The sequence below is a fragment of the Anguilla anguilla genome, chromosome 9 (assembly GCF_013347855.1).
Source record: "Anguilla anguilla isolate fAngAng1 chromosome 9, fAngAng1.pri, whole genome shotgun sequence".
NCBI lineage: Eukaryota > Metazoa > Chordata > Actinopteri > Anguilliformes > Anguillidae > Anguilla > Anguilla anguilla.
The window spans coordinates 14870222-15446937 of record NC_049209.1 but is presented as its reverse complement, the minus strand read 5'-3'; the positions used below and the strand labels follow the sequence as shown (position 1 = coordinate 15446937).

The 576716-nt window shown below is 41.2% G+C and overlaps 7 protein-coding genes, 3 long non-coding RNA genes and 1 other non-coding gene across 36 annotated transcripts; 8 read left to right on the top strand and 3 right to left on the bottom strand.

The window, feature by feature from the left end:
- The first annotated feature begins 7851 nt into the window (after window positions 1-7851).
- On the top strand, window positions 7852-13518 carry LOC118235236. Its single transcript, XR_004766816.1, has 4 exons — window positions 7852-7981; window positions 12608-12732; window positions 12864-12967; window positions 13381-13518. It is a non-coding gene; the product is annotated as an uncharacterized LOC118235236 (long non-coding RNA).
- Window positions 13519-68364: 54846 nt separating this feature from the next.
- LOC118235852 (kinectin-like) lies at window positions 68365-74258 on the top strand. The gene is made up of 11 exons (XM_035433710.1): window positions 68365-68423; window positions 69951-70162; window positions 70443-70520; window positions 70753-70827; window positions 71108-71182; window positions 71323-71397; window positions 71588-71656; window positions 71781-71908; window positions 72361-72501; window positions 73787-73893; window positions 74175-74258. The coding sequence occupies exons 1-11, from the start codon at window positions 68365-68367 to the stop codon at window positions 74188-74190; spliced, it is 1035 nt and encodes a 344-aa protein (XP_035289601.1). The 3' UTR covers window positions 74191-74258.
- A 206141-nt stretch (window positions 74259-280399) lies between these two features.
- Window positions 280400-290178, top strand: LOC118235851 (matrix-remodeling-associated protein 5-like). The gene is made up of 7 exons (XM_035433709.1): window positions 280400-280590; window positions 281122-281251; window positions 281764-282154; window positions 282543-283972; window positions 285116-285917; window positions 286266-287178; window positions 288217-290178. The coding sequence occupies exons 1-7, from the start codon at window positions 280400-280402 to the stop codon at window positions 290123-290125; spliced, it is 5766 nt and encodes a 1921-aa protein (XP_035289600.1). The 3' UTR covers window positions 290126-290178.
- Window positions 290179-299397: 9219 nt separating this feature from the next.
- On the top strand, window positions 299398-476195 carry LOC118235548 (ecto-NOX disulfide-thiol exchanger 2-like). 11 transcript variants are annotated; one of them, XM_035432992.1, is made up of 18 exons: window positions 299428-299549; window positions 315088-315213; window positions 351602-351701; window positions 380793-380824; window positions 397011-397154; window positions 425466-425597; window positions 437710-437865; window positions 444930-445136; window positions 445403-445636; window positions 448417-448629; window positions 455263-455369; window positions 459280-459394; window positions 462194-462384; window positions 463831-463971; window positions 467899-467955; window positions 468740-468845; window positions 470287-470372; window positions 472264-476195. In XM_035432992.1, exons 6-18 carry the CDS (start codon window positions 425480-425482, stop codon window positions 472393-472395), a joined length of 1863 nt encoding a protein of 620 aa, XP_035288883.1. In that variant the 5' UTR covers window positions 299428-299549; window positions 315088-315213; window positions 351602-351701; window positions 380793-380824; window positions 397011-397154; window positions 425466-425479; the 3' UTR covers window positions 472396-476195. The 11 variants fall into 11 exon arrangements, with proteins under 11 accessions (XP_035288876.1, XP_035288880.1, XP_035288883.1 ...); XM_035432988.1 differs by lacking the exon at window positions 380793-380824; XM_035432990.1 differs by lacking the exons at window positions 315088-315213; window positions 380793-380824 and adding an exon at window positions 321438-321538 and having other exon boundaries at window positions 299429-299549.
- Window positions 476196-480788: 4593 nt separating this feature from the next.
- Window positions 480789-483319, bottom strand: tnfsf10l4 (tumor necrosis factor (ligand) superfamily, member 10 like 4). The gene is made up of 5 exons (XM_035432198.1): window positions 482940-483319; window positions 482372-482521; window positions 482231-482276; window positions 481976-482068; window positions 480789-481841 (listed from the first exon to the last, which is right to left on the bottom strand). The coding sequence occupies exons 1-5, from the start codon at window positions 483120-483122 to the stop codon at window positions 481414-481416; spliced, it is 900 nt and encodes a 299-aa protein (XP_035288089.1). The 5' UTR covers window positions 483123-483319; the 3' UTR covers window positions 480789-481413.
- On the top strand, window positions 483269-487618 carry LOC118235141. Its single transcript, XR_004766793.1, has 3 exons — window positions 483269-483324; window positions 484856-484962; window positions 487108-487618. It is a non-coding gene; the product is annotated as an uncharacterized LOC118235141 (long non-coding RNA).
- An 8185-nt stretch (window positions 487619-495803) lies between these two features.
- mars2 (methionyl-tRNA synthetase 2, mitochondrial) lies at window positions 495804-499069 on the bottom strand. 2 transcript variants are annotated; one of them, XM_035433604.1, is made up of 3 exons: window positions 498257-499069; window positions 497829-498163; window positions 495804-497571 (listed from the first exon to the last, which is right to left on the bottom strand). In XM_035433604.1, exons 1-3 carry the CDS (start codon window positions 498588-498590, stop codon window positions 496372-496374), a joined length of 1869 nt encoding a protein of 622 aa, XP_035289495.1. In that variant the 5' UTR covers window positions 498591-499069; the 3' UTR covers window positions 495804-496371. The 2 variants fall into 2 exon arrangements, with proteins under 2 accessions (XP_035289495.1, XP_035289496.1); XM_035433605.1 differs by having other exon boundaries at window positions 498298-499068.
- A 45-nt stretch (window positions 499070-499114) lies between these two features.
- Window positions 499115-514385, top strand: aifm1 (apoptosis inducing factor mitochondrion associated 1). 9 transcript variants are annotated; one of them, XM_035433596.1, is made up of 26 exons: window positions 499115-499417; window positions 501021-501145; window positions 502805-502925; window positions 503462-503479; window positions 506600-506785; window positions 507773-507811; window positions 507922-507993; window positions 508086-508157; window positions 508251-508322; window positions 508442-508513; window positions 508614-508685; window positions 508791-508853; window positions 508956-509027; window positions 509445-509707; window positions 509902-510032; window positions 510252-510342; window positions 510645-510729; window positions 510842-510918; window positions 511088-511196; window positions 511324-511431; window positions 511613-511701; window positions 512218-512358; window positions 512628-512770; window positions 512896-513020; window positions 513406-513596; window positions 513853-514385. In XM_035433596.1, the coding sequence occupies exons 1-26, from the start codon at window positions 499330-499332 to the stop codon at window positions 513922-513924; spliced, it is 2697 nt and encodes an 898-aa protein (XP_035289487.1). In that variant the 5' UTR covers window positions 499115-499329; the 3' UTR covers window positions 513925-514385. The 9 variants fall into 9 exon arrangements, with proteins under 9 accessions (XP_035289487.1, XP_035289485.1, XP_035289488.1 ...); XM_035433594.1 differs by having other exon boundaries at window positions 503459-503479; XM_035433597.1 differs by lacking the exon at window positions 507773-507811 and having other exon boundaries at window positions 499116-499417; window positions 503459-503479.
- Window positions 514386-514667: 282 nt separating this feature from the next.
- Window positions 514668-514739, top strand: trnae-uuc. Its single transcript has one exon. It is a non-coding gene; the product is annotated as a tRNA-Glu (tRNA).
- Window positions 514740-515270: 531 nt separating this feature from the next.
- elf1 (E74-like ETS transcription factor 1) lies at window positions 515271-568994 on the top strand. 6 transcript variants are annotated; one of them, XM_035433517.1, is made up of 10 exons: window positions 515271-515712; window positions 528957-529180; window positions 553109-553518; window positions 561454-561625; window positions 563119-563223; window positions 565509-565667; window positions 566296-566379; window positions 567001-567193; window positions 567297-567662; window positions 568097-568994. In XM_035433517.1, the coding sequence occupies exons 3-10, from the start codon at window positions 553447-553449 to the stop codon at window positions 568929-568931; spliced, it is 1986 nt and encodes a 661-aa protein (XP_035289408.1). In that variant the 5' UTR covers window positions 515271-515712; window positions 528957-529180; window positions 553109-553446; the 3' UTR covers window positions 568932-568994. The 6 variants fall into 6 exon arrangements, with proteins under 6 accessions (XP_035289408.1, XP_035289410.1, XP_035289414.1 ...); XM_035433522.1 differs by lacking the exons at window positions 515271-515712; window positions 528957-529180 and adding exons at window positions 538681-538745; window positions 539002-539073; XM_035433519.1 differs by lacking the exon at window positions 528957-529180.
- Window positions 553512-561547, bottom strand: LOC118235761. Of its 2 annotated transcripts, none has more exons than XR_004766915.1 (3): window positions 561427-561547; window positions 560347-560931; window positions 553512-554125 (listed from the first exon to the last, which is right to left on the bottom strand). It is a non-coding gene; the product is annotated as an uncharacterized LOC118235761 (long non-coding RNA). The 2 variants fall into 2 exon arrangements; XR_004766916.1 differs by having other exon boundaries at window positions 560824-560931.
- Window positions 568995-576716: the final 7722 nt, after the last annotated feature.

The window sequence follows — 576716 nt, the reverse complement described above, 5'->3', positions numbered from 1 at the left end:
ACGAGACAGAGAAACGATAAGCATGCACAGCTACACAGACCATCACCTGTCTGCAGAAGCAGACAGCAGGGCAAACGTGGAGGTGGACCCTGGAATGTCCCTGAATGTGTGCTTTCCCTGTGCACCCACTCATTCTTAGGCCAGGCGGCTCTAGACCATTTCCCCAGGCTTTGTCACATGCTGTTATATGCACGGAAAGGAGGCAGGCAGTGGTCCAGCCTGCCCATTGTAACAGATGCCTAGCATGCAACACCTTGATGGGTTGGGATAAAAATGAAATGTTACTGTTGTGCTGGCTCACATACTCCACACCACCCACAATAACAACAGCAGCCCCCAAGTTCTGGTGTGGAATCTAGACCATACCAGTGCTGACTGTCACTGTCAACCCCGTGGAGTGATGCACAACTGGATCAAGGGACATCCAGGGATGGGAAGGTTTAATTTAGTGAGAATTAGAGCATTTAATTGTATGCTAGTCAGTCAGACACCCACAAGGCCCGTTACACTGAACATGAAGTGTCTTCCTCTGACTCATGTCTGTGCAAGCCTGACTTACGAACTGTCAAGCTGACGTCACATGTTTGTCTGCACTCTTCCAAATCAACAAATCAACAAGAGGTTGCAATATGTCTTGAATGAATGAATCATTGCATTTATATAGCACTTTTCCGAGCACTCAAAGTGCTAAAAGTCTTGCAGTGTAATCATGGTTGGGAAATCCAAACTGCAAAGAAAAGAGTAAGAATTACTACTACCTTTGCTATTACTCTTTAAAAGACAATGATATCTCTATGGGTTTGCAAAAGGACAGGGGACACAGGCTTTCAGCATAAACTCAAGATCTGAATATTATTATAAATAAAAAGTGAAAAGAGTGAAACTTCTTTAAAAAAGAATGTCTGCTACGTATGTTAATTAATCATTTATTCAGGGTTTGAACATTGTAAATGGGCTAATTAATGCTTCTTGGTGTTCAATAAATAAATGTAATCATCTATATTCACAAACTGACAATGCTAATTTTAATTGCTGCTTCATGATACAGTATGTCTCCAGTGGATGATAACTAGCAGCTAGTTTGTATGATCATGAGTTATCCTCTCCTCACTAAATTCATACAGTGCACGGCAGTTATGCAATTGTAGTTTTTTTTGGCTCTGTAGGTTACTCCAAATGGGGTAACTATGCATAAAAAAGTGCTGTAATTCCAACACGGATCACCCAATATGTTTATAAATCCCCCTCAAATAAAAGCTGACCGTCTGCACTTTAACTTTATATTCATTGTTTAATTTCCAATGCAGTATACTGGAGTACAAAGTCAAAACAACAAAAAATGTGTCACTGTCCAAATATTTAAGCACTGTAAGTTAGGAGGTAAGTATCAATGCAAGTATCAACTGGAGGTAAAAATCTACGCAAAGGACACCAGGTTCTTGTTCCTCTTGACCCATATATGCAACTTTGCAGACTGTCTACAGCATAGCACTGTCCTTGAATAGCTTTCCAGAACCTTTTCTAGAAGGAAACAGAGACCATGAAAAAGTCTTTTGGAGAACAGGAGACAGCTTGTGATGCCTTTTCACCTGCTTGGCTTGCTGCTATTTATACTACAAGTCTTATGTTCTGTATTCTGTATATTTATGTATTCACCCACAATCCAATGTTTAACCTTTAAATTAACAAATTTAAATCACCTCCAACACCACCTCAAATCCTTTTGTATCTTCAGTGTTAGTGGCAGTGTTTCTCCCACCTACACCCCAAAGTCCCCCCCCCCCCAGCCATTTTCTGATTTTAAACATCACTTACTTAGCATTGGGAAAAAAATAACTGGTGAAACTGTTACCATGGAAGCATAAAATATGACTGCAGCACCGCACATTCAGAAACAAGCCCTTCAATGTGCCAATTTGATGCAAAATTGACTAGCCTGATTGAGGCATGAGAACAAATCCAGTGCACAATGACCCTGCACAGTTTTAATTATGTCATAGATGGACAGTTTTCACAATGACCGCCTTCCCTAGCCAGTTGAAGGGCTCTATCTTACAATTGGCGCAAAACGGTGGTAACCCAAACGCAAGTGTCTTTACTTTTTTTAAGAGAGATTCAGCTGCCATTTTCTCATCCAGCGCCCATGCAGCTGAAAGCATGTGCTAAGACCAAAACAAACTTGATCTTAAGTCATGTCACAGTTGTTTCAATGTAAGTTTAAGGGCACAATTATAAGAATGTGTGCCTATATAAACATGCATGAAAATATCACAATTACAATGTGAGCAATTATTATTGTGTATATAAAAAAAAAGACAGAATAATAAAAAATACGTTGCCATAATAGTTAGTCATAATATTAGTCCTCAGAAGGTCTGAGCATTCTTCGTGGTGTGTTGTGTGTTGCATAACAATGCCAAAAGTCGTGGACATCTCATGGACATGAATGAGGACCCAATGGGAATATAGAAGGCCTGGTGTGCATAATACATGTGCCAATGTCAATGAACCCAGATGCACCAGCAGCAGCACAGGCTTAGAGGGATCAGCTGTTTCTATTGCCTGGTAAGCAACCTAAAAAGTTTATTGGATTGAAAAAGTACAAAAACTTTTCCCGCAAACTGGATTTATTCAGATATTTTGAATCACCTTAATGAGTGACGTGCATTAAATGCGCAGAGAAAGTGCAGTCAGGAAACTCACTGCAGCCAACTATTGGTTGGCCTCAGAAACCACATTCTCATACTCAACCTATCACATGCACACATCACGAATGGAGCACCTCTTTTAAACTCAAAGTCAGAAAGTCTAAATATTTTGAATCATGAAACTCACTTATACATAATTTTGAAGCGGGAATTACTATCTTTTTTATCAGTACAGGGCTTGAAGATACCTAGGCGACCAAAAACCAACCAAAACCTCTCCAAATAAGATGTAAATGCTTTTTGTCCAGTATAGAACATATACTGTACATTATTAAGGTAATACATTAAAAATAAAGCAAAAACATTGTGACATACTGTGGTACACATACTCAAATATGTAATCAATCACTCTTGTATGTCTGTACTCTGCAGTATCTTTTGGTGTATGGGGATGGGAAATTTTACAAGTATTACTACTAGCAAAGGCTAACAGTTGTCTCTTACAACCAATGCAAATATAACAATATAAAAAATAGAAAACAATATAAATAATTCACCATATTGGCATGTATCCTGGCTATACTCAATGCTTCCTCCTCCTCTTCTGACCCACTCCCTAAATCCATGGTGTGAATTCACTTTAGCCATGCTGATGAGTTGGCAAAATTAGTAAAATCTTCCAAAAAATGAAGGAAAAATTATTATGCATCAATGAGTTCTTGTATATTTTTGCATAATGCACTGTGCTGAAGCAACTGCTCACACAGTTGCGCGGGGCTCTCACTCATTGTAATAAAATTCAAATGAAACATGCCATACACCATTGGAAAGCTTGTCCTGTCCTACATTGGATAGAGTTATCAATCAAACTGAAAAGAACGGAAAGGTGTTAAACTGGTCTTCGTAAATACCTACCCCTATTTTCTATTTGCAGGTTTATTTCTCAAATAGATTTTTCAAGACAATAAATGACCATTGAAACTTGAGAGGGACATGTTTACGTGTAAAACAAATGGAAAGATTGTACATTTATCCCATACTAAGTTGCAGATAGTAGAATGATGTGTCACAATTCCACAAACATTCTGCTTGTTTATTTTGCAATTCAGTGAGCAGCATTTTTCACCGCTGTATTGGCATACCTTCAGGCTATGGTTCTCTTGTTGGTATGGAATACACATTTTTGGCACTGAAATATTTTTCTGAACTCCCAGAAAGATGCTATTGTCCAGTGTGTCATGCTCAGAGGGTGTAGTTGCAGATGAGACTGCAGGGATGGGATGCTCGTTAAATGAATGACCTTTACGACAATGGCACTTACAAACTGTGCTATATTTGGCATAGTTGCTGTGCTTCATCAACTAACAATGCTAAAACAGAGTTTTGTTGCTGGAGCACTGAATGTCTGAGTTGTGCAATCTCAGGGTGGTAGCATCCTTGCCACCAGGGGGCTTGTGTGAAGGGGTTACATTGGAATCTCATGCAAGCTTCCCTGCCTATAGAGAAACTCACTTGCTTCCATGATGTCCATGATGCCATGCCCTCTTGCACATCAGTGGCATCCAGGAGCATTAATAAATGTAATTTGCTTCTCTGTTGGGTCATTTGAATTTTGCAATGACGATAATTCCCTGAGGACATGCCTTTATCCCAAGACTCATGAATCTCTCAAAATCGTGGTTAATCAGTTTAAGTCATATCATAAAACACTGCCGTTAATCTCTGTTCAGTAATTCCCTTATTTCTGCATTTATGGGTTTTTTCCCCCTATGCAGTGGAGACACGCAACACTCAACTATGTTGAATCATTTCACAACATTTTGGCTGTTTTGTTACCAACAGAACTATCTGCTGAAAATACACATGAAGCACAGAGCATGCAGCACAGTAGTTGTAATATTCCAGAAACATGTCTCAGAAATAAACATTATTAGCAGAACTACCACTTTATGCCGTACTTCATTCTAAAGGCGAAGATGGTAGTTCAGGAGGTGAAAGTGAAAGTGCACTTTCTGGGGATGGGGATGTTTATTTCCATGAAGAACAACATTCAATTGAGGGTGAAGTGAAACTGAAGTTTTTACATCTCAAAACAATTAAAAAAAACATTCCTTAGATTCATTTTTAAAACATTCAAAAGAAAAAATTCACCTAAATTTGTTCTTCACATTTTTTTATTTTAAAACTAAAAGACTAATTAAAACTAAACCTTTTCAGAAATCAGAAACGAAAACAAATTTTCACCACATTACACAATTCATTGTGAGAACTTAATAGACTGACCATCTTTCTCCTCAGGTTAACATGCCAGTGGCACCACGACGAGGGGACTGTTCAATCAAAAGTATACATTTCTTTTCAAAGACTTTCTACATCCGCAATTATATTAGCAGTCCCCCAAGGTGCAAACACAGGTGGCTTTAAAGAGTATTGGAGATGATACTGTTTGGTTTATCGCTTGTTACGACGAAGACACAGCTATTATTAATTAAGCATCTAAATTCCACCCATTTAAAACATGCACCCTATTTTGCACTCAAACAATCTGCTGTTAAACTAACAAAAGTGGACTTGGACATACCCTGAATGCCTTTAGACCATATAAATATAATATCCTATAATATTGATATCTTTAAAATAGAGCCCGGAGTCAAGTAAAATAAGACATCTTTTGTATTGTACAGCATTTCATCTCAAAACACTGTTTCTGCTATGAGTCTGCTGAAAAAGGAGTAGCGATTAAGAAAGGAAAGGTGAAATTCCATTTTGCCAGATGGAGATTTCTGAGGAATTATACAACTGAGCCATCGACCAAAAGGAAATCAAGCTTTAAATGTAATTCAGTCATATTATATGGACTTCAGCTGTCAGCATTCCAAATTGCAGTTACTATAAATTGTTTGACCTGGTCATCACAAACCTTATTCAGTGGAATAAATGTGCAAATTATGCCTGAAGAAATTCCCATGTGACCGTCAGTCACATGGGAGTGCAATTCTCAGAGTGATTAGAACACCTCTGCCTCCGGGAGGTTCCTACCATCGTGCCACGTTGCATCACTCACCATTGCCCCGACACCACAGACTTAGAGTGGCCCATTAAATAGAGCTAATGTTTCATTTACACTGAAATTTCAACTGAAATAATTGGCTTTCAAGTACAAAGTGCCTTGCTTGAAATATGTCTTTTTTCTGTTGTCATTCTATGCTGCAGCTGACATTTTGCATGCTAAAGTGTCAGTATGTCTTTGCTCTTCATATAAGTACTTCAATAACAGGGTATTACACAAAGGCTTCATTTAAATGTAAATTGAACTACTGCCAGTGCCTGCATATCCCTGTAAAAAAAAGTGCAGCATTGCTCCAAGGCAGTGGAAAAAGGAGGTTTTTGCCAAAGGCTGCAGATTAGGAAGGGGGAAGCCTTACATCAAAATCCTGCCCTATCCTTTATACCACATGCAGAAAGAGAATTGAACTGCAACACAATTTTCAAGCTCCCCTGAAAACAAAAAGCAATTAAATGCATGTACCGATAACACAGAATCTTGTTTCGCAATGGGTTGGCCTCAATGTCTTTATTCCATTGATGCATTTGATTTATGCATATGCAGGTAATAAGGGCACACTTCTGAATAGGTCTGGGCTTGCTTTGGGCAGAGACGAGTTAGTTAAAATAAGGTAAACTAATGAAACTGATGGCTTATTTGCAATATCCTTTCTGATAGACGATAATGGTAGAATTGTGGTTGATTGCCACTCTTATGCAATGTGCTACAAAACACTGAACAGACAGGCACGCATTATTGTCAAAATAAAATGATTAATAGGCAAGACATCTGTTCAGTAATATTTTGTAGAACATCAAATCAGAGGGAGACAAACTGCTTAAACTATCTTTTCTGCTGGCAAGAGGACATAAAAAGTATTTATCTTGCAATACTTAGGTTTTCCTGCAAAGACAAGCACTTACAAAGAGGAAACTGATCAATTTGAATTTTCTCATGGAAGCCCAGTATGAGCGTAAGAAATATTAAGTGCTCAGGCAGCAGAGTGTACTTCAGGGGTGTAATGTTATTTTCATTATATACTGTGATATTTACACAAATAGCCAATCAAGGTAGCATAACCTACTTTCACTGAACAGAATTTTTGTTCATATAAGGGTAGAAAGATTACCTCACAAGCATAAAATAATTGCGACTTCACTATATGTACATCATTTAGTGATAGCTAAATACAGCTCCGCACACACACACAACATTTGATTTCATACTACCTTGGACTAAATGGCAAAAATGTGTTGATACACTACACTTTTTCACCATGCTGCAAAAGAACCTCACTGGACTCACTGAAGTAATTTCACAGTCATAGTCTGCACCAAATTCTGAATAACGTAATTTATTAGTTCTATCTATCAACCATTGTCTCTCCAAGGTTATTGTCACTAAGTATTTATAGCACTAAAGCTCTTGTACCCAGATGGGCTCCCTTGTCCTTGTAGAGTTGGGTTGTAACTGAATCCTGTTACAACCTTATCTCCTAGTCCTGAATTTTGTATAATCTACCAGGGTGCTACATACCATAAGCAATTCATTTTATTACTGCTTTTTTGGTTTCAGTTCATTTGTCTGCTACATTGCTGGCTAAAAGGTTGTTATTAATAACTGACAAAGACAAGATTATTTTAAATGCTAGCTAGCTACAAGCACATAATTGGCTATGGCAATACTGTTATCAATGTTAGTAAGCAGAGTTATGAATTCTGAATGCATATTCAGATGTCTATCACTCGATCTGTGACCATTTGGTAATATTAGCTGATGTAGCTACTGTATGTCGTGCTACGGAGGAAGCTAAACGTAAAAAATGGTAAAGCTATAAATAGTGTTTCTGAAGCCATCAAACAACAATCTGCAGGAATTGTTTTATCTCTGACAGAGATTCTGAGCTCATGCTTGCAGTGAGAACTGATGGTGATGTCATCAGTCTAATTTTTAACAAAAGTTTACTCAAAAACTATAAAAGGCGTGATTAGTGGTTAAATCATAGTTAGTACAAGTCAAGCTCAAGTCTTTACAATTTTTTTGTGTGTATCTGAAAAATATGGGAGGAGATGTGCGCTTTTTATGTATTACTATATTCAGCATATTGTCCTCGGTAAAGCTTTATTAATTCTTTTTTAGATATCTTACTGCTCAACCCTTCAACATGAGTAGCCCTCCATGCATCACAATGGGGGCCACTCAAAGCATGGGCAATGGATGATGAGGACAGTTTGGTAGGCAGCTGCTGAATGAAGAGCCGGTTGCTTTATTGGAAGACCTCGCACAGGTGACATGCTTTAAGCACTGCTGGTAATTACTCATTTGACTGGTGTCTAGGGATTCAGAAAAGAAGGCCGAACAAAAACATGCAAATCACATAACAACTGAACAAGGTACAAGAAACTGTAGACAAAAGGTGTGCTGGGAATTTCACACATTACAAACTCAATATATACTAGAAGAATCAAAGCATTAAAAAAAGTATAACAATTAAGATCCATGACATCATTACAGAAAATCAGCATGGGCGTATTCAAAAACCATAAATGTACTGTACATCCAGTGGTGGCCACTGTCCATCATATCCAACAACATCCAACAGTGGTCCCCAGTTCATAACCTCAATTGAAATGGAAAGTGACTTGCATTTCAGTTCTCTCTGGCAGCTTGAACATCACAGTGCATCCACCAGGGAAAGTGAAATGGAGTTTCTAGTGTGGAATGGGTAATCTATATTTGAACCTGACACTGTGAATTAATCTGGAAGTGAACATGCTACTGCACCAAGGGCATATTTCCTCTCACTGATGTTTTTCAGCAGTTCTGTCATTAATCTTAAAAAATAAATAAAGAAATACATTTACCTGCACATTGGCCTCTCTGGAGGTGATGAGTACTGATTCTCAGTGGAATTGGTTTCGTACAATAGTTAGATTTTACAGATTAACTGTTTATATTACAAAGTTTTGTTTGGAAAGCTTTGCCGGATAGCTTGTACTTCACCCCGTGTCATTGTCAATGCTGTCACCATCCCCCAGTAGGATTACAGTAATTTTTATAATATGCAGTAGCTCATACAAAAGGCAGCTTAAAATAGATAGATCAAAAGACAGCAACAAAACAAATTTACTGTGGCTCATTGCCTTTTGGTTATTGTAACATTAATTGTCACTGAAATTGAAATGCTGGTGTAAATAATAGCAACAACTGATGAAATCAATTAAGATAACTAGCAAGCAGGCTGTAAAACCCCAAAATGTCCTAAATGTTGAGGCCTTTAATCACACACGCACTTTATTTAAGTATTGTGTATTTCAAAGTTGATGTCAATTAGTTGCTTTTTTCTGTCATTTACTGCATGTCTGGTTCAAGTCTCAATGGCTCTCAAGTGCAATAAAACTGTACTTGAAGTAAATTAGAATTAAACTGCTAAACTGACATTTAAATGATTAGTGTGCTTCAAAAACACTGAACCAAAATACATGATTACATTTCTAAATAATTATGCACTGTAAATATCTTCTTTATGAACAGATGCTGTACAACACAAAAGTGACAGGAATTACAATACTGTTTCTTTTCCTCTTCTTAATAGAAAACCCATTAGAGCGTCAAACACACACATTCATATATGGATGGCAGTGTAGCATAATGGTTAGGAAATTCGGCTTGCAACTCTGGTGAGGTTGTAGATTAAACTCCCAGGTGAGGTGCTGCCATTTTATTCTTTAAGCAAGGTACTTAACTTATATTGCCTCGGTAAAATATCAAGCTTGTGTAAATACACAACTGCGTAAATTGTTCTGGGAAATTCTATCAGCTGAATGCCTGTAATGCAAAGTGCAACATCATAAGAGTTATAACCTGAATGTATGTATCCACCATATACCTTCAGAATGCATATGCAGCACAACATCTATGTAGCACAATGATACGGGTCATTTACTGTGTAACATTGAGACAGTTACACAGTAAAACGTTCAATGTTAAATAAAATCTTACATAGCACATATGGTTCCGACTGGATGTATATGTACTCTGATAGAGTTGAATCAACACTGGACATTTTACTGTTGTAGTACCTGCTAGCTGAACAGCAAATAGACTCAATGGCACTTAGGATGAAGCATGATTAATAATACACCGTCATTTTAATATAAGAAAGCTTAGAATTTGTCTCTTTTTTCTGCATACACGTACACAGCTGCTCACAGTGTTTCCAGAGTGCCAAATTAGCATGTAGTTAATTAATGACAAATAAACAGTGCTAAATAATTATGCTAAAATGGTTTCTCTCAGCACAGACCCACTCAACACATTGGCACTGTTTTTTCAAGTCCTGGGGTCATTTACATGCTGACTGACTGCAATAGCAGCAATGATAGAAAAAAAACTCTTAACTGGTTGGGCATTGAATTAAATATTTAAGATTTTTATATAAACAAACAAACAATAAATAAATAAAAGAACAGGCTGACTAGGCTGTACCTTGGGCTCATACCTCACCATACTAACACTGACACAATGAAGTCCTAATTCTTCAATTTGTGCGTGATTACTTGAATTTCACAGTGATTTATGCTCAGAGCAATATCAGGAGTTCCAGTCACAATCATGTACTATTTATGGAAGGAGAACACTGAAATAAATGGCTGCTGGATCCAAGCAGGGGCATTGTCTCCTCCCATCACCACTAATCCCATGTGTCACAGAAGATGAGTGAAAACACTGACTGTTTAATATTTACATTTTCTTTTAAAGAGGGTCTGCACTTTGTATAGCATCATACATGGTATCACATCACATTTATAAAAACCATGATCTCCATGGGTATTTTTTTTCCCACATATAAGTAGTATATTTCTACCCAAGTACACCTGATTGTGATCTGATCTGATTCTCCAGATGGGCTTGCTGCAATGGCTTCAATGGGTGTATGGATGCATGATTGATAAACAGTTTGAAACTGTCCATATGTTACGCACTGCACATCATAAAATCATATAGCTAATTCAATCAGCCATTTATACATTCACTAGTGAATGGCATCCACATGACCAGCAGTAACTGATAAATTTCTCATTGCAAATGTGTAATTGTTAAAAGCAGGGGGATGTCCAATGTGAAATGACATACTATATAATTTATGTCTGATTTTCCAAAGACAGTACACTGTACAAATATGTTAATCTAACTAATAAAACTTGAGGTAACATGTTCCATTCTTTTTTTTTCTTTTTTGGGTGAACTTATGGGTATTTTGATTACAACAAACTCAGAAATATAACTTGACAGAATGACTTAAAAGTGAGTACTGCTTATTATAAGGTTAGGTTGAACCAACTTCACTGTAGGAAAATTGGCTCATTTATAAATATTTAAATAAGCTTGATTAAATTGAGCATAGCTTAAGGGGACACCAGATAATAAAGTTGTATGAACTGCATCAAATTAAAATGTTTAGGTTTGAGCAACTCTTCTTTCTTCTGTTAGTAAAAGTCAAATGTATGCAGAGAAATTCATCAGACCAGAACCAGCTTGATGCAAGCAGTGGAGAACGCCCAAAGGCCAGGTTTCAGGTAGACAGGTTTCTCAGCAATGTCACAGTTGAGGAGTGCACACAACTCTTCGGCCAAATATTCAATATCGCAAAAGCAGCATCAGTTTGTGATTACTGAAGCTGAAATTGATGATACAGGATTCTTGTTTTACATCAGATACATTAATTACATAAACATTGAGCTAGCTAAGCAGTTTGGTGTAAATCATAGACTGTAGAAAAATATGGACAAAGGGATTTTGACATCACCCTTTGACTCTCCATGGGCTTGGTGGAAAGGGTCTTGAAGCCCGGGAAGTGTAGTTCGTGGCCACGCAATGTTGTGCAAATTGGAGCCAGAGACTGTGCAGTTGGGATATGAAGTCCAGTTGTCCACTAAGCGTGTGAGATACAGTGACCCGGTCATGATGCAAACTGTCCCAGATTTGTCCACATAATATTACCGGCTTGTCCAAATAGCAAAATAACTTAACAATTTGGCATATGGGAAGACACTAAATGAAGAAAAAACACCTATTGTGACTACTTTTTCTTGTGGAAAAAAATAATTGACTTCATATTTTCACTGTATTGTTGCCATTGACTTACATTAAAATGGGTGGCTGAAACCTATACTGGAGCCAGCCGCAGTGGCGCTAGTGAGCAACGTCTCTCAACAAGACAAGGAAGTGAGCTTCAAAAACGCAGGCCAGTTTTGGCCGCTTGGTGTAAATATGTGCAGTATTTATTCAATTTAGCAAGTGTCCATAATGTATGATGCTATGCTGACTCCCATCTCAGCTGAATGCTACAACGATATAGCTGCAGTTTTGAAGCAAATGGGAGTAGATGGCTAGCTAGCTATCCATGACAGAAAACATACTATAAGACTATTTTGACCAAAGATAAAATATCATTTTAATACTAGGTTATGTGAATGGCAGTGAACCTAACATAATACCGGGTTGCTCTTAGATATTAATGTGGGATTCCAAGCTAGCTAGAAAGCGAATTGTCAAATTAGCTAACAATGTAGAAATTGAGACTTACAATTTTTACAAGCTAGCCACAAGATCTAAAAAATACTTCTTGGTGGTTCTATGTTCATGTTGTCAAGAGACAGGTTGACCTTGATCGCCAAGCCGCTGTTATTTTTGAGGAATGGCATCTCTGCAAAGGGGTTAAAGGATTGTGGACATAAATCTTGATACACGACTTAACTGCTACACCTGAGGTGCATTCCAATTGCTTATTGTTCCTTCTCTTGCCTTCCTTCCTAGTATGGAAGAGCAAATGGGTAAAACAAATATGTGAAATTGACATCTATAATCACGGGTTGAAAACAGTTTTATTTTTAACTCTCTCCCCCATTAGGTTGTGCATGGTACTGTAGCATTTTTGATGAAGCTGGGCCGCTGCAGATCCTCCAGTCGCCACTGTCCCAGTGTTCTTTGCTGCAGTATCGTGCCCTCCTGCTCTGCTCGCTTTGTGAACATCAGGTAAAGCATGGTTCGTTCCCAAGCAGAACAACTCCTCTTTTAATCAAGCAGTCACAGCAACGCATATATTTTTGTTTTCTTCTTTTAAGAAAAACACAAGTCTCTTCTCCCACTCTCCTTTTTTTTTACAGTCTCTCCTCCTGCGACTCCAGAATGACATGAAAGCAAGGACAACCCTGCCTCCTTACTCCAGAATGGCAGTTTACGTAAGACCCATTACAACTCTAGCTGTCAGGTAACTCGCTAGCTATTAGCTAGCCCGGCCTTCTGTTTGTTTTAGTGATTGAATTCTAGCTCTAAATATGACAAAATGGGTAAGGTAGCTGCAAGTTAGAAGAAGACACGGGTGAATAAGATGTCTTATTTATCTGCCTCACACCAAGGATTGCTGCAGTATCATTATGTTAGCAACCTGTGCTATTCTGAATCACTGACTTGAACTAGCCATCTGTCTTGTAATTAAAATTTAATGACTGTCACCCAAATATGATTCTACTTCAGTGCCAAGGGTATGTATCTTTTATTGTTTGATCGAGAGTACCACGTGTTAACTAACATTAATGCCACAGGTAGAGAAGTAGCTAACTAGTGTCAACTGTACTTGTGAAGCTAGCATGCAATTTTAGTTTTTTTTTTTTTTTGCATAAGGAAATGTTTGACCCTTTCAACCAGCACTAGACACAGAGCACCCAGAAAACTGCAACCACCGACTTCTGACATGTTCAAGTGACTTCAGAGAAAACAATCCTGTATTACATGTGGACTTGGCAACTCTTTGGGATAGTCCAAACAAGAACTGTTGATTGTCGAGTGCATCGATGTAGGAAACGTCGGTGATTGACACATGGTGAAACTGCACTTGAATTAATAAAAGTGGTGTTGAAAGCTGTATCAAATTTACATACATGGTAGTGAAAACAGCAGTTAACTGATAAAAGTGGTGGCGATTGGAATTGCAGTGCATTAATTAAACTGCTAGTGAATAAATGAGTGTCAAGGCAATCAGATAAAATGATTTGTAAATAATTTATTTCATTTAATATCTGAGGGATTATTTATTTTGATAGCATTAACCCCTACATATTTAATTGTATTTTATTTGATACATGTTTAATTTGATTACATTTTAATTGATTCACTATTTAATTTAATAGCAGTGTGTGAGTTTTTAACGTTAAATATGTTGAAAGTAGGGCTGGGCAATATACTCAGTTATTTTTCAGCGCATTAATGATCATTGCCATGTGGTGTATTGTCTTTCTTTCTATCTCCTTCTCTTTATTTATACCAGATGAGGTAGTCAACATCCAAACTACAATGTGAAATGCTTTCAGAAAATATCACCACTGATCTCTATTGTATGTTTATTTAGTTTTAATATTGATCAGTTTGCAAAGGGAAAAAACAAAACACACAGCACTAATATTCTTAAATATAACATACATAATACTGAAATTCCAGTTAGGAAACATGTTTACTAAAACATCAAGCATAATTGAATAAAAAAAGATGGAAAGAACTCTGTGGCCTGGGCAGCCCCCTCCTACCCACTACTCCACAAAACATTTTCATAGGGGGCAGCGCAATGGTGCCGTGCTTAGCACTGTCACCTCACAAGGCGGTTCTTGGCTCAAATTATTTCTGTGTGAAGTTTACATGTTCTTCCTGTGTCCTTGTGGGTTTCCTCCGGGTATTCCAGTTTCCTCCCACAGTCCAAAGACATGCAGGTTAGGCTAACTGAAGACTCTAAATTGGCTTTAGATACTGTATGTCTGCAATATCTAAGAGATAGGTCCAGCTTTGATTAACCTTTAAAGAGAACTGCTACTTGATAAGTCCATGCTTATTTTATGGTGCGATGGAATTTAATATCCACCCTGTAATCTGCCATTCTCACCCATGTTCCCAATCTTGCTGTCATTTGAAATAATTCATTTCTAAAACAGGCAAGCAACTTTGGCATGTTGAGGGATTCTTATTGATTATTTATTTTATGTTTTCTGTATGCAAGTTGCATTCAAAATGTATAAACAACCAACAAACAATGAGCAGCATCTTGCACTGAAAATTTAAGTATGAAAGTAATGAATCCAACTACAGTTACATGGTTTTAGTATAGGATTCGACAGAGACCGCACTCCTCTCGGTCAATGAGTCGCTTCACGCCGCACAAGCAGCCTCCCATTCATCTGTCCTGATCCTCCTAGACCTTTCTGCTGCCTTTGACACCGTCAACCATCCCATCCTCCTGTCCTCCCTGGCAGCTATGGGGATCTGTGGCACAGCACTTGACTGGATTGAGTCCTACCTCTCCGGTCGCTCCTTCCAAGTCGCCTGGGCTGGTGCAGTATCAGCACCTCGCCCCCTTGCCACAGGAGTTCCCCAGGGCTCTGTCCTTGGTCCCCTCCTATTCTCCCTGTACACCCAATCTCTTGGTCCTGTAATCTCTGCCCATGGGTTGTCCTATCATTGTTATGCCGATGACACCCAACTCTTTCTCTCCTTCCCGCCCTCTGACACTCGGGTCTCTGCTCGCATCTCTGCTTGCCTGAGGGACATCCAGAGCTGGATGGATAACCACCATCTTAAGCTGAACCCAGGCAAGACGGAGATGATCTTCATCCCTGCTCCATCCTCTAACCTTCTCGACTTTTCTATTTCCCTGGGGGACACTGTGGTGTCATCATCACCCACCGCAAAAAACCTTGGAGTGGTGATGGACAACAGACTGTCCCTCTCCCAGAACATCACGGCGGTGAGTCGAACGTGCAGGTTCTTCCTGTACAACATCCGGAGAATCCGCCCCTTCCTCACCACCTACGCAACCCAGCTCCTGGTTCAAGCGATGGTCCTGTCCCGCTTGGACTACTGCAACTCGCTACTGGCTGGTCTGCCAGCATCCGCCATCAGACCCCTGCAGCTCATCCAGAATGCTGCAGCGCGTCTGGTCTACAACCTCCCCAGACATTCCCATGTCACCCCCCTGCTCACTGACCTCCACTGGCTGCCTGTTATGGCTCGCATCAAATTTAAGTCCTTAGTGCTTGCATACCAGGCAGCTAAGGGGTCAGCACCAGGGTACATTCAGAGGATCATCAGACCCTACACACCAGCCAGACCTCTCCGTTCGGCCACCTCTGGACGCTTGGCACCTCCCCCTCTTCGCGTCTGCACTTCCCGCTCCCGTCTGCTGTCTGTCCTGGCCCCTCGCTGGTGGAATGACCTCCCCGTGACGGTCAGAACAGCAGAGAATCTCACCACTTTCAAACGCAGACTGAAGACTCATCTCTTCAGGCTGCACCTCTCCCCACCCCTCTCTAGCCTATAGTTCAGCTCACTGTATCTAGCTAGGATAATTTGATTATGTTAGTGTATCTGGCAGGATTGTTTTTGTATGATTAGGTGTGATTCCAGTGCTAGTTTGTACTTGGTAGGATTCTTGCTTGCTGAACAAGCTTACTATACAGGGTTGGAGTCCTGATCGATGTGGTCACTTCTGGCACTACGATCCTTACTTCACTCTAGTGTTTCTTTTGCGCCTCTACATCATGAAACCTATGCACTTGTTGTACGTCGCTCTGGATAAGAGCGTCTGCTAAATGCCTATAATGTAATGTAATGTAATGTAATGGATTTGAATTTGACATGAAAAATGTTGCAGAATCTTGAGACTGAGCCTTCAAGCAGTGGTACATACTGCATAGATTTACTTAAAATAATGATTTGATGTAACTTTGCTGAGTATGATGTTGAACATTCTTGCCAAGATGCTAAACTTTAAATTTAAGCTCACCTGGGATGGGTGCCAGGACCAACTGTGGCGGACAGCCCTGTCGTGCGATGCATAATTGATGCTAGCGTCACCTATAAAATACACGGTATATGCTGAACCTATACAAATATTTTAAGGGGAAAGCACATTGCAGTTAGATTATAGACTCATTCTTGCCATGTTGAGGCACGGAAATCAGGTTAAAAAGTCGATTTGTGTCACCTATTTCATTGACCCTAAACTTTTATTGTGCCGTTGCATATTTATTTGTCCTGTCACTTCTGACTTTCAGAGATGGAGTTCCATTTTAGCCTTGAGAGTCCGCCCCTTTCAGGGTGAAACTGCTACTGTTTCAGGCAGTTTTATCAGGAAATTGCCCAGCAATTGAAACGGCTGAAATTCATTTGCCATAATAAATCAATGTGCAAGTCATTATCTTATGTCCCAGAGAAAGAGACAGTCCCAGTCTAATAAACGGAGACAGTGAATGGATGCTTGGGGGTAAACTCTGCCACATACATCAGCCTTCATGGCCCATTAAAGGAAGTTCATCTGCTGCGTTGCTACATCAGTGCTCTTATGGCAGGAAATGGCAACTGAAAGGCTCCCACAACCTTGAAGTCCTATTTATTCAATGTACATTTAAAGGAGTTACTGTATATTTCATGGCATACAATAGTAATATCCTTTGCTGATTTAATAATGGGTGTAAAACTAATCAACAACATGGACAACAATGATTTGATTGTACATTATATACGTAAATACATTATGCTTATATTTTTTTCAATATACAAACAAAAATACCATTTTTTTTTCAATATACAAACATACATGAAATAATTTCAGGCATTATCAAACCTATAAAGGAATAGGTTTGAAAAACCAACTGGGACCTTCCAACTCACTACTAGAACTCAGGTTCATCTGCTTTCCTTCCCAATTCACTTGGAAACTGAAAGGAGATGGAATTTATTTTCTGCCTTGGAGCTGTCAATGTCCTTGGCTTTCAAATCAATGTGCACTGTATAGTGTACCACTGCTTTTTTCTTCTCTCACAAATATGAAAAATGCCAACTGACCTTTTGACTTTGTTTATCAGGAATCGTGTTTCTTCAAATCTAACAGGAGTATTTAGACAGGTTACACACGTGGCACTAAATGTGAACACTTACACTGCAGCAAAAACATTTTTTTGTTGTTTTACATGAACATACTTTATGTAACAAAACTATTTTCAGTGAAACATTTAGGAAACCGAAATAAGGCAAAAGGTACATTCCTTAACCCCTTTGCGCAGATGCCAAATCTGGCCAATCCTCACCCATTTAGGTAGTGTTCTATTCAAGGCTTTATGACTCCAGATGTGAGCATCACAGACACTTGGAAAATGGCTTAAATGAAGCAAGACACTCATGCCATTTACAATACTTAGATTATATTTATAATTTAGATGGAAATAAAGTGCCACAAATGTACTTGGCGAAAATGCAAAAATAAGTTGTTCTCCTTCAGTTTGTTGTTTAAAATTAGATACTGAGAGATCTCACTGACACATGCAATAACCCAATATATATATATATATATATATATATATATATATATATATATGTATATATATATATATATATATATATATATATATATATATATATATATGTATAATAACCAAATACACACAATGTGCTGTATTTGAGACAACAGCCATATGCATTAAAACGCTTCTCTTTGTTTTTTTAAAAGCTAAAGTACTGAGCTAAAATACACTTTGTGAGGTAGCAAACCTTTTATGCTTTCTCACCTCACTTCCTCTCGCCACCCTGCTTTTGACCTCATCTCTGCATTTCTGATCCAGATAACTAAATAATCAATAAAATAACGTTAATGTTACTAGTTGGTTAGCTAGCCAGCTAGGATAAATTAAGGTTTCCAACTTGTTAGCTAATGTTAACTTGCTAGCTAGTGGTGTTAGCTGTCTATCGAGTGCGAGTAGATCACCCACATAGTATGGCACACTAGCGAGCAAATTAGCTAGGTTCTACAGCTTGCAGCACGTTAACATAACAGGAGAAATATGGTGCTTAACAGTTGTCAAAATTTACTGTAATGACCCCAGGAAACAGTCTCACAGACACACACGCAACAAAATACAGCGGCATGCCAGCAAAGACTAGTGCCAGCATCCCAACAAAGCAAAAGTATTCTGAGTGCACTGGGAGAGAGAGGCTTTCAGTTCCTACTGCCTGTGTATATTCAACAAAGGCAACGTTGCACACAATGTCAGCTTTTGAAATGAATAGAAATCCAGAACCTGCTTCACAAGTTGACAAACTGAGCCAATTTGAAACGGAACAGTATCCAGCCTTGATATTCTTTTCCGACATTTATTGACAGCTACATAACTGTCTTTGCTTTGTGAATACTTTACTGTCTCTAGATCTGCGCAGCATGAGCAAACTATAGTGATTTGCTTTCCTGATTTTATTTATTTTTATTTATTTTTGTATCAATTCAGGAGAATGCAATTTTCATAAAACTGATGTAAGAAAAGGAGTTTGTGGCATGCTGTACATTGCAATCCCCTCCCCGCCCCACCCCAGACATCAATGAGAGAGGGAGAGCAATTACAAACACTGCATAAAACAAGGAAAGGTGGACATGGAGGGATTGGAGTATATAACTGTCACATAGGAGTAGTGGTGGCTTATACCCATTGTGGAAAAAACTGTTTAGTAGGTCAAAGCATTAGCTTGAGGGGTTGTTTGAAAATTTCTCTCCTGAATCTTTGAACTCCATTAGTTTCAATTATGGGGACTTTTCTTTTAGCTAATTGGTAAAGAACCAAGGGCCATATTTATTAAGCTGAGAAGAGCAATGTAAGATGGGGATTCAATGTGGTTGTAGTCAGTGTGAAATTAATGACCAATTTACTAAGACAATTATGGAAAGCTGGTAATTATGCAGTCACTTTAAAGAAACACCCTACCATTGCAGTTAGTAGCCCATAAATCACAGAGCATAAATGGACAGGACTCTTTCTGAGGGTAATTATAAATCCAAAAAATGAGAGCATAATTTTGATATTTATCATGCATAAATTAACACTGCTCTGCAGTACATAGGAGCAGCTGATGAAATTAGAGTGGGATGTGAATACACTGATAAACAAAATGATCATGGTCCACCTGGAGAAACAGCATTGTCATATCACATAATAAGCATATTTCCAAACTGGTAACATGAAACAAACATACATGTAAACATACATGTGTGTGTGTATGTGTTTGTGTGGGCATGTATTACTATCCTTATGAGAACCAAATGTCCCCACAAGGATAGAAAGATGAGAAAAAGTACGCAAGGTGGGGAACTTTTGCTGGTCCCCACAAGTTCAAGAGGCTGTTTTAGGGTTAGGACTTAGGGTTAGGGTTACAATTAGGTTAAGGTTAGGGTTAAAGTTAGGCATGTAGTTGTTTGGGTTAGGGTTAGGGTTAGAGGTTACGGAATGAATGTAAGTCAATGGAAAGTCCTCACAAGTATAGCAATACAAACGCGTGTGTGTGTGTGTGTGTGTTTAAATCCACAATTCATTTAAAATGAAGCTCCAATAAATTTAATATTTAAAATAAAATAAAAAATAATTAAAATAAGGAGTATATTATATACAAACAGGTGACAAATTGAAGGAAAAATATGAATAAATGAGAGAAGAAACATAACTAATACAGATGCTTCCATAAAAGTAGCATATTTTCCCTTGCCAGTTGTTATTTAGTGAGATACAAGGGTAAATGGTAAATGGACTGCATTTATATATAGCGCTTTTATCCAAAGCGCTTTACAATTGATGCCTCTCATTCACCAGAGCAGTTAGGGGTTAGGGGTAAGGTGTCTTGCTCAAGGACACTTCGACACGCCCAGGGCGGGGTTTGAACCGGCAACCCTCCGACTGCCAGACAATCGGTCTTACCTCCTGAGCTATGTCGCCTCCATATGCCGTGTGCATGCACGGCATATTTTTTAATATTTAAAATTTATATTTACAATAATATTTTCTCTATATTTATTTATAGGCAAGATCTGTACCATGACTAAAGTCTGTGGCAGAACAGTGTAGAATAAGAATAGAGCTTAAATTGGAGACCTTAAGCTTCTTCCACTAGTCAGCTCATAAAACCATTTATTTGTAAATCCCTGCTTTTCAAAACATGTGCTATTATCCAGCAAATTGTAGTCTTGAATGTGATATTTATTATTGTAAATTTGACAGGATTCTTGGGTTTCAGTGGATTCAACTAACCCTTAACTTTCAAAATGATTTTTTTTTTTTTTTTTTCAGAACCAATGACAGCCAAGACGATTTTAGAAAATACTATGCCTATGAAAACTATTTGTAAGGAGAAAAAATCTAACACATCCATCTGGCAGTCAAAGTAAAGGAGAAGTGGAACACAGTAAGTAAACACAGTGTTTCAATCTGTAATATCCCCTCAACAGTTTTAGAGCATTTATCAAAATTGCACATGAAAGTACACAACAGCATGTGTTTTAAGAGAAAAGATTCTTGATCCCTGAGGTGGTTCTTATTAATACATTTTACAAATGGATTATTTTATGATAGAACTTTACTGACCGCAAGAAGAAAATAAATTTAGCTTTCAAAACTAAAAATATTCTCTATTTGACATACAGTGAGTTGCATTCAGATGTAATCTTTATTTCTGTTCTCCAGTATGACACACATAAATAAGCATATGTTGCTTTGTGGTTGTGTGTGGTTGTAACCCTATGCAAATACATTGACTAATTAGCACTGAAATATACACCATTAAAACACATTAATAAACATTAAAATGTAACTTGTGTAATGGGACGGGCAGATGAGTCCGACATAACTTGAGCTAGATAAAAAATAAATAAATAAATAAAACGTAATTGACTCTCAAAGATTGGGTCCTTGATTGCTTTCTGACATTGATAGAAACTGTCTCAGTAATGTCTTTGGAACTTGGAAATTAGCAAAATTCCTCCTTTGGGTTTAGTTTATTTTAGTATGTGATTAACCTAGAAAACATACCAAATCTATTTTATTGAGATTCTAAATATAGTTAATACTAATAGAGATGGCATCAGCAAGTTTGGGAGGGAGCACATTCCTGTAAAGTTCTCCTACTTCATACATTTCATATGCAATCCACCTTTGTACAGATCTGTGAAGCATTCACATTCCCTATATATATATATATATATATATATATATATAGCAAGATAATTTATGGTATTGTATTACTCTATTTAACATATTGTGTATGATACTGATGGGAAAATGCTAAATAGTTCCAGCTAACACATTCTTTTTTTTTTCACCGTTCATCTACAATTCCATTTACATCCACCCATTAAAATGTACAACATCCTATGCATATATTATTCTATTCCTTTTCTAAAGTGAATTGAAGAGATGTTTAAACAGTGATGAACACTCCGTGATGAGTGAGGTCACTCAGGTAATGGACTCATTAAAGGTGGCTCATGCAAATAATACCAAGTAAATTGCCGTCAAGCCAACAAAACGTAAGTAAATATGTACGTAATAATTCTAAAAACTTGCAGTTTGAAATGTATAAAATGCTGGCCCTCTCATTTCTGTTCCTCCATCAATATTCATCTATGTTAAAAGCACCCCGTTTAAAGGACGCCTGCCTTTAATTTGTTTTTTAATATATTGTAATATTTGATTCTCTTGTAAAAGAGATTTTCGATCTCAATGGGACTTCCTGGTAAAATAAAGGTAAAATAAATAAATATGTATTTATAATTTTATTAAATTTTTTTATTTTTTATTGTGGAGTGTTGTATAACCATATATTTTAATGGCAAAATGAGACAATACAGTTTTAATTCACTTGCGGAGAGATGTTACAAGTTCAATTTGACCTGACACACAAACAAAATGAGCCAGATTAGTGGCACATTTAATGTTTGATTTATTTGAGGATTTGGATGCAGATGCATGTGGAAAACTCAATTATCTTTCCCACAATTTCATTTTATATATATATATTTTTTTCTGAAATTAGAAATTTCCAATTGTGCCTCTCAAATCACCAGTGTGCGTGTACCCACACACAGGAAATGTAGCAGAAGTGCATGCACACATTGTGCTCATGGTTTTATATGAAAATTGTCTGATATACTGTATATACAACATCTGAATCTGTGTAAATCTTTCATTGTGGCTTTATTATACTTATTGTTTAATCCTATGATGTACAAAAAATATAAACGATCTTTCGCTCTGAAAAAAAAAAATTTGAAATGTAATTTTTTTGGGTGATAACACCATTTATTTTCCATCCGGCGTCATTCTTACATTTATTACGGCCATTGGTTTTTCCTGCACCTTTTCTTCAGTTAATACGGCCATTTAGTGTCCTTCATTTCCTTGATTGAATTATACACGTGCAAATCTCTTTTTACAATTTGCAACTGTTGGCTTTTTATTTAAACCCCTAGCAAACCGATAAGCTTTGCTTCAGTGTCAACTTGTGTCACGGTTTCTGTGCAGGGTAGATCATTTTTCTGTGCCTGCACCGGCTCAGTGGTTAGCATTCCGATTAGCCACTCGGCTAATCGTTATTTTTGGTTCCTGTGGGAGGATTGTTCCTGCTTGAACATTCCGTGCATTCCTGCAGGGTTACCTCTGATCTGTTTCACCTGTGGGTTGCTCACATCTTCCGCTGATTACCAGCCACACCTGTGGCTGGGTATTTAAAGCGTCAGTAGGCAGTGGAACGGTGTTTGAGTGTAACGTGTTTTGCTCTAGCCAGTTCCCTGTCGTATTTCTGAGCAAGGTGTAAGGAATTTAAGAACAAAGGAATTTAAAAAGAATTCTGATTTCAGTTTGTTTGTTTTTTTCTTTTGGGAAAAAGGTATTAGGACGGTATATGTCCAGATTCTGAGGCTGGCGGTTTTAAGGGGTTATTGTGTCACCGTTGGGGCACAAACCTTTCTGCCCCTTACTAACTAGTTTCCCCCCTGGTTTTAGTTGGCCTCAGAACGTCTTTTGTTTGTTTTTGAAAAGACATTTTCTTTTTCTCTGCTTCGGGTCTAAGTCGTTTTTTCTTTTCCCTGTTTCTTTATTTTCTTTATATACTCCTTCTTCCTCAGTTACCCGTTTAGGGGTTTATTCATTTTTTGGGATACGTCCCTTAGGAGTATAGCACCCCCCTTCTCATTTCGTCTCTCACGAGACTCAGTGGTTACTGGAGTGCCCCTTTGGTAACTTATAGATCCCCTGTTTGGTCGCGTCTGGTCTTCACACTTCCCCTCCCTCACAACTTGTGTTACACGAAAGCCGGTAACTTGGTCAGTTTGGTAAGAGGGTTAGTTGTTTTGTTCAGTACTAGATCAGTCCCTCTTCTGCGTCCTTTTATTTACGCGAAGAGTGGAACTGAATTTTGAGGTTATTAGATTGGGGGCTACCAAGTTAGCACTAATATCTTTACTAATTTCTATAACTCTCGTGTGGTTCCTTTGACAGTCCTCTGTGCGAGGCCTGCTCTCAAAGTTCTCACGTTCTATTCAGACTGTTTTGTTTTAGTATACTCAATACTCCTTAAGCCTTAGTTTCTTCACCCTGTACTCGAGTCATTAAAGCTTTTTCTTTGGGATAGTCTCCCATAGGAGTATTGTTTTTCTTTTCATTTCATTTACTTTTCCCCTATCCTTTTGTCTCTAACGAGACTTGGTGGTTATTCCGCCCAGGTGGATAGCTTAAAGTATCTTGCTCAGTCACGTTTGGTCTCCCTAATTCCCCACTCCCTCACAAAAAAAGATCAAGATGTATATGTTGTACTGAGGTGTAGCCACATTGCAAATTTATGAATGTAATTTGGTTGACATATGATTATTTAAATTTGACAGCCTTTATGAAATCATTCATTAAACTTTTTTAAATTAAAAAAAAAAAAAAAAAAAAAAAAACTTTGTTAACCGTACTTCAAGGAGACTATATATTAATATAAATTTTTACCTGTATTTTGACGAGGGGGGAGGTGGCCCAGGCTAATATTATTACAATTATTTCTGACATGTCAAAAACCATGGTCGGTACACATAGTTGCCATTCAGTGCTTTTAAAAATAATAATCCTCACCGGTACAGCCCGTGTTGTCTGTGACAAAATTGTGATCACCTTTGTGAGTGCTTATTCAGGGGCTTTCAGGGTAGAACCTTCCTATATTTTACCAGAGTGCCCAATTTATTAAGACAGAAGTTCAGATGGTGGACAAGTAGATGCACTTTTGTTCTGGGAACAGACAGAACTTCAGACCTACTATGATCACCATGTGTATTGATCTGATTGCATCACTGTTAGAACTTTTCTGCTCTTGGTGAATTATGCAGAATTTTGCATTCTTCCAATGTCAGCTGATGCATTTGTTTTTATCGGCATGTTTATTACTGAAAAACCTTCAGTTGCATAATTCTTTCATCTTGGGATTGGTACTCAAGCCCATTAGCTTGTCCTAGCTTTGAAAATGAAAGTATCTCAGAGTGCATTTTTTCTTGATTTGATTTGTATGTTTTTTTTTTTTTTTTTTTTTTTTTTTTCCCTCCTCTCACAGAATAGCTTGTATTATGAACTAAAATGATGTTGTATGTGCTGACAGACATGATATTACCAGATATTGTTATTTTGTAAATTGTATTTCATGCTTAGGCTTGAAAAGTTTAAGGAACTGAAGAGCTAAGAGCAGGGACACATCATTTGTATATGTTTGCAGTATAGTATGTGCACTCAATATTGGTACAATCAATATTATACGCATTGGTACAAACAAGGGTGGGACTAATGATTTGGGGGCCCGTTTCAAAGTACTACCATGGGGGCCCCCGGCCACTGCCACACCCAGGAATCCCCAACATAAAAACAATAAAGTACTGGTATAGTACTGTAAACTGGTACTATATCTGCTACCAGTTACAGACTTGGTTTCCCCAGCAAGCTCCTCAAGAGAGACACAGGGGTAATGATACAAAGTGGAAGCACTGAAGAACCAAAACCTTGAAACATCCGACTCGAAACGAAACGATTCAGAAAAAAGAATCAAACTGCCCACCACTAATAATAATCCGTTGGATTACATTCATTCATTACAATCATTTAAAAAAACTTATGCTATCGATTAGCAGCCGTCAGGGGCCTCCTAGTGGTTGGGGACCCGTTTCAATTGAAACATGGGTAGGCACGCCCATGGGTACAAAACTGTTATGCACCCAGAAAACATTCACCTATTATTTTACTTTGATTTTGAAAGGGTAGTATGTTCATCTAATAGCATGGTGTTAAGAGGATCCTTCTCCTTACAGAAACAATATAATTTGACAAGACACTGCTATGCATTTTCTGACACTGCAAGTTTTTTTTTTTTTTTTTTTTTTAATTGAATTGGTGCATGAGGGTTGAGTGATTGAGCCTCTGTTTGAGGACTAAGGATATGGTTTGTTTTAGAGTATTCCCTACTAGTGACAATGTTACTGAGAGTACTGCACAATTGTCTGATTTACACCATGTTGCTGTTACATAGTGAATGCACAACACACTTACAGTGCATCTATATATGACCTGCCTATGTGTGACATGAGACAAAGATTCATAAATTTTGTACATTATGGAGAAAGATCTTCCGTTTTCAGCTACTGTAGCAGCATAAGGTGGATATGCCAGGAAACAAAATGCAAACAGTGTGTGCAAATTGGTCCTCTTGTTCATTTCACTGCCATTCACTGAACACCCTTCATACTGGCTGATGATAACATAATTGTCATTGCATTTCAATGTGACAGTCTTACAGATTGAGGGATTAATTATTCAAATTGTACAATACAAAGATACATATTTTTTCACAAGCAAAACACTACAGTTTATTGAATAGAAATGAAGCAGCCCTTGAAATATTTATACATATGTACTGTAGACATGATGCAGTATGCCAACATTGTTATGTCTGCTAAATGTCTTGCCAACAGTTTTTGACCAGTACACATTGTATTGAATGTTATTTTTATCAGTAGAGATGCTTTCTCCCCTCCCCTTCACATCCTATTGTATTAGAATCTGATTTTTATTTCCTGAAATGGCAGATGATCTGATGTTTGTCAGAACATATAAATGAGGCATTTCTGCAAATATTAACGGAAGTCTGCTCCATTACAGCCTGCCTGGAAGTCCCTGATGAGGAGGAAAAACCTGCACAATGCAGAACCAGAGCAGGAATCTTTAAGGTCAGTGTGAAATTTCACTCACAAGAACATTACTTAAAAATCCAGTGCAATTTTATAACTTAACTAAGAGGCTGACACAAGGACGAAGGACCATATGCACCATGCAAAACACAATCTTTCTTTTAATCTGCAGGGGTACTCATTCATTTAGCAAAATCTCAATCAGCTATATCTATTTGCATAGCAAAATCTAATTTAAATAAATTGCTGAGGGGCATTATTACTGAGTGATCTGTCGATCAAAGTTCACCTATTATCATAACCTTTAAGTCTAAATTGAATTTCTTGATCAAAATCAATGTGACACCTCTAATATAAAATAGTCATGTCATATGATTTTTATTATCATAGATGTACAAAGAATACTACAGCTACTGAGAGCTTTTTTCAGCGAACTGTGCCTCAAACCCACCTCCACCCTAAGATAAATATTATTGTAACATTTATTAATATTTTTTTATATTCATAATATATATATATAATATTTAAAGTTTTTGGCCTCCTTGTTCCCCAGTTATGTATTTTAGCAGAAACTCATAAACACCAGTAAATAGAATGAGAGCTGTGGAGTAGGGCAAAGTGAACTTAGTGCACATTCTCCATGACCTCAGCCTGAGACTTCAGTTTTCATTGGTTGAGAATCAAAGCTAGCTCAGACAACAGTCAGTTTGTTATCTTTTCCAGTATCTCATTTACTTTTCATCTCCTCTGGGACCTACAATGCAGCAATCACACCAGCACATGGTATTCTTATTACGCAAGATAATATACAAATTAGTCCCACCCCCCCTCCCCCCAACCTTGTTGACCTTGCTAGCTCCCCAGGTATGCTTGAATTCATTGATTGAATTATTTCTGCAATTAGTGAACCTTCTGAGGATTAAATTACTTTCCAAAAGGGTGCCATTTTAATTTCACAAACAGGGTGAGTGATTTGCATTTTGTCACATCCACGAATAAAACAAAGCCAATATTTAAGCTTGAGGAAATTTCCATCCACATACTTCAGTACCTCTACTGCCTGGTTCGATTTCATCTAACAATGCCTCTTATTGATTAAAGGACACCAAGTTTTCCTTCTTGGCAGGACTTCTTTTTAAGTCTTCAGAAGTCTTTGGAGGATTATGGCATTTTGAGGTGATCATTGATTTATTGAATACCCAGAAATAAACTGAAATTACCGGTCTAAATGTGCCATACACGCAAGTAATATTGATTTATCTGTTTTTGTGTGTAGCACACACCAGATCGATGAATGTCACCGTTTATCTGGAGAAACACAAACAAATTAGATCCTAATATCTATATCATGAAGATGTTCAAGTTTCTTTAATGTTTTAATTTTGTCTTTCAGGAGTTAGATTTTACTTGAGTGGTGAGTTTGAATTAGAACAGTAGCCTAGCATATGTATAAAATGGCCAGTAATTTATCCAAACAGTTAAATGAAAGGTCTTTATGCATCCACAGGACGAATGCAGCTGTGTAAGAAAATATGGCAAGCCAAGCCAGCTGCCTCACATTGTTTGTTATTTCTTTATACAATGGGATTGCCAAAACAATCGACATCTACACTGGGATACAACTTCTCTAACTTTATTGTAGCTCGTATAGAAGAGCTCTATTAATTAGCCCTTGAGAATGTTGCAGCTTGGAAAGGCTTGGGACATTTATTCTGGGCAAACAATGTATGCTGTGCCAAAAGGCATTCATTTATGGCAGTAGCAAGTCAGGATATTAACATCCAAGTCCCTTGTAATGCTGGGAGTGTTTTCGGTGTTATTGAATGGCCAATAAATATGCTATCTTTGAAAAATATTTCATAGACGTTGTCATATGAAGCATACCAGCCAGTTGATTAGAAAAGTTCCACTGTGAAAATCCACTGTGACAGTGTCCAGACTGGTATTTCAACATGAATCCAGATGTGTGTGTGTGTGCGTGTGTGTATATATGTGTATATATATATATGTTTGTGTGTGTGTGTGTGCGCGTGTGTGTGTACTTAAAACAGACTGCCTTTCAAATCAAATCACCATAAGGCATTTTAAATTGTTTACCTGTATACAGAATTTCATTCAAAGTTTCTACCACAATAAATGCTAATATTAGCTGAAGTACTGCACCCAGCAAATGGCAGAGGAGGGCAGAACTTTTGTAAAATACTAAAACTTTGAATTTGAACTTTAGATTATTCTTCTCACTGGAATCAGACTCCACAGTGCCTGACACCTACAAAAATGATAGGGCACGCCTATAGTAGCAGTCTGTATTGATACAGCGCTGCTTTCCCAATGACGCCTATTTTCAGTTTATACAGCTACAAAAGCATGATGGGAGGTAAAAGTCACATTGACTGTAATGACTGTGGATCTGTAATTTGTTGCCTCACAGTTGACTGCCGTAGTTATGTTCAGCTCTTAATGTTCACCAAAGGACACTAAATTGTTAGATTTAAATCAGTTATATAACGGTAAATTTAATTTTTGATTATTTTTTTTTAGGATGTCTGAACAGAAATGCTTTTGTAAAACCAGATGAATATTATGCATGAATCTTATGACAATTAGAAGTGGAAAACGAAACATGTAATCAAAATAGAATAATGTGCACCACTCTCAAAGCTGATAATCTCTGGTGTTTCTGGTAAATAGCCCATACTGATTACAGTATCTGGAAGAATAGATCAATGGAATGTAAAAAGTGCCCTCCCTGACCCATTAATGAGTGGTTAATTAGCCTTCATTTGACAGAGTTCATTACTTTAACTTTATGCAGGCAATTAATATGTTGTGAGGATTGGTGGGAATTTATGTGAATTGCTTAGGAAATGGATCTAATGATTTAGTTCAGAAGAAGCAAATGGATTCAGGGTATAATCCTGTCATGACTCCTTATAAAAATCCTCTGTGAATAAGAAAAAAATGTGATTGCATAACTAATGTGGTGTTCTTTTCTTTTTTTGTTATTTATTTATATACTCTGTGTGAAACTCTACTTACTACTAACCAACATTGTCACATTCTTAATTACAAGCAAAACTAAATAGAATCCTAATAAATGCTCAGATTTTTTAATGTTCTTAAAGAAGACTCCAATAGGGGATTGAGCACCATAACCCATTTTGATATTCACTCAGCTTTTTAGCACCAAGAGCAGCTCCCTAGTGTTAAGGGCAAAAGAGATTTGCAGAACCCTGAAAACCTGATTTAGATTTCCTGCTCAGGGAAACCAAAGACTTGCCTAATCTAGAATTCAATTAAACTCTTCCAATCCTTCTGAGATTGTTGCAAGGAGAATAAAGCATACATAGAGGGCTAGGCTAGTCAAACATGCAGCAATTAAGCATTAGCTCACTTCTGTATTTTTGAATCAGTGAAATTTGTGTGTTCAACTTTAGTTTCTTGACACTTCACACAATGGGTGGCTTCAAAATGACCCCTTAGATTCAGTAATGCAGAAATAGTCACTTTAAAGACAAATGCAATTCACTCATTACTGTTTTCAGGCTCATGAGCCTGGAAATGGTGAGGTCTAGGGTGAAGGCAAGAACTGTTTTCAAGAGTAAGTGAGCTTCTGTTTTCCTCTCTGTAATGCTATCATCCATACTGTTTTAACAGCATGAAGAAAATATAACAATCTCTCAATAAATGTGAATAAATAAACTATTTTATTTATCTCAACCAATGGGGGAATGAATTGATGTATTGCAGTATTGGTGGTAGTTTTGCAATGATTCATGGTTTGCCTAGACAATTAAGACATGTATGGTTATGAGCAATGCTTAAACACCCAGCATCAGCCATAGCCCTGCGGAACAGTAAAATACAAAGAGGAATTTAAGTTGGATATCTTGTCTTGTGGAAAGGGGGCTAATAAAACTGCCATAGGCATACTTTTTGTTGTATAAAACATAGCTCAAAGATTCTGACAGACTTCTGTCAGCAAATTATCTAACTTCTGCAGAGACGGCTGACAAGTTTAGACAGCCAGAAAAATAAAATGTATTGTCATTTGGCATATACTTGACAGGAATTTAAGCAAGTATCAACCCAGAAAGCAATTATTTAACTGGGAAAAGTTCACCTTCTTTCTTCCTTCCTTGGCAATAATTTATCCTCTTCGCAGGCCAAGGCGATTTATGGAGGCAGGAAAGGTTTGCAACCTGATACGCACAATTTTCTGCACAATGAGCAGTTGAATCAGTGCCAGTTTAATTTTCATTTGTTTCATTCTACTAAAATCAGATTATTTATCTACCGTCCATGTTTAGAAAAGGAACAGTATCCATATGGAATATTTGTATGTTTGTGCACTATTTGAAGATTGTTAAACTTAATTTATAAAAAATTATTCAAGAAATATTTCTCAATTTAGCAGCAATAGTGAAAACCTTTGTCAGGTGTGCTTTTGGATACAATAGAACCTACACTACACATGCAGCCAGCTTCTGACTCTCAAGCTTTAACTTACTCTGTTTGATTAAACCTAGGAAAGCTGAAAAATTAATGCTGCTCAATTACATGATTACTTTAGAAGCTAGACCTCATTCTGCATTCTGCTCAGACATATCCACAGCTCACAGTCTCTGCTTTATATAAGAATGCGCCTTATATAACAATGTGTCTTGCAAGCTTTTCTAATAGCATATATTGGGAGATCTTTAGGATGAGAAAGCAAAGATAGCAAAGATAACATCATGTCTCATTGCCCAAAATGACCTGCCTTGAATCAGAGAGGATGCACACATCTCACATATAATTGAACATTTGTCGACAATCATCAACATTGTGGTTGTGGGTGTTAATTTGGCTGTGGTGTGATTACTGTGGAATAGATTATATTAATTTGGCAAATCCCTTTTTTTGTGCTGTATTTGCATTTCTTTTTAGCTCTGCAGCTTTCTGCTAATTTGTCTCATATTCAGGACTGTCACATTGGAGTTCAGATTTATGCATGCTCTGAAATATTATTGTTTATGGAAAATTGAGTGTACTTGTACTTCCATTCATGTCACACAGTACATAAATTGATACTTTTTCCATTCTTTTTGAGACAGGACATGTCCACATTCTCAGCAAAATGTGGAAAAAGTGGTCACACTGTGACTTACAGACGCCGTCTCCTTCGGCTGTGTCCTGAAATCCATTGCAAAGTGAAACATATCACAGTAGAATATCTTGTAAGGAAACAAATGTTGCACAGCACTGTGGGTATACCAAAAAGAAAGAAAAAACAAAAGCAGGTTGGCTGGAGATTTAAAAATTTCAATAGTTAAGGCAACACAGAACCTGGACCAGCAGCAGGGTTCAGTAAGTACTGGGGAAGCGGTGGGTTCTCTTGATGTATGGGAAGAACCTGCAAGCCCAGTTCTTGCTGTGGGCTAATTTGTTGTCTAGCACCACTCCATGGCACTGACACAGCGGTGCTACCCTGAGTAAGGAAGAGGTCACACAGAGAGCTAGTCATGGTGGTGATTTTTTTTTCCAGCAAGTGAATGATATGATGCATAGACCTGTAAATCAGTTAGATGGAAGGCTTTCTGTACAATAGCAAAGATATGACAAGCCATTAAACTCCCCACTGATTAAAAACTAACAATGCCATGCAACAATCACCTCACAAACAAAATCCAAATTAAGACAGAAGTTAATAAAATATAAATGACAGGTAAAACTGTCAAATCTCGAAACTAAATGCACAACGGGCTACAAATATGAAACACACTCTGCTGTAGTAGACTGCCTGCAGCTCACGCACAGCTGATGGAAATTCCCTGGTCTCAAATCGATTTGAAGATGTGTTAACTTGATAAATGATCTAGTTTGGACTCTTGTGACCGCAGTTCTTGCATTGCCTGTCCTGGGCTTGTATTCATAAAGTGTCTAAGCAGGAGTGCTGATCTAGGATCAGGTTTCCCGTTTCCTAACCTTGTCAACCTAAAAAGCCAAACTGATCTTTTATCAACGCTCACACACTGAGAAGCTCTACTTATAGGCTTAGTTTAGCTGGGCTGCAGCAAAACAAAGGCATAGAGCTGTACTTTGTAGTAGTATTGTACCTTCTTTTTTTAATTTACCTTAAAGCAACAATCACTTTCTCCCACAATGCAAAACTGAGGGACCATCTTTTAGACTGAGAGAAGGCCTTTGCTTTTCAGGCTCAGGGGTATGCTCCTGGTGGCAGCATTTCCATCAGGATGCTGGGATGACTCATCAAATCTGTACAGTCCCCTTGGGGTTACACCATTACCTTACGTGGGACAGTCTCTGTGCTATTTTTTTTTTTACGAGCCATTTCCACTGCAGAAATCTGCATGGCTCCACCTTTAGCAGTGATGTTGTCATTTGTCTTTGTCAGTATATTATAAGGAAGCTGTACTCTGTGCTTTTTTAAAGGGAGTATTTGGCTCTTTCAGCGCCAGCTCTGCAACAATCTCTCGTGTCTGCAGTTGCACATGGAAATCCTTTGTAAAAATAAAGAGTTGTTTTTGCTTTATTGTACAAATGTAAGGAAATAATCAATGTGTTAGTCTGAGTAGCCTTTGTAAAGCCTTGTGTATGCACAAAAATTGTATATGTATATCAGCATTTTTAGCTATTTTGGGTGTTGGGGTATGACATAACATTTATAAAGGCTGTCCCTAATTACACATGTAGGTTTTCAGAAGAGTGTAAGGGAGGGCGCGGTTACGTCAAAAGGCTGATTCAGCGTTCGATACGTTTCCTCCTCTCAGTTAAATAAATCCTTGCTCTAAGTCCACTTTATCTTCGAGGCTCCGCGCGGGTTCATGTGCCCCACCAGACTGTGTGCTCAGAGGCAGGACGTATCACCTCCACTCTGATACAGCGGCACACGGAGGATGCATGGCTGGCTCAGTGGTGAGAGCCTTAGCAACCCGAACAGCTGAGATATGGGACTGATAGGGGAAACTCCTGTATCAAAACTATGCTGAATTTTTTTTTTTTTTTTTTTTTTTGTACAAAATCATAATTTCATTTAATTTTGTTCACATACAAGCAGTGGAATCCTAACATTTCAGTATTGTTTGATTATTTCTATGAACAATCAGGTACCCTATAATTAACATTACATATTGTTAAAATGTAATTTAGAGCACAGAGACACACATTACTTACACAATGTATACAGTATTGTGAATTGTATTATTTTGGCCTGGGTAATACAATTATACACATGTGATACATATTTTGAATAGCCTGCATAATAAAACATTGGCCTCCCCAGCATAATAAAAATGACCTATTCTGCTTGGCTTGTGTTAATTCTAAGCATCTTAAATCTTTCTTTTAAAGATTTCCTTTGAAAGTCATTTTTAAACATTTAATATTAGTATGTCATTGTTTGTGAAAATGAATAGCTTCAGTCTGGCCACACACACACACACACACACACACACACACGCACACACACAATTGTTACAGAGATTATCTTGAGAACCAGCCAGTGTTAGTGCAGGCTATGGCATGAACAGTGTTTTCAGTTGTTGGCACAGGGCTACAGAATCACCCCAGTGTCTTGTTGACAAACTTATCTGTAATAAATTGGCTGTCTACAACACAATGCATTGTGTTTACATATACATTTTAAAGTACATCTTTTCTCCAGATTAAGACACTATATTTGACATGTTTTTTTACTAGGTGCAGTGTAAAATGATTCAGCTACCTCCCCTGTTTTAGTCAATGGTGTAAGAATCAACCCCAACATTATATGACATGTTCAGCCTGTGTTTATTACATGAATACAGACAGGACCTTGATGAATTGTGATGAAAATGGGTTGGGTCGGAAATGACCGTTTTTCAGAGTCTCACAGGGCCTGTTTTTACGGTCTCCTGACCAAGCACATTCCTAATTAGAGAAGCATCACTTCTGCACACTAAGGGATTTCTTTGGCAGTGGGTGTGTAAAATGAGAAGCTTTGGGATGAACACATTTCCTTTTAGGGTTTTAAAGGAAAGCTATTCTGGGACAGCACAATGATATGAAGACTGCTGTAGAAGAAATGAAAACTGAAAATGATCTTTGATAATGATAAACATGGCCATGCTTACGTCTGGCAATGTTGTTCATCCTGTAAATATTTTAAGTTATTTAGTAGTCTGAGTAAAGTTGTGGATTCAAAATTCTGCGTATCACTACATACTATGTTTGGTAGGTGAATCTGTTATGATTACATTTTGGTCAATCTGCAGAGTGCCTATCCAGCTAAAAATCTTCAGTCAATGTTTTTTCCCTACAAATTTTACACTTACAATAGGTTAGGCGACATTATCCCTTCATAAAATAAACAGCTAAACAGATGTGCATGCAGACAAAATGTGAAATCCCAAGGAAGGCTTGATTTTATTGTTTACACATTTGCACCATGAGGAGATTATTGAGGTCAATAATTCCACACTGATGGTGCTGTGTCAATGTATCAAGGAAGGTAAATGTCAAGTCGTGCGAACTACGAGTCCCAGCATGTGAAAATGATGCTTTTCCTCAGTTGGGGAGCTGCACAAGTGCATCCTGCAGCGTGATGCCTGTTGCAACATGACGCGTGGCCTTGAAAGAGACATGCAATTGAAATCAAGGTTCTGGAAAAATAAAATGGACCATATGTGAAAGGGTACAGTGATCAGACAGTGACAAGGCTAAAGAACGGTGTGTGTGCATACATATCCACATAACTGTTACACATCACGATTACAATTATAGCACACTTGTTTAACTATGTATCAATGTTAACAGTGTAATTTCATGATTCAGTGGCCTACGTAATACAAAAGTGTGAGTCATGTTTCTAGTATTAATATTCAATCCATGTCAGGCAAGTTCCAGAAGTTTCTGCAAGCAATTCTGGGGAACTGGTGGTTTATATTTGTCACTTTAGAATCAAGTGTGAAGATGCATGACCACAACAGCAGCAACAATTTCCATGCTGATGCTGCAAGATGGGAAACGTGTTGAGATTTAGCTGACAAACATACTGTATAACCCTGGAGCTTCCTGTCTGACTTCAAATCGAAGTCAGTATAACCGGAATGCAGCAGCCTCCCAAATATGTGAATTGCAAACCTACTTTAAAAACAGGAAGATCCGCGTTGCCATTTGTCATCAGTCAAGGAAACCCAAGCATGTCTAATACATACTGTGTAAATTAATTTAGCTTCAGAGTCAGGTGGAAATTTGGGAAACTCAACATTTTGAATATTTTTCAACATGAAGCACATGGACTAGATCGCAAGGATCAAATCAACCTTGACTGGTCAGAAAGCCCTCAGCCCACCTGAGCACTAGGTTAGGTGGACATGGGCCTGTGTATGGGGAGTAATTTCTTATCCATTGCAAGTTGGGAGGGTGTCGCAGTCCCTGGGAATAATGGTGAATGTGTGGCCCATGCTAATATGTGTCACAATGAGGGTCTAAGGCAGGAGGACCCAAATGCATAGAAAAAATGCAGGAGACTCAGGCTGGTGCAAAAACAAAGACTTAACTGGTAAAAAAGTGGCTACAAAACAAACAGGAATGGGTCATGAGAAACAAGAGGAAACTGGAAAAATAAACTAGAGCACATACAGGAAAAACACGGGGGAATTGGGAACTAGAGTGTTAGAATAATATACTACAAGACTGGAAAACTGGTAGAGAAAACACAGACTGAGCAGTGACTGACGGGGAACAAGGAACACAGCAAGACAGGTGGTAACAATAACCTAATTAACAGACACATGCAAAACAAGATAAAACAATGACACAATAATGAGGACTTTTTAAAGGGAACACGAGACAGGAAACAGTAGGGACATGAAGCGGGTGACCTCTGGTGGGGAGAAGGGGCATTTGCTCTTTTCTAGGTTTTTCGGCACCAAAACACGAATGCCTGAGAAGAAGTGACTCATGATTTCTCTTCCGGGTCAGGAAACGGGGACAACTGTACCCAGAACTGGCACTGGAAGGGCGATAGACCAGTGGATGGCTTTACAAGTACGTTGTGTGCATACCTACCCCATGGTAGTAGCTGGCTCCAAAAAGGATGTGTTGTTAGAGGCATGGCATCTCAGGAAGGTCCTGATTGATGCATTTTGTGTGTCCGTCAGACTGGACTGGGGGTGGAAACCGGAAGATAGGCTTGCCATGGCAGCTTTTAGAGAGCAGAAGTCTTTCTAGAAACGAGGCAAACTGGGGACCCTTTTCGGGAAACGATTTCCATAGGTAGCCCGTGCAGGTGAAACACTTGCTGGACAATGAGTTGAACAGTCTCACAGACAGTGGGCAGTTTGCTCAGGGGGACAAAATGGGCAGCCGTTGAAAACCTGTCTACAATAACTAAAATGATGTTGAAACTATTAGTCAAGGGAAGACCTGTGACAAAGTCCATGGAGAGGTGTGACCAGGGGTGGTGAGAGATGGACAGGGGATGCAGCAGACCCAGTGGGGTGAGTCACGAGGTATTATTCTGTATACAGGTGGTACAAGCAGTAACAAATGAGCACATATCCTGTTCAATGTACTGCTACCACAACCTCCTGTTCATGAACTCCAGTGTGTGCTGGAGAAAATGGAGCTTGGAATGATTAAGAGAATGGATTTTGGACTGAGTTGATGGGACCCTAGATGGCTCTAGTTTTTTGTGCTAGGCTCTGTGGTATATGAAAGAAGGGCATAACTGTTATGTATGGGCCTTTTGGAAGTTCCTGCAACTGCTCTTTGTGGTTTGAATCATTTGCCTGGGCATCTTCTCCATGGTATATTATGTGGGTTGCAAGGTTTTTCTCCAAGTAATTGCAGCGACCTCTATGCAGTGTGTTGTGGTTACCAGGGGAGGCAGAAACAAGCTATAAAGTTTCAGCTTATTCAAAAGGGCTTGTAAGCATGAAACATTCTTTGTTTTTGATCATTTTATTTTATTTTATTTTATTTTTTCAACATATGTTGGCATTTGTCAACATAAGAGATAGCAGTGTGTATGTACACTTTAGTTACAAAGTACACACAGGCATTAGGGCCTAGGGGTGAACCGAATAGTTGGAAAATCTGACTATTCGGTATGGACATTTATTTTATTTTTTTCTGGATACGACTGCTGTCTGACTAATATGGACCGATATACGTAGTCGGAAAAACACATTGCATATTCTAGCTGAACGTGTGCAGTGCTGAAAGGAACATGCTCTTAAAGCTGTTGTGTGATAGGCTAGATGCAACACAGAGCACTCCGCATTCTCCTTTTTTCCTTCTCCGTTTTTGAGAACAACCACAGCTATAGAGGCTTGACTTGGCTCAGGCTGATTGGTGCTGTCTAATGTTAAGTGGGATCCAACATCAGAGCATTTGGTTCAATATCTCTATTTGAGATCAGGCTTGATATGGTGTTAGATACTATCTAGTCCGTAGGTAAAGCGAGCCCTAGATACACGTTAGTGGTAGGAAAACGGCTGGTTGAATGGCCTGTTCTCATCATCTTATCTGTAACTGTGACTGGGGGGTAGACTGCTTTATGTACTGCAGGGGGGAGGTAGACATTTGCTGGTGGTGGCTACATTCTCCATCATCTTTGTCCTACAGATGATCCAGTGCCTGTCCTTCAAATGCTTGAACTGAATCTGTGATATTCTTGCATCATTCCAGACGTTATTTCTCTTTTGAGATCTTGCACAAAAATAAATTTCCACCTTGCAATAATGCAACAAATGCGCTTGACTTGATGCATTTCAGGTTGTCTGGAAATGATTGGACTATGTCCATTTTGCTTGCTTTTTTAAGCAAAGGCGTCACACAAGTGTAGCATGCTGTTGTGTATTCCCGACACAATTTCCGTTGAGGAAAACCAAGGTTGTTTAGTATTTCTTTTTATTTGTATTTTATCTCCAGTGGAAACTTGGACAAGACTAAGCCATGTGGAGTTGAAAAAACTAGAAGGCAAAACTAATCTTTATGGTGCAAAACACCTCCCCTTTCCCAGCAGTGTTCAAGACCTTGGCTTCTGTACTATTTTCTCTCAATGTGAATTTAATGAACTGAGAGAAAGAAGAAGGTAGAGGGAGGAGGAGGGGGGGGGGATAAAACAGCACCAAACCTTGGCAGCCACATTCACTGTAAGTGATGTACTGAGCTGAACTAAAATCAAGGCTTTATCATTGTCCATAACATGGCTCTGTGCATCTGAAGTTAGAATACTGCTGAGGACAAATTATATTGATTGAAAGGAATACCAAGGTTGAGTGGAGCTTGCTGTCATTGATTTCAAATTCTTGTTGTACTTTCATTTTAAACTAAATGTTCTGCAGCCTGTCTAGGGAAATGCAACAGACCTCCTTCAGTGGTTGTTTATAAATGCTCAGGTTTTTTTGACAAAGCAACTGTTTATTTGTGGAATTAAAAAGGGGGCGAATGAACTGCACTAGAGTAGCTCTGTCATGTAATTGACATATTCTCCCTTATGAAACCAGAACCCAATACATGTACATATGTATTTGTTACCCAGTTGTTGTTGTTTTCTCCATTTGTACATGTAGACATCCTTAGCCTCTGTTATTAGTTGGACTGACTTAGTTGGACTGAAAGTAGGACAGAGCTTGACTTGGAATATTTTGGCTACTGTGCTGTGCAAGTTTTGCCATAGGGAGTCAATGCCCCGGTCTTCTTAAAAGGCCAGCTGAATGTGTTTCTCAAAATCGATTCCTGATCAGGGGCACTGCCAGGAATTTTGAGCCCCATGAAAAAAGATCTCAAAATGGCCACCCTATTCCTGCAAAATTACTGCAATTACTTTAACTGTCACAACTTTAAACTGTAGTGTTGAGACCCACACCAACACAGACACAGAATGGCAGACCTAAGTATAAAATCAAGATTTATTTTTCACAATGCCCAAATGAAATTGTAATATTATAAAATAGACACTGGCTACAATTTCAGTAATTGATAGGGGAAGAAGCTAGGCAATTTAACTCCAATCAGGGCCTTCCAGTCTCTGTGGAAGGCCACCTCTTTTCAAGCTCAGTAAATCCAACCCAGAATCACACAGTCTAACAAATCAGCTCCTCTGTAATGCTGAATGCTGAAGTAGGTTGTAGATAAATACAGCAAGATTCAAAATAATAGTGAGACACTCACTACAGACCACAGATGGATTAATTCTGCTTTCCTTTGGTGAAATGGAATGAGCTCATTGAACCCAAGTTCAGTCAGCCCTCCCAGTCTTCCAACAACAGCTTATCAGAAATGGAGAAAATGCACCAGCAATTAATTATGCATCACTGCATTCTAGGCAGCAATACCACAGAGCTTTTAAATGACATGTTATTCACCTTAATCTATCTTCACTCCCTGCACCAGATTCCTGCTGGGAAATGCATGTGTCACCCTATGTGAAAGCAAATTGGTCCCAAGAGCACATTTTATATGAGCTGATCAGGTTTTAACCAGAGAAAGACCGTGCAGCAGGGGTCTCTGAAAAAAATTATGAACCAAAAAAAGCAGTATCTTTGGTATTTTTACAATGAGCTCAACATTAACTTTACATTATTCTACGGGAGTCACATAGAAACGATAACATAGAATTGCTCATTGCAGCTATTGATATCGTTTAGATGTAGTGTTTTATTATGCATATCGTAGTTCAATTTCAAATGTTTTACCACAGCCGTCACACGGTATCTAACCATTCCACATATAAGAGACTAATCCATTACAATTAAGCTGTACAGCCTAATGAAGCTTTGCAGTGAGCTGGAGATGACCCTTCCCAGAATGTGAACATGTGAAAAATAATTACTGCATTCCTTGTCACCTGCAAGGGTGACATATATTTTTTGCAGAAGGAAACATCTGTGCATCATAGCGCTCCTGTATATGAAAATGTCCATAGGGAAACATATGAGAATAAGAATATGCCATGAAGTATGAGCTTTTCTCAATGCTGCACTTCAGATTAGGAATCAGTTTTGGTTCTAATACCTGTTAGAGTAGTACCCACATTATGATTGCTAAAAATATTAATCCCCTCCACCTGTCTGCCCATACACTACAACACGGATGATATGCTAAAGCTGGGGTGTCCAAAATTATTCTATTGGGGCCAGATGGAGAAAAATAATGTAGGTCATGGGCCAAAAGTTCTCTCACATTTATGTACAGCTGAACAAACTAAGCATTCTTTTGGCATGGCACCTCATCTGTGGAAATCAGGACTTTTCCAAACCTCTGTAGAACTCTGATTGCGGGAGCAGCTGGTGGTGACTGCGTAGGGTACTGTGAAATTGAATTTCGCTGAGTTCCAACTACATGTCCTCCTGTACTCCACCCACGACAATGGAGAAGGGGCTTGAGAAGAGGTTAATGTCCTTCTCAATGGCAGCAAAATCTTGAGCCATTGCACATCAGAGTGGTAGATCACATCCCCATATTCCGAATCGATTTCAGATATAATACCCAAGATTGATTGTGCAGTCTTGATCAAATTATCTTGATAGTTTTCATGATTGTGCCTGCTGCATTATCCAGCTTGGTCACTTTGGAGCACAGCGATTCCTGATGCATAATCCAATGCAATTTCACAGCCTCACCCTCACTGTAGATGTTTGCAAGTTTGTTGAGTTTTTAAAATGTACATTTTTGGCACTTTAAAGTCCACAAACTTTGTTCCTATCGCGGTCTGTTGTATCAGGGTGAGCTGCAGTGGGCCTCTAGAAACCTCTCAGCAAAACTATCTCGATTAATTTAAGTAAGTGCTGAACGTAAAGTGAAAATATAGCTACATTTTGTTTTTGGGTGAATTGCCCCTTTGATGTCACCTGCAAGTTCAAAAAAATAAAATGTAAATCAAAACAACACACACACCTGTATAGTAATTACTGACGTGATTTATATTGTTTAATCTACAGGATCAATCCCTTACAGCACTGTTCCCCAGTCCGATGCTTTCCTTTCTCAGTTTCACATGGTGGATGATGTATGCTTTTGGTCTTTATTTACATTAGTGCATAATTATCCTCAACTCCAGGGGATGTAATCATCTACTGTACATTCTTTCATGTGATTCTAGTCCTCTCTTTTAATTTCAGTCCTGAAAAATGCATTAGGCCTTCATTAGTTACAAGCGCAACAGTCCCCTGTCCCTACCAAACATCTGAAATTGTTGCCAAATATGCTTAGCCCACAGGATGCGTCCTACATAGTCCCACTAATTAACCCTTTAAAGCCATATGGGGAGGGGTATAGGGGGAGGCAGAGGAGGTCGGGGACGAGTATTGTAATGTGTTGTGTTCCTTTGTGCATCCCAAAACAGTTTTCCCAAAGTAGAAGCTCTTCAAAGATTTTGGCAATTCTGCTTCCTGCTGGATTCGAGGTTCTCAGTACACAAAAAACCTCTTCCATTCTCCATATTATTTGTGTTCCATCTTTCTAAAGCTACCAGGCAGATGTATTTGTGCTAAGCACAGTGATTTTAGTGACATTAAAAACTCACAGAAAGGAATAGGAAGGTGGAAAGTCAGTGAAAAATAATATTGCTATATAAATAAATAAATAAATACATTTTCATAAATAAATCATTTGAGATGTTTACATTGTAATAAGTTATACCAAGCTGTGGGGAGGCTTGTCACACATGGTCTTGTAAAATGCATACATCAGAGAAATCCACGTAAATAAATAGTAAAATCAGTTCAACGTTAGCCATTGTAACATTGTTTTTTGTGATCATACTTTTTATTTCCTTTCTTTATGTCAGATTCTGACAGATACAGAGTTTTTAATAACTGTGTTTCTGATATGAATCCCAATGAAGGCATGCAGGAAAATGTAAATTAGGTTATACAGTAAGGGTGCTGACCAATTATTGCCTCGAGTGCACTATTTAGTAGAATTTAAAAAGTGGCGAGATGAAGGGAGAAGCTAATGGATTTAAGTGTGCACAATCTTTATTGTTTTCATGCAGAAGGAACATAAAGTTCAATTTTATTGATCTTGGAAGCTGTAAGTCATCGCTGATTTTTATTCTAAGTAGCTCAACTGTATCTGCATAATGATCTTTCATTAGCTACACACTGATGCATGGCTTCCAATCTGATTGCTACATAATAATCACAATTCACACATGACAATTCACTTCTATGATAAAACCTTCCTGATTACTGAAGGATGTTATTATTAAAGCCTTCCAAACTGAACATTTTTAGGTGCTTGTAATGTTCTTTGATGAAAGGAGATGTTATATTGGAACCGCCAGAATCTACTGCTGCAAAGCTGTTGCAATCATTAAACTGTGTTTGACTTCTGTTTGCCTTGACAGTATCAGATGATTGTGTCTATATTCTCATTGTGGTGTTACATTTTACTTCTGGACTGGTGTTTTCTTTTTGTGTGTGATTGCGTTGTAATTTCAAACCACATTTAGCAGATGCTCGAATCCAAAGTGACTTACACAACTTTTACATAGTATTTACATTGCATCCATTTATACAGATGGATATATACTGAAGCAATGCAGGTTAAGTAGCTTGCTCAAGGGTGCCCCACCCGGGAATCGAACCTGTGATAGAACACTGCCCTCCCAAAATCAGATCAGATCAGAATATCAAAATCAAGAACTTGTTGGTGCTACAAACTGGTTTTATGAGGCATTGCGTTTCATTATCAGCAGTTGTCCCCATCCACCAAAGGACATGTGAGAAACAACATTTGTCTTCCCCTTTTCATTGACATGCATTTCATCCATATACAGGGTTGATATGCAGGTAGAGGGACAAAGGGATGAATACACAGTATATAAAGGTATGAAAACATTTAGAAGGCAATATGTAAACAAAAGGATGCTCCAGCTATCAAAGAGAGCTGTACATGGTACAAGTAAGGCATAACATATGGAGCTCTTTTCTGGTTGCAAGGGCTGGTCTGCCACGATTAATAGGCCTATGAATTCACTGTGCACATTAATGAGTTCTCAGAAGCCTAGCACTGAGAGCTCATATGTTGTATCGTTGACGATTTACACAACCAGGGGCATGAAACCATAATTTCAGACCCAAACTTTACCCTGACGCCTGTAAATGCAGGATGAACATAAGTGAGCAATGCAGGTGGAATTATGTCCCCTTCATCAAATAATCTGATCTCATATAAAGGGATTATGACATGGTAGAGTATCTTCAAGCAGCTCAGACATTATGTAAAATTCATAAAACTATTTTATGATTCCAGAGAAGAAAATGTGTGTTCTATCCATACACCTCATTATGTATTAATTTGCACTGAATTTTTGCGATTAATCTGCTCTTAGTTTCTCCCTTTGCTGTCAGCATGCTAGTGAAATATCCCCTCTGGTTAGAACCACCCATAATTGTTGAGGCCATTTGCTGATGCAAGAAACTAGCTGACATATGTATTAACAAATCACAGGCGAACAGGCATCATCAGTGTCCACCGCAATAATATCATTGACAAAGTATTTGTTTTCACTATTGTACTTATGGTGTATTTCTAGGCCCATTGTATATGATCCAAGGTAATATATACTTTGATGTGTAAAATCACCCTTAAAACAGTATAGTGAATATGTATAAATTTAGCATATATTTTTGGGAAGATTTAAAGACTCAGGGAACCAACTGTTATGTTGTTTTAAACTAAAAGACTGCTTCAAATTCCCACTGGTCAGTTCTACAGTCGTTGTCATATTCTTCTTTTGAGTTCACTGACTGCTTTCGTAAAACTGGAAAGGAGACTGAAAATGATACCATAAAATCGTAGATAACGTATTCATCATAAAATTGTGTGGGACACCCCAGGGGCTCTGGAACAGTAACTGTGGCTCCCTGAAATAATGCAGGCAAGTTCCAGAGCCCAAATGTACTTGCAAGCGTATTTACAATATTGCTTTATACACCTCAGCACATTCAGAGGTATGTTTTGTTTCATGTATTTTATTTAAGCTGGCAGTGGTTGAGGTTGGGCAGTACATGAATTATGAAGTACTGTGGCCAAATAAAAATAAGGGAGGATATGCAGTTATTTACTGTGGCTATATCTATACAAAACATCAAACTACTCTTCTCTGTCTGTAGAGACACACTGGAAATTTAATCGCCCTACTTAATACAGAAAATATGTGACCAACCCGCTGCAACTTTTCACAATGTAGTATGGCTGAAAACTCTATATCAAAGAGAGACCAGTTTTTCTAGTAAATGTGCGGGATTTGCATTGCCCAATTCCACACAAGCAGAATACCTTCCTGTGAAGAAGACGTAGCCTCATTAACCTGTATATTCTTTTAATTCAGGAGTGTAGTTCTTGACACAATTCCCCAGAAGTGCATCTGCAATGTTTGTAGGGTAGTGATATTTACCTCAGGTTCACTAGTGATGACGTTGCCTCAAAAAGGCGCAACACAGACATGTCTAAGATGTGAAAAGAGTGCTTTTCACACCAGCTGTACTGTAGTGTATGCATCTTTGCTGAACAAATTGTGCTTGGCCCAAGAGCTTGGACTGTATTATACAGTTGGTGAAATGTTGGACCATAGTCCAGAGTGGGGCATTTCTAATAACAACAGATACATTGATATGCGACAGGGTACTTCCACTCCAATTTGCATTTTGCCCATAGCTAGCATTCATCATTGTCTTTTTTTGCAATGAAGCTAAATGTGATTTAAAAATACCAGACTCAGTCATTAGGAATGAAATAAAGTTGTGATGCCACAAAATGAATGAGATAAATCATAAAATAATACAATACATACATACACTGCCTGGCCAAAAAAAAAATTGCCGTTTACAATACATTTTGAAATCTGATTTAAAAATGTATATTTATGAAAAAGTCCAGTCAGTTTATACATCTGTTATGATACACTGAATATGTACTCAGTACGTTAGTTGTAGTTATGTTCTGAGTAAGGACCCACACGCAGACCAGGGAAATCCAAAAAAAACGTTGTCTTTAATCAGTCCGAGGTTCGAAGCCAGGTAATCAGAGAGAGGACGGTGCCGAATCGAGTTTCCAAAAGAATAGTGAAAAGACAGGCAAAAAATCAAAAACCAGGAGATCAGAATGGCGAAGGTACAAAGGGACAGGCAAAAGAGAAGTCAAGGCAAAGCGAAGGTCGAACCAGAAGCAAACAAAACCAAAAGGGGCAGGCAAACTCGAAGTCGGGCAAAGGGGTGTCGCAGGAATCTCGATAGACAAAGGCTTACAAATAATCGGCACAATGAATATGATCAACGTTCTGACTCTGAGCTGGTGGAAAAGACTGACATTTATACACTGGGGACGGTAACAATCAAGGAGGGGCTAAGTGAGTGAGGGAGGAGTAACAAACAACATCCAGATGAAGAACATTAGGAAAACAATTCAATGACAGGGGACTGACAAAACGCGGACTGGAATCACATAGACAACAATGATAATAGACGGCCTGGGTGAAGCAGGTAAAACACGTGCAGAGAGAGACAGGTGCAGGCAATTGCAGAACTCAGCGTTAGAGCAGGCTAGAAAGAAAAAGGGGTGGAGCTACAGCGCAGCATGGAAAAGGGGAGACTGGTTAATGTATTAGTATAGTGATCTAAACTATCAAAAACCCAAAACTAGTGTGTGTTAGTCCATTAGTAATATTCACATGTTAGTATATTAGTGAGGTTAGTACTTTACAATCTATAAGTTAGTAGGGATTAGTAGAAATTAGTAAAACTAGAAATAAGCAGGAAGTAAAGCGAGACTGGAAAGAAGGGGGGAAACCACGAAAACCCGGAACCACCCGAATAGTGAAATCACACAAGTACAGGGGAGTGAAGCAGCTCAGGGAACACAGACACAGAGACAGTACTGGGGAGACAAGTGACCGGGAATACAGACTACAACAGTAGTTTTGAGTGCAATTATATTTTCAATTATTTTAGTGTGTATTTTTTATTTCAATTGCAGTGCCTTAATTCAGAGAGTTAATCATTATTAGTTTTACTTTACTTTTGGTATAGAAAGTGACAGAATAGCAGTCATAAATTGTAAAATTTTTAAAATCCTCACCATTAATTAGGCCTTTTTATATAACAGCTAAATGGCAAAATTTCAATATTTAGGTTTTTTTTTTCCTTTTTTTTTTTTTTTACTTACATAAATGTACATTGAACTTTATTATGTTCACTTGGATAATCCTCTGAAAAATTTCTATGGTGAATTCATGCAGGTCAGTCATTTTGCCAGTCATTTTGCCAGTCATGAGTATTAAAGCTATTAAATACATATTTAATTTATATAATCTAATAATAATACATATAGCTGCAAGCCAATATTCACCAAGGGTGAATTGCAGACCATTGAGTGCAATTTGAAATGTCTTAAAAAATATAAACTAAGTTTTGCAACAATTTAGTTGCCTGCATTCCTATCTGTTAGCAGGGAGTTTTTCCTTACCTTTATGATATAATCCTTATGGATGGTATATGTTCATATTTACAAAAATCATCTTACAGTTTGTGCTGTAAGTTGTGCATTTACAGCATTTGATGCATGCTGTCCATGGAAATAAATTGTTTCCTGGTTAACCAGCTTATAGTTAACTGCTGGGAAATAAGAATGATAATAATAAGATTTTGTCCATGTATTTAAAGGTCAAGAAACAGACTGGTCTCAGCATCCAAGACAAGCCAGTAATAATGTGATTAGCATGTGTGTTTAAAATAATATAATTATCTAAAATATATAAGACAGACATTGAAGCTCTCTAAGATTATCTGTACACTACCATTTTGCCCATTCTGCCCACTATAGTAAGTATCTCATCATGAGCCATACGGTAAGACTTGTGTGGTATTAGTCCTGTGGTAGAAATTCATGCTGAACTTGACAGCTGGCCTATTTAGAATATTTGAAATAAACATCAAGAAGACCCAAATACTTCCAATTACAGCAAGAACAATGTTGATAAGTGATATTTTCACAATTTCTGGCTACGTAACATAAATTCTGTAAAAAGCAGAGACAGCTCAAATTCTGCATATCCCATGCAAGGGAAAATACATTTGATTCTGTAGATTCTAACAAAACTGTCATTTGAAATCCAATAAGTATTGCTGAGAGTAAAAAAGAAAGAAAACAACTAAACTAAAGTGTCTCTTCAATCAAACATGCAAGCCTGGCACAAGAAAGAGAGCAAGAGTGTTTCAGCTGACAGACAGATAGACGGGTAAATAAAGAAGGATATTGCCACCAATCTCCACAAAACTTTACAAATGCTTGGAGCAGGGCAACAATGTTAGGGGCAGTAACCCAGACTGCTGGGGTTAGGGATGGAGATGAACAAACATCAAAATATCAGCTGAGACAATTGCATCTTATATCATGGTCTCACTGCTGCTGAGATCTGTGAATAAATTGTTGACTGGAAAACTTTATGTTGGTTCCTTGAATTTGTCACCCATCTGTGTGTATATATATATATATATATATATATGAGCTCCATAATGTTGTTTGGGACATTGTTTTCTTGATTTGGCGCTGTACTCCACAATTCAAATGTGGTTACACCGCACATTCTCGCAGAGAGAGAGATGGATTGGAGGGGGTGCATTATGTAAAAAAGACAAAACAAAAACATTATATATCAGCTGAGTTTTGCATTTCTTTGAGCTTTGTTCCTGTTTATTTCATTTTTCATTTTCACAATAGAAATTTTTTAAAATTTTGTTTAGACCATGGTCATCAAATGTACGATGATACAGTTTGAGTTGAAGAAATCCAATCAATTCGTTAATTTATAGTCTACTGATAACAGGCTAACAACTTCTTTTCGTTTAGCCCCACAGGGGGAGTGTCTGCACTTTTGCCTGGCCAGCAATCCCTGCAAACTAGTATGCTATATGAAAACTATGCAACCTGTTAGTCACTAAACGATTACATACATTTCGATTCCTTGACATACACACACAATACAGTAGCTGGAAAACACTTCCGGTAAAGAAATTCACTTGCATATAGCCAAAACAGACTTTTGCCAATATCTCCCAAAATATTTATTGAACTCTCCCACTGTTTTATGGAGACAAAGAGATGGTCAGTTTGCATGTTTAACCTGTAATGCATCGTTCAACTTTGATGCACCTACCTAAAAAGTCAGTGTTACATTTTTACCCCGCTTTAGGTTTTGCCCTGCTCTCCCCTATTGTTGTACAACAGTATTTACACTGTTTTTGAGAGAGCAGAAATAATTCAAAAAAAAATTAACAAAAATAAATTCCTGTTTAGCTCTTTGAAACTGTAATCTCCCAACATGGATTTCTTTTGCTAAAGCACGAAACATAAAAACAAGGCATTTCTGTCTGGGAAAATGAGGCAATTGGAAAAAGTAAATGGGTCATATCATCTTCATGTTGTCTTTCTGTGGGAAATGGCTTAATTGAATTGAAAATCACCTTATGGGAAAGATTTATTGATATTGTCACCTAAAACAAACAAACAGGCAGACGGACATACAGTTATGTATATGCACCCCAGAATTTGTGCATTAATTTAAAAAAAACAAAGTGTGCAGTGTAGTGGTTCCAATATATGCTTTGACTAACAAATAAATAATTTGTGCTGCAGAAATGAACACATCATTAGGGCAGATCAATCAACTAATGCTTCAGTCAGCAAAAAAAAATTGTAGATAAAGATTGATCTGCCTTTTTAATGTAAAATTAATATTTAATAATATTAATATTAATAATTCAATTCAATATGCAATTCAGTCACTGCTTTCCGGGAAAAAGAAAGTAGCACAGAGGTGTCAAAATTTGGGTCATTATATCTGTTAGCATCGTGCTGGTTCCTGTCAAAAATGGATGGATGACAAACCCTAAGGGGGAATTTACATGAGCATTTTAGTTATCAGTTGCACAGGGAAACATGACCTCAAAAAAACAAGCGCACTGTCTGCATTGTAAACGGCCTTTTTGCATCAGGATACTGTGACTAATTTACTGCTAGTAGTCAGCTAAACTAAAATTGTGATGGGAAAACTTCCAATGACCCATGTAACTGCTAGACCGGTGATGCATAACATTAAGCAAATGGCTCTTGGTTTCAAGTCACTGAGTGCGTTAGAAAAGCAAAATTGCAACCTTGATTGCATCAAATGGTTGACTAATTGACATGGACGAGGAGCAGAGCCATGCAGAGACCTTTTGAGGTGCAGGTGTGCAAAGTGAGAAAAGGGCACATCGACCAAGAAAAGCTGCTTTGCAATACCCAGTTATTACAAACTATATTTTTTACCTAAATTAATGAATGGAAATTAAAGGTGCAATGGGCAGAATAATGTGCACCAGCCTTTTCCTAATCTTTTTGGTCCAGGGTTGATGGTGCTCGGTCCACTGGAGTCTTTTCTTCTTGTTAACAGCACACAGCAAGGGCTTTTGCGCAGATGCACATCCTTTTAGACCAGCAGAGCGTAGATGACCCTTCACGGTAGTCAAGGGAGCTGGTTTCTCTCTCATTGCATTGAGTTCTTCTTGTAGTTGTGTTGCAGATTCACGATGGTTTCTCTTGCTAGACAACACAAGATATTTGTCTTCTGCCTCTTGATTGTCCTGGTCTTTTCTTGTTAACATTACTGCCCATCAGCTGGACCCTTCTGAGTGTGTACTGAACACTGCACTCGAAAATTTTAAGCTTCTTTGCAATTTTTCACTGTGAATAACCTTGCCGCAATGTTTACCTTGCCTCACACATCTAAGCCTAACTCCTTCTTCTTTGCCATATTTATTGCAACTTTAGTCCTATTTAATTTTCACTACAGGTTATAGATATTAGACTACCTGGGGTTTAAAAAAAAAAAACTTAAGATCAATAAGATTTCACTCAATTTAATTTATTTAGTTTATCTTAGTTGACTTAGTTATTGCACTTGTGCCTACTCAAATATTGCTTGTTTTATTTGCATAGACTGATTTGTTCCTGTTTTTGTTGTGTTAATCAGATTAACCTACAGGGTCCAAGTTAAACTATGCGGTCGTTCCCTGCACTTGGAACTGTACTTCCCTCTAGGTTTTTCAACACACCTGTTCCTGGTTTTGGTTATACACTTTGTTGTACGTCGCTCTGGATAAGAGCGTCTGCCAAATGCCTGTAACAATGTAATGTTAACTACCCCTCCACTTCCCTCCCACCCCACCACCTCCTACTTTGCAAAGTGATTAGATAGACTTCCAATACTTAATTTAGTTGTATTTAAAGCCAAAGGAGGCTATTTTGAGGAAAATTGTGTCTAGGATTATTTTAATGTAAAACTAAACTTTTTTGTGTTATTGTAGGTAGAAATGGGAAAAAATGTTCATACTTTGGTTTGTCATTCAATAAATGTGCATATATTAACAGGTCTTCTCTACCTAAAGTGTTTTTTTTTTTTAACTACAGGTGGCCTAATACATGTACTGTATTTCACTCGTAGGCTGTTCCTGGCAGCTGGCAACTACCTGTTGATTTTTTTTTTTTTTTTTGAAACTTCAAGCACTTGTTACTGTTGCATGTTATTTCAATCATTTCCCACTGCTGCACATGTGATCTATTAATTAATTTAATAAACTAAAATTGCAATTTCACTTCTGTGTACTTTTTGTTACTCCTTATTTCTGTACTTTATTCAAATAGGGTTGCAGATGAAGATCGTACAGAAAGTGCTATTGTCAGCAGAGAAGTTGTATTGCAGCTTGGATTGACAACAACTCAGGGATTCTGGAGAGTGATCAGAAGATGACATCTTAGTGAGACAATGAGAATCGATGAAACCCAACAGATCCTTTGGTTGCGGTGAGATCATGAGAATCTCATAACTGCATTTTGCTATCACATGAATGTACATATCCAAGGTATGAGGACTCCCAAAATATGTATATTTATTTATAAATATACATTCTCATTATGGACATAATTAGAGAAAAATATTGGAATACAGGAAATACATCAAGAATGCTGATGAACACCCTTATGGTGGAAAAGGTTTTGCTTCAATATTGGGCAACATTTGAAAAACGTTTCCCTCTTTTTGATCTCTCGAGACCGAAGATCCAACCCCCAACCCCACCGCCTCCCCCCACATACCCTTCATTGACACATACTAAATCCCCCTTCCCCACCCTCCCTGTCCATCATTTATTGATACATTGTCAGTCTCCCCCACCTCCATCACTATATAGCGAAAGAGGACGAGATAAGAATAAGAAATAAAATACCAATTCTTATGTATAATTAATAATAACAAAAACAAGATTCTCAACAAGACAGGGGAACAAAAACGTCAAATAAAACTTCAACTTTCAAATGAACTGATCCATGAGACAAACAGGAACCACAATAATAAACAGACAGGATAACAATAACAAACAGACAAACACAGATCTGGTACTATCTTTTTATACTTGTTATACGCGGTAAGGTTTGGTTGGGTGCATTCCAAAGCTTTTGGGGACCCTCTTGTATTTGATATGTGAGATTGTGGAGGAAGTGGAATTAGCTCACTGGCAGATGTAGGGAAACACTGAGTATTATCTAGATTTCATTAAATGATATTAGATTTTTTTAGAGGTGATTAAAATGGGTTGTTGAAGCTTAGGCGGCGTTTCAATTGTTGATAAGTCTCCAGGCAGACAACTAGAAGGATGGATAGTTTTAGTATGATGCCTTTTCCATGCTTTTCAACAACTACAGCCAATTTTTCTCTGACAAACACCCAGCCTTACTCATCAGTTATCTGTAGTAGTTTCCCCTTAGAATTCACTAGAACAGATATTTTCACAGCTGTTCTTTTAAAACATTTATTTGGGGAGGCTTGCCCTTATCCACAGCCACGACTCTCACAGACCTGACCCGGAAGGGGCAGCCGGAGAACGTCAGTTCGGGACTTTGAGAGGAAGCAGCCTTCCAGACTTTCAAGAGTAGCCTGCGCTTCAGCCCTGATCTCCACGCTCCGGACTTCGCGTTTGTGGTCCACACCGGGCTTGCGGCCGTCCTGTTCCAGGATTTCGGGGCTGAGGAAGACCCCATCATCTACCTCAGCCGCAAGCTCCGCCCCAGTGTGTCCCGGTATGCTGCTGTGGAGCGGGAGGCCCTGGTTTTTAAGTGGGCCCTCTCCTCCCTGCAGTACTACCTGCTGGGGCAGAATTTGCTCCTGGGGATGGATGGCGCCCGTCTACAGTGGATGGCCAAAAAAGGATACCAGCGACTGGTCAACTCCCTCTCATTGAAGGTGATGCATCACCCAGGGATGCAGCACGGTAACATGGATGGCCTGCCCTTCCACCATGCCCTTTGGACAGCTGGGGCTCCCCCGGACAAGGTGAAGGGGGCGGAGTGTGGTACGAGCCTTGGGAGCCCCTCCCTGGCATCAGCCGCCACTCTACTCCACTTCAACTTTGACTCACCGTCCCAGCCTGCAGCAGAAAGGACAGCATCGCGGGGTCTATCATTCAGTAATTATATCAGGCAGCTGGTACTAGTGACCACACCAGTTTCCTCTTTACACAAGTAGCTGCCAGCCCTATGTAGGTCTTGCGGCCTCACTCAAGGGGTGTGCTGGTTTTCCCTCACTCTGTGTCTAACAGTCTCTGGTTCTCGTTTTTTGCAGACTCGGACATGCCCCTCCTCGTGGCCTGAATCCTGGTCCCCAAGGCTCACTGCCCATCCCTGCCTGCACTTTCCCAGCAGTTTTGCTTTCCCCAATATTTTCGTTAACTGAATATCTTCTTGTGTTCCACTTTTCCCCTGTCTTCTTTTACTATGAATTCTGCCCTGGAAATTCTTAAGGAGAATGTCCAGTCATCTCTCCGTGCACTGAAGCTGAAGCGTGCTTGGGTTATGCAGCGAGACCATAATTCAAAACACAACAGCAAGTCCACGTCTGAAAGCCTGAAACGTAAAAAAAGAAAATTTTTGGAGGGGCCTGGTGAAACACTCACCTTGAACCCAATAGAGAAGCTGTTACCTGAAAAAAGCAGTTAATGCCAGAAAACTGACCAATTTGTCTGAGTTAAAGCAGTTCTGCAAAGAAGATTGGGCAAAAATTCCCCCGTCGTGGTATGAAAGTCTGATATCAAATTACAGGAAGCGTTTCAAGTGTTTACTCAGATTCCCTTTGTCTAATATTACACTTTGTCTGAAGGTCTGCAACAATTTAGTGTGACAAATGTGCAATAATATAAGAAATCAGGAAGGGGGCAAATACTCTTTCATGGCATTGTAATAATGAATTGACAGTATTCCAGGGTACAGAGTATAGCATCCATGGTGGTCTTCTTGAAGAGGCTGTCATGATCAATAAAGGTCATGACATAGTATTGCAGAGACACTACCATATATACTACTATATTCTGTATAACATGCATGGTATAATGGTTATGGAAGTTTGTAACTCAAATGTTGGGGCACGGCTGTTGTATTTTTGAGCAAGACACTTAACATGAATTGTTTCAGTAGATATCCTGCTGTATAAATGGATTGCAAGGAAAATTTTACTCTGTGCAATTCACTCTGGATAAGAACATCTGCCAAATTCTTAAATGTAATATACTGCAATGTGGCTGAGCACAAGTCCAATACAGTTGTGTATAAACTAATCAGGAAAGATAAATGTCATAGAAGGGGAAGGGGGACTTGAAAGATTATCACAGGAACTGTATCACTGGGACATATTTCATTGTAAAAAGCCAACAGTAGCACAAATTCAGTTTTTAAAAAAAATTATTTATTTTTTTGGTCGGTTAATGGTCTACATCACATAAATTGATGCATTCTTCCTTTTGTCCTGGCTTGAACGTGAGGCTTTTTTTTTTTCTTTTATTACAAGTTTCTACTCTGCCATTAAATTGTCACGCTAAAAGAACACTTTACTCTTCAAATTGATTTGCATTTTGCATTATATTTCATGATTGAACCTAGCCTTGATGTGATGTCATTTTAAAGGTGATAACTAGTCATGCTGCAATTCTGTTGCGGATGGTCGTCAACGTGTTCTATGTTAAGTAATTTACATTAATTGAGTTAATACCAAGGATGTTTTGGGAATCAGTGTGATTATAATCACTGACCCTGGTGCAACTCAACACTGGTGTGATTAGACTGTGATTGGTTGGGGGAAAAAGGGAAAGTAGCTATCAAACAATGCTACGCCCTGTAATTACTGGCAAATCTCTCAAATGTAATCTCAGTGCACGGCTGTCAGCAGCCACAGTTAGTACAGCTGAATAAATGAGGCAGGTCCAACCCATTTATGGAAGGCAAGACTTACATACACCTTGCTTTGGTTCTGAACTTAAAGAAGGCACACATTCTAATTGATATTAAAATATACTTCCAATAGTTACATAAATTCCATTATCTATATGTGCAATGATGTTTTGCTAGACATCATCAACAAATAATGAAGGTGTTTTTTTTTTGCCTACTTGCTTTAATCTTATTTCACGCGAGTGGGCGGTCTGATTCATAAGTAATGCAGAGTACAGGCATACACGAGTGCTTCTCATTTGTACCGTTTCTTATGCAAAACAGCACTTAATTACCTCACATTGGCAAATCTCCCACCAAGACCTCATACATTGGGCTGTCCACAGTGTACTGTGGGAATAAAACCTGGTGTGAAGTGAATTTAAAACTCTGATTTTACTTGCGTGACAGCTACAGTGTACAGGTTATTCAACAATTTATTTTTAAAATTGTAGGTTCCACTATCTTCCCTAGCTCATTATTTAGTTGCTTGTTGCTAAATGAAAAAACGAAACAGCCAACTCTTTTTTAATCAGTAAAGTGTAGTGCAATAAGTGGTAGGGTAGGCACTGGTTATTTTCAAATCCAAATTAACTGGATTGTCCTGCTTTGTATGAACAAGAGATATGCATGCATCTCAATAAAAATCATCATTTAATTATGTGAATTAACTGAGAGGTTACTTTGGGCAGCACTAGTTTAATGACTGCTTTATTGTCAGCTGATCTTAATGTCAAAATTATGGGTATTATTGTCTGGGGGGAAAATCAGTGCTAGACATGCAAAGTGGTGATTTGTATTAGTCTACAGTTAATACTGTACTTTAGGCCTACCTTTCTGCATTGCCTGATCTGCCTGTATAGCCCTTTGGCCCTAAACTCTCCCCCTAGAACCGAGCCATTTCAAAAGAGAACCACTCATCTGAAATGAAAACATGCACCACAGGTGATAAACTGTGACGGGGCACTAACATACAATGAATGGCAGAAGCTTTAAAAATGCATAAAATCAAAGGAAAGTGTGGTCCATCGCCAATAATGAAATAAAGCTCCTCGTGTTGACCTGCTCCTCGTGCTGTAGTTAGCGGTGGACAAGTGAAATAGCTCTGAGCTTCGCCTGTCGCCTTATGCACAGGCATTCCTTATGACAGGAACCTTTCCTTTAAACTTATGATTAAACCCTCTTGAAAAATATTCTCACTATTTCACTATAAATATACCTCCCCACTTTGTCACCAGTTTGGAATTTCCCATTGTGCCTCTGATTGCACCCACAGTCTCACTATGTATATTAAATGTGTGCATTTATCCTGTGTATCTATGGTAGGTTTTAAACCTTGATCCATAGACCCATAGCAGGGGCCCAAAACTGTCATTTCAAAGGGAAAACCACCTTAACATTATAGACTATATGATATCCTTTAGGAAAGAATGCATATAGGATACATATGCAGAAGTCAAGGATAACCCCCCCCACCCTCCCTCCTGTTTTCAAGATTATATTTATTGCTGGGAACAATAAATACAATCTGGATCTGTTCATTTTAATACCTTTCAGGACTTGGAGTTTTTTTTTGGTCAGTCTTGTGTGTGGACATTGCATTCTGCCAAACTGTCTGATCGGAAAAGCTGTTGAAATTCCCCAGTGTTTGCACTGTAGGACACTATGCCATGTGTCTGCATGGAATGACTACCAGTACCTCCTTCACACCCCATTACACTGAGAGCTGAGCATTAGGGATTGCACTGTATTCAAATTTATGGCTTGCATATCCAAGTTATTTGCCATTAGGTAATTCATTGTACTTCAATCTGGTGCATATTTTAAAGCATGCCTTTATGCAAGCTAAATATCCATAGATACTGCAAAAATGCAAGCTAAATATCCATATATTTGATGTTTTGTTTTCTTATGTAACAAACGTTTTTAAAGAAATATATGCAGGAATTCATCAACATTAATTGCAATTGGCAATGTGAAGTCGTTTAATTGGGCGCTGGGTCTGATACTTTTAGATGGTGTTGGAGCCTGTCATATTAAACTCATTAAACGGCACTGTGCCTGCTGTGGCAATGTCACGCATGTCACATCATCTACAGAACTTGGGTTTAGCTCAGAAAAGTGAAATACTACACAAAAGAGGAAAACAGGACATGGGGTGCATTTTGCATCGCCAGTATTTGCATAATGACAATGCCAAAGTGCTTTAGCCTGGAATTTTTTTATTTTTTTTTGCAATTTAATGCTAGCTGTAATGGTGGCATTTAACATCCTTGTCAGCGTGCTGAGAACGACAGGAGTGAGAGCAGGACCAGTATTCTTCTTCTAGTATTGCTATTTCACAACATTACCACGATCAACAGGGAAAGGATATAATGCCAATATATACTCTCACAGACATCTGCGACTGGATCACAGACAAAAACTAAAAATAATTAATAATAATTTTTATTTTATTTCATGCAGTTTTGGAACAACTCAATATAGTTCCAGTTTAGTTTCAGTCTGTATTTATTTCAGTTAGCAAAATGTTTTTTTTTTCTTTCACACCACATTTTCAATTTAGTTTCAGTTAATGATAATAACCTTGTTACAGATCCAACGGAACCCTTTGCATTAGTTTTTCATTTACTGCCCGTGTTTGGATCATTCTTCAGAATGCTTACTCTTATACAACTGTGTATTTACATTTGAGTCTGAAAGGTTAATCAGAAGGGGTTAGCCACAGCTCTTGATCAGAAAGTGAACTGAACCGCATTAAATGAGGTCAAAAGTGCTAGATTACTGGACCTTGATTCTTGACCAAGCCATAGTCTGTGTGGCCTCCTGATGAATGTAATAGTTTTTTTTCCTGACTGAAGGCCTTGATCATCAACTCCCAACCAGGATGTTCCCCCTCATTAGCTGTAATGAACTGAACTGTTATGCAGGCACCAGCTTTGATCTCTGAAAGCAATGACATGTGGATGCCAGATCAGATGGTGGTTCATCACTGGGGTCCTAATCAATGTCTTCAGTGGAATAAATCTCCACCCGAAACACATAGCCAGTGCTGCCGTGAAAAGCACAAGGGTGTTCAAAACTGAAAGTTGAAGAGGGTAATTGTTTTGGGTTCATTTGCATATTAGTCACAGATTGTCCCCTCTCAGGAACAAAGAATAATTTATATAATTTCAGGTAAATAACATACAGTATGAGAATATAAAATCAAGACTGAATCAGATGCTGTGTTGCTTTAATATTATTGATTCTTTTGATGCAATGTTTTTAAAATATAAAAGAATTTGAAAAAATAAATAAAGCTAACTAGCTTTTGAGCTAGCTCTCTAGATAACTGTCCCTTTTGATGCCTGCATTATGTATGAATATTTGTGTAAGTATGAATTTATTAAAACTGTTAATCTGAACTACAATCTGAATAAAATGTGCAGACACTGTTGTCCACTGAAATCCATTATAACATTCACTTCTCATCCTTCATCTTTGGAGGTGCCCAGGCTGGGGCAGGAGAAAGGGCAAGAGAGCTTCAATTCAAATAATCTATCTCCAGCTTTATATTCCTAAATGTATTATGAATGAAATGTAGCTTACTCTATAACGTATTTCCCAGTAACTAGTTAGTAATAATAACCAGCAGGGTTGTAAACAGCTGATATTAATTGCTTACATGTGACATTTTGTGAATTTTTTAATTTTTTAATTTTTTGTCTGTAGAGGAGTTCTTGCACAGTACTGGAGCTCTTACAGAGGACAGTAGTTAATTGAAACAAAAATGAAAAGGTGACTTACTAGTAAAAATGCAGTTTATTAAATTAATTTTGGTAGGCCTACATCAACATGTATAATACATTCTCATGGTTATTAACCACTACATCACTATTCAGCTCTGGGCATGCTGCAGAACAAGCAGATGGCTAGAGAATGCAGCATCAGATCACACAGATGATCAGTGACTCCAATATATCAGATTGTCGGAGGAAATCTTCCGCTACATCTGATGCACGCTGAGGTTTGAACCGGATCCGGACATCCTGTTCCGCTTGTATACGTCCGTTATTATGAAAGTGGCCACTGCTGTACCAGCTGGCAATGACATCAGAGGGCAGAACTCCAACTAGTATGTTTTTTGCAAGTACAAACTCAGCATGCTCTGTGAGATCTCTGCTAGGCAGTAATCCTTTCTAATGCCAAAAAAGTGTCAAATGTTTAAAATATTAATTTATTTTTACTTTTCAACCGGACTGACATAGGCATTAATGAATGAACATTTTGGGGAGAGATGCAGGGTACCTATACAACATGAACTATTAGCAGCCTAATGAACATAACAGAAGAAGCTGGCATGCAATTGTACCAGAAGCTATAATATATGGGAATAGAATGTATTTGTTATCAGATTGGACATGGAGAAAGCAATGGGTCGAGTTTCCCACCCCTTGCTTGTGAATATAATGTAGGTCATTACTGTATCGCAGTCTACCCGCTTCAGAGCAGTGATTCCCGAACTTACAAACAAAATGACATATGAGGGTTTTCACAAGAATATGATATGCATAAAGGCAGCAGTAGAAAGTGCGTTTGGAAGTTTTGGTACCACAGTGAAAAATAACAATTGCCTTAACACTAGAAAGGCCAGAGGTGACGCCATTGAAGACTAAAATGCTGATTACTCCATCATTGCAAACGCAATATTTTCCTCCTTCCATGACTTTTCCTAAATAGCTGGGCTTTAAAAAACTGACTCATTAAAAAAATACAGGCATTTTGCACCATTTTCTTCACAAATCCCTCCTGCCAGACAATAGGTAACAGGTGCTAATACCCCAATGTGAATGAGTTGCTCTCTCCTCTGGCAACCTATTCAGCAACTGAATGACTGACGATTTGAAAACAATTGCTGGGTCAAGCGCTATCAAAATTAATTTCACACATATAATCACACAAAATTAATTCACTGCAATCATTTGATGAAGATGATTTACGTTGATTATTGACTTCAGTGTGGGGATCAATAATTGGGGGCATTGTAGTCATAGAAATTATGGGTTTATAACCGCCAACATACTTTCATGTTTTCACTGAAAGAGCGACTTTGGATAAGCGATGGATAGATTACAGGATGGCAAAATCAATTAAGCAAATGGGATGAGAGGAAGCACTGGAATTACAGATGAATGACTTCGTCATGGACCTCTGCATGCGAGCTGCATGAAAATTATATGAAGTCGAAGACAGAAGCAGCAGCCGCCAGAGCAGCCACGGTCATAGCATCACCTCGCACACCTATCACTTCTGGGAAGAAAGTGCAGTGCCAGGTTGGCAATAGCAGTCCGAATATGGCCAAAGACAACTGCGTGTTTGCAATTGATTGTGTGCTCACATAAACATCCAAAGCTGTGTGCTCCCTGTGGAACTGATGAGTAAGAAGAGAGAGACAGTACATATTTTGCTATGTCAAAATAGTGGTAGCAAAGGGAAGGGAGAAGCCAGCATAATTTGTTATGAGTTATTTTATTGTGTTTTGTATTTCTTTAAATACTTTCTTGCCTGTTTTGCACATTTTAGCACTTCTCTCAATGTATCTGTAATTCGCCTTGGTGCATTTTCACTTACCTATATAACAAAACCGATATAAATTAAAAAGAAAAATGTTGAAATTTATGCAGTCGTGACCTTTATTTCAAGAACATGGTTTTGCAACATAATGTTTCATAATCTTTATTAAATTACGTTGCTGTGGGTGCTGAAATCAATTCTGTAATGCTGGACAAGACTTGGTGGTTTAAGGTAGTAGAAATAACGCAGCCTTACTAGTGTTAAAGGAATCGACAACATCATCGTATTGGCATGCAGTGTACGTCAAAAACATGAATGTGCATAACACAAAACAGAATGAAACTCCATAGATTGGCACATGAATATTTCAACACTAAGAAACGAGAATGAAACGGCAGGGTCCACTACTGGACGCATATTTGCCTCCCTCAATGACCAGAGAGTAAATTAATAAACAAAAACATTGTGTCTTAGGCCTAAATTAAATCACAGTCACTTAAACTCACAGAAAACAAATTCAGCACTGATTAGTTGAAAATATGATTCAGTACCTTTCTCTGTTCCTTACTTCTTCCACATTATTCAGTGGAGTTTTTGACACTTTGTCATATTAGGACCTAAAATAAAGTTTTGTGAACCCAGTTGCCTAGATATTGTGTCAAAAACTACAATGGAAATGTCAAAATATCAAGCCTAATTGAATTTCTTCAATGCTGTAATTGCCTAGAAAATTGGATAATTAGAACTGCTTTTCCATTTATTTCTGTTTAAAGCTGGTTTCTAAAACGGAACCAAAAAATGTTACATGAACCATATGCACTCTTCCAGCCAGTAGTGGTGCCAGAGTTCCAATCATGGATGTAGCCCAGAAATTGCAGGTGGGGAGATTGCGACTGCGGACCGGGAGAGCAGAACCTTTCATTTTTGGGGGTACCAATAAAAAACTGTGTAACTAGGACACCCAGAACACAGTGTGCTGCTGCCAGTGTTTCTAGTTCAGAATGAATGCCTGTCAAGAGGCAGAAAAGACATCAGTATTGATGCTATCTAGTGCACATCTTAGAACTATGGAGTGTCTTAGGACTATGGAGAAGTTTCCATTACCTAATTGTAATTTGGGAGTTGGATTTTTTTTTTGTGTTGTAATTATACCTGCCAGTAGAGGGTGGCTAATAGTACGGTATACAGTATGGACCTAAAGACTTATAGTTACCATTATGTTACATTGTAGTCTATTGAATGTATTATTTTTAAAAAGCCTGACAATGTGTGACAATTCCATCAAAATGATAAGCCAAAGTCCCTTTGATGACAATGTCAACAGCAAAACATTATAATCAATAGTTTGTTTGTTACAGCAATAATTATGAGATAAAATATGATCATTCAAACTAATGTGCCATAAAAAGCCATTCTACTGCAGGCAGATTGTGGTGACCTACTTCAATTCAGACAAATGAAGTAAACTGTAAACTGCACTGTACACTTTGTGTGAGTGTGCATTTGCCAATTTACGATGTCACAAAAATCAATTGCTGAGCAAGAAGAATTGGCAATGCTACAACATTTCAATAAAATGGAGTTATATCTACACCTACTTATTTCTGTAAAATGTAGTTATTATCATACACAGTTCTTTTATTGTGCTGTTCTCAGCATAAATGCACACTTCTTATTATTTGTTAATTATACTTTCCCTTTTTACTGATCCACTCATCCATTTTGTTTTTCACTTTTGCAAACGCCTCAATGGATTTTTTTTGTCCTTCTGGAATAACTGGTATGATTAGTGGTTGATCAGTGTCCCCCGTTTCCTTGACTAATGCACTTGTGTACTGGTGTATGAGTTATCGCTGTGCCCCTGGACAAATTTTTGCAGGCCGGCCACTCCTGAAAAGATTCATAACTGTTCCGAGTGTTCTTCATTTGGAGATAATGGCTCTTACTGTGGTTCAGTTGAGTCCCAGAGCCTTAGGAATGGCTTTGGAAACATTTCCATACCAATATATATCAATAACTTGTTCAACAACACATTTCAATAACAATACTGTGGTTGTGGAACCGTGGTAAGGTTCAATCTTGAGGGAGATTTAGATTCAACAAGAATCAACCTGTTTGTGTTCAACCACCTGAATCTAATTATCAATTAAATTTGGTTAATTGGTTGACTGAGTAAATAAGTGGGAAATTATTTTTTTTTCACATGAGTCATATGGGTATTTGACATGGCTAATTATTTTATTAAGTAAATTAAATAATATTTTTAAAATGTGTTTTGTGTTTTCTGAGTTCCCCTTTGACTAAAATTACATTTTGTCTAAAAAACAAACCATTCGGCATAAAAAATACAATATTTGAGGAAATCAGGGAGGGGGCAAATACTTTTTTTCCACGGCACTGTAAATTGAAGACCTACCAGATAGACTGAGCTCAAAAATCTTGCTGTACGTACCCACAAACACAGATTCATTCATATTGGATGTTTGCATCCAGAAATGTAATAACTCATTATTGTTTTTTTTACACTAATTTATTTTAATTGCTAATTGCTATTTTAAAGATGTATGGACCCATTTTGGTATATAAGCATAACAAATGATTCAACTTTGCTTGAATGAGAGTCTCTGGAATCTCCTGTGGAACCTCAGCTTGAATCCCACATGGAGCAAGCCCCTGTACATCATGTCTGGAAAGCAGATCTATGTGAATTACAAGCCAGAGTCTCCTGTTTAGCCCAGTAGGCAGTGAACTGTTCAGGCAAATAATTAAAGCAGAGAGAGAGCAGTGTTCTATAATACACCATTGCAATGACAATTTTCTTGTATCAGCTCTGAACAAAATTATGCAAACCAGGGGATTTTTTTTCAACTGGCATGTAAATGTGCTACATTTTCCTTACCACAAAATTGAAGAGGCATATGCATGCACATGTGTTGAAAGTTACAAAATGTGTATTGACTGCATAACAGTTGTAACAGCTAATCCTAATTTTTCTGATTGATATATTTGCTCCAGTTGTAATGCAGTTCTGCAGTCTAAGATATTAAACATGAGGTTTAAACTCCAGCTAAGCATGCTACAATTTACCCAGTATGTTTTGTTAGAAATTTCCATAAATTTTCCTCTGATTTTGTCTGCAATTTTGGCAATTTTTAATTGGCTGTTATGTACATTCTTCTATATTCTACAGGACTGTTCTAGAGATGATCTAACCATTCCTCATAATGCACTGTCATGCATTGGAACCCACAATAATAACAGCATAAATCTCAGTGTCTCAATATAAGCAGTATACAATGTAAGTTAGGTGCATTAAAATGAACTGAATGAGAAAATGCAATACATTAATAATGAACAATTTAAAGCCTAGGTTAAAAATGTTTTAACAAAGTTCAAATTTATTATTAACCATGGTGTTATCCTACTGTGCTGCTTAAGGGGACTACCCCTTCATACCTTCAGACTATCAGACCTTGCACACCAGATACCTCCGTTATGCAACCTCTCAACATCTGGCACTCCCCCTTCTGAGCCTGCTTTTCACAGTCACATCTGTTGTGTGCTCGGGCCACTTGGTGGTAGATTCCTATGTTGGCCAGAACAGAAGAGACATTGCCCATCATCTTCTGACAAAGACTGGAAACTCACCTTAACCAGACTGCCTGCTGTTTTTCCATCTAACTTCCATGCTAAAATCACGTTACACAAAAACAGTACACTGCACACATGCACTAATAGTACTTTAATTAAATGTTAAAAAAAATATAGGGGTGTTCATTCATGGGGCAGAGTAATCTTAATGGCAGACTCCTCACTCATATAAGCCTGAGCCACAAGGAGGCATGGGAACTTTTGGTTTAGAGAGTTTACAGTCACCATGGTTGAAATCATCTTTTTTTTTGGCTTAAATTTGAATAGAGAGATTTATTTGAGTGTAATATATTACAACTGCTGCATGTAAAACAATACCATGTCATGGGGTTGAACCTGAAAGCTGCCCCTTAAATCCATTTTACGATTTATGTCTCTCAGAATAATGGAGTCTCTTTGTTCCACAAGAAAATCCTATTATTCTTTAAAAAGGATTTTGGTCAGTAATTGTACGATTTCAGAGGAGGAATAAACCGGATAAGCCACAGGTTTTTAAGTTTGAGTTACACTGCTGATCCCTGAAAGTATAGGCTTCATTTGCAGAAATGTAAGGGTTTCATCAACCATCATTTCTTGCCTTCATGTGTTAAACAGAAGGAGAATGAGCAATTTATCATACTAATACCCTATTTATATTAAACCTGTCAATGGAGTCATCTTGCGACTTCAGTTCATTCAAATGAGCCTTTCTTTTTTGGACAAAAAGTCCATCTTTATTTAAATAAAACCCACTGTAATATAGTGCAACAATATGTTGCTGTCAATCACATAACTTGAATATGCTGCAATAATGTAAATACAAGGCCTTTCTGTAAAATAAACGTTTCACTGCATAATTTTTTATGTATCAATTGAAACATCTGAGAATCATTTTTATTGTTCCCCATATATTGTGAAGTATTGCAATACCTTTATATTGTCTTTCAATATATTCAACATACAACACTTTTAACATATTCCATTTACCCCCAATCCATGTTAATACTCACCAGGGACATGCAGAGTGAATAGGGGGAGACATTTGGAGTTTATGAGAGTAAAAAGAACTGCAGGATTTTACCCTGTCACTTGTCTTTTGTTTTTCATTCATAACGCCCACCAGTGTGCCCGGAAGAGAACTTCCTTTTTATTGTAGAGGCAGTGATAAGGATGGCCTTGGATTGTGACCTTTTCCTAAAACAAAAGAAGCAATAAAAAGAGACCGTTGGGAATTAAAAGGCAACATGAATGTCTCAAGTCAAAAGGCTATTTTTCATCACCCATACTAGATTCAAACAGTCATGCTTAGTCATGGGTAGTGGTGCAATGCCACAGCCTGTTGGGTAGGAGAGGCAAGTATTAAGATTTAAATACGTGTAGAAAATATAGCTGAAATACTGTCTGAAAAGTCAAACTTCCATTTGGGGCATAAAAAATCTTCAAATTATATTAAAAAAAATATATTCTTGATTTTTAAATTGTCTCAATTAAATTGTGATAATTATTCATGATTATTTTCTGTGCTACTAATGAAAACAAAGTTGGGTTTCCTTTGACTATGTATTTCTTTATAAACTTTGCAGCTGTGCAATTCACTAATTCTTCCTCACCTGTGCTGAGCATGTTTGTGAATTTATTTAGCATTTCAGTTCAACTGTTACTTATTCATGTTTCTTTCTCAGTTACACACAAGTGTATCAAACACGGGGATGGGATGGGACTGGACTGAGTTTAAAAGCAAGCAAGGGATTATTCCTGCAGTGTCATAAAATATATTGTGAAGGGACAATGAAAGGGGAATGGTAGTCAGACAATGAGCAGGAGACTACCCAGCCAAAACTAGTTCTATTAATGCATCCATTAATGTGTCAAAAAAAGCATGAGTGCATGTTTTATCGTACACTGGGTACCATTGTTTTTTATTCATTTTCCCCTCCCTTGGATATGCACTGCCCTTGAACACTCACTGATTTCCACAAACTGTGAATCTTCAAGAAAATATGTTTTAAAGAGAAATTCTGGATTTATTTATTTATTTATTTTTACTTTGCTAATATTAGTAAATACAACAGTATATCAATGCATGGTAACAGCAGTTGGTAACCCAGTTGGCACAACTACACCAGTGTGTCCAGTGGCACATTTGCTGTGGCTAAGGTTGAGCCAGGTGATTAGGCAAGGAAACAAATTTCTGAAAGAAATTATGGAGCGCACATGTGGCCATGATGACTTTGTCCACATTTTTTCCCCATAAGTCACATCCCACATCTGTACACATCCCACTTGGAGGCTAAAGTGCGAAAGATATTCATAGCTGTTCTTCCTGTCCTTGATAGCTGTAGTTGTAGTTGTAGCTCCATTCGGTATGGTCATTCATAGCTGTCATCACTTGCTATGCTATTTCAGTCACACTTGGTATAGCATGTATCAGGCAACTTCCAGATTCATAGGTATCAATGGCAACAACTGTGAAACAATATTTGGAGTCAAGCAGAGAGTTCAGTACCACAGAGAAACGTTTGTATAATGTAGATTGGGAGTTTAATGGTGCCTCAATGAAAACTTTTTTTTGAGTATTTGGTGTATTTTCAACACTTTATTGCCTTACAAAAGAAAAATATCCAGTTGTTATTTTAACTGAGCAACATATTCTTGAGTACTCACACTACGCAAATACAATGAGGTAAGTTCCATAAAATAATTTGTGTTGTAACAGAGTGAAATATCCCTTTAAAGCCTTTAGAGAAGACGCAACCAAGAGTTTCATTACCTGCAGGTGACATCCTATTCATTTTATTTAAATTGTATGAAATTGGTCTGATTTCATACAACAGCTAACGTTACACAATTATGTTTCTTGACTTTTTATGAAATTAACATTTCCCTGCTGATTAACTGTGCAAAAACATATTAGCAAAAAGAAAACCAATTTTGAGTAGCTTTACCTTAGCTAGTGAGCCAGTTTTTGTTTCAGACACTTTATTGCATCCACAATTGTAGGTTTTCCTACAAGCTATTAATACTGTACCATATTTCAGTAACATCAGTAGCATACTGGCAGTCAGCAGTAGAAGTCTGAAACCCTAAACGTATGTACCATTACATACCACCATTAAGTAAGAAGGTTTTTTGTTTGGTCTGTGATATTAAGAAGTGATGCATGTAACAGAGTAACACAATTTAACTTCCACCTAGCTACTTAATTGTCACAAGTGGGTCTGAAAACTGACTGAGTCTGAAGTGTGGTTAACCCTTAAACAGGCAGGAGTGGAAAATGAGTTGTAAAAAATAATTTAATGTTACTACTTATCTCATTTGCACCCAAGTAAAACATTTCCACACATATTATTTTAATATGTTGTATATTTCAGATTTTATGAGTTGTATCTCCCAGGATACATTGCCCTATTAAGGTGTAAAAAGAGCCAAAATGGTAAACCTTTTAATGTTTTATTTGATGAAGAGAAGTGATACATTTTTGTTTTCCCTGGTCATTTACATCACACATACAAGTTTTTAAAATGATTTGATCATTTCTCTCAATTCCAGTCCAGTTCTAACAAGTGACTAGCAACCACATAAAAAGTAACGTAAAAACAAAAGTACATTACGATTCATTTTTCAACACTAACATTTTTCAACTGATTCAAAAAGGACAAGGCACATACAAATGAACAACCACCATGCCTCTCACTTCCTCTCTCTCATTCCTCCTCCTCCTTCCTTCCTCTCTCATTGTTTGTGGAATTTTTGGAAGCAGTTGCGTGGGCTTTTCCCGGTGATGATGCACAGACGAACACCACATTTCTGACAGGAGATGGTTGTCTGTCCATCTGGGCAGAACCTGCACCTTCCCTTGTCAATAAAAACTGGGAAGTGATCCACTTGATCATAGCGGACATCATTCACGGGTCTTGGGGTTGTTGGTCTTTGGATGCATCTGGTGGGCACATCCTCCTCCCTTCCCTTGGAGGGCCTTCCCTTCTTCTTTCCACCGTGGATAAGTGCATCTGCGACCTCCAGCCTGAATGTCTTGAGCTTTTTGTGCTTTTGAACACCAAGGCTTTTGGCATCTCGTGCGATACAGCAGCCATCCATTGTTGATGGCTATATCAGCCATTTGCCAAAAGAGGCACATGTACCACCGGTGGGATTTTGCAGGGGTGCGGTATAAGGCCACCAACATGTCAGCAAGGTGAACTCCTCCCATGTGGACATTGTATTGTGACACAATGTTTGGACAAGGAACACCAACCTTTCTTCAATTTTCTTTGGAGAAACACCTGACTTCTTTAAGACGTTGACTGTTTCAGGGTTAATAAACACTGACACATTGTATTGGGGGGTTAGTGTGAATGGGGCCTTAAGTGGTTCATGACTTGAATGTTTTTCTGACTCCCCAGGAAAACATTCAAGCAGCCTAGAATGTTCATGAATTTTAGCCTTTGTGATGTCATAATAGGGCCTTAGATGTTTATCACAACAATTATGGTCTCCTAGGGAAAAGTGAGCATCACTTTCTAACAGGTTAGAATTGTAAGATTCTTAGCCTCTATGATGTCAGAATGGAACCAGGAGTTATTTAAAGGATCTGTCTACAAATGTGAGCAGTTAGGAGAAAGAGCAATTGACAGGAGAAGACCAAAATTACAGTATAGATCAGAGGGATTTCAATGATTAAATTATCAAAAAGAGAGACCATCAGAATTTGCAGTTATTTACTTGGTGAGTATACACCTACTTTTCCTCAACAGAATGCACCCATGTATTTAAATTTACATTAATTAAGCCATTAATTGCATTAATCTAGAGATATGACATTTCTGTTTATTCAGAAATATCTACAGTCAATACATAAAAGGCACATTAAAGGCTCATTCAGTAATTTTGGACGTTAATTTAAAAAATGACACAGATGGCAACTAAGTATCTCAGTGGATCATACTCCATGGCATCTGACATCTTGCACTGGGCATCTTGGTAACCTTGGAAACAACTTTGCTTAGCCTTCTGAGCCTTAGTTGCTTTTGCAGTTCACATAAGGCTACTTTGGCAACATCAAGAAAATCTGAGGTAGTTAGGCAAGATTTTTGGCAAAACATTAACTAATTATTCATTTCTATATCTGTGAGTGATGAGTTTCCATGGTGAGGAGCTGTGAAAGGACTACAAAAACTCAAATATCAAAAACAAAGAAGAAGGAAATTCAAGACAGAAAACAAGACACCATGTGAAAACACCACACATTAAAACTCCAATAAACCCTTTTGTTTATAAAGAATATAATGCTATATACCAAGGTGGCAGTAATTCCAAACCAACAGAATTACTGCGTTACTACTTTCACTGTGTGCAGTACTGTTTACATGTCTAAACAGTCTGCCACATTTCTAGGTCAGGTTTGTAGCTATTTAGCTGAAACACTAAGATCATGAGCAGGAAACAACACAAGGCCAGTATAATTCATAATATCTTTAGAATTTAAATATATTTTGAACTCAACTTGCTGGTATATAGAAATGTAACAGGTTGAGTTGATATCTCCTATAGGTGGATTGATAATGTTACTGGAGGAGGCAATGTTGGCACAATTTAATCATTGATGACTATTGCATGTTGAGAACTGTACCCAAGCAGGTTAGCTTGCAATTAACAGTTGTTAATTTAGGCCAACAGTGCATTAATTGGTGCGCTCACCATCTATGGTTCTCTGTCCCTACAGAAAGCTCATGGAGCTATTGATTGTGTACACACTGATCACAGTGTTCATGTGCCGAATGACCTGGCTTGTCTTGAGGAAGACATCTTTACTTGAGAGGATCACCAGGAGGATAAAAGCAAGAGGATTAGTGAAGAAAGCAAATAAAAAGAAGAGAGCAAGGAAAGATGGGTGCGATCACCCGAACAATCACCCTAAAAAGAACAGTAAAACAGGTGAGGACATCCCTCTGAAAACAAAAAAAACAGGAACTGAAAACACTGTGTTACGTCTCCTTGCAAAATGACTGGCGAATATTTAAAAATGCCTGTTCATCTGCACAGAGAAATGAAAACAGTCAAAATGGTGGAGGCGTTGGTCGATTGCAGAGATCTCAGTTAAATTAGAGAAGTCAGTAATGAATTGCTTTGATGAAGCATTAAGCTGACTGTACTTTACCCATTAGTCTGCATAATCTTCTAGCTAATGACTCCATTGTATGTTTATCTCGAACAGACTCCAAATTGGAGAAAGATTCCACAAAAGCTAAGGATAAGCCAATAATAAACACTGCAAAGAAGAAAGCGGATAAAGGTACAAACTCACACTGATAGTTCCCGAGGCAACATGGTGATCTCTCCTTTACTAGTACTGCCAATTTACATTCATTTTATCCATTACAATGGGCTCATTTAGGCTAGACATTAATGGTAACAAACTGCATCAATGAGTTTTAGCATTTGTATTTTGGCCATTAGTGTCTGCAGGATCCTCTGGTGAATGAATCCATCTGCTATGTGCATTATTGTACATTTGTTCCCAACAGGGACCAAAATGGACAAAGAAACCACAAATTCAAGAGATGAACTGGCAAAGAAAACTTCAAAGAAGATGACAGATGGTAGGAACTCACACTGGCTGTTTCTCTATCCGAGACAATGGGACACCTACCTCCACTGAGGCATCGTGGCAGTCTCACTTTTCTGCGTGTTTCCATCCTGAAAGACAAGTTTAACAGTCTCTCTTTCAGTTGGCTATTTATGTTTACTTAATTCGTTGCAATAGAGGGCTTAGTTACCAGAAATGTCAGTGACTTAATTTGAATGCAAAAAGTTTGAGAGTAATTGTATTTTGCCCATCAGTCATATCTGCACATCTGCATTTTTGTGCATTTCTCTCAGACACAAAACTGGACAAAGATGCTGCAAAAGTGAAGGGCAAATTGGCAAACGCTTTGAAGAAAAAGGCAGACAAAGGTAGGAACTCGATAGAGAAGTCAGTAATGTAATTAATTCTACACTTAAAACTTGAGGGCAACTGCATTTTAGGCCCTGCAGGATCTTCTGGTGAATGACACTATATGTTATATGCATTATTGTACATTTCTCTAAAACAGAGGCCAAAGTGGACAAAGATGCCACAATCGTGAAGGATGAACGGGCAAAGATAACTTTGAAGAAAACAGACAAAGGTAGGAGCTCGCACTGACGTTCCTGAGACAGTATGCTCCCTCTCTCGCTATTGGCAATTTATACTCACTTCATCCAATACAGTGGAGAGCCCATTTACAACTGTAATGTCATTTATGCCAGATATCACATAACTGGTGGGTGATAATATGTATTTTTACAATTATTCTCTTCTGCATGTATGTCACCCAGAGACTAAAGTGGACCAGGCCCCTGCATCAGAAAAAGACGCACTAAAGTCCAAGTCCAAGACTGGCAAAGGTACTGTAGGAAGAGACACTCCTTCACGTTCAATGATAGACCCTGCTCTTTAAACCAGCATGACAATCTCTCTGTTTTTGTTAAACAACATGGTAGCCTGTCCCCCTCATTTCTGCACATGCAGGCAACAAAATTGAGTTCCACCAGATATTGGTCGGGCTGAGCACTCTGGTCCTGTCAGAGGAGGAGATGGCCAAAGTAGTGACCATCCTGAGGGAGAAGAACCCCTCCGTTCTGGGTGCTGGGGATCTGGTGAGAGTATAGGGAGGGTTTATGAAGATCACTTATCAGAAGCAGAGGGAGAGTGCAGGAACAGCAGTCATGGGTAGTAGAGGGAGGATGCAGGAAGAGCACTAGCAGAGGGAGGATGCAGTAACACCATGTATCAGTTGCAGTGGGAGGGTGCGAAAACAGCACTATCAGATGCAGAGGAAGGATATAGGAACAGCATGTATCAACAGCAGAGGGAGGAGGATGTAGGAACAGTACTACCAGTAGCAGAGAGAGGGTGTGAGAACAGCGTATATCAGTAGCAGAGGGAGGGAGTGAGAACAGCATCTATCAGTAGCAGAGGGCGGGAGTGTGATGTCAGAGCCGAGCGTTAGGGTGGAAGCGAAGGAAAATTTAAGTAGACAGATGTGCAGTGTGTATGTGGTTGTGGCGTTAGCGTGGGAAGTCCTCTGAGCCAGGTGACTCATTCCCAGGAGCTGAAAGAGGAGAAAATGAAGGCAGCACGGTTGGAGGAGCTGCTGACTGACCACCAAGGGGCAGAGAAGAGGGAGGTGAAGCTCCAGCTGGTGAAGGCCCAGGCTTCCTGCAAGGAGACAGAAAGCCTTAAGATGAGGGTAGGGCTATAACAGTGGAGTAATTTCCTCTTATAATGCCAGGTATTTACTGAATTTATCTCTGTTGAGCACCTTACTCAAGGGTGCACCTAGTAATAGGACAGTGAGCTATCTTACTTGTGTAAAGACACATGATTGGTTCACAACAGTAAGCATAGGATAGCTCTGCCAGTTTTGGGCTCCATGAAGCCTCACCCTCCCACCACAGGCAACAGCACAGCCTCACAAGGGAAACTGGTTACTTTTGGGCATGATTGTAAGGAGCGAGTAGTGTGTTGTATGGCTTGATTAGTGATGTATGAGGTGTGCTGTGTGTTTAATGGAGTGATTAGTGTTGTAAGCGGTGAATAGTGTTCTATGCAGTCATTAGTGCTTTATGGTGTAGTGTTGTTTGGAGTGATTAGTGTTGTAATTGATGAGTAGTGTTAAGGCCAGTTCAGACCAAAGATGCGAGACAAGACGAGATGGTTTTTTAACATCTTAGAAGAGAATCTAGTTAGTGTGAACTGCCCAGTTTTAGAATGTCTGCTGTCGGTGACTGGCTTCGTCAAAACTAAACATGTCAAATCTTTAAATCTGAACAAAAGAATACATCATAGGAGACACTGGTCAGCTTAACCAATCAATAAGTAGCACAGTGGATACCATTTATTTTTTTTAAATGGCAGATTTTTGGACTGCTGAGAGAGGGTGCTTTGCTTCAGCTGTTTGAAGAGAAACGAGTGCTATATGAATGTAGCACAAAACATTATTCTAACAGGATATCAAAAACCAATGCCCTGTGATGCAACATAATATGTTAAATTAAATTTTATCCTTCCTGGACTAGTGATTTTTTTGGTACTGTCTAATTTTATAAGAAATTTATTTGTAACGTTAGCGCTACTGGCAATATAACATTGCGGTAGCTACCCAAACAAGCTAATGTTAGCTAGCTAAGTGGTTCAATAGATGGAAAAGACAATATTAAAAACAAAACTGGGTAAGAACACACAGAAAATATAGGTGAAAGGATTAATGGCACTCAAGAATAATAATACACAACAAGCATATGGAATTGTTGTTATGGAAATGTATGTTTTCTCATCCCTTTGGTGTGGATTGACTCGCTTTAAATTGTCTTCACTGCAGATGTTTACGTTTTTTAGACTCATTGTCAGTCACGTTGTGCATCTTTGGTCTTAATTGTGCCTTTGTGTTGTATGGAATGAGCAGTGTGTTGCATGAAGTGATTAGTGTTTGACATGCTTATTTCTGCCCTCATACCCTGCTCTTATCTGCACAGATCAAACAGATGCCTGATGAAACATACCAAAAAATATCTCAACTGAAGTTAGAAAACACAATCTTGAAGGAAGTTGTTGAAACCACATGGAAAAGGATAAGGCAAACGTAAGTGCTCCGCTTATCCCTCACTGGTCCCACCCACAAACCCTACCTCTAACATCCCCACTGGTCCCACCCACAAACCCTACTTCTAACATCCCACTGGCCCATCCCTCGCTGGCCCCACCTACAAACCCTGCCTCTAACCTTCAGACAGCTGAATGATGTTAGCCAATCACACAGCTGTTTCCCTTTAGAAATCTTCCATGTTCTGGGAGGCTCCTCAGAACTCCACCTGCCAAGCATGATACTGCATCCATCCATCCATCTCTTTCTCTTTACTCCAGATGCAGCTGTCGCTGATAATACCCAGCAGTCTCTTCCCGTGCTGACCTGGATAAACTGTGCTGACCTGATGTGGTTTTTCCTCTCTGTAGTATTAGTCAAAATATGAATTAGTTTTCAATGGTATCTGTCATCCAAGCCTTCAAATAAATGTACTGTTTATGGTATAACTGACATCTGTGGTTCTTAAAAATTCCTTATCGTCCAGTACCATTTTTATAGTGTTTCATTACCTAACACCATTAGCCTCAAACTGGCTTAAACTGAGCTCTGCTTCCCAGCCACAACTGCTCCTTCATACTAGTTTTCCTCTGACACCATGACTGAGCAGCAATTAAAGCTTTTCCCTAACTATGTCTCACAATTAATGAGTTATCTGTTCACCCACTGGCTTCGTATGGTTTGGATTTTCTCAGGGTAGCTTCTCACATGCAGGTGTTGAGTCCTGACTATGCCAGTCCTAACTGTGGCCACAGCCCCAGCTAGGCAGTGCATTGTTGCCCTTAGAGAGTGTCACCCAGAGAGTGAGGGCTTTAAGCTGGAAAGAATGGAGTCTGACTGTGCCAGCGGTACATGAAGTGTACTCCTCCAGACTAATGACTGTACAGCCACACTGGTGGACTGGAGAATGAGAAGAAGAGGCAACTTAAGTGAACTTTGAAAGCGACATGTATGTGTCAGTACTATCTAGAATTTATGGATGGTGTGTTGATGAAATGGGCTTATACATACAGATGTACATTCCAGATTTCAAATAAAAAAGCAGGGCAAAATTATTTTTTAAAAACCACACAACAATGGTGAATAGATGGCTTTAAGATGATCTAATCTTGGTGAGATATATGGTGCTTCGTCTAGCTATTCCCAGTGCACCTTTTCCTACTAAATACACAAGACCAAATATCTATATATTGGGTTAGATAACAGTGCAGGGGATTGCTAGGTTTAATGTTCGTGGAAACTCTCTGGCTTTGGCAGCGTTCAGTCCTTTCGGGGAGTCGTTCCTGGAAACTGCGGGTTCGCTGTTGCGAGAAGGTACATATGCTACATGCATTTGCGTCTTGCTATGTTGCAGAACTATAAAAATGTGTGAAGTTAGGAAATAAAATCCCATGGTGGATGCAGTTTCATTAGCTAGCTGGCCAGGGTATCAAGTTTACTCTGAGTTAGAACCCGATGATCGTGGCTATAAGCCGAGAGAGAGCATCTTCAGGCCTTCACTCTCTCGTTCCCTGGTGGGGTTAGGCCTACTTGTACTTTTAGAGACAATGTCTTGCTACACAACCTCCAGGTACCCTGGCAATCAGTGAAGAGAGTGAACAGTGTAAAAGGCGATGCATTTATTGGCACTTATGGGAAGTATGATAAGTGACATACTCCACCCAGTCACCATTTGATCAGTCTCTGCTATGATCCTATGCTTTGATGACACCACTTAAGCGAGTCTATTGCTCAAAATGCACATACACATACCCTACATGACTTATGACAAGTGATCAATAATAGTTTTCATAGGTGTAGAATTCAATACTGTGTACTGAGGACAGGGAGCACAATTGTGTGTATGTGTGTGTGAGAGAAAGAAACATAATAAGAGAGAGAGAAAGAGAATAGGAATGTCCTGATCTGATCAATGGATTGGGTATCAGCTAGGACACAAGATATATGGTATCCTCTGCTACCACACTTAACATGCCTATAACTTCTCGCCCATAGCTTTGCCGCTGTACTTTATGACTTATCTATACTCAGTTTATGCCAATTTTCTGAACGCAGCGCATGTGAACAAGCACTATCCATTTTCCACCATGAAACAAGCACTATCAATTCACCACCACGAATGAGGCAGCTGTTTATGAAACAAGTTGTTATCTGCTACGATGTCTTGTGTCTGGAACCTTTACAAAATGGAATCCAAAAGCAGCCCTATACGCCCACTTGCACCATTGCCAATGACAGTGTTTCAAGGGGCGGCATTAGCACAGCTTCTTAATGCCACAAATTTGATAAAGCATCTGAAGAAACTGCACTCACCCAGAACAAGAGCGTATAGATAAGCAGAAAACACTGCAGGACAGGCCTACTTTTAAAAGATGGGAAATGTTTCCTTAAGAAAGCAACAAAGCCAAAAGAAATAACAGAGAGGAGAACTGAATTGATCATGTTTCTTTTTATTCTTAGATTGCCAGGCTTGTGCTCTAATTCCAACTGATGCTTCCGTTTGCATTTGTGTCGAGACACTGTATACCATGTCGTGGCCATGTCCACTGCATAGTGACGCAACACCACCCAAAACAACCATGCGACCCCACGTGGACATCCTCTTTTTACTTCTCACCATTCGCTAAATACATCAAGTAAGTGTTTTGGATTTTGGTCACTCAGCCTTGCAATTCCGAAGTAAGAGCTACAGTGTTCCTGTCCTCTAAAGGCTGTGGCAGTTACAGTTTTTGATCGACTGCATCCTACTTCACCTTGGCTAGTTCGCTCTCACACTGGCCTTGGTAAGTATGTAGTCTTTTCAATTTATTGGATAAAACAGCTGTCTGGATCTTGGCATAACACGCAGGTTTTGCTGTAGCCTCGAAGGCAACCCCACTCTACTGAGTCAGAATGTTCTGCTAGCACAAATAATCCCAGCACTGTTGACTAGCTTCTTATTTGTCTATTGAGTTGTGGGAAGTGTGTCTTTTCTGTTTTGCTTACAACTTACGACTTGAATTAAGCAATATTTATTGAGATTTAATGTGAATGCAACTTTGGAAACTCTCTTATCACTCCCTGTTAGCACAAGCCAGCCAAAATGATAACAGGTAGTGGCCACTACAAACCCCCCCATATGAGAAGCAGATCCCACAGGTGGATGCTGGGGTGGTGGTGGGAACGCAGAACTCCTCTGAAAGGCATAAATACAAGAATGAGCCAAGCGTGGATAGCAGCAGCAGCAGGCATAGAACAACTATGAGGCACTGTTGTGGACCTAAGTCATTCAAAAAAACAAGAGAGGAAACAAACCATTTTTGCACGAGAGAGATCCAGTTAGCCAGTACGAGCAATCGAAATCCTGCGAGAGAGATTGAAACCCCGCAAGAGAGGTCCAATGAACAGTGCGCATGGTCCAGTGGACAGCGAGGGCAATTGAAAGTGGCTTGCGAGAGAGGTCCAATGGATAGCACGCATGGTCCAGTGGATAGTGCGGGTGAAAAAAACGTAGCAGTCAGTTAGGTAGTTTCTCATCAGTTAGCTCGATAAATACTTTGTTAGAGTATGATCATGTTGACATTTTAATATATGGTGATTTTGTTGCTTATTTCCAATTATCAAACCCCATCGACACAAAACTTTATAATGTGGTATTTATCATAGTGGTTCCCATGTTGAAAAAGTGTGTTTAATTTAATTAAAATATACTTCTAAATGCAAGAACATCCTGTCTTTTCACTGCTCTGGAGGTGAAATGCATACGTGCATCATCCTCCTGCACCTGTGAAATGTTGTCAAATTGGTCTACTAATGGTATGGGAGTGTGGTAACGTTACTGACATTGTAAACAACCAGGAAGTGGTAGACGCTGTTGCTTGGCTACACATGAAGTATGACAATGCAGAAAGCAGTTGAGTTGCCTTATCGATAAGTGGAAATAAGCGGCAACATTACTATATATTGTAATTGTCAGCATGATCATCATCATTTTTATATTACCTCAATAGTAATTCACCTGGTAAATCAACAAACACAAACTTGTTAGCCAGCCAGCTAGCAGTACGATGTGGCCTTGCCTAACCAGCTAACTCAAGATACTAAGTATTTAGCTAACTGATGTGAAGCTACCTAATTGGCTGCTATGTTCCATTCGCCCCCGCTATCCACTGGACCACACGTGCTATCCATTGGACCTCTCTCGCAAGCCACTTTCAGTTGTGCTCGCTATCCATTGAACCCTACGTGCTGTTCATTTGACCTCTCTCATAGGGTTTCAATCTCTCTCAAAGGGTTTCAATTGCTATCACTGGCTAACTGGATCTCTCTCACACAAAAATGGTTTGTTTCCTCTCACGTTTTTTCAAATGACTTTTGTCCACAATGATGCCTCATTCACCACAGCAGCAGCAGCATGGCAGAATGAGCAAAAGGCATAACATGCAGGGTTGATGATTTAAATAGCAGCAGATTGTAGTTGTAGCGTAAAGTATTATCTATGGCTGGAGATTCTTTACTGTTCAATGTGGCTCAAATTGGCTAAAGCCACATTATCTTTTCAATATTCCCAATACTTTTTGGAATCAGCTTAAACTTTTTTTTGGACCTTTGCAGTCAAATAAAATATGGAACTTTGCCATTGAGTCTAATTTAACAGGGCAGGTCTTTAGGGATCGATTTTCCATATTGTGAGCTGGACATATAAAGGCACTGTGGTATTATTGGCAGTAAAACAGTCATTTGGGTTCATTTCTGCTCTTTTTTGTTCCTTTTCTAAAAATAACAGTACTATATTGCCAATGTGCCTAGGAATCATGCTGAGTTCTTTCTGATCACAGGGATATTTCCCTGTGGGCTCAGACTCCAGTGTTTTTATTGACCACAGAAGTAGTGTATACTGTCTCTTGCCTAGTGACCGTATTTGGACAGTGACACAATTTGTTGTTTTTTTCTCTGTACTCCAGCAAATTGGATTTGAAATGAAACAATGTGAGGTTAAAGTGCAGACTGTCACCTTTAATTTAGGGGTATTTATATTCATATCCAGTGATCCGTGGAGGAGTTACAGCATTTTTTATACATAGTCCACCCATTCTTGGGGACCAAAAGTAATTTCACAAATGAACATAATCTCAAATAGAGTCATCATATTTAGTACTTGGTTGCAAATCATTGGTTGCATTTGATGGCTGCCTGAAGTCTGTGATCCATAAACATTGACAGACCGGGTATCTTTCCTGGTGATGCACCGTTAGGCCTGTAATGCAGTCATCTTCAGTCCCTGTTTGTTTTGAGGGATTTTAACTTCTGTCTTGTCTTCAGCAAGTGAAATGCATGCTCAATTGAACTCAGCACAGGTGATTGACTTGGCCAGCCAAAAACATTCTGCTTTTTGACTCTGAAAAACAATTTGTTTGGGGGCATTGTCCAGCAGCAAGGTGAAGCACCATCCAGTACATTTTTAGGAATTTGGTAGGATCTGAGCAGATATGGTGTTTCTGAACACTTCAGAATTCATCCTACTGCCATCAGCAGTCACATCATCAATAAAGACTAGTGAACCAGTTCCAGTGGCAGCCATACATGTCCAACACTACCTCCATCTTTCGAATATACACTTTTCTCTTTCCATCACTTTGGTACAGGTTAATACTCATATCATCTGTACATAAAACTTTGTTCCTCGACTATATTTTCTTTAAAATCTTTTTAGGAAACTGGCCATTCTGTTCTTGAGGCTTACCAGTGGTTTGCAACACTCCAAGGTTATGCTGCTGATGTCTTTGCACATCTAGGCCTACATCCTGGAGAGTGTTCTTGATCTGTTTGACAGTTGAAAATTAGTTTTCTTCACAATTGAATGTATTCTTCAGTCATCCACAACAGTGGTCTTCCTTAATCTACCAGGTTGTTTGCTATTGCTGAGCTCAAGAATGTGTTCTTACTTCTTAACAATGTACTGTGTACTGAACAGCTGATTTTATACCCAGTATTTTGGCTACGCTCAATTTATTCAGATTTTTCCACCACGTGTTGTTCAGCTTTACTGGCCGTGACACTTCCTTTGTCCTCATGTTGAGAAACAACAGCAACAGACTCCAAATGCAAATTCCACACATAGAATGAACTATAGACCTTTTGTCAGCTTTCTTGTGCATGAACTAATGATGCAGAAACACAGCTGGCGAAAAAAACAAAACAAACAAAAAAAAAAAAAAAACAGCTGAGCAACCAATTGTTCAATTACTTTTGGTCCCCTAAAATGGGACTGCAGTTCCTATATTGATTTGAGCAATATGCTGTCGATGTAAATACCCACAAATTAAAGCTGACAATCTGCATTTTAAACTCAGTGTTATTTTAAATGTGCTGGAGTACAGGGCCAAAACAACAAACATTGTGTTACTGACCAAACACAAACTGCATTGTACATTCCCTTGCTCAAAATTGTGCTAAGCCATATGCAAATGGTAGCATCAGTATTTTTCCAATTACTTTTTAGTGTGCTTCTTCAACTTTGGCTATCGCATTATAATCTCAGAAAAGAGGTTCTGCCTTTCTCTACGCTGTTTCGCTGTTGTGTACATCAAGGCTTCTGGGAAAATTGTCAACATCATTAATACATGCTGGCCCCACTACTGCCTGCAAGACATTGATCATGTTTAACAGCATATAATGATCTAGCAAGGAGAAAGGGGAAATACTTTCTTATGTGTGCAGTTAAATTCATTAGGGATTCAGGACCAGACCTTCCCTTTGTCTCCCTTGAAAATACCAGCCTTCTCTTAATAAGTATTGGACTAGTTCTGTGATTTGTATTAAAGTCCCCCCCCCCCCCCCCCCCCCCCCCCCCGAAAATAAGAAATAAATAAAAAAATAGTTGAAATATATATATATCAGTATGTAACTAATGGGAAGCAAGAAAGGAGGATCCTGCACCAGGAACTAGCAACTTTCTCCACCGACATGAAACATTCAGTTTCCCCTGCTCAACTCAGAACCTGACACTCATGACCTTAAACACACAGCAGGGTTCTCAATCTGTCTTTGACTGGTTTTTGTTATGTTTAATATAAGTCAATGATTTGGTAAGAGTTCATAGACCTTGTTTTCTAGGCCTAAATGTCCTGCTTATTGAAAGGAAACAACAAAAACGTAGACCAGGAACCTACAGGGCAGGGGGTTGAGATCCCTGACATACAGCAAACACCATGGCTGGAAGATGTCTCAGTACCCAGAGCACCCTAGATTGATTGATTGATTGATTGATTGATTGATTGATTTATTCATTCATTCATTCATTCATTCATTCATTCTAACAGGCACATCCTTGAATACTGTGCACATTCAAAATACCCTCTTCCCACACCATTGATTGATAATACAGAATGCTAGAAGTCCTGTTTCTGATTGGATTTTTATACATCTGTCACACATTATCCGCATCCACATTATCTTTAGTGGTTAGAATGTTGATACAACCAGAGGCAAAACTACAGTAGTATTTTCTTTTCACATATGCAATTCAGTAATATAATATTACATTTGAAGTGCGAAAATAATTTTAGTTGGTTAAAGCATCGTTAAGCATTTATTATGTTTCCTTCGCTTACCAATTATCAAGCTTTGTTTTCTCAGGAAATATTCTAGCTGTTGAGACACCAGACCCATGGATAATTTAATTATTCAAGGAGGGAGCTGTATCATAAAAATAAACATTTCTCAAAATGACAATTTTTAAAGTATTATTTATAATTATTATATTTTTTATATTATGTTTTTCGAATGAGCATCAGAAGTACTTAATTGAAGTTGATTAGTTAGAATTTTATTGAGTAACTATTTGTTCTGTGTTGTTTTTCTTCCTTTTTCAGTTGCATTAGTGTTGAATTGTTGTTGCAGAATGAAATGCTGCTCTGTATTGTGTTTGCAATAACATCAAGAAAATCAGCACTCAGCCACAAGAAAGTGAAATTAGTTATTGCATGTATTTGTACTCTAAATGTTTTATTATTAGTATCTTGTGAGAAAAGCAGGTATACTGTGAATTATGACATTGCAAGGCATATTACCAGCTGAATTACATTCAGTGAAATGCATTCCCTACAGTAATGGAAGTGGACTTTTCATTTGAAAGGGTATTTGTAAGTGTTATCTTAATGAATTCACAATAAAACAAGAAAATAAAAAGAATCATTTTCACTGGAGAAAAAGACTGATTTTGAATATCACAGGGGATGATATTTGTTCTAAACTTTTAAAGAGCTTTTTGAAGGCCAAAAACTGAATAAACGGGAACATGGTCATTTCCTTAATTTCCTGCATTCTGGTGAATTTTTATGCACCAATTTGTGCCTTTTCTGCATCAATTTATGGTGGAAATGTCTTTATTTATGTAAAGGAAAACACAAAATTCTGTTTTTATTGGGGGAGACAAATATACGTGTTCTAAACATTGAGGGGGATGTATCCCCTGCGTCCCCCCCAAAATCTACGCCTTTGGTTCTAAGAATAATCTTCTGTTTCAAGTACATTAGGAGTGAACATTCTCAGCTAAACTTTTTGGCTTATGCATAATGTGGCTGACTTGAATTGTAAACACCAAAACAATTATTTTGTTTAAATTGCTCTGAGGTGTGAAAACTGAAACTGTAGAATAGAAATTCCTATAAAACCAGTCTTGTTCAATTTCATCCCATTAGAAAATAGTCATCAGAAATTTATTGCCATCAGCGATGCGTCTTAGCAGAGTTTATTTTTCTTCAGGACAACCCAGAACACAGGAGCAATGCCCTTGGAAGTCTTAATACTTTAATAAGGAACCATGGAACCGGTTTATCTGGCCAAAGACTGGTTTCCTCACACCATGAATCAATGCAAGCGTGACCTTTAGAAAGCCTCACCTGGATTTTTACCATCAGTTCCAATTTAGACCTGTGTTAATGGGATTCGTTAGACCATCAAACAGCCCCCTCACTTCATGCGTAGAGAGAGTTTCATAAGGGATTGAATTTCTGAGTAACCACCACCTACACATGGATGAGATTCATCTTCATTCCACCTCGGGGGCTCACCTGCTGCTTTGGCAGCAGCCCCAGCACTAGTGCTTCCTGTCCCCTATTGCATATGACTGGTGACTCTAGAAACACAGGATGTCTCAAATACCACTGTAACAAAATAAAACATAAGATAAGAAGACAAAGTAATTAAAACTGCCTCCATGCAAATGTCTGCTTCTTTATTTTTTATGTTAACAGCTCAGATTTTGACATGACATTCCTCGTAAAAAATACATTTGGCATTGACATGCTTCACTCCACCTGAAGACGATTCAAATGCTGTTCACCTTGCCAGCCTGTGTTCTCAGCTAGCAACCAAGGTGCAATAGCTATTTACAATAAAACACACAGTATATAAAATCTAAATAGCTAGCAATAAGTGTCTCCATCACTACCTGCATGCTGCACACATACATACATAAAGTCCTTACATAAAGTCACATTAGACAAGCCAAATGAAGACTGTATAATTTAACACAAATCCAATACATAAAACTCAACAGTGTATTGTGCAGGGCAGCAGTCAAAAACACATTTGTTGGTGAATTAGAATTATAAGACTGTGGCTTAGATTGGGTATGCTGAAGATATACTGAGTAGCAAATTGATTGATCCGTATCTCCATTATTGATTCAGTAAAAACATTCATAATCTTACACAGCCATTGTGCCTGCTCACGTGCAAGGCTTTGACGGATGCACACCCACACACAGACATGCACACGAACCATGAAATAAGGTACACTTAATGGGTTACTCAAAGGACTTATTATGCACTCTGTTTTTCAGGTCTCCTGATGTGCATTGGCTGCCTCTGGTCGGGATGGCCTGTTATTGATCCATTTCATGCATGCTTTTCTCTGCAGTTGCGATTTTCATATTTCATAGTTAGTGTGTTTGTGAGGCTGTGTGTTCTGTTCTTTCTATATATCCTTTCTCTCTGTCCTGTCAGTAAGGGCAAATGTTTTGTGACCTAAGGGAAGACAATATTCAATGTCAGGGGTCAGATAGACCTCCCGAGTCTTGAATGTCCCTGATGGACAACCGAGTTCGGCTCTGTGTCTCTCGAAATGATCTATGATGTGAGGAGGAAAGGTGCAAGGCCAGCTTTAGCACACCTCTGGGGCATTTGTGAGGTACATGAGGAACTCCTGGGACCATGGTTTGTGAACAACATCATCATATCCCTGTTCCCCTGCTGAACAGCTTGAAGAAATCTGATCATTACTGTGGCTGCCAGCATCTCTCCATTCCTTAGCTATATAAAATTACAACACATTGTGTGCCATAGGCTTGATATATCATATTTTTCTCACTTACCATTAACAGAATGACAAGTGGGTGTGTCAACGCTAAAGTTATTGCAGTGCCATGAGAAAAAAGTGCCATGAGTATACAATTAACATTGCAGTGAATATTTGAACATTTGGAATAGTAATTGAAAAAAAAAAACATATTTACAATATGTGTGTTGCTAATACTGTGGAGATTTATAATCTGACTGGGGCACTACAGAAATAGCAATTAGGAGGGCATTGTAGGACAGGGATTTAGTGCATTCAATGTTAGTCAATGTTATTGGTAAAAAGGTGGTGCTATTTGTAAATCCAACCATGCAACTTTAGCAAATTTAACTAGAGGCACCAACATCTGCTATCAGCTCTCAAAAGCTGCAGTACATTATCCAGGCTCTCAGCCACATCCTACACTGTCAGAAAATCAGAGCGATAACAAGAAAATCTTCAGGTGGTAAGATTGCTGGCTGGGCAGTGCATTTCACATTTACTGTATAAGCCTCATACTCACCTTATATCTTTAGCATCTCAGTGAATATGCATGCGCCTTTAAGAAATGTTTGTTTTTCCCCTGTTGAGAGCCAAATAGGTTTGACCTTCTTCTTAACACTGATAGCTCCCAAAATAAAATCCAAAATGAATAAGGACAATCAAATCATTGCCTGTTTTATTTTCTGCTAAGAGTACAAATTGTACTTCTATCGTCCTGAATGTTGCTAACCTTAAAATAATGAAAATTCACCCCTCTTCTATCTGACCTTCAATGAGGTGCAATATTTCAAAGAATTAAGAGGACTTGGCTGTAAACATTTTTATGAGTAATACTAATAAACACTGAGTACAAGCAAATCAAATGTAAAAATATTAGCGAAGGCCTCTCCACCTTCGCTAATGTGTGGTGAGCGTTCTGTCGCAAATTGGCTGCCGTGCATCACCCAGGTGGGTACTACACATTGGTGGTGGGTGAGGTGAGTTCCCCTTCACTGTAAAGCACTTTGAGCATTTGGAAAAGTGCTATATAAATGTAATTAATAATAATAATAATAATAAAATATATGAAAGTTTTACAGCTTGAGCTATATTCATGGGTGATCTTTTGCTTTTTTTCTTTCAATGAAGGGCAATAAGCACACGAATAAAAAAGAAATAAAAAGGTACAGATTGAATTTTTATATAAACAGAAAAGGCTATAATTAAATACTCAACTTTTCTCAGCTATACACACACATGTTATATAAAGATTTACACTGATATGCAAAATTTTTGTATAGCTTGCCAAGTATTGAGCTAATGAGATAGCACTCTCATACAGTTGTGACTTATGTCTGACCACAAAAATATTCCTTGGTGCTGCTCAACTGTTCCACATTTATGCGGTTGATACACTTGTATTTTATGAGCTTGCAATCAAAGTTAGCTTATCAGTCAACACTACTAACGCTGTTGTGACCGACTAGAGCTATCATAGTCTATTCTATGTGCCATTTGTATTTATGATAAGTAAATGCAAGCCACAGATCTTTTTCCTACCTGCTTCCATTTTTGACTCATTTGAATATTATCCAAAAAGGCTCAGTGATCATTCAGGTGCTTTTTTGTATGAAGAGCATTGATGTTTCTCTTGATTAGCAGCGCCTTCAGCCTTGCTACTCTCCCGTGAATCCCATTTTTGCCCAGTCTCTTTCTTATAGTGGAGTCATGAACACTGACCTTAGCTACGGCCAGAGAAACATGCAGTCCTTTGGATGTTCTTCTGGGATCTTTTGTGACTTCCTGGATGAGAGGTCGCTACACCCTTGGAGAAATTTTGGCAGGCTGGTCATTCCTGAGAAGATTAACCACTGTTCCAGTGTTCTCCATTTGAAGATAATGGCTCTCACTCTGGTTCAGTGGAGCCCCAGAGCCTTAGCAATGATTTTTTTTAACCATTTCAAAACTGATACATTGGACACTTTGGCAGTGTAGTATAATGGGTAAGGCACTGGCCTTGTAACCTCAAGGTCATATGTTTGATTCTCAGCTAGGACACTGCTGTTGTACCCTAGAACAAGGTACTAAACCTACATTGCTTCAGTGTACATCCAGCTGTGTAAATGGATGCAATGTAAAAGGTTGTGTAAGTCGCTCTGGATAAGAGCACCTGCTAAATGCTTGTAATGTAATGTAATGTTCTTATCTCTTCCAGAATTCACTTTGATCGTGGCGAAGTGTGCTTGTAGAAACTTTGTGGTGACTAATTCGCTCTGATAGTAAGGTTCAATATGAGTGCGGTTCAGATTCAACAGGGCTGGCTACAATCAAGCTTGGCTGTGTTCAATCAGCTGAATTTAATTATAAATTCAAATTGGTTGGTTGAGCAACTAAGGGGGCAATTAATTTTTCACACACATAATTTTTGTATTTGATAACTTTTTCATAAATAAATTAAATAATAATTAAAAATAGGTTTTGGGTTTATTCAGTTTCCCTTTTTCTAATATTACATTTTGTCTAAAGATCTGAAAACATGCAGTGCAACAAATATGCAGTAATAGAGGAAACCAGGAAGGGGGCAAATACTTTGTCACAGCACTGTATTATTGTCTTGGTTTTCATGGTGCCAATGTTCATGGTGTGACCTGTGCTTCTGTAGACCTTGGTAAAAGATTGTGGTCTGGTTATGGCCCTGGGTATGAATGATATGAGGGATTATTGATGGCTCCTTGATGGCACATTTATGTGGATACCTTGGGCCCAATTCTTACTTATACCCATGAAATGATAGCTTTAAAATTGACAGCAGTGTCTGCCCTTCTGTCACATTATACACCTATCAGTCTTTTCTAGCAAGGAGCAACCATTATATTATGAACAGACCATTCCTACTAGTCCATAATGTGTGGACTTTAAATATATGTAGCACTTCGGATATTTTCAGTAGGATGCAGTGGGGGAAGAAAAAAACTGAAAGTGAATAGCAAATTAAGTTTTTTTAAATTAATTTTTTTACACTGTACCCAAATGATCACATTTTACAGCAATTAAATGGAAAGCTTTTATAATTTGCTCAACATTTTCCTCAAACAATGAAAATTCAGGGTACAGCGCATACATGGTCAGTTGTAAGTTATACATTTCTACCAGGCATTGATCTCATTATGTTCTATCTCTCATTTCTTCTGTACATAGCTGTTTAATTACTGACACGGGGAAGGCTTCTATACATGGTGTTCAATTTTACCATTTATAGACTGCAATACGATACAAATGGTGATAACCTTTAGTGTCATTCTTAACATAACCTTTGGTGGTTCAATGAATATGCAACCGTACAGCAATGTTTTTCTTATTTCACAACTTTTCACAAAATCAAGAAAGACAGGCACTTTCTTGTTAGAAGTTGAATGAGTTGAATTCATTCTTCATTTCTTTACGAATAGGTTTACATATAGGTGCATATAATTTGCTATCTGTTTGATTGATGTCCTGATTATTATCCATTCATATCTTTACCCGCTCATTCTTGGCAAGGTCGCAGGGGGTGTTGGAGCCTATCCTAGCGTACGTTGTGCGTGAGGCAGGGATATACCCTGGGCAGGAAGCCAATCTATCGCAGGACACACACACCATTCACTCACACACTCATACCTATGGGCAATTTAGACTCTATAATTAACCGACCTGCTTGTCTTTGGACTGTGGGAGGAAACTGGAGTACCCAGAGGAAACTCAGACGAACACCGGGAGAACACGCAAACTCCACACAGAAAAGCCAAGGCGGGATTCGAACTGGAAGATGGGGCATCAGATTTGTTACACAACATATTCTATTTCTGCTGTAGTTCACAGGTGAGCAGTCTGTATCAGCTTGTTGTTTAGCTGTCATAGCTTAGCTGGTTTATTTTGTGCTAGCCGACAACACTATTTATTTAGCTTATGCACACTATTTATTTAGCTTATGTACAGCTAAATGACCTGAACCTCTCTATTCTTCAAAACACACATAGTGGCTAACATAATGGCTATGTGAGACCGTCACAAATAATAGTCTGTGAGTCTCTCGGAATAACCACAGTGGGATTCTTCCACAAGGTAGTTGTGTCCTGGAGATATCAAATGCTGGGCTTGTTTCTTGATAAATTAATTCTTTAATAGTTAGATTGCTTTGCGAATTTCCTGCTATACAACCTGTTTAAATTTTTCAACACAAACTGCAGGGAAAAAAGCAAGAAAAAAACCAACTTGGTCATCTGTGATTAGAAAAATATTCCATGAGAAAGATGAATTCCTAACTCATGGTAGCTCATTAACATATTGATATTGACTGCAGGCTTCAAATAGTTAAACACAATGCAGCAGATTGATCTTTATCCAGGCAGATATCTCTTAAAGACAGTTCCATAAAAATAGAAGGCAGGTAATGAGGTTGTTGTACACAACAGTCATCAATAACAATAATATTATGTTTGTGGTGGTTGACCAAGCCATTGATTTATCAGTGTACTTAAATGTGTTTTAATTAAACTTGGTGGGGGGGGGCTAAGTGCCCATAACCAAAAGCACCATATGTTTTGTCCATTTTATCCTTTTTTCAGTAGTTTTGTAATGTAAAAAGTTCATTTATTACACACCCACACCCACACACACATATATATATATATATACAGTATATATATTGTAAGTTCTGGTGTTATGCAGCACAGTCTGTCACAGGGTGTCCTCCTCCAGGCATTGTTACCCACCTTTTCCACTCTTTAAAGAAGATGGTATCTGCTATTCTATTTTATAAAGGTAAGAACTATGCCTCCCCTCTGAGGACTGCATTTTGAAACAGTCCTTGGGAATTGTTAAAACAATAATTTTGTTCAGTGATAAATGCGACCATTTTAAACTACAAGAGCGCTTAATTCTAACTTGAATGTAGTATGTTTAAATAAGTCCTTTTCTAATGATTACTGTAATAGCTAACTATTTTACTGTAAAGTTACATGCTGTTTGCAGTGTAGATTCTGTTTTTCTATGTGTCAATGGGATTTACCCACACTGCTCTGTCCCTCTGTGTTCCACCTGGAAAAATGCACAAGATGTTAGAAACCCTTATGTGTCACAGGCTATACCCAGGTTTAATGTGAATATAATTTACTCTCTGTGGACCCTTTTTTATGAATCAGACAACATTGACAAGAAGTGGGAAAATGAGTCACTCATCCTCACATGCTTTCTCCAAGCTTAAGGAAGACATGACTGATTTACTTTGCCCCAGGGAAGTATCAGCTCTGACCTTCACCATTGTTTGAGAATTTTACACATTCACTTTGCACAACCCATTTGAATCAAATGCTCAACTTTGAGCTTTTCTGTTTTCATGGTTTGCTTGCTGCAGTCTTCTGTCAGACAGCTAGTGCCCATGTTCTTATCTTTGTTGCTGGTGTTGTTGCTGTTGTTTTGTTGTTTAATAGCAGTACAGAATGAGTTCTCCCTTTCTCTTTCATTTATCCATATGCTATTCTAACATTGGTTCTACATTTTCATGATGATTATTTTCTTCAAGCACAGTCAGAAGGAAATTGTTTCCCTGGAATCACTTACTTCTTAGCAATCATAAGCCTCAATTACTAACACCTGAGTCTACTGTCTGAGCTTAGAGACCGGGATAATGTATGTTTTTATCATTTTCTTTCTCATGAACTCGCAGCCTTGTCAGAAGCTTGGTTTTACACCATCTATTTCCTGAAAAGGTTACTGCGGAAAATGTGTTGCCAAAACTGCATAGAAATTTCTGAGTAGTATTACTCCAATGTGTCTCTCTCCTTTTGAACCTTTGCTATTAAAAAGAAGATTTGAAATCTTTTGGAACCATTGCACCCACAGAGTAAAATGTTGTGGATGAAAAACATTTCACGTGTCCACTTAAAACGTTTTTAATTGATGTGAATTTGTTTATCTACTATTTAAACTACTGTTTTCATCAAAACAAATTTTATTTATGTTGTTTTCTTTAATGTAGTCATTGTCATTTATATATATATTAGATTCAACAATTCAGATTTAAGTTATTATTGACATTCTTGATTTGAGAACAGCGTATTTAGGGCTTTAAGCCCGTAAGGCTAAACTCCTATTGTTTTCCTATGGTTTTATTATGTACAATTTCAGGCGACGAACAAGAGTTCAAACGTTGTTCGTGTGAGAAGTCAGATTTAACATCAGATCAGCAAGCTATCTGCTATAAAAACCCAGCTTGCTCGCTAGTATCTAACATTACAAATATTTAAATGCCATCATTATAATTAACACAGGAAACGATATTCAATATTCAAAACTGAGATTGCTTGCTAACTAGCTAGCTATGTAAATGATTATGTTTTTATTTAGCTGAGTGTGAGCTGCTGTTAGATAATTACAGCAAAGAAGCAGTTATTAATCAAATAGCTAGCAATCTAGCTTAGTTTGTCATAATTTGCTTAGTTAACTAGCAAACACATTCTTTTATCAGTATTATTTACATCCCATTTAAAAATTTATTTATTTATTATTTCACTTACAAAAACATCCTCTGCAGTGTCACTGGATTCTAAATCAGAACTGCAGAATATCGCCACACTTTCTTCAAATGTGAATAGTGATTTCATTTTGCTGATCACACTGACAGCCTAATATCACTGAAGAGTTAAATGGTAACATGTTGTTCTCACTGGCCAGTTGTTTTGCACAGACTAATGTTTTTATGGATACTTATATTTATATGATATAAGTCACTGAGCTGTTTTGATTGGTTTGAAAAGTGCTACAGCTATCAGCAATAGCATACGAGAGGAAGTGCTGTATTCAGTTCTAGTTTATTACGGGTTTGCCTCCACAGCGGAAACATAATACTACAGTGTGACGGACAAATGAATGGATGAACAAATCTATAGACTTTCTCAATCCGATTTCATCAGGTGGGGGACAAAAAACTAATTCCAATAGCGGCTCCACAAATTCAGCAGCGGCAATGTGCCATTGCTGCCTCTATATAGGGGAAACACGGGGACGATAACCGTAGGAATTTTAGATTGGATGTGGCCTATCACATTAATGGTGATAACGCATTGACCCTTCATCCAATTCTCACAAAACATGCACTGATTTACCACATGGTTATTGCTCTCTGTAAGCTCCATCGTGCCTGATTAATATGTCTCTAACCATTTAAACAATTTCCTATAGACATTAATTGTTTTTCAAACTTAAACAGGAAATTCTCTCATTTTTGAAGAATGTGTATCGTTGCATAACCACACGTTATATATTTTTTAATATTCTTAAATTTCTTATATGCTTGAGATCCTTTAGGCTTTTATGGGCTTACACCCCCCAATTGCCTCTTGCAGCTATATTTGGATATGAAATGCATGAAAAGGATATTACTGTGAAAATGTTGAAGATATACTGCACGTCCCCTTGGTACTACGTATTCCAGTTTGATAATTAATTTCCATAAATGGCACAATGAAATAGTTCACTCAGATGAGATCACTGCCCTAGAGTGTTACACAAGTACAGTATGTGTGTGTGTGTAGGTGTGTCTATATATCACAGCACCTCTTCAGATGTTCATTATAATTATATTGACATTCAGAATGTCATCTTTAACTACTTTTATTTAAAAGGCACTCCACCAAAAACCCTTACCTTATCCCTATCTTTGAAATTGTGGCTTAATTTCTGCTATAAAAGCTGTGAGATAAGGAAGGCTGTGAGTGACATAAACATTGGAGGTTTATTGATCCAGGTCTACTGCACATACCTCATTAAAGTTTTATCTTTTCACTAAAATAATCTTGGACACACATGAATATATTTATTTAGCCTTTTAAATATTTTTCTCGTGTTTATTTTTCGCACTTAGCTTTTTGGTTTTTCATTTTTGAATTATATGGATAAATTATCTGACGAATAGCATAAGAAGCAAGGAAGAACAATGATAAAGCTATGAAAATGCAGTTCCTGCAGTGTTGTTAAGCTAATGGCTTTCTTGGGTAAGTCATCGCTGTTCATGATTTACCTCTCAATTGTTTGTTTATTTATTTATTGTTTGTTTGTTTGGCTATAGTAGCCATAATATAAGCAGTGAAAGCCAACTTAACATAATATAATAGCCCTGTTTTTCAAAAATAGTTTAAATACGCAAAATACAAAAAAGAATCCAGACAGTGATTTATGATGCAGACTTTAATGGTGATTGTGCAGTTGTTGATGAAGAACTGCAAGAACATTTTTTAGTTAACGTGTACAGGTCACAGCTGCCAATTTAAATGACCCCATTAAAGGGAAAGAACCAAAATGACAACTCTGATCTGGATTCATCATGAGGTGCGTATTAAGTTCATAGTTTTGAGTAAAAGAAGCTAGCTTTTTATTTTGTCTACAGAAATCCCGAAGACTAAATTCTGAATGAAAGAAAGAAAGAAAGGCATCAGGGCAGTGTAATGTACCATAGGCTTCTAAACACAAGCTTGCTTCATTATGCATTACTGTAGCTTCCACCAATGATTGTTAAAGGTGCAATTGCTGTGAGGATATTGAATGGGTGCAGTGTTTGTCTTTGTGCATTACGTTTGGAGGCCATTATCTTTTAATATTATTGCCAGCTGAGGTGGGCCCAGAGGAGGGGAATCGATGCAGTCATTCATCCTTGAAGCTGCAATTGCTTAATGCTCTTGGACTACACACAATTTGTGTGGCTCTTTCCTCACCTGAGGATTTGCGCACCAAAACCAGTCTAGGAGAACATGATTAATGATAGAGTAAAGGCCATCTTTCCCAGGCCACATGAAATGGGTGAAATAAACACAGTACAAAAAGGGCTTACCTTCGGTGTTGAAGTGGTTGGCGGCACTCTTTTTTTCATGTTGTGGGTGTAAGAGGATGCTAACGCGTTTCCTTTTTGTAAACATCGCAGTTGAAGCATAATTATAATAGATGTTTACATGTCACAATCCCCTCTTTTATCCTTATTTATATAGTGCTGACATTAAATATTAAATTATTTCCATGGGTGTTTATAGTCGCATATCCAATTATCATATATAAGATAAGCCACCCTCTGCTTGGCTCAGAGAAGTATGCAGGAAGGCTTCATGCTAAGGGTCTTGTGCTTGGCAAGGGATCTGGGATTCAGTTCAGTAAGATATTCATATTTAGTGTTTTTCCCTGTTGACAGTGAGAACTGTGGTTGAAAAGAAACTTGAAGACTGAATCTCCCAGGTGGCCTAACAATTATTTATTGACATATTCAAAACCGTGTCCCCCCTGATCCTACAAGTCAACTTGAATGATTTCTCAGATGCAAGGTCTACATTCCTTCTAAGGTTTCAAAAGGGACTTAGGGCTATATTTTAACGACCTAAACGCACGGTCTAAAGCGCATAGCGCAAGTGCATTTAGTGCGTGTCCAAATCCACTTTTGCTAGTTTAACGGCGGATAATTTGAGCGCAAAGTAAGGCGCATGCTTCAAAGGGGTTGTACTTAGTCTCTTAATTAATCATAGGTGTGTTTTGGGCATAACATGAAATAAACCAATCAGAGTGTCATTCCCATTCTCCCATTCCCTTTAAAAGACAGGTGCGCTTGCACCTTGGTGGATTGGTATTATAATGGCGGATTTGTCATTACTGCGATTAGCTAATTCTGATAAATATTATGACTAACCATTATGGCGTGTATTTTTTAAAAATATTGTGCATTGTGCACCCGCCTATGTAGGCACATATTACTATCTTAATAATGCGCCCTTAAAATAACAGTAAAATACTGCGCCATTGACTTAAGACCAGGATTTTGTTGGTCAACCGCACAATCTTTTTCCGCTGCCTCAAGATAGCAATGCGTCTGACCACACCTCATTTTAAGACCAACACGCCCATGGGCGCTCAGATGGGCACACGTACATTTGCTATTTAAACAATGTGGGTGCTGGACGGGAAAATGACAACTGCGTTGGTCTGAAACTAGCAAAGACATTTACATTGCCCTTGGCGCCACTTTGCGCCAGGTGTAAGATAGAGCCCATTGTCACTTGCTGACACCTATCATTTGTAACATCACTTTGTATTTTGAGCTAATGAGTTCCCTGGAAAAGCTCAATGGCGTTGTTGCCTTGTCTCAATGCCGCAACATTCGTTGTAAATTTTGAGAAGTGCAGACAAGAACATGATATGGGTAGCAGTGTAGCATAATGGCTATAGGGAATGATCTTGCAACTTGCAAGGTTGTGGGTGAGATTCCCAGGTGGGACACTTGCCCCAGTAACTGTGAAGTACTTTACCCAAATTGCTTCGGCAAATATCCTGTTGTATAAATGGATTGTATGTGAAGAATGTATGATAAGAATGCAAGTTGAATAAGAGCGTTTGCTATGTGCCTGTAATGTTTCACAATGCTCTCGCACACAATTGGACCAAGTAGATTGTGAAGGCCTGTCAAGAACCCCTCTTCTGCAGAGAAATGAGGACAATCCTGTGATCTCTGATTTGGTTCCCATTTGTCTTTGTCTTTATAACAAATTCATGAATGTTAAAAATACTCTTCTCTGTGTAACTTGGGGTTTGGGATGAAGAGCTTTGATGCTAAACATCTAGCTTGCATTTTTAAAATGATAACGGACCTGAGCTGGGTGCTTTCTGGTTGCATTAATTATTTTCCTGTGTGCCGGTGTGGGAACTAGAGGGGCCAGCTGGAGTGGTAGCAACCCTGTCTGGAAAAGGGATGGGTGCTGGGGAGTGCTGGAGAACAGAAAAGTAATTTGCGCTGGTATTACTGATGATCCGATAGAGGAAACTAATATGTGAAGTTGTGTAGAACTGCGGAATTGCTATTTTGTGTTGACAGCTTTTGCAGCTGTATTTGATGTTGCCAAACTCTTTTTTATATGATTGGGTGTGCAATAATTTCACTGAGCCGCATATTGTAAAGTTTGTGTTGGGATGAGTTCCAGCATTGCTAAGATTTTTTTTTTTTTGGCAGGGTTGACTGTTAAGAAATCAGTATAGATTGGCTGGATTGCGCCTAGCAGGCATTCAAAAGTGGTGCGGTATGAGATGCTAGCTGTGGAGAGGTGGAGAACAAGGTTGAACAGGCTAAACAGCATCACTTAGAACAGCTGGTATTGTTCCTGTTTTCCTACAAAGTCTTTAAAATGTATGAAATATCACAAGGTTACGGATAATGTAGTCTAATCATTGTTTAGCTGAGGTCACTGCAGAGTTGAGAAAGCAAGGACGTGGTGTTGCCTAGTTCACTGTGATAACATAAAGGTATGATTAGTTTTCTTCGCTAGAGGGTTTCCTTCGATGTCTTGTTGTACTGTTCAAGTAGCAAGGGCTTTGGTTTGAAACCTGAAGCAGACCTGCAATAAAGCCAACAAAAGCCAACACACTCAGGACCCAGAAAGAGAGCATTTACTGCATTTACTGGACAGCTTTTGCATGGGTACTCTAGGCTTTATTTAGCAGACAATTAATTTGAATCAAATAGTACATGTAAGGTGCAGACCTATTGCATGGTCACATGGCTTTGTGTATGAAAATGTAAGATCATACTTCACACTAAGTATGTATATATCTGCAGTCTTTATGGGAAATATGTGACACCTCAATTCCATCCATCCATCCATTATATGTAAAAAAATAAATAAAAAATTGCCGCTCCATCCACCTGTTGCTGGAAGTGGTATTATTATACAGTATGTCTGTAAAGCATGGACATTCCTCTGCTCATGTCTTACAGTGTAAATACAAAATGAAAATAACTATAAAAACAATTACAGGTATTATGCCCAAAAATATCAAGTGAGCAAATGTAGATCACCTTAAGTCTCACAAACAAATGTTGAACAAGGGTTTTGTAAACGGATCTGGACATCCATGAACCTCTAATTATTTATTTCTAAGGATGAGTAGGTAATATAAGAGTTTGATTTGCAGCAAATTACAAAATTATGGGGCATTATTCAGAAGGAGAGTTCTGAATAAAGGCTCTTTTAAGAGTCCATTTTAGTGATAACTGTCATTAAACCTCCACCATTTGGATTATCTGTCATTTTGAAAGTGTTTTTCCCTGTAAGAGGGAACCCTTATATTCAATAATGGTAGCGTTTAAGCAGTGAGTGTCTGAAGGTCTCCATCCTTCTCTAGAGTATGTGTAATATTGTATGAGGCCTCATTAATGTTAGTTTCACCATGTTAAGGGGAACCAATTCAATTATTATTTACTATTACAAGAAGCCCTCGCAAGACATACAGGAACAGCATAGCTTTTTAAAAAAAAATATCTAAAGTCCTTTTTAATTCAAGTAACAAACAAGTAACAGTTGGAGTAACAAAGCATGCAAGCAATGCACAATGTGCCTTGCATATGCTAACTCTCAAGGTAAATTCATCCATCACACCATTTTCAGCGTGCCCCTGTTGACTGGAAATTTTCCAAAACAAATAGGGCCGCGCTTTAATCTATCAAAGGTGCGGTCACCCCTCAGTGAGAAGCCCCTTCCAAAGGGATAAATCTCATTGACAGAGAGGGTGGATGACTGTTATGAATCCAGCTGAATTTATGAAACATTGAGAACTTAATCAGTTATTAGTAAGTGACTATGGCTGCCTCAGTGTCTGCATTACTACATAAGAAATACCATGTGCATTTCACTGGCAAGATGTTTTATTACTTTACATGACAGTTTCTTGCAGATCTATTGGGTAGAACACTTATTTTACTGAATTCGTGAGACGTGCAGTTTAAGGTGGTGGACCACACAAAATGAGATTCCTTAATTGCTAACACTGCTCGCCTATACTATCATGTCTGCTAATACACATGATTAAATATCATTGAAGGGCTGTTTCTGTGTTCAAGCAAAGATTGTTTCATTTCCTATGGCAGAACTCACCACAGTATTATATTTTATAGATGAGCATGTGCCAAAAGAAATGAGCAAAACAAATCAACCAGTTGGCTTGAACCTGTTTTAATAAAGCTGCAGCTCTTTTGAGGAATCCCAGTCGACCTATGTTCAATCAGATGCCTGGAAAGATAGAGTGCTTTCAATTGCTAGGAGTCTGTGTGATCGTAGATATTGCTTTGTTGTTTCCTTTTCTCAGGTTCACATCTGACAGCTTGTCAAAATAATCATGTCCCAAGTCACGTCCCACTATAATATGTAAAAAGCATCAAATGATGCTGGGTGAGGGAAACCAGACAAATACAAGTGTTTTTATAACAAATCAGCTGTATACCCCAAGCTGGAAGAAAAGTGGAGCATTCTGTAAACTATGCTACAAAACTATTATTCGCACATACTGTACATGTAAATAATGGCAGAATCACTATTAATAGTATACACATTTTTAGTATACACAAGTTCCAGGCTTTATTTATTTATTTTTTGCTAACAACTGTTTATTGATTTTCCATAAACAAATATACAAAACAAGGACAGAATTACAATCAATATGCATCATGTGAAAAAAATGTTGCACAAATTGCATAGGACAATAATGCAATTGCAGCTCTCATTAAAATTGATGAATCATTACATATATATTATGCCATGAATTAATAGTTTTATTATTAATTTGAGGAAAGTAAAATTTAAAAAAGATGAATGTAATGATTGAACGTAATGACGTAACGATGATTTAATGTAATGTCTTTGTTTCCAGCTCACCAGCCACCATCAAAATGTGTAAATATTTCATAAATATAAATATGTGTTTAATAATATATCTCCTGAACTGAAGTGATGAGTTCAGCTTTCGACTAAACTCTGGGATTTAAAATTGGAAAAAAGGAGGGGGGAAAAAAAGAGTCCACGTATGTTCAAATATAGCAAACCAAAAAGTAAAACCAAACATAATTTCTAAACATTTTGGTGCTGGGCAATAATTTCATTTTCTTGATCAGGCTTCAAGCTATTTTCCACATTATTAAAATGGGCGTTGCGGTTGGCTGGAGTGCTAGACGCCGTTCAGACAGCTCCACCTACAAGCAGTTAAAAGGTTGCATTGAGCTGGCTGGTGCTGCAGTATTAGACTGCCAGAAATAGCAGTGATGGGCAAAAGAAAATCTTTTTTTTTTTTTCAAAAATCTTACACAACAATGACAATGTTGCTCCACCACTTGCACCACACTGTACAGAGATTTGTTTTCTCAATCTATTTTTAAGGATAATAGTAAAATTTGACTATTTTCCCACAAAACATGTAGATATGACATAATACTGGCAGTACATTGTTGTACATTGTACAGCGTGGGCTGCTAGGTGGCTCGTCTTCTTAATGCTTTTTCAGTGTCTGGTTGGGGCTCACAGCCTGCGTTCAATATCAGTGCCCCATAAGGTGTGCATTGGCCAAATCATTAAAACATTGAGTCATAGTGTCACACTGTCCGTGGGCCATTAAAAATAATGCCAATCTCTGTACATAATACATATTCACACTTCCACCCATGTCAGCTTGTACAATACACCGTGGACACTAGCTATCCTTGTATCTGTGGTGCACTGACCTTGTCTGTCTTGCCAGACTAACCAGAAGCACACCCCCTCACTGAACACTCCATCTGTGGCAATATGTTTTGGAAAGCTTCTGTTGAAATATTTCTTCCCAGACATGACATACTGCCTTGCTGCAGGTATTCAGTGCCTTACCAACTCAAATTTGGGATGATATGATATCTTAATTACTGGGGAATCATATTATTCTACAGAAGCTAATCTACCAACTGTGATTAAAAAATAAAAAAAACAACAAAACAAAACCTTGAGTTGACTTCAGTGCACTGCAGGCCCAGGTCTCCAGCTTGAATGTATGAATCAACATCAGGTACGTTTTTCTTTCAAAACAAACTGCCACACAGTAAACAACATTAGCAATTATAGGCATCTGAGTAATCATGCTACACATAATTTGACTTTAAAATTCAGATTAATGCGGCTAAGGTATGCTGTCAATTACTGCACTGTAAAACCTACATTTAATTTTACTAAGCATATTGAGTAAAAATTGAACCAATTGTTATTACAAGAAAAAAATAGTTAAGCTTCATTGCTACAGAACAGTGAACAGACTGCTTTAGTCAAATTATTCAAGGCAATTGGTTCCTCAAACCATCTGAATAAACTGAACTTTTTTTGTTATGCAGTGTACAGCTCATTAAACTGGGGAAACCAAAATTTTAAGTTCTCATAAACTCCAGATCTCTCAACAGCATGCTCTGAACGGTAATAAAAACACATCTCCATACCACCTACCCCAAAGCCTTTATTTAGAGTTTGCCTCCAGACGGATCCCTCTCCAGTATTAGTACTCTCACTGACGGGTTGACTCTGCATGAGGAGACAGCAGCGGCTTCCATATCTGTTTTTTATTTTTAGTTGTGTGTCTGTGTGCTCATTCCCAAGGTGGATTTGCCCATAGAAGTGTGGTCGCATCAGATATAGCAAGGCAACTCTAAAAAGAGAGGCACTATGCTGACTCTATTTTAAGAAAAAGAAATGATCTTGACTGTGACATTTCAAAAAGAAAAAAATAAATAGATAAATGGCACACCATAGTTCTAGTCAATGAATTTGTTAAGAGAATGAAGATACTGAGGCTCTTTGGCTTTAGGCCAGTGAATGGAATATTATTTTTTTTTAAAAAGCTGTTCCCCACACACATGCTCCACACAACTACCCCACGCAGGCGGATGAGGGATACATAATTATAATTATTATTATCCATCCATCCGTCCATTATCTATACCCACTTATCCTGAGCAGGGTCGCGGGGGGCTAGAGGCAGGAATACACCTGGACAGGCCGCTAATGTATCGTGGGGCACACACACCATTCATTCCCACACTCATACCTATGGGCAATTTAGAGTCTCCAATTAGCCTACCTCCTTGTCTTTGGACTGTGGGAGGAAACCGACGCGGTTTCCTTCTTCTTCTTCTTCTTCTTCTTCTTATTATTATTATTAATAGGGCTACTAATAGTAGTCCTCAGCAAGAAGGTTCTGGGTTTGAATACCGGCCTGGGCCTTTCTGTGTGGAGTTTGCAAGTTCTTCTTCTCGTGTCCGACTGGGTTTCCTCCAGGTACTCCAGTTTCTTCCAAAGACATGCAGAAAGGCTAATTGGAGACTCTATTTTGCCAATAGGTAAAGATGTGAGTGAATGGTGAGTGAATGTGTGGGCCCTGAACTGGCAACCTGTCCGGGGTGTATTTTTGCCTCTCGCCCAATGCACACTGGGATAGGCTCCAGCATGCCCCACGACCCTGACCAGGATAAGCGGGTATGCATAATGGATGGATGGAGGGATGGATTATTATTATTATTATTATTATTATTATAAAGAAAAAGAAAAAAAAAATAATAATAATAATAAAGAAAAGTACAAAAGTAAATGGACAAAACTGAACTGTTCTCCTTAAAGACTGCACACTCTAAATCTTGAATAATAAATAACCTACAAAACATATGAACGTATTTTCTTTTCACATTTACCCTTTTTTTTTTTTTTTTTTTACAGTACATCTAATATTCACTATCATGTCCCCAGTACATACCCACTATCTGTTTGGAGATATGTGAGTAATTGCCATGTCTGGGTTTAAACATATTCCCCAGAGAAATTCTGGCGGTGACACATGAAGCACTTTGGTAAAAACAGTCTATTGGAAATGAAAAACGGGAAAATGTAAAACCCATTACCTTATTTGTATGCAGCTCCTACCCTTAGTGAAATGATGCAAACCATGCTAAATGCATTAACCACCTGGTGACACTATAACAAAGCTATCCATTACAACTTTGCCAAGAAATTAATGAACTCCTGTTAGGGTTGGCACCATGCCTGACTGAGCAACAATCAAGATATCAATCAATGTATTATTGATTGATAGCAGTCAACTGTAAAGTTGAGCTCTGCTGTTTATGAAATAGTTTGTAGCAGTCTCAGGTTGGTTAAGTTTATCGTTGTGTTTCAACTGCAATGTCCTTCCTGAATATTTAGTGTATTGTCATAGACTAAAACGTCAAATGAGAATATCATTTTCAAAGTAAGTCTGTGTGTAAAGTGCACACAGAAAGGCAAGTATCCCTGAAAATAAATATAACATGAAAGTGAAAGTGTTTAATATTGCATTTAAAATAATCAGATGACATTTAAATAATTGCTGTGCTAGGAATTTAATCTAAAAAAAATATGATTTTAGGAAGATGGAAAAGAGGAAGAGAAAAGAGTCTTGGGAAGGAATAAGGTAGAGGATTTTTTTTTTTTTTTTAAGCGTTGATTATAAACTTATCTACAGAATATTGTGAGCCTCAAATTATTTCACCTGTAAAATGCCTCCAGTGCTTTATACTAACAAGCATCTGCAGTGTGGCATTGTTACAGAGTTGTTTATTGCTGATTAAAAGGGAGAAAAACATTGCATATAAGAGACTCTGTCAGGTCTTCACTCCTGATATCTTCTGTAGCCTTAGGCATCCAAAGGCTACACACCTAATAATGAGGAACATGGCTGTGTGTTGTCATGGAGTAGATGGCAACAAAGGGTAAGGGAATGTATGCATCTGCTGTAGCTGTGCTGTGTGATCTACTGAATGGTGGACCACTTCTGATAAGTAGAAGGCATGCTACACTTAACTGGGCTCCAGTTTGTATTTTCTTGGCAGACCGTCTGGTATCACTATCAAACATAGGGAGCTAATAGTTTCAATGCTGGCACAATACTTAGAACCATGTGATCAGAAAATTAATTCAGTCCCCCAAGAGGTTTAAAGAAGTTTTATGCATTTAGGGATAACAAATGTTTTATTTGAGGAATCTCAATCCTATTTCAGACTTTTCAATGGAATAGAATAATATTTCAAGCAAATGAAACAGCAGCATATTTGCATGCAGATTAATGCATTAGCTATTCAGAAAAAAGCTCAGTCAAAGCTACAGCACAAACAATAAAATTAAACATGTCATCTTTCAAGACAAGAGTTAATACAACTATTTTTTTAAATTTTTTAATTGAGTTGAAGATGATGCTAAAACAATGTTTTCTCTTGGGTCACAGATGCAACTTCAATCATTTTCAGCTATTATTTTTGTACACTTGCTTTTAAGTGTTGATTGCCATTTTAATGACATTGACTTAAAAGATACATTCATAATAAAATGATTATTTTCTAGGTTGTGAGGCAAATGTTAGATTTTATAAGGCATTTTCTGCAAAACTTGTGAGATTTAACAGCCACCAAACATTTTGGCTGGTATCAACCGGTAAAAGTTTCATGGGGCTTTGTTTGTTGCATTATGCTGATTTTTTATGTAAGAAAACAACAGAAAAATAAGTACACTGCAACTGCATTTTTATGCTAAATACTTTTCATTTCTTTCATGAAAGTTTTCAGCAAAAGTTTCAGCATAAATACAACAAAAATCTTGATTCGGATTGGCTGGAATGTAAGTGTAAAAAAATGTGTAAGTACTTGTTACTGTCACGGATGTGCCTCCTCTGTTCCCGCCTGTGCCTCCTCTGTTTCTCGCCTCCCCGTAGTTTTTGTCCTGTCTCGCGCCCCTTAGTTGGTCTGCCTGCGTCTGGTTATTGTTAATTGTTCTGGTAATGGGTTAGTTGTTATCACATTCCACACGTCTGCTCGTTGTCTTGTTTAATTCCGCACCCGCCTGCTCGTTGTCTGTGATTGGCTCCAAGTGTGTCTTGTTACCCTGTGTATTTCAGTCTTGCTTCTCTGTCACTCAGTATTGGATCCTACGGTTTCTGTTCCCTGTGTCTGCTACCCATGTTTCAGAGTTTCTGGTGGTTTCCGAGTTTTTTTAGTGTTCCAAGTTCCCTGCGTGTTTTGAGTTCCGTTACGTGTTTTCTGGATTTTTAGTTTTCTTTTGGAATTGCTCCTCGTGGCTTTTGTTTGTTCACTGTTTGTTTTTGAAATTAAAGTCTTTATTTGAATCTAACCTTTTGAGCTTTGTGTGTTTTCACTCTGCACTTTGGGTCCTAATTCAACCAAACCCTGACAGTTACTACTTTTATTTTATTTATTTAACCTTTATTTCACCAAGCAGGTCAATTAAGATCAGAACCTTATTTACAATGACGGCCTGGCAAGAGTCAAAAGAGCTCTTGGGAAGAACTTAAGAGCTGAAATACAAGGGATGGAGAGGCCAGGGCACCCACCACTAATTTGTTTAATTTTGTATAAGTGTACTTTTTAATTGGTCCATCACTCACCATCTCCCATTGCTCTCTTATGCTATTACTCTATAACTGCATTGTGTTATTTTCTACTGCAGTTAAAATATTTAGCCCCCATGGTTACAATCATATGGGACAGTGAGTTAGATCAGTCTATTATCCCCACAATCAACATATTCAACAAACACAATTTATGCTATTGTAAGTATAATGCAATAATGTATATTTAATGTAATAATGTATGGTATATACTTCACTGTAGTTAGTCTACTGCACCTATGGCCCTGTTCAGACCTGTACTTTGTATCCAGATATATCCAGATTGTGTCTAGATTCAGTCGAGACAGATGTCAGTTCACACCTGGCATCAGAATGCGTCTCCACATGCGTCTCGAGTGACCATTGTGATCAGATCTCACTTCCCCACTCAGTATGCAAATAAACATGTACATCATTTCCATTTGTAAAGACCAAATGCGTTGTTGTTTTTAACCGGCGAGAAGCAGGAATGCACTACCTGTGCCTAGTCTGCCAGAACTTAGAAGTTTGCAAAGACAAAATCTAAATTAGACATGTTATACATCATTAGAAAGCTTATACTCTCTCCTACTGAATAAATGAATTGTCAATCAAGCCAGACTATACTAAAAAGGGCGACAGCACCGTAAACAACACGTGTGGTATTACGCACATCTATTTTGGAAGGTACCCAGGCATCAGAAATGCCTGTATATGTATGAACGCTCAGTCTCAAAAGGGACATCACTATGTGTAAAACCAATGGTAAGGTTGTATATTTATTAAATATTTAGTCCCAGATATTGACTGTAGAATGACATGGTATCATTTAAAAAAAAACTTTGTCTCATTTATTTCGTATTCAGATTCAGTGTGGCTTCTTCTTGTTGCATCGCACCTTAATATGACGCCGTTGGCGTGTGCGAATGAGTAGTACTTCCGCTTGCGCAGAGGACGTCAGTTGACTAGGTGGTCCTTCAATGTGGCCCAGGACGCATTCGTGTACACACTGCTAAAAGAATGTGGCCATATGCGACCCAGACCACCTCCGAATGTGGTCTGAGTGATCGGATCTCAATGCCTCTTGAGTGCATTCACACCTGTGGTTGGAGCTGTCCACTTGTGATCGGATCATCCAAGACGCATTTTAATGCCAGGTCTGAACAGGGTCTAAGTCTATAGTTTGAGAATGCTTGCACAGGTAATATGGCCACTTGATTTAAAGTGCGACCAAAAGATCTTTGTTTTTGACTTGACATTGAGTTGTATTTTCCTTCCTGTCTCTTGAAAGAGATTCTCTACCCACCAATAAGAATGGTCATGTTCAGAAGCTTGTATGGTGCCTCTGAAATGACAAGCTCTGCACTCCCAATAAGTACATTTGGGTTTTTTAATTATGTGAATAGTGATTCCACCTCTCTTCCACTATCCCTATTTTATTAAACACCCATTGTCATGATAAATCATGTTTATGTTGACAGGTTTGTAGTGAAAACCTTTAGATTCACCTTCAGATAAAAGACATGGTTTTCCTCCAAATTTAATAATGGTGCACAGCATCAAGATAAGGATGAGGAAGGGTGGGATATGATTGAGAAATGGATGCATGGCATTTTGGTCTCAGATTAGTTTGAGGTGTCAAACAATTTCATGTTAACGAAAGTTGGGCTTTAATTATGTGACCATATCTGATATAGTAGTAGTAATGTGTGTGTGTGTGTGTCAGGCTTGGGGGAAAAAAAATTTGTTATGTGCACACATGGTGTACACTATAAATTTGCAAAAAAACATCAATCCATGCAAATTGATGTATATAACTTTAATCAATTTCTACTTTTTGTTTCTTCGTCACACAATGCATCTGTTGAGGGATTTATGCTAAAGATGGCCGGGCAATGGTTAGAGAACTGGACTTTAGAGCTGGGCAATAACTCTAAAATTGATACCATGATGTTGGCATTTGAAAATATTAGAATATGTAAAACACCTGACACAAAAATACATTGACAGAATTCACGAGTTGCACAGATCATGTATTTATTTGAATCTGGTTTTAGTTAAATACCATGTATACAGTAAATAGTAAAAACAAGCACTTAAGGACCAGAGGTGAGAAACAGCTAAATGTGTATTGATCTGTCATACAAATTTTTTTTTAAATTGCTACTTTTTTTAAGGAAAAGTCGGATGTCAGTAAAAATATAGCTTCCCCAAATGAGGCCCAAGTGCCACTTATGTTAGCTATGATGTTGCAAAGATAAACTGGCATTTTCATCAATTTCCCTCACATTGTAGGATGATTATTATGTGTGAAGAAAAAAAGTGGCCTGCTATTGTACATGCATTACATGTTCTTACCGCCTACTAGCCCTACTGGGCTTGAAGTTTTTGACATTGTAGGTTTCCCAGGTGAGGTGCTGCTATTGAACCCTTGAGCTAGGTACATAACCTGAAATGCTTCAGTCAGTTTCCAGCTGCATGTGATTTATGTATAGAATGTGTCAATGAGGATTGAAGTGGATTTAAATAAGTTGGCGAACAGGACTTAAATGTAGTGTGAAAGGGACATTGATAAGATGTAGTGTAAAAAGAACATAACCTATGTTTCCCCCAAAGCACTTTTGCATTCTCTAATACAATTAATAATTAAAAGATGTTCTGGAACAATTCCGCAGATTAGTATCTGGTAACAGAATGATGGTCACAGAATTTGATTGGTAGCATAGATGTTTAAATGTCATGTTGTTCATAATTATGGTGCCAAAAACAAGATACAAACATATATCATCAAGGTAATTACAGTATATCTACACCTTGATTATGTAAAAGTACATTTTCTATTTTCATTTTAATGGTATGCGCCTCAGTGATTGATTTGAACCAATAAATCAAACCAAGTAACATGAGATCCAAAGGTACTGGCCAACCCACTGCAAACAGACTAGTCTTGATATGCTTCCAGAAGAGTCCTATATTTGATGTTGCATTCATTGCAAATCATAGTAAAAACTCAACTAATCAAATGAAAATCACATGAGGCAAAAGTATAATGATTTTTTTTTCTTCTTCTTAGCCATACATAATTAATCAAGTAATGGGTTGTTCATCATTAACGTGTACTGTATATCATTGCATCCTAACCATAGCACTTATCTGTCCCAATTCTGAACAATAAACTTCTCAAACATTGATATTTATCACCAGTCCACATACTAACTTATACACACAGCTGGCAAGGGCAAAAGGTGACTTGCAATATGCCTTACGAAGCATAGGAACACTTTATCATGCTTAAAAGTGATCTTCATTTATAAATGTATTGACCATGATCCTATGCTCTCACCTTTTGTGGCCTGTAATGAAAAGATGTACAGCTGGAAAGGGAGTTTCCGCATACAAAACCAAGGGCCACTCAGCCAAAATGCCCTGTGTTACTGAACTACTCCAGTCTGCAAAGGCAGTAATCTGTCCTGATTCTCTGAGATCTGTCTGCTGCATGTGAGATCTTGCCTAGACACACATCCCAGTTCATAGTCTTCCCAATACTGGGACCATACTGGTAGAAAGAGTTAAGAACTACCACTGGCTTTCTCTCAGTACATGCTGAAAATCCCATTTTTCCTGACCAAAATTCTTTGGTCGAAGCACAAACAACAATTTAGTGAACTGCTGATTACTGACACACTTTATGATTGCTATTATGGTGTTCTGTGGATTCAATGTTTCAGTTTAACTCCATCATCAATACACAAATACATATGTTTACTGTTGCAGTATTTTGTACAATTGTACAACATACACTGTGTATCCGCAATTAACATGGTCTCAAATATTAACAAATGGAAATTAATGTTATCCATTCTTACAACTGTCACTCATGAACTTCACTCACAGAATCACTTCTCAGGAACACATGTAAAATGATCACCAGGTGGTGGTCCATTCCATTAGTGTGGCAAGGTAAGTACATAACCTGAGTCTGACCCTCATTTTTCTTGAGAGATTGAGTCTGCACTGCAGAAGCCGTGAGATTTCAAGTAACCTGTAAGTCATTGCAAGCTTTCTGGTGTGATTTATTGCAAAAGTCTTCACAATCTTGAACAAGATGAGTGTAAAATGGGGAAGACAGTGTGTCAGTGGAACGACATAGATCATAATATTTCTTGAGAATGATGAGATGTTCTGTTATTGTTTCTTTGGTTGGGGAGTGGGGCATTGTAAAACTGAGACTAAGGGCCATATTTACTAAGGATTTGCAGGCCTTTTATAGGACAAATCAGGACAAATTTATTCCATATTTACTAAGGTGCCACACTGGAGGTTTGTATTGGTAAAATGACAGAAATGCAGCCTCCCTAAAATTTGCATGCTTGGGTTAATGCATATGTATTTTATGGCTGTCTGATGTTAGACCGCAAAAATGTGGGAGGAAAGAAAGGATATTTATGCAGATGACCTGCTACAGCTGATTTATCAAGACAAGTAGCAGAGTATGATAGAGTATGTTTGAAAAAGGAGAGGGTCTTTTTAAATCGAGTACGGCTTTTTGGCATGTCAGAGGAGAATGTTATAACAGCATACACGCTCCAAAGACGTGCCATACTTCAGTTACTGGATGAGCTTGGAGATGGTCTGATGCCAACCACAAAACGAAGCCACGCTATCCCTGCAGCCACAAAACTGCTTTCCAAGCTGCACTTGATGGCTTCTGGCTCATTCCAGCGCACGGAATGAGCGTGCACATTACATTTCATTCCTTCACATTACATTTCTGAACAGTCGAGAGGGACATCTGGAAACAAAACAAGGATTTTATAACATCGCTAATTTCCCAAATGTGCTTGGTGCAATCGACTGCACACATGTTCGACTGATACCCCATCAGCAAATAAGCATGCGTACAGAAACAGAAAGCATGCATGTTCTATCAATGCCCAGGTTGTGTGACTACTGGAACATCATCACAAATGTGCTGATGCAAAATACCTGGGATCCACACGATTCCTCCATCATTAGGAACAGTTGCCTGTTCGAGAAGCTGAGAGACGGGCTACAGGGTATATAATTAAACAACTTGCAATATTAAAACTTAATTAACAAGTATAAAGACGTATTTATGGAACATAAATAAGTTTTAGAGAATGACAATGAAAAATCTTTTTTTACTCTTTTCTTCCACGCCTTCCTTGTCTCTCTCTTATGACTGGTTTCCCTGTCAGCAGTTGTCTCGTCTACCCTTTTTATTCCTACTGCTCTCTCTGGCTGTCTTCTGACAGAGGTCTCTGCAACCAGCCTTTGGAAAAAGCTGAGGCGATCCAGACGACCAAGTAAGGCCTCATTGGATGCTTGCAGAGATTGAATCAGAGACCCAACAGACATTTCCAGCCTAGAAATTGCACCTACTTATTGTCACATGAGCTCAAGAAGTGCCCGACAGTCTCACCGCATTCCAGCACACTGATAGCGAGTGACCGGTCTCAGTCACCAGCTTTGGCAACCACTCTAAGGTGTTTCTCTGACTTCATTGCTCATCCAGAAGCCAACAGTCAATGTCGTCCCAGTAGCTGTGGTTTTTAGCTGGTGACGGATCGGGATGCTCGGTCCATTCCAAACCACAATGTGATGATGGTAACGAGACATCTGCACTCTCGTGGTCGAGGTCAGTAACACTTTCATGGAGAACAGGTAGCATAATTATTTCTCCCAAGGTGCTTGGAGCTGCCTCTGAAATATCAGCAAGAACTAAAAAGAAAAAAATAGGCCATCCTTTGAAAGACAAATCAAAGAAATTAGTCAATAATATTCATGTAACGTTGACCATTACCTTGAGCGGAGTCTTGTTCGCTGCCAGTCCGCTCCTCAAGGGAATCAATCCCCCAAACCCCCACCACCTGTTCATCATTTAAGCTGGACTTGCTCTTGCTCTTCATGGGTATTTCATCCACTGAGCCAACACCTGTTTTCATGGCAGATTTCCTATTGTACGCCATATTTTCTTTGGTGCATCCCCACATGTCTTGCTTGTGTTTTTTACGCCAAATATTGATCTTTTCACCTCACGGCATTTACATTAGCATCAGTTTCCTCCCATATAGCTTTTCTTCTCGCTGGAACAACACTTTGTGCTTGCAGTTCGTAAATGTGTTTATTGGTTTTATAAACCAATATTTCCAGCTCTACAGAAGAGAACTTGCATTTCCTTTTACATTCCATTGTGTTTCTTTCCTGCAAGACACATCTGAAGTACCAGCAATGGAATTTAGATTAAGTCACTGTGGCTGTGCCCATTGACATAACCAGGCCTAGTAAATACCCCACTAAATTAAAAAAATGCGGCGATGCATGCATTTTGCAGCAATGAAGGTCATTTTTGCCATGCTTAGTAAATATTGCCCTAAGTATCACTACACCTTTACATGGGGAATTAAACAACTAATAAAAAGTGGATTGATCTCATATAGTCAAAGATATTGTATCTTTTATATTTCCGATTTTCCTAACTTGCTGAGGTCATGCATTAAGTTGGCTGCCAATAGCCATCACAAACATTTGTCAAAAAGTCATCAAAAAGATGTTACACATAATTCTACTGAAAAAAGTTTTACTCGTTCCTTCTAGGAAAACAATTTAAGGCTGGGGGAACAGGGACCATATAACCTTAGTGCAGACCAAGTGACATTTGGCTGTCACATCATGTTCCAAATACCATTTTAGCACTCTACACAATCTACGCTCACATGGACATGGGGAGTACTCCACACAGAAAGGCCCAGTGCAGAACCTTTTTTGCTGTGAGGTGACAGTGCTACTCACTGCACCTCCGTGCCGCCCTGATGATAATAATAATAATAATAATAATAATAATAATAATAATGTAATTCCATGCTGAAAAGAAATTCAACTGAAATATCTCATGGATTAAGATCATTTGGTTTAGTTAGCTACATACCTGAGAGAATTACAGGGTCTCCTTGATATTAAAGAGCAGAAAAATATTTTTTGAATCAAGTACAAGACAGGAATATCAGCATCCTACCATGAGTAATACGTGTTTAAAGAAATGAAAACAGTAATTTCGATTGATGCATTGAACAATGATAATGTGGGTTAGAACCTGGTTGATGAATTAAATCAATAAGTTCATGAATTTGCGTTCAATTAAACTACATTATTTTGTCTAATTATTACAATTTCCTTTGTCATACTTGATATAAAAAGGCTTTATTTTAGCTGTCTTGTCACTGGCTTGCTTGGAACTTTTTTAATCAAGAAGTCATGAAGCATTTTAAGCATTCTGTGTAAAATGTCTCGGTGCTGCAAGGCTTTCTTTGACTGAGGAGGGCTGTATTTCAAGGTTCTATCTGATGTGCACTCCCTTGGCTTAGTTTATGTAGGCGGAAAGCTATGTATACTGTCGTGGTTCCATTGAGATTACTGAGTGAGTAGGCATTCCTGTAGGACCAGCAAAAAAACTCATTGAGACAGCATATGTGCAAGGGAACCAAAACATTTTGCCAATGAAAGGATTCTAACTTACCATCAATTCCTCATGTTTAATTTTATTTAAAGGTTGTCCAATTCTGAGTTAGATGTGTCACATTGACAGTTTAAGCTGAGAAGGTTCTACAACGCAAGATCCCACAGTAATGCAAACCTTGTAATTCACTTTGTTAATACCCTTTATGAATCTAAAAGCCTCAATAAAATCACCTGTAAATCTCCATTTTCAAAGCTTGGAGCATCTTAAAAGTCTTTCATAGCTTTTATCTTTCATACCAGGAAACAATTTGGTTGCCCTTCTTTGAACCTTTTCCAGAGCCTCTGTATCATTCTTGCAGTATGGTCCAAAGAAATGCACACAATACTCCAAGTGTGGTCTAAAAATGTACTGTATAAGTAAATATAACCTCCTTGGATTTATACTTAATACTTGTGGCTATATATCCCAGCATTCTGTTGGCCTTTTTACTGCTACAGCACAGTGCTTTGAACCTGAATGGCTTTGATCAACCTTTACTCCAGAGTTAGATATTGAACACATTCCAATTGTGTTCCTCCCATAAAGTAATCCTGTCTAATGTCTTTATCTCCCACATTCCGAATTCTACATTTGACTATATTTAATTTAATTAGCCAGGTTTCCGCCCACTTCTGGATTTGGTTTAAATCTTTTTGGATTACTTTAGTAGATTTCAAACTATTAGCTGGGCCTCAGAGTTTTGTATCATCTGTAATTTTGATTAACGTACTTTCTATCTCCATTTCAAGGTCATTGATATAAATGAGGAAGAGCAGTGTTCCGAGCACCGATTCTTGTGGGACTCCACTTCCCACATTTCCCTGCTCAGATAATATCCCTCTGACTACTCTTTTTGTTCTACCCTGTAGCCAGTTCTGAATCCACTTTGAAATACCTCCTGTAACACCAATGATACTGATGATTCATTTGCAATTCTCTTTCTTACTTTATTTTTTACTTTGCCTTTTTTTCTCTCAGGAGCAAGTATAAGAAGACACTCTATCAAAAGTGTACAATTGATGAACAAATGAGAATGGTGCTGGAGTGTGGCTGTAGGTGTATTGCAGGATTGCATTAGTTTTTTTTCATTTCTTCTGTTTAGGGGGTGAAAAGCACATTAGCCTAGCTGCAGACAAAAAGAATTGAGGGAGGTAAGATGTCCCACTGTGAAAAGAAGGGGAAAAAAATAGATCTATTTGGTTAGGCTCGCCAGAATTTTGGCACCCACTAAGAAGTAACTGCAAGTAACTGATGCAAGGAAAGTTACAATAATGACACAACACGAAAATGCCTTCTCCTGTCAGCTAAATTGGGGAGAAGAAAAGAGAGGCTGTAGAGATTTATTAATCAAAAGTAGTCTCCAGTGTGCTTTTAATGATGACCCTGTTAAGGAGTCGTGTGCATGAGGTTTACAGAGCATGCCCCCAGTGAGATCCAGGCTGCACTTTGGCGAGGTTGTTATGGCAACTCCAATGTTGAGGTCAGGTTTCGAAACAAGGAGAGCTTCGAATTTTACTGCTTGGTGCTTCATGTACTTATTAACCAGAGTAAGTCTTTTTCTGAGCGTGGCAAAGATGGAAATGAATCTTGCAAATGCCTGCAGTGTTCATGTGTTTGCATTTATTTGTGATTATTTTTTATTTTCGTTTAAGTCATAAAACCCTATAATTATGACTATTTAATTTTCATTTACTTTCTTATATTTATTAGCTCACACTTTACTCAATGCTTGTGCAGTTATGCTGTGATGGAAATACACTGCAGGATAACTTTTTTGGTCAGGCTTTACATTAAAATTTCATTTTGCCAATGAAATATTACTGGGAGCATGAAATACCATGAAAGCAATTCATATTTTGATTATGGCAGTTTAATTTTAGAGTTCAGTCAAACTAGTGTGAAAACAAATTCAAAACATAAATAAAGGCACAGTCAAGTTATACAGTTGAAACATTGCTTACATACAAAGTCTTAATGACATCACAACTGTGGGGCCTTAATGGACAATTTTTTGCCCAAATGTTTTTGAACAGCATGCAGGAAACAAGAATCCATAATTCATACATATACATGTGTTCTGTTAATATGTTAAATGTTAATATGATGTTTTTTTCAAGTTTTCCGATTCCAATTTTGATGCATGCACAGTTCCTCACTGGGCCCTGTGGTACAACAGCAAAAGTATCCTATAGAGTATTTCTTTCATTGTAGTGGCTGCAGGTTTTACAGCTTATCAAAGTTTCTCACTCTAATGAAAGTGCAGTATATACAATATATTGATCTGTGTGGGCATACCTGCTTTTTTAATCTCTGTAATGTAGGACATATCATTCTTGGATGTCATGAAAAATGATAATGTACTTAACTCCTCTGTGTTGGACAGATTCAATGCAAATGTATATGGCAAAAATAAAACAATACATACATTAGAATTTGTCTTCTTTGTATACGATTGGCAGACAGTGTTATCGCACAGACATCTATGTTTATTACCTTATTTGCAAGATATACAGTATATCATTTCAATTCAGTTTTTTAACCCATGTTGCTTGACAGTCTATCTATTTTTGTTTTTGTGTTAGCAGGAAGTGAAATGCTTAAAAACTGCTTATTGCTCTTGAGGTTTTATTCACAACATTCACAACAACGTTTCCATTAACCGATACAAAATTTTGCTATATTGGTTTTCATTTTTGCTAAGTTACTGAATTAAATTTAATTTGCTGTAATGAGTTTCACTGCCACGTATCTGTGAATACCATCACCTTTGAGGTTAGGGTATGATATTTGTTAAAATGCACAAAAGGAAACAGAAATAAACCTGCTTACGGAAAGTCAAGATTTGTTAAGAATCACATCTTGATTGGCTTTCCAATTGATCCCAAAGTTGTAGGATATGGTTGAGGTCAGAGCTCTGTGCAGGCTCGTCAAGTTCTTCCACACTGATCTCAACAAAACCCTTTCTATATTGTCCTTGCTGTCCATATAGGGGGCATTGTAATGCTGAAACAGGAAAGGGCTTTCCACAAACTGTTGCCAAAAGTTGGAAGCACAGAATCGTCTAAAATGAAATTGCGTTAAGAATTGCCTTCACTGGAACAAAGGGACTTAGCCCAAATCACATAAAACAGCCCCAGAACAAGGGATGTCCTGATATTTTCTTCATACAGTGTACGTACATACATGTATGCCACTTGGTTTTCTTTCACTAGTTTTTGAATCAGAAAATAATTTGCTGCATAATTTAATATTTTCCCGAGATTATGCTCATGGCCTACCATCCAAAACATATCTATTACCAAAGACTTGGGGAGAGTCATACATATAATGAATGGCATATGTATTTTTATTGAAAATGAACATTATTATTAAGAAAGATGGTTATGACATTGCTTTGTATTGCGGACTGTCTTCCTCTTTTATACATCTTTCTTTTCTTTGGGTGCACTCATATTCATTATTACAGATGTTACCGATGTTGATCTCCGTGAATGTAACACAGTTTGCAGGGAGGACACACAGTAAAATAATCAGGTAATCAAGCAAAACAAAGAAAAAGATTAAATTGACTAGGGATTGAACCTCACTGATGCTCACTTCACAAAACATCATCAGTTTCACAGATCCAAAACAAAAAACGATTTCCACTCCTCTGTATCTGATGCAACACTGGAGATTGATTTGCAACAATTTATTTAGTCACTAATTAATTCAGTTCAAATGTCCCTTAATAGGTTTGGAAATAAATCGTATACTCTGTATAATGCAAATTACTTATGGTTTTGAATATGATATAAACATAGTGTCACAGTGAGGAAAGCACTGGGGTTTCAGCCAAAGACAGCATTTTCTGCTTGTAGGCTTGCAGACAAATTAGACATATAGTAAGGGCAATACAATTATTACCCTGGGAAAGGTAAAATCAATCCATACGACAAACTAAAACGATTCAAACACTGACATTCTGGAGTGATCACATTTGTTTTCACAGTCTGCAGACAAATGAGAGGCTAAAAATGCATAGACAATAAAACCCAAACAGAATGCAACAACAAAAACAACAAAACTACTACTACAACAACAACAACAACATACCAAATGTGATCACCACTGTGGTTTGCACATAATGGCAAATATCCCTGTGGTATATCTTTTTTATTTCTTCATTTTTGGTCAAATCAGCAACCACGGCAGTTGTCATCCTTTAATCAGTCTGGCCAGTCCTTACCTAAACCTTGGTCATCACTTTGGTTTCGAAGCCCAAATATGTTGAGATAGGCAGAACTGTCAAATCTCTTTTGTGCTGAAATTTCATTGTAAAAATGTCTACCCACATGGCCATAAGTCCTACATTGAATGCCACGAGGTCATACTCTAAGTCATAACATTCTGTTCTGATGCCACAGTTTTATATGTCAAAAGTGATTCAGGTAAATGGATTTAAAAGTTTCTGTTCATGAATATATCACAGCCATTTAACCCATATTTCACCTATGAGTAGTGTCACCAGTTTGTTTCCACCACATGACCTGCTGGAATTGAAACTCTTATTTTAGTGTTTATTCCCCAAGGGTCCCCATACGCACGCCAAAGGCACAGTCAAGTGATTAATCCTACAACTGAGTTTATAATTCAGATGTTTATAAAAATAAAAATTATAATAATTAGTTGACCTAAAAAGTGGACAATCCCATCCCATCCCAAGTGGCATTTTTAAACAAGCATGTAATTAATGGAGGGCGGGGGGGGGGGGGGGGGGGGCTGGTAAGCCAAGGAAGACCTCTACAGTTGATAACAGAACCCCCCCCCCCCCCCCCAAAACACCTGTCCAACAGATCCGAGACACGAGTGGATGTGTCAGTGACTACTGTCCGTAGAAGGTTCATGAACAGAATTACCAAGTTAACAGAAGAGACCATGGTAATATATAATCGCAGAGTTTTCATCTGAACAGTACATGACATTAACTTTTATTTAATGTATTTATTTATTTTGTTTTAATGCACCTCAGCTGCAAATCATATTCTTATTACCAATACAATTTATTCTTTATTCTACTTTTTTGTGCTAGTTAAATGCTAGGCTATATAACTGCTCTCATTTTTAATGAGGGCATTTCCCACTGCTTCAAATAAAAACTATCATGACCTCGTACGACATTTTAAAATACTGCAGCATGTCCATGGTAGTAAGTAATCAAACAAAATTTAACACTTGTAAACATTGCTGTCAATCATCATCTGTGCTTCATTAGCAGAAATTACTTTATCAACTTCGATGATTGAGGCGGTGCAAAAGGGATAATTGTTTGAGAAACGGCTTGACAAACAAGCTATCACCACCTCTAGCTGGCAGATGACTAAAGCAACATTTGGAAGAACAAACAGGTGGCCCTACCTAGTTTATTACTTATGACATATGAATATATTCGATTTTGGAATATTAGTATAAGTTGAAGACACTTTCCATGTGAAAAGCAATATTACTGGACATGCTTTCTCAGCCATGCATGGGATACAGTAGCTTGCAATTTGTATGTGCTGTCTCTGTACCATAGACAAATAGGCAGTTAAAAGTACCAGCCAAGTGGTGAGCACATTTATATGAAATTAAGTCATTTCTGGTATAGTACCATTTTGGAAAGAAATGTGTTTTAAAGCACATTGATGACATATGTCAAGTCAGAGTGCCATGGCATTGTTATTTTAATTTCTCTGGGTTTTTCATAAAACTTTAAGATACTGTAGTCATTTCTTAATTTTTAAAATATATTTTCTATTCTATCCCATTTTTCCCAACCCCAAACTCAACAGAAGTTATTTATTTCCCACCAGCAACTTGTGGCAGACACGTGACTCTTCTGATTGACGTGACATCTATTCCCGCTATTTCTCACACTGCAGACGCACCATCAGTTAAATACGGCCCATGTCGTCGGAGGATAACAAGGTCAGAATACGGATCCAACCAGGAGTGGCCACTAGACAGCAATGAGACCAAGGGAACTAGCCAGCTTACCCCCCATCATTCCCTGGCAAGGCTGAGCCGATTGTTGCCTCGCCTATGCAGACCACTGACCTTAGCCGACAATAGGGCAACCAGGACTCAAACACAGTCACAGAGCTCACATTTGCTTTGGAACAAGCATGAGCCATCCGGAGGTGATTATTTCCTATTTACAGCCACCCGGAGGCCACTATTTCCTAGTTATAGCATAGTGCGTTTAAGCTATTTAGCTACAGGTTTAATTGCAAATTGAAACTGGTGCATAATAAATATTTAGGAAATCTTTTATTGAAATTCTGATGGAAGAAAATTCTATCCATTTTTCTTATTTACTAAAAGGTTCTTTGGACGCAATTTCAGAAAAAAAGTGGCAGCCCAACTCTGCACCTCCCACAAAAAACATCTGATTAGTATATCATTATCCTTGTCTTCCACAGCAGTGGTACACAACAGGAATTGGTAGTACGCCTTGCATAAAATATACAGCTCTTAAAAGGAATGAAAATAGGTCATTTGATTGGCTATGAATGACTCCAGCTGGAACACACCCACTGATAATATATTCAGAATAATCCAGCCCATTTTCCACCTGCATTGCATGCTTTGAGCTGTGCACACCTTACCTCTGGTGATGAAAATATTAACTTTCAATAGCCCCGACCAGTGCACCCACGAGCCGCGCCCATGTGCCGAGCACCTTTAATTCCAGAAATTAGAGCCCTTACTGTCACTTAAAAATGTTTCTGTCTGGTGTATTCACAGGATAGAATTCATTGCAGGTCATCGTGTTTTTTTACTGGGGTAAAATGCTAGTGCTTTGATGGATGTCTATGTTTCACAGAGACAATACTCATGGTGAGGAATTGTCATTTCATTTTTTCGTTAGAATTGTCATTTCACCAGTAAGAATTGAAAGTAGAACTGAGAAGTTAGAGTACCTCTGTGAATGAAAGCTTTGCTTCTGCTAATTGTTTCTCTGAAGGCAAAATGGAAGTCCACATGGTATACTTCAGAGTCATAGCAACTGCCACCTAGGAAAAAAAAGAAATGGCAGGAAAGTGGTACTCTAGTGGGCTTAAGAGTGCACTAAGACTATCATGTAGAGGAATGAAACTTTACAGCAACTTCAATCCTCCACAATCTCCGAGATTACTAGAGGAAATTGTTCAAGCCTGAAAGGTTTTTCGAACAACCAAACGGAAGTACTGGCATTCTTTTTCTATCTACGGAGGGGGAAGAATATTTAGGGGATGTCTTGGGAATAATCGTCTGAATAATCTGTGCCTTCTTTGTTTGGCTATTGAATTAGGATTTTAGCGGGTTTTTGCTCATGTGGTAACAATATTGCAGACACTCTGATTAAGAAAGTTTTTCATGTGAATGTGCAGCATATAGCCATTCCTCTTTGTTAGAGGCTAAGTGCTTTATTGCAGGAACCACTCTGGCTGTTTTTTTTTTTTCCCCACATGCCCACCTGGGAAGCTCTCCTGGGCATAGCATACCTTTTTATTTTGCTAAATTCTCTGTGCATGAACAGGGTCAAACTAATCTGACACAGTTTGTTAAGTATTACTGTGGAGCTCTCCATTTGCTCCCATTGCATCTCCAGATCAAATTAACTGTGCACTCTGACAGTGAAAAAGAAAAGGCTCAAGTGTGTAAATGCTTGTTTTATTTATTTATTTGGATTTCTGTATTAATGTACTGTATTAAAAAAATGATCCCATGCTCAGGGGAGCAATTAAATAATTCCCTCACCTCTTGGCAAATCACTGACAGCCATATTCATAAAACCCATCAGAGAAGCAATGGTGACTAGGATCCGTTTTTCCTGGTCCGTAGCCTAACCTTGTCCAGGATGATGTAAAAGGCTAAACTGATCCCAGATCAGCACAACTACTCTAAAATGCTTCATGATTTATGGGCCTGAGTCTTAGAACCTAGTTTATTACAAAAAATATCTTTAAGATGTCATAAATGATGTTGTTATAAGAAACGGCTTGCCTTGTAATTCTAAATACAACTCTTACTTGCATTTGTTTTTAGACCTCTGAAACATTGATGGATGTACTTATAAAATGCAGCTGTTTTTAGTTCATGATGCATATGCTTTTCATGACATATAAATACTTGTGTTTTATTTTGTCTTACAGAGAAGAAGGCAAACATGGATTCTACTTCCATCAGAACACAAGGTGAAATCGCTTTGCTGTGTCACAAGGCAGAGCAGATATCTGACAATTAAATCCCATCAGACACAGAAAATTGAAACCTCTGGGACTTATTAGTTCAGAGGTTTGGTTGTTTACAGCCGAGGATTGATATTGCAGGCTCATTTTTTACTGACGGGTTTTTTTTTTATTTCTGTTTTTCCTCTTTATTCACAACCGTTAAGGTCACACTAGCACAGGATAAAGTGGAAAATATCAAAATTATATTCTGAGATGTAGCTAAAAGTGAGCCAAAAGTCCCCCCACATCTTTTTTTTTAGCATGTTTAGCAATGCAGCAAGTAGAAATACTATCTTCGAAAACAGATAGTATTTGCACATATGATTTCTTTATTTAAACATTTTCATAGAACATAATCTTTTGTTCTCGTATATAAACATCAGCAATTGTCTTTGCTCATCAAGGTTGATTATTTTGGCACACATGACAGTACATTCTTAACTATTGATTAAGCCTGCACATATCCACTATAGTAAATCAAAATAGCTGTGATAATTATTTGTGGTTGTCTCGTTTATGGACATTTAGATTCATGGCATGCCTCAACTAAGGCGTCATGGGGCCTTTTGCAACTTTCACCAAGTGCACTACATCATTGTCAAAGCATGCAAACAATAGAGCCTTGAACCTACAGAATGTCTGGAGCTTGTCCCAGAGCCAAAGAGTGCAGTGTCGCTGAAATATTGTCACCACGGTCCTATTACTTACCCAGGCTGGAACATGATGAGTAAGCGGTTTTGCTTTGTAACTTCAGCAGGGCAAAAGGCCAAACTCAATGACCCAGGACTAGCTTTCAGCCAGGTCATCACTGCTAAGGTTCCCACTGTATGTGAGAATGTGTTTTTCTCCCAAATCTATACACGGTGACAGATGTCATCACCCAAAAGATTAGCACCGATTGATTGATGTCAAATATACAATTATTTTCTAAACAGCCACAAAGCTTTGAAAGAGAATGCTGTGTTTTTTTAATGGCTCACCAGTATAAATGGAAAAACCTGAAAAGGAAACTGGAAAAAAACCATCAGTACATTTCTATTTGAAGTGGTTTGAAAAAGCGAGCTATTCAAATGGTAAAACAAGTATTACATGGGAATGAGAATCCCTGTCAGTATAAAATGTGTCCATTGCCTTTATAAATACCAACAGTATGTAAGGAATTTGTTAACAATATCAACTTTATAGAGCTAAAGACTGTGGACTATTTTGATGCTGCAACAGTCTGGTATAAATGCAACAGCCTCACGAGCACTTTGATATTTTGGAGAAGCGAAGAATGGTCCAAGAATATTTGTTTTTATCACTATTTTGTTATTGTTTTCATTCGGAGCACTGGATTTGTGGCTGGCTCAGACACAATGGTTTTTTAACAGACTTATAATTCTGAACAATCCACCACCAAACACCTTATCTTGACCTTGAACCTGGGTGCATTGACAAACCTTAAACCTGGGTGTAACAATGCACAGTGATCTAGCAGATTTCAACATGTCATAGCAAAATATAAAATGATATGCTAATGTCAACATTATCCATGCTGATAGATAGAAATCAGCATCGTTTGCACTGACAAATCCACTGAGATGTAGCCTAACATTAAAAATGAAATGATACCTCCCAGGTTTATCGTGATGCAATTGAGAACCTCGTGGCATCTTGGGCTGAAAACCATGGCAAATAATATGCACTGACTGGCCTACTCATTTTTAGTAAACCAAAGGCATAGACAAATCATCACCAATAATATATTAGGCTGTACAAAATACCACCACCGTGATATAAATAAAATGTGTCTAACTCTCAAAGGTCTTTTTCCTCGAATTCTACCTACCACGTGGTCACAAAAGGTTATCCTCGAATTCCAGCTTCCTGACAAGGTCTGACTCAGCTATCAATAAGCTAAAGGTGCTGCTGGCCCATTGTGGTGTGCAGGCCTACAAGTTGGCTATCTACTTGCAGAAGTGACAATGCTGGTAGTAGCATTAACACACAGAAGCAGCAAATTGAAAAATGTAAATAAAAACAGCAAATGCGGGGTTATGTTACTTTCTGCAGAACTGCTAAAATCGTAACATTACATTACAAAACCAGAACCACTTGGATGATACTGATCCAGTGTGTCCAGGAAGCCAGAAAGTTAATCTTGCAAAATCAAACTGTCAAGCAATCTAAGTTCAACTTGGGAAATTAAAAATGCCTGCTGCTGCACAACCAAGATTGTGCACCACCACACAGGGAAACATGATGCATTTGTTAAATGCCATGGAATGGAAAGAAGAAGAAAAAAAAACATTATTAATGGTTAACTAAATTTTCACTCAATGTTTTTGCTCAGGGACAGTAATGCCGACTTTGTTTTGGTTTTCCTTTTTGTTCCTGCAAAACTGCCTTTTGTTTCTGGTTTTCGTTTTCAAGCCCTGCCTATGGGAGAGCAGTGGCTTCACACACAGGCATGCTCACATGAGGCTGATCAGCAATCAACACAGGTGTTGGCCATTGCCTCCATTAGGTCAGTTATAAAGGATCAGCCTCCTGAGACCTTTTGCAGTACAGCCACTGTGTGGGCATGCTTGCCAACCTGGTTTCCACTAATGGTTATTTTTCATTACATATGTGTAATATTCATAATGATTGAGACATAGTTTAGTATAGGAATTCAGTAGAAGCCCAGAATAGGTCTGGTGCTGCTGTTTGATGGGGAAGAAATGCATCAGGTGTACCAGAAAGGGGAGAATGCTGAATATGACCCCCTTCCTTTCGATCCCGTCACTTTTCTTTTTAACATCCCTCAGCTTAGTGCTCATAATTCAGTGTAATGCATTTCATTTTATAACACATTATTAATTAATAATGTGTTATATAACATAACTCAGAGAGCCAGTATGTACAATAATTGATGGTTTGCAGTTTTCCAGTGAAGTCCAAGTCATTTTGTTGCGGCAGTTAACGCCAAATGACAATGCTGTCTTTGGAAGTGTTTTCAAGGTTAAAAAATATTCCCTACTATGAAAAGAAAAAAAATAATAAATATACATAAAAATGTAGTTAATTATAGCTTCCCAAAATGCAGTTAGTTTAGAATATGACCATAGCATGTTCTCCCAGAGAAGTGTCTCGAGTTATCTACGTGAACAGAAAGACATGATATTGTCCATTTTGCATCTACATTTTCCGAAGGTCAGTTTCCCATTTTCCCCAGAGACGCTTGGAAAATTCAGACTTTATCTCCAGTCTTTAAATTAAATACATTTTAGAGTGTTTAAGCTGTTCTAAGATTTCAAAATTGAATTGGTATTTGTAAAAAAAAAATAATTAAAAAATAGAATTAGGAATATCATATGTCATCTTTGAATCACCTAGTATGAAAAAACATTTTCCTTTCAAAAATGTTGTTGGACCAGTGTGAGTAACACCACTGTGAACAAAGTGTGAAAGCCAAAAGGAACTGCCCAAAATTTAAACACCCTTATTTAAATTTCCTCTCATATTTTCAAGAACAAGCATTTTTTTTTTTTTTGTAATTACTCTAGCTTTTTTTAACAAAAGACTATCCTTTAATGCAAAAAGTGAGATAATTAAGCTCTCCTTCATGTTCACAGTGCATTTCTGTCCATAATGTAATGAGGCGTAATGAGGGTCAAACAAAAAAAAAAAAAAAAGAAGAAGCAAAATGTCATCTGCATATAAAGAGATGTGTGATTCTCATCACCAATTTATATTCCATCTTATATCTGTGGGGAGACAAACAGCAGATGGTAAGGGTTCAATGGCCTGAGATTTTCTGTAATCTCTTGTCAAATTATCAGGACTAGAGTTGTTATTCATGTTCATTAAAGCTTTTTGTTTATTATATATTAAATTCACCACTGAACAAAATTGACAAAAAGAGGTTAGTGACTGTCTTTGTTACATTTGCAAAAAAAAGGGGGTTTAGCCTGTGGTTGAATATAAACTACAAAGCAATGTTTAATAATCTAACGTTCTCTGTAATCAGACAAGTAATTTGCATTCCTCGGTCCAAGTATGTATCTACTGTAATGTATCTAATCTAAGAATCATCATACTTCACATAACACTGACCACGAGCATGAGCAAGCTCCACATCCCGATATAAGCACATCATGTCTGAGATGCATTTTTTCTATCAGAGATGAAACCTGTATTTGTGCTTTTGGTTACCTGTCTGTTGTGACAGCGTCAGAGTGACAGCAGTCGTACTGCGTAGAGGTGCATTATGTTGACGGACCTCTCCCACCTTGCATCCTCGCCTTGAGTTCACGGGATTGCTCCATCCCCGTCCCTCACTCCTTGGTTGCGGACCGCTGCAGCCCTGTTCCTCCTCTGGTTCAGGCCCATGCCTTGAAGCAGCCTAAAGCTCCAGATGTATTACCCTGCCCCTTTAAACTGCACTACACTCAACCATACAATTTGGAATTCTACTATTCCAGTTAGTTTATTACTTCAGCTTCAACCTTCTCAAGCCATTTCATTTGCTCTGAGAGATCCCTTACTACATTTCTGTTACACCCATTCCACCACTATTTTACACCAGTGGAGAATGGGCTCCCTCTCTATAGCCAGATTTCTCCCATCGGGGAGTTTTTTCTCACCACTCTTTGATTGTTTTTCTCCCCATGCATTTTTTTATCTCATGCGCTTGCTATTTGGCAGTTCAGGCCTGGTTTTTGCTCTTTTTTTTGCTTTCTGTAAAGCATCTTTGTGACAGTTTTTTGTAAAACGTGCTATACAAATAAAATTGATTTGATGCGATTATCAGTGATGCGATGGCTAGTGGTAAATTGCCATATAATTTAAATTTATACTTTAAATTAAAAAAATACTGATAATGCCTTGCTTTTTGCATGTCACAATCATCACAGCAGCATTTTCCTATACAGAATAAATAGACAAAAGGTGGTCTCTCTCTTGTATTTCTTCCCTGTATGTCCCTTAGTTAATTATGACTGATAGCACCTATCTAGTGGTGGGCTGAAGTGAGATGACCGGGGAATATGATTAGGAACACCCCCGTGTCCTCTGCTTGGGCATAGACAGGAGGTGAGTGGTGTTAAGGGGGAGTGAGGAAAATGGAGGGAGACTCAAGCTGAGAGGGCGGCTGCGTTTGGGCCTGGAGTGTTCACTCTTACCGATCTGTTGTCTTTGTCCTCTTCTGTGAGTTTCCACCTCTTCTTATCTTTGAGTTACTCAACTTGTAGAAAACACAGTTTTTTTTAAAAAAAACAAGTGAACTAAACCAGTGCCAAAGACTGGCTGCAACAGAGCTTGCTGGGATTCGCCCTCAGCTGAATCACTAACCAAACCAGCATATGTGGTGACTGTACCATTTGTATTCTCCCGATCACATCTGCGTATTAGTCACTGAAGCGTAATCATAACCCCTAGACAAACAACTCATAACACAATCCTGGAACATTGTGCATGTTTTTTTGTTCATTTCACAAATAGGGATTTTCCCAGTGAATGCTTTTGTTACATTGTCTTATCAAAACTCATTGGTTGAGTACACAGACTGTTTTTTATGCTTTTCCCCATTTTTCTCCCCCCAATCATCCTTACACCATAACATTACAGTTCTCTATTCAGGAAAGCAGTCAATACTCACCACTTAACCCTTGTGTTGTCTTCAAATTATGTATGCACCCTGTGTCCACAGCATCAAATATGACCCACCCTCACCAAACTCCTATGTGATAAAGCCTCTTCCTTGAATTTTAAACCCTATATCAATATTTTCATGTAGAAACAACCTGTTACTAATCAATAAATTGGTAAATGACTGTTTGCCTACTACACAGTCCAGGGAGACTGCATGTCTTCAGTCTACCTCGCTCGTTTTTACTAAAAAACACACATCATGACTTCTTCAAAATAGATGTGTGGTGCTTAACTTAGATTGTCTTCTGATTTCATAACTGCAGGGTTAAAAGAATCATAATACAATCTTTAACTTTTTTTAATATTTGCAATTTTTTTAAATTCAGCAAATTTTATGATGAAATCTAGGGGGTTTTCACTGCCGTGAAAAAACCTTTTCAGGCCATGCAAAACTAATAATACAACCAATGATTTGTGCAAAAGAAATACCATGACCAAGGAAGGATGAGGTCTGTTATGAATCAACAGGCAGAATCAAATATTGGCATAGTTTTGGTCCAATTAGTGATTTTCAAGTGCAATCCGCAATCTGCAATTGACTGGCATATTCTCTTTAAAGTTAGCGTGACAAATTGGCGTTGAAACAATAAAAAATTACAAAAAATTATAATGTGCACATTACAAATAAAATTACATTTTATTTAAGCATATTCCAAGTGAGACAGATCCTGTTTTTGATGTGTGATTCATCCCCCCTTTATGACAGTTATCTGGGAAGATTCAGTGTTAGATTTACTAATCAAATCCTAAATCACGTACCTGAAGCAGAGTAAGCACAAATTTAAATAACAAGATTCATTTTATATTACACGTATTAAATTTTCCAGGGCCCTGGTAGCTATTCTTGGCTAACAGGCAGCCCTATAACTAACAGATTAGCTATGCCTTCTGATGGGAAACCCATCATTGCGGCGATGAATATGATCTCTCAACATGCGAAGTATGTGGAACCCTCCCACATATTTTCTATTTTTATTAATTCCATATTTTCATGGTCTTTGTTTTATTCACGCACGCACACACACGCACACACACACACACACACACACACACACACACACACATAATGATGCAGTACTTGTTTGATCTGGAGATGGCTAAAATTCTGGATGCCAGGCTACAAAAAGCTTCTTCCTTGAAATGGCCGGAGGCTACGTGTCTGAAACTACCTACAAGTAATATGAAGAGGCCTCTTAAAATTCAGCATGGAAGTGTGCAGTCATGTCTTCAGCTTCAGGAACTGAAAAAGGCAAGTAAAGGGGAAAATAATGCAGCACTAATAGGTTTTGTGGAAGAAAAGGCGTTGGATACCCAGCAACTGAAAACTCCACTGGGGCATACATTATGTATTCATTTAGTCAGCAAAATAAAAGAGTTTAGAGGACAACACTGTTCCTAGTCACACCTGCAGAGGGAAATTTAAGAAGAAAGTGAAAACTAAACCACTTTCACAATATTGATTAATTTTATTCAGGGCTTTACAATGAGGTTTTCCTGCTAAGTCTGCAATATGTCAGCTTCTTTAGAATTTCCTTCTTTGCTTTCTGGTTTCTTAGGTTTTCTTAGAATGTTTGGGGAAATCTACATTTTATTCCATGCTTTACAATGAAATGACAAACTGAGACAAAATGTTATAAACATACAAAGAAAGGTAAAACTGGCCACTGTATTCGCACGTACCTTAGCAGAGCTTCAGATAAGCATTAATAACCTTGATAGAGCTGTGGTAATGGTGCAAAGTGAGCACAGGCAATATTCATGCTATGAACATATCACAGAATAAACCACTAAAACATTTCATTGATCCTTATTTATGGAATTATCTAACTATTTAAATAATAGTTGTGGTGGTGGTTATTATTTTTTTATTTTTTGCTGGACCCTGAAGGCCAGCCAAGAACAGTGAATGTTTCTTTGTGAGGCACTGGCTGAGTCGCTGCATTCCCATTGTTGAAACGTGCGCAAGTGGTGGCGGCGTGCGACATCGATCTTAAATGAATAGCGACAGCAGGTGAGTACAATACTTTAGGAGGACAGAAAAACAGCACAACATTTTTGAAAAACCTAGGATGGTTCGAAGCAATATGTATGTCATCACTTATTTCTTGGCCGATATTAATGTTAAATTGACAGTTATTTTGTAATACGTTTTATATTTACATAGCTAGCTATGTTGGAACATTTCAAGAACCCTTTATCAGAGACCCCCTTTACACCTGGCATTAACATGCGTTTCATATCCAGATTGTATCTAGATATGATTTAGGTGGATTACATTTAAACCTGGCATTAATAAACCATATGAAAATCAGTGAATTGTCCTTGCAGATGGCAAAACTCTTTCAGCCCCTCAACAAGGCTGATACATTTTGATACTGGTAATGTCAGGCTCTGTAATCCATTTTCAAGTATGAATTACTCGGATGGAGCTTCCATGAACCTTGCGTGTCTGTTTCTCCCCGTAATGAAGCTATTATATATGTAAACTATTCACAAGGTCATAGAATGTGCATACGTGACCAGATACTTCTAATGCTGCAGGGAGGATTCAGATGATGAGAGTTATAGTGCACGCATACTGTATGAGGAAAAGTGCATTTTAAAATCAAAAGCACACCACACTTTTCTCCCAACATAACTGAGGCTCCGTATAAACTGAAGTCAACACACACTGAGGAATCCAGTATTTTTGTGGGGATGCGCTCATGTCACAGTTGCCTGGAAATCTAATTGCTACCTCTTTTATCGTTCCCACTTGAATATCTGATATAACCTGCAATCAGCTTTGACAAGTTCTTGTACTTATCTGGCATAATAGCAAAAAAGGTGCCTGACATGTCATTAAGCTCTGCTTTGATCTTGTGCAATAGTAATGATGCTGCAGACTCAAGCAAATCATTCTGAATGCCTGAACTCAGCTGTGTTCTTAGGCAATCTGCTCAAGCTGAGCTTGCCTCTGTACAGTAGATCAGTTATGACTCTTTCAACAAGAGCAACTTTTTGGAGCTTTGTAAAATGTATCGCTCCAAGAGTTGCTCTTGTTAAGAGCATAAGCATCAGTATCTTCATTCTCACTGTGTGCACACTGGCATAAGTCCTGTTTGGTGCAAAACATGTCCAAAACCAGATTCCAGATTACAGATTCCTCTGAATGAAGTAATAGTCCATAACCTCGTGAATCATCTGGTTTCAGACAGTGTCATGGCCAGAGTTTTGGCAAGCTATGTAGGCTTAATACAAGTGCAGTCTTTGTAGATCTACCTAGTAAAAAACCCTTCAGAAAACGGGTCATGAAAAGCCTGCACATTTTGCAGGGAACGACACCCCTTGATGTACTATATTCCAAGAGCACAAACTGTTCATTCCATTTAGATGACACCTTGATGTTTCATTCCACTCTAAAATTTGGCTCTGTTGGGGGTTCATCTAAGGCTGATAAATCTGCAGGTGTCCTAGAACTACTAACTATATTACGTTGCTCTCTATGGGAGAAAGGGAGAGGTGGCCATCTAGGGGTCTGCTGGTCATGGTGAGCTGCTGTGGGCTGAGCTTCCAAGTTAAATTGTCAGTTTTGGTCTTGGACTGAAGGGCTGATTGTGTTAGTCTAGCTAGAAAACAGAGTTACTGGTGGTAGGATTTGCACGGTAAGACTAGTGGCTTTTGGCGGTTATGGAGGGAAAGGATGTGTATGTTTGTGTATGTGTAACCAGCCAATCACATCACTGCCTTTTCTGATTAAAATTGTATGTCTGTTGACTAATCACTTGTCAAAAACAAGTGATTAGTCAACAAACATACAACAAAGCAGTTAATTAAAATTTTTAATTTATATTTTTGTTAATATAATTTTCAATTGCTCCAGGCTCTCACCTGACCTTGCCACTGTTTTAACATACATAATGCAATGATCTGATAAACTGAATTTCAAAATTACATTTGCTTATATAAGGTCAGTGTTAATTTACTTTGCAAATTGGGTTGGCCTATTGTTTGTTCACCTTGTACTATCTTTTAGAGACATTTAAATAAAAAACATATTTAGAAAACTGTCAAAAGTTGAGGGAAGTCAAGCCTGTTATGAGATTTAAAAATTAAAATTCCTTGTTCTGTAATTTGCATTATTTTGCTCTCTAGAATTGATTTAAAGTGGTCAGTGTTAGTCAAAGATCTTGGTCTTGGTTTGTAATATCGGGCTTGGGGGTCTGGCCTTAATCTCTGTCTGGGTTTTCAGGTATCTGGTCTTGACTCTAACTCTGCTTAACAGTTGCCTCCCTAATGCATGGGCCAGCCCTGGCAGAGTGTGTGACATGCAGGAAACCAGCCACCTGGCAGCTCACACATATATCATGTTGCACAAATCAAAATATTTAGTTTTTGATTTCTTAACAGGCACAGTGGTGCCTTCACTCATCACAGTAGGGTTTAATTTTATTTACATGTGTAAAATATGGGCTGTACTATATTTTCACAGTTAAAGCAAAGATTTGAGAAGAACCTGCTGGACTCCAAACAATCTGGCTTCAAACCTGCTTACTCCACTCTGAATTTGCTTCTTGCTGTCACTGAAACCCTCCTTGGTGCTACAGCTGCCTCCCTCTCCTCCGTCCTCATCCTTCTAGACCTGCATGCTACCTTTGACGCTGTTAAACACTGACTATTCCTTGCCACCCTGATGAATCTGGGAATCTCTGGGACTGCATTCAAGGTTAATTTCCTTCCTGTCAGATTGCATCTATCAGGCATCGTGGAGGGGGTCTCTGTCTTCTCCATGGGCCCTCTCTACTCTGGTTCCCCAGGAATGTCCTGGCCCCTCTGCTGTTCTCCCTCTGCACCAGGTCACTTAGCCTCCAACAACTGTTCCTATCATTGCTAAGCTGATGACACAACTATTATCTCTTTTTCCTGTCCTCAGATACTCCGGTTTAGGTACGCATCCCTGCTTGCCTAAGTGACATCTCCTGTTGGATGACTGCCCACCAGCTCAAGCTAAATCTTGACTAAACTGAGCTGCTTTTCCCCGGGAAAATCTTGCCCTCTGCAGGACCTTTCCATCTCCAGCCCTACACCCCAACCCATGCTCTACGCTCTCCACCAGGTGCCTAGCCCCCCCCCCCCCCCCCCCCCCCCCCCCGCAACAACCTAGTCATATGGCCCCCCCAGCCTCGACTCAGTCCTCCCAGTCCCTACTGGCTCAGTAGTGGAACTTCTTGCCCTCAGTGGTGGATCAACTAGCCACCTCAGTCAGGACAGCAGAGTCCCTCTCTAACTTCCAGCATAACCTGACGTCCCATCTCTTCAAGAAATACCTCTCACCTCCTTCTGTACCCATATTCCCATTTCTCTCTTCTGCATGTCCTATATTTCCCTACCCTAAAAAAACCCTGTCTACCTTCCCCTAAACCTTTCAGAATGACACTATAACATAAAGGATCAAGGACATGTCATGTGATGGAGAGTGTAGCTGGAGAGAATTTTTCACTGTTGAATATTATCATTGACATGATTAGTTTCAGTTGATGGTATGTACAGTATGAAGTATGAGGTTCATGAGTGACAATGAGATTCAGAAGAAATGTCTTCACTTACTAGCACAAAGGAAGTGCAGATGTTCATGTTTTCTGTGAGTTTTACTAATTGATTAGGCTGCATTAATCTGCACAGATGACACAAGGAGCAGTATGATCAACAAAATCAGGGTTGAATTAACTGGTCCTGGCAAGTCACTACAGTGAAACTTGAAGGCCCAGTTTGTTACCATCACTTCAACATCTGACCATCACAGATTTGGTCTACATGATTTGCACCCAGTATTTCTATTGAAAAAAGAAATGTGTTTTAGTGGCATCCTTGAAGAAAAATAGTGAGATCCCAAAGGGAATTCTTAAATGCAGCAACTTTCTACTTTACCTTGAAGTCTGACAGGAATGGGTGGTATAAGTAACCTGGCAAGCCAGTTGCAGCAGAAAAAAGACTTAACAGCACAAGCTGTTCTCAGTAAGTTCAGTCAATTCCATACCAGAGTAGTTTCCCCACCAGAGACCAATAGAGCTTTTCATTCTTGGCACAAAAGTCAAATGTTCTCCTTCAAATTGCAACCACCTACCTATGCAGACCAGGGTTTATCATTTAGTCACTGAAACAATGGTAGGGACCATTTAAACCCTAATCGTAATTTTAGAGTGGTATTGTGAGAGGTGAGCCAACTATCAACATAATGGCTTTCAATTTGAACGGGTTTCACAGCTTGCATATTTTTCTGTTTTAATAATTTATATTTTTATTATTTTTGGGTGTCTGTGAATGATGGCCAGAGCGATCAGAGTGCTCTGTAATAGGAGGAGATTGGGAACCTGTTAGACTGAGGGACAAATGATGTGTTGAAGTTCCTAACGCATTAATAAGTCAGTGAGGTCAATGTGAGGGTGTTATTATGAGGAATACATTTCAGCATGTACACCTCTTTTTTTATTTGTTCCACGTTGATTGATAAAGCACCACAGCAATTTCCCGATTTATTTTCTTGATTTGTTCATTTATTTTCTGAAATACTGGCATAAATCTTTAGTATTGGTCTATGTATTATATTTCGCTTTCCAGAAATTTCACTCTCTGCTGCAGTCAGTTTTTCTTCTCTCCTTGCAAAGCAGACTTTATATTCAAATCGCTTTTTCAGCAAGATGGGAGTTTTACGCCCATCAAAGTCATTAATCTTGCTAAAAATGGAATGCTTAATAAAATAAAAATATACTCCACAAAAAGGTTTGATTAAACAGAATTTAGAATTTATTTTAGAATTGATGTACATTTGAATGTATATTTTTCCCAATATGTTTAATGCATAGAATAGCCTTCAACCACCACCAAATATATTTTTAATCCAAGCTTTGGTGGATTTATTATTTCCCTGATACATTTTCCTCTTGTATAAATCAATATCCCTAAAATTTCTCACACACAATTGTTGCCGTAATAACAATATTTATTTCTGAGTTGCCAATTTCTGTTAAATGCAGCTCAGATAAGATCTCAACTCCCAGTTCTGTAAGCATGATTTCTGAGTGGGGCCTATACACTCGGTCATTCTGAAAGGGCTTGCTTGCATGTATAGGCATACTGCTGAATAGCAAAATTTGGAATCTGTAAATTATGGGTGATCGCTGTTCAGAAGCAGCCACCTAAACAACCACTGATGTGGACAGGGTGGCTATTAATTTTAATTAAATCAGCCTCTTGCTTTATTGTTATTGCAACTATGTGCGCCATTCAATCACATTATGAAGGGAAAGGCAATTATACATCGCAAAATGAATAAAATGGTCTGACCTTCATGGTGTATTTACAAAGATTTTGATCTCTGTATAAAGCCTCAGTCGCCTCATGTTGCATATGGACTAACAGCTGAAAAGGCTTTGTCAAACATTTATCACCAAACTATGCATACTTATTTAAATGACTCTAATAATGCATATGGCATCCTTGACATTATTTGAAGGCATCATATTCATCAGTAACAAGTTAGATTTGGTTCATATTAAGGCATGAAATTGCAAGCAATTAAAATGATTTGCAATATTCATTCTTATCAGTGTATACAGTATGTAAATGGAACAAATAAAGAAAACTGTTAAAATTCCAGAAATATGCGTGCTAACACAATGGGATGAATGACCAAATAATGTAAAATCATAATGCATTTTATTTCTGACTATCCACAGAAAATGAACTAAATTGACAATTTGTGGTGTCATAGCAGTCTTCTGTCCCAACAATGAATAGATATTTTATATTCCGCTTCATGTTTTTGTCATCTTTTTGTGTTATGGTCGGTAGAAATAATGTTTATATATATATAAGTCTGTACTTTGATTTGTTTTTCAATAAATGTACATATACTAACTGAATTCTTCTCTACTTAAAGTATAAAATAAATAAATTATAAATAAATAAATAAACCATATTCTTGACAAGATGGTGAGTGCATATGTGGTGTACATCAAGAGAACAGTACAGGCCTGAATGCTTGTCCCAACAGTGAGCGGCTCCGGAGGCTCTTTTATGTTGTGGGAGGCATTTTCCTGGTATGGTTTGGGTCCACCTGTCCCCTTAGAGGGACGGGTCACTGCAATTCAATACAAAGTTATTCTGATGGTCACCTTTATCCTATGATGAAACATTTCTATCCTGATGGGTGTGTCCTCTTTCAGGAGTTAAGGAGCTGGACTAATGGTTAAGACTATCTTTCCACAGTAGGTCTTGTGTTTTACAAGACCCAAAGCTGTGGTGAGAACTGCTTTTTATTCCATTCTTCAAATTGGATCTTGGATCTTTAGTTTTCCATTTTATGTTGTACAATATCCTCTCAATTTTATGGCCGATACTCAAAAAATGCGGTCTAAAATATTGAAATCGGCCTACCTATGGTTTATAAATAAAATGTTATGTAGCACTGAGGTGGCAGAATTCCCAAGTCTTGCTGATTGTGCCACAAAATTATAGTCTGTAACATCTAGTTAAAATGCAATGGCCCAAAGGAATAATTTCTAACTCTATTAAAATTGAATTATTTCATTAAACTTCATTAAAATCTCTTGTTGAGAGTTCCATAACTCCTGGTGCAATTCCAACTTCTTCCAAATCAAAAAACTGACTGTAGACGCATGTCTCATGTGTCAAGGACAATAATTAAAAAAGAAATAAATTCATAAATGAGAATACATATTGTAGACATAGCCATTAAGAAAAGCTTTACTGTTCTGCTTAGAAATTACAGTATTATCCTACATATTCACCCCTGTGCATCTGGCATCCAGTGACTGATGTTAATGTGTTCTTCCTCACTCGCCAAATGTTCATGTAATGTTAACATTGCAAGAATGTTAACATTGCATTGTAGCATTGACTGTGGTTAAGTTCACAGAGAATTCCAAACAAAGGTCCCTATGCAGGTTACAAAATGCAAATGATATTCCTGTAAACATAAAAATACCAAAAATCTGTCACCATAGAGGTGCTTGTCATTGCCAAGCCCGCTCCTCACTGCTAAGTTCTACCAGTGTGGCAGGCAGGCAAACTGGTGTAGCACAGTTTCTCTGGGTCCTGAGCAAGGCTCCCCCGCATGACACCACCACTATATGTATATATAAAATATACAGCTCCACGATGCACATGTAGTTCAATTCTTTGGTCATCAACTGTAGAGGTCTTCCTTGGCCTGCCAGGCCCTTTGTTTTTTTCATATGTCTCAGCCTCATAATGGCTCCTTGACGTTCACTGGCACAACTCTGGTCTTTATTCTGACAAACTCCAATAACAAAGGCACTTCAAAGGCATTCGAAAGCCTAGAGTCAAGACTAGAAAGTGAAAGCAGAAACACCTGTGAAGTTGCTTGTCCCAGAAATTATGACACCCTGAAATGGGGGGGTCTACATATTAAAAAATGCTGTTATTTTTGCATGGTGTAACCAAAATGCCTTAAAATAATACCCCTTAAAACCTGAGAATCCTCACTTTAACCCCACATGAATTGTTTGATTACACATCTGAAATTGTGGAGTACAGAGCTAAATCAAGAAAAACAAATAACCTTATGGCCTCACTGTATATATGGCCGTAAAAATTAAAATCTCCGTTGTCTACTGTTTTCTACCCCAAATTCACATATATGTCATAACTGTCACCAAACTATTTTTGAGAAAAAAAGACTCAACTGTCGATGTCTGATTTGACAAAAATAACATTTCTGCACAAACAAGTCATTGCGATCTCAGACTCAAAATTATTGAACATGTTTTCTAATGATAATGATTAAAATATTATAAGCACTTTATAATATTTAACACTGGCTTTATTGATTAAAGAAGATAACAGGATTTTGTCTGCCTCCGATTTCTCTCAGCATGTACCTTCACAGCTCTGATTAGTGGGTGGCAACACTAACAAGCCATGCGTCCCTGCACATTATAGTCCTGCCCGCAGTGCCCCATGAGTGTGCTCTCTCGCTGTTGTGTTTCTCTCTCCTCTCTCTTTGCCTTTCTCTGATTATCAGAGGGCTGAAATCTGCAGCCAAATAAATAATATTCGAGCTGCAGTTTTAATTATTTGTTTTCACTTTTTTTCCGCTTTGGCACTTGCGTATTCTGTTATGGTGCATGCCAAAGATGTCTCTATACAGGAAAAACAGTCATTGTTATTATCACTGATGCAAAAGGGTGAGCATTAAGCAGAGAATATTCACACTGTCCACTGATTAAAAGTGGAGATACACCTCCTGCGCTCTATAGCTGTGTGTCTACGGACATATAAAATTGGCACATTTCTGAGGACATTTTTGCGACAAAATTACAAGGGAGCAATATAAATAAATCAAAAACGAAGGTATGTTCATGTAGAATAAAACACAAGTTTCAATGCATTGTTAGACACATTAATGGACTGTATTTATTCATTAACAGTACTGAGAGTGTTTTAGCTGTTCCGGGTAGTCAGATGCTGCCTACTCATCAGCACCACTGCTTCTCTTTCATTGCTCCTTCACTGATGCCAAGTCTTTTATGACATCGCGAGAATTGTCTCTTGCCTACGACAGTTCGGTTCTGCTCACAGTTCGGAATGTGTGCGCTTCAACCTAGTGCTTTTTCCTGGCCATTAACTTTGAGTTTGTGTCTGTGTTGCACATACATTTTAATGACAAAAATAAGAAATGGCAAACACCCTTCAGCCCAGCTCGGTGCTTCTCACAGATCCTTACAATTTCTTCACAAGGGCTAACCCAAAAATGTTAGTGTCTGTATCTCTGAGGTTGTACAGTAATTTATTTATTTATTTATTTTTTGTACAGTACTTCAATTTTTTTTTTGTATTTGACTGAAATTGTTAAAGGAAAACTGTACACAGTTTATAGTTCTGGAGCACTTTTCTATCTCAGCCAGGTCATTTTCTGGTGCTGCTGAGTGATTTGTGAGAGACTTCCTGTTTAATGATAGTGGCCTGAAAAGGCTGTGAATGTATTCCATTATGGATCCCTGCTCTGCTCCCTTAGGCCTACACTATGAGTGGCATACCCACACAGGCTGCACAGGTGATTGAGTAAGCTTTCTTTCACAAGCAGTATAGTTTTCCTGATTGCTGCAGAAGTGTTTCTCCAGCCAAAGCTCTAAAACCAAAATCAATGCGTTGGATATATTTTTACACTTCAACATTAATGGCTTGAGGAGATTAGGGTCTGTTATTTTTCCTGAGAGTGCAATTACTCAAGTAATTCAAGGTGAGATCATGTTTCAAACTTTTTAAGACATAACAGAAACCTCAAGGTAAAAAAAGGTCTTGGCAGTCCGGTAATTGAAAACCAAATCTAACTTGTTACTGATAAATTCTAATCATTACAGTGTAAATTGAGCAGTTTAACATCAATTCATGTTTACCTGGATCTAATCAAATTTTGTCTAACATTGACTCATAATTGCAAATAATATTGTTAGATTGGTGAGATTAACAATCACCAAAATGAATGAAAAACACTGATTGCATAGTTTGAACACGTTAGCAGCATTCATTTTTAAATCACATAATGGGTGCTAAAATAAATCAGGCCAAGATAATGCATCCCTCTTGCAGCATGTTATGACGATATAAATAATTAAGTTATAATGACAGTCAGTTTGACAGCCCATCAGCGTTAAACAAAAATGGTTATGATAATTGAGGCGTTATGGATTAGACTTTTGTTGTAAACCAAGTTGAATGGACTTGGTGTCAATCATCACCACATCAGTACGCATATCGCAACATTATCCTGTGCTGGGGAAAAAAAAGGGATGTTGTATTTTAAGCTCACACAAGTAGAACTGTGCAGATATTAAGGAGATGTCAAATGAACCTTAATTAAATTAGAGGTAAAAGGAGCCCAGATAGATCTAACATTAATCAAAGTTGACATGTATCAAACCACTATCTGAACAAGCTATAATCTTATCATTCAGTGTGACCCTTACAGAGACCCAAGCATTACCAAACAAAAAAAAGCTATAAGCACAAGCTTAAACTTGTTTTTGAAAAATACTTTCCATTGTTGCTCAACAAAGAGGATCAGAGTTAAGGAATATACAGAATAGAATAAAATGATTGTCTCCCCACTCTTAAGCTGCTCGAGCTAAATAAACAGTTTTTACTGTGCCGGATGAAAGACTTGCTCTAAATTACCTCTGCAACCATGTGACTCACTTTGATCTTCTTTTTAATCAGATACAATCACTAGTTTGGGGATTCAAAATTTTATTTGTTTCATTTGATAATACTAGAATAGTTCACATTCACTGCTGAGAAAATAACACTGGGGAATTAACATTAGGTGACAGAAATGCAGTCAGGGAGTTCAAACAACACCACAATGGATATGGCCATGCCTAATGGCCCACAGATTTAGAAACCGCAAACAAGGCTGTTTATTTTTACTCTTCTAGTTATTCAGTTCTCATTATACTGTGTATATATATATATATATATATATATATATAGATATAGATATAGATATAGATAGATAGATAGACAGATAGATAGATGAGAGATATATTTGATGAGTTCAGGATAAAGTTTAATTTGTATAGATTTTCTGCAAAATTTCATAGCAAAGCACAGCTATTGGTATAGCTCAGACTACAGAAATAAAAATAAGACTAGAAATAAATCAGTTATAAAGGAATCAGTTCAAGTTTAATGTATGTCATAAGCTAACATTTAAGAAAATGCATGATGAATAGTAAGCAAATTATGACATTAATAAAGATTATTTTAATTGCATGAATTTGTATAATGGTACTGATGGCAATTTCGTATTCATTTTTTTAATGTAAATGCTATCATGTGTCTGTCTCCCCCTCAGAGTAATACTTTTGTTTTGTGTAAAATGAAATAAATTCAAAATGTGCTAAAGATAGTGACAGTTCCATTGTTCCAAAGTATGTAATCCTTAGAAATGCCACTCTGAATCTATGCAACCAATGCCCAATGATCATATTCTTCATATCAAGCACCTTATTTAAAACAGCGTGACCAGTTTCTCTGAAGTGTACTTCGCCTGTACATCTAATTATTATTTTTTATTTTCTGATTTCATAAAATTAATTGATTCAGAATATGCAAACTGAACAAAATATGCATTCCATTTGTGAGGCTGAAAGGGATATTGTGGGGATATTTGTTTTCCAAAAAGTACAAATAATATTTTCCTAGTCAGATTCATTAGGGAAGTCATATGGTTTCACGGCCTAAACTGACATAGATCTGGAATCAGGATTAATTTGTCCTTAATTTTGACTTTTTACATTTCTCAATGTAAACACTTTTTCATTATGTTTGGTAATCATTTTACTGTATTTCTGTGGGAAAAACAAGCAAATGCTTCCATTTAATTGTGAGTCAAAGGACAAAAGTTGATTGAATCCAGGCCATAGACAGCTTGTCTGGAAGATAATGGTCCACTGGGGTCTAATTAAAATTTAGCTAAGACTTTCTCTGGATTATTTTTAAGCCTGACAGGTTATGATGAACTTGAGAGAATGTTTTGTTGAATGATTTATTATCTCTGTTACTTAGATGATGAGACATCGCTGTATCCACTTCAATGGTCTTGATTCAGTTCACAACATTTGCATGATTAAAACATGGTGTGACCTGTGTTTGTATGTCAAAGCATTATCATGATGAATGCATGCTTCAGCTTCCATAGGCTTTTCTCACATGTATTTTAATGAGAGTGCTGCTTGGAGTTCATGGAATTGAATATTTCTGCAGAAGTGAGTAACGTGCTATGCTGTATGTCATTTCCTCTCGTGTTCATTCTTGTTTAAGAAACAAATCTGACACCGTGGAGTAGAAAATTAAATCTCAAGCCCCTTTCACACATGAAACGTGCAACATTGCTGGGCTTGTTCATCCGGGTTAGGTAGTGGTTTGCCCCATTTACACACAGGTCTCCTATACAGAAAAATTCCATGTCCAGTCTGTTCACACATGACAGTTCTGGATAGATTAGGCAAGGCCACATGTCTGCCCTCCAAGACAAATATTAATGTTACACTTGCAAAATTGTGTTAGCCAAGTTAAATAACAATCTACATCCGCCATTGATATGCATTGCTAGCCAGCTTGCTATATTGGGTTAAAAAGCAACTTAAAACTGGAAGAGCCTGACACAGATGTTTACCAGGGAGAAGTATTACATAGCACAAAGGCAATTTGTAAGGTAATGAAGACAAGTCTGTAATGGTGTTCTTACAATAGACAAAGGCATGTCAAACAAGGACAGCAACACTGTTTATTCCATTCCTAAAATAAATGTTCTAATTTCCCTCACAAAACAATACAATGCAGTTCCAATATCTTCTGTGCGCAATGTCTCATTTCTTAAATAAATTGTGCCAGAAACAAAAAGTCTTAAATGAGAATGCTGCTGCTTTTGTTCACATTAGAGCCAAGGTGAAATATTTCGGTAAATCTTACTAGATCCTGACCCGCCAAATTGGAGGAGTGTCTTGCTCAGAAAATAGAGCCTGTTCACACATGACATTGACACAGAAAATTGCTGGAACATTCATGGGTGAAGATGCACGTGTGAAAGGGGCTTTATACTGTGCGTGCTTGTTCAAGGAGAATACATTCAGCCATCTTTTGCAGTTAAAATGGAGGATCCTTGTGAGTGGATATCAGAAATATTTCAATATAGTGAGAAACTCATGTCTTTTGAAGTTTCATTTGCTTAATTAATTATGCAGATTGATGGCCTTTGGGAGTTCACTGGTTCCTCTATTGCAGCAGTCCAAAAGCCACAGTTCTTTCTATTGACCATCCTCAATAAATCAATGAAGCAAACATCTTGTTTTATATTCAACCATATTGTATTAAACTGGCTTGTATTTCCTGTTTTATTTATAATCTTCAGTATTTTTTCTTTCTCCGATCATGTATGGTGATGAAAAAATCTTCACTTACTGAAGTATTATATTTTACTCCTTCTTTAGCATAAACTGGTGATATTAAGTAAAAGCACTGAAACAGTGTAAAACAATGGGGTACAACCGATTATCTCTTCTGAAGCATTATTCCAATATATACAGGAATTATAACCAGATTACTCAAATTTCCCACTACCCCACAGTCCATCGTGTGCTGCAATATACTGTAAATATGTGGAATGTTTAGATTATACCTTATATTGTGTGTAATTGTATTGCTACCAAAGTACTGTGAACAAATGAGAAACATTTAAAATGTATCATTGAAACATACCTGATAAGTGGGGCTCCTGTGTGGTACCCACAACTGAGGGACTTCCTCATAGTGTGATGCTGTGGCCAATCCCACAGTGTGGAAAATATCTGACTGCGGCCCATAGTGGTTAAGGTTTAAGCTAGCTAAATTCACTACCTCTGCTTGGTGGTGATTCTGGTCAGTCGGACACTTACAGTAGCATTAGGACAGCTGTCTCTAGAACAGTAACTGAACATTTGCATATGTCCAGTGGTGGAGTTAAAAGCTGCCATGGTTGGCCGCAAACATTTGAGGGCACATATACCAGTGCGTTATTATTGTAAACTGAAACTATAAAACTAACCATGAAATACATATTAACAAATTGAAATCAAAATAAGAAATACGCCTATCCAAGAAAATAAAAAACTAAACTGACACTAGAATCTCTGCAGTTCAATCTAAAATAAAATCACATTAGATTAAATTTCAAAATAGTATACAAATAAAAACTAATAATATTGGTATATACCCTCCTATATGTGTTCATTGCATTGAAGTAACAGGTCCACAATGTCATTGGACACTTACAAGCTAAATTGCAAGCTTTCTACTGTCAGACAGCATAAAAACACTAAATGTCAAATTTGTTTTACATCAAGATATTTTTTTATTTTGTTTTTTTGTTTTGGGGGGTGGGAGGGGGGGGGGGGGTGAGTGGGTAGGGATGGCTGCCACCATTGAAACAATCCTGACAGAAGATGGGGACAATGGCTGAATACAGTATAAGTTGGCAGTCACCTTGCTGTTGTGTGCCCTGAGTTGTAATCACCCAAGGTTGCTCACATTGTCTTCAGACTCACAAAGATGTCGGAGCAGATGGCCTGACATCTCATTACTGAATGCCAGCACCCTCGACACCAGCCGCACAAATGCCATTGTTGCATTCTGCGCGTGGCGGTTCTGGGTCAGCGACGCTAACCTTGCAAAAGGGAGTATGACGTCCCTGCGCAGGGCCCACAGGCTGGACTACACAAGCAATTTCTACTTGTCGACAAATGCCGGGTTAGAATTGCACGTCTCGTCTGCAGCCCTTTCCCCATCCTTGTCATAACCGCAAGCATCGTCACTATTTGCATGCGGGAACGCGGAGCGACTGTGTCGCTCAACGGGAAGGGAGGGAAGCACCGCTGCGTAGGACGCGGTGTATCTCTGCGGACGCAGTGTGTTGTGGGAGTCTCACACTGCGACCCCTCGCTTACAGTGTTTTGATCATATTTCTATTGCAGCCGCAGGGGGCTAAGACTCATTCCCCCACTGGCAAAACGTTCAGTTCTGTGTTGGCTGGAGTCCCACAGCGTGACAGATGAGGATACGCTACGCAGGCTGTTAATTGCAATGCTGTCTTCACATGATGAGGAAAGGCAGTCCCAATGCCTTGTTTTTTTCTGTCTTTAAGTGAGGAGGATATAAAGCCCCAGTGCTTTTTTTTTTTTAGGATCGCTAATCACCATTTTGTGCTCATACGTATTTGACTTATCAACTTACAGCCCACAGATTGAGTTTGTGGCCTGCAAGTGCCACTGTATGTTAGCAAGAACTTTCATATTGATAGCATAGCACTGGCTTTCCACAACAAATTAACAATTCATCAAGTAAAACACGGGTTAACAAACTGTTTGACTTACCTTTTACATACATATTTATCAAAACAGAAACATTAAAGAATAACCACGATAATAGGCAGACTTACCTAATTCCATGGTTGGCTTTTCTAGGTTATCTTTCAGAATTGCAATAATTTTAGGTGTGCACGCGTGTGAATCTTTGTGTATTTGTGTATGTGTATTTGTAAATCTCAACAGCATTCTCTTCACTCATTATCACAGATTTCAATTTGGATTACTGTCTGTGCCTTTAGAATCCCTTTCCCATAATGAACACTGCTTTACTGAGAAGATTTGATTGCAAATGTGACTGAGCAGACAAACCTGTCTCAGAAGTGTGGTGATGTACATGTAACAGCTCTTCTTTCTGAACAAATGTAAAACTCCATCAGGCAACAATTCAACAATTCACCTTTGAAAGCAGTACCAAAGGACCTATTGGAAACAATCAGATTTTTTCTAAACTAAACCACACTGGCAAATGATATGTCACACATATACATTTATGTAAAGTACATACACTATATACATACATACACAGTATGTCAACATAATCTATTTGGTGTATATAAAAATTGTTGCAAAAAATGCTCAATCATAACAGGTTTCATGATCCCAAAGGTGTACTGGTATTTCAGTAATGCGATTAACTGGCCCATTGTCCACCAGTATATAGTTCTGGCTCAGAACCCATCTCACCCTGATAATATAGCTGTTTTGCTTAGTGATATAACTGCAGGCAAATGTCTACAAGCTGTAATTCATAATTCCCCAAATGTAGCTGCTTTGTTACTCCACATACTCCTTGTAAAACAGAGTTCCCTGTCCCCCAGAGTTTTTACTCAGATTTGAGTTGGGATCCTTGAAACTGGGTCTGTGATTTGAGTAAGAGCTCCCTCTGCTGAAGTTTACCAAAACATCCACCTTGCACCTGGACCAAATGTCACCACAGCGATGGGTCACACCAAATCGTCTCCTGGTCAAGACAGGTGGGGGGTATAGCAGCTTCAAATAATGCCTCCCAAATCTTTTATGGGCTTGTGCATGGAAGCCAAAATAAGTCAGAGCAGTAGAATATTTCCCTGTCTCATTTGCCCCACACATCACTGACTGACCTTCTGTAGCTTAGAATGTAACCATTCTTTATAATGGTGACTCGAGTCAACATGCTTAAGGTACTGATGGTGATTTTCCACTCCACATATAGGCGACACCACAAGGGTTTTGCAGGCATTTTTTTCTGTGTGTGGAATGTGGTTTCCATTTTTCTACTTAACGCAGTTTTTTTTTTCATCTTCTCATGTATAAATACAATACATAAAATTCTCAGTCTCTCCTGAGTTAATTATCTTTAAAAATATATTTTTTAGACCTGCACCTTACCTTTTTGTTTGCTTGAAGGGTTTCAGATGGGGAATAATGTGGTGTCCGCTATCTTATCTATAAATTAAACCCTGACAAATACACATTACAGTCTGCCATGCGCTTTGGCTCTCAGTTTTAAAAATGGCAGGCAAGTTAGTCAAGGTTGCATTCTTGAAGGGTGATTTAGAGTCATTCTGAGGATGAATATAATGTAACTGCAAATTACTGAGTGATAAGGTCTGTTGCATTTTGTGAGTGCTCAGCTAATACCTATGGAGGTATCCTTGCAGCTGAACTTCATGACTGATACATGTCAACAAAGCACAAAATGCAGTGATTACATTTTTGAATACTGAATATTGAAGTGGACACTGATAGTCCATATGGTAATTACCTAAATCAGATGTGCATGTCTGCAAATTGACAAAAAAACAACAAAACAATGGTAAACTTAAAAAAGTAATAATAATAATAATAATAATAATAATTAATAATACATTTGGGACATCTCTAAAGTGATTGATCCCCTGTATTATTAAAATACAAAATTGGGCATGACCATAAATCATACTGAACATAAATATTGATTTTTATCGCATATGATGTCACTGTCGCTGTTCTGCAGTACTCACTAGTAGGTCTATTAATTTTAATAGACATACACTTCATATTCTAGCCATTTATACTTTTTTTATGCAGAGCAATTTACACAGCTTTACCCCTTCATGTGGATTTAAAATCTGGCCAATCCTTCCCCATTTAGGGGGTGCGCTTTTTAAAGCTTTATAACTCCAGGTGTGAACAGAGAATTGGAAAATGGCTTAAATGCAGCAAGACATTTGTACCATTTAAAATACCAACATAGATTATTTTATATTGATAATTTAGGTAGAAATAAAGTGCCAGAAAATGAAATTATTTTGGCATATATGAAGTTGCGAAATACTGAGAGATCCCATATATGAAACAGGTACAATTATGCATGTTCTGGATCATAAACTCCTTGTTCAAGTGTGCAAAATCTAAGGGTGATACGCATAACTACTGATGATCTATGAAGCTAAAAGTAAGCAGTGTACCTTGGTGTCCCTTAGTGTCTCCAAATCTATCCAGTAGTATTTTTGATAGGTGTAGTGGCATACTGTACCTTTGGGCTATTGCATCTTGTTGCTATGATGGAATCTGAAATTTTGTTAGTGAAAGAATATTTTTATGAACCCCCAGATAGATGCTATTGTCCAGTGTGTCATGTGTGGGGGGTATAGTTGCAGATGAGACTGCAAGGAGGTGGTGCTTGTTAGATGGACAACCTACGCTACAATGGTGGCAATTAGAAACTCTGTATTTAATATAGTTGTCCTTCATCATCTTCTAATACAGCTGGAATACAGAACTTGCTGTCTGCTTATAGTTTGATTACAGGATCACTGAATTTAGCAGTGAGCTTAGCAATCTCAGGCATCCTGGCCACTGAGGGGTTTGCACAAAGAGGATAAATTTAGGGCTGGGCAGTATACTGCAATGATAATTATCAAATGCAATAACGGTCATCGCCAACATGTGGTGTATTACCTTTTTTTTTCTTCTCTTATACCTGATACGATAGCAAGCACCTACGCTTCAGAGGCCGCATGAAATGCACCTCTGTCATCTACTGGGTGACCATAAGACAGCGAGTCAGCAGCAAGGCCTTGCAGCTTCCATGTGATTGACAAAAACACATCATGCAACCACATGGAAGCTGTAAGACCTTGGTGCTGATTTGTTGATATCTTATAATCACTGAATAGATAACAGTGGTTATGTTTTTTTTCTCTGGTAGCATTACAGGCTCTTTAGTTTGATTGATTACTTCCGCTTCAGGTATAATTAAAAAGAAAAAGATTAAAAGACAGGTAATACAACATTTGGTGGTGAAGACTGTTATTGCATTTGATAATTATTGTTGTGGTATATCACCCAGCTGTACTTTGAAAAATAATTACTCCATTATTTTTGTTTTTTATTCCATTTATTGTTTTTATTTATTTAACATACAATCCATGTTTACAGCTGGATATTTACTGAATTAATTACCTGAAGTACCTTGCATTAAATAACAATGGAATGACCCATCTGGGAATCAAACCTACAGCCTTTGAGTCGAAAGCAAAGTTCCCTAACCATAATGATATACTCATGGTTATATACAAATTCATGTTCAATATGTAATGCAACCAAAAAGCTTTTTTTTAAGAGTCTCATCCAGTGCCATGCCTCAGCAGTATTATTGTGATAATTAACGTTCAGGGATGGCTGATAAGTGGATACAAGTCCTGAGGTGCGTTCAAATTTAGCGAACAAGGCGAACGTTTGCAAACTATTTCAAACTTTTTTCCATTAGCTTTGTGTTCGCTGCGAACGTTTGCAAACATAAGTGAACGATCTGAGAAGGTAGTCTGCGGCGAACAAAAATGGACGCTGGACTGAGGGAAATGTTCTCAGATGGGTATTTAAATTGAAGATGCCGTTAAGTGTGATCAGTTTTTTCAATAATGTTATTGCTAACGCTAGTCAATGTTATTATTGTTCGCTAGCTAGCTATTGTTTTTTTATCATCGATGATCACAGAAGCAGCTGTGAGTACAAACGCTCTCATCACCATGTCTGTTTATGTTTAACGCAAACAATTTGGAATGTTCGTAAAAGGCATTCAAATTGAACTGTTCAAAGAAAACGTGTTTGCCACGAACATTCGCCTCTGTTCGCTGAACTTGAACACACCTCTGTTTTAGAAGCTGATAAAGGAAATTCAAAAATGGCCAATTAAATATTTTGTATTTCTTTGAGTTTTGGTGGCATTATTATCAGGCACAGTGAGTAAGGAAATTATCCCAGCATCAAGAAAAGGGTGCCTATATGCATTCATTTTAAAGCATTTATATAAAGCTCTGTTTTACATTCATTAGTTGTGTCTGTGTCACCCCTGGTAGAAAGCATTCAATATAATGGCATTTTATAAGTCAAGAACGTGTGTGTGCGTGCGTGTGTGGTGTGTGTGCAAATCATCTTCACCTTGCAGGGATAGTTCAATTTATTTTCCTTTCTTCCTCTTAATGAAGGGCTTGGATGATTGATTTCTTTCTGGTTGTGTTTCTTCTGTTGTATTGGCTGTACTGAACAGCACTCACTGAATTGTCGGTGAAGACTGTTAAATGGGTTTCAGTTGTTTTAGGTGAAAATGCATGGTGATTGATGATGATACACTTATATGACCTTGGAAAAATGATGACCACATATTCAGATGGAATTACCTGAAGATGCAATCACATTTCTTAACTGCCTGCACATCTAGAACAATCGTTGGGTATTTCCACTCATAATCATTCACCCAGTTGCATATTCTGAAACATTAATGTTATGGTTGTAAAATTTAATTACAAATACATGAAACGGGAAACAAAAATTTAGTATCTTACATCTGAACCTTATTGCAATGAGATCCATATTTTGTAATTAAAATATTATGCAATCCAATACCACAGCTTCCAAAATTGTAATTAGTTATTAAGTCTGTGTTATCTAAAACTGACAGCGGTAGAAATTTGCACTAAAGCAGCACCTGACCTTCGAAGTCAACAACAGGAGGTAGGGGCTCTGTGTTAACCTCCATCCTCTTAAAGTTCTCAGCCCTTGTGTGATTCCGCCTGTTCACAACCCCCCCACTCCACAGCCCCCTTCCACCCCCACCCCCCCCACCCCCCCCATGCCACTTTCCACCAATCCACCCACCTCTACTCCCCCCTGTGTCAGTATTAGCAGTGGAACAGAGGCTCAGAATAAAAAGCTAAACCCCTTTTCAGCTCAGTCTCCCTGAGCAGCAGTGTCTGTTCCCTTAACACGCACATTATTAATTAGAGAAAACCTCTAGTGAGCACATTAGCCTGCCACCACAGACTGCACTCCAAAGCCGTAATGACTAGAACCCACAGAAGAACACTATTTTACGCTTTTTTATTTTAATTCACGCTTAATTGGATGGGAAATAGATGTGGAAATCCCATCAGTTCATGTCCACATTGACTCTGTTACTTTTTAAAAGGCAAATTAAAGTAATTTTTTTTATATAAAAAGTTCCATTGTGACCATGTTCAAGTTGCCACATTTTCCCATATTTTTTTCCTCCTTAATGGCACATATGGTATCGGTTTTCCCTACTCCTGGGTAGTCCAATTTCTTAAAACCAGAACAGCAGCATAGCTTATATGGCAAAATATACTGTAAAGTTTGTATGTTTTTAAAATACAAACTGCATATACAAGGTTATTCTCTGGTATGAACATTTTACATTATATTTTCAGGGATTCCAATTCCATTTAGCAGAAACTTTTGTGTGCAGGATTGTCTTTGTAAGCCTTGGAGAAGGACAATGATGCTTAAAACGAAGAAGGGATAAGTGAGGGGAATGAGGCACAGGTTTAAAAAATGAGAACTGCACTAAATGACACTAACTGGGACAGGGGGAGTTGTCCTCTGGTACTAATGCATGTGAGATTTGTCCACTTATCATCCCCTTCGCTTGAGATTTCTGTGATGAAATCAACCTTCATTGAGCCTTCTTTGAGAGAATGGCACATACAAGGCTATAAACATGAAATGAAATGTATAAATAGTTGCTGTTGTTCTGTTTTTATCAGATGTGGGTGACTTGGCAGCATTTTCACATGTTTTGTTAAAGGTGAAAAGTCATTAGACTTACTGTCAAGCTTAAATATACTGTTTTACTCAGGTTCAGCACAGGGGCATTTCTAGGATTCAAAGACATCAGGGGCTTAGCCACAAGGGGAGTTTTAGTTTGGCGTGCGCATACGTTTTTGGGGCCCATTTATTATATTATTACACAAACATTACTGTAGATTACAAAAAATAATAGTGACAGTGCTATACTAATCTGGCTAGTATAGGGATGTTGAATGAACGTAATATGTATGTGGCTATATTGCAAAGCAGAATGAAGACAGCTAGATGTAGTTACATAATTAATGTAACTGGTTATGTTACAATAGAGAAACAGACTAACACAGAGTAAATAGCTACGTGATTCAATATAACTGGCTATACAAACACACTTAGTTACCAGAATATGTATAAGATATACTGTAACTAAATTAATAAACAAAATACTAGCCATAAATAGCTAGCTAACTACCTAGCTGCTTATCCTATGCAGCTGTGAGTGATGATATGTAATGGCTTTTTTAAATCTTTCATACTAGAATGTAAACTGGCAAGGCACTGGGCAGGTAAGCTAAAAATAATACATAGCTAACAATGTTAGCTGGCTTAGCCAGCCAGTTACATTAGCTAGCTAGCTAACGTTAGCCGTACTAACGTTACTGAGCTGTCATCACGAATAATTATTTTGCTGACGTTACACTTCTAAATCTGATTTTAGCTCGCTAATAGCCTAATTTTAGTTAATCACAATTAGCTGCATGTATACCCAGTATCATCAACCCTGTGCTGCCCTGCACCAACCTGAAGCTAGCTGCTCTGCACTCTCCGGCTGAGCTGCTGACTGGCTCTCAACATCCGTTGTAACGTTAGTTACATTCTCAATCTCATCATTATTCTCCTGAATCTCCTCCTCAACAACCTGCCTCAATATTTTCTTTAAAAATCTGTGGATATCCATCATTTCAGACAGTTCACTGACACTAACTTTACTGAACAAGAAATATTCGGACTCGTCTACAGAACTCTACGTAGTGCGTAGTCTGTGTACGTTTGTCAGACAAGCGGAACTGTCAGCCTGTCACTCAGAACTCTGTGACTGAACTTTACTGTACCAGTGCTAGCCATCGAATCGTCTGATTTCAACCTACTGCGCCTACTAGTCGGTTAGGTTACTTACTGCTCGATTTGAAGGGGGTGATTTGTTTACGTTAGGGCTCCATTAAATGGAATAAATATTTATTTATTATTATTATTATTATTATTTTTATTTTTTTTTTGGTGTCAAAAGGTCCGGGGCTGGACAAAAAACATCCAGGGCTTCAGCCCCGGAAGCCTACCCCTAGCGACGCCACTGGTTCAGGGTATGAATTGAACAGATGTATCATGATTCATATGGCCCAACAATGATTGAAAAATGTGGTAGGTAAAATTGACCTTCACCTTCATGAGCAAAGGTTTTTTTTTTTTTTGTATTTAACCCTTAACTGCTAATTGAGTGCATGTGCACATAAATTGTAGCCAGTCCCAGATATAGACTGCTGTGATTGGGGGGGCATACTTAGATTTTTTCAAAGGCACAGTGTGTGCCATACCCATACCCCCCCTTTTTTTTTTTTTGTTAACAAAAGATCATTTAAAAATGCGAACTAACCCTTTAAGAAATGCTTGTGGATTACAGCTATCCTAATCTGAATTTTTCAGTATGATCAATGCTATATATATATTTAAAATAAAAAACAATTGCTGAGACAAACGGCCCAATTCAAATTATAACAGGCTGGTTACAGTTTGAAACCCAACACAAATCCCCTTGAAATGCACTTTAGTACTCACACATTTGACAGGCATCCGACAAGCTTTCATTTACAAAATGATTAGCAATCTCCTTCAATTTCCAAGTTCCTGAGCTGGCAACTTGTCTACCTTTCTCTCCTGACCCATTTTCTGTTTTCTCTACTGAGATCCATTCTTGTGTTTATAAGGTTTATAAGGCATTTGCATATGCTTGGTTGTAGCTAGGACTCCTCTTTGCTGTCATCCTAATCTAGCTAGATGACCTTACAATTTGACCAGCATAGCTAACAATTGTGACAAATAGACACTTGACATTGGACAATAGAATACACAGACATATTTCCCAGCAATCTTTGCATATTAGAAAATAACAGTAGTATGAAAGAAATTACCCCAAATTATTCAATTGAATAGTTTAAACAATATGTTTTCTGTAGGATGGGCATATAGGTTAAATCTGATCTAATCACAGAGAGTTATAAAAAAAAAGCTTACTAACGATGACCGAGATGAGTTCCTTTATTAAACAATATACAAAACAGATGGCACCAGGAAAATGAACATATAAACATTAAACGTGAACGTTTGTGGGCATTTTTGATGATGTAATGGGAAGAAGAAGGAAAAAATGCAGAATCTCCTAAATTTGGGACTTTATTGTGCGGACGTGTGAAGTTGTTTGTGAATTCTGTCTGTTGATATGAGGTCAGAAGGTACAGAAGTCTGTGGTCATTGTGGTTATTTCTGTTGGAAACCCTGAAAAGTGCCAAACTCTCTGTGCTGTATAGGTATGGGGCATGCTGCCCCGCCGAGGTGTAACTTGGCAGGATGGCATACCTGCCATCTCAATTCTTGTAGAAAGAGGACTGCCAAACAGCTTTCTGAATATTTGGGAAAATTCAATTTTCCTTATCATTGTGTTGACCTTAGGACATACAGAGATAACTGTATGATACAAATTTAGTTCGTATATCCCAAACTGGAAAAATAAGAGAAAGTGCCAGTGTAGGTGATCGGATATGTCACTTAATCACATCAGTGGGATTTTTCCAGCCATTGATAGATGGCCAATTGAATACACCCTGGTGTCAGCCCGTTAACCCTAAAGCGGCATGTCTGTGTGACCTACACGCTCCAGCCACTGACACTGATCGAGAGCTTTAATATGAAAGATTGTGGACTGCCCTACATTTTGACCGATTTGCATTCATTACTTCGTGCCAGCATTCAGTGTTGACATGGAGACTACCACTCGCACAGAGAGAGGCCTTCATTCTGCATGCACAAGCCATTTTCATGTTGCCTCCAGACAAAAGATGCAGCCTAATCACTTTCCTTGATACACCAACTTTGAGGGCTTGGGGGCAGGTAGAGGGCAAAATAAACTTTTGAGTAAAATAAGTAAGGCAGTTTGTATATTAAATGTGTTCTATTATGTATTCTTCACAATCTACTGCCACATATCAAATTGCTCATATTTTGTATTGCATAGTTTGTTTTCCTCTCCAAAGGGTGTCATTCTTTTTTTATGTAACGTATGACGGCAACAATCAGGCTTAAGAATACCTTGGATTTCCTCACAAAACGCTCCAATTTCTTGAACAGCATATTATTTTTTTCAGTTGAAAGCATTTTTTTCACACATTTGTTTGTTTGTAATCATTGCAAGACCAGGACAGTGTTTTTGGTGGTAAATTACATGACAACTGAGGTATCTCATTCATTATCAATGTAGTAGCACGACAAACGCGGAGAGCAGACGGGGCTCATCTTGGTTGTGCTGGGTCCTGTTGATAATTACAGTAAGAAAGTGAAGAAGCATCAGATGGCCCATAGCAGCACCACAACCGATACAACTTACAGGAACACTGACACCCATTCTGCCACTGGGTCTGTACCTCACACTATCACACTATCTAATGGCATGAGAGACTTCTCAAACAATATACAATTATCACATTCCTCAATTCTGAATTAATTTACACATTTTCTTTGTTTTTGTTGTTTCAGTTCTCTATGGTCAAGCCTTACTGTTATTGACCTCTAACAGTATATTTGGTCATCACAGAGGAATATACTGTATATACTATAAGAGCAAATAAATCAAGGAAGCAGGAAAAATATGTTTTGGGTAAATAGCTACGTAAATTCAAGTTTACCTGCAAACACAGACACTGTGTACAAGTTATATACACTATATGTACAGGGCACAGGCTCAGGGCCATCTGTATGTGGCTGCATTGACTGATTGTAAAAATGACCTGAGATTGTATATAATTATATGTTCCTTTCTTCTTCTAGATGTGCAATATATAAGATGTGTTTGCTTCTACTTAATAATGATTTGTTGATATTCAATTTGATCTGTGGTGTATATATAGTATCCCATTAAAACTCCACATAAGAACCATTTGTGTCTAAAATGGATGTATCTAAGGTTACACTTGTATTTTAATCATAGTATCTACATTCCTTTGCAGAAATATATTTTTTTAATTTGCCCTGACTACTCTTAATGACAGGCACAACATTTCATGGCCCATGACCTCCAAAAGATTGAAGCATGTACCTCTCTGTAGGCTCATTGATGAGGGAGCTAACAGCAACTGGAATGATCAGCGATAAGTTGTCAGGAATGTGAGCAGGGCTAGGACTACCCCTGGAGGTGCAGGCTTCCTAGTCCCTGATGCCACCTGCAGTGGTGATTCAGCATCCGGAGTATCCTAAAACACTGACTGGTATTTTTATGGTCCCATGCAGCTCCTCCCAGGATCACAAAAGCTTCTGCAAGTATGCACAAGAGCAGTAAGTGGGCTGAAGTGCCTTTTTTCTTGCAGTAGAAAGGGACCTTGTTTGCGTTTAGATTACTTGTCAACACACAAAGTGGGAAGAGGAGTCGGCTCCTAAAGCGGAGATCCACATTTAAATTGCCTATGCCCTTTCACAGGGCACAAAGAATCACAGATTCAAGATAGTTGTGTATAAAGGCACTTTCTCCCACGTCTCTCCCATTTTCACATAATCAGCTCCCCCGCTGGTCTGCTTTCATTTCTTTCAGTTATTCTTTCCGAGAAAGCTTGCCAGAGACAGAGACCGGTCACGAGAAAGGTTTTTAGGTTTTCACAAAAGTCCGACACATGCTTACATTTGCATGTAATTTGTTTGACAGATTATTTTATTCATGATCCATGCAATGGACGCTTGCATAACTTTGGAACAAGATACACCTTTTATATCTGTAAAAATAAATCCCACGAGAGATTACTCAAATTGAGTGTGTGACATGCAAAATACACTGATCTCATGTCTTATTTGCCCTCTCTAACAGGTAAGAGCTTTGCATATTCTATTCAGCTGGATAATGTGAGTTTCATTCATTCTGTGACATAGGGGTGGTACATTATTTCTAAAAATATATTTTAAAAGTGTTAAAAAGAATACATATTAGTCATACACAATTGAATTCATTCATTGCCATTTCAATACTCCAGGCTGTTATTTTATTGTTCTCTTTTGAATAGCATTACTTCCACTGGACATGAATTCATGATCCTATTGATGATTTCCATATTTCCACTGGTGACACATCAATAAAAATGGATCAGTCCATTAACAATAGAAATTATGAACTTTGTGCAGTATCTTGGGCTAATGTTGAGCTTTTTCAAAGAATTGCATGTGATGACAATGTACAGTGATTTACTTCAGCATTTTACAGACACTTATGCAGATCAATTTACATAGATTACATAATTTCTTTAACATACAATCATTTATATAGCTAGATGTTATACTGAAGCACTTCAGATGAACTGTTTTGCTTAAGGGTGTGACAGCAATGCCTCAGCTGGTAATTAAACCCACAACCTTATATCTGTTATAAGTCATATACTACACTGTCAGCAATAAAACATCTTGCATTATGCCCATTTACACTCACATTTTAGTCATTTAATTTTTTTTTAGTCATCCATATTTGTTGAATTTGTTTGTCTCAAATTCCTCTATGCCCCTGATGATGATTAAATGTGAGGCAAGGAATGGGGCCAACACACCTACCACCTTTGGTAAAAAAATAAATATGTTCTACTCTTGAATTATAATAACACTAGTTCAAACACTTATTATAGTGCTAATATTTTTATTGGCATAAAGGATGACAATTGATTAATAAAAAAACTGCTCTCAGCAATCCATTTAGAATTCCATGAGTAGCAATAATTCTCTCTTCTATATAGCAAATATCCAGCCTACTTTGATAAGAGAGTCAGTCATAGGTCACATGTGACAGCTCTTTCAAAGATGCCAGCAATTTAAAATAATTTGCATTATTACATAATTTGAAAAGTGAACAGAAAATAATTTAATTTGATTTATGTGCAACTGTGAATGACCATGGGTGAATGAAGCATGTGTTTAAAGTACACTTTAAACTAAAACTATACTTGTATCATTACTACTATGCATTTAAATCAAGGAAACACTTTTCTGTACTTTAAATCTATGATCAAATTCAAGGGCAGTTCATTATGGGCTCATCTAATTAGTACTTTAGTTTCTCTCAAGGTGTCCTTTTTCCTTCTCCGAAGAAACCATTTGGCCTGGTTCTGTGTTCTCCAAATCTTTCTAAAGTTCAGAAAGACTTTATTAATTCATTGTGTAAGCCAGTATACAAATGAGATAAAGCTGTTTGACTCCTTTGGTCCAGCAGTTGAATATTAATCAAGACGACACTTTGGGATTCTGGTGAGTAAGCGCACACTTAACATGGACTGGAATATCTTATTTTTTTTCACAATATGCAAATGAGCACTGTATATTCAGATAGAATGATACATGTCTCTTCCTGCAGGTTTGAGGTTTTTTTTTTTTTCCTTTTTCAAGTATTAGCTGGCAAACAAACCGCCATGCCTATCCCTGAAATGTTTGGTTGAATGTCCGTATGAAATGCCTGTATGACCTACAGCAGCTGCTGTTTTGTTTAATGGAAAGAAATTGAAACACTGTAACAGACGCAGGTGTTGACATCAACAAGGAATAACAAACTAATTAAAATGTCACTTTGTCAGGAATTTGATTGATTTGCATTGAGACTCAAGAAGCAACCAAGCAAAAATTGGATGAGCCTAGACATTAAATCAGCATATGTGAAAGGAGGCGGTGTCCTTGGACTGAACGTGCGACTGCTCCGTAAAACGTCCAGTGTTGGTTCAACTCTAACAGAGTGCATATGAGTCCAATAGAGACCATATGTGCTCTGTTAGAGTTGATTTAAGACAGAACATTTTACTGCGTGTGCTCAACTCCAGCTCTGTAATTATCTGCATAGAAACTACTACCTCCGTTGAGAATGAGCGAAGGGTCACTTCTTGAATTCTGTACAAATGTGTAATGTAAGTTCATCGCACCATCTGGTCGGAAATTTCTGCATTGTGAGGGATTTTCACAAAATATACGAACTTATGCTTCCTGCCAGACTTATTCTGTATGCTAAGTATTCGTACCAGCATTACAAGTGACTCATAATATTTGACAATAAAATAACAAGAGGAATAAATTGTTAGAAACACGCTTACATAAAATATGAAATTTAAAACAACGTTACCTGTCATTTATATGGGCCCATATGTCATTCAAGCCATTTGAATACTTATAACATCATAGTACAATCCTGACAAATACTGTTATGGCTCTCGCTTGCAAATGATTTTTAGCAAGATTATTAGCAATGCACAACAACTGAAAATATTAAAAACACTTAGACTGTCTCCCCCCAAGACAGATACCAGCGTACTATTATTCATTGAGGTGCTTACAGTAATAGCAGATTTGGAAATTATCTCCTGGTCTGAGTATTAGCCATCAAAACAACAGAGCAATAATTGGATGTTGTGTGAGACTGCTACCTAGAGATTGGAACAGTTATGTCTGTACTTAAATAGCAATATAAATGTACAAAATAGGATTGTCATTTTAATAAACTTTGAATTGCACTGCTTACAGCTATATTACATTTTTTCATCTTTCAGAATTATCAACTAAATAAAAGTATCCTCTTATGTATTATCCTTGAAACTGAATGTTCTGCTACACAATAATTGGGGTTGACTCAGTCTGTATTCACAGTATGTAAATGTACTATGTCGTTACCCAGTCATATTGTTTGTGGCACTCTGTTGTAGCTGTGCCATTGTCTGGGCAAAACATGAAGAATTATTACGGAAATATGAATATGGTAAATGAGTCAAAATGGGTTGTGGTTAACTGGCTTTACCTCTCTGCTTTACAAAACTAATTAAGAATTTTTTTTTCTTTAAAAAATCTGAATGTGATTACGTTCCCTTGGTGACAGTGGCAAACTGCCTCCTGTGTCACGTCTCACGTTTCCTGAAATCGTGGTTGTAATGGATCATTCCGGATGGCATGATTTTCAGTGCGCTTAGCAATAAAAACTGTCAGGTTATCAGCCTTTTATCCTTGTTTTCTTTTACTGCATGAAAGCGCTGCTCAATGAGAGTGCAGAACACTGAGGGATCACCACCCACTTCCTCTAATGTTATACCACTGCAGCAGTTTTCAGCAACATCAATTCTGATCACTGATCTGCTGTCTGACATTCTGCCTGTGTGTGTGTGTGTGTGTGTGTGTGTGTTCCTGGTTTGTATTGTGTGTGTACCTGCCTACCTCTTTCTCGTAGACAACACTGGACAAGAAAGGACATATCCAGATTTTAAATACCTGAAACAAAAACAGATTTCCTCCACTTCCTTCTGAAATGGCAGCACGCGCTACCCGATGTTTGATTCACAATCTCATTTGGTAAAAGAGGTGGAAAAAACGGCAGCCTTCGTGACGGGGCGGCTGGCACCCTCGGGAAGTTAAGTCTTTGGCCACCTGCCAGCTGCCACTGCAGCACACGTCTGTCGGCATGCTAACGAGTGACAGCACTCTCTGATTGTTTTCCATACGGAGAATCAGCAGGGAGACACTATGCCGCAGATTCCAAATGCAGCCCTGATGGTACTTGTGATATATGAACCGGCGCATAAAAAAAGAATGAAAGAAAGAAAAAGATGCACTTACTTTGGTCTGTTTTGTTTTTCCTCCAGCATTCGCAATGTATGATGGATGCTTGTTTGACTGACGCAGTGATCTCATCCCCAGATATACTTACTGCACCATTTAGCTGAATGACAAATAATGTTAAACTGTTATAAGATGCCAAGCTCAAACTGAGCTGAAACACATGTATGATTTATTTCTTTGAGTTTTTTAATCATTGCTTCTTGACCCCGCACTCATACTATAATATGAGGGATGTGGGTAGCAGGAGGTTGTAATGTTTCCTGTAACATCCTTTAATCACTGAATGATTGTTTTGATATTTCCTTCAGTGATGTTTGAATAAAACAGAATACAAAAATATTGAATAAGCAGGCACATTATCTAGGCTGTGTTAGTGCTTCTGTGACTCAAATAATTAAACTTACTCACTGACTTGACTGTAATTCCCATCATTTTGGAAAGAAACCTGAGAACACAAATTTTTAAACAAAATTGGGCTGGAAATAATATCTTGAGGTACTTCTGGTGCATTGGGGTTGTTGACAAATTAATTAAAGGATGAAGAGTGTGCCAGTGTGTGAGCACTGTTAGGCCTGAATATAATCAACATTTGTCCTTAACATTTACTTATAAGTAAAAGCAAGAGTAACATATTTTTGTGGCTTCATTTTGGCAATTGCTAAACTAGCCAAACTGTGGTTTTGAAAAATTCATTTGCATATAATTTAAAGTCAATGTTTAAGTGTCTATCCTTAATAGTTTTGGAGACATCTGTGGTGACACTTGGTCACAAAAGTTCATTTTCAAACTCCAAATACCCAGAGTTCCATTCGAAACAAAGCTACTGATAAGAGCACTTTATTCTAAGAAAATAATCCAGCAGTCGCGTATTTTGGAAAAAGATGACTGCCTAGAGACAACCAAGAATGGCACGTGACATGGTAATGTTGAGCTACACATCGAACCTAATTTTAAGGACGCTCTTTTGCATTCGGCATGCTCTGTGTGCATCATCACATTTGAATACTTGGCAGGATTGTTGCATTCAACACCACCAGAAAAAACATATAGAGGAGCAATTACACAATGCAAAGACATTAAATTGATATTTTTACAAAAATGGCATCATGAAAAGATACCAAATATGGCTTTTTTATGAAAAAAAGGATTGACACTTTAATGACAAATTCATTGACTCCATGTCGTGACCATTTTGAAGTTGTTTGTCCATGTCCGCAATTAATCATTAAAAATGAACAGCCTTTGCAAATGATTAATAAATAATGCTGATAGAATTGCATACTGCAAATTATTTCTTATCCCTCCTTGGCTGTATTTCTGGGGTGGCATTTTTTTCATAATGCAAGACTAACTAATACTGAACAACTCAGTTGATATTATAGGAGGTGTTTCCAAAATCACTGAACAGTAATAATATAGGGGATCTAATGTGTGCATAATGTATAAGCAATGTATGGCAATATGGAAACTCTCCAAATTTTTCAATTTCCCAATGCGCATTTTCTTAACCAGACTTATACTGTTTGAGCCTGAGACACAATTATATATAATTCATGGCCAATATATTCCCATTCCCCTGAGAGTTTGTTTGGGTTGAGTTAAAGTGTAATTTTATCTTCCTATAACTCAACCTCAGTGAGATGCAAGGTGACTCCTGAATGAGAGGCAAAATATGCCAGAATTGTGATTTTCAGATTTGATGTTCTTCAGACGTGTGTAGTACAGACATGGTATTCACATCCACCTGTCAACCCTTTATGTTGGCACATGCTGTCCTGTACCCATTTAAAGAATGACACGTGCTAGGGACAGCTAGTCATCCAAATTAACTTTTTCAAATTGTACTTTTCTGTAGGACATGTTTCATGATATTCTACCATTATAATTTTCCAACATGTGATACTGTTATACGTAAAAGTATTGGGAGAGAGAGACCATTTTTGCTGTTTTGGCTCTATACCAAAGCAAATGAAAAAATCGAATTAAATAAAATAATAAATATGTGACTAAAATACAGACTGTCAGCTTTATTTTGAACATATTTCCATTCATATCAGGTGTTCCATATAGGAATTACAGCCCTTTATATACATAGTCCTTCCATTTTAGGGGCACCCTATGGTTATGCTGGTCTTCTCTTTATGGTAGTCTGATGCATCTATGCCTGCATCCTGGAGGGTGTTCTTGTTCTGTTCAACAGTTCAAAAGGGGTTTTCCATCACAAACCATTTTTTGTTTTTGACCATCAACTGCAACGGTCTCCCATGGTCGACCACAGATTGTCCAATATGGATGTAAATACCCTCAAGGGCAGTTCACCCAATACTTTAATTGAGGTATGCTTCTACTTACCCAGAATACTATTTATCCATCCAGATAGTTTCACTGAGATTCTGGCTGACTGTATGCACTTCAGGACAGTTTGTGTCACTGCCAAGTCACTGTATCTCACACTTAGTGGACAACCGGACTTCATGCCCATATAAGGTTCTATTTATTTATTTTTTTGTGTAAATATAGCTGCTTGTGACTGTGCCTGGTGAGCTTAGGAACACAGTGCAACCACTGCCACAATACTGGACAAATCCTGGTTCAAATATGATGACAATACCACTAAAATTAGCATTCTGCATTGTTTTTTTATTCTGAGCTATGTCTAGGCAGGTTTCCAAAAAGGCCATTTGGAGACTCCAAAGAGACACTTGTTAACCAAATGATATTATGGTTCTGTAGTGGTGTACAATTCTATGTATTGTATACTATATATGCTCATGGATGAAGTATGCTTAAAAATAGATTATGCTGCTCTGCCGTTCACCCTACCCCTCCCTCTCTCTCTCTCTCTCCCTTTCCCCCTCTCCTTACTCATCTTGCCCTCACTCGCAACCTCTGGCAGCAGCAGGTCTGGAAGATTATAGAAAATAAATACATTGATTGAAGTTTTCATCAAATGCCCCACCCCCATAAACATGTCAAAACATTCTCAATTCTCAATATCCTCAAAATATTTTCTACTACTCATTATTGATAAGAGTACCGAATAATAATAAGAATATTTTGCGAATGTATTTAAATGGTAAATGGCTGCATTTATATAGCGCTTTTATCCAAAGCGCTTTACAATTGATGCCTCTCATTCGCCAGAGCAGTTAGGGGTTAGGTGTCTTGCTCAAGGACACTTTGACACGCCCAGGGCGGGGTTTGAACCGGCAACCCGCCGACTGCCAGACAATCGGTCTTACCTCCTGAGCTATGTCACCCCATAGATGGTATTTAGATGGTAACCAATATAAAATTGGATGAAGTCCTTCACTGAACATGCCCTCTGCTGTGGAGTCAAAGCTGTTTTCATTGTCCTCCTCAGAAATATTCACTCAGATGAGTGATTTCTTCCAAGGCCTCCAAATGCAGAGTCATCTGTTTAGACTTAGGTATTGCAAAATAAATTTTTGTTGTAAAACAACCTTAGTAGGCATAAAGTCTCAAGAACATTGAGACTCATGCGTAATGTTTTCACCATGTGCACTGAAAGTTATGGTTTGTTTATGCATGAGAAACAATGGGTGTCATTTTATGCAAGCCTAACAATCAATACTCTGTGAGAAACATAATTTCATTATCCAAAATGCTTCTCAGCCATCACCATAATAGATTGCCACTGGCTGGCAGTGTACTGGGCATAAGTTATACTGTCCAAGTTCAGTTGTTGTGTGTCCCATTGTTCCTGCAAACCATCTTTACTGGTTTAGAGAGAAAGTTCAGCAGCTGTACCTGCAGCTGAAGACAGAAATCAATGAGGCCATCTTGGCAACAGCAATGTTGTTTTCAAGATGCGGTGGTTACCACCCCAGTTGCCAATGGAAAAGAGGATACATCAGGTCATCCCACATTCAGCTGAAGAGATGGGCCTCATTTCAGACAGTGAGGCTGCTTCTAGCCATGCAGACCCATATGACTGCTTTGTTTGTTCTGATGCAATAGGCAGAAATGAGAGCCACAAAGACACGTTGACCACTCACAGGCAAGCTAAGTTGGAGTAGAGAAGCCCAAGAAGGACCTCTACTCTCTTGAGCTATATCCCTTCATCAAGGTCCTCCAGGGGAGCGTCTCCTTTTTTCCATCTTCACAGGATGCGGTTAGCAGCTGAACTGTTTGAAAAACTAGTTGTACTGAAAAGCAACTAAAAGCGCAACTAATGATGTTTTAATGCAGTCACAGACCTATTCACATTCCCTACCTGGTTTGCAGTCTTTTTAGTTTTTGCTTAATCCAAATTTTCAGGAATGTGGAGCAGATTTTATTGGTTTCACATCACAACAGGTTTTCTTGCTGTTCATTTGCGGGAAGAGATGTCTGCGGGGGGGGAAAAAGCAGTGTTTGTGGATTTTAGTGTTGTTTGCTCCTCTTGCAAGCATATTTTCTATATTTTGAAAATACAAAATACATGTATTTTAATTAAATACATTTTTTGGCGCTGGTATTTAGTAGTTTATTTTGATAAATTTGTTTTGTGGGTATTTTTATTTTGTAACAAGACACATTTTGGCATATTCTGCCCATCTCTGGCCCCCCTAAAGGTACGGGCAAAAGTACCAACATAATTTGGACTCATATACTTGGTTTATTAAAATAAATTGGACAAACACGCCCAAAAGTGTTGAAACATGTTGGAGATAAACTGTGTACCATATTTTTGCCATTGGCTGTTTTGGATTTTGAGAAATAAACAGTAGAGCAAGTAAATTGTAAGGCACTTAATTTTTTTTTTTTTTCTACATTTGTAAGTATATTATGTGCGTACCATGAATAATTCCTCACATATTTCTTAGGTTTTGATGCTTTCGTCTTGATGGTACACGTGTGCCCAACACTGCCATCATCTATGTCTTCGGTGTGTGTTGCCAAAAAGTTATAAGGCTTTATTTAAGAGTGTTGCAAATGGGGTTTTGCCTTTAAATTTAAATCGTGGGAGTAACCTGAATTGCTGCATTAACTACCTACATGTAAAACTTTTCAAAAACATTTATTTCATTCCATTGCATGTGTAACTATGACCAGCTCTACGCACTTCAAGCATCAATGCAGTTAATATAAAACACATTTTGAAAAGTGCATTTTGAAAACTTCTGCATCTGTTCGAAGTGTAACAATTCAGAACTCATCTGTGGAGACACAGTGAACCTTCTCACAAGAAGTGCAAACTGCATGCAATTATTTTAATCAATCGTCAGCACCCATTAAAGGATTAATAATGATTAACTGATAAGCTTAAAATCTACTGTATGGGTTATAAAAAATGACTCTACCAAAATGGGCCTACCAATTACTCAGTTGTGTATATCAGAGAGCTTTAAGACATGTCCCAGCAATCACTAGAACAGGAATTTGCTTGGAGCTTTAAAGCCATGACAGCAAACAACTAATTATACAAACGCTGACATCTGCACGGGAGAGAGGGGCCACTGACACTTTTATTACAGGTTGGCTGAACTGCCACCGGGATAGAGACAAAAGCTACTGCTTATTAATGCTGCTTATTAGACTAATGTTTAACTGTTTAATAAACAAATGAACAGCTGTAGTCTTTTTTTTTTTTTTTTGCTGTAGCCTGGCTGCACTTGTACCAGCTAACGCGGTCTTATGTCAAAAAGAACACATCGATCTCTTCAATCGTGCAATTTCTATTCTGTAGTGCATCTGGTAGGCTGTTCATCAAGCAAAATAGTAGCACGTTCACAACTTTGTAAAGTAGGCCTCTTAATGTGTAGCAAACAACAAAAGACCTCTAATAGGCAATATTCCTGAATACTGTAACATATAGCCGTAACATGAACAACACTGCCTGTATGCCATTACCTACCGTAATATCCAAGGATTTGTGTTGAGGAATATGAGCATGTCTGGGTGCTCTGGGATAAACTGGTACACAGTCTGCTGAAGGTGAGACCAGCACCTGTGAAGACTCTGCAGATGGCACCAATATTCCAGGACTGAACCAGTTGAGGGAAGCGTGACTCGTTAACTTCACCAGTCAAGGGGATTTGTGTCTAATAACAGACAAATCTAAAATTTTATCTAAAATTTAATCACCAGCATTCGGTTATTCATTGCAATGGTACATTTAAATTTAATTGTTTAATCAATCAAATGAATCGATCAACATTCTTATTAACAATTAACAGTTAATTCACTCTTAACACCCTTACTTCTCTCTGTTTGTGGATAAATAACGCAAACAGCTGTTTTAATGGTCATAGCAATAGCAGCATCAGCTACAAATCAGTGGAAATACTATAAAGATGAGAGAAAAAATAGGAATGGAATGGTGCAGTGCCTGATATGTTCTTGGTTTTTCAGTTGTATTCACCCATGCATGTTTCTTTGGACTTGTTTGCCAGGCGTGTCAGACAATCAAATCAATCAAATTTTATTTGTATAGCGTATTTTACAGCAGTTGTCGCAATACGCTTTACAGATAACCCTGGCCTAAACCCCCACAGGAGTAAGCCTAAGGCAACAGTGGCAAGGAAAAACTCCCTGTGGCAGATGGGAAGAAACCTTGGAAGGAACCAGGCTCAAGGGGGAAACCCATCCTCCTCTGGTCGGCTCAGGGTGCCGACTAGCGACCAACATGTCAGTCAGTTTTACAAGGTTTATGATGTGGCTCAGATGATGGGTGGGGCCGGGTGGCGGTGATGGGGAACAGCAGGTGGCGACAGATGTGACTTTAAGTCGTGGAAGCCTGCAGTGTCTGCAGGTTTTTGTAATTCGCTGTTAATTTAGCTCTAGTCCAATAGGAATCGCTCAGGCTTACTCTAAGAGTAAAATATACTCTAACTAAACACAGAACATTTTACTTTGAAATTGGTAGATAAAATCAATTTGCAGTAAGACCTGGTTACTTTTTAAAAATCTCACTTGCATTGCATGATTTTGAATGTCACTTTTATTTTTTATTTTTTGGAAAATGCAAGAGATGCATGAATGTTCTGAGGTAGGAAAACACCCCATCATACTGAAAAACCTGAATTGCTTTTGGATAGTAGGATTCTTGTTTAAATCTGAGCATAACTTCTGGTACCATATGGTACGCTTTTCCTTGTGCTTCCACCTGATTCTTGAGCAATATCTGGCAAGTCTATGAATGTCATTTGAGTGATGAGCATGAGCATGACATTGCTCTAAGGGGTTTAACTGCTGATTGTCATGTCCCAGTATTCCTGGTACTTGTTGGGTTGGGTTGGGTTGGGTGGCAGAATCCACATCAATATAGTTGATGGGCTGTCATGCCCTTGTGTAGGCATGTGCAAGGGGGAAGGGGGGTGATGGTTCCGGATGCCTGAACACCTGCCCTTTTTGCCCCAAGTGCCTGATGTGCCCCTTTGATTAAAAACTTCTATTTGTCACATGCTGTGAGATAGCCCTGGGAGGGAGATGTGGAAATTTCAAGTTTGCACCCTAATTAGCCACATGGAGAGACAGAGAGCACACCCACACCAACACAAAATCAAATAAACAAACACCTTACCCTTCCCACTCATGGGTTCTGAGCAAAAACACTAAACCAACACAACAAACTAGTACAACAAAGACAAAAGAAAGCGAAACAAAGCGAAACCATTTCAGGTACCCACTCTTTGCTGGCCAGCTTTTCAGCTGACCGCCTCCTCCGCTTTTCAGCAGCGTTTTCTTTCTCAGTGCGCATACAAAAACTCCTACATGAAGTCACTCTTTCAGCACGTGTTCCTGGCCATGAACCTGTACTGTTTTTTTCTAGATTGGCGAGCCATTTTCTTGTTTTGAGCACCTGACCCTCAAAAGGTCTCTCCATGGCCCTACCACTGTGGTGTGGATTCACTTGGTACAATCGTTCTAGTATTACATTGTTAAGAAATGAAATGTTGCCATTCCATTTAAAATTTATACCGCTAGTTTTGTGATAGGGAATGAATAAGGTAATTACGAAAATACCGTTATTTACTTTAGATAAACATTGGATCGTGTGGCCCCCTCTCGTGGTCGTGTGGCCGCCCCTAGCGGTTGTGGCCCTAAACAACCGCATAAAGCGTTTATGCCATGGGCCGGCCCTGACATCTATAGTTTCTTTGTCTTGTGTTAACTGTCATCGTTTTTTTTTTTTTTTTGTAACCTCAAACAATTTGTCCTAGTATCTGAGGTAGTAAAAATAAAGATTTTATCACAGCTGTCTATTGTCTGCAGAAACAGCTAATACCTGTTTCACTGGTGGCTGCACCAGAATCAAAAATTATCTATAAATACAGTGAAACTTAAACAGTTGTTATGGACAAATTATAATGGTTGCATGAAAAAAAACAGAAAAAAACATACATTTTCAAACCCACGATCAGTATTTTAGTAGCATGTAGTAGTAGTAGATCAGTATTTTATTTTTTATTTAATGTTTCATGCTTCCATCGCTGCCTTCATTAGAATGACCTAATCTGCTAGTTAGCTAAAATTCAATAACAGATCATAGGAATGCACTAATCTACCTCAAATACAAACAGTATGAATATCTAATGTTCAACAGGAGCACCTATGAGCTTGTAGTGGAGTTCAACCAAGTTTCAGGCTATAAAACTTGATTGCTGAAGACACAGGCCTCTAATAGAAACAGTGAACATCAGTATAGTGCAAGTGTAACAGAATTCTTAGATTGATGCTGATCACTTGTGGCAATCGTAAGTAATTGCTCTGATTGTACCTCCAAAATAAGATTGGCTGTACTATGCCCCTGGTGCTACACCCTCTCTCATGAACAGACAGGAGTGGAACTATCCAGCTTCTCTGGAAATGTAATAGACTTTATCTTCAATAAGTAGTTTCGCTGCACAACTTCATTTAAGTATTTCCATTTAAACTAAATGAAATATCTTCTGACTTCAGAACACAATAAATGTATGTGGTCGTACAACAAATTAAATCCTCCACCAAGCTGTGTTGTAAGTGGCAATTAAAGACATTAAAATAAATAAATTGCAACAAAACTCTTGAGGTCAAGGATAGTATTTTGTTCTCCATTGGCTGTGACCTTTAGTTCACTTTCTGTCTGCTAATAACAAAAATAATCTAGTAAATCTCATAAGAATCTTGAAAAGAAATCTTAAAAACAACTGTACAACTCACTCATTTCCCATCATGAGTATCTAGGAGTATCATCAATCTGCGGGTCTTATATCTTGAGCTTCAGATTAGTTTTGCAGACATGTTTAAGCTGGACTCTTACAATATTATATACGCAGGGGAATAAAAACAGGTGTACATTGAAACTTGAACTGTGCCTCTCCTGTGCACATGGTTTGTTAACCACAATATTATGCGCTTACTTGTCCTTATTTGCAGCAGCTAGCACTTGTGAAGCAACTACTTCCAGAGGAATTATTTGAAAGGCCTATTGTTTCCACATTACAAAATTATGTTGTCAGTAACTGACATTCTGGGGGAAAAAAACAAACAAAACAAATGCATGTTTCTGAATTGATGGATGTCTTGTTAGTTCACATTCTCAAGCTGTGCTTGGGAAACCTACCACTCAGAGACTGCCACACAGCAGCAGCTCAATCCAAGGGAGAAATAAATAAAACCATTGGTAATTACAATCTTTACCCATAATTCTTACGACTGAGAGCTGGTATAAGCCCCTTCCTTTTCACCACAACTTCATTGCATAGTTAATGGTGCACGATTTACACAGGCAAGCATGTGGAGCATTCAGAAATTTCTGATATGTCTAGTGTTTAAATATTATGAAACATCACCGGAGAAAGGTCCACTACACTGTTCATGCCACCCCTTAAAAACACTTGTGCTGCACACTCTCTGTATTTTAATTTACTCACCCTGGTAAACACAGGACGGATGTAAAAAACATTGATGCTTCGACCATGTCCTTTTGTGATAAGTCCGAAGCAGAAATGACTTTGTCTCACCTTGGCCAGAGGTGTGGATTCAGAGCCTCAATCACTACCCTGTCACTGTGCCAACAACAGCTGTTGGTACCAGAGAGATGGGAGCAATCCAGGCATTGAGTCAATGGAACCTGCCAGTACTTATGGAGGGAAGCGGTTCAAGAGGGCTGTCCAAATATGCTGGCTTGGTAATGGTTGGCTTCCTCTTGGTCAGTTTTATTTAAATCACTCTGGACTAATAACCTTGGACAACTGCTAATTTTGAATGATTTAGCAACAAATTGATGGAAAAGTAAGCTGCCATGGGCTAATTAATATTGTGCCCTCTAGGGCTGGATTTTGGCAGTGCTGCATCACCCTCACCTTGTCACCCTCGAGTCTGGCCTTATACCATTTGTCAAACCTGTTCTGTACGGGCAGTCTGGGATCTGTCTGGTGACAATCATGTTGTTACCAGAGATGCATAGAATGCAGCAAAGAATCTAGCTTGTTACCCACGCTACATTAATAAGGCAAGGTGCCTGCTGCAAGCTAGATACAGTGAGCTCCATAATATTTGTGACAAAGCCATATATATATATTTTGGATTTTGGCTCTGTACTCCACAATTCTAGATTTCTAATCAAACAATTCACATGTGATTAAAGTCCAGGTTCTCAGCTTTTGTTAAAGGGTATTTTTTTTTAATCCTGTTGTTTTTTTTCCTCTTCAGGAAAAGATGCATGCAATTGAACATGCAATGCATGTTCAATTGGATTCAGATCAGGTGACTGACTTGGCCAGTCAAGAATTTTCAATTTTTTGGCTTTGAAAAACTCATTTGTTGCTTTATCAGTATGTTTGGGATTGTTGTCTTGCTGTAGGATGTCATTGGATGCCATCCAATGAGTTTGGAGGCATTTTCTTGAACTTGTGTGGATGTTTCTGTAAACTTCAGAATTCATTTTGTTGCTGCCATCAGTAGTTATATCATTGGTCCACAAGACCTTTTTACAGCATACTGTAACCTGGCCATCCTGTTTTTGCAAAAGCCTAGAATCAACACTAGATACTAAAAGCTGTCTTATACCTGCACCAAGGAAGCAACTTTACACACATGACTAATCAGAAATATCTGTGAAGCCATTTGTCCGAAACACTATGGTAACTGATGATGTTTGTGGGTCACAGATTTTAAGCAGTCATTGCATGCAAAGGAGGATATGTGATATCCTTGCACTAGGCAAGATTACTTTCATTTACTGAACATTAATTAATATGTCCCGCACATTGTGGGGCCCTTAAAATGGGGGGTGGGTGGGGGTGGATATGTATAAAAAGTACAGTAATTTCTACATGGTGAAGCCAAAGTGTTTTTAAAAATCTCAAATTGTGTAGTACAGAGCCAAATCAAGAAAAAATATCATTGTTCCTGACATTATGGAGGCCACTGTATATACACATTGTCCTTTAGCTAAATAATGATTCTGCTGCCCACTAAAATGAGCACATTTCATATAAGTTTCACTATGGTTTAATGTGTATCTACTTTATTTCCTTTGATTTGTCCTCATCTGCAGGCTTCATTAAAATAAACCTGTACTGACTAAAAAAATGTAATGATTTCCATTGTGAAGGCTTCACTTCATTTTCACAATGATTTTGCAGCATTACTCATGCTGATAAATGTGTGTGATCTTCAAATGAATTCCAAGTGAATGTAATATGCATTATATATATATTTTTTTTTTTTTTTTTTGTCTATACAGTACATGTGCACTTCTCTCTGGGGCTGCAGTTCTATATTAGTACATGATCTTTTCAGGCTTTGGCACTGCATTATGAATTATAACAAAAGGTGAGCATGTCTGTTTCTCAGATTTCAAAACCCATTCTAATCTGCACATTTATTGTTCGGCGACATACGGAAATTCTAGTCGAGACGTTTGTTCCCTGTCTGAGGTATTCATGGGAGAAAATGTATTTTTGCTAAATCAGGTTTGCTCTTCATCAAATCATTATAAATGCAATATTTCAATGAGAAATTGGGGAAAAGGGAAAGTTAAGATAATATTTGGTGATATAAATGGACCTTTATTACGCTGAGTTAATGAAGCTGTTTATGATGCATATTTATATCGCAAAAATTACATTTACCTAAGCCCCATTGTCCTCTAGCCATAGATGAAATTGAATAGGTAGGCTATTTGAAAATTGCCAATTAAAGGCCAGCCAACATTGCCAACAGAAAACACATTGTTTGTTTTTATCGGTTGCAGAAATTTGGTCCTTGGTATTGCAGTTTGCATGCTCAGTACATTTGGATGAAGGTTCCACATCACATGACAAAAAAGTTATTACTATCCTCATGATATTATCAGGTTGGACAAAACCTTTAAAAATAAAGAGGAATGAATGTTTGACACTTCACACTGTACTGCTTTTACTGTAATTATTGAAATTAAGTGTTACTTATGTAAGGACTGGGCGCCATGTTGGTGCAATGATGTCACGTCACGATCACAGGATTACAGACTGATCACATGGACTGTTGCTGCCTGTAAAATGTGCCTTCTTGTCTCTCCTCTGCTCTTTGCTGCCCTTCTGCTCTTTGCTGCCCAACTGAAGAGACGTGCACAAGGCACTCTCTTAGGACACAGGCCTGCCATGTAAAGCAAGAGTAACTTCCAGCTCCAGGACAAAGAGAACCAAGATGAGGACCGGCTTTTCTACAGTGCAACCGATTCACAGCAGGTGCCTAAGTCAAGCGTTTCCTTAGACAAGCCTGCACCATTCGGAAACATCTCCACTCAAGCAGAAAGACTGACAAATATCCAGGCATCAACTAGCTTAGAAAACTTATGTTTGTTCGTTGTTTTTAAGGAATTGTTTCATTGATTGTATGTAATGTTTGTATTTAGATTATATCGCGTCTCTTTTAATTAGCTACAGTCACCTAGCTTGCATAACTAACATATATACTCTATTACTAACATTATCTGACAGTCCGGTGTCCTTTTATCTGTGCATAGGATCTCTCATGGACTAACAAACTCATTCGATATAGGGTAATGTATATTTAGAATTCAAAGGTACGCTGAAACTCCAGTAGCCTTTTATCCATGCCGTTCCCCTGAATTCCAGGCCAGCTTTTAGCAGCACATGCTAAAAATGTATTGTGTGCAGTTCTGGGGACCATACTACACGAAAGATATAAAGGCACTGGAAAAGGTTCAAAGAAGAGCAACCAAATTGATTCCTGGTATGGAAGATAACTGCTATGAAGACTTAAGATGCTTAATCATGTTTAGTAAAAGGGTGATTTGATTGAAGCTTTTAAATTCATTAAGGGGATCAACAAAGTGAACTGCAAGAGATTCTTCAGGTTGAGTTCTGCTAGTAGAACGAGGGTACATAAACGGAAATTATCAAAAGGTAAATTCCATACAGACATTAGTAAGAATTGTTCATGCATAGAGTGGTCAATTTGTGGAATAGTTTTCAAGGTCACGTAGTAGAGGCCAGGCTTGATAAGGTGTTAGATAATATCTAGTCTGTAGGTATTCAGAGCACTAGGTACAATTTAGTCAGGAAATTATGTTATGTTATGTTATGTTTCAGATTAAGGTATCTTTATTGTTTGAAGTGAATATGCATGCTATGCTCCTGGTTGGGAAACTTGCATGACGGAGCCTTTGTGTATATGAAATGTAACATGCCAGACAGTTACAACTGACTTAGAATTAGAGAATTCTGTTAAAATATTGTCAGAGCACCCAGATACATGGGAGGCTACAAAAATGAAGCAGGACCCCAGAGAGAGAGAGAGAGAGAGAGAGAGAGAAAACAGAATGAAGCCATTCCCAACTGCAGCCATTGGGGAAATTCTCTGCCGGGATATTTTTGATGCCAATTCCCGATACCCTGAAAGGCTTGCATAGGCTGGGTGTCTGAACTGGGACAGGTAAAGCAGGAGAATGGTCAAAGTCTGCCTCTCATGCACCTACCAAACCATTTTTTTGTGAATGAATTAATTTGTTTTTTTTCTGGGGTTTCAACAAACTTTTTAGGGAAATTTTTTAGAACTTCCCCTATTTCACATATTACACCCTTTACAGTATTATGTCAATGTATCAAAGAGAAGAACTATAAGTTGAAAGAATACCCCCTGCAAATATTAAACCACTGAAAAGAACCGTTCGGAGAACGTAGAATCATAGATTTGTAAAGCAGCATTTCAAAAGGAACACCTGGGGGATATATGCTCTGCTGAAGTGAAGGGGAATCTGTTTTACAAGGTCCGCAGACAGAGTACTATGGTAAAACTCCTTTGATTTGCATGCTTTATGCTGCTTATTATGCCTGAGCATGAAATGTTTCAGAAAGTAATGCTTAAAGGTAAGTGATGGAAATCTGTAGAACAACATGAATAACAGATACCAGTTTGCAACCTTGGGCTGTTTTTAAATCTGCATGTAGTGCCTAAATAGTGGCTAATACATCAGTGCAGGGGAGCGATTGTGTATGACATAAAACTGCAGGGTGTTACTTTGAAAGTGAGTGGACAAACAGCAATGCAGAGTCCTATTTTTATTTTTTATTTTTTTATAAAGAGCGGACAGTCCACATTTCTTGGGTATTCTTTCACTTTATTCAGACACAGGGGGAAGGAAGAGAAGGTTACAGATTGAGATGGAATCTCCAGAAGTACACTGTAATTCTGAGTCTGGACAATGCTAGACAGTGATTTACTTTTTGGTTTAAGTTTAAGACTTCAATTAATACAGTATGCATGATTCATATTATCAGCACTTGGTCATAGTCAAGAAATATGCACACATACAATGTACTGAACCTTTGGTTCTATTTTTCACTGAGCATCAAATGCTTGATTTGAAAGTAAAGTGAAAAAATCTGGATAAATTCAAATTGATGGGACCAGTAAAACTGCCTGTCCTACATGTAAAATCCTTTGAAATGCAACCCTCATTAACAGAAATTGTTCCACATTCCACCATACACCATACATGAGGGGATTACAGTCACCTCCAAAAGTACTGCCACCCTTGAAAAAGATGAGCCAAAAGAGTTCTACAAAATAAACCACACAGGTAATGTAATGTTATTCTCCAAAAAACCTACATTCATTCAGACTAATAAAAATGTATGTTTTATGACAAGTAACAATGTTTCAAAAAGATAGGCATCAAAATCATTTGCTTCCCCCTAACTTCAGTACTTAGTTCACCTTGCCCCCATAAAGAAAACACTACTGAGTCATCTTCCTTAGTGCTTTTTGAAATTGGTGAAAATGTTTGGTGGGCTTTGAACATTCCTCCCTACAGAATTTTTCTCTTGTGGACTGCCTTCTTAAATTAAAATCACAAGTTTTCAATCAGGTTTAAGCCCTGAGATTTCTCATATTTTGTAATACTAAATATCTTGTTACTCATGTGTGGCATTCGGTCTGGCGGTGAACCAGATTGGTCTCAGCTGCGCCAGCTTGTGGGTAAAGCACACGCACCTGGGTTGTGTTAATTAATCAGCCCAGGTGCTTAAAGGTGTGTCCCTCTCCACAGTCTGGGGCAGAGGCTGGCAGCTCACGGCGAAAGAGCGTGGTTCTTTATTGGAGTGTCGTTTTGTTTCATTTCATTTTAGTTTTGTTTCTTTAAACAAGATGGGGAAATTAAACCTCCACTGAAAAGTAGGAGGAGCAGGTCTGCTGAAAAGCAGGCTTGCTACAAGTGGCGCACTGGAAAGTGGTTGCTCTGTTTTACTCTTGTCTTTTTTATTTTAGCTTTTTTTTAGTTTATTGTTTTTGCCCAGAAGGGTGAAGATGTTTTTTTTATTTTTTTTTATTTTGTATTTTGTGTATATTGTGTCACTGACGTGGACTGTCGATCTGTCACACTGGCACTTTTGGCCCACACAGCACCACCATTCAAATGTAATAGGCAAACGGAAACTGAGTAAGCTCAAAACATATTTTTTAAATTATTTGATTTGCTTAATGGAAAAAAAAAAATCAAACACCAATTCCATGCTGTCTGCAGAAAACATCTGCATCATACAATCTTACCTTTCCCCTCCTGATCTGAATAATATACCATCTTAGCATGACTGGAGCATCATATCTAGTAAACTAAGCAGCAGAGTTGGCTGACGTCAGCCCGCAGATTTCACCACGCGCTGCTCTGAGCAAGACCAAGTAATCAATCAAGAGTAACCAAGAACAGTCATGAGGTGTGAATTATTAAATTATTTCAAAATGAAATTAAGTACTAAATTATTTTCCTATTTATTTATATAATTAGATGTTTATTAATTTAATTATAGCATGTTTAGTCCTCTCAAACTTAACAAACAGTGCTTGGCTGGCCTTCATCTTTCTCAGCAAAGCAGGAACGATCAAACAGCCTGACTCACTCCTTAAAAAGGACTGCCTTCTTGTGTTTCATCAAGGACAAGGAAACTCAGCCGGTTCAGCCAGAGAAAAATGGTGAGATTCATCAACCAGGATCCAAAACAGTTCTCCAACTCCACACTCTTGTCTATTACCCTCATATATCATCATTCCTCCAATGCTCTGGCAGCCTCTGTGCCTAATACTTCATTTGGGCTTTTACAACTTACTGAAAATTGCAAATTGTTTTCAATATTCACATGTCAAGGATTCCACAGGACTGACTGCTCAGTGCTCTAGGGGGGCAAATGAGGAATTAGGTAAATGGAGGGTCGCAAAAGAAAACCAAAAGGTAGTTTGAGTGCATTCCCTCGGGTGACTGTGTGATTTCGCACAAATGAATGGATAGATTCACCACAGGGTGAATGGAAGGCTCATGGAAAGAAGATGTGAGATTATATATAATGCATGTATCATTGTAGCTGGAGAGGTGCGGTAGCAGGAAATTAAGCAGTGAAGCCATTTGACATTATGATGTAGAAACTCAGCTAACTGCTTTCAGACATTTAATGAATTTCACTAACCTTTTCCCACAGTTTGCCTCATTTATCAAACGTGAGCCGAACAAATTTGGTTGTAAATTGTTCGTAAATGCATTTACAATGTGGGATTTTTCAAAGCTTTTGTATGTCAGTTTGTTTGTGGGGTCCGAACAAAATTCATGAGTGCTCTAAACTGTTCTTATTGTGTGCATAAATTGAAATTTGAAAAAAGCAGGGTTGTATAGCATGTTTTGTATGTTTGTGCTTTTTTATTATTCCATTCATTTGTGTTTTATTTTGATTAACCCTTTTCGCACTGAAGTTCTAAAATATTTTCAACAGCTGCACAGCGTGAGTTTTTTTCCTGCGTGTGCACCAGCTGTTCTAGAATCGTACTGTTACATTGCACTAGGCTTTGCATGGATGAAGTTGCCCTAGATATGAGTGCTGATAATCATTGTGTTAGTAATAACAATAATAATAATAATAATAATAATAACTTTATCCATTAATTGGGAAATTGCCACCACATCAGCAGACAGCTGCTATTTTTATTTTTTTAAAGCCTAACATTATCTTCAATGTTGCTTGCATTGGATATCCAACAATTCATAAATATAAATATAATAAATATACAATGAATACAACAACAGTAGATGGCTCTTGGTTTGTGTCAGGCACCAGGGGATTGTCTGACTTGTTAGCTAGTTGCACTGTCCATTACATTTGTATCAATGAAAAAAAATCTATGTCAGCTAATGGTTTGTGTGGTGAAAAGTTATTTATTTACAATGTGGTATGTTCAGTTTGAGTATGTGAAAAGTGCCCAGATGTAAACTAGATTAGCAAAAAAATTTTTTTTTTTTAAAGGGATAGTTCCAAATTTGTTATCTAGTCCAATTTACGACTCACCCATGATGTTGTAGATCGATAGTCCAGCCTTTGCATTACCATAGCGTCTGCTAGTGTACAAGAAGTCATAGTGGAAGTGAGGGGGGCAGCTTCATGCAGCCCCAAAACCACTTAAATATACTCCATAGTTCACCTTCAGCGAACAGAAGCACTTTAACTTCATTCATTGTTTTATTTATAATTCAATGCCCTGGGGTACAGAGGCAAAACAACTAGAATTATGTCACTGTCCCAATACTTTTGCATGTATACGTAAGACAAGAATATATGGCGCCACAGTGTGGTGATCAGCCTGAGGATGAAAGCTATACGTGTAATATATATTGTAGCGCTATGCTACAGAAACATGGCACAGATGAGGCAAACAGTGCTGGCAATATGCTTGTGGGCTTTTATTATGACAGTGGTTTCAAAATGAAGACAGGGGAAAAGTGGAACACAAGAAGAGATTCAGCTAACTAAAATGTTGGGGAAAGCAAAACTGCTGGGAAAGTACAAGCAGGGATGGACAGTGAGCCACCAAGATTCAGGCCAGAAGGAGGAGCATGTCCGAGTCTGCAAAAAACGGGAACCAGAGATTCTGTTAGACACAGAGGAATGAAAAACCAGCACATCCCTGGAGTGAGGCTGTGAAGCCTACCTAGGGCTGGTGGGTACATAGAGGAAACTAGTGTGGTAAGTCACTGGTATGCTGCCGTCTGCCTGATAGAATTACTGAATGATAGGCCCTGCGGTGCTGTCCAGGTTTGACTGTGGAGTGGAGGTGCTGAAACTCAGCCTTGTCCCACAGGCGCTGTCCATGGTGCTGCCAGCTGGGCCGGTGAGGATAGTGGCGGCTAATGGCAGGGAGGGGCAAGGCTCCTGAGGCCGGTACCACTATCTACCTATATATATATATAGCTGTTGTAAGGGTTACTTCAATTACTCCATTGGGTCTAGCCTGCCAAGACAAATGATATCTGAACATTTTGATTTTACTGAACTTGGATACCTGGAATGAGTAACATTAGTTAGGATTGTGTTTGGATTGTCTTTCCTTTTTCCATTTTCAGAGATTTGCTGGGATTGGAATGTCTTAATGAGGGCACAGTCTGTGATTCTGATGGCAGTGGGCCATGGGAACAGCACCTGGGACCTTAGTCACAAAGGTGATTCAAATAAATCAGGATTAGTTCCAGTTAAATGACTTCATTCAGGCTGACTCACATTAGCCCAGTTATCTGGTTTAAACCAGCCTCATATTAGCTGGTGTACTCTTTTTTTCCAAGGTGATTTAGATTCGTTGATAGCTGACTCAATACTGGCTTATTAAATTGCATTAAGAGTCTATGGATGTCACAGTTTAAATGTCGCAGTAGACAAGGGTTGCCAGATTTTACTTTTTCAGCCAGGAATTTTGGCTTAGTCAAGACTAATCCCTGAATCAAAAAGCAAAACAGGAACCAAGACATTCTGCACATATAAAGTTAAAATGGCTTTATTAAATTGGCAGGTGAAAATACAAAAAATGTAATACTCCAAAGAGTTTCGGCTACATGGACTTCATCAGGAAGTGAACCAGAGTGGCAGAACAATGGTGGTAAGAAGGCAATCAATAAGCCTTAATTAGCTAGGCCTTTGTTTAAATCTATTTTATCGTGAAATTGGTTTAAACCAGATATTTATCACTAAATATATTCAGCTAATTTTCCATCTTAGCTAGCTTGTCCGTGGTTTACTTTCCTGTTAGCCAAGCATGTAAGCAATCACTGTCTTATAGCTGTCTAGAATCTAACGAGCTAGCTAGAATTAACATAGGTAAATACATTGCATACTTATTCCCAAAACAAGTGGGAATCAGTTTAAGGAGGATTTTGCTGATATATTTTTGAGAACTCAGTTCCACTGTTGGAATAATTTCATTTAAGTTGAGCAAAAGAGTCATGCTGCTTTTGCAAACGTAGGTAGATTTGTATAGAGATGAGCTACCATGCCAATTTGTTTTAAAATGTATCTTGATTTAATAAAACAGAAGAACTTCTGGCAGAGAAGTAACATTGGTCTTTGTACAGTTAGTGTTGTGTCACTGAGTGTACTTACATTTTTCTCTGCTTTTGCTGCTTCTTGCAATATTTTAATACCTCAACTCAGGCTGGATGCTTTCTTGTTTTACTTTATTTTTTTACATTAACAGTCCATTTTAATTGCAAATGGGCATTAATGGAATTTTGAAAAACTGGCCAAATTATTAATATTGTTCTCTCTGTAAAATTACTGTAAAATAACTGATGCTTTCATATGCCCTGTATCTTCTAATATCCCACCTATTGAGAGACCAGGTGATGCTCTGACAGGCCTATACTGCAGCCATCTTCAGCTCCTGCTTGTTCCGGGGACTCTCTTCAGCATATGAAACAGTTTTGGGCTTTTAAAAACTCCTTTGCTGCTGTTACAGTATGTTTGGGATAATGATCTTGCTGTACGATGGAGCACCAAGTTTAAAGTTTGGAGGCATTTGCTTGAACCTGAGCAAATAAGATGCTTCTGTACACTTCAAAATTCATTCATTTGGACGGAGTGTAGCACAGTGGGTAAGGAACTGGGCTTGTAACCGAAAGGTCGCAGGTTCAATTCCCAGATAGGACACTGCCGTTGTACCCTTGAGCAAGGTACCAAAATTGCTTCAGTATATATCCAGCTGTATAAATGGATACAATGTAAAATGTTATGTAAAAGTTGTGTAAGTCGCTCTGGATAAGAGCGTCTGCTAAATGCCTGTAATGTAATGGGTGCTTTGGATCTTGGGCAGTTCCTGTTGGCATCACTCTGATACAAGTGAATCTTGGTCTCATCTGCCCACAAGAAAGTTTTCCAGAACTGTGCAAGCTCTTTTAGGTACTTAGCAAACTGTAACATAGCCATCCTGTTCTTTCAGCTGCCTAATGGTTTGTATCTTGCAGTGTAGCCTCTGTGCAGTCTTCTGCAGACAGTAGTCACTGCCACACCCATGCCTGCCTTCTGAAGAGTGTTTCTAATCTGGCAGACAGGTGTTTGGGGGTTTTTCAGTAAGCCTGTTTCAGTTTATTTTGGAAAGCCTATGTTTGGCCTGTATCTTTGACAGGTTTTTTTGTCTTATTTCTCAGCCTCATAACGGCTTACTTGACTTCCACTGGCTCAGGTCTGGTCCGCACATTGACAAATACCAATAACTCCAAAGGCAATCAAAAGCCTAGATTGTAGACTAGATACTAAACGTTCTCTTGTACCTGCACTGAGGAAGCAATTGAACATGACTAATCAGAAACACCTCTGAAGCTATTTGTCCCAAACATCCTGGTTCCCTGAAATGGGGGACTATGTGTACGAAGTGCTGCAAATTTGTACATGGTAAAACCAGAATGTAAAAAAATAATTCTGACTTTTGCAGTTCTGTCTGAAGATGGTGCAACATGCCCCTGTGAGAAATGGCTTTGATTAAGGTTAAAATAGATAGAACATTTGCTCCCACTGCAATACCATAACATATGGGAAATGAAGACCATTCTATTTCTCACACATCTTTATGCTGGTTTATTTTTTCTTATGATCAGTACTTTCTGAAAATTGGCATGGCTGGAATATGCTCTCCACCAAGTTACTAGCTGATTCTGTTTTAATACACAAAACAAAAATCTTAGATAGTGTACTGTTCTCTTAATTTTCTTCCAATATGTAAAAGTGTGTCAGTAATTCTATTCAAAATGGTTTGATTTGGCTCCTTTGAGATATCTGATCAATGTATCAAAGTTACTACCAAGGGAGAAGCTTACTTTGAGTACATGCTTCGTACAGTCATTTCACTGACTGGACTCACAAACCAGTTAATTTGCTTTCTGAACCTTAAATTGCAGAAGGTACTTATAGTCAGACAACAGCCAATAAAGCAGTTAGAGAGCTTGTTGTACTCCAGTGGAATTTTACACTATGATAAGTATCCCACTGCTGCCCCTTCAGGTACACCAAGTTATCAACTTCTTTAAATAGATTGCTATGTTGCCATCATCATGCCATTCATATAACTGAAAGAAGAAAAAAAGATTACTAGGCAGCTAGTCAGAAACCTTTTTTTAGATAAGAAATGAGTTTGTAAGCAAGACAAATTTTGTTTTCATTATAGCAAGATGATGGTAACAAGCTAATGAAATATTTTTCGCCAACATTTAATACGAGTTTGATGTTGAGCCAAAAATATTGGGCCTTGGGCCCTTTGGCATATTTCTACCACTGCTATACAATACAGATAAATAAGGCACTGTGTATTTGCTTGTGGCAGATTTATTTAAAAAAGAAAGCATATATTAAATTTAATTTCAGTTTTAATGTTAAATATTCCAATCATATTCATGTAATATTAAAAATTAAATGATAATATATCCATTATATAAAACAGGAATAGATATTATATTTAATGTTATTTCATAGTAAACACATGTTAAAATGCACTATATTATTTCAAAGGCTAATTACAAAGTAGGCCTCACAGCCTGAGGTTTTTTTTATAAATTATATGTGGGCTGAGCTCCAAATTATAATTGTCCTTAAGTTTAAACATTTAATGTCATTTGAAAACCCAAGAAAGTACAGGCAAAATATATGAGGTTTCTGCTCATGAAGACAGATAATTTCATATTTGCAGCATTGCCTTTTCCAGTTTCTATTTTTCAGCAATTTATTAGGTTACATGTAGAGAAAATACTGTACACTCAATACTGTTGTTCTTTGCTATAACCTTGGTCAAAATGAACATTGTAGAAATGAAAAACTGTTTCAAATCCTATTGTTTTGATTGATGTAAACTGATGCAGTCCTTTCATATTTTGTTATATTGGAGTGACTTGACCAGTTGAGGCCTGTTTTCACCCTCGCCTCCTTCAGCGGCATTATGTGAAATATCCTAGAGCCTGGGTATAATTACAGACATCCTCTTTGTAATGTTAAATACACTGTCACTATTCCCACACTCTGCAGCAGCGAGGGTAACATCAAAGACATACAGTTCATTAAAATGGACACAGGGGACTGTGAGCACAACAGGTCTAAGCAATTTCTTTCAGTTACACTTGCCAGTAAAACTACAATTTTGTCTTCAGTTAACAGTCAGTGTCAGTTCAGTAATTTAAGATGATGGCATCCATTTTGACAAATGTCACACATCATAAATGTGATAAATGAATACAAATGCATATTGAAAATTATACGTGTCAACGATGAATGACCAATAATGGCAATTCGATCTGATTATGAGTGCTTTATAAATCAAAACAGATTGAAATTAATGATCATTGGACGCACAGTCCTTTTGTGCTTGAGCTCCTAACCCCGCGTTCACACAGCGAGCAACTCGTTTGATGGGTTGCTGAAGTGTACTAGGCTGAGGGAGGGGCAGCAGCTTCATGTTGTATCCTCTTGGTGTCTCTTGCAGCTACATTATTGAACAGAAATAACGGCATCATCAAAGACGTATATTTGCCATATAGCCACATGTCATCCCCTTTAGTTTTTATAGTTATGTCAGGACACTAATAAATATTATTTGTTATAGCTAGCCATAAATCTCTCTATATCTCTCACTAGTTAGGCTCCTAGCTAGCGACCTCTCTCTCCCTCTCATTTATAAGCTAGCTAGCAATCTCTCTATATCTCTTTCTCACTATTTAGCTGCATAGCTTGCGATCTCTCTATCTCTCCCACTAGCTAGCTAGCAAGCAAGTTTAAATTGCTGTCCAATTGTCATTTTTAGACGTTTTTCCCTGTACTCTTTTTAAAAAATGTTGTATAACACCGGGTGTGATTGTACCATAATAAGTTTTTTCTTCATTTTTCCTCACTGAGCGGAACAATTATTCATGAAATGGTATCATATCGGTTTGAGAAATAGGAAGCCCGAAACTCTGATTGGCTTTTGATGGCTAATGCCTGCCATAAGATAAACCGTGGGCAATATTTTTTGGTCAACTTTGGTTGCTCAGTTGCCCAGTTGCTCGGGTTGCTGACCATCGCTCATCTACACAATGAATGAACGGACTTCCAGCAACTGGTCAACCAAGTTGCTTGCTGTGTGAATGCAGGGTAAGTCTTTCATTTTACACCACAATGTAGTAGCAAACATGGATAGTGATGATACTCCTATAATAAGGGCAAATTGTGAATTTCAAAGATAAATTCTGCACAATAAATTCTAAACAATATGGATCTTTACAACACAATAGTTCAAAATTATTTAAATTGTGTTAACTAATGTACATCCATTACCCTTTTGGAAGTGTTCCTTTAACAATGAAATTAGTACAGCCATATGATTACCCCTAAAAACCTAAAATGTAACCATTTCTAAACAATGAATCATACATGTACAGGGTTTGTGTCATGAAAAAATATGTTTATTTCTTGCTACAACCATCAAAAAATTGTTGTGTGTTATGGTAATATTTTATTTATTGGAGTGAGACTAGAACACAGAGTAAGCTTTCTTCAACTCCAGAAGCCATCTGTTAATGCATAAATATGAATATCTAAGAATGTACATACAAATCCAGCTATATAAGGCCTTTCATGAAGAGGAAAAAAGTGTTATTGATGCACAGGAAATGTTCAGTGTTAAATCAACTCTTACATAACATTGTCCCTATTGGACTGATGTATACTTTGTTTGAGTTGAATTAATACTGGACATTACACTGTGCAAATGTATGCTTGGCAATGATTTGAGTTTGTTGAAAATAGGGTTTTAGGGATGATATCTTTTAGAAACAAGCCCACATTAATACACTATATGACCAGAAGTATCTGGACACCCCTTGGTCTGGGGTTGTTTTTCATGTTTGGACTAGGCCCTTAGTTCCATTGAAGGCAAATCACTGGAGGCGTTTACTGTGTCGGAGGTGTTCATGGAGTTATAAACCAATCATTTCTATGACTACAAGGTCCACAATTACACGCTGAAGTAAATAATTAAAGTAAATAATTTTCATCAAACAAATTCATTTCAATATCAACTGATTAAAAAATATACCACAAGCTCCATAAAGTTTGGGGCAAAATCATATTTTTCTTTCTTTATTTTGGGCTGTACTCCTCAATTTTAGATTTTATCAAGCAATTCCCATGTAGTTAAAGGGCACATTCTCAACCTTTTTTTTTGAAACTCTTTGTCTTTGTCTCAAACATTATGGTGTTCACTGCATCTTATTTGTTATTTAAAGGAAACAATAACCAATGTTACTTGTCAACATCCATTAAACAATGTGTTTCATGAATTTGGCCTTAGTTAGGGTCTATGTTTGGGTACTCGGGGGCGGGGCCCCATAGCTACTCGTATCGGTGTGCCACATTCACGGTACCTCTGCTAATTCTGCATCTGGTGACAAACTTTTTTCCTCACACTGACACAACCTTAGCACCATTGCATGTGGAGACATCAGTAAGTTGAGCAGGCATGGCTGAAAATCCTACCAAAAGCACCCAAAAAATCACCTGCCTTAAAGTCACTGCAGCCGTGCTAGTTAGTGGGCGGTATGGCTAGCCAGGCCTATCCAATATCCAGTAGGCCTATTTACATTTTTATCCTTCAGATTGGGTTTCATATGTGAGTTATTGAGTGTGATAGGAAGACATTTTCTACATGCACTATTCAACATCGTATTCTTCAAAGTATCAAAATATCAGAAATACTTTTGGGGATATTAGTATAAAAAAGAGGTTTCACATCCTGTTCTTTCCCTCCTTAAAACCCAAAGGAATCACCAAACACAGGCCAACTTATAATAAAGGATTTAAAATAAAGGACTTTTAAACATGTATCTGAAGGTCAAGTTAAGGACAAGTTCATTTCTTTTTCTTCCACATGTAACACATTTCCAGCATTATTTCTCCCAGGACACTAACCTTAAAAAAACACATATGAGAATATAGGATTTGTCATTCTTGTATGTTCAAAAGAGTGTAAAGTTTAAGTTCTGTCTGCTAACTGAGCTCTTTGGTTGAGTAATTCTGTTGCCAGTAGCCATTTTCAGTTTCGTGCTGGTGAGACTTAAACCACTGAAATGCAGAATTGCGCAACAAAACGGCTACGAATCTCCACGCTTCAACTGCACCGTCACCAGGGAAACGCGAAATACAGGCGTAACCGCGACAATCGTTGCCGCTCTATCTGCGGTAATCCACTTCAGCTTCTGTTATTGTGCCTTGGTACAGCCAAGGGGCAGGAATGCAAGACAGGGTCCTGGACCACATAGAAACAACAGTATCCTATGCGGCATCTTAGGAGAGAGAAAGTTGTGCTGGCTGAGTGTGGAGGAGGGTTTCTTTTCTTTTTTTTCAGCGAGACAGAGTGTGAGAACGTGTAACTTCTTTCCCTCACATGCTCCTGTCAATGCAAGCTGTAGCTGTAGAAAAGAAAAAGGGGGATATTACTGTAACAGCTTTGCTCCCCTGTTGATTGCAGATTTGCCACAATCTCTGAGAGAGAAGACAGAGAAAAATCGATACTTTATCTGAGTTTGCATGCCTTAAATCCCTTTTGTCAGTCTGTCAAGATAATGGCATCTGCTGTTTTTCTGTTGGTGGTGTTGTGATTGATTGAATTATTCAATTAATGCGTGTACCTCTCATTTCAATCACAACATTAATCCCACTCACTTTTCTTATCAGGCTCCAAGTGGCACATTTTTTGTAAAAGCCAAGAAGGAAGTTAATGGCTTCTCCCTGAAAGTCCTTGCAGGTCACCTATCTGATTGTCATACAATCACCTGCTGTCTTTATCTTCTTGTGTGTGTGTGTGTGTGCGTGTGTGTATACATGAGTGTGCACGTGTGTGGGGGTGGGTGGAAACAGACACACATTGTTATTTGTGAATAAAGTGAATAAAGTGCTAATAAACATTCAAAACTGATCTTTTGATGTTGAATGTTCAACATGTACTAAAGTCAAAAACATGTTTTTCTTCCCTTTATTCTGAGTTCATGACAAAATGTAAAGAAGAAGAAAACAAGTCCCTGGGGACAGAATTATGAGCTATGAATGTCCACTATGAATGTCCAATGTTTTTAGGGGTAACAGATTTCCAAACAGAGGGAGAGAATATGAGGCCCAAGATTTCACCTAAATTATATGAAATTCTGTTTAAAACAATATTTACTTTGAAAATATATGATGTTTCAGAACACAATGCTTTCTTACTTCCATAAAATGGTCCCCAGAATGGCCTTCAAATCCCTTTATGAAATGTGTGTCTTTATGTGAGAATATCTTTTCTAGTTCACTGTGATATGATACTACATATGGGGATGAAAGGGGATTATTAAATTTTACTGGTTTACAAATGGAAAACAACTCTGTTAATGATTTGTTCAGTTTAGCTAAGGCGTTAGCTCATGTTTGTCAGGAAAAAAAGAATAATATAGCAGGGTTCTAGCCTGAATAGGTTTCAAGTATCAAAAGTTTGTTTTACAAAGTAGAAACATAAATATAGAATGTCAAGATTTCTCACCTTGTTATGAGCAATGAGTTGATTATGGTTGGTGCCTTCACATCAAAATCATTTTAAATTCTGACTGCACAGTTTACAAAGACTATGTACAGTTTATTTAGCTTTAGTATTAGTTGTTGACAATCTCTCAGTCTGAAAACACACTGATCAGCTGTGTGGTTGCTGGAGAAATATTGTACACAATGCAGACACAGTGGGAGGACACAGTGATTTACGAGTTTGTACCTACAGTAGACGAACAGCATGGATATGTTCTGGGCTGCAGGTGCAAGACAATTTAATCTTTTAACCTTTTGAGGCAATGCTTTTTGTGCTGTTGATAGGTCATACAAGAGGTCTGGTGTGATGCATCAAATACAGCCATAAAGAATAACAACCTTTGCAACAACAAACAGCTTCATAGAGTCAACAGCTTCTTGGGAATGTTACAAGGAGCATGTTCCATATGTGTTAGCAAACTTCAATGTGACAGGCAAATTCACCCATTGGAACTGAAGGTGTACCTGTGTAACTGTACCTGTGACCTTGTACCTGTCACTTTCGTTAGCTGGCTAAAAACTTGAAAGTGCAGCATTCTGCACTAATTAGTCCAATTTGCAATGTTTGATATATATGTTCCAAGTTGCACATCTTATAGGTGTTGGCAGTTTCATAGCGATTGGCAACACACTTTGAGTCATTGTTAATTTTGTTATAAACCACAATCACATACTGTATTACCAATTACAACCAAATGTAAAATATGGCCTAGTACGTGACCCAAGAACAACTGTTACCAATTGCATGTCATTTAGTTCACCAGGGCCTTGTTTTACATACCTCGCTTAACAATCCAGAATGATTTGATGCAAATCTTATCAAATGATCTCACTAATTAAATTCAGGATTACTCCGTTTCAAAAAACGCTTACCTTATAAGGACATTTGGAAGCGTTTAAAAAACATGTATTTATTTATTAGTGATTATTTAAATGTCACCATTGTGAAACCCTCTTGCAAATGACATATTTACCAGCATAGAGGAACCTTCCTTAATAGTGTTCATCCTTGCATCCAAGAGGTAGGAACACACCCTCGACAGTTAGCCAGTCCATCTCAGGGTTGAACACACTGATATGCCTTTTTAATCCAAGGTACACCTTCCTGTTCACTCAGTGTTCTGTGGCTTTTCTTATTAATTTCTTTGGCTTTAACAATATAAAAATACAATTTCATTTTATTTCTTAAATTGTTGTATCTGCCTTATTTTAATTTCCTCATTTCACTACTGTATTTATGTGATCTTGTATCCTGTTTGTTGGTTTTATTTTGCTTTTATTGTTGTCATCAAATGTGAAACACTTTGCATTGCATTTTATGTACAGTATGAAAAAATGAACAAATAAAGTTCATTTACACTTTCAGCGTCTCCAACAGCATTAAAAAAATGTACTGGCGCAAGGAAGCAGAGCCCAATACTTTTAGGTCTTGCTTCACTTCGAGTTGGCAATGTAATATACAGTACACTCCTATTAGTTGTTGGAGGTAAATAATTCCCTCATGACAAAATCAGTAGTGCTTGTAAAGATAATTGTGCCAAGTGCTTTAAGGATCTCTAAAAGCATGTTCCCTTCTAAATGCTCTTCTTACAATGATGGCTCTTTCATCAACAAAAACCTTGCATTCATGTCTGCTGTTGGTGTGTGTGTGTGTGTGTGTGATTTTAATTTTTAAAGGTGTTAAAATTTTGGTCACTGATTTTAGCCCACATCTGGACCATTGAGATTATTTTTTCAATGTCTCATTTTAGACATAATGTGAATGGTCCAAATGATCCAGGGCCCTGCTGCTAGGCTTCTGACAAGGTCCAACAGATGGGCCCATCTCACACCTATTTTAACCTCATTACACTGGGTCGCAATCAAATTTAGGACTGAATTAATTTTTTTTTTTTGTTATTACCTACAAGGCCCTGCATGGTCTGGCTCTAGCCTACACTCCTTCATCCTTATACCACTAGTAGGTCTCTCGTATCCTCTGACCAAGGGCTTTTGGAAATCCCCTGGACTAAACTAAAAACTAAAGGTGATCAGGCTTATGAAACAATTGCCTAAACTCAGTAACAGCCTCCATTTAGACTAAAGATCTGTGGATACCTTTAAAAAGTTCCTGAAGACCCATTTGTACAAACTGGCCTACATGTAATATTTGCCTGTGTTGTCTCTGCATGTGTTCATACAGTGGACGTTTTAGCCCTGACCTTACTTGACCTAATGAGTCTATTACCTATGATTATGTTACTGATTTTTTTTAAGCAAGCAACGGTTCAGCCTCTCTTAGATAAATTATTTTCTAACAAATTATCAACCGATTGTTAAGTTGCCATCTAAAATTCTTTTGGAGGTTATTGCCCTGCAGGTTCTTGAGATAGACAGTAATAACATTCTTGATAAATTCCAATTAGGCTTCTGCCAGTTGCATAATACTGAAACTGCTCTTCTTAGAGTAACTAATGTTTATGTGCATAGATGCCGGTAGTATCTCCATTTTAGTGTTACTTCATTTGAGTGCTGAATTCAATGCCTTTGATCATTCCATTTTACAAGACAGGCTTAGCCATTGGGTTGGTATCTCTTCCTTATCAAACATTTTACTATTTCTGTTGGTGGATATGTATCCTCCTCAGCACCTCTGACATGCGGGGTCCCTCAGGGATCGATTTTGGGCCCTATCTTGTTTTCACTTCATATGCTTGCCCTGGGACACAAAATTGAACAGTTTAGCTCTATCTCCTAACGTTGTTATGTGGATGACATGTGGCTGTATTTATCATATAAACCAAACCTACTAAATAATACACAGGAATGCCACACATAATATTTGAATATTGTTTATTGTCTTATAAATGTTCTGACACTTGGCATGGCATTCGAACATAAGTGCAAAAGGCCTATATAATTTATTATATAAAAAACAGTATATTACTTCTCTATTTGTTCTTCTCAAAGTGTGTCAGAATGATGCATTTAGTTGTCAAAATTTCCCCTGGATGCCCCTGCAAACATACGGTCCCCCCAGTGAATACCTGCCATTTCCAGCACTCATAGAAAGAACCTTTCTTAGATGACATGTTGAAGAAAGCACCTTGTTTCCGGTAGTGGCTGGTGAGCTGTAAATAGACAGAGTAGATCATTGGTCACAACCTGTATTCAGTAATTCTTCTAGTGTGCCAACAATCTGAATAATCCATTGGCAGGCAAACACAGAGCTTTATTCTTCACACCATGTTAGGTAGATTAAATGATAAAATCAGCACCCTTAAAAAAAGATACACCACTCCGTTAGCTATCACATTCACTTTCGGGGGAACCTGCAGTTCAGGCTGTCTAACAAAACCTTTGCTTCAGGATCATTTAAATTACAAAATCTGCACATGGCAGATCTTTGCCATGAATATTCTCTGACCATGAGTGTAGAGAATAGAGCACATTTACCTATAATTTTAAATAATGGAGATAAGATGTGTAAAATTTGACAATGCAAGTAATAGTCAAACTTATTAACTAATCAATGATTAGTCAACTAATGGCCTAATGTAAGAGAACTGGCTATATCTGGTGGCATCAAGGGTTTTGTGAATTTTTAATCAATCAAAATGATTGAAAACAGGTTGATCAGTCTAGGGGGCAGTTTATTGCCCTGTCAATTTTCAGCTGAGCAGCCACCACTGCATGTTTCCCTAAATATTTTGCATGAGGCTCCAAGGTATCGGGTAGGCTATTCAAGAGAATACTCAAATTTCAGACTAAAATTTCTTTTATTAACTCATCTATTATGTTGAAAAGGAAAAATATATAATTATTTGGTATGAATAAATTCTGCATTCTATGAATATTTCATGTTTTCACTGAGCCAAAACTCATTATAAAATGAGTGCTTTATCATTTCATGTGGAGTATTTGCATACGAATGATTTAGTCCCGCAGATTGTCATCACTGTTTCTGGGTTATTCTTATATCCAGTATGCTTACAGGCATGTTGCATTATTTTCCATCATTAATTAACAAAGAATATTTTCAAAGTATTGATTAACCAAATCAGTGACATGCCCAAGTGTGACAGACCCATTTGGGGCAAACAGAAAAGTGTGTCATTTTCACAATATGCTTGATTTTGTTTTTGTAAAATGTACTGACGTACACATTGCATTTTACATTGCATGGGTGTCCCAGCTTTAATTTGCAGATCAGTGCTTAAATTATCGTTTTATGGAAAGCTGATAGCTGTGAAAAAAGCTCATTTAAGCTGTTTGAGCGTCCAAGGGGCTGTGCTTATTTATCTCGAAAATCAGATATTGTGTAGGAATATCACATGTTTGTGTGAAATGTTATGCATAGTGTGTGCATTTCACAAAAGTGAACCTAAAACATTTTTCGGTTTACCTCGAATGGTCAATGTCATACTTGGTTCTGATACTGGAGAAAGTGTCATAGTTTATAATGTATATCTATAAATTCTTGACTTACAGTGAGCTCCATAACCACAATTTTAGATTTGTAAGCAAGCAATTCACGTATGCTTAAAGTACAGGTTCTCCGCTTTTATTAAAGGGTATTATACATTTTGTTTTCAATATAGAAATGACACTTTTTCTTTTTGGGAGATATTGATGTTATGTAAATGAAAGTATTCATGTTTAGTACCTTGTCACTTATCCTTTGCATGCAATGACAGCTTCAAGTCTGTGACTCATAGACATCACCAGGTGCTGAATATCTCTTCTGGTGATGCTCTGCCAGGTCGGTTCTGCAGCCATCTTCAGCTCCTGCTTGTTTCAGGGGCTAGTTTATTTCTCTAGTTGTTTTCTCTTCAGCATATGAAACGCGTGTTCAATGACTTGACCAGTCAAGAATTTTCCAGAGTTTTTAGGTTTTAAAAAGGAATTATGAAGTGCCATCCAATGAGTTTGGAGTATTTGCTTGAGCAGATATGAAGCTTCTGCACACTTCTGCACACACAATATATTTTACACACTGCTGCTGCTGTCGGAAGTGACATAATTAATGAAGACAAGTGAGCCAGTACCTGTGGCAGCCATACAAGCCCAAACCATAACATTTTACATTTGATAAGGTACCGCATGAGACTTGTTAGCAAAATGAAGACAATAGGAATTACAGGAGGTATTTAAGAGTGGATTTGGAACTGGTTACAGGGTAGAACACAAAGAGTAGTTGTAGGAGGGATATTATCTGAGTAGGGAACTGTGGAAAGTGGAGACCCACAAGGATCGGTGATGGGACAAGTACTCTTCTTCATATACATCAATGACCTTGATAGGGACATTGAAAGTACTTTAGACAAATTTGCAGATGATTTAAAAAAAACTGGATGACCCAGCTACTCTAATAGTTTGGAATCTACTGAAGTAATCCAAGAAGATTTAAACAAAATCCAAAAGTGGGTGGAAACCTGGCAAATGAAATTTGATATAGCCAAATGTAAAGTTCTACATGTGGGAAATAAAAACATTAGGGAGGATTACATTATGGGAGGAACAAAATTGTAATGTGCTCAATTTCAAAAAGGCTTAGCAAACTGTAACCTGGTCATCTTGTTTTGCATCTAACTAGTGGTCTGTGTCTTGCAGTGTAGCCTGTGTAGTCATGAAGTCTTCAGCAGAAAGTAGTCACTGACACATCTATGCTTGCCTCCTGAAGAGTGTTTCTGATCTGTCAAACAGGTGCTTGGGGTTTTTTCTTCATTATGTTGAGTATTCTACTGTCATTAACTGTAGAGGTCTTCCTTGGCCTGCCAGGGCCTTTGTCACCCTAATCACTGTGCTCACCCATGCTCTTTTTCTTCTTAATGTAGGGAATATATGTCTACTAATAATAGAATAGAACTGTTTTTCTGGAGTTTCTAGGTTCAACATGGGCTGATGTACTTAGTCACTGTAAGCAAGTGAAATTACTGTAAAGAGTGACTTTATGTTGGTTCAGATATGTTTCTATGGCAATAACAGCAATCTTTGGCATTCTGTGTTCCTTGGCATTGAAGAGTTCTAGGTGAGGAGATGTATGTGGGTGCTCCAAAGAATATCCTAGCACCTTGGTTGAGAGGACAGAAAGAGAGATGAAGAAGAGAGAAGGCTCAGATTTACATGTATTTCATGTATTAAACATGCAACAAGCCGATTGGTTCACTGTAATTAGATGTCACGCTAGGGCTGCACTGTTGACATCATTTGTGTTTTCTGTGGAATGTATGAAAATATATTTATGTTTGTCCCTACATGATTGATGTTTCAAACTGTTGATTTTTATAACCGTAAGGTTTGGCATATATCTCTGACAGTTTTTTTTTTCTTATTCCTCTGGTTTCTTAGTCTCTGGTTCCTTGACTTTCATTGATTTAACTCTGGTCCTCATGTTGACAAATAACAATAATAGACTCCAAAGGAAATCAAGAGCCTAGAATCAAGACACGATACTGAAAGCTCTCTTGTACCTGCACCAAGGAAGCTATTGAACACACCAGATTAATCAGAAACACCCATGAAGCCGTTTGCCCCAAAGATCATGGTGCCCTGAAGTGGAGGGACTATGTATAAATTGTGTTGCCATTTCTACATTGTGAAATAAAAATATATAAAAATACCCTTTAATGAAGATGTGCACTTTAACCACATATAAATTGTTTTTATTACAAATCTAAAATTGTGGACTACAGAGCCAAATGAAAATATATATGTATTTGTCCCAAACATCATGCAGCTCACTGTATATATTACCTATATGTGTAAAACTTTTGCTTAATCAATAGGATGTAAGTTTGGAAGAGTCAAACTTTGACTAAACAGTCTCATTTTTTTGTCACACTCCAAATTCCAGAATTTCATTAAGTTAATAGAACTTCATTTTAATCCTAATAAAGTCAATTAATAAATATCCAAGATTAATATTGGCCATTATTTAACTTAACTGACTAACAATGTCAAGTTATTTTAATAGCATGTGGCTTTACTCAATAGCCTGAATATACCTAGAAAGACCACTAGATACAATAAAATTGAATTTATTGAAAAACAGGCATTTGAACAGCAAATAAATAACATAAAATGGGGTTGATGACATGGATTATGAGGTGTTTAGCAGGGAAAAGAGGGGAAAAGAAAGGGAGGACAGAGGATAAAAGAATGCACTTGTACATGAACTCACCTGGTGGAGTGAAATAAGAAGAAGAGGAGGGCATGTACATGTACATGCAGGTGCACATGGCAGAGAAAGAATTACAGTTCTGAACGTATCACTGATGACATTCAGTATGTAGAGGGATTCCGTGAATGCAATTGTAGTCCTGTCCCAACAAGGGTCATGAAAAGTACTGAAGTAAACTTGTTGGCGATCAGATCATCTTGTGTGGTCCAGCCTCAGTTAATAGCTCAATGGCTTCATCAAAATTTGAATGGTGAAAGATACCAACATGTACTCTGCTATATAATATATGAGTACAACAAGGGGGACCTGGCTAAGGTGGGCATTTGAGGGATTGAATAAAAAAACACTGCTGTCTCTGTGAATTCAATGCCCATACATTCAATATGAACCTACTCCAGAGAAATGGTATAAATAGAATCAAACATTCTTATTTGGTTAAGCAAAAAAAAGAGTGATACCTCCCTTTTGCCATTCCGAGGGTCGCCCAAATAGCATTTGTCAGCTGAGTAACCAGCTGGTTACTTCTTTCTGTCCTATCCAGAAGCCATGTGCTTCTGTTGGTGCAGGGGGAAATTAAGTGCTCCTCTTGACAGCAGGTAATGCAAGGAAATTTGCAAGGAGATTCTTAAAGGCACAGGAATACTTTAGAAACCCAAGGGAATGACAGTTTTTAAATGACAGGTAGACAGCCACTGCCTCAGCTTTACTGTACATGGAAGCTGCAATAATCTGACTGAAGATATCTATATCAGTTTCAAGATATACAGTGAGCACCATAATGTTTGGGACAAAGACAATTTTTTTGTGATTTGGCTCTGTACTCCACTATTTTAGATTTGTAATAAAACAATTTACTTGTGGTAAAAGTACACATTTTTAGCTTTTATTTAAGGGCTTTTATTTTTATACATCTTGATTTCACCATGTCGAACTTACAGCACTTTTTATAAATAGTGCATAATACATCCATTACAGGGCATAATAATGTTTCGGACAAATGGCATCACAGGTATTTCTGATTAGTCAGGTGTGTTCAATTGCTTTCTTGCAGGTTGAAGAGCGCTTTCAGTGTCTAGTAGGGCTGTCAACAAAATATTCGAAGTTCGAAAACTATTTGAAAATCTTTTTTAAGTTCGAACCTAAATTTGAACATTCCAATATTAGTTTTGGATCCCGCATTTTGTATTTAACATGAATATACAGGCTTTAATTTCATGCGGCGAATCAGGTTCCTGCATGCAAAGTTCATTTCCTGTGCTAACGTTACTTCCTCTGTCAACAAAAAACGTTCTGCCCTGGATCCAGAGCAAGTGGATCGTCTGGTTTTCCTTGCCAATAACCTCCGGTGATGCTTTCAGCTCCATGGACACCTAACGTTACTGGTCAGCTAGCCTCGCGAGCCAGTCTCTTTTTTTCACTTCGTTCAACAGATCTGGTCAGCTAACAATTTAAGCTAAATAATGTACCCATGGCAGGCTATGTTTCCTTTCTGTTCTGAAGATTTTTATAAAATTGGATGATGAAAGAAGTACTTTCAAGTACTCCACAATTTCAGATTTGTAATCAAACAGACAGTTCAAGCGCAGATTCTCAGCTTTTAGTTAAGGGTATTTCTCTATACTTATTTTTATACACATATTGGCATTTGTCAACATGAGGACCACAGTTATGCCAATGAAAGTCAAGGAAGCCATTATGAGGCTTTGTTAATAATGATATTTCATACAGTTGATTGTGGTCAGCCTAATGTTTGGCCTATGTCTCTGATTATTTATTTTTTCTTATTTCTCGAAGTCATATTGGCTTCCTTGACTTTCATTGGCATAACTCTGGTCCTCAAGTTGACAAACGCCAATATCACACTGCAAATTCAATAAAGAGCCTAGAATCAAGATTAGATACTAAAAGCTCTCTTGTAACTGCACTAAGGAAGCAATCAATGGGTCTGTTTTTCATGGTTTGGGCTAGGCCCCTTAGCTCCAGTGAAGGAAAGTCTTAATGCTACAACATACAATCATATTTAGACTATTCCATGCCTCCCCTACAGTTTTGGGAAGGCCCTTGCCTGTTTCAGCATGACAATACCCCCAAGCACACAGCAAGGTCCATATAGGAATGGTTATGTCAAGAGTGGTGTGGAATAGCATCACTGGCCTGCATAGAGCCGTGACCTCATCCCCATCTAGCACCTTTGAGATCAGTTGGAAAGCCAACTGCAAGCCAGGCCTAATCGCCCAATCAGTGCCCGACCTCACTAATGCTCTTCTGGCTTAAAGAAAGAAAATCCTTGTAGCAATACTCCAACATCCAGTATAAAGCCTTCCCAGAAGAGTGGTGGCTATTATAGCAACAAAGGGTGGACCAAGTCCTTATTAATGGCCATACTTTTGGAGGAGATATTGATTGCCAGGTGTCCACATACTTTTGGGCATGTAGTGTATATATATATATATACCAACATTTAGCGTTTCTCATCACAACCTTGAGAAGTATGAACAAAACTATGACAAAGAATCAAAATTAGTTCATATCCACCCACTGAGCTACCTGTGGCTCACGCTTTAACTTGCTTCCTCCTCAGTATCTACAGGCATGGAACTCAGCTGAGCGAAATCTGAGCCTACGGTACTAAAGTCAGAATACTAACAGAAGGCACACACTGCAAAAATAGTTCAGTAAAAAATAGGCAATTACAATATCCATGCGTACTGTGTTGGCAATATGCTGGCAGCAGAAATGGAGGCTCTGAATATAAAGTGGCTTGTTGATGAGGCGAAAGCAGCATGTTGTTGTTTTTTTTTTTACCTGTTCTCTGTGTAGCTGTGCCATCCCTCGCTCGCTGTGGAGAGAGGAGCCGAGAGAGAGCGACTGCCCACTCTTCCACCTACACGTGTTCTGTTTGCGTGTGCCGTAGACAGACGCGCTCTTGGCTGCTTCAGTCTTGTGTTCCAGCCCAGAGCAGGACCCTGAGACTCCTGCAAATCTCTGCCTGCCGTGGGTAAAGCTGTCTGCCCACCAGCTTTCCCTCATGAAATTCCATCAAGCTGTTGACCAATGGTATCACTGCAGCAAAATCAAGGGCATGACACCATGATAGTGGCATAAACTCATATTTTGGGATTATTACAAGAATTTATTTATTTTATGCATATTAATTTTGCCCTCTTATATATGCAGTTCTGGTTAACTAGACAACAAGACAGTGTGTTGTTTTCCCTCCTTTTTATTGTGTGTGTGTGTGTGTGTGTACAGTATTTTGTGCACCATATCATAAACACATCTACAAGTACAACACACCCTAACACAATAAAACTAGCATCTATTAAATACTGCAATGGTAATTCAATAAATCTCTGCAAATTCAATCCAATAAAGGCTTATTTTTACTTACATGCAAGTCATACAATACATACCTGTAGTTATAAAAGTGCATCCCCTCAAGAAAAATGTTGGGAGACTACTCTTGCTTTTTTATTTCTCAAGAGGACAATTAAGTATATTTTCTTTTTGTTGTAGAGCAAGAAGATGAGTGCAAGGCACAAACAAAGCTGATTAGTGTAAATATTGGGATTTTGCCCTGGCACAAACACACAATGAAATCACTGAGGTTGGTCTGTTATTTTTAAGCTTGTTATTTTAGTGCTTGCGTTCAGTGGCGCTTGCACGGGAAAGATCAGTTTTTTTGTGATGACTGGTACGAAAAGAGTCAAATTTGTATTTAGTCGATGGATGCAGAAAAGGCCATGACAAGGATAAAGTCAACGTTATGCTCCTCAAACCACTGGGAGACTAGTCGTGCTTTGTGGATGGGGGCACTGTTGTCTTGAGGCCTCTACTGGAAAGAACAGCTTTAACATGGGGGTGAAGTTGATCTCTTGTTACACGTCACACTGTTATGGAACTACCAGAAAACTATTGGAACATTCCTGTTCACATTTCTCGTCCACTACATGTATGTTACTGAGTGAACCTTAAAAAAACTCTTTAATTATTAATTACTGAAAGGAAATGTATATGACTTTTGAATGTGTGGTACCAGAATGGTGTAAATCTGGGGACAGATTTCCCATATCAGTCACATACTGTAACATAAGGCCAAAGAACATAAGCCATGCCTGCGTCTGCCTTCCCACCTTGATTAAGACATTAGATGGATGATCAGTAACTGATTGTGGTAAGTGGGTGACCTTATTCCAGGCTTCATCTAGCCACATCTTCGGATAACTGCAAGGGCGGAAACAATCAATCATCTCATTAACTTGTTTTTGAAGCAGCTGGTATAGCCTCCCATACTGCTTATACCTCTCCCCTGGCTCCTGCAATTTCATTAGATAATCTTCGGACTCATTGATAGATAAGCACGGAGTGAGTTTTGTCATAGAAATATATGTACATGGGTAGTTTGTTTTGTTTTTGCAAATTTATTCTGTTGTTTTTAGGTTTTTATTTTGAATGTGTTGGTCATCACCTTTGGTGATTCACACAGTGATTCATTTTAGTCTCACCTAGCGACTCATCATCCTGCATAATAATTGTCCTGTAGTCAAAGAGGTTGATTCTAAGGCTAAGGTTGTCCTAACCTAAGGCTAATCAGAGTGCAGAACCCATCTGGTCTCCCTTGCCCCTTCAGGACCCCTGCACTTATGAAAACAATGGTGCAGTATTCTGAGCTATGAGATATGACCTGTAACCTCTGAGATGCCAGGCAAGCAATGTCTGGAAAATACCCACAGCTGTGCTCTGATTACATAAATGTAGTGGATGCATTGTTTTTGCGTTGTGCTATTTTTTCTGCCCCCTCTGTTACAGTAACTAGAGGGGCTGCATAGGAACCAGGTTCCCATCTGTGAGAATATTTGAATTTCACCTTCCGTTCCTCTGCCTCTCTATATGCAGCAGGTGTCATTGTTTTCACATCAACATGCAGATTGGTGCAGTGTACAGTATTCATCATCTGGCTATTCAGGAGAAAATTAACTTTGCTGGGTAATTCCGAACTTGGCAGCAAACACCTGGGTCTGGTTGCTTCGCCGTAATTCCCCTGGTGATTGCATGAGACGTAGAGAAATTTTGATTACATCATCGTTTGGCTTTGGTCCTTGTATTAGACAAATTTGTCCAGGTGATTAAGTGTCTGTCATTTTCAATTAGTAATGTCCTATGTTATGGTATTGAGCCATTCTTTTGATAAAGCACTCATTTGTGTAGCAACACTAGTAAACCCTGAACCTGTGCTGCTTTGTATTCTCAGTAGTTAAATCTTGGTAGTCACTAATTTGTCTGCATGTTATCTCCTAATGCAACAAATTATTTTTCAGTTGAAAGCAGAGGTCCAGGTTCAGAAAGCAAATGTCCTCCACAGTATTTTGTTCTATTCACCTGAATTTGCTAAAAAATAAAAAAGTATAATTCTTCAGCCTGGCAGTATATCTAATTAGTGAAATCAGCTGGCTGAGTTCATGGGTGGAAGAAACACATGGCAGGACTTTTACTTTCTGACCCTGGACTTTACAGCTCTGGTTGAAACACAAAAGATATAACATCCAGTCCAGTCAAGATACAGCAAAATTAGCATTTTACTGGTATATAAGTTCCCTCAGAGCAGTGGTAACCAACCCTGTTCCTGGAGATCTACCGTGCTGTATGTTTTCACTCCAACCCTAACAAAGTACACCTCATTCAACAGCTAGAGATCTCACTCAACTGCTAATTAGTACAATCAGATGTGCCAAATTACGGTTGGAATGAAAACCTACAGGATGGTAGATCTCCAGGAACAGGGTTGGATACCACTGCCTTAGAGGAAAACAAGCGCGAATCCGCAATAGCTGCGACCGCACACGCGCATGCATCCATGTGTGCATGCATCCACACACACACCCTCAGACAAACGTGACCTATTCTTTGGCTCATGACTACCCTTTCCACAAAATCTTGTGCAAATCTGTGAATCCATTCAGGAGTTATGCACCTTTTTGTGATAGGCCACGCCCATTGCCACACCCCCTCTTGGTCAATCGGCCTGAAAGTCGGCCTGCTCAGCTGTACCTTCCGGCCATGACCAATGTCCATGCCAAATTTCAGCCTCCTGGGGCGAAATGGCCGCTACGGGGTGGGACACTTTTGTGTACCGACCGACCGACCAACTAACCAACAGACAGAGCTATAGAGCTGCGGTCGCAGCTAAAAAATCTTGGAGAAATCTTGGTATTGGATAAATATACATAAAATTTATAATCCAGCATAGAACAGTCCATTATGATCTTGATTCATTCAAATGAACATTGAACCAGGGGTTCATTTTCAAATAATTTTGAATTTGGCCGCAATGTCTAAAACACATTTTAAAGACATGGGTAATTGCAAGGTAGCGTGTGTATAATTATTCAGACAATCAGTAATGCATATCCCCCAAAACACATGCTTCTAATGATCATTTTATTAACGTATTAAGCATAAACATGTTGATATGATAGATAGTTATTTTTCATAGCTAAGTCACATAAGAAAGTGAATGAAAAAAGAAGTTAAACTGTGAGAATATTGGCCTGAGACTGTAGAAAAAGGATTGACCAATGGGGGTCATATAAACAGCATTTCCCTTTGAATAATCAGGAACACCTTTGAAAGAATTGCGTGAATTCTTTGTAAAAAGGCTTTACATTTATACAGGTAGTAATAAGAGGAACAAATGCACTAATACAAGAACGTGAATATATTCACAAGTGAATGCAAAGGCATTTGTTCCCGGGTATGGATGACATGCCAAGTAGAATTTTCAGATTTCTTTCGACTTTTTAATGAAAAATTATGAATAATTCAGCCATGAGAATTTCTTGCAAATGAAAGTGGAAAAAAGAAACAAGATTTAAAAGAATTTAAAGAATTTAAAAGAAAATTTGACCTTTTGTAGAACAAAAAATGAACCTGGCCTAATTTATTACATTTCTGAGTTACTTTCATATGCATTACCATAAGACATCAATGCACATATTTTAATGGTGTTTCGGTGAATAGCAAATTCCCTCTATTGGCCTAGGAATTTTTGTTATTTGAAGCATATGACACCTCACCTATACCACGTGGATAAGTGTCAGACATCATTAACAGCATCGGGAAGGAACCACTTAAAGAACAGTATCTGTATGCTGTATTCTAATAACATCTGTATGAGGTTAATCAGTTCTGAAAAATCAGGGCCACAGGACAGCAAGGTTCAAAACTATTTTTGTTCACATTTTACTTGTAACATATAATAGCATATAACATGTTGTCATGATCACCACTATTGATATAATTTAAAATCTCTATATATATTTTGAGCCTATAGCCCTTCATGGAAACAATACAAAAACCTTGATAATACTGAAATGTAAGGGATATGTAAAGGATAAACTGAGAACAGATGGAGATTTTTTCTCACACCTTTAAAAGAAATTGGCAATAGATTATCTGTGACTAAACAAACATTTTCTAAGCATGTTGTTGTCAGTTCAACTAACATAACTATTTTTGTACAACCATCTGAAACCTTCCAGAGCACCACAATCTGGATTATATGCACATCAATTAAAGTAAACCCTGTTTTACTTTGCTGAAGTCAGATTGGTTGAATAATATAAATGCATTTGCCACAAGGAGCATATACTTTAACACTGAAAAGATCTATTGCCTAATTACTATAATGCTGTGTTAGCTGAGCAGGCAAAGAGGGAATTATTATTTAAAACAAACGAGACAAATTGGAAAAGGGAACTAATCAGACACAGATTGGTGATAAATTAAAATTCAGGATGTGGAATTACATCTCATAGTTACACTGAGTAGGTTATACCTCTGTGTGAAAATACGAGTTAAACTACTGAATAATTTTCTTCAATACTTTTCTATTATTCATTGAAAATTAGCTTGCTTTATAGTTATGAAATGTTATCTGTTTACTTTCAGTGACATGCATTCATAGTTGCCGGGGTCAGTGATTAATATTTATTTTTCCTAAACTTCTTAATATTTTAAAAATAAATTTGATTGTTCCTTTCTTTGCTCTACCTTTAAGGAGGACTTCACTCCATGGTTTTATGAATTCAAAGGCTGTTCCACACTTCTGAATATGCAATATCTTACCTTCATCAGTCTCAGGGTCAAAAAATGTTTTGTTCTCATAGTCTGAAATAATGCTGAAATTGAGGATCCCTTGTGTTTCTGTGTGGAAGAATCAGTTATGAAACAACATTTATTAAAATGCATCAGCATTTTCTGAGCAATAGTAAAACACCTGACCCTAAAATACAGTGCTGTGAAAAAGCATCAGCCCCATTCCTGATTAATGTGTATTGTTCACACAGGTTTCAGATCTTTAGGCAAAATGTAATGTTTGATAAAGGGAACCTGAGTAAACACAAAATGCATTTGTTAAATTATTATCTCATTTAAAAAATAAATATCATCCATTAAACTTAATAACTGTTTGCACCACCTTAAGCAGGAATAACTGCTACCGAACACTTTCTATAATTTTATATCAGTCTTTCACTTTGCTGTGGAGGAATTTTAGCCCACTCTTCCTTGCAGAACTGCTTTCATTTGGGTAAATTGGGAGATTTTCAAGCATGAACTGCTTGTTCCAGATCCTGCCACAGCATCTCAAATTGATTCAAGTCAGGACATTGACTAGACCACTCCAAAACTTGAATTTAGTTACTAAAGGTAGACGAAAAATGCAGAAGTCTGCCTGAACCCAAAACAATCCTTATCCTCATTAGCTCCCCCACATCGGCCTTGGAAGGCTGATATCTCTCCACGCTCCTGGATTGTTATGCAGACAGATGCTCGGCCCTACCCCCACCTCCCTGCTCCTATGGAACTTTGTCTTTGGATCAGGACTCTTCGAGGTTGTCTCCGCGGCAACGGCCGTGTCCTCGTCATCAGTATCAGACGGCAGAGACAATGTTGAGACTGTGGTGGAGATGAAGTCCATGGACTTACACACACACGCACACGAAGATACATAACACACACACCACCTCCTACTCAACGCCTTCTTGGCTCCCACCCCCCCTCCCTCCCCCGTTACAGTGCAGTCTGCTGAGGGTTGATGCGATGCGCCTGAGCGGCTGCGCGCTCCCCCCAGTGTCTGTGCTGCGACACTTCCCCTCCCCGACACCCTACCCCCTACCACATGTGCAAGTCTTCGAGTTTTGTTGTAATGTTTGTAATGTTTGTAATGTTTTTATGATGTTGCTATGTGCCGAGGTTTTTCTTCGTTTCAATGAAACGAGTGCCCTCTCGTTTCATTGAAAGGACTGTTTTTTTCCTCCTCCTTCCTCCTGTTCTCTCATTTCTCATCTAATAAGTTGGCGCCGCAGATGGCTGCCTCGGTGTGTTGACCAAAACAAATTCCTTGTATGTGCAAATGTACTTGGCAATAAAATACGATTCTGATTCTGATTCTGATTCTGATTTTCAGCCATTCAGATGTGGGCTGGTTTTTGTGTTTTGGAACGTTGTCTTCCTGCATAGCCCTATTATGCTTCAGGTCCAGCTCATGGGCAGATGACTGGACATCCTCCTTAAAAATTTTCTGATATGTCAGACATAATGGGACCCATTCCATCCATCTAATTTTGACTCTTCTGTCTATAGAACATTATTCCAAAAGGCTTGGGGATCATGCTGGTACTTTTTTTTGTAAATGTGAGACGAGCATTGATGTTTCTCTTGTTTAGCAGTCGTTTCCGCCTTACCACTTTCCCATGAATCCCATTTTTACCCAGTCCCTTTTTTGTTGTAGAGTCATCAATACTGACTGTAGCTGAGGCTTGAGGCCGGCAGTTCCTTGGATGTTCTTCTTGGATCTTTTGCAACTTCCTGGATGAGTTGTCGCTGTTCTCTCAGACAAATTTTGGCAGGCCAGCTACTCCTGGGAACATTCACCACTGTTTCAAGTGTTCTCCATTTGGAGATAATGGCTCTCACTGCAGTTCGGTGGAGTCCCAGAGCCAAAGAAATGGCTTTTTCACCCTTTCCAGACTGATATATTTCAACATTTTTTTTTCTCATCTCTTCTGGAATTTCTTTTGATCAATAGTGTGCTTGTAGAAACTTTGTAGTGACTACTTTACTCTGATGGTAAGGTTCACTATGAGTGAGCTTTAGATTAAGCAGAGCTGGCTGTAATCAAGCCTTGCTGGGTTCAATCAGCTGAATCTATCCATTAAGTCTGGTTAATTGGTTGAGTAACCAAGGGGGCAAAATCTTTTTCCCACGGGTGATATGATTGGTTGATACCTGTTTTCATGAAATAAATGAAACAGTTTAGTGTTTTGTGTTTATTCAGGTTCCCTTTGTCTAGTATTACATTTTGTCTAAAGATCTGAAACCATTTAGTGTGACAAATATGCAATAATAGAGGAAATCAGGAAGGGGGCAAATACTTTTTCATGGTACTCTAGTTTGTGTGTGCACAACAGCACACTAGTACTGCATTTCACATGGGATATACTTAACTATAAACTAGTTGAATAAAGAAAAAATAAAGAAAACATTTTAAATTTAAACCCTTTATGAGGACAGTTTTTAGTATTTCTAATTCTTGTAAAGTAGACTGCAGCATTTTGTGAGTCCTGCATTAGTATTAAATGAGCCTTCACTCACATCCTGACCCTGATCAGATTCTTCTGGCAACACTTCTCCTGACAAAGACTGGAGAACATTTATTTGTTTCATTATTTACTCCCACATTAATTAGACATTTATTAAGATGGACTATTTATTTATTTATTTATTTATTTATTTATTTATTTATTTATTTATGTATGTTTGATTGAGCTTGGACTAGAATTAAACTCTATTTATCCCAAATTCTTGTCCAGGAATATGTTCTTGCTTGGTGACATTCTGTTCACGAAAAGGTTCATTTTAAGTTTAGGGCATTCAGTTGTGTTGGATTTTAATTTTAAATGAATGAAATGAAATGAATTGTTCATCTATCCAGCAGGCTTTTAGACTTGACTGGAGTGTGTAATTACTGTATGTACCAGTTATCCGTCAGTTATGTGGGTGTGGTTGAAATCGATTCTTTATCCACTCAATGCACTGTATGACATTACAATAAAATCCAGTCTATTCAATATATATTCTGGTTTAACTTAAATGTTGACATATACATTTGTCCTGTGAAGGCTCGTACTCAAGTAAAATTTCAATGCATTTATATATTTTTAATTTTTGTAACTTCAAAGGCTTACTTCTAGACTGCAAGAGATGCAGACATACACATACATGCTCTTTAGTAGCCTCTTAACATACCAGTGCTACCTGTACAGCACTAAGGTCAAAATGCATTGTTCATACCTGAGTGCAAGCAGAAACCCTGTCACTTGATTCTGCGTGCTTTCATTTCTGACTGCTTTACAAGTATTCATTAGCTTTTGCTCTCCACAAAATCGATAAACACCATTTGCAATGCTGAAGGTTTGCAAGTTGTTTTTCTCACCTTTTGAGCACTGTTATTTTTTGTAGCTGCCTATTATTTCCTGCTATTAGAATGTCTCCCATATGTCTGAGGCCATTAATCCAGGAAAACACATTTTGTAGGTTGCCATAACATAAACGTCTATTTATAACCGGTTAATTTGACAATTTACATTAATTATTGGGTCAAAGCCCATTACTCTTTTCGCCTTCAGTTAACCGAGACAGCATTGGTAACTATTACGTTCAAGAGTTTAAAAAAAACATCTGACTCATCAATGTAATGTATCACATCTCTGATTATAACAAACAGCAATTTCAATTATCTCTTTGTGTACTGTACTGCACCAAATACCCACCAGTATTATTTAGTAAAGGGAGCTTTTCTGATCTAATGTGTTTTTTATGTTCTTGGTTGAGACATTCGCCTTCAATACAAATAGAAAATTATAACATGTATTTACTTATTGTCTTTAATGTTTAAAATTGGTAATGTTGCTTATCTCTGTCTTTTCAGTGTTCTGAATTTAAATAATTAGAACTGTTATTACTGTAACATTAAATTATTATCATGTAATAATGTGCTCATAAAATGATAAGACATTACAATTTCACAGTTAGCCTTGCATATTACTGCAGTGAATGAAAAAGTAAAAGCTGCAACCTAGCATAAAATAAAATATTCAATAATTTACAGACTGTCCCTTGACAGTTTTCGTAAAGTGATTTAAGTCATGGAGTAAGCGAAAGGAGGACAACTATGTTGACACAAAAATAACTGACAGGTCTCAGATTGATTGGTACAGATTGTATCACTCAGACATTCATTTTGCAAGTACCACCTGAGGCCTTTGAGGCTGTACAATTAGGAGACACTGCCACATACTGTGGTTTGCTGCAGTCTTATTAACTGTAGACATCAAATGAATAATAATGCAAACCTATAAAAACTACCATCTTCTGTTGATAATGTTGGAGATAACTCCTGGCTACAATATTTTCTTTTATAATTTTGTTTTTATTTTTAATGAGTAGGCTAATTATGAGTTTTATCATCAAAGGGTTCAAACAGTAAGGGGAGTAATCACTTTTCTGATGGAGGCTATATCTTTGTAGTTCTTTGAGGACCAAACTGGACAAAATGTCATTTGTGCATCATGACAGTACAGTAAAATCGATTACTAACTGAACTTGTAATCCAGGTTGCAGGTCTTGCAGGTTTTATTCTTAGACAGAACACTGCTGCTGTGCCCAAGCTGTGTACTTAACCTGAACTGGTTCAGTAAATATCCAGCTGTATAAATGGATGTTATGCAAACCACTAGTTAGCCACAAAAACAGGATGGCCAGTTTACAGTTTGCAAAGATGTACTTAACAGAGTTCCTGAAAAAGGTCTTGTGGACAGATGAGACCAAGATTCACTCATATCAGAGCAATGCAAAGAGCAAAGTATGGAGACCAAAAGGAACTACCCCCCCCAAAAAAAACACGCCCTTATCTGTGTAACATGGTGGTGTGTTATGCTATGGTTTGGGCATGTGTGGCTGCCACAGGTAGATCAGGTGAGTGACTTAGCCAGTCAAGAATCTTCTAGTGTTTGGTTTTGAGAAATTCCTTTATTGCTTTAGAAATGTGTTTATGATCATTGTCTTGCTGGCCAATGAGTTTGGAGGCATTTGCTTGAACTTCTGTGCAGATAAGATACTTCTGTGCACTTCAGAATTCATTCTGCTAATATCAGGAGTTACATCATCAATGAAGACAATTGAGCCAGTACCTGTAGTAGCCACACATGCCCAACCACAGCACCCCCACCACCATGTTTCACAGATGAGGTGGGGGGGGCTTTGGATCTTGGGCAGTTCCATTTCCACACTTTGCTCTTGCCATCACTCTGACGCAAGTGAATTGTGGTCTTATCATTTAGGTACTTCTTAGCGAACTGTTACCTGCCCATCCTGTTTTTACACCAAACTAGTGGTTTGCATCTTGTAGTGTAGCCTCTGTAGTTCTATTCATGAAATATTTTGCTGACAATTGTCATTGACATTCTCACCTCCCTCCTGAAGAGTCTTTCTTGTATTCTTTATTATGGTGAGAATTTTTCGGTCATCAACAGTAGAGCTGTTCCTTGCCAAACCAGGCCCTTTGCAATTACTGAGCTCACCAGTGCTCTCTTTCCATTACATTATTCATTACATTTATTTGGCAGACTGTGGAGTGGTGGTGTGGTTAGCGCACCATCTGCAGGTGGAGTGGTTTAGCTGGACTGCAGCTGTCGGCAATTGTAGTAGCAGTAATTGGTAATACTTTATCTGTTCTGCCAGCCATGAGATCAGGGCTCTGCAATGTGAGATGCATGCAGGAGCTACATATTGACTAACCCCTTCCTTTCTCCTGTTATGTATGTTTTGTTTGCGTATGCATTCATTTGAGCACCGTGTGCTTCTACAACTTGCGGATTGTGTGGATTGTGGCGAGATAAACAACGAATCCTGTTACGCAGACGCTTCTATCCGAAGTGATGTTCAACAACTGCATACTGAAGGTCACTGGAACAACTACAGAACGCAGGTCCGATTAGATACAATTCTCATTAAGTATCAGTTATGCATAGCCATGAACATCTGGTCTAGTTCACACACAAAACATAGGCTAAACCAGTAAAGTGATGGCAAGTCAAACTAGAAGTGAGGCATGACTACAAGAGATATGATAGAGGTACAACATCAAGATGATAGTATAAGTACAAAAAGAATGTACTAGATGAAGATACAAGTGTAACATGAAAGTGCTCCGGGACTGGGCATACCCTTGCGGAGTAGTGTTGCAGTTGATCAAAATACAATTTGAAGGTTTGGCCTATGTCTCTGACTGCTTTTTCTGATTTCTCAGCCTCATAATGGCTTCCATGACTTTGATTGGCACAACTCTGTTCCTCATGTGACAAATGCCAATAACAGACTCCAAAGGCAATGAAAAGGCTAGAACCTATACAAGATACTGACAGCTCTCTTATATCTGCACTAAGGAAGCAATTGAACACACCTGACTGAGCAGAAATACCTGTGAAGCCATTTGTCCCAAACATTATGGTGCTCTGAAATGTGGGCTATGTATAAAAAGAGCCGTGCTTTCTGCATTGTGTATCTGCACTTTAACCACATGGGAATTGTTTGATTAAAATGGGAATTGTTTGTAATTATTATTATTATTTTTTTTTAACAAACAAAAAAATCAGTGGCTCCGCCCTTTCCTAATCCCTTCCTAATTGGCCTTGCCTTGCATTATACACACCTGAAACCCATTCCCGATCATCAGTAAAACTTAAAAGGAGCCCACGCACAAGGTTTGGTAGTTAAGGAGCTTCTCTGTGTTAAAGAGCCTGAGGATTGTTACTGTTTGTGAATTCTTTCTTTCTTTCTTCCCCCCCATAAGATTTCTCATACCAGTTTGAGCATTTCTCATGCCTGCTTCTTGTTTGCCTGCTTGTATGCTGTCAGTAAACCACTTATCTGTATATCTTTACAAATGGAAAAGTCATTGTACTTCTGCTCTAACATGAGCTAGTATTTGTTTTTGTTGGTATTTTTTTATTTGCGCTCCATAAAAAAGTTTTTGTTTTTTTCTCAAAATGAAAGCTCAGATTTTTATTCAATTTATAAAAGCACTAGCTGACAAATCTTTTTGAGGGGTATCTATGGCACAGATATGGGGCATGGGACTTGACTAAGAAAGATGTTTTAAATTGCATCATAGCTCTTATTTACCTTTTTATGTATTTTTGATATTACATATTGTATTATTTTCCCTATGGAAATATTGTATTTGGCTGGTGACCTTTGCATTGTCTAGCAGCAAATTTGCTCTACTATTGCATTGAAGGGAAGCCTGGGTATGAGACAGCCACATGAAAGGAAAAAAAGTATTAATTATGATGATGTTCAGGGGGTCTCTGGTAATATTTGTGGAGAAAGAAACTCAGATTAACGGTATTTTAAAGCATTACACTCACTGTACCCAGGTGGGTAACTGTCTTTTCTTTCATCATTTCTCAAAAATATGCAAAGACAACTCATTCTTTTAACCGTCCGTGCCTCACATTTTCTCTGAGGAACGATCTCCTTAATTCTCCATCTCTTTGTCTGTCAGATTGTCAACCTATTTTACCTTTATAATTATTTTCCTGCCGCCCACATTAAGCTGTGCCCAAGCATTTCCATGGGAGCTGGGATCCGGGCAGACAAAATGGAGATAGAGTATCTGGGATCATCACAGGGTTACAGAGTCTTAACCTCAAAGCTGAATTTTGTCTGCCTTAACAAGTACTGGATCAATATTCACAATCTCCTGCACCAATCGCAGACCTTTGCCTTAAAACAATTACATGTCACCTAGCAGAACTGTTCTGTGCCCTCACTCCACCCTGACACCTGTACCATTAATCATTCCATGGACTCGGGTTCAAAAGATGAAGCCACAGATGAGAAGATTGATGGGATTTGTTTCGTACTATGGAAACATAGTCCAGCACTTTCCCATTTGCAGCACCCTTGTGGGATATAAATTAGTCTCATCGGATAATTTGTTTTTGAAAGATGTTTCCCAATAGGAAGGAACGTGATATTGCCTTCTGTTGTGGTGTCCTCAACACCACTCAGGTGGAAAATGAGGAATACCCACTATGAAGCAGCCATCCATTTTAAATTTGGAATATCTTCACTGTATAAATTCTAAACTCTATAGCCCAGGTTACACAAAGCAATTTACACACAACTTGCATCACTTGAAGGCAAATGCATGCTAGATTGCTTTGTGCACCCCCTGCAATTTTTTTTGTAACGTATTGCACAAAGTAGACACCAAACCTATTCTTCTCAGCTGACCCTGCTCAGTTGGTGCAATATCCAATCAAAGTGAAGATATTTAGATTTCCATCAAAATTTCACTAAGCAGTCAACTCTTGAGTGCTTTTCCTTTTCCTACTTACTAAAAAATTTTTGTATTGCTCTATTCAGTAGCTCCGGCTCATTCATTCGGGGGCTGATGGAGCCAGCCTGAAGCTGCAGTTAAATGTTTGCAGGCACAACAGAGCTATGAGCTGGAAAACCCAGTGCTCTGCCACACCTACACAAATACACCTTCAGATAAAGCCTTCATAAAAAGCCCAAACACCCCATAGGAAACAGAGAGTGTATAAAGGAGTGAAATAACCTTCGCTTCAGCAAGCTGTCTGCTGGAGAAGGCAAGAAGGGAAAATCACTTGAATTACCTGACTACCCACGCATCCCCCTGCACCAAGGACCCAGCCACCTTTGAGATCTATATTATTCCAAGGGCAATCATGTGGATATGCTTACAGACTGAGATTTTTTTAAAATCTGATTTCAAAATGGAAATGAATACCATTTCATTGCAAATAGGCTTGGAAAAATGTTTCATTTTTTACTCTAGATAAAGATAATGATCACTGCCTGGATGAAAACTACTCTGTATGCCTGCCGAACAGGATCACGTTTTTTTTTTATTGGCAATCAGTCATTGATTCTCCAATAGAAAAAAAAAAAAAAAAGATTTGTGAGGCTTGAGGAATAGAGTGATCTAGAGCAGCATTTTTCAAAGTGTGTACTGTGAGATCCCTCTAGGGGTGCCTCAAAATTTAAGTTCCGTTATATAAGAAAAAAAAAAAACATTTAATTTAGACTTTAGACTATCTTGTTTCTCCTTACTGTATGCTACTATAGTAAAGGCTTTTTATCTGCATTTTATTCAATGGACTTAAGTGGACTTGATCCTGAGTTTGGTTACACTGTTGTAAGTCGCTCTGGATAAGAGCGTCAGCTAAATGCCTATAATGTAATGTAATGTAATGATGGATCATTTTTAAGGTCAACTGATTTCACTTCATAATGGATTATTTGTAATCTCATACTGAAAATATTAGACCTCTGAACTCGGTCTACCTGTGTATTGAACCTCTGTCTGTGCAGAGTGATCTAAATGTAATATATTTGATCAAATTCTCTGAAACAACCAATTTTTATGTTATAGCTAGACTAGTGACATGTGGTGGTTTTGTAAATTTCCCCATGGAAAGTGAAGAAAAATGAGAAAAACACAGAAATGAAGATTTTCTGCACCCCACCTCTTCTGTTGGACTCGTTTTGACATAGCTCCTTGTATTTATGACAAGTAGCTTGATGCATTATTGTTTACATTTTTAAAAATAAGCAAGACAAAGTATAAGAGCAGGGATCCAACAAGGCTTCAACCCTGACCACCAATGGGAGAGGCTGTTGCACTAACCGCTGCACCAAATTAGCTGAATTGTTATGTAATCATTTATTTCAGGTGATAGGCCCACTGGCTAGTGAGAATGACCTAAATATGTCATTTCTAAAAAGTGATTTGTTGAATGAAACAGATTTAATATTTCGACATGTTCATCTATTCCTGTCTTCAATACAGATTTATAAGATTTACAACCAACTGATAGTGTGAGCAGTTTTTTATCACGTAAAAACAAGGTGCTGCAAACTGCACGTCATTTTGGGGTGCCGCAGAAATGGAAATTATTACAGGGGGTCCTAGGGCCTGAAAAGTGTGGGAACCACTGATCAAGAGAGTGGGATCAGGAGTGTGGGATTTGTAACATAATGGTTTCAACTTGTGGAATTACTTACAAAATGAGGCCAATAATATGAGGTTCATTGTATGGGTTAAGACAAATCCTGAACTGAAGAACTGAAAGCTACTGTGAAAAATCTGAATAAATTAATCAGAGACATAGTCAAATTATTAGGTGTGTCAAAATAAACTCTTTGGTACCAGTACATTGTTAGTGTCAAGAACAACTCAGTTCCACACAGAGACTTCAATCATGGTTGAGAAGCTTTAATACATGATATCATAGAGAGAAACACAGAATCTGAGGTTCTGTGTCGTTCTCTGAAAACTGGCAGTTTACTCAGCAAGTTTTATACCTCCTAGACAGACAGAGAAGCTTACAGCTTTTGCAAAGAGATAAGGAACAACAATAAACCTTTCTCTAAGGGAACTAATTGAGCATGAGAGGTTACATATTTGACAACATGCCCAAACTATATGTTGGGCTGCTCGTAAACTAAGATAAGGCACTAGACATAAAGATATACACTCGAAACAGGTCGTCTTTGTAATTTTCCACAAAAGAATAGACAGTATCTTAAATTTGTTCACAGTTAGGAAGCAAGAATGCACTAACAAGTGCCAAAAAGTGAAATGCCTGACCTGAATCCAACTGAAAATGTGTTTCATTAGCTGAAGTCAAGACTAAAGGCAAAAATCCCCCAAAATGAACAGGAACTGAAGATAGCTGTAGCACAGGCCTGGTAGAGAATCACCAGGGAGGACACCCAACATCTGGTGACAGGGGCATATACAATATTTAGAAATAAATGAGGGTTATGGGGGTGCCAAAGAAAAGAGCAAAAATTATGAATTATGAGTGCAGGTAGCAATAAAAAACTTGATCCAGGTCCTGGTGTGCTGCAGAATTCAGTGTCCATTTCCCCTGTATATTCCCCTGGTACTTTGCATGTAGGCTACTGATTTCAAACAAACATTTGCTATGCATTACTGATTTTCATGGTTTTGTGGTTTTAATGTTTAATGTTGGTAATTCTAATAAAGAATTTTAATGATTAACCAGATATGGCGCACTAGAGAAAGTGAATCGGTGAATAATGATGCAAGGATGGCTATGTTGAAATTATAGTGATGTCCACAATATCTCCACTGATAGACTCCTCGGATACCCCACAAATTGTAAAAGCCTGTCTAGTAAGACACAGAAGGCTAGATTTACAAAGGAAATAATCACAGCACAAAACATTTTCCCTATTGTGTCTCGGTCACAGGTACCAACACATTAACATTCTCAGTCCATAGATGAATTGAATATCACCACTCTAGATGGCATTGAAAGAGTATCTTGCTATAAATACTTGGGGATGTGGCTTGATGATAAGCTTAGTTTTAAATTGAATATACACAAATTAATTGAAAAAGTTAGGACAAAGTTAGGCTTCTATTTCATGAATAAATCTTGCTTTAGTTATAAAATCAAGAGGAAACTCATTTTAGGTTTTTTTTAACCCATTTTAGACCATGGAGACATACTTGACATGAACGCTTCCTCCTTGGTCTACTTCCTTCATACGTCAGCTGTCTACTAATTAGAAATACACATAGTTATCACCTCCGCTCTAGTGATGTGATGCTCTGCTTTTTAATTGGGTCTCATTCCTCATTTGACATTTCTAACTTGTTTGTGTACTGTCTTGTGTAACATTGTAACTTTGTGTTTTATGTCAGGTCTCCCTTACAAAAGAGATTTTGATCTCAGTGGGGTTTTCCTGGTTAAATAAAGGTTAAATAAATTTAAAAAAATAAAGAAAATAGGAATACAACACCAACAGGCAGAAAAAAAATTGGAATGACTTCACATACAAAATGTATTCATTAGGCACAATGAAACAAACAGTAAAGAATGTAACGAAAAGATGTTAGGCGATGTACAAAAATACACAGGTGATGGTCCAACTAAGGAAAGAATATTATTCTCGGCAGACCAACGGGAGGAAAATGTGCAGGTTGTGGGGGTGGATGAAATAGACACGGATGAACTTGTGATGGGAGAAGCCCACAGGGCCTCTGAAGGTAAAACTGTATTCACAATTCATTACATGCCCTGCTGAATGCATACACAGAACAATTGTATAAATTGTTTAAATTCACAACAGCATTTTTATGCTAACTGCTAGCTGATGACTTGAATAGAAGATTTGCATCATTTTAATGAAACAAATATAATGTCATATTATATCTGAAAATAAAAGAGAAGTAATTGGTTGAAACATGTGAAACATATTTTAAATCCCATCTCCTTTGCAGTCTGTAATGCATTTTCACACAAAGGGGAGAGTCACAACGAATGCATAATTTAATAAATTAGATAGAATGCTTAATTGACCTAATTTACATAATCTCCACCTTTTTTAGCACGTTCAATGCAGGTATACATATGCATGAACACATTTAACTATGTTTCAAAACGAAAATCACAGAGTGACGTAATCTCTGCAAAATACATTCACATGGCGATTTTGGCCCATTGCGACCATTCGGTATATACGATGTAGATATTGCGACCTTGTTGTAAATCTAGCTCTGAGCGTATCTGCTGGAAAATCAGTCAAGTAATGGTATTCTTTAGTCTTTAATGTGATAACTTGTCAGAACTGATGCAATGAACATTTCACCTCACTTCCAGTTTAGGCTAAGTTTGCCTATATTCCCTAAAAGATATCAGGTATCACATAATTATGTTTGTGGTAACAAATGGTTATGAAAGCACGGCACCTTTCATCACTTCACTTAACAATTTAAATTATGCTTATAGATGTGAAATCGGCCCCAGGTCTGTTTACATTCCAGCTCCCTTGCGGAATAACTGATGTGCCCAAGGTTGCAGTTTGTTTTCCTGACACATGTAAAGGGAAGCTCCTAATTAACACTCCATTAAAAAGTGTGACTGTAAGCTGAAAGAGAAAATGAAAATTATTTATTAAACTTTCGGTAATAATGAGGAGTTGGCAATTAGCAAATGGAGGAGAAGGATGATGTGCTCTAACAGTAATTGTCTTATATACTGTATATATGTGTGTGTGTGTGTGTGTTCTGCATGTAAAGGAGAATGTAAAACACCACATAATTCTTAATGTAGAACTGCATATCCCAAAATGCATGACTTGACTCCAGTGCGGAACTTATGACCCCATTTAAAAGGCTTTTCATTCAAAATGCATGATGACAACTAATATTTATTCATGCCAGGTTTTTTCCCCTTTTTCTTTTCAGTGTTATTTATTTTGATCAGGTGGAAGGGGGTGCCCACTTACAGAGCACTCCACATCCAAGCGGAAGGAGAAAAATAAATTAGCATGAAAAGCATGTGAATGTCCATTATCCTCTAATAGACGACATTCTCCCCAAAGAATATTTAAAAGCCTCACTCATTTGGAGAGAGATACTGTATGTGTAGGTCTTCTGGTTAGAGAAGTAGATAAAATAAAGTTTAAGGTTCAAACACACATAATTCTAAATCTTAAGCACTATAGCTTTATGATAACAGTTTGTACCACATTTCCTACAAATTCCACATTCCTACGGTAATCTCATATCCATCTCATCATCTGTTTAAACTCTGCTTATGATTATATTAATAAAATCTTTGTTTTAAATCTTGATAGGTTTGAGGTTTTCAGATGCAAGAAATCCATAATCCTGGGATAAACCATTCCTCATTATGGATGAAGACCGTTATTAATTTCAAAATTAGGAACAATATGGAATACTTGTACAAATCCCTTATATCAAAATTACTGTCTGTGGTTGCAAGAGCCATGGTAGAAATTGTGATATGATTAGCCAGCTAGCTATTTGCTACTTGCATGGCAAGCCTGAGCATCAAGTGCAGTCAATGACTGGGCGATATCTCTAAAAATTATTCTGGCACTGGAAATTATTGTGATTACATTGGCCTGCATCCTTTGATGGGACTACTAAGTGATCTTTTTAAATATAATTTAATACATAAAAAAATTTATTTTCTTAAATATGTTTTGAATCATGTACGCTCACTTGTGATGTCTATGTACTATGTGATGACTAGGGGTGACATAGCACAGGAGGTAAGAGCGGTTGTCTGGCAGTCGGAGGGTTGCCGGTTTGATCCCCCGCTCTGGGCGTGTCGAAGAGTGGGCAAGACACCTAACCCCTAATTGCTCCCAACGAGCTGATTGGTAACTTGCATGGCAGCCTTTCACCGTTGGTGTGTGTGTGAGCGTGTGTGTGTGTGAATGGGTGAATGAGAGGCATCAATTGTAAAGCGCTTTGGATGAAAGCGCAATATAAATGCAGTCCATTTAGCATTTATGCACAATGACTATGTAAAAAGGGCTGTATTTCGTAGATCCCCCGATATGGATGCAAATACCTTCAAATTAAAGCTGATGGCACATTAATCTCACATTCATTGTTTTATTTCAAATCTAATGTGCTGGAGTATTTGTGCCACTGTCCCAATACTCCTGCATTTAACTGTATATAAGTACATAGTATATTCATAAGACTATGAACAAAAAGTGCTGCAATATCTACATTGTGAAACCCAGATATATATTTTTTAAAAATCCTTAATAAAATCTGAAAATCTGCAGAAGATTTATGTTTAAAAATGAAAATTGCAGAGTACAGAGCCAAATAAATAAAAAAACATTAGGGAGCTCCATATATATATATATATGTACACTCACCGGCCACTTCATTAGGTCTACCTGTTCAACTGCAAATTGTACCCGTTAACGCAAATATCTAATCAGCCAATCACGTGGCAGCAACTCAATGCATTTAGGCATGTAGACACGGTCAAGACGATCTGCTGAAGTTCAAACCATGCATCAGAATGGGGAATAAAGGTGATTTAAGTGACTTTGAACGTGGCATGGTTGTTGGTGCCAGACGGACTGGTTTGAGTATTTCAGAAACTGCTGATCTACTGGGGTTTTCACGCACAACCATCTCTAGGGTTTACAGAGAATGGTCCAAAAAAGACAAAATATCCAGTAAGCGGCAGTTCTCTGGGACGAAAATGCCTTGTTGATGGCAGAGGTCAGAGGAGAATGGCCAGACTGGTTCGAGCTGATAGAAAGACAACAGTAACTCAAATAATCACTTGTTACAACCGAGGTATGCAGAAGAGCATCTCTGAACGCACACCACGTCAAACCTTGAAGCAGATGGGCTACAGCAGCAGAAGACCACACCGGGTGCCACTCCTGTCACCTAATGAAGTGGACGGTGAGTGTATATATATTGCTGCCGAGTAAATGACAGTTAGGATACTGAGGAGTATGCTCAAGCCAGCAGGCGTGCTTTATTTAGTACAGGAAGTTGGGCAGGGCCGCGGGAGTGCTGGGGTTTGGGAGAAGCTGGGTTTAGACGGGGACAGCTTCTCAACAAAACAGCAAGCTGGATTCTGGAGAGACAAGGAGGTTTTAAGGCAAGGATTCGTCTTTGCACGTGGCTTTGTTGTTGGTTCCTGTAGCAACCTCACACAGGGTTTAGTGTAAGTTGGAAGTCTAAGCAAGCTTACCAGAGAGTGAGCTCTGGCTGGTTTTAGGTTCTCATTCGAGCAGAGTTGATGAGTGGCTGCTGAGTCAGGTAATGAGGGATGGCTGGTCGCCCCTGACTGAATGATTGCCGGTGACACAGAACGGGCAGGGAGGTGGGCGAGGCGTACTTTCAGGTGCACAGTGCCACAATATATATTTTTTTCTCATTCTTAAAAATTCCTGCAAACCAATCAACAATAAAGGATATTCAATCCTGTTTTGTCTGGTTATTCTATTAAATATACAGTTAACTCATCTGTTGGCAAGAATCATTTGAAATTAATGGGCAATCTACAAAGGTTGTTTTGACAACTAAGAAAAGCTGTTTAATAATTATCTGGATTTGGAAATATTTGGACCAAAACAGACAAAATTTCAGTGACTATTTTTGGGCTAAATGACAGGCAAACCTGATACCAGATACCAAACCAGATTCAGCCCGTAAAAAAACAACATCTGTGGTCATCAGGGGCTTGGCGAGTAGCATCTTTGTGAGGCTGAAATCATCATAAACTCATGAGAATCATGCATGTTTGTCACCATGAATAGTTGTGTTTCAGTAAATTGAGGAGAAAGTCTTTAATAGGTGTATGATGGGCAATTCACACATGGGCAATTCTACTTTTTAGCATGTTTACTAACAAACAAAGGGTTATCCTGTCTCTAAAGCAGCTATATTGTCCTTCATTACACTGCCCAATGTTTATACGGTATTTCAATAAGAAAATGAGGTTGCCTAGCTTAAACTTCACTCCTTTCATTTTCTTACAATCTACTGATTCATAGTCATAGTTTTAAAATGTGCTCTGTCTGAAGTGTTTGTTGCCAACAAAAACCAAACTGTTCTCCTCAGTTACCCACTATTCACAGCTGCTCACATGCCCTTGGTTTGGGTAAGCCTCTTTAATGAGAGTGTAGTCCATCATTTATCCTTTAGGAAGGACACACACAGCCTAAACAAATCATCATTACATCACTGGTCTGGAAAATTGTCTTAAAGGCATTCTGGGACTTGTAGTAATGTCTCTGGGGCAGTGATGGGTTAGTAGGGCTCCTACATCAATCCCTCCCTTCACTAGCTCTCTGCTCCACACAGTACTGAGACAGTTACTAAACTGGAAGAAGATATTGACATTTATGTAACTACATTCAAATAAATGTAAGTCCATACTCATACTTTGCTCAGTGTTTGCTTGTGTAATTGTTGAGTGCTTATATGACTGTTATGGGCACAGAATATAAAAATCTGCCCATGTTTTCTAAGAGAGGACAGTGTTTTTTAAGCGTAACACCACCTTTAGTTCATTGACACCTTCCTTTCAAATCTGCTATACGTACTCTGGAAATTGAATGAAGCTCAGCTAATTCTGACTACCCATGAGGTTGATTCTCATTGTAATATATAATTTCATGGTCTGATAGCACTTTTATTTATCGGCTCTTCATACACTGTTTGTATCTTCAGCATTGGCCCCACTCACAACTTTGGCTTCCCTTATTAAAGTGGTATGTGCCCTGTCAGTGCATTCATGCATCACATTAGGTTCAACATTTAATTATGGAACAGATTCGATATTATACTGTTCTGCATCACTGAATTAAACAGCTGGCAAATCTGAATTTTAAACGAGGTATCAGTTCTTATGGAACTGCATGGAAACAGAGACGCAGAACAGTATAAACTACCTTTCTCTCTCCGCTCTCTTTTTCCATTTGCTTTTCAATACACAGAGTGTCTTTGCACATCAATCTTCAGAGGTCACTTCCAAGCTTGTGGGAAGCCCACTTTTGATTCATTGTCAGCCACCAAGAAGCCTCATCTTACTCCTGAAGGGCAATGTTAATAGTAGAAAGGAAGAGATGGGGCTTTGCCATATTTTTCATGTTAGAGTAAAGATGTCTTTATATTTTATTATTTACTGCAAGTGTATTTTTCAATTTGACCTACTGCAACCTAAATTTAGCAACCTTATTATGGGCTCTATTTTATAAATCTGTAAATATACAACCTATAAAAAACATGTACATTTGATATATTGTGCTGACCACTACATCACAAGCCAATTGCCTAAGAAATATTATGGGCAGTATATCTTGTAGTGGCCAGATATTCAGATAGAAATTTTCCGTGACATGTTTCTTATTTACATATATGTTTTGTGATTTTATGGTGCATTGTTCATATAACGGTTAGGAATAACAGGCAGACACAGCCTTGTTCTACAGCTGAAAGCACTAACAGAAGGATTCAGTTCAACCACTAATGTAGCTTTGTTGTATAAAGTATAGTAGCTATGTGGGGACTGTGTAAATGAAGTGACCTTTGAGGAAGGTCAATTTGATAGCCTTCAAAGGGAGCTTTTCTGCCCGATGTTATCAGATGCCTAGGAAGTAACCTAGAGGTTAAAGTGGCTTTTACCTCTGCCTCTCCAAAATGAGAGTTCCATTTTGTGAGTTCCATCACTTATCTTAAAAATCAATGCTGCAGCAATTTTAAGTCCTATCGCACCCTTGACTGACATTTGCAGTGGTTTATTCTACTTTTTAAATCCATTATTTTGCAACGTTTGATCATTCCTGGTGGCACACAAGAAATGGCTGACTAGACATCCCGGGGGACCTGACAAATCATGTCTTAGTAAAAACCTGAAACAAAATGGCCACTGCTTTCACAATGAGCTTTGTGTGGAGAAGAGGGTTTTGTGCAAAGGGCAGTAGGATATCGACAGTTATAACCTCACATTATGAAAATCAATAGTGATTGGTATAACATCTCATGAGGTGACAGATTAGGCATCAGTCTCTACACAAAGCTTCCTTGAAGCTTCAGAGCAACATAAATGTGAAATAGTACTTTATGTTCAAATCATACTCTCTTTGAATGTAATGGCTACTCTCCTCCACACATGTGCACACACACACACACACAGACAAATAATGAAATAGAAATAATATTTCACCTGGCATCCAGTGAAATGTTGCTATTTCAAGGACAATAGATGATTGCTATATGAGTAGAACTTGCCCGTGTCCTTGACCTCTACTCTCTCTCCCCCACTGAGAACCTATCACATGGAATTATTAGCCATTATGCAGCAGTAGTTCATTTGCAAGCTAGTCAGGTTGTTGATTAAATACTGCTCTGACTTCCTGCACTGGTCACTCATGCAAAGCAAATTCTTGGTATGCCTGTGCACTGAGATCCCTCATCAAGTAGGCCAGAGCATGTCCTACATTTTCCCAAGCGTGCTTTCTTCTACAGGTGACCTCTGTGTATATAGCAAACACCACCCTGCCCCCCACACTTAGGTCAGCTAATCTTGAGCTTGCCTTCCTGTGCCATTAACAAGGAAATGTTCTAGATTCGGTCTATTATTCTTGTTTACCATACCAGAGAGGCAGTGGTCCATAGAAGTCGCACCCCCTATACTGTGGACTGCACAGCAGTGTACCCTGGGTAAGGCAGGTGCTGGGAAAATGACCAAATATGGAGCTGAAGTGTTTTAACAGAAATCATTAGCTGGAACCCGCTAGGTGCCCCTGAGAGCTATCTTAAAAGGTTTTTGCCTGGCAATTGCCTTTCATCCGAAGCATGGCTGGTGCACTCGGCTCTTGAGTTGAGAGAGAGGTGTTTATTACACAACCCCTCCACTCTCCCTCCCACATCCAGGGCATTCATAACTTTGTGTTTGATGCACTGGACAGGCTCTAATGGGTTTATTTAGACATAAAGACGCATACATAATTCAGTGCTTGATCAAAAGGGTTTTTTTTAAGTGCACTAAGCAATTTAGAATTGATAATTAGCTACAACTAAATGCATCGGCTTCCCCTGCAGTTGCATGGAGGGAATCCCAGTTTAATTGAGGGAGGGGCTGCAGGTTAAAGTGACAGACAAACCAAGTCTGCCCAGGAGTTTCTGCTGGATTTCTCAGGAAAGGTAAAAGTGTTAGATGGGTTGTAGGGCCAGTATATTGTTTCCATGCAGACTAATGAACTTCCTAATTGTATTTCCTGCTGACTACAATATGCACATTTTCAGAACCAAAGCACTGCATCTGTTTGTTGAGTTCTTCACAGGACCCATTCTGCTCATAAATACAGCACTTCATCCAATGCAGACCATCTGGAGGAAATTAAGTTGACCATAATTTAGTGTTACTATTAGTTTCACTTTATTAATACAAACTTTGGCCATAGCACAGCCACATAATGTAAAATTAGGAGCATCCTGCCTGCTGGATCAGCATAGCCTCTATTTGGCAGAGTCAATGGCCATGCATCTTTGCAGCAAGTTGGCACGGAGGGACATCCCATAGTAATCCTGTCATTATCTCACTTTTCAGCCCTCATCTCACACACAGCTTAATTCATCCCTGAAGGGAAATTTAAATGGAGCGTCTTCTTCAGACTTCCACATCGATTTTTGTCGTTCAAGGGAGGAGAGAGAGAGACAGAAAATAGGCCTTGTCCAATAAGCAGAAGACATTACAACAATATGTACATTTTTGGTTGTAAATGGTCGCTATGGTGAGAATAAGAACCAGCCTTCAGTCAGAAGCTCTGAGGTAACGTGCACATTGGTTCACTTTGACTCAAGCGCCATCTGGTGGAGATTGACACCGCAAAGGTGTACTTAACTTTCCTGTAACAGTAACAGTAACTACAGATCAAGGAGCTAACTTCAAATGCCAAATATGTTATATTCTATACCCTTAGACAGTTTCTTTCTGTTGTTAGTGGTTAGTTGTTTTCATTATTTAGGCCTGGATTCAATCAACATTTGTTAAAAACCTTGATTAACATTTACATGCAAGTGTTACTTTTTTGTATGCACAAACATGTCCTGACAATTTTGATTACTGATATTGCGTGAAACTGATTGAGAATGAAAAACCACTTGCAATTATCTGTAATTTAAAATTAAGGACAAATGTTGATTGAATCCAAGCCATTGTCAGACAAATACTGTGTCTCAGAGCTAAAACAAGAATAACTGTAAATCAGTATTCATTACATATGATGTAATTGTTTCCCTTGTAGTAAAAGTCAATATTGTCAGAGAATTACTGTGTTGCACATGTTCTCACTTTGCCTGTTTAGATGACTGCAGTGTATTTATTGATCTCATTTCACACCCTTTGGTGATGACTTCAGCCAATCTCAGCTACATGCCCCTGTTTCACCATGACCAATATTGGGACAAGCCCCAACAATAAATAGCTTTCCAGGAAATAGCCTTTCCGAAAATCCACATGTCTTTTAACCCCATGACAAACTGTAAAATTACTATTTTTGAGGATATATTCACCTTGTCATCAGTTATTACTGATGATGGTTCCATTATAAATCCTGTAAATCATTTTTCTTGGGCAATAATGTAGCATAATTGTTGCAAATTGGGCTTGTAGCTCAACCTGGCTGTTTGCTGAATTGCTGTACTAAACTGAACGGATTGAATGTAAAATGACAAAAATGGTAGCAAAGCTGCTAAATACCTCAATGGATAATACTATTCCAATTGTTGTACATTCTCCTGTATGAGGAGCTGTTGATAATTGAAAATAATGGGAAGACACACTCAAGCTCGTTACGATGTACCCCTCTTCATGACATTTATACGATCATTGTATGATTATCATTGGATATTTCAGTACCATGTGAAATAGTGCTGATCAGGCAGCTCTGATGCTTGGCTACAGACATGTTCTATTTTGAGTTCTGGAGTCTAATTCTGTTATAAAACAGAATGATAAAATGCTGCAAATAGAAACAGAGGCGGCACGTCGCACATCAGCCAGCTGCTGAAGGCATCTGGGCTCTTTGGGAGGATGAGAGTGGCGTTTCATGATTGCCTGTGCAGATGACGGGGTTTCCCCAGTCATCTGCATAGGACTATGGTAGTGGACTGAGGCCAGTGAACAGAAAGCAACCACGTGCACTTTAGTAATTCTGCTACTTATGACAGTATCCAGTCTTCAGATCAATGTGAAGATGCAGCTGGGGGCTGGAAGTACAATCTCTTCCTTTTCCCCCCTCTATTTCACAGTGTTGCTCTAGTGGGCGTTTCCTGCTAAAAATTTGTCGTTTCAGATAAGCCTGCAGTGCTATTTGGCAAGAGCCCAGGATGGAGTAGGGAGAGGTATTTAGGTCAGGATCAAGGATCCCCAGCTGCACAGCTGTGAAATGCTATATTCATTCCTGCTGGCTCTCGGTATCTGTGGGCATGCAATGAAATGCAAGATGTTCCAATCCAGATGGTAAAGGTACATTGATAGATACATTATCTGACTTTTCAAAAAGAAATGTACAGACCAAGCTTTGTTTCAGTTAATGAACACAACACATTTCAAAGCTGCCTTCACAAAAAAGACAAAAAAGTCTCTGGAAAAATTTGAATTGTCTTACCTTGAATATTGAGAATAAATCACTTTTTCAGCTATTGGGCTTTTCTTCATACGTGTAGGTGCAAAAATGATGCCAACAAATGGTTTTGTGGGCATTGAACTCTTTCCAAAGATCCAAAAATATCACTTCTAGTATTGCTGAATCCCAATCCTTTTAGTATCTGTTGATGTTAATTATATAAGGGAAAGCATGTAAAAGTAAGGATCTTTTACTTTTTTGATGTAGTGTCACTTTAACTGTTGACTGAATACATCATTTGCCGTTCAAATAGGCTTTTGTCTGCACACATGTGCTCCATGCTTTTGCAATTATTCACACTTTATATGAAAGCACATTTTAGATGGCACAATGTTGATTATATATATATTTATATATATTAAAACTATTTCAGCTAACTGCATTATTCTAAATTTTAATTTAACTGTGCATGTTTATATTAGTTTATGGTTTTTGGTGAAATGACAGGTTTCTGTCTTTTACTGAATACTAAATCATATATATAACTGTGCAGCACAACTTGGAGATATATATCTGTAAATATATAGAATATATAAATACAATGAAGGGAGAAGTAATGCATTTATCACGCTTCTCTTCCTGTTAACATGAAAGTACTTTCTGTTTAATGAACTTGAATGGCCTTTGCTATTGACATGGATTCATTTTACTGCATTCATATCAATTTCTTTGTTCAACTGTGAGTGTTGTTCATTTGTTCGTTCACTATATTAGTCCACAAATTATTTAAACTAGGTTGAAACATAATGAATTGTAATTACACAGAATCACAAAAGACATGAATTATGAACAAAACAAAATGGTTCCTGTCTTTATCTCGAGCCAGATATGAACCAGCAATTCTTCATGTCCAAAAAGCAGATATGTGGCGTACATCTGCTATTCTAGAAAAAAAGCAGTGCACTGATAAGACGAAGATAATGTGTATTGCATTAGGATAAACCAGCTGTATTGACTCTCACCCTTGCCGAGCCGCAGGGTGCACAGGTTTTTATTGTTACTCAGCATTTAATTGATCAATTAAAGCAGTTGATTACTTGGATAATTCACCTCATCTGGTTTCTTGGGTCTGAATTGGCTGCTAATTTTAAGGTGAAAACAAATACAAGCCAACCTGCTGCTCTTCAAACACAAAAGAGAATGCCACTGGGTTAAACTCATCATTAATGCAAGAACCACTTCGTTTTATTTTTAAAACCTTTCCAAATGAGGATAATGAACAGACTTCTATTTATAAACCAATGTGCCACGTCTGGTAAGTTTTCATGTGATATTGGGAATGATATTGGGAGCAATTTTTAGAAAGGACACATAGGCCTAATAGTGTTTCACTGCCCATTGAGAAAACAATATTGTTAAGAAGGAAAAGCCCTTACTTAGGTACTAATCCATACCCCAGAACTCGCATGGCCAGTAAATGAAAAAGAAACAAAAATGTTGCTGTATTTTTCTACAGCCCTGTTAACCAGAACAACAGGAGCAGGGGAGAAGAAGAGCGTCCCTATAGCACTGCCGTATACCAGTCTCTGATGTGATGAAGTGCCTAGCTGGAGCATGAGGCAGAAAAGCCTCTCGGTCTCAGGGAGAGAATCGGCTCAGGAAGTCAGTGCTTGCTGATGAGATGAGCCCTAGGTTTTGGCCACAGATTCTGCACCACTGGCATAGATGGATGATCATGGCTGAGAATTGAGGACATTGTGACTGCAAGTGTTCCCTTTCTGGCTCTAATGCGTAGCGTGGAGAACCCAGGAGAGGTGCAGGTAATCCTCACCAAGGAGAAAGAAGCTGGATGAGGCTAAAAAAGAGGGGAAGATAAAAACCATCCAAGCATAGCAACAGAGGAAGTAGTCAGAAGTGGCCAATCCAGGGATATAGATCACAGCATGGCATGAACGCATGGTTGCCATGAGAGTGAGAGAGAGAGAGTATGAGAGAGAGAGAGAGAGAGTGAGAGAGCAAGTGAGAGAGAGAGAGATGTGGGAATTTATGTAGCAGGAGTTCTTCCACCCTTCAGAGGAGCTGCATTTCTCTAAGGAACAATAAGTGCTATCTAAACAGCTATAAATGTAAACCATTAGTGTTACTCACTTTTGTAATTGCTGTGATTAATGATGGGTGGTCGAGCTGCTTCCAGAACCATCTGGATTTTTTCTTTTCCTTGCATAATTAGCCAGTGAAATTTGTCCTTTATAAATAAATTATGTTTTCTGTGTTTCTGTCATCTTTAAATTGTCATCAATACTGCATGTGAATACAACTGTTTTTGTAGTGTATGATTTATTTTCGAATGCTACAGCTGTCAAAATATGCTCTTTTGTTTTTTTTACAATTCATGCTAACATTATAAAGCATGCTATGTTTAAACTGAATTACCTTGGCCCTGGCCATCCATTATGGACACATTTCTTTTTATAAATTTGGAACTCAACTTGGGGCTGAACATTTAATTAACTACTTTTCTCTTATTGGTTGCTGTGCTGTAGCTTAACTACTTTCAGTGTGGAGAATTGGTAGCTTAGATAACTACATTTTCAGAGTAGCTTCCCCAACACTGCTGAATATGTAAATATATGTACAGTCTAGTGCTGTCTTCACTGAATCAGGTAAAATATAAGCTTCTTGCAATTCAACCTCCTGTTAGAAGAAAGAATTGGTTGATAGTGACGCTTTACATGCAACTGACTGCACAGCATGAAGACAGTAAAACAACTATCTTGAAAGGCTCAAATGTTAAAACATAACATTTCCACCCCCAGAGAGTAGGTTTCATATAATTAGGCATATATTAGCCCAGCATCCAAAAGAATGCAAACTCCATGAGAGTGAGGGAGTCAGACTGCTAACTGACCCACCACTACACTCACCAGATGTATAATTAAGTGATGATAGCCAAGGTGCAGGAGACCGTGAGAAGAAAAACTTATATCTTCAGGATTAATCAGTCAGCACTTGGCAGGCCACTGGTTTGTATACAGACACACACACACACATCCAGACATACCCAGGAAGGAAGTGATGGGAGAAGGAATAGCGCTTCTGAAAGATGGAGATCTGGTGCTCCATGTGATAGCGATGAACAGATCGGGATCTTAAACCTGGAGATGAACAAGGCAAATGTTGCATGTTACTGTGTCCTGTTATTGTTTTGCTTGTGTGTGTGCGTATGTCTTTAAATTCAAGGTGCAGCTCACTGATGAGCTGAGTGAGGACACCTGTGTGAAGGTGTTTACTGGGCCTATATAAGTGCCCTGTTCACACTCTCTCACTCCCTGATACAAGACACAGCTTTGATGTTTGGTTTTCTGTTTTCCCTGTTGTTGTCCTTTTGTAAATAAATGTCCATATTCTTTTGCATCTAAACTGGTGTCGTGCCTTATGTTGCGACTTTTCGAGCTGCTTATAACACAAAGCACAGGATCTTGGATCATTTTGGGTTGTTTGATACACGCCATATTACCTTAAAAAAACAACATATACGTAATTCACTTTTCATGTTACAGAAAATGCTTTTTACATTTAATATGATGTCATGCTTATGTCAATCATTTTCATGCTTTTTAGGCTTTTTTATGGCTAGCTCATTCACAGACTGGAAAGATCACATACACAAGTTGGCTTGCAATGGAGGCCTGTACCAATTAATTACTGTTCCTTTTATGATGAATTTCAGTAGACAGAGCACACAGATAGAATACTGTGTAATAAATATGATGTAAGGCAGAACATCCAAAGTAAATGGTCTGTATTTTGTCCAATTCAGGACATTATCTGCACTGTCTGTCAGCTTCAGTAATACCACAGAAGAAAGTAAGTTCTTGGAGTCAGCCTTGACTGTACATTTCACTGTCACATTAAAGGTTAACCATATCTCTCCAGGTCTTATCAGCATCAATATAAATATCAGAACAACTGGGAATGTGAGGCACAATGGGAAAACATATTTTGGATTACAAAATGCTACCATCTCCATTGAAGGGGAATATAATTTTTGTGTGGGTCAGATTTATTCAATTTGGAAGCTGATTGCCCAGTCCAGTTTTACATGTGTTCATTTTTACATTTCCAAAGACCAGGAGAATTATCTAACATGAATACCACACATGCAGCAGTTAAGCCCTCTTGCATGGCCTGAAATTTGCATGGCACATCTCCAGCACCGATGCTTTGTGAAGGGCTTTTCTCTCTCATGCATGTCCGTGCACCTCGAAGACATCATGAAATTGTCCCCTCCTGACTGTCTTACAAACTAAAATAAGGTTTAAGAAATATTTGTAAAACTTTTCATTGTAATAGTGTGGATGATGGAAATCTTTGCACTATTCTTATATGGTGCTCTATTTGAAATACATAAATACACATATCAAACGCAAGCCACAGTTGACCAGCACAGATTGAAACAGGCATATAGAAATTTATGAAGCACATGTCATGTGTGTAGATATCCAGCTGCAGTCACTAAAAATGGAAATTCTGTCTGGGCAAAATTGATTTCTTTAGAAAGGCATTGCAGACATCTAATCTTTCATCAAATGTATTCATGTCCTTTACTTAAATCCCTAAAATATATGAATACATGAATACCAAATTAATTTAGAATTTACATAAGTAAAAAATACCATGCCGCCACAAAAAGCATTTTTATTTTTACTGCCATACATTTAAAGATTGCTAACTAACACATTTCTGCACATTCATTATAAATCCAGGTACAGACTACATTTCAGCCAACAGTGTGCATTGAATTGTATTTGTGGATTTGACCACTTGCGCACACTGCCCCGCCAACGTGCTCAATAATTACTTCCACACACACTGGCTCTATTGCCAATGTCACAATTCAACAAACTAATCACAAGTGAGAGATCTTCCATCTAGGGTTGAAAAATCCCACTCTCTCCACCATTATTCCTCCTTGGATATCTGTCCTTAACTCACATCTGAAATATAAAGATACTGCCCTTATCTTAAAAACAGGCCATTATTATAAGCTGAAAAAAGCAATATCACACTGGACAGAACTGATGGTCACCCACATAACACTGGAAAAACTTCCCTCAAAAACGAAAATTCTATGAAAAATGACCTCAGAACTTTACGTCATACTTTATGAATGTGCCTTATTACTTCTAAATTACTGTACATCTTGTTTTATTTGTCAGTGGATGACTGTCTGGGATGCCTTGGGAGATAACAACACAGACACAGCATTACTTATAACCTCTATATGTCTTTTACTGTACTTAGTCAACATAATAATAATCATATTATCATATAAAAGTCATTATAATCTACTTTTACAATTACTCCATGCTTTGTCTTTTTTGTAACACAGTAAATCAAATCAAATAATTAATTTGTGGAATCGCTGTCTTATATTAATGTTTTGCCATAGCCTCCGTGCTGTGCCAGTTAGTGGGTCACATGAGAAGGTTTCAGTCAGGCAGCCAGCCAAATTTTCTTTCTTATACTCAGTATGTAATCAATGGCATTATAAAAAGAGTGAAAGGTCTTGTTCAATAAAATAAGCTGTTATCACAGATAGAAAACCTCACTATGGCCCCTTCCCCATCAGATCACCTGTTCTTGTGTTATTACCACAGTCTTTTCAATAAAATGGCAAGCTTTCCAAGTGAACTTTTAAAGATACTGTAACCCATGTTGGCAACAACATACACCCCCAAACATTCACTCGACACAAGTTTAAAGACAAAGAGATAAAGGGCAATCTGAGCACAACTACCATTTCATTTTCACCAGACAATACAAATACAATATGTTATGTAATCTGCTTTTCATTAATGTGATGTTTTATATGACCTCACTTTGGCACCTAATTTCTAACATTTATATTATTTACTACATAAAATGTAAATATATGGGAATGGGATGTGTGGGAAGTCAGGGGTTTCATGATCAGTGAGAATAGTTTCCTTGGCTAATGACTTTGAAAAGGTCTGGATTTTTGGCCATATTTGGCTAATGAGTGTTTTTCTTGTACCTTCACCAAACTGTAACGGACAGCTAATAATTTGCTCTGGGCAGAGTGGCTGAGAGGAGGAAAAGCATGGAGGGTAATAGGAAATGCCTGTCACTCTCTATGTTTCTTAATTCAGGGGAAAGATGCTGGGAAGCCCATTTTTTAAAGTTTTTAGAGACTATTGCTCATACTGTAGGGGACACTGATTTTGATATTGACCAGGAAAAGGCAGCTATCCTTCAAAACTGTATCAATTCTTGAACTTTGACCACAAACTCTGATTTGCAACTTGGAATTTATCCGAGTGAGTGTCCTAGGAAGCATTCTAATGGCCAGAAGGAAATTGCCACAAAGTGAAATGGTGTGGGGTTTTTTTTTTTACTTTTACAAAGGCCATAAAGATGTTCCATTTGTCCTTGAAAATAAAAAGAGTTTGGTGAAAAAAAAGCTGTCAGTCTTATTTGAAGAAAAAAAAGAGGGCAGTGGTGCTCACAAAGATGGGAAACATGTTACTATGGTAACAATTGTTCAGGTAGGTTCTTCTTTATCTTGATAAATCTGTATCTTGGGTCGGACTTTAACAGAGAAAGCCTGTTGCAGTATAGATTTATTCCTGATATACTGAGGTTTATAACTGAAGCAAAAAATGTACAATAATTTTTTAAAACGCATATATTGCTACTAATGTATGCTGATAGGAATATACATCAAAATTAGCTTCATTCTTTTTCATAGGGTTTAAATCAAATATTTTACCATTTTTTCATATTTGGTAAAACCATTGCAGAGCAGTCTGGGTGGATGAAAATACCAACAAGTCATTTGACACCAAACTTGCACAATCTGCAATGCTTTTGACACATCCCCCCATATTGCACCACCCCATCCCATGCTTTAGCACAAAACAGAAGACCACCAAACCTTGTGGAGAAAAGAGATATTCCATTTGTGGCAAGTTAAAAAAGCATTTCTCATAAAACCCAACTATATTTCTATGGCAGTTCTCACCAAATTAGGCCTATGAGTTAAACAGGCCACATATTATATTAATGAATTACAGAAAGGTAAATATGTTATCTTCACATTTGCATTATTGTGGACAACTCTTGACTGCAGTTAGAAATTAAAAATAGTGTTCATTTATCGACAAAAAAAAAAATACATTTCAAAATTTGTAGTTTAATACAGCCCATATCCTATATGCATATCCTAAATAATAAAACCTGTAGTTTTCTTATTCGTACTGATCAAACATTGATGTAGTCCATAGCAATGGGTTGTGATGCTGTGTCATGAACACTACAGTATTTTCCTGAAAGAGTATTTAGTTGGGTGTTGTACATGCATATCCAGCCAAAATATCACCCTGGTAACAGCTCAGTGCTAATAAATAGCGTTGAATTCTGTAAGAAATTCTTAAGAAGTGGTCTGTAGCTGAAAGACTAAATTAAAAAAAGGATCACCACACATAAATGAATGTCAAATGCAGCACATACACTCTAGCTGTCAATGAGATAATAAGCAATATTACTGGAGAGACATTATCCCTGACTGAGAGTGTGATCACTCCAGCTTATGATAAGAATTTTATACATTTCTTTAACAATCAGTCCTCCTAGGCCAATTTTTGTGATTGCACTGAAAGCATACAGTTGAGCAGTATGAATCCATTTTCCCATGTGGAATTTCTATCGACATTTCAGTTGTATAACATCTGTATTTTATTATACACTATTTAAATGTGCAGTATGTAAGTTTGGAGAAACATGCAAGAGAGAGCTCCAAAGCCCTCCAAAGCCCCGCCATCCAAACACATGCAGTGCACCTGTCATCTATGAACTGTAGAGAGGACAATAGTGTTGAAAAGTAAAGTAGGGGAAGTGAAGCACATTATGCACAGGTAGAAAATAAAACACATAATGGCATCATAATGAACATAAACAATGAACATAGCCAGCGATTGTTATTTACAGATATGGGCTAACAACAGTCAATAAATGCAGACACTGTTGTGTATGAGACCCAGACGAAGTTACAGGCAAAACATTGGTCAAATAAATGCATTTGGAAAAGGAAAGTGTGATTTCTTTTTCTTTTTTTTTTCACTTGAGCAGCATAGGTAGCAATAAAACAGCTAGCTAGCTACAGGTAAGCTACAAAATAACACCTAATGTACAGCATAGTTATAATAGTGTGCTAAATACATCAGCTAACTAGTTCACATGTTCTAGCTACATCAGCTACACATTTCAGTCATAGGCAGGACTGTTAATTTTGGAAGATTTTTCAATGCCATTCCAGTTTTGTTCTCTTGGCAACTAGCTAGCAATACTACTATCTCTGCGGTATCTGCTCTGACAAAGCTATGAACATGAAACATGATTGACAGGCAGAGAGCTGTCCTGATTGGCCCCCTTGCAGCTATCCTGATTGGCCAGAATTTAGAGTGGCTGATTTCAAAGCCTGGGGCAGTCAGAGAGACTGGATTCTTTTCTTAGATATTAGAATTTATTGATATCTGTCGAGATGTGAAGGAAATTTAGCCAAATATGAACAAAAGAGTTCAAAAATCTTGAATACTGCACCTTTAATAAAGATGGATCTTTGTCTTGTCTCAATGCTTTGGTCAGAACTTTAGTGTCCATTGTTTATATTTAAGAAACGGATGATCCAGTCATTTATATTCACCAGAAACAACCACTTTGAGGCCACTGCTATTATAATGACTGTCCTTCAAAATTTGTTATATTTTGTAATTAGCTGTGGTTTGCCACAGACGTGGGAACAGCAATCAATAATTATTGACTGAAATTGGGGGTGTTTTGAATGGAAATGAACAATGTGAACCATTTCATGTTATAACATGATAAGTGAAAACCCATTGCAAGGCATACAAAGTTGGTTTATCAGAAGGGTTGTGATTCAGTACTGACCACAAGATAAAGAGCTCTATTATCTTTGAAGTATTTTGTGAAATGTTGAGGGTGAGAATTAAATGAGCGTGTAAGTAATAAGACCCATTCATGTGCCAACAAAAGTTCAAACACATTAAGTTGCCTCTGCCTTTTGATTGTGTGTGGCTTACCTGGCCTTTAGTTGGTGGAAGGCATTGCTGGTGAATTCACTGTAAAGCAGCTGAAGTAGGATTTGTCATGCTCAGCTCAATGAAAATTCAGAGCTGATTTGCCTCCTGTCAAAGCATATGTTCACTGCAGAGTCAATCTGGTGTCTGGCTTTAGGAATGAGGCTTTGCATTCTTTGTCTTCCAAGATGGTTTGTGTTTTTGCCCATTTTGTGTCAGCTTTGTGAAGATCTATCCCCTACGTTCCCCATCCTGGTTTCTTCCCAGTGTTAAGCCTCTGCAAGCAAGCAAGTAAATAAATAAATAAATAAATAATTATCTGAGCAACAATATGTGTCAGATATTGTCTAGTTTTGTCTGTTTCTCTTTATGTCCCCTCCATGGGCATCAAAGACCCTTTTCTATGCACACAAGTCTAGAGTGTCATGGTGTCTCCTCTTCTGGTCAGTTTAATTATCTCTGAAGAGGCACCAGAACACAAAGTTCAGGGTCCAGCTTGGCCACAGAACATCATAAGGATCATGGTTTTCTTTTTGATGTTAAGTTTGAATGCCAATCAGATAATGGTTGGTGTGGTCTACCAGTTTGGAATTTACATTTTAAAGGTAGCTCCGCACTTACAGTATTGTAAAAAATCAAAAATAGAGGACATATGCTTTAGATTATGTTGTTAGTGGAAATATTCTAGTATACAAGATACACACACTGATTTCATTAGTTGATTTTCTTCAGTATAAATGGCTTTAAAACCTTCAGTTATATGAGTGAATGCTGTGTGCCATTCTCACCATTAGTTTAGTTGGATTTAGACCAAACTTTCAACTACCCCGCTGGCTATATGCCCTTTGATTTTTTGGTGGCGCTTGGCTTTGTGGCATTTGTTTATGTACAGTACCTGTGTCTGTGTGGAGTGGCACTACTACAGAGACTTTAAAGGAGCTGAAGCTGAAAGTAGCCGACCTGTCTGGGGCACGGGACCAGTGGGAAGAGATGACCCGAAGATGACCCATCTAGCTTGCCTGAGGCTGTGATGTCATCTAAGCTGACGGGAGATGAATGCACTGTATAGAGCGTCTGACACTGTCTAGATAAGGAGCACTGTGTTCACTGCCCACTGTGTGCTTGTGTTTGAGTGTGTGAGAGAGATATTAGTTTGGGATGAGGTTGAGAAGCTATTCCTGAAAGTGTGCCTTCCAGTGCTCATTAGTGCATGTGTGTGTATTTAATATCTTATCTGTTGGTATAGTTCTGAGATGTGGAAGTGAAGAGAAGCTCTAGTATTGGGGGCCAGCAGAATAAAGCAATGTGTGTGTGTGTGTGTGTGTGTGCGTCCGTGTGTGTGTGTGTGTGGAGGAGCACAGGTCTGTTAGGGGAGCAACAGTGCTGTTGTGGCAAAAGAAAATGGCAAGGAAAAGGCATCTCACAGGAACTATGGAGCCATCATTACATTTTTCTGTTATGAATTGTCTGAACAAAAAACTTGTGTTGTGGGGAACCATTTCACGGAAAAAGTTTGTACTTTGTGTGTGGTTGCCTGAGTTGGTAATTAGTTATTTTCAACTTGTGAGGACTGCAGTGGCTATTTTAACTGTCACACATGCCTCTGGGACAACTTGTATTTTTAAAAAAGGTGAAAGAAAACAAAGTTATTCCAATCAAGATTTACAGTGGAAGTCAACAATAAGGAGTTAGTTTGTGGTGCAGACTGGTTTTCAGTGCATCCTTGGGAGGAATATGCTGTTGTATTCTGTACACAGTATTTGAGTTTCCTTTGAATTTAAGACATTTGAGTAGCTTGCCAGTAACAGATCAATGCACTGTCATTGTCAATCTGTTCTTTTATCTCAAAGATTACTGTTATCATTTTTTAATTAAATCCCAATTTTTTGTTTTATTGCAGGCCAAAGTGCAGACCAAACATACACAGCTTTAAACACCAAGCCTCAGAGTCATCTGGACTCCTCTCAAAATCTTGGCTATTTGTTTTTGGTCAATATCTATCTGCATGTACTGGGGTGTGCTTTCTTTTCTGGGGTGTGAAATGAATTTGAAACTAATTTCCATGCTTGTCCTCCGGTTCTGTTCACTAAATTGTGCAAAATGGGCTCCAGGGCCTATTTTGTTCATTTGCATAGAATTCAAGATGTATTTACCTGTGTGGGTGTATTTTGCATCAGAGATAATCTATTCAGCAATAGCAGCTGTTAAAATAGGGAAAGTGCTTCTGTTAATGTTTTTAAATGTGTGTCCACTGTGAGTTTTGTTTTTCCTTCCCATTAATTGCCAGTGAATTCATCAAAATATAGCTTCACCTCTCATGTATAATTCATGACTCAATTGTATTTATGATTATAGTGTAGTTCATTTGAATTCATTTTCAATCCATCTTGAACAATGTCAATTCATGAGTGTGCTTTTCTTATAGCCTATATAGCTAGTTCATTCCATATTAAATCAGGCTATTAATATAAAAAGACTTAGAGTACTCTATAATACCAGCAGCACTGTTGAAGTTTCTAACACTGGCTGGTCAAAAATGTCATGTTTGTTGCATTCCTGTTCAGATCAGATCTTAAGGGAGAGAACTTATTTCCTTTATCATAATACAACTGCAAGTGGTGTATCTTCCTCATAGAAATAATTATTCTATGAAGCCACTGGACATTTGGGACAACATTTTTGTATTGTGTATTCAATTTCATCCTCAAGGGAAAAGTGAATCTTCTCTGCAGAGCCGTCAGTTTCCCTATAATACCGGCACTCTGTCTGTTTTTTTATATCCAGTATATTTAAGCAATAACTCATGACAGGCAGTGGAATATTGTGATTATTTCACAGCTAAGGGGTGTTTTTCAGGCTGTCGAGAACACCACAGGGCCTGTCGAGTGTTATCCTATGCAGTGGATCGAGGACAACTGGTGGAGTCTGTCTAGGAGTTAGCAGCGAGTCAAGTGTTAACTGCCGCAGTGGATCAAAGATAGCTGGTGCAGAGATGACAAGCACCTATATTTTTAAGTCTTCCCATAACTGAGCAGCATCAACTTAGTGGAAACTTTTCAATTATCCAGTTATCTTACATTAACTGACTAGCTGCTATATAAATAGAATGATAGCTATCGTTATAGCTATAGCTAGCGGTGTGTATCTTCTTAAAACAACACTATCAGCTATAATCTCTCTCAGCTATCATCTCTCTTGCCTCAAGACCGACATTAGATAGTTTCAAATGTTGCCATTTTGTGACTGATGATGATTGTAATATGTAACGGTTTTTTTATTTTGACTTCAATGACTGCTTAGCCACGGAGTGATAATTGAAATAGAACTGCATTAGACATCATCTCGCAATCTGATTGGTTGATAGCCGTAACCACGGCTATCAACCAATCAGATTGCGAGATTTGCCCTACCAATTTTATTCAATTATATTATTCCGTAGCAGATCTACCTACCTAATTGTGAACACATTATCTATCATCCGTTTGTATATTTTTTCTGAAAGAGTGTGTCATTAATTTAACATCCTTTCTCTGAAGGTTATCAATTGAAGTTGAAAATGAAGGCTCTCTCTCTCTCTCTCTCTCTGTCTCCATTAGATAATAAAGAAGCTTCTCACAAAACTCCAGATGCTGTGGCCTAAATGTGCTTTTTGTTCAAGAGGATTACACTCTTAAAACCTTTAGGTCACACTCTCCTGCTGTTGTTTGAACAAATCCCTTTTGAATGAAAGCAGGTTTAAAGAGCAGACTTCATGATCCAGAACCTCTCTTATCTGAGCCAGAGAGCATCAGCTGTCAGTGGTGATTCCCAAAGGACAGTCAACATCTGGTTGGTCCCGTTTTTTCAGTCAACCCTAAAAGGTCACTCTGGTTTTTAAACCAGCCACATAACAAGCCATTAGTCAATATAAAGTATGTGAATTGAGTAGCTCAGACTAATGGCTTCATAGTCATAGTCAGATCTACAACTTTCTCAATAATCAGAAAACATTGAAACGAATTGTCTGTAAGTGTAAAACTAGTCTGCTAATCCCCATAAAGACATTGTGATATTGAGGAGGGTAATTTTTTCAAATGTTTCTATAATAAAATGAGTGTCTTATTTGAAAAGCAAGAAAAATTATTGTTTGTGTAAATGCTCCGAGGCACTTTCAATTAAACTTATACTAAACTTATTTAGTATATATTAAACTTTGTGCTTGAGCAGAATTTCCTGTAATTAATAATTACTTTTCATTATCAGTGTTACATTTCTCATATTATCTTTTTTCTCCTCAAGCATTATACCACACAGTTGGATCCACATGCAACTCCAACTCCAACACTAAGACCATATTCATTTTTTATCATGCCCAATATCAAATTAAACGAGTTGCTTCCTGATAGCTAAATAATATATTGCAGTTGGCTTATGTTTTAGTGTCTTAGTGTGCAACATTTTTCTGCTTAAAATTCAACTAGGCAGGCATGGTACAGTTAACATGGTAACAATGCGTAGGTTTGGCATAGACCTGCCTTTGGGGGCTCACCAACAAGGATCTGCATGTCTGCCTGGCTACAGTGAGGAAGGTTGAGGAGGTCATTTTTAAAGTAATTTCCAAATGGAGAACACACTGTAGTTCTTCCTTCCATTTTCAAACTGTTCACAATGTCAGATAGAATCTAAAATAGCAGCAGTCATGGCATGGCATGATAATTTTAGACAAAGTTTGGCAAAAGTTTAATGGTGCCATACTCAAAAGTTCAAATCTAACCTACACTGCACATATTTACATTACATCTGCTGCATTTACATTCAAGGCATTTAGCAGGTGATCTTGTACGCAGAGACTGAAGTGTAAACAAAAAGGTTTAGGCAATGAATAGAGCTGAAGACCTTTTCCAGTATTAGTAGTAGTAGTAGTTAATACAAGATGATTACCTTAGTAAAATTGGTTTCTATAATAGCAGTCTCCTTTGGTTTGTGTGAATAGTGTTTAGCTATTTCCCTAGCCTTGAAAAGACAGTGTAGCATAATGGTTAGGCAACTGGACTTGAATTGTGGCTCTGAAACTGAGATTGTTGTCTCTCTCAATCTGCAAACTGTGTAAATCACTCTAGATAAGAGTATCTGCTGAATGCATAAATCTCAAATCAATCATCTCCTGTGGCTCTGTGTGATGATCAACAGTGATTGACAAGTTGTGCTCTGAGTGTCTTGTACAATAGAAGTCACATTCATGGTAAAAATAACACAATTGCTTTCCCTTTGATGTGTTTCTTTATTTAATTAATTCCATCATGTGTAAGATTAAATCAATACAACAGAAATCCAAGTGCTCAGAGCCAGTTGACTTTTTCTTAGTGAATGAAAATTTGAATGTCTTGTCAATTCTATATTTTTGGGTGCTTTACCATTTATATCTCATATTTTCATCTCTAGAACCATGTCATACATACAGTTTGTAGCAGTGTGATGAATAACCGTACATTTTTCCAGGCTTGTCGGGGTTGGCAGTGGCTATATTGGTTATTCTAAGTGGCCACAGTGTGACAGTAAAGATAAGAACCTATCAAGCAGAATAAGAAGACCCTGTCCTTAAACCATAATTCTTACATTTTAATCTTAATAGTTTCATAGGTAACAGGGCGACCTATAATAGGCATCTCTCTCTGGCACCCTTGTCTCATACAAGTTTCATTCATCCCACCCAGTATGTAAATAAACAGGGGTGGCAGTTTGATGGATGTTTAAGGGATTAGCCTTTTTTGGTGCCAGCTTCTAGTCTTTGAGGTTTAAGATATTCGTCAAATTACTGCCCAAGTGCTGAAAGAGCCCAGGGAACTGAGCACTGTTCATTAAGGAGGAACCACAGTAATAAGCACAGACAGCCTGAGAGGAAATATGCAAAGTTCTGGGGGGAAAGAAAGTAACTGAGATGTATGTATAATGGGGTGGCAGGAGATTATATTCATTATTTTCGATGTTGTTTATCCAATTTACCAGGATCTACATCCCCTTGAGCCAACTCACGCATTTGAATCTGTGGCTATGTTTATGCAGCAAATGTGGCTGGTTTAATCTGTCTCCCTAAATAGCAGGATGCTATATACACAGTGTTAGGTGCTTCTGTGCATTTAAAATATATGTGTTGCATATCGCTATGACAAGTATCTTTGGTGCAGCTCCGCCCTCTCTTTTCACAAACAATGGCACTGCAGCCTAAGTGCACCAATATCAACGCCCATGCTTGACACTAATTGAAGTATATACTTGAGGTAATTTCACTGCGTGAAAAAAAAATGCCTAAGATGTTTCTGAAAATCTATTCCGATGACCTTTTTTTGTGTGAAGCTCTTTGATTCATATCTGCACCTCTTTTCCTTTAATCACCATTGAATGTATTTTAGAATTCTGTCCTAAGCCTCCTCTCAATACAGGATAATTTGTGAGCCTCGTCAAGTGTAAATCCCCTGGAAAAAAAATGTTTGTTTGCAGCTGAAGTACTGAAAGTGGAGGATTAACATTTCAAGATGGCGTTATCTGCTTGCAATATTCCTCTGTACCTCTGGAGATACAAAATAATAATCAGCTCCCATAAGATTTGACCTTAGGCCTTGGTATTATTCATAAGGTTTTAGTCATACTTAATGGAAAAACCTGAATAAATTAGTTTCCTGGAGATGTGGCAGCATTTTTGATGCAAAATCCCAAAAGCGCTGTTGAGAGTCTCAGTGTAGGGTTGTGCACAATTGATAAAGGTTAATCTTTTTGTCATCCAGTCAATATGGCATTCCAGCAGCAATCTGGCATCAATGTGTTTCACTGATTAAAAAATAAATAAAATTTAAAAAATCAGCAGTACACCTCTGTTAAAATTTAGAAAACAGAATATATAATTGACATATTCACGTTGTTATTCAAGTTGATACATTTTGGCATTGAAACAAAATGTGTGATGACATGATGAAAGTAAATGTTATCGAGATCAGTTTATCGCCTTGTAGAACAAATTGTTTACCATCATTGTACTGTCTGCCAGGAAAAATCTTAATAAATGCCCCTGAGTCTGAACCTCAGCATTTGGAATGAAAGCGGCTTCTGCCTGTCAATTTAAATTTTGTTTTTACAATTATGACTTAAGAATGCTCAACATCTTGCTTTTCTTAGTGTTAATGGTGAGTGGGTATAAGGGAGGATGACTCATTTGGTAACGCATTTAAACTGGCACTGACATGATTTGAAACTGACAGACTTAAAAATTTGCAATCAAAGAGTATAAAAGTGAGTTTTTGTATTTGTCATACCAGCACATGTAATGGGGAAAATGAGGTAAGTATTGACTTGATGTTGGATGGCATCCACTTGTAGATAATTCTGTAGCATTATTATATAAATCCATTATAACTAACAAAGTAATTGAAAAATACTATACTTACTGTTTTAGCACTTAAAATGTACATGTGGTTTAACACAGGACTGTAAATAGAACTCACCAACAATATACATAGATCAATAAGAGGATTTCTGTTGCCTGCTCAGATCCCCATCCTTGAGAGATTAGTCAAGTGATTCAGCAAAAACAAGATATTAACCTATAGGTGAGTCAATATAGGGGTCAATACAACTCCTAATCCCATGTATACATATAAATACTGTATATCTGCCCCAGTTTAAGTTAATATCATCCAATATCATATATGTGCAATTAAGAAGCAAGTGCTTCTGCAATGTAGTGTGAGTATATACAGTATATATTTATATTACATCTCCAAAAGTGTGTGGACACTTGAACATCATACCCATATGTACTTGTTGAACATTTCATTCCAAAACCATGGTCATTAATATGGATTTGGACCCCTGTTTGAGTATGAGAATTATGAGAATTTTGCATTTTGAATGACGTGCAAATCTTACATTTCAATCTGTGCATTCAGATGACAGACGCATTGGCAGATATAAGATTCCTATTAGATTTATTTTCACATATGAATGTGGCCCAAAATGTATCTGAAAATATCCAATTCCATGTGCTTTTCTCCTAGATAATACATACCCAATGTGTGCCACTTTTACCAGGCAGTGTAAATCTAGCCAACGTGGTAGTGGGAGGATACATTTTTTGTATTGGGACGTACACAATGTAATCTGTAAGGGGATTAAAAAACAAAAGTATTGACCAGTTATTAGTTAGCCAACATAGCTAGCTTGCTTGTTAATATTAGATAATGCCATTAGGGAGGATGTCATCCCTAAGTGTCATTTTTGCAGTGTAAAAGATCTCCTATCGAGAAGCCACCGTAACAAAGTTATATTTGAATAGATGCTTATGGAAGCCTTGGGAGGACAAGAGGGCACAGTCCTCCCTGTTACATTTTTCCACTAGAGGCCGCTGTTGAGACTTTAACATTAGCAATAGGGGTTTTGTGAATCCTAGATGCTTAGAAATGGATGTGAAAGTGATCTGTTTGATTTGTTGTTATTTTATAGAATTATTTATATAGATGTTTTTGTTTCAAATTCTTGATGAGAATGTCCTCGATGTCCTTCATGGATGGCCCTCCTGTGATATACTCAGTGCCCTCCAAAAAAGCTGAAAATAGGGAAACTAAATACAAAAACTGCTGTTTCGGTAAACAGATAAATAATAAATAAATAATAAATAAAAAAATTAAAAAAACATGTACGCATATGGCAAATGGTAAATGGACTGCATTTATATAGCGCTTTTATCCAAAGCACTTTACAATTGATGCCTTGCATTCACCAAAGCAATTCGGGGTTAGGTGTCTTGCTCAGGGACACTTTGACATACCCAGGGTGGGGGATCGAACCGGCAACCCTCCGACTGCCAGACAACCGCTCTTACCTCCTGAGCTATGTCGCCCCTATGCTATGTCGAATATAGATATCATGCAATAAAAGCTATATTTACTTTGAAATTTGATATGTATATACATTGTTTCTTGATATGTATGTACTTACAATTGTGGGGGGTTGAATTGAATTTGTCATTAAGTAAAATTTGAACTAAACATGACTAAGATTTTTGCTGTACACTCATGGTGGGTTCAGGTGGGGGAAAACAGAATAATTACATTGTCTATGGAAGGCAGGCAGTTTAACCAGGCACTTTTTCCCTTCATGTCAGGGAACAAAGCCAGCATTTCATTTGTGGTTCTTCCTTTTAACTCTAGAGAAGTATATGGGATCAGAAAACTCAAAGGTAAGTGAGAATCAGACAGATCAAGAGCTTATCGGTCCGTGGTGTGAAAGTGTAACTGGGCTATTACCTTGCCTCCCCGAAAAATGATTGGTGCCTCTGAACAGCTCAGTGAGCATTCAGCAACCCAGAAAATATATTGGACAAAATTGTATCACCTCAGTCTTAAAGCATCTTCAATAATTTCTGTTACGGTAGCTTTCCTCTGTGTCGTACTGTATATCTTTGTGTGAATATGCCCCCCCCCCCCCCCCCCCAGAGTCAGTTGTTAAAATAATAAGGAACTACATTGAAACTAATTAGTCCTGACACATTTATGTAATAGTATAAGAAATAATACAACCTTTATTAATATGTTTATGTAGCTTTGATGGGAAATAAATGCATTTATTCAGAATATAATGGCACTTTAGATCTCCATTCACATTTTCACTTCTACTTCACATTTCACTTCTCAGATATGAAAGCCTTCATTTTCCCACCACGCATAAATTAGTGCTTGAGCAGTACAGCTGCTCTCACTGTGCATGTCATAGCGCCGTTAGCAACCAACATAGTTACCAGCTTGTGTAGAAAATTACCTTCTGCATGCAAAACCTTTAAAGCTATACTTTGCATTGAACCCACGCAGTGCTCAGTAAAAGCTTTTTACTCAAACGCGCAATGCATAATGTCACAATAAAATAGAGGAACAAGACATTCTGAGTTGATTTCCTCACAGTGGCTCATTAAGTCAAATTCTTTCATTTCCCAGGCTGAAACTTTAGTCATTCTCTGTTCTTCTTCTTCGTCAGTTCGATTTAAGGAATTCCTCTGGGTAGATGGCGTCATACTGCACTCCTACTCACAGCTGTGCAAGCATCAAGTATTAAGAATGAACATACACATTCAACTGCAACTCAAGTCTCTGGACTGTATGCATGGGGCAGTAGTATACACTGGGGTAGCATTGTGATGTAATGGTTAGGCTACTGGGCTTCAAACTCTGTGGTTGTAGATTTAATTTCTAGTTGGGGCACTGCTGTTCTATCCTTGAGCAAAGTACATAACCTGGATTTCTTCAGTAAATATCCAGCTGTATAAGTGGATTTTAACACTGTACACTGTGTGTTGCTATTGATAAGGGTGTCTGATAAATACCTAAAATGCAAATGCACGTACCTAATTCTTTATTTTGGATTTGAGTGTGCACATTTCACCTTTAAAAGCCTCAACCTTCCCAGCTCACTTGCTACAAAGCCTCAAGGTGTCCTACTGTGATAGTATCAAAAACAGTGCCCATGAATGTGACAGTCATTCTTTTCATAGAGTCAGCTTTACAGAGGGCCTTTATATTTGACAAGCATTAATGGTAACATCAGAATTAGAAAAGAGGAAAATGTAGGACACATATTTCTGTTGGATTTTATTAAATATCTTTAAATTTAAAAAATATATATATCTTATAGTTACCTCATGCAGATTGGCACTGGGTCTGCGAGGCAGGGCACTAAAATAGCCTCTCCCTTCTGGATAATTATGCTTTTTCCCTTTTGCTTTTCCCCCTCCTGCCTGCTCTCTCTGCTGGCTGTCGCGGGGTGACTCACAAAGGACGGCCTCCACTGGCGGGGGACCGTGTCATTATGTCACCTCCTGGAGGACCCGAGCGTCGCAGGGATGTGTTTATCTCCTGGCCCAGGCAGGTACCCAGGAGCTTGGGACCTCATCTGGCTGTAGGGGTCGCCACGGTACAAAGGGATCCGTGCCTTTCCCTCGTGACAGACTGCCAGATGGGGACAGCTAAACTGCTCCAGGCCTGCAGCCCTGTTCGAACAGCTGTACGCTGACTGCCCTGCGCAGTGGCACCAAAGTGGGCCAGATGTCACCTCACCTGTGAGAATAGACCCGGTGCGCCTTTTGTAAGCAAAAAGGGTAAAGGATACTGTATACAAAAGGGTAATGTATATTTCATACAAAAGGGAAACCAACATTATATACAAAAAGGGTAAAGGAGATTGTATACAAAAAGAGTAATGGAAATTTTATACAAAAAGGGTTACCAGCATTGTATACAAAAAGGGTAAATGAGATTTTACAGAAAAGGGGTAACCAGCATTGTATACAAAAAGGGTAACCAACATTGTATACAAAAACGGTAAAGGAGATTTTGTACAAAAGGGGGAAACCAGCATTGTATACAAAAAGGGTAACCAACATTGTATACAAAAAGAGTAACCAACATTGTATACAGAAAGAGTAACCAACATTGTATACAAAAAGAGTAACCAACATTGTATACAGAAAGACTAACCAACATTGTATACAAAAAAGGTTAAGGGAGATTGTGTACAAAAAGGGTAACAGACATTGTAAGCAGAAAGGCTAATGGACATTGTATACAAAAAGCGTAAAGCATAATGAAAACAAAAAGGATATTATGAACAAAAAGTGTAAAGGAGATTGTGAGCAGGTACTTCGTGTTTATTCTCCCTTTATAAAGGCCTCCACACGGCATTGGCCTTTTGTGCTCATTTTCTGGTTGCATTCCATTCCATAATGAAAACAGATCTCAGTAGACTATTACCTTGGTTTTGTATTGTGCTTGATTGAGTTAAAAGTATGTATTCATCATAATCCTTATTTACAATATTCTCCAAAGCAATTATGTACTGTGAGTTCAATCTGGGGATTCTTTTCCCCCCACAAAACAGATTAAATTAGCACCACCGGAGAGATGAGATTTCGCATCTCCACCCCTTCATACAATTTCAGGACTTTGATTAAGTTGTACGAGACCAATTGGTTCACCTTAAGGATGCCCCTCTATCTACATAGTGTTGGCAGGACCCCAGTGCTTGTCCCTCGTTAATTTTATGAATAGGCCTTAACTATGACTCCTGTGAAACACTCAGCCAATTTTAACCTGAATCTAGACTGTAACTTAGCGATCAGTATCAAACACTGGACGTCATGACAAATTACTATCAACTGCAAAGGCGTCTTTATTGGGAATTTTTCTGATCTTTCTATTAAGAACCACTTTAGAGCTTGAGGAATTAAGTTAATAAGACATGTCATATTTATGTGATTATGTGAGCAAAAAGCACAGTACAAAGGACATGCATGTTGGTGTAGGAGTTTTCCAAACACAACCGATTACCGTGCAAGGTTAGACCCATGTTAAATGCAGAATTCTGCTTACAGAATGACCCTGGAACCGTAAGTACAGCAGTGGTCACATTTGTTGTTCTATGTTAAAATGAATTGCATTGCAGCTTGCAGACCTGTGATAAGTTTTTTTTTCTCCTGAAGTAATGGGATCTTTACTTACCTTCAGAGGTTGGCCAGTGCAGTGAAAGTGCTGCCTGAGAACATTAACCTTAATAACCATGTGTTGCCATCTCTGATATACTGCCACCCCCACTGTTTGGCAGGATCAACAGCCTGCATGCTGCTGCAGATTTATACCCAGGGGTTGGGGGCTGTGACATAATCCCATGTGAGGGGGAGGGGCAGTGATCAAGAAATTGTGAGAGTATTTTATAAGAGCCAACAGGCATTAGTCAGGTCTCAAATTAATTGGTTGATTGTGTTATTTAGTAAGAACCATAGCATCTCAGCCACTCAGAAGAATCCTTCCATTTTTTTGATACCAAAAATGATACTGTGGATGATAATCAAACATATAGTAAATGTATTTATTTCCATAGCAAGTTTGTTCCTGCATCTAAATGCTATTTCCCCAGTCCTGTGAGAAGGCACGTCACCCTTTTTCTGCAACCATAGTGCGCATCTCCTGTTCAGTTCTCTGCCACTGGACTACAGCAGCATTAAAGTAGGGGTCGCTGCATAAATCAGTACCTCCATTTGTATGAATGCAAATATTGTGCGCTGTTCAAACGGACACACTATTTGGTTCATTTGAAATTGACGTTCTGAACTCATTGCAATGTTAATGCTTTAAAAATATATGAGTGATTATGTAGCTAGCAAATATGTTGTCGATGCATGCACTTTGTGACAGTTCACTTCACCTGCAAATCCATCATCACCTGACATATATAATATATGCTATTAGTTGATGTTACAATATTTTACTCTAAGACTGAAGATTAGATTTGAATTGAGAGATGATATTACTTTGCAATCTTCTGCTTACTTTACATTGTAACCTGAATATCCCCCATAGAATTATAAACTTAAATTTCATTTAAGTCTTATTTCATATTTCATTCCAAAAAAGTTTATTTACAGAACACTCACAGCACATCTCTTAACCCTACACCCACTTAGCTAATTTGGGTACATGGATACTGCACTGTACATTTCCGAATATTCAGTTGCTTTGTAAGGCTTTGACAACGTTGTAGCAGAAATGTCTATTCCCAGTGGCTTCAATATTAACAATGCAGTATGTAGATGTATTTAGATGTACAGTGAGCTCCATAATGTTTGGAATAAAGACATTTTATTGTTATTATTTGGCTCCATACTCCACAATTTTAGATATGTATTAGTGCAAGTATATTATAAGAGGGCTTTCAGTATCTACTCATGATTCTACGTTGAATGCTTTTGGAGTCTGTTATTGGCATTTGTCAGCATGAGGACCAAAGTCAACGAAGTTATAATGAGGCTGAGAAATAAGAAAAAAACAGTCAGTGACATAGGCCAAACCTTAGGGTTACCAAAATCAATGGAAGATTATTCAGCCCTGGTAAGCTCAGTCATTGCAAAGGGCCTGGTAGGCCAAGGAAGGTCTTGTGGACAGATGAGACCAAGATGTATACTTGTTTCAGATTGATAGCAAAAGCAGAGCGTGTGGAGGCCAAAAGGAACTGCCCAATATTCAAAACACACCCCATTATCTGTAAAACATGGTGGTAGGGGTATTATTATGTTTTGGGCATGCAAGGTGCTGGCTCACCTGTCTTCGTTGATGATGTAACTGCAGATAGCAGCAGAATAAATTCTGCAAAGTACAGAAGCATCTGAGAATCAAGAATCAAGACAATAATTCTAAACATACTTTTAAAGCTATAAAGGTGTCTTTCAACACCAAAAACTGAACAATTCTTGACTGGCCAAGTCATCGAGCTGATCTCAATCCAAATGAACATGCATTTCATATGCTGTAGTGAACACTTTAAACAACTAGCCACTGTAACAAGCAGAAGCTGAAGATGGCTGCAGTACAGGCCTGGCAGAGCATCACCAGAAGAGATACCCAGCACCTAGTGATGTCTATGGGTCTCAGACTTCACATAGTGACATCTCCTTTGCATGCACGGACTAAGTACTGAACATGACTACTTTAATTTACATTACACAAATATGTCCCAAAATTATGGTGCCCTGAAATGGGGGGCTATGTATTAAAAGTGCTGTAATTTCTACATTGTGAAACCAAAAATATGATTAAATCAAAGATGAGAATCTGCACTATAAATCACATGTGAATTGTTTGATTACAAATCAAAAATTGTGCACAGAGCCAAATCAAGAAAAAAATGTAATTATGGAGCTCACTGTATTTACAGATGAACAGAACAGGTATATCTGCAAATAAATTTGGCATTTATCAAGAAAAACCATGGGGGGTTTCAAAGTAAAAGATCTATTTTTTTGCCTTTTTAAATGATTGCCACATTAAACCTTCTCTCACCATGGGACACGAACAATTTGCCTTGTGTGAGCATTGAACCATGTCAACTTTCTTTGTTTCTCTTTTTTGGATTCTTACTTTTTTTTTTTTTTTTCCAAATTGAACAACATTGTCTGTTTTTCTTTGGTTTCTGTCAGTTCAAAAATGTGATATTGGCTGCCTGCCTCACTCTTCTTCCTCCTTTGGCCAAATTATAATTGTAAGCTCTGCTTATCATGCCATCCGCAATGAACAACGTGTTCATTTGTTAAACCCTTTGCCTCAACCAGAGGTTTCTGTTCTACAAACATGAGGTGACTGGCTCTCCCCTCTATGTGTGGTTGTTCTCAAAAATGAGAATATGGCGGAGACAAGGCAACAGAGAAGAGCTGAAGCCCTTACTCATAAGCAATGACCCAAACGTTGAAATTAATAAGATCATAATTGCCTCTGATACAACACAAGAGCCCTGACAAATTCACTGCTTAATAGACAAACTTTTTGTCGATACCACAATGATGAGCATTGATTCCTGTATAAATCTGAGTGAGCTGCTGAATAAGATGATTACAGTGAAAAGGAAATGAATCGACTTCTGTGAGTCGGACAAGAACATAATTTAATATACTTTGATGGCTCTTTCGACATTCAGTTTGCATAGAGCTAGTCATGTGCTTATTTTTCAGAGAGCTTGTTGTTTTTACCAGATCATTTCTGGCTTAAAGCATAATCAAACTCAGTGGCAGCAATGCATCTCTGAATGCAGTGGTACATCCTCATACAAGTATGCCCGGTCAGTCACACTGCTGCATTTTAATTTGAGTGTGGCACGGAGGCATATTTGCTTGAGTATACCATTTTTGATTGTTGTGTTTGAAAAATAATAATAATGCCTTGATTGTACAGTAGAAATGTGAACAATTTGGTGTCAAAGACCATGTCCCTGGGAACACCGAGAAAAGTTACATTAATGATCTTTATAAATCTAGTCCTGTTTTAGTGACATAAATGTAATTATCAAAATGCAGTTAACTAGCACAGAATTAGAGAAGCATAAATCAGTTTTGGTATACTGGAATTGTTACACTCCTCGCAACTCCTTCATGTTGCATGATTATGTTCCTATTTTATTGCAATAATGGCATTTTTGCATTCATGAATTGAAATGGAAATGGAACTATTCCCTGCCATAATTTCAAGATATTCTGCATTATTTGAAGCCTGTTTGATGGTATTGTTTGGTTAGTGTGAATAACAATGTTGAAGGGACATTTCTTAATGTTTATTTTTAACAATCCCCACACCACAACAGCTACTTTGTCAATAAGTCCAAAACACTTACTTAAAGATGTGTTTGTGAACCATTAAAATCAGAAGAACATCCACTTGAAATGTTTTGAAAAGTTCATTTGTCCAGCTGGTTCCCAATTTGCTGAACATTTAAAACACATTTTGAGATTCCAAATGATTTAATGATGCAGTGTACCACAGCTAACTATTAAAAGGCCAATGTGTTGAGTGGAGTGAGTCACATATGATGCATCTAATAGGTCATGATTGTTCCCAAGCAGCCACCTGTTCATCATCCCTCAGAAAGGTTGTAGAGGCAGAGGACATTACCATGATGAATGAGTCATGGCCGGGTATATCCAGGATAACTGGCAATCGATTATATATATATAATTAAAGGGATGATAGTGTATGCAGAGGCTTTCTTCACCAAGCCTGACATGACAAGGTGTAAGGCAGAACCTTTCGTCATTGGGAGACTGTTTGTAATTTTCCCCAAATTACACTGGAATCAACTTAGGCCAAGGAAGGAGAATGCAGCTGGCATATCAATACCAATCCAGCCCCCAAAACATTTTGTCCATCCCCCATCACACCCACTGAGTTTAGGCATTAGGAAAAGCAAGGAGTAGAATAGCAAGGGACTGTTAGTCAGCTGTGCACGCAATAAGAAGCTAGTTGTCCATTGTGGAAATGTTTTGTTCCCGCAAAAATCTTATCACCCTTCAGTCTCTCATTCCATCACATAAATTGTGTTGCACATCTGATTTTGCGCTTCAATAAAAGGATACGGGAACTAGTTCATCTCAATCAGATTCCAGGTGATCCTCTCTGTGAGCCTGTCTACAATGCAGTGAAAAGCCTTGCAGTAGGATTGATGTGCGGTGTCAGTTCAGTGTCATGCTGAAAGCAGTTTTGCTTTAAAATATATTATGTCTTACATCTTAAATGAGAGTATCATATCAGTCCCTTTCCCCTGTTAAAAGGTACATTAATCCATGTAGATATCCTGGCGTAGCATATTGCTGACGTGTTAAAAGGTACAGCTTTCACATTGATTGCCCATTACAGCAGCCAAGATAAAGAGACATGTGTATAAATGTATATATTTGCCTGTGCCTCGTGAACATACTGCATAAACAAAAAACACAAAACCAGGATAATATTCATCACCAAGGACATGCATGACATGTATCTGTGACTGCTTGCAGTACTTAATGCCATCATGCTTACAACTCAGCATAAAGATACTGAGTGCATTTAAGGATTTGTAAGTACTTTGTTCCACATACTATCAGTAACTGTACAGTGGTAATCTCAAAATGTAATGGAACCTTAGAGAAGCTCTCGCTGGTATCATCTAATTGGTTGTTTGTATATCTGTTTATCACTTATGACAGGCGTAGATGACGGTTGTAATGTGGACACATTTTGTTAAAACACTTTTGCTTCTATTTATAAAAGCAAAACCTTCTACACAGCAAAGCCTTCTGAACAGCAAAACCCTTTGCTTCTATACAGAAAAACGGTCACAAAATACATCCCAATGAAACTAGTTTATTTGCCCCTTGACACAGTGTATAACACTATATATCAGTCTTCATACTGTGGGCTGTTACACTACAAAATTTACACTTTGTGACAAAGAGCAGTGAATTTACACATATCCTAAGACCCAGCAATTAATTTAGTCTCCTATAGGGGACATGACTCTCTGGTCTTAATCTCAGGAACTGTATATTCTACACTGCTGAAGCCTACACTGGAAGTAACATTAAATAAAAATAAAATAACAGATATTTTAGAAAATATTTTTTTGTCTTCCTGAACATTTGTATTTATACTAAAGATAAAACACTTTTTTTTCTCAGGAGGATATAACCTCCATGACCTGCTTTCAAGATTTCTTATTGGCTTACTTGAGTATTTATCAAAATTGGCTACATAGAACTCTTCCAGTCAAAGGTGGCTCAGTAATGGAAGTATCTTATTAGAGACATTGCTGATTATTTCAGTCTATTTATATTTCAAATGTTTTAAGTGTTCTTTTGCAATGTTACCTTGGATGTTTTGCTGAATGTTTTTTGAAAGTATAAGTGAAACAAATGCTTAACTCTTCTTGGTGGTCTTTATGGTGAAATATATTAAAAGGAAAAGTGTTGTCTGAATCTGAATTTATATATCACTCCCTTATATTATGTCTGTAGCAGCAATGATATAGTGTATAACTGTGCAAAATGGTCATGATTTAAACCTCTTGGGGGGGAGTGACTCCTGTTGTGCATTTGAGCAAGGAGGCTACCAGGAATTAAATGCCTTAAATAAATATAAACAAAAAGGTATTGCTAAGGCACTGTTCAAGTACACAGTTGTGGCGTGCGTTACGGTTTTTCAGGTATGTAAGAATCCCCTCAGATAAATCCATCAGTATTTGAGTGGCGAAGGAATGTGCCTAGTCTTACCTGGTGCTACTGGAGCAAGATGAATATAATGATATCTGACTCCAAAATAGCGTTTAGCCTTTCCTCTGTGCTAACAGTTACACATGGAAGCAGCAAATGATCCACCAGTAGTGTGGCTCTATGTGGATTGCTATCTATTTTGGTAGATGCAGACGTGCCTCTGGCTTGTGCAGCCTACATAGATACAACTGAGTATCTTGTGATGACACTAGTGTATGGGCAGATGTCCTTGAGTTTTATGTGTAAGTTAGGACCTTAAAACTGCTAGCAGTTTATTATTATTAATAATAATAATGCTGTTTTTGTTAATAAAATTCTATTCACAAATATATGTACTTCTATTTATGTCCATTTTTCATGTGTATCTCATGCTTTTATTAGCTGATGTAGGTAAATGTACAATGGGAAGACGTATCCTTTGTGGGCCTAGAGCATTTGTGATGATGTAATAGGCAGGAAAAAGAAGAAGGAGGAGGGGAAAAATGCTAAATCCCCCAGGCTTTGTTGTGTGAAGTTGTTTGTGAATTCCGTATGTTGAAATGAGGTCAGAAGGTGCAGAAGTTAATGATTTTAAGGACTGAAAGGCTGTCATCAGTGTGGTTATTTCTGTGGGAAACCCTGAAAAGTGCCAAACTCTCAGTGCTGTATAGGTATGGGGCATGCCACCCCGCCAAAGTGTAATCGTCCCAATATACCATAAACAATTACGGGGAAATCTCGGAAAAACCCACAACCCCACACACCCCTATTTTGAAATCACCAGTCCAAATCCAAATATTAAAAGGAAAAATATATAGAAGTGCAGAAGTAAATCATGAATCTGAAGCATGCAAGCCTGAACCTCGTGCTGAATCAGATTCCCGAAGAAACCAGGAGCAGCAGATTCTCTGGTCCACTGGGGACTGATTGCAGTGAGGTGTTGGTTGCTGCTTTGAGACTAAGTTAAGGCCACTGTCCCAATAGTGAACGCTGTCTGCAAACCCATGCTTTAGACAATGAGGCTCATTTGTCAGCCAGTGAGCACGTCGTCGTCATGCAATGGAACTAAAGAAGACAAAGCTTTGTTAGCCAAGCAACCGACAGGCTAATATATTACTCACCTGTCTGGGGATTCATTACCGAGCCATGTAATTGCACAGGTTTTTATTTAACCGCCATGGCTGCAGATGCTGTAGAAACGGAACCAGCTGAAAAAGACAATAAATGTACAGTATCTTCTGTCTTTTATGTGTTTAGAGTCTCATAGGGGTATAAAAAGTACTTATTGCTCTTTTTAAGCCTACCTTAAACCTTACATAAATTCTCAATTATGTTTCATTCGGTATAAATTTTTCCAGTGCAATAACACAAAATATTATAAATACAGCCACTCATTATTAGCAGCAGTGCTATTTCTCAGTGTGAAGTTAATAATCTTATAATCTAATTTGATTTGTCTCATTTCTCATTTACAATGCCATGTATTAGATTAGACTATTGGATTATTAACTGCACATATTTAGCACCAAAATACTGTCTTTTATTTTCCGCCAGCTAGTACGTTTTAACTAAATCCTTCAGGATCATTCTATCAGGTCTGTATGGTATGATTGCTCTCTTGCAGCAGCTCAGTGCTACATTTTGTGATTCTGATCCCTGCTTTTACGGTCAATAGTCATCCATTCAACTTCAATCCATAAATAATGTTTTGTTTACATTGGTTTAGACCCCTGTGGCATGACAAATTTGATTCCTTCGGACAGCTGTACTACACCGCAATAGCTTCTCATGTTACTGTGGATGTTTTCTGAGTAGTCTTTTATTTAATATTATTTAATATATTATTTAATATTGTCTTAAACTGAATGGACATTCTATGGCCATGTCCTCAGCAGTGTCTATTTTGATATTCCATTAAACAGTAAAGCAGTTGTATACAAATGTGTTTTAAATACTTAGCCAGGCATTTTTCAGGAATATCAGATGTAGTGCACATGTTGCAAGACAAAATGCCTTCTCTATGACCAGAAGCAGGCAGGCATGAGTGGGGGCTAAAGTTTTTGGTTTCTGCTGGTATTGACCACACTCTGACCACATAACTCCTCACAATATACTTGACCTGTGACAGACAATAACTAGCACGCTTACTGTTTACGAGTAAACAGCATTTCTGAGAGATTTTCAATCTCACAAAACACATCTTTGATATAAACTGTGGTTGATGTCAACGATCCCCTTGCAGGGACCATTTTACATAGTTAATAACTGTATGTATTATAAAGTTTATTTATATTATATAATATGATATATTATATAGTATAATATAATATTTTGGCAAAGAAGGGCAGTTCACCGGGAAAATCAATTATAAACATTTCTTCACAAATCTGCGTGTGATCATCAACTGGTTCGCCACTTACTATCATATATTTAGAAATGAGGTTGTTTTTCAAAACAAAAATGTATTTTTATAAATGTTGATTGCATCTCTGGGCCACGATATATACCAGTAAGTATTATATGCAGTAAGTATCAATTATGCAGTATATGTGCATGTCATGTAAGTTCACACACATTCTGATGTTTTCTGGTGAACTAGTACATAGTTCCCAGGTATTAAATCATCAGTGAAGAGGTCCATAACAAAATTTGAATTAGAAGAAAAAGGATTGAGTCACGTAAGCGTTCACCTTTTTCATACTCCACATTCATACTTTCAAACTGTGGCAAGGGATTCTTCTACTTCATTCATTCTTTTTGTCTGGTCTAGCTTTTTTTTTTCTTTTTTTTTGTGTGTGTGTCTGAAGGACTATCTGTGGTTTGATTTTGCTACCACTCTGACTATCTAGTGGCTGTTCTTATCCTCCCCATTATTAGCTAACTACCTCAAAGTGATGGGCAAGCGGTGGAGGTGAGAGTTAACCAGTATTCCAGCTCTGTGTCCTGGTTTTCCACAAATCACCCTAATCCCCCACCCTCCAACAATTAAGAGTGAAAATTCCCGGGGATGAAAGGTATGAGCAGAGTAGATAGGGATATTAATGACAGCCTTGATCAGACCATACAGCTGAAGTCGGTAATAGCACTGTAATACTACCCTATTGGCATTGTGTCATATTTGTCATGCAATATGAGCCAATATGAGCCAATATGACAGACAGTTCTTTAAAAGACAGATTTAGATATTGGTGCAATTTGTGTGGCAAAATGGATTATGTGCACAAGAAATTAATGCATATTGAACCTAGTGAGTGATGTGAACCAGCCTCCATTAGCCGTTTAGGGTGTAAAATCACAAATATGTGATTAGATTGTTCTTAACTTAACATTCTAACACTGATGTAACAATTACTATTTGTACTTGAAAGCAAGGGAGTTCTAGAACACCGATTTAGAATGATGAAAAAAATATTCCAAAAAATGTACTCTTCAAAGGGTGAAAAGGTCTACCTAACCATTGTGCCATCACAGCTGAAGCTTCTGCATTAACAGATACACACTTGAAAAACAAGTTTCATAAAGGCTTTGAAGTTTCCCTCTCTAATAGAAATGACTTTGTTTCTTTATTTGTGTTGTTCCAGTCCCACAAAGACAGCCAGAAGCCAAACCACATCACAGCTCTTCAGGGCGAATAGAAAATTAATGAGCAAAGTGAAGTGCAATTCCTCCACAACTGTGGCATCAGATACATGAAATAACCAGTTTCCCAAGACAAGGCTTGAATGTCCATGTTTGTTTGGAGAGAAATGGGACGTGACATGAAAGTCAAATAAAATCATTCTCACCCACTCCTGGTGGTCTGTTTACTTATTTAATCCCCAGTTTTGTGTGTTTGCAGTTCCAAAAAGGGAGGAATGAATCTGTATCTGATAAAAATGTAATCTTATAGCTTTTGTCACAAGAGGAAGGCAAGATAACCTGATTACTATAAACCTCCCACATCTACCCCCTATTTTCAGACCTCCCATATACAACAGAAATTAAGATGTTTGGCGGATTCCAGTGTTGAGGGTTTTTTTCCATTAGTAGCATTTTGATATGTGCTCAATCGTGATGAAATAATTTATCCAGGGATTAAACATTGCCAATTGGATTATTCCCCTGCGGCCTACACATTTATGCATTAATTCATGTGCTCACTGATTTAATTTTACACACCAGTTCTTGGATGTTCTTAGTTCTTCAAGTAGGCATTTCCCTCCTGAGTGCTGCAACTGTGCACCAAACATTATTTTCTCCATGTTTATTTTTATCATGTTTATGATTATTAATGACTCAATGAGGAAATATTTCATATGTTAATTTCTAGTTTATTTATTGTTACAAGGTTTCTGAGAAAATTTGGAAGGGGTTCTGAAACAACAGGAAACAGGTCAGTTTTTAATGGTACAATTAAAAACATTATTTGGCCATGTAATGTTGTCAAAGGGGAAATTAGCATGATTGCGATTTCTAAATTTGTTGAGATTCAAAACAATAGCCAGAGCCAGGGTTCTGTATTTGTGTTTTTGTGATTCAGCTGCAGTACATTTCAGCTTCTACAATCCCTTACCATCAAAGAGCGCTCACTAGCTACATTTTTAAAGATACAGGGAAACACATCAATAGCATCAAAGTCATTTTCCAGTCAACAAAATGTATGTGCAGTAAACTCATAATTAGATAGTTCCTCCTGGAATGTCCTTGAAGATTGGAGCATGTGAACATTAAGAGCATATATTGCATGAAAAATGATCCATGCCAAACTTACACTCGTATATATCAGTGATTCCCAACCTCGGTCCTGGGGGACCACTGTGCATGCTGGTTTTCATATCAATCACAATTATAATACCAAAAAAGTTGTACATTCTTCTTAATTAGGTGTTCACGTTTAGAGGGAAATAGCTATGCACACCATGAAGAATCAAAGTCCTATGTACTCATTGTGCTATATTACAAAGTGATATAAAGAAGTAACGATTTTAAATTGATCAAATTAAAGACTGAGATTAATCAATAGGCTCCTAATTAGGTTGTTGAACACATGTTTAAGTCTTTTTTTTTTCTTAAACACATCACACAATGCGGGTTTGGCTCATTGTCATTTACTTTGTCTTTTAATTCTTCATTATCTACCAAATCGTTAGGTTTAGTAGCCATATTTCCACACTTTTCATCCATCCGATTGATTCACCTCAGCCTCTATTTTGGTCAGTTGAAAAGAATGTTCATCTGTTCATGTAATTGTTTGCAATATAGCACAATAAGCACAATGTGAACACAGGTCTTTTATTCTTCATGGCATTCCTAGCTATTTATAACATAATGTGGCTTAAGAGAGTAAATAATCCATCTAAAAATGAAAAGCACCTCATTTTTAAAAATTAACAGCTTGTTAAAATTCTGGGATTGAAATTGTGGTTGGAACAAAAACCAGCATACAATTTGGTCCCCCAGGACCAAGGTTTAGAACCACTGGTCGATAGTTTACATTCTCACACTTGAAGACACTCCAACTCTCTTCATTGGTTAGCTTAGTAGCACAACTGACACAGAAACACCAGTGTGCAGTCCTCTGACACGGATTATGTCAACAGCATTAACAGGTAGAACTCTCTGTCCTTACTTGCATCCTTCCCACCCTTCTCTCTCGTTGGCTTAACAAGTGACTGAACTCCAAATATTCCCTGTTACTAAACACAGAACTTAATAGGATTCACTACATCTCTTCACAGATGGTCTGGCTCACTCTAGCTCTACTAGCCAGGGAAATTTAATCTGCTTCCTCTTGGATGGCATCACATGGTGGCAGGAATATGATATTACACACTGAGTTTCTTGAAATTCTGGAAACTCTGATGTTTCAGAGCCAGTTTATCATGGAAAGCAGCCTTTTTGTCCTGATGATTAGAGCCTGAAAAACATATTGGCACAGTTGTTCTCCAGTTACATGCAGTGTGAATGAATGGTGTCCATGTATGATTGCTCCTGCTCAATGTGATTGCTCCATTCAATATGCTGCAATTGTTATTAAACAAGCGCATTGAGTTTGTTGTCACTTTGCTTAACCTTCTCCTGCTAGTGTAGCAGCAAAACATTTCTTCCTCAGCCTCTCCATCTGGGCACTGATGCCTCATTAATTGGTAAATCTATCAGTCTCTGTGTGTCTCTGGCTCCCTCCAAATGCCATTGGCTGCCATAATGCTCCGGTGCCGAGGGATCTGACTCACCCGTGGCCCACTTTAAAGGGTTTCCATGATCCAGGCCTCTTTCCTGTATAGCAGCCATTGACCAATCAAGAAGCAGCCAACCCAGCTAAAATGGGCTATACTCAGAGGGTCTGCATCTGTCACTGGGATTGTTCCTCATAATCACCAGCACGAGCACACAAGGGACACATTTGTAAAAAAAAAAAAGAAAGAAATACACTGGTGTACAGCTGTTTGGAGAGTTTTTAATATAATTATTTATTTTCTTGATTATGTTTTAAATTGCAGCTGATGAGCTGTGTGCAAATGTAGATTATGCCCAGGCCCAGTTTTTAAATGATTCTGCCTTTTTGCATTGGCATAATGTTCTGTTTATCTACAATCATTAAAATTGCTTTATTTAGCTGTCGCCAATTCAATGGACACCCTTGATAAACACAAGTGTATTTTGTATTTTCTAAGGGTGTCTGATTCAATGAACATCCTTAAAAACCTACCCAGTGCTCCTTTTCCCTTTATCTTCAGTGTATACAGTGTAGGTGAATATTCCATGTTTGTATTCCTTTGCATAAGCTAGGCCCTGTCGCCAATGTATAAGCTAGACCCGGTCACCAAGGTAACCCTGGTATTCAGTCATATTTATTAATCTTCAAACAGCAACAATATTCTCGGGCCAATGAAAACACCAAGAATCCATCAGATTAGGATGAAAATTATATGACTTCAAAGAGAGGGCTCCGTTTTCATCTAAGCGCTGCCTGCAGCCTGTGCCAGCAGTATATATGATAGGTACAGAGCAGCGATTCTATATTTCATGGTTCCTGGCAAGAAGTGCTTGAGTCTGTCAACAAATGGCTTGGATTCCCTCTTCAGAAAAAAACTATGTATCCCCTGATTCAGTTTTCCATGGGAAACAATGTGATTCGATACAGTCAGTCCTCGTTCTGACACAAGTGTACTCAAAGCGTTGAAAAGAAGAGAAAATCCGTTTTTATTCCTGATTTGATAATTGCAGAGAGATCACGACGCAGGCAGACACCATGGTAACCGGTAGGCGAGCGGGAGTGGGGATCTTGTCACCTTCGTTCCTGTGTGCTGCAAACAGAAGCTGACAGACAGGGCCCCTGTCAAATGTATACAGTCACTGCAAGCCCAGCCCACAGCAGCTGTGGCCATTATTAACAATATGGGATTCTTCATGCCTCTCACCTCCTACTCCTCTTGCTTTCCGTCTTTCAGCTCAGGCTGTGGTGAACCCACTGCCGATAACAAAGTGTAATTTTTGGTTGATCATAACCTGGTAGCACACTCACCTCTCTCTGGCTGCTGCAGACCTGTTCCATAGAATGAGGGCATTCCTACCATCTCACCGGAGTAGGAATACCTTATTACTGTCCCTTCCTTCGCCCTCCAGAGTTGCTTTTGGTTAACAATAAGAACTAATGGCACATGAGTAGGTGGAACAGCCCGTAATAATCTGGCGTGTCCGTGACTGTTGTAACTCCCGTGGATGTTTTTACGATGGCGCCTCGTCTTCGCCAGGACGGGGGCCAGGCGAGAGCCGCCCTCCCTGCCTCAGCACTGCCAAAAGGAAGTGCTGCGCATACATTTGCATATCTCAGAGAAGATTAGATATGAGTCATAAGGCGAGCATTAAAGGAACAACTCTGCATGTCCAGCTCTAAGCGCATATGAACTGTCGGAGCAAATATGCTTCATTTAAATCTTCAGTAGAAGGAAGGTTACACGCTAATTATCGCTGAACACTTTTTGCGCACTCTACAAACAGCCATGTCAGTGCAAGTGAACTAACAGAGATAGATAGTGACATCTTGTGGATATGATGTGTAAATTACTTGTCGAGCGGGAGGGCACTTTGCAAGGTCTTTTTGAGGAATTTCATTAATAACACTCCTTTCCGGCTTAACTGTTATAAAAAATGAAAACACTGCACAAAAATGAAGCAATGCGGTACAGTTTGCTTTAGTTTAACTGGGAACAAATCCTTTAATGTAGATTCATGACTGAAGGGCAGCACAAGGCCTTGAGTTATCTGTCCTGCATGAGTGACACTATAATGTATTGATGTCCTCGGGAGCATTATAAACGTGGCAGAACGGCATCTTGCTGCTCCGAGTTTTACAGCATGCATTTTGAAATGTTTGCATTTTCCAAAGCACTTATTATCAAAGATCTATTATTTGAAATGGAAAATGTGTTTTCTAGGTTTGAAGCGTGTTTCTGCCCATGGTCAGCATAGTCAACTAGCATTAATACTTCAGTGATTCTGCATCTGTACCCGAGAATCTGAGAATGGTCTGAGAATGTTTTTAACCAGGTCTGGTGCTTGCTCACATTATTAATCAGGTGAATACACATATATTCCTCCTACATTTACAGTGATGATTTAAACTGAATAATGAGAGACATTTATTTAACCGGGAGGGGCAACCGAGAATAAATTCTCATTTAAAATGAAATGACCCTGGATAAGATCTTCTGCTACGTGAAAAATAAAAGAAAAAAAATGGCAATGCCCATGACACATAAGTCTGAGAGAGGCAGGCATCGTGAGGCTGTGATAACCTTCCACCATGTCCTGCCAGGCTCAGACAAATGGGCCTGCCCCATAGCAATAAAGGTCATTCCACTTAATATGCTGAGAGCACATCATCTTGCTCGACAATAAAAAGATATCAGTGGCAGATCATGTGGGAAATGTACGCAATGCAAACACCTGCCATGTGAATGGGTGTCACCTCTAAAAAGGCCAGCGATGCTCAGATGATGAGGCTGGGAGCGTGGAAAGTGCACACAGTCAGTATTTCCTTTGCCCGAGTGAGGATGTGCACGGTTTCCGAGGGATGAAGATACCAGAGGAGACATACTGCAAGGCAGGCACCAGCTGTTGTTTGAGAGAGAGAGAGAGAGAGAGAGAGAGACAGACAGAGACAGAGACAGAGAGCAGGAGAGAGAGAGCGAGAGAGGGAGGGAGACCATTAATCAGATGCAAACTCAGTCAGGCCGGGCCTCAGTGGAATTAGGGCTCATCCCGTTCGCTCCGTCAGCAGGAGGTACTGCACTGAGATGCGTGACATGGACCTGATGCGGGCTGCAGTCCCAGGACGCGGCACAATATGCCACAGTGCCGTGAAATACGCCTGTGTTGTGGCTGGAGTCCAGTCGGGTTGGACCCCTGAGGGCTTAAAGGTTGATTGAGCTCAATCATCTCTACTACAGAGGACACAAGTGGCGCTCAACAGGGTTCAGGGGCAGTTTGTGAAATGTACGGCGAGACTTATTGACTTGAATCGTTCTGAGCAATAGGGAGTCTATCTGGCTTAATGTTCATTTTTTGGTGAAGAAGCCCACACTGAAGGATTACATGGCAAAAGGCTCTGTAAGGATAAGGCAACGTGCTAAAACCCTTAAAACTGAGCTTATGAACTGCACAACAAAGGAAGCATAAATATAGAGGGAAAGATAAACAATAAGGAATATGACAGAAGTATAATTTAGAATGGGGTAAATGTTATTATTAATATGAAATATATCTAAAATTCAGAAATTTGTTCTGCACAGATATAGCTATTAGGAACATCAAATCATAATGCTTTGCACTTTGTATATAAACATTAGGCCATACTGGGGCTTGTCACTGGTGGACAATGACAAAGAGCCTGCAGTGGGTAGTTGTGACTGGCCTTATTCTCCTGCCAATGACAGGGTGAGTTTAAGTCAGTCAGGGTTTTTCAGGTCACTTTTATATTAGCTTCTCTAACAATACATCAGGCACCCACAGGCTACCTGCGTCACCAGTGAGAAAAATGTCTCTCTTCTGATTAGCACAAGCTTACAGTTAGCACCACAAGGCCTGCAGTGTAGAAAAATATCAGTCTCACCCATGAGTGCATATGACAAAGCCACACATTTCAGCTGTGCCTTAGCTGTTTAATTAGCTCAGTAGTGACCTCAATTGGATTTTCCAGTTAAAAAAACACACTGTACCTGTATGCGATACGCCTCCCTGATGTTAAATTATTTAATCCAACATTCTCCTGTGACGGGTGTCTGTACAATTTCATTGTTTTGACTGAAGCATTTAGAGATGAGCAGTGACATCTAGTGGAATGGTTATGTGCATGCACATTTTCATGCTGTACGAAAGAAGAGAACATTGCTACGTACATGTACTTCCTTGTCCAGAGACTATTGTGTCCTGGTATTTCAATTACAAGTAGCTTGCAATGTCCAGCTGTGTACCGAGCACCCTCTGTCCTGATCTCCTTTCAGCAATCTCCTTCCTGCTTTCAGACAAGGACATCGGTGCGCCTCCTCCCACGCAAATGGCAAACAAAGCGGTCAGAGAAGAATGAAGCATTCTAGGCAAGGCTGTGCAGGAAATTGAATGCAGGAGTGGCAGAGGAGGATCTGGAGAGGCATTAATCTCTCCCAAGCCCACCCTGCGAAGTGTCATTGAGAGACCCGGGATTGACCTGCTCGTGTACGTCTAGCCCTGCCCTGCAGTCAAGCAGTACATAAAAGTCCCATTGCAATGGCCAGCCCCCTCAGGTGGTACTGAAATTCCATGGGCTGCTCAAACCTGTACCGTAGCCACCGTTGACTAGTGTGGGCTGTGGCCAAAACGCAAGCCCCTTGTTCCTTTATGCATTTGAAGGCGTAAGCCACTCATTTACAGCAAACAGTGGTTTCAAGGCTGGAGCTTTCATAACCAGCTGGGGGGGGGCTCCCTCTCTCCCTGAACAATCACAATGGCTTTTCCATGCCTTCGGGTGAGGGACACAGTCTCTGTCAGCCCTGTCACAGCGCCGCTGCACGGGGTGGGTGGCAGAGCACAATCGTGGTTGCGCCGAATCTATTACCGGATGGGCTTAAATCGAAAGAAATCCCTCATCTTTAAAAAAAATAAAAAAGGAGGGAGTCAGAAGCTGGATTTTCCCTGCTTATTAAGTTGACATCTGACAGGACAGACCAGAACACCATTATGCAACTGTACTCATTGTCCTCATATGCATTTCTTTTCATGTCAACCACAAGATATAAAGGGAAAGCTTTCATGCCTCAGTCCTGCAGAACAAAACTCCATGGAAATGCTATTTTACTCAGACTTGAGCACATAACCAGAACATTATCCTTATGTTAAATAAACAGCCTTGGCCTGCCATTTGGCTCATCCCATTAAAACACTGGGTTTCAGTGTGTGAGGTCTGCCTTGGTCTAGTAGCTGGCAGCCTCACAGGGCAGTTTATAATTGGCTGACAGGGGCAGCTTCAGTAATGCAGGATGGTCCCTGTGTCATTGTTCAACAGTAACTCATCTGATAGATGATAGATAGGGGCCTTCGTGAAGTGTGCTAATGAATTATCTGCATGAAATTACTGAACAGTTGTGGAGTGAAAAGACACAACGGGTGGCGACACATTCTCGGACAGTTTTGGAGAACTCAGACAAGCACATACTCTTCCAAACTGGCTGAGGATTTCACAGTGAGGAGACAAGCCTATGAACATGTTTGGTAAGTAAATAGAAAAAGGAAAGGAGAAAACAAAAGACAAAATACAATATAAAATAAGATAGAAAAGAAGAGGGTAGACAAAGGTGCGAATTCTGTGGGAACATGCAACTTGTGTTGCTGAGACCTAATTATCTCCGAAACAAATGTTCAGTCATCTCAAGAGAATGTAACTCCATGTTACAAGCTGGTTGCATGGAACTGTGTATCCTTGCATAAGGGAAACTTTGGCGACAGATGCTCTGCAATGCTGACCCATAATAATTATTGCAACCTATTGAATGTGTAAAGGAACTGTCAGGTAAGTAAAGTAAACAGCAAAAAACATGCTCATAAGAGGCTTTTGTCCAGTTTTTACCACCTGGTCTTTGTGTAACCAGTAAGCAAAGGGCATATGATTCAATTTCTATGGTTGTTTTTATAAATTACCCTGCAGTGATAATTATCACCCACCCACCCCTCTTCTGTGCACAAAGCTGGCTTGTGGGATGGTTTGGACAGGAACGCCTGCACTTAGCTACCCTGCCTGCTAAAAGGTGTCATCTTTGTCATTTCCTGAAGTGAGAGCAGAATGATGTAATGACATGGACTGGACCCACTGTGTTCCAAATGAGGACTGCAGTATGCAGGCTTGAAAGAAACGCTTGGCTGCTTTCTCTTTTTATTTAGCCAAAAAGCCACGGAGGATCTTTAGGTTCCCGTAGGATCAAATAACTCTTCAGTTTGCTATGACCATTTCAAATATATTTTTAGAGCACTAATTAGAGCATAAAATGCTATTTAGTTTAACTTCTTTCTACGAAGGCATTTGAGAACTGAAGCCAAGGGAGAGTGCTGGGTTGGAAGTATTAAGCACTCAGCAGAGCTTCCATTTACATTAGAGGTCTGTGTTCTGATCCAAACCTTCAGGGTCTGAAGGTATGCAGTGATTGGGCCATGTATCGGGCCTATTTTAAGCTCTGTGACGAAGATTACAAATAGTAGCATAGCAACACTTCTGCCAGCTGTTAACAATGATTGATAACAATGGCACAAAGCTTCCAGTTTTCGTAGTGTACCTTTATGCTCAACTAGTAAATTAAAACAGCCTTATTAACGTCATGTTTAACAGAAGGATAAACACAGCTAAAGCTAGCTGGCTAGCCTGTTATGATGATTAGATCATCTATTTTACAGATACAGTATAGTTTATGCAAACACATATTGAAAGAAAGAGGACATTGCTCCTGTGCTGTCTGTTGCAGAGGTGCAATGACTATTAATTATTGTCAACAACTGGCTGAGGTGTTGCTCCTGATGCAGACCTCTAATGTACATGCTCTACCATGTTTAAAAGCAATCTGAAAAAATCTTATTTCTATCTCAAAATCATGTTCTTTCCTTACATAGCGAATGAATTGCTGTGAATAATTTGGTAACGTGGTGTAGAGATTAGGCAACTGAGCATCACCAGAAGCTTTTAGGTTCAAATTAGACTCAAATTCCTGCTGCATCACACTGTAGACATTTACCCAAATTGCTTTATCAAAAGCCAAAAAAGTCACACCTAAATAAATTATTATTTTGTATTTCATTTCCTTAAGTTAAGCAAGCGTCAAAAACGGTGCACCAGTGCCCTGTTGTGTAAATGTGACTGCAATATACGGAAACAGAAACCAGGATAACAGAGCTGATTTTCAGGTAGGTGTTATGTGGCAGCAGAGAGGCATACCACAGATGGATGGACTGCCGCACTTACTAACAAAACGGAGAGGAGTGTGTCATGTTGTGTCAGAGCAGCAAGGTGCCGTTGCCCAAGTGCGTTGATGTCACTTACACACGCAGGTTGCTCTGGGCATTGTTCCCATCTGCTATCCTGACGAGAAGAGCACTGCGGTCCAAGCCAAGGGACCCGCCCACTTGCACCGGTTTGGCGTCAGTCCACTGATGGTGTGAGTCCATCTGTGACCATATACCTGTACAGAGCCAGCACAGAGCCAAACATTGAACCCCCCACTGGTTTGAGGAAGCCAACCACTTATTGGTGTTTTGAAAAAGCCCTTCATTTGTTCTCTAACCGGAGCAGCTTGTATACTCCGTTTGGTAAGGGTTTTATTTAATTGAATTTGGAAAGTCCTGAAGAGTTTTATTGTAGAAAGGACTGCCAAAAAGATGTGCAATTCAAAAGTTTGTTTAACAAAAGACGGGAAAACTTTGAATCCATACTGAACCACAACATCCATTTTCCGGTCGTCTGTAGGTCTCAGCTGTGTTCATTGCACACAAGGGCCACGAATATTCTCAGTGCTTCAGCAGTTTTAATCGCAGATAGGGCCGTGCCGTTTTAAAACCTGGACCTCACGCCACAGGGACATCTTCTGAAGCAGATGGTTCCTGAATCAAATCACGCACCTACGGGAACAGAGAAACACAGAGCGCAGCCAGCAAGACAAGAGAACGTTTAACTGTCTCTTCCCGCACCTGAGCGAGCCACAGCGGCGCTGAGATGTGCACCAGCAGGCAGCAGACACACGGGTTGACAATCTGGGAAAAGCAGAAGACGAAATGACGACTGTGACAATTCCCACAGAGGCCTCACAAACCGGCATTCGGAGACGTGTGCCTACATCATGGACGTCCAACAGCAGCTGGGTTTTCGTGCCCAAGAACCACAAGTTGTGTAAGAAATACTATCTTCTGGCATGTTACATGACAGAAATGTTGTCCTTCAGCCACACTTTGAAAGATTATCCCCAGATAACGGATGTTCCCCTCGAGAATGTGGTCTTGCTTCAGTCACTGGAAAAGCGCAATGTAAATTCTGAATGCTGTCAGTGTTGAAATAAGATAACCTTTCAATCTCCCTGGCTGAAAACTGCAGTTTTCTGCCTCTATAGCTTTTTTCCATTCAGTTTAGAGGCATATAAGTGATCCACTGCCAACCATAAAAGCTGATTGCATTGCGTCTCCTGTTCAGACCACATACTCTTTACAACATTTCTCCCTGCTCCAGGGAGATCCAGTTTTATCTATAATTCCTTCCTGTTTTCACTTCGTCTCTCAATCTATGCTGTGTCCTGTCTTTCAGGCTTCCAGCACTCACCTTGTATTCTGATACAAATTTTTATCTTAATTATTAAAGAGAACGTTTCCATGTAAAGGATTACATAACGAGTGATTGGCAGAAGGAAGGTGAGCTTTTGCTCTGAAAAGGCACATTCTTCACATGTTTGATGATAACACAGCCTTATTTTTTTATTGTATTATTTAAAGGAGTAACATGGTGGCTGAACGTGACACTTCCCAGTTGTCTTTAGGCAACAACAAAACAAATGTGCATAATTTTTTTTATTATTCAGTCATTTCAATGTACTTTAAAACGTATTTTTCTAAGCCTAAATTTCACACTATAAAAGTTCACCCGAACCGTCTGAGCGTGGTAATGAGAACTGTCAGTTAGCTATGATTGACAGACCGTGCCCCGTTACCATAGCTACCCCCATGATAAGTGCTCTTTTTGGGAGACTTTTCACAAGCTAGCTAGCTTAGTAGTATATCAAGTATCGATAGATAGCTAAGATAAGGACGTTGACTTATATCCAGTTATAATTTAAGCTAAAAGCACAACTATAACATCCTCATAAAAGCAAACTAGCTAGCTAACGTTATCGATAACATTGCCTTATGAAAGCAAACCTAGTTAGCTAACGTTAGCTAGCTAGCTAGCTAAATGAATATAACCAGAAATAATCTAATAGTCCTTAAAAGGCACTCTAATTTAAGTGAACCTAACGTTAGTCAAATATTTGCATTGTCTTGCCTGTAAGCCAGCGGCGCAAACTATGGGTCTCGAGTTATCCATGGGTTTACGGGGCGTGGAAAGGGGAGTGGTTACTGTGTTCGTGACGCACCAAGTTGACAACTTTCTCAACCGGTTGAAAATAGGACGATAAATTTAAAACGCATATTTCTCCAAAAATACAGAACGGACATATTTAATACTTTACTCATTGTGTTTCTTCAATGCCTCTTGTGGAAATAGCACATAAAACCGAGAAAGTGTGAAAATCACCATGGTACTCCTTTAAACAGAATAGTCACATTCAGATTAACATCTCTTTTGCAAGTGAGCCCTGACTTTGGACTGTGGGAGGAAACCAACGCAAACACTGGGAACTCCATACATTATGAACCTGCAACTCCATAGATAAGGCTAATTTTTTTTTTTTTTTTTTTTTTGGTTTGTACTGATTTTCACCGAAAAATACTCAGATTTTTCAAAAAAGGTGCTTATCAGTTTAACCTGATTTTCACCCAAATTTTATGTTTCCACGCATTAAAAAAACTTGTTCATGTTCATGTGACAGTATGTAAACAGAGCCCTCTTGTGGCAAAATTGACCCTTTGTCAAGTCCCGCTTAAGTTCTACTCTCCTTAGTAACTGTTGATAATTACATTACATTACATCTTTCACTTTGGAAAGCAAGTGTAACGACCGTGTCTTCTGTGCTCCTCTGTTTCCCAGCTGGAGGGAAACAGAGTAATTTACAGGTGTGTCAGGTAGGGGCAGTGCTCAACCTAATTTGATTGCCAACACCTGGCCTGCGTCTATTAGAAGGCTGTTTTGCCACTCTGTGGCAGCTCACACTTTTCCTCTCCACCACGCAACTGGGTGGCTGTGGTTGTGCAGTCAGCTTATTTTTACTTTTTTTTTTTGTTGGTTTTCTTTTTGCCTATGCAACACCTGTTTACTGATCTCATGGTGCACATACAAGCGGTCATTCACGCTCCATTTGCATTACACTTCACACCTCATGTTTGGTAACATCAGATGTTTGTCAGTGACGTGTTTAATTTCCTTGTAATTAATAGTTTCTTGTTATCTCGTACTGGTGTTGTCTCCAACTTGTACAAGTTGTGGCCAATCAATTATTACACAAGTTTCCTTAGGAAAACCCATTGAGAGGACACATAAGTTATTTTCACTTGTATTTTTATGGACTTTATCAGATTGAACACAGATCATCCCCTTGGTAGCACCTTCTCTCGTAGTGGTGTGGGCAACGGTGCCCACAGAATGGGGATAAAGCGAAGACCCACAATTTATTTAAAAATGGGCTACTGTACAAGTATGCTGCAAATTTGAACTCATCGTCTGCAGCAGCTCCTTTTGGGCCAACAATGCAACTCGTTCCCTTATCAGTGCTCAGGGCAATAAATGGCAGTAAAATAAAAGGAGCCCCTATCCTCCAAATACTTATTACACACAAACCCACATCACAAATCTTATTTCTTAAATACTTTCTACGGTTACTTCTACTTACTTACGGTCTAATTTATTTTTGCATAAAGAAATTGTATACCCTTTCAGCTTTCAAAATAACACCTCAGATCACAGAATAAATAATTCAGAAAAAAGTTTTATACATCAAGATTCTGTATGCTACTCCTCCTACAGCTTTTCAGCAAGACATACCAAGTTTGGCTAGTAGCTTCATCTAACTAGTTTTTGTGTCAACAGGGCAGATATCGTTTTTCAGATATTTACGATTTCACATCTGAAAATTTCCCATTGATTAACACATTCAAAATGTGAACAACACAATTGCAGCTGCAAGCTACACTCAGTCCCTGCAGCTGCCACAGATACAGACCGACCCGCTCTTTTCTCAAGCTTTTCATGGACAAATTTTATGACAATTGGTGGGCAGCATTCGCAGCAGTAATGTTAGCAGCAGCAAAGCAAATTCAACCCAAACTAATTTTAGTCCTGTCATCATTCCTGCCAGCTAACATACATGCTTCAACATTCAACATACTGTTAATTCTTGTAACATATTGACACATGTTAGAGGTGATTCTCCTCTGTTATCTGTTCAGAATATGCGATTTTGAGTACATAAATCTTGTTTTGTGGTGTAGATAACATGTTCAAAACATTATCCAAAATGTGCAATTTGGAGAGGTCTTGGAAAAACCCTTGCAAAATGTCACTGCTTTTACTTATCTGTGCATTTTTTTATTTATTTGTTTATTTATTTATTTTGCAGTGGTGGGAAGTTGGGGGTGAACTGTGTATGATTTTTTTTTTTTTTTTTTTTTGCCGCTAGCTGGAGTGAATTTTTATGTACATTATTTGTACACCATGACTAATTCTTCACATATTTCTTAAATTCTGATACATAGTCTTGGTGGAACACATGCGCCCTTCAAATAATGCTGTAATCTCTCTGTTGTGTGTTGCCAGAAATTGTAAAGCTTTATTTAAAAGTAGTGTAAACCATGAATGGGACATGTACAAATAATACGAAAACCAGGCATTTCGATCAAAAACCATACGGCTGGCAGCCCTAGCTGCATAACTTGAGGTAATATTCCTCACAGGTCCAACAGAAAACAAGCTATCTCTGTGTAACTTTTTATCCCCTTGGCTAACTTCAGCTGATGCCACAGAGGAAAAGTAATTCCAAGGTTACAGCAACTCCAGTTCTTGAATGAGCCCTGTCAGCTAGTTTTTTTGGTTTGCTATATCTGGGCCATTACAGTGTCTAGCTAGGTATAGCCACAAACACTCAGTTGAAATCTGATCCCAAACCACAGGCTCTGTAGCCATTCCCATCCCTCCCCACACAGAAAAGAGCGCCACACCCAGAAACATCTCAAACACATTTTAGAATAACAAATAAACCTAAATGTGCACAAATTCAGTAAAAGTGTGTAAAGACAGAGACTGCCAGAATTTATAATATTTTCAAGTTAAAAATCCTGCATATTGTGCCTTTTATGGTGCGTCGTATTCAAAGCTGCCAGGTGCCACTTTTATTCTCGTATCATTGAGTCAAAGTCCAGTATCTGAAAGCAGTTTTCACAGATCTGAATGTGGCAACAATCCCTAGTTGACGTTATCGTTACCTAGCTAATGATGGCTTTTGTTAGTCAGTGAGTTATCGCCGGCTATTAATGACCACTTTTGGAGCCTCTTATTTCATCCAGATGTCAACAGCAGGACTCCAGTATTCACTCCAGGGTTATATTAATGATATAACGAATAACAAGAAACATTTTAGCGCAAAATGTTATCGCTCTCAGCATAAATGAGAGAAGCCTCATCTGCTGTCAGTGGAAGAGAGCAGAACTGTCATGACGGGCATTTGCTGAGTAACTAGCCAACAATTTCATTAAACATTACATTTATATTTTGCTCTTTACTTAATCTTTGTGACATGGAAATTTTTTCTAGTCTTTGTGCCCTGTGCACACAGTTTAACCATTTTTATTTTAGTTTTGATATACAGACTGGCTAAAACTCCTTATTTTAGTTACAATCCTCAATGATTTCAAAACTAAAGCTTGACGGACTCCGTGGTGGACAGTTAGCAACAATTTCTTTACACACACTCTAAATGGTGATTCAGCTAGCCAGGCATGCGGGATGGCTGGAACAAGCTTCCAGAAATAGAAAGTGGAGAGAAGAATTGGGAGTAAGTGCAAATGAGCTGCTGATTATGCAATGAGAGTAAATTATCAATGTTTGGAGTTAAAATCTAATCTTCTCCTTGATCTTTGCATTGTTAATTTTATGTTCTGTTTTTCTGATTTGTTTATTTACTTATTCATTTCCAAGTTTTTCAACAGATTTTCATAAGCATATATATATATATATATATATATATCATAAGCTGGCATTGTAATCCTGACTCACACAAAGAGAAACAAAACCAAGATCTTTCCTAGGCTCAAAATTAAGGAACACCTCATCAAGATTCCATGACTCAGAGGCAATGATGACTTTCGCCCTCACATTCCCCAATAAGCCATGAGATGTAATGTATATTTAATATTGGCTTTCAGGAGGATTGCTAATTATAAGCTGATTGTTCCCACTTCTGAGGATATGATGCCTTTCCTGGAAACATGAAAAGCAGTTTGAAAGATGCAGATTGCTCTTGGTTTCATTTGCAGTCCACCTGCTCCACTTGATCTTAATTCAGTTTTGCTACAAGAATGATGGATGGTGTTTTCTTGCTTTGCACATAATTGTAAAAACATACACTGAGACAGTCTCCTTGCTGAAAAAGAAATATTGGTTGAACTCACAAGAATGATACTAATGATTATATCATTAACAATAAAGATTTAGTCTAGTATGTGAAACATTTTACTTCGGCTTCTTATTCAACCTTCCTCATTCTTACAAAAGAAAATGTTATTTCACAATGCTTATTGTTGAAGAAACACACTGCTTGTGGTGTGCTGGAGGCCATGTTACAGAGCAAAAATAATAATGGCTGCAGTCAAAGTGTCAAGTGAGATGAACTTTCTCAAGCCATAGGGGTTTAAAAGTGAATCCATGGAAAATGTTTTACTTTAAAGAAAAGTGTTGTGCTCACAATGTTTTTGTAAGTATGTCCATGAATTAGTGAATAACTGAAATTTCAATTAGTTAAATTTTTATGTTTTGTATGTTAACTATGCTCTAGAATGTTGAGTAATGGCCATTTCATGTTCATTTAGTTCATGTGTGCTATTTCATATGTCACCACTAACCCTTGGCCTCAGCAGCACTGGGGAACATCTTGTTATGTAAAGCTCATGTTGACAGGGAGCTCATTTTTGCCTGCTTCCCTACTATGAATGGGTTCATAGAGATGTGGCCTGTTTCAAATTCCCCATTCACAATCCATGCCATCCAAGGCACCAATTTGTGGAAGGCAATCTCAAAGAGACCTCAAAGTCTCAATTTCATCAAGTATTTATGGCAAGAAGCTCAAACAGGTTCTCTCAGCAGGTGGCGGCTATCAAATGCTTGTTTGTAGAATCCTCTAATGGTTGTCATCAGAGAGCCATGAGGGGCTGCACATGCCACAGCACCTCCTGCTGGTACATTTTCTTGTCCCCCGGTGTGCATGGGGACATCCTCCCCTGGCACTACCTGCCTAGAAATGTTCTGATGCGTCAAACCCAATTCAATACAGAGAAAGACATTTCAAGGGGGCTATCGTGAAAGCGCTTTGTTTACAATGCTTGTTGTAATAACATCTGTTGGTATTTTTTCCTTTTCTCGTTCAATATCAAAAGTTGAATGAACCGTAACAAAGTCCCGAGTGCAAATCAGTTCAGACATCAGCTGTTCAATTCAGATCAAAGGGACTGGCTTTTTACAGCATGCACATCGTGGATCACATGCTATGAATTCCATTCCATGCAAGTTGGAGTTAGCATTTGGCCATATATGTGAACAGTGCTCTGTGGGGTCTATACATGAATAAAGTTCATTCTGGACCAAGCAGAAATACAAATCTGCAAAGCAGTTGAGTGATTCTGTCTTTAGCATCATACAGTACCCTTCTGGATCTGCCCAGCGAGACAGTGTTGCCTTGGCCACACAGACCCTGAGAGAGCAATTTATAGCTCTAGTCAAATTCCAAAGCCCACTCTTGCAGAAGTGACTCTGTAAATGTTATATTACTAGAATAGTATTAGAGTATGGGCAAACAGCAGCCAGCCAATGAACTATGAAATATGTGAAAGGGAAAATAAATTTAAAAGAGTCAGTTTTAAGATTCTACCACACTTTATACCAGAAGAAAGAACTATATTTTTTCCACCGAAACTGAATGGAAAAAGTTTATTTAAATTGCTATCTACCAAATTTAGGATGAGGCTATTTTGGAATTTCATTGTTTATAGGGAAAGGGGCAGCAGTCATTACGGTGAACTGGAATATTTTAATGAAAGAGTAAAACATAAGCCCCAGAAGACGGAGAGAAAAACTGAGTTGAAGATTATTTGGTAATGGCATGTTTTGCTTGGAGTTCAGTCGAAATTGAGTGAAAGACACATTCATTCTCAGTTTCTTAATACATTAAATGCACTTCAGGCACACTTAACTAACCAGGAATGTTTTGGGCTTTTTTGAAAATGTGCAGTTATCAATACATACTACATATGTATTGTTGTACAACAGTCTTTATGAAAGCAATAGGTACAAGAGGGCATGTATTATTGCGAATGCTGCATCGTTATTGAATCATGTTTATCTCCAGATTTAGAATGCTCATCCACATTTGTAAGCCTGACACATCACTGCAATATCCTCTGTCAGTTATTACCCTCTAGACACCCCACAATGAACTACTTACTGACAGGATTGAACATCCTCCTTCAATTCGAGAGATCACAGGCCAGCACACAGGTCCTGAAAAAGGCATGTACTGTACCTAGCTATTGCTTTTATTCAGTCTGCAAGTTCTTTTCAATCCTTGCAGCTCAGAGCCTGCTGTGCAGCAATTTGTAGTGTCCATTTTAAAACATGCAAACTTTCTAAATGGCAATTCCTTTTTTTGATATATGGCTGGAAGTAACTGCACATATTACACTTCTGATACTGAGACTGCTTGCAATCAATCGACCAGTGAAATTAAAGAAAAATGAAATGATTCAAATCAATAGTTTTCAGTTTCTCTGAAATGGACACATGTATAATCTTTATTTATGAAATGAAAGCCTTTTTATTCCTTTTTGACATGCAAAACAGACAGGACTATTTAACATCCTGGCTAAACTCTTTTTTTGTTCTTTCTTTTGTTGGCTGAAGTGAAGAAAATTCCCTACTACTTTCCCCAAGACACAATTCTGCTGTAAAACAGGAAACAAAACTGAATGGACAAATATCACAGGGGTCTTTTAAATGTTCAATACATATTAATCAATAATTAGTGGGTTTGTAATCAATATGCAGGATTGAATGTTCATATAGGAACTGATTTTTGTGAGCCTTGAACTTTAACATAGTTTATAGTTTATGGAGGGAAAGTGCAAATAAGCACTACAAACAATACTGGGGTGCCTGGTGGTTGAACTCAAATTTTATGCTGTTGCGAAGCGTCTTGGTGTTGGCCAAGTTGACAGGAACTTTAGACTGCCAACCGTGTGAAATGCAAATGCCTCCAAGGAATAAAGCCAATCTTCTGTGCCTCTCTATCTGTTACCATCAGTATACCAGTTGTGCTGTTGATAAAGTAAACAATTGCCAAGAAAAGTTGTAGAGCATTTTGTCTGAAGGAATAAACGCACATTTTCTTATTCGTTTTTTCGAATTTACCCTTTCATGGTACTTTGTCTATCAGTTCTGATAGTATTTTCAAGGTTTTTGGACTTTTTGTCAGTAGCTTCACAGTGTTGTCTCTGGGGCATATCAAGATACGTGTTCAATTCACCTCAAACCTCAAGTCCAGTTTGTCTCAACTTTTTATTTTGATGTGAAAATGATTGAAAGTTGAAATTTAGTTTCCAAAATTAAAAGTATAAATAATTCCTTTTCAACTTGCAGAATTGACCTACAGTACTGTACTAACCAATTTTGCATGCACAAAAATGTATTGTTTATAGTGGTATGACGCACACCTTTAGATGACAATGTTCTTATCAATGGTGGAGTCAGACTGGTAGCCAGGGTGGTATTGGCTACCTCTGAAATCTGATTGGCTACCCACAAAATCTCTTGCATGTCCATTGGCTGTTTAATTTTGATTGAAATCTCATGTCACCTGTGTTGAAAAATTAATTTGTTTTGACAAAGTCTAGCACTATTTTCAGATGAAGCGAGATGCTGGGGAGTATCCTGATTAGAATACTTCAATCCACCCACCTGAGAGTAGCTGGTAACAAAGCTAACCATACATTATCAAATAAGTATGCCCATGTGCTTTCTCCAAGCACAAGTGATTTTCCATGAGAAGCAACAACATGGCCAGTGCAATTCAAATAATGTTCAAGTAAGCTAAGCAACAACTTCACTTGAGTGTATGCATCTGACTTCAGTCGATTTTGTGGCCCAAGTTCAAATGTCCAAGTTCATTCAAGCCCACTCCTCCATGTAATCTGACTTAATAATGAAGTTGCCACTGCAGACCCGTCGTCGCCTTCCCACAGGTGGACTCTGCCTTTTCAGAGCAGTCAGCCAGCGCTGTGGTCTTCTCAAAGCAGTTGATGAAAATGAAATGTGTTTTCCACACTCTCTTGTGTGGTGATACTCATTTGAGCATCCTGGGACAAAACAAAAGGACCCTCCTAGGGTTTTCTGTTTTGCTTTTGCCTCTCAATCCAATAAACTCCTTGAACATTGGCAGCCTAGTAGTAGCAATAGCTTGAGCAGCCGAGACAAACCATTCTTGTGATGTCATGACCAAGATAGCTGCGCCCTAGAGCTAATATCGGGAAAAAGGTTAACTTTAGTGTATTTTCCTAGCAAACATGGGCTAATTTCAGATTTGGCTGCAGGGTCATATCTGGAACCAGAGTCATATTACCAAGGGTACCATCTACCCTTTAAAGGCATATATAAGTTATTTAATGTAACTTGTGTTTTTTCATCTTACCATCTGAAGAGATAAAGATATGTGAACATTCCAAAGGATAAAATATATAATATGTTGCCCAGTCAGAATGGCAGGCTATGTATGTCTGCTACTCTCTGAAATCGAAGATGCATTTTCCCAAAAATGGCTAAATATTCCCTTCAGTTGTTCACATACTTTTATGGTGGAGTACTTTTCCAGTACTGGTATACCGTACAACCCTGATGCAATATGTGGGTGACAGTCAAGTAGACCCTACCGGAGAGGCTTGATGAGGTTATAAATGGAAACTGTAAGTATAGATGATGATACACAGTGAAAGCATGCTTTTAAAACAAATCAGTCAGGTCACTGGTTAAATACCATTCCATTTTTTAAAAGGGGGCAAGCAGAAATAACAATCAAAGAACCCCTGGGGCAAATTTTGGCAACTAGATCCCCATTTCGCAACCCCTGGAAAAATGCACATAGAGTGTGTTAAATATTCTTGTGAAACATCAAGCATACAAGTCATTCTGTGACATGAGGGGAAAAAAGAGGACTGGGATTTTTATTCTTGATCTCTTCAAATCATATTTACTCTGATCAAAGGCATGTTTTGCTTGGTAATAGCAGCACAATGTCTGCAACTTTGCAGACCAATAACAGTACATCAAAGTCAGAGCATTCTGTCCTGGGCTTTGAAATACAGCACTACTGTGGGCTTTGCCAGATATCTTTGGTGAGAGCAAGAATCTAACCTCATCCAAAAAGGCAAAGGGCCAGAAGAAATCAAATTCCACATTCACCAGACAAAGAATGAATTTTAAATATGCTGTTGGTCTGCAAATTATTCAGGTTCATTTGCATGATTCTGTCAGTGTAAATAACTAGCGTTCGCTCCGGAACAATGTCACATGCCATTTATTTATTTAGCCAATACTCTAATTGAGTCAAGGGAAATTTTTAAATATGTAGTTACACAGATGCATATTATCAGGACAGGTTCATTATCTTAATCAAGAGTACAAGAGCCATCTCCCAGTACAATAACAGTCTAGAGTTATCTTCTCCTTGCTACCATTCTGTATATTCTTTCACAGGCGACATGCTTTGGTTTATCTTTCTGCATATATACGTGAATATAAATTTGAGCAAGTTTGACGAGAATTTTTTTTGATTGTATCGTGATCATTTAGCCTGAGGTTGTTTTCTACATTAAAGACTTGGAGATTTATTTGTGAGGTGCTGACAGCATCGCCTTGAGAATACAGGGAATACTTTCTCATGACATGTGATATGTCCCTGGAGTTCAACACTGCTTTTGTGCAAAAATTCATGTTGTCTTTAGTGGGTTCCTATTATTATTTACAATTGTGACATTAACATTGCAGACAGCAGCAGAAACAAGTAGAGCAAAATTGTTTGGGAAGTTTGGTAAAATATTTGCAGTTCCGTTTGTAATTTACTTGCTCACTGTTAAAGAAGAAACTGGCAAAAAAAAAAAAAAGAAAGCGTACGATACACTGGCAAAAAATAAATTGCACAAAATCCTTATTTCATTTCATTTTGAAATACATTGGTAATTATAATACATACTTTCATAATTTGTGTGCACTTTTATTTCTTACAGAACCTCTGTGTCTGTGTTATAGTCAGCAAGAAGAAATACTCAAAGTCAAATAAATGAATTCTGCTAAAAGAAAATAAATTACGCATACAAATCATTTGGATAAACGTCAATATCAGTACTATTTAAGTCTACAGGTTTAATATTTGTGCCTACATAATCAATAATTTGTCATTAGACCCTTCTGGAAAGCAGTGAGCTGAATGACAGATAGGCTAGGTCTTTCTTTAATGTCAGATTTCCAGTCAAGAAATATAAATGAAGCTATAAACATTCCTTTACAGCTATATGGGTCAATGAATTTATGCCACTGTCTGGACCTCCAGCAAAGTGCGGGGTGGGCTACCATTTACTCAGAGGGCCACCATAAGCTAATAGGATTAAATAGAAAAAGTCCCAAGCTGTTTTTGCTACAGCCTGTCCTTATTTTGTTGTAAGGCCCTTACATACATTGTATTTGCAGGTTTTTATGAAGTTGTTTGAATGGGTATAGAATATTAATTTTTAATTATCTCAGAGATTTGTTTTTTTGCTGTTGCTGTTCCACAATGGAGAGCTCATGTCATTGATACAATATGAAATCCACACAGAGAGAACTAATGGGGAAATGGGTATGGTCAGGTTCCAGTTGGCCAGCGCATATTCTCAAAGCATAGAGTGTATGAGTTAAATAAGAGTATGAGAAAGAGGATAACTTTCAGAAACCACACATTGGATGTATACATTTTTTTCTACGTATACATGGAGAATTCTGAATAAAACATTCATTCAGTTCAGAAAATGAACATTTATTTAGCTGATCTACTAATTTTGCATTCAAAATTATAGCACTGTTTATTTTGTTTAGTTGTAAATTATGGTTTTATAAATATTTTTTAAATTACAGTAATGGAGACAGGTTTCATCTGCTATTTATTGAGATTTGCTCCACAAAGTTGTTCAGAATTTGTTTCCATACTTGATTCAGTGTCTCCACAGGAAGCAGTAAAGGAGCTTTCAGAGAAAGTGAGGAGAAAGGTGGACCATAAAAACAGAAAGTGAGAGTCCCAGGAGACAGAGCGGAGGAGGGGGAAGTTGAGACCCAGTTTGTGATGCTACTTCCACTGGACGGCCCAGTGTTCAAAGGAAACGAGGGGAAACCAGATGTTTTTAAATCGGGACTGTCAGACACTGAACTGGACACCCTTTTTACTTCACTTTGGGACTAGAAAACAAAAACAAGCTCAGATTAATTTCCTCATTGCAGGATTTGTCTACTGCCGAACAAATTCTTTGAGTGAATTTCCAGGTAAGTCATATCATGATTCCTTTGTGATACTAATTGATATTGTCTATAGCAAGAGGGTACTGGGCTGTGTGTGCACATTTGGCAAGTTATTATCACACCACTGGATAGGTAAGGGAAAAAATGATTGGCTTATTCTGATTTTTTGAAACGTTTCATGCCGAATTAGCATCAGAGAAGTTACAGAACATTAGTGATTTAATATACAGTTATCACATTAAGAGCAGCCATTGTGTAGGAAGTGGAGGGATAACATCAGTAGTGACAGAAGAGTAATAACTACATTTTATTTGTGTGATATGTAAATAGCATACATTTGACAAAGACAGTAGAATGTTTGGATTGATCCAGCTCAAATGGGTTTTCTGACAAAGCTGGACTTGATAAAAAATAAAATTGTTTGTGATATTAGGTGTGTCTCATATGTTTCCAACTGGAAAGATACCAGAAAAATATGCATTATATATTAAAAAGTAATCTGAGGAATAATGTGGTCTTTGATTTAAAAAAAGGACTAGTGATTTATGACAGCAAAGCTCCCCCCTCCTGTGTGTGAACTTCACCAATGTTAAACTCATCAGCACAGATTTTAAACGGTTCTGTTCCATAAGCATTCAAAGAATTTGCGATGCACGAAAATGAAGAAACCATGAAATAACCATAAAATCTGAAATTTCCCTGGCGACAAAACGGATTTTGAAGAAGTATGTTGCACTTCACAAATCAGGCCTATAATAATAATAACTTTATTTACATAAATAAAGTTTTTCAGAACATGGTGCTCAAGGCACTTTCCAAAACAATAAAAAAGGATAAAATGTGCCAATAACATATGACAGTAAAATTAAACCAGCAAAACAAACAGCATTGAAAAGGATACGAGAATATTGAAATACATAAAAATAAGAATGGAAATAATGTAAAATGAAAATATAATTCAACAAAAGATTAATCTAAAATAATGTGTTTTCAAAAGTGGCTTAAAACTGCCAACTGTCTCTGCCTTTCTAATGTTAAGAGGGAGTGAATTCCAGAGCTTAGAGCCCTTGCGGAGAAGGATCTGTCACCTTTAGCTTTTAGTCTGGAGCACAGGACAATAAGGAGATCACAATCTCCCAGAACTACAGGGCACTAAAAGCTCAGAGACAAAGGTCGGGGCCAGGCCATGCAAAGCTTTACAAATAATTAATACAATTTTTAAATCAATTTTTAAAATTTGTGGAAGCCAATGGAGTGCAGCAAGGAGTGGGGTGATGTGTGTCATGTTACAGCTCTTAAACAAAATTATTGCTGCTAAATTTTGAACAGGCTGGAGCCTAGAGAGTGCATGACCACTTAAACCAGCATATAGAGAGTTGCAGGAATCTAATCGAGAAGAGATAAAAGCACAAATTACTTTCTCAGAGTTGGAAAAAGATGAACATGGCCTAATCTTAGCTAGGTTCCTGAGCTGATGGTAGCAAGATTGCAATACCTTTTTAATGTGAGGCTCAACATTTAGGTGAGAATCAAAATAACCCCAAGAGGCAGGCTTCACATTCAGCGTGAGAGAGTTTAAATTACAGGAAGTTCAGAATCAAGCTTGGGACCAATAAATAAAACCTGAGTCTTATCTCTGTTCAGTTGCAGAACATTTTGGGCCATCCAGTAATCAAAGTCATGAAGAGCAACTTACTGTAACCTTGCCATTTTGTTATGCTTAACTGAGAAGTAAAGCTATGAGTCATCAACATAAAAATGAAAATATATATTATGTTTAGAAATTATATGGCCAAGCAGGAGCATATAAAACACAACTGGCCCCAGAATAGACCCCTGTGGGACACCACATATAATGAGAGTTAGAGAGGATACAAACTCAACAAAAGGGACTGAAAACTGTCTGCCAGTGAGATAAGAACCAAACCAATTCAGCGCAGTATACTTACTGTAATGCCCACCCAGTCTCTAAGGCAGTCAATTAAAATTGTATGATCGACCGTATCAAAGGCTGCACAGAGATCAATAAAAGCAGTACTGATAAAGTACCATTATCTGCATTTAAAAGGAGATTGTTAGTTATTTTAAGAAGAGAGGTTTTAGTGCTATGCATTGCACAATAGCGAGTTTGATTTTTCAAACAAATTATTAGTACTCATAAAAGCTAATAACTGCTTTGACACCACCTTTCCAATGCTATCAGTGGTATTGAATTTACATTTAGGCATAAGATCCTTCAAAAGACTGTAATGAAGTTTTAACTTGGAGACTTTCCATTTACGCTCAGCCTTTCTACAATGCTTTTTTAAGGAACTTATATGATCATCGATCCAGGGGGTATTGCTTGAGTAAGGTTTAGGGCTCTATTTTCCAGCTGTGGTGCAACACCGTTTTTGCTTGGATACAAATATATATTGCCCCTGTTTCCATCGTTCTTGTATATCTTGATGGTCCTGATTATGCTGCCCATTGCATCAACACATAACCAACATTGTGCACCTATCATATTTTATCACAAGCGTTAATAAGCCTTTTCAGCCGCAAAATGTTCACTGAGAGAGTCGCGTTGAAAATGTGTTTTCACATAGATCCAGTTTCGCTAGCCAATGCTATGACATTGGAGAAATACATTCACACAAATCAATATATCATTTTTTTCTCTTGACATACTACTAAATAAATGAGCAAAATGATTAACCAAAATATGTTACATGACACGTTGAGAATGAGCATTTTGGCTGGGTGAAAAGAGGGCTTCAACATTCAGACCAAATATCTCCCGTAAATCACCAAGAACAGTCGTTGAAATTAGCAGCACATGGCCCTTAGAGGGAATTAAAGGCAGTCATTTGATTAGCTATGAATATATTCAGCACAATCCACCATATTCTCTACTCGCTACAGCATGCACTGGCCTGTGCTCCATGCCTCTGGCCACAAAAATACCAACTTTCAACAGCCATGTTTCAATGACTGAGCCCATCCACTGTGTGACATTGATTCCAGAAAATAGAGCCCATAGCCTTGGTTCTGAATGGTGCAACTGCATCCAGTGTAGACAGGCTTAGAGTGCTAAACTTATTAACAAAATCCTCTGCAAATTGAGACTAGGTGAGAAGTTGCAAAAACAGTTTGAAACCATTCAGAAGTTACTTGAACTAGTGATGTGAGAGTAAACGAAGCACAGATGATTAATAGGAATTGAAAGATGCGCATCACATATAACATTTAGGTGATCAGAAACACACATATCTTTTGTGAGTACATTGTTTAGGTTAAAGCCAAGAGACAAAACGAGATCACGATTACAGTCCTGATAATGAGTGGGAACTGAAACACATTGCGCCAAGTTAAGCGATTCTATCACATTTAAAAATTCAGATGCAAATGCATTGGAATGATCATCAACATGAATTTTTAAATCACCAAGAATCAGTATTTTGCCATACTTCAGAACCACCTCAGACATAAATTCTGGGAATTCTATGAAGAAAGCGCTATTGGGTTTAGGTCTCTACGCTACTGAACAAAAAATTGGCAAAAGCCCATGAACAGTAAATGTAAGTCATTCAAAGAAGGTGAAGCCATCAAAGAAAACTGGGCAACACTTCAGGTTATTCCTGGGAAAAAGGCCAACCCCCATCTATTTTCAAGAAAGTTTCAATGGTAAATAACATGACAGAATTAGAAATAAGCAATCATAAAAGCCCACGATGAGACAAAAAAAAAAAGTCCATGATGTGGGATAAACAGCATAGTAGAACTTAGAGATTAAAACCTTTAAATAAAAGAGAATAAAATATAAAAAGCTAAATTGAAACACATAAAAATGGGGAAAATGGCCTTCTTTACCTGGGATTTGATTTAGCGATTCCAGCCCGATAGGACAAACCGTGCTGTGGTTAGGTCTATGGGACAGCAGTGATGAGTAGCCACAGATAACAGGACAGAGCAGAGCACTTAACAACAGATAAAAGGCAAAACTTCTGGTACACTGACTTTGCACTAGGCAACTGCATGGAGTAGGACTTCAAACTATCACAAGAGATAGTACAGGATTGCTGTGTAGAGCAATTTAAAAAATAGGATATTGTACCTGGTTCCCTGCTTGCTGTCCTTTCTAATACAGTTTCTCTGTGGACGCACTTTCTGCCATGCTGACCTAAAGTCCAATCTCAAGACAATAGCTTGTTTCTGCTTAAATGAATCAGACTAGGGCTACCAACGTTCAATTAAACATAGTCTGCAGTCAATTTCATAAAATTCTTTTAAAATTCTGTTTAAATGGTTTCATTTGTGGTATGAAAGTTAAAATACTTTTCCAATGTGCACATTGTGTGTTCAGACAAAAACTTACACAGCACATATTTCGTTAAGGATATAATTTATTCAGAAGTAATGTGGTTGTTTCTCATTTCTAAAACCATTGACTGCTTTTGGTTTCCCAGTTCAATGGTGGACCTGTGAATCGCCGAATACAGTGAAACCATCCTTCTGTTGTCTTAGAGAGATGGTGGTCATTGGCACCTCTCATCTCCGGGCTGTGGCATTGCTGCCGCTGCTTCTGGCTTTGCCCCTCATGACACGAGCCTGCCCCAGGTCCTGCAGCTGCTCTGCCCCTCGAGAGGTGCTCTGCACCTTCAGCCACCTCACCTCCGTTCCGCCTAGCATACCCAGGGACACCAAACATCTCAACCTAGGGTAGGCTGCGTGCTCACACCTATCTCACCATGTGGCACCTGGTTTTACATTAACTTATCATGTTTATCTATGAAAAATGTGGGAATAATGTGCATAAGCAGTAACAGGCCTGAACCCATTACAAAGATACAAATGTTTTGTTTTGATGCACCTATAACAGGTCCTTTTGTACAGCTATTCAAACTTAATCTGTGTGTCATGCAAAGACCTTGTGTGTCCATTTTCCATCAATTCGATTTTTAATACATTAAAAGTTACCATTTAGCTTGGTGTCCCATAAATGTCTAAAAGATAACTTATAAGCTTCAAATTCCCACGTGACTAAACCGTAAAGTTGTGTTGTTAAAAGGAAGAAGAGCTCTGGAAAATGTCTGATGCAATGTGTGTGCATGACACTAAGGACATTATCTAATCTTTGAAGGGCATTGCATAGGCTTCTGAATCTCATCTGCATTACAAATTGTGTTGTCTGTCATTTCTTGTCATTTCATACCATGTCTGGAGAAACCTTACTTTGTTTTCCTTCTGCAGCTTCAACCATATACAGACACTGAATGGCTCAGAGTTCACAGGACTCAGGAGTCTGGGAATGTTAATGCTTCATGGAAACGACATCCAGTCACTGCCCCTACGAGCCTTTTACAACCTGCGCTCCCTGTGGGTATGACTTGGGAATTGGGTCTTCTCTTAACCTGAAACATGTGTGTTGGTACCTGCACACGTAAATACTTTTGTCATTTAAGAGGTTTATGTGATGCTGACTCCATCTGCCATCTGATGCTCTCTTCATCACTGATTCTTTTTCCATTAGACGTACCTAAGCTGGCTTTCCTTTTGGAAATGTAGTATCATGAACTTAATGGAAACACAGGTTGTTTGCACTTAGCTTTGAGAATATCAAATTTACGAAGGTCAAGCACAGTTAGGGACTGCTGAATGCACATGCATTTGTGTGCAACCAACAGTGTAACTGTGACTGTATTCACCGCTGACACACAGCTTCTCATTAGACTCAGACATGATATTGGAGGACACAAATATTGCTGTGCATGTGTGCCTCTTGCAAACATTCTGAAAAGACTTGTTCAAAACAAGACAGGAGATTAATGTCTAGTTCTCTTCTCTGCCACCTTAACAGTATTTACATACATTGACTGCTGGTGTCTTCCGTAGATTTTGAAGTTAAGTCACAACAAGCTGAGAAACATCACCCGTGGTATCTTTGAAGGCCTGTCAAGCTTGGTGCGCCTCCACTTGGATCACAACAGCATTGAGTTCATCGAACCATTTTCATTCAGCGGGCTGACATCCCTCGCACTGTTAAACCTAGAAGGCAACCAGCTGAGAGACCTGCACGCCCGCACCTTTGTCACCCTGTCCTTTCTGGGGAGTTTCTGGGGTTCTAGCCTTCGCTACCTCTACCTGTCAGACAATCAGTTGGGGTATCTGCTCCCAGGTACCTTACAGAATCTGAATAAGCTGGAAGCACTGACTGTTCATGGCAACCCCTGGGCATGTGATTGCAATCTACAATGGCTTTTACTGTGGAATACCAAGAATAAGGGTAGGAATGTTCATGAATTGTTTTATTGTACTTTTATATGCTTGAGAATCCCGATGGTATTCATGTTACAAACACTGCAAGCAATTAGTCAGCTTTCTTCATTTGAAGATTTATTGAAAATGACCAGATACCATTGATTAAGACATCAAATTCTAGTTACAAGTAGAACTACAAATTAGAAGTGTAAATTTACTTATCATAAACATGATTCATTAGCCGCGTGAAATTATCCCTGATAAATGTTAATAACTGTAGAAATCTGAAGATTTAAGAATATTCCAAGTTTAAAGACTAAAGATCATTAAGGAAACCAATCACCATTCAGATTAATAAATAACTGGCACCCCCTCTCTCTTGCTCTCTAATTCTTTCTCTTCCCTCTTCACAGGGGTGATTAAATGCAGAAAGGAAGGAGAGATTGGCACAAGTGTGAACTGTGCCATGTGTTCCTCACCTCAGTCCCTAAATAACAATCAGGTCTTCCAGCTGGCAACTTCTGAGCTCTCCTGCGACAGACCGACTTTAAACTCTCCACTGAAGCTAAGAGAGAGCAACGTCTGGCTGGACACTGACTCTGACATCCCATACATCAAAGACCTGGAGCCTCCATTGGGTCATCTCACCTTAATGCTGTCTGACAGCCACAGTAACATGGCATATGTCGACTGTGTTGTGAAGCATCAGGCCGAGGGATCTACCATGAGCTGGCAAAATCTGAAGTCTCCAAGTCAGGTGGCACTCAATGTGACATTGATGAGCTTTCTGGAGTGCGAGATTAACAGAGATGATCTTCAGCAACTGTGGAGACTGGTTGCCTATTATTATGAGAGACCAGCCATCCTCAAGCAGGGCCTTAGGCAAGAAAATGCTTCAAGAACCACTTTTCAGTATTCTCAGGTAGCCAGTGAGGACTCTCCATACTTTACAGATCTCAAAGGATATTTATCAGCTGAGCCAACATGGCTGTTACAGCCTCTTGTAACACTTCAATTGAACAGGCGTAAAACTACAAGTAAAACTCTCGTCCTGAACTTCTCTACGTTTATTTCAAAGCAAATAAGCATATGGGATAGGCAAAGGGTCACCAAATACAACTGGGCTTTTGTCCATAGAGGGGCACCAGGGAAGGTACATACTGTTCTGGAAGGTTCTGATGTCAGTCTGGATTGTAAAGTGTCAAGTTTTGGACAAGCATCTGTTGAATGGATGCTCCCTGATTTATCCACTTTGACCACAGCTCATGCTAGAATTGTGATTTCTGAAGAAGACAAACTGGTTATACACAAAGTGAGCCCATCTGACTCTGGGCTGTATCACTGCCTGGTGCGTTCTGAGGCTGATGTGGATATAGTGTCCTTTAGGGTATTTGTAAGAGAGAGGGTGCTTAGCCCTGATCACATAAATGGCAAGGAAATATCATTGGATAGTGGGGAATCGGTCACTCTCCCCTGTTCCATGTCTTCAGTTGAGCCCAGTGACATGGCTTGGTACCTACCAACAAATACAATCTTGTGGCCATCATCTCCAGAAGGTAGAATCAAAATGTTATCTAATGGGAGCTTAGTTATTATAAATGCCACATATAAGGATGATGGGATATATAGCTGTTTGGCTGTCAATCTCTATGGGGTGGATATGCTGTCTCATAGGGTAGTGATCAGGGGTAAGATAAATCCTGAACAACTGAGTGCTGGTGGAACAAGCAGGAAACCAAAGAAAGGTGGCACTTCTGAAACAGGCAAGAGGATTGTGGATGAGGGGTCAGGATGTCCAGAAACAGAATGCTCTCACGTTTTGGATGGGCATGATAGCTCTTGGGTACCCTTGTATCAGGACAGTGATGAAAAGGTTATTGACAGCGCAAGGAAAATTAACAGCTTTAGCCATTGGACTCAGAACCGAGCAAGATTCAGATCAAAGGCTCCAGTCGTCCTGCAAACTCCACAGCACATAACTGCCACTTATACTCACACAACAGCAACTTTTACAACTGCAGCAGACAGGACTACCACGACCACAATGCCTGCCAAAAGCTCAATGCCATACATGATAGAGACCCCTAAACACCAAGCAACTACTATTTACCAAGGCAGCGGAGAATCAGATGTTTTTAAAATGTCTTCGGTTAGTCCAGCCTCTGTCACAGTTAGCTATATGGGAAAAAGTCATGCGACGCCCAGGCGACGGCCCCACTACAGGCGAAGGAGACCACTTCAGCGCAGGATTCAACCCGGCCGTTTCTCTCAAAAGTCTTCTCTCCCTCCGCACAACAGAATAAAGTCTGCACAGGATGCCAACAGTCTCATTTCAACAGGAACACAAGAGAACAAGCCTTCTGCATCATGGGATAGTGTAAAATCTCAAGTGCTGGAGACAAATATCATCTACACTGATAATGCAGAACTGCCTGGAGGATCCAATATCATTGATAGCGCAAGTAAACAATATATTGTAACATCAGAAGCAAATCTTTGGCCTGTTACTGGGAAACCCATTCACATTCACATCAACCCCACATCACATACAGAAAAGTACATGGACAAAACTTATAATTCTAACACACGATCTAGGCCATATACTAATGCATTTCAGGGTTCTGCAAAACATCAACTATCTACAGAAATAACAGGTCTTATAAAAAACAGGCTTCATATTGCCGAAGGACGTGAACAACATGACAAGCAGCTCCTTCGGCCTTTTGGCAATGCAGATAGGAAATCAACAGCAGATTACATGCCTCGATTTAATCACAGCAGAGTCATGGGACGCCCAGTACCCATTGCCACTGAGTCATCATCCGTGACTACTACAGTGAGCTTGTTAGTGAATGTGACCCCACCTCCAGCAGTGACATTTCCGAATCAAACCTCTGAATATTCATCAAGTACAGAAAAAGAAACTATTTCAAAGGATTCCAGCACAAGCTCAAGTGGAGATTTTTTTTATCTGGCGAGGGAAAAGCTGAGAGCAAACAAATCAAATGAAGACTCCTTAAAATCTGTACTGGAGAGCTCCGTATCTTCTGAAGTCAAAGCAGGTCACCCCTGGGTCTTGCAACGGCACATCCAGGGGAAGGTTACCGTCCCACCAACTGACTGGCCCCATCCCAAACATGTCCCCAGATGGTCTTCCTTTGAAAGTTCACAGGAGCACACTTCCTTCCCAAAGAGATACTGGAATAACCTTTCTCCAGAAGGTCAAGATGCCGGGGTCACTGTCCCCCAAGGAATCACAGTTCTCCCAAGCAATATATTTCTCCTCTCTGCAAGATCAGTATCCCCCAAAGGAAGAACACCAACACCTCCAACCTTTCAGCCTCCTAATACTGGAGCACTCAGCAAGATTAAAGACTTTGCATGGTTTTCCAGGCTCAGAAACAGATACAGACAACATAAACTTGATGTCTACCGTCTTTCACAAGCGAGGAAGATTATAACAACTGAACCAAATATGAAGTTCCTTAACCCACAGCCCCAGCCAGCCCCTACCGCACTGTACAACAGCGCTGTGACCCAGGCATATTCTCTGTTAGCTACAAATCAGACACACTCTGCAATCCAGTATGATAGCCAAAGGCACTACAGCCATCAGGGACAACAGAAATTAAATAACATTCCACCCTCTCCAAGGTTAATGGAGAGTGGAATGAAGCCAAAGATTTCTTCACTTAACACTGACAGTCTGTCAGCCTTCATAGAGACAGATGTGTCTCTGCCCTGTGAGTGGTCGGGAGTGCCAAGGCCCACCCTCTCCTGGACTAGAGGTAGGAACCAATATGATTTTGGAAATAATACATTGTTAGGTCAAAAGTTCAATGCTTTTATGAAAGCGGTATATTAGTGTGGGAAATTATGTGTATTCCCAACAAGACTGGCTGACGATTATGTCATAGAAGTTCTTTAAACAGAATTGTAGTAAAAGTTTGTTGACTGTAGTACACCATAATGGAGTAACGTTCCATGAAATTGCTTTTAAAGTCTGCATTTGATTGCAAGTAATATCATACTGTTTAGTGTTACTGTATGCTACTGCATATTAAATGCACTTACACATGCATACTAAAAATGTGACAAATTTGAAACCCATCTATTTTCCTACTGTTTTTTTTTTTTCCAAACAGGTGCATCGATTGAAGCAAGCACAAAGAATGGGGAACGATTCAAAGTTCTGAGTAATGGCACTTTAGTCATAAAAAATGTTCAGCTGCAGGACAAAGGGCAGTACATTTGCACAGCAAAGAATGCTTTCGGGTCAGATCAACAGGTCATCACCCTTTTGGTGATAACCCAGCCTCCCAAAATTGTGCCACCAAAATCAACATATATGTTGGTGCATTTAGGACATCCTATAAACTTGGATTGTGTGGCAGAGGGCAAGCCACAAGCACAAATCTCCTGGATCCTTCCGAATGGGAAAACCATATGGGGCAGAGGCCTTCTGGATGACACAGTCTCAGTTCTGACCAATGGCACGCTAAGGATTGAAGCAGCTAACTTATCAAGTAAAGGCCAGTATAAATGCATTGCCAGCAGCACGGCTGGTGCAGACACGCTAACCTATCACATCCATGCAGTAGCTTCATCACCTACTATCAATGAAGAAGCCACTGAAGATATTGTATTGCGCACCGGGACCAATGCGTACATCCACTGCACAGCAAAAGGGGAACCTAAGCCCACGATTGAGTGGATCATCCCTGATGAGGAGAAAAGCAAAGCTTTCCCATTCATCAGGGGTAGGGTCTCTGTCTTTTCCAATGGGACACTTCTTGTGAGAAACATTTCACTGACAGACTCGGGAACATATCAATGTTCTGCCACCAACCAAGCAGGTGTAACCAAGAGAGTGGTAAAACTGGAAGTAAAACAGGATAAGGCCAGCACCGAAGAACCTCTGCCTCAGCAACAGGGAATTACTGCAATTTATGGCTCCACCTTGTATCTGCACTGCTCAGGGTTCACTACTTCACAACATGGTGCTGTCTGGAGGCTGCCCTCGGGAATGTTCCTGGATTATAGCAACAGGTATGGTTGCTATGTTAGCTATGATATGTTGCATATGTAAATAGCAGAAACATCGTCATTCAGCTGTCTTATTGATGAAAAACTTTGCAAACACAATAACATATAATCCAAAATTCTCCATGATTGTTTTTTTTTTCATTCCTCTTTTTTCATTTTTCTACCTGCTATTTTGAATCAACATGAATTCTTCCAAGAAATAATGTAATCACTAACAGGTGTAACTGATCTCTAAGTTATGATAAGTGATGTTAAATTTATAAGGGATCTTACTGTTTTTAAATGATTATATATATATATATATATATATATATATATTTATATTTAGGTTTAGATGACAGGTAACATGGTAACGTTTAAATAATGTCTACTGTTAAACGCATACTATGCAGGATTTCTATTGTGAAAAGCCATGTTAAGGCATATCTATGATGCACTGGCAATCTCTGTCTTTACACACCTTCGCCAAATTTGTGCATCTTCACTTATATTTGTTATTTTAAAACGTGCTCGGGACACTTCTGGGCATGACGCTCTTGTCTGAGTGGGGAGTGGTGGGTATGGCATACAAAGCCTGTGGGATCAGGTTTCATGAGTGTTTGTTGCTGTAGCTAGCTAGCCACTGTAATGGCCCAGATGCAGCGAAGCAAAAAAATATATATATCTGACAGGGCTCATTTAAAAACTTCAGTTGCAGTTTTTGATGGGAATATTTGGTTTTCAAATTATTTGTTCATGTCTGGTTTGTGGTCCCAACCGCAAAATTTCTGGTCCAAGTAATTGATGACTTGGTCGGGTACTCAGGGGTGAAGGAGTGGGGTTGAAGACAGACGAGGAGACTTCTTTGATTGTAAACACAGACTTAAAAAGCCTACATAGTATACCTTTCACATTCCTGTTGGTTAGTTTTGAAAAGCTCAGCAACCACTGCCAATTAGAAGTAATTGAAAAGTAAAGCCAGTTGAATGTAACTTATTTCCAGACATATATATGGATATGTGTGATTTAAGTGACTTTCTTTTTTTAAACTTTTTTTTACAGCTCTGGGGGACCTATCACTGCTTTTCCCAACAGCACTCTCAAAATCCAGCAGCTCACAGAAAAGGATGCAGGCAGCTACCTCTGTCTGTTCCGAACATCTCGTGACCAGGACTTCAAGCTCTTTCAAGTGGAGGTCCTTATGATGCCACCAAAGATCAAACGCTTGGCCGCTGTCCACAAGAGGGTTGCGTATGGAGACAGTTTCCAAATTGACTGTTTAGCCTCTGGGTTTCCAGCTCCAGAGGTGTCCTGGAGCCTTCCGGAAGGCACTGTTGTTGACAGTACTCTCCAACATGAAGACAAGTGGGTCATGTCTCCTCGTTTTATGGTCTTTGGGAATGGCACCCTCCTTCTGATGCAGATAGGTAAAGGGGATGAAGGTGACTACACATGCAAGGCTAGAAATCGATTTGGGCAAGATGTGATGAAGGTCAGGATCCACCTGCTGCCTGACTCTCCAAGGATTTTGTCAAAGGATGAGGTTTCCATCTGGGGCGTGCTTGGAGAGCCTGTACACATAAGGTGTCAAGCTATTGGGGAACCCACCCCTACAATTACATGGTTTTCACCAAGTAATGCCACCATTACCACATCGTCGATCAGGTACCAAATCTTGGGAGATGGCACACTGATTATCAGAAAAGTGGGCTTAGCTGACCGGGGCAACTACGCTTGTGTGGCCAAAAGCTTATCAGGATACGATGTAAAGAAAGTGCATCTGGAAGTGAAGGGAGGAGCACCTCGGATAAACAGACAAGTAGGAAGGGCTGCTGTGAAGGTTTCAGCTGTGTTTAATCAAACTTTGCTGCTTGATTGCAAAGCAGAGGGCCTGCCAGAGCCGAGGGTCACCTGGACCACTTCCTACGGCATCAACCTGCCCACGCCTTACCTGGGTGGCAGGTTCCAGGTCTACGGAAACGGGAGTCTAGAGCTGCATACCCTGAGAAAAACAGATGAAGGTTTGTATGTTTGCCTGGCGCAGAACAGCTTGGGTGCAGCCAGGCTGGAGGTCGATCTCCAAGTGAAATCTCTCACGGAAAAGCCGAGTTTCTCAAAGGCAAACACTGAGGTCATGTCCTTTAAGCCAGGTAGTGCCGAGGTCACTCTAGGGTGCTATGCCAGCGGAAAGCCAACCCCAGAGATTGTGTGGGTGCTACCCAATAGCACAATGTTGACAGCCGGTGCCAGGCTTCAGCGCTTCCATCACATTCCAGGCGGTGGGTTGTTGCGTATACTGCAGCCTGGGAATGGTGACATGGGTGTTTACCGTTGCTTGGCAAATAACACAGCAGGGCGAGCCGAAAAGCGGTTTGCTCTTGAACCGGGATGGAAGCCTCAGATCCAGGGTAAGCCTATGGCTGTGAGGCTTTCTTTTGGGCAGAATTTGAACCTGCCTTGTTCAGTTGATGCCTGGCCACAGGCTGCCATTTCCTGGACTCTCCCCAACAGCCGTGTCCTGAGGATACCTCAGGCCATTGGACGGTTAGCCTACTTAAGAAATGGCACACTGGAGCTCAGTGAAGCTGCCATTGTTGACAGAGGGACCTACACCTGCAAAGCCACGAATGCATTTGGCTCATCTGCACTGTCACACACAGTTACAGTAACAGTGCATCCTCCACGTATCACCAATGCCTTTCCATCAGTCATTGTGGTGAACAGGGGCGCCACTGCAAGGCTCAGTTGCAGAGCTGTTGGAATACCTAAACCTGACATCTCATGGACTCTACCAGGAAGCACCAGTCTCACCCCCACCGGCCCTGTCACGACACAAAATGGAATGCATGTCACTGCAGATGGCAGCCTAGTCATACAAAACCCAATGCTAACTAATTCAGGGATTTATAAATGCAATGCAAGAAGTGCTGTGGGAATGGACTTCAAAGCCACATACCTTCAAGTACTATGAGAAACAGCACATATATAGTACCATAAAATACAGTATATATAGTGCCATAAATGTGGTTGCTGGTGGCTTGTCCTGTTGAGGTCTTTCTGTTGCATGGATGGGCCCCATGGTCTGGTACTGAAACCGGGACATATCAATGAGGACTGTGAAAGCCAACCCCACAGGGTGACACACGATTGGTCTAGAATTGCCTAAATACCCCTGCTGGTTGATTGGTTACCTGCAAATTGTCCGTTCAGCTATGCATGAAGGGTCATCCTCTGACTCATGTCTGTGTGAGCCCAACTTGCAAACTGCAGTATGGTAAGAGCCGGAGGCTGAACTCACATGCTTGTCTGTGCAAAGAGTGTTGCAGCATGAGGCATGACTGGGCATTTCAAATTGGGGCGAAAAAGGGGAAAAACATTTTTAAAGTCTGCCAAAACCATAAACAACATTTTGTAAAAAACACTGCAGTCACATCTTTAAATAGCAAATCTACATGTGCAAAAATGATAAATAATACTTGTATGTTTTTTTAAATACGTTTCTGAAATATGCAACTATTTTTATGTATGTATATTATTTTTATTCATGAACATGCTAGTCTCTCACAATTAATTTGCTGTTAAAGTGTGGGACACTGATTTTTTAAAATATTCATGTTCTTATATAAATGTCATGTTGCCAATCTGAAGGTTTATTTCACACTTTGCAGAGCATTTGAAACAGACTGCACTAAAAATGTGAGGAAAAAATAAACAAAGGTGTAAACAATAGCAGGCCTATTTTGCATCACCATAAAATTACAGAGTGTGTATAAATAATGTATTCAATGCATTGAAGAAGCAATTTGTCTGAGGCCTCCATTGCTGATTGTGTAGTATGTATATGCAGTAATGAATGACCATAAATCAAATCAATTTTATTTGTTTTGCGCTTTTCATAAGTGATTTAAATAAATTATTGATGGACCTAATTTCTAATGTTTAACTCCTTCTTTGCTGCAGGGATGATTACTGAGCCAACATAAATACAATATGAGAACTATCCAGTATTTTTAATAAGTATATATATATATATGCCCTTTTTTGGCTTTGGAGAAGTAAGAAATAAGAAAAAAAAATATTTGACTGCAGACTTTGAGCCTCAGAGGAATCTGAGACAGGTATAATAATCTGGTATGGGGCTTGGAATCTTCTCAACAATTATATTTGAATGTCATAAATTGTAAAAAATTATACATTTTTGAGATGATAAAAGTACTTCGAGGTGGCAGTATCATATATTTCCCACTAGATGGCGGTAACGTACTATTAATCTCTGCGACTGTCATTGTACCTTTTACCATTACAGGTTCCTTTCAAGCAAGTAGTGCATTGCATGTAAAACCACATTTTAAATACATATTACTGCAAATATAAAATACCAAAATATTTATGTCAATATGCATGTTCACTGGGTTTAAGTAGGTTTAAAATTATTTAAAATGTACACTAAAAAATACCATAAATTACAGCAATGCCAGTTGCCAGTGAAAAACCATTTAATGAAGGGGTTAAAAAAATTATATAAATCCTGTTATTCAGCTGTATAAATCTTGTTATTTTATGGGATGGCCATTACATAAGGAGTTATTGCCATTGTTCTAAATGACTTTGACAGTGTTTTTTGTAAAAAAAAAAAAAAAAACTGAAATCCTGAAAATATTCACATATTACTATAAAAATACAATTTTTGTATTGTGTATGGTGCAGTCAGGTAGCCATTTTGTTCAGGGGATTATTATTTTTATTTTTTAAATTTTTTACAGTATATGCACTATTTAGTCCTGATATATGTGTTTTTTTGTCACTGAACATAACGTATATAACTGTAATGGGCCCAGTATGCTTTTAGCAGACGCACTTATCCCGGACAACTTCCTGAATACTACATATGAAAAAATGAAACAGTACAAATGTACTGTTTGATATTCAGTCAAAGCAAGTTGGGCCTGTATAAAATATGACATTATAAACACCCAAACCTGAAACAAGTGCTAGGCCTATTACAGGAATCACAAAGTGCATCGCAACTGGCTGAAGCTCAACAAATCCTTGATAGTGTCAGGAAGGAGAAGTCTGGGTTGATAGGCCCAAGAAGCAGTTTCAACCATACACTCTATGTTAGTACATAAAAATCTATGGGGTCTTCCTGAGTGTATGTCATTCAAAATATATGCTCTATTTTTACAACTTATTCTTTTCTCAGGGTGTATAATACGAACATTCTGGGGCCAATATCAAAAACTGATACAGAGGCCGCCGTCAATGCAGAATTCTGCATTTTTTCACAGAAAAAAAAGAGACAAAATGCAGGAGAAAAAAATACACTGCATTCTATAAACGCAAATATTCTGTGTTGTCTTTTTATTAAGATTATAATGGACAATGACCCAGATTTTTACCACAAAAAAATAATTACTCCTGTTTCGTGGAGCCAGTCGTCTTTCGGTATCTGATATTTGTGTTGTTTATAGCTCATAATATTTACACAGCCACTGGCAGCATTGCGAGATTCAATGAGAAAGTGTTTAATTTGAATGAAAAGTCGTAAACAAGATTTCATGCTCCAGCTAGCTTGCCCAACGCCAGTAAATTAAAACAGAAATAGCTCCTAGGGGTTTTCTTTAAAATATTATCAGCCTGTGTGGCAAAAATTCATTTTGATCAGAAGAGCAAAACATTGTTTGTATCTTGCTTATTAATCCCGCTATTTCATCCCACATCTGTTACAAGTGTCACAATAAAATTATGAATGACAAGCATGTATTGTGTTTTGGTCATTGTAGCATGATATGTTCACTAAATATACAACATCAGCGGTGCATCAAATGCATTGCTTCTCTGATGCATGTACGTTACTTCAACATATAAACCCATCATAGCAGCCAGAGTACTAACTTATAGTTATATTAATTATAGCTATACCAATCCTAGCTTACAGCTATATCATTAGATTTCCATTAGTATCTTTAATCAATAAGCCATTTGTTTCTGCACATCAAAATCAAGGGATATGTTTTTAAACTCATGAAAGCATATGTTTAGCTTGAAAAAATCATTTGTCACACTCGACCACAGAATAACTTTATAAAGAATTCATACATCCCATATTTGTGTAGACATTTGGGTATATGTTATGTCAAATGACATCAGGTGTGACTTCATTTATTAAGAAATCATTTTACATAATGTCTATAATGTACAGTACATAACTGTCACACGCTCTTTTCCAAATTAGCACCACTGTTATGAGCCTCTATGTTGCCTCTTTTGTACAGAGCACTTAAAATCTTTCCTTTCTGGTAGCTTATGGTTCCCTGTATCTTTGAAGATGTGAGAAACATAAGCTTTGGTGGTCGTCACACAGGTAAAGTAACAAAACAATAGTAAGAATTGAAAAGACAATACCCAGCCACAGTATAACCTATGTCATTTATTACAATATGACCATAAGCAGAGGATGCCAGCTTTGACAGAAAATTAGCCTAGGAACTGTAACAGTAAGCATTTATTGGTCTAACTGCACCACTAATAAAACGCTGCTTAGGTTGTTAGAACAATGCACAAGGGACTAAAATTGTGCAGAGGTAGGCCAGCTTTATTGTACTGCTGTAGTCCATTGTTCTTATAAACAATTGATATGAATCAGTGTAGACCAAAGAGGGCATTTGGACTCTGCTCAGTACATTTCAAGTAGGTCATCTATTGTTCTGTTGCAATTAATACTGTTTTTAACATAATTTCATCACAAAAAGATTATGGTAGCCTTTGCACTTTTTAGCAGATCATATGTAGAGATATTGGTATAGTATGTTGCGGTTTACATGGAAATAACCATTATCCTGATCATTGGTAGACAAAACCCCTTCCCTACACATCATGCCTCATAACATTTTGTTTTCACAGGCACAATAGAGACCCATTCCTTATCTATGTTTAATGTGTGTTTTGCGGTCATTTTTCTCAGTGTTCAATTCAGCAGCCTTATGAAAACTTCACACTTAATTTCCCTCCTAGGATTTTTTTTTCCATTCATTTTTCTTCACTGTGTAAATACTATTGTATGTGTCCTCATTGTCATCTCTGTACACATAATGCTGGATCACAGTTCTGGAAGCCCCACAGCACCAATATAAAAACAGATCATTGACATGCTTTATGATTTGCAAAACATGCCTGCAAAACATGGTGCCATTTTTATCCCACTAATAGCATATTAAATTGAGGATTTGCATATCTTTGTGACACTTGGTGTCAAACTCCAAAAATAATGTTTTTACCTCCCTCCTCCAACCTGCAGAAGAAGACAATTTTTATACGTTGTACACCTTAAGTACAGTACGTCTGACTCGGCCTTTCTGCTAGAATCAGCATGTAGGTATAATAAGCAGAACCTTTTTCTGCTGTACTATAATCTGCTGCATGACCTTTCAGCTTGAAGAAGCATCGTCTTCTCACTATGTACCAGTTAACAGAACAGGGCAAGTCTCCCTACATCTCCTCTTGCCCTCTGTTCAGCAGTGAAAGACACAAACATAGGTAATACAGGAAGTGTAACTATTTTTAAATATTATAGGACAATTGTGGGATGATTAACTTCACCATTGTTTTTTGTGTATGTGAAGTTAGGTACATGCAGGTTTTTACATACATATTTTCAGGCTTTTGATATGTTTTTTGATTCATATCTCCCTTTAAATGTCATGACAGGAACGTGACCTTGTTACTTGAAAAAAAGTAGAAAGTACACAATGTTCAATTTTTTTCCTCTCACAATAATCGTATTATTTTAGCACAATTATCCATCTTCTCCAATTTTCTCGTATCCTGGAGATAACCCAGTATGGTCTAAGCTCATGCAGCTGAAAATATTCATCCAAGGATAATCACTCGAATAACGTTGACAACATATCTTTTCAGCTTAGTCGAAGTGGTTCCTTCGACTCCAGGATCCTGGAGTTATATTCAATTACATTTACATTTAGCATTTAGTAAGACCAAGTTACCAGAGTTACTTACACAGCTTAGATTCTGTACATGTAGTCCATTTATACCACTTGATATTTCCTGGAGCAATTCAGGTACTTTGTTAAAGGTTATCATGGCAATGCCCTACCTAAGATTCAAACCTAGAATCTCACAGACACAAGCCCAGTCTCCCATTAATCTCAGGAGTGACATCTCAGTGTTACGTTTTGCCAAGCAGGCAACAATGAACCAATTTCCACTTTATTCCAACAGGCATTCTCCCCTATCCCTGGGTAACTGTGTTACCTCACCCTGCACATTGCTTGATAATGACAGACAGTGTTCATATTTGTGTTGATTTCCATCCGATTACATCTCTTGCCGTTGTGCACAGAGGAGGGCTTTTCGGCCTACTGGATGCAATTAAGTACAAAACCCCTTTCTATTGCACACTTAAAATTAATTGAACAGGTGAATGTCTTTTGTTATTGGATTGAAGAATGGTAAAGGACTTTCTAAAATATATTTGCCACACTGAAATCAGGCAGTTTTAGTGTTCAGTTAACAGGCAGGGACGTGGGAGGACGTTGTATTGCTTCCACTTTAACCTGGCCTAGCAGACTTTGCTGCAATGGGGTACTCCTTCAAATGATACTGGTTATGGTAGAGCTGCATTACTTGAAATTGTTTGTGTCAGTGGCATCTGATGAGATTTATTATTGCTGTTGGGAGTTGTAGTCTCAGTGGTCAATTGCTGCCTTTGACAGCCACTCAGTATCCATGATGTATCCTCCTTTGGTTTGAGCTAATCTTGTTAAATCACATAAAGTCTGACACTGCTGATTGGACATGGAATGATACATGCATGCACCCTTCAGCGATTTCACCCAAATACTTCTATGTCAGACTTCGTATGCCATGCGGCATTTTTTAAATTAATTAATATACTATAGAATCTTCATAACAGTGAAAAATGACAACAAACATTTACCACAAATGTAATTGTGGTATTTTATGCCATACGTGTGAAATATTTCATCATGCAAAGTAAATTCCATCCAAAATGACAATGCCTTTAGATATTCTCTCAAGGTGATGTTGATTGTTGAAAATTTATATAGAGTTAAATAAACTTCCTTCCACTCATGTCACACATTTGATTTGTGGGTATTCTACATGTTAGACATAGTGCTTTGATATTAGTTTGACATTATATTTCAAAGACTAGCTCTCATATTAACCTACAAAACATTATGATTCAGATAATTTGTTATCTCCCACTGCATTTAGACAACATTATTTAATGGAAGACTGAATCTTGAAAAGGTCACCTTGATTGAAACATTTATTTTCATTATCAGACGATAAATGGTAATAAATTATGGTGTGTGCTTGCTTGATTTGGAAGTCATCAGCTAATTTACAGTATTTGCTTTTAAACTTTTTTTTATTGTGGTCTTTTAAACTAAAATTAGGAGTTGTATTTTGGGGGCCTTGAAATCTTATCTGAGTTGTACATTACCAACACAGTTCTAATGGTAGCTTCAGTAAGATAAACAAACCTGTCAAATTACTGTAGTAACAAGTCAATAAGTGCTGTTGTTGATTGTGATCTGTAAACACACTAATGTGCAAAGCTGTATGCTGTACCTCTGAAGGTGTACATGTATTGAGTAATTGGGTTCTGTTTGAGATGGGAATCAGCCCAATCCATCTTGCAGCTCCTGCCATTAATGAGCCAAAACAATCTGGTGGAACTCAAGCAAGCAAGCATAGCAAGAGATACTGTATCCTGGAACAGGGGTCTTGCTGTTCAGTTCTGGGACATGCATGGCCATGGGAGGTGGTAGAGAGGTGCATAATTCCAAAATAAAGACACTATCATAATGTTAAAATATTTACATTGCTGACACAATGTACAAGAAAAGGGAAATGAGAAATGGCAAATAAATCTACACCCTGAGCCGACCAGAGGAGGATGAGTTTCCCCCTTGAGCCTGGTTCCTTCCAAGGTTTCTTCCCACTGCCACAGGGGGTTTTTCCTTGCCACTGCTGCTTTAGGCTTGCTCCTGTAGGTGTTTAGGCCAGAGTTGTCTGTGAAGAGTATCATGACAATTGCTGTGAAATATGCTATATAAATAAAATTTGATTGATTGATTGATTGATTGGCAGTTGTCCACAAATACTAATCATCTAATGTCACTTACTCATCCTCTACCAACTGCCCAAGTCAGCCAGGCTTTGTTTCAGTTAAGTCACATATTGCACACTGCTGGAATTCCTCCTCAACACTGCAAAGATTGCTTTATGATGTCCATACAACTCACACTTTCAAATAAAGCTCCCATTCCACACTGCATGGAGTTCATAAAACCTTACAGTATATGCTGCTGTAACAAATGACTGAAAACAGAAAAATAAATGATGGCTGCACCAATAGAAACAAAAATAAAACTTTCTATAGATTAAATAAATTCTTATGTAAACAATCACTTTTTCCTTTCAGACATAAAATCTCTAGATCTTTTAACTGGGACCATTTACGAAGTGAAACTTGAACTCATCTTACTGGGTTGGAGAATGCAGCCTTCTCCAGGAACGCTATGTGTGACTGAGGGATCATTTTTCAAAGGCTAACTGCCCAATGGAAGGTGTCAGACTGGACACAGCAAAAAGATGAAGAAGCATATTTTTATAGCTGCTAACAGGTGGTTAATTATCTAGTTGCCTCATACTTCCAAAGTGATTGTGAAGTATTCTTTACTAACATAAAAGTTCCAAAGCACAATGAAAGGTGACAGAACATTCTGTGTTCTATATTTATTTGAATTATTGGTTTAGTCATTGCATTTGTCTTTGTTCATGTTAAAATAATTTGTATGCATATGCCTCATTGTGGAACAATTTGTGGGAATGTTTTTTGATACAACTGTATTCCACAAAAATGTTCATATCTTGTTCATATGCAGCAGCTGTGGCAGCCAGTGGATAATGTGTTGATTAATCCATGAAACAACCCAGAAAAAGTAACTTTTATATCTAATTTGCCTGAGTAGATTTGATTTACAATTGTATTTGGATTTTGGATTTGGTTTATCATTGTCAGAGACAGAGTGCATTGCTGCTCTAGTTGGATATTGTTGAAGTAATTGATCCTCTGGATTTTCTGCGACCATCATTACATTAAGAACGTTTGACAAAAAAAAAAAAATTATCCCACTGCAGTTGGGATAATTGTTTTCCTGTTTACTTTTACCATGCTTACGCCGTGTCCGGATACAATAAAAAAATAAAAATAAAAAAAAAAACTTTATTCACTGGAAAAACTACCACCGTGCAATTGTCTTTTCAAAGCCATTACATAAGGGCAGCAAGAAGCACTAACCCGAAACGTCGATCTCAGCCTCGATCCGGACTAGCTTGTCATTATTTCATTTGAAATACATTTTTAATTACTGCGTCTCAGTCCCAATGGGCTCGAGTGCATAGCCTCTGTTTTTGTTTTTATATTTGTATCTATGTATTTGATTATTCTATGTATATTTATTTTTCTCTTTTCTGTTGCCTTTTGACATTGCTATGCCTTAAAGCACACCGAACTCCATATGCTGGATGAAATGCGCTTACTAATAAAGTTTGATCGATTGATTACCGATAAATCAATCTACTACGCGAGCTGATAAAAAGGCAAATGTAGATGAAACTATTAATTTGTCTATTGTTGTAAAAAGATATGCCAATACTGTATTTCCATTTGAGATCTACCATCTGTAGCCTATTTCTGCTGATGTCAGTCTTGATTTACTACATAATAAACCAAACACGAAGAATGCGTTGCATCTACCTTTGAAATATGTTGTTCTGTAATACAGGTTTCATAAATGCAAATATTAAATGATGGAAATGTTTGGCCTATTTAAGCAAAGTTACTGAAAGTGAAGGAAAATGTTCATTATGGTTGAATAGAAACCGCTTGATGGAAAAAGACAATGGTAGAGGGCAATAGAAATGTACAGTGTCCACTGCCTTCAGAAACTTTGAAGTGATCAATATTTTTTCAGGCGGTCGCGGGGCCCTAAGCAGCCGCTCATTGGGTTGGGCAGATTCTGAACGTACGTTTTTGCCATTATTCGACCTGTTCAAAACGGTGCTCGCAAAAAGACACATATGCAGTTATACGTTTTGCCGTTGGGTGGCGCTGTCAGCTATCCAAGAACAACAAGACACGTTTGTTTAAAAATGCCCTCCAATTTCCCATAGTTCTGAGTCCAACTCCACTTGACCATAGAAATACTACCTCATCATTATAGAAGTGAATGTTGGCTGCTTGCTATTTGTCATCTTCATGGTTTGTAACCAAGAAGAGGAGATACAAGATTGAAGTATATGTAACAAACGGACTCCTGGCCGAGACGTTAAGTCCAGAAAAAGTAAGTAGCTGGAAAAAGATACTGTTTCAGTAGGAACTGGACCAAATGTGCAACATAAGCTATCCAGTTTGGTGCTACATTCGCTTCCTGCCTTGCTGACGAAAGCGCACGTTTATGCGCAGCCCATTATTATGTAGCTAGCTGACTAGCTATCGAGTTAGCCAGCTAGAAGTAGACTGTAGTTGAGCTGGTATGACTATCCAGTTAGTTAAATTGATAGCAAATAACTTATTTGCTGAAGCTAACTAGTTCATGGTGGCCAATAAACTGGTTATCCAAATTTCATCATATCTAGCTAGCTAATTAAGCCATGTCAAAGTCTTTCTGGTTTAACTCAGTCCCTGAGATTTGAGACTTCGCTAGCTATCTAGCTAGATAGCTCGACATCGCGTAGCTACCTAGATAGCTCGACATCGCGTAGCTACCTAACGAGATCAAATAATTCTTCTTTGGAAGGTTTTGCAGCAAACAGAGCATGGGCTATGTCGAAATATGCATGTTTATACTGTAACGTTGGTATCATAACGTTCGTTGACAATCGGAAGCAAATAAGTAGGAAGATGCGAGAAAACAACTGCGCACGCGAGTCACAAAACAATTGGAAATGGTTTGCTTAACCTTGCCTTACACTTCCATCGCTCTATCGTCGTTTATCTTAAGACAATGTTTCGTTACCACTTCTAACGATACGTTTAAAGTTGAGTCCCTGACATAACGGTTTGCGGATACGAACTTGCTGAACTACAGCGATCTACATTCCCAGTCTATTACCGATAAATAACATAGCAAGTTTTCAAAAATAATTATATCTATATATAATTATATCATATATATTATGCTTTCAAATAAAAATGTATCCTTTTACATTTAAGCTAGCTAAAAACGCTCAGCCCCATGCCCATAGCTTGCTCGCTGTAGCTCACGTTCCTCTCGGTATGCTGGGATACGTAGCTAAGCTTGGTACTTATGGAATTGCCTCCAAAGCGCAGTTTAGACAGTTGTGTCGCAAGCTGTACGAGTACAGACAACCTAGAGTTCAGGCTGGCTAACTGGCTTGATGCCGCGTAAGCTTAACAATATGGTAGCAACGTTTATAATTCTTTTTATTTGTTCCCTTTCAGCATAGCCAGTTCACATTCTGTCAAAGTCCTGTACTGGCCAACTGTTTGTTATAAAGATAACGTGAGAGTTACCAAACTAGTCCTGTTGCCACACTTATGTTGTATACTATTTTGTCATCGGTTACAAGCTAATGTCGGCTATCTCGTAAACCAACTGCTAACGTTAACTGTTACGCAGTCTAATCTTTTGAAATACTCCAGCTTTCAGACTTGAGCAAAGTTGTAAATACAAATTTCCGGTGTGTATAAGAAGCTCTGAAATGTAAATGAAGGTCAAATAAAATGTGGATAAACACGTCATATTTTCCACGATTGTAGATTAAACTAATGAATATATTTTTTTAGAAATGGGCCCTGGCTTTGACAAATACCACAAAATCCTAATTTTTTGTAGGAGAACCCATTCCGTGATGCTTCTTTATTCTCACAGACTGAGAATGACGGTGGGACAAGACATGACATGATCTGACGTGGTATGTGCATGCCATACGAGGAACAGGCGATGTATGGACCATAATGAAGTCTCACCACTGTAATAAAACTGACCACATTGACACATTTATATGACATGTTGCAATGATAAAGCAATGGAGATTTATTATGAAGTGTCCCAGTTAATGTGCCACATTAAATTATGAAGTTCACGTAGGCCTATGTGTGCTGCAGTCTCGAACGTTTTCTGGTTTTAGCCATTTTCATCATTTTGATATTTAGGTCTGGACTCCACAGCAGTAAAATAAGAAAGCTTTGCATTTGTCAGACTTGTAATTGTACTTGTATTGCCTCGGCATATTTTATTAGATTGCTCTTTAGTCTAGTTCCGGCTGGCTTGGAATCAAAAGGCTTGTGTGACTTCCCCCCTGAAAAGCCTTTTTGTTTTGCATTGACATTGATGTGTACTCTTGACGATTTAACATTCGTTTCATCATCACTTTGGAGAAATATAATTTTCCCCTGGCAGAATCTTTCACATAGACCTTTCTCACCCTTAAACGGAGACTGGTAATTTTCCCCAGGTGACAGGTCCAGTCACAACTTCCCAGTGACTAAAGAAGAGCGGTGTTTAAGTGACAAGCCTGGCTTTGGGGATTGATGGAACAAAAGTGTAGGCCTTCTTCTCTGCCAATGTCAGTATAGTGCTTTTGCTTTGTATGTAGAACATTGGGGTACTCAAGCAACTGCTTAAACGTGCATACATGGGATTGATGGGAAGGTGTGTCGGGGGGGGGGGGGGGGGGGGGGGGGGGGGGTGCAAAGAGCATTTTTCTTTTCCTCTTTCAAGAGGTTTTTGGGAAAATTAGATGGTTAGCTTTTTATGTGACTAAAGTTTGGAGAGGATAGGATAAAATTACAATGCTCAACTTGTCTTCAAGGACAAAAAAAGGAGACTATCTCAGTTTCTTATTCCCCCTTTAAACAAAATTTGAGTAAATCACTGGCTTGGGTTTTTGCAGAGACTGAAGGTTTGTCAATCGCTGAGCTGATGAAATGTTTGCTAGGATCTTACCTTGTACAAGTATTTGCACAATGCTGTTGTTTTCTGAAAGTATTTTTTTGCTGCTGTGTCTTTTGGAGGTCTTTCCATTTAAAATAGGATTATCCTCAAACAATTTAAGATGTTGTTTGGGTTAAATTCCTTAAACCACTTGGAAAAGCAAGTGCAATTTTTTCCGATAAATCCAGAAAGTACAATTAATTGGCGTAAAGTAAGTGAGAGTGGTGTGGGCGAGGGTAAGTGAAAGCGTTAGCCTTACTAATGCAGCTAGCTGCAGATGAGCGACGATTTGTTCCATTTCATACTTGGTATAGCATTGCCTGTCCTTGACTGCCTTTTCAACTGAGGGTACGCACTTATCACCACCAGCCCCCTGGGATCAATTTAATTCTCAGACTTCAAAGGATGAAAAGGCATTATAACATCTTCTCACTCGTATTGCTATCAGATTATCCAGCAGTGGTGTTAAGCAATGGGCCGCCACAGAGATGAAATGCTTCGTGTAGTAGCCTACATTGCATGCAGGGGCCTGATACAATTTACTGCAATTTCAAGACTGCTTAACAAGGTGGAGAAGGGTAAAGCAGTAACATTCTTGCAAATTCCCATGGAAGAGTTGCCTAAGACTTGTGCTGCCTTCTTTTTAAGACAATCCTACTATTTCTTTACCAGGTCTTTCATTTTATAACATAAGAATGGTGGGTAAAACCAGGCCCACTGGCACATTTTCAATACATGGACAGATGCCATATGCAGCCCAATTGTCTTGCCTTCCGGCTCAAATTTTCCTGATTTCCTGAGCTTCTTGAGTGATTCTAGGCCACGAGCAAAGCTGGAAAACTCTGCTGTATACCAATTACACAGGATTATGAAATGTGTCTGTCCACCGAGTGGTTTGCAGTCCCAAGACTTTTCCGATTTGAAAGTTTTAAATTCAATTATGGTTTAGGGGATGCTCCCCTCTCAGCATTCTGTATGGTTTCACACAAATTGACATTGTTCAATGAGCTCATATGGGAAAATTTGACATGGCTGACCGTATGAATGCTTAGCATCTTAATCGTTGACTAAATCTTTAGGTAGAAGCTGGAAACATATCAAATATATCCTGCCCCACCGCAATTAATTTGACTTGTTTTTTTTTTTTTCTGGGGTTCTTCGGCACACAGCTTTGCCTTGCTAAGTGGAAATGAGGGCACATTCATTTTTAATGATTGAAGATGATGAGCTTGCCTGCTAAATTACAGTCATTTTTTTGGCTTTTTTCTCCCACTAGTCTTACAGTTGGGCGGGGGGGTGGGAGTGGTAGTGTTGTATCTAAGCCCAGTCGCTCCTCTCAAGTCACCTGACAGAAGGGTTACAGGACACGATAATAAATTGGAACAAGTTTTTTCAGCAACTTTTATTTATTTGTTTTTTTAAAGAATTAGCCATCAAGTTTTAAGTGGGATGGGGGAAGCTCCATTGCTCTACAGTAGGTAAAGGCTTGCCTGCATTGTAATTTGGATGCAAGAACTTGTTTTACCTGCTTGCAGTGACACTTTATTCCCATTGAAAACAATAATAGCTTGCTCGTTGTCGTTATCTTGGTTATTTGACAATTAGCTTTTCAAAGACATAATGTGCTCCTGTTGGTAATTGTCCATGAGTGTGAGTAAAATGCTTGCCCTCAGATTGAGGTTGCATCACATATTAAGCTGTCAAATTAAGCATATTACTGCTATACTGCATATAACAGCATTTAGTTACTCATCTCATATTATGCATGTTTATCAGTTATGAACTGTGCATATTTCTGCTGTATTCCTTGGCATTGCCCAACAGTGCATTATGTGTTTGCAATATATTAACTTTGCGCAATTTTTCATTCCATTGCTTGACTCAAATTTGACAAAATTATCTTTACTGTTCATAGGGTCTGTATTGTCGTCTATATGTGTTTATTATAGGCTTTTTTTGTTGTCTAAAATCAACTGGGCCTTGTCATAGAACCCACTCTTTTCCTTCGCAATGACCTTGCGATGCATGTGACCAGGTCTCATGTTTACTTAGACCCTGGCCACTAAACTGAGATTTTGCTCTATGTAATTTGTCTTCATTTATTTATCTTGTGTTTGGCCTGTTTCACAGGGAGGGTATGGAAATTTGCCAGCAATTTGGCTCAAAATGCATGATTCCTGCCACCTGTATATCTGCTTTCCAAAACCTGACGTGTGCATAATTGAATTCAAAGCAAGCTGCTTTGTTTGCACACATGGTTGTCTAACTTAAGCATGTCAAGTGATTTAGCCACTTGTCAATATCAGTACCTTGCTGGTTTGCAAAAAGCATGTCATCCTGAATTATTAAGCAGAACAAATCCCCTTATCTTACAGCTTACTCATCATAGTCCTCATAAAACTCTTTCTTGCAGTGTCAGAAGGAGCAAAAGCCTACCTTATCTGCTTGAACATAGAGCTCTGAGGAAAGCTAGACTTTGAGGGACATGCTCTCTATATGTAGGCAGTGTGGCAGTACCATTCAGGATACACTGCAATATAACCTTTTTTCAGTCCCAAAGTACTTTTGCAATTTTAAGTCCCTCGCTTCAGATCCAAAGTTAGCCTAAATGTGCGATTGTTTTCTCTTCTGTCCTTTTTAGCCACAAGGGGATAGCTATGGCTGATATTAGCTATTTGTGAGGAACATGTGCAAACAGTTTGTGTGCAGTATGCAAGTGAGCACATGCTTTTTTGGGAAGAATTTGCCTGAATCTTACCACTATTCTTGTTGCCCGTCCGTGAGGGTTGAAGTGGAACTTTTGTCACCTGCTTAATTTAAATGAATATTTTTCTTATCTTTCAACAATTAATGCATTGTATATTGTGGGACCTCAACTCTTAGTGTGACTTGTAGCCATCATTAATTAAAAGTTTGAGTCTACATTATATTGGGTAGAGACATAACGAGACACAATTAAGCCTAGTTTTAAAATGACCAGACCACTGCTGCCCTTGTTTGCAGAGAGTTGCTTCACCTGTTGCACAGGGCCATTTGTTTCTTTAATATCAGTGAGATCAGTGTTAACCGCATTAGAACCTCTCACAACAGCACTCTTTTATTGTTTGGATTTGTCAAATGCGATTTCATATTTCAAAGCTAGTTTTTATGCCTCATTTTACAATCAAACTTCCTCGATTTCGCAAAAAAAAAAAAAAAAAACTACAAGCAATCTTCACATGGTCTGAACTTTTTCCCCAAGCTGACATTTAACAGATGGCCTAAAAATCCATCAAAAGGAAGACGGAATTCACATTTATATAGGCCACTATTTAAGGCCTTTTATCTAAAACTGTAGTAATTCTTGAGGAGATCAGATTATACTATAGATTTAGTTTATACTATAGACATTTGTATCTTTTACCATTGGTTTACCATTGTAACATTTAAAAAAAAAACAAATCAATATAAACCTGAAAATGAACTCTCTCTTTCTTTTACCCAAAATTGAGTTTCCTGTAAGTGATGGTCCGATCCTTTATGATGGCAACAGTTTCAGCCAATAACCTAAAGATGTTAACAATATAGGCTATTTTACGTGATACTCATAACATTCATTTCTTATTTCTAGACCAACTACAACATTGCACTGCACTGTATTTCTTATTTCCCTTCTAGTTTCTTCTTTTTAAAAAAAAATCACAGTGAGAAATCTGCTCACTGATTCCAAGAGGCTGCAAATTGAACTTAATTGGGGGGGGCTTAAGACTGTTACCCATGTTCTTAAAACCACTTCATTGCTACAACAGAAGCAACATTTGCTAAATTACGTTTTTCTGAAAGTTTTGTTGTTCTAATATTCAGTCTTTAATTTAAAAATTCATGCAAATAGGAATTTTAACTCTAATGTTTTGCCTTTGTCTTTGCTTTATCATGTGACTCCAAGTGTAGGTGTATTGCTTTTTGGAGAAACAATGTTTTATCCTAATGGGAAACCGAATGTTTTGGCAAACGTCTGGTTTTCAGTTCTGTAGGCTTGCATGTGAAATGGAAAAAAAAAAAAATTTAATTGGGCTGAGCAAGAAGCTAAAGAATTAGGAACACACAGAGTGTAGTTCTATATGAGGGGAACAATGTTCATATATGTATTTGAGGAGATTCCAGTCCCTGCAAATTTCCCATTCCAGTTCCTTCAGATTTTCAGTCCATTTATACTGTTGGATATTTTACTGAGAAATTCTGGATAAGTACCTTTCTCAAGGGTACAAGAACAGTACCCCATCTAAGAATCAAACCCCCAAAACCCTCTGAGCTCCAAGCCAAGTTCCCTTTCCTCACATCATTACAGGGGAAAGAAATCGCCTCTTGAAATGTATGATTGAATAATAAGCTGTGCTATGTGATTTTTGTAGATTGAATGACCCTATAAGTTTTCACCTCTGTTTACAAAGTTGCTTTGCTTCTGAGCTGTGACACCACCGGTGCAAAAATGGAGTTGCTTTTTATTTCTTGTCATAAATAAGTAGTCCTCAGCACATAGGCTAGGCCTGAATCCCCCTCCGGGTAATTCACTGCCGTTGTTTGAACTAGGCTACTTTTTAATCTGAGAGCCAGTTTTACTTTTAGTGATAAATGTAATACTGGTGTGAGGGCCATCGGTAGCATGTGATAGCCTATGTCTTCAGTGTCCATTCACAGAAACACATTTTTAATGGGTTGTGCAGTAGTTGTAGCATAATTTTAACATCATGCAGTTGGACATCATCTTATTTCCTCACTTGAACCTGTTTTCAGCTTGACATATTCATTGTACTTGCATTTGTGGCTGGTCTGTCTGTCTGTCTGTCTGTCTGCTCGCTCACATTTGTGTCCGTCTTGCTGGATGGGCAGGTAAGTGCACACCACAGAATGACTGGGGTGATTGGTATCCTAGCAACACAAAGGGGAGGCTTTTTCTTGTGGGTCCTTAAGCACAGAGGTGGTGAAAAATGCTGCCTTTTTGAATTAATGAATGAATTTTTGCATATAATCAACAGCGGCGATTATTTTATGATGTTAAAGACTCGCACAGTCCCGTAGTGTTTTGGAGAAGCAATCACTCCAGAGCTCAGATTAATCTTTTTCTGAAATGAACTGTAATTACTGGACCATATTCTGTCTGATGTGGAATATTTTTATATTCATAGTCAGGAAACAATGGAACCATTCAGACAGATGTTTGTCAAAATGGAAGAATATTAGGCTAATTGCCATCAGTTTGGATGGCCTGAATTAGACCTGAATGTTTTAGAAGAAATGCCGTGCTCTCCATGAACAGTGCACAAAAAAACACCAGTTTGTTTAAATGACTATTACATGGTCACATATAGGCTTAATACTCACTCCTTGTGAGTTGCATAATGCTATCTATATGATTGACATTAAATATAATATTTATGGGTTTAGCCTAACTTTTTCGCAAGTACTTTTTACAGGCTTATGTGTAAATGAGAAATGCCAGATTTTCTCAGACTGAATGTTTGTTTCACAAAATCCAGGTAGACTGTTTGGCATTTATTCAGTTTCATATATATTGCGTGCTTGGAGCTGTGAAATGAGTGCCCTGAACTACAGTAGCAGTCTGCTAGTATTTGGACAGTGACACGATTTTTGTTGTCTTGGCTCTGTACTCTGGCACATTGGGTGTGAAATGAATATGAGGATAAATTGCAGACTTTCAGCTTTAATTTGAGGGTATTTACATCCATATGAAGTGTTCCCTGTGGGAATGACGATCCTTTTTATACATAGACCCCTCCATTTTTTTGGGACCAAAAGTAATTTGATAAATTTGCTACTTTAAATTCATCATATTAAGCACTTGGTTGCAAATCCTCTGCAATTTGATCACTGCCAGAAGTCTGTAACCTGTAGACATCACCAGATGCTGGGTATCTTCCCTGGCGATGCTCTGCCAGGCTTGCACTGCAGCCATCTTCAGTTCCTGTTTGTCTCTGGGGGCTTTTAGCCTTCAGTCTTGTCTTCGGCAAGTGAAACACACGTTCAATTGGATTCGGGTCGGGTGAATGACTTGGCTCTGAAAAAACCCTTGCTTGCTTTGGGGTCATTGTCCTGCTGCAAGGTGAAGTGATGTCCAGTGAGTTTTGTGGCAATTGGTTGGATCTGAGTGGATGTTTCTGTACACTTCAGAATTCATTGTATTGTGTGCTCATTGCATTACATTACATTACATTTATTTGGCAGACACTTTTATCCAAAGCGACGTACAAAAGGTGCATTTCATGGTCATAGACAACTACTAAACACAGGTTCAGTAAGATACAATACTTACTATGTACAGCTATTTCTAGCCAAGAACACAGTTTAGTTCACACAGTGAACACTATTCAGACCTAACCTCTGCAAAGCCAACTAGGCATAAGTATAAGCTACAGTATTAGGACAAATACAAATTACCAAAAAGTGCTGGGATGGGGCAACATGTGACATGAAAAAAGGGGGGGGGATTTAGAGTGTAATATACATTGCTCTTTAAACACCATAATACTACCTCTGGTTAGGTGGTAGTCCTAATGTTGGAGGAAAAAAAAAAACATATCCACGTGCCGTTTCAGTTCTCCCAGTGATTTATTTACAAACCAGTGATGTTTCGACCCGCACATTCTTCATCCTAATGTTGGCCTGCACGTTGAAACATTGCTGGTTTATAAATAAATCACAGAGGACTTTCAAACAGTGTGTTTGTATTGTATTATTTTTTCTTCCGCTCCGGTGACCTTTGATCCTTGCACCTGTGCATAGTAGGCTTATTGGATGTGCTTATGTTAGTCTTTTTTATATCACACGTTGAAGTCATTTTTTATTGTTATTGGTGTGCTAACCATGTAGCCTACATCGAAAGACATAGAGAGAGAGCCTTTCCGTTGGACGTTCGATTGGACCGTCTCTAACGAAGGAAAGCCAAACGTTCTTGCCCAGATGACAGACATGTCCAGCTTCAAAAGCGGCTGGACACTTGCGTGCTGTGCCGAGTGACAGCTCGAAATGTGTGCAGTTGAAATACACGTTGAACCCGGGGCATTTTGGGTCAGAATGTACTGTCGGAGAGTGCGGGCACTTTAGACGCATGCAGAGCTCCTCGCAGCCTTTAGAAGAACATGAGGCAAGTGAAGGTCCGTGTGACATTTCTGCCCCCTCCATTATGGCCATTGGTTACTGTTTATGGTGCATGCCCAGGAGTGGAAACATGGAAATCTTGGTATTCTTCACTGTGTCTTGTTTGTTTACAGTTTGTAGGTTAATGGTGCCTATCCTGTTTATGCTACAGTTCTGACTACGGATATTTTAATATCACATTGTTTAATTTTTTTAATCCATTTCAATTTTGTCCTGTAATGTTTAAGTGTTAAAACTGATTAGAAAATATAAAATGTGAGCCTAAAATATTTAGTCATTAAAATAATTATTTTGGAAGCCTAAGACAGTCAGTAGCAAGTGAGTTATAGCTAAAATGCGAGTATTGTAGAATATGTAATTTTTCTCACATCTTAGCGGCCATGTTCACAGCCTGCATGTGGTCTCTGATGTGATACATCAACCCCTATGCTCCCACCTAGGCCTACAGCCTGCAGATGTGCTGGGTTGTATAACCTCTCACGGTAAATCATGTCTTGATTGCATTTTAATTTTGAAAGTTTACTCACAAACTCATAAAATCAGACCTGCCAGATTGCAGTTTCACCTAAAGTAAATTCTGAATTATCCGTCCAAAATTGTCATAATTTCTGAAGGTGCTCTGTGGTTGTTGAGAGCCAGGAAACCATTTGTAGCCTCATTATAAGAAGAGGGACCAGGAAATAATAAGGCGCTATTTTATTCTTTTAGATGAAATGCTTTACTCAAGTGCTATTCAAATATAATGGCATTATTTCATAATCAACCATTTCCCACATTTTATTCTGACATGGCTATTTTAACAGGAAATTAATTTAGTGTCTATTTTGAGCCATCTGCTCTCAAAATTCGCAGAAGGTTCTGGCCAATGCTAAAAGACTGTCTGTAGTCTGAAGTGATCTGCTATTACAAGTTTTTAAAAAATCTTGTTTTCAGAGCAGATAACTTTTGAGGTGATCCAGACTGTTAAAAAATGAAAAGAAGCATCAGTTGTTTAGTTTCTGATTGCTAGGCTGTGGCAAGGCTATCAGTGTGTTTCATTTCTGTCGCATTTCTGTTACTAATGGAATAAACATTTGTGACATTATCTGCAGTATCTTAAATGGTATAAGTTTTATGGGTTCCAAAGCTTTTTAGCGATGCCAGGCTGTGATTAAATGGTGTTCCAACAACATTCTGTAGAGCACAGCTGGTACTTATTTTAGCCAAATTGTAGCTAACTGCAATGATAGTGGTACATCCTTCACACGTTCATCCAGCTAGGCATGCAATCTATACAATTGAATTTCTATTGTATTATGGTATCTTTAGGGTTTTGTTCATTTAAGTATGTAGCCTATTTGTGCAGTGAATTTCTGTAGAAAGTGTACTACACATTTTCAGTGTTTGGCCCATGCTGATCATGACTGACCCAGTGCAGGTAGAAATGTTCATCATGGTATGGTTTATTTTAAATAAATTCTTGGTTATTTGGGAGCTGCTAAGGCACTGTTCGGATTCCAGTACCTTTACCGATGTTGTTATTTTGTCCTGCACCTTCGTGTCTGATTTAGATATGCATGCATCATATAGCCTATTGCTGTTTTTTATGCTTGAAAACTTTTATGAAGAAATATCTGGAAAGCCATTTAACGTTTAAAGTGTGATCTGTAATGAAAAAAATTGTGCCTACACTTTGAAATACCGCAGGTGTGCTAAGGCACTGAATGTTGATGCAAAGACCCCATGCCATTTAACTGTATGCTGTGGAGAAGCGGAAGCAGAAGCAGTGCAATGATTAGGCTTTTAGTCAGAAAATCCCAATTGATGATTTCACCCAGCTTGATTTGCTTTCATCGTGCTGTAGTGGTTTTCTCCATTGTGGAATCTTTTGCTGCTGTGTATAGCGAGCTGGTGTTAGGCAAGAATGATTATATTCATCTTCTTAAAATTGTTGTCCATCTGTAGTTTAGAGATTTGTGATTACACAGCTGGAATCATTAAGTAAGCTTTTAAGCCCAACACTATCGTTGGCCTGTATTCAATTTTGTTCTCTGGAGATGGGGGCAATTGGTTGTATAACCCTGCATTTTTGTATGCTGGGGAGCCTCAGTATCATTTCAGCAACAATGCAATTTCATCAGCATAAATTGTTAATCCCCGCCATGTGGTTACTATATACACTAGGTGGCCAAAAGTATGTGGACACCTGGCATCCAACATCTCATCTAAAATTATGGGCATTAATATGGAGTTGGTCCACCCTTTGCTTCTATAACAACCCCTACTCTTCTGGGAAGGCTTCATACTAGATGTTGGAACATTGCTGCAGGGATTTGCTTCTATTCTGTCAGAAGAGCATTAAAATGTTCAAATTTAAATGTTCAATTTCTCATTTAACAGCATCTGTGGTCCCCTGGTGGCATGGTAAGAAAGATGAATTGCATTAAAAAATATAGGGGTGTTTGGGTTTATAAAATGGAACAACTTTAAAGGAGAAGGTTGGCATGAAAGAACGCTTGCTCACAGTGGTAAGAGTGGTAAGGCTTCTATATACCCGTTGCAGGCAGGTTTTTACTGCTTGCTGCATTTTATCCGCAGTACTGCACAATATTTCTGTCGTCCAAGAGCTACACGCTTTACTGGGAAATTCCAGCAGTTAAAATAATAAAAATAGGCCTTGGACTCCATTTCGATTTTATTTAGGCCTAACAGCTGTATTTGGGTGCTGTTGTGGGGAGTACCCCCTCAGCTGGTGTGAGGCTGAAAGATTTACCCAAGCAAAAATGATTTCCGTAGCTCTGACGTCCTCTTGTATTTCACCAATCATGCTAGTTACCCCCAAACTGAACAACACCACGCTGTCTAATTTAAACGTTGCACTTGCACTGCAAGATCCCAGTGGTGTCAGTTGTACAGCAGAGCGGAATATTTGGATTTTGTATCAAATTTTTAATTTAAATTTTTCAGACAATGCATCAGTTGCTTGGTTGGGAATACAAGTCGGCAGATTTTTAATGCAGTCAGATTTTGCCCAGGAGATGGCCCTCCTTGACATACCTCAGGACATCTGTGTTGATGTTGCCGTCTTATATTAAGGGGTCCAGGCAGGCATCAGTTTGCAGCATTAGACAGATTTTGCTGCTATTTTGTGAGAAAGAACAAACCACATGGTTTTGCTCCTTTAATCTCTTATTGATGCAGGAAGAGTAAGAGAAAGTATCAAAATGGTGTTTAAATCCTGTGTTACTCAGAGTCTGTGCTATTGGGACATAATGAGTCTGACAACGTGAATCATCATAATGAATCTGAGTAATGATGCACATTTCTTGTTGAAAACATATTATCCAGGAAATTCGGGGGGATGAGGAGTTTGAAAATGGTTCCGAAAATGGACGAAAGAGCTGTCAGATTAAAGCCTGCAAGGTTATTCAAGATGTTTTTAATGCTTTAACAGAGACTACATTTTGGTGTAGTGATGTGGGATTGACTAGGATAGAGGAGTGTCTCTGTTTTGTGCACAAGAGTTTTTCACTGGTTCCCATAGCACCTTGGTATTATTCAGCCAGGACTGAATCCTCAGTCTTGCCCTGCAATGCCCCCCCCATTAAAACACTGATTTTTTGATGGGCTGCTGAGACATGCTGATTGTTCGTACTCCAGGCCTATAGTTTGAAGCCCCGCACCAGCTGCCCAGGACCAGCAAGAGTTCAAAAGCTGCCTAACTGCTATTGGAAAGGCTGCTTAGAATGAATCGTTACCAGACTTAATTTTACATGCTTTAATTTATACATTTGTCTCAGTGATGAATAGAATATTATTTTAGTGATTGTATGTCTAGCAGTGGTGAAGGTATGAAATTTTCTGCAGGTACGGATGGCAAGGTCCGCAAATCACACCTAGACTACGTTGTGGGTTAGTGCCGTTTCTTTTGTTCTGTCACGCATAAACTCGGTCAGATATTTATGCACTGGGCTTTTGCGTCGCCTGTTCTCTTCTGGGCCAATTTGTGGTTTTGGTGGCGACGGTCTGTAAACAGAATTTGCAAGCAGCGCAGAACATTGCAGAACAGTGTAAATTTTATAGGTAAATGTCATGTTGGCTTCATTCATTCCCTGCTGGCCGTACAGTTGGTGTGAGAAACTCTTGTTTTGTTTTTGTTGCCAATGTTTATTCCATGTTGTGGTCTACCATCTGCAGACAACCACAACGCTTTCAGTCATACATCCAGGCATGTTTTTCCTTTGGCATGGCAGATGGCGACCCAGATGTGTATGTATATGCATATGTACGTATAAAAACCTACATTACAATATCTTAGAGGCACAGGAATTTTAATTGCCCATATATTGTGGTGAAATATTGAAATATTTTATTTCAATATATTTTCATCATATTTCCGTTCTGAAAGCGGAAATATAGGCCTAAGAACAAGGGAGAAATATGCACTGGCATTGAATGACTGTAGAAAAGGTTTTCACCAGTGAAAATGGAATTGCGGGCTTAAAAACCTTGTTTTCTGACCTGCTAAGACGGCACAATGGGAATTTTTCTGAATTGCCATAATTGCATGTGCATTTGTGGGTGTCCCTAAGATGAGGCACAAAATAATGGGAGGGGATTATGGGAATTGCAGGCATGGACGATTTATCAGTAGCCGATTGCTCTTGATCACCTGTTAGTTACGCACTGAATTGTACGTGTGGGACAAGAGTGTCTGCTTTGTGCACACAATGGCTGCAATAGTAGCTTGCTCAACATCAGAGACATCAGAGAAAAAGAGAATCCAAAAAGATTGTCTAAGGATGGTTTAAAAAAAAAAAAAAAAAAAACACCAATAATGTAAATAGGTAATGTGACATCATGAATACTGATGCAGTGAGGTGTTGCATTTAAAAAAAAAAAAAAAAAATTTGCAGACAATGATAAATGAAAAGTGGCAAACTTAATAATACAAGGCTACCTTGGCCTCACCATGCACCGAGGGGTTTCTGTCTTGCTTTCTGACTGTGAGGGCGACATCTCCCTGTCCGTGACAGGATAAGTATTAAGTAGGGCTGTCATTGTTGCCATGCCAGCCAGTTCATTAGCGGGTTCAGCTTGACTCAAAATTCCATTCCGAATGCTCAGTAGTTCATTTTGACTGGGCATCTCCTGCAGCAGCAGGGCTAGGAGGGATGATTTGGGGGATTTATTATGGCTGGCTCTTCCAGGTCTGTAGCTGGTCCTGTAGTAGTTTCAGAGGGCACCTCTGAAATGTAGGTGTATGTGCAAACAACTGCGCTAAGCCATAAATGTACAGTGAGCTCAATAATGTTTGGGACAAATACTTTTTTTTTCTTCTTCTTCTTGTTTTGGCTCCCCCTGATTTGTAATCAAACAATTCTCATATGGTTAAAGTGCTGACACTGCACTTTAATTTAAGGGTATTTTTATAGACTGGTTTCACCATGTAGAAATTACAGCACTTTATATACATTGCCCTCTTATTTCAGGGCACCATAATGTTTGGGACAAATTGCTAAACACAACTACTTTCATTTACATAACATTAATATGTCCCCAAACATTAGTGCCCTGAAATGGGGAGTGTTTATAAAAAGTGCTGTAATTTCTACAAGGTGAAACCAAATTGTATGAAATATCCTTAAACTAAAGATGAGCGTGTGCACTTTAACCACATGTGAATTGTGTGAATACAAAGCTAAAATTCTAGTACAGAGCCAAATCAGAGAAATGTATGTGTGTTGGTCCTAAACAGTATGTAGTATCAGTATCATTGTACTTTCAGAGCTGTCCTCCAGGGTATCAGTTCCACCCACCACGCCTTCCACCTGAACGCACTCTTGAACATAGCGCATTTTTACGTGCTGGTAAGACGCTTCAACTCTGCAGCAACCAACACCAAGTTCCACTGGTGAGAGGTTTTCTCTGCATTTTTGTGGCATCCTGCAGGCACACAGGAATATACTGTAAGCGTGAAGCATTGTCTGCCTCATATTTCTGCAAATTGACAAATTGTACCCAGTTTTGCGTTACATGTGAATCTGTGCCTGTGTTAGTAGATCTGGTCCTAAGCCATAGAAATAGCATTGCCTTGATTCCCCAGCATTATTATTTGCAAAATAGCCTATTTGTTGAAAAAACAAATGAAGAATACAAACAACAGGAAAACATAACTACACTTTAAATGATTTATATTAAAGTATAGTTCTGAACCATAAAGTGAAATTGAAATTGAAATTGCATTGAAAGCATATAAACTGTCTTTGAGGACAACTCTCCTGAATGACAATGTACTCAATAATGAGCTGAAAAAAAATGATACAAATATTTTTGGAAGTAGTGTTATTAAAGCTTAACGCATTTATGGGCAGAAAGTAACATCTTTCAGAATGTTGGGGAATGGACTTGCAAATCGTTTGGAGGCAAGGTACTGTAGGACACACTTTTGAGCGGTGGGTGTGGTCGTCTCACAGGAATGAGTAAATGACAACTTCCCTGTATGTGCGATATGTATGGAAACTGGTGGGCCATATGCCTCAATATCACACATTTTTTCTTGACATTTCATTCTCATATATCAACAGAGTAATCATGATTAATAAACAAAGGGTTTTGCAGGTTTGTTTATAATTTTTTAAGTGGATATCTGTTTTTTACTGCAGTTCTACACCAGTATAATATTTAAGTCCATCACAATCAAGGCTTTTCAAAAGAAGTTGTAATTAGTTGTATCTCGATGCATGCTGTGTAAAAACAATGTAGTGAGATGACACTCCAAAGGCCAAATTCGCTGCTGCTAACTATTTCCGTTATCCAAATGTGGAGCTGTCCAATCCAGCCCTGACACTGCGCACTGCATCTGTGAAGAGCTTACGGAAAGCTGTCGTGCGTATAAACGGGTATTTAACCTAATATACTGTATAGCGTGTGTGAGTAGCCTACATAGTCGAAATAGTGAGGGAATGGATAGGTATTGTCTGCATGCAAACCTTCTGGTGATTCTATTCTTGCACTGTTTGAGGATGAGCACTGAGGCGTCAGCAAATTGTTGCTCCGCAATAAATGTCAGGCTCAGATGCCTATTAAGCAGCTAAGCGCTTGACTCCCAGCTGTAATATAAAGCACAGAATTCAAATCTCTGGTACAGACTGAATGACAGAAGCTGTTTAAAAAAATCGTTTGGGACTTAAGGAAGAAAACTCTGCACTCCAAGCAGAAAATTGAGCGTCGTGTACCTGTTTTCAGAAAGGTATGAGTGGATATCTTGAGGTCTGTGCAGGGTTCTGAGGGTGTATTAGTGCTAGAGAACAGTTTCTAATTTGAAAACATGAAATTGCTTGTGTTTCTCCCCCCCCCAGCACGGTATATGGGCTGTTCCTTTCTTGGAAATGTCATAACAAAGGTATTGTGAACCAGGGTGTTGTTGTATGTGTGGGTCATCATACCACATATTAATGTTTGTCTAATATCAGAAAAAGGAAAGTGTGCTCTTATTTGTTGCTCATCCAGATTTTGCCCTTAAAGGGCTCTGGCGTAAGCTACAAAGCTCCTTGAGCTCGGTGATGATGCGATGATGTTTGTCTGCCCAGCTCTCTTTAATGGAGATATAGTGATAACTGACCCTTTTGTATTATTTGAGCCTTGTTGTCCAGTCACTGGAATGAGCAAACCCCCTTTGTGGTTGAAATTTGAATATGAATAACAAATAGGTCTATAGTGCACTGTTTTGGTAAAACCCATGTAAGGATTTATTTTTTAGGGCAATTGAAGTTAAGATTTTTCAAAATGTAGCCTATTCATTTTCCCCTTTATTTGGAATTCATTTCCATCTCTTCCCGTCCCTTCTTGCTTGGGTTCTGGAGAGAGCAGACTGGCATGCACATCCTCTGAAATGAGTGCAGCCGGCCCAGTTTCTCCCTGCAGTCCACCTCCTGAACTGTGCAGGTGTGCAGCTGTTGCTCTGGGGGACTGCGCATTGTGTGCAGCTGACGCATGTGGCCCACCTGGGCATGGGTGGACTCTCGGCAATAGCTGGCAATGGTAGGGAAGCAGCTCTGGGCCAGGGGGACATCATTGCATGGCGAGCTAGCTCTTTGGTTGGATGCTCCATCCAGGAGCCTAAAAAGAAATGACCTAAGCTTAATGACCCAAGTGTTTGGGCAATGAAGCATCGCCTTGAAATGGGACAGCTCTACGCTTTTTACCCGACACGATCACGGTGGCGCAACTGCCAATCCAGCAGCCTTCGTCCCACATCTGGCTGTAATGTGAAGCCTGAGCTCGTTAGAAACCATGTGCTCTATCGCCCCAGGCAGCCGTGGAGTACTTTACATGCAAATGTTGACGGGAGGTTGCAAATGTTCCACCCCCCCCCCCCCCCTCCAAATCTCACCCATTATTTCATTTTGTTTTGCCTTTGTCTGTGATGTGCAATGGTGTTCTCCATTATAAAAGGCATATGTCGACCCCTGAGGGCATGGGTGAAATGAGAAAAGATGACATTAGCGCCACCTCCGCCACCTAGCGCCATCGGTGCGTGCCGTTCGCGGTCTTGGCTCATTTTCCTGCGCGGCTGTGCCCCCTTCTCCTCGCCGTAAAAAAAAAAGCGAAAGTCCGGGGTCCCGACAAACGTGTTGAACGGCTTCTGTAGAGGAGGGCTGGACGTGGCGCTCATCTGAAGCATCTCTTGTTTAGCTAGCGGCTGCACGTGCTCGCGCTTCGGCGGCAGTTTGTTTTAATGGCACGCGGTCCGACGCAGCTAAACTCTGAAATGCCGTCGCGCCTGCGGGACTGGAAGTAGCGTCGATGTCCGGGATGCCCTACATCTTGACAAGCGGACGGCGAGCTTCAACTTCTAATTGGCCTCCCTCGGTTCGCTCCACGCTTGGGCTGCTGGGAGGAAGACAAACACGTTGCTTCACAACTGAGCTTGGGGGGCAAAATGGAGAATTCAGTTTCTTTTCACAGATTGAGAAGACCTGGCAGGGATCTTTCTTTTTTTTTTGCTGTAAAATTGGTTTGGGAATCTTTTATGTAATTGATCCCTCCTACTCCTCCCCCCTCCCCCCCCCCCCCCCCCCCCCCCCCCAGTGGCCTAATTTCTGCAATGATTGGGGTGCCTGATTAATTCCTCATCATCCCCATAATAATCAGTCACATGCCACCCCCCCAGCTGGAAGTCTAGCTGCAAAGGTTCTGCCCTAGATTTTTGTCCCGTCAAACAGTTAGAGTTTTTCCTCTTCTCTTGTGTCGCTCTTGCTCCTGCTGCTATTACTTCTGAGTGTGCTATTCACACTCCACATGTTATTCAGGCTGCTATTCCTTATGTTCACTTAGCACACCTTCTCCCCTGCAGGCTTTACTGCTTAATGCACGGAGAGAACACGTTGTGTTCAGCGGCATAGGCAGCAGGGGAGACGGGGTGGGGGGTGGTTGTACATGCCCCCCCCCCCCCCCCCCCCCCCCCCAGTATAAGAAACTTTTAAACTTGTTCTCCTCAATAATTGCAAAATTGTCGTGGACTTTTATTTTGAAAGGAATGCTGCTGGAGCGCCATGAACTAGTCCACCAGGTACAGCACATATCATTCCTTTTATCAGACCCAAATCTCCCCATTCAAATTGTGCAGTCTGTTCCAACCATCCAAATATAGGCTACAAGAACTGGAGACTATTTAGCTAATTGTTATGACTTACTTATTGAACAGTTTTTTGCGCATGTAATGTCATTGCATTTTTTTAGATTTACTTCCCATTGCTTAGGGGAAAAGAAACACTAAAGCAGCATGCGACAACAGTGCTGTCAGTCTTGGTCTTTGCTTAATTGGTGGCAACTGATGTGGGCTCTGTCGACCTCTTGCTGAGGGATGACCGAATTGCAGGTTTTTAAAAAAAAATACACCTGCCCTAGATAAACCGGTGTCCCTAATTGTAGGACGTCTCAATTTAGGCTTGCAGTGATTCAGATTAGACTGGAGATGGCATTCTCTCATGAGAAATACAATCCAGCACTCACGGTACAGGCTATGTAACAGAAATGTTGTCTCTTCTAACAAAAGTAGATGCTTCTGTTCTTACTAGTGATCTGATCTCCCGGCATCATTTGTACCGAATTGGCTTTTCATAACCGAACGATGCATCGCTGTTTCGTTTCTGTGGCGTGCGTCTTTGTCATGGCTTTGCATGCGTTTATGCTCCAGTGACTGCGGCAGGTCCCGGGTTAAAAATGGCTAATCTGATCTGGCTCTGTCGTAGAACTGCTCTCCGCCCCGACTCTGTGTAAAGTGGTTTTTGTTCTGCGCCAGTGGACTGTCGCCTGTCAGGGCTTCCATTCCGCGTTCCCCTGACTGTAGCTTTTACCTCGGTACAAGCCCGCTCAACGGGAAAGCAAAGCTGTCAAACCCGCGTCTGCGCTTGGCAGTACGCGGGCCGCGTTTCCGGTTTAGTGTTGTCTGCGCATTTGTGCTCATCACGGGCGTAGACTGATTAATTGTCGAGACGCAACGCAGAGTTTGAGTGGGAACTCATAAGGCTGACTGCACGCAGGCTTGGGAAGACAGAACGGTGTCAGAAGCAACACACAGCACAGCGCGTGACTGTTCTGTACCTGAGCTTACCTCCCTGCTGCACATTCGCACATGCACACGTACCTGTATATATGGCACAGCTGTTGCTGGGGCTCGGGATTAGGGAACCTTCTGTTGTCTGCTGTCATTCAGCTCATTAAAGGAGGCCGACATTGTTTCTGAGTGGCTTTAGCTCCATGGGCCGGGGCTATCGGAAAATGAACCGATGGGTCCGAAATAGCACAGAACCATTCGGAAGCGGCGGCGGGCATGCGTTTAACAGAACGCAGCTAACCGAACAACCCTGGGGGCTGAGCCTGTGCCAGCACATGAAGCAAAGGTCACCACTGCACCAGTGATGTTCAGCCTCAGAACGTATCTCATTTATGACCTCGCTCCTGCAAGGTCCCATTCCCCAACCCATCAGCAGGGCAGCTTCACAGCAGCCCAGTCCGCAATTAAGTAACTGACGGTACTCTTTGTGTACAACTGGTTCCTGCAGTTTTTTTTTCCTTTTATTTTGTTCTTTTATTTGTTGTTCTTTTTATTGTCGCGACCGAGCCGGTCGTCCTTGGCGGCCGGAGGTGGCAGGCTCGAAGTCGGCGCGGGCAATTTTCTCCCGCTGTCTGGCGCGGCGGCGTGAGGCTGTCAGACCCGCGCGGCGGGCCGTCCAGTCAGAGCGGCGGCCCGGCCTGGCCCAGCGCGGGGGCTCCTAATTTAGCGCGGCGCGCGAAAGGTGCGATGGGAATTAATTTCACGCCCCGTTAACTCTCAGATCAGCGACCGTCACCGCCGCGAGCGCGACCTTCTGGCCTTCGTTCCGGGGCGATCGGGTGAGTGAGAGAGAGCCTGGCCCCCACACCGACGGGACTGAAACCTGCACGGCGACTGCCGGTCACACGGGGATTCCGCCAAATTGATTGGACAGTGTCATTATTCCACCTTACTCCACTGGCATTTAAACAACACAGCGACCCCCTAAAAGTGCTTTGGTCCAGTACTGAGAAACGAGGTGTCTGCTACGTCCCGTGCTGTTGCTGGCCCCACCATCACACTTTCACTGAGAAAATTGTCAGCCTTTGTCAAGATGCCACGGATATGGCCCCTTATGATATGGTCTGGTTCGGTCCACTTCATGTTGAATAATGTGTACACTCGATTGATGTGCAAAGCAGAAACACATAGCGCACTCCAAATGGACTGAACAAATGAATGAATAAATGAATAAGTAAACGGTGGCCGTATACTCCTGTAATTATGTGTTATCTGGATGTGTCGCGCTACAATATGCATGAGGTGCCTAACTTGCGTAACATGCAGATTGAAATCTTAAAACAAGTCATATTTCGCCGGCCTGTTTTCGGAGAAGCTTGGTTCTCGTTCTTTCCTTCCAATACTGTGAATAAAAGCCGCTGCAAGGAAGGAACATTTGTGTATTCATCCGTTAGCTTAAGGGAAATGGTATTACTGCTGATGCAACTCGATGAAAAGTGCATAAAACACGCTGCTAATAGTTTAGCTGCTTTGCAAGTAACACAGGCCTAAACATTTTTTTTTCCTGTTTTCCCCAGCACTGCCGCGCTTGTAACGTGTCGGAGAGCAATATTTGAATATGGAAGCACAGAGGGGAAAATGGCAGAATGAGTTGCTGCTTTTCTAATTACGCGTGTAGGTGAGTTTTAAGCCGATTACGCGCGTGCATTTTGAGCTTTCTCCCCCCCCCACATAAAACAGAAACGGGAATTAGAGGGATCATTGTGCTATAACTGGGGGATTTCACCGAGTTTGGAGAAGGCTGGCGAGTTAATGTTACGTGACGAGCACATTCACTGCACTGCGTGGAGGTGTTGACAGGGACAAAGCAGTGGGTTTTAGTCTTTCATGTACCTTCCTTTGGGGTGGCAGTGTAGTGTTTAAAAACAAGCCTGGTACCTTCACCTGAAATTGCACGGACTTGTCACAAACTCGGACCGGGGGGGTCGGGGTGGGGGCGCAACTGCCATTTCCAATCATATTTCAGGCTGAAGTGTGGCAGAAACATCCGGCTGATATTATTAGCTGTTATTGCTGTCTGTTGCCAAATGTTATTTATCACTGCCTATAAAAGATGCCCTGGCACTTGTTGTAAACTACCTGGTGAAATGCATTCACCCGTGTTCCTGCGATTGTGTTTATGCCAGGGCATTGGGGTCTGGCTCTAAGAAGAGGCCTCCCTCTATGGTTCGGTCTGTAGAGTTTAGCCTGGGAGCCACTGGCCTGCTAGTTTTTGTTGCAGTCTTAAAAGCAGGCATCCGTTAACCCCAGGAAATGAGGTGGGGTGAGCTCTAGCTGTAATGAACTGCTTTAATTGGTCAATTAAGTGCCGAACAGGATCAGATCAGGGCCAGCTCCCGCTGGTGTAATCTGTCCCCCACTGAGTGGTATCAGCTGCTTCTCTCTCCCTAAATTCCCTGTCCTCTTGGAAAGACTTGACTTTTGGATTTCCGCCCCATCTGCATGGTATTTGCTCTTCAGCCTCTCCCCTCCTGCGGTGCGGTTCGACGTGCTGGGCAGACTGACTGACGCTTTGGACAGACTGACTGACAGTCGGACCTGGAGAGCTCTTCGGCGGCTGCTTCTAAAGGGCGCGCGGTGGGGGGCGGCCGCACCTCTCGCCGCTGATCTCCACGGTCTCCGAAAAAAACAAGACGGGCCTCGTCACGCCGAACACAGGACGTGAAATCGGATGAAGCTAAAGGCTCGTTCGCGGATCAATGCGCCCCCGAGCCCGGGCGCGACGCGTCGATGAGATTCCTCACACGCGGCCGGAGAAAGCGGCGGCGGCCGGAACGCGCGAGGCGAGCAGGATCGCAGACGGTCCGGTGTGATTACGCACCGCGCCAAACCGACTCTTTTTGCTAATGCAAAGCAAACGGCTCTTTAGCAACGGCGCTAGGTGAGCGCTCTGCCCCAGAGTAATTGGGCTGCTGATCTTGTTTTGAACATTTTTATAATGGGTGCGTCACGACCCCCTTCAGTCATTCGGTCAAGTGCATCATGTCAGTCTTATTTCCCAATAAGTCCAGTAGGCGCTAGTGCTTCTAGCAGTGACACAGGGTTTGCTGCGAGAATGAGATGTTACATGAAGTCTCCACGTGGCTGTGGTCATTTGCTGAATCAGCTGTACTGAAGTACCTGATGCTGCAAAACTGAAGGCATTATGCCTCAGAAAGGAGAATGTATACATTACAGGCACTTTAGTTGATATTTTTTTTAAATATTAGCCTAAAACTAGGAATATGAGGGTTGTTGAGTTTAATTAAATCAATTGAACCCTTTATAACAACCCCGTTGAGCCTCAGTATTTTAAACGGTGGACCTTTATCACCCCAGTGCAGTTGCTTGATTATCTCATGGTGTGGTACTGCGTTGTTTGTTTGGATGGATGCTTATAGTATTATTTATATTTCTTGTTTTACCAATTGATGAGCTGATGATTGTCTCCTGGTTGATATTTTAACCATCTGTTACCTGCTAAAGAAAATGTGCTGTTCTTGCTTTTTCAATGAATCCATTTCTGTGCACATTTGGCTTAAATTGGAGATCAGTATTAGCTACTAATATTCAATACAGTTGATAGCAGCAATGTTGCACATAAATGACTGATTAAAGGAAATTTTGTCAGTTGCATTTTGCAACATGAATTATGGTTTTGGTGTTAAAACACTGGTAGTTTTCTGAAAAAAAAGTGTACATTTCAAATATGATTCTACAATTGTAATCTTGTGTAGGCTTTTGTGGGGGACATTTAATTCAAAGTTGTGAAATTTAATTTGCTCTTGTCTCTTTGGGTAGGCTATATGCTGTTTAAAGACGACAGATGCTGTTGATTTAAGGATTTAGGAAGTGTAGTTTGAACGTAGCAGCAGGGCTAGAAAGGGAACTTGCATGCGTCTGGTGAGAATGCAGCAGTATCAGGTAGGAATTTAATTGGACCAACTTAAAGGAAATAAAATCGTACAAATGGTTGTGTTTGTAGTATTATGGGCTAGTCATTCACCACGTAAGCCTTTTCACTGCATTCTGCTGAATGCGAAACACATTATCTGTGTCTGGATTATTGCCAGCTATTTGTTATCTGATATGTTTTTTGAGTAAATCGGTTGATGTGTTCCATATGTAATCACTGCTGGCTGAAGTATCTTGTCACCAGCATCTTGAGCAGTTAAGGCTGATGAAAACATGTTTATGTTCCTCCTACTTTTAAATGCTTGCACACAAACAAGATGCAGATTGAGTTTGTGGCCATTTACTTTGAATGGTTCGCTTTCCACAAATATATTCAAGTGACTTCACTTTCAGCAGTTGAGACCTCGCAAATTCCATGTCTGAATTTTCAATTCAGTTAAAATGATTATTTTTGTAAAAGAATCAGTTGTCATACAGTACATTACAAAAACAAAATAAGTCGCTTGATCTAATGGATATTTCGAAAAGCTGCGGTATGTGAAACCATGCTCAGGTGTCCCCCAGTATCGAGTTTGAAAACCCCTGAAATAAAGAGCTACTTCAGTTTATTAAAATACGAACATGAGATCCTTTGCAGACTTGTCGCCTACTTTTATCACCAGGTACACTTCACCCATCAATAATGACTGAACTTTTACAGAGTGTGATTAGACATAATGAAGTTCCTCTATGTGCGAATGCGGCTTAGGTGAGGTGTAAGGCATACGTCTGGGAATTTTCAGAAAGGAAGCTGACATCCATTATAATTGGAAATGTCTTTCTTTGTGGAAATGTCTGCCTTTTCAGGGCCATTTGATGAGGAGGCCTTGATTGCCCATTGACAGTGATGCACGCTAGGCTTCCTCTCCCTTCAGCCTGCCTGTCGGTCTTCGGTCTTCAACCCGAGTCTGAACTCCGGAAGCGAGTTCCTCTGCCCCCGGCCTACCTCCGCAGCCCAGAGTCGGGCGAGAGTTCGGCTGCACCGCGATGCATGCGCGCCAACCAGGGGCGACACGCAGTTAAAAGACCCGAGCTAACCCCGTCGGGCCCCGGTAAATCAGTGCGCCCCCATTTGTTGACGGTTTGGGGGGGAAGGTAGGGGGGGGAGGGGGGTGCTCATTGTTCTGTTTACCAGCTAATAATGAACGCCCCGGGAGCACCTTCAGGGGCACGGTGCCGATGCTCGTAAAGTCGAAATTGATCCTCATTTCGTCTAATAGCTTTTTCAGCACAGTGAGCCCCTCCTCCTGGGGGGGGGGCGGCTGCAGGCCGAGGGCAGGGCCCGGTTTGAGGAGGGGGGGGCCGAGAGGGGTGAACTCCGGCTCGGGAGACGAGACCTTGCGGCGTTCGGGCCCCTGTCAGAAGGGACGGGGGGGGGAGGCGGGGAGGGGTGGTCTGGGCCGCCTCCAGTGGGGAAAGGTGCAACCTCGCTTAACGAGGTGAACCGCTTAATAATTCGGACGCAGGGTGGGCCCGTCCGCTCGCTGCACTCATCATTGTCAGGTACGCTCGCCCTTCCCTGCAGACCCATTGAAAGTATTGGTGCAAAGCTTAGACTGACGCTCTTAGACGAGTTTCCGGATAGGCTGTTAAAGCAGCAGCCAAATGAAAAGCAGCGATCTCGTAGCAATCCCTTGCAGCAACACTTTCCTCAGTGTTCTGCATGACTTGTGCTGAACTTTCTCTTATTTAGCACCTTTTTAGCACTTCTAAAACTTTTTTGCATATTTTTGCTGAGTTTAGATGCAGATATCCTCTTTTGGCTCCTTTGGCTCTAATTAGCAAGCACTTGGAATCCATGTTTATGGACTCCCTTGTGATGTCATTGTGTTGCGTTGGCTCAGATTAGTGTACAGGTGAACTCAGGTCTCCCTCCCTGTTTGCGGCTCTCTTAAAATGAATGATGTTCAGGCTCCTCAGCTTTTAGGAGTACCTGGTCTTCACAAAAGGTGTAATTATAGATGAGTGATTGTAAGTGTGACGTGAAAACAAGATGAAGGCAATAAACCAATCTGACAACAAGAAGGGCCTCCCAGCCAAAATGCATCGTATATAGATTCTTCACCATGCGAGCAATCAATTTGCAAGAAAGCACAGTATGCAATCGCTTCATCTCTGAAATAATTGAAAATCAGCATCCCTAAAAATGACTCTGATCAGTACATTAATATTACTGTGGTCAGTAAATTAACATACCTCAGGGTAAGACATTAACATTACTCAGGTCAGTACATTAACATGCCTCAGGTCAGTACATTAACATCCATCAGGTCAGTACATTAGCATACCTCAGGTCAGTTCATTAGCCTACCTCAGGTCAGTACATTAACATACCTCAGGTAAATATATTAAGAGTCTGATAAAGATGTACAAAGCATACATTGCGAGGAGTGTTGTTCTTTGCCAGTATGCGGGCCATTCTTCTATTACCTCTGAAGTGCTTACTCCTCAGGCGAGAGGCGGTTGGAATTGGACACAGTGGAGGGTGGCAGTGGTAATCTATGTAATTGTTTAGTGGCTCACGCGAAGGCTGTCTGCATGCCAAACAGCTTCTTCTCTCTAGCTTCAATCCTTCAAAACGTCTCAAACCTTTTACGAAGCGATACTTCGCAAAGTTGTAATCCAGCGCTTGTGGCACTGTTGCTGCTGGTGGTGATCATTTTACGTAGTTACTTTCGTTGAAAATTTGTGTCATTGATCGTGTATTTCTAAGCTGTTCGTTTAGAGCTGCCACTCATCCTTCTGCCTTTTGAGTTGTGAAGTCGGCACACCAAAAGAAGAGTCACTTAATTTGCCACAGTACTGTTTGCCTGGTAATGACCCTTTCCCACATGAATAAACCATTGCATTAATCGCCGTTCATTAATTACAGATATTACTGGACTAATTTCAATTTCAAAATAAATGAACATAATGTTTTTATGTGTTTAATAGGAAGGGCTGACCTTTACAATTTTCTCGTTTAATATTAGCTGAGCTATGAATGAATCTGCTTTGATTTATTCAACTGTTTGATTATAAAATGCAAATGCAGAGAGCACCCCCCCCCCCCCCCCAGACTTTCAGCACACATACCCGCTGGTATATTTAGCGCACACTGTCCCTAATTTCCCCTTCGAAAAAACAACTGGGGAAAAAAAAAAAACTACTGACAGGATAAAAGGTCAGATGGACCCCCCTTCTAAACCAACTGCAGATTTCCCTGAAAAGCGTATTGCATTTTTTGTGTGTGTGTGTTTGTGTGCGTGCGCACTTCTTGCTCTTATCGCTGCTGATCCTCTTCACGATGTCTGCAGAAATAAGTGCAACAGCCAGGCTTCTCTGTGGCAAAAAATAGCCGATCAGACGGGTCCCGGCTCTGGGTTACGAGGGTAGTGTGGGAGGCTCTACGCTACCGCAGCCTATCACCGTCTCGACCTTACTGTTAGTGATCAGCACGACGGTGTAAAATCAGCATCCAATGGTTCACGGCTGTCAAGTACGGCTATTTGGATATCCGTTCCGCCGTCTCCACACATGCACCCGCACACACACGTGCACACACACACGAAACAGTCTTTTTAAAAAGAAGTAAAACCGTGGGTTAAATATTTGCAAGGTAGTCGTTAAACTAATGTGTACACGATATTTATAATTGGTTCAATTTGTCTAATTATTAAAAACTAGGCTTGTTACTGGCAAGGCATGGTCATCATAAAATGGTCAAAGCATGTAGCCAACATGAGTAGGGCTGTGCTACAAAATATCATTAGGAATTGCATCATAGACACTAATTTGAAAAGCCGGTGGCATGAACATCGAATGTGCTCTCAGTGGGCCATCCTAATAGGTGCCATTAGCCTACATCTTCCAGTGTAATCAAAAATTATAGAAATATTTTATCTTTCTGTGAGGTTTCCCCCCCTCCATTTCTGAAAAATATTCCTTCCATGTAAGTCTACAAACATCCAGGATGGTTTTTTAAAAATGGTTCCCTGTGGAGACTGCTGGAACAGCTCGATTACCGTTCAATGCAGGCTGGATGGAAGCACGTATAACCCTCGGCTAACAAAAGGATGGCGCTCCCTCATCCTTTGCAGGCTGCATTACGTTATACCTGTACCTATGCCTGTAAAAGCCGCACGTCGCCATAGCTCGCTAGCAAAATGAAATTGCGAGTAGCGCAGGAAACTGCCATTGACAATGGGAAGGCAATCATAAGTGCTTTTAAATGTTTGCTATATAGCAGCGTGTGCCTTATACCAGATGATACTTTGCACAGCAATGCTTGTAACTTCACTTGCAGCATTATAAAGAATTTACAGTTCCAAATGGAAACGTAAGTAAAAGTCATTCATGCTGACAAGCTAAGGGAATAGTGTTTTCTTGTGTGCTTAGAGGATGTTCAGGCGCATCCCTACTTACGATAAGTGCTCTTGCGCTAATATTCTGGGCTGGATTGATGTGGACCTTGAGGCTCGCAGGGATACTCTAGCTTTGAGTTCGGATGTCAGAGTGACTCAAGACCCGAGGGAGAAGAGTGGATTTAATTTCTTCCAAGTGGAAACTCCGTGGTGGTTCGTTTTTTTTGCTCCTGCAGAGTACTGTCAAGGACATAAGAAATAAAATAAAATATCTTTCTCTGTGTTTGTATATATAGTGAGCTTCATATTGTTTGGGGCAATTTGTCAACATGAGGATCAGAGCTGTGCCAATGAAAAGTCAAGGAAGCCATTATGAGGCAGAGAAATAAGAAAATAAAATCAGAGACATACGCCAAACCTTAGAATTACCAAAATCTACTGTTTGGAACAACATTATGAAGACAGAGAACTCTTAAGCTCAGTAATCACAAAGGCTAAGGAAGATCTCTATAGTTGATGATAAAATAATTCTCACCTTAATGAAGAACAGAACTTCAGAGTCTATCCTGCAAGATGCAATCCACTAGATAGCTGCAAAAACCGGATGGCAGAGGTTGCAGCTTGCTCAGCAGTGCTTAAAAGAGCCTGTAGAGTTCTGGAAAAAGGTTTTGTGGACAGATAATACCTGTCTCACTGGTCTCAGATTGATGGCAAGAGCAAATTATGGAGTCCAGAAGCAGCTACCCATGATCCAGAGCCCCCACCCCCCCATCTGTGAAACATGGTGGTGGGGGTGCTATGGTCTGTGCGTGTGTGGTTGCCACAGGTACTGGCTCACTAGTCATCATTGATGATGTAACTGCTGATAGCAGCAGCAGAATCTATTCTGAAGTGTGCAGAAGCATCTTATCTATTCACGTTCACCCAAATTCCTCCAAATGCATTGGACGAGCATCAAGGGAGTTTTTCAAAGCCAAAAACTGTAAAATTCTTGACTGGCTAAGTCATTCCCCTAATCTGAATCCAACTGAACATGCTTTTCATATGCTGAAGAGAACTTTACCTAAGGCAGCTAGCCCCTGAAACAAGCAGAAGCTACAGGGGGCTGCAGTACAGGCCTGGCAGAGCTTCACCAGAGAAGGTACTCAGCACCTGGTGATGTCCGTGGGTCACAGACTTCCAGCAGTCATTCCATGCAAATGATTTATGACAAAGTACTAAACATGACTACATTTCATTTACATAACATTAACATGACCCAAACATTATGGTGCCCTGATCTGAATCAAAACGACAAAAAGTGGGTGATGAAAACGAAGTGCCTTGGACCCGCCTCCCCAGCCCCAGCCACGTTAAACGGGGGAGAGGAGCCTTTTTCCGTTCGGCCTTCTGGGATCGCTCAGACGGGATTTTCACTGTCAGAGAAGCAAACGACCTTTTCTGTAGGGCAGTGTATGTCGGACGCAAACATCTGCTGCTTAAAAGGCAGATTTTCTTCCCTCCCTTTTGGGGTGAGGGGGTGGCAAGAGAAAGGTCGGGACAGTTTTGGATTTTTGTTTTGAGCCATACTTTATTTGAATGGTCGTCTGGATTCCTTGTTTGTAGGCTGAACAGAATGTTTGTCTTTCCAGCTTCCTCATATAATTAAAATTCTGGCAGGCTAGCTCTGAGTTAATAGCACGGTTGATAATGTTTAGCTCTTAAGTTTTATTTTATGTTCTTTATTTCACTGAATGTAGACACTTCTTGGCATGGGGATATTTACTTGTGCAGGAAAACTACCCCTGTCGAAAAACCACCAGCTCTATGAAATTACTCTGGGTGTCAGCCCATGCGATCAATGGCACATTGAAGTTCCATTTACATTTGAACATTTGGCAGAATCTCTTATCCAGAGTGATTTACAGATTATATTTTTGCATAGCGCCCATTTATATGTCTGGATATCGACTCAGTCAGGCCCTTTAAGTACAAGCCTAGTTCCCTAACCATTGTGCTGTGCTGCCATCTTCTGAAAGTTAGTGCGGTAGAGGGTCATTGTCATAATCTGCTTAAGTAGAATGGGTGTGTGGGTGGGAAGAGTGGACCATTTGTTGTGCTCAAATGCAATTTAATATTCTCTAGTTGGAATATTCAGTAATGTCTTCATGTAGATAGAAGAACAACTTAGCCAATTATTCCAAATACAGACACTGAGAAGTAAGGAAGTGTGCTGTTAACATTTTCTTTTATAAAAAATTCATTGGTCATTATTCATGTAAGCGCCATATTTGCCATTTTAATCAGCCCAGAACACTTAACATGGATATGGCAGATTTGCATTCCTGGTTACTGGAGGTGGCTGCATTTTATTTTGGTGCTTGGTACTGAGGTACTTTTTGTTTGTTTGGCACCTCTCTGATTTAGCTAAGTCATCTTCAGTTTGTAACAAATGTTGGTAAAGACCTGATGTTTTGTAGAATTCACAGTTCTGCATTTTTTTTAAAGGAAATAAATGTTTAATTTTAATCACATTTAAATTGAAACTGACAAGTTTTTCTTATCCGTTTTCACAGTGGAGAAGTACCCTCCACAATGCATGGCCACTGTCCTGTTTATTCTGAATGTGGGATAAAATATGTAAATAGCAACTATGAATGCAGTAGGACATGCTTGCATTTAAAAGGCATATTCAGAATTTGAATTCCTAATGCATGCATTTACACATTTAAAATCTCCCAATAATCTGAATTTGCTCTGCATATAAATGTAGTCATTGTTTATTGGGGTAATATACCTTTGTATTGAAAGTGTGCGCGAGCAGTGCTACCCAAAGAAAGTATGCATATATGAATAAATTACAAGGCTAATTTTGTCTCTGGGCCCTTTCAGTATCTATTGGTACAGACAGACCACTTGTTTCTTTAGCCTTCAAAGAACTGGGATTCTGAAGGCCTTATTTAGTGTAAATCTGTATGTTACACAAAAATGTGAGTATCTACTATGCACGCCCACCCCTTCACCCTGCCCCCCCCCCCCCACCACACACACACACACACACACACACCCCTCATGGCGGCACTGTTTATGACACTGTAGCGCTAATCAGCTTTTTCCTTCCTTTCAGTTTTGCATATTTACATGTTAGCAATAGGTTACAAGGAGGTAAGAAAAAAGAACAGCTTCACAAATTAGTTTGTGCAGTATTTATTAAACACGGAAAATGTCTTCAAATGCATGGTAACACGGCTACCTAAATTAGCCCCACAAGGTAAAAATGGTCCTGATTGATTTCAATTAATTAGAGCCTTAGAGGGAAAAAAGTATTAATTAGAGAAGACATCCAGCAACCGTTTTTTTTGCAAACATCACAACCAGCGTCACAGTCCAGCAGCAACACCAGCACGGAGAGAAATTAACCTGCTCGTCCCTGTGCGTGTAATGCAGTATTATGAGTCCTCTGTGCAGAAAATGGTTGCGGACATAAATAGTTTCGCCTCGGGTCTGCACTCCATCCCCAGGCGAGCGCGGCCACAGCCGGATACACCACCCTCCGCGGCGATCCCAGGAAGGAACGGACAGCCGGCAACAACCGCCATAAATGTTTCACGTGAAAAACAAAAGGTTACATTTGCGCTGCTTTAAAAATAAAAATAAAAATAAAAAACCATGAGTCGAGGCAGTCAACCTCCCCGCCAGTCCAAAGCGTCCGCGACCCCAAAGGAAGCGAGTTAAAGCGGGGACGCGTGCTTTTAAAACTCAGCCCGACAGCCCAGCGATGCCGGGGCGTGCCAGGGGAAGGTGCAGATGGGAGCGCGGGCCGTCATTTCTGAGATAATGTGATGAACCGGTGACAGGATTTAGCCACTCTGCGGCATTCCGTCATCCTGAGCGCCACCGCCGCGCACTGGAACACACTTTCAGTCCTCTGAGCGCTGCACATAATGAGCAGAATTCATTCGCCAATTTGTTTGGGCTGCGACATCTGTGCAATTAAAGCTTTTTAAAAATCCATCTCGGAGAGGTAATTTGTCCTCTAAAATCACATTTGTGGTGCTTATATTAGAGGGTGTATTTTCTTTTCTAATGATCGAATAACTTTAAGGGAATAAAAAAAATTAATTAAGGAGTCCGTCCACTTTCCGGTGAAAGGCGCACAATGTTTTATTAAGCTTGTCTGAAAGCGCTGTGATTGGTCAAATCGCCAGTGATAATGAAGCGTACGGGCCTGCAGGTACAGCGCAGCCAGGTTTCCTCACAGGCTATTTTGTACTAAATCCATTGCCCTTAAACAGTCTCGCCGCGGTTGATCTCATTCCCAGACTCTGAGCCCGTGGCAAACGCGGCGTTGAGAAGAGCTCTTCTTTTCCTGTGTGCCCTGTCAGTGTTGGAGCAGGGACAGTCTGATTAGAGCTGTTTACGGTCTGTCTGTAATGACCCTGGGCTGTTTGTAATCACGCATTGGCCTGCCCAGCCTGTATTTTACATCAGGGGACCCCAGTTATTAACCACCAGGGGCCGGTTTCACACAACGATGTGAATCTGAGGGCCAGCCAAGAATTTTCTGTGCAGTCCTCAAGCGCAAATGGGTCCATACGAGTGCACTAATATGTTTAACATTTATCTGTAGTCCATGTGAATGCTAAAATTTCACCTAATTTGATAGAGCATTGGTAAATTTTCTGCTGGGGGTGAAGGGGGATGCAAGGTTTTACAGCCTTTTTTAAAGCAATTAGCTAACAAATTTATATAATGGGGAAATGCTATTTGAAACATTTCTCTAAATTGCTCTTGTTTATAATGGCAGTGCATTAAAGGCCCTTTGCTGTTATTAAACAAAAAGGGTGCATTGGGAATTTAACTAGTTTGAATTAATACCTTTTTTTTTGGAATAACAGAAACTTTTGGATTGGATGTTGAATTCTATACTAGACTTCTATGTCAGTGCATAAACCTGGCACCCATTTTGAACCATATACCATACCACCTTTCTTACCAGTTTAACTGTTGATTCCCATGTGCATGGTAGCTGGCACCAACGTTGGACACCCTGCATTTCCCTACCATGGTAGAACAACAACGACAACAAAAAATTGAGTACGCTTTATTGGCAGTCAAAAGCTTATTGTGTTGACCCGCATTATGCTGAGCCACTCATCTGGATTTATGATTCATATCCGAGTCGCACAACATTCAATTTTAATCCGAGTTATCATTAAAGGCTTTATTGCAGATGCCTTGGGAACCGCGGACAGGCCATTTATTTACTTTTTGCCGGCTGATTTGGCCTGAAGGCTGCCAATTGGGAGCCTCTTTACGGTTGTTGTATCCGTCGTCTGCGTCATATGTACTCTCGGCTTTGGTCGTGAACACATCAGATATTTTCCTTTACGGGCTTTACGGCCACTCTGGGATTTCAAATTGGATTTCATTTCGCGCTTCTGTCCCGTGAAATATTTAGGACAATCTGAAATATGAACGACATTCTGGTGTTTTCTGAGTTTTGTGAAGAGGCAGCGGGAATGTGAACCCAGCCGCCATCGTGATTTCAGCAGGGACGGCGAAACTCAGATAGTCCGGGCCTCGGCGGACGTACGCATTACCTAGGGTGCGGGAAAAACGCACGGGCTGCGTTCTCTGCGGGATTCTATTTGCCAGAATATTCCGATGTCAAATTACGACTGCGCTTCAAGCGCTCCGCGTGACGCGGCTCGCTCCCGAGCTGCCTCCGTGGGAATTGCCGGGAATGAACTTGGCTTTCGGTAAACTCGCATAATTTGCGCCGCTCAAAAAGAACAGAGTTCTTCATCCGTCCTGTCTCTGCAGGCTGGCTGTCTGTCTGTCTGTCTGTGCAATTTTTCATGAGCGCTTTGTCGCCCCGAACTTAAACTTTAGCGCAAATTAAGAGCGACGCGTCCCGTCGCACGTGGCCGCACCCGGTCGTTTCCGAGAGTTTGCGGCTTTCACGGAAACCCACGGATAAACAAAGGTCACTGCGTTGGGGCGATATTTGGAACGTCAGACACAGAAACCATGGCCAGAATATATACAATAAGAGGCTGGGATTTTTTTTCAAAGCCATGTAAAATGCCAAACCGCATGGAAATGCGAAGCGACGGGGGTTAAAGGTGGAACAATTCCATTTCATCCTCCGCGCGGCCCTTGTGGCTGAGTGGCGGGGAGCAATTTGTCATCGGGACAGAGACCCGAGTCCCGGCTGCACCAGATTGTGTCCCATCATCCCCCGCTTGCTGGCTGTCACGGGGATTTGGCGCGTTTGCTCGGCTTTATTTTGTCCTTTGACACCGATTCCCAGCAGGTAGCCCCGCTCCCGCCGAGCGGAGGTGATGGTGCGGTGAAATAAGGCTCTGCCGCGGACCGAGCGGAGCTGCTGCTGGAAACGCAGGGCCCTCTGACACTTCAGCAATGCGGACCGCGTGCGGATATGCATATGAACTCCAGAGGCGTCGACACAGCGAGGCAAAGCCCCCTGGGAAATTCGCAAAGCAACCTTTTCTCTTTGCCGCTGATAGCGCTCAGATATTACGTCTGGCTCACACCACCAGCTTGTTAAAGTAGCCGAAGGCCGTACCTCGCTTGTTACTTTGCCCGTTGTCTTTAGGATCACGTTCTCCTCTTCTCCTAAATGGGTGAGACTGATGTCGACAGTTTGGAGGGCTGATGTCTGTACTGTCTCTCCTTTATTCCACATTTTTTTGCTTTTATGTTTTCAGTTTCCGGTGTCTGCGGCTAATTGCGGCTCATCTCCCTGATGTATTTATTTTTGGATTTGATATGTACATTATGCATACAGCAGATGTTGGCTCACTTATTTTGGGTGTCACTGACTGTTTTCTTTCTTATTTCTCAGCCTCATAATGGCTTCCTTGACTTTCATTGGCACAGCTCTGGTCCTCATGTTAACAAACGCCAGTGACACACTCCAAAGGCAATCAGAAGGCTAGAATCAAAACTAGATACTGAAAGCTCTCTTATACCTGCACCAAGGTAGCATTTGAACACACCTGATTAATCAGAAATACCTGTGATGCCATTTGTCCCAAACATTGTTATGCCCTGAAATGAGGGGACTTTTTATAAAGTCCCCCCATTTCTGTAATTTCTGTAATGCTGTAATTTCTCCATGGTGAAACCAAAATGTAGAGAAATGCCCTTAAATAAAAACTGAAAACTTTCACTTTAACCACATGTGAATTGTTTGATGTTTAAAATTGTGTACAGGGCCAAATCAAGAAAAAAATGCATCTTTGTCACCGACATTGTATATGTGTGTAGAGTGAAGAAATTTCCCACAGCACCACATCTTGAAAAGTGCAATTTTATTAGTAAGCGGGCCTGTCGGTTTTAAGAGACCTTCAGCAGAGTCATACATTTGTTTCTTGATAAAATTGCACTTTGACACAGTCTCAGTGTTATCCTTATCTGATGATTACAATATGGTAAAAATGCTAATATCAGCCTGACAGACCAGCCTGAAAATACACAGGTTGATCTCTTGTAGATAACCTCTAACTCCTCAGTCAGTGCCTGTAGTACTTCCAGTTGAATCCTTCTGAATGATTTGTGTCAGTTGACTGGTTTTGATCCAATTGACTGGCATCCTTTGCTTTGGGAGTTGCACCCACAAGTGACGCTTCCATCCATTGGTTTCTTGTCACAGGAGGCCGTTTGCTTCTTCCTTTTTTCCCCAGAACAACCAAAAAAAAAAAACATGGTGGGACAGAGGGAAGGGGGTTTTTACTGGATATCGAGTGCATCGACCTGCCGTCTTTTAGGCCGAGCAAAACAATCGGGCACAGAAGAAGCAATCTCTGACCGGCTGAAAAACGTCTCCTCGGGATTTCTTCGATGCGAAGCTCACGTCGGCGCGAGGGCCGGTTGCCCGCTAAACCACTGCCATTTGTTTTAGTTTGCGCGAATGATTGGAGCTGTCTCCCCAGATGACTTTTTTTGATTTTGAAATGATTTCGTCTTCGGAAATCCATTATGGCGAGCGGGTCCGCGAACACGGGTACCGCGCGGCGGGGGCAGCCTGGCCCAGCGTGCAGTGCGGGGTTTTTCCACCGCCTGGGCAGCTAAGCGTCCGTTTGTAAGTGCGGTGACTGATGGGAGCCTTGGAGCAGGTCTTTCCTCAGCCTGAAAAAAAGGCATGAAACTTTAAATGACTCTGGCCATTTTGCTGGTCACTGATCCCACCCCCCACCCCTCCCTCTCCCAAAATTCCCTTCAGTGAAAGAAGAATCTCTGAGGATTCACTCACCGTGGCTCTGTGCAGTGCAAAACGCCGAAACGCTTGGGTGTTGGGGAAAATTGAATCCTCTTACCCGGTACTTACTCACTTTAAAACTGGCAGTACTGTGTAGTTCTGTCTTCAAAGGTCCCGTCCTCGGGTCGGACGCGTGGCAGCGTTAGGTTTCACCGCCATTATTTTCCACGCTGTCGGAGAGCACATGGGCCGGCCGGACACACACACTTTTCATTCGCTCTGGTAAAACGGAAAGCCCTCCCCTCTCCCGCCCCCCTCTCTGCAGCAGTAATTTATCGTCGTGGGTGTAAACGGAATGGCAGGTGGTCCGGTCTGCACAGTCAGCGCCGCATCCCCCCCCCCCCCCCCCCCCCCCCCCCCGCCCCCGAAGGTGACGCCCGTCCTGTACGCGCAGAAGGCCGCGGGACCCCCCCCCCCCGAGAGGCGCCTTTCCCGGACAGGTCCGCCATACCGCAGAGAGCCGCCTCCCAAGGCCCGCCGGGCGGCTAAATGATTTATACCATTTCTGATTTACTTGGAGTGACTCGCAAGGCCGCCCTGAGAGTCTTAAGAGACGAACGGACGAGGGCACGGAGCACGGGTTAGCGAGCGGCGCATCGGCGGTCAAGATGGCGGTAGATTTAAGTCCCTCTGTCGGACTGTCGATAAGCTCTGCTGTACTCTGGAGCCGTATGTCCAGGGGACATGCTGCCATACTCGTAGATCTTGTAGGAAAGGGTCGTCTGGGCGTGAGAAGAACCTTTAATCTTTTTGACTTTTTAATTTCAATGTATTCAACTCATAAGCAATTGGATTGAGGACCTTGGTACTAATCTCTTTAGCATTGTATTAATGTGACCATCTTGGCTTGGTCATCATGTACTTTACTGTGGTTATATCTTTTCATAGGTAATGTTTTATTGCGTATTTCCTCAGAACATGGTCATGAGAAGATTTATGGGCTTAAAAAAAAGAGAAAATTGATGCTGGAGGGGGAAATGTTTTTGAATGCTTTCAGGTTTCATTAAACCCATGCATTTTTCTGGTATTGACAAAGTATAAGTGTGTCTGTGTGCAGTAGAAGAGATTTTAATAGCCGATTTCGGTACACAAAAGCCTTTGGGGGGCAGAAGAGTTAAACCCGACTCCAGCTGGGCAGACCAGGTCACGGAAGCGCGCCCCATCGCCTTCTTCCTCTCTCTTCCTGGCCATGTACGGTTTTATGAGTGAATTACCTGCCATCTGAAGACCGTATCCCTCCGTTTGTTTATGGCGTGAAGCTCTTCCCTTGAGCGGTGACGGGCGTTAATGTCCCTGATGGAAAGCTCTCGCGCTGGCAGGGAACCGAGGGGCACAGAAACTTTAGCGAGCTGTGGAAGTCGTGTTTCTCTGCGGAAGATGGCCCTTTCTCCTTAACAATGCCCGTGTACAGGGTTCATCCCATTCGCCAGTGCAGGGGCATTTCAGTCAAGAAAGTAGCATTGTTCTTTTATCTCGTGTCAGGAAAAGGGCATCTCGATTTCAGCTTTGTTTTGTGGAGTGCAGGATTTGCTGGCTTCCAAGATTGTCGATCAGTTTTAAAGCAGCATCTTTGACCAGGAAAATATCTGAAGGAGCCAGTAACCTATATGATCCACCGAACGCTCTAATGCCATTCTCATGTAAGACGTGTGTTTAAATTCATAGCCAGAGCACGTGTTTCACTCTGGGCGTCTGAATTTTTGATTAGCCCATTTGATTTGCAGCGCATTACAATATTACCATGTGGCTTGAGGGAAATGAAATGGGAAATGCATAAATGCATATTCTGTGCACTTCTGCGCCGTTGCGGTATAACCTGTTTTGTGATTCTTTTAGCCTGAATCGAATCATGAACCGCTACCAGCGGTTAGCTCTGAACCTCGGCGTACGTAAACCACCGCAGAGAAGCAGGGACCAGGCAGGCTCAACACCCCCCCCCCCCCCACCCCCCCCACAGGAGAGTGTTCCCACTCAGGTTGATTTGTAATGGCCGACCTATTATGGAACTGGTGCAGCAGGTTGGGAAATCACTTGGGTTCAGGGGGCCAGAGACGGATTAATGCTCCAGCATCACTGTAACCAGTGTCTGCCATTAAGCAGAAAGCACTTTGCAGAACCTCAGGTCCCAGAGGAAATTATTTTCCAACCTCAAATCTTTTTTTTTTCCCCCCTCTATTTTTTTTTTAAACCGGGATTTATACTGTAGGTAGTTAAACCTAGTCTTTTTCCGACGGCTGTTGTTTGAAGTTTAAAGGAAAGAGAAACGCCGTCTGTGCCCGAGGCTGCTGCACCAGGGTCGCAAAGACAAAATTGTCCTTGTAATTTATTTATATATTTCTCATGGTCTCGCCGCGAATGAGAGCGGGAACTTCTCAGAGACGGCAGGCCAAGGTTTGCCAAGCCAATTTGTCCATTCTGGGAGCCGTGAAGCGGTTTTCTTCCTTCACTCCTTTTAATAGCTTCACCTTCTGGGCGCTTTTTTTTTGAGAATCGGCTGTCACCCGTTGGAGAAATGCGTTTCAGCGGAGTTTCACGACCGCTGAAACTCACGGAGGGCTCCCCCGCGGTCCGGAGGCCCGGGTTCCACGCAGGCTGCACTCACCGGCCAGCGCGCACGGTTGCCCCTGGAAGTTGGTAGTCGTGGACAGGGTAGCTTTTGCCCATTCCAGGGCGTGCCCTGCCTCGACTGATCATTGGAATATTTTCCTCTTCCCTTGCTTTCGCGTTCCTCCGCGCTTGCCCCAGCACTGGACATCGCGGAAGGCGCCTGGTGGAAACTCGCGGCGGCACAGAGTCAGATTTTAATTGGTCTGTGGAGAATGAGTGCATGAATTAGAGTCAGTAGCATTGAGCAAGTAACACATGGCTGTAATACCTGGCTCTTCATTTCTAAGGTATTCATTCTCCGTTTACTTAATACACATACTTCCCCTTTCAGAGAAGAGACCAGGGGCAAAGCCTCGTGTGAAAACTATTTGACTCCAGAACACGATTTCCTCCCTATGTCCTCCCAGATTCCTTGGCTGCGAGACGGGCAAACGGGTTCACCGAGCCTGGCTGTCGGGAGCCTGGCTGTCGGGAACCTGGCGGTCGACCGTCGGCTGCACCGTCCGTTTGGAGCGTCGGGAGCAGTGAAGCTGACGACCTCGGGTCCCGCAATCAGCCTCGCCGGTTCTGGTTGGTAATGGAGGGAGATTAGTATTCATCGTGTTGGCGGTAAACAATGAATTATTTATGCTTTGCTTAAAGCGAATGCTGTGTTCTATAACAAATGGAAGTAATGTAGAGGGCCAAGAAGCGGGGATGAGAAATATTCATAAAGCTGCTTTGTACCAATTTAAATTTAAACAAGCGAAAGAAGCCTTCCATCAGCATCTTAATCGTCAGAAGTTCAAGTCATTTGGAGAAATTACAGTTCCCCCGGTTCAATCACCGCTGATGGTTCTGGGTCATTGCGCATTTATGTTTCATTTGAGTTTTAAAATCTGGTCGACAGCTCCGCGCTTTATGTTAAGAGACTCACGAGCGTTTCAAATCGCTGGTGAGCTTCCTCGTGGCCTGCGTGCTACCGTCTCAGCGGTGTTTTAAGATCCCCCCCCTAATACACGTCATGTTATATGCGGTAATGTCTGGGTTCTTAAAATGTCATCCGCTGTTTTTCATCCATTTTTGCGTGTCCTGGTTTTCTCTTTCTGAGTCACGACTCGTCTCTGCGCTCTTGTGTGAGATGTGATAATGGCAACACAATTATTCTCAGAATTGAAAAAACCACCTTGACGTACTTACTAAGTGATACCGCCTCCCGAATGACAAAACATCTGCTCCAATTTCAAACGGGAAGCACGCTGCAGATTCAGACGGGCAAATTTAAAAAATAAGGATAATTAGACCATTTCCTTCCCTATTTTATTGTCCTTTTTTGACAAGTTTCGTACTGAGTGCTCAGTACACAACGGCGTGAGATGTGTTAACGGTGGCATTTCTTTTTGGAAGTAGTCTCTTGTATGAAATGGTTCATAAAAATACTACCTCTTATAAATTAATATTTTATAAATGTATAATAAATATCAAGTCAAATTGATTGAAACTTTTTGTCACAGAATTGTAAAGTTCATGTGGTGCAGAACTGCAAAGGCCTGCTCTTCTTATAGAGTACAGAGACAGGGGGACCAGATTATAGCGCATACCTTCAGTGGTTGATTGGTTTTGATCAAACCTGAGTTTAATTGAAATCATTTTATTCAGAGCCTCTGCTACATTACAATCAGTGTGGACCAGTAGAATATTGTATTTTCTTTTGAACTTGTTCAGTGTACTGTTGCTGAACACAAGCAGTTGGTTGGTGAACAACCTAAAGCCTGGTTTTTTGAACTAAAGTGTTGTTTTAAATTTAAACTGAAAATTTGGAAATGGGAGTTTTTCTGATCCATTCTTTGCCATTCATTCATTCATTCATTCATTCATTCATTCATTCATTCATTCATTCATTCATTCATTCATTCATTCATTCATTCAGTCATTAATTCATTCATTCATTGATTCATTCACTGGATAAACCTGGACATGAGGTCATTGTTTATAACCTTCCTATACCTGTTTATAACTTTGCAGGGCTATCACGAATAGCACCATAGGGCTTATCAGTGCCCAGATCCAAGACCCACTTTGTGTGGCGTGTCACCCGAACCTCTTGGTTCTCCTGCCGTTCAGCCATTTTGCGTAAACTCATCGTAAAATGACTTTAGAAGAGTCTCATCGGTCACAATAATCCCTTTTATCTCTAACTGTTTACACAAATGGGTGGGGGATAGGAGACAGCATGCAATACTTCAGCCCCTGTCCCAGCGCCGCTCGGCTAAGTCCTCTCCTGCCTCGCGACTCCTCCATTACCTGGCACCCCGGTGTTTCGGCAGAGCTGAGCCCCGGCGGCGGGCCGCGTGGTGCAGCCTGATTGGTCATCACTCACACGGCTGCGTGCAGCCCCGTGAGCTACCGCAGGGGAATAAAATCCGCCTACCTGACGACTTCCAGCCACAGTGCATCTGGAAGAGGAGCCTCTATTGGCTCAGTGGGGGAATGCCCGTATTATCATCCTAAATCACTGGCGCGGTGCTGCTGTCTTAAACAGCTTCTGCAAAGTGTCATTTTTTTAAAGAGACTTTAATGTGAGCGCTCCGCAAAAGAAATGTTTTAAGAAATCCTTGAAAGCAGTCACGCGCGCTTTTATTAGTTTCTGAATAGAGCCTGACACCCGCCCAGCTTTGGTTTCCTTCCTTGCTCTATTTTAGTGTTCTCTTTTGCTGTTTGTGAAATTAAATGCCAGTGGACCTGCCAGTCCAGGGGGAAGACGCAAAGAGTCAGTTGGGAATTATTCCCCAGACCATTAAACAGAAATCCACCAATGACAGCCATTCTGCACTCCAAACAGTTCAGGTTTAAAGCAATTTTTGAAATGTACCCTCAATGTAATCTAGGTATACATTGGTAGAATTTAAATGCCAGTGGTTATGTTTTACCGTTAGGATTTTGGCCTGTTTGCTTGCGGCTTATTTCTTTCTTACTGGTCCACTAAATTTGTGATGATATGTGAATCAGTCATCACAAATGGACAGGCCATAGCACTAGTCTGGCCAATCTCCCAGTGATAATGTTTGTAGTAAAATAAAAATTGAATTTATTCCTTCCCTGGGATGAGTATTATTTTTGACAGCTGTTTTATAATATGTGCCTAAAATTTGATACAAAATCCATTGTTGTCTGAAGATTTAAGCTTAATGCACTTCAATTGTATTTTACCTCTGAGTGCCAATATATTTAGTCCATGGAATGCCCCAGAGAATTGCCTATTTTTACCATTTCCATTTTTAAGTGTATGCTGTCACAAGCAGCAAATCATTATATCACTATTGATGTGAAATATAAACAAACGAGAGAACTTGTCATGTGTACAAATTGGATATTTTAGGGGACTCTCTGTAACTTAAAAGCCTCTCATTTTTAATATCCAGAGGCAATGTTTCATTGTTTTGTACCTTTCACTATGAAACTAAACAGAAATAACATTAGAAATTGCACATTTATAAATGCTTTTTATTTTACTGCTTTTCAAAAGGGTAGGGTACCGTACAGGGCTGCATTTTAAACAGCCTGTGCTCACCGTTCACATTTTTGTGGGATGAGTTTCCGAGGATTAGGTTGAACTGTTGCGTCTGTATTGTTGATGTCTGTTGGCTATATTCTAAGCTTCCTTTAGAGCACAGTCACTGCAGATAACTAACCAACTAGAAAGCCATCGATTAAAGATTAAATGTGGGCTTCACAGTAATAAACAAAATGCGTGGCTGGCTAGCTTTAGGTAAAAAAAAAAAAAATGAATGAAATATGATAATAAGTATAACAGCCTTCGTACAAGTGTGCACACCCAGAGGGCGTGACCTTAAAAACCAAACAGACCGCAGGGAAGCCGCCTCCCTCAGAACTGCAGAACCCGTCCACAGCCGTTGGCGCAGGGCCACGTAATAACGTGTAATTTACAGCGTCGTGTGCGCGCGTTCTTTTCGCCCGGTCGATTTACCGCCTCGCGGCGCTTCAGCCTTCTTGGTCTTGGTCTTCTCTTCGATCTGCGGATCTTTGATGCCCGGACTCTCGCTGAGCCCGGCCCGGGCCGGCATCGTCCGAGCGACACGCCTAATTCCGGGCCATTACCAATCACCCATGACCCTGCTGTTCCCAATCCAACTGTCAGCCATATCAGCCGTTTCATTCCCCAGATATGATGTAAGCGAAGGATCGTGGAGCGGTACAAGCCCACAAGGGAGGGCTTGATGCAGTTGAGCCTTCAGAGAGGGAGCCAGCTGGCGGTGCTCTAGCCTAGTTTTGGTAAAACCACACTCTTTTGGGAAAAAAGGTACGAAAAGGTGCCGAAAAAGGTACAAATGCTTATCACCGGGGTGATGCCCTTTAGGAACACAAAATTGTACCCCTAGCCAGCACTACGTAATTCATTTTTATCTTTTTTCTTGTAAAAGGTACTTATTGTAAGGCATTATTGTACTTTCTGGGTACGTTTGGGGAATTTGATCCTTAAAGAACAAAAGTGTACCTCCACCTTTGTTTGTGAGAGTGCCGGAATGACTCGCTGCTGCATGCTGGACATGCCGTTATCAGTTCTGGATAAAGTGCCACCTCCACCATATTTAAAGGGCTGGTGTCTCAAACCCGAAGGCCTCTGGCTGGGACTCCCGCCGTGCGGATTTCTCCTGGCCGAGCGCACAGCTTCTCCAGCTGCCTACACAGACCTACATTCTGGACCTTTCTCTCCTGTAAGTGCTTGACGGAGTTGCGTGTTTGCTAACGGAAAAAGGTTCGGGCGCTCGCCCGTTCTCGACGTTGCAGTTCTGCCGTCGGGTCCGGCGCGTTTGAGAAAGCGCTTCGGTCACGTAGCCAGCAAGCAGAGCCGAAGTGGGCCGGCCCTTTCCGTTAAACCGCAGCGGTGTTAGCGGGATTTCGCCCGTTCGCACAGAGCCGTGTGAATCGTTCGGCGGGTGAAATCCCATTATCCCGGCAATCCGATTTCATCACCCCGGCGGTCTCGGCGGGGCGGAGGTTACGTGCGCCGGTGGGCGCGCTCGGGGTAATAAAGTATGCGCCGGGCGCTTCCTGCCCCGAGTGTTTCCCCCGCAGCCGCACGGACGGCGGGCGCTCCTCTCGCGGATAACCAGCGCCGGCTCTCCCTTAACCGCGTGCTTCCCGGTGGTCCGGGCGAGCGCTGACCGTTTCTGCTTTTCCAAATCAAAGACGCCCCCAAACGACGCTTTGCCTGGAAAGAAATACGTGGGCGAGATATCAGACCCACGATGAACACGTAACGCGTTCCCCTTTGAGTCTGAAGACTCGTTTTCTCTTTCAGGGAAGCTGAGCTTACACTGATCATCCTTTGCTGTGTCTGTGCTTGTATGTCTGCCTGTAATGCTTCATAGATGCGTATGGTACATGTGTTTAAGCACCGTGCCTTCTGCCCTCCTCTCCTTCTCTGTCTTTTCAGTGTCGTACAGGGACCTTTGTACGTCTGCTACCTTGCCTTCAATTTTAGTAGCACACATTTCAAGCTGTGCCACCATTGTACTGACTGTTGTTCCTAAATATTGCTTGGAGTTTTCTATATTGATATTGAGTCATCTCCAAACATAATAGCACATTGTGTGTTTGTAGTGATGCCCTAGTACAAGATGATGCCTTATGTTGTTTTCATCATTGTGTCTTTTTAGATAAAGCCGTATTTCTTTTGAGCGGTTCACTTCCTGGAGTTCTATAAGGTTTTCCGCCCAACCTCAGCTCATTAGTTTGCGGTTCCACTGGCGTGAGTGATCCGTGGCTGGGCCAGGCTCAAGAGCAGTCAGCCCTGCAATCTTTCCTCAACTTCACAAGAGCAGTCAGAACATTGGTCATTCACAGGGGTGACTTACCGGGTCATCATACATTATCATAAACCACGTATCACTTTTTAAGGAACATTTTCTTCTTGATGTGGTCTCCCTGATTTAACTTTGGAAGCTGAAAATGCAGTATTAGGCTACTTGATTAGTAACCTACGAGGAGAATTGCACGTTTCACATTGTAGCTGTACAATGAGAGTGTTTAGAGTAGGTATCGTAACGGTCCAACTCTAATTGGTCATTTGACGCCTGGTGGCCTGCAAGCTGTGCCAATATAAATAGCTTGTGCCAAACAATTACCCTAATGTGACATCTGTCATTTGCTGGCTGAGACATTTGGTTGCCATGACAGTGACAAACGAGGGTGACAATGTTACGTTAAAGAAGGTGGTTCAGAGTGGTGTGCTGTTCGGAGGGAATTCTACTGTAGGCTAATGGGGTTTCTGCATCCCGCAGAAAGCGTGTGTGTTTTTAAAAGTGTCCATCTCTCTGCATTGCGGAAAAGTACGGAGAGTGCTCGTGCGAAGTCACTGGGCTCACGACCGATAGTAGCGAAAACATCTTACAGTGCATAGTTAGATGCTGTAGTAGGTGCGAGGGGGAATTGGACACGTGGCGAATTTTGCAGTTTCAATTTTGTGTCCATCTTGCAGTTATAAAGCTACGGTCAAGAGTTTAGCCTTTTCCTGTCAAACATTTGTTTGGGCAAGCAAATAGAATTTATCATGGAAAAGAGGCTGGTTATGCAGAATCACAATGTGTGTGTGTGTGTGCGTGTGTGTGCGTGTGTGTGTGTGCGTGTGCGTGCGTGTGCGTGCGTGTGCGTGTGTGCGTACGCATTTGTATGGTGCTGTTCCTTATTTTGCCATTTTTTGTCAGTTCCTTTGTTGCAACTTTGGCATAACACAATCACAGATGTGCACATTTAAATATTAATAATGGTTTAACTGAATCTCCTCAGCTTGTGAGTGCAGATAAAGATGGCTGAAAACAAATGAGATAAGATGACTGGATGTGGAATTGTATTGTTTTCTTTTTTTTGTGCCCATGAGGGCATTATTTGCACTGGTGACTATGGTAACTAACAGCCTTGTGCACGCAGTGCTGCCTGTGGCTCAGAGAAAAGACCACAGTGAAGTGAAGCCACGCAGCGGTCCTGCACCGTGCATTAAGACGACAGGGAAAGAGCTAAAGCGATTGGTTTCGGTCCTAGTCCTTTTAACCATTGATTTCTTATGCCCTCTGCCATTTTGATGCCTCTCAGTATTCAGTTTCAGTCACCAGAACAAGTGCATGATGTCCATACGGAGAGAAATGAGCGAGTGGCCATTTTGATGCACGGAGCTTAAAGGTTAAAGTGTGATTAATCCAGTGTCTTTCGCTCAGCAGCGTCCGTGCTGTGTGTGTCTGCACGAGGGAGGGATGAAACGGCCCAGGATGTCGGGTTTCTTATCTCTGGCCATCGCGGCGCGGCCTCGGACTCCTTCAGATAAACTTCTGTTCGTTCTCGGGGACCTGCCGCTCTGCGCTGGTCCGGCGTCCGCGTGGCCTCATTAATTATTTCTGGATTTCTTTCTCGCATAGTTTCTGGGACTTCAGTTTTATCTGAGCCTGACATGTATGACTGTGCATGCAGTCATGTTTACGAGCGTGCCCAGTCATGAAGCGCTTCACACAGGATAGCCATGAGCAGAGTTCCCCTGCTTTCGGAATGGCACAGCAGAGTTAGCTTTATGCAATTAATAGCATTCTTCCTGCGGCTGTGGATATTTATCACAGCAGATGAGGGCTATTATTGGCATCGGGGATGTGTAAACCAACACCTTGATATATATTTGACATTATTCTAAGGTTAGAAAGTTTGAACAATAGCTGTAGACTGAACTTTTTTGCGGCAGTGGTAATTGTATACCCGTGAGTATAGTTGACACATTTATTTTCGCACGCTGAATTAGAGTTGCGATACGCACTCTGAACATTTGTTGCGATGCATATTGTATCAAGAGAAACTTCCCTGTACACAAGTACTAATTCCTTGACAGTTAGGTCCCTGTGCAGTACGCTGTAATGAGCTCGAAGCTCTGACTCACTGTCGAATAAAAATAGCTGCAACTGAGCAGGTCCTAGTCCTTTTCCTCTGTCGCCATCTCCCCTTGGCCAGATCAAGCTGTTATTATTTGTGACAAAAATTTTTAGGCCTGTATTTTTTGGGTTTGTTTAGTTACCCCCTTTTAATGGTATCTGCGTGCCAGGTGGACTACTAATGCAATTTTTTCAGATTTTTTAAATTATATCTCTGAATAAAGACTTCACAGAGTCGTGCCAAAAATCTCCCCTGTGGCAGATCAGGCCATGAATAACCATTAACCATTACACTCTTGCTCCTTTCCAGTTGGAAACGTGCACGGTTTCGGCCGTTGGCATCCTTTTAGGCAGATAAAAACGGAGGAGTGAATTCTTTTTTTTCCCCCCAACTACTATTGCTCATCTGTCAGCGCAGTAAGAACATGGGTGGATACCAGTTTAATCCTCAAGAACCGTAAACAGGAGTTTAGCACAAATATTGCAAAAAAAATGTTGAAACCCTGTTTATCATTTAGGCATTTAATTGAAAATAAAACTCATAATTTATCTTTGTTCCAGTGGGCTGTGAAGATCCTTAATTGAATTTTAGTGTACTTGTAATAAATTGCAGTTCTAGCTGCTTTCCCTGCATGCGCAAGATTGGACAAGAATCCGGCAGGACACAAACAAACTGAATATGATTCGGAAACATTATCTTGAATCTGTGTTGCCACACTTGCAAAACACAGATTACCTTGCACTTGCAACAACCCTAAGTATCATTCTTTTATGGCAGTAAGGTTTGCTTTTGAATGGCTATACTGGACTGGAATTGGCAAACAAGTCGCACTCAATACCAGGTGTTGTCATATGCTCTTGGTTTTCATTTCTTGTCATTTCTAGCATTGGATTCTTGTTGTCCTCTTTCCAGTATTAAAAAATTCTGGCTCTTAAAGCTATAACCTTCCCAGTTACCAGGCTTTCCTGTTCAACTTTCCAAAGTTATCATATGAGACCATTTAATTTGCTACGTGGAACTTTGTGGACAGACTGAATAAATTGGCTCTTAATATATAGTCATCTTTATTTAATATCAGTTAATTTGACACGCTGAATACATAATTTTGTTTTTCTTATTTAGAACATACACTTCATAATTTGAAATCTTTCTGCTTGTGCGACTTAGATGCGAGACTGCAGTGCGTTTTTGAGGTAATCGCATGCATAATCACCTTTAATAACATACCCAAGCGGAACCTCTGTAATGATACATTCAGGGCTTATGGAGTATGTAATTTCTTCATTTTGTCCTTGGTTGCTTCGGCTTCCTCCCTGGCTCCTTAAGATTTAGGAGGACGGCCCGAGCGACTGTTTGGTAAACATAGGGATTGCCGTTCAAATCGCCACTTTCCTCGGCTCAGATAAGTGCCATATTGTTTGCGCTGAAGAGGAGGGCGTAATGCCTTTTTTTTTTTTTTTCTTAATTTAGAAAACAACTGCATTGTGGGCATTTGTAGTTCTGAACACGTACTCGCTCATATCATGAGTCCTACATTCCTTACAGTAGTATGTGTAGGCGACTGTATTACAGGGCAAAGGCTGAATATTCAAGACATAGGGAAGGACTGGGTGGAAAGCTATATGCTGGAGTATGTGTTGCTTGGTCAGGAAGTGGAAATGGGAAGAGTCCATGTTGTTCCTTTTTCTAACACTTGGCTTGTGATCGTTTGTTCGACCAGTTCTTTTTTTAGGTTCATAATTCGTTTGTCGAAAAACTAGTAAAGATTTATACGTCATAAGTCTGGCCTGACTGCCTCAATTGAATTTAACTACTATCACACATACATTGGTGCCGCAAACTAGAGGGGCATATTTTTGTCAGTCTTAAAGCATTTGAGACACCACTTCTACACTAAGAGTTTATTGTCGACGAACAGGTGCTTGCAGGGGTATTCTCCACCCGAACAGTCCTGTTAACATTCTGCATTTCATTTACTTCATGTACCATTGGAATCTGTCATCCCCCCTCAACAGTTTTACAACTTTATATGCAGTGACAGTGCAACGCATTAGTTAAGCTACTTAGCTGCTTCAGTATGTGGTTAAAATGGATTTTGCTCAGATGCTGATTCTTTGAAATATTATTGTGAACACATGGGACTTATCCCTAATTCCCTAATTCGTACACTAGGGGAAAGCTTCTGTATGTCTGAGTTTGTTCCACCTGTGATTCTGTTGTCCCACGGTTAGCTGTTAATTGTTTTGAATTAAATACTTGAGGCAGTCTGTCTGCCAAGGCTACCTTTCCACAGAAATGAATGTCAGGAACGAAGAGTGAACGTCCCCTATTCATTTAAGGGCTTGCTAATCAAACATCAGATATTGAACAGCCTGTGCAGTCACCTTTGATAATGCACTCATTGGCAGATAATTATTTTGCGAAGTTTATACAAATTTGCTTGACTGATTAATTAATTCATAAGGAATGTATAATCACAGTGGCATTCAAATTTTTAAAGTTTAGGGATTTGAAAAATGTATGGTAGTCTACTGGAAACAAACACATCGACAACAGAAACAAAGCAAATGGTAATGAATTGCTTTTTAGTCTGTATATGTACTGATAAAAGCTCTTAGACAAAAATCGCAAAAATCTTCCCAATGTTATTGTTTTTTAATGGAGTGGCTGAACTAAAAACTAGTTATAAGGACAGAGTTAAAGCCCTCCTTGATATAGCCTATTCCCATGCAGGAGTTTTTCATACAGTGCATTGTTTCCAAAATGAAACTTTTTCCTGTGAAATGTATCACCAGAAGAAAAAGCATCTGAAGCCAGTGGAATTGCATATTGTAATCGTGCATTACTGAAATTTAAAAAGGAGTAATGCTCTATATGACAGAGCTGGAAGCAGTGAGAGTAATTTCCTGTGAAATAATGTCTCTCTGAGGAAAGCGAAGCGCCTTTAGTCCGTAATTCCTCTTCCGCTTTTGTCTCCTACAAATGAGAGAATCAGTGTCGTGTGTGTTTCTAGTTTAGCGGATTTATCCGTTTCTCCTTTGAAATGTTCTGTTTATCTGCCACTGGGCGTTGTAACACGAACGGGGTGCAAATACAGCATAAGTGCTGATTTGTTGTTTAATGAATATAATAATCCTTGGACGTTATAAAAATTCTAGTTAAACTAATATTTCGAGGTGAACTGAAAAAGTGTTGTAATAAACATTTAAGGCTGTTTCCCCCCCCCCCCCCCTAATTTTCTCCATATTCTGTCAATGTATTTACATTTTACGGGAGAAATAACAGGCAAAGCCAGCGTCCTCCTAGGGAAGACAAGTTCAGCCTGTTAGCCATTATTCAGTGTGACAAATGGGGACTCAAACTGCGTGTGAGCGGATCAGCCGGTTCTCTGTCGGAGTTTCCGCAGCAAGGGGGGGGGGGGGTGGTTATGTAGGTGGGCTTGCTGTGACCTCTTAACCTGCCCGCGCACAAAGCACATCATATGACTACAAATCTTGTGCAAATTAAGAGCGCAGGGGGTCCTCCGGGGGAGCCAGAGATACCGCTGTCCGTCTGGGCTATTGATCTAGAGAAGTCCAGGACCCCCCTGTGTGAAGGAGGCCTGGGCTTCGCGTGGGACCAAAGGCTGGCTTGTGTGAATCTGTAACACGGTCAGAGATCAATGGGACTGAAGCAAGGAGAAATGGGCTCCGCTGAAGCATGACCCCCCACCCCCCCCCCGCCGGGCTGAGGGCCGCTCGTCTCCACGGGAACTTAGCGGGCCACCGGGAAGGCCTCGGAGATTGAAGCGTAACTTGCAGAAAGAAATATTTACGGTAGAGAGGAGGCCCGTGTAGAAAGACGGGATTCCCTCGGAATTGTGCCCGCGCAGGCGAAGCCGAGCGTACGCGTGTTCCGCTTTGCGGAAGGGCTGTCAATTACAGCATGTCTATCCCGAGTCACCGGATGACCGGATTTTCCCCACACGATTTTAACTGGTGCAGTATACAACAGATACCACCCCCCAAAAAAACGAAAAAAAAAAAAAACGAACCCACAGGGCACCGGAGGCTCAGAAGGCACCTTCGGGGCGGAGTAGGCGTGGGTGGCGTGTGGCCTTTTTGGCGGCGCACACGAGCCCCCAGTGGGGCCCGGCTCTGCGCGACGGAACCAATTAGCGCCGTCGTCGCCGCTTACCGCTAGCGAAATGCGTCGCCGAGCGCCCCTGCAGGCACGTGTCCTGCACGTTTTTTTTTCTTTTTTTTTTTGATGTTTCCAAGTCCCCTACGTGAGCTGGACTGAAGAGACGCCCAGCGGTACCTTCTCCCAGTCAGTCACGGGGCTATTTTTGTCCCGGGTAAGGTTCACAGCATACAGAACACTGCGGTACCAGTGTTTGCCTGGCTCACGGCGTGAGCAAAATTACAGATTTTTTTTTTTTTTTTTCCCCTCTTGCTCTCTTTTTTCCTTTCATTCGTGACGGGCGCATCCAGGCAGATCCGCATTAAATCGCTCTCTCTCCGTGTCCTTGAGCAGGGAGGGGGATTTATGAGTTGGGGAGGCGCTGTTGGGGAGCTGAGTGGCATGATTAAAAAGGGGATAAATATTTCATGGTTGTTGATTTGTTTTGTTCTTTTTTTAGTTACAGAGCTGTCACTTGGAAAACCGCTAGAGCCTTTACTGGAGGGCAGGCATCGGCAACGTAAAGATGTACAAGGACTACAGGTCCGGCCGAGCTGCAGGTAAGGAGCTTGCTGCTGCAGGTTTCTGAAGGGGGGGTGGGGGGAGGTGGGTTGGAGGTCCTCCTAGGCTCCAGAAGCAGCTCCTGACCATTTTTCACAAAAAGGTAGAGCCTCCTCAGGACCTGTACTGTGTGAGGGGGATTTGTTCATATAGCTGTATGGATATACGGTGCCATGAAAAAGTATTCGCCCCCTTCCTGTTTTTCTCAGTTATTGCATATTTGTCTCACTGAATTGTTTCAGATCTTTAGACAAATATTATGTAATATTAGACGTAGGAAACCTTAGTAAACATAAAACACATTTTTCTAATTATTATTTATTTAATAAAAAAGTTATCGAACATGCAATATAGCTCGTGTAAAAGTAATTGTCCCCTTAAACTAAATAATTGTTTGCACCACCTTTAGTAGCAATAACTGCAACTAAACACTTTCTATGATTTGATATCAGTCTTTCACTTCACTGTGGCGGAATTTTAGCCCACTCTTCTTTGCGGAACTGCTTTCATTCGGACAAATTGGTGGGTTTTCGAGCATGAACTGCTTGTAGCAGGTCCTGCCACTCCATCTCTATTGGGTTCAGCTAGAGCCCTATTGTATAGACTCAGAACTTTCACAGTCTCTCTTAAGTAGGTCTTCCATCCCCCAACCCCCCCCAGAGCTGGCCACCGACCAATCCGAGGTACAGCGGGGGCGCAGCCTTGGCACCGCCCTCTCCCCTGTGCTATTTTTCATAGCTTTCCCTGGGTTGCTGCCTCAGCTGCTCTCCTTGAGCCGCGTTCCGTCCGTGCGATCATCGCACCGCGAGTACCTCGCCGCTCCTCTCCTCGCGTCGCAACGCCTGCCCCAGATTCCCAGCGCCCCTCGGCCTGTACCGCTGCGCCCCGCAGGGGACGTCGGAGGAACGCCACGGGAGGTCAGGGAAGCAGACGCGACTTTCGGGAGAGAGCGCGCCTCCCGCAGGTCGGAGCTCCCGAGCGCCGTGGCGGGTCAGAGCGGTCGGCGCATGACCAGGCCCGGGCCCGCTCTGCCGCCCGTTTGCACCTCGCCTGCGGCGCTATCCAGACACGCCAGGAGATGGTCAGCGGCAGGGGGGCCTTTGGCCTCCTCTCAGCAGTGATACGGCGGGTTTCGTTCGGCCAGGATTTCTCAGGTTACCGGTACATTAGTTCTCCCCCCCCCCCCCCCCCCCCCCCCCAATGACACGCTGGGCAGCCGTAGACTGCCAGGGTCGTCAGAGAGAGAGAGGGGAGTGCTTACAGTACGCTCCTGCTGCTCTGCTCCTCTCCCGGGCCACCACGAAAGCACCGGGGAAGAAGGAAATGGCTTTTTGAAAAGCAGTGCAGTGCACGCTTTTTTTTAGCGTCGAAACAAACAGACCGAAAACATAACCGGTTATCACACTTACAACAGGTCGCATTCCGGAAAGAGGCATCGAGTCTAAATTATCCATGTCCAAATAAAAAAGTCCTTTGTGTGGACATTGCCATTAACGCCATATTTAATCCCCCGCGTTGCCTTGTACAGTAATAGTGCTTTGCAGTGAAGTTACACTTTTAAAATCACCGTTATCTTACCCCATCCATTTCTTAAATATGGTTTGCACGGTAGCATAGGTCCAAAAGCCTACCGATTCCAGCTTCTGACAAACCAGTCTTATTAAATTTGATCACGTTGGCTTTCACTTCAAACGTAATGGGTTTTCTGAGTTTCTTATCGGATAGCACTGGGTTTCCGTTTTATTGGCCATCTTTAAGCTCCGATTAAGAATCCAGCGAACGTGCTAAAGCAGGTCAGAGTCCACCACTCATGCAACCTGATTTGCATTCAGCATATTGCATCACAACTGGGTGTAAAGGGTGCCTGTCTCTGGAAGTTCTGAAAGTCAAGGGCGGCTAGTTGAGGCCAATGAAACCAGGGGTTCTGAAGCACTCCCTCCAGGGTTATTTATCCATCCAGGGCTGTTTTGTAGGCTAATGCATTCACGGCGACCGTCTTCGTTCAGTTACAGTGAACAGTAATGGGTGCTTTTTATATATAGGATATATTAACAACTTGTCATTCCAATTTACCTTGGACCGTTCTCTTGAATCACGACCGAATAATGACCCGTGGTCAACGATCCTATATTTTCCAGCTCATGTCCGCCGGAATATGATGCCCGTGTTATTTTTAATGGCGTTCAGAAAATTACTGTTGGAATGAAATGTGTCCCAGAGGCATTAGGGGGCGCGGGGTGAAGCGGTGGAGGTCGAACGGTGGGTGTGAAGCCGGTGATTACCGGCGGAGAGAGACGGGGCCGCAGAGCGGACGAGGGAGGGGTTGTCGGGAAGTTGAGTGGCAGCGTCCCTCGATAAACGGGCTCGGCCCGCCGCGGGGCCGCCCTTCGGTTTCAGACTCGCTCGGCGTCCGGCAGCAAGGCCGAGAGGCTAATGTGCGAACGTTAGCTGTGTAAGTTTGCCGCGGATGAGAGTTGTTGTAGAGCAGATGAATAATGCATCTTTGCCGAATCGCATTTATCGACTAAATGGCCACCCTGTGTCAGCTGCTCTCGAGAGTTTATACGTTTTGTGTTTCTCGCCAAAAAAATAAAAAATAAAAATCAATATCTTCAGATCAAACAAAGAGCAGGCTTGACCCTCTGAGCTAATGCATCGCTGTGCACGTCAGGAGCTTGATGACAGGTGCGCGAAAACAAAAGCAACAACAAAAAAACATTTAGTTAGAGTGTAAAATGTTTCCCCTCTGCAGGCCTTCATAATTTGCAGGTGGATGGTCTCGGCGTTCATTATGTAAAAGTATTTTTCTTTCTGAAACCCTTCTGGTACCAGTGATTATTTGGTCTGATAGTGAGTGTTCATCCCGTAAGTCCGGCGTTGGAACTGCTCAATGTTCTTCTGAGCAGCTGACACTTTTTTTGGTGAGAGGAATCGTGCAAGATGCAAAGTTTGGCTGCCAGAACAAATTAGAATACCCACTGGCAGCCAGTGTCTGCTTGTGTACACGCGGCAGACGAGTCGTGGTCTGTCTGTGCTGACTGCAGCCAGTGTGAGCGTTTTCCATTAATGCCGTGCCGGCTGCGTACACTGGGACTTGCGTCGTTGAGGTGCCAGCACCTGCCTTCAGCACAGTTTCTGTATGCAAATTGGATAAAAATCTTTGAGGGGGTTAAGGGAGCGAATTGCAGGAGCCCTGCAAGCGCCGTCCTCCCTTTAATATTCATGCCACGGAGGAACGTCGCTTGAGCTCACGCAATTGCATTTGCAGAATCTTGCTGATGTGCTCTCTCTCTCTCTCTCTCTCTCTCTCTCTCTCTCCCTCCCCCTCTCCCATTCTCTTTCTCTCCTTCTCTTTTTCTCTCTCTTCCTCTCCCTTCCTTGCTCTGTATTTCTCCCTTCCCCCCCCCCCCTCTCTCTCTCCCTCTCCTCTCCAGTATTAGTTGGTTTATCGCAGGGCTTCTGAGCTTAATATCCTGCCTCCATCTCCATTTATAAGCCCCCACCTTGGCTTAAACCATTTGAAAATTTCACAAATGGCCGGTTCTGAATTATTGAAGCTTTGAGTGCTGTGATGCCTCCAAATTGGGGGAGAAGACATCGGCAGTGCCCTCCTGACTCCAGGACAGCTGCTGTCACCCGGGGGGGAGAAGGCTGAACTCACCTGGGCAGGTCGATGACCAGAGACATTCAGCCTGCCAGAAGCCAAGTTCATTAAACACGATGTACCTTTGCTCTGGACATTTTCCCCCTGTGTCCGTCTGAGCTGTAATGATGCATTTTATTGATCCCGAAACAGACCGCACTAAATATCACAGAGGTCCTTTGACACGCTGGCGGGTTCCTGACAAACTGGCTCTGTAAATTACTGTGCTTCATTCTATTCTTACTAGGCTACTCTTTGACGTGTGTGGTACTTCGTGCACGATTTAAGCTTCTTTTTTATTAGTTTTTAATATTTGCTTCAAAGACGTCCTTATTCAGGCTAACTTAAGAGTTCTTACAGTTTTAGCCTTGACAGGTGGTGTAATTTATTTATACAACTTCACTGGAGCCATTGAAATAAAGTATGAAAAATGAGGCTTCAGAAAAAGTACAAAGATACAGATAATGATAATACTCGGGCTCAGTTTTTTCATTTTCATATTTACAAAGATGTGAAAGAAAATGCTTTCAAAGGGATGTCAATTTACGAAGCTTTTGAACGGACAACCTGGAGCTCCACAGTCTGTCAGCCTTTTGTGTAGCCAAGGAGAACGTCTTCCACCTCTTCTTCCCCCTTCAGCAAAATCGAAAGGGTTCATGTTTCAGCTTTCCTTGCCCTGTTTCCATCAGGGAAGCAGTTTCTTGTCTCTTGCACGGTCAATTACACATGGATTTTATTGAACCTTGACAAAAAGGGTTGTTCTCACTGGTCGCCAGAATCCTATTGATCCTGGAGTTCAAAAGTCAGGTGTCAAGAGCGTAGTTCCCTGTTTGTTCCCTAATTAGGCTACCACATGGCTATTTATTACATGAGTGCTTACAGGTCACCTGCAGCTAATACACATGCCTGACTATTCCACCTCCTTGTTGCATTCCATTGTAATAAACCTAGGGCGTTGCATCTATTGAACCGGCAAACAACCTAAAAAAAAAAAAAATAAAGGTTGAACATTTGCTATAAAAGTGTCAGAATTAAAGCGTGAATGTTTGATGTGAACACGCACCTTTACCCTGCCCGTGTCCAGGCAAGCACCCGGGGAGGGATTTGTCTTTCACAGTTTCAAGCCTGGCTTTGGCACTTCACTCGAAAAGGCTGAATATTCTTGCTGTTTTTGTGTTTACTTAATCAATTAATGGAAGGCCCATCTGTCTGTTTGAATGTTTTTATTATTCTTGCAGATTTCAGTTTTCAGCTCCTCTCTTTGCAGTAACCTGGTACCTGTGCAGGTCCAAAGCCCCCTCTATCCCTTGTTTAGGTTCACAAAGGCATGGTTGTGAGCATGCTGAAAAAATAACTTAAGTCTAGCTTATACCTGCTAAGGGTGCCAATGTAGCATAATGGCTTAGGAACTGGGCTTACAGCTCCTAGACTTTAGATTGGATTCTAGCTGGGGAGTTGCTGTTCTGCTTGAGCTGCGTACTTTACCTGAATTGCTTCAGTAAATATATAAATGGTCTGTATGCAAGAATGTAGTCTGCGACAGTTGCTGTGGATAAGAGCATCTGCTAAATGCTAAACTGTAATTTCCAAAGAAGCATTTTATTGATTGTGTTGTATTGAGCAAGTGCAGTGAAACATTATCTGTTGAAGACTGACTTTGTGTCAATGGCACAAATAGAAGAAAGAGTTCCGGTTAAATTACACTAGAGCAAGCTGGCTTTGGGTCCTATTAAGACTCCGATCCACACTGAAAAGTAAACTAACAGCGGTTTCTAAACATTTTCTTTTCGAAAAGATAATTAATTCCGTACAAAATGACTACCCCACAGACCTTGTTTCAACTCTGCTCATGGGCACTAATTTGTATTACACTGCATTTTCTCATCTGCCTGTTTTCTCCCTTGTTCCTTCACTTTGTCTCAGACCTGATATTAATTATCTTGATGTGTTAATATATTGCTTTAAATTCTTCACCTCCGGTCTTTACTTAATGTGACTTTGGTCAGTTTTTTATGTTGAGGTAAACCACTATCGCTCCGCAGCTGTTGCATCTCTGTGCAATTTCCATTTACAGAAAATGGCTTCATAAATTGTGCAATAAACGACACACTTCCGTGAAAATGGAACGGCTCGTTTGTTTTGCTAATTGCGTTTAAGTTGCATTTCATAATCGATTCAGGAAACGTTTGGCTGGGAGGCTTCGATTGTCTCTTGCTCATGTGTGCAAGTGGGATTTGTGAACCCCCTTAAAATTCGATGACCCCATAAAAGACCAAGAAAGCATGGTGCCCCGGTATCCATAGGCAATACTAGTACCTAGAAACTTTGGCCACCATTAAGACTTGAGGGAGTGCAGAAGGTTGGGGCTTAGTGTGGCTTGTCTCGTGAAGTCTATTAAGTGACAATGAGCTGTAAGTTCTGTATCTATTTCAAGTTAAGCACCCTCTGTCAAGCTGTCAAGTGTTGTGTGAGGTCATAGATAATCAACCCAGCTGCCTTAGTGTTGCAGCTCATTCGGTGTGTTCCGTTCACGCTGTTATGGGAACTGGTGGTGAGGCTGGGGATATGCAAAAAAGGGAAAGGGTGTTGGAAAGTAGAAAAGGCCAGATTTGGAAGAGTACTGCCAACTGTGAAGCTGGCCATTTGTCAGTCTGCCAAGCCTTGAATTGAACTGCAGTGTTTGTATTGAACCAGGATTGTGCCGTTCTCCCATTGGCCTGGGAGTAATTGCCCTGCCTTCCACCTACCGTAACTTCTAACTTTTGGCGATGCAGTTTTTAAAAATAAATAATTATTATTTTATTTTTTTAAATGCAGAGTTGTCAAGTTTGTGACGTGCCAACATGCTGTTGTGTCATGTCGCCGTTTTGTGTAGCGGGTCAGCTGATGAGCTTGTGACTCTGGTCACAGGCTCCTGTCCCAAGTGCTGTTCTGGTGTTGTCATATCTTGTGTGGGGCTGTGGTATGCTAGCCTTGAGCACAGTAATCTGGACTGCGCAAAATATCCTGCTGCATAAATTATGTGCAGAACAATATGTACATTATTTAACCGCCAAGGACTGCTGAGCAAATGAATCACAGAAAATGCATTCCCTTATGTCTTACTATAGTATGGCGTGCCATATTCAGTTTATACATGAATGTGCTGCTGTATGTTCAGTTTATACATGAATGTAGTACTGTATGCATTTGTGATAATTGGCTTTAACTAACGGTCACGACATACATTAATCCAAAAGGTGTTCGGGCCCTTAGGTGTTCTCTTTCATTTTATTGGAGCTGGTAGTGGGCTGCTGAAAAACCTTATATAAAACATGCAGACTGTTCCCGGAGTTTTGCCTGCATTGTCCGTAGAAATTATTTAGTATTATCTAAGGTCTGTACCCAGCAGCTGATCTAATATCGGTTTATTCTGTCTTATTCTTAAGACAAAAAATTGTGCGACTATATGGAGGACAGTATGTCTGAGGTCAACACTACACGACCTGCTTGCAGTCAATCTGAGGCTACAGCACATAGTTGATGCCCCCTGCTGGCGGTTCCAACACGCCACCTCCCTTAACCAGAGAGGAACTCTCGCAATTATACGGGTGCTAAAATATAAATCTTTTCTTCAGCCTTCGAGCCTAACCTCGTCTCATCATGCGCACGCCTAGATTGTTTCAACCGCACGTCTGTTTTGTCTTATCTGTTCACAATGTGTAGCCACCCTTCATTCACTGTATGAGAGATTTTTATCTTTAAAAAGTTGGATTAACGGCGGTTTCATATAAATACATTCATTCGCCCCATCTGAAATATTCTCTAATATTGTCCCATATTGTCTCTGCTTGCTTCCTCGTTTATGCTGTGTTACAACAGATTTCAATTTTTACCCAGAATATATTATAACTATACTTCCCAATTTGATGGTATTGAGCATTACGGTATAATTCATGTTGTGTCTACTCTCTACGATATGTTCATTTGATACACCTATGCTTTGTTTTTGATACATGTAGTTCTAGCGATATATCTAATTTACTGTCAGGAAAAATGCAAATAAATATTATATAATAGAATGAGCGGGTTTCGAGGGTCCGTTTCGGTGTTGCTCAGACGGGAAGTTTATATCCTGTATCTCTGTTCTGGAACTCCCAAGTTAAGACATTTTCTTTCTAGTAGGTTGGCTGTATACGTTAATGAATTGAAAATCAACAGCGTTCAGAGTAACAGTGCCGAAATGTTTTCGAATTAAAGTTCCATTTCCGTTTTCACAAAGACCCAGGCGGCAAGTTTCGCCGTTTCCTTAGATGCGTGAAATCCGCTGAACCGCTGCAGTCCAACACCGCGCTAATTATGCTATTCCTCGCCCCTCCCTGTCTCCTGTTCTTTCCCCAGCCACTCGCTTCTCTCTAACCCGTTTTTACGCCCCGTGGTCCCCGCTGAGACCGGGCAGAATTAATCAGTCTGTCTGCGGAGACGGGCAGTGACATACGTCTGGACAGATCGCAGATGTCCGTATGTACCCATTTGTCCCCTCTCAGCTACCCACCGTCTGTTTTTTGTATGTTGTGAACGTGTGCCCGTGTGTTTGCATTCATCTGAATATGTAGTGTATGTGCGCGCACGCAGGTAATAGCTAAAAGGAGCCTTCCTCGATTGCCTGCTGCACTGTAACTCAATCTGCCGAGCGGAGCGGACGGGAGCACAAGCTCGAGCTGTTTCGCAGCCCAAGGATTTTTTCTCTCCCTCAACGACTCTCTTTACATTTTCATTACCGAGGATTAAAGCCAAGAGGAGCTTATCATTCTTTCGCGCAAGCTCTGTGCACGATGTTTCTCGTACAGTATACAGGTATGGTATCACTTCATTGTTGGCGTTCAGTTCACAAACTGCTACTGCGGTTTATTTCCGTTGTTTGTTCTTGTCTCTCCCAGTTGTTAACATCTGAGTTGTATTCACGACTCCACACTATTCTGCCCAGACGCATGAATGAACGCGCATGCTACATCAAAATAACTCAAAGAATCATTCGGAAGTTTTACATCGCGGTTCGTCCGCAGATCTTAATGTCTTCCGTTTGCGTTTGATTTTAGATCTGGTTTTTATTTTTATCTGCTTTATGGCTGTCTGTTTTCCTTAATATGGTTTTTGGGGCATGTGCTTCATTGTTTGAGGGCATATACTTAAGTGTTGTTTAAGGCAAGCCTTGAGAATTCTGTAGCCTACCTAATCCTTTTCAGACAGTAAATGATTGAAGATTATGCATTCTGTATCAACTTTACAGAGGTAGATGTAGTCATTAATGAATTGGAAATGGAAATACTTCTCCCTTTAGAGATATTTAATGTTGTAATGTGTGCAGTGCACTGCTTGGCAGGCTGCATCTTTTGTGTAGGAGTCCACCCACATCACACTGTGCAGAGTCTGGCCCCGCTCACCAGTAGTGGAAGCAAACGATCCCAAGTTGCTCTTGGCTTCACCCACTGGCTATCCGTCTCTCTGGTCCAGAGTGTGTCTGGTGTTCAGCGCTCCACTCTCTCTGACCACATCCTCAGCCTCCATGGCTGCTTCCTCCCTGCTGCCAGGTGGAGATGGAGCCGCTAGCTCCAGCACAGTACTCGGAAAACGACTCTGTTGCTTCTGATCGATAAACACAGTCAGATCTACAGTTACTCATCTCAGTAGCGACTCCTCCGTAATGTAAGTACAGGGAGAAGCTATGTTGATTGAGGTTTCAGTTTTAAAAACATTAATAGGCATGATTTACTGAGTGACAGCCTAGTATCAATTTTTAATCAATCTGAATTTATTACACATGATTACTGAAATCTATTAGTTCCTCAGCGTAGTGAACGAGAGCTACATATTAAGAAACAATACCAGCGACCGGCATGCATTCTTAGCTGGGACATTCGGAAAACCCACTCTGGAGCCGCTTCTACCGCATTATATTTTAAACATAGTCTAATTTGCTTTTAAAAAGTGCTGGCAGTTTTAAACATGGCACAACACTGCACATTCCTGTTGATCTCTTCACAGGATTGAATTGAATGAGTACTGGGGTGTGAGCTCTGACTAAGAGGAAATACAGATGTCGACGAGACTGCGTTAATCCTTATTTTTGAATTTTTGCTATTTTTGAATACTCTTTTCTGGATAGCCATGGGAACAGAATGCAATCAGTTGTATTTTTATTCCCTTTCCTCTCATGGAAGGGTATGTATGAATACATTTCTTCTGCTTACCTTAATCCAGGGCTCAAGATCCATCTTGGAACAGTATAGTTGTTTACCTTAGCCTTGTAGGACCTTTTGACTGGTCAGCAGGGCTCCTTCCAAACTGTATGTGAAACTGATAACAATTTGTAATAATATTTGTAATAATATTGTAGATTGTAGATGTCCTTGCAATCCTTTCGTACCATTGAATGAATGAGCATTGTTTATCCACTGAAGTCACGTTATGGTGGTTGAGTAACCATTTTTACTTTAGCATGACCTTTGATGAATGACACCTGGAAGTGGAAATTGAAATTACTTGCATCTTTGAACACTGCTGTGACACACTCAGCCTACCTCTTATTGATGTCCATTGGCGAGCAATCACCCAACTTTCAGGAAGGAGACTGATGCCAGTTTTTTTGTTTATAACTATAGGTACATTTTTGTTAGCATTATGAAGTGAATTGGAAATATGAATTGGTAAGATTTTTTGTAGGTTTTATTAGAAAGAATTTCTTCACATACAGTACAGTATCAATGTATGGAGTAAGCTTTCCTGCTTTTTGTAACATTAATGTTTGAGAGCCTTGTATTCTTCAGGACACGAGCACAAGTATTTTTATAAAATGTGCAGCTAGCAGTTTAACGCAGTCATTTGTGCACGTGGGTTTTTAGCTCATGAGATGAAATGTCCAATATTCTCTTTCAAGAGTTTAAAATGAGTGCCTCGTTCAAATTAATAGAGCTTTATGCATATCTAATTCTTATAACCAAAGGCAAAGTATCTAGTCTTATCTTTCTCTGTCATGCTTACATCTTAATTGCAAGATAATGCTTTTTCATTTAATTCTGCCTCTTTCAAGTCGAATTTCCCCCATTGCGCTGCTCAGTGATATTTGCCGTGTCAGCCTATGATCAGCCTGAAGAATTATTAGGCCTAATTTCTGTTGCTTTGTCAAGTTGTGCCGTATCATATATGTTCTTTTATCTTTTTGTTGTCTCATCCAGTTTGTACTTTTGAATTCAGGCCTTTACAAAATTTACAGGTAATGTTTTCTTTTTTTCTCCATCCCCTCTGGCAGTCATACAAATTGTAGCCCCTCAGGCCCCCATAGTGCACTGGAATTGCTCCAACCTTTCTGAAAAGTCAAGTGCATTTGATGTTGTTTTTGGAATGAGCTTGTCTCCGGGAGAGTATTGGCGGTAATTGACTGTGGTATTCACATTGATTTGTGCATTCCCGACATGCCTGCAGATCTTTCACAGCTCCGGCAGCCCATGACTGGCTAATTGAAAGCAGCGCTACCATAAGCGGAGAAGCTGCATGACTGATAATTGGCAGAGCCACAAATGCTACTTCATTCTTGATAATTAGAAGTGTCGTCGTTCTGCGCCCTGCTGCGAAAATATTTCAAGGTGTGTGCTGTGTGTGTGTGTGTGTGTTTTTTTTTCTCTTAAGGAAACCTTTTTTTCGTTGAATGAACCCGCAGTTGAAAAATGCTTACGGTCTGCACTCCCAGTGGAGCTCGGTGGATAAGAATAAGGAAGTGTCTTCTGTGCGATTGCCGCATCTTCTCAAGGGAACGTCCCTTTAGACCTCGCTGATGGCTATCCGTCTAGTCTAGTCTAGTTTTATGGGCTTCAGGTCGGATTCTTCAATTTTGACTTCTCGCCCTGGCTATCTCTCCCAGCTATGTTTTGGCAGTACAGGGGAAATATTGGCTGAAATGACAAAGCTGTGGTGTGGACAGAAAGGGGTGTACTAAATTGCACTTTCACTTGAGGCGCTGACTCTTCCCCAGTGAATACTTACTTTGTGCTTACAGTGTACGACCGTGTTCTGGCATTGCAGGGGTCCCTGCAAATGAATTGATCGTGCTTTGTTATTTTCCTCTCCTGTTGCTCTCAACAGCAATTTGTGAGGCCAGTTTAAAAGCTCGAGCATGACGGCACAAACTGGCAGTTTTATGGATCCTTCATGGCACACTAATCTGGTCCTCAGTATATCACGCTCTTGCCCACACTTCCGTCGCAGAGCATGTGAGTGTTGCCCGGGAGATAAAGCAAAACATCCCCCCCCCCCCCCCTTTTTTCCCCCCACATTTGAAACGAAGCCAGGAAAAAGAGTCGACAGTGGCACTGGCGCGCTGGATGACAGATGACAGGCGAGGTGCAGGACGCTGCATCTCCCTGCGCCCCCCGTTTCCTCCGGCCCAGTCTCCAGCCGTGTGAAGTGGTGCTAGTTTTAAAAGCGACAATAGGAAGAGCATGTGTTTGCAGTTCCCTATAGCGCGGGCGCTGTTGGCGATGCCCGGGAAGACTCCCCAGTGCCACAGGATGAAATGCCCGGGGACGTGTATAATTGCGCTGTAAGATTCAGCCCGTAGCTTTGCTCCCCCCCAGCGGGTCCCGAAGGCCTGCTTACGTGACCTGTCTGAATCAAATTAGTTCTCCATTTACCCAGCAGCGCTTTGTGTCGGGGCCCTCTGGTCGCGTGGGTCACGTCGGCTGTTATAAGCGGGGTGCTTTAAGCCTGCCACCCACCCCCCCCCTCCCCCATCACCCCCCGCGACTTGTTTTCTCGCTGGCCCCGTTGCGGAGACGTCGGAGAGGGGAACTTCAGTCGCGGATCAGCGCGATTGGCAGAGTGCCAGCTGATGCTTCAGAAGCGCTCGGTACGCTAGATGCCAGTGGGGCGCCGCCGCTTTCTCAGCCGAGGAGATGCCCCGCCTTTCCAGGGCCTCCGTGACACGGGAGGAGAAACGGCAACACCGCTGTATTCTTAAGTGGACTTGATGGTAAAAAAAAAATAAAACAAAATATGTGAGAATTTCTCTCTTACCAACATGCATGTCCCTAAATATGCTGTCTGAAAAGAAGCGCGTCAAAAAAAGACATCTTAATCTCAACAGGCCAATTAGATGAGATGAAAGGCCAGAAAATGGGTTTAGATCAAACTGAAAGCTGAATGGTGAATAGAAACTTGTCGCCGGGCGGTCGGACCGCTGCTTTTCCGACGTTCGCTCAGACCGCGCGGGCTGTGGGATGAATGAAGCCCGATTGTGCGACTTGCTGTGGCGCAAAACCGTACCCGCGGTCCCATCGGCCGTCTGCCGAAGGCGCAAAGACCGCAGCTCCAGATAATTACTAATGCGTTCGCAGAGAATCCAGACTTTTTGGGGACGGGCCGGACACGTTTTGCTAGTCAAGCAGCTGAGAATCCTGGGCCCTGGAGAGCGCTTCCTGAAGTGCTTCGAGAGCAAAGTGCTTTTTTATGCATTCCAGCAGGAGCGGGGAAAAAAGTGATTTGTCTGTTTATTAGTTCATTCAAAAGTTTGAGCTGTTTCAAGGTTCTCATTTTTAAGATACGAGTAACCGAGCAAAGACTTCCATTAGTGTGAGAGCACTTTCAGGCACAGGAGAAAAGAGCCCAAAGCTTAGCTTGTCTGATGAGCCTGCCCAGTTATTTTCCATCCTTTTCCAGGCATAAAGGAATGGGCTTGTTGATGATTTTGTCAGTTTTTTTTTCCAGACTTCTTGGCAGAAAACCTGTGATTTTACACACAGACTCGCTCTGTGCTTCTGAATTTATTTCAGAATTCTTTTAAGGGGTTGGGGGGGCGGGGGGGGGCGGGGGGGGCGGGGGGGATGGGGAGTCTGGCAACCAGTTTGGAAGAAGAATAAACTCCACAGTGTTTGATTTTAAGTGAACATCTGTCAAAGGAGCCAGTCTGCCTGTTTACCGTTTGCCGCTTCAGGCTAGCAATGTTGACCTCGGGATTTGCCATGTTGACTCCAGCCAAATGGTCAACAAGGAGTGTTTTCCATGTGGGTAAACCCGATGCCCTTACGTCTTACACTGCTCAGCATTAACTAGGGATCAATGAAAAGGTGTGCAGTGTCATAGAAAAGAAAATGTAACTTTTGTTTTGCCACTGATTTTAATGTAGTCTATGTTTACATGTGTATTGCATGCCCTTTGCAAAGTCCTGTAACTCTACACACTACCTGGCAAGAAGGGGAGAGGTCACTTGTATATTAAAGCTTGCCCTAATCCTTCCGTAATGGTTTTCTGTGAAGGGCATGTTATGCAGGGTGTTCTCATCCATGTTGCACGTTCTTAAAGGTGCTCTTGGATTAGTGTTCGTACTTTTTGTATCGTGTGCTGTACCTTTAATTGTCATCTCTTTGCAAGGGATGCCAAGCCTGTATGTCTGATGCTTTTCAGCAATGGTGTTCCAGACCACTTCTCTTCTGTCATTCTCTGTGTCTGGAGAGTGAACGGCTCAGGTCTGAAACCGCTTTTGAATGCAGCTTGTTTGTGTCCATTGATTTTCCTTTCATAAATGTTGGGACACAGGACATGCATTATCTGCTAACCTGGAGCTTCGTCCTTGATAGGAAAAAGTGTTTCACTCCCTTTGTGTTTGCTCCTGTTTCACAGTTGTACTCCGAGACCTTAATGAAATATCATGTCTCGTAGATCAAATAGAAAATATAGATTGAATTGGGAGTTTCAAGACGGCATTGTGAGCATCGCGCAAAACCTGTGCCTGAAAAATTCATTTCTGACAAGAGCATTTTTTCTGCCAACTCGTCGCCTTTCAGACCAGAAAAGAGAGGCAGCGGTTTTCCATCGGACAGGATCCTTTCACGTCCTCCAGGGATCCTTTCGGAGGCCTGGAACGTGGGGTTGGTCTTGGCGCACGGTGCGACTTGCGCAGGGCTCTCAGTTTGTTGAAAGCTTATCCGGTGGAAGACACGCACCCCCGTCGTTTCTGTCAGTGTTCATTTCTTCACCCCCCTCCCCCCCCCGCCCCCCCTCACACACTCACTGCGTGAGAGCACCCCGCTCGGGGCGTGAGAACTCACCACCCGCGGGTCTGGCGCTGCCCCTGCCTGGCTGTCCTCACCTTTCCAACACCTTCCACGCCCGCAGCCCTCCAGCGCTCAGCGTCTTTCTGCTGAAGGGTCCTGTCGTCGGGCTGTCTTTCTGTTTTTTGGAGGAGTTTCAGATTAAGCCAGGTTTGTTCCTGGAGCTTTCCAGGGGAAGGACCTGAATGTGTGGTTTGGCCAGGGGCAGCGTGATTTTTCAGCAGTGGCGTTTTAATGCATCACCGTGGCAGTGTGGTATAATGGTCAGAGAGACAACTGGGCTCCTGACTCTGAGGTGGGAGGTTTGAATCCAGGTTGGGGCTCTGCTGTTATACCCTTGAGCAAGATAGTATGTTTCTTTAGTAAATATGTACAAAGAACATAAGCTGTGTATGTTTGGATAAGGGCATCTGCTAAGTGCTGGGAATGTAACTCTTAAATGTCATTGCTGCCGTTCCCCCCCTCGCTGTGCCCACGCCCGCCAGACCTGCTGAGGCGAGGTGGCAGGTGGCGTGACTGGCAGGCCGTTTCTTCTCGCTCTGCAGCCAGTGCGCCAGGCCGGGCCCTGGAAACATTCCGGCCGTCAGCAGGCCGTCACGCCGCTCCCCCCGCTCCCCCGCTGTCCTTATCTGAATGCCGACGAGAGGCAGCGCCGGCCCGCAGCGCGACCTCCGTCTGTCGCCGGGTTATGTACACCGGACCCGGGCGGGAAGCTCTCCCACCCACATACAGCATGGCCGGGGAAAGCCAGAGTGGACAGAGTGCCATCCACTCTTAACACACAGGGTTGCCCTTTTTCCCCTTGTGAGTCACCCTTTAGTCATTAGTCTGTCTCTTTGCACCAGACTGTCTGCAGCATAGCCTGTATTCAAGGCTCAGAAAGTTTCTCGCAACTCTTGTTGCCCTATTCTTCTTTAGCAGCATGCAGTATTTTAGCAGCTTTGGGCGTGGGTGCCCCAAGTTGAACTGCATTGAGCCCACAGGACAGTTTACACCCAGGACAGGCGCGGACCACACCTGCCTTTACATCAGGAGTCTCAACGCCATTATGGCAGGAAGATGATTGAATCCACAAATCAGCAAATAGGTGCAGCTTTATGGCCTCACGCAGCTTTATAGTTCCATATTTCAGGGCTCGGGGGGGGGGGGGGGACTGCTGCTTGTTTGCTTCAAAATGTGAGCAGTGAGCTGTGGGTGACCAGTTCCCAGCTCAGCAGAGCCCCGTAGTAATACGCAGCCGAGGCTAAATGGATGCCTTTGAACTGCACTGCTCTTATTTGCAAGACGGCATGAAAAGAAGTGCACACGCACACATTACTCTCATAATTAGGAATCTGTGTGCGTTTGCTCACTAGAGACAGAAGTAAATGACCCACAAAGTAAATTCTGAACGATGTTAAAAAAAAGCTATGTTTATTACCGCACTATCTGGAGAGGGGCTACCAGCTTCGATGTTTTTGCCTAGATACTGCAAGCTTTGTTTGTTGAACAACAGTCCCTTGTGATTAAGAAGTGCACAAAGTAGAGCTGGACTGACCTTTATTTTGGTGAGTCGCTGAGTACATCCCAATTTGTGTTTCTGCTGCTTAACTGAATGGCTTCATCAGCAGCTGCTCTTGAGTAGCTCAGGGAAGTTGCCTTTGAGACTTGATGCGGAGTTCCAGATCTTGTCTGGAGGAGAAAAAAAAAGACCTAAACAGTCACAGGAATGCCACAGTGAGGTTGGGTACTGGATGTAAAGCAGCACACACCCTATTTCTCCTTCTATAGCTGGTAATATAAAAGAAGGGATAGACCTCCACCTCTCTCTAGCCTTTTAGAAGTAAAAAATGTTAAAGGCAGGTACTATGCACTCTGTGCGTGTTTGCCGAATCTGTGCTCCTCTGCCTGTATATCTTCTTCCAATGACCTTCGGTATTCCCTTATAGTACGTTACTTTGAATTAAAGCGTATGACAAATAAATGTAATGTAACGTTCTAAGACGTGTTTGGGACATTTCTGGCCATGACGCTCTTTTGTATTTGGGGGACGGGTGGGTGTGGCTGCAGAAAATGTGGGGTGGGATTAGCTTTCAGCAGTGCCTTTGTTGCTAGCTAGCTACTGCATTGGCAGAGGTAAAGAAGCACTAGTACCGCGACACAAAACGATGAGCTGACAGGGCTCATTCAAGAACCAGAATCCACCTTAATTCAATGGTGACAGCTATTGGAAAACGGAGATATAAAAATAAAAACGGTATAAAAACAGATTAACAGAGGAGGTGACTTTGATTGTAAACAGACAATCAAACAGCCACAGCAAGGCTAAAAAACCTGCATAGTATACCTTTAAACAAGTACAAGTCAAAAGATGTATATGTTTACTATCATTTACTGCTGTAAGGTGATCTGCCCCTGTCTTTCTGGGGCCTGATAACACAAGTGTGCTGTTCCGTTTCCTCATGAACACCCACACACTGACACACACTCACCCTGCCCATGTCCTCATCTCTCCTGCTCTTTCACACACTCTCATTTAGCCTTGATGTATCTCTGAAATGCATTCCCTGTCTCTCGCTCTCTCTCCTGCAAACATCTCCTCTCAACAGAGGTCTGTGGCCTTTTTCACATTTTCTCTCTTGCTCTCTTACTCTCTCTCTGGCTCTCTTACTCTCGCCCTCGCTCTCGCAAACATCAAACGTGCCCTCTCACCAAAGAGGTCTATGGCCTTGCTCTTACATTGTCTTTCTCTCTCATTCCCTCCATCTCTCTCCCTCCCTCTCAAAATGGCTTTACTGCGTGCTCTCCTGCCTCCACATTCTTTTTGATACTCTCTTAGTTTGATTGAAGTATTCTGTCTTTTTGTTAGATGTACCGAGCTCTCATAAGTCTGGGTCATATGAAGGTCACATCAGCACGACAGTCTTCTGCCCCCAAGGAGGGGGATTGTGCAGGTGGAGTGAGAATGTGTGGTACCGCTTCCATTTTTCCAAGCCTCCCCCCCATACACACACACACTCACTCGCATGCTCTCTCTCTCCCACTCCCTCACACTTATATTCTCACACTCTTTCTCTTTCTTTCTTTTTCTTGCTCTCTCACACGCACACTCTCACACACCCCTCCTTCAGTCACTCTCAACTGACTGAAATGTCAGTCAGCCAATGAAAGGATGAAAAGCTGTCCAGCTTAAAGAGAGGTGTGAACAGACATCTCGCTGATTTGCATGCCGCATGAAATCTGTTTCCCTTGTCCTCCTGCTTTATTGCGCGCTGTAAACCAGCTCAGAGGAAGCACGGTACCAGGGACGGCTTCCAGAGCACCACAGACAAGGCACTACAGTGGAAACAGCTGGTCTGTCAGCATCCTCAGCCCATTCATATCGCGTACTGTTCCGTGTCTGAAATGGTCCCTCCGAGATGCAGCAAGCTGTAAACCGCCCAGGGTCCCCACCCTTGCCATTATAGAACAAAGTCCCCAGATTATTGTATTTCTCGGTTCCTGCATGATAATATGTGGCTCTATCCTGCCTATTAAGGAAAGATTAATTCTCATCTTCTGTGGCGTTTGTACCCACCCCAGCCTCCTGGTAATTGTCTCCGCCGCGATAGGTTAGAGGGGACTCGTTTCGCTTTAAACGTCCTCCTGTTCGAATCCGCTCCTTCCTGCCACAGTGCAGTGCCCCTTTGGGCTCATGCATTTGGAGTCAAGTGTACATGGTTGGCATCTTGAGCAGCGCCGAACAGTCGTCATGGCGCGTCAAGTCAGCTTGAGATGAAGCAAACCTTAAACCGGGTTCTTCACTGCTTCTGCTAGCAGTTTACCGTACCTTCGTTTCATAAGGAGATTGTTGACTTTGTCTTGAGATTGAGAAAACGTAGAGATAAAAGAGCCAGCGAGGCAGAAACATGGTCGACACAGTGTTTTGCGAGGTATGAACAGAACACCTGTCAGCTTTGTGGATGTGTGGCATCAGCAGCCTCTCACTAATGAAGTCAGTTGGTGTGGCGCGGATGCCGGGAGCACGTGCCACGGTGAGCCCTGCTGCCGATGTGGGAGCAAGGCAGATAAATCGCCTGCTGACGCTCTGACCGAATGTTCCAGAATTATTATATTTCTATTTAGTTCCTTCATCTTCACTCCAGAAAGCTCCGAGGTTTGCTTCCCTTGAGGACTCGACTGCATGCTCTGTTAGGCTTGTTAACAGAAAAATGGAGCTAAATAGAGAGTCGTGACTTTTACCAGGGGAAGTACCCAGGCCAGGATACTGTTAGAAATTCTTCAGTGCATTGGGGAGAGTTTGTGATGCAGTCCATAGGGTGCAACCGATATATGAATTCCCCACCCCCCCCCCATGCGGCGGAGGGTTCGACTCCCTGACGTGGCACTTGATGGTTGTAATGATTATACCAGTTTGTTTTTGTATTGAAAATGTCATACTTATCCATTCCTAATCCCAGGTGTCTGTAGCGTCTGTGGTCTTTCTTTGAACATTGTTTTTATTTTTTCTCTTTTAAGTAGCCTATGTAGTTGAGCACTTGTGCTTTGACAAGTTCTGGTAGCTTGTGCTGGCAGACGACTGGCCCAGTGTGGCCGGCCACCACAGGCATGTTGAATCAGCGACTCGTATGATAATGTCACGCTAGTCAGAAACTCAGTGACCAGATGCAAAAATAGAATATGGCAGATTTCAGGAGGAAATTTGAACTTAAGCACTGTCCGTGCTTCACTTTCAAAATTGACTTTTTTTTTTGTACCCATGCGTTGCTTGCAACACATGATTCACTAAGTGATTCTCTCATGCTTCTCATGATTGTAAGCTTCTGTTGAAATCCTTTACAATGAGATTATTGACTGCACTGGCTCCCTGTGACCTAAGCTAATTATGAGGTGGCTTCTCTAAGGCTGAGAATCACAAAACGACAAATCCTACAGTGAGGTAGATAAGTTTTTATTTCTTTTATAATGCGCACATGCGCGCGCACACACACACACACACACACACACTCTCTCTCGCTCTCTTTCCTTCTTCTGTCCCTCACTCTCAACTAAAAATGTCAGTAAGCCAAAAGAAAGAATGAAAGGCTCTGCAGTTTAAAGAAGCGTGTAAATATACACCAGTAGTTGCGTTAATGCAGGATTCTGTGTTTTTTAGTGCAGAAATGCTGGGAAAAATATGCTACATTCTATATATGCAGATATTCCAAAGTGTTTTTTTAGGATTACAAGGGGCAATGACCCAGACTTGAATCACAAGAAAATATTTGCTCCTGTTTCTTTGAGCCAATCGTCTATCGCCATCTGACATTTGCGTTGTTATTTTCATCATAATATTTACACAGCAATGATGAGATTCAAAGAGAAAGGGCTTAATTTGAATGAAAAGTTCAGTTGAGTTGGATTTTTGAGTTTGCATATGATGGCAAACATATCTATTTTTATCTGAACACAAGTGAGATGTGTTCAGATAAATTGGTGGAAAACAAAGATTTTTTAAATGTCCTGCGTTCTAAAGACGCAGCTTTTTATGGTCATGGCCTTGTTTGCATGCCTTGAGAAATCTGTTTTCCCTTCTCCTGCTTAATTGTGCACTCTCAGCCAGCTCAGATGGAAGCACAGGACTCGGGAGGGCTTCCTCAGCACCACAGTCAAGGCACCACAGTGGAACGAGTGGTCTGTCAGAATCCTCAGGCCATTAATACTGCCTACTGTTCCGTGTAACCTGGGCTAATTATAAGATGGCTTCCATAAGGCTGTGAATCGCCCAATGAGAAATCCTCTAATGACTCTTTTCAGGTAAATTAGGTGTTTATTTTGAATAATAATAATAAAAAGAATAATAATATTAAAAAATAATGTGGAGTTTGCATGCCCCCCCTGTGTCTGTGTGGGTTTCCTCTGGGTACTCCGGTTTCATCCTACTGTCCAAAGATGCAGGTAGGCTAATTGGAGACTCTAAATTGCCCAGGTATGAGTGTATGAGTGAATGGTAGGTGAATGGTGCCCTGCGATAGATTAATGACCTGTCTAGCGTGTATTCCTGCCTTTCGCCCAATGCACACTGGAATAGGCTCGAACAACCCACGCAACCCTAGCCAGAATAATAGATAGGGTATAGACTATGGATAGATGGATGGATGGATAATGATTATTATAGTAGTGATAATAATAATAATAGTAATAATAATAATAATAATAATAATAGTGATAATTTTTGTTGGCATCACTGCGTAGTGAATAGGCAGCTATCTGGGTGGATAACTGCCAAGAATCCACACTACTGTTGTTGATTTAAGTAGTAATGTGACAGTTCAATATAATTGTTAGGGAACTATGCTTGAAGAGACTGGGCTCACAGGTTGTGTATTTGGTTTGGGTTCGATTCGCAAGCGATTGTACCCTTGAGCAAAGTACTTGACTTGAATTGCTTCAGTAAATATTGTACTGAATAAATGGCTTGCCTTTGTGATGCTGGGAGATTGCAATAGAGGTGCATTTCAGAAAGGACTATTCTTGTGATTGTGAACATAGTTTTTAGTTCACAGTACTTTTCATCGCGCATTCTGACTGCATTTCATAGGTTATGACACATCTCCTTCACATATATCTATATTTTTACTTGCTAGAGGTTTCGTTTTTAAAGTGCTCTCTAAATTGGCCTCCCGTATAAAGAAAGGAATAAGAATGCCACTGATAGCTTTCTGGGATTGTGAAGAGCAATTGTCATCAAGCTAGGTGGCAATTAATGCTTGAAAACACACCGATTCTTGTTCTTTTAACGTAATACAGTGATACATTTAAAACTTTTGTTTAATAATTATTGTTTTTAAGTAACCTTTATAAAATATCTGTTAAATATAAGTAAAAAGTAACTATTATTGTGTATTTTTAATGAATGCCACATTTAAATGCGTAATAACCCAACGTTCAAATAAACATTTTAAGAATTTTGTTTTTGCTTATTCTTAATGGGTAGCCTGTTTATATTTTCAGGAGTTGTGTGATTTTTAAAGCAGGCTAAAATGGATAAAAAGTTTTATTAAACATATGATTTTAAAAAACGGTAAAAAATCCTAATAATGGCCCATTTTATAACCAGTTATCACTTAGCCTAGTTACTCCTGTTGCCACATACTTTGCTACCTGGACCTCATCTATTTGTGCTTACCCCAAATTAAACTTGGTATACTGGTTAACATACTCTGGTAGTGCCTTGAGCCATTACCCATTATCATATTAGTTTTCTAGCCGTTAATTTTCAAAATCCATATTTCCACCACCGACTATTTTTAATAAGAAAAAAGAGGAAACAATCCATGCTCTCTTGAGATATCAGACTAATCATTTGACTAATATAATCCCTGTAGAAATCCATTGTCTAAGTATGTTATACTTCTTTTTACTCCCTAGAGGCAATTTGACGACGTTGGCCGTACATTTTTTAAAGGGCTTTTAACTTACATCATGACATATAGTATTTAACAGTATGTGTAAATAAATCTCAGAAGACTCAGACAAATGAATTGAAAGGCAGTTCCTTGTAAGTTCCTTGCACTCAAATCAATTTAACAAGTTGTGAAATGTGGACATCAGGAAGACATTTGTGCATCTGTTTATTGCACACAGGCCCAGAAAAAACCACATTCACCCCATTTATGTAATTTTGCAGAATGTTCCTCATTTTAAATGTTAGTTCAATTCTTCATGTAAACTCTGGTGTCCTCTTGGATTCAACATAAATGCAGTCTGTTTGTGGTCAAATCGCCTCGATGATACAAAACCATAACTGCCAATTCAGTGCTCATGATTAATGGCATCTTTCATTGGTAATTTGATGCATTTTACCGCTGAACTTATTGTCTGCCAGAATTTAGCTTTTTATTTGCACCGCTTTATTTGAACTGATATGTTTAGACTGTCAGCTTGTGCCTGACCACACAAGCGCAGAGATGCTGGAGATGTTGTTTTATTTACCTTAGGTACACCTTTGCAGGAGGTCTGCATGTGTATAGGTCCATTTTTTAGTGACATCCTTTCTGTTTTCTTTCCTCCTGTCCTCCTATGACCGCAGAAGAAATGACGGGTGGCCAGGGTAGGCCGGGAATTGGGTTAATGGACTGGATGCCTCAAAAGTAATCTTGCTCCTCCTACAGGAGGAGTAGTAATGATGGACCAACACTATGAGAGTGTGGGAGAAGGGGTCCAATTTAAAGTTTTTCAATGGATGAAAACCCTGCAAACAATTCTGAACGTCCCTTAATCACACTAATGCCATTACCGAAATTAATAAAAATGCTATTGGCTGTAAATGTATGCGGCCAAATCTCTCCTAACAAACTACTTTAGAAGTAAATGAATGAGTCCCTGCAAGGCTTCATTTGTGCAGCATCTCTAATTATCCAGCTATCTTACGGTGTGTTTGTTTATGCTCCATTATAAATGAAGATGCAAAGCTTTATAGGGCCACACAGAAAAGGCAGTAGAATGTCTTTCCCCACCCCCTGAAGCACAGTCTATTTGCGTCACTGTGGATGTTCCACCATGGGGAGGGGGGGGGGGGGGGGGGGTGGGAATTGGCTGTCCAATGCTAAAGCATCATGTGTATACCATATTCAGTTTGTGAATGCTCAAAGAAATTAAGGAGGGGGCAGTGTGTTTGATTTAATTAGAAAGCTTAGAGCTAAATTTGTTCTTTGTCCTTTCCGCAATGTTTTTGGACCTGGTGCTTTGGCGAAAATATGTGGTTATACAGCCTAAGCCGGTGTTTGAGCGTTTGAGTTAGCCTACATACCTTGTGAAAAGACAACTCGACTGTCTGCAGAGTCCGTCTCGCAGCTCTGGGAGTGAAAGAAGGATCATTATTTTGACACCCCTGCCCCCCTTTCCAATCAGTTAAAGGGCACAGTGACAGGTTAGGGGAGACGAGCAGTGGAGCCTTTGCCATTGGGGAAGAGCGCCGTTCGCTCGTCTGTCGGCGGCGCCGGCTGAGGTGAAGACGTGCGTTTGAAGAGCTGTCCTCTCCCTCCAGGAGCAGGACCACGGCCCTCATTAGCCCGCGCTGGGCCAGTCAACCTAGACTGCACCGACAGCTTTCATGCAGTGGCGTTCAGACCAAAAGGGAAATGATTGTATTGTGCAGTCATGTGTCAGGAGTGTGGAGGAACTGTGTGCTGGATGGTGGAAGTGAGGGAGGGAGAGGGAGAGACGGAGAGGGAAACGTGGTACGAGCGGGCAGGGGACGTCGTTGCATAGCTTTAGGGGGTCAGTGTGGAAACGAGGGCGAAGATACTTCCAGGCTATGCCTGACCGCTTCCAGGACTGTTGGGAGGAGGCAAATGCTGGGAGACTCACTATATTTGACGAATCAAAATCTACCTTACCCCTCCTCCTCCTCCTCCTCCTCCTCACCCTTTCGTGTCAGCCTGCTCATGCATGGCGTGTGCTCACAGCTCCGTTCCTGCTCTGCACCACTGCCTGCATCTGGCCCTGGAGCTGCACTCAGGCCCAAAGCCCTCCTGGGTGTAATCAAGTTCAAAGCTGGCGTGCCTGAGTAACAAGCACCCAGGAGACATGGGGAAGGTGCAGCAGGGTGTTCCAGGGCTGGCTGATGATGTCAGATCTTCCAGCAGATGGGACAGCGAAGGAAGTAATGGGGAGCAAGAGTGTAACCACTAAAATTGTCTTGAGATGCGTCATCTGTTTTATCTTAACAAAAATGCCAATTTACTCAAGCATACAAAACACTGTCTATAAGTCATTCATTAAAACTTTAAAAATCTATCTCTGCTGTTAAAAGTATTGATTGCAAAATGAGGCCACGTTACAATGAATAATATTGGCTGTTTTAGATCACTCAAATTAAACAAGCTGTATTCCAAGGCAATGCTACCCAATGTTTCCTAAATTATTTCATGTAACTTAGCCCTGTGAATTTTCATCTTACCATCTGAAGAGAATTGCTATTGTTTTTATAATAGTAATAGTAATTAGAAAATATTCATTATTATCTATTTTTTTATTGCTTTACATTGTAAAATAAATGATAGTGTTTTACTTAATCGGCTTTACTTAATCTGACCCACAAACATACAGTACATTAATGGCAAAAACTTGTTTGGTTTATAAGATTCAATATTTATTTAATAGGGCAAAATCTTTATTTATTTCTACATTCCCCCTTTTTTTAGTGCAAATAATCATATCTTTCTTGGTATACATGTCTGTAAATGTGAATGTTATGCTGCTATAAAATTTGTATCTCGGTACATGATCTATAGGCCTGGATAACATTGATTTTAAATTGCCGCATCTGCAAGGTAGCTACAGTGGCCTAGTTAAAATGCAGTTCACCTAAAAAAACATCACAGCAGTCAATTTGACAGTCACTTACTGAAAATCTATAAATCTACTGTGATGAAATCCATGATGCCCCCCATTTGTGACTTTTCTTAAACAAATCTATTGAATATTGTGATGTAATTTGAATATCAGTATTGCAATAAACACTTATTTACTTCAATGGCCATGACCGGTCAGATTTATACAGCTTGATCATTTTGATCGGTGCATGTAACATTGTTGTGAAAGGACTCCAATTGTTCCCAGCTGCAGCCCCGCAGAACCAGCCCCTAGGTGGGCAAAGCCTGTAATAGTAGGTCTGCCTTGTACATTACATTGCATTAGAGCCATTTAGCGGATGCTTTAATCCAGACTTACACAACGTTTTACATAGGATTTACATTGCATCCATTTATGCAGCCCGATATAAATGTATAAGTACCTTACTCAAGGGTATAATGGCAATGCTCTACCCAGGAAATTGAACCTGTGACTTTTAAGATAAAAGACCAGTTCCTTACCCATTATAATACACTGCCGCCCGTTGTGTAGCTGCATCCTTCATATTGTTGTTATGTTCCTGTCTGATTCATGTGTGGGGTTGGGTACTGAAACCCGGTAGCAGTATGACGCAGGTTCCCATACGACCAGACCGCATCACAACGCAAATTTAGGTGTATTATTTCAGTGTAGTCTTCAGTAACGTCAGTGACAGCACGTATCATTGGCAAGCTAGCCAATGTTAAACTTGTTCAAAATTGCAAAAGCAAAACTGTCTAAAATATGATGTATTTTACCTAAAAGGGTTCAAACAATGGGACATGTCTTTGCATTAAAAAAATACTTTCTTTAATGTCATCATTTTATCTTTATTTGAAAGAACTTTGACTACCTTTTACACACCGTGTTCATTTTGCCTGCACATCTGAGTATCCTGCAATTGGCTACTTTGATCAGACTACTTTGATCAGATGTTGTTATTGGCAGAACATGTAGCTAAATGTCATTGAATTACTGATTGTGGGACTGGGGCATTTGTGACTAAATCCGCAGGAAAAAGGAGGAGAAAAATGCAAAATAACCCAAGTATACGGCTTTGTGCTATTGTGTGGACGTGAAGTTTTGTCTGACTTCTGGGTGTTTACATGAGGTCCAAAGGTACAGACGTTTATGTTCTCAAGGGCTGAGAGTCGGTGGTTATTTCTGTAGGAAATCAAAGTGCAAAAAAAAAGTTTGGTGCTGTATAGGTATGGGGCATGTTTCGCCAAGCCATAACTTGGCAGGATAACATACTTGCCATCCCAATTAATTTACTTATTTATTTTTGGATCCTTCTGCACCAAGGCACAATTTTTCTTTGCTCAATTTTAAAAAAGGAGGATCAACTAGTCAAGCTCCACTGTAAATAACACACACCACCACCATCCCAGCTGTTGCCTGGTAACTCTCTCGAGGCAATTGCCCAGCTTACTTGTGCTGTGGCGCATGCTAATATCAAGCCCAGTTGGGTAGACATCCATTCATTATTAATCAAAAAACTTGCCTACCCACTCAGAAGTCACTTTAGCTATGCAGTTCTGGTATAGACACAGAGGTAATATCAACTAGCAGCAATTGACTTTCATGTGCAAACATTGCCCCTGCAAACGTCATGTTAGCCCTTATGATTAAGCAGCATGTTTTTTCCCTTCATTTTTGGCTTAGAAAATGAATGAATGAAGAGAGAGGCTGATGCTAGCTGTCCCTGTTTTGAGTGTTTGGTTGCCATGGCATGACGGGTTTTGAGAAGATTGCTGTCTTTTAAATTCATTCATCCTGAGTAAATATCTCAAGAGAATGAGGTCATAGCACTGCTTTAATGGAGGAAACCAGAGAGCTTTATCTGGGTTGTGGTGTTTGATATTTTTTTCCCAGAGAGTGCACAATGTTCTTCTTCAGCATGCTCATCTGACCGAGGTTTGCTTTTTCAGCAGGGACTTCATAAATTATATATATATATATATATATATATATATATACACACACACACACACACACACACACAGATGGGTTACAAAGTAAAGTAAAAACCAACATAAAGTGTCTTAGTGAGGTGTGTTTGGCCACCACAAACCAGAACAGCTTCAGTGCACCAACATTTTTGTCTTACAGCTCACTTGGCATTTTTACATTTAAATTCCTGGCTTTTTGGACTATTTGGACTTTGATCTTGGTTTTCTGGGACTATTTTGGGAAGAAATAAGCTGTGGTTTGGTATTTTCTTTCATTCATTTCTTTTGTGATTGTAACTTGCCCACGTACGTAATATTTTAAAAAAATTTTAAGGTAGTTGAACCTCATCTTTAGATCAAACATATGTGTTGTAACTTAATTCATTTATTTGTTTTGAGTTCATTAATAATTAATATCTTTGATAATAATTAACAAATTAAATCGGCTAAATTTAGTTTACATGTTGGATAAGTGACGGGTTTTTAACTGTTGATGACCTTGTGTTCGGTATTCAGACTGCCGGACGTCAAACGGGGGTGTTAACTGATTAAAACCGCTGGATTCAGAAAATTGTACATATTTCACATAATCCTCTTTTCCCTGACTATATATATATATATATATATATATATATATATATATATATGTGTGTGTGTGTGCTCCTGTCATGGTCATCTCTACGGAAAGACCTCTAAACCTAATTGCATCACCAGGACAGAATTGAGAATGGCCTTTGCTATGCTGGTCTACAATGTGAACATTCATTGCCTCTTTAGTCATTATGCAGTTTCCCTTCCTCCTTTGGCTCAGCTGTATATTACAGACCGATGGTGTCTGTTTCTTCAGAAGAAGATCGTGATGATTTACAGTTGACCATGCAACTTTAGGAAATCTGTGATTTACATCCACTACATTTTTGCCTTCAGTATTATTGGTGAGGTGATTGAGAATCTGTACAGCTGATGTTTCTTTACCCCCCTGTTGCGGTTAGGAAAGGTTTGATTCATAGGCACTCAAAGCTGCCCTTTTCGGTTGTCTAATTAGGGAAAGTAATTTGGTATGCCGTAATGGTGTGTGGAAATATCTGGTGGAAGTATCATTGTCTGAAGTCTTTGCGGTACATGAAGCCTTTGTCTGGATCGCTGTGCGTGCAATTATCTGTAATAGAACAGACCTGAAATAGATGGGTGCAATTTATGATGGGAACAGGGCATTATTCTATTACACAGTCAAGCTGCAAAACACTTTCAAATCACGCCTTAAATAGGTATGGAATATCGGACAGCGTGCCCTTTGGTGTTTGGCAGTGTTTTCTATGAGCTGGTCTCCTAAGAGATGTCCTCACAGCTGGGGAAATCAATTAAGAGTAGCACAGATATTCTTCTCCGATCCTTGTAGCGACACTGCCGGCCAGAAAAAAACAGGCACTTAATCTTCATGTGAGCTGAGCGGTCTCGAAGCTCAGCCGCGAAAACGCATATTGAAACTGTCTTTCTCGGCCTCTCGTGAAGCAGTGCGGTTATATCGGTCCGGCTCTCTTCTTGATGGAACGTGTCTGAGAGACCCCGTTTGTCCTTGCGCGCAGGTCTTGCATGTTGACACTGGTTACCTTGCAGTCCTTTTCAGTATGATGGTCCATTGCAGCAGGCTCTGTCCTTGAAACAAAGGTGCCGTGGCAGGCAGATTAAACATGGCTACTGATTATGGCGTACTGGCATCCTTCATTCAAGAGGCCATTCTTTTCACGCCAGTACCGACATGCTGGAATCGGTTAGGTAGCCACGAGGGCCTCCTATCAAGCTTGATGTTCATTTCCCACGTTTAGTATGAGCGCTGTCTCTTTCCCCTATTAAATGGCCCTCGTCTGCAGCCTCAGCGAGTGCCATTACTCCTGGGCTGCGAACAGTAAAATTTTTAATACCAAGTGAGGATGCGACTGTGCAAAAATCAATGGATGGCAGGGGAGAGCTCATGAGCCCCAGCTGCAGGCCAGATTATCTGTGATGCTTGCAGTTATGTTGTAATTCAGAAAGGCCTCGCATTTTTCTTCCATGCAGATAGCCAGGCAGCATGGCCCAGCAGCACTGAGGTGAGGAACACAGGAGACCGGAGGAGCCAATACACTCACAGTTCAGGCCAACGGACTAGCTCCATTACATATCAATGAGAAAGAAGGTGGTCACTCAGCAGGTTTACAACAGCATGGTTTTTAATCTAGGCTGTACTTTGACACATTCTTGTTGGCTCCATGTTAATGTTACTGTGTGACAAATATAGGAATACAGTAAAGACTGCAGGCTCATTTATTGGTTTTGTGTCTCCCTGTGGTCATGGGGACGAGTTGTATTTTGAAAATATTTTCAAAATAATAAAAAATTGTTCCTCTTGTAGATATGTCTATTACTGAAAGATAAAATTAAGCTGAAAGCCTGCCACAGATTCAGTGTGTTTAAATATTAAATACTATCTTGCTGCTCTCTTTATCGTGCATGTGATTAGAGCCGGAGATGGTTCTCTCCTCTGGAAAGTCAATAATGTCATCACTGTGTGCATAAGATGAAATGCCTGCTCATTTCTCCTCGGTTTTCCAGTAAGTGGTCTACCTGAAGGCTTCTGCATCACTCGGTACAGTATGCAGTGTGATGTTGAAGCATTACCACGTAGAAGTGCTGCAGAGTTTCTGCCATTTTGACTGCAGGTTTATAATTATAACTTATAATACTCCAGATTGCATGGCAATATTCTTATCATACTCGCAAGTTGCAAGCACCCATTCCCTATCATTCCTTGGAAAGGAACATGCTCATCTAAAGTGTTAACTAATACGAGTCTTTTTTTTTCTTTTGTCAAATAGTATTTTCTTGTTCACAATCCACCTGAAACTACAGAAACAGACCATAGCAATGAGCAGCCATACAAATTCAAAGCCTAAATGAAATTTGTGCCCTTTGTTATTGTAGTTAACTGACAAAATGCCCCTTATCAGACAAGTGAATTCCCATTCTCAGAAATGTGCAAGTGAACTCCCATCTTCAGGCAACTTGAACCGGTGCCTGTCTTTCGACCCCTTTCCCCCCATGCAGTCTGAAAATAGAGCACAATGACCTTTTGACCGTCTCCTCATTGAATCAGCCAAGAGTACTGCTTGGGGTTGTGCCCCCTGTATACTTAAATGTTTATTATTGTACTTTACTTTATTATCTGTTTTTCTTTCAAATGTCTTTCATCAGGATTTGCAGTGTTCCAAAACTTGACCTTTATATTGAAGTTCATGTAAGCCATTGAGAAACAAAATCTGTGTTTAATTTTTCATTTCAGAGTATTTTTCCAACCTTGCCTTTGCACATTATGTGCACCAAGGATTATACTAGAAGATCGCAATTTAGCCCTAAGGTGACACCTCTATGCTGTCAGACCTCAGACCTCCAGAGGAGCATGCTGGGATAAGACGGAAGACTGTGAACTATCGCATCACAACACTTAAGTTAATCAAGGCAGTTTTAACATCAAGGTATTTTAACTTCTCCTCAGGCTCAGTATTTATGAGCACGGTATCAGACACTTGTATCAAAACCAGCAACATCAAATTATAGCAAAGCTCCTGCTGTATTTTTATTTGCTTTATTGTGTTTGCCTGGTTTTCAAAGAGGCTTAGTGCTAATCTGGGAGGAGGCCTTTGTGCCATTCATTTCCTGAGTGACTTTACAGCTGAAGTGCTGTGGATAGTTTTGTTGTACCGGCGCCAAGTCAAGAAACTGGCAATTCATCCTTTACTATAACAAAAATGGGCTGAAAAGCTTGCCCAGAGATAAGAAAAAATACATCATTAAATAGAAATGATTACAATTATTGACATTTCTGGAAAACACGTATACTTCATTTTTTTCCCATTTTTCTTTATGAACCTGGTAAATAAAACCTGACATTTACTGCAGGCTAGCATTCATTACTTACTGTAGCTTTTCCGTGTGTACAGAGTACTGTGTGTATCTGCATTGATGCACATTTTTACATAAATTTACTTTATTGCAAACGGGGCTATCCTTAGGGGGTTGTATTATTTCTTTATCCCTCTTTAACAAGGCATCCATGCAAAATAAAGTGAAACACAAGCTAGGGATGCACAGTTGGCTTAATGTAATTTAAAAGACATGTTTGCAACAAATCTGCAAAAGCAGATATGAGCATGTACTCTTTGCGGTGAGCTTTGAGCATCAGTCAGTAGGGCTAACTTACTTAAAATGATGAGTTTTTCAGTATAATCTGAAGTGGTGCGTTCTTTCCTGGCTGTCATTCTGATTTGTGTGTTTGAGTGTTTAAGCGCATGCATGTCTTCGGCACTTGGTGTGTGGCCGGGGGATAGTCCTTTATCTTCTATGGCAGCATTCGAAACAAATCCCCAGATCCTGTGGGAACACTATGAATGCTTGTTTTTGTTTCAAGTGCTTTTAATTAATTAGATTTGATCGAGCTGTTCACAGAATACTGATCTGTTTCCAGAGCACTGTGGCAGTCCATCCCTTGTAAGTTCAATGTGAAAAAAAAAATCTATTGTAGGGGTCACTTTCTGGCTAACAAGAAGATTAAAAGTAAAGGGTGTATTCACAATATACCTCTGGTAAGTTTTTTATGTTTTATTTTTAAGAAGCCTTGAATGACCCGAAGACTTGCACTGCTTTCTGCTGTAGTTTTGTGTGCACAAGCCACACATTTATTGTTGTATGGGTAAGTGGTAATCAGGGCTTGAAGTTAACTTTTTGGCTCACCAGCCACTGTGGCTAGTGGTTTTCCAAAGGCACTAGCCACTCAGCATTTTCACCTAACACCCCCGCCCCCCCCCCTCAAATAAATACATTGACAGCCAAACAAACAAATAAATAAATATAATTAGGTAATTGGGGAATGCAACTGCATGCATTTGTTTGGCCATATCATTATATTTGAACGGAAACCATTAGCCTATATCTATCCAGCCTGAGTAAACTGTGAGAGAGTGAGTGGGTGGAAAAATCTCTAAGCAGCCTCTCTTAACAAACTCTTAACAAAACATACACTTCAAGATAATTAACATCAGAGATTCTGCGCATTGCTGATATTTGCCATTAATATTCTCTAAATGTCAGTCATTTGGCAGATGGCGGGTGTTTATGTCAAGCCCTGTTGGTAATGGTAAAATTCTTCTCCTGTGCTGTCTAATAGCTAACCTGTTTAGAGGTCTGTTGCAAACTCCCTGTGTCTGACTGCTGCTTAGTGGTCAGTGAAAACTATTAATTAATTATGGGATTAATCCTGAGTTAATACAGACCATCACAAATTTGAAACTTTTTTAGAATGTATGAATTCATGTTTTTTTTTTTTCTTGAATTATACAAAGGAATATGAATTGGTGATGATGACTCAACCTTTTTTTCCCCTCATTCTTACTCTTAAGTTTTTCTTTCTGAGCCCTGAAGTGCTCTTTAACAAAAGAATTTAAAATCTGAGAAGCTAAAAAAAAATAAGTGTATTTCAAGGGAAACGGGGAGGAGAATTTTCTGATGGATATTGCCGCTAACTGCTCCCTCTTTGTAGGTGATTGCAGCTGGAGCGCGAGACATCAGCGAGGCCCGTGGCGTGTGTGTCTGATTTGGGCCGGCCCCATCACTCTCCTTCTGCTGCTAATAGTGCGGTGTTCCCTCAGCCTTGCCTGGCTCCTGTGCTGCACGGCCCTTCGCAGTCTCCCCTGTGCTGTGCAGATTCCTTTTCAGATTGATTTTCCTTTTCACTTTGCCTGATCTATTTCTGCTTATTTCCTTATTTAGTTCCTCGTTATCGCTGGCAGAACCAAGTGTTTCACCATTTCGTGTTTTAAAAAAAAAAAATTTGTTATACTTTTAAATCCTACTTACCTACCTACTGAAGCCTACTTACTTTCAGATTTGGAACCTGTTAAATAATGTCTCCTGTGGAGATTACCAAAAAAAAAGAAAGAAAGAGAATTACTTAAATAGGCTATGCCCTATCCTGGCATAATGAATCTCATCAGCAAGTTCCCAGCGCCACATGCCCACTAGTACATTAGCGTTTATTTCATGTGACCAAACATTGTATTATCACCTCATGTTGGGCTCTTGTTTTTTCACAGTGTGCCCATGCACAGTTTAGTGAGAGGACAATGACATTGCTCAGGAGAAAAAGCACCTCGGGCTCCCCTCCGTGTGGTCGATGACCATCGGAGTGGCAGATCTGATAGAAAGGCCCCTGTTTGTCCACACGTTGATTATCGCCATAGAAACCTGCCAAGGGAAGGACCCCCCACTTTGACTGAAAGGAGGAATATGACAGTGGGGTCATTGAGCCGTGAGAGCCTGGTCTGCATCAGTTGAAATGGGAGACCGAGGTTAATTTTAGACATGGGGGGATGTCTGTTTCCCTGGGGTGCCATCAAGGCATATCTCGTGTATTGTGAAGTGGCCTCAGATGGCAGTTTTTCTTCTGAAAGCATGCTTTTGTAGCTGCGGCGATGGCAGGCTCCCTCTTCCATGTTCCCTTTAGCGATCGGATTTCAGACACAAAATTCAATTACGTTTCCTCATTCTCAACATGGAAAGCGAAACAAAGGGTAGCTGAAAGACTATCCCAAGATTTAATTTTGATTGGACATGGAGTGCTGTTGAGGCCAATGCTGGATTAGCAAAGGGGTTTGCTTCAAGGGAAGGGCAGGTGTATTTGAATAAAGCCTTTACAATTAAACTGAGGTCCTTGCAATAAAGCGGTAATGTAGAAGTGGGGCCATCATAATTTCAGAGGCATTGAGCATGTCATGTCAAAGACATGTCAAAGATTGCTTGATAGAACATTTTGTTTGAAGCAATTACTGTGTTGTCACCTCACACATTTTTGACATCCCAATCCGAAGAGTCCGAAGTGTAGAATTAGTTCGAAGTGTAGAATCAGAGCTAAATACATCCTGCAGCGAAAATAAAATTAAGTCACAAATCTAGCAGACAAGATTCATAAGACCATTGTACTTAATGGGGGAGACCAGAAACCTGCCATGACACTGACTGCACACTGTGCAGTAAGCTCCCCTCAGAGGGAGAGAAGGGTGTAAAGTACCCACACTGAGGGGGTATCCACATCATCGTAAATAAAAGGTCACCACGATGCAGACACCTCCTCAGTCTCCTCGGTGTGGGCGCTTCATTTACTGCACAGGGAATGACCCTGATTACAATCCTTCTCAAATGCACATCGGGGGACCATCTGGAGATGGATTTTAATTTTGAGATGCGAATAATTTACCTGCTTTATTAAAACAGTATCTGTCCTGGGGAATAAAACTAGGCAGTATGGTAGTGTAGCCTGAATCCAAAACTGTTTATCGAAAAACAAGGGAGCACAGAGATTTGAAAATTAATCATTCATAGACCAATGCACCTTTTCAGTTGGAAGGAGTCTACTGTTGTTGTTTCCTGAAAAATTATGATTGAGGCAAAGCAAGGAAACAAAAAGAATCCATTGCTTTTCCCGGAAAAAAAGTATGTGAAGACAATCCACAAAGGAGGCAGGCACCAGGTTTTGAGGTTGTATGAGAAAAATATGGCAGCAGAGCAAACTTGTAGTGCCAACAGGATATTACAGGATATTATCACAACATTAATGCTCAATTCCATCACAACAGTTGAGCTTTTAATCTTATTTGCACTGTTGTGAACAGATCCTTAGAGAGGAGATCTATTCTTCCAGTAACTATTTATTTAATTACCCAAGGTAAGGGTCTGAGCGTTCCTGAGTGACCTGAATGTACATTGGCCATAATTCAGGTTCTAGAACATTCCTTGCCTTCAGACTGACACGACATTACTCAACCAGTCCATTTTGGTGCTCAGTGCTTAGGCACCTCCCGTCTCTGTCTTCTCCAAGCCAATTTTTAGGAACACTGGGATCTATTATTCAGGCAGATGATGGATTGGCTTAAGTTCAGGCCTTAAATCATAACCCCACAAAGCTCACCGTCATGTCCGTGTCCGCCTCTTTAAGCTGTTTGCCGGCTTGGCCAGTAATGTGGCATCCCAGCTGCTGTACGAACTCCCACTCATTTTCTCCCAAGTCCAGCACATAAAAAGGGCATCTTCAGGAACTCTGCAGCTGAGAACATGTTCTTAGAGCTCTTGTGGGATTTCATTTTTATTTTCAGATTTGTTTTGCTTTCTTTGTGGCACAAACCCAAACAGTCTTTCTTGAATATTATTTTGTCTAAATAAAATAGCCTTGTGGCTGTTGGGTGGTTCATCCTCTTAAGGCGTTGTTCAATACATGAATGGGCCACATGGTTTGGCATGAAATCTGGACCGTGTAAGTGCTGCTGAGCTATTCATTCAGCCACGATGATAGCGTCTCACGGAGCTTCTGTGGCCTCATAAATATTGATTCTAAAATAAATATTGTAGTTGGATAAATAGACAGAATACTTGATTATCCCCATGGGAAAATTTTTGCAGCAGCATGTAGCATTCACATTTACAGACATTTATACCAAGAAACATGTGATCTGGTCATTGCGGTTACTTCTGTAGGAAACCATGGAAAGTACCAAACTGTCTGTGCTATGTAGGCATGGGACATGCCCCACCAAGCCCATGCCTGTCATCCCAATATTGCAGAATGTGCAAGCTGTTCATGCAGCAGGGGTGCTCAGTTGTTGACACAGGCCTGAATATGAGCTTTTGATAGACCCCTGTCCAAATGGTATAGCAATGCACTCAAGGAGAATTGAAAGATGGGAAATTGATTCTTTGTTCTGTGGCCTCAAAGATGGTGTTGATATCCTTGTCTGCAGTCATTTGTCTCTAGAAACCATTATCTGATGGACAAGATTATCAGTCTAGAAAAAGCAGTCATGGATGCACGCACACATGCACACGCACAAACGCAAATCAGTATGACCTTTTCTCGGGATGTTTTACCATTTTAAGCCCACAAATGTTCTGTCCCTGGAGGGACGCGGGGGCTTTTGGGGGACAGTGTAAGCTGATTATACAGTAAGCGAAAGATTCATTAGTTGTGTTTAATGGAATTGAAATGAGTGTTTGGACGATTTAAATAAATTAACCTTCACTGAATCCCCCGAGAGCTGTTGGGATGACAGAGAGGGTGAAGATGAATATTCTCCTTGTCACCGATATAATGAATACCGATTACATTAGTTTTCCAGCGAGTATGTTTCCATTTAACCCATGACAGAATGTGTTGCTCTTCTAGCAGCTTTTTAAATAGATTGGGTTATATCTGTATTGTGACCACTCAGTACACAGCTCATGAACGTTTGTTTAAAGTATACTCTGGTTGAAGGGACATTGGCATTCATTGTGCTTTAAAGTTAACCAATATCAGTCAGGCATCTTAGAATTCAGAAGTTAATAAAAGTGGAAGTATTTAATTTGTAATTTGTGGGATGATTCATCATTTTAGCCTTAGTTTAATAGTACAGACATGTCCTCTAGAGTTATTTAAAGGCCAATTGCGAAAATAAAATTCATACTCAGTTTGGGGAATATTTGATGATGATATTCTGTTTGGGTCAAATGCTACACAATCCCTCATCAAACATTGCCTGCTTAGCGGTTGGCAATCATGGCGAAGTGGCTGAACTAGCCGTATTGTCTTTTTAAATCTGTACTTTTCCGCTTCTGCATACGACTGTCTCGTTCCAGACAAATTACATTACTTAAGATTACACATTCACCTCCTCCCCTCAGAAGAATTCATTGGAGAGCACGCCTTGAATCAGCCACAGCCTGTATGAGGGGGAACCTTTTCCAAAATGCCACCCTGATGAGAGTAACAGAACTATAGCATTTCGATGGTCCTCTCTGGTCCTCTATGTTCCTCTCTTGTACTCGATGGTACTCTTTGCTACTCTGTGACAGCCTCCGTCTTCCGAGTCTTTAACGTCTGCCAGCCTCACGGCGGAGCGCCAGCTGGGAGAATCCCCGCCTTGATTGGGAAAAGCCGGAGCAATTAAACGATGACTGAAGGCACTTGCAGGCAACAGATACCTGTCTGTGACAGAGTACCGCACCTGTGATGCAGAAGACCGCTCTGACAGCCGTCTGGAATCCCCATATTTTCCCACTCAGTGGTCTCTACCCCTACGCATTTCCAGCAGATAGTTGTGAACAAGTTTACCTGTCTGGATTCCCCAGTAGTGTTCAGCTACCTGAACACAGGCTGCGGCGATTAAACTCAGCTGTTTGAATGTGAAAACGCATTACAGAACCAACTGGTTTTTGCTTAATCTCATCTGATTTCTGAGCAGATTAAGCAAGGAAATCCCTGTGGATACCCAACTGAAGGTCTGCCTTAAACCATTCAAGTCAAACTGCAAGATGGAGCCTATTGCCACAGATGCTGCCCATGTGGTACTTTAATTAATTTTTTAATGAATGCTTTCGCGGTAATACCTGTGCCCCTGTCCGTTTCGTCTTTGGCCCTGATTTAATCTAAGTGGCAGAGGCATGTCTAGGGAAGGTGGTCAACAGTCCCTTCCACGTTCAGTGGTCTGGTTATAGAAAAGAAAGGCACTGCTGCTCATTAAATTCCTTTCATTGCACTCATATGTAGACCTTGGAATCTGGGCTTATTCACCTGGGTTATTAAATCTGTCAAAATATTTGCGTGTGTCATTAAAAAATTATTCCTTGTGCGTATCTGTATATGTACACTGTTAGTTTGAGACATTGAATTTCATTCATTCATTCATTTATTGTAAAACTGAGCTACACTCCACACTTTTTTCCATTTCCCACCTGAATCCTGCGATCATGGCATATCTACACAGTACATTACATTACATTCATTTGGCAGACGCCCTTCTGATAGACTACTGATCCGTTAAATATAACTCTGGTGTATGCTTGGCACCAGGTGAAAAGCCATGTTAATGAGCTCCCTAAGACAACTAGCATGTCGGCGTTGATGTGACAATCAAAATCAGCCAGGTTAATTTTTTTTATTCAATATCCTAAACTTCAAACCCTGTGTGAGTTACTTTTGGCTGTGTATTGAGAGAGGGCCAGTGTCTGGTCTCCTAAGGACAGCAATTCCTTTTTCCTGTAATGGTCCACTTATTTAATGCATCTTCTCTTGTTCTTTATCTAACGCTGCCTTGTAACCATGTGACTCCATTTCAACACCGTGCTCAAAAAGCATTTGTGGAGTATAGCTTGTACTCTTCTCTAATTATAGTTTGCACACCCTGGGGTGCATGCTGTCAGCACAAAGGGGAATGCCAGTGCCATGTCACTTGACCTTGGGAGAAATTAGACCGCGCTTTGGATTGTGGTGGTGATCATTATTTATTCACCAGTGTGTGTGTTCGCAAGCAGTGAAATGCTGTTCTGTATGGACCTGAAGCCTGAACTATCCTCAGGGAGTTTTCTATAAAAACAGGCACTTTGCTCAAAAGCCCTAATGCATTCTGGGACCTCAACTCACAGTGCTGACCCCTGATTGGCATTCCTGAGATGAGAGGAAGTCTGTTCTCTCTAGCTTTGCCTTGCATTGTAGCGATTTGAATGTTAATTATATCTGTCCAAGTTCATATTATACATTTTGAAAGTGTTTTTCTGATAATGATATTATCTTCATTGCCATCTGAGTTAGCCTGTTCTCAAATATCTTATATAATGCAGTTTTCTGTGTTGAATTAAAATGGATGATATGCTTTTGTTTTAAATAAGTGAAAGAAAAGAAACTTTGGAGGTTGAGCCAACTTCAATGTTTACTGTTAATATATTACGATTTCCAGCCCACGATCTAACATAAAAAGAATGTGGGTTGAAACTGCAACATCTGGACAATAATCATTGTATCTTGCTCATTCGTTTGTCAACCTTAATTACTCTTTTTTAATTACTATTTTTTTCTCCTCAAACTCACACATATAATTATCTACAACACAATCCAGTTCAACTGTCCTAAGATTGCTGTCTGTACGTCTATCATATTTATCTGATATGTATATATGTATATATATATATATATTTATTTTTTTTACGGTTGAGAAAAGGCCATGACCTGCAGAATGTCAACCCTGCATGGTATAAAAGACGACACTATTTTCCTAAATGCTGTTTTCAGCTGACTGGACCATAGCAGGGAGGGGTCTGTATCATTCCATGGTTTGCGGAACCAAGTACACAGAAGTTGGAAGCTGCCGTAATAAGGCAGATTTTCCGTAATAAGATATTTTTTGTAATAAAACAGATTTAGGATTTTATAACTCCCTGCTCAGTTCATGAAGCTGTAACGATTTTTGCCTTAATTCTACAGCATAACTCGAGGGGCAAGAAGAAACCTGGTCTCATCCTTTTCGAATAACACATCTGTTTTAGGCTCTTGGGCTGTGGTCTTGTGCCGGCATGTGTTCTCACATTGGTGGGTGGTTGCACGGAAAAACTCATTCATTTTGGAATCATTAGTGAATTAAATCAAGGGGGCCACGTTTTTGTGCCTGGAAACCAGACCTCTGAATACTATTTATGTATCATCCATTAGTGTGTTGTACTTGCCTGTCGTCTTTGTGTGGTAAAAGAGGAATGACTGCGTCTATTTATGAATGTTTACGTTGGCAAGTTTCTCTGTCGTTTTGTTTGTATGGTTGTCAGTAAAGACTCAATTAGACCTAATCTGTTTAATATGTTTCTATTGTGACTAGCGTTCACAGGCTAGCATTTTCAAAAGTTTACAAATACAGCTTCATCCAAACACTTTGGAGCTGAATTTCTTGAAGGCAGCCTTTTTTATGGGTGTGTTAGAAAGAATAAAAAAAGTAAAGAGCCTTATCTTTGTAATTTGTCACTAAGCAACAGTCTGAAAGATACATCTCACCGGCTGCCAGCCAGGTTATCCTATAGTGCTTCAGCTCTGGCAGTCCTTGTGCAGGTGTGAGTGGTACAATGGCGAGTTCAGATCGATGGCAAATTTAAAGTGGGGACACAATATAACTTGGTCATGTGTTAATTATCTGTGAAAAAGCGTGGCTGTTTTCTCCCCAAAATAAATTCTGTTGTCTGCTGTTATTTTTCACGCTCTGAGATGATTAATGGTCTCAAGCTTCCCCACCCCACTGTCATAAACAGGCTCAGCCTCAATTTTGGGCTCCAAATGAGCAAGTTTGATATGGTTTCTGAGGCGGCGTCTTCCTTGAATTAATCACGTAAACGAGACAGCTTCACCCGTTTTATATTTAGCTTTGGGGTGGGGAAAATAAACTGTGAACATGCCGTGACATTAAAGCGGCAGGACAGCGGAGGAGTCGGTGTGCCCACGCCCCATGTGGGACACACGTGTACCTGGAGCGCTGTAACACGCCTCGCCTGGAAAGCGTTCCAAACATGTCTGCGATCTGTGTCAGAGAGCGCTTCTCAGGAACCCCGGTCTCTTCGTTCCAGTTTCAGCTGGATTTGAAATTCCTCCCCTGCCGGCACGCGTTGTGCTGCATGCCACGGAGGCTTCAGGCTGGTGGAGTCGATCCCTCTTTGCGCTGATCAGAGGCAAAGCTGCTTCAGTGGCGCTGCGAATGTGATGGGGATCGTCGAGCCTCTCACGAAACATCTGTTCCCTGCAGAGGCCCCTTAGGGTCCAAACCCCCCCCCCCCCCCCCAATTTCACAACGTCTCTGTCCTCTAGTTGTTCCCTCAGGGCTGTCCTCAGGTGTAGAGGGTGATACCATGGTAGTGGGTGGGGGTGGGGTCCTAGCACCTGCTTTGGACACAAGATTTTAAAATCGTTTCTTCGCTCCAGCATTACCACCATCGACCATAATTAATTGAATTTCAGGCTAGGGGTGGTTGATGTACCACAACAATAATCACCAAATGGAATACTGATAATCGCCACAATGTGATCTATTGCCTTTCTTTTTGTTGTTTTTCTTTAATTGTACCTGATGCGGTAGTAAACTTCCAAACTTCAGAGTCCATGTGAAATGCTCCCAGAAGAAAAAAAACATCACCTCTGATAACTGTTGAGTGTTGATAAAACAGGCAAGTGACAGCAAGGTCGTATAGCCTCCATGTGATCATGTGATGTCTTTTCGTCAGTCATGTGGAAGTTGTAAGGCCTTGCTGCTGATTGGCTGTCTTACCCAATAGATAACACCAGTGATGTTTTTACCCCCAAAACATTTCACGTGGTTTCTGAAGTTTGGATGTTCACACCCACATCAGGTAAAATTAAAGAAAAAAAAACTTTAAAAAAAGCAATACACCACATGGTGGCGATGATCGCTATCACCCAGCCCTAAAGGGGAAAATAGCTTTCCTTTTTTGTAGGTAGGTGGTGAACTCATTAATGTGCCCTCTAGCATGAATGCACAATGTGGGGTTTTGATACAGTTGGATAAAAAATTTCCAAAATCTTTCTAATTATCAAGTCAAGATGTCAGTGGCCACGGTCACCAAATCTTTTTTTCCCCTCCTATTTCCTGTTTTCAAGTTTTCCATATTTGTTTAGGTGTTGATGAAAGTTCAGTCATCACTGTTTTATAGAATTCCAAAAGTTTCCAGGTCACAAAGTGAAAGGTTAAGGTCAGAGATACTTGTGATTCCTTCTGATTTCTGGTCTCAGACTTGGCCAACTGAGCATGCCTTTTGATGAAACTTTATGCTAATTTTGCCCTTATACAAAGGCTCTTGTGCTTGGATTTTAATGAGACTTGGCACCGGTGTTCTCTTCATGCCTTCCTTGAACCATATTTATCCTGGAGTTATAAGGTCCAATATTAAGGCCACAGATGCTCCTATTTATTACAAGCTAACTTTCAATACTGTATATTACCATATTTGTTGTCAACCAACTGTATGCTAACAAAATGTCAGTACCAGCATGCAGTTTTAGTTCCTATTTTGTATTTTTTGTTGCACATGAGTATCTGCCGTCTCATCAAGGATTTCCTGATGCTTTATACACTACATGGCCAAAAGAATGTGGACGCCTGACATCCAACATCTCATCCAAAATAATGGGCATTAATATGGACTTGGTCCACCCTTTGCTTCTCTAACAACCTCCACTCTTTGGGGAATCCTTTGTACTAGATGTTGGAGCATCGCTGGAGGGATTTGGTTTCATTCAGCCAGAAGAGCACCTGTGAGGTCAGGCACTGATTGGGCAATTAGGCCTGGCTTGCAGTTAGCTTTCGAATTGTTCCAATTGTGTTGGATGGGGTTGAGGTCATGGCTGTGTGTAGGCCAGTCAAGTCCTTTCAGAATGTTCCAAAGCTTGACCAGATGCCGAGTGTTTAAACTGATCATCCATCACTTGTCGGGTTCATTTGGCAGAGCGCCACGTGTAGTGCCCCTGCTGGAGGACCTCAGTGCTAAGACCCCAAGGTTGGGCTTCTTCCAGGGCGCTCTAATGAATCCTCTGCCCTGTCATGCTTCCGGACCCCTTTCTCGTTTGACGTTTAAGTTCCAGCTGCGGGCACCAGGCCCATGAGCTAGCGGTTCTGGAGCCCGAAACAGAGGGACTCCCACCACAGGGGAACACGACGAAGCGTCGATGAAACCCAAAAGCAGAGCAGAAAGCAGAGCATTCTGCCCTTCACTACCTAATAAAAAGTGTGATTGCTATTAAGCACGGTGTGCTGCCTGTTAGTGTCTTTCTGCTTGCTTCCTGGGTAAATTACTCCCACCCCACCATGCCTGTGAGTTTGCTGGGGAAGTAAAGGGCTAGTGTGACAGACACAGTCGACAGGTGACAATAGGCTGAGCTGAGCAAGCAGAGGCAGACAGATGTGCGTGGGCGTCTGCATGGGAGGGCTGCTGTTTGATGCAGCATCAGGAGCTGTGACAGAGACTCCCTAGACTGGTGCCGCACTGAGGGGTGGAAAAACAGGAAAGAAAAAAAAAACTATTTCTTTGTTCACTTATTTGTGCATAGACAGACTTAATGCTAGCATTTATTGTGAGTCACAGGGCCTCTGTCTCGACTGCTGTGATGTTTTGGTAGAAGAGCCGCAGAATTATGAATAGACTCAGTCCTCTCTTGGGCTGAGGAAATGCCAGCAGGAAATAATTTCCCTCACTTTTGCCTAGTCTGTCACCCCTTATTGCCTTTATGCATCTTTTAGAAAGGTTGCAGAATAACGCCAGTAAGACGTGCACTGTCGCAAAGCCCAGCTGGCAGAGGAAAGCAATGCGAAGCTTCCCTAAGCTAAAAAAACATCACATGAAATTATGAAGGAAACTCATTCACCCCTAGCAAAGAGATGGGGAAAAATTTAAGCGGATCTGGGGGGGATAACGAGGAGAGTGAAATGAAAAGGCTGTTGGGGAAGCAGTCCTTTTGCTTATCCCGTCAAATACATCAGCGCAATGGGTGGATAGTGAGAGAAACGCAGCGGTATATCGACGGCGACGTTTAGAATCCCCCCCTGTAAACGCATTGGGGAATTGCTCATTGGGAACAAAGATGGAGAAATATTCTTCAAAAATATAGCCTTTGTGCATCCACAGATGTATGTTTTATGCCTCGTTTTGAGTCTGTTGCTCTGTTTGCAGAATCACTAAAGGCTCCGTGTGAAAATATCTATTTATATCTGTCGATTGAGTTTATAGACAGCTGGCTCATTAAAAAAATATATTTTAGTGTATGTCTTCCCTGTTTGGTTATGTTCTTTCTTATTGCCCTATATCATTTTATCTGATTCGGACGTGCCATTGAAATAGATGGATGAGTTCCTAAGTGGTAGTGGAGCTAGTCCTTCACAGGTATTTAAAAACGTTTATTCAAGAATGCATTTGCCAGTTACACATCATACTTTACGTCCTCAAATGGATTTTTACTCATCATCTGCATTTCAAATTACGCATTTAGTATTCATGCATTAACCGACAATACTTTGCACTCTTTAGCTAACAATGGGCTACAATTGCATTTAAATGTGTATTGGAAAGGTTCAGGGTTGCCTGGAAACATTTTCCCAGTGATTGCGTGAATTGCTCCAGAATGCATTAAGCAGTGGTCTGTGGAGTGGCAGTCCAGCTCAGGCTCTTTGCCTCTTTCCTTTGCCTGTTCTTCTCAATTAATTTCAGTGCTTTGCTCTTTTGACTCCTTCCCTTAGTCTGGCATATACCCATGGATGGAAAATATGAGTTTTTTATTTCAATTTCAGTTCGTTTTAAATACTGAAACATTCCACATTTGTCCTGGAGAAGACAGGGCTACAATGGTGCTTTAAATGATACAAGTCAAGACGATGTACCCAGACCTACTGACAGCTGGGGATATTATTCCTCTCCCTCATCGAGACTTTTAGCCACTGAATCATCACAAGATAACAGGCGTTGCTATCTCATTTACACAAGTTTGTCTGCCAAGAACTTAATCAAGCTCCAGACAAGGATGTGTTATTTGTTTCATCCTTGTTTGTACAGCCCCGCCCCCTCCCCCACACTATTGGGAATACTTTGTTATGCTGTTCTGTCATTAGCAAATCCATTACGGGGGTTATTGTAAGTTTCGGCAGCGACTGAATTCTTCCGTATCTTCCCGAAGATGGGGAAAAGCGGTGGGGAGATTTAATCTGCCTGTTTGTTCGGCGCAAGCTGTTCCGACGTGGCGACGCGAAGCCCGGCAGGAGCCGATCGCAGTTCCGTCAGGGGTGCGATCCTGAAGATTACGCCGTTCCTGTCGAGGTCCTGCATTTGTGCTGCGAGTCCCTTTCCATCTGGCAGGGGTGGGGGGAGGCCGGGGGCTATTCTATGCTTATTTTTCCTGGCTGGGTATTTTTCCAGTTTATTCTAGAACAACAAACCCCAGCATGGCGAAGGTAAACCTAGAGGTGCGGAATATTTCATTTTTACCGGCCTTGTCTCTCCTCGGCCCAGCCGTCTCCGTTAATTGACTGTTGGCTTGGGCCCCTGTGCCAATTAAGAAAAAATTTCCATGCTAGAATTCTGTTAACTACCTGTTTAGCGTACATAATAGCTGCTGTGCATGAGTCCGAATGACTCATATAATTTCATCTTGTTGTGTCTCATATCAAACATGCCTAGTGGTGAAGTGAAGACACTGAATTGTAAGGAACAGAGTTGCAATCAGCCCACATTGAATTGACTCTGGCTCACCCTCCCATACAAGACCTTCACAAAAGGACTGGCTTTGATGGTGCATATTTTCTCCGAGTATTTCCCGCTCTACGTTAATCCTTATCTGTTTTTAATGACACTTTCATGTGATAGAGAGCCAAAGTTAAATGGGAACGTTTGTTATTGTCTTTTGCACAGGCTTGAACCCGCTCCCCTTCGACCCAGCCACCAACAACGAACCCCTACAGTTCAGTAACTCCAATGGGCCCCTGGTGACCGACTGTCCACTGGAGAACGGAGCAGAGAACAGCAAGAAGAGGAAGAGACCCAACCTGCCCCCAGGTATGGTAGCTTTGGAGGATGCGTGGCCATCACCCTCATGTCTTCCCAAGAGAGCCAGATTTTCTGTGTTGGTTTCAGTATTCCTGAAAGTAAATGTTCTGCAGGTGCAGCTCACAAAGGCTTTTAGAAGAATGGTACAACACAGGTAACTACAGAGACAAGAGTGCAATGGCTGAACTGTAATTACGCAAACTGTTGCTTACAAACAAAACAAAGAACACAATTGAGAACAAAAAAAAGTTTTAAACTTTAATTTGCTGCAGATCATCTGAAGATGAAACAAATATGCTGTGCTTGAATTGCAGCCAGCCTAATTGTCACAATTTGTCTTAATGAAATTAGGTCTCAATTTGAATTATGATGTGCTAATTAAAAGAATGAGCTGTAATCTCAATTGCATATTAAGAAGTGGAATAAAACCATTCCTAATGAAAGAGGAGTTGAATAATTTTTAATACAGTCAATACATTAGCTGGACGGCGTGATTTAAAACTATTTGTCTTCATTGTGCCCAAGTACTGTATATTGTAGCTCTCATCTATAGTAGTATAAATAGTATAAATAATAGTAAACTAAAACATAGCTGGAAATTAAGGAAATCATTGACATTTACAATTGTTTACTGAGAGCATGGCTTGTTTTCCATAGCCAAATTTAATTTATTCTCAACAAACAAGATAGCTCAATCTTTTGAAAAGTGAAGTAAAGCCTACATTGGAACCCGATCTGAAATGTTTGTAGTTGAACCATTGAATGTGTTCCAAGTTTATTTTGTGCAGCATACTCTTGGAATGACCTTTTGAGCTCAGCCAATGAATTATTAAAGGAAAAAGAATAACCTCATTCCCCAAACATGGCTACTGCAGAGACCTGTGATACCTGCAATTTTAATGGTGAAATCTGGAAGGTTCTGTGGAGCCTCTTGAGTTTTGTGGGAACAGGGGTCTGCAGAAGAACCCAGACCCTTCAGGGGTTGGTGTTAGACTTGGGTGGAGGCACACGTTTACAAGCAGTGTTCCTTATAGGTCAGTTTGTCCTAAATGCCTCAGAATTACTGTAACCTGGAACAGCGACCTCTGGGTTAAGACAAAGCCTTCTGTTGATTGGTCTGGTTGGGGCCTTCTCTCAAACTACACAAAAAAAAACCACTTGTATCACTTGAAGCCATTGCTGTTACAGACATCTGCAGTGCATTCAGTCCTGTCTGATTATCCGTGTTCCCTTGTGAAACTAATTTAAATAAAGTGATATATTTCACATCCTTATGGAAACTGAGAATAATACATTTATGAATGAGATTGTAGTAAAGGATCTTGCATCAAATTGTTCACAGCCTATAGTGGTATGAAAAAGTTTGGGCACCTCTGGTAAAATTGCATGTTTTCTTGAATCTTGTAAAAAAGTTAGCACAACCGGTGCATGGTAAACACCTAAGCACAACTTACACATTCTAATGCACAATTGCTGTTTATTTGCTGAATTTATTTGTTGAATAAAACTGTAAATTTGACATGAGTTTTGGCACCCTTCCAGTTGGTCCATTAATAAAAAAAAAAAGGTCTCAAAACTGGATTTACTCATTAAGCCTTAAATTAAGCCAGGTGAAAATGATTCCAGAGCTTAATAAGTACACTCTAATCCTTCTAACCTCTCAAGGTGTTCTGCGTTCTCTCAACAAACACGCTCTCCTCTAAGCAGCTGCCCGAGTACTTGGGGAAAAAAAGGTAATTACTCTTATAGTACAAAGCACAGAAAAGCTGTAAGAATATATCTAAATGGTTTTACTTTTTTTCAATTTGTTAATACATTCAATAAGTCAGAAGTAATGTGCATTAACATTTACAGAAATATGTTGTGTTTACACAACCTTTTCACTTAGACAAACCACAAAACATGCAATCTGACTAAGGGTGCCCAAACTTTTGCATTCTGTTGTGCCTATATAATGAAACACTTCATTAACTGCCACAGGAAATTAAATAGAATTGGTGCATCTTGTGCTACACTGAAGCGATAAGGTGCAGAAAATTGTGCAGATGAAAGCCAGGCTGCTGCATATTCAGATCAAAGATTTCCTCTGCAAATTAAATTTGTCTATTTGAAGGAGAACATGTTCCTTTCTGTGGGCTTAAGAAAGGAATCTAATGACTAGAGTGTTTTGGCGCGATTCACCTTAAATTCACCTCTGCACTCATGGCCCCAGTGACCATGGCCAGGTGTAAGATATTATTTGTTAATGTGTTACCTTTACTTTCAAATTTAGCAGATGTTTTTTTTTTTCCGGTGTCAATAACACAGCTTGTATTATTTTTATAAAATCCATTTATACTTTGTGTATCTGCTGAAGCAGTTCAGATTAAGTACCTTGCTCAAGAGTAAATTGACCCTTCCTCTCGGGAATCGACTACACAACCTTGAAGTTGGAAGCCCAGTTTCCAAACCATTGTGACCCTTTGCCACTTGTTATTTTGCTACCACTGTTTTCAAACACCACAATTCTGTTGTGTCTGCACCACAAAATTGCTGATGTCTGATTGCTGAAAAATAAAAAAATAAAAGTATTTTTAACCTATAATTTCATTGCTGTGCATTATCAGGGTTACATAGACTAAACCCACTACCTAGGATTAAAATGGTGCTTATTCATTGCATATTAAAAAGATATAATTTATTGCCATTTACATTTTAATGCCCTGTTTAGATCTTTCATTATATTTTCCTTTATCTTTTATGCAATCAGTCTCGGATCAGTGTAAAGCAAATTGAAATGCCAGGAATTAACATCTGGAAAGTAATACAGAATGTTTTGTGCTAATAAAAGGCAGAATTCTCTGAGGGACAGGATGACACAGACAGGGGTAGACGTAATGAGCAATGATTTGTCCTTGCTAGGAAATAATGACTATTTCTGAAGAACGGGCATTTGTAATGATTAGAAACTCCTTTCTAGGGACAAGCACTGAGAATTAGAATAAACTACAAATGTCATAATATAGTACAACAATACATCAGATTATCATTTTAATTTGTATTTAATGTATGTATATATATATATATATATATATATATATATATACATGACGTATCTGTCCCTATCAAATAAATGCTAAATATCGGTGCTGCAAATCGCCCAAGTTCCATAGTTTCCCCAATAGACTAACAAGCTTCCGCTGTTTCACTGATTGCACCTCATTTAGTACCCTTATCATTTCACTTGAACTGTAGTTAATATCTACTGGAGAAGATAAACGAAGCAAACACATTTGTAGCTTTGGGAGCGCACGAGATGCCAGGGAAGATAAACGGAAACTCTGCCCTCCTAACAGCAGGCATACCTCGGGAACACTGCCGTGACCCATTTAAAAGCCGCGCAAGAGAAACGTAGAATAAATTAGCCTCTTTCCCCATCCTTCCCGTAGCCTCGAGCCTGGCAAAAGGCTGTCAGCGAGTCGCTGAACATATCCATTGCGTATCAGCACTTTTACTCTAACTGCAATCGGGAAAAAACTATCCGCACCGTCTCTATTCTCTGTTTTTTGATTTCCTTTCCTCCCTTTTGGGGGTAGTTATGAGATGTAATGCATGGCTCAGTACCAGTGTTATTTTATTTATTGTAGTCTTTGCCTCACATAGTATGGGCTCAGGGACTCTTTGCGTATGTTAGTGTCTTAACTTCTCCTTCAGATTGCAGACCTGTAAGAGTAGGAATTGACAGTGTTTAATGTGAAATGCAGAGGAGACCCGTAGAAGACGAGCTGTTAATGTGGGTTTTTATATTATTTTATTTTATTTTTATTTTTTACTGGAATAGCAAGTAAGGCATTGTTACCTGGAAATGTTCTGTTTGTTAGAGTGTGCTGCGTACGTACTGTAACAGCTTTCATTTTAAATGGATGTGCCTCCGTATTTAAGTTAGTGATGCTGTGACTGAATCAATCCAGTAAAGCAGACTGTATCTTTAGTTCGAACTTGAACATATAGTTTCAACTATTATTATTGTGTTATTAACTTACATGTTAGCATATGGAACCTATGCTTGGAAGGGAGTGGTTTCACTGTTCTCTTCAGGAGAAACAGACGACAAGGTTAAGGCCAGCTTGACCAGTGAGGCTAAGCTAACTTGCGTGGCTGCTTCGTTGAAGCGAGCTTGACGCTTAACGATAAGCTTCCTACCCAGGCCAGACATGCGTGTTTAATTTAATGAACTCTGTGATTATACTTGACCATTTAACAGGATTATAGGACTATAGGAATGGCTAACTATAGGCCTGACCTAAGAGGTAAGTTTTAACCCTACACTTAAAGACAGAGAGTGTGTGAAGCCCGCACATACATGGGGAGATTGTTCTCTTTGAGAGAAGGCTCTGCCACCATTGTAATTTTAGATACACATGGAATTTTCACATAACCAGCTGTAAATTACCATTTATAATAGAATGAGGCAGTTGAAGAAACCAGGTGATTGAGGTTTTAATGCAGCGACAAATGTAATTGTTGAAGAAGTGTTGAATGTGGACGTGTATAAATATTCAAAAGTTTCCATTTGTTTTCTCCTCTATTGTTGTGTTTGTTCCTTCTTTATTATCCCTCCCCCAAAGGCTTGTGACTCCATCTTTCCATTGTCCCTGATAAACTGTGTAAAGGATAGAATGTTGAATGGGGAAAATATGTGGTTAATTAGCTTGTTTGCAACATTTCATTTCATTTCATTAGAATGTTTTTTTAAATTCACAAATAAGGTCTGTGAATACTGTGGTAATTGTCCTCAAAGGTCCTTGACAATGCTTTGTAATTTATATAGAATTTCTGTAGGGACACTTTTTCAACAAAAGGATAAATGTCTCGCATTGTTTCGGCTTAAGACAATCAGACCAGACAGCAGCCTGGGGGCACATCGAGCAAATAGTTTCTGATTCGCCTTCTGCTGACTCAGACAGGCTTTTGTCTCTGTTTCTGTCACAGCAGTAACATGAGGAATACTTCTTTTTATGTGGGTAATTATTTCTGATACCTCTGTAAGAAGACTGACCTTCAGAAACTTGCGCCATTGGCGACTGTCTGTCAGACATGAGAAATGTAAAAATAATTGTGATGCTTGTTTACTGGGTGAAACGGAGTTCAGTAAGTTGGTCGGCTAAATTGTGAATTGCAGTGGTGATCGTTACAGTGCAGAGACGGTAGAGGCGAGCGCTTCTCCTGCTGAACGGTCTGAGGCGGGATTGTTATTGGCGTGGGCCTGTTATTGATATACGAGCAGTGAAGCCGGTCCCGTCGCCCCTCGTCCGCGCGTATACGCGGCCGCCGCGCGGCTGACGGCGGTTGTTTGTCACCGCCCTTCTTCCCGAGGCTTTAGCGTTCTTCTCCTGACGCCAGACCCCCTCGGGACGACGGGGTTGGCTCGCTCCCGTTGACCTGAAGAGAGGCGGCGCGGGAGCCGCGTATCCCCGCTCGCGTCCCCGCTAACCGGGCCGCCGGGGTGAGGGGGCGGAGCAGACCGGCCTTAAACTGCGGCTGATGAGCTAGCCTGCCTTTGGTTGGGAGTGTGCGGTGAAGGTGGCCGTAGGAGCCAATCCCCTCTGCCCTAATTACACCACAGGCAAGCTGCCTCGCAGCAGAAGGAATGGCTGTGCATGGATTCTAGCCTGCTGTTCTGCATGCCTGTGCTCTTGTGAATGTCTGTACAGTTATCATGGTAGGGTAAGATTGTTGCCGATATGCCTGCAGGTTTGCCTGCATATCTTTTTTCTGTGTGGTACAGCCTCTGTGTGTGTTTCAGTGGGTGGCTGTGTGCAGACTAGCTTGCGAGGCGGCGCTAATTAGGATCTTTGTAAACAGCGTAGGCGCTGTTGTCACTGGCGGAATTAACTCTGCCCCGTTCTGACCCCACCTGGACTGAACTCAGCGAAGAGCCTCCGTCTTTTAGATCACAGTGTAATACGCATTGGTCTCTGCCGAAGCGGCACCCTCCATTCGCAGCCGTTCTGTTTGCGTGGTGCATCAGGCCTTGATGTGTTCATTACCCCTGAGCTGCCTTACTGTTTGGATATCTCCATTTGACTATTGCATACGAACACTGATGCTTCTCATTTAACTGAATCTGAATTTGATGATGGCATACGTGGTTCTTTTTTAAAGCACATAGCTGTCTTGGTGCTGACGTTCTGGCTTCTGATCTTGTGTGGCTACCCGTATGTTCTGAATGGGTTAAAGAATTCACAAATAGCCTGTAATCTCAATTAATATTCCATTTCAGAATATAATCAATAATCTGATATAGTGTAATAAAAAAGTAGTGGCTGCTGTGTTTAACAGCTACAGTTTTTTCCAGTAAAACACAGGACATTGACTGAAATGAACAAAAATTCTCTTTAAAGCAGGTATATTGTTCCCGACCAATGTCCTACCTCGATGGCTGATTCTTTCTTTTAAAAATGTCATTGAGAAGAATTAAGTTTTGATTGTGAAAATCACATACACAAGGCCCTGGTCGGGTGAACTGTCCCTGACAAGCAGCCAATGACAAATCACAAGATCTTCACAAAGTCTTTGAAGGTGATGGTTTAGAATGAGATGCTTTATGGGGTTTTTATTTATATTTATTCTGGTTGGTGAAAGGATCACAGAAATTCCATTACTTTTATATACTCAGGTAGTTCCAGGGAAGATTAGTTGTTAGCTACATGTTATGCAATTTTCACCATCTTACGGCCTGTAAAACACCAACTGTTCAGAAATGCGAAAAAGCCTACTCAATCAATTTTGCAATTGAGTTTGCAAATATTGTATTCATTTTTGGTAATTTTTCTTTTTTTACCCAAAATTACTGCAGATTTAGGTAAATCTTGCCAGATTTGATGTTTGCCATGCTTAGCAGCAGAGGTGATATGCTCCCAGGATGTGACATTGCAGCATTCAGTTTTCATGTCACATTCAGCTCAGCCCCAACTGAAATTCTATGATAACAGCACCTGACTTATTCATGAAGAAATTCTGCTATCATGTAAACAAAACACATTAAAAGTTGATAGTCGGCTTCGTAGGCGAAAAGCAGGAGGTGAATGTGCCAGGCAGTGTGCTTTTGAATGTTGCTGCGAGTGAAATTAGAAGGCCTTCTTTAAGAAAATTCAAACCCGTATGTTGTCAAAAGTATTAAACTTGAGCCCTTTTTCAGCCTTTTTTTTCCTGTTATTATGGTTTTTTGTTAGTGTCTTGTTAATGTTAATTTAGCCTGAATCGCAGGGCAGAAGGGTTTATAGTTTAAATCCGAAAGAGAATCTAACCAATCACACAGTAGACTTTTGTAGAACACTCTTCTGAGCCATTTTAAGGGTAACCAGTTTTTTGCTTATGTTTAAAATGTTGCAGGAAGTCAACTAATACACCTTTCTATTCCTTTCCTTCAGCAAATAAACCTATGAAAAAGATGAAAAAGTAGAGAGACCGCGATACAATATCACACCCTCTCAGAATACGCCTCCCCACACGCATGCATCCAATTAGAGTGATTTTGAGAATCTGCAGAGCTGCCATCTGCTCTTGAGTTTGGTGAGAAAGCGAGTCATAAAAGAACTACATTTTTATAATCAAAGAGGAGCCGAGCGAGAGACGGAGACAGAGCGAGCGCGAAAGAGGCAAAGGGAGCTCTTAAAATCTTTGCTGATTTCTTTGAACTAAATGTGCTGGCGCATGAACAAGGGAAGCACCTCAAAAGGAACAGCGTATCACAAAGGTCTGCTTTGTCCCCTGCACCTACTCAGAAGTTGGATGAGAAGCGTGGCTCTGTGTGGACCTCGCGTTGATGGAGCGTGCCCCCCCTTCGCGGGGCGATGTCGGCGTAAACAATGACTCATCACTCCCCGGGAGATTGCGTACCCATGGCTGCAAGAGGGGCCGCTGGACCTCGTCGCGCAGTACGCCCACGCGGGCAGGGGACTGCAGGAGGTCCCGTCCCTCCCCAGCAGGGGAGCCCTCGCTCACACCCCCCACCTCCACCCCCACCCCCACCTTGTCGGGGAGCCTGCGCTCGCACCCAACACCCCCCACCCCCACCTTGTCGGTCATCTTACGGAAAGCCCTGCAAACTTTCCCTCCTTTCCCCCCGTTCCTCAACCCCTTCTCACGGACGCTGCTCCGGGAACCTCGGTCTGGTCCCAGAAACGGAGCTGCTGCCTTAGTGGTGTACCGACAGGCTCACCCCTCGTTCGCTTTTAGCGAAGTTCTTTTTGTCATCGTTTCTCAATTTTAGCAATTGGTATTGAAAAAGCCCTCCCCCTTCGTTACTGTTCCGCCCCAAACATAATCCCAACCTGCCTCTCTCTCCCAGTACGGAGTCTTTCGGCTTTTGGTGCTCCTCAGTGAGGAGGACCAAAGGGGGGGGGGGGGGGGGGGGGGGGGTGAAGGGCTGAGCACAGAGCTCCTCATTCTGCTCTCTTAAGCTCCTCCGTTTACACGCTTGACCACAGCTTCATTGCAAAACATTGCATGGTGTGGCGTGGCTTGTCGCTTGAATAAGGCATTTGCTAGAATGCGTTGCGGCTGTTTCCCGAAAACGCTTCCCAAGCCTCAGGAGCTTCCAGCTGTTCTGTCTACGTCGTTCTGTGTTTTATGTTTGGTAGGCCGTTACTTGTGCCTTGTGCACCTCGTGGAGGTCTTTCAAGAGCTGAAATTAATGTGCAGGGACTGGTGATGCAGATGTTAATGCAGTGTTTCTGAATTGATGCTGACACCATTGTGCTGTCGTGCTATTATAGCAGTGTGAAGACTCGCGCGCTGGCTTGTAAAATCTTTTTCTGCCTCGTCTGCTAGAATGAGTTTCATACCTCATGCACTTATTCAGGTAGGACTACAAAACAGAACTTTATTAATGAAGTTAATAAAAGCACAACACCCTGCGCATAATGGATTTTTTTGCGTAATGAGTAAAAACAGGGAATATCGATCTTCTTTGGGGAGAGAGGAGGCAGAATAATTCTTTCTCTGCTTGCCAGTCGTTCTTATTCCGAATTGCACTTTACAGTCAATTTCAGAAACTAGGAAGAAGGAAGAAAGGCGGAAAACATTTGAAAGGTCTGAGATGAAACCTTGGGACCGGTGCGAATACGTTACCGCGGTTTGTAGCTGGTGTCATCCTAATGTAATTACCAAGATGGGGAGCTTTCATTAGTTCCACGGTGTTGAGCCACCTGCCGTCCTTCAAATGTCCTGCGTTCTGCTCAGGATGAGGTGTAAGAAGGAGGTTGAATTGGCAAGTGCTCCCCTTTTCCTGTTCCTGGATGAGAAAATGAGATTTTTAATGGCCGTTCAGTGCCATCAGCCTCTCTCTCTCTCTCTCTCTCTCTTTCTATATATATATATATATATATATATATATATATATAAAGCCATTTTGCTTCCAAAACCCAGCCGCCCAAAGAAAACTAATAAAACCTTACTAACTTGTCATGGTTAATTGCCTAACATGGTTTAAATGGATGATTATAAATATTATTTATGAACTAGAACACGATCGGAATCAACCATTTGTTAATTTCAGAAAAATAAAACTGAACAAGAAACATTATTCGGCCTGGCGAGACAGGAAAATGGTCTTTAAAGTGACAGCTGTCAGTCACCAGGGATATGGTTCTATTTTCAGTTCATTCTTTCGTATTAAAAAATGAAATCATCAGACCTGTTTCAGTGGGATGTCAGTACTGTTCAAATGAGTTTTGTGCAGCCTTCTTTTTTTCCACCTATCTTGTAGCTATCTTTGTCATTTTCCATTGAGAGTGACATTATTCCTACTGAATGAGCCGCAATTGTGTCATTGGATGAATTATTCTCTTTTTGTGCAAATGTGTCCTCGTTGTGCTTTGTAATGAATAATGAATATTAGCACAAGTAAATCGAGGCAAGCCATCTAGAGCATGTTTGGGAATTCACCTATTTGTTCTTGTGAAAAATTATCTGTTCAAGGTTATAAATTTTTTTTTTTTTTTAAAGAAAAGTGTGTGGAGTACACTATTTCTAAAACTGCAATCTGTGTACATACCGTTGTCTCTACCATGGCTAGTGAGGAATTAAACAAATCTCTCAATACATAAATACATGCATACATACATTTATTTATTTATTTTTTGGTGACCTTGGATTAAAATTAATATAGATTTCTGTGGCTCCCTGAACATGAATAAGCTATAAAATATAGGCTAATAATTTGATTTTATGTTCTGAACATAGTATGTATTACGGTGGCAGTACGGATACAAAAAATTCTGTTTTTTTTCCTGAATGAATTGCATATTTATTAACTGAAATGACATCATTTGGCTATGAGAATTATGGATATTTAAAATGGAATTGTTGCTAAGTGTTAACCAGAAGTCATCACATCAGTTTATAGTTCTAAGGAAAATTGGCACCAGTCTCTCTCTCAATTCTAGAATCATAAATAGCACCTTTCTAACAGCTTTATGGAGCTTTTTTACCTTACATTTTTCAGACCTGCGGGATCCTGTTAATATGCTCACTATGCAACCTTGTCGTGGGGAAAGAAAATAGATGTGTCTTTAAAATTCTGCAGGCTAAATATGCAGCTGCAAATGTGGTATGGAAAATATGCAAGCCGTTAGCATTGGTACATTTACTGCACCGTAAATGAGATGCCAGTCTGCCCTTATTATTAGTGTAAATTAGAATATTTCACGGGTGCTTGTTCCTGTTTGTGCATGTGTGCGTGTGTGTGTGTGTGTGTGTGTTTGTGTTTTAAAGTGCAGCATAAACAGTTGTTTTCTGATTTATTCAAATTTGAAGTACTCTTGTGTTCTAAAACCATAATTACAAATAGAATTCTGCTTAAAGTTTCTGCATAGTGATACCAAAGAAATGATTTTCATTTGAACATTTGAAGCAAACAACAAGCATATTTTATGTAACATGATGAAGGCTTTAATGCATGAAACCAGATTTATCAGATTATTATAATATGATTAATAGATTTATTTACGCACGCACACACACACACTCATGGGTGTGTGTGGCAGGTCATCTGTGCTGTTTATTGAGGAATAGTGTTAGTTTATCGGGTAATCTTCCTTTTCCATCATTCCTCCTGGTGTGTGCACTAACCCAGTGGAAATGACAGAGTACAAACCATTAATCCCTTAGAGAGATGAATGATTGTATGGTTTCTGAGATTACACCGCCATCACATGTAATGGACACCTTCATGTGTCCTCATTTCGTCCGCTTGTCTGAGTCCCCCACCAAACAAAAAAAAAAAAAAAAAAAAGATATTTCAAGGTCGTCTTTCATAAGCCAGTCTCAGACATTTTTAAAGGCATTTTGGCACCTCCGCCGTCTCATCCATTTTTTGAAGCCATTAATATAGCGGTATTATAACATCAGATAAAGGTGTGGAAAATCGTTTTATTTATTTCCCTCTCCCAACAGAAGTGGGAATGGGAGAGCCTGGGCCAATCGGGCTCTCCTTGGATACGAGGCCCTGGCGAACGCCCAGCGCCTCGCTGAGCCGGTGCGGTGTGCGGAGCCCTTATCGCGGGAGCTTAATGTAAATATCCAGCTGACGTTTTTATCGCGCCGCAGCCCGAGCGCGCCGCCTTATCCGCCGCATCCCTTCCCCCCGTCGCGGCGTCCATTAGCGGCCAAACGCGGGTAGCCTCGCCGCCCGCTCTGAGCCCCCCTGCCTGCTCGTAGCCCCCCCCCCCCCCCTTGCTGGAGGTACAGCTCGGGGGTCTCCTCTCTCTCGACGGGCGTCGGCCCCTCCCTGGCCCGACCGAGCGGGCGCAAAGACTTAAATCCGTCGGCTCGGCGCGGCGCGGGGCCGGCCAAAGGCTCTGACCAGCTTTCGCATGCGCGAGCAAGCGAGGCTCGCGCTCCATGCCGTTCATCCCTGCGTGTCCTCAAAACCAATTTGTCCCACTGCCAGCGCTGTCCGCAGACCTGCGGAGTCCAAATCTGCTCTCGGAGTCCAGGGAACAAATAGCAGCCCAGCACACGGCCTTATGTATCCATAGGAAAAATGATATCATGTGAACCCGGGATGAACAGGAGGACAATAATGGATGTTCTGTGTTGTAGTCTGAAATTACCTGTAAAGCCACAATTGAATTCCTTCGGCTGTTTGAAATGTGTAAAGTGGTAACTTTTTTGATAATGCCATTGAGACATTCAAAAGTAAAAGCCTCCACAACTTGGATTGTGTGTCAGTCTGACGCACAGAAACGCCGGGTATTTGATTGCGGGTCTTGGGACTGGTCATATGAATTGGGTCATGTCGGCCGTGTCTCCACCATTTCCTGTGTTGCTTTATGTGTGTGCTGCTAATACGTGCTGTAGCAGTCCCTGCAGGATTGTAGCTGCCCATTTCCCGTGTGACTGGGTGACTGGGTGATTGTGGGACAGCAATCTGCCTTCAACTGTTATGGCCGGCTTGCTGAAGATTTAACGTTCACTTGCCTGAAGGTCGTTTGGGCTGTGTTACTAGCTTCCTAGCAGTGTGGAAGGAGGCTGTGAAATGTGTCCTTTTAGGTTCAGTGTGGTTTAAGTTTAAGCTCTTATCCACTGAAGATCGGTGCAATCTATCCATTAAAAAGAATAACGAAGAAAGAATCTGGTAGATGGAAGTATTAAGAAAACATATTTGCACTGTTGTGCCTTGCACATTGCGTTGAGGATAACCTGTTACTATCATGCTCAGGGTGAAAAGCAGGGTTTGTTATTTTGAATATTTAATTTCCAGCTACGGTTCTTTTTATTACTCACTGGAGCCTTTATCCTTTCTTTATCCTGGACGTAGCGGCAGACTTGAGCGTTGGCGGCATGCAGATTGATCAATGGGTGGCGTTCGCGGGCAGACGCACGCCCCTCTCTCTCTCTCTCTCTCGCCGCGTCGCGGAAAAAATAAGCAGAGCAGAAAGTAATCTCTGCATCTCCCCTCCCATAATCGATCTGCGGAGCGCCACATTATCAAAGGAGCTAACATCTAAAGCTCCTGCCCTTCGCCTGCTCTCCTCCTGGCTAATATATCCGTAATATCCCGTGGCCCTGATGGCTGTGCAGCCGCGGCTGTTTCATCTCCTTGGTAAATAATGAATAACCCTTCCGCTGCGTGTGGGTAAAGTCGCAGATTACGGAGCGAATGACAGCTGGGAAGGGTTCTGCGGTTGCTGGGCTTTGCCGGTGTCTTTTCCACTGATTGCCCGCTGTCCCTGGTGGCGCATGGCTCCGCCCTTCTACTGAGGAATGAGAGTGGCACAAGGTTACCTAGCTGCTGAAATGTCCTTAATGTGTCTCCCCCCATTTAAAAGTGGCTTCTGTTGATAAGGCTCTGGCTACAACTCTGATAATTCCCAAGCCAGGACTCCGGTCAATGAGTTAAGCATGTCGCCGTCTGTTTCTCTCCTTGTGATTCGCCCACTGACTGCATCCCCAGTCTCTTCTGTAGACCAGAGACGGGGGGAAAGGCCTGTTGTCTGGCAGCGCTAGCCACACCTGGCACATTTGTGTTCAGTCACACGTCTCTTCTGCTGGGAGACCCGAGCAGTCGAATGCTTGTGAGCGAGGCGCTGTGGGTGGCAGCCATTTGCTTGTCCCTCCGCTGCATGGCCTGCCTTTTATTAGCTGAGTGTGCATGCAGTGCCCTGCGGCTCTTTGAAAGTGCACTTCAGTCACAACAAGCACCTGCTGGATGGGTGTTCCATTATTGTGTGTTTCCTGGAAACAGAGCGCGGTTTGTTCCTCTACGCCCATTCACAGAATCCTGTGCGCATGTTTTGACTGAGTGAGTTCAGTAGCAGGCTGCAGTGCAGTGCTTAAGAGCGAGAAAACGTATTTTCCCCATCATATATGTATTAAGCTTTGGAAATGCGGCTGGTTAAACCGTGACGTAACCGTAACCGTGCCGTCGGCTTGGTCTGTTATGCCCGTGAGATACACGGGGGGCTCTCACAATGAGCTCTATGAGTCTTGTATGCAGTGACCTTGTGAGACTCACTGGATAAGAGCGTCCAACGTATTAATAAATGCATTACATTACATTACATTTAGGCATTTAACAGATGGTGTTATCCAGAGTGATTTACGTAGCTTATATTGTACATACAATCCGATTATGCTGCTGGATATTAATTGCAGCAGTTTTAGATGAAGTGCTTTTCTCATTCACGCAACCAACAGTACTGGCAGGAATCGAACTCGCAATCTCTGAGTTACAAGCCAGGTTCCTTAGCCATTCCACTGTACATAAAGATGCCAGTAGCATATCAGACGACAGGATTGAGACAATGATGGTGATTGCTGCAGAAATGGAAAGCAAGCGGCAGGTAGGCCCTGCTTGGTACCTCGTTACGAAAGAGCAGGTCGGGGCAGCCCTGTTTAGTTCTGCTGTGAGGTACAAGCAAACCATGCGGTGTCTAAAAACTATAATAGATACTCCATCACTGCTTTTCTCATCTAACAATCAGTGCTGAGATCTTACACTGTCATTCACTCAGTATAATAACTTGCGCTGTCTTTCTTTCCTGACAGTGTTTGCTTGCTAATTATTTGTCACCCTGTAATTCAGTCAGTGTTGTTGAATTAGCAGTGCCTATCAGAAACATGCCTCTTCTGTTGTGTAGCTTGGTGGCCGATGACAATTAAACTTGAACTCCAAATGTTTTACTTCACTGGGGGTTGAATTTGCCTTCAACAGTAACAGTCAACGTCAAAACAAAAAACAAAAGGGAAAAAAAACAGAGCCTTTTCTTTTTTTTCCAGAGGAATGCTTTAGAGTTGATCCCAGACACAAGCTGGAAGTAATTATCCTGTCTCTTTTGCAAAGCATCAATCGGAAAACGCATTGAGTTTTAACTGGGGCTCCCGTTGGGGTGATGAACGAGTTTACTGACCTGTCAGCGAGATTCCCAGAGCGCTGTGGGAGAGAGCGAGTGCGTCTGCCTCCCCCTCTCCCCCCACCCCCACCCCGATCCCGCGGAAGGAGGCTTTGGACGCTGTTTGAGAGCACGAGCCTTTAGTGTCCTTGTTTCATCTCTCCCCTTGAGGAATCGCAGGTGTTACGCTGTTCAAACAACAGCTTCGCCTCTGTCTGCCGCCAACGCTCTGCTCGCCTCACTGGAGGCTGATCCGCGGAAAGGCTAAAGTGAGATTTTTATCTTTCCCATTTTTCGCTGTTGTGTTCTACCCCTTTCTTTTTCTATTCCTCCTCAATTTCTTCAACTTTTTTTTTTTTTCTTCCTTTCCCACCACAGCTATGATTAAAACTACCATTCTACTCATTCTTCATTTGGCTTTAGCCCCGCCTCCTGCTTTGCTCTATTTCACTCGCTTCTGCATGTCTCATATTCCTGTGCTTCTCCATCTTCTGCAGCCTTTTAACTGTGGCTCCTACTTCAGCTGTTATTGTTTTTAGTTCACCCTTTATTTATCTGAACTGTCATTTTAGCCCTGCTCTTTCATTCCCTGCTGCCGTTTTAAACTTTGGCTCAGCTCCTGCTTCACTGCTGCTGCTTTTATTTTTCACTTTCCTTCCCCCATGGACACTTACTTTTAGTCTGAATCCTACTTCCAGCTGGGTAACAGTGGGATGAAATTTCACATCCATTTTTGAAACAATTTTTCTTCTTCTTTTTTTAAAATCCCAAATATGTCATTCTTCATTTTGCCTCTCAAGTTACCGCAGGACACACTATGCAGTGAACACAGAACTACGACAGAGCTCGTACGGACTCCACAAAGCAAAGATCACGGCTTTGAGGAGCCTTGCCTAATCTGAACCCACCCTATGCCTGGGGGACAAAGTCAGTTGGGGTTCATATTGTTGGGGGATGACAGTTACTCTCCATGTGTGTGTACTCTTTAGGTGAAAGCATGAACAGTAACATTGTTATGAATGAACACAAAGCAGCACTGCACTGTCGCACTCCCTGTAATAATTTCCTGTTTGCCCTAGTCGTATTAGTAGCCGGCTGGAAAAACCTACTGCTAATATAGAAAATCAGTCAGTTGCCGTAGCTTGCTTTCAGTGGGACTGAGAGACGTTATGATATCCTGTACGGGAGCCTAATGATATCTGCTTCAAAGCACCGCGGCTGTCTGTCACTCGGGGGGGGTGCGGGAACTAAACCCGCTCGGCTTCCATGAAAGCGGAGCCGGCGCGACGGAGCAGCACGCGTCGGCGTCAGGAGCCGCCGCGGGGCCCGCCGAGCTCCGACGAGGCTCGTAGCGTGCGGGGGATGCGTCTCTCGGGAGCTGATGAAAGTTCGTATTCATACAGAACCCCCCCCCCCCGCCCTACTCTCCTGTGGCTGTGGGGGCGGCGGGACCCCCCTGCGTCCCTGACGAGTCTCGTCTGCCGTCATCGCCGCGACCTCCCTGTCGCGTTTCTCCACAGCACGAGGTGATGAACGCTCACGCTCTTGTGCACTCGTTCACTGGGCCTTTTCTGTCACAGGTGAAATATACCCAACCTTGTTGCTGTAGTGTACATAAGAGGGTTGTGTCACATCTCTATGAACATTTACTAATTGTATGTCCAGGTCAATTGCAAAGACTGCAAGAATGCTTAAACTTAAAACAAAAAAAAATCATACTTTTTTTTTTTTTCTTTTTCGGCCATTAAGTAAGTAAATTGTTCCAAATTATAATCGAATTAACTAAATGAATGAAATACATTGAGTTATCTAACGCTGACTTCTAACTCTGGTTCTCTGGTGCTCGCTTTCAGACGAGAGCCTCCCCTCCACCCCCCCTTTGCTGAAATTCTAATTGAATTCTGTTAATTGGCCCGCGCTGATTAATGAAAGGCTTAATGGGGAGAAGCCGGCAGATAAGCGGGGAAGTGAGGCGAGCGGACAGGCTGCTGGAGCAGCTATCAGAAAGCTCTTATCTCGTCCTCCACCCCTCTCATTTCACCGCTAATGAACAGTAAGAGCTATCTGTCTCTGTTGATTCAAGGCGTGGGAATAGGAAGTCTCGAGAACATCTGAATCCGGTCTCCGTGCTGGAGAGCCCTACGTCCGCGTGCGTCCTCGCGTGTGTGTGCGAGCAGGCGAGCGAGCGACCGTGCGCCTGCTTTGTCAGTTTTTAAAAGCGGGCCGAAGGATTACCGCAGACTTGAAAGGATTTTTTTTTTCTTTTTTTTTTCATAATAGCGTATTCTTTCAATCAGTCTGCAGGACCCCGTCTCTTTGAAGCTGGGTTTTTATCTCCCGAAAGCCAGGGGAATCAATATTTCAGGGGAGTCGCGCAATCTCTCTCTCTCTCTCTCTCTCTCTGTGTTCCTCCGGGTGCCGCGCGTCCCTGGCGAAACGGAGGAGCCCCCCTGGGGAGAGAGACGGGGGGAGGCGGTCTCTGAGGAGCGTGAAGGGCTCCGTCGCACGGGGCGACTCATTTCAGCGGCGCCGTGAAAACAGAGATGAGTCTGAGGCGAAGCCGCGCGCTTTTGTCTTCCACGGGAGGGAGCGGCAGAGCCAGGTTCGGAACCCCAGCATGCCTGGGCTGAGGCCTGAAATGGCCTCTCTTCGCCCCTCGCTGTCCGTCTCTGGAGGGGCGATGGTTCCTCTTCACCTAGAGACTGGCTTGGAGGCGAACAAATTTCGCTTTGCCTTTAGATACCAGCATGTTGGCCGAATGGTGAAACATCTCTACTATACTGTGGACCTGGCTTTCAGTAAAACACACACACACACACACACATTTTGAGGGCAAGACCCAGACCTGAACTTCTCAGGCTTGGCAAGTCAGCCAGTGCCTTCTCGCTTTGGGCTATTCCTTTACTGTGTGTTTTCATAGAGATTGTTGGATTGTTCACCGTTCATTTTTACGTGTGCCAATATTCCTGTTGCCAAAGAACCCTATCAACCTCCCATAGCAACATTACCTAGATTCTCTGTGCAATTGGCTTATGTAAAAAGACAGGTTCTTCTTGGGAGTTTCATCCTTTTAATTTTTTGCCAAAAATCATATTACCTATACTTGGAGATTGTCTTTTCATCATTTGCCATTTTGACCTGGCACACAACGTGCAAGCCCTTTTAATCACTGTGATATAATTCCATGGCATTATAATTTCTTGGTTTCAACCATATTTTATTTGATTAAAATCCTTACTGAAGATTGATGTGCCCTACTTTTGGAATAGAGAGGAAAACCGCACCATAATATTTGTTACAAATGAGAACTCAGCTCCTCAGTTTACTTTGTCATCTCTCCTCCTGAGTCATTTACTTGTATTGTGAAAATCCAACTGAAATATTTTTTATGTGGGCCGCCCTCTGTATTTTTGTGCACTAATTTTAGATGTGCTCACAGTTCTCCTGATTTCTCACAGAATGACTGATAGCTCCTTCTTTTCATCTGGAAAATTGGTTCACCATCCCTGTGCTTAAGTGACTGCTTCTTTGTTCAATTTAGACATCCAAAAACACTGTGCTTTTCATTTTATCTATCTTTCGGTCTGTTTGTCTGTCTGTTTATCCATCTATTAATAGTATCATTTCTACAACAGAGATTATGGCTTTGTGCTGAATGTTGTTGGACCAGAGCTTTCCATTCATTGTTTGACTGCTAACCAAAACTATCCTTGGCTCAACCCCAAACTTTGTACTTTTGCAGCCCTTGGCCAAGAAAAGCGTAGAACGGGGAAGAGGGATTATTATTAGGTGCACAAGGGTGTCTGATGCTTGCTTTGGCTGAAACCGGCCTAGCTCTGTATGTGTGTGTACGTGCATGTGCATGCGTGTATGTGCTATAGAGAGAGAGAGAGGCGTGGTAGGGCATGGTATCTCTCATCTGTCTGGGCAGAGCTTCAGACCTAAATTTCATTCAGACCTGTGCCTGCACCCAGGTTCACAAAGGCTCCCGTCCTCCTCTAGGAGAAGGAACCGAGTTTGAGTCAGTTGGAAGGATCGTGCTCATGTCCTTTCCCAAGTTACATCAGTCGCGGTGGTGTACTTGTGAAGAGAGCGCTTGTAGTCTTTCAGAAAACTAGGAAACCATTCTTAAATGTGAGCATTGCACATTCAGTGGGGAAAGAAGGAGGCTTTTAAAGAGTTCTTCTTTAATTTTATTACTGTATTTTGAGACTGCCGGAAGTTTGATGCTACGCTGGTGTGGCAGAAGTGTCAAGAAGAAGATACCCTTGCTGTCATTTTGGAGAATGCCTGAGTAGAGCTGGAAGTGACTCGTGCTATCAGATAAAGAAAAGGGCTTGGGTTTGGGTGGCACTTCTGTGTCGTGTTACGCAGATGGCAGCTTTTATCACAGGTGCCTCTTTAATATCTGCCACCATGAATGATAGATACAATCTGATACCACCCGAGTACAACTGCCGTTTTGCAAAATATTTCACGATAAGGCGTTCTGGTGGTTTGTTTACTTGTTTACTAAGGGGAAAAATACATTGTTGAGGGAAGACGAAGAGACATTTGGCTGCCGGTTGTTGTTTGCACTGACCCCGAGCCGTCTGGATGAATTATTCAGACAACTTTGCATTAACGCAGTGCTGTTCATCAGCCACCTTCTCGGACATGGCCAGGCAACCACCCTTTGCAAATGGGCCGTCTTTATTAGCCGGGTTGGTGGTGGAGGGGGTACTAGAAGCCTCCTCGAACCTGCGCCATTCCTCCGGGACGGCAAATTGCTAGAGCGGCAGAGAGCCAAGCGAGAATGAATAGCAAAGAGAAATAAATAAGAAAAGCCCGGGGTTAGCCTCTTCATTCTGCTGCCATTACTCTACCTCCAAGTGCGCTTAGCAGTTAGTCTCGCAAATAAAATAGAGTCAGTGCTGTTTCTACTTCCAAGCAAATCACTGACACTCCTTTGTAAGTGGAGAGCACTTGGAGAGCACAAAAAAAAAAAAAGCTCCACTAAATTTATGAAAATGAATTTGTAGCTCTTTTCTGTGTGCGCTGTTGCCTTTCGTCTATCGCAGCAGTGACGATGACGCGTACGTGCGGAACCCGATGCCGTGGCTCGGTCTGGCCCTCGGTGTTTGTTTTAACTTGGCCGGTCCGTACCATATGGAGTCTTTCTCCTGTCTGTTCCACTGAATAGATGTTTATTAATGATTCATGCCCCTGTTATGGAACGTGAGGATGGCGGAAAGATTCGTTCGCCCGTGCTCATCTAAACGATGGTTCCCGTGTCGAGTGGGAGGTCCCTGTGTTGACTTTAGGGTGATTAATATCAGGTCCATATGCTTGCGGAGGTGTTCCTGACCAGGCCCCCCCGCATACGCCTGGTGAAAATGAATATTTCTTTCTGGAATAAACATGAAGGAGCTGATTGAGTTCTGTGAGCTGGAGCCTGGAGTCACTTGATATGCTCAGCTCGTAGGCATCAGTTTTTTAAAGCGCCACAGGAAAAGACAGGGCTGTAGGCTTCCCTTGATTTGACAACCGTTTCGAGGCTTTTCGTCGAGATCCTCTGGCTTTCATTAGCCCTAATCCAGGCTGTTCAATCAATCTGCTGTCTGCCCCACCCCGAGTTCTCAGTGCGTACCATTCACGGCGAGCTGAAAAAGTAGTAAATAATAATTAAGGTCTTCAAAAAGAGCTGGAATGTGTGTGTGCGCCTGTGTGTGTCTGTTTGCTTTTGCATGCGTGCATGTAAGTGCAAGTGTGCTTGTGTGAGCGTGTCTGTGTGTGTGTACGTGCGTGCGTGCGTGCGTGCATACTTGTTTGCATATGTGTGTAGCATTACGTGTGTGTGTGTGTGCGTGCTTGTGCATGCCTGTGTGTGTGTGTGTGCGTATATGTGTGGAATAATGTGTGTGTGTTTGTGCGTGCCTCTGTGTGCGTGTCTGTGTGCTTGTGTGCATATGTGTGTGTGGCATTACGTGTCTGTGTGTGTGTGTGTATGTGTGTGCGACATTGCATGAGCTTGCCCCGTTCAGATAGAGATGAATGAGCGGAAAGGACTGCAGGCCCCTGGATCAATGCTATCTCACACCGAGACAAGCCTTCAGAGCCCTGTGCTTCAGCTGCTAGAAATCTCTGTGTATATACATTTCCACCACATGTTTAAAGCCTGGACAGCGTCTCCTGTGTCTTTGCCACAGGCCAAGTCTTATTTAGAAACGAAGCACATTCTGTCCTGTTGCGTATACACACAGACCACATCCAGCCCTGGGTAGACTGTACCTCGTCAGTTCAGCGCCGTTAAGAAGGGCCTTTTTCCGTCCGGCGTCAGGAGGTTTTGCTGACCCCGCATTTGTTCCAGCACCATCAGGGCTCCGCCCTCTCTACGCCCATACATGGCTTCTCTTAACACAGGGAGGACTGTTGGTCACAATGAGGGTTCCTTTTGCGTGCACCGTTTACATTTTCCTACATGGCAGCTGGACACACGTGGAGCCTGGACACAAAAGGAGATGGGCGCTACTGCTCGTCATCGTTTCGCATTCTGACAGATGCTTTCTCGCCGTCCATCATGTCTGCCATGTTTGAACTCTTGTTCAAACATCCTTGGCCAAGAGTGCAGTAGTGACATTAATTGCATTTGCAAGTTATAATTTGCTCGTTTGAAGGAAAGTAGTGTTTCAAAGTTGCGTGCGTCGGTGTATGACTGACGTTTCCTCGTCCATGTGAAATTGCAGGCGTGTTTTCTTTTTTACAGGATAATCTGTCCACAGATCCACACAGTACACACATTGAAGGATGCTTCTCCTTGTGATTTCTTCCCTCTTCTCTGTTTAGCCTTCTTTGGCCATACTCCCTTAAGCCTAATTTGTACTTCATCGTACACCCGTTTTGAGAAGTGTCGTGAAAGTGTCGCTCAAAGTTTTTCATTTATTCTTCTGCAAAGGGCTGTGTATAGGGCTTTGTTGTCTATGGTAACGAGGTGCCAAACTGCTGATGTTATGGTCTGTCATTCAGATAAACCAACAATAATGATGTATCCACTATGGCGTTCCATTTGGCTGTCCAGTCAACACTGTGCAACCACGTATGAAGTTCTGCGACATAAAATAAAATTCTAAAGCTGTGCGACACTTTTTTCCCATTGAAAATACGTCATTTTTGTCATGTGACACTTGTTGAAAGGGTCGTGCGATAAAGTATAAACCAGGCATTACAGTGAAGTTGTTTGTTGTTTAGGCCTTTTATTTAATGGAAATGTATTTACCAGAATTTGTTCTTGCCTTTGTTACATCTGTACAGCTTTTTTTTTTTACTAGTTCACATCTGATCCTGAGACGGCAAGAGACTTAGGGGCATCGTTTCGTAATGAATCGTAGGTGGCAGTTGCCATTAAGAAGAGTGCTGATAGATTTGTTAATTAAATGTTCAAGCGCATATTTCCCTGAGGAATGCTTTTGACAATACACACCTCGCGATCAAGTCTCGTTAGCACTGGAAATCCAAGTCTGTCGAAACGGACACCTCCCCGCATTTCACAGACGTGCAGAAGAGGGAAGCCTGTTCTTCTTTTCCCCTTTTTTCCATACATTACATTACAGGCATTTGGCAGACGCTCTTATCCAGAGCGACGTACAACAAAGTGTATAACCATAACCAGGAACAAGTATGATGAAACCCCTAGAGAGAAGTACCGGTCCAAGTACAGGGAACAACCGCATAGTTCAACTTGGACCCTGGTGCTTAAACTGATTAACACTAACAACGAGAACGGCAACAGCGCAATCTATGGAAAAATAAAAATAAATAAATAAAAATACAAGTAGTCGTTGAGACTGGCGCATCAACTAAGTCACCTATTAAACAGCTGCCTAGTTACAACCCTAAGTTTAGTCATTTACAGGGGGGGAAGGGAGGGATGGGGAGAGGTGCAGCCTGAAGAGGTGGGTCTTCAGTCGTCGTTTAAAAAAACATACATACAAAAATGTTTATTCATGCAACGGAATTCCTCCGCAGATTCCTGCATTGTGCTTGATACATGCCAAAGTACTGGAGTCAGACGAGGAGGAGTCAAAGTCTAACTGCCTTCACTGAAAGCGCAGAAGTGTGAAGGTCAAATTCAGAAATCCCTCCCGGACCACTTCCGTCTGAACGAGCGTGGCGTCGGCTTGCTTTTGGGCCGTGCCCTTTTGCCCCTCCGGTCCGCGGAGCTGATGGATTGGGAGAGCACGCCTGGGTCGCTCGGACGCGTGCCGCATCTGAGATGCAGAGCGTCAGCGTTCTCCAGATCCGCCCAGCCGTTCCAGAGCATCCGCCCGGAATGCTCAATGGAGGACTGACCGCTCTCAAACGCTGGGCACCGCGGCGCCGGTTGCGCGGGGACAGCTCCTTGATTGAGGTTCGCAAGCGTCCTCCAGACACTCCTCAAATGAAAAGTCACAGGAAGACGGTCTATTGTGAAATTTTTTGCGAGGCGAGGAAGGTCGTTCTTTTGAAGATTGCCGTCTGATTGGATCATCGTCGAACGCTTTCCACGAACGTCGTGTAAGGCTAATAAAAACTAGCTGGTTTGTGAAAACTTTTTTTCTAGTTTTTGGGCTTTCTGGAAGGTTCCGTCTTTGCGACCGCAGTTCACCCTGTGGAAAAAGCGGGGACCTCGGCCTGTCACCTGTACCCCCGAGGCAATGCTCGCAGCGCTCTCCTCCTCCCCCCCGAGAGGGTTCGGTTAACGAGCCATGTGACCGCTCCTTCATCGAGGAGTTCAGTTGACCTGGTAACAGCGCCTCACACCGTGTCGTGGCGATACGAATGCAGGGTCATAATTATCGCGGTGGACGTGCCGCGGTGACTGCATTAGCCTTCATTACAAGGGCCAGAGCCGCGACGGAGCGGCTCAGCCTGGTTTTGAGGCTCAGGGGGACAGCCGCCGCACCGATTCCGCCTGAGCCTTAGCAGCAGCCCTCTCAGCGCCGGATGTCGCGTGGAGAATTTTCGTCTGTCAGAGTGTGAATGACCCCCTCTTGCCCTGCCACAGCTTATGCTAACAATATGGCTCATATTCCCATTTTTAGTCATGTGAACCAGAGCAGAGTGCTAGGAGGCCATTTTGCGAAAAACACCGTTTGACACCCCAGGTAGCGTGTAGATCATTGCAGACTTTTTTTGTGTAATGTGGAATTTGCCAGGGTTCTCACCAGCATCTGTGCGGCTCTCTTGCAAAGACACGTGTACCCTGGTGACTCACAGGTGTTTTACAGATATGAAAGAAGTGTTAAATCGTAAATGTTCTACTCGCTTTCACGTCTGCCCTTGTCCATCTGTCGACGCATCTCTGTCATTTGCGATACCGTTGAGCACATGCAGGCTCTGCTAATAAAGCTTACTCTCATCCCCTCTCCTCCTTTTTAAATGCTTACTCCCAGTTTTGGTATGCCAAATCATACGGCTTAACGTTCATTGAGGAAAAAACCTCTGCTGTTGATTTGGGAGAGCGCAGACAAGCAAAGTGCTCTCTCCTAAAAATGTCCAGCCGCCACTCTATCACAGTGCGGTTCACAGGATCGTAAGTGGGTGGAAGACCCTTCATGCGCTGCTGAACAGGCTCACGGGCACCCAACGGCTGGCCACTGACACGCCGCAAGACACCGTCACCCCTCCCTCGCCCCCCCGCGTGACTCTCCAGCCAGTTTTACGCCCCCCATGCAGTGCCGCCAGCCGTAGCTAGCTCTGCCATGGTCCTCCCATTAGGTTAAAATCAATGAGCGCTGCAATGCTGAACTATTAAACACTAACTCACTATTTCCCAATTACTCCTCCTGTGGTGCATTCAATGATTTTCTGACAACAAGGTGCTCTGGGTTCGTTTTGGTCTGCCGTCAGTGTGTTCACACCCATCAGTCCCTCGTTAAATGTTGTCTTGGCTCCGGTCTCTGATTCTCTTCCGCTCTTCTCCCATTGGCCTTCTGTCCCCTCCCCAAAACCCTTGTCCTGTCCTAGCTCTTGCATCCCTCTGCATCTGCTGATAATGCATATTATGCTTTCTTCCAAGCTTGTTTTTTTCTCTGGTTTCCTCTCGTATTTCTCCATTTCTCACAGTCATCTCCTCTGGGATGCATTCCTTTTCATTTGTAGTCTAATATCATATTTCTTTCTGTTTTTTTCTATGTCCTTCAGTTGACCTTTATCTCTGTGGAATCTCTTTCCCCTGTTTTTTCAGCTGAAAAAACAAGGATTTGCTCTTGACTGTTGAGATTTTTTCCCTCAGAAAACTTAAGTTTTGGATTGCTTTTGGTGCTACTTCTTGATGTTATATTTGTAAGATCGGTCCCTTTCCAAAAGTGGGCAGAACCCATTCTTGCAACTGGCTCTCTTCTTAGCAGTAGTTCTTATTTGATTTCATGTAAAATTCTGAATTCCTCTAACTTTACATCTTTTTTCCCAACACTTCATATTTTCTCCTGAGGTCTGCATAGATATCTGGGGTTTTTTTTTTTTTCTCAGTAATGATGGCTTGCATTTATAATGCGCTTTTCTCAGAGTCTAAGCATTTTACAGTGATGAGTGGTGAAGGATATCTAGTTTTTACATTATAGCCTTTGAGAGAGAGATAGACAGTATAATTTGATATGGCAAACCATAGGAATGCTGTCTGTTTCTCTTTCTATCACTCCCCAAAAAGATCAAAGGAAACATCCTTGGGGCGATTAAAGTGATGCTGCAGGTCTTATCTCAGTATACAACCTGAAGTGTCCTGGAGACTTTTCTGCTTGAAACTTTTATTATATTCAGAGGAAGCGCTGAACACCCAAACTGTTGGGACTCACGGATCCACCATGGCCACTGAATGCCACAAGGATCAGTTTCCTTTTTGATTTTAAGTTTGAATGCCAATCTATGACATCCTATTGAAGTCATCAATTGAAAGTCTTATAGTCTATATTTATAATGGTTGTTGAAGCCTGCCAGTTGGAATTTACATTTTTTGAAGCAGGAAACTAATGTGGTGCGATTTGGTTTTGTTACATGGCAAATATTACTACTAAGATTACTACTGGCTGGAATTAACAATTATTTGTCTACAGCTTTCACCTCTATTGTTAGAAGCAGTATTAAACTTCATTTTTATATAGGTACTCAATAGCTTGGTTGGATTACCTCCTAACATACTGATGTTTTGTGTTGTTAAAAATCGGCTAATACCATAAATCTTGTGCTTAGTTCTGCTTCCGACAACACATGGCCAACTTAAGGCAAGTAAATTTGTCAGCTTTTAGAAAGGCCAGTCCTTGTCTGACCCCTCTTCCACACCTCCACCTTTCCACACCCCACCCAATCAGGCCAAGCATCCTCCCCTGATCGTTCATTCAGTATGCAAGGGCCAGGAGAAGATGGGGTGTCCCTCCTCTTTTCTTTACGTTTGGTTAGCTTTGGGGGAGTTATCAGCCAGTTAACAGCTATTGCGGTGGGAATTTTGGGTTGACGTGCTTTTGGCATGTGGGGAATCTGAGCGTTGCATCTGGGGCTGGTGTTTCTCGGTGTTTAGTGTGTGCAGTCTTCACTTCCCTGGTGCTTAATTGGGGTTAATTTGACCAGAGGGAAGATCTCTCCCTACTGGCCCACCAGCATCACTTCAGGCAGCAACTTTGTTTTTTTTAGGAGGTCCCTATCTCTATCCAAGTACTTTAACATTTCAATATTTTGTCTTTCTCTTAGAAAAGCTTCCCTGTTATGTATTGACCTGCCCTGGAACTTAGGTTCTGCACTGGCACCAATTACCATTCATCTCCTCTTCTATAAACAGGATCTTCTGCCTTTCCACCTCATGTTGTCTAATTTCACTCTTTTGCATGGCTCATTTAACTTCTTTGTGCTAGGCTCTTGTATCTGTCTAATGACCCATATGATTTTTTCCTCTATGTTTTTCTTTAGCATCTATTGTGGCTCATTATTTAACTAGCATTTAACCTGGACTGAAAATGGTTGGCTGTATGCGTGTGTGTGTGTAACTATTATTTTTGCTTGAAATTAAATTAATTGAAATATCTATGTAGTTTTTGGTATTTTTACTGAATACAATATTAGGGATCTAGGTATTATTTATCTAGTTTTGTTTTTTGGTTTGTGATGAAATGAAGTGGAAGTGTCGGTCTATTTTGGAGAACCCTTTAATTCAGTTTCCAAAGCTCGCTGGGGTTCGTTTGAGCGTGCGCATTCCTGGTGCGCTATTGAACCACACTCGCTGACTGGCGATTGCATCGATTGACCTCGCCGCTTCAGAAACCGCTCTTTCCAAACAACCAGACGTGCTTAAATCCACCGTGAACATTACACACCGCTGTACAAGCAAGCCCGGGGCCTACTACTGTTTCAGTGAACACCTTCACCTTTGTGATACTAAGCAGGCAGCATAGCGTCTGACTGCTAACGCAGTCGAGTTGAATAGCCTAGTTTAGTTTTTCCGGATACAGAGCGGAGCAAGTTTTGCTATACCTTCCGTCTCAGCTCAGACTGTTTTTTTTTTTTTTTTGTTATTGTCTGTAGTGTGACATCAGAATCAGCTTTTTGGGGCTCTGACCTCCAGCAAAATGTCTCTCTGAACCCTCTGGCTGGCTCATCATTACTTATTTAGCTTATTTTACAGGGATTGTGAGCGTACACTGAATTGAGATTAGGCTCTTCCCCTGCTGCTTCAGCCCTATGGCACCTTTATGTTATACACATTTATTTTTTATCCCCCCCCCCATCTTTTTTTCTCCCCAATTTGGAATGCCCATTCTTACACACTCATGCTGCAGTCTCTGTAGCTGCTCCAAAGTGTGAAATTGGCAGATGCTGTTTTCACTGCAGCCCAAAAGCCAAACTTGCACAGACACGAGTCAGAGGAAGGAACACCCTTCATGTGCAGCTTCAGGAAGCAGACTGCAGGCTCTCGATAGACCAGCAGGGGTTGCTAGAGAGCAATGAGTGTCCTGGCAAACTGAAGCCTTTCCTAACCCTGAGGGGTTACCAGCCACAGTTGGCACCGGCACAGTCAGGATTCGATCTGTGTGGAAGCCCCATATAAGGGTATTACTCTTAACAGTTGGGTAATCTTGGGGAATGATTTAGCTAACAAAGCTATGATTAATTGAATGACAGGCCCAGTTTGTTTTCTGGGTCGTGAGAGGGAGATAGAGATTAGGGGCAGAGGTTGGCATTTAATATGCAAAGTGGCTTTTTACTTGTCTGACATTTCCTGAGGGACGTCAGTGTGTTTGTTTTGCCTTGCAAGAATCATCTGTTGGCTGGAAATGGGGTTAGAAATGCCAGGGGTGGTGATTACTGTGTGTGCGTGTGTGGGAGAATGGTAAGGTTACTGCTGAAATGAAGTCATTCCACGCTTCCGATGTGTAGGACCTTCAGAAGGCAGAATTGTTTTCTGAAACGGTTTTTTTTTTTTTTTCTTCTTCTGCAGAAGGAATTCGGAACATGACCATGGACTCCAGCCAGATGGGAATGCCCATATCAGACCCCAACGCCTGGGCGACTGCCATGAACAATCTGGGGATGGCGCCAATGGGCATGACCGGTCAGCCCCTCATGTCAGGTACCGTGATCCCTCCCCCGATTTCATCTCGCTCTCCAAAAGGCCTCATCGACATCACGTCTCCCAGTAGACCAGCCAAAGTCTTCCGCCCTCCCTTTAAGTATGGCCTGTGTCAGAACCGCCGCTCTCACCGCCCACGGCTCTCAGAAGAGTCTGCTGTCGCTGCGGTAACGGTCAGAGGCGGGTCCCAGGCGGCTCCGACCTGTCACATTAATTGCTGTTGACCACTTTCCCTGTGACAAAGCTTACGAGCGTTGCTGTTGAGTCAGCGAAACTCAATTTTGACACTGTTATCAGTCTAAGGTCTGATGTGAAAAATGTCTTGAGGGTCTGGTTTTCCTTATTGGGCCAATTTGAACATAGCGTTAAACAGTGTGCAGGAATCAGTATGCTTGGTTAGGAGTTGCTTTCACCTTGGTGATATGCTGAGATTTCACTTTTCTTATTGCATCTGATTGATATAATTCACATTGGATAATACAATAAATGGAGACATCATTTTATATAACTTACATAATTGAAGAGACAGAAGAGGAGTCATGATTTAATTTATTCAATTTTGACCTGAACGTGGCAAATTATTCAGAATAAAACAGGTCTTAATTGAGTCATTTGTCATTTGTCGCATTTAACCGCAAAACCATGTTTTTTCTTTGGTGGTCATTTGACCGGTCATTTGAGACCGATTTGAAGATTCTTTGACGCAGGTTACTGAAACTTACCTCTAGTCTCAGTCGCCACCAGATTTTCTTTCAACAGCAAACGCCAACCTACGGTCACCAATAAAGAAGGTAGCTTTCTAGTGGTCTTGTTAACTGGCTCTGCCTTCTTCCTTTCTAGCACATTGATTTTATAATTGCTGTAAATGTAAGTAATTTTCAAATATTCAAATATATCTTACTAATCATATAAGCTTATTATATTGCATGCATTATTAATAAGATATTATATTATTATTACAGTTGTATTATTGTATACTTTAGTTATCACTGTGGTACTGTAGTTTGTAGTTGTAATTTGTTTGCTTGTTTTTAAGGTAGTTAGCGTGCTGTACTGAACGTAAACATGAACTGCTAACTAACTATGTGGCTACGTATCTTGTTCTTGGTAGCTTTTTAGAAAATATTGTGTTTTATTTTCCCTGTTTTTATCCAAATGTGGCCATTTGTACCCTAGTGCTATTCAGTTCCCTGTGTATCGCCGAGAATGGCGTCCAATTTGCCGCTCCCTCAATGCACCGGGCGTGCTCGGATCTGGCAGGACCTGGGCTCGACCCTCGCTGTGCAACTGCAGTGATTTAGCTTCGCTTTAAAATAAATAAAAAAACTCATACAAGAAATGCCAAAAACGAAACACTAAAAATAAACTGTTCTGGCTTTGACACAGCCACCTGTTCCCCATTGTGTGAGCTCACCCAGAAAACAGAGGTATTGGGACTAGCAGCCTCCATCTGTTTTAAAGCTTTTAAATCCTTATGAAGAAACCGCGTTGTGGTTATCGTGGGGTCTCATTTGTGCACTTATATTACCAGGACAGGATTTACAAATGTCCCTGGTTTAATGGCTGACTTAATGTTAAGAGAGTTACTCGGGTTGATGGACTGCGACTCGGTTAACATTTTCAAGCCGAGGATGTCAGATAAGAGTTAAACGGAGCACGGCCCTGGCGTGGTTGTCTTTTCATCATGACATTTTCAGCATCGTTAAGCCAGCAGAAGCGCACATCATTTTTTCAGTAGTTTGGCCATCGTGCAGAGAGGCAAATTTTATTCAGTCTTCATTAGGAGAACTCTTCAGAGGTGATTTAGGAATCGTGATTTCAGCTTGCCTAAATCCGCCTCCACTCCAGAGGCCAGTCGAACTCCAGAGCTGACTGCTGATGATACATCTGGCTTCTGGTGTGTCTAGTGTCCACTGCTCCAACCGTCTGCACTTTCACTTTGACAGATGGAAAAAAAAAAAAAAAAACGGTTGCAACAATGGAAAATGCTACCACGGACAAACCGCCTACGTCGAGAAGCACATCCTTAACTTCATTTGTGTCTGCAAGCGATCGTTTATAGAAAATACGTCCCCCATAATGCACCTTTCAGTGCACCTTTCACTTTTCATCTTCTTAATTTTCCTGGAGTGTGCTTCATCCGTCCTCCTCAGCAGCTCACCTCTCAAGAGCGAATGATGTACTCTGCTGAGCGAGTTATGTACTCGTGCGTTTGGGTGGAATACTGATGCGGGCGCGCTGGCGGAGATGCTGAGCGCCCTGATCTGTGAGCCGAGCCAGGACCGGAGCCGCAGTCTGCTCGGCTAATTCGTCCCGCAAAGAACCGGAGCGCGGCTCCCATAGCGCGTCTTCGCTTCCGATCAGTCTAACCCGGAGAAGAGCTGCTCTTTTCCAGGACGTCAGCGTCATTGGCGGCTAAGACGTATTTCGCTAGCTAAATTTGACGGTTTTCCTCCTTGCCTGTGGTGGTGCAGTTGGCCTACCGTCCAGGGAGGCCTTGGGAGAGTGAAAAAGGGGGCGTGGCCTATTTGTTATGTCATAATATCCCTTCAAGACATGAGCTTTGCCGTGCTTCAGCCTTTCAGCCCTTTCTTAAGCCATTACACTGCGGTTTCTCTCATCACGAGTTCCTACACAGTTACACACGTGGTTCTGCTGGCTTCAAATGATAGGAGCAGTGGTTGGAGGCTCGTTAAGCATGTCACTCTGAAGACTCGGTGTCTTGCTCGGCAGCGTGAGCGACTTGGCTTGTCTGTGGAGGTCCCGGGCGCGCCCCATCCCTTTGACACTCCCCTCCCTTAATTGCGGGTCAGACTGAGCGGGGCGGCGATAGCGGCGCGGCGCTGTTCCGCTGTCACAGGGATGCTGGATGGCGGCGTCTCCGCTCGGCCATTAATCACGCGGGGCCGCAGCTGTTCCCTCCCGCTTCTCCAAACCGAACTTTCCGCCGACTTAATTACCGCCCCAAATCGGCTGCGTCAGCACTTTGTCCGTTCCCCTCACAAAGAAATTATGAGAAATCATCATAATTTCCATCACCGCGCGCACGCACAGGCGCTCGCCCATGCGAACACACACACGCGCACACACGCATGCAAACGCACACACGCATGGAAACACACACGCGCGCGCACACGCACGCAAACACAAACATCACATTCCCCTTTTTTGCAGTTGTCATAGCGGTTTGAATCATGTTGTTTTCATTGCAGGCAGATATAGGGCCCTGTGTTGCTAGGCTGCACAAATTCGGTCATTTATCACCAGTCGTATCGCATGCGGTGATGTACGGCGATAAACTGGGCCGCTTTCTCTCCTGCATCTCAATTAATCTATGTCACGTACAGAACACCGCTGCACGTAATGCAAACATCTCTGTTTTGGGTCGAGTCAGGGAGCGGGTCGGTTGTTCACCACTCAGCAGAGTACGAGCGCTGGTAAGGCATAGCCTTATGCATATCCATGTGTTTCCATTCAGGCACGAATGGTCCGAAGTTTCACGTCTTCCAAGAGAGGCCACGGAGCTCCAGCATTTTTGCTGTGTTTGATCTTCAAAGCTGACACGGTTCGGTTTCTGTACAGAAAATCAATCTGCAGCTGCTCGTAAGTTAAAAAGGACTGGGCCGGTGCCTCCAGTTCTCTCCAGTACGAGCTCACTTACAAAGCCAGTTCTCGCTCGTGTTACTGACATGGAACTGTTTTATGAAGATGTCCGTAAGTGTAGCGATTGGGCGAGGATATGTGCTCGCCTGGAAACTTCACCCACCGGTGCTCGATGTCCAAATAGAAGCAGGAATTAAAAGCAGCTCCCGGAATCTGTCCTGCTTATTTGTTTTCACTAAAGTTTCACGTTAGCGTGCTAAAATTTCAGTCGGCAGGCCTTTGTCAGGCGGTCACAGCAGTGCTCAAGTTCAGCTTACTGTAACGTGGGCGGTTTTCAACGCCGCAGTTAATCAGCGGAACCTGCAATTAACACAGTGTGTGGGAGTTTGGTTTTTCATTTCTGCTAAGCGTAACGATATATAAAAAATGCGTGGAAACAAAATTTCCCAAAAAAAACCGAAATAAACAAAACCTTTTATTGGATGACAATGCGATGTCGTTTTTTGCAGTCGATTTCAATCTGGTGCGGATCTCTCTCATCAGTCCTTCTGTCTTTTGACCACGTCGTGTAAGATCCGATGAAAAGAAACGGCAACACGCGGGTCTGAGCCAAGTGCCTGCAATGCAGACGGACGGACTAGCGCTAGTATTGTACCCACATTTAGCACTCATTCTTATAGGGCAGGTACTGTCCTAATTGCAGCGGCGTGTGGCTTCAGAGATTTCAGGCTCATGTTTCCCATACTGCTGAGGTAATGACTCTGGGGAGCCTCACTCTGAAGCCCCTCTGGCCTTGTGATATCTAGGAACTTTTGTTAATTTTTTAGGGTTTTTAAAAATTATTATTGACTCTCTTTACCTGAGCTCGTGACCCCTTTCTGTTTTACCTTTCCCATTAAGGCCCTTGGCCCCCAGAGCTCCCCCCCCACCACACAGATGCCTTTGCACACTGAACGTTAGGTTCCCCCTCCCCCTGTAAAACACCCTTTTGAAGTTTGTGGGTTTATTTATTTTTTTGTCCTCTTTGTGGCCTCTGCGAGAGGTTTCGGGGGTCATCTCTTTGAGTCTGTTTGGGCTCTGGCAGGATCTTGGCCCCGAGCTGCAGCCAGCCGACAGGAGAGCAGTGGAAGAAGTTTTCCGACGAATCTATCAAAGATGTTTCTGTTTTGGCCCAGGAGAGAGCCAGATGAAGGTCTTGCGGCGTGCTCTGTATGGACTTTATTTTATTTTATGTCCTTCCCACCCCATATATTTGAATTTGGGTTATACACAGATTTAATCATTTCATCCATACTGTGAGCCGGTCCCCTGGGGCTCCGGGTTCAGTAGACACTGTAGACACTGATCTCATCACAAAACCAGCTGAATGGGCCATTTTTCCTTTGTTGAAAGATGGAAGATGGGTGGGGGTGACGAGATCACCGTCAAGCTCAGATCCTTTTTTTTAAAAAAAAAAACAACTTTCTTTTTTCCCATCTGCAACCCCCCCCCCCCCCCCCCCCCCCCCGTGCCCCGCATCAAAGGCATTATTACGATTTTCTATGTTCGTGCGTTTACATACAGGCTGTTTTTGCTGTTTATTTCTGTAATTTCTTTAACCAAGCTCTAAACGAATAAAAGCTTTTTTTTTGTGATTTTTCTTCCTAGTCATTTCCTCTCTCATTGTGTATGTTCTGTAAATAATATTTGTATTCCCAGCCTGACTCTGCCGCCCAGTACAGTCCGTCCCTCAGTACTGTCCTCATATGACCTGCTGCGCCATGATGTTTTTCAACATCTCTTTTATGTCCGTTTCATGGCTGAAGAAAAGGGCTTGGAAAAAGATCAGGGTGAAACAGGGTGCATTACTGTGCCATTTGCAATAGTAATGGAGATGCTAAGAGCAAATGGAATCTTGTGTCATTTATAAGCTCTGTTTCCTGTTTTCTGCTTGTTTTGCTGAATTTTTTAAAATCCGCTTAAAGTCTTTAAAACAACTCATTTGGGAGCCGATGGGAGTGCGGAATTAAGGTACTTTTGGCAGATATTTCTGCGGTTCAGGTGGGAGTTCGTCCCGATTCCAGATTCTTTTTTCTCTCCCCCCCCCCCGAGCGTTCCCGTAATAATACCCTCCTGCGGAGCGCAAAGGTGCGGGCTACGCTTGATGAATCCTCAATCGCAGCCCACATGCAGCGGCCTTCTCCAGGGGCAGGGCCCGGCTGCGTGTTCCTCTCCCGTCCCTCGCGTGTCCCGGTAACGAGCGGCGGGGCTCCGCGGCGGGACCCCTCGCGTCGATACCGCGGAATTTCCCGGCGTCCTCGCCGTGGGGTCCCCGGAGGGCGTCCTCGCCGTGGGGTCCCCGGAGGGCTCCCCCGCCCCTGACATTTTCAGCTGCTGCGGGGGCGGCCCGATCGGGCGGTAATGAAAGTCAATGAGTCGCTTCAAAGCGCCCGGGGTCATCGATCCCCCGCTTGGATTTCCGATAGCGTTGTGATTGCGGCAGGTGTCGAGATGGCTTTGGCCTCCGAGTCTCGGAAGGATGCACTGAAAGGACCGGTCTGCCGTACGAACCGCCACGCCCCGTTGTTAATGCGCTTTTCGTTTGCCGAATAGCACCAGGCTCCTGTATCCAGCACTACTCCTTTCAGGTGAAACTCCCAATTGCGTCGGACACGCGTAGATAAGTAGGCCGCCTTGTAAGGAGCTTAGTCTGGACATTCTTCAGAAGACCCACAGTCCAGACCCATACCAATGAAGCAGCGAGATGTGGGAATACAGTGAGGTGTGTGCGTTTAGCAGGCCCAAAGGGCTTCCCTTTACTTCCTCCTGTTTAAAAACAGGGCTGGCTCATTGATAGGCCCCCCCTGCCTCTGTAGCGCTCTTGGCAGTGGACGCGCTGGGGATGTCTTTGGCTGCAGGATACGTGGAAACTCGCCATGTTTTTTTCTGATCTCCGCCTGCACACCCTCCACAGGGAAGTCCTTACACTGAACTCTGGCAAGGGTTGTGGGACTTCCTCCTTCACCCTCCCAGTACTCTCCTACATGGGAAAACCTAAATGCAGTTTTAATAAGGAGTGCTGAGTATAAATTAATTCATTCAGTTATAAGTAAATTATCAGGTTATACTTCAACAAATTAAGTTTCCCTATCCAAATGCTTCAAGGCCATCTGTTTCCTCAGAACCTTTCTGTAAACTGAACTTTTTGGTTGCTCCCTTTTACCAACCCAGTTCTCAACCATCCACCCATTACTCTCCCACTGTGTGGATCAGTATTTGCTAAAAGGTCTGCCCTGTCTAGTGCCCAGAGGAGTTCTCTTACCCCTCCTCTGCATGATTGGCATTCCTCTTTTTCAGTGTCATCACTTCTGGCAAACCCATTGGAAAGGCGTTCTACCTTACTGTATGTAGAGCGACGGAGTGCACTTCCAGGGATGGGGCAAAAATGTGTCCCCTTGTTAAAATGTGCGCAAGATAGCCTGCAGTGTCCTGAACACCTCTCTGGTTGGGAACCTGCAGCCAGGTCAAACCAGGTTTGTTTTCTGAAATATGGTGCTTGGGCACCATCGTGAAAACATTCTACCTGTTGGAACTGTTTTTATTGAAGCACGTCCATCAAGAATCTGCGCTTGCAGAGACAGCTAAGCAATCCTCAAGGACTAGTCTTATCAGAGAGTGAAATACTTATTCAATTTCAAAATGAATGAGAGAATGCATTACATGTAGCCTAGTACATGTAGCCTAGAAAGTAGAGAAATAGTTATTATAGTGAATATGTCAAGGAACTCTTGCCTTTCACCAGGGGGTACTTGAGAAGATGGCAAAGTGATGGACGTTCTCATAACTTTTGCATTACAATACATTACATTACATTACATTATAGGTTCTTAGCAGACGCTCTTATCCAGAGCGACTTACAACAAGTGCATTACAAAACTCAGAGACAAGCGCTTTACAACATTCCTGCAAGAGAGCTACAATAGGTATAACTTTGCAAAAAAGTGTGAATTGTACCCCAATTTTTTTTTTTTTTTTTTTTTTTTTTTTTTTAATATATATAAATTCCCACCCCCCACCCACCTAGTTGTAGATGAACCTAGTTACATGACGCGTGGTTACTCAGTTGAGGTTTAATGGATGTTAGAGGGTAGTGGGGGGTGATGAGGTGAGATGTAGCTTGAAGAGGTGAGTCTTCAGTCTACGTTTGAAGACGGCCAGGGTCTCTGCTGTTCTGACTTGCACAGGAAGGTCATTCCACCACCGTGGGGCTAGAACAGACAGGAGGCGTGACCGGGTGCTGGTGCGAGCCGGGGCAGGGACCAGGCGACATGTGGCAGCAGAACGGAGAGGTCTAGCTGGGGTGTAGGGTCTGATGAGTTGACGTAGATAGGGAGGGGCTGACCCCCTGGCTGCTTTGAAGGCAAGCACTAATGTTTTAAATTTGATGCGAGCCATCACGGGGAGCCAGTGGAGGGTGGTGAGCAGGGGGGTAACGTGGGAATGTCTGGGGAGGTTGAAGACCAGACGCGCTGCTGCGTTCTGGATGAGTTGCAGGGGTCTGATAGATGATGCTGGGAGGCCAGCGAGCAGGGAGTTACAGTAGTCCAGGCGGGACAGGACCACTGCCTGGACGAGGAGTTGGGTCGAGTAAGTTGTGAGGAAGGGGCGGATCCTCCGGATGTTATACAGGAAGAACCTGCATGAACGTGTCACTGCTGAAATGTGCTCGGTGAGGGACAGTCTGTTGTCCATCACCACGCCAAGGTTTCTAGTTGAGGGTGATGGTGTGAGGATGGTATTACCTAGTGAGATAGAGAGATCAGAGAGAGGGGAGTTAAGAGCCGGAATATAAATGAGCTCTGTCTTACCTGGATTGAGCTTGAGATGGTGGCGGACCATCCAGCTCTGAATATCACTCAGGCAGGCAGTGATGCGGGCTGAGACCTGTGTGTCAGAGGGTGGGAAGGAGAGAAACAGTTGTGTGTCATCAGCATAGCAATGGTAAGACATACCATGAGCTGTGATGACAGGGCCAAGGGACTGGGTGTAGAGAGAGAAGAGGAGAGGACCAAGGACCGAGCCCTGTGGGACTCCGGTGGTGAGGGGGTGTGGCGCAGATACTTTACCAGCCCAGGCTACCTGGAAGGAGCGATCTGAGAGGTAAGACTCAATCCAATTGAGGACTGTGCCACAGATCCCCATTGCAGATAGGGAGGACAGGAGGGTGGGGTGGTCGACTGTGTCGAAGGCTGCCGATAGGTCCAGAAGTAATAAGACGGAGGAGAGGGAGGCTGCTCGGGCTGCGTGGAGAGCTTCGTTGACAGAGAGGAGTGCGGTCTCTGTCGAGTGGCCTGGTCTGAATCCAGACTGATGGGGATCGAGGAGCTCATTCTGTGAAAGAAACACAGAGAGCTGATTTGATGCAGCACGTTCAATGGTTTTTGACAGAAATGGAAGGAGAGATACCGGTCTGTAGTTCCCAATGATGGAGGGGTCTAGTGTAGTCTTTTTCAGGAGGGGGGAGATGAGGGCCTTCTTGAAGGTTGACGGGAAGCAGCCGGATGTCAGGGAGGACCGAAGGACTTTCAATCATTGCTGATTATGATTTTCTGGGAAAAACAGCCTTTTTAGTAATGCATACCTTCAATAAATGGTAATAGAAGAGACCTTGCACAGAAGTAAGTCAGAAATCATGTTGTGATGCAGCAGCATTTCATGTGGAGTTAATTCTGTTCATCTGTACAGACCAGTCCCAGCTTCGAGGATAAGAGTCTAAGATCCAGGCCTTGTCTGAATTGGCGCACTTGAGTATACAAGTGGTATACAATTTAGATATCACTTGTATACACAAAAGTTGGTAAGTGTGCTGATTCGGACATGGCCCCAATTTCTGGCATGAGAAAGTTTGTGTTTGTTCCTCTTGCATTTCCTCTTCCCTCGAAGCCCCGCCCCTGCCATAACCCCACCCCTTCCAAAGCTCCTCCCCTGCAGTAACCCCTCCATAGCCCCACCCCTGGGCATCATTAGCGGTGGTACTCCTTTACCTTCAAATATAACATACTGAAGTTAGAGAATTTTTTCACACTCACATCAGCAGAAAATGTACCAGAATACCTGGCCTAGACTTGATAAGGAGCCTCTTTCCCTGGGGAGGAATAAATAAAAGTAAATAAACACAATTGTTCACAAAAAAAGCTTGTTTTCGCCTGGCTCTTGTCCTCTGCTCATGTACTGAATGTGTAACGGCCCCGCACAGAATTAAAGCGTGACTGTGAAGATGCGCGTTGGGGGCCGTGAAGTGTCTGTGCAGAATGGCGCTGTTAAACAGATTTGCAGTGGCGGAAGCCAAGCGCGGGTTCCATAACTTACCGCCAACGCGCCTGTCAGAGGGGCGACGCGGCGACGGCGGGGACGACGGCGCACACCTGCCGGCCCGAGCGGGGAACTGGAGCAGCTGCGGGCCCCGCGCCGAATTGTCAGCCTCAGACTTGTTGCTAAACACTGGTCTGAGATAAATGACTCTTTCTCTCTTATTGACAGCCGGCCCAGCTCTTAAGATTGTTAATCTCCCGGTGTTATCTCGCAACAAGGAGTCTTGAGACTGTGCTGTTGATTAGATGACAGTGTTTTAGGAGGGGACCACACTCTTAGAAGATCATTTCCTACACAACCACGTTATGACCAAAAGTATCTGGACACCCCTTGGTATGGGTTGTCATAGTTTGGGCTAGGCCCCTTAGTTCTAGTGAAGGCAAATCGTAATGCAGTGACATTCTAGATGATTCTGTGATTCTGTTTTCAACTTTGTGGCAGCATTTTGGGGAAGACCCTTTCCTGCATGACAGTGCCCCCGGACACACAGCGAGCTCCATGTAGAAATGGTTTTGTCGAGATCGGTTTGTAAGATCTTGAGTGGTCTGCACAGAGCCCTGACCTCAACCCCATCCAACACCTTTGGGATTAATTGGAAAGCCAACTGCGAGCCAGGCCTAATCGCCCAATCAGTCCCCGACGTTACTAATTCTCTACAGACTGAATGGAATCAAAATCCCTGCAACAATGCTCCTGCATCTAGTATAACGTCTTCCCAGTATGGTGGAGATTGTTATAGCAGAAAGGTTTGAAGAGAAGTTAAATAGCAATAGACACACCATCCTCACACCAGCAGTGTGTAGCACCTACCTCGGTGATGCAGGGCAAGCCTGTCTGAACCACAACACCCACCACACTTTTGGCAGTTACAGCGGGGGGGAAATTAAATTTAGGCAGTCGTACTGTAAATCTCAGCTGTGCTCCAGAGAATCCCCTGTTCATTTACAGTTTAGATTGGCACAGTGAACCAGGGCCTTGGCTCAGCGTCTCTAATGGGCGACGTCATTTCCAACCCACCTCAGGTGGCACTCGTCACAAACGTGTCTCCCCACTTCTCTGCGCAGTAGGCTTGCTCTGCTCGTTTTCTTTCTGCGGTCCACCTGCACGGTCATAAAGAACAACAAATCTGTTTTTGTTGTTCCAGAGGAAAAAAAACAGAGATCACACAATGCACGTCGTCCGTAGTTGTACCTTCATGAGCTGTTTCCTCGTTGTGGTTTCAGACCGCGTTTGTGTTATGACATATTGCTGGATTTCATTTGAAATGACCTATGTTGACTTAAGCTGTTCATGTAACCGTTGACATGTTGCGTTGATATTCCACTATGTCCGCTTTTATTTATAGTTATTTCGTTATTTTTTGTCTGTTTGTTTGCTGCTACCTCAATACACATGTATGTTTACAGATGTTTTCAAGCATACCTTTTCCCATATATATATATATATATATGTAGTTTTTTTCCCTCGCACGGATAGCATTTCGCACGGATAGCTTTTTCCTCAGCGCGGCCCACAATAAAGGACAGGAAGCCGCTTTGACGCCCTTGAGCCGAACAAACGGAGCGCGGGCGGGGGTTTGAAGTCCCCGCAGCCGCACAGGTGCGGAGAGATCTTCAGAGCGAAAGTGACGCGGTCGCTTCCATTAAAGGGAAAAAAAGGCCGCTCGCGGGAATCAGGAGCCATCCGGAATCAATAAGCGCAAATGGCAGCCGCCGCGTTCCCGGGGGGGGGGGGGGGGGGAGGTGGGGGTATTTTACACGCCTCAGTAGCCTGGGAATAAGGCCGGCGGTGAAGAGTCCGCATGCGTCCGGCTCGACGGCTGACTGAGCCGTCAGCCTTCGAGCCGCCAGTACAGCCGCTGAGAAGAGCCGGCAATCGGCAGCGCTTTCCGAGGGCCTTTTTCAAACACATTAGGTAAAGTTTCAGGTGGCTCGTTTGCTTATGTCTGCGTGACTACCCAGACCGCGGTCGTCTGACACAGTTTGCAGTGAAATTGTGAACTGGCATGAGTGAGTGTATATTTTAAGTGGGAAGTTACGCACAGTCGGCTGTTCTGGCTCGTTTCAGGGTGCGCTTTAAGCGGCCCTCTGCGGCTGTGCTCTTCTGCCTCTCACGTCTGTCCCCCTGTCCCGTGTCTGTCTGTCCGTCCTCCCCGCAGAATTCGACCCGAGCCTGGGCATGATGACGGGCATCGCACCCATGAACCCCATGATGCCCGGCCTGGGCATGGTGCCGCCGCCCATCTCGCAGGACATGCCCATCGTCAAGGAGATCATCCACTGCAAGAGCTGCACGCTTTTCCCGCCCAACCCCAGTAAGTTCGCCACCGGCTGCCGCCGCGGTGTGCCGGGTTGCCTCTCAGCGCACTTGCCCTGCGGGGTCGCCAGTCCTTCCTCTATTCCACCAAGAACGGTTTGTCCTGCGTGTAGCTTTTTGATGAGTAATTCACCAAATTCAGGTGGCAACAGTATCCATGTACCACGGGTTAATTTGCTAAATTTGCATTATATGCTATCAACTGAATAGCATTGCACATAACCCCACCCCCAGCCCCGCCCATCTCTGATCAGCACCAATCCACATTCGTCATGACTTTGTGTCCTCTATTTTGTGCAACGCTGTGTCACCAACCGCAGCTCCCAGCATACTCGCCGTCTCATTTCCTGCCGGTTCGGACTCAAACAGACACGTCAATTCTCCGGTAAAGATCTGTTCTTGCCCCCTCTTGCTTTTTAACGGGCAGGAATTGTCTTCAATCGGCTGACCTAAAAAGTGGTCAAACAGCTCGAAAATAACCACAAGAGGCCTTTCCCGGAATCGAGGAAGGAGCCCGTGGGGAAACGGCGGGGGAGTATCGACTTGACATTAGAATTTTGACACTTTTTTAAACTCCGCGGCGGAGCGGCCGCGTGCGGAGCATGCGGCGTGCTTCATCGAGCTGGCGCGGCTGAGTGCGGCTGGGTGTGGCTGAGTGCGGGCTTTTATGAGGGAGAGCTGCCGGGCCCGGGAATGCTCTCTGCGCAGCATCCTGTTTTTTTCCCCTCTCCTGTGGTTCATTTGCTTGGAAAGGTGTGTGTGTGTGTGTGTGTGCGTGTGTGTCTGTGCGTGCGTGCGTGTCTGTGTGTGCATGCCTGTGTCTTCACAAATGATCCTTTTCTGTAAAAAAGCAGCCTGTTTGGGAAAATATTGACAGGCATTGTCGGTCAAAGGGAGCTTGCACAAATTCCAGTAAGAGCTTACGTCTTTTGAAAATGTAATGTCTGTCTAATTTGTCCTAAAATTAACTCATTTGTGCACTATTTCCTGTCAGAGGATGACTGTGCGACTATTGTGACCTGATTATCACCGTGACATCACTGAGGCAGGAGTAGACCAGGACAGACCTGTCACCACTGCTCAAAGATTCAGTTTCAGCTGAATGTTCCCAGGGTTTTTACTGCTGCTGCTGCTGTCTCCCCAGCCATCACACACACACACACACACACACCGGTGTGAGCAGCATTACCTGTAACAGGGAGGCCAGGAGACCATGATGTAGGGCGTGGCTGCTGTCAGCAGACAGCTGGCAGGCTGTAGATTTTATATCGCTGTCAGCACGGCTGGGCCGCTCCCCCCCCCGAACGTCAGTCCCAGCCCCCGAACCCAAACGTCAGTCCCCTCCCCCTGAACGTCAGTCCCAACCCCCAAGCATCAGTCCCCTCTCCCTGAACGTCAGTCCCCTCTCCCCAAACATCAGCCCCCTCCCCCCGGACGTCAGCCACCCCGCACCCCTATCCGTCAGCCACCCTCCCCCGTTAGGGCCCTGGCTCTCGGGACCCGGGGGCCTGAGGAGCCCCTCTGCTGCTCCCCCCGTCTCCTAACTCAGCTGAAGCTGTCACGCGTCCATCTGTCACCAGAGGCGGGGGAGGCTTAGAGGGGAGATGTCTCTTAAGCAGAGCCTCGCTCCACATCCAGTATCTCTTTCCCGAGTGAAATGCGAGCGCGGCCTTGGAAACGGAGCCGGCTTTCCCCTCGAGCGGGAAGACTGCGCCGGGCGGCGGCCGCTGCCTTGTCTTTACGGCTTTTAATCAAGCGTGACCGCTCCCAGATAGCGCCGTCCGCTCCCGCTTAATTTGGGTCCCTCAGGACCTGCGGATCCGTGACGCGGCGGCCCGAGGGAGGAGCAGCCGGGGTTTCCGTGGGACCGAACTGAAGTTTTTACCCCCCACCCCCACCCCTCCCTCGCAGTTCCGTTAAAGCTGCAGTTAGCAACTTTTTATTTATTTTTTTTTATAGAAAGAATTGCAATCACAGAAAGAGCTGCTGTGAAAGGAATACAGCGCCTGGTTCTAAATCCAGGGGATTCAGCCTGAATTTTTGTTTACAAGGCAAAGTGTTTTACAGTGGGGACCAATTGAAGATAGTCGATTATAGTCAGGTTTTGAACGGACTCCTGGAGCTGATGTTTAAGTGTAGCTAACGCAATCGTCCTGCAGTCCTGTAATTGTCTGTACGGAGGAGTCGTAGCTAGATGATGCACGTTCATGGCAATGGGCGGGAGGAGGTTGTGTCTCCTCCTCTTTGGTTGGGGCCTAGGGTTGCCACATATATAATATGTGAAAACCAGACAACAGAGCGCTGGAACACGAAACTGACAGCCGGCTGGGGGGTTAGGGGGGGGGCATCAATGGCAGCTAAAGTCCACTAATTAAATTCCTTCCATCAGTTACTCTGACTGGACATTACATTGTCCAGTCGGGACAGCAAAACCAGACGTCTACAAATAATGAGGAAACCAAACATTCCAGTCAAAAAACTGGACGTCTGGCCGGGCCAGCGGGTGTTATGATTTTCAAGGTGATTTCACAACATTGCGACCGTTGAGAAACTTCTGCAGCCTTAAGGCTCTAGGCAGCGATGTGGGGGAAGGTTTCTCAGCGCGCTTCAGATCGCTGGCATCTCCTCACCTCCCCCCTCTGTACAGACTTGTAATGCTCAGTTAATCGTTGTTTTGCGGTCCGATAGGGCCCATACCCCGGTGGCAGGCCGTCTCAGCGCCAGGAGCCAGAGTCCGCACCCTTCGTTAAGCCCCGCCCGTTGTTCCCGGCCCCCCAGGGTTCAGCAACGCGTGGGATTTCGCCACAGCATTCCGGAGGACGCCCTGCGGGGAGTGCTGACCAGGCACTCTGGCAGGGCGGGGCCTCGCGGCGATGTCCTCGCGGGTGCGCTCGTCATGGCCGGGGCGAGGCGCATATGGCGCCCGTCGCAGAGCATTAGGCCAACCGCGCGGCACCCCTGCGGAAAGCAGCCTTTCTGTCTGCAGCATTCCCTGCTCTCTCTCTCTCTCTCTCTCTCTCTCTCTCTCCCTTCCCCTAGCCAGGGGAAACGCTGTCGCTCTGCATCTCTGTTCGCACACCGTTACGCCCCTTTCCCACCCCCCCCCCCCCGTAGAGACCTTGTCTGACCAACTCCCTCCGGAGCAGCCATGCTGAAAAGAAAAAGTAACGTCCCGTCCCTTCTCATCCCTCCATCTCTGACGCGTCGGCGCGTCGCGTTTTTGGCAGACGCGGTGGACCAGCGCTCGGATGAGTACGGAGGTCCCTGGGGGGATCCGGGAAGGGAGAGGGGGGGACCGTAAAAGCGTGGCGGCTGAGAGGGGGCGGGGGAGGGGGTGTGACGGATCGCCGAAAACTCCCTCGCAGTCGGTCGGCGACGGACGCGGACTTCGGGACCGGGAAAACTGGGACGCAGGAAACGCGTAGGAGGAGGCGCATCTCTGCACTTGAGCTCCGGAGGCATTCGTTATTCCGCTGATGTCATAAGTGAGGGGCGGAGTCGAACATTAAGCTCATTAACACGTTCACACTGGGCTGCAAATCAGCCCATGCCAAATAGATGCATGTGAATATGACACTCACTTGCTGTCTGCCCCGCCCACCCCTCTCTCTCTGAACACTGGTAGTTTTCCATCCCAGGAAAACCATTTTCTAGTTGCTCTTTCTCATTCTCTAATATCCTATATCATACATATATAAATGTGTGTGTGTGTGCTTGTATATGTTTGTGTATGTGTGTGTGTGTGTGTGTGTTATGAGTGTTTCTTCGTCCCTCTCCCCTCCTCCTCCTTTTCCTCTCTGTCCTAGCTACCCTTCTTTCCCTTTCACCCAGCTACACACTAAGCATTGCAACAAGAACTTCAAACAACCAGAACTCTGACCTTTGCTTTTTATTGCGTGTGCGTCACACAACACTTCTTAGGAAATGGCCACCTTTCTTTCTCTTCCTTTGCATGGATGCACACTCAAGCACAAACAAACACACACACACATAGACCTCTCTCCCTCTCCCTCCCTCCCTCCCTCCATCCATTTTCAGTTTCTGTTTGCTTTGTTGCATTGTTTCGCCGCAGCATAGTAAACAGAAGAATCGACCATAACGACCATTTTTGCAGTCGCTACAAAGAAACCATTTACAGGCAAACGCTTGATACGAGACAAACGGAACACGGCGCTGAGCGTAAAAGCAGATGAAGCGAAAATACAGATAAGTCCACCCAGAACTAATAAAATAAGGCTTTCTCTCAGACGGGCTGCGTGCGCACGCGCCTCGCTGAGTTGCGCGTCGCTCGCCGTCCCTCCGGTTACGGCGAGCTGCGACAAACCGGCCTGCCAGCGCTGCGCGACTCGGAGCCCCCCTCCAGGGGAGGACGGAGCCATTCGTCTCTGTCTCCTAAGACGGGGGGACCGCGGATTGATTCGCGGCGTTTTCATCACCGAGCGTGATGAAGCGGCGCTCCGTCGTGACCTCTCCCGCGGGCCGCCGCCCGTCCGCTCGCGGTAAGCCGAGTTCCCCCCCCCCCGTTCGCCCGTCTCCGTCGCTCTCTCTCTCTCGGTCCTGGCTCAGCAGGCTCCGTGAGTCAACGGTAGCCTTTGAGGAGGAAACGGTGTTAAACAAATGCAAATCAGAAGAGGTGTGCGTTCGCCGTCTTTTGCTGCTGTCGGGTGGTCTGCCCCCCTGTCTTTTATTGGCTGCCTGGTGGAGCTCGAGTGTGCCGTCCCGTTTCCTCGGAAACATACGCACACATTTTGCCCTCCCTGTTTCCCCATCTCTCCTGCTCTTTCATACAATCATTTTTCCTTGCTGTCTCTCTGAATGCTGTTTATCTCTCCCTCTCTCTCGCTCTCTTAGTTTTATTTTTGGGGGGTGGGCAGGAGTGGGTTTTGGGTTTGTAAATAGGGGGTAGGGGGTAGATTTTAAGGTAGTTGTTGAAAGTGTTTGTGTTTCAATAAAGGAACATCAAAAGTATATCGCTCTGTTTGTCTCTCTCTCTCTCTCTCTCTCTGTCTTTCTCTCTCTCTATTACATTACATTACAGGCATTTAGCAGACGCTCTTATCCAGAGCGACTTACACAACTTTTACTTAGCACTTTACATCGTATCCATTTATACAGCTGGATATATACTGAAGCAATGCAGGTTAAGTACCTTGCTCAAGGGTACAACGGCAGTGTCCTTACCCGGGATTCGAACCTACGACCTTTCGGTTACAAGCGCAGTTCCTTACCCACTGTGCCACACTCCGTCCTTCCGACTCTCCCTCACACAGAAACACACACACACACACACTCACTCTTATTTGCTCATGTGCATGAGCGGGTATTGCGGCAGTGTATCTCAGCAGTGGCTGCAGTATGCGAGGTGGCTGTCCACAGCAGGAACCCCTGTGCCATATACAGCACGTTCTATTTAAGCCACCTGTTCATTGAGTAAAGGCTCTAATGTAACAAAGCACTTTTCCTAAACGCAAAACGGCAGCTATCCTGCCAGGTGTTTCCCCAGGGTGCATCACACCCGCCGCTGCCTGTTGCTGTCGTCGTCGTCGTCATAGTTACTCATCTCATTTAGCGTCGTCTTACCCCCTCAGACACTCATCTCTCTCCGGCTCTCCTCTCGGCATTCTCGTCGCCGACCTCTCCGACGCGCCGGGCGGGGGGGGGGCTCATCTTTAAAATTAACAGCGCAGTAAACGGCTATCCAGCTAATCCGGGCCGTGATGGATGGCACGCGTCGCAGGGCATCACCGCGGTTCTGGGGGTCTGGCCGTGTGCCCGCCCCTCCAGTGCCCTCGCAGCCTTTCAGTATTAGCCCCCCCCCCCCCCCACCCCCCGGTACCCTGCTATCGTCTGGCTATTTCTGGTGTTGGGCGTATGAGCTGGGTGAGAGGGCCTGAGGGGGTTTGGAGAGGGAGCGCGGCCTTGTCGCTCGCGTTAGCGCTGGCTGTTTATAGCCGCGCCTCACACAAAGGCCACAATTAAGCTTTCGCTAGAAGGAAAGGTGACGACGGAAGCTATGTTCAGCAGCATGGGGGATCTGGTGATGGCAAGCAGAGCATGCGCAGCATGCGTTGCCCCCTTAAGTTTCGGAACCGCAAGGCTCATTAACTTGTTTTTGTTTTGTTTTCCCCCCCCTCCCCCGTTTCATGGAATGAAATGTTAGCACATTTGAGCTACGTGCGGTGAAGCCCTTGTGCAGGTTCATCCGAATCCATTTGAAACAATGCAGCGTAAGACTAAGAGGTTTTTTCTCGTTGCGGGAGCACCGCGGTGGAGCAGTGAATATGTATGAAACTGTGTTGGCAGACTTGGGCGCAGGTGTTTTTTGAAGACCGGGCTGCGTTTTTTGGGTTTTTTACACTGGCAGTGCCAGCCTCTTTCTGCGTCATTGGCTTTGGGCGTCGGGTCATTTGTGCGGCGCTGCGTCCGCGAATGATTTCTGCCTGAAACGAACCGTTTCCCATCGCGCGGATTGATTGCTTTTCTTCCCGAAACTCATTACGAATGCAGGAAAGCGTCTAGCATCAACAAATATTAAATATTTCATAAACGGATGTGTTTGTGATTTTGTGGGAGCTTGGGGAGAAAATTACTTGTTTCAAAAAAAAATGCCTTATCGTGGTTTCAACTTTTTATCTTTTCTGAATTTATCTTTAACGTAACGAAACCAGCGGGCCTGTCTGAACAAATCTCCAGGGCCTTTCACACACGGCGACAGCAAATTGGGTGCCTCGAGTTGCTAAACTGTTGCCTGTGCCCGATGGATATTTGCATGTTATTTTCCGGCAGCACATTAGGGAATCATCTTTCAAATGGTAATTAGGCTGGTTCGAGCGGGCTGAAAAGGTCATCGGGTTATCTGTGCTGCCGCAAAAACATTCTCATTAGCCCCTGTGTTGATATGGGAGTCTCGTAAGTTTCCATGACATCGCAGCGGTGTCGCGAGCTGGCGGCGTCTGACTGGCTGTTGGCCCAACTGCGGTAGGGTTTATGAGTAAACGTGTGTTGCTTTCGTGGGTTTTGCGAGTAAGCCTTAACCCTCTTCCTCCTTCTCCTCCTCCGCAGACCTGCCGCCCCCGGCCACCAGGGAGAGGCCCCCCGGCTGCAAGACGGTGTTTGTGGGCGGCCTGCCGGAGAACGCCACGGAGCAGCTGATCGTGGAGGTGTTCGAGCAGTGCGGCGAGATCATCGCCGTCCGCAAGAGCAAGAAGAACTTCTGCCACATCCGCTTCGCCGAGGAGTACACGGTGGACAAGGCCATGTTCCTGTCCGGTGAGCGTCCCCAGGAGAGACCCCCCCCCCCCCCCCCCATCTCTCCCCCACGCCACGAGGTCCCCGTCTCCGTTTCTCCCTCCCCAGCATCCGCCATTGGTGCGCCCAGTGGGCAATGAACTGACTTCTGAAGGCCTAGGGCCGGACTACGACATGTGACGCCGCAGGGAAAGGAGTGAGAATGGGGTCAGCCGTCTGATTTTTCCTCTTCCCGCCCCACTCCTCACCCCCGCCCCCCCCCCCCATTTCCCCTTCCTCCTCCTCAGGCTACCGGATCAGGCTGGGCTCCAGCACGGACAAGAAGGACACGGGGCGGCTGCACGTGGACTTCGCCCAGGCGCGGGACGACCTGTACGAGTGGGAGTGCCGGCAGCGCATGCTGGCGCGGGAGGAGCGCCACCGCCGCCGCGTCGAGGAGGACCTGCTCCGCCCCCCGTCCCCGCCCCCCATCGTCCACTACTCCGAGCACGAGTGCAGCCAGCTGGGGGACAAGATCAAAGGTGGGACCGCCTCGCGCCCCGTCACTCGAACCGCGGTCCCAGTGGGCCGAGAAATGCCTGTTTTCCACTCTCCCTTTATCTGGGAGAAAAGAAAACCAGGGCCGGATTTGGATTCGAGGGCCGTATTTGAGTATCCTTGGTGCAGTGGCTACGGACTGTGGGGCCCCAGCAGTCCCAGCCTGAGCGGCCATAGGGTCTGGTTTTTGTGGCGTTTCTGCACCAGTGAATCATTAAAGCTGTTGATTGGCTAAACTATCCACTCACTTTGTTCCCAAGGCCGTAATTGGCTGCTGATTGAAAGAGCACTGCAGATAGCTGTGGGCAGAGTATATGCTGAAATATAATGTAAATATCTTAACTTAAAAAGTCTGATTAAGAAACGTGTTGCATATAATGCGGTATCTGAAAGTGGCAATAAAACCAGCATTTGTCTGTATTGAGCAGTGTTGCAATATCTGGATAAACAGATGCAATACTTTATTTTCATAATTTTTTTTTCTGTGTATTCCATTTGCATAAGGGAATTGTTTTTTGGGATGACAAACAGTGTTGTCAAAACACCTATGAAATATTAAAAGCATGGTCTGTATCTGTTACTGCCTCAGTCCCATGTGGGTTACAGCCATTGTACCCATGAGCGGGGGGACAACAGTCACGCCCATGAACACGCAGCTTTATGTAAGATATAGGCCGCATACATCATCCAGCATTAGACCTATATTGCCATGTTTGCCATCTTAATAAATAAATAATGGACTGTAACATAATGGGATGTCCTAGCTCACTTTAGAGCCCCCATCTCTGTCTTGAAATCATCCAGTTATGAATACTGGTGTGCATTGTTCTCAGGTTGCTGCCCTTTACTGGTTTTCATTTTTACAAAGGTAACCCGGGTTGTTTCCCTTGAGCACGAGTGACAGCGCCATTCCTCCAATTTCCCAGCATCCTCTCCCCTCAACGGTATCCTGCTGACTCAAATGCGCCCTCTGAGAGCTGCAGTAAAAGCCATTTGAAAAATTCATGCTCTCTCAGGGTACCGGCGTCGGGCGGTTCCGTATCGTTGTTTTTGCAGGTCCCGGGCCCACAGAGACCGGTGCGTTCGGTCCATTCTGCAGTTTTACGGTGGGGGAGGGAAGAAAAAGCAAATAATATTTTTAAACCGTAGCCCTCCGCTTTCACAAGCTGCACTGTAATGCAAATGAAGAACGGCTGCTCTCCTCTCTCTAACGGCTGAGAGGGAAAAGACAGAACAGTCACAGCTGTGGCCAGAGTAGAGGCAGGCGTTTGACTGGTCTACCATCCCCACATTTGTTGTGCAAGCTAAGAAAAGTGCAGACCAGTTGCTGACATGCTGAGCCTAGCCTGGGAAGCATTGGCTAAGGCTGGCTAATCGAGACCCCGGCTGAATCGTTTGCTGAATCAAAATTCTTTGCGCATGGTTGAAGCGAGCCCTATAAGCTGAGGTGATTCTACGTACTGCAGCATTTTGACATGAAATCCATCACGTGATCGAATGCTATTGATAATACATACGGTCTGTTAATAAAGAATATAAAGGATAGCGCGTTGCGCTGTGCGCTAGGGCCCCGCTACGTTAGCGGTGTGTAAAACAAAAGGGCACAGTGGACCTCCAGCAGCGCCGCAGGGCGTGTTGTGTTTGCGGCGCGTTGATTCAGTATGGAAGCGGTGATGGAGCATTGAAGCAAATGGCTTGACAGACCCGTGGCTTTCAGCGGTCAGGCGCACGGTAAATAAATCAAATGCCCCGTGGCGCTAATCTGCAGCAATCCTTCAGCGCGGGGCGTCGCGCGGCGGCGCCGGCGAAATGCCGCGACGAGCACCCGCGTCCCCCGCCCTCCATTTTGATGAAAACGCTACGAGCGGCGGCGGTGGAATCGGCGTGGCCGGGGGGGTATTGTGCGTTTCGCTCGAATGGTTCAGCAGAACGTGACGGCCTCTGTGTGAATGGGTGCGAAGGCTAATGTCTCGCCGTCGCTAGCGACCGAAAACCGCCGACGCCGTCCTCTCAGTTTCGCCTTATCTGTCCGTGGGCCCCTGAACCAGCAGGACAGAGGTAGCGGGTTGGGGGGGGAGGGGCGGAGGGGTCCGGTGTGGGGAAAAGATTTCACCTCTGTGAAAAAGGGAAGATAGTCACCTGTCCCAGTTCCCAGCCGAATGCTGGCCAGAGTCCCTTTCAGTGCATTCACTGCAGCAGGGTCCTGAGCCCGTTAGCGCAGCTGGACTGCAGAAGGCTAATCCCCTCCTCGAGCTGACGTGCGCTGCCCCCTCAGCCTCATCCCGGCCGCCACAGCCGCCGCCACTCACGCAGCCAGGAAGCGCCTGTCTGAAAGGGGCTTTGAACCCCGGCTGGGACGGAAACGGCCGTCTGAAAACCCGAGCGCGCCTGCTAGCGGCTTGTGCGGTTCGCGCGGTTCGCGGTGCCCGCTGAGCCAGCGGTTTCTGTTTAGCATGCGGTCGTTCCAGCCTCCGGCCCTGCCTCTTGATTGATGGCCCCGTTGTTCCGCCCTGTCAGGAATGATAGCGTTCTCTCCGCCGGCGCGACTGTTTTTCCTTAATGCCCCACCGTCCAGCTGGTCCTTAATCGGTTTCAGCGTTGGTTTCTGATGTGGACACGTAAGCCTCGGCCAGGGACACATTCTGTTCTCTAACTGCGCGACCTCTCCCTTTCCTGCCACCTGGTCGCCATTTCCCCCCCACCCCCGACCACCCTCCCCTACCCTCCCCCCGCCCCGCCTCGCCCCATTTCCTTGGCTCCGCAGACGACTCCCAGTTTCCCGATTCCGTCCGCGTCCTGCTGACCTGGGTGGAGCGGGGCGAGGTCAACCGCCGCAACGCCAACAACTTCTACTCCATGATCCAGTCGTCCAACAGCCACATCCGCCGGCTGATGAACGAGAAGGCCGCCCACGAGAAGGAGATGGAGGAGGCCAAGGAGAAGTTCAAGAACGCCCTGGCTGGCATCCTGGTGCAATGTGAGTACCCTCTATGTGCCTTCCATTGGAGAGCCATTCCCCAATGCTGCCCCCTACAGGGATTCAGTGGGAACACAGGGGTAGGATAAACATGCACAACCTCATCCTTGAATTTCTGCTTCAAGAGTTATTCGTCGGAATGCAGTCTCTGTCCTGGATGCGCTCTCAGATAGCACTTCCTTACATCTCTTATCATTAGAGACCAAGGCTCCACATGTGACAGCCTACATTCTCAGGATAACGTTACCGTAAACTGGTGACAGGTGCTAAGCACACATGCGCTCTGTCTCCTGTGTGCTGAAGCGCCTGGAAACATCAGTGCACTGCAGTTTAGAGGCAGGGGACACTCCCTGCGAGAATCCACCCCGCGCTGGAATTGCCATTAAGGGCCGCGACGGCGGTAACGATGCCCGCGTCGCTCCCGCAGAGCGGCCAGCCCGCGGAGCCCGTCTCGGTTACAGACACCGCGCCGTGTGCACCGGGCCTGAGTGGCTGTCGGCGGGAGATGCACTTCAGCAAATGAAGGCGGTTGAAAAAGCAAGGCCAGCCCTCTGGGCTGAGGAGGGAGCTGATCACAGGGTACAATGGGCAGGCCTGTGGAGCGAGCGGCTAGCCCGTCTGCACACCTAGTCGTCTAGGCAACGGCAAAATGGGGAGCAGAGCAGTCCAGCTCAGTGGCCAATTTTACCAGTTACCCCAGGTGCCCCCCTCTCTAACACCTCTACTGTCCTTCAGAGGGGTGACTTTGACACGGCTGACACTCAGGTTTTACTTTTCAATGGTACCATTGTGCCATTTGGCTGACATACAGGACGACACATATTACTGTGATATGTAAAAAATCTCTTATATACCCACTACCTACATACACACCGTGGCTACGAGGATTATACAGTGAACTCCACAATGTTTGGGACAAAGTCTTTTTTTTCTTGATTTGGCTCTGCACCCCACAATTTTCAATTTGAGCTGAGTAATTGCACTGGACGTGATACAATTTATGACAAAAGAATTGTCGCCACAATGAAGAAACGCCCCAAAATAGTTGTCTGACAGATCAGAAAAACTCTTCGGGAGGCAGGCATAGATGTGTCAATGACTACTGTCGATGACTACTGTCCACAGAAGACTTCACAAACGGAACTAGAGGCTGCGCTGCAAGATGCAGGCAACTAGTTAGCACTGGATCCAAAGCATATGTGACAAAGCACTAAGCATGACTACTTTCATTTACATTGCATTACTATGTCCCAAACATTATGGTGCTGCAATTTCTACATGTTGAAACCAAAATGTTTAAAAATACCCTTAATAAAATCTGAGAATGTGCATTTTAACCACACGTGAGATGTTTGATTACAAATCTAAAATTGTGCAGTACAGAGCCAAATCCAAGAAAAAAACGTCTTTGTCCCAAACATCATGGCACTCACTTTATATGTCCAATCTGCTTTTAATGCATAATGGAATATGTTCCATATGCTTTTAGACTGACCTTTCTTTCTTTTCTTTATAAGTGCCCATGAACAGCACCATTCACATATCAAGCACATATTTCAACTGAATAATGGATGATGTTTTCTATTAACACTTCTAATAACACTGTGACACACGACCCCCACTAATGCCATACCGTTTAGACACACTTGGCTTGAAACATTAGTACATGGTCTGCCTTGCATTTTTAAAAAAGCCAACTGTCTGCACTTTCTAACTAAGAGGGCGAAAGGTTTTCTCGGGGGTAAAGTGAGGTAAGTCCATAAGAAGTCTGACAGTCTTGGGCAGAATTGCATTAATGGCGACACAGGTGGAGTATCTGGTGCCACACTGGTAAGCGGACGGCAGACAGCACGACCGATCGCTGCAGGGTATTTAGCGGCTAACGGCGCGAGAAGCCCTGGCGCGTGTAAGTCAAGGAGCCGCGTGGCGTATCGCCGGCTAATTTGTCCCTCCAGCTTAGTTAAACACTGGCCAGCCGACCCGAAGGAGAAAATCTGCCAATCGAAGCAAAGTAAGTAACCCAGAGTAGGGGCCGAAGAGAACTGAAGGACGGGTGACTGACGACAGGTCGTTATGACGCAGCGAGCCACACAACACACCTCTGACAGACACGGCGTCCTATCGGAGCTTTAACAACCAGGAGAGGTCCTCCGCTTTCCTGTTTCAGTCTGGGGGTCTGAGGCAACCCACCTGTATAATGAACTGGCCGCAGACAGGAAGTGCAGTGGGAGAGCCGGTCTGCTGATCTAGGTGGAGGGCCATGGCTCAAGCATGCCTGGGACGTTCTGAACACCACATTCTAGCAGTGTCAGCGTAGTGACCAATCCCCTGCAGCCACACATACAACTACCACCGTCCACCAATCTCTCCCACCCTTACATTGAACCCAGGGGCTGATTTACAGACAAAATAATCAGCTGTAAACGTAAACAGTCCTTTCTTTGGTTTGGACAGAGTGCAGCTGGTAATGGATACTGTGATAGTGTTTCCATAATTTATTTTTATTGTTGTTTTTTGCTTTTTTTTTTTTGTTGTGAAAATATGACCGGCCATAAAAAAACATTTGAGAGATATCTTAAAGCAGGGATCATCAACTCTGGCCCTCGAATCCAAATCCAGCCCTGGTTTTCTTTTCTCCCAGGTAATTAGTGCTACTGATTGTCCAGACTGTCTTTACACCTGACTCCCAATCAAAGGGAGGGTGGAAAACCAGCAGTTCTCAGCCCTCGAGGACCGTGAGTTGCTGATCCCTGTATACTTAAAGGCTTGCACGACCAATTTGATTGAGGTTTAATAAGGCCTTCTAGAGCAATTAGGCTTTTTTGATTTTTGAATGGACAGATAATGAAAATGTGCTTTATCCACAATTTTTCTGTCTGTTGGAAAGCCTGGCCTGGAAAACCAGATGTAGAACCTGTCTCTGAATTAAATTTCTCTCTGCCCCCATCCAGCAAATCCGCCCGCTCGGAACTGTGACACGAATTCATATTCCCTTATTCAGGGCGCGCTTTAAAGCACCACAGTTTCTGAGGTGGATTTATTTCAGATTTCACAGCCTTGAAGCACTTGACTATATCCCGTTTTTTTTTTGAATTGGGAATGTGTTTCATCACTCTTGCGGAGTCCTGTGTCTTTATGAGAAAAGCGTCGCTCCGGAGTAAAAAAAGAAATAAAAATGAAGAAGTAGCAGCAGCGTCTGTTTAAAAGCCGCCGCCCCCACGGTCCCCACCAGGCTCCAGCCTTGGTGATGCTGCCAGTGTTAATAGTGTTTTTCCTGCTGATAAATGACCGTACAAACACACAAAAAAAAGAAACATAACGGTGATACAACAATAAAGATGTTTCCCCTGAGGGACTAATCCAGGAATAGTGGGGGGTGGTGGGGTGGGGGGAGCCTGGGAGAGCCGAACATCGCCATCGCCACGACCTCACACACACGCACGTATGCGTGTTGGTACACGCGTGTATGTGTGGGGCTTTTTTTTTTGCGTACGTGCATGTGCATACGCATGTGTTCGCGCTTGTGCCCACGCACATGAGCACGTGCTCCACCACACACACACGCGCACATACACTCGCACGCGCACACAGGCGCACACACACTTGCAGACAAACACGCAGGCACACCAACACGCACGCTAACTAGCATGTATACACACACAAATGCACACATGCTCATAAACACACACACGGACACATGTGCTCCACCCTTTCCCCTGCCTTCCACATCGATTACTTCCATCAAATTAAAGGGTGCTGAAGTAGCTATCGATCGCGTCTCGGCCCTCTCACCTCAGAGAGGGCTGGGAGACGGCAGGCCTTTTTTTCACTCCTGTGTTCTTCCAGCCCGAGGTTATTAAGAGAAATGATGCGGGCTGTCTCCCTCCGCTCCCTTTAAACACACAACACAGAGCGTCTGACGCGCTCGCACGCGATACAACCACCAAGCTCTCTCTTCCTGACATTTTAGCTTACTCTGGAGTTTGAGCTGTTTTCCTGACCAGAATATGGAAAGTCAGCCCCCCCCCCCACCCCCCAATGAGTTCTAACTTCTAGGATGAGTTCAACTCCTGGACAGAAAAAATGATGGTAAACTTTGTGCCTTTGAAGCTCGGTTACGCTGTGGGGAAATCGGAAGTAGAATGGCACCCTCTGAGACATGCCCAGCAGACCGAAGATGTCCAGGACGTTCCTGCTTCCAGCCCTCCACGGGGCGTCTGTTCCCTGTTTACCAGCCAATCACAGAGACTTAAACGGGTTTTTTGAGAGAACCTCTGGAGGAAAGCAATAATGGACTGCAGGCTATATAGAATTGTAAGACAAACCTTGCATGTGCTTAGTGTTTGATTGTGATAGTGTCTTTATCTGTACTGGGCTTTTCACACAGTGAGAAAGACCTATGAAAATAAATGACTCGGAGCAGCAGACACTGTGGAATGTGCAATTAGACATGATGCGGAGGTTAAAAAAGTTTCAATAAAAGTTGTAAATCAGAATAAGGTATGATTTACAGTGCCATAAAACATCAAGTAATTGAATACAATAACACATTCCATTACATTTAATGAAATGAAATGTTTTTGAGTGGGTGTGGGTGCTGCACTGTGGCAGATTTCTCCCCTCCCTTTATGGATGCCAGGGCACAGCTAACAACGCTGCTGAGTGTCATTTTTATGGAATTAATTTCTGCATTTTCGCTGGAGAAACGAAAGGCGGAGAACTTCAATGAGACTGAGAGTCTGTTATTTTTTTAAAATAGGAAGTAGACTAGAGAGCAATGAGAACTGAAGCACTGAGCCCCTGCTGTGTTGTCGTGGGGGATTGGCTAATTAATGCTTTGTTCTGGAGGGAGAGGAACCGCTCGAGAAGCCGTTAGCGAACCACCTGGCTGGATGCAAACGGAACAAACGACCCCCGTCTGACGCGCCTCGGGTCCCCGGGGGAACGCGCAACTGCCTCGCGTCCCGTCCACGCTCGGTCGCTGGGGTCAGAGGTCACTGTGAATTTAACCAACGCGTGTCGCCCAAACCCGGGGGTTTTGTTGTATGTGATCTTTTGTTTTGGCTCATCTTCCTATGTGGTTTTTTTTTTTAGCCTGGCCAGAACCAGGGTGAGCAGAGGTAAGAATGGTGCAATTATGCAGCGGAATTACTAATGAGGATGTTTTATTAGGACATATTATTCAGTGCAGAAACTGCGCTAAATTGCTATCGCATGCTGCTGACCTCAGTGGAATTAACCTAATTCGCATTTAGAAGCAGGAAGCCAAGGCGCCTATCAGAATCCTTTTCAAAGCATAGTGTATCATAATTAATCTTCTTCAAGCGTTATAATTAATCTCCTTCGGTTGCATGTTTTGGCAAATATTGAGCTTGCTTCCGCTTGGGAGCTGTATCTAATACACACATACAAATACAAAAATCTCCAGACCTGCTCTGTCGCACTGGCGTGTAAGGGCTGGGTGAGGAGCTCATCGTGATCTCTGACACTGCTGGAATGGATCAGAACCAGGTGCAATGCGCCATGGCCCAATGACCACACACCAACATCACTAAGTGAAGGGGTGGGTGGGAGGAGACCCTTAGAAAGAGGCAGTTCCTCAGCCACTGAAACAGTTTCCCTGCTAACGCGTAAGCACGTACACACACACGCACCCACATACACACGCACCCAATCACAGATTCCACTGGTGCCCGCGGATAAGCGGTTGGACGTGACTGTTGCGTGCTGTGTTCTGCTGAGGTGGGTCCGTCCTATCACGAGAGGAGGGTGCAGCCGTCTGTCGGAGGTGTGTTACCACTGCATGAAATTGGCGGCTTACGGCGAGGCCCACGCTCTTGCTCCGCGCAGGCGTTTCGCCATGCTCCACACAAGCGATATCGCACTCGGGGGGGGTGGGGGTATAATGCAACCAGTCTAATCCATCTTGTAGGAAGTAAATGAGCTGAACCGGTTACAAGCAAAATGTTAAATTCAGTGTGCTGGGAGACTGATAATTGCATTCCAAACACCCGATCTGTACGGGAGTGAGCACTGTCGGCAGTCGGGGGGAAGATAAGGTACAGGGAAATTCATTTTCAAGTGCGTGTGGTGGAATGTGATTGCTTTCCTTGTAAATCTCCCTCTCAGATCCCTCAAACACCCCCCACCTCCAACCCCCCAGAATGCACTGGGGACAGGGGCTTTCATGATGCAACTTGGTGATAGCATTCCCAAGAAGCGAAATGAAAGACAAAAGGGGGGCAAGAAATGAGCAGTCGGCGTCCCGACACGTCCCTCTGCAGTGTCGCTCTGGGGTGAGCGGGGGCGCTAACGCGGGGCGCTAGCGCGGGGCTCGCAGTAAGCCGTCTGTTTCCCATGCAGCGCGTCAGCACCAGCGCCGGGCCGCCATTTCGGGGGGCCGGCTGTCGCCCTCGAGACGGGACAAACCCCCCCGCCCCCCCCCCCGTCCCGCGCTCGACGCCGACGCACCGCCCCCCCTACCCCTCCCCACCCCCCCGCGCTGCAGCGGGGAGAAGCGAGCGTGACTGCCCTCCTGCCTGATTCCAATTTTTTACTCCTCTGCTCCCTCCCACTCGCCAACGTCTCTTCCCCCCTGGACGGTTCAAACTGGGCCCCCCGCATCCCCCCCAGTTGAGCAGATTGTGTCTGTATTCCACGCTGCTTCCAAACAAAAGGCATGGGACCATTTCTCCAAAGCCCAGCGCAAGAACCTGGACGTGTGGCGCAAGCAAGCAGAGGTGGGTCTCTTTCAGTTGCTCCCCCCCTTCCGACTTTTCCCCCCCTCCAAGTTTCTCTTCATTTGTACAGTAAGAGTCTCCTTCTGCACATCATTCTGTTTGTTCTGCTTCCAACACCTTCCTCTGAACTACCCCCCCATCCCCCTTCCTTCCCCCCAACAACCTCCTCTTCCCTTCTCCTGACCTCCCCCCTCCTCACCTGTCTTCTCTGGAGTTCATCGTCTCTCTCGCCTCAACAGAACATTTGTTTTGTGGTGGAGCAAGGGGTTGGTAACACTCAGGGGAGTGCAGTGAGCAGGTGCTAATCACCCGGGACTGCATGTTCTCCTGTAGAAGGTAAACTCGTCTAATGGGGTTCTCAAAGATGCCAATAGAAAAAGGTCACTGAAACTGGTAATTGGTAAATGTGTTAGCCATGTAGCAAAACAAGAAACTTGTTGATCGCACTGCATGCTTCCCAAAGCCACAGCCAGGTTAACACTTAGCAGTCCTCTTTAATGGGGACCCATTATAGGATCTGATCAGTCAAATTTTAAGCTGCCGCAGTTCATCAAAACTCTGGGTCATCCATCTTGAGAGAGAGAATTGGATTCATTTAACAGGTCTCTACCCACAGGCTGCATTGGTTGACTTCTTTCATTGCTCATTGTTGACACCATCAGTCATTTCTTCTTTTTTTGCCTTTTTTCCCAGTCAGGGGCGTTGAATGCCTGATTATTATGGCTGTCAGTGAGTATAATTGGGTACAAGCCTCTCAGGGCTGCGTGGGTAAATATGATCTTTTGTGTTTAAAGAAGTGCCTAATCTCGATTTGATACACAGGTAAAGCACAGTTTTGCAGAATGTTATAGGGTCAGGAGTGTTTATTTAACAGGTTGGGTACAAAGGTAGCAATCACTCTGCATCGCCGCCGATGTCATCAGCCCGCTGCTGAAGGGTGAGAGACATGTCTGAAGTGTTGCCTTGCCTGTGTCCTTTCCAAAGTGATACTCAAACACGTTAGCGCATGATTCTGCGTATTTTATGCAGGAAGAAGGTCAAAGCGTTGCCATATTTTGGTAAAAATATAATATTTTTAAGAACCCAGGTGAATTGGTGTAAAAATCAGATTTTGAAATGTTCTGCGTTTTGTTCCATGGACTAGCGCGACCCCTGTCAATGTCCATGGCACTGTTGCTACAGATAGCGTGTCTCTTAGATCTGCGGTTGGGCACGGCACACTTGAATTGTATGGCGTTGGTCTATGCCACAGGGACGTGGGGCCTTGGCAGGGAGAAGGCTCTGTGATATTTAAGTGTGACTAGGCCCCAGGAAGGCGCTCTGAAAATCAAACGTAGAAGCTCCCTCCAATTTTAATGGGTTTTGCGCATTTCAAATACAAAGGTAAGCTCAGATTTTGGATCCTTCCATCTCTAAAAGTTTAATTGGCCTTTTGTCAGTGCCGATATTCAGAATGTATTTTTTTTTTCCCAGCAGCCCCATGGGGGTGATTTCCTGTGTTTTCACGGAGGTCATTTTCAGAACGGCGCGACTCGTGGCAGTTTTACACGAGCGGGCGAGAGGGGCCGGCGCCCTGACTTCAGATCATCGCCGGCGCAGTCCCAGCTTCAGTCCGCGAGTGGCGGCCCGTCGCGACGCTCGTTACCGCAGCCGCTGTCTGGTGGACGTTACTGAATATCATTCCCGCTGAAGAGCGCGCCGCGTCCTCCAGAGAGAGGGGCGGGTCGTACGCCGCTCTTTCGGCCCCGCTGACCGCGCGACGACAGACGTTCCTGTCCTCGGGATCGCCTTCGCGCTGATCCGTGTTACGCGGGATCGCCCGCGCAGCTGCCCATATAAGGGCAGAGCTTGATTAACACTCGGTGCCGCGGCAGCCAGTAGAGCCGCGTGCGTAACCTCTGGATTAAAGAGAAACCCGTGGCTCTGGGCTGTAGCAGTTATTGAACCCCAGGGTCCTCCCTCAGCCCGGTCGTTTAATTTAAAGAGTCTTTTGATTTAAATGGTATTTCTGTTTCGTGCGATGTTCGTTCCCACCGCAGTTACCAAGGGAATTTTGAAAAAAGGAGTCCGCTCTGCATTTCGTAACTTTTAAGTGCTCAAAACCCCCTCTGTCGCTGCAGCAAGCGGACACCCCCTTGGTTTTTCCTTTTCCTGTTTTGTACTGAAAGGGACTAAACATGTCTGTCCCCCATGACATTGACTGCAAAAAGGGTCCCCTTAGCAAGGAACATGGCTAAGATCTGTGGCAGAAACAACAGAATAAGAAGGGGGGACTGTCACGGCGGGCTGAGCTCGGCTGTAGGCCGAGTTTCGGAAGATGGGGCGGGATCAGAACGGTGCTCGCGGGACGAGCTGCTCTGGGCGTCCTCGGTTCTTCAGCCCATCCCTCGTGCCTGTTTGGGACCTGGGGGTCGTGACCCCAGCGCCCATGCAGTTCAGTCGCCAGCCCTCTCAAGGTGATGGGGGTTTCAGAGCTGCAGTGAACTGTGTTTACATAAGGTAAGGTAGTGTAGCGGTATGACATTGCTTGTGTCAGACCATGTTTTTTCAGTGTTTCAGTGAAGTCTATCGGTAAACAGGAGGCTAGACTCCTAGGTAAGTCTGGTTTGGCCGCCCCGCGTGTTGGCTTTGGCTGCGGTAAGTAATGGTTGTAGAGCTCGGACTCGGTGTCTCCCCCCTGTGGGCAAAATAGGCTGGCGGAGACCCACCGGGAGTTCTTGTCCTGAACGACATGCCCGAGGTTGCAGAGGCCACACCCCGTTTCGGAAGGTCTAAAGCCAGCCTTAAAGAGACTGCCCACGCCCCTGCTGCGGCGGCTTTGGCGCTGGGATTTATCTCCCCCACCAGCAGATGGCTCTGTTTGTTTTTCGCACTACCTGCTTGGACCCCGAGGCACGGGCAGGAGATCACGTGTCGCGCGGCGCCGGACAGATGGCTGTGTTTGCACGCTGTTTTTTTTTTTTTTCCCCCGTGTTGCCGGGGAGCGCCCGCTCTCGGCAAACACTCGCTAACCGCCGCGCGTTCGCCGTGCCAACCCGGCCCTCCGGATTCCGTGCCTAGCGCAGCGGGGCCTGGCATCTGTTGCCATCTGCACGGGCCCCCCGGGGTCGCCCCCAACGCGGCGCTTCCGCGGGGCGAAGCCCGCTGCGTTCGGCCGTACGGGCGACCGTCGGGAGACGAAGCCCATAACTGCAGCAAACCCACCGTAACGTCAGGTCAGCGGTCTGTGAGCAGACAGACAGAACCAGCTTCCAGTCGTCTCCCTGACCTTACCTTTTCAGCACAGGGTTTCTGGAGCTGCTGCTCCATTACCCAACGGCAAAAGGGCTTTGCAGCTCTCTTTTAGATGTTCCATGGATTGTGAATGATGTGAATTATCATACGCTAGCACAAGGGTGCTCAACTCCGGTCCTGGAAGGTTAGTCTGCGCACTGGTTTTTGTTCCAACCAATTGTTTTAGATTTCTGAAAGCTCTATAAACAACTCTATAAACTACACTGGTTCACTCCTGTACTTGAACACAGTAAAGCCTGTAGGATAAACTTGCAGTCTGTGACTTTAGCTGGTGCAAATGTCAAGATTTGATTGAGCTAATTAAATAACTGAGCAGAAGCTGGCACTAAATCATGAAATGTTGTTGTGCACCGCTGCGCTAGACATACGCCCTTTAACTTTTGCTTGCATTAAATGCAAAGGTTTATTTTTTTAAGCACAAACACAAATTGGGCATTTCCCAATGACTGCGAAGAACAAATGAACAATTTAATTTACCTGCACTGAATCCAGGCCAAACTGTGGGAAAGTTTGAGACCTAACATTAGGCTGTTAAAGTGTACAAGATTAATGCTAAATCTTAAGCCGTCCCCTCTGCTCTCCCCCCTCCCTCCCCCCACCCCTCCTTCTCTGGCAGGAAATCCGCAACATCCACAACGAGGAGCTGATGGGCATCCGCAGAGAGGAAGAGATGGAGATGTCGGACGACGACATGGAGGACATTTCGGAGGGCAAGGACTCTGAGGACTCAGGTACTGCGGCACGAAAAAAAAAGACTGGTCCCGCCTGGAGGGGGGGGGGGGGAGTGGGGGTGTGCTGGCAGACGCCGCAGTGCGGTCCGATCCAAAAGGAGGCGTCGGTCCTGCATTATCGGAACCTTAAACCCGGCCCGCTCCTGGGACGCGTCCCGCAAAGTCTCAAGGGGTGCTTCTTGAATGAGCCATCAAACTCCCTAAACAGATATGTTTGTAATTAGGTGGATTTATGAGGTCTGACTCTGGCTCTGATTGCGTGCGCCCATAAAGCAGGGGACCTGGAAGAGAACGGAGGCTGATTTGTTCTGTCTTCAGAACGGTCCAGATAAGTCAATGGCAAGCACCTGCAGAGACAGTTTAATTGCCTCCCGCTCCGGTGTTTTCACCGGCCGAGCCGAAGGCACCTTCCTCCTCCTCCTCCTCCTCCTCCCCCTCCTCCGCCCGCTCGCTCGTACGAGGCGGCGGCTCGGAGCCCCGGAGCTGATCTGACGGCCCCTCGGTCTCCCGCCTCACGCTGCAGGGGCACGCGGTGCCATCTGCATTGGGCTTAATGGAGCTCACCCAATGGGTCTCCTCCCTGATGGTACAAAGTCAAAGCAATTTGGAAGGTTTCAGGCCCCCCCCCCCCCCCTCGCCTGTTGCCAGTGCTGCCGCACGTCTGACCGCGGAACATTTCCGCTGTAGCACGGGTCATGGCGCCGGTCACGCCCCTTGCGGAAGGTCCGTTAGGAACCAGCGAACAGCCCGGGTGAGTGGCTCACTCTGAGAGGATAAAATGAATTGCCGCACACCGGCCATGCCCGGCTGGCAAAATGGATTCGTGCGGGCGGTCAAATGCGTCTCGGGGGGGTGGGGGGGGGGGGGGGGGGTTTGCGTGGAAGCCCCTGAATAAGGGTGCAGACATTTCCGCGCACCTAAACACATACACACATGTACAAACATGCACACGCACTGCTAGGTACAGAGTAACGTGCCTCGCTGGACTCCGGAAAGGTCGTAGGAGCTGTGTCTCCGGTGCAGATGGGACGGCTGGACGTCGTATCTACCCCCCCAGCCGCCCCCCCACCTCAAACACGTCACCGTGCCCCTTAAACGGCGAGCGCCCCCCGTCACCGTGCTCGGCCTTGCTTTCAGTGTTCCGCACGCGCCCTCGCTAACGTGACATTGCGTCTCATTGATATGCAGATGGCATGCAGATGCATTCGTACGTTTACCGGGTCTTCGTCTTCGCGCGAGCTCGTTTTTCGCTCCCGTCTATTAAAAGGAAGGGGATAATGATCACGTTCGGGCCGCTGTCAGCCGTTTTGAAGGGAAGACGGAGAGAGGCGACGGGGTCGACTGTAAAGGAGGCGCCGCTCCGCAACCTTATATTTACCCTGACAGGTGCGTTCCGAAAGGTTTGCCCCTGGAGAGCCTGGGAGTGCAGACGAGGCCCGCTTTGTAATGTTGTCAGATTTCCTTCTTATCATGTTTTACCCTAACACCAGCCCACGCAGCCCAGACATGGAAAACATCTACTGCTCAGCTAGAGGAGGACACCTGCTCTCCTTGGCTTTCTTTACACCTTCTTGAAAGCCAATTAATGACAGCGGGGCAGCTCCTCCTGACAATTGATACGCCGCAGCGGACAAACGGAGCGTGTTTCTTCTCCCCCCCCCCCCCCCCCCCCCCCCGCCCCTCACCCGTCTGGATCGTTGAGCCGCCGTGGTCGATATAACAACCTGCCACGTCGCCGACGGCAACAGACGAGGCTTCTATGAGCTATTCCTCCTGCCCCGTACACCCCCCCCCCACCCCACCACCCTTCAGCCAAGACAATGAGATACGTCTCCTTGCGTTCATGACCGCGGTTAAACCGCTCGTAACCCTTCACGCGCCTGTGCAAGGAGGACACCCTCTTAAGACGACGGTGCCTGGAGCACCTTGTAAGACTCCCCACGTGTGACTGAAGAGCTCGGCTCTGATGTCACCTGCTCTGTCACTCACTTCGTACACCCTATTACCCACCTCCCCTCTATTGACACCGACTTTTAGATCAGACCCGGCCGAGGAGCCCTTGTCACGTTTACAGGAGCATTATAATAGATAATGATTTCTAATGCGTTTCTAATGAAATTTATGCCTGGAAACATTAACGGAGGTTTCCAGTGGCCCTGCTTTTGTAATGCGCTTCAATGCAAATGGGTCCCTAATTTAACATCTCCCCTTCTCCCGCACTGCAAAGGTCCCCGTTCCATAAATTTAATTACGGCTTGGCAATAACGCACACGGCACATTAAGCCGATGTGAACTGAAGTTTTAACTGTGTTTTATTTAATCTGTGCTAATCGGTGTGATTACCTGCATGTATGAATGGCTTAAATGTGCGGATAAATAACTGCTCAGTGCTGAAGTTTTGATTTTATTTTTCTTCACCCTCTTCCTCCGTTCTCTTATTATTTCACTTACCCTCTCTCTCCCTCTCGTCCCCTCTCTCTTCCACCCTCTCCCTCCCACACTCTCTCTCCTCCCCTCCCTTTCCCCCTCATTCCTCTCTCTCTCCCCCCTCTCCCTCATTCCTCTCTCTCTTTCTCCCCCCTCCCTCTCTCTCTCTCCCCCTCTCTGTCCATCCCTCCCTCCCTCGCTATCCATCCTTCCCTCCCTCTCTCTCTCTGTCTCTCTCTCTCCCTCTCTCTATCCATCCTTCCCTCCCTCTCTCTCTCGCTCTCCCTCTCTCTCTCTCTGTCTCTCTCTATCCATCCCTCCCTGTCTCTGTCTCTCACTCTGCACCCCCCCCCCCCTTGTTTTGGGGCGCAGGCCCGGCGGCGCAGGCGGAGGCCCTGAAGGAGGAGAACGACAGCCTGCGCTGCCAGCTGGACGCGTACAGGAACGAGGTGGAGCTGCTGAAGCAGGAGCAGGGCAAGGCGCAGCCGCAGCGCAGCGAGGAGGACGCCACGCGCCAGCAGCAGCTCAGCTTCCTGCAGCAGGCCCTGCAGGGCATGCAGAAGGTGCGGGGGAGGCCGCCGCCCCGGGAGCCATTTTTTCCCGCGACCGAACGCCGTGCGCCGTAAACGGCGAAGCCAATCTGCGAGTTTTTCCGAAACGCTGCGCGCGAAATGGGCGAGCTTCAGCGGCGCCGGCGGGAAGTGTTTTACAGGGAACCCACGGCCCATTTCCCCTTCGCACAGAGCCAGGAGACGGCCCCCAGCGGCCCAGCCGGGCGCGACCTGCCGGCCTCATTACCCCGCCCCGAGGAGGCGCGCGCCGTGAGTAATGAGGCCGTGACGCGAGCGAACCGGAGATAGGGCGAGAAAAGAGAGAGAGAGAAAGGGGAGAAAGCCCGGGCTCTTGGGCGCGTCGGCGGTTGAATAAGGCTTCCCCCCGCCGGACGCGGTCACGCGCGCGGTCGCGTGCTGAAGTAACGAGCGCGTCTGCTCCTCTCACGCTTCCCAGATTAGATGAGACCGTTTTGTCCTGCTCTGCGTGGTCATGGTCTTCTTGCTGATTGGGAGGCTCCTGTTCTTTTTGTTAGCTCGCTCTAATTCCAATTTTCTATCTCCGGCATGAGCCATTTATACCTTTGCTCCTGGCGAAAGCTTCCTTTCTTTCATTCTTTCTTTCTTTCTGTCTAGCTTTGTGAGAAATCCTTTTCGGTGAGGACATGCTAGAGCTATTCATGGGACACGCGGCTTTGTGAAAAAAAAAAAAAAAAAAACTAAAGGATACGTAGCCGGATCCCATCACCTGCGGCTCATATCATCTCCTCGCCCCTCTGTTTGATTGTAGCAGATGCGGAGCTGAGGCCCAGACGGCCGCTGTGTGATGAACAGGTGCTGGGAGAGACGCGCACAATCCTCACCACCAGTATCGAATAAAGAATACGAGGGCCTCCAACTCGCATCTTATGAATTTCGGGACGCCGGCCCCCTCTGAGATTAGAAAAGCATATGAAAGCAAAGTTCTTTGTTTTTTTTCCCCTCCCCACTTTTCATAAAGCCTTATCTATCGAGAACGATATCAGCTGCTCTGGTGGAAAAAGAAAGAACAAAGAAAGAAGCCTGTTATGTGGATAGGTGGGAGATATGAGGGAGATATGGGAGAGATATGGGGGAGGATGGTTTATTACACTTGGGGGCCTCGGTGGTGAATATCTGGGCCCAGTTGTGGTCCTAGACTAGAAATATGGAGAGTCCTCAGAATCTGGTACTTAGGCACTTCCTGTCTGTTAGCTGAGAACCTGGTAATTAGGGAATTCCTGTCTGTTTGGTCAGAATCTGGTGCATAGACACTTCCTGTCTATCTGTTCATAATCTGAGGCTTGGACACTTCATGTCAGTTTGCTCAGAATTTGGTTCTTAGGCACTTCCTCTCTGTTTGCTCAAAATCTGGTGCTTATGCACTTCTTGTCTGTTTGCTCAGAATCTGGGCCATAATCACTTCCTGTCTGTTCGCAGCAACTGCTGAAGATCCGAGAGGAGCTGAAGCAGCGGGAGGCGGAGCTGGAGAAGAGCTCCGAAGAGAAGCAGCAGCTGGAGACCCAAGTGCAGAGCCTGCAGGAGAGAGCGCTGGCCTTTCCCCCGACACAGCCGCCCCAGGTCAGAGTCACACATCCGCCCCTGCTGAGGGCCAGACGTCCTCACACTGTCCCGCTCCACCGCCCAAACATCTGTCACGGTGCCCTTCTACCTCTGACTCACCCACCTCGGGTCTGTGCCAAGCGCCCTCACTCTCTGAAAATTCAGTAGGTTGGTCACAGAAGGTGGAAACTACTGTCTTTGTAAGGGACCATCTGTTTCCAACCTCTGGGGTACAAAATCATTTTGAACAGAGGGCATTCAGCACTCTGAAATGTTCGTGACTTTAGAAGTGGTGTGAATACCAATTAGAAGAACAGTGACTGGAATATCTTGTGGTAGCCTCCTACAGTAGAATTAGCTAAGAATCAAGCTCCAGTAGTACCTGGGATCTCATTAGATCGTTAATCAATTCTGTTCTGAGGCATCTTTCATTATGATGAATCTTTTTTTCAGTTACCTGAAGTCACCATTTTTTAAATGAAAAATATGACAAATTTTTGTTTGATGCTTACATTTTTGCAGCAGTGATAATTTGTAGTTTGATGCTTTATATTATATTTTCATTTTTATTTACATCTGTTTACATCCGTTGAATTGACCACTAACTGAATTTCACTTGGTACATATGCAGGGAATCATTATCAGTGCAGTAGCCTCTCTCCTGCGAATCGTTCAGCTAACCAGTAACCTGACTTTCGCTTTTATTGTTCTTGCTTCTCACAGCCCTCCCCAGCAGGTCTAGCAAATAGCTTCCCCACTTTCTCTTGCTGTACACGCACACACACACACACACACACACACACACACACACACACTCACTCACACACACGCGCACACACACAATATCTCTCTCTCCCACTTTCTCTCAAGTGTGCATGCGTACACACGCACACACACACACACACACACGCATGCAACCACACACACGCATCCTCTGTGGCAGGTTTGAGTGAGAGGGAGGGCTGCCGCCACTTAATGGATGGCAGGTTCACCCAAGTCATTATTTTTGAATTACGTGGGCGAGCGGTGCTCCCAGCCACATAGCAGGCCAGCCAGGCTGGGAAATGACGGCTCCGAAACTGAGCCAGCATCTGTGCGCCACGTTTGTGCCTTCTGAGAGCCTGAAATAAACACCTATCCCGTAAAAGCGCTTTTTACTGCGCACGCTCACAGTTTCAGGGCTGACTTTTATAAGAGCTGCGCCCGGCATTACACCAGGGGTGTGCATTTAGGCCAGTGTCCGTTTATGGATCCATTGCTTTTAATTATTTAAATGGGCTACTCATTTGTTTCACGGCATTCTCGCAAACTTTTTTGATAAGCTTGTAGAAGAAGGTCTTGTGTCCCTATATAAAATGTTTTACTGCTGTCTAATGGACAGTTAAACCAGCATTGGTGTTTATAGCTAATGAGATAATTGACCCAGGATAGCTGGTGGCATTCCTCTACAGCCCCGTTGGCACAAGTCACAGAACACTCATCAACGCCTCCTTCACACTGCGGTCCCATAATCCAAATGGTAGTCAGATAAAATGCTATTATCTCGCAGAAACTGTCTGCCAGGGAGACGGGGTCTACATTAATAAGTCTGGCTTGGTGAAAAGGCTCTTGGGGAGAAATGTGGATGACCCATATCTGATTTGCACTCTAATTAAAATGAAATTAACTTAAAATGAGTTTCAGTCATTGAAAAATATTTGAAAAATATAACATCAGATATTAAGGGCTTTGCCACGTCAAACAATTGTTTCATTTTCTTTTCTTTTTTTTTTTGTATTGAGATTACCTTTTTCCTCCCAGCTTATTAGTGATAGTTCATTTTGTGTTTTGTTTTAAAACATTATTCCTATTTTTGTGTATGTTTTCACTTTAACAGTGTGCATATGTAGTGCAGTGTTACAGAGAATATGATTTGAATATTTGATACGATGTGTTGAATTTTATACGAAAATTTCCTGTGAAGTTTATCTGCATAATAATACCAAGTATTAATTAACCCTCCTGGTGTAAAAAGTAAGGCAATGAATCACAAAAATAACAGTTTTAAGTGAAATGTCTGCATTTGCCCAAAGCCTCAAAAGACAGGAAATTTAGCCTAATTGATCAGCCCTAACGCTAACAACGGCAACATAATTTAGCATTAGGACTGATCAGTTAAATTCCCTGTCTTTTCAGGCTTTGTCGAACACAAACATTTCAACTTTTTTGTGATTAATATAACATTTAGGTCTGTGTGACGAAGGAGAGGATGTATGTCTGAGTGTGGTGACTGGGACCCCAACAAAAAATTTGCACCAGGGCCCACATCAGGATATATACAGAATTGTGAATGAACACTGCGGAATTAATCTGTTTAAAGGCAGTACAACCTCTGGAAACAGCATTGTTGTACAGACTGCCTTTTCTGAATTACTCGAAACGAATTTAACGCAAGAAAATACGTTTCGGGTAAAAATAAAATAAAATAAAGTTTGTTCAGCAATGCTATTATTATACTGAAATATCCTTTCAGTTCCAGTGTATGTTTTTGAACCAGACAGTTTTTATGTGCGATAGAGGATAATTTTGGTACTTGCCGAAGTTTCTGACAAACGGCCAACATCGCAGTGGTGAGTAAAAGGGATTTCGGGCATTGAAGTTTATTTCCGGAAATGGGCTCTCTTCCAGCCAGACACTGTTTAAAAATGGGTCTTTAATAAAAGGCCAAGCGGAAACCCCCATAATGTGCCGTACAAGCTCGAGTTTAGTTTCCTTCAGTCTCCTATAAACAAACAGAGCCCGCGCGTGACTACGATGTGAGAATTCCCCCTCGCCATCCATCCGAAAAAACTTTCGTTTAGTTATACATTACCATGCCGTTTCCCCAGCAACGTCGGCGGCTGCCGCAGAATGGATTAGTTTTTCGCTCGGTGCGAGGAAAAATTAGTCTCGCAGTTCGGTTTCGTATTCAGAATAAATGAATGTGACTTGTTTGGACGGGAATCAGATGGCTCGCACAGGCAAGCAGAAGACCGACGGTGCCAATTTGCCGTCTTAACTCGCAAACCCATCTAACGCAAAGCCGTCTGTTTCCTGTGGGTACGGATGTTCCTCTCGGTTTGACATATTTATATTTCCAGGCCTTATGGTCGGATGATGCTTTATTATTTCAAATCAATAGAGTGGCAAATTGTAAATCCTTTACTTAATGATGGTTGGCTTTGATGAAATTTACACAACAAAATGAACTTTGTCACAATGTATCAAGAATCTGTTTTAAATATATAAATGAAAGCTACAGTGCACGTTTAAATAGCAGAGTGTAAGGATGCAATTAAGTTCTGTTAGGATGTAATTAATTATGCAGCGATTTAGTGAGGAATTGCAGTGTCTGTGTTGTTCTATAGCTGTTCATTCTCATCCTCTGCTTTATTTTGAGGCTCCCCTGCTATCATTTTTAAACTCTGTCGCTGGTATTCTCATTAAAATAAAACATTGTTATTTAAATGCTTTCAGAACTCCTTCATCTACTGCCCACTTGTTGAACTTTATCTCATTCCAACAGAAGGTTCAAAATAGTTTTAAAAGCATTGATTGATGGATTGTTTTTTGGCATGACAGTGCGTGGCGGTAGACTGCAATTTACTTCCTAGCCAATCTCCAGAAGGTGCCATTGTCTCAACAGCAGTGAATATAGGTTGCTGACAATTTTATACCATTTGGTCTGTCGAATGCATTGGTCGGGCTTCAGGTCTGCACAACCACATTTATATCTAATGGCAGCAGCTCGTGAATCAAGTTGTTTTTCATTACAGTTAGAAAGGATGGAAAACTTTTCAACAGCAGAGTTCGTGTGTGTGTGCCTGTGTGTGTCTGTGTCTGTGTGCGTGTGCATGTGCATCCGTGGGTATGCCCACATGCATGATGTCACGTCTCACTCACTGCTTTCCTAATTTTTTCCTTCAGCTGGAGTCAGCAGAGCAGGATGACGGAGGCATGGAGGAGAGCACCACTCAAGCCAGCGTAAGTTCGGGCGGAGGAGGCCCCGAGTCGCCCTTTCTCCCCGCAGCACCCCTCCCCTCCCCCCCCCCAACCCTCTCTCAGCTCTTTGTGTCAGGCCAGTGCTGCAGAGTAAGATGAACTCACACAGGCACGCTCGGGCTCGGAAATCAAGCCCCCGCCGCCTGACGTGCTGGGGCAGCGGCGGGTGCGGGGGCAGAGGTGGAGGTGTCAGCTGTGGACAGGTGCCCTTGAACCCGCGCAGCCTGCTACGCAGCGTGAGCCTCCAGGACCCCCTGCTGGCTTGTCAAGAGGCAGTGGCAAACAACCGCTTGATCATTAGCGCCGCTAGCAGTCATGCTCCTTCAGATCTTCGGTTTCCTCCCTTTTTCGCGGAGGCGAGAGGGATTGCCGAAGGCTCTCTCTCGTTTCTCTTTCCTGCCCTCTCTCCTCATTTGCTCTCATCAGTGCTCGGTCTGTTCTGAGCGCTAACGATTTGGCCGCGCACGTCTTTCCCCGCTCCTCAGCATATTCTCAGCTCTCCAGATGATATCTTTACGTGAGCGCGGAGCAGGTAGAAATGAGGCCTATCAGCCAGGTGTGAAGTGTACTCAGTCACCAGGTTTGCCGTAATGAATGTTGAATGCAACCTTTTTTCCACCCACATGTAAACATGCTGATGCTTGAGGAGAGTTTTATATTGACAGTCCTGTCACTGCGGATGTATTTGCGCTTTCTGGTTTAGTAAAACTTAAAGCATCTCCAGACTGAGCTGGGCACATGTGGACTAAAGCCTGTTGTTGTGCAGGAATCGGCCGCACCGACGGTGCTGTCCTGCACGCAGGAGAAGGAGAGTCCCCCAGAGGTGGCCCCCACCAGCCCCATCCAGTCAGAAAGAGAGGCCTTGCTTGTGGGTAAGTGGAGGGAGGGGGCCTTTGAGGGGAGTAGAGACATGCAACAGGGAAGCGAGTTTGTCAGTAGAACAGGTGTTTTATTGCTGCAGGAAAGATAGCATCCAGAATCTATGTCTCTCTCCAGCTTCATCATTTTATTAGCCTTTCCGTAAGAGCACACAGTTGTCTTCATTCCATTATTTCTTATCCTCTCCACGCTGTTTCACATATGCTAATTGCCTGGCAAAAGGAGCCCTTTGTCACCTCGGCTCCTTAATGACCGCGCGCCGGCTGCCTGTCGATGTTCCCCCGACCGCTGCCTGGCTCGGTTCCACACCCCGCGTTCCGGGAACAGGTCCCGCAGCTCCGCCATTCGTCTTCCTGCCCGCGAGGAGAGCCGGGCCCGTTAAATCCAAGACCGCACGGGTCCCGGGGTCGAGGAACGTCGACAAGGCGCGGGCGACAGACTGCAGGCCTCGCGGGGGGGGGGGAACAAACGCGTGCGCGCGGACGCCATACTGCCGCAGTCTGTTTTTGAAAAGTGTGAGTTTCTGGGGTGTGGGCTGATTACATGCCAGAGTGTAGTGATTAGCTGAGAGACGGTTAGGTAGCTAATGGGCTGCTTCTCTGCAGCTCACCAGCTCTGATACTTCAAGGAGAGGAGACTGGCACTCGGTTAGGCCGCGCCTTCCGTCAGACGTACTTAGCGAGACCTCTCAAAGGTGCTGGAACCCAAAGAGAGGCACCTAGCGAGCGCTCGGACTCGCACGCTAAGAAACGGGCCTCGTTCCTCACGTCCATTCGGCTGGCAAATCGAAGTGAATTTTGTGAACAAAACACGCAAGTTCCCGTTACAAATGGCCGTCCCCTGGACTAGACTCTACGGAGATGCGAGGGCAGAGTGCCTAAGAAGCTAGCCCCACGGCAAGACGCGCCCCGCCCCTGCCTAAAAGCTCAGCATATTTGTTTTAATAAGCTGGAGAGGAGGCATGAGGACTTACAGGGAATGAGGAGTAATTAAGCACTCCTTTTAATGGGCTGGATCTGAGGAGGTGAGCACATTATCCGGTAATGACAACTGGTTCAGGAAACTTCAGACACCACTGACTTTTTTTTTTCTGCCTGGCTTGATTGGACCCCAGAATTCATTAATTCAAGCCCTCCATTGATTTGTTAGTCCATAATTACGAGAGGACTTCAGAGTTTCTGCGTCAAGAGCAGCTTGTAATTATCTGGATCGGAGTAAACGAACAACAGGGAACCGCGAGCACTCTGTAATTGTACTATAAATATATTTCCCTATTATGTGTATTTCCATATGCTGTATGGGGAGGTTTGTTCTGTATTATGATCTGCATCAGAAATGAGTCCAGGAACATGCTGGTGCTTAAAGGGGAATGTAAATTGTTTTCTTGTATGTGCTTGCGTGGATTAACTCAGTTTTCGCCGTTTCCCTCCTCAGGAATCATCTCCACCTTCCTCCACGTCCACCCGTTCGGAGCCAGCATCGAGTACATCTGCTCCTACTTACAGTGCATGGACACTAAGGTACAGCTGTCTGCTCGACCTGAGCTCAGAGGCCTCACACAGTCAACTAACACCCACCGCACATGCATGGCCTGTGGCATCGGTGTACACCACTGGGTCTCGCAGCAAATGTAGGAGCAGAGCTGTTATCTTGATGCTGTAGCTCCTCGTCATGCCTCCTAGTTTGACTTACCACAACTTTCTGACCGAGCCTATGCTTTCTGTGTGAACTGGACTTAATGCGTTCATGGCTATGGATATCTGTTACATAGTTACATAATGAGTATTGCACCTTGATGGACCTGTGTTTTGTAGTTGTTCCAGCGACCTTCGGTCGCTTTGGATAAATGCATATGTGGAATAAATAATGTAATGTAAAACTGTTTCTCGTTCCGCCCGACTGGAGAAAGTAGCGTAACGTCAACATCCACGCCCTCCTCGTCCTTGTGCTTTTTGAAGCAGGAGGAGTGCAGTTTTTGTGCTGCCGTGTTGTACAAATTTGAGGCAGAGGCTGCGCAGGAGGAAAAAGTGAGGGCCCTTATATGGTTATGATGTTCAGGCAGGTCCAGGTCATCCACTATTTGTGTGAGATACTGGCCACTTCCAAGTGAGGCGCAATGACTAGGCAGTGACACAAACTGTCCCTGATTGGTTCACAGAATATTAAGATAAACAATAACAAACACTATAACTAAACAAATAGGCACATGGGGAGTCTTAGACGACAAAAAACATGTTGTGACTACATGTTATTGTGGGAAAAATTACTGACTTTGTATTTCGACCGCATTGGTACTATTGACTTGACGCAGGTGGAAGTCCTGTACTGGAGCCAACCGCACTAGCGCTAGTGAGCATCGTCTCTCACCTAGACCAGCAAGTGAGCTTCAAAAACAAATAGCAGTCTTGGCCCCTTGGCCACTCCCCGTCATTAGCGCTGTGATTATCCTGCTCTCAAACATCCTCAGAGAGATGCCCTTCAATGTTCACAACGCCCAACCGCTGAACTGTGGCGTTCAGTACAAGCCTCCAGCCAGCGGTGCGTTTAATTTCCCGCGGCACTCTTGACACATTAGTGAAGGAGCAATACCCTGGTCCTGATGTGAGATTTTAATTAGGCTTGAGAAGATGCTGTGCTCAGTCGTCCCTCATGGGTCAGATATGGGACCGCTTTGCTGTATCCCAGTGATGCCGATCTCTTTGCCTAGCCTTACACAACCAAAGACCCTTTTCAGTGTTGAGTGGAGAGTGGCAAAGCCCATCAACATGCGAGTTCACCCCCCGCACCACCACCACTCGGAAGCACACTAATGGATGGCTAATTGAAATTGTGCCACTGAAGACCAGGCTGACTCACTCACACAGCCAGTGAATAAAACATGATGGTGTATTTTTGTCGGGCAGTCAGTGGTTCTTTGTGATCTCCTCTGAACCTCCGAAACAGAGCACAGTGCCAGGAAGCCACCTCAGACAGTTATTAAATTCACCACAAACAACCTCACAACGGCGATTTTATTCCATGAGCCCCAGTAACGTTTTTACTCATTGGCAGTTAATAGAGCATATAACAACTGCTTTCACATCTGTAGCCCACATTAGCCCACTCATTCTTTGTTTTGTCCAAGACCCAAGACCTTATACACTGCCAAATTTATGATGCTTGCACCTTTAAACTGGTCTCCACCCCATTAATCTGGCCCCAGTACCAGTTCTTCTGGGATGGCAGCCCTTCAAAAAGCATCTGAATTATCACAGAACAGGTTGTTAGAAATTCTGTCCGATGCTGCCTGGTGGAAGAGCATTGCAGGGTTGTTAAAGGGTTGTTATCTCCAGTGGGTTGCTAAGGTGTATCCAGAGCAGGTTTGTGGTTGAAACGTTCCTGACCGCACCCCGGTTCTGTTCCCCCCCTCAGATCAGCACCGCGGAGGTGGAGGCCCTGCTGGGCCGCCTGCCGCGCACGTTCATGCAGGAGCTGACGGGCGTGGGCGCCAGCCTGGAGAAGCGCTGGAAGTTCTGCGGGTTCGAGGGGATCAAGACGGCGTAGGTGGCCCGGGGGGAGGGAAGGGAAGAACTCGCAGCGGCGAGCGCGGGGCACTTTTGACCGCTCGCCCGCCCCCTTGCCTGACGAGGGCGGGGGGGAGGGGAACCAGCCCCCGTGGGTCACGCACAGAGGAGCCGGACTGTGGCGCTCCTCGCGGGCACAACGCCACGCCGCCCGACTCATGGCGTGTCTGTTCCATCCTGGACCACGCAGGAGGGTCTGGGCAACAGGGGGACTATCAGGGTTTGCTATACGTTTCTTTCATTCTGTCACTCTTTCTCTTAATCTCTCTCTACTCCTTTTCTTTCCTGTTGAAAATATGTGCATATATATAATATATATATATATTACACTGTACGTTTCACAGTTGCTCAATAAGGTTGTGTTCATGTGACAACGCATAAAAAAGACTTGAAATTTTATATAAGAGATAAAACATTAAAAAAGTGTTTTAATTTTTTTATACAAGTTTGCCATTTCCTTGGGGAGATTGTTATTTAAAAAGAAAAAAGAAGAAAAAAAAAAGATTCCAGTATTTTGGAGAAAAGCAGGTGCAGTATGTTTTATTTTCCCGTATTGTGAGTTGCAAGGCTGCAGAGAGACTTCTCTGGGACAGGGCTTCAGCTTTGTCACCGGGCACAGTGTCCCGCCTGCTTGAGCCTGAGGGGGGGGCTCGTTACTGCTGACCCACCACTGACCCCCCCCCCCCCCCGACGCCATTTGGACTGCCTGTACCAGCAAGCAGAGGGACAACGCATCGGAGAGCGCGCACAGTTCTCCGCAGGTCGGTGGCCGACCCAATGGGACGTTGCTAGTTCCCGTTCCCATGGAGACGCCCGCTTCCTGCCACGGGAGAAGGAGGCAGAGGGCGTGGGCCCGGCACGGTGGTCCTCCAGAGAGAAAGAGGGGAAGTTAATTGGAGGAAAGTGCATCCGTGACCTTTTTTTTTTTCGGTGCTTCGGTTAGTACTGTTTCTCCCGTTCCCTTTTTTCTCTTCGGTTCCATTGCTTTTTTTATGGTTTTTTTTTTTCCTCCTCCTCCTCCCTCGGGTCATTTATTACTCGGAAATGTCAAATCCATTTCTCTGTCCCAGCGGGGCTGCCGTCTCCGCGGCCTCACTGTGCAGGACTGCACCGCCGCCGTGGTCAGGGAAATGGGATAGGGTGTTTTTCTTTCTGCAGGATGTGCTTTACTGGAGGCCTCTGAGTCATCAGCTCCTGGGGTCGTCACTTTTTAATTGGTTGAAGAGAAGCCGGACAGCACGTTGGGACAGATTTTTTCTATGCCTCCGGCAAGCTCATTGGGAGCCCGCGTTCAGTGATGTAAATAATGCTGGCAGTTATAGTCGCGTGCAGATTTGTTACATTTTTGTCGCTCTAGGAAACCTTATATTTGTTACATATGATTTTCAGTTGTTGGCCATTTGTTTCCTAAGGTTATGTGTGCACTCCATTACATCCAAGTGCTTATCTCTGCTTTCTGTACAATTGTACCACCCCTCCCCCTCAAAAGAAAAACAATAATAATACATTTCTCCAATCTTATCATTTCTGAAACTCTTCAGTACCAGGACTTACTGAATTCCAGTGTGGAGTTTAATCCAAGTGCACAGGTCACACGTAACACTGGTTCTCAACCCCTCGAAAAGGAACATACCATTGAGGGTAGAGGGGTGTCCTTCAGGCCAACGTCTGCAAAACGCTTTCACCGTCCTAATCTGCAGTGTGCTTGAAAGTTGGATTCTTCTGATATTGCCAAAGTATATTTTGGTGGCTGTGTTAATGTGCTCCTTTGTGTTTGGGGTGTCTTGTACATTCATTATGTTTCTGATGTTTCCCTTTAAATAGCCTAACCAAATACAAGGCCTTTTTTGACTGTCATATTGAGACCCTATCACCCAGATGCGTATGTTGGGTTCTTTTTCCTTCTTGCTTGTGTTCAAAAGGCTTTTTGTTCAAAATAACATGCAAATGTAGATTGTACATATGTGCAGGGTGAAGTGTATGTGCGGACAAAAACATCCTGCTTTGTTCATTTTTCTTCCATAATGTGAAGTAAATCTGCACTGTTGAAATGCACTAAAACAAAGTGATTCTGTTGAGACGTATCCCCATTAATTCATGGGCCCTCTCAAGACCGTTGAGACTTTCTGTTCTACATTTAAATGTGGGGAATACAGATGTACAATTGTAGCAGGTTTCACCGTTAAGTAGTCGTATCCTAAGTCTGTTATTTAATGCACAGTTAAATAGTAGGGAAACACTGGAGCAGTGAATCGAACATAAATAATTGAAGTCTTGTAAGAAACCTGTTTTTTTTTTTAAGTTTGGGAATCAAATGAAGTAAATAGACCAATTGTATCTCACTGGAGTTCCTCTGAAATGCACTATATATTTTCACAATCTGCTTTCTCGCATTAGTTAAATGCAAAGTTGTACAGTATGTCATTTATGGCATTCAAATTGAATTAGAATTGACAAAGCCCTGTCAGGCCTAAATCATATTACCACTGAATAAATGGGAAATTCAGTTACCGGATGATTTCCTAGAAGAGAGGTCCGTGTGAAGGAGAGTGAACAGTAGTGCAAGAACATGTCAGAAGTACAAAGTGGCAACTGTTAACCAGCGAGGACCCCGGAGCCTTTAAAATCTCTCCAAGTCCGCACACATTTCTGCCGTCGTGCTAATGAATTGGAGCTGAAGGGAAGGCAATGGTCCGCACGTGAAATATTTCCATTAAACTTGTGGCTGATGAAATGAATTCCTGCTGTCACTGAAATGAGCTAATTATATGGTATCTGCTGATGCCCAGCAACAGTAGTGGGCGAGGGTATCCCGTGTGGCAAGTGTGTTTAAACACTGGGTGGGAACACACAAGTTGAATCAACATTTCTGGAAAACAGTCACCCCCCCCCCCCCCCCCCCCCCCGGTCTCTTCGTCCAGCAGGAGTAGATGACTACCAGCGTCCATCTGTTCATGCAACGAGCCAAGAGAAGCTGTGAAAGATGGCGGCTGTCGCAATGAGGATTGAGGTAATCAAAAGATAAATCAAGGCTTTAAAAACAGACCTTGAAGCGTAACGCAGAGATTTGACTTGATTCAGTACCTCCCCCCACTGGTAAAAGTGTGTCAAGCTCTCAAGGTTGAAGTCCACACTGCTGAACGCAACTTTTTGGCGAGAGTTTAGACGTCATAAGTGCCATAAATCTTTGTGTTTAGTGCCCTAAAACCGCAGAATGTCAGACCACAGTCGGAGAGCCATTTGGCTGTCGTGAAGTTCTGAAAGGTGTTCAGTGTCCAAAGCATTGCTTAAAGGGATTTTCTGTCTACTGAATCATGAATACTGAATACTGAATTCATTTGGCGAATGCAGAACGAAGTGCAACAGACGGGGATGCTTATTTTGTCACGATTTATCTTTCATGTGAGCGTTCTACCAAAAAGAAAAAAAACTATAATCCTAAATATGCTATCATAGGTTAATTTCAGATTTACTTATGTGAACTTGGCTAGCATGTTGGAGTTGTCGCTGCAGTTATGTTAACGCTGCTTCAACCATAGCTTTTTTTTTTTTTTTTTTGCAATATTTTGTCATATTTACACATTTGATATAAAAACTCTTGTTGCTCTTGGGCTGGCGTGCTGCTTTGCTGTTTTTAACAATTGACAGTCTCACTTCAAAGTCTCTGTAGGCCTGAATCCTCTAATCTTTCAGGAGGAAAAAAAATTATTTGTACAGAAGGTGAGCATATGTATTGTTGAAAAATGTATTTTTAGAAATAAAGCTGTTTTTAGTAAATTTCCCCAGTGTGTTTTTAAATTTCTTTTTTATTTTGTATGTGCACAAGTTGGAGTGGTAATTAAATTACTTAAATCCACATTGTGCTTCTGTAATATACAGATTTGTGCTTATTGGCTTGGTTTAAACGGCTTTCGCAGAGTGCTAGTTCTGTGGTATCTGCTTACGTGATTCAGGAATTTGCCTTGCTCATATATTGCCTCACTAATAACAGAAAAATGATAGCTTATTTTAAAGCTGCCCTTATAATTGGAATGAAATGGCTGGACCACTCCGTTTAATAATTGTATCCTTGAGAAAGGTACTTAACCTTATTTGCTTCGGTAAACATCCAGCTGTATAAACGGATTGTATATTAAATAATGTAAGCTTTTAAAATGTGATACCTAAAACCTGAATATAAAATGTGTCAATTTCTAACAGAAAGGATAAAAATCACTGAGTGAAGGTCAAAGGGTAATTATAAAATACATTTGCCTCAATGTCAAGCACAGCAATGTAGAGCTTCTGCATAAGTGTTTGTTTGAAACCCCACAGGTCAGGTCTGTTCTGAACAACTGGTTCATGCATTTTGGAGAAGCTAAAAACGTGTAAATCCTGTAGAAATTCATGCTTATTTCAAGTGATTCTTTTCTACTTCACATTAATGCTAAACAAACCACTTTGCAAAAAAAATCTTTAGTGGGCCATTTACACATCTTGCTCCAATTTGTTTTTATCAATAAAATGATACGCCTTAAGTGTGTGCAGTCCTCATCACCTGAATGAAAAGGTGTTCTCCCTCCTAAAATGAGTTCAAATTGGCACCTTGATTAGCTACACATTTCTGACCTCTGGTGGAAAGCGATCACTTGATTGCAAAGGAATGAGCATGTATGGAACTGATTAGTTCTTTGCTATTAATCTTTGTAAAGGTGCAATTCTGTGACACCCATGCAATACTCAGCTATACAAGGCTAAAGGGTTAGTTTTAATTATTCTACTTCTGAAAATCTGTCATTTAGCACTTCAATTTACTGATTTTAATTGGTGACCTGTGAATGAAGGGAAGAAATAAGAAGGGGGAAGATAAATTAATCTTGGGGCCAGCACAACTGAATAACACGTGCCTACCACGTTCAGTTGTGTTACTTTACTGGCCAAAGCCTTTTTTATTTTGTATATGTGGAAGTCATCAAGTAAGTATTCAAGGTACTATTAATAACAGTAAAATAGGTCTCCAAGCATGGCCAGAACTGGAGTGTATTTAGTGAATATTCTGTGCAAGTGTTGGATTGTTTGAAGGTTCTGCTTTCTGCGGGTGCGGCCATAAGCACCATTGTGTTCTGCAGTGCTCTGAACATAAGACTCTTTGGTGAGATTATCTCGGATGAGACGCCTGAATACATACGTTCTGTTGGCCACAGGCTGGGTTGTGCTGGGCGTGGGAGTTGGCTGGGCTGGGCTGGGCATGGGCTGGGCGAGGGAGTGGGCGTAGGCGTTGGAGCAGAACTGTGAAGGTGCTACATTCTGGTACAGACACAGTAAAGAGGCCACGTAAAACAAGCAGCTGCAATCTCAGGGTCCAAGACACATTCACAGGCTCATTCATCAGATTTTTATTACAAAAATAAAAAAGCAGTCAATACTTTAGGTCACAATAGGAAAGCAAGATGTATGGCATCGATGTCTAAGACATCATGCACTCAAATATCCTGTAAAATGTGACCTTCCTGTGCTTCATTAGTTTTGTATCAATACTAGCTGCAGCATAGCGTGACAATTACACAGGATAGTGCTGTATAAAGTTTAAATACATATGAGTAGGGAAAATCTATAAAATAAACAACTCCCACCTGTAGGGCTGACTGCAGCAGGTGCTGCACTGTCACATTTGAAGGAGAGAGCAGGAGTTTTGCCCTCTGGATTATGAAGGAAGCCTTGAGATTTGGAGTTTGCCTCTCCATTTTTTGAAGGGCAGCTGACAGGCTCTTGCTGTCCTGTGGCATTATGAGCTGAAAGCTTTCGGCTGAGACAGACTTGGTGATGCTGCTTGGAGGAGAGGCTGGGCCGGGGAAGAGGGAGACATCAGTCCTGACAAAGTATTTTGTCAGGATCAATCCAAAAGTCAGCTTGGAGACTTGAATCTTCTCTTTGTTCTGTCACCCACCAAGTTCTTGGCTGGCAAGGCATGGCATATGTATAAATTAAGAACTACCCCAAAACAAAATTGTCACCGTTGGCTTCCCGTACCATGAATCCCAATAGCCAGATAACATTTATAGCATGCATTTTAAAAAGTATTTATGCTGAAACAGACACCTGAAATAGGTGATGCACCTAGCATCTGAAAACTCAGGTGATGTCATTTGACATAGTCAATCTCCCATAGGACCTGTAAAACTATACAATTTGAGCCTAAGGCAATATAAATGTGAGCAAGAGAAAGCCAATGGTTATACATCGGAATAAATACTAAGACTTCTCTATACACTGTAGAAATGTTTTATTTGTGGGATAGCTCAATATAGCACAATATGAACATGGGAATTTTATTATTCATGGCATGCATAGCTATTTCTGGCATAATGTGGTTTAAGAGAGTAAATGATCTCTCTAAAGCATGAAATGCAGCCAATTAAGAAAAATTAACAGCTTGTTAAAATTCTGGGATTGCAATTGTGGTTGGAATGAAAACCAGCATACATAGGGGCCTCCAGGGCCGAGTTTGAAAACCACTGGTCTAGATAATGGTTGTTGAGGCCTGGCAGTTTGGAATTTACATTTTTAGATACAGTTCCAGTTTCAAGTGGAGGTCCATGTGGTACAACTGGTCTTGTCACATGGATATAATATTTTGCTTGAAGATGGCGATTGCATTACTGGCTGGACTTAATTATTATTGCCTGCAACTATCACCTCTCTTGTTAAAAGCAGAAGTAAATTCTATTTTTGTCATGAATAGTGAGCTGAATTACCTCCTGACATATTCATGTTTGGTCTCATTAGAAAGAGGCAAAAACCAATAGTCTTTTCGTAATAATAATAATATCATGGTGCTTACCTCAGCTTTCAACAATAATTCAACCTTAATGAGTAAATTTGTCAGCTTTTAGATAAGCTAGTACTTGTCTGACTTGCCTTTAGACATTTAATACGTATTGTAATTTTAAAAATCTCTAATCTGGTTGTGAGTTCTACATTTTGATTAAGGTTGGTTCAACAGGTTGATCTGCCTATTAACAAATTTGGCAATTTAATTGATGATTGGTATCTTTGATAAGTATTAACAAATTAAATCAAATAAATATATTTTACATGTTGGATAAGTGAGGAGTTTTCACTGTTGATGCACTTTTGCTCTGTATTCAGAGTGCCGGACATTAAATGAGGGTGCTAGCTGTTGAAACGGCTGGATTGTCATATTTCTAACAAATTCTCACTTCTACAATATATCACCAATATCCATAAACGGCATTGTTTTGCATCTCAGCAAGGTTTTAGAGATTTGTTCCCCCAACATGCCAAAAGGTCTATGTATCAGTACTGACAACATGGACATTGTTAAGCAGGCTATGCTTTTGTCTTCAAGAGGCTATATAGCTAACAATTACTCTATGCCAAAATTATCCTTTAAAACACAACCACTCGACAGGGCATTTAATCAGCCATTTTTGAATTATAGCTTTTACATGATAGGAGCACAGTTTATAACCCTCCTTCATTGGAGAGAGCATTTGGAGTGTATGGGCGTTTCATCTTTTCTCCCTGTAGCGCAGTCAGTCTGAGTCATTTTCATGACTGAACTGTAAAATGTTCCTGCTGATGTGTACAGTTTATTCTGTTCAAAATCATCTCACCCTATTTTGCAATTTGGGTAACTGATAACTTTCATTTTGGCCTACCAAGAAAAAAAAAAAAGATTTGCTATGTCAGGTGACACTACCTGATTTGTCAAATGATAAGCATAACACATATTTCAGATCTCTGTTTCAGCTTAAATATAAATGTGTTTACTACAAAAATGCAAATCAGTTGATCATTTTGAAATGCCATCTGGCAATTTCTGGTATTGGAAGGCAATGGTGACAGTTTTGTTTTGTGGTATCCTTTAAAGTACACATGCGCTACACCTTGCCAGCCAATAACTTGGTGAGTTACAAAACAAAGAGAAAATTCAAGGAGTCTCCAAGCTGACTTTTGGATTAATCCTGACAAAATACTTTGATGGTCTCCCTCTTCCCTGGCTCAGTCTCTCCTCCAAGCAGCATCACCAAGTCTGTCTCAGCCGAAAGCTTTCAGCTCATAATGCCACAGGACAGCAAGAGCCTGTCAGCTGCCCCTCAAAACATGGCAAAGGCAAACTCCAAATCTCAAGGCTTCCTTTATAGTCCAGGGAACAAAATCTGTGCAGCTCATGCATCATTTCAGATAGTGGCAACTGATGTGAGTCACTGTTTTTCTTCGTACTTGATCGAGTGTCATATGAAGCATCAGAGATCAGTTATCTTTTCTATAAAGAATACAAAAAGGTACATATTTCAAAGATGAACAAGTGGCATTGAATGTAATCAATTTATCTATGATTTGAATTTTTTTCTTTATTTGCATTTTCAGTGCACACACATAGATACACAATACACAGATACAAAACATAAACAAAAAAATGCTCACTGGCACTTCAGGATTCTATTCTGGTCCTTGGAACACCTCTATGCATCATGGACCAATGCTGTATTTCAGGTCTGGCCAACCCTGTTTCTGGACATCTACTGTCCTGTTGGTTTTCATTTCAACCCTGATTTGTCACACTTGATTCTACTAATTAGCAGCTCAACAAGATCTCTAGCTGTTGAATGAGGTGTGCTTTGTTAGCACTGGAGTTAAAACCTACAGGACAGTAGATCTCCAGGAGCAGGGTTAGACAGTGTTTATACACCACTCATGTTTATTGTATTTATTGAGAAAGAAAAAAAACATACAGCAGACTTGGATTTACTGAAACCTGTTATTTAGGGATAACCAGCCAGAAGTAAATCACATATACTTCATACGTTATATTTTTAGTTGAATTTATTGGCCTTCTCATATGTACTTTTTTGATTGTTGCCTAGTTATTCCAGAAACAAGGCACTGAGGAATATTAGAATCACATTAATTTGACACAATGGTAACATTTCTTTACAGTTACTTTTGGAAAACTTTTGGAAACAGTTGTAGGTTCTGAGTATAGTTTCTCCATTTAGTTTATCATAAAGGCTCCAAAGAAAGTTGAATCCTCTTGCAACCGCACAGTTTGGATGTTGGTTACTTGGAGGGACAGCTTGTCTCCCTGTTGTAGGTGAAAGAGTGCCCCCTGGTGGCTAGAGAACAGTTGCAAATCAGGTGCTGTGTTCCAGCATTTTGTCACGACTGCTTTGGAGAGCAGGATAGGCTCCTGGTATGATGCAGTCTTCTTGTAAATATACTGCAGAAAATGCTGTGAATGTTTTTCTTGGATTGACGGAAGAAGTTGGAAGTAAACCTGGGAATAGACAAAGTAAAGTCCCTCGTGATATATCACAATCTCTCCATCTGGGCTGTATCCCATCATCCCTTGCTGAACAGATAATCCATTAATGTTGTCCCAGCGAAGATTATCCTTTGTTCTTCTGATGTTGTTTTCCCCATCTAACTCAAAGAAAGGTGTGATGAGAAATTCAGTTGCATCATTGCTGTGGAACCTGACACACATTTATAATTCTTGTTTTGTCAAGTTTTGTTTTAAATGCGAGAAGCCTCCATATTTACTGATTTTCGCTTACCATTTTTCAGCCAGTTAGGAAACTGTCTCAGTTCTTGCTCAGCCCCCATGTGAATGACAGGTTTCTTAGATTGAGAGAGTGTTATGTTGCTGGCTGTGGGGGGGGGGGGGGGGGGGGGGGGGGTCATAAAGAATACATATAATACATATAAGTGTTAACCATGCACACTGTCAATTGTCAAAACATCAGGTGTGTAAAACAATTGGTTTTAATGTTTAAATGCCTTATAATGGAACTGCATATATAACTAATTACCGGTTAGCTGTCTGTACAGGGCATTCCTGATGTCAGATAGAAGTTGCTGAAATAAAAGTAAACTATGTCAGAGTTTCAATATTATACGCAATATTCGTTTGTTAATAATGCAGTCTGTAACAGTCTCAATGTTCGCCTTACCTTGTGTGCACTCCTCCTTAATTCTTGAATCCACAAGTCGCAACTTGCAAGACTCTGGTTGTAGAGCGAAGCGCTCTCCTGATACTGAGGATTAACAAGCTGGTAAAGGCAGTGGAACGGGTACTCGCCAACTATGGCCTCCTCTTGAGCCTGTGTGAATGAAAATGTGATGCTCTGAAAATTTGTAATTCAAGAGTTAATGCGCTTTACAGGACTTCGGAGAATGTATGGCAGGCAACCGTTTTCCACAGTCCAGTCATATTATTTTATTTTATTAACTATGTTTGGCGTCCACATGTATGTGGATTAAAGTCTACAGATCATTTCATTGGACGAAAGTAGGAACTGCCTCTCACCTTCATTTCATGAAAAGTAAAATAAGAAGTGAATCTAATAATAGCCAACAGAAGGGACATGTATACTAACAATAAATCTGAACTTTAGCTTAGCACGATGTCATGCCTAAACTAATTTACAGCGAATATTTTGCTTTAAAAATCCCGCAAGTAAATAGGCCTATCCGATTATCTTCTTTAACTGTAGCCTACCTATATAAAATAACATTTACCTGATTTATTTCTTCAGACAAATCGTACAGGAGGAATGTTGTTACTATTACTTCCGCTCCAAGAATGAGACTCAAGATCAGAACGAAAACATTCCATTTTCTTAGCTGGTCTTGCTTGGTCGTCAGGAGTGAGATGTTTTCTTTCAACGGACTATAAATATTACTTTCACTGTCTGAAGTCATGATTCACTTTTAAACATTATTGTTGAAAGGAAGCTAAACAAAATGTTATTTCTGAACATCAGATCTTGACAATCCCCCTCTCGAGCACTTTTAGAACAGCGATATCCCTTCCGTATCCAGCGGCACACTGGATTGCTCTTTGGAAAGTCCCCTGACAAGTTAACGCCTTTCGTCGTACTTGAACTTCCAGTTTCACATTCGGGTATTTATAAACAGAATTGCTCCATTATTTCTTATGGGAATGCAAAAGTAGTTTTTTTCCCACTTGCACAACACTGGGAATGACGCTGATTTTTGAGAAATGGTGAACATTGTGTGTGACTTGTTGACTGTGTTTAAAATGCAGATCGTAAATCAAGGCAAGACACAAATGGTGTGGCCTATTTAAAAAAATGGGACTGGAAGAGCTTTCAAATGCTAATGCTGAGCTTTCTTCTGACTTCAGGAAACAAAATTGGGAAAGCTTACACAAGCATATAAAAATAATAGTGCTTTGCACTTTTATACACATACATTTTGTTAGTGCCAGAGTCCACAAGAGTATTAGGTGGAATAAAGGGAGAATCCTTAAAGATCTTATAGGTCCCCAATATCCACTCTCTTATGTGTGCATGCCCTTTTATGGACTACTGAAAAAGTATGGGGTTTTGAAGATTAAATCAAATGCAGCGCTATTCAGCAGAACAGTCATATGCCATTTCCTCGGGGTAGGTCGAAACAATTGCAGCACATGCTGCATGCTGTATAATAATATATTATTTTATATATTATTTTAAATACAAAGGAGTGATTTTTTTCAATTGACTCTTGCTGAGCAAGCTAGCTCGAGCATGACATTTTCGACTTCATATTCAACTTAAACACTTTCTCTTAGAATGCTACCAATGTTATCTCATGAAAACCTTATTTTCAGCATTCAAAAATGGCAAGTTATTCACACTTACAACCACAGTCTGTAGGTCATATCAAATCTAGGCCTGCCATTAAAAGTATTGATATCAAAATTATGCCAAGTTACAAGGAACAATATTGGCTTTGCTCACACAAATTAAACAAGTTGTATTTCAAAGCAATGCTACCCAGGTTTGTCTGAAGTGTTTCAAGGAACTTGATACATTTTGCATGTGCATCCAATGTTTTTATTCACTGATGTACCTGAATGTCCAATGGGGAGACGTGTTGTTTGTGGGCCAGCAGCATTTGTGATGATGTGATTGGCAGGAAGGAGAAGAAGGAGGAAAAATGTCTGGGGCATTATTGTGTGAACGTGTGAAGTTGTTTGTTAATTCTGTCTGTTGAAATGGGGTCAGAAGGTACAGAAATGCATGTTTTTGAGGGCTGAGAGTCTGTGGTCATTGTGGTTATTTTGGTAGGGAACCCTGAAAAGCACCAAACTCTCTGTGCTGTATAGGTATGGGGCATGCCGCCTAGCCAAGGCATAACTTGGCAGGATGGCATACCTGCCATCCAAATAATCAATAAAAAACACAAATGTCAGACACCGAAAGATGATTGGCTCAAAGAAACAGGAGTAATTATTTTGTTGTAGTTCTAGTCCGGGTCAAGTCCCTTGTAATCTTAAAAAGACGTCAGAATATCTGTGTTTACAGAACGCATCAATGCAGTGTATTTTTTTCCCTGCATTTTGGCTGTTTTTTTGTCATCCGTCTGTGACAAATCCACTTTGATACTCGCACCTGGTATGACCAGACTCTGTCTTTCTCTCTTGCCAGGAGATGATCACCCAGTGTAACCAGTGCCTGGTGCTGCAGTATGGCCTGGGGAAACAGAGGACAAGATGAAGCACTCCATCAGAAAGATTGGCAAAGTCATTCTGCAGGTACTGAACTGGAAAAGCACATTGGAGGCTGGTACAAGATACAGTCTCCCATTGGTTCAACAAAGTGTAGTCACCCGTTGTCATTATTTTTCAATACTATTTGAAATATTTTGGGAGTGTTCAGTGCTTTAGGGCAAATGTTACTGAATGATGGCTTTCAGATGAGTTTGTTGACATTAATATTTCACATTAACCAACTTTATGAACAGGTGTTCTTCCACAATGAACTTTCTGCAAGATGTTCTTTCAGCAATCAACTGTATGCTATATGGGGGCATTGTCGTCCTGGAAGAGATCAATCCCATCAGGGTAGAAATGTAAAAATGTTGATAGAAATGTACTTTTGACCAACATTTCCAACCCTATTTACTGATGTCTTTCACATAGATCTAAATGCAGATGTCACTTTAATCACTGTTCCTTTTGAAACACTAGGCAGTTGAGTAGTCTTTGTGACTGAAGCTCCTGCCATCTGTGCCCCAATAATGAACTCTCTTTCAAACTCACTTTTTCCTCTTGCCATCTTGATTCAAAATCGAGGTCAGCTGGGCCTGCTCAGCATATATATATATATATATATATATATATATATATATATAATTTCTGTGTGATTCATCTCGCTGTAGATTGCTGCCTCAGTCTTCTGTTCATCTGTAGTCTGACCTTTTCCACAGTCAGAGAAGGGGCAAGCCGTACTTTTAAATTGAGTCATTCAGTCATTTCAACAAAGCCTTGTCTATTTTGAACAGGTGGCTTTTGTAATCACATTCGGTTTTATTTCTTGAATTGGGTTATGTTTCCCACTGCATGCCAGAATCTGTGCTTAACACACTGTGCACCTCTTGCCAGGGCTACTTGCCTGGTTCAAGCTGTGATTGCCTATTCCTGAAAGAGTGAATGCTAATGCTTAGTTTCTGAGATATTAGAGTTTAGATGCTGAGTGCTGGTTGGAAATGAGCCGCAGTTGGACGAAGCAGCATCATTAAGCGCTGCCCTTGTGTTTCTGACCACAGCAGTGTGAGAGAAAGGACAGAGGAAGAACAGGAGATAGCCAGAATATCCACACAGCTGAGGATATTTTTATTTATACATTCAGCTTTGTTTTATGCAGGGAGGTCCTACTGACACCAAGGTCTCTTTTTCAGAGGAGTCCTGCCACAGACAAGGAAACATTTGAGAACACAATATTAAAATGGTACAAACAACCATGGAGTCATGACACACCATATTAAAAGAAAACAAATAGGATGTCTTGTCTGAATTCCAGCACCTCTCCTACCCTTTTTTCTCCAATCAGCAGGTCACCTCTTAGGTCAGGCCTCTGAAAAATTCCTTTCTGGTTTGAAGGATTACACACATACATTTCTCTTACTCAGCTGTCATTACGTAATTGGTTAGTTAACTAACATGAGTTACAGTAGTTCATTTATTGTTGCAGTCATTTCTCACGACCCTTTAGTTTGAAGGAGTGCATGTTTTGGTCTGCATTGTGATGGATTGGCAGGAACACTCTGGAACTGATCAGCAGCTTTGCTTTAGGGTTGTCATATCACCTGCTCCTGATCCAGCACATCCAGTTTATCTTTGACCCCATGGAGTATTCCCTTATTATGAGCAGCATAGGGGCTGAGCTCAGTGTCTACAGCTAATTGACTTCAAGATATACAGTGCAGTCCGTATTTGGACAGTGACACATTGTTTGTTGTTTTGGCACTGTACCCCAGCACTTTGGATTAGAAATGAAATGCTGCATATGAGGTTCAAGTGCAGACTATCAGACTTTACTTTGAGAATATTTCCATCCATTTTGGGCAAACCTTATTTATTGTGAGTTGGAAAGTTATGGCAAAAAGTTATTTTTATTGGAATGCTAGTGAGTCACCGTAAAATGATTGAAATGTCCTGCTGGCACAATATTCCGCGAGCTGCCTTGGCCACTGATTTTTGCAGTATGTGAGTGAGACCAGTCAGACCACCTCCTGCAGTCACCTCGAGAGTTAGTTCAGCAAGATAATCAGGTGAGACATGCTGTCAATGACTAAGCCCCAAACCAGCTCATTACCATCACATGTAGCCTCAATCTTCTGTCTCCGGGTACTACGGGCCCTCAACAGCTCTCATCTCATCTCCCCTTTCCTCCTGCAGCAAATTTTGTTCTGAGGAAAATCCAAGGGGAAGAACACCATCTACAGCATCATCGACCCGTCTGATTCCGATATGCTGGGGCACCAGAGGGCACGGTCAGCAAGCTCTCCACCCACAACTTCAAGATCCTCAACAACATCATTTTGACAATACTTGTGCACCCCCGACTACCTTGTGATGTAACTCAGCAGAAGAGACCACTAAGCAAATCAGGATCATTTTTTTTTTACAGATTTAACTGATTTTTAGCTTTTAACACCATCATGTCTTACTCATGAATGATAAATGATGGCTGTTGTATAGGAAAACATCATTCATTTATGAATTAACAAACCAACAAAGTAATCAATAATTAAATAAGGGAATGAGGCAATACAAGGATGTAAAACAGTATGTAAATACTAAAGGAGATCAAGCACTTGCCATACCCTTAAAAAAGCAGCTTATCACAAAATGGATGGTCTACCAACAAACATAATAAATCACAAATGGCAATAGACCACTTTTGGTTGATAAACTTTCACTCATTCTGGTTTCCTCCTCTGCTGGCTTTCCTCTCCAGACTTACCTGCGGGAAAAAGTAAAACGCCTTCATTTTCTGGTTGTTTCCACCCTTGTTTCCCCACACACGGCATTGGCTTGTGTAAACAGAGCTAGTGGCTGTTATCAAGCCCTGGCTGCTCTTACTCATGGCTCATATATTCATTACATTACATTTAGGCACTTAGCAGATGCTCTCTTACAGAGTGATTTACAAAACCTACATCCTTTTATTACAGTCCATTTATACAGCTGCTGATCTACTGAAGCAATTGAGGGTAAAATCCTTGCTCAAGGCTACAACCGCAGTGCCCCCCCGGGAATCAAACCCGCAACCTTACAAACCCAATTGCCTTACTCTTATGCTACGCTGATCCTGAAGATGTACTGAAGCAATTCAGGCTAGGGAGCCGGCTATATGAGTGAAACGCAACTGCCCCGCAAACAATCTGCAATGTTGGGGAGTAGATGTAGTTTAAACTAGTAGTTTAATTAAATTTTACAGCAGTTTCCTGCTGGTTCAACTACATTCAAATTCATGTAAGGGCTGTAGTAGTTAATTACTTTTTGACATTTTGAGGTGGAAAACAGGAGCTACCAACTACTTTTGCTCACAAAATATTTTCTTTCCAACCCCCTTTGACCATCCCCTCTCTCTTTTCTCTCTAATCCTGGTTGGTGAGAAGCACTTTGCTCCTCTATAATTGCCAACTAACAATTGCCAACTGACACATTGCTAGTTCTGTCCATGTGCAAAAGCCATTGCTCAGAAGTGCTTCATATGTGGGAAACACAACAATGATAACTCTTGGCAATATTTTTGCCAAAGTAGTTTGAAGCCAGTAGGTTCCCCAGCAATGACAATTTGAACCTGCATTCTTCTGGCTACAACCTTGGGTCCTTACCCACAAGGACTCACAGTGGCATGAAAGTAAAAAAATTTTGGCTCCGTACTTGACTTGGCAGGGTGAAGGACATTGGCATCCTGGATGCAGAGCTGACTGTGTACTGTCGCTCCCTTAGCACAGCGTGACTGCATTCCCTTATGGCCCTCTGTTCCTCTAACAAGAGAAACTGCAGCTTCAACAACCTGCTGTGCAATGTGAACATGAGTGGGCGACACTCCAACTGTCACAAACTGTAGCTGACATTACAGCTCCTGCACTGCACGTCAGTGCTTAATGAGGAAGGGCAACAGTCCAGTGTTTTTAAGCCATAATGTCAGATTCAAGTTTTTAAAGAGATTAAGAGTGGGGAACCCCCCCCCCCCCTCACAAAAAACCAGGCTGACATTGAGGCTGTAACACTCACTTGGCATCCATACCTCATTAACCATGTATGTGCAGTGCATTGATATTTTCCCCATCACATTACTTTTTTTGAACTATTGGTACTGATGCCATCTCTCTCTCTGTATTTTGTCCAGGTCACCAACCTATCCTGTCCTATTCTCTCAGTGTCCTTCATCGCCATCCTCATTGCCCAACAGTGTGAAGATTTGGTTCCGTACGTAGCAATCCCAACCATTCTGTATGCATGTGGGCCTTCCTGAACAACCCTGACATTCTGGTAGATTCTGGTTTTCTTCAGTCTCCCAAAAGTTCCATACTGCTTTTGATCACTGAGAATCTTTGTTTAAGTCTTTATCTTCATTAGTCTGCTTGCTGGGCACACAAATAAGTTAAATTCAGAAGTAATCCTGTGTGCTGTGTTATCTGCTACGGTCTTTGTGTTCCACTGCAGAATCTTAGCAGTGGGAGGGTTAAACACAGAGCAGGGTTGCCTGTCAGCACACAGCGTACTCTTCATTTTTGCACACATGCCAAAGTTCTGTGTTATCCATTTCTGGGCGCAGGCCCCCTCACCCGCTGCCCCAGTGATCTGAACAGCAGCTGGAGGAGTGGGGACCATGTGATCCTGGGATTTTTTTATACGATCAATAACTCAATAGTTAGGGCTTGTCAGAGGCTTTTGTCAAAATATTGTTTTTTTAAAATTAATTATTCCAAAAACAATAAGTAGGATACATGCTGAAAAATACGTTTTTGACCTATTTTTACAGATAAAATGCCATATAAAATGAAAATGACAAAACATATCTGTCACGTCCTGGCTATAACATTTAAGAAGTAGTATGTAAAATTATGTAGCTATATCTATTGTTAAAGTTGTGATAAATTGAATACCCTATGGGCAATATACAGTTTTGAGAAAATGGCTTAGATTTTTATTCAGAAATTAATGTGGGCTACTGGGTAATCATTCTGCAATCACATGTATGTGTGTGCATGTGTGTGTGTTACCAGGACAAACAGAGTCAAAGGTTTCCCTCACCCTGCTGGGCTGGACAGCATGGTCGAGCATGACATCAGCTCCTAAAAGCCTGGCAGACACACAGGCCATGTATGTGACAGATGCACAGGCCATGTATGTGACAGACACACAGGCCATGTATGTGACAGATGCACAGGTCATGTATGTGACAGACACACAGGCCATGTATGTGTCAGACGCACAGCCCATGTATGTGCTGCTGAGCATCTGCCAGCAGGTGAGAACCACAACCACTTGTCTGCAACGATTACCATCTTTGTTGTGCTTTTAATGTATTTAACTTGCTATTTGAAGCTTGCAGAAAACTCTTGAGTGCAACTTCTTGCTACTACAGTCTGGTGAAAATGTAAGCATGCAGTAAAATCACCAAGGGAAAGTACCAAGAACAACATTCTGCAGTGTCAGCATCTACAAGGTAAATCCCACCAGGCTGCAATGTTCCTGCTGGCCCTTTGCTCATTGCTCAGAAGAAACACTCTTTCACTGTTTCCTAAGAGCTGGACTACTGTATAGCCCTACGGCCATTATCTCACATCTGGTTCACTCATGAATGAGAGGAATGTCTCTGCCATATTGTTTTTTAATCCAAAACTTTTTTTCCCCCACTTCAGAAGCTTAAAGTGACTCTCTCATTCTGAACTCTTCTTCCAGGATAAATATTTAATGCAGCTGTGGCATCCTGAAAACAAGAAAATCCCATATATATAAGGCCTCACAATGTGTTTTTTGTGAGTTTTAATTCAATTCAATGTTAATAGGTTAGAATGAAAACAGAGTCTGGGTTTTAAAGGGGAATGCAAACATTTAGAATATCCCACATTTCCTAGATCAAAATTAAAATATGAGCAGTCTGCAAAGACTAATGCCATACTTTGTAGTGTACTTTTTAGTTTGCCCCGAGCAGAAAGGGCACCAGCACCACCAGCAGGGGCTTTCATTGAGGGTGGATGGTGGTTTGAGCCTCCAAGTTCATTCAGATGTTTTCACTTCATCCAATGTCCTCCTCACCTAGATGTCTAGACAGGTGTTCTGGTGAATTCAGTTCCTCTGTTTCCCCTGCAAAAAAAATAGTGGTAGGGTATCTGCTGAGACATAATAGTTTTAACAGCAATGTCAATAGCAACAATACCTCTGTAAAGTAACTTCAGCTTAGGGAATACTTCTAACTATAACACTGCGACAGATTGCTTAAACTGTCAGATGTCACAGCAAGCCAGCTGTTCTTTTGTAGCTATATTTGCACAACACCCACAGGTATGACTCACAAAGGATAGACTGGAGGACTTTTTTCTTTTTGTTTTTGTTCAAAATATATTTTCTCACCACTAACCACCAGTGTGGCTGTGAGCTTTGCCACCCTTTGAGCAGTATGCGTGGGTGCGTGCATGTGTTTGCTTGCAGCTCATCAGAACACGCGGGGGTTTGGCTGGTGGCCCCAAAGACCGCCAAGCTGCCCACGTTGGTGCCAGGCCATATACTTAAGGCCACAGGAAAGGGACTGGAGAAGAGCCATGCACCTGGGTTCCTCCTCCCACAAGGAGAGGTACTGACAGAAATGGAAGAAGTAGAACCTCATGCATGTGCACACCTGTATTCATGCAGTGTGACCACAAACTGATTAGAAAATTAGAACAAAAAAAAAAAAAACTGAAGCAGTCGGCCACCTTGACCTGGGGCTAGACAAGGCAAGTGGACTGCGAAGTGGCCAAGCTCAAGGAACAGCTTTGCCTCCTGCTATACCATATGCACCTGAAACCCAAACTGCACAGCTACTATCTGGAGACTCTCCCATTGCCCCCCGTGGAGCAGGAGCCATCCATGCAATGATGTTTCCAGAGAAAAGACGTCGCTATGGAAAAGTCTCTTTGCAGCCACCTTTAACCAGATACGCTTTGAGTGGGAGCACAAGACTGTCTTGGGGTATGCTTGAGTAAAATATCATTTGCAAAAGAAAACATTATATCTGAATATCTCTGCAGATTTCAAATAGAGTTTTTATAAGAATGTGTTTTGTTTTCTTCCCTGGCCAGGACTACACAGCCAGCAACACAGCAGGGTGGGTGTAGCCATGGAGAAGGGATCCCTCTGGACTTTTAGCAGGGTCACCCTTTCCACAGGTTGGTTACAGCCAGTAGTCCACAAGCATGCACACACTGAATCAGCCGCTACCCGCAGGTATGCAATAGACGCCACACGCCAAAGCATTCACAACACACTTGTTACAAGCATGGAATGCTGAGTTATCAATTGGGTTCCGAGTGCTCTTTCAGTCTGCTGGCTTTAATAGCTTGGGTAGGAGGCTTGCTACCAGAGAAACTCAGAAAATCTTTTTGTGAATAGTGACCAGATGTGGAAGCTTTATGGAAGCATGAGCTCACAAGAACACAAGAAGGTGTTTGCTAATTCTCATGGATGCTCATGCTTTGTCTAAATTGTGAAAATGACTCATTTTGATTGGCAAAGCTCAAATGTGAAAATCGGGACTTTACCTTCAATGATTTGTTTCTTCAGCACTGGAGTCTGACATTCTCTGGTGTTCCTCCCTTTTCCACCATGCTGATCAGTAATGACATCCACTGTGCTTAACAATGCAGTCTAATGGGACCACACAAACAAGCTTTGAAATGTCCAGAAAATAACCACCCTCAAATTAATAACTGCATAGCCTGAAGGTGACATTTATTTATGGAATTTTCCATCAGCCTGTTACCAGGCATTTAAAATTGCAGTTGACAGATTTTTTAAAAGCGGAAGGATACATACGTCAAGCAGAGAAGCGCACGACGCGCCGCCAACACACCCCCCTGTGTGCATTAATACAGCCTGCCACAGAGCAAGTAAGTGTTTCTATAGTGCAAAAAAAGTGTTGAAAATGAACATTATTATTATTAAAGTTTGGAGCAATAAGATAGAGTGCAGGGTCTAAGGAATTGGGAAATATTGTTCTACAGTGATATTTGCCAAGTGGTGTCTCATGGGTGCCTGAAAAGAAAGGTTAAATTTTTGTCACAATGGGTCTCATAGGGTAAACCTCTTCACGGGTAAGTTTATACCTAACTTGACCATGAACCCCGGGATGATGCCCACAATGCCAGGGCTGGCATGATGGGAATGGAGCAACAGCAGTACCCAGTCGTACACATGGCAAAACCAGCAACAGCAACTGCACACCAAGCGGATGAGACTGGATGACGTGGTGGGCACTCAATGCAGGTCTGACTCACATCTCAAATCCCCAATGCATGACCAAGCTGTTCATCCTTACTCTGTCCCTACTTTACAGCAGGACAAGTGTGCCAGGTGATGCCCAACCCTTAATACACATTTTTTCTAGTCTCTCATGCAATCCTCAAGCTTTCCAGTGACTTAGGCTACTACGAGATACTCACAGAGAATGCTAGCTTGCTTTCAGCAATACTTGTCTTCTTCCTCTTGTTGTCGAACATTTCCCAGGGCTATACCACTTATGGCTCGCACACGGGGATGCAATGGCACCCCTCCCAGACTGGTTGTACTGTTCCCTCTGTATATGCTAACTGGAATTTCCAGGGCTCATTCCTTGGAATTGGACTGGATTTGGCCACCAATTGTTCCACAGAACTCACTCATCCCAAATGTTCAGCGTCTAAGGGTGCTTTGTGTGGACTGATTCAGAGATGGTCCCCGTCTGTCTCGGCTGCAAAAGGAGTTTCTGCAGCAGCAACAGGTGGCTGCTGCCCCACCCACACTCCAGACCCTGCATTCAGTCTCTTTGTGCCCCAGCAGCCTCTAATAAGAAATGTTCCAGGATGGCATCCTATAAGGTCACTTCCACAGTTGACAAATTAGCATGGCTTGTTCTCAGAGAAAAAATCTGACTGTGCCTGAAATCAGGGTACAGAGATGAGATATGAATTTCTTTAGTAGCAGCAGAACTGTATACTCATTGTTCCTTCCAAACACTCCAGCGTTTCTGAGCACAGAAGCCAATTGCCCTTTTTCGTCTTTCCAAACCGCTTAAAGGAATTCATCTTATGCCATGTTGCACCCAGTGCTTGCTTAGCCATTTTTCTGGCCTTTTTAATTTACTTTTTCCCCCACACAAGCAACTTCTCATTCCATTACCCACACAAAGAAATATATTACTCACTACGAAGAGCCACAGGTTCAAAGGGAACATTTCCTGCACACATTGAATTACACAAGCATGCTTGGCCTGCACTCTTGTCTAATTTAGCTAAGCACACCAGGATCTGAAGCATTGCTATACAGCTTTGGTTTCATATATGGCAGAGAAAACAAACCAAGCTGTCAATCACTGTCCCAAGCATATTAAAAAGGGACATATAAAAGCACTATGAGTTAAACTTTTTTTTCAACTTGCACCAATTTTTCAGAACTATTTCCACCATGCTGATCAGTAATGACTTCCACTCTGGTTTGCAATGCAGTCTAATGGGACCACACAATCAAGCTTTGAAATGTCCAGATAATAACTACCCTCAAATTAATAACTGCATAACCTGAAGGCGACATTCATTTACGGAATTTTCCATCAGCCTGTTACCAGTTGACAGATTTTTTAAAAGTGGAAGCATACATTGTTCTCAGTGAGAACTACGTCAAGCAGAGAAGCTCACAACGCGCCGCCAACACACCCCCCTGTGTGCATTAATACAGCCTGCCACAGAGCAAGTAAGTGTTCTACAGTACAAAAAAAAAGTGTTGAAAATGAACTTATTATTGAAGAATGAAACAGTGTAAAACTGCAAACTGACTGACAAAATACATTATTTTGGTTTACTTATTTCTACTTTAAAAAACATAAGCTGTTTTCATATATATTGATTCCTCTGAAGTTTGTTTCGCCATCTTGGTGTCAGATATCAAGTGTGTTTAGATTATGGCCTCAGAAAGAGAAACAGTGAATTGGATACAATATTGTATTGTTTCTACAAATGGCGCCTGTTCTCCCCTTCACAAACATAAAAGGAAATTAAAGTTACACTGATACCCTAATCTAGGCATGTGATCTGTGGGTTCCACCTCCTGCAGTTTGTCACAGAAGAGACACCAAACATAAAGCTATTTATTGGGTGTCTGGGCTCAGCGTGGCCACAGATCACCATAAGGGTCAGGATTTTTTTCCCTCCATTTCAAGTCTGAATGGCAATCCGTGACATTCGATTGAGATCATCAACTGCAAGTCCTAATGTCTATGTAGAATTGGTTGTTCAGGCCTGTCAATTGAAATTTACAACCATCACAGCTGTTGTTAAAAGCACAAATACATTTCCACATTTTAGAGGTATTCAACAGCTGAATTGCCTCCTAATATATTTATGCTTGGCCTCATTAGAAAGAGGCTAAAATCATGAATCTTATAATAATAATATAATGGTTCTTAGCGGAGTTTTCAACAACATAAGGTCACTTAATAAGCACACTGTCCACTTTTAGATAGGCCAGTCCTTGTCATAAATGAGCCTGACTCCCACACCCCCCCTCCTTTCCACACCTTAACTCGGCTTCACCCAATTAATTGTGGGCAAGCATCCACAAGCCGTGCATTTAAGATGGCCACAGGAAAACGTTGGTTGTGTTACAGTTGTTTTGGAGCCTTGGAGAAGAAGAGTTTTCTTTTTCATTTTGGTGGTAGTTCCTTGGTTCTGTGTTTTTAACTTGTCTCCTTTGTTCCTGTGGCGTTGAAACTGGAAGAAGGTAATACTCTGGCAAGGTCTGGCATATCTGTCTCTCTCTCTTCTCTGGTAATTTCAAATCAACACCTTGTTTAATGTCTTCAATATCTATGATTTCAACTCATTATTCTTATTGACTCCTTATTTAATTAAATTATTTTGATACAGGCCTGATAGTTTATTTTGACTTGTTGGTTGATTCCATCAGGTCACTGTAGATTGCCCGATCAACAAATTTGGCAATTTAATTGATCATTGTAATTTTCAATCATTTTTAAATCATGCAAACTATTTAATCTGTAGGTTAAGAGAGGGGTTCTAGCACACATTACCACTTGTATTCAGTATTCAGAGTGCTAAACATTTTAACAAGGGCATTGAATGTTTGAACCACTGGATTCAGAAAATAAACATATTTTTAATTAATGCTTCCCCAACATTTGTCTTAAGTATGAATTAAATCTGATTGAAAAGTGACACAAGGGAGAAGTGAGAGACCAGTGTGATTTTAATTTTTAATTTTTTTTTTTTTAAGAGGGGACTATTTGTAATATAACTTAGAGTCTTGGAGTCAGTTAGCACTGGCTGGCTGCCACCATGTGGCCATCAACCTGAAATTCAAAGAGTAAGATTGCTGAAAACCTCTAACAGTACAATTTTTTCCTGAATGCATTTAAAAATCTATTCCCAAATCAGTACTTCAAAACACATTTTATAGTGGCTTCAGTGACCTGTCTTTCTTAGTCCTCTTCAGTTTGCCTTGGTCAGTCTCAGGCCTATCCAACCTACTGAACAGCACCCCTGTGTCTGGACCCAGCCGTCTGCCCTCAAAGGGGCATTCCCTTCCATGGTAGCGGGCCAGGAAGTTCAGGATCTCCCAGCTTCTCTCCTCAGGCCCCACGCCCAGTCTGGAGAGGAGCTTCTCAGCTGTTGCAGGAACCACGGGTTGCAGAAGGGTGCCGTAGATCCGCAGGCACTCCAGGGAGACGTGTAAAATGGTGTCTAGCCACCGCTGGTCCTGGGAGTCTCTGCGATCCAGTTTCCATGGGGCGTGTCTCTGCATAAATCCGTTAGTTTGACGTACGCACCCTGCGATGGCCTCCAGTGCTTTGTAAATCTGCAGGTTCTCAAAATGCTGCTCCATCACCGCTGGCAGGCTGGACACAGCCTCCAGCATCTTGTAATCCTCCTGCATTACTTTTACTCCTATGCTGCCCCCTGCTGGCTCTCTTGGGAAGCACGTATTGCAGAAGCTAGGATACACCTGGGCTGGATTCAGGGAGAGAGCAGTGCATCGGTTCAAAAGCCCACCCAGAGAACCGGCCAGTTCGTTGTTGAGCAACTTGATAATTTTATCGTCGTAATAGTCACCGTCCGAGTCTGGGACCCCCTGCCTGAGAAGAAAGTACCTAATGCCATCTACTGTGAATCTCTCTGACCTCTCCACAGGGTCCACTACATTTCCTAGGCTCTTTGACATCTTCTGCCCCTCAACTGTCCAATGTGAGTGCACATATATAGCCTTTGGGAGGGGCAGCCCAGCTGCAAGGAGGAACGCAGGCCAATAAATGGCATGAAACTTAAGGATATCTTTGCCCACCACATGGTGAGCTGCGCTCCACCACTCGCAGTGGCTCTCTGGATATCCTGCTACTGTCAGATAGTTGACCAAGGCGTCCAGCCACACGTAGATGGTCTGCTCTGCGTCTCCAGGGACAGGGATGCCCCACTGGAGACGGCTCCGCTGGCGAGACACGGAGAGGTCGGGAAGGTCATCCTGCAGCCACTGCAGAACCCTACGGTGGAAGCGCTCTGGCTGCACCGCTTTGGGGTTCTCCTCCAGCCACTGCTGGAGAAGTGACCGGAATGCAGAGAGGCGGAACATGTAATTGTCCTCCTTCATCCACTCCACCTACAAATAAAAAAGGACAAACAAATGATTCTTAAATTCTAATTTGAATGCTGAAGAAAATGCTGAAAAGATTTACTGTACCAGAACAGCAAATTGACTGCACAACTGGTTTAGACTATCAACATAAGCAATTTTATATGACAAACATTCTTTCTTTCATTTCCTTCATAATTGACACTGAATGTAATTATGTTAACGTAAAATAAACTGAAAGATGAGCATTTTAATGCCATTGGTAGCAGTATGTGTAAGCACACCTTATGACCACTTTCAGCGGATATTTTGATGGATGTCCCTTTGCAGTCGGTACTGTCTTCCACCTGTGACGGCGTGAGAAAGCTCTCATCCTGCGTAGAATACCAGCCTTCGTAGCTACCTTTGTAGATGAAGCCCTTGTTCTGAAGCATCGTCCAGAAATGCTCGACGGCGCGGCGATGTCTGGCCTCTGTGGTTCTGATGTAGTCCGTGTAGGAGATATTGCACCTTTGGAACAGTTGCTGGAACTTACTTGACACCTCTGCACAGAATACCAGTGGTTCCTTCCCAGCAACATCAGCTGCTTGCTGGATTTTTAGTCCATGCTCATCAGTACCTACAAAGAGCAAAGACCACCTTATCAGCATGTTTGCGCTTTTTAAGTTCAACACTCCAATAACCAACATTATCTCATATTGAATCGACTTACCTGTGGAGAATTTTGACCTGAAACCACGCATAAGTTTGTACCTGTGCAGGCAGTCTGCCGTCAAAGCGGAGTACAGGTGTCCAATGTGGGGAGCAGCATTCACGTAGAATATTGGAGTAGTAACGTAGTACAGCGCCTCTTTCCTATACTTGCACATGAGTCGCCGCGAGAGTCTTAAGTATTCTGTATCACAGTTTTGGAATCGTAAAACAGAGCCATAAAATGACCCAGTAAAATTTCTTATAAATGAAATATTTGCTAGTTTCATTGTGCCTGTAAGAATACCTAACACACTGTAGCGCAGAGTCAAACGAGATGGATTCAGCGATTTCATTCAAGAAACAGATGGTCTGTTACCTCGCTAGGGGTGAATATCTACACGAGATGACTTGCTTAAGTTATCCAAGTTAAAAACGTGTTGATCATACCCAGTATAAGTACGTGTATTTGCTCTGTATCCAACTTTTTACGTGAGCTAAGTTCATATTCTATATTTTTAAAACTTAGCTTTATCTATTTCCATGTGACATTGAACAGTCTTTCCGGGTAAAATTATTTTACATTATTCTTCCTGTATACCATCCAATCGCAAGCCCCAACGAGCAGTCGTCACGCCTTTGCACATGCACCCGCCAATCACATATTAGAAGTAATGTAAAAACAATTGATTGACATTTTTAAATTCAATCAAATCTTTCAGGTGACATTCCTTTAACCTTTGGCTACGGTAACAAATAACAAACAAGAATACTCCGAGCCAATCCTGAATGACTACAAATAAAACCATAAAATGGAACGAAAATCCAACCAATGGCAAAGCTCGGGTATAACTTTCATTACCAATGAATTTTTTGGAAGGGCGGGATTTGTCTAGACGTACCGCGGGGTTCAGCTTTAGCTCGTTGGCTAGTGGAGAGTGAGAGGGTGCTAGTCTGTGAGGTTCTCCGGCCTTGTTGGGCAAAGTAAAGGCTGAGTGCTTCTTTCAAGTTAAATAATTTAGCTATAACGTTAGCTAGCTGATAAACTTGACATTTCCATTGGTAGCTCACACCGAATTGGAGTCAGACGTCAAGATGCTGAAGTGCAAAGCAGTGTGGCAAAAGTTGGCTCCGCTGGCCAGAGACTCGTCAACTTTATGTCGGCAAAATATGAAGAGAACAGGCAAGTAGCTAGTTGTTTAAGTTACGGTCTTATTTGATTTTTCAGATGCACAATGTCATTGTTAATCGAGTGTAGTAGCACTGACAAACATTAAGCTTCTTGAATGCCAAGCTATCCAACTGGCTCGTTAACTTGCATGTTCCCCTTTCCAGCAAGTTTGACAACTAGCTACGCTAATAAACGTTTATAAAACGTCAAGCATGTTTTATCTTTGCCAAGTACGATAGCTAAGTATAATCCCTTACCATGAAATCTGATACCTAAAATGTACTTACGCTGTCACGTTCTAGCTAGCTGTTATTAGCTTTAAAGATGTCAAACTAGGCAACGTACCTTTTGAAGTCCCGAGCAAATAGCGAGCTAGCAAGCCGTCTTGTAACAGCCTATCAAGGCAACAAGTCTGATAGACTTGTCGCTGCTAATCTAAGTCGTTAGCTAGTTAGGTCACAACGAGCTGCAGTAACGTGTAGCTGGCTAAATACAACCAGGCAGTCTAGCTATTGTCTCGCCCAATTATTAGGCTATATAGTTTCTGAAGTGTTGATGCTTTATCTCGAGTAGGCCTAATTCTGTACATCAGTGTATATTGGCTGTCTAGCACCGTAGACGGTGAATTCCAACACATTTGCTGGATAGTTGCATGCTAAGAAATTCGCTGTGGAATAAAACCTCGTGACCACCGGACTTGCCTGCTAGCTAACGATATCAGTGCGGTTTCAAACTCCTTCAAACTCATTCAAAGTCATTTAAGGTTATGGTCAGCTAGCTACTTGTATCTAGCTAGCTTCCAATAGCCGTGTTATGTTGCACTTCATTTGAGATGGAATTGGAATAATGTTACGAGCAACCAGGCTGGCATGACTTAAAATCATTACAGTTATGTGTTCCGTCTTCCATATCGCGTATTTCTCATTGAAAAACGCCTATCTAGCTAATTTGCCGTGTCCATATGCTGAATAGTTTTGGCGTTGAACTCCCAGTGCCAAGGTCGTACACTGCAAGTTGTGTCCGCCAAGTAGGTGGCGCTTCCACGTTGTGGTGATGTGCGGAACCTTCGTTTGGCTAAGCTAAAATGGCTTGCCATATAGTTTGGCCCGAACCACATGGTAGAAAACTGCAGTTTACCCAGTGTCAGTTCACACCATCGCTACGTGACGTAGTACGAGATAGCAGGCTTTTGCTATGTAAACTAATCTGTGTGGGAATACTGCCATTTTGCATTGTATGGGTTTTGGTTTCTTATTTTGTCATAGGCAGCTCGGAAGTCAATACACGTCATCAGTTTTAAGTCCACTTACTGATTATTTTTGGCAAGCTTTATAATGTTCAAAGTCTACCATACTCGACGATATGTTCTGAATATTTTGTGATTATGCACTCCACCCCCCCCCCCCCCCCCCCCCCCCAAGGTAATTATCTGCTTCTCTCAGTTTCTCAAAGCCACATAGCCAATGGGGTGTGTGTTGGGCTGCTCTACCTAGATTAGAGTTCCTAGAAGAAGAATAAATGACTGTTAACCACTGGTCCTGTTCTGTTCAATAACCCTGTATTGGTCATGTCATGTGTGTCTTGTATGTCTGAATGTTCTGTTATGTCCCCATAGTTTTGAAATGCGGGTGCAGGCCAACATTAGTTCCAAGGGCCCAGATGTCGTCAAAGATTCCTGGTGGAGAGAACATGGCATATTATATACTCGTGGGAGGAACTTTTCTTGGTGCGGGATACTATGTAAGTTCTCATATAAAATGACGTTATAACTTTGTTGCAGTTGAAGGGATGTACAGTTTTGCGGGTGGGCTAGAGGGGCTTTTCACAGAAAAGGTGAAGGAATGTTTGTCAGTGTCAGTATCACTGTTATGCAGCCAGGTCGACAGTCCGTGTTCGGTTTTTTGTCTTATGGCATTTTCAGAAAACCTGTTGCAGTGACTGCATGGGTTTGCTGAGCTGTAGCCTAGTTAATTTAGTCTACATTTTCTGCCATGAACACAAGGGATCAGGCCAGTTATTTTGTGTGCACTGATTCTCAATGTCCTTAAAGACCCCTTACTATCACTTTTTTCTGTTTAAGTGTTCCCTAAGCCACAAGGCAATGCATCTGCATGCAGTCAAAATTCAGGGGATGTAAAATTTAAAAACGTTTCTCATTTCAGGATTACTTATGTATTTTGTCACAGGCTGTGACATGAGTTGGCATGGTAGTATTGACACATTACAGTAGGTCCTCCCAGCTATGAACACGCCAGGAATGTGAAGGAGTGTTAATGTTGAGAGGACTGGTCTGCTGCTGGAATCTTAGAAACGGTGTGCAACCGAGCTTGGCCTTCTTGCGCCACTGGCCAAAACTCTGGTTTGTCCTCTACTCTTAGGCCTATGTGTTACAAGTCAGAGAGCTTTTACTGCGTTTGGAGCCATTCATGAGAAGAGGAACACACTGAATGGGGAGAATGCAGAATTTTGGTTAATGCATTACAACTTGAGCTGGTATCCTTAAACCAGAACTGAAATTATTGATAAAACTGATGTTGTTGTATGCACTGAAAGTGTAATTTATTCAAATTTTGTGTGGACAATATTTATTTCATGCATTTTTAGAAAACCTGTGACCCCACAGGGCATTGCACAAAAGCATTGACTAGAGTATGTAACTTTAAAAAAAAAATGTAAATGACAAAATAAGCACTTGCTCAGTTTGCAGTGATTTTTCCAGATGTTGTTCTATTGGTGTTGATATTCTTCCCTCAGTTGGACCAACGTGTATTTTTTGCCCTCGTAAATGTTAGCCGGCTAACATCATGTCATCTTCTACAGTTTGTTTTATTACACCTAATGAATTCATTTTGTATGTGAAGTCACTCCTCACTTATGTCCTCTCTATTTGTGTTGTATTCAAATGCTGCAATATGGCATTGTGCGGCTGTACCTTGTTGACAATTATCTCTATTTCCTGATCTGTAAATTGAAGTTTTCTTTTTCTTGTGTTCTTGCTACTTGTGCCTGGTTGCTCCATATCCATTTCTTAGCACCTTATAATCTGGATGTGTAAGCATCCCATATTGTTTCTGACCCGTTCTATGGCTGTCTTCTACGGCAAAATTGTGATTGAAGGCATTTATTTGATAGTGTATAGAACCGGTCTTGGTAAATCAATCGGTTGTTGGTGTATCCATATCTGTGTGCAGAACAGTCGCAATATAGCAAGCGTTCTTGTGCTGCGACTATTTCTTCAGTAAATCTGGCCCCCGTGTCTATGCATGAACTCATTATGTGTAACTGGTATTACACATAATTATCTTTTACATAATTTTCCACTTCTGCCATGATGTTTCAATCAGTGACCATACGTCCAGACTGTTTGTGTAACCGTATGCTGTATAACTGTTTTCAAAGGCATACAAAACACTTTCTGGAGATAAGAGAAGATATGAGGAGAGAATTACAGAAATGTCTTCAAGATCAAGTCCCCTGTCCGGAGAGCAGCCAATGACATTTCTACAGCCTGAACTTAAAGGTAAGTTTCAAACGAACCTATTGGTTTTCTTTATCTATTATGTTGTTTCTGAATACGCTGCCGTTGTACTTCCCTAGAGTACAGTCAGCATAAGGGTAAAACCTATCCCCAGAGAAGGAGCACAATTGGATATCCAACAAGGGAGAAGTGTGTACAGTGGTTTGCTGTATTAAGAATAGTAACAACATTACATGTAGTGCCAAAAGCAAGAATGTTTCAATTACAATGAAGCTTTGTATAATTAGCATTTTATGACATGCAGAGGACATGAGCAACAAATACGAGAAGTTCTCTAATAGGGTTTTTACTTTGTTGTTTAAATTTGGAGTGTTTTTTATAGCTCTGATCAAAGGTGCCATTTGGCCTCCATGTTGGAGAACATAATAAATGCCACTGTTGTAAATAATACGTAAGTTTGACATTCTTGAATGGAATGAGGAGCTACCTACTTGTTCATTGCCTGAACTGAGAGTGTGTAAGCAACTATTTGGTGTAAGTGAATGCCAGTTCATTCTTAATATTTCTTCCCACAGAAGAAGCTGAACCTTCAGAAGGTGAGTTACTATTTCTATTTTGTTGTTTTGTTCCAAAGATTCCCCAGACCTTTCCACACATTATCCAGAGTTTTCTTGGTGTGGGATTGTGTAATGGTGCTGTCCTGGTATAATAGTGGGTTTCAGGTTTTCTATTATTGGTCACTGCAAATTAGAAGACACTTACTCATTTGTAAGTTGCATTACTAATTACTCTAAATTACTGCCATTTAGATTATAATCCCAGGTCCTCCCCATAATACCACACAGCTGTCTCAACAAGTAGTTCAGTATTTAGCAAAGAGTTTGTGTATACTCTTTAGGAGGAAATTTTTTTTTCTTAATTCATATCCAGGGGCTGATTGCAACAGTTGTTCACAAAGTGCATTCCCACTTCTTACTTGGTGATCTGGTATTAATTACATTGGTTGGACCAACTGTAAATAAGCCTGATCGTAGCTATGCCTATGTGTGTGTAGTGTGTTTTAATGTATAAAAGCTGCATCTGCCTTCTAATTACATGGGATCCAAGCAGCAATGGCGTATTAAACAAAGAGGGGTTAACTTTATGAATTTGGAATGAAGAAAACTTGCTAGCAAATACACTGACTGCTAAACATCTAATCTGGTACATCAGATATGTAGATGGCAAGCCATGTTATGTTTGTTTGTTTGTTTGAGCCTCAGTAGGCTAATGGACTTGCCAGAATTTACACGAAACCTATTTAAATGCCATGTGTAGTGTACGGTGTAATTGTGCACCACTGTAAATATTGAGTTGACAACCAGCTGGTCTCTCATAGAAGGTAAAAATATTGTAATATTTGGTCTATTCCAAACTGTTAAAAATTGTGAAATCAAAGTTCCTGATAATTAAAACTCTAACTTGAGGTAATTGTGCATTTATGCCTGCTCACCACGATGTGTTGAATTTATGCCCGAGAATAACCGAAAAGGGCCTATGCCCCGGTGCTGCAACATGCTGATTTGATGTTTGGCTTAAAGAGCTTTACATAGACTCCATTTACATAGACCTCACATAGCTCATGTTTACATTTGCACAAGCCAGGTGTATACCCAGCTGCTGTAACCAGTCCCGGGGTATCTCCCATAAAATTCAGTCTCCCATCAGTTTCTGTCAAATGGTCATTTTATTGGACATTTTCGGCATTTTATTATTTTTTGTATTATTTACATCAGTACCATGTACACTGAATACATGATTACCAGTTAGCTGCTAGTTTAGCTAGTACTCTCTGGTAGTCATTTAAGCCCGTAAGCATGTTTATCCTTTATATCAAAGGATAAAACATAAACATACTTACTGGCAATTAAATTATTATTGATGGCATAGTGGATTGCAAAATGGTTACATTGTTAAATTGTTTGTTATCGATTGCCGCAATTAACTAGGTAGCTCTCATAATTTTAGAATGCAGTTAGTTACTTCAAATTCATGCTCACTGAATTTTAAATGATCTTTTTTTTTGTGGATGATTTCAAATGAGCCTCTTGTTTTACACAGATCTGCAGTACTATTTGCAATGCATGTTATACATATTGTTTTCAGACAAACAAGACTGGAACAGACACTGCTTGGATGTGGAGAATCTGCTTTGGTTTACCCCATTTATGCCTTTTCTCAATCTAGTCATGATTGAGACAGACAACTATGCATAGCAAGCCATCTCATCAGGCAGTCTATTGCTCCGTTTCAACATTCATACCTGCATACTTATTACAGTACTCATACTCATTTGGAGGCCATTCATGTCTGTACCTGTGTTTTAGGTAGCACTCAAGTATCGATTTTGGAACTCAGGCAGTATTTAATTAGTTACAGAGGTTTCTTAATTGTTGACCAAAAAGCTGATGTCCCACTGAGTGCTCTTTCAGAAACTAGCAAGCCTTAAGTTCATTGGAGTTTTTAAATGCACCTAAGAATTAATCTCGTTCCACTGATTCAGTTAACATTTTGGTGTAACAAGTATCAGTTATTTTTTCAGTCAGATTTCTTCATACGTGAACGGCAGTATTGCATCTGTTTCATCATAGAATATAACATGGATCAGAGTATTTTGCCAGCAACCAAGGGATCAAGTTCACTGGAATTTCGGACTCATTTTAGGGAATATGACTACTGTAGTATCTTCTAAGTTTGTTTAGTGTTGGTGTAAATTGAAAATATTCTGAAATATACTGGAAGGCATTTTTAAAAATAACAGCGACAATATTTTAAAAAACATTTTTAAAAGGTTATATATATTTCTATGCATAGGGTAATATTTCAAGACCTCTCTATTTTGATAAAAAGCCACAATGGTATATTTGCAGTGCCCAACAGCACAGAGATGATGCGCATATTTTTATTTACATTGGACATCATGTATTGGACATTATATTAATCTTGCCAAAAAGACTCATGTGAAACTTTGTATGTTTCCCACGAATGTTCATGCTTATCTGGAATATCTTTGGTTGAACCTGTTTTCACCTGTAATGTACAGACACGGTGTCATCTCCCAGATGCATGGCAGAGTGTGTGGCCACTCTGACACTAAAAGTACTGCCATCACCAAAATGATGGCCATCACCTTGCCTGTGGTCTTATGCCTGTCCATCTCAGGCTGTTTTGGTATTCTGGTTTGAAGGTTTTTAATGGCTGTTTATATCCATGACTGCCAAATAATATCCCATCTTCTAAATGTGCCACTCTTTAGTCAGTAAGAAGTGGCACCAGAGATCACATGACAAAGTGAATTTAGCGGAATGGGTGAACCAGTTGTTGCTTGATAATGTATTGGAAACATCTAGACACAGTTTTGGTTTAATAAAAAGAAAAAATTTAACTTTTTTTGTGCCTTTCAGTATATTTTTGTGGGGGTCAATAAAAGTTTAACTGAACAGCAGTTAGCAAAAAGTAGACCATTTAGATGTATTCTGAAGTAGTTTTTTATCACTTCACCCCTCACAATGCATTCAAGCCGTCATCTTCTTCCTGTTCTTGCTTGGCTCCCCTGGCCCCGCTGAGTTGCTTTTCGATGCCCAGGTGCTGTACCGTCCATAGCCGATAGAAAAACGCAAGGGGTGGCCTGCAAATGTGGGACGCATTGACCTTGCATGTAATCTCTCACCATTAAGAGCCTGAGGCACAAATCGTCGAAGAAGGTGCCGCGGTGGAGAGCGAGGCTCCCGTTTTAGAAGGAGGAGAACCTCAGGAGCAGACTGCAGAGGGGGCGGCAGCCGCAGAAGAGGAGGGCGCAGCGCCCCCCGGCCCGGAGGAGCCCACGGCCCCTAGCGAAACGGTCGAATTGACCGAAACTCAAGGTTCTATGACTGCACCTAATCAGAACCGGCATCTGATCTAATTCCCCACAGGCCTGCCACTCATTGTGTATAGCAGTGCTATATGCGTAGCATACCATAGAGTGAAAATGCTCTGTTTTGCCATTGCTTGTTCCAAAGGTACCTGCATGCGCACAAGTGCTTCAAGATTACCAACTCTGTGGTGTTGCACGCAGCATGCTCCTCTATTCACTAATTCCGCTCTTCCAGCTCACCCTGCATCAGCTCTCCTCTGGTTGCTAGACCATGTCTATTTCTCACCAAGCCTCTGTGTACTTTTAAAAAATTATGACCAGAAATAACCAAAATTAACCAAAACAAAAAGGGTCAGAGAATTCACTGCTTCATGGCTGTAAACTATAGCATGCTCCATTGACCCTCTTCCCAGTCCAGCCTTCGTATCAATAGCCTTTTTTTTCCCCCAACGGCTTTGCAATTTACAAAATCGAGGATCAAAACAGTGTTACAACGGTTTAATGAGCTCATGAATTTAAGGTTGGGACGTGGGCATGGTCTTTTGAAGTTAGCATGTTCTGTGTGGACGGTTCTTAGGTTTGTGGGAGTCTTTGCACACGTGTCTACCAACTCGAATCAAACACATTTCCCCCTGCTTTCACATTTTCTGTCCTCAGTCAGAAACTTCCACTGGAAGCTTTTGAATGACGACTTAACTCCTCTGAAGCTCCATCTGTCTTCATATTTCTTTCTTTTCACTAAATATATAAATGTGTGAATGCGCTCCGTATAACTCCGATATTTTTTGGGGGGTGGACAGCTGTTTGTGTTTTTACTGTAATTCATTTTGCCCTGACGCCTCCAGGATTGTCCCCTGAATTTGATGCTTTCAGTACCTTACAACCTTCCCCCCCACCCCCAGAAGAATCTGCCTTGAGTTCATTTTTTTTTTTTTTTTAAATTAATGTTGGGTGAAACTGACTGGCCTGTTTGGGAAACCGCTCTGGCCCATAGAGCCTGTAGAAGTGTCACATTCCCTCACAGTGGAGAGCGGTAAGGGCCTGTCTAGAAGAAGATTTTTTTATTTTTTTATTTTTTTAAATCTCCTCAAGCATTTTAAAGAAGTTTTTCAATCCCCTGATTGCTCTTGGTTGTGCTGCCAGAAGCCACGCTTGCCACGGAAACGGCTGCTGAAGAAGCGCCTGAGGAGATTGCTGGCCCTGCAGTTGAGATGGGTAAGACTGGACCCCAGCAAAGAAGAGGCCCATTTCTGTCTTACCAGTGGGAAGACTTCTTTTTTCTTTAAACACTCTGGTTGTACTGACAGAACCAGCGCTATCGGACCAGCCCGTCCCAGAGGAACCGCCAGCACCCCTTCCCCCGCCGGTGGTGGAGAGTGGTAAGATTCCAAACCAGCCATGAAGACGTTGTTCACTGATCTTTCGCGGTCCATTACGAAGCTTTTTTTTTAATGGTTGGGTCGTGCTGACAGAACCTGCTCCTGAAGCCCCACCCCATGCAGAAGAACCAGCGGAACCTCCTTCTGCACCAGCCATCCAGAGCGGTAAGGCCAGGATAAACCCGGGAAGAAGAGGGATTTAAGAAGAACCTAAACCTTTTCTTATTTTCTTCTTTTTTTTTAATTGAGAGGAGTTTTTCATAATTGTTGGGTTATACCTACAGAACCAGAACCTGCACCAACACCAGTGTTAGAAACAATAGCAGATCAGCCATCCACACCTAAGGTAGAGAGTGGTAAGAAGTGAAACTATAGAATCGTTTTTTTATTTTTTATTTAATAAATCGTTTTTAAGTCGTCAGAAGGCACGCTTTAACGTCCAGGTTGTGCTAACAGAACCTGCCCTGGCCGCCGCGCCCATCTCAGAAGAACCCCCAGTGGAGCATTCTAAAGCAGCCCCCGCTAGCGGTAAGAGCTTACACCTGTGAAGAATGGATGGGATTCGATGAATTTTTATTTTTTGTCCCAAACGAGCCGTTTTTTTCCCCCCTCAATGCCGCACCGTGCACACAGAACCCGCACCGGAACCCGCCCCCGTGGAGCACGCGGAACCTGCCGCGTCCTCGGTGCAGAGCGGTAAGCGCCTGCATCAGCCAGCGGAGATTTTACCTGGTTTATGGAGGGGTTTTGTTTCCTGAGGTTTTTTTCCCCCTCTTAACGATTGGGTTGCGCTAACAGAACCTGCCCTCGTAGCAGAGAGTGCTCCGGCGGAGTCAGCAGAGCAGCCCCCATCACCCGCGTCACAGAGTGGTAAGCCCTGAGACCAGCCGGTGCTGGCCTGTGTATGGGGACACGGTGGGCCCTTATAAACACCTGATACTGATAACTGAACACACCCCTTCGCCTTCGTTCTTTTTACAGTTTTACAGTTACGGTTACGCTAATCGCATTTTGATTTATCCATTTCTTCCTTTTTAAGGTTACTGGTGCCGACTCATTTCCTTCCACTGTAACGCTAAATGATAAGCGCTCACACATGGCTTTATTAGACTCCTTCCTTTCTGTTTTACGCTGTTTTTTTTATTGGTGCTTGAGATCAGGGGAAACCCTGTATCTTTCTGCCCTGCAGGATGTGGAACGAGTGGGCGCTGACTTTGAGGTGAGCGGGAAGAGGCGGGCCCGTTTGTGACAAGCTCTCTGTTCCTCCCTCTCCTCATGTGGCCTCAGCTCCGGCGGCAGAAGATTCGGCGGCGGACCCTCTGGGACCGGAACCTGTGGCAGCAGAACCTGTGGCAGCAGAACCTGTGGCGGCGGAACCCTCGGCAACGGAGCCTGTGGCGGCGGAACCTCTGGCAGCGGAATCGCCGGCCGCCGAAGCGGTCGCCGCCCTCCCCGAAATCCCTGCCCACGCTCCCTACCTGCTGATCGGGGGTGGCACCGCCTCCTTTGCTGCCGCCAGGTCCATTCGGGCCCGGGATCCCGGAGCCAGGGTCAGTGTCCTTTTCTGCTGTGGTTTTGGGTTTTTGGGCCTGTTGGATTAAAGCTGGACCTGAACAGCTGCCACGTAACACCTGGCCGAGAGCGTCCCTGCTAGATGTAGAATGTTTTCTTGGGATTAAAATGCATTAGCCTGGATGAGTTGGTGTTGCCTGAACCTGCTGCTGTGTCGTGCCCGTGCATGCAGGTGCTGATCGTTACTGAAGAGCCGGACCTGCCGTACATGCGACCTCCGCTCTCCAAGGAGCTCTGGTTCTCCGATGACCCCACCGCCACGGAAACCCTTCGATTCAAGCAGTGGAACGGCAAAGAGAGAAGGTGTGTCCGTACTCATCCTCCGTTGCACAGATTACAGACAAGAGTATCTGTGGAGTTGCTCCGTCCTCTAAATTTTCAAGACAAAAAGCTAAGATTTTGGAACATGTGGTCATTTGCTGAAAAAAAAAAAAAAAAAAAACAATTTTATTTGTAGGCTATAGGAATGGGGAGGAAATATAAATGTGTGTTTCTTTTTTGTTTGTTTTTTTGCCCCTGCAGTATCTATTTCCAGCCTCCCTCATTCTACGTCAGTCCTCAGGATTTGCCAAAGGTTGAAAATGGTGGTGTGGCTGTTCTCACCAGCAAAAAGGTGATCCTCTATAAAGCTCTCCATGAAACATTCTTCCTGCCGTGCAGCCCAATGTCATTTGTTGGACAGATGCAGAAAGTATTCGTGAATTTTTTTCAGAACGTGTACCTTTTTTCCCATGAAATGGGTCATTGTTCTAAAAATGCACAAAAATAACTTTAAAGTTAAATGACTTTTATTGAGAAATGGGTTAACCGTTTTCAATGTCACCAGCTATAGTCTGGCTGGAGCCTGCAGTGGATTTCTTAATGCAGTTGAACAGTTTCAGCATGTCTATGTGTCAAACCCCCCATTCGTAACAGGTGGTGCACATGGATGTGAGAGGAAACAAAGTGCGTCTGGACGACGACACTGAGATCTCCTACGACAAGTGCCTGATCGCCACAGGTGAGCAGGCAGACCCTGGGAGCGTGGTGTGGTTGACAAGGTCATGTTTGTTTGTCCCTGTCATGAGAACAGTCAATAGTAATTTTATTTATTTTGTTTATTTTTAAACAAGGTGGAATACCACGAAACATGCAGGTCATTGAGAGGGCAGGGGAAGAAGTGAGAAAGAAGGTTACTCTGTTCCGGAGGGTAAGCGCAATATCTGTCTTTGCTCCCGGTTTTGGTTTCCTGGTGTGCACTGGGATTTTTCACCACGTGACAACACCCATGAAAATAAAATTAAATAAACCTCTAGTTTTGCTTCTAATAAAAGACCAAAATTTCATTGACAGTCCCGTCTTGTTGACCCTATTTTTAGATAAGTGACTTCAAATCCTTGGAGAAAATTGCCAGGGAGGTCAAGTCGATCACCATCATTGGAGGAGGATTCCTTGGAAGTGAACTGGCTTGTGCTCTGGGCAGGAAATGTGAGCCTGTGTTCCAAACCCTTTTTAATGTGACCACTATGCTCATCGTCTGTCTGATTAAAGGTCTGTGTGTTCACACAGTTTTTTCATTTGTTTTTTTTTTTCTTCTCCCCTTTATCATAATCAGCAAATGAATCTGGCTTGGAGGTCGTCCAGATGTTCCCAGAGAAGGGTAACATGGGCAAGGTCCTTCCAGAGTATCTGAGCAACTGGACAACGGAGAAAGTGAAGAGAGGTGAGGGCCGGCACTTTGAGCTCTTCCGCAATTTGGAGTCTTCCTCCCCAGCTGGGCTCTCGACCCACGGCTGGCACGACCTGGAGTGAGCCCAATCAGAGCCCTTCTCAGCCTCCCTGATTATACACCGCCACAATCTCTGACCAGTGTCCGTGTCTCACACTTCCACCTTCCATTCCAGAGGGGGTAAACGTCATTACGGATGCACTTGTGAAGAACGTCAGCTTCAAGGACGACAGAGTGGAAATCAAGCTGAAGGATGGGCGAATGGTAAGGGCACATTTTCTCAGGCCTCATGACTTTTTTTTTTTTTTTTTTGGCAACATTCACATGATTTCACTTGTCCACTTAACACCCTGATTTGGATGAGCTATTTGCATATTCATATGTTTCATTTGCACGTTATATACCGAAATCCCTGCTGCCAAGCTTGATCAGAAGAAAACATTTCATGTGCAGTTTTAGCAGTTAGTCCCCGAGCAACCGAACCCTCCCATTCCAGGGTAACGCAGTAGTCAATTGTGTCGCCCCACAGGGCTGCCTGCCACATTCAGCCCTGCCACGTTCCAGATTTGATCTGAGGCTAGGGAGAAGTTTTGTTGTATTTTAAAGAAAGTGTCCCTCTTCAGGCTTCAGGTCTTCAGAAGACGTTTAAGTCAAGCGCACAGCAGAAGACCTCGCGATGTACTACTTTTATTAAAGTCCTCCAGGCTCTTTGATATGTATCAGACTGACCTGCTGCTGCGTCCTTTGAGGCCTTGCATGATGTCCCTCTGGTTGCCGTAGGTGACGACTGATCACATCGTAGCTGCTGTTGGGCTGGAGCCCAGTGTGGAGCTTGCCAAATCGGCAGGTCTGGAGGTGGATGCGGACTTTGGAGGGTTCAGAGTCAACGCTGAACTGCAAGCTCGCTCCAATATTTGGGTGGTAAGTTCTGCTTCAGATTTTGCCAGATCTGATTTAAAATATTTGGTTTGTACTCAGACACAGCACAGCTCCAACAGAACTTCTGAAGAGCCATCTTTCAGATGTTGATGGGTCTAATGCAACCTAATGAATAAAAATCCAACATGGAGGCAAAATTCCTAACTACAGTGGAGCACACGGATGTGTCACTGAAACCTTTGCCTTCACTTTGACCAGCATATTTGTACCGTATCAGCGAGTGAGTGATGTCATTCCTCCTACACCCCTAGGCTGGTGACGCTGCCTGCTTCTATGACATCAGACTAGGCCGCCGGCGTGTGGAGCACCATGACCACGCGGTGGTTAGCGGCAGGCTCGCCGGAGAGAATATGACCGGGGCTAACAAACCCTACTGGCACCAGTCCATGTTCTGGTAAGACTTGGGACGCATGCATCATTTCATTTTATTTATTTATTAAGTGGGCAGAACTAGACCAGGAGCTATCGATGCCCTGTTCCCATGTCGGCTCATGTACTGATGTCCCTGTGGCCTTGTAGGAGTGACCTTGGCCCTGATGTGGGCTACGAAGCCATTGGGATTGTAGACAGCAGCCTCCCCACAGTCGGAGTATTTGCCAAAGCCACTGCTAAAGATACCCCCAGAGCTGCAACAGAGATATCAGGTAGAATTTTCAGTCACATAATCACCACAGACCTGCCTGTCGTCATGTATATGTGCATCATGTCCAGCTTTAAAGCAGTTCTGTAAATAATTTTGTTTTGTCTTGATGAATTACAATTCTCTTTACCAACAGTTGATTTATCGACAATTTACAATTAATACTTTGTCAGAAGAGAATGGGGGGAGGGGTGTAACAGTTTGCTAATTAGGTAATGACAGTACTCAAACTCTTTTTGTTAGTTTATTTATGATGTCTTCACTTTACTAGCATCAGCCTCTCCTGGTTGGCATGGAAAAATAAGTCTTAAGGCCATTTTTTTGAAAGCCAAGAAGTGGATAATAGGTGGAAAGATGAAACCCATAACTTGTTTTTTTAATCGGTGCAGGAACTGGAATTCGTTCTGAGAGCGAGACCGAAGCTGTCGCCAGCAGAGTGATGCCTATAAACCCGACTGTCCCGCTGGCTCCGCAGCAGGGAGATGACTACGGGAAGGGAGTGATCTTCTACCTGCGTGACAAGGTGGTGGTGGGAATAATCCTGTGGAACGTCTTCAACAGAATGCCCATCGCTAGGAAGGTGAGCCGAGCGTGGCTCCACTGTCGCACATTGATTTCTGCCTCTGCACAAAATTTTTTTATTTGGTGGAATCCATCCTCTGCTAGCCAGAAACAAATTTTGAGTGTGACATTTTCGAGTGTGACTTGTAGTTTTTTTACACATGCATAATTAGGAACAGTCTGAATAGGTTCAAAAGGAAGAATTATTTTCGTAAAATTCAATAGGTTTTCTCCCTTCTGGCCATTGAGGACCGTGGTATTTTCTGTCTTTTCAGATCATAAAAGATGGAGAAGAGCATGCCGATCTGAATGAGGTCGCCAAGCTTTTCAACATTCACGAAGACTGAGTGGGCGGGTGACCTTGCATCGTCACTGCATTAACGAAGGCCTTGAACTTTTACAGTCACCGGCACGGTTCAGTTGGTCCTAACGGTGCCAATTTGGCACCTGCAAGAGATGGGAGACGCTTTGGGCACAACTTGTGTTTTATGTACATTTCTCTTCAAACGTCTTGAGCCAGTCCATATATTTGTAATTTGTATTGGATGAATCGGAGTTCTCATGGATGTTCTATTAAAATCAATGAGTATGTGGAAAGCATCTGGAACATGATGATTTACCCCCCTCTCTTTTAAATGTAGCTATTGAAATGAAGGGGTGAAAGAACGAAAGTTATATATCGAATGCACTTAAGGATGTTTTTCCACAGACGGGTGTACTTAATTATTGTAAGAACTTCCAAATAAAGAAAATGATTTTTAACTTAAATTATACACAGTACGCTTCAATACATAAACACATAAATGTATACCGATACATTGTTTTTCGTCATGCTGTTCGTTCTCATTCCTCAAGCGCGACATACCGAAATACTAAGGTCGGCCACAAGGTGGCGACGAATAATGAAAAACATTCTAAAGACCGGTTTGTGCGTTGTTAAACCCAGGGAATTTTAAAGAAAAAATGTCCCTCAGATTTCCTCGGAATTGGCTACGAATTATTATTTTTTTATTACAGGTTGAATTGTATAACGGGATTTCAGTAATGATATTATCAATTTTAGGGCTCTGTGCATACATTGTTGAAAGAGTCCCATATGGTCTAGCGGTTAGGATTCCTGGTTTTCACCCAGGCGGCCCGGGTTCGACTCCCGGTATGGGAAAGTAGTCTTTTATTTTCAGATTCTTTTGTTCGAGAATTGGCAACGGTAAATGTTTATAAAGCTCCAAATAGTCGGTCGAAACAGTATTATTATTATTTATTTAATGATTCTAAGTGTTGTCTGCTTTGTATGTTTTCTTTTTGTATTCACTACCTTGTTATTGACATTTATTTCCAACTATATACTTTGTTACATTATGTAATAATTTGAGTAACATAACTGACTCCATTAACTGATTTTATATAGTACATAATCAAAATGTTACTTCTCGTAGCTTGTTGTGCCTCTGATGTACTCTCGTCACTAGGCGGGGCACAGAGTGGCAAACGAGCTAAAACAATAGGGGTTGTCACGAAGTTTGTGGCTATTTTAAAAACGTATATGCAAGACTGACACTATGCTCGCTCGAAGGTAGGCTTATTGCTTAATTAATATTTCTAGTGGTGTTATTACCAAGTTGATAGCGATTGCATGTTTGGGTTTGGTTTCAGGGGACTTTCAGCTTTAGAACTAACTAAAACTGCTGGAGTAACGCGCGTCCCGAGCAGAGCGAGAATCCCTGACTGTATTCGGGGGGAAATGTGGCTCGCCTACACCAGCCAATCGAAAGAGAATTGGTCTGAGACTCATAGCTGATAGGAAATCCCCACACACATTCACTGGCATTTAAACTGTGAAACAGCTGGCCCAACTCAAGAAGGAAATGTAACAAGTTGGACTGGGAAAGGAATTCGAATGCGGAGACGAAATAATTCATACTAATACTAATAGAATAAACGTTTAGTACCAACGTTACACGGATCGACGCTGTATGCCGTACTCCTACCCAATTGCCAGTGGCACTGGTGCTAGATGGCTAGTAAATTGGCGAACTGAACGTGGGAAGCTAGCGAGTTCAGCCACTTCACAGTAGTAAACTTAAAACGTCTAAGTGTTGCAACATCAGAAATCGTCATTTGCAAACTCCCTCACGGTAAGCCTGACTCGTGATGTTCTGACATTGTGAGTTGCAATGTAAAAAATGTTTTCTCTCATTATCCTAAATCTCTGCTAGCTAAATCTGGAGTGCCTGCTGTGTAAAAATATGTCACAGTTTTCTGCTCGTCCTTTACTCAACCTATCTAGCTATATTGTTGCATCTATAGCCTAGTAAAAACTTGTTTTGTAATTATTAAATCATGTTGTAAAGTTTGGAATTCCAAAGCTAGCTTGCCACAAATGTCCCTGGATGTGATAATTTTATTGCTGTAGGCATTCATCATTTGCTACAGTCAATATATTTTTTTTAATGTTTCACTGTTATTGGTTCATTTCGAATGTGTTTATCTTCAACAATTAATTATTTTCTGTATCAAACAAGGCAATATTTGCATGATTAACAATAACGGTGTGAAATGCTGAACTGTCTCCAACGTCCTATCCCAAAACATAACGGAGCCCTTAACTGCCTCTTGATCTGTTGCTACTTTTTTTTTGGTGGAGGAGTGGAATTTCAGTGTCACTGCTGAGCTGTTGTTAGCGTTGCTGTTGCTCGCAAGTTATCGTAGTGTTTGGGCTGTGTCATAAAACGAGGTGCGGTGTAACGTTACTACGCATTCCTAAGCGGTCATTTCTAGTAGCAATTCAGTTTTTATGAATTGTAAATCCATTCTTCCAGAAGCTCTTAATGTTTTCGACAAATAACGAACGGGTACGCATGTTATTTTATAAACCCGTGTTATCTGCCTGGGCATTTCCCACCACGGTTACGACCGGGAACTGTGGAACCTAAGACGACAATATCGGTAAAATTGCTCCTCCAAGTTTGTCTTGGTGAATTCTATCCCATCTGTTGTTAATGCCAGACGTTTACATTCACGGGTTAGGATTCTGACCTTGTGGGAGATTCAAGCCCGGCAATCCCCCTCACCATTTGTAGTAAGTTCCGTTCGACTTCGCAGCTCAGAGAATTAATTGCTGCTGTTTTTGCTCCCTTTCCCAGGGAGACACTTTCTCCAGAGCTCTGGTCAGCCCGAAGTGGGGATCAGCTGGTTCCACTGACTCACCCCTGCCGCCCACCCTCCTATCCCTGTGGCCTGCACATAATTGGACGTTTCGGTCTTCTGAAACTAATTATCCCCTGAAAGAGGGTCTAAATATACACATTTGGTGGATCGCTGGAGTCTGTTCTGTAGTGATGCTTCCTTTCAGCAACCCCCTTAATGCTTCTCCCCTATACTCCCATTTTCCCTCAGACCCTCCCTCCCTCTCACTAAACTTCAAACAGCCATGTGCGGTGACCCCGCTCTGCCTTTGAACCTCTAGCCAGAGGGATTTTTCAGCACAATGGGACTTGAGTTAACTGCCCTTTCCTTTCATGGAGGGTGGGGATTAAGATGCTGGAATGAAAATGGGAGGAATTAGGCATCAGTTAATAGTGTGTTGGGGCAGGCTTAATGCACAGCTGGCTGTCAAGTCAACCTAATGGAACCCCTGGTACTCTACGTCAATCGGGGAAGCCCCTGCCAGTAAGGCTCCATGGCCCAAGGATTTTACAGGAGTATGCCATAGACCACCATGTAGAAACAATCATTTCTGATTGAAGTACTTTTATCAGTATCAAATTCTTTACTTAATGGTCTCATTACCATTGATTTTTAGCATACCCAAAAGGCTAAGTCTTTTGCTCAGCGTCCAGCAGCTTTAAGAATCACAACCAGTCTGTGATTTGAGCTGAGAACAACGGAGCTGCACAGAAAGCTGCTTTATTCAGCTATCATCTGTAAGGATACAGGGCTCGTTTGCTTTGGTTGTGCAGGGCTGGGTGTTTCCTCTTGGCTGGGTGCGAGGAAATTTTCATTTTTAAAGATTTAGGTTGACAGGGGTACAGGGGAACCTGATGAAGGAGCCTTTTAAATATGGGTTGGTTCTTAAACTATACATTCCACCCAGTGCTTTTCAAGGATAGTTCTGCTTCTCAGAGGCGGTCCATTGTGAGAAGCAAAAGAACTGAGTGTCTGCTTGCTGTTTTCTTGATTTCCATCTGTTGTCTAGTAGGAAGTGTTGCTATGGTAAATTGTGGAGGAGGAGCACTGCAGTATCCGACACAAGTTGGCAACAATTGTTTGCATATGCTACTCTGACGTGGACGGAGATATCGAGTAGTTATCCTCGGAGGTAAAATAGGAATTCCTAGCAGTACGGAAAAGTATGTAATTTTAATTTTGGTCATTTGGACAAGTATGGAAAAAATGAAAGTATGGAGAAATGTTTGTATATTCTGTTTTCTAAAGTATAATTCAGAATTTGCAAAAATAAATTGATCATACAAGTGGTGTGTGTTTTGATGGTGTTTGAGCTGCCAGTATAGCCAAAATATTTACTATGGAAGTATAAATAGTGTGAACGTATTTGACATGGGAAACTTGGTTTTTGTTATGTAGTCTACATAGCCAAAACAGCTGATTTTGACCACGCAAACTCTTACGGAAGCATCAAAATAATGGCAGAAAGACATTAGGCTATGTATTCTGATGATGCATTAGTTTTGTGGGGGACAGATCTGTGGACATGCAGCATACAGTTAGCCTACCACATATAGGGTTGCCAGATTCAAATAGAACCACCAAGAACTGTGGACAAAAAGCCGGCCTGTTCTGACACTTTTAATGGAGAAAAACCGGTATGTCAATAATTTTCTGTTGGAATGCATCAGGGAGCTGAGGAAACTTATATGAAGTAATATGTATATAACAAAGAAATCCTCTGTGAGTTTTATATTCTCTTTGTATCAACACTGGCAGTAAACTCTGACCACAAACCTGATACAATATTCAACAGCAGTGTCACTTTGATACTTTTCTAATAACCACAGACATCTTTTTTTTTTAATCAAAGAGGAAACTCAAATTGTATGTGCCCTAAATGTGACTTTGTATCCTCTGCTTCAGGCTTGAGTTGTGTGGCTTGGTTTGATTCCATTGTGAAAACATATTGGTCTCATCATCTCTAAATTGGTTAACATGCAATATCAGCTGTTTTTGACCAGCCTAGTCCAACAGATTAATAGAACTGTGACCTGGTTGTAAAGCTACGCTCTACAGAATCATTTTCCTGCCCTGTGGGTGTGCAAGTGGAGAATATTTCCGGACACTGGGATGCCTTGAGAGACACACAAGATGCTAACAACTCTGGTGGCTGAGATCCAACTTGTTTCTCTGTTGGAAGTGTGTCTGTCTCTTATAACATGGCACAAAGAATTTTGCAGGGGATAGATCATAACTTTGAGCCTGTTCTTCTCTTCCTCGTGGCCTTACACTGATCATGGCTACTGGGGCCTAGATCTTTGTAGTTTATCTGGCCCCTGAGAGATTGGGGGCTGGATTAGCTACAAAGGCAGTGTAAAGCAACATCTGACATCTCCACTGTACAGCCAAAAGGCTTCAGGCTAAATATATACTGTAGGAACATTTCAAATGATACAGGGTCAATGGATCATGTGAGGGATCTGAGAATCTGAAATGTGTTCAGGATGGTGTTGCCAGAGTTGAAAATGGTGAACCCGGTCAAAGCCATTTGTCACGCACAATAAAATAAAAAAGTAGCCCGATTGGGCGGGAATCCTCCCAAGCTGGCCACACTGGTTCAGGACCACTTATGTGATCCAGTAAAGCACCATAGGTTTATAGCTTATCAATGTGATGTTTTGAAAGTGTGAGTCTGTAGCACAAGGCTGAACGATACAACGGCTGCATGCTGATGTGATTTCTGTCTGAGTGCAGGCCTGTTGTTTTGAAGCATGCCATTTAAATTTATACCACTGAACAGCCAGAAAATAAGTACCCGTTAAATTGTGGCTTTTTCAATATGGAGATATAAATTCTGCAGGCAGTATAAGTAGAACACGAACATGTACAGAAAAAGAACATTCTGTACTTGGGCTAGTGTTCATGGTAGTCACACAACTTTAGCAGTTAATTAAGGCTTTCAGCAGTAATTTGTTAAAGTTCCAATCATAAATGTTACCAGTAGTGCTGTGTTAATACTTTAGGTTTCTCACATTAAGCATGTAAGTTTGGTTAGAGTAGAAAATAAAACTCAATGCCAACATAAAGACTATCAACAAACTAAAGCTACGGGATAACGGCAGTCATTAAATGCAGATATCAACGTTTTTGCTGGTATGAGTCCCAGATGATGTTTGTCAAATGAACATTACTAAATCCACCTGGAACTGGAGTGTGGGTTTTTTTGTTTGTTGTTTTTTTCTTGGTTGAACAGCATACATAGATATTAGCTAGCTAGCTACAGATAAGCTACAAATTATTATTATTATTCCTGTTTTGATTTTGTACTTCTTAAAACTTGTCTTTGATTTTGTTGTAAAGCATCCTTGAGCACTTGTAAAAGTGCTATAATACTACTATTACTACTACTACTACTACTAATAATAATAATAATAATTACACTGTGTAATCAGTGAGGAGAATTGATAAATGGTACTCAGTCCTCGCTGGTTATGGGGTGCTAAAAACCAATGATTTTTAATTATTCCATGCAGCCTGATGCAGAGGGGAAGGCCATGTCATGTGCGTAACTTCCCTATTTTGTAACATATTTATTGTGATCTTATTTTCACTTCAGTTTTACAACAGCCAGACTGCCCAATGCTACTAAGAGGCTAAAGGCTTGATCTTGAATAATTAAGATGTTATTGCATTGTTTGTGGCGATTAACTCCATAATGGAAATTTTTCAACATAACCGTGAATTCCCTCTTTGTCCATTTCTGCAAGAGACAACAGAACCTGAGGGCAGGCCCAGTTGACTTGAGTTCACTTGTTTATGTAAAGACTTAGAGACACTCTTACCTTTACTTCTTGTTCTTCTGCCATTTCATGAAAACACTCTCACTTCTCTCCGATGGTAAGAGGCTCAACGCATGCTTTGGGATGACTTCTCTCAACCCTGCGAACACAGCTGCTGTCCTTTTCAAGTCACATTCCCTTTTGATTTGAAACGTGTCTGGCCTGTTTTTCCCAGTAGAGGCTTAACTGTTTTCCATAAGCTCAAATAGGTTGATGTCTGTCCCTTTTTGTTTATAACATAGGCTTTGTTGGTACAGCAGGTAGGTAGCATTGCTACATTAGAGGGGTCTGTCATTGAATTGTGGGGCTAGTGGCCTTGTGGCGTTTTAAGTGAAGGAGTGTCCACGGTGTGAGGAAGGAGTGTGTATTTGTGGAGCTTTGTGCGTGTGTGTGTCTGTGTGCATGCCTGTATATGCCTGTGCCTGTCTGTCTGCGTACAGTATGTGTGCGAGAGACTGGAGTGTTTGTGGAGGGAGTGGTACAACTGAGGACACTCAGTTCATCCATATGGGTCACTGATTCTCAGATGTTGTCCACAGTCTGTCTAGGCTGGAATGTGTGTCAAGAGGGAGTCTGTTCATGTGTGGAGAGTACAGTCAGCGCATTTGTGTCTTCCTTAGAGAAGTATGTTTAAGCTTGAATGGTCTTAGTTTTTCAGGGTTTTGCTTCCAACTTGTTTCTAGGCTGAAACAGAAGGCAGATGTCTGATTGTGAAATAATCTACCAAAACATAACATCTCATGTCATACTTTGCTCCCAGCTCTGTCTGCGCGTGAGTAGCTTTGCTAAAAACCATGTGGGATTTAATGTTTCTGGCCAATAGCTATGCTTTTGTCTGTTGCGATATCCACGAGTGTCTCTTATGCATTCCTGCATTTTAACCTTTTCAAAGTACAGGCAATACTGAATTCCATCCACCTACTTACGCTGAAACAAATAATCACTTTCCATTGGAAATAGTCTGCGGCTAGACTTCCGACCAGCACACAATATTAAATTTGCAACCTTAGATTTTTTTCTCACTTTGACGCCATAGTCCTGCATACGTTCGCCATCACTCAGATGTAGTTTGTGTCTCTGCCTTCTGCCTGCAGCATGGCATAGGGGAGTGTGTGTGAATACATTTGCTCACATGTATAACCAATGTTCTTGGAGAGGATCGGTCAGACGGGCAGTATTGCTGGCCTTTGTGTTAACCAGCCTAATATTGAGGGCCATGGAGAGATGTTAAGTTCTCCCCCACAGTCCTAGACAGGCAGAACACTTGCCTTGTTTAATGACAAATGACACAGGATCTGCCTCTGTCATGTTCACTGGTAAAGACTGCTGTTTAATAAATGTAATGGTACAAAATTAATTGTGTAGTCTTTTGATTAAACTCCAACTGTTCCATTCCTTAATTTTCACCCAAGTGCTCCTCATTAAACGGGTGCTCTCTGACAGTTCCTTGACAGCAGAGCAGTATTGACATCCACAGCGATGCCTAAATGCTTGTGTCGCCATTCCCACCCATCAGAGGCCCTTTACAACAGTCCCATGCGGGGGTTGTTGAACCCCAAACGGGTAAACGTGCTGCAGATGTGTTTGTTCAACAGTGAGTCACCGTTCTGTCTGCGGCCATGGAGTTCCACAGCTGCACCCCTGCATACCTCTTTATCAGTGCTGCCGGCACGTCTGGGTCTACAAGGGCAACATTTTGTAACCCTTCTAGGCCCAGACGTTCCGGCAGCCTCCTGGACTGCGTCTTTATTTGAGACTTTCTTTCTCTAGTTTCAAATCCCCCATCAAATTTGCCCATGCTAATTGTGGCAAACTCCAACTCAACATCCATTTGCAGATCAAGTAGACAAACTTTCACTTTTGTCAGAAGCATGTGACGTCAGCTGTCGATTTGTATCACACCGCAGTTCGCACAGAAATACGCCAGATGAAGACACTTCACGTGCAACTCAACAGGCAAACTAGCAGGCACCCAATTGGCCAGTGGGGGCTGACTGAGACCCTTCTATCTCTGGGTGATGCTTCGGCCAATTGTTTGTCACAGCCAGTGATGCAGTGAGCATATGATACCAGACCATGGAGCTTATCTATGCACTAGAACAGCAGCACCCACACGAGGTAGTCGACTACCCAGCAGCCCGTGCACACTGTCTTTCCTCAAAATGAATAAAAAATAATTTGTACTTATTTATTTATTTGTTAGGATCCCCATTAGCTGTGCCCTAAAGCACAGCTAGTCTTCCCAGGGTCAAACAGGCTGTACAACAGGCTGTACAAAATATATATTTTTCTGTCATTGTCAATATGTAGGCCTATATTATTTAGAGTTTTATGGTCCCAGAAGTGAAATAAAAAGTTTTTTAAAAAGTTGGCCTACTTAAATATGAGAAAAACCAAAATAGCGAATCATTCATGCAAGTTGGATCTGCGCCCTAGTGTCCTCTGAGGGGGTGGGGGTGGGGCGGTGGGGGGACTCAGGTAAAGTGTTTGGGTGGAACACTTTGTGCCATTTGTTTTTTTTTGTACTGGTATTTGGGGTGCATTTATCAGAACACTGTGATACATGTTTAGTGTCTCAGATACACAATATCCTGATTTAAAGAACCTGCAGAACCTAGGCCCATTGTGATCAAGACTTTTAATCCTTGTGAGATTTTGCCATGAAGCACACAGGGAATATTAGTAATTATTACTAGGGCTTTATTTAAATTAATCAGGGAACTTTAATCATGTTAATCAATTATTCATGCATGCTAAGTAGGCCCTATTCCTTGTATCCAATGCTAGCTGTAGTAGGCTACTGCTTTCCACCGCCCCCGTGGCCATGTTAATTGGCCGGGACCATTTGATGTAATCCGGACTGAAATTGAGTTAAGTGCTTTACTTTTTGATTCACTTAGTGCTGTTGACTTAAAACCAAGAGTTGTTTGCTCAGCGTTATGCTCCACAAGTCTAATTAAGTCAGGTAGGTGGTAGGAAGTTCATCCATTGCCACTTTATTTTTTAAATGATGTTATTTCACATTAAAAATACAGATCCGTTTTTATGTTAAATGAGTTTAAAATCACATCAATAGATGGTTAATTGGGCCATAAGTATGTTATCTGTCTACACCATTTATTACTCGTAGCTGGCTTCATTGTATCCATGGCATGGCTACAGTTGTCTACAAATTACACACCATAAATAACAGTCCACAGAAATCACACAAAGACGACCTATTCCCAGCACGGCTGGTGGTGCGAGTTTTATGTTATTGTCCCTCTTTTGTCAAAGCAATAGTTGGTTGATCCGACCATCAATATGTTACCTGTGTACAGCATTTATTGCTGATAGGACCTCAACTATTACTTTTGGCTAGCTTCTTTGTTTCCATGACATGGGTACAGTTGTCTACAAATTACACTCCATAAATGGCAGTCCACAGAAATTGTACTCTGATTACCCTGGCTGGTGTAGCGAATTTTATGTGACTGTCCCTGTGTGTGACTGTGCTTATGCAACTGCCTGCTTGTCTATGAACAACACGTCTGGAAAAGTTACAGACATGCTTGAATGAACTTGTTAATTTGATTGTCTTGCAATTAATTTCATAGGGAGGGGTAAGGTTCGCTTGTAGGCTCTCTGTGACCGTGGTTAGATAACTGTGGCAGAGAAATGTGTTCCTCTGAATATGATTCATTTGATGTCACTAAATATTACTCATAAAAGTAATAATATTACTTATTCTTACTCAAACACAGTACTTTTGTTTGTCAGCCTTTAGAACACGATATGTATTCCTGGAGTGCAGAGCTAGGGTAGAGGTTATACATTTGTTCACTTTAATAAGAAACAAATAGGTCTAAATTACACTGTGGACTAAATGCAGCGTCTTTTGAGAGTTCATGTTTATTGGCTGTCTGGAGGGCACATGGACAGGAAAGAGTTAATGCTCCCCTCTTCACTCCACCCGCCCAGTGTGTGCGGGTTTGTGTGTATGTGTGTGTGCGTGTCCTAGAGGTCTGTGCATCGAGGGCCTCGTTGGCCTGCTACCCCTGCCCTGCGCTGCTGTTTGTGCAACACATGGCTTTCCTGAATACCCAGTGACTCATAAAACGGTCATCACCTGACAGGAACGCGCTCACAAGCAGAGCTTTGTCCTCCATCCACTGCTGCGGGACTCCCCAGGTTTCTGTTTTTATTGCTGCATTTTCTTACTTTTTTTTTGTCTTTATTATGGACTGAATTTATATGGCACTTTTATCCAAATAAATTATATTTATTTGTTTTTTAATTATTTTTTTTAGTTGTGTCTTAGTCGATATGGACTAAAGCATTTTGATTTAGATTCACATTTGAAGTGGTTCCATCTACAACTGTGATGAAGTATCTCAGACTGCTGTGGGTACGTGGTACAATGCCAGAGGTGAACAGCATTATTAAGGTGAAGTACTGCTTCAGCTTAAATAAATGTTGCATTCCCAAAATGTGCTATGAGGCTTAAATGTATGTTGTCCTCAGAAGTACGGGGTCATGACTGTTAGTGAGAAAATAGTGAGTTCTTATTGAAAGTGCAGATAGGATTACAGTAAAGAAGAATATGAGCCCTGTCAGCACCTTGCAGCAAAAGTGTGGCATCTGCACTTAAAATGGGATACGTTGCAGAAAAAGGGTCCTTTTAGTGGCTTTGGTGTGTTTAGGTTGGACTCTGACTGTGCTGAGTGAAACTGAGCGACCTTTATTTTTAGGCTGCAAAGGAAAGGTGTGTCTCTGTGCTGAGCGAGTCACATGATTCAGCTTTGAGCGCTCCCGGGCCATAGCTCTCTGCAGTTTCGCAGTTCAGGGGAAACATGCAGGAAGGTGTACGTGTGTGTGTGTGTGTGAGTGTGTGCGTCTGACTGTGTCTGTGTGCTTGTTTGCGCATGTGTGTGTGTGTGCTTTTTCATGTGTTTGAGTGTGTGGGTGAGTGTCTCTGTGTGCTTTGTTTGTGTGTGTCTGTGTATGTGTGCTTGTTTGTGCGCATGTGTGTGGTTTGTGTTTGTGTGGGTGTGTGTATGTATGCTTGTTCCCATGTGCGTGTGCCTGTGTGTATGTGTGCTTGTTTGCATTAAGTTGACAGAATTCTGTATAGTGTATACTGTTAAGGCAGTCTGCATTGTCTGCATCTCTCTGACTTCAAGCAGGTGTCTTCCTCTTTTAAACTCATTTTAATGTTGCATCAAATTGATTTTTCTTGCTGTAAAATTTTAGCAGCCTTTAGCCATGTAATCATATATTGTAAACTGTAGTTTATCAGCTGCAATATCAGGAAAATATTCATTAATCAGCGATTGCACAAATGGCATAAATGGTCCCCCTGCTTACATTTTCCTTGCCTCGCTGTGAGCTGAAAAAACAGTTCTTTTCAAGAAACAAGAATTGAGAAATAACCAGAGGTGGTCATGATTTAAGTTATATCTGATACAGACGAGCACACAGAATTGGTCTTGAATACAGTGTTGTACATTTCCTACCCTGCTTTCATGTAGAAGATAGAGCCTTTTTCTGTTTTCCTGAATGAACTAGGGCCCCTAGTTGAAGAAAATGAGGGTTGATGTAAGGACGGGCGCCTGTACTTTCTTGGGAGTCCTGCGTCTTCTGTTTGTTATTCTACCCCTCAGGCTGCTGTGAGATCAATGAGAGAATGATGTCTTTGGCATCTGCCCTGGTACAAATTGGAGCATAACTTTAATCTTTTGTGTCCATTAATAAGTGCATCAGAGACGTTGATGCGATGGCCGGGCGTCTGTTGGAGGCCTTTAAATGGAAGTCAGACTGACCGTCGTCTTATGACAGAGAGGAAGTCAGTGGTCTGCAGAGCTGGGAAAAATGAAGATGAAATATACTGTAGGCTAACATTGTAGGATTTGTTTTTTATTGGACTTGGATTGGTTTTAGTGAGATGCTTTAATTATGTGAAAACGTTAACCTTTTCATATCTGCTACAAACACAGTACAAGTTAGATCATTTAACTTAGCCATGTCATCATATATTGTAAATATATCAGTTTGATGTCTCTTTTGAAATAAACTGGGATTGATTTGTTTATTAACCAGTAATAATGGATAAGTTCACATTTTTGCCCAATTAATATTTTAATATCAAAAAGGCAGGTCTTACTGGAAGCATACCAGTGTACTCATTGAGTAACACCTCCAGGCAAGTTTCACTCAATACACCAGAATGCACTTTGTAAAACATGGATTGACACATGCTGCTATGTATCAGGACTGCTATTTATACTGTCACGTATTTGGAATTTAAGAGTTTAGAACTTTGATTTTTTTTTTACCCCCTACAATACTTCAATGATTTAAAAGATGTTGTAATTGTGACGCATGATAGCGAAAAGTAATCATGTTTATCTTTTTGCCATCTTTCTTGATGATTTATAAAATGTGACATGCACAAGTCTGTAGACAGTTTTAAAGGATCATATTAATAAATGTAGCTGAATAGAATAATATTTGTTACTGGCTGTTTTGATTCAGTTGTGTGCTACATCCACAGCAAGGGCCAAGACGAGGAGTTTCTGGTGGGCCTGTCTGCAATCGATTATTTTTGTCTGGGTGAGCTCTTCATTTACACGATGCAGAAAACTGATCTCTGATTCTTAATGGACCTGGTGTCCAGGGTTTGGTATCAGAGATTGACGTAACACATCATCATCTCCTGGAGCTCAGAAGAACTGCTAACTTAATAACACAATGCAATCGCTTCAGGATTGCTTGTTTTTGTCTGATCTTGCTTGAATCATCACATCCTTCATGCCATCATTATTATTAAGAACAGAATATCGGCTATTAAGTACCATCAGAAATTGTGAACAGCTGATTATATTGCATATGCGAGCCAGTAATCGCTGTAACAGTAATACGCACATGCAGTGAGTGTCTTAATAGTAATCATTGGCGCTCATAAGTTACAGTGTGGCTCCAGTGCAGTAATGCTCATTATTGATGAACATCTTTGATTAGCCGAGTACTTAACTACGTACCCTCAGGGCTCTTGCACTAAACCCTCTCCCTCTGTCACCACCGCTGGTTAGCCCATCTGCTGTGACAGATTGACTGAATAGATGCTTTGAATAAGCAAGGAGCAATTTGCTTACAAAAGAAGTGTTTGCTTGCTTATCATTTGACCCACCCAGCTTATTGTTTACAGGGGGTCTGAAAGCCGTGAAACCACTCTGATTGGGGCACGCTGTCCTGCAGATGTCAAACAGAAGGAATGCATTTGGAGATGCAAATGACAGATAGCCTTTTATTTGCTTTGTTTAAAGCCTGAATTGAGGTTGTTCTGTTTGGAATGGGAAAGGGCCTTTGTCAGGTGAGCGGACGTGTTTGAGTTGGACAGCCTTTCTCAGAACGGGGTTGTGAGATGTAGTAAACCTTGGCCTGTAAACTCCCACTACCCCGGTCGTCGTCTGGACTGCTTCAGGTAAAGAAGTTTGTTAAACGCTGGTTTTCTGCATACGAGAGGGAATATTGCCACTACGTCTGATGTTAATTAGCTGCCTGGGCCTCTTGAGGTTTAAACGCAGCTGCTTACATCGCCCAGCGAACAGCGGTAGCTAGCACAGAGGAAGGCCTTGTGAGAAAAGGTTGTGTCCATGAATGTGGACCTGAAGATAAACGCCCGCTTGTGTTTTGAGTCACGCATTTCACTGAAAGTCTAGTCTCCGCCCAGAAACATGTAACAATCGAAGTGACATACTCTAGAAGCTTCTAACAGAAACCCTGATTAGTTGACAGCTTTTTTTTCAAACTGTCTGTTGCATCTGATCTCGGTCGGCAGGCAGCGAATCCTGGTGGATACAGAAAGGCAGGAGTATGTACAGTGTTCCTGAAAATTACAGTACAATAAACAACCTTACTGAGGTTGTTCCATAAACCTTTTTTTCTGTCATGCTGACTTTCTCTCACCATGTGATGTCGTCAGGCAGAATCTTTAAACTGCCCAATCCAGCTGTCTTTTAATGATCATGTGTGTAGCGAATGAGCAGCAGTTGAAGTTACAGCTGAGCCCTGTTGCTGCTTCTCCAGAGCGTTGCCCGTGACTCAGTCCAGGTGTTGCCTGCCTGCCGCTTAGTTAGGCCTGCTTTCCCCTCCCCCACCTGTGTCCCCAGCCAATCTCCACCCCAACAAGCATTCACCTGAAGGGATTTGCATGCCAAGTCAGGCTCTGCCGCTGATTGGCTAGCTGTGAGACTTGTGTTCTGTGCTCCCCTGCCAGTGGTTGGCTGTTCCATGACTCATTGCGAGAAGAACAAGTTGCTGCACCGCACTTCTCCTTTTTTTTATTTCCACCAGCAGCCATTGCTTCATCTTTTTTTTTCTTTTCATTTTAGTTTCGTTTAACTCCTTGGCAAGAGGAAGGGGCGAGGAGCAGTTTCCACGCTTGGAATATTCTGTTTTTTCCAGATGCAGTGTGGAATTATTTTCTCCAGTCATTTCTTTAATTGCTTCTGTTTCTGTTTGGATTTTTTTCGCCTGTTTGTGAAGACAGGTTCCACACCTTTTTTTTCAAATGGTCCTGTCATGGAGACTCAAATGAAAGTCATACTTCTCTGAGGTTAGTAATCTAAGCATCTCTGTCTGAAATAAAATAGGCTTATTTGACTGTTTAGAACTGAAATGCTGACAGAAGGATTTAGCTTGTCAAATGAGTTTCTGAAGGAAGATGATTGCTTCGGAGTACTTGTATAAAAATAAATTTGTTTAAAATATTAATTAGCATTACCGGGCAACCAGCGCTTCAATTGTCTGTCAGAAAACAACCTATGAAGTTTTGTTTTTGATGTCATATGTTGTTATGAGGGTTTGTTTCATACCTGTTTTAAGACTTGAGGTGCTGAATGTAGTATAGCGCAAATAAACATGGTAAACAAAATGGAAACCTCGTAGGCGGTTAGACTATATTCATGCAAAGCATGCTTCATTATGCTGTATTTTCTATTTTAAGCAGCAGTGGTATTTTATCCCCAATTGTTTTAATTTTAATGTTAGGTGAAACAATATGAACCCCTTGCGTGCCCCAAATTGACAGTAGAAGCTCAGCTGAAAATTAAAATTCATATCTTGGGTTGTTATGGACTGGGAAAGCATGTTTCTCGTTGTTCTCACTAGACTTTCAAAGCAAGGGTGGGAACCATGTTTCGCAAGTCTATTGGCCAAGCCTACCTGGCATTCTACATCTTAAAGTTACTGGGTACCTTTTCCCAAATAGATTTTTTTCTTTTGGGTGGCCCGTTGTACAGTAATCCGTGTAAGTTCAAGCAGAGTTGAGTTGACGTGCACGAAAGCAATAATAAAGATTTACACAAATGATTCATTACCAAGTAAAATGTTTTCCCTTATTTGACCCCTGTAAAGGGAGATGCGTTGTTTTTTTTCTTACAGCAACATTATAATTTGCACTGTTGTGCCAGAAATAGTTGAAAATGAGGCATCCTTATCAGGACTTCAGCACAGGAATGGAGAATGAATGTGGCTCATCCTGTTGTGCTCGGGACCATGGAGGGATTCTCCATAGGATTCAGGTAGCTTAAACGACTAGGCCATGTTTTAGCTTATAGAAAAGCACTAGGGCCTAAAACAGGGTTAAATTGTGTTTGGTTGCGCTCTTAGCCGCAGATGAAAGCACATTTCCTGTTTCTTAATAAAAGCCCCCCGCTATATGTCTCTCTGGTTTTCTGTGCTTCTCTCTGTTTGCAAACTCACTGGCACTTCTCATGTAAAACTGCCTCAACCGCCTACCCATCACTTACTGCTCCATTTTTCGAACGTGTGGCTTTCACTTTAAAATCTGACTCCTACCCCGCCGGTTTTAGGAAGGAAACTAGCTTCCACATCCAGCATTCCATGAATGTACTGTATGTTCCATCACTGGATTGAGCTGTACTGTTCACAATACACTCTGTTTGCCTGCTGAGGCAAGTTACCACTTCAAATGGCTTCGGCGCCAGGGCTCACTCAAATTGCTTTCTGCCACTGGCATGCAGTGCCTGGTCAAACGTATTAAAGAAGGAAGCATGAAGCGTCCTGCTTAAATGCATAATACATATTTTTTCCTGTGTGTTGAAGAATAAAAGGTATCATTTTGTACTTTGAAAACCCTCCTGGCCCATTCAGACCTGTTCTACAGAATAGGCATTTGTAGCCTTCGGCTTCTTGTCTCAGGCCAGCCCGGCCTATCAGCAACAGTTTTGTTCGTAACCAGAGAAGGGTGTGCCCCCAGCCCATTCACGCTCTCCGAGTACCCCCCAACCAGGACACTGGCAAATTTAGGCTTGGATTCGAGCTTGGCATGTTGTCAAAACCCACGTTAAACGCAGAGTACGTGCAGAAAACAATATGAGCCAGGCCACAAGGGAGGTTTTCATAACACATTACCCTCATGCCCAGGGAATGTGGATGATTTCTTAATGTTATAAATGGGGATATTTGCATTGATAAACAACCTGAAAACAATCTGTGGAAGAAAAACGCTACTGTATTTTGGACTAATGCTACTGTATCTACCTTGTACTTCCATCAACACTACCAGCATGCATTCTGAAGTTGCGTTCTGAAACTTGACATAGTTTTTTATCATTTGGCCCCATTTTGGGGTGAGAGGGGTGGAGATTTACAAGCTGGAGCATGAGGTTAGGTCCTCTCAAAGTCAACAGTCAGCAGGCTGCTGCTGTAAAGCAGATCATTAGGCCACCCTGTGGGCTGTTGGGGGGCAGGTGTTGGGAGGCGGGGAGGGGGGGAGGGAGGTGGTGGCAGGGGGGGGAGTATTCACTGGACTCAGTTTGGCCTCCCAAAATGTTGAGTAGGACCTTGGTATCTCACAGAGCTTGTGGTTTCAAGGGTTGGGCTGCTTGTTACAGATTTTTTTCCCCTTTGCAGCAGGTTTTTTTTTCACCGACATTGAACCGAAAGGCACTTCAGCACAGAGGAGGACAGGCTAAATATTCTTTGCGTTCTGTGTATGTGCTCAGCTGGCTTTTCTTAACCACGTGAAAATGTCAGGCTGTCAGGGCGGGAGTTTGGAAAGGCGCTTTTGTGAGACTGTTTATGCGCGAGGGCACGGCAGCGATGCATCAGCAAGATGGAAACCCGTCGGACTGGTAGCATGAGGGCAGCCTCGTCCTCCCCCACATTCTTTGCTTGCGTTTCCTCTCGCTCGCACCTCCGATTTCCCTCGTCGTTCAGGGGCCCCTTGCAAATCCAACGGCCGTTGATTCTCGCCACAGTAGACGTACGGAATGCTGATTGAGGTCAGACTCTCTCTTGTGGCCAAGTTCACCGGGTTCTGTTATTGGGGTGAACCAGATTCGTCCTCCTACTTTGTGCTCTCCACACTCCACAAGCACCGTGGTACAGGCCCTATGTGGAACTCTCCGTGCTTCTGCTCAGTGACAGCCCCAAAGCCCCAGAGCATCACACTCTCTCTCTCTCTCTCTCTCTCTCTCTCCTCCCTCTCTCTCTCTCCTCCCTCCCTCCCTCCCTTCCTCCCTCCCTCCCTTCCACACGTAAATTATTAATGTAAGCAGAGAAAAGGGGTCCTTCAGGGCACTGCGAGCGCTGGTCCTCGGGGCTGAGGTCTGCTGTGTGAGCCTTTCTCCTCAGCACAAAGACCCCTGTGTGGATCGCTCTCGCAACCAGGACAGATGGACGCTGAGGCAGCCGGAGGGGCCCAAACAAAGCCCCCGCGAACCGGGCAGCGCTCCGCCCGCCCGCCGTTAACTACCCTCACAATGGGGCTATGGAGGCGGCCTGGGAAGAAGACTGCGCGGGGCTGACCGCGTGGGATGACTTCAGTTTAAAGGAGAGCGTGTTAGCATAGTTCTCTTTCTGTCTAGACCAGTGGCGTGCCCTCGGATTCCCGACTGGAGTTGGCTGCCGGTTCGAACCCATTTGCATCGCATTTCCATAGCGGTCACTCTGTTTCCACGGAGCACGACACCTGCCAACCATGCTCCTCCACAAACAGGCTTTTGACACGCGTTGGCAATTTCTCTTTTTCATGAAAATGATTTTTTTTATCCAGTATTTTTTCTGATTGTTTCTGCTGTTGTGCTCTTATCCAGGGCAGCTTGCGCAGTGGTAGTGCCTGCTTCAAGACTGGAAATCTTAAGACCCTAGGTTTGAGAATCAAACCTACAACCTTATGGCTGCGAGGCATGAAGGCACATCGCCGCCTCACTGCCAGTTCATTATAACGGGCGGAACACAGAGCAGGAGCATGGGCTCTGTGGCTGAAAACAAGCGGTTGTGATAATGAAGGGAGGGATGCAGAGCAGTCCGGGGGGCCAGTTTCTGTGTGGAAGCAGCCAGGTGCTCAGTTCAGCAAAGTGCAGGAAGGACGGCTGCCCGCATTCCCCAAAGAACCACCGCCTCCTCTGTGTGACAAGGGAGCGGCGGTGCCGGTGCTATGCTTGGCATGCGCTCAAAGGGCCGGGCCCTGGTTTGATATGGGCCTGAAGGACACGCTTCCCTGCCCCTTTTCCAATCAGGCCTGGGCCTCTGCCGTTTGAATCACTCGAGTCCTTACTGCCCCCAGTCGCCTCTCGGTTCAGTGAGGGCCTCACCCAGCAAACCCCCAGCACCCCCCAACCCGTCCCCAGTCCTGTGCACATGCTTGAGGTGGCGTTTCATTGGTCTGGGCCCATTTCAATGCCCTGTCGTGGGTGAAAACGGGCATGCGTGAGCATTAACAGCACATGTATGCCTGCGTGTCCTCTGTTCTCCCGGACTGTTGCAGTAATAAAGTGCTGTCTTGCACAATTTATGTGGGCTATCAGGTCACACCTTCCTTCACAACCTTTGAGAGTTATGCAGCTACGGAACGGTGAAAAGTCTGGCTGAAGAAGCTGCAGTGTAAACAGGACTGGGCCTGGCATAGATGCCAGAGTTTAGCTTGCCCTTTACTCCACTTTCAGAAAAATTCCTTGTGCTTCACCTGAGAAAAAGTATTCATTATACAATATATTTTTCTGATGAAATACAGAATATTACTCCAAAATTAAGGAATTTAAATTGAAAGCACAAAGTATAGCCTACCTAATTTGCTGGCTGTAACTTCATACTGATAAATATATATATTTTAATTATCTATTATACATACTGTAAATGGCTGCAGTACCTACCACCCTGTGGCTTTTGCATAATACATATTATCTCTGCTCTTTCAGACATATTTCAAATGGTAGCCATTTATCAACAGTCTCCAGACCACAGACACCATTAGGACAGAATATTCTGTGGAAATGAGAAAACCTTTAGATAGACTGATAGATTGAGGTTGACCTGTTTACTTTTTTCCAGCCATTTTAGCGGTGATTTTAAAAGCAGGAATGCTCTTGCAGCCGTTAGCAGCTGAATGGATGGTCTGGCTTAATGGACTTCAGGCAGTTAAATGTGAAGTGTGGCTATGGGTCATGTTCTGCCGTTCTGTGGAATAACCAGAGTCTCTGAACGTGTAATCTCTCATCACACGGAAATGCCTGGGGAGGGGGCGGCAGGCAGAAGCCCTTGGGCACCGTGTTATTTCCTGCTGTGATAGCACCGCCCCTCGCGAGGCTGTCCCTGCTACGGCTCTCCGACTCTGCATGCTCCCTCCTGTTGCCTTTCTGCATCAATCTTTCCTCATTGAGTTTAAACGTGTTGGTCCGCTCAAAACCCAAACCCAAATCTGCTGCTCCATCTTTCTTACACATACGTGCATGTGCACTCAAATATGCACACACACACATGCCTGCACACACACACACACACGCATACACACACACACACACACACACACATAAGCACACATGTACACTCACAAATATAAACTCGCACACACACATACACACACGGACATACATACACATGCATGCACACACACAAACACACATGCACACACACACGAGCACACATGTTCGCACACAAATATGCACACACCCATGCACACGTGCACACACACCCCCCCCCCCCACCCCCCCCCCATGTTGAAAAAGGCAGCGCCTTGGCCAGCTCTTCCCTCGGGCTGGGGCTGACTTAATGAGCTCTTGATGGGCCTGCTGCGTTCCTCCACCCAGCGTCTAGACATGACTGCCCTGGGAGCCCAGATCTCAGAACGCCTTAAACTGCTGTACACTGGGACTCTGACTCTGGGGGTGGGATGGGTGTGGGCGTGGCAGTAACAGTTCTAGCTCAGGACACACATTCTCAGTTTTTTCTACAAAATTCAGGTAAAAAGCCATTTTCCAAGTCTCTGTGATGCTCACATCTGGAGTTATAAAGCCTTAAATAGAACACCCCCAAAATTGGCAAAGATTGGCCAGATTTGGCATCTACATGAAGGGGTTAAGCAAGGGTGCAGTTTAACTGCTAACGCTAAATACACAGAGTCTTATAAATCTGCTTCCCATCTGCATCTGCCGAAGATAAACAAGATGATATTCTCATGATACCATTTATTTATGGCGGTAAACTGTGTGTCAGATTCTTAAGTCCGATTACAAGAACTCCGGCTAAAATTAGAAGTTTTGTTTTTCCGTAACACTGGTGTTGGTTTATATACTCCAGCTGCAGATAGGCTGTTGAACCCTAACTGGTAGGCCATAGCATGCTGTTACCATGTCTATTTCCCTGTCCCTATTTTCTGCTGCTGGAACCTGGTTTGTGCGGGTGCTATCGGTAACGTTTATGTGGTGGGCAGTAGGGCCGTCAAATGATGGTTCGATATTCGAATGTTACAAAAAAAAAAAAAAAGATATTTGAGCGAGAAAATTAACATTTGGAGGGTAAAGAAAAAAATGCAGCGTGTATTCATTGCAGCTGTTTTCCTTTCAACTTGGGTTGTGTTATAAATCTCGCAGTTTAGCAACACAAGTCACTGGGTCATGTGAATGGCAATATACAGTGAGCGCCATCATGTTTGGGACAAGGACATATATATTTTTTATTTGGCTTTGTACTCCACAATTTTATATTTGTAATCAAACAATTCACATGTGGTTAAAGTGCACATTTTAAGCTTTTATTTAAGGGCCTTTCTATACATTTTGGTTTCACCATGCAGATATTACTATAAATAGTCCCCCATTCCAGGGCTTCATAATGTTTATTCTAGCCTTTGTAGTGTCTTTGGAGTTTGTTATTGGCATTTGTCAACATGAGGACCAGAGTTGTGTCATTGAGAGTCAAGGTCAGAGACATAGGCCAAACCATACGCCAACCAAAAACAAATGTTTGGAACATCACTAAAAAGAAAGAAAGCCCTGGTGAGGTCAGAAATCACAAAGAGCCTGCTAAGCCAAGGAAGACCCCTATACAATGAATGTGGGGCATTTGGTTGATCTTGAACAGATAAGATGCTTCAGTACACTCCAGAATTTATTCTGCTGATGTTGGTGCAGTTACATCATAAGTGAAAACAGGTGAGCCAGTATCTGTAGCAGCCATAAATGCCGAAACCACAGCACCCCTCAACACCATGTCTCACAGATGATGGGAGGTGCTTTGGATCTTGGGCAGTTCCTACTGGCCTCCATACTTTGCTCTTGCCATCACTCTGATACAAGTGAATTTTGGTCTCATTTATCCACCTTTTTCCAGAACTTGTGAAGTCTTCTGACAGTCGTAACTGATCCACACCTGCCTCCTGGAAAGTGTTTCCGATTTTTGTCATGCGACATTTGTCAAAAGGGTCGTGCAACGAGGAATAAATCAGGCATTAGTCTTGCTTGTGGCCCTTCTTTTGAAAGTGAAGTCAGTCGCCATTGTTCTTTCATTTTTTATTCTTAGACATATGATTCCAGTAGGCTAAACCCAAGTATCCAGTAGGCGCCACTTTAACTGATCAGAGCAGACTATTCTGTAGTACTCTCTCAGCAACTGAGATTCATTTTCCGAGGAGATTTCTGACAAACATTATTATTCATTTCTGATTATTTCTGGGATGATGCCCATTAGATATTGTGTGTTTACAGAAAGATTGTCAAAAATCCAAAAACTGGCTTTTGGATTAAATGTCTGCATGCAGGAATCACAACTGTTTCAGCTGTCATGTTCATCTCTTGAAGTGATCAGAGCAGATTATTCTGCAGTACTCTCTAAGCAACTGAGAGATTCATTTTCTAATAGATATTATTATTCATTTCTTCTTATTTCCAGATGATGCCCATTAGATATGGTTTACTGAAAGATTGTCAACAATCCAAAAATTGGATTGAGTGCCTGTATGTGGGAATCACAGCTGTTTCACTTGTCATGTTCATCTCTTGAAGTGATTAAAATGAAGTGCTGAGCTTGTTGAGGCAAAGAGGAATTAATGTTTTTTTTTTTTTTACTTGTAGGTGTTCTTCTCTAGTCTATTTTGATAACATTGAGGTCCTGTGGCCTAATGAGCTCTGCTCATGTCAACAGTTTCCAAGGAGAGCATTGAACTAGCTGTTCATTAGTCCATCATTACAGTGGCTGGCAGATTCAGTTTACCACCTGAACGTCACTGAAAATCAGCCTGCCCCATCTCTGAGGCCACTGTTTTGAATGAGAGTGCCCACCACTGTTTGTTCAAAGCAGCAAATACAGAACCATTATCAATGAAGGTGTTCTAAGCGCGCTCTTCCAAAACCGTGTTCCCTAGCAACAGCCACTCCTGTTGCATTCACTGTTTGCTTAAGGACGTGGGGGTATTTGAACATGCAAAAAAGGGCAGTGTCCCACCTCCCGCCCTGGCTTAGTATTGGCTCTATCAGCATCAGCAGCACTATGATCGGATCCAGAGTCAATGATGGAAGGTGACAAACAGTGCCCCAGGTTTGTTTTGCTTTCCCCTGGCTTCAGGTCATAATGTCATGAAGGTTTCTTTTTGATAGAAGAGGGGTCATGTTTTGCTTACCAGATAGCCATGGTGGCTTCCCAATGACCACCCTTCACATGGCATATCTGAATCATTTTGCTTTACTGTATGTTGGTGTCTTTCTTACCACAAGTAGTTTTGTAGCTTTTTGTTCCTGCTTTGGCTCTTTATTGGTTTTCTCTGGATCTCTATATTCGAGCACTTGCACCAAATATTTTCTTAACTAATATGTCTAAGAGGATGAAAAATGTGACACTAGGTAGCCTACTAGGCAGCCTTTGGCTTTTTGATAAATTTTCGGCTTCTAGCATGATTTTGCGAGAAAAATGTAAGTGGGAAACATAAGATAAATTGGAATGGAACAAGGCCATATTTATTTTTTCTTTGTGGAGGTAGCAGGCTGATTCCATTATTGGAAATAAGAGATCATAGCCATGAATTCTATGCCTCAGTGCTGTGGGCATCCATAGCCTATAGTGTGTTTTGCATTTGACACAGAATCTCTTATTCTTAGATTCTTGCAGCATAAAAGCTCTTTTTGTCTGAGCCATGCAAATCAATGCTTTTCTTCCCTGTTGGTGTTGGTGGGGAGGTGCTTTTTTCTGGCGACTGTCAGGTTTATTATCTCCAGCATCATTGGGCGTGTTTGCCAGCCCGGTTCCTCTTTTTGTCATAATGAAACGGTCACGGTGAAAAGGCAGCACGGTCACTGGCCGCTCTGTAAATATTGACCAAACTCCCACCGTCCTCCTCGCTGTATTCCGCAGCCTCCCGCCTAAGGGGTGCGGGAGAAGCCACGCCTCCTTACCAGCCGACCCCTCCCATGCAGAGAGGTTGCTCGCCAACAGAGTTAGTCCGCTAAGCCTCTCTTTGGCTGAAAGGCTTGTTATTGTCGCCAGGGACGGCAGCGCTCGGTGCTGCGGGTTGCCCTCGTGGCCCCGCGTGCGCCGCAGACGCCCCGCACCGCAGCCTTTCGCAATCGCCCCAGGTCTTAGGCGGCGGCCCTGGGCCTGCCCAGGGGGCATCTCCCCGCACAGCTGCAGATGAGCTCCGTCAGAGCTCAGTGCGGGCTGTGCGGAGGCGCACAAAAACCACAGCGGGACAGCAGACAGAGGGCCGTTTATGCTCCCTGTGCCAGTGCGGTGGCCCTCCTCTTCGCCTTTTCATTCCCGTCTCCCTCCCTTCCACACATTGCACGCTAGTGCTGGGTCTGCCATTGTACTGTCCGCGTGCGTCCTCGCTAAAGGCCGCTTTAGGCTGAAAACAAAGTAGGGCCTTTCAATTTTATACATCGATGCAGGTATTTGAGTTGTTATTACTTGTTTTATTCGTCGATGCAGGTATTTGAGATGTTATCCCTAGTTGTTTTATTTATCGATGCTGGTGTTTGAGATGTCATTCCTTGTTGTTCAATTAATTGATGGAGGTATTTGAGATGTTGTTGCTTGTTGTTTAAATTCATTGATGCCGGTATTTGAGATGTTATTTTTTGTTGTTTTATTCATCGATGCAGGTGTTTGAGACTTTATTCCTTGTTGTTTAATTCATTTATGCAGGTATTTCGCTTGGTATTCCTTGTTATTGTGGATTGATCAGCAAAATGAAAGCCAACAGCAGAGTGTTAACAGGTAATGCGCAGAATTTGATTCCACAAATTTCTGAAATATTTTTTTCGATGAGGGACAAATCTGGTACAGGAATGTTGAAGTTAGCTGTGCATTCAGATGCAGTTGCAATCTACACATTAGGCCTAACTGATATGTATTCATTAATGGATTAATTATTGGCTATTTAAAGGTTGGTTTGTGGTTGAATGAATTTCAAGCTTTATGCTACTTTTTATTTTGTTTTGAGTTGTACTTTATCCTTTGTGCTTTGTAATTTGTCGTGTAGAACTTAATAACAATGGGAGCATTTATGCTGGTGTGCTGTTTTAACTCATATCCACCTCACTTGTGTGCCACTGACCCAGTGTAACACTGTGACTTTCTCTTTATCTTACACATTGTATATCTATAATTAATCATTTGCAGAGGTATGTTAGGTGCCTAGGGTCATTTGAGGCAATAAACAGGAACTCTACAATGCTTTTTTTTGGAGTACAAAAAAAATCTAGCATACATCAGCAAAAAAACTAATTTAGCGGTTATGCTTTTTGGTTGCCAGTCTCTGTTTATTAACCCATCTAGACTAGTGTAGCCAGTTTCTGTAGTAGGAAAGTTTGCAATGGAAAATTTGACATAAAAATTAAAGGCGTCTCCTGTGGGGATTTACCCTGTAAAGCTTCTGAAAACATCTTGCTGCTAACAGAAGCCTCTCTTTCGGAGAGGCTCTCTGAGCAGGTTGAACAACCTCAACCTGGATTCAGGATCAGCAGGTTTTCCCACGTAATGGTTGACTAAGTCTTTTTAAATGCCTTACTGATCAGTGCAGAGCCTAATGAGCAGGCACTCTGAGGCAAAACGGAGAGGAGTGGCTCTAACATTTCTTTATGCTTTGCCCTCACAAACACATTAGTAAAATCAACACCTGTGTGTGTGTGTGTGTGTGTGTGTGTGTACGTGTGTGCATATATAAAATGTGATGACTGCCTCTGTGTGTGTGTGTGTGTGTGTGTGTGCGTGCGCGTGCGTGTGTGTGTGTGTCTGCTTTTGTGGGCCAAGGGATTAAGAGCAATTTTTATGACAGCATAGCAGCATTTAAGCAGTCACCAACAGTGTTTGCAGTTGTAGGAGGGGCATTATCCTAGCAACAAACTGGTCCCACCTCTCCCTCCCACAGTAAGGCTTTTTGGAAGACTGCAATGTCATGACTGCAACCTCGTGATGGTGACAGCAAGGCCAAGTAAACAGGTTGTGCGTGAGCTAACGCATTGGCATCTCATGGCCAACATATCTCCTGATTTTACCATTCATACATTTAATAAGGCAGTCGTTTTTGTCACAAGGAAAGTCTGGTTTGCCTATCTCACATATATATTTGTGTATAGGAGCTGTGACCATTTGTGTTCTTACTTGTTTTTGTCAGACTCAAAATAAAAGCTATAACTATTTCTGGTTCAAAAGCTTAATTCATTTACTCTGTTGCTTTAGAAGTAGGAGGATTCAGCAGCCTTGCTTCATTCGTGGAAAGGGGAAGAAACCATTTTTCTGTGTCAGAAACCTGTGTTCTAAATTTCCTGTTTGAGTGTATTTCCCAATTTGTAAACTGGAACTGGAACGCTTTTCTTATATCAATAGCCTGCTATTTGTCACATAAGGAATTAACAAGCTGATGCTCGAGCCATGAACCTGTATTCCAAGTGGCCAAAGGTTACATTCACAGTCGGTTCACTTAGCAGAGTCACTGATATAAATTCTTCAACCCAGACTGAATTTAATCCAGGTTTTAGGGTTGGATTTAGCACATGGAAAAAACCTCGCACCACCCTTCATTTCAAAGTGTTCTACTTTTGGTGCATTTTGTCTGAACTGGAATGTGGAATGCTGCCTTTGTTATGGACTCCTAAACCTCCTCAGGAGGAGAGCAACAAAAAAAAAAGAAAAAACTAACAATTCGTATGACTTCATGTTCCGTTGCACAATCTTCAGCAAAAAGAGCCTTGATTCTTAGGTTAAATGCTTTTTGCAACAAAAAGACTGGGAAAAGCTCTTTTTGAAAAAATTTTTTGATTGACAAGGAAGCACCAGTCTATGCCCGCTTATATGCATTATAGCATGTTGTTTCAGGGGTTCTGGTTGTTGCAGGAGGCATAAACTCCTCCTTGCAATTACTGTCCTACAGAGTTGCAGTTTAACATAAAAGTTTGGTAGTTGGGTGTGTAACTTAAACGACATAGATCTGATTCTCAACCGGAGTGCTGCTGTTGTACCCTTGAGCAAAGCATGTGTATGTGTATAAATCGGTTGTATGTAAGAACACAGTCTATGTGAGTTGCTCAAGATATGAGTGTCTAAATAGGTTTAGTCTCATGCTTAGTGAGGGGGTGTGAGCTAGCTGCACTCTTCGGTTTCTAGACGTGTTTGTGGTTTTGTGTTTTGCCAATTGATCCATGCTATGACATGTCAGCGTTGGTATGAAGATGAGGGTGTTTGCGCGGCTGGGCCCGTTGAGCCAAGATGGCGTAGCCTGTTGTTTTACAGATGGATAGGATAAGCATAAAAGTGAGCAGGTCCATGAATTACAACCTGTACCATGCACCACTTTCTGTAGCTTGTTTGACGTTTTTTTTTTTCTTTGGCTTCCTCATAAATAGTGGTATTTGATATTTTATGTATACTATACGTCTATCTATTTTTTATAAATACCAGGATTGTTCTACATTTTTTAATTTATGTTATTACTTGTCTTCTTAGCGACATCAGAATAAACGTGACTAAATTCTGTGTCTTCAAAAAGAAACCCATTAAATTTGCAGTGCGCTCTTCTGTCCTGTCCACCCGTCAGATAAAAATTTTCACAGTTAAACCGACCTGCTCATGTTTGTTCCTCAAAGTTAAGGACAGTGGCTCATTGCTCTTTGATAAACTTAAAGCTTTGGTTTCACTGGCTTTAGTGATGTTTAACACCAGCACTTCCAGGATGTCACAATTTGCTGATGTAGGTGACACCACGATTTGGGAGTAAAAGGACCACTATGACAATAGCCCAATGCTAAGGATCTTCAGTGAACCCACAGTTAAGGGTGTGGTGAATTCAGGTGAATAGCAGATTCCTTAGTGGTCAAATTTTTCAGAGGCTCTATAGTATGTTTAGAGCTTGTTTAGGGCATACTATATACTGTGTTTATAGTATATTTAGACACAGAGCCTAGAAGATGTTCAGAGCTGGATATGGTTTCCAGTCTGGTCTTGTAATGAGATATGCACACAGCAGCCAAAATAAGAAAAAGTTTTCAAACTCACATATTTAAAATATTTGTGTGAGGAGTCATACTGATGTACAGTGAGATGTAACCTGTGTACCAGCTGGGCTATATGTTCTGCGGTCTTATGGACCTGGGATTTCTAATGATTATTTGCATAAGAAGACCAAGAACCAACCAGTTCTTCACTGTGTTATGAGACAATCAATGCTGGTAAATAAAGATATTGTAAGAACTGAGTGTATTCACATTTAAGATTGATTAATATGCACTATTACGCTGGCTAAACCAATCAATGCAAACATGATTGAATTATCAGCCATTATTCTTCAATGCAACCACTTTTCCATTTACATGAAGAAACAAAAAATTATGAGACATTTTGGAATCTCTAAGAGCTGGTGAAACTGTAGCATCAATTATAAGCTCACTAATGAATTCCGTGAAAGTGGATTGGCTTCTTCAGTCCAGTGGCACGTCAGACTAGTTCTCTGTGTGTCTCATTCTCTTTTGGTGCTGGAATTAGCGGATGTATTTGTGGTGAGCCACCTCAGTAATGCAAAGCTTGCATTCTACCCCCTTTTTTATTGCTTTATCACTGCTTCATTACAGAGCTCATTTTAATTGGAGCAGCTCAAGCAATCAAGTCAATGAACCCGGTTCAGGTTCAAATGTCCACTTCTGATTGCTGTAAGATACTCTTCCACTTATTAAGAGTAGCTTTGTAAGAGGTGGGCAGGCGCACTCCAGCATTATAAGTAAATAGGTCAGCAAATACGGAAGAAAATATATATAGTTTGATCAAACTACCATTTACGTACCTAATGTCTCAATTTTTAAACAGGGATGTCTTAGTAATATATACAATGCTATGTGGTATTGAGAATAAACTATTCCTTTTAAGTGCTCAGCTCTATTAGCGTAGATGAAATCTTGTCCATTAGCAAATGCTGTATGTTGTGTAACCAAGGTTTTTAGCTCTCATGCTCAACCCACACTGAGGACCCACAGATGCTTGCGTGGCCAGCTTTTCTAAGCAGACAACGGAAAGTGGGAAATCAAGATGCATCTTGGAGGAAGGAAGAGGGCATGACCTGAGCGGTATTGCGAACAGACTATCCAGAAAGTCTCCCCATTAAGCTCTTATTCAGTTTTAAATGGGGTGGCGAATAGCCTTCGTTTTACTACTGCTTGGTGTACTCATAGACTGTAAAACAAATATGGGCTGAGTGACTGTGATGTCACCCATTGACTTTCCATGGGCTTGCAAAAAGTGTTTTGAAGCAGGAGGAGTGCAGTTTTTGTGCAGCCATGTTATGCAAATTGGAGCCAGATACTGTGCAAAAGGGAAAGGGGGGACCCTTATATGGCCATGCAGTCTGGCCCACGTTCGGGTCATCCACTAAGTGTGAGATAAAGCCCACCTCCAAGTGATGCGCAGTGACTGTGCAGTGACACAAACTGTCCCGGATTGGTTCACAGAATATTAAAATAGTTAATAACTGACACAATAACGTAACAAATCTGCGCATGTTGAGACGTAGAAAAACGAGCGTGACTACATGTTCTTGTGGGGAAAAATTACTAACTTGGTATTTTGACTTCAATTGGTACCATCGACTTATACTGAAATGGTTGGTTGAAAAACCTATACCGGAGCCAACCCTGCTGGTGCAAGAGAGCAACATCGCTCAACAACACCAGGAAATTAGCTTCATAAATGAAGCCCAGTCTTGGCCCCTTGGGTGTTCTGTGTGTAATTCTCCATCACTATGACGTCCCTGTACATCATCAGATCATAATCACTTTCCTGCATATAAACAACAGAAGCCTGATGGTCCAATCCACAAAATTAAATTCTTTGAGTTTAATGGTAAATAAAATGTATTATGTTTTATGTTTTTTGAATTAACTGAAGCTAGGATTGTTTTAAAAATGGTATTCTATAGTAATTAAATGGCTCAGTAGTGTCATAGTAACTAAAATGGGTGCTTCAGTGGAATTATTTGTACAACATACTGAAGTAGGCCGGACAGCAAATAGGCCTATTGGTGTTGTTAATTTTGATCTCAGCTGTACGTGGGGTCACTTTTCAAGCACGTCTTTGCAATTTCCTGTGCTGTTTTCACAACCCCAGTTGGTTTCTGTGGCCTGTTGCCATGCAGCATAAATAGAATACTAGGGGAGAGCAGTTCAGAAGCAGCACATTCTGTCTCAGTACTTTGCTCGTGAATAAAACCTGGATTTGGTAAAGCTTCCTTTTTACGTTTACTTTGCTTTACTTTCAAGATAAATCGCTGCTTGGTTGACTTCACAGAAGAGAAGGAGAGAATTGTGGGTAAGAAGGGGGCAGGAATCTTCACTTTGGGTTTGAGGCCTTTTCTGTATGCTTGAATATGCCATGCGTGTTTCTGTGCAGAGCTCATAAAGAAGCTCATTTTAGTAATAGTGGTTTAAAGAAATGCTGAATGTCTATCAGATGGGTTGACCGCTGCATTGTTTGGGTCAATACAGATGTGGGGAGGATTAGACTGGTTTGATGACAGACACCTCTGTTTTCGATGAGACTATTTAGATTTAGTTAGTGTCACCTGTTATACTAACATAAACCAATGTAAAGCAGGAAGCATAGTTTAGAAAGTGTTTTACTGACAAATAAGCATGTTTTTTCATGTTGTGCAAAAAAGAAATGAATGCAAAAAAAAACCCCTTTTATGGAGTAAGAGAAGAGACATCTTCTGGTTAGCATGGTAATGCTACAGGGCTCTGAAACAAGTGCATGAGTGAGTGACTGGGTGAGAAAGAAAAAGAAAGGGAGGGAGTAGAGAGAGTTTCCACTCTTACTTTGAAAGAGAGAAGTGTTCTGTGGTCTAACAGTCAGGAAGTAGCACAAACCCCATCTCTCAGTGATGCGTTTCCTGTTAGCGGGATTTGCAGGTCAGTGCAGAAGGTTTTTTTTAGTTGCCATTTCACTGTTCTATTTAAGCTAGCCATGTCAGCAACAACCACTACCTGGTTTGCATTGATAAGAGAGTGGGCTTTGAGGCTGTGGCTAATTTAAAAACAGCAGGCATTGATATTTCCATCTCTTTCAATGAGCAAAGTGGCTGTGAGGCAATCTCCAGCACACTTAGTTTTTACTTTAGGGGACATTATTATACATCTCCTTCTTTTGCACTGTTTTACTTTCTCAGAGTTTTATTAACTTTGATGTGCTATCAGTACAGGCCACAGTGCTGACTTCCAGGCATTGCTGATTGATTGGACTGGAAGCCTTGAATGTGAATATAATCTCATGTAATCCAGTGCAGAATATTCTATAGCAGGGAGATTTTATATTGTAAACAGTACCCTGAGGAACAGTAGGTGCTTGCTAAAGCCTCAGACCCTCATTCTGCCAGGTGTTAGATTGGACCCCCATTTATTGAAAGAGTTTACCCCCCCCCCCCCACCTTATGCTTTGAAAGTAGGCAGTTTACTCTAGTTAGCTGTGTGCTGTTTTGCCATTTTAATGCTAGACAGGGTTAGTTACGAGGACAGCACAGCGTCCTTCTCGTAAAGGAGGGCGGAGGCAGCTCTGGGGTCCCCTGGGGCCCGGAGCAGAAAAACCCCCTGCGTGTGCTGGACCTCAGTCAATTCAGCTCGCCCCCTCCCCTGGAAGGCCCCTTAGGTGCGGTTTGACTCTCCTCCGCCTGTTTGCTGGCTGGGGGGACGGGGACGCGGATTACAGGCAGTTTGGATTACAGGCAGTTTATATCTTTTTGTGAGATTTTCTCCTCCTCACCTCCACACACACACACACACACACACATACACACACACACACACACGCACAGACACACACACACACACACACAGCACTGCTGTTGGGCAGCTGTCTGTGATTAGAGCATGCCCCTGGCACTCCTACATACTTGGCACTTATTTAGCGGGGTTAGATTGAAAATGTTTTTGAACTGAGGCATATGAAGGCTCTTACATGCCCTTGCTGGTGAACCCAGCACCCGCGGCTCATGTTGTGCTAATAAAATTTAGTGTTTGCAGCACAGAGCATGCTTCCAAAGTCTTTGTTGTTGGCTTTTACGGTTGTTTTGTTTCCTTTTGTCTTCTTGCCTTGGGTTAACCTGGTTTAGAGTCTGTTTACTTCTGTCAAGCTACAAACTTTTTAAATGCCACCAACAGCAGATTGTTAATTTACCTTGTAGTTTAACCTTAGAATATATCTTTATGTATTTTACAACATTTAATGTGTCAAATCTGAGTACCATCAGATTACATTACATTTATTTGTCAGACGCTCTTATCCAAAGCGACATACAATAAGTGCATACCAAAGGTCATTGGAACAACTACAAAACACAGGTCCGATAAGGTACAATACTCATTTTGTAACAGTTATTCATAGCCAGTTCACACAGTACACCTTACTTTGATCTAACCTATGCTAAGTCAAACTAGGAGGCATGACAAACTGCAACATCAAGATAATGATACTAAATACAACAAGTGCAGATGTATCAAATTCCTTAAAGCGAACTGAAATTCTTATACTTAAACTGAAATTCTTATACAGTCCACCCAAGCACTGTTCTCAGGTTTTAAGCTTCTTGTCATTTAACTTGGTGCCCTTTTATTTAGACTGAATTTGTCTTTTCAATATTATGTAAATGTATTTTTTGCGTGTGTTTTTTTCTTATTATTGTTTTGGGTAAAAATGTTTTCCGTTATTGCACTTTGAAAATCCCTCACCGGAATAATGCACGTTTTATCTTAATTGTGCCATATTGTATCTTTCTCTTTCTTCATGTCAATGTGGAAAATGTAGCTAGCCATGGTGAAATTATTGCAAAGACTCTTCACTTCATTGCATGCATATCACATTGCATTCTCAGGAAACAAACACTTTGGTGCTATCTTGTGATGTGTAGAACAGTTGTGTGGACCTTTACGTCATTTTTTTTTACCTTGACTTCAGGCTCAGTAGATAAAGAATAGTTTTCTTTTATCCACAAGTACAAATAAATATGTTGATATAAGAAAATTATGCACAGTGTTGTGAAGAATACTGCCAAAAAATCACTGTTACTATGTCAAATGTAAAATAAATATAATAAATAAATTTAGCATTTAACAGACACTTTTATCCTAATTTTATGCAAATTACTTTCCTTTTTTCAATTTAATCCATTTATATACCTGGATATTTTGCAGAAGTAATGCACATTAATTACTTTGCTGAAGAGTGCGATGGCAGTGTCCCAGCTGGGAATCAAATACACTGCCTCGGTTACAAGCACAGTTCCTTAAACACTATGCTACTCTGATGATAACACCAGCTATATGTTATTTAATGATAGTTTTCAGGAACACCCGTGAGACCCTTCTACCCTGTGGCCTCAGATGTAATTGCATACCATGCCACTAGGAATCAGATTCCATGAGTAATTTATTCAAATTTGCCTTAATTTGAAGAAAAAAAAATATAATTTTTTATCATTTCTTTTATGGTACCTCCAAATGCGCCATTGAAATCGAAGCAAATATGCGTTTGATGAGAGCGGTTTCTTTGGGGGGAAAAAAGGTTGCACACTGTGCCTTTGACCACGTCTAGATTCCATGACTGTTCTTTAAGTTAGTCTAAAGATGGCTGAAAGATGCTGTGAGGGCCAATCAGCTATAGAAAAAAGCTGAAGACAAAGGTGTGACTGTTAAAAAAGGGGCAAAACAAAATGGATGACAAATGCCCCTATACTGAAAAAAGGGAAAGGATTTTGTTTTGGCTTAACCATTGACTACTTATTTATTTCTCTGGTGTTCAACATTCCTTAATTGCCATTGTGCTGTGTTTTTGGAAAGGTTTGTGAGCCAAGCCCCACTAAGGTTGTGTACATAGACCGCATTTCCATACTTTATTATCGGTGACTCAAACTTTTCAAGATACTGCGGGTCATTGAAAAGCGATTACTCTAATGCATTCCTGGTTGTTTTTTTGGGAAGTCTGGGGGAAAATACCCGGAATGGGAGTCTGTTTCCTTTGCAAGCAGGAAAAAAACACAGCTGTCCATTTATGTGCTACTTAGATCAAAACATCAGAGTGCTTCGTTTCTCTTTAAAAGTGCTGACAGGATTTAGGCCTGGGTCCTTGTCTTATTCAGTTTCTACAGTAGTGCGAAAATAATCAACCCCACTGGCCTTCAATGTGAGATTTGCATATGGCCGTCTGGTCCCAGCCCTCATTGTTAATGTTGGAATGTCTGAATATTCCACTTGGAGCACAGTACCTTCTGACAATGCTATGCAGGTTGTTTGTTTAGTTCTGCCCCCCATTCCATCCCATCCCACCATGCATATGTCCAGTGAGACTCACTGATTTGCTGATACAGTTGGTTTAGAATACCTCCTTCCATGGTCAACAGTGACTTCAACTTAAAAGGAGTTGGGCCGAACAGCCTTCTGGGAGTTGTATTTTATTCAAGAGTCCGCCAAGAAAATTTTAGATGATATCATGGTAGTTGTTTACAGGTTATTATCAAAGACATTTGACATTGTTGAACATAATATTTTATTGAATAAATTAGGCATACCTCTTGGGGAGAACTCGTACTATTGGTGCTGATGGTATTAAATCAAGCTCTCTTGAAATTAGTAAAGGTGTCCTACAGAATTTAAGGGGTCTATTCTTGATAGACTTTTATTCACTTTTATAGACGTTGCATAAATAACAGTATTCTTGATACTGCATTGTAATGTCCATTTTTAGGCAGATGCTACAATCCTGTATGTCTCTGGTTCCAGGGTTAACCAGGTCATTACTGACTTCCGGTCTGCCTTTGAGGCTCTTCAGTTAGCTCTCATTAATCAAGCTTGTTTTAAATTCTGATGAAACAAAATGGATTTTATTTTCAAATAATCTATTGGGGAATACTTATACTGTCTGCATTCGTACACTTCAGGGTACCAAAACTTAGACTGTAGAATCTTATAAATATTTAGGACTTTGGCTGGATGGTAGATAGTCCTTTAGGACTTGTGTGGAACATCTGTCTCAAAAGCTAGCAAGTTCAAATTGGATTCTCGTATAGAAATGTTTCTCTTTTGTTGATATGAAAACCATTGTACAGTCAACTTTCTTGTTAGTATTTGATTATGGAGACATTCTATATTTGCATGCTGCTCCTTCAACTTTAAAACCTCTTGATGATGTGTATCATAGTGCATTGTGTTTTATCACAGGGGATTTGGCCCTTTAGTGAAGAGAACTGAAGGGAACTGCATTCCATTTTGTATATTTATAAGGATCTACTGAAGAAACTTCCCCACTATCTCTCATCTTTAATTACTTTTAAATCCAGTAACAATTGTACCAGGTCTCGGGAACTTTTAACCTTAGATACACAGCATGTTTAAACAGTGTGCTTGGCAAAATAGGCTTTCAATCAGTACTATGCTTCTCACAGATGGAATTAATTGCAAAAATGTTTTATACATGGATATAAAAAAATGTTGTATGTACTTGCTTTCTTGGATATATCCTTGTATGATGTTCAACTGCTGAATGTTAATGTGTGCAAAAACAAAGATTGCTAGTGCATCATAGATATGACTGAGCATGGTTCTTTTATAATATTTTCAAGGTAAAAATCCTGCATAGTATGCCTATCTTCCAAGGATGTTGATCAGGACAAGAAGTCTTTGGATTAGCCTTTGCTAAACTAGCAATGATGGCTATGCAGACTGTCTGTGGTTAGCATAACCTATAACATTTAATAAGGGCCACTAATGATCAGGATAAGGCAACCATGAACCTGAACCTAACTTTGTCTTTCCTTTACTGTACACAGTGTAACTGAGGAATAGGTGGCATTGAAGGAAATGGACAAACCAGGGGCAGGCCTGCTCAACTTGTATCTAATGTCAGGAACATTAAATGGCACATTAGACTCTCTCCTCCCTGCCAATGCCCTTACCTTTTTTAGTACCCCCTCCCCCTCATTGTTCAGTGCTCATTGCTGCAGCCTTCCTTATGGATTCAGAGGAGTGCAGACAAGCAGTACCTACTCTACTCAGAAGCAGGTGAAATGGGGCTGGCACAGACATGAGTCAAAGGAAGATGCTACATATGCAGTTTAGCAGGCACACTTGTGGGCATGACCAGCGGTTTCTAATGAGTGATGAGATGCTGTGATCCCAGCCAACTGAAGCCCTCCCACCTCTGGGTTATGCTGGAGCCACCACCAGCACTGGCACAGTGCAGATTCAACACCAGGCTGAGGCCGATCCATACACTAGAACAATTAACAGCACAAGCCATCCGGCTGGGCCTTGTTTAATCTTTAACCAGTGTGGCAAGTTTATGGCTAATCTGCCGTTTTGCTCCTGTTTGGACTCAACTCTGTGTCCTGTAAGGGAGGGGAACATTAGTTGTGCCACTCATCGGTCATTTTCAGAGGCAGGAGGCTATCTCAAAATCTCTTTTCTCCCCCTTTTTTGTTCTACCTCACTCTGTTTCTCCTCCCTCTCTCACTCTGAGACCTGTTTGTGGGACCTCTTTGATTAGCAAGGGGAGAGTTAGGTTTCACAGATCTCAAAGAGGTAGTTACTATGAGCTGCCAATCACTGACTTGTTTGAACAAATCAAATGGTTTTGCTCTACACTGAATAACATGACGATTGGTTGAAATCAGTGAGTCACGGATAGCATACTGTAACTCCGCCTATATTTTGTTTCACTATACCTCAGTCTCCCATCACTACCTTTGACCGCCACTCCCTCCTGTGTGCGATAAAGCCTGTTGACTTTGTCTCCTTCATCTGCGCCAACGGTGATCTCACACAGCCCCTGTTTACTCTCGGAGCGGGGAGCCGTGTGGTCACACCCAGGTTCCTGACGGGCAGAAAGCCAAAGCTTCTTTTGATGGAGTGCCATGTCTGAGATGGTCTCTTACAGACAGAGGGCACTGGGGCATGCAGAAGATGGATGTAGCATAGGGAAATAACTATCTAGACGTGCTAGACACTGAAAGGCTATAAGGGACTATACACACATTTTTTAAAAAAAGGTGTTGATGTAAATAAAGGTTGTTTAAAAATGATTAAAAGTAGATGGAGACAGTTATCACCTGCTTTAAAAAAATAAATAAATAAATAAATAAATAAATAAATAGCAATAACAATAATAATAATGATTATGATAATAATAATAATATATAACTTACTGATCTACTGTAGCTATCTGTAGCTCCTTGGGCAAGGAGTTCCAGAGTTGAGGTACCCTAATTGCTAAGGCCCAGTCTTCCTTTGTCTACAGTCTGGAATTAGGAATTGGCCAGAAGTTTGAGGATCTCCGACTACTGGCTAATAGGGGGATAAAAGGTCTGCAATAAAAACAGGGGCTAAATCATGCAGTGCTCTAAAAGTGATCAGTAAATCTTCAATCTTCAAGTGAATAATATATCTTACTGGCAACCAGTGTAAATAGGCTAGAATTGGGGTGATGAACATCTCTCAATGCTAGTTAGGAGCCTTGCAGCAGCATTCTGTATCACATGGAGTAGAGCAAAGACTTTTGACTAAGGCAGGAAGAGAGAAAGTTACAATAGCATAATGAAATGAAGGCATGAATGACCTTTTCTAGATCACTATACGATAGGAGGAACTTGAGTTTTGCTATATTCATCACATGAAAAAAATAGATCTGGATCACTCTCTTAACCTGTTCTTCTAAGGACCGAGTCAAATATAGCACCTAGATGGCGTGTTATAGGTGTTATAACTTTTTACAGATGAAGATAATGTAGCTGTGCAGACCACACACAACCTCTCGTGATTTTCCCTCATTAAGCTGTAAAAGGTTATGAGACATCCAGCCCTTGATGTCTGTTAAGATTGATTAAGAGTAGCAAAACTAGTGCAGTCATTTGCTTTCACAGGTAGATAAGTATCATTGGCAAAAAAATTAAGAAAACATTATGTTTCTGAATGATATGACCTATGGGGAGCATATATAAACTGAAATGGATATGGCCCAGAATAGAACCTTGGGGAACACCACACAAAATCTGGGCTGTAGGAGACTGGAGCTGCCAATGGAGACGGAGTAGGATCTATGCAAGGGATAGGAGCTGAAGCAGTCCAGTTCTGATGCATTTATATCCATCCATTTGCACAGGTGGTTAGTTAACATAACATGGTCCGCAGCGTCAAAGGTTGCACTGAAAGGGTGCATTTGTAACTTTTTAAAAAAGCTGTTTCTGTGCTATGAGAGAATCTAAAGCCAGACTGAAAGTCAAATATATTGTTATTGTTAAGGTAGGAAAGAAGTTGATCAGAAACCACTTTTTCTTAAGGAGTGGCTGGACCACAGCATTCGTAAAGCAGGGAGGAAAAGCATCACTAGCCAGTGAACTGTTAAGAGTGGTAAGGATGAAAGGGCCAATGGTAAGCAAGACCTCCTTGAGCAACAGTGCAGGAAGAACGATGAGCAGGTGGAATTTGTCATGCCCTTTTCCATGAGTAGAACAAATTTAGCAGCAAACCGTTTTCAGAAAAGACTCCAGTGTCAAATCGAGGACCATGAATCCGCGCTGGGGGCTTAAGCTTTCACTGAATATTAGCCTAATAATATTGGAAAGCATTACTCCATAGTGTTCCTCAGACAAGAGTCTGCCTTCACAGACTAATTTGGTGCAGCCTGATTATGATGCGCCTCACTTTGGAATGGAGCTTATTTTTTGATGTTTTTTTCTCTCTCTCTGTCTCTCTCTCTCCCTTCCTCCCTTCTTCCCACCCTCTCTCAACAGGTTTGTGTGCTCCAGACAGAGCAGACCGCGGACATCGTCAGAGAGAGAAGAGTCAGTTTCCACTTGGGCTGAGTTTAGGCTATCACTGACGGATTAACCATCCCCCATCCAAGAATAAAACCAGACCAAGGCTGCAGGACCAGGCCTGCAAAAAAGGAACTTATTCCCCCCCCCCCAAACGATTCTTCACATTTTGTGAAACTGTCAAACTACCTCAAGTTCTTTTTTTTTGACGGTTTCCTGTTCTGCAGAAAGTTAACGAGGGGGAGGGAGTACTCTCTCGCCCTCTCTTTTTCTCTCTCATCTCTGCCCCTCTTTCTGTCTCACCGGGGGTCGTCATGACGACTGCCGTCCAACCAACAGAACTGGTGTTTGAGTTTGCCAGTAATGGGATGGACGAAATGAACCAGGTACTTTGGAATCAGTCAGTCTGTCAATCAATCAGTTTACTAATTTTACAGAAATAGTCATATGTTGTCTGTTTCTTAAATTTTTGCCAAACAGTTATCAATTTCATACACATGTAATGTTACCTGATTTTTCAGCCTGATGTGTAAAGTCTGAAAGGATTTTCTTCTTCTCGTATGGAGAACTACAAAACTGGGATTAAGAGAGGTCTAAGCGGTAAATTAATACAATAAGTCTTTTTGAAGTTAGGCCATACAGATGGCAATGAAAAGGAGAATGTTTTGAAAGGAAAGCTCTGTCTGGTAGGGAAAGGCAGGGTAGCTTGAAGAGGTAAAGGAGAGAAGAACACTGCAGTGCTGAAAAGGGGTGATGGGGGGTAGACTGTTGACTGCATTTGAATGCGTGTGATGCGGTTGCTGATTTCCGTGTGCATAAGCGTTTGCAGAAGAGTTTCCATGCGTGGTCGCATGCGCGCGCTCGAGTGTCATCAGGGTGCAGGATTCTGCGTGGCAGGCCGGTGCAAAGCTTGCCCGTCGAGTCACGTCATCGCTCGTTCCATCCCCCCATGGCTCCTCAGAGTGTGGCTGATACAGGCCCAACCTGACAGACCTGTTGGCACACAAAGCGCTGCAATATAAAGGTGGCCCGAGTCTCATTCGCCCAAAAAAACCTAGCTGCGTCTTCCTGTCCTTCGCCCACGCCAGTCGTACCCTGATACAGTCACGAGCTGAGAATTAGAATGGCGACTTAATGTGGAGATGGAGTGTTTAAAAAAATATTACATTTGCACGGCTCCACTCCCCTTTCTCCCTTTCCTTCACATTTTGGAACTGCTTTGTGTTCCTCAAGTCACCCACAGCCAAGCAAGTAGCACTACAGCTAAAGGGGAGACTGCTAGGAGTGGAGTGTAAAGTTCTTATGTCAGAGGTATGGCCTCTGAGGTCTATAATAGTTATTATTATTTTCTTTTAATTACAGGAGTTTATATTCACATGAATGCACAATTAATTGCAGGTCCCCTGTCTCCATGACTAGTCCTGACGTAAAGAGTCAGTAATTACCTCCAGTGCTCGGGAGGCATAATGATTTGCGAATGAAGCTGGACGTTTGAGGGTAACAGAACCAGAGAGGAAATGGATAATTTTGCCAATTTCTTCATGAATTTCAGGGCTGCGCAGAAGAGCTGGATAAAATCTCTAGGACTGAGCTCTTACTGTCTCTAGGAGGTTTCTGAAACTACTCTTGGGCCTCTAGGACTGAGTGGTGAAAACCACCGGGGAAACTGCATCTGAGAGTGATGTGGAGTGAATGAGTCTGTGAGTGACATTATCTCAGCAATGAATGGGAAATTCAGTGGTGACAGTTGTGAGGCGTCTGTTATTCCCAGAGCGGGCCCGCTGGCATAAACACCCGTTTAGAGCCACAACCATCCCTGGGCCACACAATTCAATTGTGTGATTTATAGAGTTAGAGTACTTTGGTACTTTGGGGCCACAGCATTATTGTTTAGAGCCAGCAAAACCCTAGGGCCAGCTCCGGTTTTTCCCCAGTTTGGTGCAACTTAAACTAATAAGCAGACAGGAACAGGGAACTGGATTCAGCTGTTGAAAATATGGTGTACTCTAATATTTGCTCTTGTCTGAAGGGAATCCTTATTTACCTCTGTTTAACCAGATATTTAATTTTAAACCGGGTGGCTGCGTGGTGTGGTCAGATGACTCGATGCAGCCTGCAGGTCACTAGCCTGGCAGTGCACTACTCATGGTACTCCTCAGCCAGGTTATACATCTGAATTTCTAGTTTGGGTAGAAATATAAAGGGTGTAAAATTTACCCAGTGTGCGTCGCTATTGTTGACTCACATTCATCTAAACTAAAACACTTTTCGTCTTTGTTGGGCAGGAAAACTTGACATCACAAAAACAAAACTGTAATCACTTGGAAGCGGAAATAGTGACAGCAACTTGCTATTGTTCAGTTAACTGAACGACTGTGGAATTTACCCGCTGACTGAACTCCTGATTTAAGAAGCTGAGTGTCTTCCCATGAAAATTGAGTCACCCCACCAAAACCCTAAATCAGTGTAGCCTACAAAATAGTGATCCCAGTACGATCCTCTCATCCCAGCAAGTATTACCAAGGATGACTGTATTCTTGTGTGGGAGTGACGCATTTATGACATTTGCTAACGGGAGGGCTATCACAAGGGTTGTCAGTTCATTTTAATGCATCTTGTTGTGAAGATCTCAGCTACTTTATAGTGTATGTAATTCCTGAGTTTTCAACCTTTGAATGGCAGTCCTGTTGTAATATGGCCTTTACTGTTTACATGTTTAGCGATGTTGCAAAAAGAGTAGGCTACTGAATGTGACCTTTTAAATTAAAAAATAACATTATAAGGACTGATTGAGGGACCAGATAAGCTTGTCCAGACCCCCAGGGCCACGAAAGTCTCCCAGTCTGTTTTCAAGGAAAAACAAGGGGCTCTGTCTGCAGACCCGCCATGACACCTCATCTCTGAGGCCTGGAAGTAACGTTACCTCATTGCTGGGGCCCGGAAGTGATGTAATTGCTTCCTACACTGGAGTTATGGCAGAGATGCTGTGATAAGTTCTCTGTGACTCTTATACAGTTCTGTGGATCGGCGTGACCCACTTCAGTCCTCATTTCTATGGTAGCAATCACTAGGTAGCTAATCTAACGATGCCAGCAGTTTTCAGTGATTTAAATTACGAAAACATCTTTCCCTGATCACTCACCGTTGTAAGGCACAGGTGCACTGTGAAAATGTTTGTGAAATACACTACCAAATTAACTATGCTGAAATAAATTGCAAGCTAAGGAAGGTACAGCACTGAGGCAATTTTTTGTGCTTACTGGGCGCTTTGAACTGTGTTGGTAGCCAATAAATAATAAATAAATAGATAAAATGCAAAAATTACATAAATTATGTTATATATACTATTCATATAAAATAACAATATAATAGCATTCATGTAATTCTAGGTCTCCTGGGTTGAATACTAAGCATATATGATACATTGGTTCTGTTCAGGCAACTCTCTCAGCTCAACCCTTTTCAGTGTAGTTAATTGATGAGTCAATCACAGCCTTATACTCAGTAATGCATGGGTGTGGCCGTGTCAGCAGGTGCATGCTCCGTGATGTAAAACCATGGCAACCAAATTGGAATTAAATAAATCTTATATCTTGCTCTGTGGGGCTCAGAAAAGAAATAGGTCCCTAAAGAGTAATTCACAGTAGTTTAGTGTGAAGAAAGTTTTAAAAGTACTGTCCAAAATAATATATGGTAAATTAGTAGTTTTGAATGGACTTCAATGGGGAAATTTGCTTTTTGGCACCAGCGGATTACTAAACTGCAATTCCTTGAGTAACCACTGGATTCTGCAAGCTTCACGGACAATGGCAATCCCTGGTCCCTTGTCCAATGTAGAATGCAATTGCATCCCTTTCGGGCCCCAGCGATGAGGTGTCATGGTATGTCTGCAGGCAGACCCTTCTCAAGAAAAACGTATTGTGGCAGATTATTTATGAGTCCTGAGAGTTTAATATGTCAGTACATATACATACAAGTTGTATCTGATAATATTCTGGCTTTAGATTCTTGTTTGTTGCATTTTTCTGTATTAAGCAGGTCTTTGGTAAAGAAGAACAGTTGCGATAGCACACACAGTTAATCTGTGCCATGAACAATCGATCATTATGGGTCTTATAATAATACATTTTCATGGCATATTAATTGTTGTTAGGATTGTTTTTAGGAAGCACCTAATGTATACATTAAGGCTATCACTTGTGACAGATTTTGGTTCTGTATGGACAGGTAAACCTTTATAATTACCTTGTAAATGATCACCTCCAACATAGGCTATCATGCAGCACAGATTGGGTTATTTTTACACCTTTAAAATGCTGCCATCTTCTGGTTGTAGATTACTATTGACACTGGGTTAATTTTATTCTAAAAATATTTTCATTTGAGTCCAGAAATGTTCACATGCATATCATCTTTCTCTACATTATTGTAGTAGAGAATGTGATCAGACCTCAAAAGTTATAAGCAAACTGTATTTTCAAAAGTAAGATGCAAACTTATTTTTTTTATTTTGTTTTGCAACCGTTATGAGGGCAAACCAAGTTTGTGTGCTGCCTTAAAAAAAACTTTTGGAGTAGAAGTAATTCTTGTTAATATAGCCTACTTGTGATAAACTACTCAGACATGGTATAAGAATGGGCAATCATTGGGTTTTTCTGTGTAGGCCAACTCCTCCAACTGGTTCAACTGCTTGCTAGATCTTTATAGCTCCACCCATTAGGGGTTTTATCAAACCTCACTCCCCCATCACAACATGGCATCACATGCGCTACATTGCCAGACCAGTTCTTTTGAATGTGCACTACTGTTTAGTGTTGGCAGTGCTATCTCTCACGGGGAAAACAGGTAACCCTTTTAAAGGCCCGAGAAATACAAATTGTGGTTATATTCCTCAGAATTGATTGTCTCCTAAATATATTTTTTTCAAGTTTTTAATATAATAATGACTATTAACTTGTAATAAACACTATTAGGTTATCATGGCCTGTTCAGCAGATAAGGACAGGATGGACGTGTGTCCTGTGCTCATTAATATTCATATACATGATGTCTATTTAAGCAGTTCCTTGTTACTAGGTTAGAGCAGGGTGCCGACTCTTAACATGTCATATTGGAAACATAGACACTGTACAGTTTCTCATATGAACCTGACGTTGAAGAGCTTAGGGGACAACGTACTGAATACAGGCTCTGGCCAACAGGTTTCAGAATGGTGAGTTTATTCTTTTATGCATTGGCCAGGTGCTATGAACTAGCAAGCATGGATAATCTACATCTAAAACTTCTGCCAGCGCATTAGTATTTTTCAGTAATGACTGTACCATGAAGTGTGGTGTTACTCTCGGAAATCTAAAATAGTTTCAAACTAAGCCGGTGGCCTAAACCTTACCAGACAACACGAAACAAAGCAAAATAAGCTAGAAAGCTAGGCTTTACCATCATTTTTTAGTGCCCACCAGGGTGATGCACAGCAGCCATTTTGCACTAGAATGCTCCACCCCACCTTAGCTTCGGTGGAGGGGAAGGAAATTACTGAGTCAATTACATAGTAAGCATACTTGTCAACAGTGCTGCTATCGCTGGTATTTAAGGTCTGTTTGGAGTGCCCTTCTTTCCAGTTAGAGGGACCTTACCTGAAAAGGTAATGAGGACCCTAGGAAGGAAGAAGCGGGAGGCTCCCTGGGGCCAGAGAACAACCCTTGTCTCTGAGCCTGGGCAGGCAACACACCCTAGCTCCAGAAGTGAAAGGGCCAAATATCCCGTGGTGCTTCATTCTGCCAGCGCTGACCGCAAGAAGACAATCCGACATGAGTGATGCACATCACATTCTCTTCTGTTTCTGGGTTCAGGGAAGCCAACAGATATACAAAAGCTCTGTGACTTTAAAGACAAAGGCATCGGTTTGCTTTTGCAAACATGTCTGTCATTCAAGATGGCTTCACCATGTTTGCATTTGCAGAAGTAGGAAAAGTAAAAAATAGGCTATATTGTTTGGAGCAGCCTGTCTGTTGCTGACATTGAAAAATGAGTATTTCTCATCAATTTGATTGTGTTAAAAGCCACATTGATCAAATTTGCTATTTTAAAAATGGAAAGTCAATAGATGACATGATGGGATGACAATAGGAAGGCAGCCTATACTTAAGTGTGACAGGAATCACCATAAATTGTCCACTTTTGCACTTTAATCCTGTAAAATTATATGCAAGAAATTTGGGGTCTTTAGTTCATGTCTGTCCTTGTTTGTTTATAAGTAATACAAAACACATCACCTTCCATTCCATTGATTCCCATTAAAGTTGTGGCAATACCGCAACATTTAGGGACTTGTCTGTCAACAGTGTGTATTCAGAACTAAAGTAAATAAGTAACCTTGTAAAGTAGACACCATTGCATGAACAGAAAGCAATGCTTTATGCAGGAAGAACTACTTTTTCTTATGTGTCAACGGTTAAACTTGACCTTGATCTTGAACTTGATCAAATTTTAATTTACTTCCTATTTTAATTTGAATTGCATTTCAAAATTCAATTTCAAACTCTCTGCACTATAGCAAACCAATTCCAGCACTACATTCTGAACAGGACACTGTATATTGAGCAAGCTGAGCATCTATTCAGGTAGAAAAGAAAACCAGCAATAGCCTACTACTTGCACTGAGGGCCAGATTTGAATATCCCTGCTTTAGAATTTCTTCCCTTTCTTATATAACAGATGTGAAAGCAGGTGACAGTAAAAGTAAGTCTAGCAGTCCTAACAATTCAGCTCTAAGCCTTTGGCAATACTCTGTTACAGGGAACAATCTACAGCAGTATGCTTTCCTTGGTCATATTTCATAGGTCTGGAAAACCATATGCTCATATTATTAGTCATGATGAACCTTTAAATTTACTACACATCATTGGGGCCAAAGAGACAACTCTGCCATTCCCTGGCTCAATCCTTCAACTGGCGCACTAAGAAAAAAACCATGAAAAAATGTGGTTAAGTCAAGTGTTAATTATTATTATTATTATTATTTATTTTATTTTTTTTATTATTAAGGTGGGCCCCTGTGATTTATGGACACATGATTGGAAACAACATGGCTGTTCTGAATATCTTTTTTTTTTTTGTATGAGAATTATTTGTATGCGTTTTCTCCCGCAAGAAAACAAAGTACAATGAATTACTTGCGTAATTGCAGGAACACACTCAATGAAATAATTGCTCACTGTGTTGTCACTGTGGAGAGGCCCATCCATCCATTTTCTAAACTCCTAGTCCAGATCAGGGTCGTGGTGCCAACAGGGCAAGCAAAGCAGCTCAGACGTCCCTCTCCCTAGTGACTTCCGCTAACACATCCCGGTGAATCCCAAGGCGATCCCAGGCCAGCCTGTGGATATAATCCCTCTAGCGTGTGCTAGGTCTGTCCCTGGGTCTCCTCCCCAGTGGCCGTGCCCGGAACACCTCCAGAGGGAGGCGCCCACGGGGCATTCTTATCAGATTCTTGAACCACTTCAACTGACTCCTTTCAATGTTGAGCAGGCTGAGCTCCTCACCCTGTCAAGGAGAGTAAGCCCCGTCACCCTAGGGAGGAACCCCATTTCGACCGCTTGTATTCGCGATCTCACTCTTTCGGTCATTACCCATAACTCATGACCATAGGTGAGAGTGGGGATGAAGATCGACTGGAAAATCAAGGGCTTTACCTTTCGTCTCAGCTCCTTCTTCCCCCACCATCGTCCGATACAATGCTCACATTACTGCCGCTGCTGCTCCTCGACGGCGGTCGATCTCAGAATCCCTTTTTCCCGTCACTCATAAATAAGAGCACAATGATGTGGAGAGGTGATTGTTAAAAACATTCCTACAAGTTTACTTTTTGGAGAAATGCAACAATGTGTTTTGCTCTTTGGCATTCATTTATTTTAAAAACGTTCCCTTCATAGCCAGCACTTACAAGTACCCGTTTTTTGATGTGTGAATAATGCCTGTACTGTATTTATCAGCTGAGGGATGTGCTCTCAGGGATGCTTGCCTGGGGCTAATTTGCATGATTGATATTTTTAGTTCTCAAAGTGTCCACATTCAAAAATCCCAGCTTAAGGTGGTTGGTTTGCACTCAAGAGCTCAACCGCTTTCAAAGTGATAGCTACTTATAAATACCTCTTTCCTCATTTTGAATGTGCCAGTTTGGCATGCGCAGTGATACGAATCAGTTTGCCTTCCTGTGTGAACTGCGTGGGTGGACATGTAATGGCAAACAGTGTCAAGAGAAAGCATGGTATATTTGAGTCGTGTTTGGCACTTACTAACCCCGCTGTCCCCTGTCGTTCTAGCTGGACGACCCGTCAGTGTTTCCTGCGGTGATCGTGGAGCAGGTGCCAGCAGCTGACCTCATGCAGGTGTACTCCGGGCTGGAGTCAGACGAGGTTCCCAACGGCATTATGGCCGACAACTCCCTGGACGTAGCGGAGGAGCAGATAATGGGCGGAGACATCGGGCTCTCAGGTGAGTAGTTTCGTCACACGACTCACGTTCAATGTACCAACAGGGCTCGAAACTGCTCCCGAAATTTAATCTGTGCGACCTCGAAATATAATTGGGAGCATTTGTGCGAGTGCAAATAATTGTTCTGGTGCGACCTTTTTTTCTCTTTTTCCAGTCGAACGTCCCTTTCTCTGTACATTCGCTAGTTAGTACACTCAGTATGTGCCTTGTGAGCTGACAGTGATCATTCTAACCAACCAAACTGAGCTTGACATTCTTACCTTTAATGCTGATTTTAGATTGGTTAATATTAGCCTTCAATCACTCCCTTTCGCAGCACTCCACAGTCACGCGACACAGAGAGCTAACGTGTTAACTAATGTTACCTGAAGACAAAAGTTTATGATCAATTTATTAGCGTTATCGAAAGCTGAAAAGTTGAAGCGAACGATTACGGCATTTTTTATTTTTAGAAACGTTCGTAGTGTTTTGTGTAGCGACCCAGTTGAAACAGCTAATTTCTCCGATGTAGTTTACTGGCGGTTGATTTAATTAGCGGTATTCATGTGACTAGAAGCGCTTTGTCGTTTAACACGCAATTCCTTGCGCCAGCACCCCCCGCCCCCCACCCCCCCTTATACTGTAAAGCCTGTGGGATGGAGATCGCAGGTAACAGTGCGTTTGCAACGTCGATAAATTTTAAGCCTGACAGTTACTTGTAAACCGTACTGTTATACTGTCGTTTTTTATCAATAAAAAAATCTATTGCATATATTGTTGGTGCTCCTTACATTTTGGTGGGTGCTCCTAACTTTTTGAAGTTGGGAGCACCAGTGCTACCAAGTAAAAAAGTTAATTTCGAGCCCTGTCCAAACTGAGTTACCTGGCCCATGTGCACCTGTCGACAGGGAAAAATCAATTTTTAAATTGATCTGTTCACTGAAAATATGGCCAAAATTCAAGAAAAATCTCTCCCATCCTGCATACATCTGCTGGAGTAACACCTTTCATATCACTAGGGCAGCCAGACCCGCTTTTGGTGCAATAGGGACAAATAGCTATGTCAAATAAATTTGTTTTGGATGCAGGATGTGGCAAGTAAGACATCTTCATGGCCACAGCCTTACAACAGTGAAGGGATAGATAAGATACATACATGTATATTGCTGAATTCTGAAATAAATATATAGCTGAATTAAGGTGCCATTTACATTGCTGTGTCCCTCCCTTCATCTTTGTAGAGCAGAGTACAGTGAGTAGGGAGCACAAATAGTCATTTAACCAGTTAGAGAGCTAGTATTTGCCATTCTTTTTGTACTGTAGTGAAAACATGGCAACCCTGAGGGGAATGTTTGACAATGGAGAAGTTTGTGTGGTGTATATTCTCTTACTTGTGAGGGGTTACCATTGTTTCTGGCAAGTTCTGCCACATTTGGCAAAGTCTGTTTTTAACAGTGTGTGTTATTGCAAAACATTGGGTACCCCCAGGGCTCAGCTATCTCGTTGTGTTTCAGAAGCAGCATGCACAGACTCAGAGGAGAACATGGAGACCATAGAGGCAGCAGAAGCTCTGCTGAACATGGAGTCTCCCAACAACATCCTGGATGAAAAGCGCATGAGTAAGAGCTGCTCTCATTGGTTATATTCAAGGAATAGGTTGTCATGATTATGTCCTTTTAAAGCACCTCCATTTATTGATCTATTAAGTCTATTTTCAACCCTGAGGGATTAGTATCAAGCCAGTCCTATCCCACCAAGACCACCAATGACCCCTACAAAATCTCTGTCTCTATCGATGGCATGTTTTCCCCTGACATTTTGGCTCAGTATCACATACAGAAGTCACAGGGAACCTGTTCTTTTCCAATAATACTGTATGAAATTGGGCAACTTGAAGTTCTGGTTGGTTTGTTTTTTATACTTACATCGGTGTGATATCCGCCATAGCTGTTTTCAGTTGTCTGCCATCATTTGGCAAATGCAGTCGTTCCCACTCGTAGTTGCTTTGTTATTCATTTGACAAGTTGTGTTGCCACGACAACACCAGAACCACCGCATGACCCTGCCCTCAACCTACCATTTACCTTGTCAGGCTGAATCTGAGTGACTTCTTTCTAGGGATGGGATGGTATGAAAATTTCTCAATGTAGTTAAAATATGCTGAATATCTTTAAAAAATACTAAAGCATACTGCAATTGCTTAACCACGTTTTCTGTTGGAACAAACACAAACACTGTCCTTTCCATCTATCCTCTCAGTTATCCTCTACTCTTGCATTTGTGCATTTTTGCACGGATTCCATTCCACAAATAAACAAATATTTCTCAGTTCCTGGAACTGTGCGTTTCTGAAATGCTTCTTGCATTTGTTTACAATTTTTCTTTTTTCCCCATAACACAAGTCTTGGGTTGAATGGAATATAATTGTGTTTCTTTTGTTGAACAATACAACTTTTACAACCAATTCGACCACAAAACAATATCATAAACAACTGCGGGTGATATGATAAAATATGAGACATGAGCAGGAAGTGTGCACCACTCCTGAGGAGTCATGAGTATGACATGCATAATTCCAGGAACTGCAAAAATAAGTAGGCTACAACTTGTGCGAACCCAGTGTGTTTGTTTACTTAGAGTTTACCCTGAAGACTTTGGTTTACACTACTGACAAATTAGGATAGGCAGGAAAGCCATAATATTTTTTTCCCATTCCCACATCCCCATGTTCATTAAACAACCAGTTAACTTGACCTTGTATTCTTTGTAAGCCTAACGTTTTTTTTAATGGTGTTAAGGTATTTGTAATACAAATTTGTGGTGGTGTCATTACAGTCTGTGTATTTTATCGAGATGTGTAGTGAAACTGGTAACCCCATCTTTACTTCTTTCTAGGTGTCATAGAAAAATGTATCAGAACTGAGCCAGTCTGATCAGAATACATACTTTGTGTAAAAGAGTGCTTATTCTTGTGCTCTGTACAGCTGCAGTGGTTTTTGGACCAGTCTTTATTCCACTTCTGAATGTTGAGTTAACTGAATACCATCAAAGATTTGTCAGTGATATGATGTGACAAACTGAGACTTGGGAGGCTTGTGAAATCTTTGCATGCTGTGGGAGTGCTTTATTTCATCTTTGGGTTTGAATCAGAACCACTGCGATCGTGGTAACACAGGATTTTGCCTTTTTTGAAGGGAAAAATCTGCATATATTCCAAAGTCTGTTTTTTAAAAAGATTTCAAGGGGCGATGACCCCGACTTGATTGACAACAAAATATTTACTCATTTTTCTTTGAGACAATCATCTTTCTGGTCTCTGACATTTGTGTTGTTTCTTGGTCATAATGTTTATGCAGCCGTTTGCGCATTGTGCAATTTTTTTTTATGCCCTTGCTAGCTTGCTCAACCATAAGTAAATTAAAACAGAAATTGCTCATAGGTTTAAAAAAATATATGAAAATTAGCCGGAGGTTGGCAAAAATTTGTTTCGATCAGAATGCTAAAACATTGTTTGTAGCTTATTACATCCTGTTAATCCACTCTTTCATCCCGCTTCTGTTTCAAGCATATGGTGGAAATTATGAATGACATGCATTTATTGTGTTATTATTGTTAGTGTTTTTTTATGGCGAAAAGTTATATTTGTCCGAATGCAAGTGAATTAGTGTATAATGCCGATTTTGAAATGTCAAAGCATGGGCTATCCATGGGCTAGCGCGACCACTGCGCTCTGCTTTGTGAAATTGCATAAATGAAATAGCAAATGGGTTTTGAGGTAATTGTTTTCAGGGCAGCATTGGTGGGGCTAATGAAGCCATGCTGCATGTCCTCGCATTCAGCGACCGCGTTATGTTGGTCTGTGTTTCAAACTTGACCCTGTTGCTCTGGTCCTGTTGTTCCCTAGTCCACTCCTACAACACCCTGCTGGACCCTGACCTGACCTACATCTCCTTGCGACCGGAGCAGCTGTCCAGCAATGGCGTGCACATGTCGCATGTGGAAGAAGAGTCCGCGGACGAGGTCCCGTCGAGGAGCCCCGGCAAAGCCCAGCGGAAAAGCAAAGGTACTCAGCCCCAAAGCTTCTTGTGTTTAAAGGTTGTGTGTGATAGAGACACAGCTTAGCTTCAGAGCCATTCCTTCCTTCCTGCCACATAAAAGCTCAGTGCTTTACAGCTTTGTAGGCAGTGTTTTTCTGCAGTTGGTGCTTATAAAAAAAAATCTCTTAAATGTCAGGGGCTCTGGGAATTTAATTGCCCACGCCATTTATATAAAAAAAGGAAAAAAACTGATTTCTGAAAGTTTTTCTGAGAAAAACCATTTGAAAATTCTCATTCTTAAGGTCAGAGGGATCAAGTTAGGTGCATTTTGTTCATATTTAATAGATTAATAGCAAAAAATACACTGATGTCCATTTATTCAATTTACACTTGAGGTGGTCAAAGTTGCTTGGCTCATTCCTGTGTCATGCAAATGTGTTCCTGTAAATTGAATGGAGCAAGGCACTGTGACAGGGAAACACTGATATACAGTACAAAGAGCCCCATTTCCTGACAGAGAACCTTTAGAATGGAATGTCTTTGCTTCTCAGTCCCTTGAATGGCTGTAATCAGGGGTCGGTCTGGTGCTATGGAGGTTTTCAGTAGTTCTGTAGTTATGCTTAACTAACCTGGCTGTGTCTCCTTGTGCCCCAGCACGCAAACCGCGAGTGCCACGCCCCTGCTCCCCCATCTCCAACCCCAGCCTGCCACTCAGGAAGAAGAGCAAGGAGGGCAAAGGTAAGGCCGCTCCAGAGCGCTGTGGGTAGCATAGCACCCATTTCGCTTCATTATTTTTCTCTTATGTTGTTCGCAGAAAAGGGAATTTTCCCCCGTTCCTAATCAGAGGAACAAATGGCCCTTCGCTCAGGCCAGCTTTTCCACCCCTGGTCTGCTGAATTGATGAGGTTCCCTCAGATTGCGCCGTTTTGCGATGAAACGAAAGTGATTGCAGGCGAGAGGGTGCTCAGCACAGCCCTCAGGCCTTATGCGTCGATCTGAGAGGGAGGCAGCCTGCATATTAATCACAGCGTGGCAGGTCGCACTCAAGAGGCTGTTTTCTGCCACCTCCAGCCAGACCGCGTGCCAGGCGCCAGACATGACTAATGGCTGCCAGATCTTCATAATTAATTTTCATCTGGGCAGATGCTGGCAGGAACGCGTAGCCCCAGCCATATTTGAGCTTTGATGAATGCGATGCTACCTCAGCTCTGGCAAATTCATGAGCACGGCTTTAATTGCATTAAAAACGAATGAGCTGACTGCTCGGATCTGAAGGGAATCCTGCGAACGAGCAAAACTGTCGCAGTCAGGCTCCACATCATAAGTTACGTCCAAACTTCCTTTCGCCTCCCCTCTCAGGCAACACCATCTACCTGTGGGAGTTCCTCCTGGCCCTTCTGCAGGACAAGAACACCTGTCCTAAATACATTAAGTGGACACAGAGGGAAAAAGGCATCTTCAAGCTGGTGGACTCCAAGGCCGTGTCCAAGCTGTGGGGCAAACACAAAAACAAGCCGGATATGAATTATGAGACGATGGGGAGGGCTCTCAGGTGAGCAAGAATGCCTAGGTCATGTGACCGGGCCGGAAAAGTGACCCAACGTTTTCCCAAAAGAAAACCCTGTGTGACTCCCCCCACCATTCCCTTCTCACAGGTATTACTACCAGCGAGGGATCCTGGCCAAAGTGGAGGGGCAGCGGCTGGTGTACCAGTTCAAGGAAATGCCCTCTGACCTGGTCATCATCGATGATGACGACGGCCAGGTGCCCGAATCCGGCCCTGGTCATGGCGGGCACCGTTCGGGCCCGCACGGCAGGGGCCTCTCCCACGGGACATCCCGGGTGGGGCGGGGGAAGGCGTCCGGGCAGCCGGTGCTGCTGCGTAGCTTGAAGAGGGAGGCCAGCCCCCCCCTGGTTTATCGGGGCGGGAATGACGGACATCGAGAGCAGCTGCTGCAGACTTTGCACGTTCTGCAGCCCAACCAGGGTGCGGTTGCCCCCTCCCCCACACAGACTGTGAGGTAGGATACAGTCCCTCGCTGACACACACACACACAAAAGATGCACATAAACTGGCTGAATTATTATTTTCCTTACAGCTATTTCAAGCAGGTATGTTCACTGTAGGGCGGCCCTTGTACTATTAGGCATTTCATGGATATATGGGTACTCAGAAGCCTGTTATATCTCGGGACAAGTCAGTGATTTCTCATCTTTATTGCTTCAGTGCTTCAAGCTAAATTGCCTTGGCAATATGCTGCACAGAGCAGATAATGTATGGCATTGCAGTGTGCTTTGGGAATCTGTTGTCTTCGAGAGTGCTGCACAGACGCTCTGGGATGCTAGCCAGAGGACTGTGGGTAAAAGAGACCAGGTCAACCGCGAATGGGGATGTCTATTATCTGATCCACTTCCCCGAAAACAGTCAGAAACGCCCCATCTCCTTTCTCCGTAGGACCATCAACGTGCCCACGTCTGTCCAGGCCTCCGTTCCCATGGTGCTGACCTCCGGGACGCAGGGCGGAGGCACGGTCACGCTGCAGACCGTGCCGCTCTCCACCGTCCTGGCCAACGGCGACGGCGGCCACATGGCGCCACAGAGGGTCATCCTGCACGCCGTGCCCTCCTCCTCCGCGCCCGGGGTCAAGGACGTGCTGAGCTTCCAGACCTCTGGGCTCCAGGACGGCGGGCAGCCCCAGCAGCTGCTGGTGACCAGCCTGGGCTCGTCCTCGGGCGGGGTCATCAGCACCACCGCCCAGTCTGGGTCGCACAACGGCATCACCCGCCTGGTCACCCTCAACGCCAGTGGGCAGCCGGTGGTGGCGCAGCAGCCGGGGACGGTCATCGCGACCGTGCTCAAGCCCAGCGAGTTCCACACTCTGCAGGTGAAAGAGGAAGCGTTGGACCCCCAGTACCTGCAGTCGCTGGTCAACAGCGAAGGCGTGGTGACGTTTCGGCCGGAGGAGGCGGAGGCGGGCAGGGCGGAGCTGGCCTACAGAACTGTCATCATCGGGCAGGCCCCGGACGCTGCCCTGAATGGACGCGTGACGGCCGCCGGAGCCGCGGAGCGCGGCGGCCAGCTGTCCTACAGCCACAGCGAAGGCCTGACGCCCGTGGAGGAGCTGGAAATCACCGGGGAGTCGGTCCTGCAGCCGGTGGGTGGAGTCAAAGAGGAGGACGGCACCGCTGAGCCCCTCCCCCAAGGCTTCCAGGAGCTGTCCGTCACCATTCACGTGCCCGCCTCCGACTTCATCGCCGCCCAAGTGAAGACGGAGCCCGTCGAGACGTAGAGCTGAAGTGAACCTCACCAAATACCCAAAAAAAAAACATTCCTTTTCCTAACCCTTCTGAAAGCGGGGCCTTTTGTAATTTATTTCTTTTAATCGTAAGTCAAGTGTCAGCCCTGGAGGGCAGTTTACTCACAGACATTGTGCCTAAATTTGAATATAAAGGGATTATTTTGTTTGTTTGTGTGTGTATATGGCGATAACCCTCTCAATAGAGAACATCACCTCAGTTGCACCCTCCCACATGGCCTCCCCATGGGGACCAGCTTTTCTCAGAACCAATCTGTGCCTTCCAGCTGTTGCCCACATATCTCACCTGACTGTGGAGTTTATGCCTCGTCAAGCAGACGAACCGGAGGACAGAACCGGCCCTTTGAAGTAGGGCACACAGTGTCACTGTGCTGAGATGATTGTAGGGAGACCAAAAATGGCAGGTGGGAGAGCACAATTAAATCAGACCAGCGCCACAAGAATTACATTGTTCTTCCCTTTAGATTTGTCCTTGCAGGAAAATTTCAGTGAGTCAGAGAGTGACGTGATGGAAATGCAGCGCAAGGTCAGAACCGACAAACATATTCAGACATCGGCCTGAACACGTGCCTGATTAAAAAGCTATGTCAATAATTCCATTTTCGGGGAAGTCTCGGACTGTCGGAGGTGGAAAGATATCCGAACTTTGGGAACTGACGCCCCCTGCCCCTTTCATCACAACTGTCAGAGAGCTGCATCTGTGCCTCAGTTACTTGTGGCCTTAAAACATTGTGTTGCCATGGGAATGGGCATTTTCTGTCCTGTGGGACAGTCCAATTATAGCCATGTTTGTACAGAACTGCAGAATTCTGGAAAAGCAGCGATAAAATGGACCAGATATATTCAGTATATTCTGCTTCTATATAGTCAGTCACTCTTTAAAAGGTTTTAAGATGTTTATAAAAAGGAATATATAATGGTTAAAAAACTACTAGTGAGAGGAATGTTTAGACTGCAATTGTATTTATTTTGTAGTGACTTCTAAATTTTAAATGCTTTGAAAGAGATTAAGGCACATTTTTAAATGACAAATGCATAAGCAAAGGAATACATATATGTGTGTGTGTATATATGTATATATATATATATATAGATATATATATATATACACACACACACACACACACATATATGTGTATATATATATATATATACATATATATATATGTATATGTACATATACATATTTATGTATATATATATATATATAAATTACATAAAATTTAAAAAAAGTTTTTCTTTTTTGTATTGAAACTTTTGAAAATGTTGGTCAGTTTTCTATGCATTCTGGGTAATCAGCAGAATTTTTATATTTTCTTACTTTTGTGACTTAAATGGGAAAAACAGAACATGTGCTTAATGTGAACTTAATGTGGGCTTTTTTTCTATACAATGTTTCTCTGTTGTTGTCTCTGTACATATTCCCCAGGATGGTCATAAGTGCATTTCACATGCATCCTGCTGGCACAGTTATGACCCCTTCTGTGGCAGCAGTTTATCCAAACCCTCCCTTGTCCATCCATTAACTTTTCAAATTTGTCTTCTTAGTAGCACGTTCAATGAATGATCCTTCATAAGACCTGTATAACTCCTTCCTAAGCACTGCTTAGGGCATTAATAAGCACGACAAACATCAACAGGTGCTTATGTCAAAAACTGCAAATACGTAAATAGTGGGTCACCACTAATTGCAGTTATTCACATGAGCATTTATGGATAGCTATGTATTGCTTATGTGCTAGGTAGTGGCTATGAAGGAGTTATAGCTCTTATGAAGGACAATTCAAAGTTCCTCTTAAGAACTGCAGAGCTTTCTGCATGCATCCAGAGATTTGAGTTTACATCCATACCCTCCACATCTTGCTGTTTGAACAGTGCCTAGTTCCTCTGTTATATGCTCTGAGAAGGCAAGACGGCCATGTCTGCACGTGTGGCCACAACAGTATTTCTTTAGCCAGTTGATTGTGAAGAAGGGCTTCAGCTATATCATCATTATATCTACCAGGAGCTAATAGGCTCAAATCTGTCCTGAGCCCAGTATTGCAGACAGTGGGAATATGACACATTTCCAATCACCCTTTCTTTTGCTATGACAATCCAAATTTGGTTTGTGCATTTTTATATGCTCAGGTGACTTCATCAGCCTTTTGTCAGGTGCATTGTTTCACGGTCAGTGTCACAGACCCTCAGGACGCCCTGTGCTTGCTGCCATCAAAAAACACCAGAGCAACAGAGAAGCTGTCCCCATAAGCCAGTGTTCCTCCCACACACAGGACCCAGGAGACCCCCATGTCCGGCTGTCGGGTGTGGTGTCATGTCAGTTTCTCTCTCTCTCTCTATTTCTCTCCCTCTCCAGCAGCCATTCCATCTATTTCCTGTCTTTTGTCAGCCGGGCTGTTGTGTCACAAGCATAAAAGGTTTTGTGGAATTCTTTTTCAAAGAGAAAAAAATAAAACATTGTCCGCTTTGAAAGCAAAACTGTGTGTTCTTATTTGTTGATTCTGAATGGATGAAATAGACTTCTGAAATTGATTGCCAGCATTGAAGGGCTAGTGAAAGGACGCAGGAAACCCCAGGGAGATCTCCTTGGTCAGTTCATCTGTGTGGGGTCCTCCCCTGTTAGATCAGGTTACTGAAACACTGCTGAAAATGAGCTCCACGGGGATGGGAGGGGCTCAGCATCGCTCTGGAGATAGGAGGGAGAATTTAATTGAACATCTTGTCCATGAAACAATGTTATTTGGATTTAATTTTACAGTGGATGTTTTTTTTGAAGGTCGTGGAGAAGGGTTTAGAGAATCTTTAATGGCAAATAACAGTGATCAAAAAAGTCACATCACCCTCAGGAGAAAAGAGAGAAGTTTATGAAAACCAAAAAGAGGTTTTACTAGCTTACAAAAAGTGCAGTGTTACTTTGTGTCCATAATTTCTTGTGCAATCAAAAAAGTATGAAAAAAAGGAAAGGGAAAAAATCAGTAGTAACAAATATGAGTAAAATGCATTGATAGGCTAGCTTTAATAGAATGTTGTTAGAAACAGCATGCTGAAATTGCATTGCTAAAATAATTACAGGGTTACTTAGAGTGTGCCTGTTTCTATTCATTTAAAGTCTGTTTTGGTACATGTTGCAGCCTATATCATTCAGGTCTTTAAGGAAAAAAATCCTGCTTGTTGATGGGTGTGCGGTGGCATCTACTTGTTAATTTAATAAATGTTAAAAAGACTGTCATTTAAAAAAAAGTTTTTCATGGCTTTCAACAACTTTGCCATGACTGCTCTGTGACTTGGCCAAATATTTTCCCTGACAAACAGCCTGCTGTCATTTTATGATGTTGGATGAACCTGCAATAAACAATATAGGCCTTTCTTCGTTGTTGCACCCCAGGCTACTTACATTTCCTATGTGCCTGGTTCGTGTGTTTGGATGATTCACTTCTTCCTGTCTCGTTATCAATTTGAGTAAGATTGGGTCTCCATGGGTGCGTCACAATCAAGCAGCCAAAAGCTGGCTTCATTTTTGAAGCTCACTTCCTGGTCTTGATCGGAGACGTTGCTCACTAGTGCCAGTATGGTTGTCTCCAATATAATTCTTTCAGTCCCCCTATACTCAACCCCCCCCCCCCTCCACCCCCATACTTTCAGCCCTCTATATGGTACAAATACAGTCAAATTACAAAGTAAATACATTTTTCCTACAAGAACATGTAGTTTCAGTAGGTGTTTTTTGTTCATCTAATGTCTCCTCACGTGCCGGTTTTTGTTAATCCATGAGCTTAAGCAAACATGTAGAACAGCTGATAGAAAATGGAGAAAAACCAAACTAGAGGATCATCACAGCATTTTTAAGGAACACATTGCCATCAGAAAAAATTGCATATGCACTGAGATAAGGATCCACTTTTCAAAGACCATTGGTGAGAATGTTAGCAACTTTAGGGTACTGTTTTCAATTGAATCCGGCACCAGCCTTTGACTTTCTTAGCCAAGCTTCTGCCTCAAAGTGTGAAGAATCTGCACGCTTTTTTAACAACAAAATAACAACAATTAGAGCCGGTATTAGAAACCCCAACAGATGATTTGCCCTATAACAAGCTATGATGAGCTTTATTAGCATCTCTGAAGCAGAGCTCTTCCTCAAATCTTCGACATGCCACCTCGACCCTGTTCCTACTAGATTTTTAAAAAATGTTTTTAATAGTTTCTCCACGTCTGTTCTAAAAATAACGAACACATCTCTGGAGACTGGAATTTTTCCCAACGCTTTAAAAAATGCTGTTCTGAAACCCCGATTGAAGAAACCAAATTTAGATCCTAGTGTCCTAAGAAATTACAGGCCTATATTCAACCCTTCATGAGCTAGATACTTGAAAAAGTCATTTATAATCGATTTATAATCTTAGACTCTGTTGATGCTAACAAGGTTTTTGTTCTAATTTTAGATTTGAGTGCTGCATTTGACATGATTGACCACAACATTATAATCCATTGTCTTGAAAACTGGGTTCTTCAACTGTGCTCTTGACTGGTTCCTAAATATATTACAGGGAGATACTTTTACATTAGTATCTTGCAAGTCAGGAAAATATGACATTCTTTTTGGTGTTGCACAAGGAAGCTACCTTGGTCCCCTTTTTTCATTATACATGCTTCCCTTAGGTAATAGCATCAGAGATCACAATGTTAATTTCCACAGCTGTGCTGATGATGCACAATTATACATTTCTGTGGAGCCGAATGATCCTAATGCATTATGATCCCTGACTAGCTGTCTGTCTGCAATTAATCAATGGATAAGCAACATTTTTCTTTAATTAAATGAAGACAAGACAAAAATACATTTATTTGGCCCCAAAAGCCAAATGAGATGCACTCTTTAATAGCTTCCCAGATTAAATCGGAAGTAACAAGTCTAGGTGTGATTTTAGATTCTGATTTGCATTTTAAACCTCACATAAACAAAGTGACCAAGACAAGCGTCTTCCTCATACAGTAAGAAGCATGTAAGAAACTGTAAGCATTGAAAAAGTTACATTGTATCGTTTTTAACTCAACAGAGTGCTGAGAAGTTAATTCATGCTTTTATTTCAAGTAGATTGGATGCTCTTTTTACTGGTCTTCCAAAAAAGTCAATTGAGAGATTACGACTAATTCAAAATTCTGCTGCTATACTTTTAATGAAAACAAGGAAGAGAGAGCATATTACTCCTGTTTAACTTACACTGCACTGGCTCCCCATATCTTTAAGAATTGATTTCAGAGTCCTTTTACTTTTATATAAAGCTCTTAATGGTTTAGCACCTTCTTACATCTCAGATTCTGTTGTTTTATGTTCCTTCATGAGCCCTAAGGTCCTCTGCAGCTGGTTTTTTAATCGTACCCAATATCAGCGAGGCTAGCTCAGTTGACATTTTTAAATGGCAATTGAAAACCTCATCTAGTTTATAACTAGCAGCACTGTTTTTATTATCTTCTCACTGTTTTATTATTTTATTACTGTTTTTATTATTTTATTCTCTATTCTTTTATTATTATAGTTTTATATTATATTTACATTCATTAGTGTTGTATTTTAGATTAGATTTTCTTTGAAATTATTTTGAGTGTAGTGCTAAATGTAAAGCTCTTTGAGCTACATTTTATGTATGAAAGGTGCTATATGAATAAAGTTTTATTATTATTATTATTATTAGTGTGGCTGCCTTTGGTAATCACACTACTATAATCTCACATATTATTCTTCTTTATTCCACCCATTTTTTGGACCGCTACTCCTCCCAGAGTTTTGGCAATACACGTGCAATGCGGCTTCATCAAGAATGGTGTGCAATTACTTTGTGGAAGTTTTGGTGTATGGTTTCTGAAAAATTTGATATTTTGTGGGCTATTTTGCCCCATAGATAATGAATGGTGGAATGTTGACCCGCCTGCCATCACAATGCACTCTAGCAGCAGAAGACAGAGCATTGTGACAACACAAGAGTGAACATTCCGCCATTCATTTAAATTGCCAATGTTAATTATTTCACAGTTCTTGAACTGCTTGTCATAGAGAGTTGTGGGATGCCTAATTGGACTTGGTAGAGAACCCATTGTTCATTGGTGAAGAACCCTAACCCGAACCCTAGCTGTAACCCTAACCCTAACCCAAGCCCTAGCTGTAACCCTAAACCAAACCCTAGCTGTAACCCTAACATTAACCCTAACGCTAGCTGTAACCCGAACCCTAACCCTATCTGGAACCATAACACTTACACTAACCCTAGCTGTAACCCTAACCCTAAACCTAGGCATAATCCTAAACATAGCTTTAACCATAACTCTAAACCTAAGTGAAAACCTAACCCTAACCCTAGCTGGAACATTAACCCTAAGGCTAGCTGTAATCCTAACTCTAGCTATAGCTAGGATTAAGTTTAGGGTTAGGGTTACAGCTAGGGTTAGGGTTAGGGTTACAGTTAGGGTTAGGATTACGGTTACAGCTAGGGTTAGGGTTAGTGTTTGGGTTACAGTTAGGGTTAGGGTTAGAGTTACGGATACAGCTAGGATTAGGGTTAAGGTCAGAGCTAGGGTTAGGTTTAGGGTTAGAGCTAGGGTTAGGGTTAGGGTTACAACAAGGATTAGGGTTAGGGTTAAAGTTAGGGTTACAGTTACAGTTAAAGTTAGGGTTGCAGCTAGGGTTAGGGTTAGGGTTACAACTTGGGTTAGAGTTAGGGTTAGGGTTACAGCTTGGGTTAGGGTTAGGGTTACAGCTAGAGTTAGGGTTAGGGTTAGGATTACAGCTAAGGTTAGGGTTAGGGTTATAGCTTGGGTTAGGTTTAAGGTTATAGCTAGGGTTAGGGTTAGGATTAGGATTAGTGTTAAAGCTAGGGGTAGGGTAAGGGTTACAGCTAGGTTTATAAATAGGGTTCCAGCTAGGGTTGAGGTTAGGGTTAGGGTTATAGCTAGGGTTCGGGTTAGGGTTAAAGCTAGGGTTAGGGTTAGGTATACTGTTACAGCTAGTGATAGGGTTAGGGTTACTGTAACACCTAGGGTAAAGGTTAGAGAATAGGCTAGGGTTAGGGTTACAGCTAGGGTTAGGGTTATAGCTAGGGTTAGGAATAGGTTTACATCTTGGGTTAGGGTTAGGGATAGGGTTGCAGCAAAGTTTAGGGTTAGGGTTACAACTAGGGTTAGGGTAAGATTAAGGGTTAGGATTAGGGTTAGCGTTACAGCTAGGATTAGGGCTAGGGTTACAGCCAGGGTTAGTGTTAGGGTTACAGCTATGGTTCGTGTTAGGGTTAGGATTACTGCAAAGGTGAGGGTTAGGGTTACAGCAATGGTAGGTTTAGGGTTACAGCTAGGGTTAAGGTTTAGGTATGGGTTAGGATTTCAGACAGGGTTAGGGTGAGGGTTACAGCTAGGATTAGGGCTAGGGTTACAGCCAGGGTTAGTGTTAGGGTGAAAGCTATGGATAGCGTTAGGGTTAGGATTACTGCAAAGGTGAGGGTTAGGATTACAGCAAAGGGTAGTGTTAGGGTTACAGTTAGGGTAAGGGTTACAGCTAGGGTTAAGATTAGGGATGGGGGTTCAACTATGGTTAGTGTTAGGGTTCCATCTTGGGTTTAAGTTAGGGTTTGTGTTACAGGTAGGGTTAGGGCGTAGAGTATTACAATGGCTCCCCCCATCACAGTACATAGACTGCGTGGTTGGTCGGGGGAGACCAAGGGCAGGCACGGGCCTACGCCTGTCGAGCACAACTCTCAATCGTGCCTATAATCC

Coding starts and splice junctions, on each gene's coding strand:
- tnfsf10l4 (XM_035432198.1), bottom strand. CDS start 483,122: ATGACTTCAGACAGTGAAAGTAATATTTATAGTCCGTTGAAAGAAAAC. Junction 482,522..482,939: donor TGTCTGAAGAAATAAATCAG/GTAAATGTTATT, acceptor TCATTCACACAG/GCTCAAGAGGAGGCCATAGT. Junction 482,277..482,371: donor TAAGGAGGAGTGCACACAAG/GTAAGGCGAACA, acceptor CTTTTATTTCAG/CAACTTCTATCTGACATCAG.
- elf1 (XM_035433519.1), top strand. CDS start 553,447: ATGACGACTGCCGTCCAACCAACAGAACTGGTGTTTGAGTTTGCCAGT. Junction 561,626..563,118: donor CGGAGACATCGGGCTCTCAG/GTGAGTAGTTTC, acceptor GTTGTGTTTCAG/AAGCAGCATGCACAGACTCA. Junction 567,663..568,096: donor TCCCCCACACAGACTGTGAG/GTAGGATACAGT, acceptor CTTTCTCCGTAG/GACCATCAACGTGCCCACGT.
- aifm1 (XM_035433594.1), top strand. CDS start 499,330: ATGCTGAAGTGCAAAGCAGTGTGGCAAAAGTTGGCTCCGCTGGCCAGA. Junction 510,919..511,087: donor AGGTTACTCTGTTCCGGAGG/GTAAGCGCAATA, acceptor CCCTATTTTTAG/ATAAGTGACTTCAAATCCTT. Junction 511,432..511,612: donor AACGGAGAAAGTGAAGAGAG/GTGAGGGCCGGC, acceptor CTTCCATTCCAG/AGGGGGTAAACGTCATTACG.
- LOC118235851 (XM_035433709.1), top strand. CDS start 280,400: ATGGTGGTCATTGGCACCTCTCATCTCCGGGCTGTGGCATTGCTGCCG. Junction 280,591..281,121: donor ACCAAACATCTCAACCTAGG/GTAGGCTGCGTG, acceptor TTCCTTCTGCAG/CTTCAACCATATACAGACAC. Junction 281,252..281,763: donor ACAACCTGCGCTCCCTGTGG/GTATGACTTGGG, acceptor TGTCTTCCGTAG/ATTTTGAAGTTAAGTCACAA.
- LOC118235548 (XM_035432985.1), top strand. CDS start 299,436: ATGTTGGCTGCTTGCTATTTGTCATCTTCATGGTTTGTAACCAAGAAG. Junction 448,630..455,262: donor GGCTGGCATCCTGGTGCAAT/GTGAGTACCCTC, acceptor CATCCCCCCCAG/TTGAGCAGATTGTGTCTGTA. Junction 455,370..459,279: donor TGTGGCGCAAGCAAGCAGAG/GTGGGTCTCTTT, acceptor CTTCTCTGGCAG/GAAATCCGCAACATCCACAA.
- LOC118235852 (XM_035433710.1), top strand. CDS start 68,365: ATGTACCACCGGTGGGATTTTGCAGGGGTGCGGTATAAGGCCACCAAC. Junction 70,521..70,752: donor AAAGAAGAAAGCGGATAAAG/GTACAAACTCAC, acceptor TGTTCCCAACAG/GGACCAAAATGGACAAAGAA. Junction 71,909..72,360: donor TTCTGGGTGCTGGGGATCTG/GTGAGAGTATAG, acceptor ACTCATTCCCAG/GAGCTGAAAGAGGAGAAAAT.
- mars2 (XM_035433604.1), bottom strand. CDS start 498,590: ATGAAATCGCTGAATCCATCTCGTTTGACTCTGCGCTACAGTGTGTTA. Junction 498,164..498,256: donor CAGGTCAAAATTCTCCACAG/GTAAGTCGATTC, acceptor TGCTCTTTGTAG/GTACTGATGAGCATGGACTA. Junction 497,572..497,828: donor CCGCTGAAAGTGGTCATAAG/GTGTGCTTACAC, acceptor TTTTATTTGTAG/GTGGAGTGGATGAAGGAGGA.